This window comes from Lathamus discolor, chromosome 2 (genome assembly GCF_037157495.1).
Source record: "Lathamus discolor isolate bLatDis1 chromosome 2, bLatDis1.hap1, whole genome shotgun sequence".
Lineage (NCBI taxonomy): Eukaryota > Metazoa > Chordata > Aves > Psittaciformes > Psittacidae > Lathamus > Lathamus discolor.
In genome coordinates, this window is record NC_088885.1 from 10149970 (window position 1) to 10560095 (window position 410126).

Here is a 410126-nt window from a genome sequence, read left to right on the forward strand (position 1 = left end):
TCAACTGTCTATCGAATGTTCTTGCTCTCGACACGGGTCTACAGCGCTAGTGCAATTTCCTCCTTTTTAAGGGGATGCAAAATCCCCAGTCACTCTTTCGCCTTGCAGATGAATAGGTAGTTCATTTATCAGTCTCTTAGTATTATCACATTAATCTATGCATATTAGAATCCAAGACTCCTGCACAGTTCACAGTTTCAAGGGCTAGCCACGTTGCTGTCAAGTTTGTTAGCTGCCTCAGCTTAGGTAAAACCCTACTTTCTCTGTCCCCTTTCCATGTCATTTGCAGGACTTGTTCCCTTGTGATGCTTATCCCAGGATTATTTTATATTTCAGACAATCCTCCTGCTGTGACTAATTTTGTCACAGTAGTAGAATTTACCACAGTTGCTTCTCTGCTTTTTCTGACTGCCAGCTTCCTGGTTTAAACCAAACTTAACACTTCTTTCCAACCACTTCAAGCACCATGAAACATGAGAATCCCTCTTTTCCACCCAGCTTGGCACAGTCCCATGCTTACAGTATTGACCATGATGGGGTCCCTTGCTTTCACAGGAGTTTCCTCTTCTCTTGCCAGTGCAAGCACTGTGATGAATATCATATGTTCCTAAAACTAGGCTTGTCAAGACTCACAAGCTGAGCTCTACAGCCTGCTTCCAGCTACATTTGCCAGCTAAGCTATGCTGCAATCCCTCCGTCACTCCCTGGTCCTGTACACTAAGGATAAGGCTAGCCTAATACTGACCCACTCATCCCTACGCAGAGTCAAGCTGGCCATATCACACTGCACTATAGAATCATAGAATCACAGAACAGTTTGGTTTGGAAAAGGCCTTAAGATCATCCAGTTCCAACCCTCTGCCATGGGCAGGGACACCTCACACTCGACCATGTCACCCAAGCCCCATCCAACCTGGCCTTGGACACTGCCAGAGATGGAGCATTTACCACTCCTCTGGGCAACCTGTGCCAAGGCCACACACAGTCAAACACTCAAAACAGGTCCCACCACAGCACAAGCTCCCCAGATGTCTCTCCCCAGCCATGTACTTCACACTGCTGGGCATATGTGCTGCTGTGCAGTCAAACCTTGCAAGAAACTGAGTTGACTGCTCATGAATCAGGAAAAATATTCTGCTGATGCTCAAGTTCTAAGCAGCAAAAGCTGAGCATTCATTAATTGGTCCAATATGAGATGTCCCGTATACTTTATACATTGATACATGGAGAGCACAGAGCTGCTGCCATCCTCTCTTCTGGGTGGGTCACTTCCCTCTTCTAGCAATACACTGAAGCTGGTCAGCATCACAAAGAGGTAACCAGGGTATCCTACCATTAGAGCTCAGCCTGAAGAGATGTGAATATGTGAACATTTTCAAAGAATGAAAAAGGAAGTGGCTTTGATTTTCCAATCAAGCACTGATTGCCTAACGTCACGAACATTGAACATAAGGGTGGGTTTTCAGTCTTAAAGAGTTCTTTCTTATTCAAGCGGGCAGCTCTAGTCAATAGATGAGAAAAAACAAGGACTGACAAGTTTATACCAGGAACAAAATAAAAGACCGTATCATACACAGGCTGCTAAAAACTCCATTTTTTCCCCTGTAAGTGGGAATTCTAATGGAAAAAGGATTTCAGATTTTGTGCCTGTGTGAATTAGAATTAACTTTCTTACCCACAGAGCCCTTTTTATACAGGGTTAAGTAACTAACAACATAATTTGCCTTTTCTCTGATCAAAGTTTAATCAAACAGTAACCATGGGGATGTGAAGATGTAAAGGCAGAAAAATCAAACACCATGCATAATACCTCTTAATAGAGGTTCAGCAACCATAAAAATAAATAGGCTGTCACTGTTTCTAGGTTCCTTGATCCAAACAGATGAAAACACGAGATTTTATCTGAATCACTAATGTCACAAGATTTCAACTAGAAGATTACCTGGGCATGTGATGTTATAGAAACAATTATTTTGGAGTAATTGCTCTGTTTTCCTGGAGGAGGGAAAGGCGCTTCCCGTTTTTTATTTCATGCCCCAGCTCCATCAAAAATAAATACAATCCTGTATTAAGGATAGAGGTTGGAGTTACAGAGAGGGCCAGTTCCAAAGGAAAACATCTCCTTGCTGCTTTAGAAGCTGGGACTGATAAACTGCCCTCATTTTTGCCACACGAACACATGTAGAAACGCAGAAATCTGCAAGCTTGAGACTGAAAACAGAACCACAGACTCAGCAAACAAACAGCACGTAATTATTTGCTCAATTACCTTCAGAGCACAACATCCTGTTACCCTTGAGCTGGCCAGGGAAGGACGGTGGTGCTCAGTTCTGATTTCTTACAGTATTTTCTTCCATCAGTTTATAATATTGCCAAATCTTGGCAGGTCACCACAGGGACAGCAAATTCCTTCCCACTTCAGAGCATTAAAAAAAGAGGTTCAATTTTAACATGCACAAAATAATGTGCATTCCCCAAGTGACACCTAAAATACCTCAAACCACAGTGGCTGGGACACCTGGTACCTGGTGTGGAAAAATCACAGTCCAAATGGTTAGGAACTGTTAGAAGCAAGTGAAAACAGCTTTTCCCCAAAGGAAAGCATTGGGCAGCCTTACTGATAGGCAGTGCAACAAGTTCTGCATGAAATAATAATAAAAGGAGAATAGCAAGTAAATAACACTTTCATTTACATTGGTTCTGTCTCCTGCTGAGATGAGTGGTAACTGCTTAATGACTTGCTATAGCCACTCAAGTCATAAATCAGAATTGATGGCTTTCTCTTGGAGTAGGCTGTGAGATTTTGTTGTCCCCACTGGTGCAGCCCACTGTCTCTTACTTCAATCTCCTCCATCACAGCAGAGTATACACTAAACATGCCACTGCGTAGCTCAGCCTCATTAGCAGCTGTAGCCTGACAGCAATATAGACCCTTGCTTTTTGAGGGAGGGGGAGGTAACAGAGTCAGGCAATTGAGTTTAATTGCATGAGGAGCATGGCCGAGCTGTGCCCTCCTGCCCTGGCTCTCATCTTCTGCTCCCACCCCACACAGAGAGGGGCTGCTGCTCTGTGAAGCTCTGACACCCATCAGCCTCAGCCAGCTCTTTGCCTTTTATTCTGCTATTTATTAACTGATGCCCGCAGATAATTCCAATGTACTCTGGCCTCATTACGAGAAGGCAGACTCTCAGTTCAGTAATCTCCCCAGATAAAAGAAAACAACGGAAGAGGAGAAATTCATTTATGTACTTGAGGCACTGTGCCGAGGCACAAGAAATGCAGGCTTCTTTCACAGCTACCACATGAGGCATCCATAGCAGGACAGCTAGCTTTTGTCAAGGTGTGCCTCTACCCTGCCTCAGTTAATACCTTGGTGGTAGCACACCCATAATGTTCTGTTTTCCTTTCCGAGCTGGGCACCATCTCCTACTTGGCCACCCCATTGTTACAAAGGATGGGCTTCACATAACCGTGACACCAACAATTATAAAGAGATAGTATTAATATTGACTTAAAAGCCAGGCTTTTATTTTTGCCTTTGTTTTCTGTTGCCCACTCTGTAAGTCTCAAGCCCAGCCTTCCCCAGGCAGCTGGCCAGAGCACAGGAGGCCAGATGTGACCATCACCTTCTCCTTTGAACCTGGCCTTCACTACAGTCCTTGTGATTTCTAAGCCGAGCACAGAGGAACTGCGAGTTAAAACACAGTCTTGGGGTGGAAGAAAAAAAGGGAATATTTTTACCTTTTCCTGACCTAGGCATCTTTAAAAAGTACAAGTAGGGATGCTCTTCCTGGCAAAGCAGCAGCCTTTAACAGTTAGCAGCAACTTCAAGAGTTCTGTTTTCCAGCTCAAATACAGAACAATGACTAGTAAGAAGAAAAACCCTGGACTAGGGCGAGACCTGCCAGGTTTCCAGAAGCAGAGTCTAAACTCCAGGCCCCACAGCCCCTCTTGAGGCAGCTGTAACCATACCCTGCTCTGTAGCATGCATTCCTCCCACTTGTGCCTTCCTGACTTTGTAAGGCTCTCCTGTTAAGCATGAATAATGAACCGATCTGGGTTAAAAATAACATTTTTTTTCCCCTCAGCTATTTTTTGTTAAAACCAGATCATCCTCACAAATCCAGTCCGCAAAGTAGCTCTGCAAATCATTCATCTAGCAGAAGGGCTGCTGCCCAAGTGCAAGGGCAGAGCAAGCAGTCCTGAGCTTACTGCGGCATTTGCTGCTGATCCTCTCTCAAGAAACCATTCCTGCTTGCAAAACATCCACAGGTTATCGTTATAGAACTGTGGGGCACCCAGTCAGAGGAGAAACAGCTCTCCAGTGCTTGTTGTTGCTTCTTTGTTGAGCAATTACCCCCAAGAATCCTTGTCTCCATCTAATTTTACATCTAAAGTGAAAGACAGGCTCTGTACATGTGTACAAATCCTCCTTGCATCTACATTATATGAGCACAGCTGGAGATTCTGGGGAACACTGGGTCCCGCAACCACCCTTAGGAAGGGCCCAAGCCCATACCTTCCTGCCTGGCACAGTCTGGCTGTGTTTCCCTGTCCATCTGCACCCCACATGCTGCAAGGCCTTCCCTAGGAAGGCAGAGAAGATTTATTAGCAGCCAGAGCGCTGCCTGCCCCAAGTGTAGAAACCTGCAGAGCTGCACCAGGGGATGTGATAAACATGAGTCTGCTTTCTGGCTCCTGCGATCATTACAAACGTGGCTCCTCATCTCTTCGTGCTTATTAGTTCGCAGTACCACCTCCTGGTTCCCTCTTGCAGCTCATGAAAGCTTGAGACTGATTTTTCATTACTGTCAGGGTGCATATTCTATAACCATCCTTTGGTTTTATCTGCAGACAGATAAACTGCCTCTTTGTTATCTCTCCTTCTGCTAAATATGTCACCCATCCCAATATTTGCTCTGCCATACTGGATTACTCCCTCTCTCCTTCCTTTCAGTCACATATCAGCACTATCTGCTCTGTGCAGCAAAACTAGGGGAGATCCAGACTATGGGGCATTTTTGTTGCTATTTGCCATTTTCACCTTGAGTCCTTTGCTAAGTCTACTTGCACTAAATCAAACCCTTTCCCACTGTATAAGTATCTCCTTGCTGGAATAGTCTCTGGACTGATGGATTCCCTATTGCTTTTGCATAATGCCCTTCTTGAAGCCAGTACAAAGTCTTTTGTTATCGAACGTGAGGCCAATTTAAATATCTCCTGCCATACAAGTACCTGTTACACTTCAAAGCTATGTTGTAGACCTTCATCCAAAAGCAGCTGTGCTGGCAACCCATAACTGATACTCCTTCGACTAATTTTACAGGAGAGGTTGCTTTATAGTATACACCATTTCTGGCCAGAAAGAATATGCAACAACCACCACCTGGTACAATTGCTTATTCTTCCCTGCAACAGCACTGCTTCTTCAAAAAATCACATTTTCATTTCCTATCCACACCTACTTTATATTCTCCTGGGGTGAGGCAGAATGCAGACTTCCATCTCAGTTTTATGCATGGCCCCCTGTTTTATTTTACTCCCTACTCCGTTGCCATAAAACACCAGGCAACACATCCTGGAAGTCATTAATTCATTATTCTTAGATATAGAACAAATGCACTTGACTATGCTGTAGGATAATTGCTCACACTGAAATATTCTCTCATGTACATTCATTGTTAGAAACATATTCAGCTCTAGTTCAAATACTCACTCCTAAGACACACAAAGCAAGCACAGTTTAGTAAGCTCCACCCAGCCTTCAAGTTTTTCAAATGAATTTGGGAACAAGATATTGATTCATTTCAGCTGGGATTTACGGTGGCTTTATTGCACCCAGAGCTCTTTAAGCTGCCATCACTCTCTGGAGCACTGCAAATGGTGCAGCCCTTTCCATAAATTCCACAAATGAAATTATGCTCTGCTTTTACAATTTATCCAAATACTTTGTGCCAGGCTTTTGCAGAACATAAAACCACAGACCTAGTTTTGAGGAACTCAGAAGCGAGTTCATCACTATGTGACTGTGCTAAATGCAGCTCAGCATTTTTCCTTTAAATATCCCTCACATCCAGCATGTTTGAATGCAATTTCCACGTAATTACCATTACCTTTAAATACCTCTGGGTAAATTACCCAGACAGAAAGGCTGCTTCAGCTTTGCTTTTGCTGTGATGTTGTAAAGTCACGCTTTTTTGCCTTAAGGTTGACCTAGGGCATTTTCATTGTCCACTGCCTCCTAGACCCTTAAAAGCCAAGAGCTTTGCTGCTCCTGTATCTGCCTCCGTTATCATAACCACGCTTTGAATCCTCATGTTAACGATACATAGGTATACTGTCCCTCTTCCTTATGAAAATAAAGAGATCAGCAGGCTGTTTGGTAAGCTTGTCAGAACAAATTCCTGTTTCGTGCAGTTTGTGACATTGATCGTAGGTTGCTCTGTTGAAAGCTGTAGCAGGCACATCGTCAAAGTACATCTTCATACTTCCTTCCTCACCAAACTCACTGTTCTTGAGGAATACATGTCTTTAGCTTGAGAAACCTATTTTTTCCACTCCACAACCATCTAGCAGCTCTTTCTCTGGCTGCATCTTCCATAGGAGGGGTTTCTTCCATCTGCATGCCAGGTCCACTCTCACAGCATTTAATCAATCCACCACAAGCACACCACATTCAATCCATATCTGTCTCTCTCTGACCCGAGATATCAAATGTTCCCACCTCACCTCTTATCATTCCAGTTTCTCCCACTGCAATAAGAGCCCCATCTACATTACAGGTGTATTTTCTTATCCCCTGTACACTCATTGTATTCTTATTGACAATTTCCTAAGTGTTTGTATAATATAAGCTACAAGGAATTTGTCAAGTGTCTTATTTGCATTAAAAAAGAAATTATTTCTGCTAAGCAATATTATTATTTCATTATTCCTAGTGGAATAATCATGTAAGCATTTCAACCTTTCAAGCAATGCTTTTTCTTTTTGATAATGTTTTTTATTCAATAAAAGCAGGTGGAGCAAGGCCCTCAGTTTCTATACTGACTGCACCCCACATGGAAACAAGTTTGGCTGAGCTTTTCCTCATGTGGACTACATTTTGCGTGCAAATTACAGCATTGAGTGTGTCCCGCAAACCATGATCAGAAGAAACAGAAGTAACCCCCTCCAGGGTTCCCACAGAAAGGCTTCCACTCTTTCATGCCATCTTTTCTATGCAAATACACATCTGCATTATAAGAAGCTTGCTGTAAGCCCAGTCACTACCTACCCATCAACACATTGGTTGTCAAACAGGAAAAAGCAGGATTCTCAAACCATTACCACCACAATAGCAAGACAAAGTCCTGTGCTGAGCTGGAGGCTCTGTTGAAACCACCAGTTAACAAAACACACTTGTTCCAGCAGAAACAGGCCTTATTGAAACTAAACAACACAGCTTATTCCTGAAGAATTCAAAACTATGTCCACCAAAGTAACAATTGCTTTCAATTACAGACAGGATATACTTACTTTTCCAGATGCTCAGGAGGTTGCTTTCAGTGTATCCTTTAAGGTCATGTTAATTGTTAGCAAAACTCAGGTGCAAACACTCAGCTCCTTTGACAAAGAAACCCTACTGCTATCCATGGTAGAGCAAGCTCTGCTTTTATGAACTTCAGGCTCGTTATCAAGAAAAAAAGCATCACCTGACACAAAAAGCTCTTTAACAGGAATTGGCTGTGTTGTTAAAGGCAGCATGTTGTTAAAGGCAGCAGGATGAACTTTTATAAAGGTCTCAGCAGCAGCCCACTCAGCTTCCCCAGCCTGCCAGCTTTAACTTCAGAAAGACCGATGCCAACCAATCCAAGCACTTGGAAAATCTCTTCCATAGGATTTCCAGTTAAACAGTTTAATACAAAATGTTGTATTGTCTTTTAGGAACCATCAGGAACAAACATCTTTTGATAAATAAGTGCATAAATGCTGACATGAAGTTCCGTGTTTCTTATGTTAGCATTTTCTCAGTTAAACATTTCCATTTACACCTAACACGTTTCCTTTGGGTGCCAGCATAGCAAACACAGTCTGTGATGCAAGAGCAAACCTGTCTCTTGGTGATTCTCATGTCAATCTGTAGCAGATCAGACTCTGCCTCCAGATAAACTTGTGCACAGGGGAGCTTACTTTCATCCTGCATTGGCTGTTAATTTGGGATGCTATACAGAGTAGAACATAAGGCAGGAAGAAAATCTCTTTTGTAATTAATGAAAAAGTATATTTAAGCCCACAGCTTGAATTAAAACATACAGTGGAGTAGGAAAACCTTTCTTTGATAAATTGCAGACTAGTGTGATGAGTGTTTTTAATGAGCTGAACCAAAGCATTTGAATGGTTAAGATCTGGATTTACTTTTGGGGGTGGAGATCTACCATTATTTGTAACATTTGTTAGCTTCTGAATGGTTGAAGAATACTTTTGCTGCTGTTATACAGTGCTCATATCAGCAAGGAAGAGCCTGAAATGATTTCAAAATAGCACACTGCAACCAAGTGGGAATGATACACAAAATAAAACACCTTTAGAGAGCACAGTGTGTGTCTCCAGCATGGTAACACAGGATGGTCGTGGGCTCTGAACAGTATCTTCCCTGTGGCTTGAGTAGCTTGTCATTTCTGCTTTCTACTGCAGGTCTCAAATGGGAACACTATGTGAAATAGAATTAATTCTTTTATTATCTAAAATAGAGAAAGGGAAGGACACTGATGGAATCTGTTCTGGAGGTTTTGACAGACAATACACTGCAGAGAAGGTACTTGCAAAGTACGGAGAGGCAAAAATAGCGCAAGAGTCAAAGAAAATGGCTAAGACAGAAAAGGAAGCACCTTCAAAAAACCCAAACCAACATTCATATATTTTTAGTTTATGAATTTGTTGAACTCATGCCCGGAATACAGTTGTAGCTCCATCGTAAAACAGGAGCATTATGGTTTCTGTCAGGGTCTTAATTCTGCAAGCAAGAAGCCCTATTTGTTTGTAAGTGCCAACTTAGCAGACGTCAGCTGAACATCTTGTATTGTTTCCACATCTGGGTCCCCACTAGTGAGGTTCTCTCTGACATTACTGAGATGCACTCGCTGGCCTGACTGTGAGTGCGCAGAGGCATGAGGTTAAACAGTTCGTTGATGGCAAAGGAGCACTAAACCCCACCTGTCCAGCACAAATTTAGCTCAAGTCTAGCCCATTATTTTCAGTTAGAATAAAACCTTCAAAGAGGGTTATTTCTGAGGAGAAAATTCTGATTAATGTAGCAGCATACCTGTGAGACCAAAAAACAGGCATCCTAAAAATAGGCATCCTAAATTTTATTTCTACATTGAAGTCACTCTAAGTAGTATACAGCAACTGGCCCACGGGATAAGAACATGTTATTGCAAGGCACTGAGGCTTCTCTTGCTGTGGTGGTTCATAAGAGCTGCATAAATACACACCAAGAGAAAATAACTAAAGGTCCTTGTTTGGAGATTTCACTACTTTACCAAAGACTCTGCAGGTGCCAAAGAGTTTTTACACTGCCTTTCAACTAGATAAATATCTTTTTCCTAGGATTATTTTTCTTGTTAAGGAGGAAACTCCAATCCAAAACAATAACTTCAGACTTCCAGGAGGAGAGGGCTCCGGTTTTCTTAAAGTCTGGAAGTTCTTGCCCAGCTATCTTCAAGGACATCAGCAGATCAAGTGGATTGCAGTATATGTGTTTTGAAATGCTGACATGCCACTTGCCCTTGTGGCCTGGCTGCTCAGAGACCCTTAACTTACCTATGAGGATTTTAGGGAACTGTGTAGTATGCAAAGAGATAACAGATGAGATATTTAAGCTTATTTGATGAATTTGTCATTTAAGCTAATAGTAGAAAGGAATTTAAACAACACAGATCTTTCTGTTTGTAAACATGATAGTCCCTCACCAACACAATACACCAACACCACTGTATTGATTCCTGAAAATGTTTCGTATGCACTTAGCTCTTCCGGGTATCGATTACTGCACATGTTGTTTATCGCCGTCACTGTGCTATGTTCCAGGATGCCATTAAAGGTTTAGCTGGCACGCTTCCATGGTATATAATCCCATGGTTTACCTGTTATATGTGTGACTCAGAGTTAACTTGCCCAAGGGAGAGGTTTAGCAGAGATCTTTCCTGCCACAGGGCTTTGATTCCTGACAGAAGTCAGACCTGAGCTGGTGTTTTTCTGTTTATGAGTATTTACATTGCCCACCCCTTCCAGCACAAGCAAAGCTCGCTGTCTGTGCTTCTATCTTCACCTCCACAGCCTCCTCGCCTCTGGCAGTGGCACAGCTGCGTGTCCTGGCTGCTGGGAAGACCTGGGATTTATTCCCAGACAGGAAAACCCATGTGGTGACTGAGAATTTATTACTTCCTTTTATTCAAACTTTAAGAAAAATTTATAGATTTCTGAATCCTGTAAATGTATCATATCTCTGCCTGCCTTCTATTTACCATGTAGTCAATGCACCTCAAACTTCTCAGGTGATCTCTAACAGAGAGGATTTCAGAGATTGATCCTCAGCGTCCCTGGGGACTTATTAACATTCTTGCTTATAAAAAGCACTGTCAGCCGCTTAAGCTGAGTTACTGTCCTGGCTTTAAATGATACCACCAAGTGGTATCAGTGGCATTTAGCTCCTGTGGCCAGATTCCCTTCCCCTTTGCTGTAGCCAGGGTGCCAGGCTGCTATTTAAAACCTCAGCCACCTACTTCACAGCTAGATCCTAAAACCCAGTCTGAAGAAGCTGAGCATCACTGCGCTAACCCTAAAATAAGGACTTCCCCGTTCCCATGAGAGAACGCCCGTGTTATCCCCATGTCCTGCCCCGATCATAATTCCTTCTCTTGTCCTATATCGAACAAGCCAGATGCATTTATTTCCTTACAAATTAGTGAAACCCTATGGCTGCTTCTTCTGCATCCTTCATTTTCTTACTGAAGTTTGTACTAGATGTCACACATTATACTACTGATGTACCCCCCCCAGCCACTTTCTCCTGCTCCAAAATCTGCTGGTGTTACTCATGGTGAGGCCACAGAAAGCAGCCCTGTCACTGGCCATGGTTTTGACAACTTCACCACCTCTCCAAGTAACCCTTTAATATTCCCAAAAAGAAGAAATGAGAGGGCAGCTGCTTATACTTCCGCACACTAAGTGCTTCTGGCGGTAGGTGTATTTTCCTTCTTATTTTTTGTTATTTGCAGCCAGTTGGTATTTTTTCCCCAAACCAACATATTGCTGTGGTTTTAGATTAATTTAAAAATCTGATCTTCTTAATACTGGCATTCCACATCTGCTAAAATCTATGAAAGCAGCCTTAACCCTGCACATAGTAAATCTGAGCTAATGAGTATGTCATCCTTACTGTTATAAATGAAAGCCCACACTTGTTATTTAGGACATAAATAACCAGTGTTGTTATTTTCAATACAGCAGAAAAGTGACAACCCAGGGACAACTCTAGGGACCGTGACACTGGTGCTTTTGCATCCTAGCACCTTCTTCCCCTGTGGTGGCTGCTGTATCTGGCTTCCAAGCTTTGGACCCAACAATCTAGCTAAGCATAGACATAGCTTTTCACATGAAGCAGCACACATGGCACTGTGCTGGTAGCTACACTGAGGGGTGTCAATCATGTGATGCCTCTTCAGCTCAGCCCTGTTGGGCAGGAGGCACTGCCTTTGGGATGGATACCTGCTCCAGTAACAATAAGCATGTTGCAGTCTACCAGCTATGTTCCCAATCCAAATCTTAACATATTCTTCTCACACAAGCACAAATGTTTATCCCACTTGGTTGCTATTCATTTCCAGTTGGCAACTTCCTTTGAGAAGCCCACGTGTTCTCCTAGATTTCCACCATAACAAGGAGAGCTGAGGAAGCTTCTCTCATGGATCATCAGTGCATACATCAGAGCATACCCAGCTCTCTGCCTAACTGTATCTCATCTCAGATGGTGCCAGGCTAGCACTCTTCACCAACAGCAGCACTAATTTGATGAGGAACATGATTGTCTGGGGATGAGCCACTGCTTAGTAGCTCCTGGTAACCGTAACGCTTTTGGAGGCCACTGATCTTTTCACTCACATTTGGATAGGAGAGGACATCACTTAATCATTGCAGACTCCTCTCCAAAGTCCTACAAGTTTTGGGGGAAAAACAAGGAGCTAGAGAGATACTGCAGATCACAGCACACTTGGTCTCTCCTGTAAGAAGCATTTTACAACAAGTTTTCCATGTGGAAAAGGGAATTAAGGGACAAAAGGCATAAACAATGTGGCAAAGCAAGCTTCATTAGCTCTGCTGTTCACAGAACAACTTGCATTTAACTCTGGGCAATTATCCAGCCAATAATGACATCTTCAACTCTTTAACAGAGTATTTGTTGAAGATGGGAAGTTCAGAAGCTGTTCAGTTACCTGTCATCCTACACGTATAATCATGCTCTACAACAGTTTACTGTGTTGGAATGTTTCTGTTTTGTTGTTACATGAAAGCATCCAAACAGCTTAGCTAAGGAAATCAGCTGTGAAAGTGAGGAAGATAATTGGCCAGCTGAAAGAGATGATAGTGTCTGAAAGAGAAAAGTACTGTAGTTTGAACAGCTTCTATTGACCAGATGAGGTAGTGTTTTATTTTCTCCCTTTATTATCCCTGTCAAGAATACTCACAGAATATGCCATAAAGTAAGTTCTGATTCTAACAGCTTTCCTGTTCTTAGGCCTCAATACTGTTTGGTTTGTTTGCTTGTTTTTAAATCTGATGGAAACAATTCAGGAGGTCCTTAAAAGACTTCTACTGCTTTTGGCTGGTTTCAGCCTTAGGCTTGTGTTACAAGAAAGCAAAACTGGTACTTGTTAAAAGCTAATAACGGCATTAGTTATTTCCAAAAATATGATACAAAACCCGCTAGGGAATATTTTGGGTTTCTTTTGTGGTGGTTCTCAGAAGCCGTTGGAAGTTTGTAAGAGTGCTGCCACATGAACAGCCAGGCTGTTCCGCAGCATGGTGCTTCAGCTTGCTATGAGACACACACTACTACTCTGTCAACGCTCCTAACAGGACCCACAGGAAAGCCAGGTGCCATCTAGAGCAATATCCACGTGTGAGCTTTGGCAGACATACTGTTTACAATGCATTTGTGTGTTGAATCTCTATGGAGCCTCTCCAAATGCCCTGGAGCAAGAAATGTCATTTATATTCATATCCCAGAAAGGAGAAGGAAATGACTGTAAAAGGATTACAGGCTGCCGAGTATGGAAGAACGCCAGGCTTTCTGACAAAGCCTGTGTTGCTCAGCATAGGCACAAGACAGGTATTGTTCCTCTTTGCAAAGCCACTTACTTCCACATGAGTGCTGTTTGTCATCAATACCCTTAGGTTTCAGGATGCTACACACCCACAGGATAATACAGTTTTCCCATAGTATAAGCAATTACAGTGAGATACTGCAGGGCATGGGAGGAGGAAGAACAATTGGTATGCTATTGGCTTTTTCTCACTACATCCCTTTGTCCTCACAGTCTGTTCCGGACCATTAGGTGTTTCTTTCTGGATGGTGCATCAACCAGTTCTCCCCAGCTGCCTGTGGCTATGGTACAGTGTCCCTGAGAGACCTGATGCAGAGCTAGGTCAGGCCCCAGCAAGCCTGCTGCTCTCTCAACCTTCCCCCGGTCTCAACAGGGATCTCCTTACGTGTTCTTCAAAGATTAACACACCAGATCTGTTCTTCTGGCCTAAATCATTTATGATTTGCATTATGTATGTCTTCCCTCATCTCAGTTATTCTGCTTGCCTGCAGAGCCCTGAATAACTGAGAGTAAGAGCTATCCTGCTGATAGGGTTAAGTGTATTTCATTTAAAACCTGTGAAATTACACACCTCACCACTGTAAAAGGTCCAGGATCACCTTAATTTATACCAGGAAAGGGCAGAGGCTGAGACAGAGAGAACCAGTCTCTAGCTGCACAGAATAATGAAGGCTTCACGTGCTGATATGAAATTGTCCAAATAACACCTTACCCAGCGGAGGGTTGAAGTTTTGGCCTTTATCTGTCACACAGAGGTATGCAGAGAGAAGACCACTATGATCAGCCCTGCCCTGCCTGGCACCTTTGGAGGTACATGGAGGGCTGCGGGTCATGTTTATGATTCCCTGTCAACGAGGCTGGTGTTCTGCATCAGTGCAACACACAGAGACAGGTCTACATGTGTGCATAAGATAGGACAAACAGGGACTTGATTTGTTTGGGTGGTTTTACCATCTTATGTTAAATCTATTTTTCACACCCTACAAAACTTTTCTCAGCACCCAGGTAACCTATATCCCAGAAGTAAACCACATTAGTTTGGGTATCTCTGGAGGGTACAGATTGCCCTCAGAGCCAAGACAGTGTAATTGATGGGATCTAGGGGACATGCTCATTTCAGTCATTTAGCACAAATGCATAGCACACCCTATTCAGCAATCCTCAAAACCAAACCTGACAAAACAAATAAGCAGCAATATGAAAAACGCAATTGGTTGATTCTGCAATCAAGAGTTTGTCACAGGCTGTATATGCAAAGCAAGTTGAAAGACTTTCTCTAATTACTCACTCATTTCCTACAGTGCCAGTGAGATGAAAGACTGATTTTGTTCTTTGCTGGGATGTCTCAGTCATCTTATCCTTCCTCTTATCCTTCCTTGCAGAGAGTAGGCACTGACCTGCAGGCGTGACAAGCCTGGGAAAGCAAAGGCACCTTCTCTTCTTCCAAACATGTTGTTTCGCTCTAGCATAACTGCGTCAGTAAGGGGCACAATGCAGCAGAGACAAAAGGAGATGAGAGAAGCAATGAAAGAGACCTGGGTAATGGGAGCATTAGGGGAAATGGAGACACCAGAAGGCAAGGCAGGAGGGAGCAGGAAGGAGACCCTAGTTCAGCAGTCATCCTTCTTGAACTAAATTCCTGGCAAATATTAAAAAGAAGCAGAAAATACAGCTGTGAAAACTTGAATATAACAGGGAAGAGGAAGCTGCTGGTTTTCTTGCATTGTGCAGTTCCTCCAATTCCATTACCTTTCCCTTCCCCCTGGAAAGAAAGGAAGAGAATCATCAAACTGGGGCAAGAGGGCCATATAAGTAGTATGTGAAGTGATCACCAGTCCAGGGTACAGTCTGCTCTGTGTGTACACAACATGTCCAGCTGAAACAACTAACTGAGCAGAACTGGTCCCCAGAGCTTTTAGCACTAATGAAAAGATTTCCATTAATCTCAACTGCAGGTTGCAGAGAGGAGCCAGCTGGGCTCCCACACTGCAGCACCTTTCTTTTCCTACATGCCAACTCAACAACTGTCATCTGCCACCCCTAAAATTGGTTTGGTTTGGGGTTTAATGCGTCAGGATCTGTATTCCTGCAGGCTTAAGAGCATATCTGGGGCCATGCTGGCCTAGAGTCTCAACAAAGGATGCACAGCACAAGGCCGTGGGGAAGAATCATGACTAAAGGGCGTTTTTATGTTCCCTGAGTCCTGCCAGGTCTCTTGGCATTGACAGGCAAAATGATACCATTCCACAAGCCAGAAATCGTGGAGGCTGGTAAGCTGGTCATTGCTTATCTCTGCTCAGTCAAGCCCTTGGCACTGTCACCAGAACAGTATTTGTGCTCCACAGGTACTGGTAGATACCGTTAATCATCCTGATTAATCATTTTATTTCTACAGGGGACCAAGCTGGTAAATTAGGCCCCAAGGGTGAAAAACAACAAAAAGAAATCCAGGTTTGCCTTTCATCTGATCTTTCTCTTCAATGCAGCCTCTCTGTTGAGTCCTTCATTCCCTATTCCCTGCTCTTCCCGTCTCCCCTGACTCCAGGCCTTTGGCCCTCTGGCTTATTTTAAACCTCACTGTTGCAGAATACGAGTCAGAAGGAGGGATATTTGCCTCAGGAAAAAAGCCAGAAAGGACATTTCCATCTTTTTCACAGGGACTGATGCGTAGAAGGGAGAATTCACAGTGGCTGCTCCAGAAATGTTCTCTTCCTGCCTCTCAGTAAAAAAGGAATTGAGAAACAAATGTCATAATTTGGATCCCTTGCCTGTCTAAATCTTCTTCCTAATACTTCAAACCCCTCTCTTACACACAAGAATCAACAACAGCCTATTATCGCACCCATCGAGCAGGAACTGCCTCTGGTAAAGTTTTCACCTTCTATGTTTTTCTATATAATTGGGGAGAGCAGAAGGGGTTTTCCTGAGATCAGGAAAGGAACAGGGCACTGCCATACAGCAGAACTGCTGGTTTCTTCAAGCTGCTTTCTGTGGGGAAAAAGAAACTGCCTACCGGAGCTACTTCTAAGCAACCAGATCGTCATGAGATTCAGAAATGCGTGTCTGGGGAAAACATGCATCCCAAGTGCAGCTGAATAAGAGATGTCCAGATGTCATTCTTTTCCCATTCCAGGAAAGGGGAAAAGGTTTCCTACTAAAACATATTTTTTCCTCTGTCTCAGGAAAAGCTGCATTAATAATAAATAAGCATCATGGTATGAATCTCTGCCCCGTCTCCATCTGTTAAGACACTGCAAAGCTCCAGAAAGAGTCTTCGTACAAACAGCACTAAATGTAAATTTCAGGCTGATCTTCATTTCTTTCTCAGAGCCACAAACCCAGGAAGAACAACTAAGTCCATGCTGCTGCCAGGGTGAAAAATGTACCCTGAACAGGTAAATTTGCCTCGGTTCCTTTGTTAGTAGACACTAGTGTACAGACAGACCTTACAGAGCATTGGTCAGCTTTTGCTACTGACCAGGTCATGTGTTTTTCCATTAATGGATAAACCACTAATGAAGCAGCTTCTGCTTGTCCCAGAGGAGCAAAGGGGTTATCTTGAGGCATGCTCTTCCCTTGGAACATGGTTAACAACTTGCAAGATGGACAGCATGGATGAGACCCAAGGCTGATAAAGCCTCTCTAGGGAAATTGCTCTCCAAACACCCTCCAAGCTACGCTTTCCGTAGCACTGTCCTCATGCACTAAGGGCTTGCATGGTTAGGTGTAGACGTTGCAGTTACAGGACAGGCGCATGATGAGGGATAATAAGCAGCTGCCAGCGCACTGGGCTGCTTTGGGGGTGGCAACTGGAGGACAGACTTGGCCTGAGAAAGTAAACTATGCTTTGGCAAGGCTGTAGGCTTGCCAAAGGAGAGCATTTGAAGAGCAACAAGGGACAGGACAGGTTTTTGTGTAAAGTTCACCACATCAATGAGTTCGGGGTAACATCTTAATTGAGTATGTAAAGTAACACACAAGTACAAGCAGGAGCAGTCCTCTGTGGGCTCCCTCTGGGATCAATACCTCATTGACATACCAGACCGTCATTACATTAACAATATCTGTTTTCTTTAAATCCTTCATTTCCCTAATTTTCCCACTCTTTATCATTAATGAGAAATCCTTGCTAGTTCACATCAATTTCAGCTAACTTTCCAAGTGTTCCTTTTCCTTTCTAACTGTTCTGCATCCTCACATCTATGGTCCACTTTATACATCACTCTTCTGACACTTTGCTGACATTCTGTCATGGTTTTTTCTTAACTGTTGTCCTGGTTTGAGCAGCAGCAGTCAGTTTTCTCCTTCTTAGGAGCTAGTGCAGTGCTGTGTTTTGATCTTTTGGCCTGGGAACAGTGCTGATAACACCGATGTTTTCAGTTGCTGCTCGAATGTTTGGTCTGGCCAAGGACTTTCTGAGCCTCATGCTCTGCCAGGGAGGAGGGGAGGCTGGGAGGAAGGAGAGACAGGACACCTGACCCAAGCTAGCCAAAGAGGTATTCCATAGCACAGCACGTCATGCCCAGGATGTAACGGGGAGTTACCCGGAAGGGAGGACTGCAGGGGTTGGAGGAGGTATCGGTCGGTGCTCGGCTGGGGGGAGTGGGGCGAGTTATTGGTCAGCTGGTGTTGAGGTGTTGTGTTCTTTCCTCTTGTTATTTCCTTTATCATTATTATTATTGGTGGTAGCAGTAGTGATTTGTGTTATACCTTAGTTACTGAACTGTTCTTATCTCAACCCGTGGGAGTTGCATTCTTTTCGATTCTCCTCTCCGTCCCTCCAGGAGCAGGGGGAGGGCAAGAAGGGGGGGAGTGAGTGAACGAGGTTTGTGGTTGGGTTTAAACCACGACAACTGTCCAACAAGTTCTCATAATAATTGTCAGTATTTTAGAATTTCCAGATCCTCCCCCGGGATTCAAGATCCATGCTTTCCGTACATTTCTTCAATTTCCATACATTTTTCAAGCTTCTTTTCCAGCCTTCAGCGTTGTGTGTGAGAATAACCAGTAGTATTATAATGTCATTTTATTAGGAAAAGCTCACTGAACTGCTGTACACAGTAGATGCTCTGATCATAGATGGGGTAGCTCTAATTAAGCAGAATTTCCTAGCAAATCTACATCTCTATAGAGACATAGATTCCTTAGGCTATCAACTCATTCAGCTGTCTGCTCATCAGCTCTTCCCATCTGTCCAGAGATGAAGGAGGACTTAGTTCTGCTGACCCACAGCTTCCAGAGGAGCACTAGCCAAAGGTCAACAGCTGAATGATGTGGGACTTGTGACCAAGGACTCCGTGTCTCCTACTTGTGTTACTTGTTCCATTGCGAAATAAAACTCCTACCAGTCATGTCAATGCGCTTGTGCCACACACTGGACATGCTGTACACCACACATTACCTGATTCTTGCCTTCTTCAACCCTAGCAGTCCAGGCACCACCCTGCCACCATCAGTTGCCTTGGCTTCAAAGTGTGGTCCAGGGGCTCTTCTCCCAAGGTAAGCCACTTGCCAGCAAATGCACTTCAAAGCAGCGTCTCCAGGCACTACCTCACTGCGAACACAAGATATCCAGGGCATCCATTGCGCATTCCTGCCCATATCTGAGGGCTCTTTTTTCCTCCATCAATTCACATATATTATTTTGCATTGTTCCAGCATCTTGTGGTTGATGGACCAAATACTTTCCTCCTTCTCCATCCCCATGCTGGGCTTCTCTACCTCCCTCTTGTAAGTCTGGTACTAAGTAAGGTGCTGTATAATACACAGGAACTTGATTTTAATGTATTGGCCTGTCACAAAATGCTCATAACAGTTCATTTTATGGTTCTTAACTGGATGTCTTGCCACCTGCATTCTGAACAGCTTTTAAGGCTTTTTCTATGTCCTCCCACTGAGAACTATTAATGTCCACCAATAACCTCTGTTCCTGGACCCTTTCTTGCTGCTTCTCCTCCCACCAGTCCCTCCAGCCCACAGAGGCCCCAGGCTGCCATCCCCCCCAGCATCCCAAATCTCTCTTTCTCTCCATTTTGTAACATTTTCCCTTTTGGGATGCCAAATTCGCTCCCTGCCCCCAGTACCATCTCATCTACTGATTACTTAAAACTCCTGCATCGCTTCTGTCAGCATTTCCATATAAAAGTGTACAGAGTCTTTGTGACAAAGCTGTCATGGCAACTTGAAGTCTGTCAGGTTTTCACATTATACATCATCTGCAAAGCTGCACATTATTAAACATGTTCTGATGCTCCCAATTACTTACAAATTATTCCATTGCCAGATCCCACTGCTACGTTCAGTCAACATTTGTCATCTGGAAGAAAACCTCTAGATTAAGTTGCTGTCGCTTCAGGGCACTGAGGAGGGTGGGTGCTCTTCTGTCACGCCTGGAGCAGACTGAGAAGAGATCAAAGCCAGATACTTTTCTGGCTCAGCTGTGGATGGACTTAAGAGCTGGAGTAGGATGGGCTGCTAGGGGACACAGTTACTGCTGCATGCACCTACCCAACCTTGACAACAGGATACAGTAGCTGTTGCCATCCCTTTTCAAGCACATTCCATGTTAACACTCGCAATTTGGTCAACTAGCATCAAATAAATGCACGCTGATAGATCTAGACATAAGTTCGATATCCATAACATCACACTGAAACTGACAATCCTGTGTTCCCCTGCTTGGAGCCCACCGAAGCTCTACACGAATGTGGCAGAGACAGACATTTCATACACGTCCGTGCTGCTATAAAGACATTTCATTCACTAATTTCATTTCCCATTTCGTTTGACTTGTGAGCACCTATTCAGAGCCCGGCTCAGCCTCTGGGTGGTGGCAGATGGCTTCTCCTTAGTTTTCATTAGGCTTAGGTGTGGGGAGACCATTTTATCTCCTTTCTGATCTTAACTTTAAGAGCATGCAAGTATTTTTCCATCTGTTACCTGATTTTCTTCCTTGCAGGCATCAGACATTACTGGAACCACTTCATCTTGTAAAGATTCTTGCTCTAAGAAATAATACAAAGACTACGAAGGCTTTTCCCTGTGGAAACCTAAAGGGTTTCACCGGGTGTAATGCATTGATTGATTCCTAATTTTTAAGTTCCCAGTGTTTTAACTCCCGTGAAGCTTTTCCAGCCGTACAAAACCCACATTGATAAATAATGAATGAACAAGTTTTCAGGAATTCAAATTAAAAACTGCTTAATAAATAATTTAATAAAGTAATACTTCAGCTTGCTTTTCCCCCCTCTACATGCAGAGTGACTTCTGGTTTATTCCTTTCTTTGATGAAAAATTACACTTGCCCTGCATTCTCTGAACAGCATTAGCCATTATATTTTATATTTGACCCCACTGGGACAAAAAGGTCATGAAAAGGTTTAAAAACTGTGCATTTGTCCCTGTTTCTGGAGGGAGATCAGGCAGAATCACTTACATTGCCTTCCCACAGGATTTCATCCTCCACCAAGCTCAGCAGCATCCTGAGGTCCTTCTTTGGCATTACTGAGGGGACACTATTACAGTTTTCTCCATCATTTCTTGGGAGCTGCCGCTGTTTCAGAGTATCTGCAGGACATCCACTGTGATGTGTTACAAGTTCATTCCTGTGTTAGTGGATTCTGGATGCAAGGTTGGCTCCAGATAAAGTATTTTCAAGTCATGATTATCTGACTTGAAACCTAACCCCAATGAAGTTAGAAACTCTGTTTGTTCTCTGCACTATGTTGAAACACTCCAGGACACACTGCATGGCCTTGTCCCAGTGGCACTACCTGTTCCTTCCCTGTATAGTCCCTTTTCTCCTGCTCTGATTTTACCAGGAGAGGAGGAAAATACTGATGGGAGTTGTGGCTCGCTACCTAAGGAGGTATCACTGGACAAACACCCATTTCCCAGCTGAACGCCTTTACCTTGTAGCACTTCCATCGTAGCAGCTTCCATGAAGTTTCCATCCTCCACGTGCTCTCCAGTAACTACCAAATTGCCCACCTGCTTCTTCTACGTTGAACTTTTCACATCCTCTCTCAAGGCCTCATTTGGCTCTGCTGTAGCTGTAGCTGGTGTCTGTCAAACCCTGAATAACCACTGCGGTGCTCTATTCTTGTCAATATGCAGTTGTTAAAACACCGAACCAAACCAAAAAACCCCACCACACCAAAACATACACACACAAAATACTCAGGGATTTCCAGCACCTGCTTCAAATACAATCATTTGCATAACAACTTTTTTGAGGGATTCAATGCCAGGTGCTGCAAAAGACCTATGCATCTTCCCAGAGCACTTAGGATCCCGTATCTCTTCCCTACTGCTCCCAACAACTCTAATTTCAAGATCAGCAAGAGCCCAATCTGCAAACTGACTGCAAATAGCACTGGAACAGGCTGCCCAAAGAAGTGGTAAATGCTCCATCCCTGGCAGTGTTCAAGGCCAGGTTGGACAGAGCCTTGGGCGACATGGTCTGGTGTGAGGCGTGCCTGCCGATGGCAGGGGGATTGGAAGTGGATGATCTTAAGGTCCTTTCCAGCCCAAATCATTCTATGATTCATCCCTCTGGGATCATCAGATTCTTGACCTCCTTGAATCTCGCTAACTTCAAAATCCCTTCATGCATCTACAGTACTAACTTCCAAGTGTCTTTGTAACTCTTTCCGTGCCACAACAAGTCCCATTAATTTTGCTCAGTTATTATCACTTCTTACTGCACAGGCTTTTCTATCAAAAGCTAGAGTAGGGGTTTCCAGTGTAAGTAGCATTCTGACTCAGTGGGCCACTTTAGTCTTTCCCCCTTCTTTCATGACACAGTTTTCTCTCACTCACTGCAACTGCATTCAGATTTATTGATCCTTGTACACAAATGGTCTCTTTTTATTGCATTTCCCAGTGACCTGTGAGGTTTCCCCCAACACAGAAGGATTTCTACCTGTTTGCAAAAGTTGTAAAGAGCTGCTGACAAAAGGAATTCAAGAACCCAGCATTGTTTGGAAGAGAAACACCTCTCTTGGGTGAGGGGGTGAGTGGAGACACTTCCCAGGAAGTAAACCATACACTATGGTCAATAGGAAAGCAGAGTACTTCATATACAATTTACCAGAAGTCAATCCTGTAACTAAACCTCTGCCTAAAATATGTGCTGAATTCAACCAGGGGTCATCATGACACAATGAAGGTGTCTTCTCAGCTTCTTCCTGGTGCGTGAGGATTTGGATGGGTGAATGGTTGGACAGATGGATGAAATGGCAAAAGTGGAAACAGACATGGAAGCTAACAGGAAAAACAGGTATCAATAGGACAGAATAAAGTGCTGATGAGAAGGAGTGTATCCTGTCATCTCCCCATAAAAACCATCTTCCTCCAAACTGCTGCTTTGCTCTTCTTTTTATGCCTGGTTTATTACCCTCCTCAGGCTTTGTTCCTCCCATCCTGCTCCCTGGATGATCCTGTCTCTACTGCCACACTATAGTTAGTGCTGCTATTCTGCAAGCCCTTCTTGCCTCTGAGCTGTAAGCCACTTCCTCCTTTCCCTGTATTATTTTAATTCCTCAAAATTCCACCATTAGCACTTCCAAGCCCATTGCATTTTTCCATTCTTTCCATAAGTCTCTCTCTTTCTCTCTCTATAGAAAGGTCTTCTTTTGAGAACCAGCAATATGCCTCTTCCCAACCTCTTTTCTTCACCAAGACACATATTCTTTCCCAATCTTACCTGACTGCTATACAAGCCTTTGTGTAAACCATTCCAGCTTCAGTTCTTCCATCCTAAAATTACCCTATTATTCATTTCCTGACTACTTCACTGTCCTACCCAACCATCTCGCTCATACCTCTTCTTCCTCAGCGTTCTTTAAGTCTTCTGCAGGTACAAGGCCAGAGAGAACATTTAGCAGCTCATATTGAGAAGCATCCACTTCATCAGTCTCAAAAGGATGCTGACAAAGGCTTCTCAAATGATAAGTGAGTCACTGTTTCTGTGCCTCCATTTTATCCCTACCAACTTTAGGACAGCTTATTTAACAAACAAGGCACCACACCAGGGCACTTGCTCTTCTGACGCCAACAGCGAGCCGCAAGGCACTATCATAAGTAGGCATTACAGTGGTAATATCAGCTCAACACAGCATTTGGCAGCCCTTTTCCTTTCGGTGTAGAAACCACGTAAGTTCTAATAGTGTTGAATGTTTCATGTGTTTTTCTTGATCTCCTTACAGGCAAACCGTGAACTTTGTGCTTCAACAAACCACGCTAAGTGGGTTACTAAAACTCAGTTCTACTTAAACTTACACATTGCTACAGTAAGTACAAAGGAACTTGCACAGATTGAGTAGACTTCATGGTAGGACAAAGATAAGCAAAAAGACACCAACACGATGAGGCAGCATGCTAAGATTATGAAGGATGTTTGGAGGGCTTGCCATCTATATTCAGAAGAAACTGGATTCACAACACCAAAAAATGGTAAAAATAATCCTAATTCAGGGGATTAAAACAGACTACTTCCTTACACTCATCTAATAGCATTCGTAACTTGTTTCCATTCAACAAAGAGGTCTAATCCAGCTGTGCTCTGTGTGTGTACAAATACAGGTATTACCTGTTTGAAGTGATAGAGCACAACCTGGTGCCCAAAGCACCTAACGCTAGCAATTACTGGTCAAAACCCAGGATGATTTTTGGATTTGCATATAAATTGAAATAGGATCAATAATTTCAGACCTACAGATACTGCAGGGGAAGCTTGCTGCACTGCAAGAAGAATTTTCTTATCATGCAACAAATTTGCCAATCCATTATGTCCTTGTTTTGCCTGCAGTTCTGAGATGCCACGTTTACAATCAGTCAGGGTCAAGATGAACCATAACTGTGTCTCTGAGGATGGAAGATCAGTCTGTGAGCTGCATTCCCAATAAGGTCACTATAGTAAAGTCACATCAAGGTGGTGAGTGAGAAATGGGGCTACCGTACCTCAATTCCAATACTGCCTAAGGCCAAAATAGTACAGCTCAGGAGGCAAGAAGGATTTAGTAACATTGGACACACATCTCAACCCAAGAAAAATAACCTGGCACCATCTAGGTTTACCTAGCTTTGGACAGTGCTCTTCTTGATAACGATTTCTGGTGACATGCCAGTGATATCAGTCACAAGGACCATGTTTCAAGGGGAAATAATTCTTCTCTAATCTCTGCTGCTGGAGGCTGCATCTTCCCTCAGTCCCCATCTTGCTGCTCCCTGCTGTTCTAATCTCTCCCCAGCCACAAGCTCTTCCAGATTCTCTGATTCAGAGTAGCAATGCTGATGGAGCAGTATCTCCCTGGGGAGAAGAGCTAGCTCCCAGTTTGGAAACAGCTAATTTTCAGATGTCCTGCTTTTTCCCACAGGAGGAAGAGGCATCCATTCTGCCCATTCTCTTCCATCCCAGAATAACAGGGTGGGTTTTTTTCCTGTGTCAGAAATAAGCACTAATAAATAATTACATTAATCCTTGTCCTAGCTGAACCTTCTTGCAAAACACAGCAAACTGCTGCCTCTCCGGGAGTCAAAGCAATGGCAGACTTGTATTTCAATACTGTAAATGTGAACTCTCCTATAGGGTTTTTTGTGTGTTGAAGGGGTTTTTGTTAGAAAGAAGGAACCAAACAACCTGGAGGTTTAGGAATAAATGTAACATCTTTGTGGACTTCTATTTTCAAACCCAGCTTTTCCTTCAGACACCCACCTGAGTGCCAGAGTTCACAATTAGAACAGTGTTCAAAGTCAGAAACATCTCTTTGGAGAAAATTCCATCCAAGCTGCTGTTGCACTTGGATATACAGCTTATAGCTTTAATTCTTCTCTTCCTCTGTTTTGTTTTCCTTCTTTGTCCATTTAACCGATTCTCCAGTTTTCCCTGTCCTTCTGCCACCCCTTCTCAGGCAAACTGTGCTCATAAATGGACATCCCAAAGATCCTAATGTGAGCCCCTGCACTAAGTCTTCCTTCAAAACTGCAGGACTCCTCCCACATCAAATGATTACAGCTGAGGCTTCTTTGTCCCACTCAACTGAAAACTGCAAGTATGAGGAACTCCAGGTAAGCCAGCACCACTCCTGCCTCTAACACATCCCCTTACAAAACATCTGGAAGGTATTGCATAGCGCTGGCCAGCTCAAGCCTAGAGAGGAAACATCTTTCTCACGGGTCCCAAGGGACTTGCTTTCTGTGCTGGGTCTCTGAGTAACAAAGAAAGAACAAGGAGAGAGAAAAGAAAAAGCTGACAAAACCCCCCCATCTCTCACCCTGTCTTCACCTCATCTCCTCACCTCACACATTGGCTTTCTCAGGTTTGGAAGAAAGGGTCTTGCTGTTGGTAAACAAAGGCACTGAGGCAGCTTGGTGATGTGCTGCCTTTCCCTTCAGCATAGCTTTGGCACAAGAAATACTCCTCACCAAACAAGGGGTCAGGGAAAAACACCCAAGTGTTGCCTGCGCTGGGCTGGACAGACTGAAGAGGTGACAAACATTTCCTTCATCTCCCAGACCCTCTCCTGTTTACTGGGCCTTTGCGGGAAAAGGGGTCTCTGGCACAGCTGGCCCATGTTAGGGCACAGCTGGATGGAAGCCATGGGGAGATGTCTGGTAGTGATGGACCAGGAGGGAAACAGGCAGAAGAGTGACTGAAAGGAGCAGAAAGGCAGGAAACTTAGAAATACTTGAGGCCACAGTTAATTTGCAGAGTGGAAACATATTGTTAAGAGGAAATATGTCTTTAGTCATAATTAAATACATAGTCATGTATATACCTAAAAGCATGTATTAACAACTTCCAAAACAATATATTCCCCATGCTTCCTGCTTTTGCTTGGCTTGGGTGACCCTAGCATGTTGTTCCTTGTCTCCCTGAATCCCACAGTGAGGTACTGGGGGCTGGTGTATTTGGGGTACTTCTATCGCCTCCAGAGGAAAAGCTGTAGAGCTGGGGAAGTTCTGTGCAAGGCATCTGGACATGCTGAAAGCCAGTGCATAGGAATGCTTGCCTGGAAAACTGAAATGTGTCCCTGCAGCACGGCACACAAGAAAGGTGCCATCACAGGTGAAACAGAATGTTCTTCTGTGCCCTCCTGACCAGCGCTGAGGTCTCCAATGACATCCTTCACATCAATAAGGTCAACTCAAGCAGCTCCTGTGGCACCCCCAGGTCCTCTTCACCTCTCCCCTTGTCCCACCTCCCATGTTCCCATACTGATCCTGACAGTCCTGAGCAATCACACAGTTAAATTAGACCCCATTCCCAGCCCCCACAGAACAGGCTTTCAGGTAAATCCACCTCCTTCCCTCCGAGCTAAAGCTTCCCACACAGCTTTGCAAGTCCTCCTGCCAACAGTAAGTTTCTTTCCTCCTTGGAAATGTTCCATTCCCCTGATATCTAGCCCCCTCAAAGGGCTTTTGGACCAAACCACCCCTTCCAGGTTCCAGCTAGCACGTTGCAGTTAGTGACTCCATGCCTCTCATCTGCCAGTCTTCAGCCTGTGTCAGCAAACCGAGCATCCCTCCTTTATGTAGGAGCATTTTGCATTACAACACTTTCCATAGCAACTCCATAGCACCAGGCAGAGTTGATCAAGTGTACTGCAGTGGACTTCCTACAGCATCCCACAGGAGTAGGGTGATTTCCAGCAGAAAATCAGCTATCTCCAAAGAATATGATATACTAACCTGCCCATGTCACACCTTATACTTACCTTTCATTTCTTTGCTTCTCTAAAACTGGCTGGGTTCAGGCTATGCCACATACTGTCTGAAAAACACTCCTGCTAGTATTTGTTCTACGATAAAGCAGTTTATTAACACCACCAGAAAACCATTTCAGTACCTGTTTCAGATTCTACTTGGCAGGTTCAAAAAGGTTGCTCACATACACCAGTTGGGAAACATTTAAACAGACAAGATTTAGACTTGCCAGTGCTCCTGGGAAGGAGTCGGAGCAGACCGGAAGGGCAAGAATTTTGTGGGAGTTGAGATAAGGTCACAAATGCCACCACACTTGTATTGAAAACTTTGAAATAGGAGAGGGAGACAGCTGAGGGCTCTAGGACAGGATCACAGCCTGTAGTCGCTGGCAGGATTTCACAGGGCTTGAAGAGTGAAAGAGTGGGGGAAAAACCCCAGTTGAGAGAGAACCATTTCAGCACAGGCAATAGGAACTGCAAATGAAAGACAATGGGAACTAAAAGGAATGATTAAGAGCTCCAGTATTTTATTGGCGAGTTCAACATCTGGTTAAACAATATGTATTTGAAGCTTGACATCCTGTAGGTCTTGTATGCAAACCATGCCAGCACCTCAGCAAACTCAAAGGGCTGAAGGAAAAGCCATTTGAATGCTACAGGCTCCCAGGAGCAGGGCAGAGAGCAGTATGCAAGCAGGTTATAGCTGGGAGGAAGGGGAGGGAGGTGGAGGAGAGTGGGGGCTATACAGCTCTAGACATCTGCCTTCCCTAGCTCCAATTAACCAGCTAATTTCCCCAGGCACTCTCTATAGAAACAAGCTTCTCCAGAGAGTGATTCACTGCACAATGTTACACTGCTGCTCTGCAGTGCTCCCGTGAATTTATTCTTCATTCTTTAGAGGAATACTGCTCTCGCCACCGATGCAGAGTGCACTCAGGGAAACGTGGTGGCTAATTTTGATGCCTGTAAATGGGGAGTGTAAGTCCCTTTGCCCTCCCTCCCTAGCTTAGTGCGTAAACACGTGGTATTCACCCCATATTCGCAGCTGAAGAGTTTGTGAAGAAACAGCTCCTCTTGTGCTGTCACACATAGCAGATAAATACACACACAGCAGATAGCTAGTTTTATTCCAATCTGGGATTGGAATGAAATGGGATTGGAGATTCCAATCCCATTTTGCCACAAACCCACTTTTTTCCCTTCATACAGCATCAGATCTACCCAGGCAATGTCCATCACACTGATAAAGAAGTCCCTGTGAATGCTTAGTAAGGTGTCCATTTGGGTAGGCAAGTGCATGAACTGCCTGCACAGATCTGCTGCCAAATCACATATTTCAACCCACTGAAGTCAATAGGAGGGTTTTCACTGATTTAAACAAAGGAGTAGCTTCAAACGAATTTCACATGCTGAATCCATTCACGTATCAAGTTCCAGTTGCTCCTAAATCTGATTGATTGGGGAAAATAACACAGTCTTACCTTCTCTGTTTATAAGTAACTGAACTGTAGTCAGCTTCTGAATGAACACTATTTACCCAAAGGAAAACTTTCTTCCCCATCAGTATCGACTGGCTGTAATTCTGTATCCATTCACAACATCTATGCGCCCTAATTTAAAATTGCCCAAGTAATAACATGAAAGAGAAATGGTGGTTCTGTGTTTGAAAGAACAACTGCACAGACTGAAGTCTGCTGCTATATTAGTATAGCACCGACAGATGTTGTAATTAGAAAGGAAAAGGCAAACAAAGGAACTGTTAAGAGTTTTGTGCACTGTTTAGGCTTCTTCTAAAACTAAAATGCTTCTTTAGGGAAGTGATAATGTCTTCATATGTGACCTTGGGACTACTCTAAAATGCCTCACAGGTGTCATATGCCATAACCTGTCCTGGGTCTCACTGGGGTAATTTTCTTCCTAGTAGCTGGTATGGATTTGTGTTTTGGATTTGTGCTGGACACATCACTGATAACCCAGGGATGGTTTTGCTATAGCTGAGCAGCACGTACACACACGTGAGGCCCTTTCTGCTTCTCACATACCCCGCCAAGTGAGTGGGCTGTGGGTACACAAGGAGTTGGGAGGGGACACAGCTGGGCTGGCTGATCCCAACTGACCCAAGGGATATCTAGATTATAAGATGTCATGCTCAGCAATAAAAGGTGCAGGAAGAGGAAAGAAGAGGTGGATGTTTGGGGTGATGGTGTTTTGTCTTCCCAAAGCCCTGCTCTCCTGGAGATGGCCAAGCACCTGCTGACCATAGGAAGGGATAAATCAATCCCTTGTTTTGCTTTGCTGGCGTGCACAGCTTTTGCTTTGCTTATTAGACTGCCTTCATGCCAACCCACAAGTTTTCTCACTTTTACCCTTCCGATTATCTCCTCCGTTCCACCAGGGGAGAGTGCAAATGGCTGTGTGGGGCTTAGTTGCCAGCTAGGGTTAAACCACAACATACCTGCACGGCTATATTTGCAAATCACTCCATTTTCTATAGTCCTATCACAATTTTGTCACTATTTCTAAGTAATTTCACTGCTTCCAGGAGCACACTAGTTATTTTTTCCCTTGAAAGTTGGATGTATATTATTTTTGCAGTCATCCACTCACATGCTGAATTAGATACAGAACACAAATGAAGGACAGTAATATGCTGCTTCCAGAAAAGTATTTAAATTCAGTAGAAAGCAGCCATGTGATGCATTAGTTTAATGTACTGTTCTCATTTCTGCACTGTTCTCATTTCTGCTGGGAAAAGATTTCTATGTTGGCACAGGGTACCACTGAAATTGAGTGAACTCAACATGGCATCTATCAAGAGACAAGGTATTTCTTCTGTTCTGGTTTGATTCTATTTGAAGGTAGACGATTGCCAATGTGAAAAAAAACCCCAACCAAACAACAAAAACACCAACAAAACACCCTGAACAGGCACAACAACTAACTACAGCAAACACATAGAACAATGCAGGGTATCTGGAAGAAAAGATTGGGACTGGGATGGCCCAAGTTCTGCAGATCAGGTAAAGAGGTGGAAAACTCACCTAGAACATCATTCTAGCTAATGCTTCTTTCTAGGTAATACTACACAAATACTACTAAATGAGACATACCTCTTTGTAAGACATGTCAGGGGGGAGATGAGAACTCAGGGGGGAAAATCATATCTAGTGTTTGCAGTCCTCCAGTATCTGCTCTCAGGGACATTTCCAGCCAAGTCACAGGAAAGCTTGTTGCTGCTAGGTTCCTACCTGCCTGGAAGGACAGCAATGCATTGGAGCAAGGTAACGTCGCTTTGTGTTGGCGCAAATCAGAAGGCACAGGGTACAGCCCAAACTCTCCAGCCCACCCAGACAGCCGAGGAATCACAGCTAGGCAAAAAGAAGGTAATAAAACAGAAATAGCAACTGCCTGACGGCAACAGTGAGCTCTAGCCCTACAGCTTTCCCTTCTGCCATGTTCCTCCTTCCCTAAGAGCAGTCTCAGGAACGGATTCTCTCTGGCTGTTCACAGTGCTGTTGGATCTCCTCGGCAAGGTCAAGACACCGCAAAATTCGCCACTTCTCAGCAGCCAGCTCTTCCTTGGATACCTGGCCCAGCAGTTTTTTGGCAAAAAGGTTCTGATCCTGCATGAAAAGGCCCACAGCAGACCTCGGGGCTTGAGGGAAGTTCTCCAGGCAACCACTTGTGAAACAGAAGTTGATTTTCTTTTCACGTCTCATCCCTGGTCCCCTTTCTTCAATCCAAGTCAGAGGTCTAGTGTGAAGGAACAAAGAAAGAGTATTTATGAAGAAACAGAATCAACAGTTCTAGTTCTAGTTGCAGAAAATGCCCTAATAAATGCACCATTTCAATCACTGCATATTCAGGTAACATTTTCTGACCAACGTGCCTAGTCACTGCAGAGCTGAATACCAGGTAACAGTCTTTTAACTCTTGCTTCTGCCACTGCTTCATGCCATGAATTTCAGCACACCATCTGAGCTCTCTCTATAGCTTTGATGTCCCTCTGCACAAAGTGAAGCCAGCAATGTCTAGCCATCTCACAGGGATGAGGGAAATTTAATCTGCTTGTTTGTGGACTTGGATGAAAAGTGCAGCTAAACCTCCAAATATTTTGTGTGTGATCCAATCACAGCTAAATTCACAAGGCCCTCAGTGTCCAGTTATTCCTCCTGCAAGAATAAATTTAGGTGAACCAGCTGCTTCCGTGCAAGCTGAACACCACCCCTTTACAATGAACTCAACAGATGGCAAGATCACCCATGCACACACTAGCATACGTGCTCTCCAAGCTTTTCAAATACTTTTCTTTCTCTTCACTGGGAGCACCAAGTTGATCCTAGAGATTGCACCACAAAATGTCAATTTTACCTGTTTCAGCTACATTGACTCTCAAGCAGGTCTTAATCAAAGTCCTGTCTCAAGCCAACGTGAGACACAGTCTCCAGGCCAAACACTGGTGGTGTTGGCTATTAACTGGCATAGCTCGGAGGTCCTCGCCATTTCCTCCCCAACTTCCTAGTTTGGCTGAGGAGACAGGAGCCACGGCACATGCTGCACCATTTCAGGGACTTAAACTGCAAATGCGTACAGAGGCTTTGAGGAATGGTCCTCAACACAAGCCACAGCCACAATCCTCCCTTCCTGCTCTTTTGTCAGCTGCCTAAAACATGCCATTACCTTTCTGCAGCTCATTCATCAGCACTCACTACTGCCTGTGTTTAGAGGATGCACATCATTTTTCTTATTTGGTTATTGACGGCCCTTCCACAGTCCTTTATGACCCATTTTAGTCTGCCACTCACAAATTATGAGGGCATCAACAGCATGGAAGAATAAACTCTGTCTTCAAGTAGTGCCCATTAAATCCTCAATATCATTAGATCTAAAAAGAAAGTCCTTGTCAATCTACCCTGAATGCATTCTGCAGAGCGCTCAGCTTAATGATTCTGCACCTCATCTTTTATGCTTTAGGATCCTGTTTTTATATTCACATCATTGTATCAATTATTCTTCACAAATTAAGCATGGCCAGATGAACCTGACTGGATAGAGTAACACAACTGGAGAAAAAAAAGACCAGATCACAGCTTGCAAAGTGCACAGGGAAAAATCCTCAGAGGATAATAAATGGAAAGACATCTCGTGTTTCAGGAAGTCTCAAGGCGACATATCATTGCAGGCCAGAAGGGTGCTTGAGGACCATATCACGTGGTGTTTTGTATGTCCTCATCCTCCTTTCCTGAGGAGCTGGATGTTGACCTCGGTCAGAGGCAGGCTGTTGAGCAAGCTGGGTTTTGCTCCAACTCAACAGGGCCAGCTCTATGTTCTTATGATAGCAAACAGTTACAGAGGGTTCAGGCCACTGTTATTCAAAGCTGCTTTATCTCAGGTAGACAGGTATGAAGAAACCACTGGGCAGCCATAGACAAAGATCTCCACCATGCAATAGTGGAGAGACCATTATATGATCCAAACAGGCGGTGTCAATGCAGGGTCACTTCGCTGGAGTGACCTAGTGCACACACACAGCAGTGATCAGGCTCAAGCATATGCTTCCTTCTGCTCTAGCTTGGGGAAGCCACTGAACCAGAAGCACAATCATGCAGAGAGGGCAGAATTTAATCAAAGTGATTAAAATGACTGATTTAGATCAGTGGGCAGGAAAACCTTGGGTTTAGAAATAGATCTATCTTCTTCTGCAATCAGATTTTTAGTTATTTTCCCAAAGACAGGTCCGTTTTACTTGATTGGTAACCAGAACTTATTAATTTTCTAATTAACAACAACTTCTACACTAAAATTAATCCCTCTTCTGCTATAAAAATATGCATGCTGCAAGTCTCACATGATTTAAGCAACTTTGTAGCTCAAGAAACAGGTTTGTATTTTATGTCAGAAAACTGTGAAGGGCTGCTGCTTTTCAAAAAATAACTTACTCATTTTCATTAAAGATTTGTACAAAGTATGACGGAGGAAGTTAGGTTGGAAGTTAGTTAGGAAGTTAGGTTGGACAAAGCCTTGGGTGACATTGTTTAGTGGGAGGTGTCCCTGCCCATGGCAGGGGGGTTGGAACTGGATGATCTTAAGGTCCTTTCCAACACTAACTATTTTATGATTCTATGATTTAGAAATGTTACTTAGAAGCAACAAATCCAGCATTTTTGGTAGCTGAATAAAGCCACATAAAATACGCTGGACAGTTAAAGACAACAAAGAAGGTTTAACCAAACAGTAACAAACCACATACTAACTACTTAAAAGCAAGCACCCACCATCTGCAGTGAAGAAACCATCCTGACTTACTGTGGTTGTTCTGACTTTCCAGACTGCTGACTGGTAGAGCTCTGCTAGCTATATTTTACTCAGAGACTGGAAGAGGCTTTCTGCTCTTCTGCTTCTCTTGTTTCCTCAAATAATGAGTGGCTCTAGTTGGACTGTGCTAGCTCAATAAACCAAAATGAGGCAAGCAATCTCTGTACCTGAAGAATAATTAAGCTGGCTTCATGCTTGAAAGAATTCTGGGTCCACTCAGCTTAATATTTTATTTAGCAACTTCTGCAGAAAGCAGTTATTACATGCTTTTTTATGGATGTTCAATTTGAAGCTATTTGATTAGACTTTTTAAGCTTAGATCTCAATAAAAACATCGTTTCAAATGCTTATTGTCAGATTATGTGTTCAGAAAATGTTTAAAAGAACTTAAGACATTTTCCTTCTCACTCTTTGAGAATGTCAGTAATTTTTATTTACCATGCAATCAAAAGGAGCTACCTTACCTTGGATGGGAATTAGACAATCAGACCCTACCTCTAGGTAACATCAAAAGAGACATTGCCCAAATCATTTTCTCTCCAGCTTGGACTGAAAATTCATTTCTGACATTTACTGAATCCAAGCTCCATAATCCTGGGACAGGAACTGCAGTCCCAAACCAGCCGTGCTGTCAGTGGAGGTTTGGCTTTTCTTGGATTGCTCAATGTTTTATCACAGAGAGGCTGTCAGCTCAACTCTCTTGGAAACAGAACAGAGGCAGAGGTCATCTCTCAGATAGCTGTGTGTCAGGCGTTAACATGCACCTCCAAAATCCGCCTGGAGACAGATGAGCAGCCAGTGCGGGCTGTGCAGCAGAGGCAGACTGTAGCCTTTGCACAAATCCCTGCTTAACAAGCAGAACACAGGCTCCTGCATTCTGCACCTGCTGTATTTTCCAAGGTAAAAAATAGGCTGAATTAACCTGATTTCTCAGGGTTAGTGCATTCGTGTCTTTCGAAAAAGGATGAGAGAGCTCTGAGGGAAGGTGCAGACCTGTCCCGTCCTTCAGCATAATAAAGGTTGGGCAAATTAGAGCTGTAACACCACCACCATTACTGCTGGGCCATAACTTCATTTGATAGAGAGTGGGCCAAATTCTCTACTGCTGTAACTCCATTGACGTCAATGGGGGAAGGTCAGCAGGAAATATGGCCCTGCAACCGAACAGAATACAGGAACGCTATGTAACTTTCCAGCCAGCGTAAATTATCCCACAGGCATAAAGCTGACTGCCCCCGAGGTCATTAAAATGCTCATGGTGACAAAACACACACTGACCCATACCAGTGGTAGTGGGTATCAGTGTAGAGTGGTGGAGAGCAGGAAAAAAACAGTAATGTAGAAATGGGTTTGTATCTAGCAAATATTTATGTCAGCTAAGGACTACTAGGAGACACGACAGCCAGGGAAATGTTTAAACCACCCGCTAGTTCCACCTGCTGGAATTAGTTCAAATCTCACTCTATAGATCTGTACAGCTACTTTAATTACTGGCAGATTGCTAGGAGGGTAAACAGAGCTTTTATACGGAGTTCTGTCCTCTCAGAACTGCGTTTTTAAAGGCATTGGAAATGATGTTTTCTTTAAAAAGAGAGGAAGATTGCTAAGCCAAGATGCTAATTCCACAGTAAACTGCAGTGGGCTTTGTAGGACTGGCTGGTAAAATGCTTAATTAGACCCATGGTGAAACCAACAGTTCAGGTGAGCCCTGATTATTCACTCCTCATATAGCTGGTCCTTCAGATTACTAATTTTTAACTAAAAGCTTCCATAAAATTCCTAAAGAAGCACGCATTAAGTTTGGTGGATTTTCTTTTTTGTTGTTGTGGTTGCTTCTTTTGGGGGTCGTTTTGTTGCTTTTGGGGGTTTGGTTTTTGTTTTGTTTTTGGGTTTTTTGTTGTTTTAAGTGTTCTAGCAGTATATGTGCAACGCAAAGGGTACTTTATTACACAGACAGGCCAGAACATTTTCCCATACGGTCTTATTTTTCCTTGCTCTCCCCAGTCTTCTCGTATGCCTTTTCTCATATGCCTATGAAGAGGTCATCTCTCTCAAAGGCACAGCATGCTATATGGAAAAACAGGAAAGCAGGAGTGAAGGGAAAGGAATAAACTGTTCCGTCACCATTCCTACCTCCTAGGAAATGTATAGACCTTGGGTAACTTCTCTGTACACATTTTCATGTCAGACGATTACCCACTTGCACCTATAGCATGCAGTAAACTGTCATCATAAGTAACTTCAACTTACCTGAGGGACATGACTTTCAGGCAGATGGCCCAGAATGACAAAACCTGAGAGTTTCCAATGAAACACTACACCACCAGACTTCAGACCAAGTTCAGTACTCAATCCACAGTATAAAACACTGGTGACTTACTTCATGGTCACATAGTATTTAAAAATACACTATTTTGTAGCATTAAAAATATACTATTTGATAGCAAGGCTACTGTTATCATATAAAAGGAAGGTCAAACATTATTGTAAAACGCATCATCAAAAGAGTTTTCTGCAAGAAAGTCATAGTGCAATGGCTAGAAAAAAAGGCAAGCAATCCTGGCTGCTGGATTCTCACCCATGCAATGAAAGACAAAAAGAAGAAAAGCAAAAAGACAAGAAAGGGAAACAGATAGTCCTATTCAGGAAGAATCGAGGAAACCTCAGTACTGCAGATGAGGCATTAGTCAAAAGCAAACTCGGCATGTTGGCATGTCAGTAGTTTATTATACCTCTGCTCAAAATGTATAGTTTTCAATTAACTTCCAGCTAGTACTACCTACTAGCACAGCATTACAGTACTATAAGTTAAGTATTACAAGCAGTGCACCACCTTTTCAAACAGCTGGAGTTTTTCAGTGTTTAAAGAAAGATTAGCTTTACAGCTAGAATGTCTGATGCTTAACTTTCAGGCCTGTTTGTCTTGTACACTTTCATGCTGACATCTACCCATTCCATTTCCACAAGAGGAAGAGAGGATGCAGATCTCCTGCAGATGACACCTGAGGAGCCTGGCTGCCATGCCCATTTACTTACTTCTTGTTTGCTGTCTGAAAGTGAACAGTCATTCTGGAATAATTCTTATCCTTCTGCTTTTCTCTGGTGGCAGAGGTAACAGTGAGGTCTCCAAAGAGGTCAATCAGCCAAGTCAGTCGGGCAATTCCACTGAAAGCTGGGAATCCTGTTTTGTTTTCATCGAGGACGCTACCTGGCAACACAGCAACAGAAAATCTTGAGAAATGGGAAAGAGAATAATGCCCTCTACACAGGAGAGGATGAAGAAACTGCAGTGTTGCAGGCTTAGAGACCAGGGTGTAGAAAGGCCATGAGTGGAGGGACTGAGCAGGAAAGTCAACAAACACAGTCAACCTTGAAATCAGTTGGTAAGGTATGAGAGAAGGCTGCACAAAGTACATATACAACAAACCTTTCAGGATATGTTGAAGACAAGAAGTTATATTCAACTGTTGGATTCAACAAGGGAGTAAAGTAGGGAGAAAACAATATCTTGAAAGCTTCTCCCAGCTCTTCCAGGGCCAAACACCAGTAGTGAAAACAAAGTCCCCACTAGAAATTGGGACACTTCCTCGGAACTCATTCTCTTCTCTGAGACAAATATGAATGAGAAATGGTGGTCACTACCACCAAAGTACAGAAGGGGTGAGGAAGTATCCTCTCCTCCATACAACAAGGCATGGGCTTGCATTCTTCACCAAATAGCAGAAAGAGATTAGCAAAGCAACAGTCCATAGAGACAACTGTTCAGGCAAAGGAGCTTTCCAGACAGCTCTGCAATTTCATGGGAATATCCAGAACTGCTACCTGTGTCTCTAGTCAGTTATAGGTGGATTCTCATCTAAAAGGACTGAATGAAGCCTAGAAGGACTGGCGTCCCTGTGGAGCAGTCAGATAAATCCAGATGGACTTCAATTCCCTCACAGGTACTGACCTGTGAAATGCAATGTTCCCTTCACCAGGTCTTTCCCAGCCACCTCTTTTTTCAGCTGCTTGTACTCTTCAGTCAGAAGTTCAATGTGCTCCACATGAAGTACTTTATCTGTACAAACCAAAGAACAAACCAAACAAGCAAACAAAAAACCCACCAAAAATCAGGACAGACCAAGTAAAAGAGTTCTGAGTGAATCAAAGGCACGTCTAAGCAATAAAGGCTTCACCAGCCACCCATGGGAACTCACTTATAAATGTTCTCATGCATGGCTGGTAGAATGATGTCAGAAAGAAAATCAAAGAAGGGCCCTGCTCTGAGACATCAATCTGGGTTAAGGATTTTTCAGGAGACAACAAATACAGAGACTACAGGAACAGTAGCCACTATGTTTAACAGAAACTCTGTAATGAAATCCAATACCCAACTAAAGCTGAAACATGAGTCTTCAAAGCAAAAGACAGATTAATTCTTGGTCTCTTTCCCCTCACATTTCCTTGTTCCGCATTTCTTTCCTACTACCCTGTGAGGAAAAAAAAGGAGTAAAAAAAATTGTAACACTCAGACCCAGATTGTAACAATATGTTAAAGATAACCTCCCTCCACTGCAATTAATCGGCCTACTTTGGAATAGAGGCTATCTGATACACACTGGATGTGGCCCTCATTCAGTATGTGTGTTTCTGGAAGGTTTCCAGGAGAGACAATTTAGGCTGCTGACAGTAACTGCTGCTGCTTCAAGAGAAAAGGCATAAATTCTGCTCAATGAGAAGCTATTTGGCGAGCAAGAAGGCAGTTAAGTGGTAATGGCACAAGGAAACAACAAAGCAGAAATCCTGTACCTCTGGTGTTATAGGACAAAAGTCACAAAGGAGATTTTTAAGAAGTAGTGGTTTAAATAGTGCAGCTTGTCCAAAGGGTTTGAACTGTGCTCCTGCCCAGCACTGTTCTTTTCCTTGCAGCCCCATACATCCCCACTGGTCTCAGCTGAACTGCCAGCTCCTGACCCTTGGCACAGCAGGGATGGGACCACACACTTCCCAGAAATGCAGAGATTTTGTCTTTCAGACAGGGATGTCTCGCTGGCCTACTATAGCATGAGCAGCTGCGTGTGACCAGCACATCACAAATACTAGAAGTTAGGGGAACTGTTTCCAGTTTATTTTCAGGGAGAGAGAACAGCAAAGGGCACAAGTCAAATGGCTACGCTAATTAAGTGCTTTACTATCAATGTGACGATGTTTCCTCCTCTAACTGCATTCTTAGCGTCACAAGCACAGACCAGTGCTTTTGTGAGGGCAAATGTACCTTACTCTTTGCAATGACATCTGTGTGTTTGTTTTCACACAACTTAAATCCCAGATTGACACATTTCTGAGACAAGCATACTCCCTTGTATGTTATGACTAAGAGTAGACTGGAGCCCTGTGAGTTTGATGCCGTTGGTGCTACCCAACAAGTAATACTGCTTACACCCTTGAGAACATATGTGTTACCTTTCTGCTCAGCCATCTCACAGAGCTCGTGGGCCGCCTTAGCAGACAAAGCCATGGGATACTCAACGAGGACATGTTTCCCAGCTTCTAGAAACATTCTGAAAGGGATACAAGATCAGTCTTTAAAAAGAATATCATCATGATCCTCTCTTCGCACTGTGCAAGCTGCATCTCATTCCCACCGTCAGCCCCCTGCGGAGAAATGAACAATGCAGAGTAACAGCAACCAACTGCAAGTTTCCTAGCAAGGACTGTGTGTGGCTACATCACACATTTAAACACAGGGAGAGCTGAGTTTTAATTCTTTTTCCATAGAATCCTCTCACTCATCTATAGCAAGTCACTAAAATGCCACAGCACTGAGCACTGCAATTTCTAACTTCCAGACACCTGAGTGGCTGGAGTGGGGCACCAGAGTGCCTTTTGTCTATATAATCTGTGAGGAAAGCCTTTGAATCCTGGTTTTAGCTGCCTGTCCACCAAACACAGGCCTAGAAGTATGCAATTTGAATTACCTGGGAAATGAGTGCATCTTAAATCATATTCTCTTCCAGGGCTTATTGGGTGCCCTAGGGAACTCACTATCTTTTGCTTCAGGCTTCTAGTCTGGCAGTCTCTTCTCCAGTGTCCACATCCTCTCCTGCAACAGCTTTATGGAGCTCCTCTATGCTTCTAAATTACAGGGGAAAGGGTAGGAAAGAGGGAAAAAAACCCACTTCAAAATACCTGATGGTTTCTTCATGGCTTCTGTTCTCTGTGCTGATGAAGGCTGCATGGATTTCTTCGCTTCTCAGAGCATCTTCCAGGCTAATCTGCTTGACCTCATTAATATTGCCAAAGCTTCTCCTGTGTATTTAGCATAAATACAACCAGAGCATAACTATCACAGTCCATTCTCCCCAACTGCATGTAGTGCAACAGCACATAGGAATTGTTCCCATGGATGGCTATCTCACTGAACTAAACAGGGGTAGAACAAAGGCAGCTTGTTATCCAGGAAGATCGTGAGCACTTGCAGACAGAAGTGGAGTGCATAAAAGAACAAAATAGATGGGCCAGTGTGTAGGTGGTGGTGTCAATACAGAAACTGTCCTGCTATTGAAGTGTAAAGTGCTTTCTGATTAGTTTTGTTGTTCTGTTTTTTAATAAGCATCATTACGAAAGAACCATTTAAAAAGAGTGACTAGAAGGAGGACATTGCTTCTATGGGAGAACTTCTCCCCACCATGCTGGATAACACGGGCCCAAAGCACTTGAGTCGACAGGGCCACATGCAACTACAAGTTTAGACAAAAACAAGTGGGACAAAGCAGATGCTTCGCTATGATGGCACACACCCCATGCCAGAGCTAAGGGAAAGGCCTTGGCCACCACCCTGAGCAATCTCCACCTGAAAATGAAACACATGCAACCCCCCCAAAAGCCTTTTACATCAGTAAAGACTGGAGCAGACACCTTGATAGTGTTAGGATAGGTGACAGAGGGCATGAGGGTAGGCCACAAGCCAGACTTGAAAGCAAAGATAAATAATGTTTGCATGTGATTGGAATGCAAAGAGCAAGACAACGTATCCAAGCAAGCTGTCTGTGAACTGTGAATTTTGACAGCACTGTTTCTCAACAGAAGTAGTGAAAACTCTATCTTGAGTGTTGTTAGAGGCTAGCTGTAGCACTAGCAAAGGCATCAAGGAACCAAGAGTCTATTTGGCAGGGAAATAGACTGGATGACCTAATGGGTGCTCTCAGTCTCAAACAAACAACCCTGACTGCATGATTTAAATATAGCTGGAAAAATACATTCATAGTCGGAGATCCATACATGTACTGCTTAACTATTTAAAACCTTGATGTTATGGGGCAGACAGTCTAGCAGAAATGCTCAGAGGGAGGTATACACTAAATTTCCATGTCTCCAAGCTAGTGAGAAAAACTCTGGCTCTCCAAGAAGCAACTTTACTGTAGGTACTAAATTAAGGGATTTTCTTTAAAGACACTATCGGTTCAGTACCTGGTCAAAAAGAAAATAATTTTAATTTTATGATGAAGTTGCATTATTAGGAACGTTACCAACTTCTGTTTTTGTAAAGCACACCTTTTTTTAAACTCTGTAAAACTTACGTCTTTTAACCATCTCTACAAATGTCATGCAAACATTAGCTCATTAGAGTAACTACTGTCTGTACCACTCTGAACCTACAGGAAATCTCAGTTAGACAGAACTGCATTTCCTTTTACCACACAGATCCTACAGCGTGAACATCTCCCAGCTCTTACTTTAGCAATTTCTGCAAGGAATCTCACTGAGGTAATCCATTAGTTCCCTCTTGCAAAGCTTTCTGTGCTCATTTCCTAGCTGCCACTCAGAATGACAGGCATATTTGCATACACTTTCCCTGTTCAGACAGCCTTAATTATAAGAGAAATATAAGACTTCGGATATTCATCCCCTGCCCTCTCAAATAATAGTCCTCCTCATGGAAAGGCACGTGCACCAGAAGAAAGAATCATTACAGTACACATATTAAACATGCTAAGATGACATTTCTAACCTGGACACAAATCCAAAGAGTTTCAGGTGCTCAGAAGGGCTGGAAGGCATCGGATTCATCAAGTCCCGGATTCGTGCTAAGCCAGCAATTCCAACTCCAACCACCACTGTCCCAAACATTTTGTTAATCTGGCCAAAGGGGAAAAAAAAAAAGCAACATTTATTGTCTTTCAGCAGGGAGAGAAGCATCTGGGAAGAGAGGAGGGATGGTGGCTTACTCTTAAACCCTTCTTTTATACAGCCAAACCTTATTCAGATGTCAGCAACCAGCTAACAGAGGGGTGATGCTACAGGCTACTGAGCTCACTTGCATCCCATTGAGATGTGGTCAAGCGGTTCAGACTGTCACAGGGCTGGCCTTGAGACTTGTATTTAACAGCTATGATATCACAGCTCCAGCACAAAGTTCTTCCTTTCTGTGAATAGAAGTCAGACTTCAAAAGTGAGGCATTCTGCTATTTATATCACCATTTCCATGCTGGAAAGGAGCCAGAAAGTTCTACAAACCCAGCAGAGCTTTATATAAATCCTGCTGACTTCCTGAGCGTCTGCAGCACAGCCTGCCCTGGGCTGCCACACCAACATTCATGGTGCACGGCAGCATAGCTAAAATACTTTGGGACAGGAAGCAAAGAGCATCTTTTCTTCCCCTGTGTAACCACTGGCATGTCCTACAACGTCAAGATGCAACCAACCATCTCATAATTTGGTCAAGATGTCAGCTTGACATTTCCACGCATGAAGAAAGCTCTGCCATCCCTTTAATGACAAGCAGGCATGTCTTCAAGATTTACATCTCCCAAAAGTGCATTCCTGCCACAATTGCATCATAGAGAGGATGAGCCAGGAATTGCACTTGCTGGACCACTGGTAATAAATTCTCCTGTTGGATTTATGATTTGCCACTGATCTGCAGAAGCACTAGGCAATTGCTGTAACCTTTCAAACCTGCACTGTTCCACCACCCTGAGGACTAGCAACACTTTGTACAGTAATTTTAAGATTTACAGGAAAGCCATCCTAAAACCAAGCCAAGTCAGGCCCACTGCATTTTCCATTCCTTCCATCCTACTACTGCATCCCTTCAAACTCTGTTCCTTCTGTTTCAGTGTTCTCCTTCCTGCCACTGCCAGTCCCTTCACCCACGTGAACTCTTTCAATCAGTTCCACTACCTGGCTGCAGCCTTTCAAATCCTCCTAAGACTTAAATGGATAAAAGGACAACCCCACTTCACTCCTCCTTGTGCCTCTTGTCTGACGAGATCACAGTGCAGCAGCACAGCTGTAAGAGACTGTTCTGGCAGTGTTAAGAGGTTGACAGCTGCTAAGAAATTACATCAACTTGCACCAAGAGAAAAGTTCATCAAAGAAATCAAATGTCATTTGGATTTTGTTTTATTATGAGCTCCTGCCTATGTAGATATTCCTGTCAGTGTTGAACTCTGCTTTCTTACACATGCCAAAAGGGTACCAGGGTAAATAAAACACACAGCAGCGTGTTTAATATAAAAGAAGTGAGTGATATTGGAAGAGTTTTCTAGGGGGATTACAGTGACATGTCATTACCAAATATCTGAGGTACAACGTGATGGCACATTGTAAAAGAAACTTGTAAAAGCCCTCCTTGTAAAAGAAGGAAAGAGAGATGTATAAGACCAAGAGCAAGCAAGGGGGAAAAGAGAGTAATATAAGCACACAACCCATTTTCACTTCCATCCACAGGCAGAGCCCTGGTCTGGGCTTAATTTTATGGCTGAAGAGAAGAGACTTGAGTGTTGCAGAACAATCTTAGCTGGAAGAAACTCCTTGAGGTCACCCAATCCAAACCCCACTCAGTCACACCAGGGTCACACCAAGTTCTGACTGACCCCACAGTGACAGATGTGAATCTGGCAACCTCCCAGGGTCCCTGATGCAGCCTTTGACCAGCCTCACAGCAAGAACTTCTTAGTATCTACTTCTTAGTAGTAGTAGTAGTATCTAACTCCTTAGTACCTACTCAGAATTCCCTTGTTGCTTTTTGCCATTTCAATGCAACAAGCTACACTCTTGTTATTGTAGTCAAGGACAAGGTTAGCCTCTTCTTTGTCAGAGGAGAATGCTGTGCACTGAGGTTCAACTTGTCCACTAGCCTCTGCAGGGCATTTTCTGAATTTCCAGCCAGGCAGTCCTCAACCTGATGCACAGGGTTATTCCCCCCTGGACAAGGGACTCCACGTTTGCCTCTGCTGAACTTCAGGATGCTCCTGTCTGCCGTTTCTCCAGCCTCCCCAGGCATCAGTGGTGCATTGACCACTGTCCCCAGTTTGATTTCATCCACAGACTTGCCAAAGCTGCACTCCATCCTATTGTCCAGGTGGCTAATAAAGTCATTTAACAGTACTTGCCCTTTTCCAGTCACCAGGAACCTCTCCTGATCGCCAACTGGCTTCAAAGTGACAACAACCAAGTCCTTCAGCACCCTTGGATGTACCTTGTCTGGTGCCAGGGGCTGCTGTACATTCAATTGGCTCAAGAGCTCTATCACTGTCTTCCGCTACTGTGCGTAACACTAAATTCCTACAGACAACTGTTAGCAGACTCAGAAACCCAGGAAGTCTGAGGAGAGACCTTTACTAGTCAAAGCCACAGCAGAAAAAGGCATCAAGTGCCTTTAATTTCCTTCACCTTGGCCCCACTGAGCTGCAGGCTCAGATTTACTCAGCCTTTTTGTTGCCAGTGCACCCAGAGAAACTTTTCCTGTGGCTAATTTCAGCTTCAGCTGAGCTTTGCCTTTCCTAGCTCTGCCCCTGCAAAGCTTGGTCACTGTCTCTATGTCCCTCCTGGATAGTCCCTCCCAGCTTGTGCACTTCTTGTGTTTGAGCTCCGTCAGGTCCCTGCCAATCCACACCAGCTTTCTGCCACGCGTGGCTCTGCTTGCAGCACACTGGAGTGGGATACCTGTGCTCTGGAGAGGTTGTCCCTGCAGATCAACCTCAGCCCCTCTGATCCCCAGGACAGTCTCTAGGATCTTGCCAAGCAGAGCCATCAAAAAGCCAGAGAAATGCTTTTCTGAAGTGTATGGTTGTAATTCATTATAGTCATAAAGGGCCTCAGTGTGAATCAGGACCAGTTCAGCAGAGGTTTAGAAGCAGTCCTGCTTGAGAGTAACTGATCATGGACTTACTTTAAGTTCAGAAATTCTCAAGGTTACTGGAGTGTTAAACTGTTAATGTTCACCCACTGCCTTTAGTGGGACTGGGACTGGGAGTCACACAGCAGACAGATTCCCCTGACCCTCCTACAGTCATCTCATTTCCAAGAACTGCTTGTTTCTCTGGTGATGTGCTGACCTCCTTCTCCAATGAAGTGGAGGAGGTGGGGAGCTACCTACCTTCTTGCCATGAACAAAGAACATCTCTCGGCAGATGCTCGTGTTGCTGAACATCAACATTTTTGCCTCTCCTTTGAAAAAACTTTCCAAGTTTCACCTGATGACCTCCCCAGAAATCACATTTTAAGAGGGGCGAGATGATTTCAACCTAAACCCAATAACTGTTCTGATGCAACACGCTGTCATGGCAACCAGCCATTCGGTCCAGGTCAAGGTTTGCAGGCTAATACGGTATCCACACGGAAAGAGACAGCTGCTAAATGTACGCTACAGAGCCTTTGCTTTTGCACATAGTGAGGAGAAAAATCGCTATGTCTGCATCCCTGCTGCAGCTTTTTATTACCCTCATTTTGCCCACACAACAAATCCTGCAGCTGCTCAGGGAGAAAAGTAAATTAGGTGTTTTTTGGAACCAGGTAAGAGCAGAATAGAGAATATATCTGAGAGTCCAGATGAATATATGAAAATTTACTCCTTACTTCAAACCTTTGCGTGAGGATAACAGCAACATTCTCTTTCAAGTAGGAAAATGATGAAGGAGGAAGCCCAAGCTGTAAACTGCTCTGCCTGTCTTCCATGCTTTTTCCTTAAAATCAGTGATATTGGTTAAAGCTTTAACAAAATTATTTCAGAGGTGTTTTTAAGGCTGCTGAACTTTGACTCCTGTCATACTGAAAAAAGAAATGTACAGTAAGTGATAGAACAGTGCATCAGCCTGCGTCCAAAAGCATTTTCTCCACCTAAGTGGCTGTAGGAAAGTAAAGGGGCTGAGGAGAAGATTAGAAAGGGACATCCTTCATGCTCGCAGATTGTGGTTGAGGAGTACCTCCCACCACCCAGCACCTACTGGCCTGGCCTGGTTGCACAAAGCTCTGCCAGCCCCACCAAGGGTCCCCTCTGAACTGGGGCATGGTGAGTGCTGGCTGGTGTGGGAGCTCTTTCCCACTGATGGCCAGTACAAAGGCGGTCCTCTTACCCAGGGAGACAGGCCCTGCATGACGCAGAGGTAGAGATGAGAAAGGCATCTAGCTGAAGAGGATCATTTATCCTACACTAATACATCATTGTCACATCACCCCTCTGCTCTCTGTTGAGATTTCTGTGACTCTTCAGCTTATTTCCTCCACTGGGCAGATCTAGGCTAAAAACCCAAACAAACAGCTCTATACTCAAAATATTCTTGCAAAATTCAGCAGTAAAACAGCAGCAAACCAAGCAATGGAGTATGCCCAAAGGGATCAATCACCCAGCAAGTGTGTGCCTCCCCAGTACAATCACAATGGGACTTCAGTCCGTACATCTCAAAACCTCTTACCTCACCAAGGTGAGCTCATGGGGAGCAAAGCTTACTTCTGTTTTGCGTACTATCACTAAAGGCCAATGCAGAGCGGAGGTAAAAGGCAGAACTGAAGAATTATCTTCCCGTCAAGAAAATTTGTCATGGCCTTTCTAGACATGACAGGTTGAGAACGGGTACACAGAGAATGTCAGTAAGCCTTGTGCATTGTCCCTGTAGTTTTCAAAGTCTCATTCCCACAGAGATGAATGTGTGACTCACATAAAATCGAAACATTTTGCCATTAATGTCACCTGCAATAGCGTAACACTGATGTGGGAGGCTTTCCTGAAGCACTCCCAGCCTGGTCTTTTTAATTGTGCCACTTCAAGTGACTACTGCTTTACTGCCACACGTATCTTAAGAGTAGCAGGAACCTTACGGATGAGTACTTAATCTGAAAACACTGATGTCAAGGTTAGTTCACTTCTGCAAACTCAACAGTTGAACCATTTCATTCCCACAGTGATTTTTCAGCAATTCTCCCTCCAGCACCCCTTTCTATGCCTGTCAGATCTTTGCTTACATTAAATCTATAACTCTACCAAACCTGAGTGCTGACACGTCATCATTCCCTTCCTGCTGCTTAAAAATACACAATACAACCCCCACACTCCAGGCAGCCACCAGTACTCCAAAGAATAAAGGAGAACTCACACGGCCAAGTGCCAGCAACAGAGACTGGGATTCTGGGGCTGCTACTGGGCAGACTGGGTGTCTGAGCCTGGCTGCTGGAGGGATCCACCTTGTACTTTATATATATATATTCTCACTAGCAGACCTTCAGCCAGAGATGCTGCTCGTGCCATTTGTGTTTCTATGAGTGCTGTGTCTGTAATCTGTGTGGCTGGCCACATACATGTCTATATATGTGGTATATATGTGTGCTCTTTGTGTGTGTGGTGACCAGGAGTATGTTTTCAGTCTGCTTGGACCAGGGTCCATGGAGCTGTACAGCCCTGCCCCTTTCAGGCTGCATCAGCCTGATATCTTCCCCTAACGTAAACCAGAATGGACTGAGGAATTTTTCCAGAGGTCTCTGTGAGGAGACTTATGGATTAAACATCACAGAAAATGTATCTCCTGTTACAGCAGCAAAGCCCTGAGATGAGGGTTGCAGCATCTTCCTCAACAGAAGTTTTTAGGGGAACACTGGACAGACAACAGCAGTCACAACCTGGCAGAGGGGTGTTGGTACATGCTAGAGCCTGTACCACCCCATCTTATTCTCATCCTCTAGTATTAGCAAGACACATCTGCCTGGAGCAGAGAAAGCAGGAGCTGAACAATGTGGCTTTTGTTAGTGCTGTTTTTTAAAGGGAAGAACTGCACAAATGCTCCAATGTAACAGCCCATTCAAAGGCATAAATATCCTTTGTTCTGCAGAAAGCCATTTACTTGCTTTAACACCTGTATGTGCTGAAGTACCTTCTCAAGGAGACCATACATAGGCGTCACTAATCCTAACTGTAGGCAGAACTTGAAGGAAAAACAGAAATGAAGGCAAAGAAAGTAATTGCTCCACTGCTAACACACTGGAGCGTGACTTTGTGTTTTTGCTCTGCCTTTGCTGCAACCAAGAGATAAAAGTAGTCTTTATGCAAGAAAGAGACAGTGAGGAAAGCAACCACGAACACTCTTCGTTATTTCCTTTTAAAACATTAATTGGCCATAAAATGAGAGTCAGAAATTTTCTTGAAAACCTGCCAAGACCGTTTACAGTTTCCATATTTCAAAGGAAAACAACAGCACCGAGAAGCTGCAGAGCAACCACATACATCTTCCTTGACAGCTGTTTGTTACAGTCTTAAGTATCACACCCCCCACCTCCCACCTCCTCCCAGTGCCTCTCCACCTCTCACACTCATCACTCTGGCCATCACAACCCAGGCCCCAGTCTCCTGGCAGGCACATAGGCTCTGGTGAGCTGTAACTTCAAGGCACCAACTCTCACAGAGGTTTGCCAGCAGAAAACAGTCTTTCATCCTGACTAGCACCACTGTGCCTTGGAAGCAGCCAGAATGGTCTTTTCTTCCCAGCTTTCAAATGCAATTTGAACAATACACATGCGTCATTTTACATTTATAGGCAGGGTTTCTGATTAAATTCTGGTTCTCCAGCTGGCTGCCAAAGCTGAAGTTGATGTAGTTATATTGAGATATGGCCAGATGCTGTGTTACAGCTGCCAAACAAGCACCTTTACTCTGTACAATGGGTGATTAATAATAAATGACTGCACTCATAACAGATATGCTGTCTCCAGCATTAATAACTGAGCAGAAAGAAAAACATTTATTAAAACACACTTTTGCAGCCTAACCCTGCTGACTCCAGAGTCTGCAGTGGTCCTGACTGCCATCACATTAAGGCAGCTCTCCTCAGCCTACAACTCCATACTTGTAGCAAAGACATTTCACAAAAGTAATATAAAAAGCATAAGCGGTACTGGAAGAATCCAAAGATCTGTTTCTAATACATGACATATTCCACCCTGTGGGTGACTAAATCAGAACTGCTGTGACATACGTGCATGGCTATGAATGACCATTTCATCCTGTTCTCTGCCTGTAATCACCGTTTGTGGTTCAGATTTGGTTGCTAGTCTGAGGAAGGAAAATAAAGCCAAATAACATTTCTGAGATGGAGTCCCAGAGGTGTGTAGAGAAGCTAAGTCCTCAGTCAGGCTCATTTTGCTTGAAACTCTTAGAGAAAAAATTATATTTTGATACACCTACACTGCTAAAGGCTAGAACTATCCAGGAAAGAACTGAGCCTGCTTTAAGGCACCTGAAAACTATTAAGATGACATAGAATCATAGAATACATAGGGCTGGAAAGGACCTTATGATCATCTAGTTCCAACCCCCCTGCCACGGGCAGGGACACCTCACACTAAACCATGTCACCCAAGGCTCTGTCCAACCTGGCCTTGAACACCCCCAAGGATGGAGCATTCACAGCCTCCCTGGGCAACATGAAGGGCTTCATTTTTTATTTCATAAATATAAAAATATCTCCTTAAAATAAGCCAAACCCCAACCCATTCCTTCCAATGTTAAGTTTCCAGGAACTACTCAGGAGGGAATTACAGATTGCTTTGTAAAACTTCTGGTGGGTAAATAAACAACCCCACGTAACTGCAGCCTCATCACAGCTATTCTTTAATCCAAAGGCTGTTTGTACATGGCTAACTGGCATATGACTCAAGCAGAGAGAGCCACAGAAAGTCCCCAACATTTCTTTCAGGCTTTAATGTACTACCAGTTTTTGAAAGTGGATTTGTCCCTGGCAGTAGAAGAAGAGTGTTTTAACAAGCAACTGTCAGTTACTTTGGAGTGAAGTCCAATTTCACATGAGCATTCAGGAGAATGTGCTATGGTATGGCGCTATCAGCAGTTCACAGATCAGAGTTTTCTATGGGATCAAACAATATTATTGCTCCAGTAGCAGTCGGTGTCTGAACACAGGCTGGAGAAAATAACCCTGAGTAAAGCTAAAAATGGTACTTGCTCAAAGGAGAAAAATAAAAAGGCATGATACACATAATCCACCACTCGCTTGACTTAACGCTCATGTAAACACTAAAGCTATTAGACTTGAACTCTGCCAGCTCCCTGTGGACCATGAACAGTGTCCCCTGGCTTCCCTGCAGAACAATAAAGCCACCAGAGTAAAGTCTCCACATGGCTAACCACTGAGACTCTGCTTAAACACCCGTTTGGTAAGAGACCTTGTAGGTTTGTGCCGACTCTTGCACTTTTTAAAATGGAGAGCTTTCCATATTAAAGTAGGAGGACTGCTCATCCATACCTGCATTTTTGGGGAAACTTTACTTGAAGCTAATCACACGAGGTGTAGCTGAACGGGCAGGGAGCTGGGACATGCCAAATAATCTCCCTGCATTCCCTTCCCTCCCTTCTGCTGCTCATTTTGTTTTCCCTGTGTCACCTAATAAGGTAAGTGGCTTCTTCACCTCACTTGAACAATTCACAGGTGCTTTGCAGGTAAACTCTAATGCCAGGAGAGGCTTCCAAGCCTTTGCTGTAATGAAAGTGATGACAGACAATTACAGAGAAATGTTCTGATATATCTTCTAAATTACTACATCTGTCCCTGAATTTGCCTGCCCATTACTGCAGTCCTTTCTACAATCACTTTCTTCTCTAGAGGCCTAACAAATGCAGAGCTGGGCTGAGCAGATGCAGGAAAGCTGTATTTCCAGGTTGTATCCTTACTTTCTTCCATAAGTTTACTGGGTGATCTGAAGCAAGCAAATCACATCTCCTTTTCCTGTCAGTCCTCCCAGTTCCAGAACAGGGGAAAGTTCTCTCTTCTGCAAAGCATTCTCAGACCTCGTGATATTAAGTGCTATGTAAGACACAGGTATCCTTATAACCTCTCTTCTTCACTGTAGGAAACCCTACACAGATCAGACATCTAGAAAAGGTGGCTATAAGTAATGTTTGTATAGAAATATCTACATAAACCAGTACACATAACATGTGAAACATTCTTTCCCTTCTTTTGCTGTTAAATTCATCTGAAACCCCAGCCCTACAAGGAATTTTATGCAGGCTTAGCTTTAATCACAAGTAATCCCATTGACATCAACAAGAATGCTCCTGCAAGTACATTAAGAAATAAGAGCTTTTGCTGTTTACTGTAATATTAGCAGGCAGAAGAACAAAACACATCCAGCCACAAGTACGTTCTTTTAATATCTTTCTGGACTCAGCCCAGTTGATGATACCTATCTTCCGGTCCACTAAAGGTCACTGCATCCCAGATCTATAACAGGCCAACCTATTTTGAGAATTCCCCAAACAAAAAAAGCACTCCTGCTACATGCTGCAATCACCATAAAGATATTGCTTACCGTGGCTGATGAAGCCTCCTGCCTCCACCGTTAGCATGATGCAACTCATAACACCAGAGGCCTGCCCCACACTCTCTTCAGAGCAAATAATATACATGTAAATTGTAGCTAGTCAGACAAGCATACCTTTTTTTAGCAAACTTTCTCTTCTTCTACCCCAGCAAAAATGTTTTCACCCTTCTAGTATCAATTGAGAGGGATAGAAAGTTGGGGTTTTCTTTAATAACTACATTGATAAAACTTGGGAAGCAGATAAAGTTTGGCATAACACTGTAATCCTAAAAATGATGCATGCAACAGCTAACACCTTTGTCATTTTATCAGTCTAACACTCTTCAGTAGGGTCTGAAAAATGCAGTAGATGCTCTCCATTCCCATTAAATTTTTGAAATATACCTATTTCAGCAATTGTCTGAGTAAGAAAAAAAATAACTCTTGGATGAAGAATAACAATTGAGGTTACTCAAATCCCTTCTAACTTTAGAGCTCAGTATTTTTCATCTTACTGGGCATCACGACACTAAAGAATATACAGGCCAGCCACTAGCCAGCTCTCTCATGAACAGCTAGTCAGCAATTCAATGGGATTTAGCAGTCAAGTACTAATGGCATGCTACTCATCTGGTAAAGTTGTCCCAAGAAGCCAAAATCACCTTTACCGAAATATCTGCCACTAGAGGGGGCATTTGGTATCCTACTTAAATCGCACTGATAAGGAAGTTAATTAAAAACAATTAGGTTACAGGAATGCTGTAAAAGCGTATTTCCTGCAGTACTTCAACTGCACATTAGATCCTACACAAAGTTTTAGGCACAACACTGCTTCCTTTGAGTATAACCGGACACAACACAAACTCCACATCTCCCAGTTCCTAGGTCTGCCTACACCAAACCCTGCAATTTCTACAAGCAGAGATGTAGTTTCATATGCCAAGAAGAAGGCTAAATTACCCTCCAATTTTGATTTGCCTGTACGGACAGACAGCTCTGATCATGCCTAAACTGGAACCTTCAAGGGTGCCAACCTAGAGCCTGACATGCTTATGCTAAGGCTTGACAGAGAAGTGAAAGAATGACATACAAAATGGTTCCTCTTTACAACTCTTCTGTCTCTTTACAGATCCACCATCACCAGACCTATTGTTCCAAAAGTCTCCACAAGGACCTAAAAAACTGACATCAAGTTGGGTCCAACTGCAAGCAAAGCAGAAGATTCTACTTGATTCAAGCCACTCCAACAGCTACTGATGTTTAAAACATGTCTGAAGGTAGATGAATATATATGGCAACTCTCAGACATGGATGTGTAGTGAATACAAAACCCATTAAAAATTATAAACTTGATTGGGTCCACCCAGTGACATTAGCTGGAGAAGGATAAGGATGGATTGTGCTAGCATATTAGGGGCATCATAGTTTCTACATTGTTAAAAATTGTTGGTTTGGGACCAGCAAAACTGCTGGCAGCACCTACAAAACTCATGACCCTCTCTAAAATCTATGTGAAAATAACTATAATTGATGGGTAGGCTTAAAAAAAACCTTTCCTCCTCACAATCTGTTTTCAAAGATGTGGAGCTGGAAGATTTTAGTGAAGCTGCCTGCCTGCTTGAAGGAGTATTTTAAATGCACAGCCTATTGAGAACCAGCATGGCCATGTAACTGAGATAAAAGAACCCAGTACTGCTCTTTTCATTTCCTCTGCCAAGTGAATGGGCTTAATGTGGACCGGTATTTTAGTTACACCAACTGTGGCTGAACAAATGGATCATATCCCATCAAAGGCAGGATCGGCACAACCGCCTAACTTTGCAATAACTAAAACAGCTGCTGCAAAGGTTCAGGAGCAGACAATACTCAGGCCACTGGAAAAGGGAAATACACCATGTAGAAGAGGTGGAAAAAGAACTGGATCATGGAAGCAGATTTCCACGAGTGAATAATCCTGTTTGAAACATAATACAGGCACTTCTCTCTCCTGCCCAGATCTTACTAGAATATAGCAACTTCATTTTGTTCTGCAGTATTTTGGTGAAATGATTTAACAGTTACTCTTATAAAGAGCTTTGTCCCCACCTCAAGCTTATGTCCTTAACTGCACCATTCTTTTAATCATAGAATATAGAATAGTTAGGGTTGGAAAGGACCTCAAGATCATCTAGTTCCAACCCCCCTGCCATGGGCAGGGACACCTCACACTAAACCATCCCACACAAGGCTTCATCCAACCTGGCCTTGAACACCGCCAGGGGTGGAGCACTCACAACCTTCCTGGCTTTTAAATGGCCAAAGAGGTCACTTGAGTTCTGAAGAGAGTGCCTGTACGGAACCACCACCATCTGTGCTACCAATGATAACATAAAAGTGATTTTAAAATGTAACAGCAATCCTGCTCATTGCTTTATTAGCCTTGCAGCTTTTCTAAATATCAGTTTAAATCTCTTCTTACCTTCTGCTACTGTAATTCAACACAGCATTTTGAAGTTCTGGGAAAGAAGCTCACTGTGTAAGATTCGTTTCGATTATTTAAGCCATCCACATCTTGGGCATGACTGCGGCCTCCCCAAATTAAAATGGGCTTCAGATAAATAAACTCTTTATCATTAGAAACGGATATCACAAGGCATCCTACACTAATACCATAAACACAGACTCTAAACATGCACCTCTAAGTTGTCACTGGTTTATAGATACCTCCCTTAGATATCAGATAATCAATCTCCGTTCTTCCCTCCCATGGTCAGACTTGTGTATATAAAGGTAGCAATGAAGCCTCAGCAGCTCTGAATACATAAATGACAACTGCCTGCAATGATCTGTCCTCTGAGTCCCCTTGGATCTATCAGCTTAGGATTCAACTGAGCCACAGAAAGAGTGTAACAGTATGGTCAAACAATGGCTTGTGAGCAAGACTTACAGGTCACAAGCCATTTGACTACATTTACTGCCAGGCTGGATGGTTTTTCCTCCTACCACACGGATTTTAGTTCTGCAGTCTGGAATAGGAAACTTTACTCCAGATAGGCACATAAGAAAAATAATGTCATAAAAGAGCTGGAAATTAAAAATAATGAGCACACTGTAAAGGAATGTATATTGAACTTCTGCTGATTAGAATGACAGGATGGTTTGGGTTAGAAGGGACCTTTAAAGATCATCTAGTACAACCCCCTTAACATGGGTGCGATGTTTCCCTTTTGCCAGTCACTGGGGACTGAGCCTGATTGCCATGACTTTTCAAATATGATGGAGAGTGACTTGGCAACTGCATCAGTTCTCCCTGCTCGTGATAACTCTTTCGATGAAAAAGGCCATCTCTGTCAGCACGGCAGCATGAGATCCCAAAGGCAAAAGATGAAGTGTTGAAGCCTCATTTAGTAGTCATTTAACCAAAAAGAAACTTCATCTCCAGGGTTATCATCACCTTCATGCTTCCTTAGGAGTTGATAACTTAGCAGCATCTAGGATAGAAAGACTTCCCCTCATGTGTTTTGAAAACGGGAACATTTTGTCTCTGATATTACAGGTTATTTGATGCTGGGAAGGTACTGGCCAACTGATAGGGATGGCACTATGCTGCAGTGAGTGGATCAACAGCTCTTCTGAAGGGTGCTCTCCCAACCCAAGTACATGAATGCAAGAAAACTGCTGACCTTGCATTTGGGGGAAACATGCCTCATGCATTTCCTTGGTGCAAAACCAGGTCTTCTTCAGAGCAAGTAGAGAATAAAGACTCTGTTTTCCATCTCTGTTCTCTTGAGAAAGCATCCTTTCTGGTGGAGTCGTAACAGAAAAAGGGACTCAGAGCAACCAGAGGATTACATTGCCACATTCTCTGCTCGGAGGGCAAGAGCAGAAAGGATGTGAAGCTATTCTCCCCACTATAACTGAGGACCAGCTGCCATCCAGCCACTTCAAGTCCTGCTTATATTATCATATAACATGGATATTTTTATGGTTCTTTTGCTGTGTTTTCATTGTGCTTATATTGCAAATACTACTAGACCAGGCCGGTTGTCACCGGGAAAGGAAAGGACTGAGTTGGAAACACCTGTCAGAATAATGTTATTTTTAAACAACAAGAGAACTCATGTGGATGACCTGTTTGTTTTGAAAAGATTTAGTCAACAGCTCTTAGTCTTAAGGTCTCATTACAGATGCCAGGCATATAAGAGCACACAGTATGTCTTACCTTTGTAAATACTGGGCTAAATGCAAGGATAGCTATTCCACTTCACTATGCAAGTTAGTAAAACAGATTTCGAAAAATCAACATTTTGCTCAGCTGCTGCCATTTGAGAAGATTACAAAGAAGATCACATCGAAAACATGTTTCCTAGAGCAAACATTTTCAGCAGCCGCTGATACCAATTATGCTGGCTTCTGGATGATGAACTCATCATTACTCAGACTGCAAATTCAAATACTCTGTACTTCTGGGGAAAAAACCCAAACTAAACCAGGCTATTCTGTCTTACATTGGGCACCAAAAATGAAAGCAGGTGAAGCCCATGGTCACCTCCAGTGCCATAAGTGTATCACTCCCGTTTACAGCCTCACCACTTAACAGTCAATTGCCACCAGTGGAGAATTCATTTTTATCCTTTTCTGCAAGTTCCTTGCAGATTTTTGCCGCTACAGAATCATAGCTTTAGAAGAAGACAGAAGCCAGGAGTTAATTTGCCTTCTCCGTCCAAATTCATTTTATTAAATTTATTTAATGAGTACTAAAAAATAATCTCAGTCCTTTATACATTTGAATCTGTCACCCCTAAGCTCAAAGAGATCTACACAAACACACTGACCCACTTCCAGCCGCACATAGTGCTGCTGCGCCTAAATAATATCAGCAAATTATGCCGAAGACAAGTACAAGCAAGCCACTGCACTCTCAAAATTCATCACCAAACAACAGACTAACCAGTTTTCCTTTGCTGATCTGTGTCGGAGCCTGCAAAAGGGAGTAAATACTGACAAAGGGCTGTTCTCCCTAGCAACAGAAAAGTTCTCAAGGCTCTGCAGCTTCTGGCATAGCTAAAAAAACATCCATGGCATTTCAACTACATTGACTGTAGTCTCAGCTTCTCCCCTCATATCCTGTACCACTTCTTCCTCTTGTTTAGGGGTTATTTAATAATTCCATGTTCTTTCTGGTAGCTTTCCTCTTCTCTCCTTCACAGAACAAAGGTAATAACAAGACAATAAAGATCCTTTTCTGCCTACACATTTCACTAAGAGGGAAAGGTAATAACCACAGTAACATTACTTGAGCCATGAGAACGCTTGCTGTATCAGCCATTGTAGTTCAGCCTTTAATTTAGCATCTAGGATAGTTACTATAACAAGAACACTAGTTGCCCCAAATAGAGTCTAACTGGTTTATAATGCTAAACTTAGAAGAAAGAATGAACAAAACCAAAAAAAGGAGAAACTTCTTTTATGCTGTTGAACTCATTGTTAAAGTGGTAGATTGCACTCATCTGGAGTAAAAGGATTAGCAAATGCATTTCATTATCTTTTCTAGACAGGTGTGTTTTCTGCAATGCCTTCTAATTAGCACAGTAGAGCTTTGTCTGGGTTGCAAACATGAGTCTAGGGAACACTTAAGTTCAGTTAAACAAAAAGTGAAAGTTCATTTTGCTTAGTAAAGAGGGAACAGGTCAAACATATATTTATATTTTTATTGCAGTTGCACATAAAGTTGCAAGATGCAAAACCCAGAAGCTTGGCTTTACATGCATGAGAACACTTTCCATGTTCAAGCCTAGCTCCAGACGAGAGGGGCCGGCCCTCAGCAACCTTCATTCTACATTATACATTCAAATTTTTGGTTGTTTGGGGTTTTTACTACAGGAGTAAGCTGCTAAGCATTTTGGTTTTCGGACTGTTATTAGTCCCTAAGCCCCATTCCTACCCTCCTCAGTGAAGTAACCTGAAGTGCAGTATGAGCATAATGTAAGTTCTTTTACTACCCTGAGTGCTACCTGCAAGTTTCAGAAAGACCTATGGTTGCCTGAAAGTTAGAGGTGAAAGAGTCATCCCTGGTCCTGCATATGTTGATTTTGCCGTATCACTGTGTCAAACACAGTAACTCCTTTCCCAGGGAGTTATTCTCTCACTGCTATTACTGCTTTATCACATCTATCCAAGCTCTTCCTGTTAGTTCCTTCACTTCTTTCCAGATGTAGTTTGATTTTGTTTTTATTTTTATCTCCTGTTGCCTGACTGCTGCTTACCTAGCCAAGGATGGCAGCACAGATGGAGCTCCAATGTACCACACCAATAGTAATGGAAAATACCCACTGAATCTTCCTACAACAAATCTGCACAACATACAGGCAATATGCTCTCTACAAGCTATATGAAACTGAGGTAACTTCAGAATCATCATTAAAAAGCAAAAATGCCAATGTGCATTCCACTTCTGCTTCTTACTGAAATCCTGACACAAAAGTGTAAGACGGAAAGTAATTCATGTTTTAATTCAAGAACTGACCAGTTAATTTATCCATTTATCTTCACTTGTTTTGACATGAACGGTTCATTTTCAATGCAGAGACCAAAGTGGCCCTTTTCTCATCCTGTCCTCATCTGCTGAGCTTAAAAACATTTGGTCCTTTGACATTTGACAGAGCTGAACATGATCTTTTGGGGTGGTTGGGGAATTCTGTGGGGGGGGAGTGAGGAATGGGTGTTGAGACATCCAGTGAGCACAACAATTTGGAAAATACTGAGGATGCTAAGCATAAGAAGTTGAAAACTACAAAGATTGATTCTCCTTTTTAGCTCTACAAAATAAGCATTAACATTCATTTAAGGATAATGTAAACCATACTTCATTGACTCAAACTGCAGCTGCTTACAAACAGTAACTCAATTCACTGTCTAAAGAAACTGCAAGGTTGGTATTAGAAAAGAAGATTGCTGACCATGTGGATATAAACTCAGGAGGACAAGTCCAGCATCATCAGCCCTCCAGTATAAGGGAAGTTCTCTGATCCAACAGTAAGAATCATATAGATCACTAATATTTTACTATCGATTATTGAATATCTAAGTTGCATGCAGTGCTTGTGACAATAGTTTTTAGTAACACTAAGGTTTTCTTAAATGTGCGTTCTTATATGTGAAAATAATTTTAACTATTTACAATTTTAACTATCTATTGCTCTTTATTTTGGGAAGATTAAACTTCAAGTTGGATTTATATTATTAAAACAGATTTGTCTTTATTGTCCCATTTATCAACACAAATGACAAAAAAGATGCTCAAGCACTGTTACTGATTTTTGACACAGTGTCATCTGTGTTCACATCTGTAATCAGAGAACCAACAGCTGAACGACTTCCTCCTTCCAGGAAAATTAATTTGGCAAAGCAATGCAAAGAGTTTGATAAAAATGATTCACACAAAATCAGTTCAATAAACTGTTGTCCTAATTAACACTAGCTTGTTTTTTTTGAACAAGCTCCAACACAGAAGTTCAGCATGATGCCAGGGGAGTTATATAAAGCCTGAGCCTGTCTTTCCTCTGTGTGTAGACTGAGCCTTGATACGTGGGGTTTTTAAGAGAATTAGAGATTGGTGGTAACTGTGACTACAGCATAAAGTAATTATTAGTAAAGTGTCCACGTGCTTTACACACCAGTTCTATACTAGTCACCTTTCTGCTGCCAAAAGCTGTCTGGAATATGGCCCCCCCACATTTCTTTAAAAAAGGTATATATTCTTATCCCCATTTCACACATGGGTAAACTGAGGTGCAGCAAGGTGAATGGTCTGCTGTTTCGGAAGGGGGTGTCAAACACCTGCAGTAAACATGGATTTTAACAGGATTTGGAGGAAGCTCAGCAATTCTGAAAACAAGCCCAGAAGACACTTTGTAGGAAAGGTTTTAAATGACCTTTCACCACACAGTGCTCTGGACACCTAATGATGCTATTCGGCTGTTCCACATCACTTACAAGCTAATACAATGCTTCACTGCACTCTGGACATTCTTACAAACAAAAGGCTTTTCCCTTTTTGTCCCCCCTCTTCTCTCTGTTCTCCCCCACCTAAGTGCTGGCCAGTCCCCTCTAGTGTGGTGGGTGTCTTTGGAGCAGTTAGGACAACGTGACTTGTAGGACTCCCCCATTCCTTCACAACCGAGGGGGAAGCACTAGTGGCAAGCAAACTTGGGAAGGGTGGAGGAAGGGTCAGAAGACGAAAGCCGTGCTTCCAAATTCTAATTACAGTTAGCAGGGATTAAGTAATAGTCACTAACCTCTTTGGCTCACAGAGGAGAAACGTGATCCTGTTTAATTCAACGCTGCTCCCTGCAGCTCCTTCTTATACAACGCTCTGCAGCTCCACCGTATCAATGTACTGCACGCCCTGTCACTATCATTGCAGCAACACCCCCTTTGGCCTGGAATCCAATAAGGACGCTATAGGGGCGGGCTGTAGCCAGAAGCAGCTGCAGAAAGGCTGGTGCAGGCACTGAGGCTGGGAGCTGTCACCTAGAGAACACCAAGAAAGCTGCACATGGCTAGCAAGGGGCTGACACCTCGCTGGGTACCTGTGCAAGACCCCCAGTTAAGCCCCTCACAGAGGTCATCCCAGCCAGGCACTAACCAGAGCCCAGTCATGCAATGCTTACTGATACGGTACATGAGCAGTGCTTGTGTCCACCCAGCTGTATCCCTAGGATTTATGCTGCAGACTGAGTCCGTGCTCAGAAAATCAGGAGTTTCAGCACAGCCAAGTAGACAAGAAATCATTCTGTGCCTGGCTGTGCCTGAGCAGGCGGTATAGAGAAAGGAGCTGCTGGAACAGCTCAGGACACATGTTACACAAGCTCTTACTTAAGACTGTCTCACTTCCTACAGGCATTGCTTCCTTTCCCATAGCATACTGTGCTGAAGCACTAGCTTTTCCATGGAGAGCCACGTTTACTCCCAGCCTCTTTACTTAGCTTATCTACATGCAACAGGACTTTCAGCTGCCTCTGTCAGGGCTTGGAGGATAAGAGCCTGTAAGGGTGCAGCTATTCTCCCCCAGGCCAATCCTTCCTGCAATAAACAGTGTTTGAAATGAGGATCCATCTGAGTTCCACAGGTCATTCTATATCATGCTGATGTTGGGAATTTACAGACTATGACAGAATCTAAACCCACGTCACATTGCGACTACAGGAACAAAGGATCAAATCCTGTACTCATCCACCTCCTGCATAAAGTAGAAATAACTCTGGGGAAATCAGTAACTATTTTCTTTTGCACCTCAGTGTGTTCAGTCTGTTTCTGGCAAATCTTGGGCCATGCTATGTGTAAGTAGTAATACCAGAAGCCTGTCTTCTTCCTCTAATATGTGAAAATTCAATGCAACTCCAGATTCCTTAAATTCATTATTCTGAAATCCTGCGGGTTGTGACTGTAAGAGTAACATGCCCTTCTTTTCATCTATTCCCACTCATTCCTGCTCATCAGCTAACTTCCTCATCAGAAAGACTTCAGGAACTAACTTGGCCTCCTCCCTGCAAAGTGGCTTTTCCAGGGTCACAATTTCTGAGCCAGTTAATTAAGTTTAAACTCATGCAAAACTTCCATGGTCTGACATGTAACTTCACCTGAACATGGGGTTTATACTGACATTACTGTGCAGGATGTTTCAAGTATGTCGCAGGCTTTTTTCAGAATTCTTTTCTTCCCCTTTTAAGACATCATATTACCACAAGCTAAAGCACTGGTCTATGTATCAGCAGTTTTAATTATAGTCATTACACAACTGCAGTAAGGAGGAGCTCCAGAGAGTAACTGAAGTACTACATACAAGACTAATGAGCAGGAATTTTCAAGTCCATCAAAGCATGAATGAAGATCTACAACATATGTGTGCTATTGCATAAAGGAGGATTGGCAGGCCAGGAGATACGGCATTTAAAGATATACATGAGTTCAACATATGGGACTGCTAATGACTAGCACGTGACTGTACGCTTAGCATAAAGTAATTAATCAATTAACACATGATAGGAAACCATAGCGAATAGCAGAACATACGAAAGAAGGCATATGGGAGTGATCAGAGGCAGATGTAACTCAGAGCCTTTGGATTCAGTAACCCTGCTCCCATTTGTACAGCCACATGTTCCACAGGATGCGGGACCTGTCTGATCTCATCATTAACCTTGTGGAAAAGTTAAAAAAAACCCTACTTTCTGGATGAATCAGCTCCCCAAACCAGGTGGGAGTGACAACAAGCAGCCGAACAGGAAGGTACAACTGCCTCTTCCCACCACAGCGTAGAGTTTGGTTAGCTTAAACGAGTAAGGTAACTACTTGCTGTTTGATCCCTGTATGCAGCCTTTAGCTCACTCTGCCATAAGTTTGTTGATTTATTCAGGTAGCTAGATAACAAACCCAACATTTAACTGAACTCCAGACCTGGGGAGCTGGGGGGAGAGCATTTCCTCCAGAGATGAAAGGAAACATAGGCTCTGAAGGAATCATTTGTGGCTATGAGATGAGCTGCAGGCATGGCAGGAGAAGCTAGGGTCTCCAGTGCAGTCATAGTGGGCAGGGGGAAATTCCTACCTTGGAAAAAGCAGCAGGCTTTCCAGTGTGGACATAGCTTCACTTGCGTATCAATGTCTTACACAGTCTGTTTCTCTTTCCATATGGAAATAGCAGAGAGAGTATTATAAATGACTAGTACCTTTCAATACCAATAAAACTTCACCAGAATTGGATAGATATTGTACAGCTTTCACCATTGTAAAATTACAAGGAGAATGGCTGCAGGAGTAATTAGGCCAGCACAGGCATAGCTGGGAACCGTAGACAAGCTTCTGGCACAAAATCCTTCTTTGGGTCTGAAATGTATGAAACAGATTTTTTAGACAGTGATTAGATATGTAGGAGTCAGACCACCCCTGAAGGTAAAGACAAAGAAGGGACATTAGTTGAAAGGAGGAGAGAAAGAAAGGTTAAAAACCTGCATCTTTGCATGCAAAACATCCTCTTAACAGGGCTTCTTAGGAGCATAAAAAAAGAGTTCCCACTAGGCTGGGCCACCCGCTCCCTTTTTTGTCCTGTACTTCTCATTGTCTGTGGTTTTTTGGCCATATCTGCACACTGTTTTGCTCTGCTGATTGTCTTTCCAGACCATGTTTCTCCCTGCTCCCACCTTCCACAGTCCCACAAGCGTTACAAGTCCTAGCAAGCAGATGCATTCAGCTACAACCTCGCAACCTCTCACTTGTCAATTATATTGTCAGGCACAAGTGAGCAATGCAAAACAATGTAATCATCATTCTGATGGTAGGAGTCGACTGGCAACTACTAGAAGCCCTCCACGGGAATAAACAGGTTTGTTTGGGAGAATCCAATAGCAGATAACATTGCACTACATCACAGCGGTAAGCCAAAGAGCATAAATAAGAAGCTGAAAACTACTTGGATAAGAGAACAAACTGGCTTGGCAACAGCCCTGAGTATGCCTGATTCAACTCCTCACCCTGGAAGCCTGTACAATAAGTATCAAGGCAAGTGTGAGGCACTGAGGAGCAGGAGCACTCTGAAATTACTGGTACACTCATCGTTTAATTTCAGATGAATCAAACCCGTGAGCCAAGGCTCAGGATCCTGTAATCCAGCAGCAATCACACACACTTCACAAATGCTACAGCCTAAGCGCTGAGCTCAGTGACAGCCCGCTTGGATAAACTCCGGCAGGGACACCAGCTTATGTGGTACAATGAGGAGGGATAAATTTGGAATGAAAAAGATAAGCGAAGGACAGCAGTAATTAAGTTTAATAAGCGTATCAGGGCGTGGAATCAGATCATCAGATTAGATCCAGAGAGTTTTCTTTGGGGATTGCTGGAAAGACACAGAAATTCTGTTGGTTTTTTTATTTTAATGCATAAGGGTGTTTTTACAGTATCCACTGGTTTGGGGCTTGGCCTGGAAGAATAGCGGACCGCCACAAAAGCGAGCTGATGGCAGAACAAAGACGCAAGCTGAGGGGTGTTCTGCATTACCAGCGCGGAGCTGCCTGAGGGGATGCGGGTTACAGGGAACCCTGCGCTTCGGCACGGAACCGCAGCCGCCTCCTCACAGGTTTCCCCCAGTACCCTCCCACAGGCGTTGCTGCGGGACACCCGCCGTCTCAGGCGAGAGGAGCGAGGCACAGACCGAGGGCACCCCCGACCCTGACCCCGAGCAGCGGCACCCTCACAAAGCACCCCCGGGATAACCACGGGCGAGCCCCGCTCCGCCGCCGCCACAGCGGCCGCGACGCCCCGCGCTCCCCTCAGCCGCACCCGCTCACAGCCCCGCCCGGCAGCGCCCCCTGCCGCGCCCCGCCGGCATCGCCGCCGCGACAATGGCGGCCCCCGTGCGAGCCGTTCCGCCGATCGCCGCTGCCGTGAGTGGTGCGGGGTAGGCGGGCCCAGGGCGCGGGCACGACCGTTCGGCGGGGCCCCGCCGTTCCCTCCCTCTCTGCCTCCGCTCCTCCCCGGAGTGAGCGGCACCGTGGGCCGGCGGGCTCGGCGCTGCACAAAATGGCGGCCGTGGGGCGGGAGGGGGCTGTGGAGCAGCCGGGGCACGCGGGGGGCGGGCGCGACTGGGCCGCGGTGCCTCTGTGGAGGCGGCGGTGGCATGGGGTACAGCGGTCTCTTACTGAGGTGTTGGGGTGAAAACAGGCACTAACCGTGTGGCATCGCGGTGAGGGAAGGTCTGCAGCGAGGTGGCCGCAGCAGTCTGGCAGGCTGAATGAACGAGTGTAGTAATTACACCTCGCCGTGCAATTACCAGGACCGTGTTAATGGTAATTGCACTTTAAGTACATCTCACCACTTCTAGAGGGGGGAATGTGAGGCAAATTTATCAAACAAATACAAACAGGGCGGATACACAGAAAATACTCAAGCTGCTGCAAAGACCTCCACTTCTAAGGGTGGTTTCACACACTTAAATATGATTTCCAGAGCTGGTGCTGCCCAAGGGAGCACTGCCAGCTCCTCTTGAGGGTTTGAGGTGGAGGAGGCACAGGGTGCCATCACTTCTGCCCCAGAGGGCCATGGCAGGTAACATCCCTGGGGCTGAGGTAACGTTTAAAACAGGGACAGGCCCACAGTACTGTGTGCTGTGGAAACCCCAGTGCAAGAAGCACAGCTAGTGGGGAATTTAAGTAGGGCAAGCATAAAGCAAGTCAGTTGCAGTGACTTCTTCAGGTAGTAAGAAAACAACAGTCAGATTTGCTTTGTCATTCAGGCACAGCTTTGAGAAGTGATCAAGTTGTCTCAAACGTGTTTAATAGTCTGACACTGCGAAGAAAAGAAATTGCTGTGTTTCTCTGAAGACTGAAACTCTCCAATTTAAGATTAGCTTCGTCAGTAGAGCAGATAACGTTACCCCTGTGCCTTCATATTGGTAAGTCCAGTTCCTCCGGCCTCCCAGCCTAGCTGCTTTTCACTCAAATTAACTACTTGCTGCTGATTCACATGAACTGTTAAAGTGCAAGGAGAGAGCATGAGGTATGAGAGTGGGCTGGATTGCTTCTTTCAGAGCCAGTTTTTGATAAACTGAAGTGCTAAAATGGACTGAAGCTGATAAACTGAACTGAAACAAAAAAAAAAGTAAGCCTCCCCACTTAGGCCAGCCTCATGGGCTGAAGTAATAGCGGGCTGTGACAGCAAGATGGCCCTATTCCACTGCCCAGCTGTATATCGTGCTGTACCTCCGGTATCAGGTTTCGGGATCAACTGCCTGTTTGAAAGTTGGCTTTCTAGTGCATTACGGCTTTCTGGACATGGCATATACCGAAGCTGCACAGGCTAGCAGAAGGGAGGGGAAAGGGGTGTAAGTACCCCTTTCAGCAGTAACTCACAACTGCACTTAAATACAGCATTGAACTGCACTTACTCATTGTTTTGAGTCTAAGCTTTAACTCAAATTTGAACAGTAAACTGACGTTTCATATTGTGCAGTAGTCCATGTTAAGGGTACTTAAACCTGAACAGGGGTGTGGTAGAGAAAGATGCATGTGTGTTGACAGATAACAAAATAACTGCTTTTCTGGCAGCTTAATGCCTAGAGATCTTTTTGTCTTTGTTAAGACTTGACAAGAATTGCTGCCCTCTTTACCTCAACATAATAATTTAAGGTGCTGAAACATCCAGAATGAGCCATCCAGAATGAGCCAAATTCCATCAAACACAAAGCACAAAGAAAAGTCATCTTAAACAGGCAATGTAAGCTATTTTAAAGTTGTTGCATTTATTCCCCAGTGAAGAAAGGGTTCTCCTCAAGGCGGGGGGGGGGGGGGGGGGGGGGGCTGGGTGTGTGCGGCAAAGGTGTTAGTCAAACTTAATGTGTCATTTTTTTGTTAGATGAGCTTGAATTTAGACTACTGTAAATTGAACAAAAAAAAAAATGGAGAATGGAGATAAGGAGCTTTTGGGATTAAAAGAAAAAAATAAACCCCAAACCTTTCATTAGTATCTTACAGCTTTTTCTAAGTACTTAGTTTTTGCAGTTTTGAAATTAATGAAGTGTGCATGGATTATTGCTGCACGTATTTTACCTTCAAAGCTGTTTATTCCCCAGAAGTCAGAGGCTTTGCATGTCTGTTAATATAGTACTTTCCAGGCCACTTTTCTAATACAAACTTCTGGGTTTTGACTCAACGCCAGAGGAGCAAAAGGAGCAAAATAACATCCTTACATTTGCAGCTGTGACCACAACATAAAATTGAGCAGGAGGAAGAGCTGATGCTGGGGTTGTTTTCACTACACTCAAGGCACCTTAAGTGTTGGAGCTCACACAAAGAGACAGGCCCACACATGCCCTCCCTAGCAACATGGCTTTTAGGGCATTTGGCCTTTCTTTTCTACCTGCCTTAGTTTAGCAAGCACAGGTGAATGCAGCTTATCTGTAAACAATATAGTTCCATGTGAGCATTCTTTATGCACAGCAGTTTCTCTTACTTGTCTGTACTACCTTACCTAGTCTGCAGTACATCCGTTAGAGCAGCTCCGAAGACGATTTTAGTGGCAGCCCAACTTGTGATTGGTTCAGAGAATTGGGAGGGAGCTTTAGATACAGATCCAAAGGCCACATCAGCTCTAGCCTGTTTCCGTGCAGACACCTCACTGCTTGTGCAAACCCCAACTGTGAAAGTACCACAGAAACAGAAGTCAACAACTGATGTGTGAATACTTGATCTTGAAATATTTGCATATACAAGCGAGGGGGAAGGGAAAGGAGGAAAAGGAACTTAGCTAGATTTTTTTGTTTGTCTATACTGCTGTTAGTGACTCACAGTTTTGAGATGTGATTTTGCTAACTAAAGAGGTTGCAGAAAAAGGCTGTATTGTTTCTCAGTTTCTGGAAGTAAGCAGCAGTTACATGACCATAAAGCTAGTGTGGGAGCTAACTTCTTGAGGGTGCAGTCTTACATTTTGTACTCAGCATATCATAAGGAATAGAAGCTGTTTGAGAGTGTACGTCTGAAAAGTTACACTAGAAAACTTGTTTGACTAACATGATTCCAGTTGTCAGTTTAGCATTGCTTCTGAGTCTTCCCCTCCTGTGAAGAACTTGAAAAGCATCACCAGCTACTCCTACTGCCATTTGCTTTTAAGCATGTTTCAGGAATGCTTTCTGGCATTAGCATTTTCAGTCAAGTGATAGAATATTTCCATCTAGTGGGGTGTTGGGGTTTTTTTGTTTTAACAACTGCACAGCAGTAATAACAGTTGTATTTAACCCTCCCCTCTTCCACAAGGGCAGAGTAATTTACTTTTCTTGGTAGGTACATGTTTTCATGAAGTGATTGCACAGCACACTACCAGCTAAAATACACAGTCCCTGTTTCCAGAGCTGTCTCAAGAGTACTCTGCATAACCTCAGTACACAGCAGATAATTTGGAGGGGTTTGCCCTGCCTTTCTCACCCCTCCCCACACCAAATAAAAAGTCATTACTGCTATTAATTTGATCGCTACACTAAACACAGTAAGCCCAATTATTCATTACCTAAAAATGGATTCTGCCATCACATTATTAAGACCTCTCAAAGATCAAACTGGAGGTGCATGAACAGGGAATGGTTTCCTTTTTCATATCTGTAGCTGTATCTGTTTAGAAGACTGGCTTTGTAAGCTTCTCCCATTAACTAACAAAGAGATAGAAATCTTCCACATCCTTGTGTGCCTTCTCCAGATGCAGATTAACTTCATTAATGGCAGCAGTAATCTCCCAGTCTGTCTGGCAGGTGTTGATCTATGCTCCAGCACTAATGTAGATTCTTGCTTTGATGGTGCTAAATTCGTTAGGGCCCAGAGTGTGTTTCTGAAGCATATTGTCTCCATGTACTGCACTTTGACTTGAGCTTGAAGTTTTCATATGATCCAGAGGCAGCACCGTGGGAGAATACCTAATACTTTCCACAGTTCATAGGTGGGAAAGTCCGTGAGAGTAGGGAAGAGCTAATCTATACAAACCACACACACACCGCCCCCCGCATTGTGGGAGCACAGCCCTCAGCATCAGGTATTTTGATTTACAAAACTGAACTTATTCCTGATGTATAGCCAGCAGTAATTAAAAGAGCTATCAGTCTAGCATTAGAATCATTAGAAATCAATGTATTGAACTCCCCCAGAAGGAACACCCATAAGGAGCAGAAATATCTATAGGGAAGATCCAACAGAAAGCTTAACACATTCCAAAAGACCTCACTTCAATGCTTTCCAGTCTTGAGCCCTCTATGGGAGTCTCTACAACTGGTTGTATGGTAGTGATGAGCACCACAAATTGAAAGTGTAAACACAGAGTGGTGCATTGAGATCTGGGCTACTTGAACAGATTGCTCACCTGAACAACATTCACTGGAATGTAGTACGAAAAGTTGTTCACCTGAGCCTGGGAAGTGTAAGTAGGGCACTTAGTAGGTAGAAGAAAATAAGATACTCAGAACGCAGAGACTTTTGTAGATAAAGGGTGACTAAAGTGCCTAACGAGTTCATTTTCGCAGGTTGCGGGTAGAAGCAATACAAATCTTGCCAGAGACACAAATTAACAGATTTGTGTCCAGTTCATAAGAGAACCATGAAGTTAGTGTTCACATTAAACCAGTCACAGAAACATTAAATCAGAATATTAGAGAACTGCAAGAACCTACTCTGGAAAGCATGATATGTCAGGGTGATTAGGCTTGATTAGATGTGCTTAGAAGCAATTTGGTGCTTTCAATACAAGTGTGGGTTTTTTAGAGATTGCTGTTGGACTCCTCATCAGCCTCCTGGGAAAAAAAGTACAGGCCAGTAAGAGAAAGCCAGAGCTAGCCAGGCGAGAAGTCAAGGATAATGCAGATGGATACACAGTGAGGAGAACAAGCCATGAAGCACCTTATTTAGCAGCACTTTCTGAAATGTAAAAATTAGGAACACTATTGTCTTAAAAACTCCAGGACTTGTGAGCTCACTGTAGACATCACTAAGTAAAGGTGTTTGACTTTGCATACTCTGATCTCCTGTATCATTTTGTTCTGGCCCTCCAACGAAATTAGATCTCTCCAAAATACATAGTAAGCGCCTTTTCAGTGGCCATCCCTGAAAGCAGCCTTGCCAAGCAGTAGACAGAGTCATTTTTTCCCCCTCCATGCTGCCTGCCCACCATTATCTCCAGCCATAATAAAGTCAGACTCTAAAGAAACATTTGCCAAGTTTGATAGGACTTACTGTCCAATGTGTTCATTGTGTATTCAGAGGAAGGGCACACAACTTGTCTGTTTAAACAAGTGACACAGCACTGTTTTCACATGACTTAAATATCAGGCATTTAACTTTTAGTCAATGGCAGCTCTAGCATTGAATTTTTGCTTTGGCCCCTTAGCATCATCTCTCCTTTGGATCCATCCAAAGAGCTGCAACATCACGGAAGTTATACTCCAGCCCATTTTAACTACCAACTTGAGATAGAAGAATGATGTTGCTTATTCCACTAGGCCTGAAAAGCAACTGTCAGCACTTAGAGCTACAGCATGAACTGCTGCAAGAAGTTTATGAAAATCCTCTGTTAAACAGAAAGCAGAGATCTGCATAGAAGTTACTAGAGCCACAGCTATCTATGCTTAATCCTGAGATCCAGGAACATTTCCTTGGGTTTTATTGGATGTGTACGTTTGTGGACACAGCTGTTCAAGCACTGAGAGAAAACTAAAAGCCTACATGTTTCAGAGCCTGCAGTACAGTTAGAAAGACAATTAGCATACTAGCACCAGTGGAGGGGGAAAGTTGCTATGTGGAACTTCATCATTACACATGGTCAAGGCAATTGTGTAGACAAAAAGCTGCTTTAAAAGTGTTAAGTACAACATTGCGACATGTAGCATATTTGGAAAACCTAACTTAAGAGATGGTTTACAATAAATAATACCTCTAAGATTCCCTGTGCTATTGGAAGTGCATCAAGACATACTCAACAGAAGCCATCACACACCACTTGGAAAAAGGCAAGCAATAACTTACCAAGAGTCCCATGTACACCAAGTAACAGGCTCCAGCCCTTTTAAAAAACAGAACTTATATCCCAACATATTTTCACTTAGTTTCCACCCTAAAGTAGCTGTAGATGCCTACTCTAACATCAGTCCTTTTATTACTGGAAGCTCCGAGGTACCTTCTCACAAATTGTGATGTATATCACCTGCTACTCTTTATGTCCTTTCCCCTTGGAGCGTTGCAGGTGCAAAGCTTTGAGCTAAAAAATGTGCTCTTTAACTCTGCCTTACCCAGAAGTGGTTAGGAGCATGTTTCTCCTACTCTTTATCTTGCTAAGTATGGAAAACTGATTCTGAAAAAATAAGTTGTCTGAATTTATGTTGCTTCCATTTTTTTATTTTTTTTTCTCTTCCAGTCAGGAATTAATTGCAAATTCTACAGACTTCTGAGTAAATGAATTGGACTCCAGGGGTATATATGAGTTACAACCACTGTTAAACACAGGGTGCTTTCTTCCCAACTTTATTACAAAATCTGCAATGATCTCCACACTGCTTCCATTTCACTGGAGTTTTGCCACCAACTTGAATAGGTAGCTCAGGTCCAAATTCATTAACAGAATGGAAAGATTTACTCCAAATGTGGGATGTAGTACAAAGATGATTAGAAGCTGAGTAGTTGCTTTTCCATGGTGAGTGTGGCCTAGCTTGATGAGGTTATTTCCTGAAGCTAAACTGTAAACAAGCAACTGTGCAAAGTTGCAGACCTGCACATGGGATGCTGGGTGCATCTCTTGGAAATCATGACAAAAGCTAACAATCTTCACCTCACTGAAGGTGGTGAAATATTTTCCATGTACTTGATTGAATCCAGGATTTTGCTGGAGGCAGTTTGCAGGAGTTAATGCACACTGCACAGTAAATTCCTCTGAACACTGTTTTAGTTCCTCTCCTCCCCAGTTCTCCCTGTTCTTTTAGGATAGCTGAGTTTTAAAATGCTTTCCTAAACCTTCTTCATCTCCATTACCCTTTTAAATGAGGAACTGAATAGATAGATACCCTTCTAGCTTTCTGCTTGAGCAACACCACTGGCATCACTTTTACACTGTGTTAGTCAGAAAGCACGCTAATATGTTGTCTGCCATCAGAATTTCAAAGCACTTAACAAATATTAATTAAGTATTGCGTCTCTGTAAGGTATGTCAGTAATTAATTTTATAAGTCAACGCCATATGAAGGAGAGAACAGGGCGGATTCTCACATTACTGCATAGCTTCTTATTCGTTTACAGTTATTTTCTTCATAGGTGTCTAGACCTGAAGTAAGTTCCTTATACAGCTTTTGGAATAACCACAGTAGCAGGAACATTTGTGAAGCTGAACTGCAAGACACCTCTCATATTTTTGTTAAGTGAAAGCATGTCCTCCCAAATTCTCATTGTAAAATAGAGTTAAAATAAAACAAGACAGGTAAAAAAGTTAAGACTTGAGCTCCAGCCCTGCCTTCAGTTCATCAGAATGGGTATTCCAAAACTTCTGTTGTCCTGTTTGCTTTTCTACATGTAGTGAAGGACTTTCTGGATGTTGTGGGCTTTCTTTTCCCAGACGCATTTGCTCCTTCTGCCTGGAAATCACACTTAGGCAGATTCTGAGGACTTCATAAATTTGTCTGGGCTTTCCGAATATCTGATAGCTGTAGGGAGCAGACACTTCTGAACTAGTTGCTGCATGTCTGGAAACCCTGGGCATTAGCACTGTGAACGTGCACTACAGTTACAGAACCTGAAGCAGCCTAGCAGAAGCAGCACTGTGTGTGTGCTGTGCTGTCCAGCCATGCATAGTTAAGAGCAAAACCCTTCAGAAACAGTAGCTGCACAGTACATCTAGGCTAAGCCTGCTAAGACTCCATGCAGCCAGCCCCATGCTTTCATGGGGGAGCTATGCAGCTATTTGCATATAGATTATACATCCCCTGGCTCCTGCTGCTGCAGCAGGTGCTGCAGCTGCTGCAAATGCACATGCTTTTTTCTACCCAGGAAATTGTCTCCAAGCATATGGGATTCCTACCTCTCTATTTTGTGTCCTTAAATCCACATTCTTCCAAAGCAACAGTGGTCAGGATCCATACTTGTTTCACTTCTCCGTTTGATTTTCCCCTTCCCTTCCAATGACAAGTGCTTGCAGTGTGCTTCCACAAGATACCCAGAGACAGTCTCACAGTTTGCTACTGTCAGAAGTGAGAGGTAGCAGTCTGCAGTCCTTTGCCCTCTCAGCAATCCATGCTCTTGATCATCCTGCTGCTTACTCTGTGCTGCTTCTGGCATGCATTAGCCACTTTGACCTATCAGCCTGGAAGAAAAGTAGCAGAAAAGGGGATTACTTTCTCTGTAACAGTGAGGTAAATCACCTGACTAAGTGACAGGTAGAAGGTAAAAGATCAGAGGAGTATCTGAACTGCTGCAAGTGCAGCTGGGAGGCTGGGAAAGTGACTGAGAGACTTGGCCTCACACTTCTGCAACAGTCACTTATTAGATCAGTTCAGCTGCCTGTGAGGCGGTAGTTTGATTTCTTTCTTATATAGACAGGACCCTACTTTGCCTCTTCTCTCCCGCTTGTCATTTATAGCTGGGTCATTCAATCTGGAGGGATTCACAGTCACACCACTGCAGAATAATCATGTTTTTTGAAGGGTTATCAAGGATTTTATATGTCATGGTCTTACAGGCAATTGCACATAAACTTCCTTTAATATGCTTCTGTGGCCTCAAACTAGTTGGGTTATTTGTTTTTCATTGGTTATTCATATGTTGGAGCCTAAAAGCATTGCTATCATATTCAGAAACCTCTGTGCTATTAAATGTGCTTACTTGGGTTCTAAGATACCCTCAAAAAAACTCTTGAATCCCTTATCTTGCTCCTTTGAACTAGTGTCAAAATTGTACCTAAAGCTAAATACATCCTCCATATTGTGTGGAAACTGCTTTTAAATTAAACAGAAATTTGAGAAGCTTCTGTTGACTGCCTCAGAGAGTGTCAAGCACATGAAATATCCCTCCCAAACACCTGGAGAATTAATAAAAACTGTATTTTTTTTCTCCTACTCCACCTAGATTAGAGCTCAAAGAGCAGAAAATCAAAACATGGTGAAATTCTGATTATTCCATCAATATTGTTTGAGAAATGATGGAACATTTCAGAACATTAATAGAGCAGTTTAGACATCCATCTGCCACAGTGGTGGAGCACAGAAGATCAAAAGAACATTCTCATCTGCTTGACACCCACACCCGGTGTTCATTCATTAATGGCATGCTTTTAGCGTAGGTTATAACTGTACACATCGTACAACAAAGCAATGCATGAAGTACCCTGTCCGTAGGGAACAGAGAAGAAAAAATCAGTGTGGTTGATGAAAGCATTCTCAGTGGCTGAGAACAGCACTAACTGTGACACTGCTGTGAATTTGAAAGGGCTGGAAGAATAACTGCGCACCACCATCTTTGTTTGATTATGTTGTTCAGAATGAATCCCCCCTCCCCATTAAAATAATTTCTAATAAGAGGCATTCTAGCTTTCAGAAGGTGTGCACTCAGAGCATACACTGTGGGTGTGTGTTGAACTACCAGTACTCTCTAAAATATAGGCAAATTAGAGGTTTGGGGCTGCCCATCTGTTTTGGTGACAGAAAGTGAAGGTCAGTGTGTTTTAAACCAAATATGATTCATTTTAGGTTCCAAAGAAGAAAGAGGATCCATACTTCCATCACAGAGGAAAGAAAAAACCCATTGTGTTTGTCCTAATACTCATTCCACAGGGTCTTTAATCTAAAGACCTAAACATAAACTGGAAAGCAGAAAGTATTTGCTTACTGGTTTTGCATTTTATTTTAGAAAATAAAGTTTCTCACCTCCAGTTTAGGAAAATCCCAGTTGTAACCAGGCTAACTGGGCAGATTCCAGATCAAATTCATTCCTGGCATGGTGATGTTGACTTAGTGGCAGAGCCCTTTCTCTCTGAGAAAGCGAAAGTGTCTTAGCCAGTTGCTTCAGAAGCACGCAGAATAATATGCCTTCAGATTGTACACAGCTAATCCTCTTTCTACTTTGCTGACTGTAACCTGCTTAGTCTTACATGCAGTGTAGTCGCTGTCTTCTCATGAGCCTGATCCAAAGCCTGTTGAAGTCCGTGGAAAGAGTCCAGGGTTTTTTTCAGGAGTTTTGGAACTGACTCTATATGAACAGCTGGTCTAGCACTGAGTCTGCTAGTTGAAAGACAGGGAAAATAAGCAGCACAAAACCACATTGGACTCAGTGCTGTATTAAATATATAAATGAAAGTAATGTGAAACTTGTAAAACCAGACTGGACAAAACACTCTGAAACATGCTGCAGGGAGCAGTCTAGTGCTAGCAGGGGAATAAGTTAGCTATTTAATGATGTCTTTTCCATAGCTTTTGCTTTTCCACATATTCTGTAATGTAACAGTACTTTTTTTTTCTTCCTTAGGCAAATAGCTGCCAGACAGCAGCACTGGAATGAGAACATATGTAGTGTTTGCTTTTATCTTACATTACAAAAGAAGTATGAATACCTTGTGTTATTCCAAGTATAAAATTACAGGTGTCAAATCATTTGGTGCTTAAAGTGCTGTGCCAGAAAAGTAATCAAGTAAAAATAGCTATGTCCTGTCAAAGCTGAGCAGTTGGTATTGTTATTACAGTTCCTTACTTGCATGGCTTCAGCAGTGTAAGGTGGCACAAAACAAGTGTAAGAGACCAGCAAGGAACTTGGCTGGAATTGCCCAGAGCATAGAAACACAGGAGGATGGAAACCAAATAAACCTAAGGGCTCAAAGCGAGAATCTGCCTGGTCTGCTTTGCAGTTGGTTTGAACATTAAAAATGCTGTTAAACAAAAGCCGTTCTCGAGAGATCCCAAAGAATTAAAGCAAAGGGTGATTTCATCTTGGTTCTGGATAAGTATGTGGTCAACCTTCTGTTCTAAAGAGCATACCATTTAAAAAGTAGAAAAATACTTAGAAAGGTGAAAAAATGTTTTTCATCACTATGTTACAGGTGAGAGTGCAAAACAGGGATTAAGCTGTCTTGTCTGGGTTAGACGGTCAGTGGCTACGTTGCCTGTGGCAGAGAACTCCTAGCTGCTCTCAAGTGCTTTACAGGCAAGGCAATCCTTACCGAGCTGAATAAGCCTGGAGGAAAAAGCTTGCTCTGGAACCTGAACTGAGGCAGGAGGTACAAGAACAGGACATAGCAGAGCGCAACACAGGTTTTTGGTGAATTTCTCCTCAGTAGAGCATGAAGAGCCCCACGCACTTTGTGCAGTGCCTAGAAATTAAGTTGGTACTTTTATTGTCCATTCCACAAAAGCTGGGTCTGAAGCAAATCTATTTAGTAGATTATTTCCCTAAAAGGGGCAGAAGACTCACTGCATTTAATACTTTTTCCAGACTTTCAGAGCTGTAGTGAAACCTGGACTGAGACAGCCTGGTTTGCTAAACTGGGGACATGCTGCTTCTGTCAGTATAGATGTTAAGAAGCTTATTAAAGGACATAGCAGCTGACAAGTGAATCTTTAATCCCTGTCAAATCCCTTCAATTTATGACCAGTGTAAAGCAGTTCATGTAAAAAAGAAACTTTGTGTGTGTGTTTTCAGATCAGATGCATTTACTTGTACGGTGATCATCAGAACACATTTTACTTGTAATTTTCAGGATTATTTTTGGCTGCCTGAAAAAAACATTCCTAAAACCCCCAAGCTTTCTTCCCTTACTTCTTGAAGACCATGGGAGTCATATTCATTGTCCACACTGGTATTTTAAGTAAGTGGCATGTGGGGTGTGGCGAGCTATATAGTATGCCACTGAACAGCAGGCCAAATCCCGATGCTGATAGGCTGCAATTGTGTTCAGTGGTCAGAAATGACAAAGGCATATAGTGCACCAAAGCTTGCCTGTCCTGATGGAGGTACAAGTAAGGGGTTAACAGTCACACCTGTGGATTTATGGGTAAACTTTTTATTTGGTAGCTCTTTCTTGCTTTGCAAACCACATGCTCACACTGAAAGTATCTCATGCTGCAGTAAGTCAGTCCAGTTTAGGTTCCTTTTTCAAATAGGTTTTGTTCTGCTTAATCCGTGAGAAGACTCCACCAAAACCAAGAACCAGCTATGAAGGACAATTTTATGTTTGTTTTTATTTTTTAATTTCTGAAAAAAAACCCAACACTGCAGTAGGTCTGTCAGTCAGTAGATCAAAGTCTGCATCTAGTGTACCTCGGTATGCTGTAACGTGAGCTATTTGTTCAATAGTTAGCTCTAGTTAACTAACATGACTATTCATTCTAAAATAAGCACTTTGGCAGTGTTTGCTCCCAGGCAAATACTTGTTCTGCTGCAGTTCTTTCTCAGTTCAGCTGCCTCTGATCCCCTTTGCCAGTGCTGAAGTTGTTAGCCTTTGTAGTCATGAGAGTTAATTACTACTCATTTTGTTCCTTGTCTTCATGGCCAAAAGCTTTTATGTAATTTCCATGTTTCGGGAGTGGAACGACTAGACTGCGTTAAGGGACTGTTTCTTATGCAATATATGATTAATAGATGCCAAGAAGTGGTCTGCCACATACGTACTGGCAGGTTGGTGGCTCTGCAGCTGCACTGCTAATGACATGGTTGGGCTGGTTGAGCATAGTGCATCTGACAGTGGAGACAGGCTCTGGGGCCCAGCAGGAGACCAAGGTTAGGTAAACTGGACCACCTGGGAAGTGGTGGCTAGATATGGCATCTGAGGACGGATGGGATGGATCTGCTGAGGATGGAGGAGGCTGGACATGTGGACAGTACAGCTACTAGCTGTGATACAGGGCAGTGAGTAAGGAGCAGAAGACAAAGTTAATAGCAGACTAAAGCAACTCATGGAGCAACCAGCTGTGTTCAGCGCATGGCCCTTTGGTATTGGGCTGGATTTACTTAGCTTTGGGAGTGGTTGTGGTAGTAGGAGAGGAGCATATATTATTGTGTAGCTTTCATATCACTCCAAGAAAACTAGGTTTATCTCTCAGCCCAAAAGTGTTGTCGCCAACAAAGCGGATATTCAAATACAGTGCTCCTTAGAGGTTGTGGTCTGCAGTAGCAGGAAGCTTAGCAGAGACCACATACTTTTAGCATCCCTAATCTCTGGAGTATTTTACTTGAATTATGTTGTCCCTTTTCAGCTAAAACAACCGTAGCGAAAAGCTTTTCACAGTGTGCTAAGTTATTCTCAAGTGCTCTTGTTTCCAAGGGTGACTTTACTGGGGGCAGCGATGCAGTCTCAGAAGAGGGTTTTTACGTGTCCCAGTTACAGATTTACTTCCCATGCTGCTGACAGCTTGATTTGTGAAAGAAAAAAGGACAAAATAGCAAAACAAAATTCAACCCACAGCCCGTGCGAAAGAGAAAAACACAGACTTGCTGTGCTACAGAGGAAGTGTCAAACACAAACATTTCAAAGGAGGAAAGCTTCTAGTCTTCATGTACATGATAAAAATCCTTTTACAGGAATAAGTCGCATAACTGTAACTATTTTTAAGCTTTAAAAGTTTCCTGTTTAATACCTGTGGGATAAGTCTGTGCAGCTAGCTGGCGGCCAATTTTAACCTTGGACCATTGAAATCTATTGACCTGTGGTTTGGTACAGAGCTGGCCATTGTGGGTTTTTTTCCTGCTTTGAAATAAGGGATATCTGGGAAACCTCTAGCACCACCACCCTGCCCCCCCCCCCCAGCCCCCCCCAAAAAATCACGACTCTGAATTAGACCTGTTCTACTTAGCTGCCTAGTTTACAAAGTAACCTGATATTTTGCAGTTATTTTTGCAGATATTTTTTTGCCATCTTTGCAGATAGCAAAGTATTTTGCAGATAGTTTGCAAAGTAACCAGATACTGAATATGTTGCTTAATCAAGCAGATGTCAGACCTAGAAACTCACTGTGATGCTTTTATACCAAATCTCGTAGATACTAACTGGACATTAAGTGCATCTAATTCCAGAGCTGCTGTTTCATTCTAGTTTGAGACTGAGCAGCAGTTGTGGAAAGAGGAGGCTGAACTGGAGTGTTCTGCTGTTGAACAAACAATTGTATTTTTAAAGCAAAGTCTTACGGCAATGCACTGCAGGGCTCATGATTCATAAAGCCAGCCGAGTGCTGAAGGAAGCTGTGTCTTGATTTGCAGCTTATAAAACCAGGAGTTTGCTAATAAATGCATTGTTCAGAATTACAGCCCAGCACATTCTTAAAAGTGGAGTTCATGGCTTTGTCCTGAACAGTAGCCTCCTATGATTACTACATACTGTGCTTTTATGATAGGTGAGGCAGCTTCCTCCTGGCCACTTAGTTATGTCACCATTAAATGGAATAAAAGAATTGGGATGACCCAGTCTAAAAGGGTAAAGCAAACAGCAGAGCACTGCCACTGATGAAACAAACTCACTGTAAGAACATTCTCTAGTTAGTCTGAGTCATCAGTCTTCCAATATATTTATTCTTTTCTTCTTCCTCCATCTTTCCCTAAGCTCTATTACAAAGCAATGCTTTGACTAGAAGCTGGGGTGCATCACAGGGGCGGAACTCCCAAGAGCAGTCAGGGTTGGGGGCTGTAAGGAGGGACTGAACCAAGGCACTGAGAAAGATGAGCAGAGCCCATGTTGCAAGAGCATGCTTGAGTCAAGTGTTGCCTCTTAAGGAGGGCTATGGAAGGACATACCCAACCATGGGTAAGCCATGCGTTAGTTTGGCAGCTCCCTTGGTGCCTGTTCCCTCTACTGCCTGTTCTGCCTCCCATCCCTGGAGTTGCCCCTGTTGCTTTCTCCTGATGCAGGCTGTGGTCTTAGGGAGTCCCAGGCTGGGGGTTCCTTTTCTTGTCAACTTTCTATCCTTAGCACTGGGATTTTCTTTTTTAAATCTGGGAAAAAGGTATTGCCTGGTTATGAAATGGAATGAGTCAAGTATACCCTTAAATCGCTTCATGAATTTCTGGCAAGATAATATAAGGTCTACAGGGGCGGATCAAAGTGAAGTGTGGTGAATAGTGAGCATCCACAGTAACCAAACTGCATATGGGCACCCAAGTGGTTATAGTTTAAAACTAAGTGATATAGGTGAGCAGATGTATTTTGGTAAGAATTAAGAGAGACATAAAGAAACTGATTTTCCAGAAATACTCGGAAGTGTTGCTTAGTTGTTCACAGTGCACAATTTTCCTAAAGTCAGCCAAACAATGCGGTTTTGAGGCTGTACTTCTAGCACATGCTGAGCTCAGGAGTTGTCCTTCACCAATTCCCATATCAGAAGTGTCAGGTATGTTTTCTTCTGTTAACGTGTCTGTATATGCACGTGTGTTTGTGCATGTATCCGTGTGTGTGTATCCCATTATTAACGATGTGCATTAGCTGCAGGCATCAGGGATGAAATGGACTGTAAAATTTCTGTGCCATCTGCCCAAAGAGCACACTGGCTTCAAAAAGAATACTCAGATGTTTGTAACTGCTAGACTGGATGATGATGTTGAAATCTTTGTATGAGAGGAAAAAAATGATTTCTGAACTGGTAAATTTCTTTGAAAATCCAAAGTTTTTGCTATCTGTCTTTCAAACGCAGGATTCCAGTTTTCTGCTTTGTTAGAACAGCAGGTAGATTGAGCAAAAGAAAGTTAATGGTCTGACAGAATGTTTTGATACATTCAAGAGAGATTTTCTCACCCCTCCATGCAAGAGAGCTACTTTCCAGCATGGGCTGAGGCTGCAGCAAGCCCAGTTTCAGTGGCAGCAGCTTTGTCACTGGTTTTGCTCTTCCACAAGAAGCAGCAGCACCAGGGTCAGTGTTAGGTGGCAGATTTGTAGGTGAAAGAATACAAATTTGATTACAGTATTGGTTTTGCTGTTAGTCAAGTTCAGCCAATTGCATTTATGTTGAGCAACACCCCAAGCCTGCTGGAGCCACCGGGAGTTTTGCCATCAGCTTCCCTAGGGGGCAGGATTTTGCTCATTGTTTAAATTAGCTGTATCTTCACAGGAGCATATGGGAGCAAAAGCAAAGCTTTTGAATTGAAGGAGTCAGTAAGCAGCTTTATGCATTTACTCTGTGACACAGGTAGAAGCTGAGACAGCAAAACCCATCTGCTAGACCTTCAACACATCCCTGTAAAACCCATGTTAGAGTCAGAGCATTCTTTTCTGTTTTATTTATGGCCCTGGCTGCCTGAACGAGTGCATCTGGAGCTCAGATGCCTTATGCCTGAGCAGTAAATTAGTTAACTTGAAAAAATGCACATGGATCTTTGCTGTGGAAATACCAGGCTCTGTAGTTGAGGTGCTTTTGTGTGTGCATATGTTTTTTATGTTAAAAAGCTATTGAACTTTAGGTATAAACACTGTTCTGTGTCTCTTTTTTCCCCCTCCCTCTTTTGTGACAGACCATGGACTAGCATTGAATATTCAGGGAAAGCTCCCCAGAGAGATTAGGGACATGGACAGATTTTAAACAGGACCTTAATGCATGAACACGAAAGGACAAACGTTCTAGTGGGAATACTAATGCAAATGCCCTTCCTTGGGGTCAAAATGCATTAAACAGCTGCTTGCATGCTAAAGATGCTCTTAAAATCAATACAGACCGGAAATCATAGAATTTCTAAGTAGAGATCTTGCTCATGTAGTAGCTAAAGAGTAGAAGGACTTCACTGTCCCCCTTTGTTATAAAGTACACAGCACTATCAAGTATCCGTGCTGCAGAGAAGCGCAGCTATGAATCCCTTTCTGCAGGGCTTAGAATCCCAGATCCTGTTGAAACTTAGTTCAGACAGGAGTATGTCTTTCCTGGAGAGCTGTGTGAAGTGAGACTTAACAGCAGTAGGAGTTAGATGCTTTGACATGTGTAAACTGATGTTATCAGTTACTTTGATTACACCTTTGTGGAAGATAGCCTATTGCTATTTTTAATAAATCTAACTGAAAGAAATGCAGCGAAGCCACTGCCCAAACAAGCAGTGACAGTACATGTATTTGGGCCAGCTATGCAGCAACTAAACTCAAATGGAGTCCAGCTGTAAAAACTGACTGACTAGATGGGTCAGGATCTGAAATTGAATTGCATCATGGCAACACAGCAGTATCAAAGCCACAGTGCAGCTTTAATCGCCACACGGCTGGTATTTATCATTAAGCTATGTGCATATTAAAGGAAGGCTTGACAGATTTAAACTACATGTAATCAAAACATATTTCATTAGGTGCTGCATCCTTGTAACTGCAACAGGCATTTGACAGCTTCAAACTCCACATTTCTTAAGCTTGGGGAAGAACCTGTTCAGTGAGGAGCCCTGTAGCGCTGCACTCTGCAGCCTGCAATTTACCATTGCAGCCTGCTTCCTTTGTCCCCATAGCTCTTCCTTTTGGCTCCTCTGCTTTCTACCAATTCAGATATTTGTTTGCAACCTCACAGCTTTTCCTGGTCTGCCATTCCTGATTGTGCTCTTTAAACCATTCCTTGGAGACATCTTCTCTGCACTAAAAGTTGTTCCCAAGCTTATTACTCTATGAGCTGGTTTTGAGGCTATGTTGGGTGTATGCATCCTGTTTGCCACTTGGAAGACAGTGGTTGGGTCCAACTCTGGAGCTACACGAAATAGTTAGAATTGCAACTGCTGTCCTCAGGAGATATAATTTGGGATTGTTTCAGAATGAAGTGGCCTCTCTAACCTTAGCTTTGCTGTTGGTAATGCCTGTGGTGTAACCATGCTCAACAGTTTGTGGTTTGGATTGTGGTTAAGGAGGACAATTCCATTTAAGAACACAACTGCCACTGATATAAATGGCAAGACTTTCATGATGTCTGTGTTCACACATGGCCTTTAAATCTAATCGGACAGCAAGACCAGTCAGACCCCTCTTCACAGGCTAGGCCTAGCTGAAATTGATAACTCTGTGAGCCTTGAAGTGGTACCACTGGTGTTAACCAGGGTGCTCTTGATTGTCCCTGCTCTTCCTCCCTGGCCTAGAATGCACACATCCATTAAGAGGAGCACCACTGTCTTGACTCTTACTTCTCCCATGTTTCTCAGAGGTGCTTGACAAAGAGGAAATGTTAAAAGGGAGGGAGCATTTTCCTGAACTTGCAGCACGGACCTTTTCACAGAAGGTGGGATGCACTACAGAGCCGTCTTGGATCCTGCTGCTGCCACCTTGTTGAAGCTGCTGCCCCTCAGTGATGTGCGACATGATGGTGGATTAAAAAGAGGGCATTAAAAACAAAAAAGCAGGACTGGGGAGTGAAATGAAGACGCTTCCCTTCGTGCTCTTCCATGCCAGAGGAAGGTGAATGACGCTTGTGTCCAGAAGGTGGCACCGGCAGCCCGAGCCTGCCGGCAGTTCTCTCCCTCCCTGCCTGCCCGCCCGCCCACCCGACCGGGTCCGGCCCGGCCCGGCCCGGCCCCAGCCAGGCGGGCACCGCCGCCCCGGCTGGAAGCTGTCTCGCTAATCTGGGCACTCAGCCTTCTTAAAGGCTCTCGGCCCTTTAAACCTACAGCCAAGCCTGTGCTCGCCTTGCCTGGCTACAGCACACGGGTGACCGGCATAGGGGATACACCAGTAATCAGATGTGTGACTGTGATCTTGCAATTTAAATAAGCAGCTGAGCCGGGGAGGAGCAGAAGCAGAAGCTTTTAGCAGAGGGATCTTTACCTCCCCAGTACAAAATTAGGTTTGCTATTGAAGAGGAGGAAAGCCCATTTGAGGTCACTATTCACGGTTTAGGGTTTTTTTTAAGGATATCTTGCAGCAGTTGCTGTTACAGTGTGGGCACTGCTGCTGTTAGATGTGCATTTCCTACTGGTGCAAGCAGCTGAGTTATCACAAGCACTGGCAAGTATCTCAGGTGACACAACTGTAAATACTCAAAGACAGTATCATGCTTTATCTTCTCCGTTTTGGGGGAATCTCAGTGCCTGAAAGGTAGATGTAGAGCAGAGTTTTGGCCCTGTGATCTGAGGTTTTTCAGACAGAAGTGTGGGGTGAGGAGACAAGAAGTGTGGGGTGAGGAGACACGTTGGTGCTGGAGAGCCCTCAGCTCAGTGCCTCTGGTCAGTGAAACAGTTTTGTTGCAAAGAAGAATGGGTCAAATTTTCAAGCAAGCTTTTATGCAAGAGCAATTCTAGCTTTTGTGTTTCCTTTCTTAGGCTGGAAGATAGTTTTCTTAATTTAGACAATGGTTTTCCCGACCTCAGAAACCACAGGGATCAATGCTGGGTTTTGGGGATATCCTGCTCTCCATGTTGGCCAGTCTGTCCCCATATTCCTTGACTAGTATTACTGCTTTTGGTTACAAATTAAAAATAATACTTTCCCCCCCTCTTTTCTTCACCCCATCTCCTCTCAGAAGGAGCCAGACCCTGGCTCCTGTACCTGCCATGCAGAGCCAGCTGCTGCAATAGGAAGGAGAAGGCAGGCACCAGGCCAGCTGCTGGCTATGGCACTGCTGCCAGTCCTGATCCTCTAGCAATTGCCTGCTGCTCCCTCTGTGGCAGCACTTCAGTCCTGAGCAGTAGCAGGCAAGAGGACACTGGAGGGGAAGCCTGCTGATCATGTTGATCACTTCTGCAAAAACAAAGCCAACAAGACAACATCCAAAATAACCCCAAAACCTCTCCTCTGTGCTGGTTCTTAGGCTCTGCTAGTTTGCATATAGCAGCATGAAATTGAAAAACTGGAATAAACTGGGCACAGCGTGTTTACTGTGTCCCTTTAGTTTGTTTACTGTGTCCCTTTAGTTTAACAGTGTCTTATTCTTTAGAGCTATCCACTGAGCAACTAAAAGTAACTGGTTTTAAAATACAGCTGCTTAAATCCATCTAAATTTTTAAAAGATTTTAAAGGAAGAAGCATGTAGGTTGAAAATAAGAAGTAGAGAAGAAATTATTCCACGTTGTGCAGCTGACTGTGTTGGAACAGCCTGCTTTTTCCCAGGTGCTTATCTGCTGTTGATGACTCTTGGCACTACACATATGCAGGAAGGCAGAACATGCAGCAGGACAAGAGGGCTGCATACAGAGAAAAAAATTTTGACCTTGCAGCAGCCTCAGATATTGCTTTTCCTTCTTAGTGCTGCCTGTGTCCTTTGTTTCTTATACAGTCCCCTTACTAGACAATGTTGGGGGCTGAGCCTCTCAGGTTTTTTCCTTTCTTTTTATGCTGTTGGTTTACACTACTTCTTATAGCTTCTTTATCACCTACTCCCTGCAAGGCAAACTGCAGGGTTGCTTCCCTTCTGTAGCAGCTGTGCTGAAGAACTGCTGATGAGGAACAAAATGGGAGCTACTGAGCAATCATTTGGAGACTGGCTATTAAAAACAAAAAGCCAGCTAATTAGAGCTTAGAGGAAGAGGCAACACTTTGTGCAGAAACACCAGAAGGTAGGCCCTCCAAATCCCATACACTCCCTGTAAATAACTATAATTAACCCCACACTATTCAATTTATTAATTAAAATTTAATTAATATTTTCTGTGCCTGACAATCATCTTAGAGGCAGGCAGGGAAACATAGTGGCAGCTGAGCTACTGTACAGCAGCAGTGACATTCAAGAGGGCAGAGGCACAGGAGACTTGTCTCAGTCTCCCGGTCATACCTGCAATAAAACAGAACTGGTCACTAGATTGCTGGATGGGAGATAGTGCAAGCCCCAGTGTTTCCAGGCAGCACCCTACAAATGCAGCACCCACCTGGGTTATTTATAAGTGTGAAAGAAAGAAATAACGAGAAAATGAACGTAGTCATTATTTATTTGACCACACCAACTGAGGGCTGCTAGACAGCACTGTGTTTCACTTGGGTGTGATGTTCTGCTTGGTGCTTTGAGTAGAGGTGAGCTCTCTGACAGCTCTCTCAGACACCTCTCCTGAACTTCATGGGCCCCATCAAAATAGAACATCTATTGCTTAAAAATGCTGTGTCTGTACTAGTAGCTTAGTGCACTCCTGTTTTGCTCCAGGGATGGGTTTCCTGGTCACTCGTACTTCCCATGGTCAGTATGTCAGATGTCTGTCAGTGTCTGAGCTTTCTTCTGGAACAAATCTGTTGGTATCCCCAAGGGCAAACCTAAGTGTCACCAGCTGTGTAGTTCATACCAGGATTTGCTTCAGACAGACAGGATAGATGTGGAAGGCACCAAATGTATCATCTTCAACAAGGACAGTGCTTCCCGGTTATTCTGGGTTAGGCAATAGCATAATTTATACCCTCACCCATCCTTTTCCTAGAGCACACAATGTTTTCTCCTGGCATCGTAGTACTCTTGATGCAGCACTGCTCTGCTGCCCACAGCGTACACCTGTTAGTGTTCTCCACACTTTGAACTGAATATAATGACTGCTGAAGAGGAGACAAGAGCAGAGCACTGTGCAGCATAGCTTCAGCAGCCCACTCAGAAGGGAGCAAACTCTTCACAGTGTGACCATGAGTTGATCTGCACAAATTGGCATGTGAGCAAGGCCTGGTGAAAATGTCCATGAGGTAAAGAAGGTCTTTTATTCCCCATTTAACAGAAGGGTGTAGACTGACTCAGCAAGAGAGCATCCTCGGAGCATGTTGAAACCAGATCTCCCAGGTCACGGGGAAAAAGTTCTCAGTACAGAACTGTTAGATAGAAGCAAGTGGGGAGAGGAGATGGGACACAAGTACTGTCATCACCACAATCTTCTTGTCTTCTCTCTGCTCCTATGGATGAAACATGATGGGTTAGGCAGGTTTTGGATACACCTAGTGGATCAGGCCCTTCTGGTAGTGAAGTGGCATACCATTTCTCAATCCTGGAGAGGCAGACATGAAGCTGTTTAGTGCTATGAGGTCAGAAGTGCTTCTGAGCACACCCAGAAGCTGAACATCAGCAGGTGAACATCAGCATTAGAAGAGTGTCACATTATGGAGTCTCTTTGACCTCTGGGCTTTGTGAATAACTGCAGTTTCAGGACCATCACACAAGAAACCAGCCTCATACCCACCAGACCATGAATTACATCTCCCATAAGTGTGTGCTTCCAGTCATGGCCAACACTGAGGGGTGATGAGGGGCTAGAATGAACAAATTCTCTACTCCTATGGAAAAAGAAGTGCCTCTGATATCCTGCAAAGGTGTTCACACAGGGCTGTCCCCAGTCTGACAGCAACAAGGACAGAAGGGTGGAGATGATGCCATTGCTAGTGCAATGGTTCCATTGGCTTCAGGCTGGGACACCCAGTATGACAGTGTTGAGTCACAGCAGCATTTAATCTTGTGTTGCCACAGGTGGTGAGGCATGTCCAATCATTGTTATATTGTTGGTAATTCCAGGTAGATTTCAGGAGAACTGAGAGAGATGAAGATAGATACTGAGAATCATTGTGGCCTTCATCCCAAAATGAAACTCCAAATGAGCACAGTAACTGTCCAGCTATTGCATCTATTGCCTGACTTTGCATCCATCAATTAGCGTGTTCTTACTTTCTCTCTTCCAATCTAGTACATGATTTTAACTGAATTTTCAGAAATGCGCTTCCTGCACCTCTCCATAACCCACCAGTTTCTCTGACTTCTACAAAAAGAAAAGCAGGGGGAATAAAAAACAAACCCCAGGCAAATCACTGCTGAGTTTTGAATTCGACATTCTGAACAACAAATACATCCAAGCGATTTTTGCTTTACTGTTAGTCATTTGTACTAACCTGCAATTAAAAGGCTCAGCATTTGTTCTCATCTCTTTGTGAAATTACATTTTCCACTTCCTAGGCCCTGGCCTCAGGCAGTGGATTTTTGAAGCATTCATGCCTTGGTAATTAATGTTTAAAGATGAATGTTGCAACTTTTAACACAGTGTGTCGCTGAGTAAACACCCAGCAATGCCAGGGACCAGAAAAGAACACAAAAAATACAAGGCTTTTACTGGAAGCTGCAGGTTTTGTGGACATTATCCTTCAAGGTCCCAGCTGCAGTACATTTGATTAACCGTTCCTCAATGCCTGGGGATGGGAGAGACTGCCATGCTTCAAAAAAAGGCAGAAGAAAATAAATACCACATCTAATCTGTCAGTTCTTTGTACCACTGACTCATCACCCCCTAAAGCTTGCTGGGAAGGATTAGCTCATACAGAGAGGGAGGAGACAAATCTTTGACAAGTGATCTGTATATGTAACACCACCAGTACCATTTTTGGTTTTGCTAAAGGCTAGGAGGACAAGGGATGGAGTGGAGAAGGAAGGGGTAATGATGGAAGATGGGGGGGCAAAGTATGGTCAGAAGTTCCTTTCCTATTTCATGTTCCTTTGTTAGTCCTGAGTCTGCCTTTTCTTTGTAAAAGCTGCAGCTTCCAGTCTGTCACTAACCCAGTTGGTTGTACCTGTGATAGCAGCCCATCCTATGCAGGGCTTCTTTATATGAAGCCAAGTGCTCCTCAATACCATTATCTGAATGTATCACTGCAGTATTTTTGGATGCTTTAGAAATTAAGTTACTGTGTCATCCCTTTCTAACATAAATCCCTAGCAACTGAAAAGGCTAGTGGGAAAATCAGCAACCTTGGCATTTCAGGAAGGGAAAAGGGTAGTCTGGATTGAGGTTGCCTCCTTTCTTTGGCATCTGACTTGGCACTGCAGTCCTGATTCAGACCTTTTGGAAGACACACCTCATGTCTAACATTTCCCAATCGGTTGGAACAAGGCAGCTGCCTCTTCACCAGAGCCTTGTAAGACAGGAGAAGTGAGAAAGTACTCACATAGGCTTGTGGGTGGTTTCTGTCAAAAAGGGCACTGTACCATGGGAGGAGTCTGGCCATACCAGGGACCCCACACTGCATCCATTAGTTTGGTATGTCCCCTTTCAATCTGATCTCTTAGTACTGTTTCTCATACACCATAGCCTTTCCTGCTCAGGCAGAGGCTAGTGACATAATTATAGAATGGTTTGGGGTAGAAGATCAAATGGATGAGCTTAAGGCTCATCCATTTCCAACCCCTGCCACAGGCAGGGACATCTTCCACTAGACCAGGTTGCTCAAAGCCTTGAACACTGCCAGGGATGGGGCAGCCACAGCTTCTCTGGGCACCCTGTGCCAGCACCTCAGCACCCTCACAGGGAAGAATTTTTTCCTTATCAGATCGACTGGAACAAGAAAAGAATACTACCATGGGCTAGTTCCCCCTGATTCTTTTCTACCCTCCAGAAAAGAGAAGGAAATTCCCAATCCAACACACAACTGGCAGGTTGGCAAAACAAGTTTGAAGCAGGTGCTTTGGGCTTTGTTACTCTTTCATGTTCTTTCTGCTCAGAAGAAACCAACACCCAAGGAGCTCCTGGAAGAGCTCCATGTCTCTGATTCTGCAATTAAGTGTGAAAACGGAACCTCCCAAATAATCTTGCCTTTCTGGAAGTTAAGTTCAGGCTTTAAGAAAGATTAGTGAGAGAAACATTCAGCACTAGTCATACTCATTTGGATAACAGGCAAGTTTCTGCCTGTGCTCACTTCTAGTATTCATTATGAGTGTGTATTAGTGACTTCCTAAGCAGTAATCCCAGCTGAATAGTAAATGAAGAAGTGCCTTCTGCTGTAATAATTTCCTGTTCTTTTAGCATTGTTTATACACCATCAACAGCATGCTGATACATTAATAGGGTACCCAGTGCTTGACTATTTCATTACCCTTTTCTTTATTTATCTCCCCAGATTGCTGGGAATCCTAAAAGGATTAAGCTGATTTTTAGATGATTTTGGTGCTGAAGCACAGTGGGTTTGAATTCTTTTGTTTGTTTGGTTTTCTTGGCTCCTTTAAAAGTTTTCCAGTAAAGATGAGGACCTATTTGTACTAAATTTAGGCCTGCTCAAAATAGTTTGCTTTTGTTTATTCTAATGATTTTTCACAGATCCCTTAAAAACCAGAGGTCCAGAGAACACTACTGCAGGCTGCTTCAGTTACGCTTTGTGTTAAACGTGACACAGATCAGATCGTTCAGCATTTTGCTAAATGGAAGCATTACCAAGTACCGTGGAATGGAAGATGCTTTGGGAGTAAAAGCACTGTGTTTTTCCAGAAATGCTTAATCTTAAACAGATCATTCAAATGGAGTGTAATAAACACTCTACTGCAGCTAATGAAAAGATTTTGTTCAACCTCAGTGGGCCCTCAACAAGCAGAGATAATATGCTTACCCTTGCTAACAGCATTCATTTAGCTGTTTTTCCTTTCCTACAATGGGAATTAGATTTCCTTCTCCATTGTTTGTACAGAAAGACTCAAAGACTCAAGATCATGTGGGAGCTACTGTGTTTAGAAGAAGGAGCTGTGTTTGAATAGAAGATACCCCCAACTTCATGTTCAGCCATTTAGCTTTAGTCAAAAGAAGCATCCTTACCATGCTTTTGGGATGATGCCCTGCAACGGACCATACCAGTCAACTACTGCACTACTTGCCTTGCTGCAGTGAGGGACTGTGAGAGAGCCCTCATAAACAAGCAGCAAGCAGCCACCTCACATGCCAGCTCACACACATGTGCATGTGTTCACTAGTGAGCATGTATATTAAGCCATCCAAGTTTAAGTGCCTCTGGCTGGAGATGTTTATCTTTTTTTTTTTTTCCTAGCCTTCATTCCCAGCTTATTCCAAATCCTAACCCGAAACTTAACGTACTTCGTTCTTACATTACCTACTTTGAAGTGTATGGACCTGAACTGGGCAGGCTCCCACCACATTCAGTTGTCTCTGAACCAGACTTCGGTTGGTACATTCTATCTAGAGGACATTTTGAAAGACATGACTGTTGACTTCCAAGGTCATTTCGTAAGGACCAGGACTCATAAAGAAGCAAGCAGAGGCACAGAGCAATTTGATCAGGGGCACACTCACCCAAGTATCAGAGCTCAGTGTAAAATTTAGGGATTTGGCTTTCTACTTGCACCAAAGCATAATTTGCCATCTTTGATTTGTTTTGTCTTTTGCTCTTTTTCATCCTTATTTCTTCACTGTTAGAATTGAAATGGCCAAGGTAATTTATACCCCGAATTCCTTTTCTTGTCCTGAAACCAGCAATGAATGCTTTCTCTAAAGGTGCCACATGCTACAGTTTTCTCTCTGAGAGCATGGGGTAGGGAGGAGAAAGCTTCATTAGTGACCCTTTTGCTATGTAACCTTTCCTTAAAATGCCAGCAACTGAGCTTCCACAGAGAGAACAGCAAATATTGAAAGAGGAATGTGAAGGGCATTATGAAAGAAGAAAGCAAGAAAAGGGATCTGCTCAGACAAGTTTCTCAGGAAAGGTGATGTAATATGTACTGTAGAAAATCCTAGCAGTTGACATAACTTACTCTCTTTCTAAGTAGCTGTGGCTGCCAGCAGGCTGGGAGAAACAAAACATACGGCTGGGAATACAGCTGAGCAGACTGTTTTGTCCAGAAGAAATATAGTAGGTGTAAACCTTGTTTTCAAAAGATGTCATTGAAGTGTAATTGAAAAGTGTCCTATTAATTAAAGCTGAGCAACAAATGGATGAAGTCTCATCTCTTGGGACAGTTCATGGGGATACTGTAACATTAACTCCTGCATGCTGGGAGCACTCAAGTGGCTGCTGGTTGGATGCCATGGTGCATGGTTCTGTCACAAGCATACCAGACCTGTTCGCAGAGTTTTGCCAATGTTTAACAAGTATGTAAACAGCTGTCTTGAAAACTCTCTATTGACTGACTTGCACCTAGTTCAGCCTGTTTTCCGATGGAAATTACTGTTCTTGGCATGCATGTTGTGTGTGTGTCTGCATCTGTGTGTAACAGTTTGGGATCCTCCTTCCCTGTTACAGCAGACCTGACAGAGAGGCACAGGCTCTTTGAGATATTGAAGATATTAGATGTTTGTGGAAGAAGGTGACTGGGTCTTCTCTGCAGGGTAGAGGCTGCAGGGAACTGTGCTCTCAGTTGGCCTTGGAGACTACAAGAGGTCCAAATATGGAGGATCCCAGGTTTTCTTAATCTGCTTCTCACAGAGCTTATTAGTTTAAAAATCTTGGCTGAAGCCTGAAATGTTTCATCTTTAAAAACACTAGCTTCTCTACTTTGTTCCGCATTACAGAGCTCCTATGTGCAGAGACTGATAAACAAAAGTACCATTAAAGCATGAATGTATCCCTTTTCTAGTGGGCTAGTGCATAAAAATTGGATGAACTGGTAAACAGAAAGTCCCAGTTTATGGACTGTTGTGAATTTATTAATCATTGCCAACAGAGGAACAGCTGTATAGGAGGAGTGTCTTTTATGGAAATTGTATTTAGTTGTAGGACTGAAATACATGGTCTGTTACTTCTTAATAACTACTGCTAGCACTGTTCAGACAGCCAACAGGCATGTTTTAATGAAAAGAATGTGTGGTTGTTTTCATAAGGTTTTTGTGAATAATGATGGGCAAGTCTGCAGGAGATCCCTGATATCTCTGATGGGACTACTATCATGTCAAAGTGCCATGTGCTACCTTCTTGCTTTACCGTATATTGGTTACAAGGCAATCACGACTACTGACAGTACTAAATGTTTTCTTGCAGTGGGAGTAGAGGCACCCTGTTGAATCCTTAGGAATGTCTGAACAGTCTTCCTCTGCCTCTGCTACATACCCACTCCTTTGCATTTTCCCTTTTATTCTAGGTGAAGTCTGGGTAAGAGTTGTCAGGAGACCTTTTCAGGTGGTTTGAGCAATCAAGTGATACCAATATTGAACCACAGTTTTAGAAGAGTGGCACCAAAAAGCCTGTTGTTATGCTGAGTGTTTACAGGACTTCTTCAGCTGCCCAAAAATCAAGCCATAGATACTGAGCTCCATTCCGAACACGGTAAGTCAGGCCTCAGAAGCCTGCATCCATTGCATAATTGAGTTCAGAATTGTAAGAGTCACCAGCCTGTCATCAACTGTTTTAAACCAAGCCCCAGGAAAAATCACTAGGGCACAGTACTGTGTAGCTGACATTCGCATTGCCAGATCTCTCCCTGTTGTACTAAACCTGCAATAAATGTGTTCTTGTGAGTATACCATAGCACTATGCTGATGCTGGGTTTCATTTCCAAGAACTACCTCAGTTACAGCAGTGCTGAGGCCAGAAACCTGTAGTGGATCCTTGGAACTGCCCTGCCCACTGCCAAAACCCATCTTGTTTCTTGGCCATGACAAAAGCTCAAGATTTCTTGAGCCAGTTGGCCAGTTAGTTAAGTTGGCCAGTTACTTAAGCAAACAAAGTGGCAGTCTACTTTTTTCGCTGGGGCAGAAAAACAAGGATCAGAAAGCAGTGTTACCAAAGTGAAAACTCTCTCCCCATGTACACTACCACTAAAGGTTACTGTAGCCTTAAAGAGACAGTAACTTTTCAAATAGCTGGCTATCCAGGATGTAGTATCTGTTACATATCCTGTAAGGTTACTGTATCCCTAAGATAAAGCAACATTTCAAAAAGCTAATCTTGGGTTTTCCTTGAAGTTTGCTGGACTCCATTTAAGAGAAAGTTTCCCCCAACTAAAACTTCAGTGGCTAGAGAAATATGCAGGAAAGGGCAGTATAACTGACTGCTCCTTTAGCATAGAGATAAAAACCATCTGGTTGCTCTCGTTGGCCTTTGTGCCAGTGTTTGATAGTGCAAGACTTTGTACTGCTGCTCCCACTAACTCCTTTCTGGTGTCACAGTCACATATAGCCCTTTCCCATTCCAACATAACCCCCATACATACTGTTCTTTATACTTCTTTATAAAAGTCCATTTGTGGCATGAAAAGCTTGTATCAGAAGCAAAACTATTTAAATTTCTCATGTTTTCATATGTTTCTTCTTTTTGGGAGGCATCTGAGCACAGTTGCTGAAAGTCTGGGAACGTCTTCTGATCCCATTGGGATTTCTTCCGCTCCCCATCCCTAAACCAGGTGGCATTTTTAGCTTCAAATTTTATAGCAGAGAGCATGTTAAACATCACATCTGAAAGAAATAGGAAACAACACGATGGGGCTGCAGTTTTAGGTGTTGCAAACAGCCCAACTCTCCATATTAAAATTCAACCACATTTTTTGCTTTAAAGTGTGAACAGTCCATGAAAAAGCTACATGAAATCCATTTTCTGGGTGAAGGAATGTACGCTTGCCTAGTTTGCTTCCTATTAGGTTATTAACACTTACTGCATCTGTAACTGCTGGTTATTGAAGGAAGAACTTAACTTTCTACCAGAACCCTGGGACTAATTAAAACATTGCCATTAATGTTTAATGAGAAAGTTGTTACTTTCACCGATAAACTGGCTTAGACTCCTAGTCACATAAAGCACAAATGGCACGTACTGAATCATAGTTAACAGTGGATTTGGAGAAAAAAGCAGTCAGAGGAGTGCAGCTTGTTGTATAAGTTAAAAATGATTCGTTGCTTTCTTACTTTCCTCACCAGTACTGGGTAATATATATGCTAACTAGTATTCATCTCCCAGCAAGGCATCCAGACCTGGTAGGGCCAGTTCTTTCTTCCAGTTAGACCTTTGCATCATAAAACAAAACGGCACAGACAAACATGCCCAGGGGAAAATGCCATGCTTATAGGAACTTCCAAAAGCCAGGGCATAGCACTATTTGCTAGCCTAGCTGGTTGTCTTGGGTGGAGGAGAATGGCCTGTTAGAAAGGAATGGACAGCACAAATGGAGAAGAATAAATAAGACACTTGCGAATGTGTCTAGTGGATCTGAATATCAAGTGCAGGAAAGGAGGAAGCTTTGCTTCTCTTCTGTGCTAGCCTTGGGCAGAGGAGCAGATTGGTAAAATTTAGCTCTGTATATCTATCAGCCAATTCTGCTATCTTACTGTTTGTATCTTCTCTAGTACCAAGTTATGCTGTGTTTAAAGTGATTTGATTTACACTGAAGAAGCCTCATATGAGGAGAGTAACATTTGGAAACAATGAGTCCTCATTGCTAATGTTATAAAGGTTAAGAAAAAACTAAATACCACAAGCTGTTTCACAGTGCGCTTACAGAGAGAATGGTAAAAGCAATGAATACTGTGTTCTGTTCCATTCCAAATGCTTCATTTAACAAAGATTAAATACTCATCTGAACACTGTCACTTTGAGGTACCTTCCTAATCTGGCTTTGCTCTTGCAAAGAGCAAAGAGTGGTATAAATCAAGAATTACTCTATTGAGGTCAACGAGGCCATTACTTCGTATCAAACTCAACAGAGAGCGAGTCTTGCTTTTTACCTCTACAGCAAATCCATTCAGTTCAGCATAAGTACAGCTGTAAGTTTAAGTGCAATGCAAGAACAGAGCCAGTTGGTAAATCTGTGCCCCAAATTTAGTACAGAGTTTCTGAGTATTCTTGAACACTGCAGAACTAAACCTCCTTTTCCTCCTGTATAATCTAGTTTATCTTCCCCAGAAAGAATTCTATTTTCCTTTGGGTAGACAAAAGGCCACGTAAAACACATGGTTGTCTTCTGAGCAAAAACCTCAGCAACCATAGCTTGTATATATTAAAAAAAATAACAACCCACAAACTTCTGTTTTAAAGATAAATGCAGGTTTTGAGTGTATCAGCATTTTTTATTCCATACCAGTTTTCTCCATAGTGTAAAATACACACCCTTAGGAGTGAACAGCTATGATAAGTCGTTAAAAAACAAATTATCTAGGAAAGTAATTTTTTCCATTATGAAAGTTGCTTGTCATATATTAGGGAAATGAATTAGTCACCTAGCATACCTTTCACAAGCTCAAAAGTATTAGACTATGGCCTATATGTTCCCACATGTAACAGGAGCAACTCTCCTTTTTGTACATACCCCACTATCACTCCACAGTTTCTGATTATGTTTTATTCATCTGTAATCATAAATCACTCACAAATCTGTCCAAAGCCTAAAGCTAACCAAACCAGTTCATATTTCTGGCATGAGCTATTCTATTTGCACATCTTTCCAGATTAAAACATTTCTTGTTGTGATATGGAAAGATTCCAGGTACGTGGTGTTCAGTGGAAAAAGGTGACAGCATGACATTTAGGCGATGTACATGTGGAGAAGGGAAGAAAAACAGCAGGGGAAGAAAGACACATTTGCTTTTGACCCACTCAATAGAAAAAAGTCAACTGAGCAATAGCTGCCCACTTCATCCCTTGTTTTAGCACTCTGCTTTCTGGGACTGTTCAGCTTAGAGAAGGCTCAAGGAGGATCTCATCAATGTATGTAAATACCTGAAGGGAGAGTGTGAAAAAGAAGGAGCCAGGCTCTTTTCAGCAGTGCCCACTGATGGGACCAGAGGCAATGGGCACACACTGAAACACAAGAGGTGCAGTCTGAACATCAGGAACCGCTTTTTCACTGAGGATGACTAAGTGCTGGCGCAGATTGCCTAAGAAGGTAGTGGAGTCTCCATCCTTGGAGATACTCAAAAGCCATTTGGATATTTTCCTGGTCAACTGGCTGTAGGCAGCCCCATTTGAGCAGTGGAATTGGAGACCTCCAGAGGTCCCTTCTGACCTCAGCCCTTCTGTGATACTGTGATACTGCTTTGGCCTCTTGTCAGTGAGAAAGTGAGGCACCTTATTTTCTTGGTGGCTTCCTTCACTCAGGAACAGCAAATTTTAGAAATGCTCAGGGTGCTGTAGGAGCTCTGTAAAGGTCTCCAACAAGCAGAGTTTGCAGAGGGAAGGAGTGAAATGCTTGTGAAGACAGGCTGACAAGATTACATCTGGCAAATTAATAGAAACAAAGCAGGAGTGCAAGAATTGGATATTACTTCCACTTCAGTTATTCCGAGTAATGTTCCTACCATTTTTGTGTCAGGGAAGGAGAGCTGTGACATAGCTAATAAGTATACCTCAGGTATTACCTGAGGACAGCTTTGTGCCAGTGGGAGTGGGAGCACAGGAGGGATGCTGAGAACTACTGTGAAAAGACTTGTCAGGTGCAAAAGCAAAGCAGAGCTATCTGGATACCTGATTTTTATGACATTTAATTTCAGTGCAGATTAGTGAGGCCTTGGTAGTATCTGGGGTTAAAATAGTGTTTTTCAGAGTGGTTTATCATGTCATTCTCCTGCATAGGATGAAGGTAAGCACATCAAGGTGTACTTAAGCCTAGGGGCTTTACAGTGCCAGCTGCTGGTGCTGCAAGCTGCAACATTTAACTCTAGCCATAGACAAGAATTAAGGGCTGTACTGTGATCACACTGGGAGAAACATACAAAAAGGGGTCACACACCTTCATCTCCTGTGTCTGGCTTGCCTTCTTGAATGCCGGCTCTCCTACATTCTAAACAATAGCTCAGATGGACTTGATGCGGTGGTGGGCAGCAGAAAAAGTTGGAAGGCAGGTTCAGTGCCAGGCTCAATACTACCTTTGTCAGAATGCTGCTTTCCTGGAACGGTTTCCCATCTGCATGGCAAGACAAGGTGGCAATTTCTTTTTCTTGCTTAAGTGCATTTGGCCAAAGGGCAGGATAGAGGAGACTGAACCTTTCACAAACACATGCTCTGTAATGCAAAGCTGAGTTCAAGCAAAGTGCAGCACTTTTCAAACTGTACCTGGCACTGTAGGGCAACCCTGACAAGCAAGATACAGAAGTTCAATTGCAGCTTTAATGCAGAAGTAGCAACTTTATGTCTGTCACTGGAAATACAACATCTTGCCAAGTTTCAAAGGTGGCATTTTATTCATACTCTGTAGTACACAACCCTGTTATCAATAATAATCCCTTCATATTTAGATGGTGCTGGTGGAAGTGGAGCTCTTTTCACATCTTCCTCTACTCTGCCCCTGCTCCTTATAACCACAAGTGCCTGCAGCTGTAAAGTCTTAAGTGGTTGCCTTTCTCTAACGGAGACCTCAGAGAAGCACTGCTGGGCTTAACATATTGTTTTGCCCAGGCATATACAAGTGTATTGCAGAAGGCACTATGCAAATAGTGTTCACAGAGTTTATAATTTCCTGTTAGAACAGCAAAGAAAAGAAGGTCATTGATTTAAACCAGAGAATACAAATGATTTCCTGCCCACAAAGCTGCCAAATGCTTGGAGTTATTGATTCTTTTCCTCCCTGCTGCTAACCAAACACTTCTGGTGCTGTCATGGGCGTCATCAGCTTATTGACTAAGCAAACATAACCCATTAAGCCAAACATTTAAAAAATAATAGAAAATTACAGTGGCTATAGTAAAAAAAAAAAAAAAAATCTGCATTCCAGAAAAAAAAGAAAACAAATAGGAGAGGAAAACCAGTTCCTGAAGTTAATTAACTTTTATGTAGATTCAAGTTTCTGGAATCTTAAGTTTGGATCCAAAAGAGAGAGAAAAGAATAAATTGAAAGAAGACTGGGGAAAAAAAAAAAAAGCCAAAAGAGAGAGGGTGCAGAGAAGTGAATACTTCCAACTTTAAGACCCACCCCCCCGCAAAAAAAAAAAAAAAGAAGAAAATATTGCAAAATTGAGATTGAAAGGCTAAAAAGGTGCAATAGCAGCATGGTAAAGGCATGTTTTTATTTATTTATGTACTACTTAGCAGCAGGAGGCCTGTGCTGTGGTCTGAATATTGTTTGTGAAGCCAGAGCTGAGCACAGCTGATGCCTGTCCTCAGAACATGTCAGTTTGAAGGTAGCACGCATTGTATTAATAATTGTAGAACAATACTTGCTGTCAAGTTGGTTACAAGGCAGTAGTTCCCTGAAGGGGGGTTGACAATGTCAAAAAGCATTAGACCAGAGCCAGCAAATGCTTTATATGCTACAGCTGAACCCAAAAGATGAATTGATGCTCTGGATCTGACTTTAAGGCATCTGTCTGCTCTGGAGAGCATGTGTTTTTCTGAAGAAGCAGGAAACAAGTTGTTTTTCTCTCTTCCTCCAACCATCTGCCTACACACAGAAGGCAAAGAGCAAGAAGCAAGGGAACAAATCATAGTACATTGTAAATGGACAGGGATACTTTGCAGACAAAATAATCTTCAGGAGCATGAGCATATGCTCGGGAGAAGTGTTTAGAGGCAGCAGGGAAACAGCTACCGGGTTGGGACACCACAGAGAGGGCTGCATTTCCCCTGGGACTGGCTGTTGCAGGTGCGGCTGCTAACTTCCTTGGCCTAGAGCCTTGCAGTCCTTTGGTGTTAGAGCTAGCAGTGAGGGAAGAGCCAGCCCGAAGGGACACCAGGAGGGAAGTAAACAACCAGATTACAAAGTGATGAAAACAAGGGTATCAGCCTTCTACAGTGACTTACAAGAAGGTGTGACGCTTTCTTCCACTCCCTCACCCTCATGCCTGTTGATTGAAGAATACTATTAAGGCAGGTAGTCACAGATTATTAATGACCTGGTAACAGCTTCTTTAATTTTCTAATAAGTGCCAGCTGCGGCTGTTGTAATTATTGTGCTGGTCCTACAACACACCTTGTGCCATGCTGCAAAATGCTTCTATTTTTTATCACTGGAATACATTGTTGTGCCTCATAACATGCATGTACAGTACACAGGCAACTTTACTTAAATAAAACTACATCTTAGGCTGTCAAAGCATTTTGCAGCCATTAAATGTCGCTATCTTCCAGCAAAGTAGGAACCAGGAAGTGTTTAGTCACTTATTTTCACATCTGTGAACTGAGACACCCAAAGTTTATGGGTTTAGCCAGAGTGATAGAGTGCATCAGTCCCAGAGCTGCTCGTGAAACCCAGGAGCACCGTCTTCTGCTGTGCCTGTACAAGAGCTGCAGATGAATTGGAAATTACACTTAGTAGGGGCTTCTTGTACCTAAGCAGAGGTCCCTGGGAGTAAGCATTGTGTAAAAGTGATGGTATCTCTTTATCACTCTTCCTGATTCCCACAACAAGAGAGCTCAGTAGCATACAATGAGAAAAGAAAACAAAAATGAACAGAAAAAAATGTATGTGTTGTGGCACCCTCTGGAGCCTTCATTTTCAGAAGTCTGTGGGCATGGATCCCTGCCAGCATCATTAGCAGCAGTGATTCCCCGCTAACTAGTCCTGTTCCCTTTCCTAATGTCTCATAGCACACCTATGTGTCTTGTGTGTGCCACTTTTGTCATATTTCATTGTTTTTAGCCCTTAGCAGTCTAGCATTTTCCCAACAAACCCCACAGCCAAGTATTTGAAGTAGCAATAAGTTTATGAGGAAATAACATTATGTTGTTAGCAGCCATGTTTGAAAGTTTCTAGCAAAGGTGTTCTTCACAATGCCAGAAAGCAGCCTACCTTTCAAAGATACCAGCACTTTTAGGAAACAATGATCCTGTAAAAGTATTGCCTGTTGAGCCCACAGAAACCACATGATGTTTTGAAAAATCTCAATCATCAACAGTATGTAAAAATGTGGTTTGTGCTTTTGTCCAGCTCTTGGACTGTCACACCCCCTTGTTGGGCAAAGCCCTGAGCCGTAGCTCCATAGAAAAAGCTTCTCCCCATATCCCTAAAGGTAGGCTGCTGAAGGAAACAGCCCTGGAGTTGTGGTGAACCTCTCTAGGCTGGAATGTTTTAGCCTGAGAGAGGAGATGGTGTATGTGCAGGGACACAGCTCAGGTCTCTGGAGACCGATTGCCTGACTTGACACAGGATTCCTGCAAAGTCATTTCATGTATTTCCGCCACAGCTCTGCAAAATGAAAGGAAAAAACTATTCCTGCCATCCCTAACGGGAGCTGTGGAAAAATCCAGTATTTAGTGAATAAAATAGAGACATCATTTAAAGCATTAAATGGGGAGATACTTTTCCCCTCAAATCTTTTCCCACACATGTTCTGAGGGGGAAAATATGGATTGCAGTCAGTTGTTCCCTGAAGTTCCTCTTGCCCTGACTCATTTTTGGAAGAGAAGCTGATTCACTTTCAACTGCCTTGTGAGCATCCAGCATATCTTTTTCCAAGGTGGACAGATAAATCGATAGCTATTTCTCAGATCAAGTTAAAGGTCTGACTCCAGGTGCTGCACATGCAGTGTGGCAGGTTCCACCATTTCCTTCACGCTTTTGCTCTCTCCATCTCTATTTCACACAGCTCTGCACAAGTTAACAAGCTGGATCTGTCTGAACAGAAACTTTCAAGTATTATAGAAGTTTCTTGTATTTTCTTTTTGAATAGTTCCCATCAGAACTTTTTTCCCTTTTTGTCTTTGAGAATAGAATGTTTCTAGGTCAGAATCCCTGTTGGTCTTGTGCTGGTTTTGGTCTTTGGTGCTTATTAAAGTCACGAGTCTTTGAGGTTATTTTTTCCTCAGATCTTAATTTGTGCTAACAGATTTAGCTGATACTGAACCAGTTCTGCTCATATGGGCAAGGACCAACTTCTGGAAATGATCCAGGTGTCCAAGATATTAGAAAGTAATTAGTTTTTCTCAAAGCCTTTCGCTTTTAAGTGTTGATCCGATGTATTTCAAAGGGACTTGACTTTCTGAAGAAGGGTAGGGTCAGCTTTTTCTGAAGGAGAGGCCCTACCGAGGAGGGTATAAAGACGAGTGCTTGAAATAAACTTACCGCATCTGAGAATCTGGGGGAATTTAGGGTAACATTTTATTTATTTTTGGTTTTCAGCAGGAAATATGGGGAAGAGCAAGGTGTTTGTGAAGTGCCAAAAGTGTGTACTGCTATAATACTGTGCAATAAAAGGCATTATATCAGCAAGATGTTTGGCCACAGGGCTACTAACGTTCCTGTTAGCACTGATTCTTTTTAGGGCTTTGTAAATTGGGCTCCGTGCTGATCACAGAAGAGTAGATCACATCTTTTACCTCCTCATTTCCGGAAGCAGATACATTACAAGGGAACAAGATCATATGATTTACACTCTGTTCCTGCCTTAAACATTTTTTCCCTGTGACTGGCTCCCCTGGCATTCAGTTCCTTTAGGCCACTGTCCGCTGCGTGCTTATTTAGTGCATGCATGTGGATTGTGTTATTGAAGTTAGTAAGGCCACAGGCAGGCATGAGCCTTACCAGGATTGGAGATAGAGACTGTGAACTTCCAGGCAGGTACTAGCTTTTAACATAGCCACAAACAGTTCTTAGCCCAATGACATCTGCAGTACTTCTACAAACTTTTGTGACCATTTTCTCTTTCCAAAGTAAAATGTGACCTTGTTAGCCAGTTTACTACAGACTCCTTGTGTTTCTGCGTGTTTTTTCCCCATCTCAGGATTTAGTAAGTTGACTTAAAGCTAGATAGGTTCTTGGGTTTGGCTTTGGGATCTTGTCAGTGTTTTCAGCATAATTAATGTATTTGACACAGATAAATGCCCACGGACTGGCTAGAGAGCTAAATAGTCATCACTGCACAGAAAGCATTGCAAGCTCTTTGATGTTTCCATGAGAAATGGCTTGGTAGACTTCACTGATCACTTACCTTGCAGGTTCAGTGAACCTATTCTAGGAAACCATATACAGAAAATTCACATCACACTATGAAAACCTCCCTGGCTTCACAGTCCACTTGTGCTAACCTCATCCTAAACACAGTGCTATTCCCTCTTGTCCTGAGAGCATGAGACAGTCAAAGGACTATATTTGCTGTTTCTTTATGAGATTCTTTTGTTCTGCTGTGCCCATCTGGAAGCTGGGCTCTGACGCATGCTGTGGGGAGGCACAGGTACGGTGTGGAGCAATTCTTTTGAACCTTGGATTGCAGCTCTTGTGACCTCACCCCCAGTGGCAGGGAAGCCAAGAACTGCCCTATAGCTTTCTCAGGTAAACCACTCACTGTTAAAACCATAAACACAACTGATTCTTTTCTTCCTGCATTTGGAAGAATGCAGGAAGTTGCAACTTGGATGCAACTTTTTCATTTACCCTACTTAGGAATTCTTAAATCCTTTGCAGTTCACCTCTAAAAGACAAAATGTGAACATTCGCAACTTCCTCCCACCTCCATGATGTCCAATTACAGAAACATACAATTAGGGATGCTAATGACAGATTATTAGGCATTAACCTATAATGCTGTGCTCCAGTAACAGCAAAAATGGGTCACTCTGTAGGTATAATTATCCTGCTTCTCCAAAAGTATACCCTAGTTGTGTCTCTTTTCTGTGATATCCCTAGTATTTCAGTATGAAGCATGGGCAGCTCTAGTTGTCTTTGGAGAATGATCTGGGACAGGTTGCTGAACTGGCTGGCACATGAACCTGGCTTTCAGAAAGACTGAACAAACTAGGTTGTAGCCCATCGTTGCAACTTCAGAGAAAAGCAGAAAAGGATTTAGGTACCTGCCTTCTTTACCCGCAGTTAGGAAGACAGACTCCATTTCATAGAGGGATAAACCAAGGGGTGGCAGGAGAAAGCTCCTTGGACAACAGGAGTGGTGTCCCCAGCCTGGCACTGGGGTGGTGCAGTAGTCTGCAGGGAAAGAGGGCGCACAGAGGGGGGAAGGTGGGCAAGCAGGAGGAAAAGAAATGCAGTACAGGCAAGCCTGCCGGATGAGACTATAATTCAAGAGCACACAAGGGAAGTGGTCTGTGGCAGTGGAGTACAAAACATGTATGATGATACCTAAAGATATAGAAATGTGCAAATGAGAGCACCCAAGAAGGGAGAAAAAGGAAATGAAACCAAAATATCTGTAGGCACCATGTGAGGCTTTGTGCTAACTGAGCAAGCCACTTGTGCTGTAGTGTATGCCCCAGGAGGTGTGATACAACTACAAGAATGAGGTGGCTGCTTAGAGTCCTTAATCATTCTATTGACTACTTTTACTTTCCTTGTTAATTAGCTAACAGCAAACACAGAAAATAAGCTTAATGCAGTGTCCTGGCTTGGCAGTAAACTTCCTCATACCTACAGCTGTCCCTTCAAAGCATTTAACTAGGGTAAGTTGCACATTCCTAGGAATCAATCCACAAGGAGACCCTAGAAGGGATCATTTCAGTGCTGGCTGAAAAGGTGTTTTGCCTCCCTAAATGCCAAATTGTGCCTTGTCAGTGCAGATCCTGCAGATCTTTGCAGATCAGTGCAGATCTTTGGTATTTCTGAATGTGGGGGCTGGGGGCACAATTTGTGCTGTTACTTCTCAGAAATAGGTAAATAGTACATTGAGACTATTTCTGTGAAAAAGGGAAAAATAAGATGTTGAAATGATGGTCCTGTTGAAACACTTCTTCTGTACTGTCCTCTCTTTGGTGACAATACTGATGATGAAGGTATTTTGTAGACAGTGAGTATCAAGAAGCTGTCTCTAAAATGTTGTCCTGGCATGTTGTTAGTATAGAAATTGGCTCACACCCAGACGCCTTATGGATCTTTCAAGATCAATGGATGGGCAAGAGAGCAAGAATGTGAAATGCAGGTGTGTGCTTGTGCGTGGTTTGCCTGACATTACCCTCATCTCCTGTACTTCCATGACTGCCTGGGTGGCTTGCAGAAAAGCTGAACCTGGGGCTGACTCAAATCCCACCAGCCCAAGGGAGAGTTTATTTGCAGAAGGGTTAGGCAACAGTTCCTGTCTTGAAGTGAGATGCTCAGGTCCATGTTCAGGCCTATTGATAAAAATTTTAATTTAATAGTTGTCTCTTGCCACACATATTTAGTGTGTCATGCAAACATCTCAGGACCACAGTGGTTCAAAGTGGTTTGAAGGCTCCCAGCTGCTTATATTGGTGGCCTGGCAATATATTGTCTTGGCCAGGTAGGTAGGCAGCGGCCCAAATTGAGATAGTGAGCAGTGATCACACTGAGCTTGCATGGATCAAGTTCCTTCTCTGACTTCAGAACTATATTATTGTTTACTATTTGGTCTGTGATAGCACCCAGAAGCTGGATGTGCTGGTGGAGCGTGGTAGTGCCAGGATGAGGAGAAGGAAAAGGAGAAGGAGGAGGAAGAAACATCTTCCTCAAAGAACCTGCAGCCCCAGATCCTTCACTTATGTCTGAGGGAAATAAAATGAATGTCTGTAGCTTGGTGGAAATGCCCCTTGCTTCATGCTACCTGCTTTTGGTGGATGTACCCAAGACAAACCTCTGCAACATGAATTTCAGAGACCAAACCAGAAAATCTGAATTTGCTGAAATAAGGGAGAATCTCATAAACCCAGCCTATTTTTAGAAGATCCTCTGTGGAGAAAACAAGTCTAATTAAAACCAGACTTCATTGTTGCAGTAACCCACCATTTCACATGTGACCCTTGGAGTCTTCCACTTCTCTGAGTTTGTTAAATCTTATTATTAACTACCTGAGTCCTGCTTAATTTCAGAGTCAAGCGTGAATCATATACAACCTCCTCCACCATTTCTTACTATTTTCAAGGCACAAAATGAGCACTGCACTTGTTATGAAGCTCTGCTCCTTAATACTCATTTTTAGAGAACATTAACTTACTATGATTTAATATCTCTTGATAAGTGTAGCTCGGTGATTTTGTGTGTGCTAATCTCCACTTAATCGTTTACCACTGCAAATAGCACAAGGGAAAAAGATGTTTTTGAAGAACAGCCTAGCTTGGAAAGTGTGCTTTTCTAATTACCAGCTGTGAAGAAATCAGTTTTTCAACTAGTTGACTTGCATACTTTTTAGTGGTATAACAGGTTCTGAGGGGAGATCACCACAGATAGCAACATGAATTTCCCTCCTCAGGAGGCAAGTGCATGTTGTATCTATAAGATTCTCCTAAATGCATTGTCTTACAGCTACTCCCTTTGTGGCAAGTGAAGTTGAGGGGGTTTGGTCCTTTCCTTTAACAGCCTCTACAATCTGCAGGCTGTAAATCGCTTTCAGAAAGGCTCAGGACAGGAGGTACACCTCTAGGCATGCCTCTGCTTCCCTTCCCTTCTCTGCTGTAGCACACTTCAGCAGAGCAGCAGATGGGAGCAGCTGACATGGTTGGCCAAAGGGCAGAAATCCTTGCTACGAGTCCTTGCCAAAACCAGCTCCTTACTATATTTCAGTCCTACATAAGCTGGCACCATTAGTATCTCCAGTGTCATCATTCAGAAATCATCAGCAACTGCATGCTGAGATGCTCAAGGGTTTGGATACACCACCTGGACATTCATACAGCAAGGGACCATAATGGCAGGGGAGGGGAGCAACAGCCCCCTCACAGAGAGGCACTGGATTCCAAAGACACCTCTGTCCTTGCTTTTGGAAGCTAACGGGGAACTGTGGGATCAAAGAGAAGGTTTGCAAGGTCTTGAGAGACTTGTTAAAACGCGTAGCTCTGAACCTCTTCCCGCAATGTGCTGTCATGGGACTGGCTTGGGAAAAGAGCTGAGAAACAAGTGGGAGGAGAGCATGAAGGGCTAGCCTGGGGATGGGATGGTCCAGCCTGCAGTTTTCCCACTGTGACTGAAAGCAAGCAACAGAGATCTTCTCCCTGTTACATCAGTTAGGACCTTCACAGAGCTAGTGTGGGCTGTGCACCTCAGCCCCTCACATCCCTGCCTCAGCAGGGCCAGCAATAGTGACAGCAGCAGTGACAACTGCAGGCAGGGTCAGCGCATCAGGAGCAGCCAGGAGTGCTGCATGAGGAAGTAGTGCTTGCTGGGATCACCACTTCTCTGCTGCCAAGCTTCCTTGCCAGATGGCACTGCCTTGGCACAGCACCGTCAGGGCACTTGTGGCCCCTGACCTGCTGTGAGCAGAGCTGGTGATGAGCGTGTGAGCACATTACTGATCAGCACAAAGCTTCTCTTACTTTCCCTTGTTTGGGTGTGAGCAGACTGCAAGACTTAACAAACCTCAAACCCCTAACAGTGGGTTGCAGAGCTTCTGATTTCCACCCTTTGCTAAGGAAATCCCCTGAACCTTGGTCAAAACTTCCTCACTGGTGGAAGAGCTCCACATCTTCCCACTTTTATTCAACGTGTCAGCAGCATCTCCCACCCTCAGACCCTGAATTTCATCACAAAGCAAATTTTGCCTGGCTGACACTTTGAAAGGGGCAAAATAAATACCGCAGGTCACAGCCTGTGCTATCTGATCCACCCTCCAGATTTACCACCTTTTCCCCCTTGCTGTTATGCTCTGTTGGTGTCAGATCCTGCCTGGCTATATCTTACAGAAACTTGTTTATTGATCAGATTTTGCAGTTTGAGGGGGAGAAATAATGTTATAAATTGCAATCTAAGGAAGGTTGCAAACACAAATGGGCTAGCAGCTTTGCTGTTGCTTGTAAAACCACTGGTACCGTTTCTCTGTAAAGACACACTTGTACTTCCTCTGCTGCAACTCCTCACACTGCTCAAGTTCCCCAGAGGAAGTGAAAAAGAAAACTCAGAGATGCAGATCAGTGAGAGATGACTGTACCAGTGGCACAATTTGGGGATTTTGGGGCATAAAGTACGTATAATGCCCACGTGCTTCTCGGAGTTACTACCATTACTAGCCATCCAGAAATGTGAAGTAAGTTAAAGAGTAAACTTACTTAAACATTAAGAGCTCTTACAGTCAAGTGAACTAGTTAATAAGGAAAGCCTTCAACTAAGGAGAAGCATACATTATAATTGAATGCTATTGCTGGTAGAGTAGTAGATGAAAGTTGGACCTGGGTTGCATTAATGGTTTCCCTTGGGCTAGAGGATGCAGGAGATGGGCATGTCAGAAGAGCAATGAGAAGAGGAGGCTGCCCATATCACCCTGACCTGTCCATGATGGGAAAGAGTCCTGATATTTGCTTCTCCATCCCCTCTAAACTGTGGTTGTCAGCTGAGCAATACCTGACTAACACATACCTGAGGGATGCTAGAAGAGGTTTTCACAACAGGACTCAAACAGCCTTGCCCAGGTTACATTTCTGTAACTGGTTTGGGCCTTGGTTTATTAACCAGCTCTCACTGAGTGCAACACTTAAGTCACACCATTGTGGCACTGAGGCATGAAGCCTTTGGGATTAGAAACCTACAGCTTCCCCAAGTGTTCAGCTGTCTGCATGCCTACATCAAAAAGGGCAACCTTTTTGCTAGCTTTTCTTTCTTTCTTTCCTTTATTTATTTATTTTTAAACTGTTGTCAGGACCGTTCCTCCCTGACATCCTAGCTATGAGACAAGCAACAGCATTAAGTCGATACTCTGATGCTTGGTCAAGTCCCATCCTGCCACAGCCTGAAGCAACATGCTACTCTCCACTAACAATTCAGCTCAACTCCTACTAACCTGTGTAGGCAGGAGCATTAGCTCAGGATCTTCAGGCCACAGAGTCACCTTCGTAGAATGTTTTGGGTTGGACAGGACCTTAAAGCTCATCCACTTCCAACCCCCGCCATGGGCAGGGACACCTTCCACTAGAGCAGGTTGCTCCAAGCCCTGTCCAACCTGGCCTTGAACACTGCTGGGGATGGGGCAGCCACAGCTGCTCTGGGCAACCTGTGCCAGTGTCTAGTGAAAAATTTCTTCCTTATCTCTAGTCTAAATCACCCCTGTCAGTTTAAAGCCATTCCGCCTTGTCATGTCACTACCTGCCCTTGTAAAAAGTCTTTCTCCAGTTTCATGTAGGCCCTTTCAGGTACTGGAAGACTGTTATAAGGTCTTCCCTGAGCCTTCCCACCCAATCCATGGAAACGCATAGTGGGTTGACTTTCTCAGAGGTGTTTCTTACTCTGCTGGGTCATGCATTCAAATGCCAAAATTGTGATTCATTAGAAGGTCAAGCTTGGGCTGGGGGGCTGCAGGAAGGAAGAGAAATAGCTTGCAAAATCCTTCCTGTTTACCCATGGCTTGGGAATAAAAACAACACAACAGAATACACACACCCTGGCTCCATTATCTTCGCTGGCACAGCACTGGCTTGGCTCTGTCCCTCGCCACTCCAGGCCAAATCCAGCCCTGCCGTGAGCGTGTTTACTTGAGAGGAGTTTACTCAAGAGAGAAATCCATTCCCCGAAGCCTGAATGCTTGCAGTGTGCGAGTGAGCACACAGGCACCCGGAGCCCCCGTGACAATGTGGCTCTGGCCCCTGGCCACACCAGGGAGGTCATTTTCTTCTCGGCAATTAGCAAAGTAGTGGCATCACTAAAAGAAGTTGAATAAACACATTCAACCCGGCTGGGTCCCCGCTTTGCTCTGTTCTCACCACCCTTCCTTCTGGGCACACTGTGGGGCCCCAGTGAGGAAGAGCCCCATGTACTGTGCTTTCATTCAGGCCTGGTTGGAAAGGGCTTTTAGGAAAGAGAAGGAAGGGGGGAGGGATAACCCTTTAGCTTTCTTCTTTTACAACAAATGTCTTCCTTTTTTTCTTTTCAGGGAAGAAAAATGCCAGCTTCTCTAAGAAAACTGCAGCAAATGGCTATTTTCATGGGACTGTTCAGCGGCGGGGGATGCATCGTGATGTATAATCTTATGCAAAGTAAGCCTTGCTGCTGTTAGCAACCTTATTTCTCCTCTGCCCCTTTCATTTGCTTTTGTGTAGTGGGGAAAATAGCAGCATGCAAGACATGAAAAGCAGATGAAGTTAAGGGAAGTGTGGCTGAGCCTCTGGGTTCTGCTTCTGTTGGCTCCACTTTGTTCAGCTTCAGAGCTGCTGCTCTCCCAAGTGCTGTTGCACACATTTCCAGAGGTATTGCATAGGGAGGAGGCTGTCATGGTCAGGAGAAAGTCTGGTTTCTGAAGGCGAGGGCAAAATAGATGCTTAGGCAGTAACACAGGTTTCATTTCTTACTGAGATTTTACAACTGGGGAGGAAGAGAGGACCATCTGCGAGAAGGTATTAATGTCTAGTGGTTTTATCTGTAAATCTCTGTGGGGCAGGCCCTAAACACAGCATGCCTGTGAAGTGCTAAGACACCATTACTTTCTCCTGAATGAAGGGCAGATAAGAGCACTCAGTATCAAGAAGACTAGGACAAGGAAAGAAAAGCTAGACAGGTGATGTTGCTATATATAGACAGCTCTAGTTGCTGTGTGTCTTAGACCATGAATCTGAGTTATTAGTCCAAATGATAGATGCTTATTTTATGTAAAATTATTTCTAGATATTTAGCATCAGACCAGAAACGGGCTTTGCCTCTCTCAGGGGGTGCTATATGCCTCTCTGCCCTATGCCTCTCCCTTGCTGGAGCTATCAAATGATACTGCTTTTGACCTGCCCCTGTATCAGAGGATGCTGCCAGAAAAGCGTAGCCAAGCCTGTTCCTCAAGCCCTCAGATAAGCTCTGAAACCTCCCCTTCATTTTACACATATTAATAGCAAATCAGACAAGGCTGGAAAGCAGGCTTTAATTTTAGGCAGCTCATGCCCTCCAGCTCTGAAGTACATGACAGACATATGATCCTCTTACGCTTAAAATACCAAATCTGGCTTTAACAAGGACATTAGCATTTTTTAATTTTCAGCTTCAGCATTGTTGTCTGGCAAGGGGGAAGTCACCCCCTGTGCTATACAAAAGTCAAAGTGCTCATTCCCTACATCACTTAGCTGTGCGATCAAGTGGTGCAAAACAGCAGCTAAGTCTTGCTCTGTTGTGGTGTCAGTGGCCACTGAGTAGCCGTCTGATACAAACCAACCAGGCTGTTGAAAGGACACTTTCTAGCGCAAAGTGTGCCTCTTTATAGCCTCTAACAAAGGACCCTTCTATTGGCCCACACTCATGGCTGTCCAGTTCCTTCTACCCAATGCACAGAACTGGCCCATGCTGGAAACTGTGAGGAGCAAGTGGCTTCCATTATGGTGGGAGCAGGGGAAGAGGGGGTCTTCTCTCCCTTAAGGTTGAAGGAAAGCTTGTATGTGTGATCTCTGAAAGCAAGCACTCAGGTAATCCTATTTCTACTCACTGTGTTCACCTCCACACCCTCCTTGTGGGAGCAGTCTCCCAGGCCAACCCCAGGATCATTTCAGCTCTCCTACTGAAACACACATGGATAAACAGATTAGTCAGGCATTTTATGTCCAATACTAACAAGAAACAGCTGAGAAGGAGCACCAGGAAACTCAAACCTGTTTCCCCTTCAGCCTGTAGGATGAGTGCAGCCTACTTCTAACATCACCTGGGTGACTGCTTGCCATGATCCATAGGCACTAAATGACTCCTGTGCTGCAACCTCTTTACCTGGAGCTACTTAGGGTGGCCCAGGGGACCAGGGAGGACCAGTGCAGGCTGCAGGCTAGTAAAGCTGTTCCCATGCCAACTGAATGCTGCCTGCTCACAGGGAATGCCTCTTATTAGGGAGTGGGGGCAGCATCCTTCTGCCTCATGCTCCAAGAGTAATACAGGCAAGAGAGCAGGAAACAAACCTTACACTTTGTTTTAAACTGTGGAAGGCAAGAGCAAAGTTGTCTGAGTAGGGTTTTGATATGTTTGGGTTAACTCTGCCCTTCTTGATGTCAAGTGAGTGAAGTTAGGCTGCAGCAAAGTGCATGTAGAAATCCCAGCAGGCAAGCCTTAAATCTGTTTATCAGTAAATCTCTGCCTCCATAAGGAGGGTCGGCAAGTTTCCAGCCTCACAGCTCAGCATTGTCCATTGGTGACCATTGCACAGCTTTTCCCAGCTATACATAGCAACCAGACATTGATAAACAGCAATTACCACAATTGTCCTCCATATGCCAACACTGCAGAGTCCAGCCTACTTAGCTATTGTTGCTGCTTGACCATTAACTCTAATGGTGCTTCTCTAATGGCCTCTCTTTTAATGTATCCATCAGTAGAGTTGCAGCTTCCTGGCTGCCACTTGAAAAGCTGTTATCAAGACCACAGCAAGAGTTTCACAGTATTAGCAGCTGTTCCAGTCTCACACTAATGCCTGCAAAATATTTTCCGTTCTTAAAGTATTTTCTGAATCTCCTTTGTAAAGAAAATTTGAATTACCCTCAGAACATTTTCACCTACTCACCCTTATGCCTTTTTTTACCCCCCTTTTTCTGTTCCTTTTAGATGACATACAAATGTATGAAAAGCAGGGAGACACAGGCACAAGCTGAACTGTGTATCAGTACGGAACAGGCTGTATTCAGAGTCCTCTTCACTTAAGTGAGCTGAGCACTGCTCCTCTGATGTAAGGGTGTGTTTCCTCCTTCTGCCAAATTTCTCTTAATTAATAGTTTTGGACTGCTTTTCAGGAAGGGTGGGATAGTCTAGAGGAAATGTCTTCTTTTAAGTCATTTTTACTCATTTTTGGATTTTAAGTGAACAGTTCTAACTACCCCGTTTCTCCCACCCAGAAGGTTTTGCCAGGACCCAGTACTACCAGCAGGCTCTGGAGCAACTGAATAGCAATCCTGATGCTCTGGAAGCCCTGGGTGCCCTCCCTCTCAAGGTTCATAACATTCGACTGACAGATGGGAGTAACCGTGTGGACACACAAAGAGCACAGGTAATGCTGGGAGGTGGTGTCACAGGGTGGCTTCCCAAGGCACTGGGTGACAAGATCAGCTGGGGGATTTGCAGCAGGTCACGAGTCACTTTGGGACACTGGAAGGCAGTAGGATGGGATGCGAGTTGATTTAGAAGAGGAACAGGTTTCTAGAGCATAAATTATGCTCCAGTATGGGGGACTGGATACAGCATGAGCAGCACCTTTATGTTACGCTCTGTGGGCAGATCACAGAATGCCAAGTGACCTCCCAAGTCAGTCGATCACCCTCCTGCTACTGTAACCCAGGAAATCGTTTTCAGAAACATATCAGATCTAGCTTTAAAATAGCAGCTGCCTCCCTCTCCCTCCTGGATACATCCCACACTATTTTTTAAATCTTTGTTCAGAACAGTTTTATAGCTGCCTCTGAGCTACGCTGTGGTGCAGCACAAATGGGGTGGTTTTTAAAAGCATTGTAAGCCTGTGCCACGGAGCACAGCTGCCAGGGCTGAGCACTTGGGTTACATAGTGACTGGAGAATGCTGTGCTGGGTTCTGAAGTATTGCAAAAGTCTGCCTTGCATCAGCCCAGGGCTGGGCCAAGGCAAACCTCACAAACACAGGTCCACTTCCACTCTGGCTTGCTGCCTGAAAAGACCTTTTCCATCAGTGCTTTTACCCCTTAATCCAGGACTTCCCTAGTTTGCTGGTGATGCAGAACATCCTTAGTGACCTCTCCAGGTCCCTCATTGGAGGATCTTGTCACATTTGCCTCATTTTATTCCTCCTAATGAGTAGTTTGAGTCCTGGGGACCAAGTGAGGACATTAAGGAATGGGGCAGACGGCACAGCAAAGAAGAGGGGCTGTCAGGGCAAGAAAAATCAACCTTGAAACCAATTCATGTAAAATTCCACTTTCCATCTAACTCCAGCCAGGCTTCACCCACATGTTACCCAAGCCAAAACATTTCCCAGTTTCCCAGGTATTCAAGATTCTATCAGGAAACATTTCTAAATCCATAAATGTGCAAAACCCACGATCTCTTATGCTGAGTGAAAAGAAAAGAACCTGTCCCGCTGACGTTCTCCTATGTCACTGTTTAAGAATGCTGGTCGCTTGGGTGACTCAGGGTGAGGTCAGACCCTGCCTTCTGCCGACCTCACCCAAGACACGAACCACCAACTTTCTTCTCTGCTTTTTCATGCTCCTGAGCACTCATGTTCTTGTGAAATAAACTGGTTAATCATCATTAATGATTTTATCATAGATTGATTTACTGACTCCACAACATCCCCAGCTCCAGGGCCTGCTGGAGAACCCCTGGCATTTTCTCTTTGTGATTGCAATACCACCAGCAAACATTACACCTGAAACCTTTCTCTTATTCAAACATTAGACCAAGTACAATTAGCTGTGGTCAATGCTATAGCTTCTAACTTTGTTAAACAAGAGAGTAGTAGGATTTGTGACACTGAGAAAAATCATTGACCTCCCGATTGCCTTGATTCACATCTAGGGGCTGATCTGTAGAGGATCTCAACCTACGGGTTTGTTGTGGTTATGGGAAGCTCTAACAGTGCAGGTCACCTCTGGATCACCATGCACTTTGGTAGGGAAAGGTGTTTGCTCATAAATATTTCAGAGAGCAAGTGGTTTTCCCTGGGGGTTGCAGCTGTAACAGTACATTCTTTCAGCAGAGAGAGATTAATGCATGGCAGAGCAGGCATACTTGTATAGCCATGCACATGTTAGCCATTAGAAAACACAGTGAAACTCTGAAATACAGTAAAAAAATTACACTAGAGTTTAAAGTAAAAAGAAGGTGTTGTATCTTTGACTGTAAAAGGAGTAAATGTCCATTTCATAACATGCTCCACTGAATCTTTGCCATACTTTTACATTTGCAGATAAAGTTACCAGTATCTGGAACAAAATCAGCAGGGTACCTCTACATTAACTCAGAGATGGACCATTCCCGCCAATGGTGCGTACTGGTGGGGGGTACCAGGGGAGAAATTTCAGGAGAAAAGAGTGGAGCAGGATATTTGCTTTAGTCATCTGTGTTGCTGAGCTCATATACACAAAGGAAGCAGAAATTCATGTCTGAAGGTCTTGTGAAAGGTTATTACCGTCATTACAGCAAAAATGTAAATTAGTTGAGAATTACATTGGATTCATCCCCATGAATACAAATAGAAGGAACAACACAAGCCATTCATTTGTGTGAAATGTGTTCTGCAAACTGTAGCTCAGTGTACATACAAATACTGTGAGCCAAGGTAACATTGTCCCCAAGGAGGCACAGAGGCCATTGAACAGCAGTCCTACTTCCAGTCTAGTATTAGGTATTGCAGTAAGGAAATCACCCATTATATCAGAGCCTATCAAGGTGAGCTAAAGTCATGCAGGATGGTTGTAGGGGGTTTTTTTCAAGTTATCTGATAAACACTGTCCTTACAGTAACAAAGCATGTGTTAGATACACATCCTTCTGGATATCCTGATTCCACATTATATAGTGGCAACTTTACATTTTTGTAGTGCTGAAGCCTGAAAACCCCCTTTGTCAAGGGTAAACTGATTTCTAGAACTGAGCAAATAATTACTACATGAATTCAAAGTCCATCTTCTATTGCAAAAGAGGAAAGTTTATTAGACACACATCTGTTCACATGTACTTGTTACTGGAATTTGTTAGGCATTTCTGTTAGCTCTATTTAGAAACCCAAAGCTACAACATTTTTACTCGGCTGCCACCAGCCATATGGTAATGTTTTCTTTTCATAATTAGATGAGCATTACTTAATAGACTTCTCTTCTAAGTAAGTATGGGAAATTAGGTGTAAAATGATGGGAAGAAGATGCTAGGCTGGGACTTCAGAGTCTCAGGGCCAGGCCTTCTCCCTTGTGACCAGAGATACCGCCAGAGGTGCCCAGCCCCCTCTCTTGCACACCTATGCTTCCCTGGGGCCTGGGCTCTGATGTCCTCACTCCTCCTTATCCCTTCCCCACAAATGGAGGGAAATAACAGTTCCCTCTTGCATTACCAAGTTACTGTGAAGACAACTGAAGATTACAAGATGTTAAACTACAGCAGTAATTAAAGTACATACACCTCTGAGTGTTCTTTTACAGTGAGCTCTCCATGCATTTCTGCAGGCTTAAAAGGAGGGGATTAAAAAAAACACCCAACAAAAAAACATTCATCAGACTCAACCATCTTGCTTACATGTGCAGAGCTCCGCACAGCTAGGCAGGACTTGGTGTCCTTGCTGAGGAGCTAAGAGTGAGATGTCTGGTTCCCATCTGGTCCACGAAAAAGAGCTCCTGAAGTCCCAGTAGGAATAACAAACTCATCCTGGTGTGGCTCTGCAGGGCATGCATGTTGGCATTTCTAGTGGAGACCTGAGAGGCAGCCAGGCTGATACACACACAGTCAAATGACAGCAGGTGGTGAACACACTGCTCTGTGCAAGAGGGGTTAAGGCTCCAAAGCCACTGAATGCTGTTGTGTGAGTGCACAGTCTGTCCATAGTGGTTTATTTATTTAGGTAGTTGTTAAAGAAGAGGACAACTGGGAAAAAAGGGAAATTTGGAGTGTATGAGCTGGTTTGGATCTGGAAGAGGAGAGGAAGCATTCACTCTGCACAGGAATGGGGAAGGTGCCCCGAGGCAATAGTGACCAAGGCATCAGTCCTGCAAAATGACACTTGTCTGCCCTGAAGCAAATGGAGGGAAGGGCTAGGACTCCATGCCAGGCGGAGTGAGCAGTTACTCCTTCAAGCCCTGATATAAGAAGGGCAGTTGCTTGTCCCAAGTCAGATGGGGGCAGAGGGTTGGCAAGCAAAAAGCCCTGTTGCAGACCCATCGCACAGCCTCGTTACCCAATTGTGTACTCAGCACCGACTCCAGCAAAAGCAGAACTGGGTGAGCGCCAGGAGCTTTGGAAAAAAAAGCCCAAACCTATCTCAGTACCCCAAAATAATAGTCCTTCCCAGCTGGAAAAGCAGCATGAGCAGTCTCACTGAAGTGGGTTTGAAACAAGGCTTAGAGAAAGGAAAAGGCTCCCACTTGGTCTCCAAACAACACAGTTTTCCTTCTCCTTTGAGTAACCACTGTCATACCCTGTCAGGGTTTCAGCAGTCACACTGAGTGATCACACAGTGTTCAAACTCCTCCAAGCCAGGATAATTCCTTAGCAACGCAGTCTGGCTCCAAGGCTGGAGAGGAGTGGAGCAAGGAATGCACCCACAGGATGGATAGGAAGAAAGGCACGGGGTTGGGGGAGGAATGTCCTATCTAAAAATAGCTGGCAGGATTTTATCCAAATTGCATCCAATAAGAACACACATCCCAGACCTCTAAATCTGGGCTGTGCTATGCTATTAGGGAAAACAGCTTTCAGAAGCTGGCACTCACAAGCCAAGTTTTAAAGCACTTGAGAGAATCTTTAAAAGCAATGAATGCATGGAATTACTTGTTTCTCCATGCCAGCTGTTTGTAATCTGACTTTACTACTATATTAACAGTGATTGAAACAAGTTAAAAATCTCTTTTGGTTTGTGTCAGCTGGTGCCTTCAGGATGTCACCTTGAAACTGCGGGATGGGCAGAATATTCCTGTTTACCACTCCCCAGTGGAGAGCATCAGTGTTCAAGAAGGCTAAAAATCAAATGCAGCTGCTTCTCCACCTCCCACTGAGCTGAAGGAGTCATTAATCGATCGCATCCCACTGTGCCCATGAATGTACACCGCTGTCACAAGTGACAGTTTCACTTAAGTGGGTGCTCAGGACAATTTATCTGAGATTGACCTCATAATTGTAATTTCTTTCTTTTGCTGGTTTACTCATCTGTTCAGCAGAGCCTAAAATAAAGATATTGCAAAAGACTCACTGTTCCAAAGAAGTCATGTGCTGTTCCCTGTGTGTGCTGGGATTATGAATCTGAAATATAACAAACTGCCAGGGTGCTGGGTTGACCCTGGCTGGCCACCAGCTGCCCACCAAAGCCACTCTATCACTGCCCTCCTCAGCTGGACAGGAGAGGAAAACTACAACAAAAAGCTCATGTGTCAAGATAAGGACACGCTGAAGGTTACTCAGAACTGCTTCATATCAACACTGACCAACAGGAGATCAGGAGAGCACACTTACTTAGGGAGGAAAGCACTCAGAAGGTACAGAACATATAAACAATGCAGCAGTTAACCGACTACAAGAAGATATTTTGATTCTGCCTTGATACTGTCAATCAGGTACAGAATTGCCCATCATCAGGAGCAAGTTGAGGAATAAGCAAAAAATTCCCAACAAACCCCCAAATCCACATAATTTCTATACACCCCCAAACTGCACATTCAAACAGTTGCAAAGTTTGAGGCAGTCTGAGTGAGGAAACACAAGTAACTGCCCTGCCTTCATACCTTCAAGTACACACAAGCCATGAAGAACATCCAGAAAAAGACTATTTTGGGTCTATTTTAATGGAGCAGCTTAAGCAAGCTGCTTCTAAGGAAAGCCCAGAGCTTTCACCATTGAAATCCATTCCCCTTCTATCTCAACATCCAAATTTGAATCCCAGAAATCTACCAAAGGCCCAGGCAATGCAAAGTTTTTGGAGAGTAGTGAGTATTACATACAGAAGGGAGAGCTGGAAGTAAAGACTCACTAAAGACCAGCAAGCATCTTCGTGCTCAACAATAACCCAGCAAACTGGGCAAGATGGCTTTTGAGCAAGTCTGAAGAGCAAACACGAATGTCAAAAGAAGGAGATAAGAAAGGACCACAGCAAAGGCATCTTGGACAAACTATTTGAGAAGGAAACAGTACATACAAACTTTAGCTTGGCATTTATGGAGAGCTGCCAGGATGAAAATGCACTTGTGAGGCCTGAGCCAACCCGTATGAGTGCCCCACACATCAGGAAAGGGTGAATCAAGGCAGGACCAGTGTGTGTCAACTTTAACACTGAAATCATTGCTATCTGGTTTCACAAAACAAAATATAAAGCATGTGATTTAAAACCATCAGCCTTGCACTACTGCAGCCCATCTAGCAAGGAAACCACCTAGGAGATGTGGAGATCTGCCAGCCACCCAGTGTCTCAGAGCTTGGTCAACTCCAGCTTTTGGTCACTGAAAAAGTTTGTTGGGGAATCAAACAGTTGACAAGCAAAAGCCAAAACAACCACTTCACATCCATCAAGAAAAAGCCAAATCAAACACTTCACACTCCTCAACTACCACTTCCCTGGCTGCAGCTTTGATTTGTTACTCATCTCTAAAGAAGTTGTGGCTATGGAGAGCAATCACAGCTTATTCAGTCCATTCCCCTAACCTGGCATGGCTCTAACCAGTAACACCAGAGATTCTATTACTTTGCTTAAGGGAAGTAGAGCTTGCAAAGAGGCTCCATCTCTCACTTTTCTCCTAGAGACTCAGCAGAGCACCCTGTTAACTTTGAGCATTCCCAGTCATCCTAACCAACCCATGGGGTCATCAAAGTTGTGAGAATGGGCAGTATGACCACACCATGCCAATGTTTCTCAAATCTTTGAGCCTGGAGAAAGAAGAAAGCAATGGGTAGAACATCAACAGAATGGGACAAGAGTAAAACCACATTCAGATCCCTGCTTTTGTTCAACTACCAGCAAACACAGAATCTCTTACCTCTCGACCTCAAAGAGCCTCAGAAGCCACTTCTTCTCCATATTTGAGCTCTTTTAAGATGCACATATTCAAAGGGGCAGGGGGAGGAAGGACAGCAAACTGATGTGTTCACTGCCAAGTTGCTTTGACTGTGTGGCTCCCATTAAATACACCCACAGCCCACAGTGGCTGCTTTCAGAGGCACAGGTGCTGCAGGAGTAACCAAGAGAGCTGGAGCATGCCAGGAAAAAGAGGGGTAGCAAAGGCCTCAGAAACACCAGCAGCTGCTGAGAGCCCATATAACTTCAAGAGGACACCTGGGCACACCTCCTCCCCTGGCAGTCTTTTCATTGAAGCAGATTAGGTTGTATTTAACTTCCTTAGGTCACTGGAGCAGTAATTCTTTATAATTGGATTGTATTGCATATCACTCAATACCAATCTGGATAATCATTTAATTTTTTTAAGAAAATAATCATCTTTCGATAAAAGACCCTAAACTCCTCAGTTAAACTGCTTAAGAAAGCCATTCTTTGCTCATAGAATCATAGAATGATTAGGGTTGGAAAGGACCTTAAGATCATCAAGTTCCATCACAGAAGGGTTAAGGTCATCTCCATCTCTGGGGATCATCTAGCCCAAGTGTTTCACACACAGTAGGGTCAATGAGAGCAGATTGCCTGGGACTGCACACAGCCAGGTTTTGAAGACCTCCAAGGATGGAGACTCCACAACCTCTGTACCAGTGTTCAACCATTCTCACAGTGAAGAAAGCTTTTTCTTAACATGCAAACAGTATTTCCTGTGTTTCAGTGTGTGCCCATTGCCTCTTGTCCTTCCACTGGGCACCACTGAGAAGAACCTGGCTCTGTCCTCTTTACTCTTCCCAGCAGGTATTTACACACATTGGTAAAACCCCTCCCTGAGCATTCTGTTCTCCAGGCTGACAACCCCAGGTCTCAGCCTCATTAGCTGCAATCCTTTAATTGTCTTAATCATTTTCAGTATGTTAAATAATTTCTTTTAAATTGCCTTGAAAATTTGCATAGTTCTTTTTCCAGTTGATGTGGTTGAAACAACCATCACCTTCATGGCCCTTGCTGGATTGCATGTTTGTTCCTTACTCTCTAGTTTGATTTTAATGGCTTCTGCCAAGCAGTCATCACCCTCAAGGAAACTATCAAGGCAGCAGGCTGTTCAGGGCAAGAACTTCATTTACAACTGAGGAACAAATATTGCTTAAGAGACTGTTCTAATGCTTGTACCTATTTTTGTTGCTCCTGACTAGCATACCATAGCATAGGGACTATGTAAAACCAGCTGTTTTAAAAGCACTTGCTCTGTAAAGCCTAAGCATGCTGAGGCGTTCCCATTTGAGTATGTTTCTCCAGGTGGTAATATGCTTTTTGCCAACTTGTGGGTCTGTCATGTCACTTCCTAGCTTGGGCGGATGCCTTGCATTGCATAGGGAATGTTAGTCATCTGGATTCACCTCCCGTTTAGAAATGAGGTCCTACACCTGGATCGGGCAATCCCAAGCACAGCTACAGACAGGGCAGAAAGTGGGTTGACTGAGAGCAGCCCTGAGGAGAAGGACTCTGGGGTGTTGGTTGGTGAGAAGCTCAACATGAACTGGCTTCAGTGTGTGCTCGCAGCCCACAAACCAACCGTGTGCTGGGCTGCATCACAAGAATCATGTCCAGCAGGTCAAGGAAGATGATTCTGTCCTTCTACTCTGCTCTCATGAGACTCTCCCTGCCATCCTGTGTCCAGCTCTGGGGGCAGCAACATGAGAGGGACGTGGAGCTGTTGAGTCCACACAAGGCCACAGAGGTGCTGCTAGGGCTGGAGCAGCTCTGCTCTGGAGCCAGGCTGAGAGAGCTGGGCTGGTCTTAGAACAGCTGCTGTTGCCTAAAGGTGCCAACAACAAATCTGGAGAGGAACTATTTGGAAGGGCATGCAGGGACGGGACAAGGGGGAATGGCTTTAACTTGACAGAGATTGAGATTAGACATTAGGAAGAAATTCTTCCCTGTGAGGGTGCTGAGGCGCTGGCACAGGGTGCCCAGAGAAGCTGTGGCTGCCCCATCCCTGGCAGTGTTCAAGGCCGGGTTGGACGGAGCTTGGAGCAACCTGGTCTAGTGGAAGGTGTCCCTGCCCGTGGCAGGGGGTTGGATCTGAATGAGCTTTAAGGTCCCTTCCAGCCCAAACCATTTGGATTCTAGATTCTAGTCCTTCCCCTGCCATTTGCCAGCGCCTCATCTGCTTGTCAAAGTGGAATCATTTTCCTTCATGTTTTCTGCAAAATGTGCTTGCTACAAAGCTCCTGGCAGCATGGCACAATGAGTCCTGTTACCCCAGCAGTGATGGGGACCTGTCACTCTCTGAGTATTGCTTTGGAAGACACAGCACACCTGGCTAAACACCTTTGGTTCATTTTGTGTAGCACTGAGTATATAAAAATACTAAAATCGTGTAACTTCTTGACCAGTCTAACAGAGTTTCTGTGAAGTGGCTTTCCTAGAAGATTAACAGAGCCTCTGCCTCTATTTGCATGGTAAGGCCCATGACGAGAGCATCCATCCAGCCACCAGCCTAGCTGGATCCCACAGGATACAAATGGAAGGTGGCAGACTGTAAAGCAATACTCCAACAGCTCAGGGGACTTGCCTGTAAGGATTAGTTAAAGGGCACCTGTGTAACATGGTCGGTACACTGGGATTACAAATTAATTGAAGAGATGCGGTACACTGATTTCAAAGCATCACTGGCAGAGCTGTGATTCTGAGTGCAGAAGGAAGCACAGACCCAGTGCAATTAAGGGCTCTGTGTTTACAGGAAAAAAGATAATCTTTTCAAGTAGTTAAGTTCCCTTCCCTCTCCTGATTTTGCAGTAATTGTTGCGGTCCTAACGCTCTGCTTCACTTTGACAAATCCTAACCTTTGTTTCATTAAGAGATTTTTATTGTATCCATATGGACCTATTTTTCTTTCCCTGTTTTAGAAAGCTTCCAGGTTGTGTTTTTATGGAACCAAAATATTTTGCTTTTACAGAGCTATAGAGTTGTCAGCTGTCTTGTAGCAGGGACAATTACTGAAATTAAGCAGTGTTAGAAGAGGAAATGCCTTTCCACAGAAGAGGAAATACTTTTCTCAGCTACCATCTAGTAAATGCTCTGTGTTTCCCCACAGGAAGTCACATCAGGCAAATAACATGGTTCTGGACACAGTGTGCCTTGGAGGGGACAATGAAGTTTCAGTGCTTTGGAGCACATGTTTTAGCATGATTTGTTAAACCTGGATTAAGGCTGATTTGCGTTTGCTCCACCCTGGCCCAGATACACTGCTGTCCTACATTGCACACCAGTCATTGGCATTTAAATACCATCTTTCCAAGCCCATGTCTTCAGGCGGGTTATTTCCCACCTGTCAGACATCTGAAATAACAGCCCTAAGTTTAATAGCAATGCATTTCTAGGTTTAGTGTACACCAAGAAAAAAGCCCAAACAGGAATATTTACATGGATAATGTGATATATTTATTAATCCCAATGACAGCCTAATTCAACATCTATAAATGCTGTAGACCTCTACAATGCAAGTATGTTGCTTGAGAGTGGAGATGATGATTGGTTTTATATCTGCTGCAGAAATTGGACCAATGTGTAACTAGAAAACTAGAATATCAGTAGTCCTGCTATGTGGGTGTTGAGAAAAGTAACTTTACAGGAGTCCTTAGAGAAAAGCAAGGGCATTTGACCAGGAGACTCCATCTAACATATTACAACCTGGTCCCAGGAATGTATTTCTAGCTAGTATTCAAAGCCATGCATGAAGGTGTAGTCACCAACCACAGCAGAGTTGAAGCTGCGTTAGTCTGCAATGCAGGACTGTACTTTAGAGCTGTACTGTTGATTCCAGTCATACCACACCAAACAAATGAGGAACTTTTGGAGTTCTGTTTCAAATCAGTAATGCTGTCTTGAAGAAAGATTATTCTTTTTCTTTAAATCCTAGCTATAAAGTGTTTTCCCATGCATGAAGTACAAAAGACCACCAGGTATTCAGAAAACAAGCTTACATTTATTGTGAAGTTCCTGCAACAGTAAACACCTTGTCAGAAGTACAGTGAACTGGCACTATTTCTTTAAAACACGGAGCTCTCCTCCAGGAGCAGCACCTGGAATACTCAAGAGAAATCTTAAGCCATGAGATAGCTCAGTGCAGGGTCCACCTTGCTCCCTGTCCCCTGCCGGCACCACCAGTGGAGAATGGGCAGTTGATTTTTAGTTGCATTTCCTACATCATAGCTCTCAAGATTCACCAGGTGGATCACAACCTGGAACGTACCGTTTTATATGTAGGGGCCCTCAAATGAAAGGTGTAAGGAATGAGACAAATCACAATGCAAATTCAGCTTTGGACAAAAAAAGATTATTTTCTAGAGCTTGAATTTAATGACTATAAAATCTATAGCCTCCTGCTTAAAGAGGTAAACGTAGCAACAGGACAAGAGGAGACAAGGCTTTGCTTTTAACTAGCTGTTTATTCCAACAACTGCAACAGAGGCAGAGTCCTGGGCTTACCTTGCCTACAGAGTTCATGTCTCTCACATCAGAACCATAGAAATAACAATTCTCTAGCAACTTTTAAGAACACCGACACTGCCATTCCTTCCAGCTTCCTGCATTCAAGCGCAAACAGGTACCATGCTCCCAGCGCTAGGAATGCAGCCAGTAGGTGAGAGCAGGGACACAGAGCATTGCCCACGAGGTCCAGGGGGTGGATTCCTTCTTTGCACCCACTCCCTTCCCACCCTTCCCATAATTTAAGGCATAAGCAGCTTTCAGATGAGACACGTATGTACACGCAATCTTCTGTATTCATGGAGCTGCAGAAAACCAGCTCTTCTTCTCAAGCTACTGATTTGTTCCCAGTGTTGGCATGTTACTTCGCTCGTAACAAAGCATCTCAAAAACATTAACCTTGACAACCTCTTCTCTACAGAATACCTTATTTACAGCTTTACCCACACTCACAGTGGAACAGAAACAGCTTCAAGCATCTGGGACTAGCTGATAGTCCTGCAGTTAAATGTTACAGAAAGTTTTTCCTATTACAGGCCCAATCTAAGATGCCTTGTGTATAATTTATACTATTAAACTCTCAAAACTTTATACAAATTCTCAACAATGTTAAAAAACACTGTATAAAACCATCTTAAGGCACAAAAAGTTAAACAAACGCAGCCCACTGGAAATCTCAAAGCAGCCAATTCAAGAGAAGCTGGCCTTGTAATAAGTACATAGTTCATTTATACATGTTAAGCTTCATTGTCATACATCAATACCAGTAAGTATAGCACAAAATGTATGCTGCTCAGCATATACTCTGTTTCATTCAGTACTAGCCCCCATCCAAGACATCATCTGTGGTTACAAATAGGAATTGAAATAGCTGTATATCCCTTAAATTATTTGATGTGAGCATTCGTGCTGTTACACATTTAGGTATGCAGGTATGGGAGCATTGTTTTGCATGGGTGGATGTGAGCTTGCTTCAACGTCAGTGCTTTGCTCAACTTTGTAAAAGCAAGGAAGTATGGATATGGAAAAAAGAAGTCAAAGTGGCAGTGATGGAAGCTGGGAGAAATTGTGCTGCACAACAGGATTTCATTAGTTAGTGTCCCCTCACCCAAGCAAATTGCCTTGGCAAATGACTGAGCAGTAAAAGGACACCCATCACAAGTACTGTTGTGCCTAAAAAGTCTGAGAGTGATCAGCATTGTCGGTAGGGTCAGCAAATACGCAGCTATGCAGCTACTGCCCACCTCCAGAAACACCCAGGTAACAGCTACTCTGTTGGCTCAGGGATTTAACTTGTCTAACTTTACTGGCCAGCCAAAGCCATCCAAGAAAACCTTGCACAGGAGCTTCTCAGCAGGAGTCTGTAGGTTACTGCCTACAGCAGGGAAATAACAGCACATAACTCATTTCTCCAGAGTGTGAAAGGCATCTCTGCATTCTGACATACAATACATCCAAGCTCAACTGTGAGTACAAGTGGATGTTTTCTTATATGAAGGTCTTCAAAAGGTGAGAAGCTGCCCTCCCTACATAAATATTCAATATGTAATTGCATAGGGGAAGAAGCCTGATTAAACAGTTCAATTTAAGTGCAAGTTTTCTGATGTGGCTTCAAGCAATGAAGCCTCATAGAAGAATGCTCACTGCCCCCCTCAGTGCCACACAGCTGTCTGCTTTACTAGTGCTTTTGTCCCACCCGCAGCAACGCTAATCAGATCACCCCAGCACTGCTTGTGTTATTAATAAGCCAGTTACCTTCTGTGTGAAGGAGGGACCGTAATATCAGCACAGAGCACTGAATTCCTGTTCACTAAAAAGAGTAAGGACAGCCTCTGTACATTTGAAATTAGGAAAGTCTGTAGCAACATGGAAATAAAAGAAGAACTAGCTTAGGAGTTTCTATTCATTGTTTTATAGCAAGAAAACTTTTGTCAGGGTTTATTATAAAGGAACAGCATAAGGAAACCAAATAAATAGTTGAATAGTTAACAGTATGCAATATAATAGTACTAAACTTCAATTACATAAAACTTAAACTTTGGAACAGCATCAATATGAAAGATTTCTTAGAAAACTAGGACTTAGTCTGAGATCCTCAGACCTGTACATTGCAAAAACCAGTCAATTTTGATGCCCAGTTGGTCCCAGCTTTGTCCTCTGCGGGACCATGTCCATTGAGAACTATGACCCATCCATACAGCTCCCTTATCCCACTCTGCCCCATCAAACACATGCTGTTTTTCCAAGTCTCTAAGGAAAAGCATGAGGCATGAGTTGTGCTTCATTGTTTCAGAGGAAGTGGCACCTTCTTCCCCATCTGATAGCTATATTGAACAAGGTTATGCAATTTAGCCTAAGGATGCTTCTTTCTTCCTTAAAGCAGTGGTCAGAGGAAGAGAAATAAGGCAGAAGTGACCTCATACTCCCAGTAAATCCCCAGCTGGGTTCTGGGGGAGGTGGAATCAAGGGCTGATTTATCATTAGTTGGACAAACTGCCTGATCTAACATGGCAAAGTCAGTGGAGAGAACTTCAATGCTATATCAGACCCTTTGTCGTTCATTTTTCCACTTCTCAACAGTGTGCAGTCACACTGAGCTGGATTCTATCAGCACATCGCACCCAACACAGGAGGGAAGGGGAACGATCTCTGCTGGCTCTCAAGAGTGACTGAAGCGAATTCATCACCCTCTGGAGCAGGATTTTACTATGCGCCCATATAAAGAAGTATCACCACTGTGATCTCTATGTGTTCCCAGATACAGATTTCTATACCTGTGGGACATGTGCATCTCTCCCTAAAGAAAAGCAGCTCACTGTTTGGCTGTACATCAGATGAGTCTGGGTCTGTGACTTGATGTAAACAGAAATATATACACAGTATAACTCTGACATCTGTATGTCAAACCAGTTGATCAAATTCTCCTCTCATACAACTTTTTTAGATCAGTAGATAATTCCACTGAAGTCAGGAGTGCTAAGAGGCTTTTGAGGAAAACCCAGCCTTATATATTTGCATTAAATGCCAAAATATAACCTAAAATACTCCTTTTGACATCCGTCACTGAAACATTTCCAAAGTCAACTTCCCCAGAACACTGGAACAATTAACAAAAATTCTGCTATCCAGCAACAAAAACAGAAGTAAAAGTTACAAACAAAAATAAGCTTTTTATCTTGGTTAAATTCCTGTCAGCCACTTGAAATCTTATCTGCTCCATGGAATTAAAAGCTTGGCACATTTTCCTTGAATGCCATTTATCGACACTTTTTTTTAATCTAGAACATTTATTGCATATCAGAAATTCACTTGGCTAGGATATTTTTGTTTAGTAGGAACCACTGCCTTCCAGTTACAGCTATGGAGCTCCAGACTTCAGTAAATGAATTCTCCTGGTATTTCTTGCAGTAATGGTTCCTCAAATTTAAATCGCTTGGAAATGGCTTTCTGCTCAGTTGCTTTTTCTTTCTCGGACTGCCTACATTGTCCCAGTGTATATGAAGCCACTACAATTAGTTCTTCTGTCACTATTGATTCCTCCTCTTCGGTCTTCTCAGCATCAACTGATCTTTCAGAGGCAGAATCTGCATCTTTCTGGGTGACATCACTGGTCTCCCCTCCTGTACTCTCATTCCTGGCTCTGCAAGCAGGATTATCACTTTGTTCTAACCATGGATGTTGAAGACATTCTTCAGCAGTTGCCCGATCCCTGCAGAGGAAGAAAAGTGTTAGAATAAATGTCCAAATGACTTTGAAATGCAGTACCTTGCAGAAGAGATCCATACAGGTTACTCCAAGGGTAAGACTGCATTAAAGACAGACTGATAGAACTTAAAAAAAGAGCTGATAAGTATCCTTTACCAAAGAAAGACCAACAGCAATCCAAGGAGATGAACTGCCAACATCTATAATAAAGGAATCCATAGACCCTTAAATATCACTTTCTGGTCCCATGTTGCCAACCAGCTTTTGATGTTTATACATTTTTTTATATATATGAAAATTATCCAATCTTTACATTCTTAAGGAATCTCCACAGATAAACAGTGCAGTTTCAATAGTAGTTTTCTTGTAGTTTGAGACCTGGAAGTTCCAATTTGCTTCCCATCAAGAAAAGCAACTAACAAACCAGAAAAGGATACGGCACTTAAGCAAAAATAAAAGGCTCAAAGCACAGGTCATTTAAAAGACATCATCAAAGCACCTACAAGGGAAGTCAATAAACTGTATCACATGGTACAGCTCAAACAGTTTCCTGGAACTGATTTGAGTTTGGATACATTCAGAATATGGAGGTTTGGAAGGGAAACGGAGGAATTCTCTTTCCATGTACAAGAAAAGTAACAGCCTAATGAAATATGAAGAACCAAAGTTCCTTTATACTTTAGAAAGGACAATGCCAGAACTTGCTGTATTTAAAATGAATCCAGTCTGACATATTGACATACACAATTGTGTATTTTACTTACTCGGGTTTCTTAACCAGCAGAGTTTTGATGAAATCCACAGCTGACTCTGATATGAGGTCAAAGTCTTCTCCAGAGTAACTTACATTCATCTGAGATATATTTAAGAATGTTTCTTGTTTATCATCCCCTAAGAAAGGGGAGATCCCTGTTAGCATAACATACGCCAGGACTCCAATGCTCCTAAATCAAAAGTAGAACACAGAAAAGCAGCCTTTTAGTTTTTAGAACAAAAGAAACCCCTTTTCAGTAAAGCGAGCTATGATGACTGTTAATCTGTTCAACTCACCACATGTCAGTTGCGGTACTGATGGGGTCATAACTCAGAATTTCAGGAGCTATTCAGGGAAAAACAGAAACCGAGACCTTTGTCATTTGCACAGATTACATTGTAGTTACACAGCGTGATCATGGGCATGTGGTAAAATTTAAGACAAGCCATTTGAAGCACGACAGTCTTTTGAAATCAAGATATTGCTGTTCAAGTGATGCGATTTTAAGTTAAAAAAATTTGTTTCCCTTTTATTGCTATCTTCAGAAGCCAGGGCAGTCTCCTTCCCTACTAAGGAAGCTGTATACAAATTTCTTACATAAAAATCAGAAATATCCAATATTCCATATTCATAGAATCACAGAATCATAGAATGGTTTGGGTTGGAAAGGACCTTAAGATCATTCAGTTCCAACCCCCCTGCCATGGCGGGGGACACCTCACACTAAACCATCCCACACAAGGCTCTGTCCAACCTGGCCTTGAACACCACCAGGGATGGAGCATTCACAACCTCCCTGGGCAACCCATTCCAGTGCCTCACCACCCTTACAGGAAAGAATTTCCTCCTTATATCCAATCTAAACTTCCCCTGTTTAAGTTTTAACCCGGTATCCCCTGTCCTATTGCTACAGTCCCTAATGAAGAGTCCCTCCCCAGCATCCCTATAGGCCCCCTTCAGGTACTGGAAGGCTGCTATGAGGTCTCCACGCAGCCTTCTCTTCTCCAGGCTGAACAGCCCCAACTTCCTCAGCCTGTCTTCATACGGGAGGTGCTCCAGTCCCCTGATCATCCTCGTGGCCTCCTCTGGACTTGTTCCAACAGTTCCATGTCCTTTTTATGTTGAGGACACCAGAACTGCACACAATACTCCAGGTGAGGTCTCACGAGAGCAGAGTAGAGGGGCAGGATCACCTCCTTATATTCCAGCACTAAACCTCATACCCATAAAGGCATACCATACAACTTAGAGATATTTTCAAGTACACTTTCAAGACCTGGAATGATACATATGTGTGTGTGTATACATATATATTTTAAAATAAAATGGACACAAGCCTCCACAGGCTCAAATGTATTCAGAGAATGAATATGTCATTTTTAGCTTTTAATCCAAGCAATACTTACCATCACTGCTGGTAAGACTCATCTAAAGCAGGTACTCACCTTCAATGCAAGCACACAACCATCACTCATTAGACTGGCAAGGTTCACCAGTTCTAGCTTTTCCAGCGGTACCACATCCAAGTAATAAACTAATCTTTGGGCACAGTAACTACACAGTCAGTCTGGCCTTCACCAACCTGAGGGGCTCTCTCTTCACTCCTCAAAAGCTGAGGCTATACATCACTCACTATAGTAACAACTTACCTACATATTCTGGAGTTCCCATGATTTCTCTTAGCTCCTCACTGCTCTTCATTATTCTGGAAAGGCCAAAGTCCACTATCTTAATGTCTCCCAGAGGAGACTTACTGGTTAGTAGAATATTTTGGGGCTGAAAAACAAAAAGAGATTTTCAGGATCACCCAAATATCATGTCTATGACACCATACTGCACAGTGCTTTTAGATCATGAGCAGCAATAATGCATTCTATAACAAGTCCAATACCCAGGATCATTTATACTTCCCCCAAGGTGAACTTGAAGAGACAGGCAGGCTAAAAGGAGTGGCAGGATTTTCTGTTTATAACTGAGAACCACACATCTATGTTTACTAGCTTGGAACACATATAAAACACATGCCAACAGCTGTCATTCAACAATAGCATATAAATACCTTCACATTTGCACTTTTAGTCCCCCATATCACCTGTTTAACTCCCCTGCTTGCTTCCTACCAACAGATGGTGTAAAATCCTTCTTGTGGAAGGGTGTCCAAAACCACCCCATCTTTTTAAAAAGCCTGAACACACAGAACTGTTTCGATTACCCCTGTTGAAAGAAAGCCTGTTGCAACCGACCTCAATCCTGTTCCAAGTACAAACAACTGCATTACAGAACACTAACTGAACAACAGGTCAAAAAAATACAGCAGCCTGAAAAACAGGTTTTTAAGAGCATCACCTTTGGATAAACTTGTTTGCTCTGACGTCACTAGATCCTGGCTGTCATCCTTCAAAGGAACTTTGTGGTCATTAAGAAGTTCTTTACCATCTCTTTTAAATGCTGGTTCAGTTTAAAGTCTGAAAGCTAACTTTAGACAACAGGTCTTAGGGACTTCTTGCAACTGAGGCATATCCTTGCCAAAAGAAAGAAAAAAGGTGTGACGCTCCCTGCCCCCAGGCCAGTAATCACTTTGGGTTCTATTATGAGCTTCTCCGAATGGTAACACTGACAGCTGACACTGCCTTCATGCCTCCAGTGAGGCAGGGGTCCCATGGAAGTGAAGAAGCCCTTAGTTATTGGGAGCCTGGATCATTTTGCATCAGGGGTGATGGAGAAGGGAGGATGGCAAAAGAGTGAGAACACCAAAGCAACCACTGGCTGATAATCCACCTGGATTAACACCAGCATTTATACTATTTCCCTCATCACCAAGCTGCTCTCTCCTCACCCCCTTGTCAATCATGAAGGTGTGCTTTCACACGGATAACCTTGCTTTTGAATACACAAGTAAAACTGTGCAAGACCATTTTAAAAGCCTCTGGCCAGTTCTTGCTGCAAGACCTAAATACAGTCTTCCATTCCCACAAAGTGAGACCGTGGTATTTCAAACTAACCCCAGCATGTTGTCAATCTATTTTCTGTTTGTAAATCTGTGTATTAAGAAAAGCTCTTTTTGGTACCTGGTGGCTGCACAAAGGCTGTGGGAGCTGTGCATTACCACCTGCTTTCTACTCCACATTTGTTATTCTGTATTTGTATTCGAAAAGCAAACATCCAGAAAAGCTGACCAGGCCTCCCTAATTAGCCTCTCAGATGTTCTTCCCAGTGGGAAATTTAGTTACTTTCTGAAGAGGCAAATAGCATGAGAAAAGCATTTGTTCTTTATATTTAAATGAGGAAAAGTTTTTAATGGAAACGTGGTGAAACCCTGAAGCCTCTATTACAGTATTTCAGCAGATAATGTAGTTGCCAGAATAAGGTTTTATTGTCTTTTTCCCAAAATGATCTTCTTATTCAAAACACACCTATGCAGAAGAAAACCCTACAGTATGAATTGAGTCATAACCCTAAATCAATTCATAATGAAATACCAGCTGTTTTCTTTGAAGGAAGAATTCTGGGGTTCATGTTAAGTGACAGTCTAAACACCAGCATGAAACCCTACGGAAGGGATAGCTTTGAACTTACCATAGTTTTCGGCTTGACAGTTACTGTAAAACTTCAAGGAAGATCATTTTCACACATGTGTAACACTCTGTTTTGGTTTTCTTGTACTATAGCACATCTAGGTTTGCCTAACATTGATCAGCCCATAAAGGCAAGAGAGATACAGGCCAGAGGCTCTCCTGGTAGCCGTTCTAAAAAGGGCCTTTCACTCTTACCACCAAGCAGTAATGAAACAGCTGATGAAAACTGTCAAATGGTAACACTTAAAAACCTCCCCCTCCAGTGCAGTAAGGCTTAAATGTTCCAATTTAGATCCTCTTGTGTTATGCACCAAACAAAAACAAAGGGAACAATCCTTTGCTAACTGGGCAATCTGACCAGGTGTACTTGACTACAAGATTGGTATATGCACAGAAACCATGTGATAAAGCCACAGGAGTCTCTAGCCCAATGCCATAGTTGGCACAGCCAGAAACAAGTGCCTTGGGAAGGATTATAACAAGCCAAAAAGTTGTTTTTCCAGGAATATTGTCAACAACCGGAAACTTGGGCTTTAGGAATTTGCTGTGTTGGTTATACCTCTATCATCATGTTAAGAGTAACAGCAGTGAAAAGCATCGTTTATCATTGCAAATATTAACTGCTTCTACATTCTTTACTTAAATTGGACTAAATTATTGTCACATGGAGAACATGGCTTCCTTGACACCATGAATGTCAATGCAAAGGCCAAACTAAGGCAGTGTAGACAAAGATCTAGTCTCCTCCGAAACCTTATTCTGAATGATTTGTTTCTAAGAAATGTGCTTAGTAAAATAGGATGCCCTAAATCCCTACCTTGGCAGCAGGTTTTGGAATCTTCTAAGCTAAATAATGGCAAAATCCATATATTGCAAATTTGCCATTATTCCAGAAGTTTCTACGAGCCTCCCACCTAATATCTCTTGTATCTTTAGCTGGTTTCAAGAAGAGTATGACTAAGGATACATAATAAAGGTCATGTTTTTAAGCTAATCACTGCCTCACCCTAACTTGCAACATGAATGAAGTTAGGTACCTATTTTTATGATACTGTAAAAAAGATCAGATCCCTGGAAGATAAGGCAGGAATTATCCAAAGAATACTGGGCAGAAACATGAAAAACAGACTAGCTGAGCTACCCTAGCTACATTGTGTGCAAAGACACTAAACTAGGCTGATCAGTCTACCCTAAAAATAGTTAAAGGGCTTCCATATCATTCAGAAATTAAATATAAGGGTTTGGGGTATTTTTTGGTCACTTAAGGAGTAGACATGCACTTTATTCCCCAAAATAAACAATGAAAGTCACATAAGTTAAGAAACTATAATCAAAATAGGTTCTGTAGAATCTGGATACTCTACACCTGTCTGCTAACAAACAGCTTTGCCTTAAAGGTTTGAACTGCAGATTAAACTGTTCTTTTGCCTTGAAAATTTGATATTTTAAGTTACAGCCCTTTTCTTAGTTTCCTGGATATTCCTTTAGGCAAAGAATACTGCGCTTCTAATGGCATTCCATTTCTGTGTAATAAACATTCCACCTTAATCCTCCTGGAAAATTGAGAAGATCAGCAGTGTTCCTACTTTTGTAACTGCATTAGTTTGCTTTCTGAATATTGGGGTAAAATGACACCCAAAATAATTTCTAATTATTTTACTAGTTGTCCTCACTGAACGCAGCATCTTGAGCACAATACAGAAGGAAGAAGGGGAAAGCTGTCTGTTGGATAACCAGAGTGATAATATACAGTACAGGAAACTGCTGCTTGGAGCCATCATTCTGCCAGACACCAGGGCTATGTGAGGCTTTACCTATCTCTGGTACAGAGAAGAGGCAGCTAGCCTTTCCTCAGCTCCCACACCTTTATAATTCTCTTCCATTCCCAACTACCTTAAGCTTTCACCAAACACCAATTCAAGCTGAAGTCAAAAAGCAAATGAAAACAGAGGGAGGAGTCTTCCCTTACTCTGCAGCTTTTATGCACCATTAAGAGATGAAAGACTCCTGACTACAATCTATGCACACCCTGCAAATTAAATAGCATCCACACAATACTGCCAAGTGAGACTTAATTTGCACTCGGTAGTGTTACATTTGCTCTTTTTCCAAGTCAAAGCTGGATTGCATGATTGTATTTTGCTATTAAAACTAAGCTGTATTACCACTGTCTTTCAGGAGAACCATGCTTTTGGAAAGAAATGATCAGGTGGCAACCTTGCTAAGTAAGCCATATCAAAATACCCCTTTATTAACATGCAGTGTTTAGTCTCATAGAATATATCTTTCATCTATTAAGTGGACAGACAGAAGCTAAAGCAAGCCAGCTGTCAGTGTCATTGATTAGATTTATAATGTAAAACTACAACAAGCAGCTGTCAGTCACATACTGACAGCCATTTTGACTTAAATTCTTCTGGGTGTAGAGCCCGATTTTTTTTTTTGAGGGTGCAACACATGGAAAATTGGACGGAGCTTTCCAAAGTTATCTGTACCAGACAAATGCAAAAGGAAACCTTTAGAAGCGCAAAGGTGAAACTAATAGCATAGAAAACATTTTAGCAAGAATCTGTAAGCTTTTTGATCCTAGCAGACACCTCGCTTAACAGCAGTACCCTTGCACAAGTCTTGCAAATATCACCACAAAACCAAGTAAATTCCATAGTGCTGTAAGCCACTAGGAAAACCAGCAAGAGCCATAATATAATCACGAGGAGATAGAGGCCAGTAGGTTAGTAAACATGCAGCCAAAACCAGAACCTAAGTTTTTGAGTTCCTTGAGAAAAAGAACTTTCTTGAAGTCTTGCAAGGCGTCTGGGTCAGTCAATCTTCACAAGTCATGGGCTTTAATCCAGCTTGCACCCTCTTTATTTGCCAGTATTCTGAAGACTTCCCTAAACCTTATTTTTGCTGAAGCCCTTATAGGTAAGGAAAGTAATCATGCTGCAATTAGGACTCCTATTAAGATCCACTTTTCAAAAGCACATTGCACACACTGCAGCAATGTCTAAATGTAATAAACTCAAACATCAGACAATCTGCTCTGCTACTTAACTTTCGTAAGGCAGCAAAGTGATGCTGGATCCTTCAGTGAGAACTAGATACACTCAAATTTATAATCCAAGTTTTCTGATCAGTTGGAACGTTTTCAAGTAAGCTTTTCCTGAACTGGTTTTAATTTTACACACTTTGCTTCAAGGAAATTCAGTGGCCAACCAACACCGAGTATCTTGTCTAAGCATACTGGAACTGTAAGGAATTCTAACTGCTTATTTCGAGTCCTTCTGAACACTTAGTCTCACGTCATTTGCTAAAATTTTCCATTCATTATTTTCATCCAATTATTAATATTTATGTGCATGACTAAATCAATAGGCTACAGAAAGTCTGACCGAATTCCACAGATAATTTGAATGATTGGTTGGAAAACCAGGCAGGTGACATTTATGTGCAAATATTACCCATCATCTGCTTTAGCTGATGAATGGTTCATGATGTGCTAGGTTATACATGAAGTATGTGCAGCCTGATACTGGAGTCTACTGGTAGCTTTGCAATACTGCCAAAATGCAATTAAGTGTAAGTAAGGATCTCAGCAACAGAACAAGCACATAGCAGCTTACTACGTACTTAGTAAATATGGGAATTGGACATGTAAAAAGATTTCAAACATTTCAATGCAAGATACTTCTGTGCTGCCTTGCTTAGTAATTAAGCAGTTCAAGCTCAAAATGAGCTCAAACTGCATCTTCCATAGGAGTGTATGGATAAAATTAACTGCAGCCTGGGAGACAACGGTTCTGAATCCCTGTTACAATTCAATTCTTAACCATACTGCACGTAAAAAATGAGGCAGGTCTTTTCCAAAGCACTCATTTGCAATTTAAGGTGCAAGGCAAATCCACTTTTGAACTTATTACATTTCACGGATCAAATGGAGTTTATATTTGACATAATCATAGAAAACTCCCCTGCTGCCTAGTGCATCCCAAATGCTGAATTTTATCATTTGAAGAATAGCTAGACAAAAATTGTATTAATTACAAGTTAGCATTAGTATGACAGACAGCCAATGAGAAAGTCAGCAGATAAGAAATTAATGAGAAAAATACAGCAAGAATCTTACCTTTAGGTCAAGATGAACCACATTGTTTCTGTGCAAGAATGAAACTCCTTCTAAGATCTGCTTCATAAGTCGTTTAACGTCCTTTTCTTTGAAGGCTTCCTCTCTTTCAGCTACACACTGGTCAAAGATTTCACCTCCGGCAGCACTATGGAACAATATGAATTTTACTATTTCAAAGACTAAGTTATAGCACCCATTTTGTTCTACTTGCACTATTTTATTTAGAGTAAGCAACACCAGTGGGCAGTAACATCCAATAGTGTTATTTTCAGTTCTTAAACATTTGGCAAGCTTTTACAGCCCAGGAAGGCTTCTTTGCTTTATTATTCTTTGGAGAGAAGCAAAGACCTTAGTCACTTAGGTTAGAGAATGTGAATGCTACAGAAATGTTGAGGACTACTTTGGAATCACTACTGATCGTGCTTTTAGATGAATGCCACATTTGTTTAAGGGCAGTGTATACATAACAGATGTGCCTTTCACCATAGCTATGAAACTACATGGTCATTTGGCCAAGGTAAGCCTTTGTGAACACAAAGCAAAACAGCTCCACCCCCATCCTCCTAAAAACACTCTGCACATACACAAAAGACTCAATGTAAAGTCTATAATTGCGCTGTTTCTGAAGTCTGTGGCATAGAGGGATGCATTAAGTTTCTAAACAACTCATCTAAAAACACTTGTGAAAATCTTAGCTCTCCACTTGCATCCTCATCTTTTGTTTCTAAATGCTTAAATAAATAGCAAAGTAACAAAAAATATAAAAATAACTAGAAGTGAATGAATGTTTTTAAAGTACTCTGAAGCCACATAACCATGCAGCATTAGAATTAAAATAAGCAGAGCAGAGGCTCCATCTTAAAACAAGAATGGGCGTAAGAGCATTGGAATAGGGCCACGTTGCATTACTACCATTGTCGAATTACCACTATGAAATCAGCACATACACACTTTGTTCTGCATGAAGTTCTATAACAGGCCCTTGGTGAAAGATGGTGAAAGGCCTGAGGACAGCGTCTTCTCCAGTTACCCCAAACTGTGACATGCCAAACACGACTTTTTGTACAAGTGTTAATCTTTATTGATGCGTAGCCACCTACTCTGCCTTTGCTTGCACTTTTCTAATGAATTACATTACCTGGGCAATCCAGAAGACAGAGGCACATCCAACATGAATGCTACAGGAAATGAGATTTCTAACAATGGTGCCTTTGGATTATGGACCCCAAGAAAAAGAACACTTTAATATACTCCAGTTTTCATTTTGCCTATACTATGCTGCTACAGTCCTCATGGTTTATACAGCAAGTTTTTGCCTTCCCAGATATTCTTATTACTGTGATGTAAAATTCTCCCTGCAGACAGTCTTATAAGCAATATGAACTTAGAAGAGGGTTACATCTTAACACTTTAGAGTTTCCTGTTTCTGTTCTGGGTGCTGGTAACTGGCACAGCAATACGATTTGATTTATTAAACTAAGATTTTCTTTGAGAAATGTTCATTAAATTATTTTTCTTCAAAGAAGAGAAAGCTCAAATATAAAATGAGGCTTTCAAAGGAATATGAATACTTTAATTGCTCTAAAATATCTGCATATGCCTGACACTATCACATCTTTCTTCAGCACATTTGGAATTCAAAGAAAAAATTCGTAATATTTCAGCTTTGACTGCGATTCAGATATTAATGACATTTCAAAACTGGACATGGGCCAGTTTCTTCTAATATTCTAAACCAAGTTCCTTTAAAAAGCAACATCAATTGGAACTTCAAGACAGGGATAGAAATAAAGGCCACTGTAATCAAGAAATCAAAGTTTCTACTTCAAATATGCAACAAAAGTTTCTTGGAAGAATGATTTATTTCCTTGTAGCAGTAAATTATCATGGACATACAGTGATAAGATCTACTACCAAAATTGCTAACATAATGTGTTTTACAGTAACAGCCCTAGGATTTTGCTGGTGTAGCTCTGCCACCTAAAATAAGCAAAACAGTACTTCTCCTACTTGATTCTGTGAAATCTGATTTAAACCCAAAACCTGCTGTTGCCAATCAGGGATCACACTGAATACAGACACAGATGAAAACTCAGCAAAGGGTAAGCCTTACAAAGCCCTGTTTGCTCTGTGTCTACCTGGTAGACATCTGTTACAATTAGGTTACACTGATAAGCAAATTAACATTGAAGTAGGCACCAAGCTAAAATTTAAGCTACGTAGAATACTGTACTTAAAGAACTTCAAATTAAATATGTTAAAAGTGAAAGCAATGCCAGTTGAAGGAGACAATGTCCCATCACTGAAATCAAGAGGTAGCACTACCCAATGGGATTAGAAAACACTCAATTCAGATGACTTTTAAAAGGTATTTCAGTACTTCCCAGTACTTCTGCAGATTCCTAGCTTCATCAGCATTTGTAAGAGTGAGACAAGCAAATAGGGCCCTTACACATTCATACCCACTTCATTACTTAGGAAAGAGAGCTATTCCCAGCTACCATAGGCAAATATGCTCAGCATTACACCACAGTTTCATTTTTTATCAACTTCACTATTTAGGATGCAGCTGGAATAACTTCTTCCAGACAATTCCTTCTTTCCAAGATTACCATAATGAGACAAGTAACTAGCAACCCTTTACAAGAACACGGGAAATTTGTTACTGCCAGCCTGTTCCGTGTATTGTTACTGGGGAGTGAGCTTAACTGATTCCCTTAAGCAAAACAGGCAGTGGTTCTGAGCCAACCCAGTCCCAAGCGTTGGGAGTACGGTGTCAAAACAAACTCCAGAAAGGTTCTCCCACACACCTATGCCAAATTTTGACAAGCTCCTTAACAATAGTTTCAACTCTGTCGTTTTGCATTCCCTAGCTAGAGCTCAGGGCAAAAAAAATATAATCCATATACAGAAGGGATTAAAAGATCTGTGTCCTGATTTCGGCCGGGGTAGGGTCAATTTTCTTCCTAGTAGCTAGGAAAGTATTATGGGCATGTCATTGCAATGCTTTCTGAAAACATGCAGACCAAGAGTTCGCTGGTGTTCATCACATTTACCCATTTGTCCTCTGAGAACACACTTTTCATTAAGCTGCCTCTTTTCGAACGGTCATTATGAAACAGCAACTTTGCAAACCACTGAGTACCCCCACCCACCTCCACAGAAAGCGTTCCTAGGGGATAAAAGCAAAGAATTGTCCTTAGGACAAGAAAGTCTTTAGGAAAACAAGCCATCAGCCTGAGAAAAGAATTGATAAGGAGATATTTAAGAGCACAAGGCTTGGAAATGCAGTGTTGCTTGGAATGTGTTATTTCTCCAGTGCACGCGCCCTCAGCTCGGTGTATGGTAAGTGCAAGACACAAGAACTTTTTCCAAACTTAAAAGCTAAGGCAACCAGAATTCTTTAGCTATTCTGCTTATGAAAGCACTGTTGTGCTATTAACTTCTCTGTAGTTTCAAGTGAAATCTAACTGCTCTTCATCAGTGAAAAGCATGCTAACACTTTATTACTGCTTATCAGCATAAAGGAGCTAAAAGTCATTTGGAAGTCTGGAGCATTAATCTTTGTTACAATCATGTTGACTTTCAATTCAGTGGAGACTGCTTATCTTCCTTGAAACATATCTTAACAATGCACTGGATGAAATTCAGCATCCGACCTCTTTCAAGTGCCCTTACAGTACACGAACACAGTCATTTAGTGTATCATTAGAAAAAGGTTGAACAAATGGAGTTCAGTGCAGCAGAGAAAATTAAACATTCCCCCAGCTTTAATGGGTCAGGTTCGTCTTTTAAAAGACTCAGAAGTGCTAATCCTTGGAGCACAGATACATGGACAAGTTGCAAGAATACACGTCATTTCAAATGCTGAGTGCGACCATATACAGTCTGCAAGACCCCGAAATTTACTTCCTGAACCTTATTCTCTGTCAAAAGCCTTTCTGGAAAAGGTTTTCTTTGGAAGAAAAATGGAAATTCATCTGCTGTTACAAAAAGATCAACCCAAGGTGTTTGTACTGCTATCGGCAAAGGAGGTTCACATTCACCACTGCTGACAGTCATACTCCCCTTCTTTCCTTGGCTAGGCATACTAGTAGGTTGTAAGCAAGACGTAAGTTTACTGTATTTTTTTCCAGTGTAAGGCTACCACAACATACCAATGTCCACAAAACCTGAGAAAACTTTAAATCCATCTCTGGTGAGAGGACATAGAATCATAGAATAGTTAGGGCTGGAAAGGAACTTAAGATCATCAAGTTCCAACCTCCTGCCATGGGCAGGGACACCTTACACCAAACCATGTCACCCAAGGCTCTGACCAGCCCGGCCTTGAACACCACCAGGGATGGAGCATTCACAACCTCCCTGGGCAACCCATTCCAGTGCCTCACCACCCTTACAGTAAAGAACTTCTTCGTTATAGCCAATCTAAACTTCCCCTGTTTAAGTTTTATCCCCATTACCCCTTGACATACAGGAAGAGAAACATCCAAATGCCTTAAGTTGTACATACTATTCTTTTAAGTTCTGACTGATTGTCAGACAAATGCCTTTTCTTAGAGGGGTGTCTTAACCTTTTAGATCAGGCCACCCAAGAACTGCATGAAACAGAAGCAAAAGGTAACCAACACCATTTGAGAAGTTTTCCCCTAAAACCTTTTGAAGAGCTCCAGTCTTGCTTTAGGTCTGCCATTTAGAACAACTTTGTCAATTACTGCAACAGACAAGATGCAAACATCGGAGCAGCACCGTTATTTCTGATTCCAGTGGGTTTGCTTCAAGTTCTATCTGTTGAATCCCATGACAAATGAATCATTTCTGGGCAGCAGATTCTGACCAGTCACACCTCCAGTAAGTAAGACAGTAACATCCAAGGCAACACAAGCAGTAACGTTATCCAGGTACAAATATATAGGTGATAAAAGCACTTCATCCAGCATATCCAGTAAACCCTGACTGTGCCTTCAACACGATAAAGACAATGTTTTTCACTTTTGTTAAACTAAATATAACAAAATTCTACTACACTTATACAAGATCCTGGCAGGTAATTACTCAGTTCACCTAAATACACTTAAGAGAATTAATTTTCAAGTTACACATACAAGTTTCTGCACTGACTCACTAATATCTTCTATCTGTCCCATAGATGTATAAACATATGGTGATGAACACTTACAAAAATGCCAGTTGTTAAGCATTAGATGTTCTTTTGCTCTTTCTTTCAAAAGAAACTCGAAAAGCCAAGTTATTAAATTTGCTTTTTTCCTTTTATATGTGATGTGTCAGGTTTCCCAGACTGCATCCCTACAAGTCCCATTTTCTTTTTCATCATTCATTCCATTTTCACTGAAACACAGAAACATGGCTGGCCCACAGGTTAGGTCCAGGCTTTACATACTACCCATTCGGACTTAGCACTTCAATGCCTACTTAAATACTCTGTTTAAGGTTTTGTGACAACAAACAGAAGTCAGAAACTGTTGTCAGGGTGGATGCAGACAGCCACTGATTTGCTGTCCTGGACCTGAAGCCAACACCGTAATGCCTCATTGCTTCCCATTGTTCAGAACATAACAGACAACAGTTAGAGGGCAACTTTATTTTCCATCAAAAATTGATACTGCTGGAAAGACAACCCTCCATGTATCATTAGTATTTCTCTTCATAAAGGCAAAGCACTAGGTGTCCCTTGCACACCTTAGGATTCAACATAGAATCATAGAATCATAGACTGGTTTGTGTTGGAAAGGACCTTAAAGCTCATCCACTTCCAACCCCCCACCACAGGCAGGGACACCTTCCACTAGAGCAGGTTGCTCCAAGCCCCGTCCAACCTGGCCTTGAGCACTGCCAGGGATGGGGCAGCCACAGCTTCTCTGGGCACCCTGTGCCAGCGCTTCAGCACCCTCACAGGGAAGAACTTCTTCCTTACATCTAACTGAACTTCTCTTTAAACCCATTTAAACCCATTGCCCCTTGTCCTGCTGCTATAGTCCCTAATGAAGAGTCCGTCTCCAGCATCCTTGCAGGCCCCCTTCAGATACTGGAAGCTGCTCTGAGGTCTCCACACAACCTTCTCTTCTCCAAGGTGAAGAGCCCCAACTTTCTCAGCCCGTCTTCATATGGTGCTCCACCCCCTGATCATCCTTGTGGCCCTTTTCTGGACTTGCTCCAACTGCTCCATGTCCTTCTTATGCTGAGGACACTTGAAAACCTTAGCAGATAAAGTTAGTGGCCAACTATTAAGTATTTGTTTTTCTCCTTCCCAAGATAAAAATCTGCCACACAGGCCATCAAGCTGAACAGAGACTGAAATGCCCTGGAGAAGCTCACAGTCTAGATACATTCTTTAATCCTCTGCATACAGAATGTCAGAAATTTACTAACATTCATACCTGTTTTGTTGCAACATGTCTCTGGAACATGCTGACACTACAGAAGCATCCAGACATATTTGCTGGAGTCACGGGAAGGCTGTTTTTGCAACTGAAACAACACACAATGCTCTATCTGAAGCAAGGTATGACTGATGCTATAAAGCCAATAGTGTTGCTAATTACTGAACAACCTGGTGCCTACTGAACAGCCTGATTAACACTTTGGATTAAAAATGTTTGGAGTTGTAAGAGTATTGAGCTCTAATAGAAAACTAGCAATTTTGCATTAAAATCATCGCCAAATCTATCAGTTGTATCAAGCTTTGGATTCTACTGTTTGTACTACAGACCTATGGGGATCCAGACATTTAAACTGTATTCTAGGTACATCTGTGCTGCTAGTGTTTAAAGCATGTATTTATGAGTCTCCAGCAGTTAAAACTCCAGCAGCTCCGTCACACCTTTGCCTTATAACAGATACTTGAATATTTCATGAATTCGATAAAGGCACAATGAAATTGAAAAAACATGTTCTAGAAGGAAGCTTGCCTGAGCAGACACCGTGTCATTCCATTTCACTGAACTTTAAAGATACAAGTGCTTTTGACTTCTAAACAAGACCAGACCGGGACACGAGATTTCTCAGCATTTCTTCTTTGTATCAAGCGAGGAAAAAGCCATATAAACTAGATTTATCTTAGCAGATAACTTAAGTCACTTCTGAACTGGTGAGCATCACCGTTCCTCCCCTAATTATTTAAAACCCATACAGCTTGCACAGGATCCTAACAGAGTTCAATAGCAACAAGCACTTGGCCCTAGAGGTCAAATATCTAGGCCACTGGTGTATTAGATGGACTGCAGCTGCAGAAACATCCATCTGGACAAATTCAAGGGGAGAAAACCACACAGACAAATGTAGAGTTAAAAGATAAATGTAATTTGAAAAACTCTTCTAGGTCTGAATCCTCTTACTCTCTTTCTTTCCCCAAAAGATAATGATTGAGTTTTTCATTGTAGATCATAAGGGATTTTGATAGTTTCTTTTTAATAATAATGTTGCTTTCAGTATCTTTTTTATAACTGGTAAAAAAAAAAATTACCCCAGATTTTACCCCATCTTTGTTATTGTCAATGGAATACACTTCAGTTTTTGAACACATGCTCACTGCTTCTTTCCTCTTCCTTTTTTACAAGTAGGGAGCGTACATAGTTCTTATTTCACTATGATTTATCTACATAAACCGTAGTTCAGCTTCTTACAATACTGATTTTCAGTATTCAGCCTGGAGAAGAGAAGATGCATGGAGACCTCACAGCAGCCTTCCAGTATCTGAAGGGGGCCTATAGGGATGCTGGGGAGGGACTCTTCATCAGGGACCGTAGTGACAGGACAAGGGGTAACGGGTTAAAACTGAAACAGGGGAAGTTTAGATTGGATATAAGGAGGGAGTTCTTTGCTGTTAGGGTGGTGAGGGACTGGAATGGGTTGCCCAGGGAGGTTGTGAGTGCTCCATCCCTGGCAGTGTTCAAGGCCAGGTTGGACGAAGCCTTGGGTGAGATGGTTTGGTGTGAGGTGTCCCTGCCCATGGCAGGGGGGTTGGAACTGAATGATCTTGAGGTCCTTTCCAGCCCTAACTATTCTATGATTCTATGATTCTTAGCAATTCTTTTGGAACTCAAGCAAGTGTAACGGGCAAGCAAAGTATTTTCACATTATTCATATTGACACACAGTATTTTTACATTATTAGTTTAAAACAAATCCTGCAGAAGGTTATTCAGGAATTATTACTAGTACTTACTATTCCAGGACTAAAATCATCTCTGTTGCAGTTTCATAAACTTCGTGCAAGTTGATGACCCAAAGGTTGCATTGTGCCAGCTCAAGGACTGCAATTTCATGGATTATTTCCATCCGACAGTCTTGGCCCTTTCTTCTTTTTCTCATGAATTTTGCTGCAAACTCTCTTTCAGTGTCTTTCTGGATGCACTTCTTCACCACTGCAAACTTGCCCCTGAAATTAAAGAGGAATTTAAAGTTAATTTTAAGTCCCTTAGTGACAAATTTAGTATTGCCCTTATAAATTAACACCTCAGGAAGCTTGAGCTAAATTGCCATTAATGGATACATTTAAAATGTTCTCAATTGAGAAAGATGTCTTGCTGAGTGATAATCCCTACACTTAAACACCACAACCCAGAATGTAATTTAACCTCCATGAAAAATAAGGGATTAAAACCCCTACCAATTCAAGGAACCTGGATTAAAAAAAAAAAAAACACAGAATGAACAAGCTGTGCTAGGTCACAAGATGAAGTTCTCCTCAAACCTTTCATTTAAAATGCTAACAAAACCGAAGTGTACAGATAGACAACCTATGCTTTGTATGACTATGCCCATAACCCAGTCAGTTTTGCAAAGTATCCCACCACAGTCAAGGCAACAGCAACCAGCACTCTTACTGAATATCTATTTGAAGACCTGTTCCATTTACTATGCAACATCCAGATTCTACTCTGCATTTTCAAAGTCAGCACTTTGTATTTTCACCATAATACTTCTCAGATGATATTTTTATCACTTAACAGGTCTCAAAATCTTAGTCTCACTGTATAAGACACATGGATGATCTTAAAATAAGCAGTTTGGCCAATATAAAGTTTTCTAAGAAGATTTGTGACAATAATGTGAACACACACACTGAACATAGCGCTTAACCCACATTAATGAGCGTCACATCTGACAAAACACACAAGGCATGAGTTACACCAAGCCAGCAGGCTAGCTAAAACCACACTGCAGCACTTGCGTCACAAGACTTGTCCCACAGCAGTTTGGGCTGAAGTGTCTGCTCTAAACTTCCTTGCAGTAGAGCCCCACCTGCTCCACTTGGTTCCATTTATGCAGTCCTGATATTTTAACTGAAAAGGTCTATTAATTACTATCCGTCATCTAATGCAATAATGAATTCTCATTCTTTGAAGTACAGCAATCTTGTTTTAAGTCTTACCATACAGGTATAATGTTCATCAGACCTAGCAGCCTTCCAGTATCTGAAGGGGGCCTACAAGGATGCTGGAGAGGGACTCTTCATCAGGGACTGTTGTGATAGAACAAGGGGTGATGGGTTTAAACTGAAACAGGGAAAGTTCAGGTTAGATATGAGGAAGAAGTTATTTACCGTAAGGGTGGTGAGGCACTGGAATGGGTTGCCCATGGAAGTGGTAAATGCTCCACCCCTGGCAGTGTTCAAGGCCAGGTTGGACAGTCTTTGGTGACATGGTCTAGTGTGTGGTGTCCCTGTCCATGGCAGGAGGGTTGGAGCTGGATGATCTTAAGGTCTTTTCCAACCATTCTATGATTTTTATGTAAAAATCTTCTTATAAAGCTGCAGGAATAGCTTGGAGATCTTTATTCTTTCCTGAACTTACTACAGAGTTGCTGAAATCAAAATAAGCATCCTCATCTGGTTTGGTATACAATGACATGAGGTTTACCTCTCCTAATCTCCAAGCTGAAGCTCACAGAATTAACTCATTCAGCTCATGTCAAAGTTTTCACTCTCACTGCTCCCAACCAATTGGCATAGTGCTATCCATGAAATGTAACTGCTGAAAGAAGTTGTGGCCAGCTAGCTTTCAATAGGCATTTGTTTCAAAATTACCCAGTCTAAATGAAGGAAGTCAAATAAGCACCCACAAAGTGGGTATTTGCTAAGCAATCTCACTAAAATAATTGGACGTGTAACCACTGATACAGCCACAGCTATTCCTCTAGGAATAATATTTTGCATAAGCACATAGTATCTACAGCACAGTGTGTGTTAAGACTAGATCAGAGCACAGCCCAGATGTCTATGAAGGCACACAAACAGTAAGAATACGCTTTCAATGTCCTGACTGCAATTTTTGGGGAGAAAGTTCTTAATTATTAATATGTCCATTAAGACAACATTATAGCTTTGCCTGAAAATACCTGAAAAATAGTATTATAGGATTTCACACCACTAGGAAGGTCAAAAGATTACTATAAAATGTGTTCATCAAGACAGAGTTACCACAGAAGGAACAGACACCTAAATGCTAACAACCTGCTAGATGTCTGGTACACATCTATCAAAAACCACGTTGGAAGAAACGTGTATAGTAGAGACAGCTCATCAGAAAACATAGGAATGTGCTAACAATGCTTCTGATCCCCAAAATATTGCAAGGATAACGTGTATTTTAGCTAGATTTCTAGGAAGCTTGTGACATTAGTGTTGCAGCTACAAGTATAAATATCCCTCCAGTACTGCAATCTTAACCACAACAGGGAGCAACCTTCCCTATGGAGCCAGTGAAAAGGGTTTTAAGTTATTCCAAACAAAGACATGCATCTGTGACATTCATGTACAATCTAAAGCTATGCATTTAGCAAAATGGTTGAAATCCTTGCTGGAATTTTTAGCACCAAAACCAGTACAAGAATAAAACCTAGCAATTACGCTGACAAGTAAAAACCCAACAGATAAAAATAAACTGAGATACTACAAGATAAGCCCTTTAAAAGCAAGTTATTTTAATACCTGGTAGATACTAAGCTTCTGTACCAAAAATCTAGACCCTTGCCTTGGTTCAGCCTTCGCTGTTTTCCTTAAACAGTCTCTGAATGCAGTTTCCTTCTGGCTGTATGTTGCCTTTGCACAGGGTCAATAGCTTTTAATTCTAGCAGCAGTGAAGGGCCTAGAGAAAGCAGGTTAGGGAAGTCTGAAATCTCTATAATACAGCTTTCAAGAAGCACTGCGTTGTTTTGCATTACATACAAAATCTATCTGGGAGCAAGTTAATTAGCCTAATGAGTACCAATGCTGCCGATTCATGGCACATTAGTCACTATGGAAATGAAACAGTATTCACGGGGCAGCAAGGAACAGCAAGAGCCACCACTGTGTGTGGTCACACATGTCATGTTCGGCTGAGCTGGCCAGAAGCCTGATAGGTGACGCCATTAAAAGGACAGGTTACACGGGAGTTTAGCCAGCTGACAAATACTAATTCTTAGTTGTTTCAGACCAAGAATCCTGCCCAGATTCCTTTTGTCTATACCTATAATTAGAGCTGCTAGAACTGTTGCCTGTTAGAACTCATCTGTTCTGAATACAATCCCAAAAAAGATCAAACTTGACAAACCTGATGCTTATAAGTAGTAGAACTAATTTCTGTGCGCCAGTCTAGATCCATGCCTGAGACAATTTCAGAGCTCGGATCCAAAGAGACCTTCCACTGTATGGTTAGCCCAAACGAGAAATTTATGAAAAATTGCTTTTTGATAGAGACAGAATAGTAGATAAGATGGATAAAAATATGCTTTCCTATAAAGTATATTGCATACACTTCATCTTTGCTTTTCTTTAAATGCTGCTTTTCAGAACTCCTTATAAAACAAATAATCTACTGAATAGTGAAAACTCTGTTAGAACAGAGCATTGCTAGTTTGGCTGTCTTGAGAAGAGCTGGCGGCGAGAGCACTGCATTGAAGGAAGAACAGTTTTGAGAGGAAACGGGCAAATGCTCATTTCCCAAGTTGACAACTGATTACCAGTCATCCCAACACAAACAAAAATGCTTTGAAGGCAGACATGAGTAGGAAAGTAGAATTTGTTCTCAGTCCTCACAAGAGTCTCATTCAAGAATTATGGTTTAAGATAAATCATATCTGATTACAAAGAAGCTCAATGTCATCTTTTCAGACTGTCAACAGAATTAGCATTGTTTCATCTGGCATACATTGTGGCTTAAAGGAAAAGCCTCAAATCACAAATCAAGTGTCAAATCAGGTAAGCAGGAACACTCATGTCACATCGGTTAATTTTGGTTGTCATAAGCTCAGAAGAGCAGAGAACAAGCCTTACTTTAAAGAGTATTTTTCAAGTGACCTATAAAACACTGTAACAAATGCAGGAATAACTGCATTTCCTGTGGAGACATTTACTTTTTGTAAAGCTCAGAAAAGTTTTGAGACCCACAAAACTACGTGCAATTTATTTCATAACTCATACTCATTTTCTAAAGTGTGTTTTTTTTCCATACAATTCCCAATTTCCAAACAGCAAGGTGCAGGGATTCCATTTCTGATGTTCGTGAATAATTTACTCACATAAAATTATTCCCAAATGGTGGAACCAACTACTTGTAACTCTTCATTTTAACCTCTTTCTCACTTCCACTTAAGTTCCACAACTGTTTCACCCTAGCTGCGCTACCGCAGAGGGGAGCTGCGGACCAAAGTGTGATAGCATATGCGTTCTTACTGATGCACAAAATCATACAAGTGCCATGTACTACTAAGACACACACATTACTGAAAGTTACTTGAGAAATAGGGAGCTCGTGTCAGAGTTCGTGGGTAACAAAAGAAGTAAAATATTCAAAGACATGGGTTATCTGCATGTGAAACTACAGAGTGCTCCATCAATGAGCTGAAGAATTAACTAACAATCTAGTAAGATTTTGTGTGAACTTAGTTTTTTGTTGATGAAAAAGAGCAAAGCAACTAGATTCAGTTATCCTAGACTCTTTAAGGAAGTGCTAGGTAACACAAAATACACTGTTCCCCACTTTACAGTATAATTATGGCTTAAACGCAGATGGTAAGGGGAAGAACAGTTAAGCAATTGGTGTTTTGTTCTCTGCAAAGGTTACATCACTTCAAACTAACCTAGCTCAAGCTAGCACGTTCTGAAAACAGACGTCCGAGTGAGTTGATGGGAAGTGGCACCTTTACAACATCCATTAGAGGTTTGATGTTAAACATCATGCAGATTAAGATTTGTGTGAGAGTATTCCGATTTTGGGACAGTACAATTCATTAAGGCTGTGAAGACTAGCCCAAAATTTCATTTGTTAAAATATTTCATTACAAAACCCCTGCCATTTCCATGTCCTCCTAAGCAGCTTAAAAGAACTTTTCCAAAGTAGCCATTATATAACCATATTTTGGGGTATTTTTCCTAAATTAATTCGTTTTGCCTAGCAGCTATATTTTGAGAGACTTGCAAATGCCTGTTCAACTACTGAATGAGGCAGCAGCCTTTTGAAGCACGTAAGCTTTACATTCTCAAAGCAGTTGCTGTGAGAACCTGTGATCAGGTTCCTCCCAGGCTCATTGACACTTTCAGCAATACTTTCCCAGGAATTTCACTCCCTAACATGCCACTAGTGGCCAGCAGCCCCACTACCTCCCTTCCCTGCACTGCTAGAACTACAGCGCTTGAGTATTTTGCCATGTTCCCCCCTCTTCCTGGGAGGAACACATAGGTGTGTTCTTCACACACAGCTGACAAGGGAACAGAAGGCAGTGGCTCCCAGTGCCATGGGGAGTTCCACATAAGTGCGCTGACTGACTGATTGGAGGCCAAAAAGCACACAAACCTGCCGAGTTCATGCAGCTACCCTGCCCTCAAAGGCACTAAATCTGCTTTCTTTACTCTCCCCACTGTCATGTTAAAACACAACTCATAAAAATGTTTTATTCTCAAAGTTCAGCTTTTCAGTTGTTTCCCTAATTGTGAGTTTCACAGAAGGTATAAACGCTTTCATTAGCAAATTTTCATTACCAGATCACAAGTAAAATCGTGTTGTGTGCGCAAGGACTGCTCTTCATCCGAGACAAAAACCTGTCATATCTCGGTGCTAGTTTGTCAAAGTCCTTTCTAAAGATACACCCTAGCCGTAAGTAGAGACTTGCACACTTTATGAACAGATAAAAGTGAAACAATTCCTGCTAAGCATTCACTATCAATAAAATGAGATAGTTACAAGAGGCAGAGAGACCTTCTGTTTACCACTCATGTTCTGTCACGAGATAGCAAAACCAAACATTTTAATGTCTTTGAGCTGAAGTATCCACTTCTTTTAATCCAGATGTAGCAAGAAAAAAAGCATTCAGAATTGTTGAACAAAAACGCAAGTGCATACATTGAAGTACATTGACTTCTATACTCTAAGAGAGAAGACGGTGAAAGCATTTGTGAAGTTGAGGAGAAAAAAAGGCATAGTCTGAAACGAATTTGTGCAATTGTTACACAAAACCAGGACAAAGAGAACAGTCACTTAACTACAGGTGCAACATCACAGCCTACATGCAAAGATCATCTTTACATGTATTCTGGTCAAAAGTGACTCCACACAAAAAGCCTGCTGGGATTTACTTGTTTAAACTGCAGAATAAGATTTACTGTGGAACTTCATTCTTGTTCACGGTGTAAAGCTAACTGCTTCAGTTGTACTTGTGTGTGCCTGAGGGAATCTTCATCCAGTCTATCTTCTGATTAAGAGAAACTTAATCAGAGACACCAGCTTGAGGAGAAACTCTCAATCTGCAGCAGAACTGCAAAATACCTTTAGTGAAAAGCCACCGGATCTCCAAATAAAAGGCCTGGAGCAGCAGTGATACCAGGACACTCTGTGCTGTGCTGCTCCTACGCCTTCTTGGCTGCTGCTTAGAATTCAGGCTGTTTCATAGCCTGTATTTAGTCAGCTTCAGTTTCCAAGCCCTGGACATTGTGGTCACATCATGCTAAAAGAAGTTTTCTCACTTGATGGGAAGTTTCTCCCACCTGCTTCCCATGCGAATGCTTTAGGCCACTATGTTTAAACAGGTATTATCCTATTAGTGCACCAGAGCTACTAAGTGAGCATTAAGTTGACACCTAGGCAACCTAAAGTATTGTTACTTACAGCAGGTACATTTGCTTTGCAACTCCCCCTTAGCTCCGAAGGGGCTGGTTCTGCTGCTGTATAGGCTGAGCTACACAGCCAGCACAACTTGCAACAGAACATACATTAAGGAGGGCATCTTGTCATAGATCCTGTGGTATTTCATCTAATCTCTGGTATTGGAATACTCTTTAGATAAAGCACATGTGATTGTGAATAAGGATACTGTCATTCTTTGGTAAGAAGTGACAATTTCAGGCAAAAATACTGAAAAAAAAATATACTGAAAAAAAAAAAAAACTGGTTTCAGTGGTGCTGAAATGCCATACATGTAGTTCCTGAGAGGCAAAAAGCTTCTAACAGGGCTTTCAGTCTGAACCCTTGCTATCTGCCAGGCGTTGAAATTACACATTGATTAAACCTTACATGTGGAATCACTTTCAAATCCATGTTTTTAACCAGCTTTTTAGTTCTTCGAAAAACTCCACCAACTGGATTATTCTCAAGCACACGCGACCGCAACCTCGTCTCCTCCAGACTCGCTTTCCTCCGTCTCACAGCTTAAGGAAAAACAACCCAAACGGGCAGGTTTCTGTCTCCGCTGGAAACCCGGGGCAATGCTCACTGCCCACACGGGCTCCGGGGAACAGCCAGCTCCGCAGGGCCGGGGTGACACGTTCAGCGGGAGGAGGGACGCGGCCAGCAGCTGGGGTACAGCTGCGCTGACAGCTGCCGCCCCGCACCCGTCCCAGCGCAGCCGAACACCCAGGGCACGTCCTGCGAGCTCACCCCAGCAGGGAGATGCCAGCAAGGGCTGGCACGGCAGGGCAGTGCCCCCACCTTCCCTTCCCTTACGCCAGCTCTAATGGGGCTCGGACGGGCCAGCAGGTGAAACCCTGCCGCACAGCGGGGAAGAGGTGCTCCGCCGCGGGCACCCCCTCACGCCCAGCGCCTGGAGCGGGTCCTGCCGGCGGGGATGGCCGCCGGGCACCCCTCCAGCCCTCGCTCACCTGCCGAGCTCCCTGCCGGGGCTGAGGCTGTACCGCTCCTGGAAGGACTCGGTGCGGATGGGCGTGCGGATCTCCGTCAGGAAGCCGCCTCGCCGCCGGCCTCGGCCGGGAGCGGGCTGAGGTGGCGGCGGTGGCCGGTCATCGCGGGCGCGGCCGGGTGGCGGCTTCTCCTCGGGGCTCATGGCTTCTCCCGTGGCAGGCGGAGGTCGCGGCGGCGCTCCCGCTCCGGTGCTCACCGCAGCGCCGGGACTCGGGCCGGGCTCCCCTCAGGCCCCGCGGTGAGCCGCCCGCCGCTGCCGCTGCTCCGCGAGCTCGGCCGGCAGCACGCGCCGCGCCGAGGGGGCGTGGCTAGGCGGGGAGCCCCGCCCCTTGAACGCCTCACCTTGGTGGAAGGGAGGGCAGCGAGGGGCGGGGCGCGGCGCCCGCAGGGACAGGAGGGTGGCGCCACCTGCCGGCGGCCGCTGGAAGCGAGCAGGGGCGTTAAGGTGCGGGCGGGAGGTGGCCGCAGCGATGGCGTTCAGGGCTGATAAAGCCGAGGTGAGGATCTGAGCCCAGCGCTCCCGCCCGGCCAGGCACGGGCTTGCCTTCGGATCACGCTTCTCTTCGGCCTGGCCGGCACGGGAAGTCTCTCAGGTGTGCCCTGAGGGAGCGCCTCAGGGCTCCCTCAGAAGAGCGAAGCCTGAGGTAAAACCGCAAAGGCTGGTCGTACGGGGCATGTCCGAACGGTGACACAGCGCTCGGGCCCATCGTGGGGACACTGGGATGCGAGGCTGAAGGAAGGTGAGCACGAAAGGGGCAGCAGCAGCTTGGAAGGGGAGAAAAAACCTGAGCCCTGGATGAAACCTCGGCCTCTGCGGTGGCTAAGGCACAAGCTTCAATTAAGCCTTTCCCGGCGCTGGGGCATGATTAGCTCCTCTCCTCCACACATGCCTGAGCTTAAACGTCCCTATGAGGTGTGCAGGAACTGCCTCCAGCCATCCGTCTGTGGGACGGTGGAAATTGCCTCATGGATTCCACATGAGCATAGCTGGAAGAGGCTTGATAAACGGCTGCGCCGCGTGTGCATCACGAGCCCGCTGCCGCCCAGCTTCCCTCCTGCACGTGCCGAAGGGACCTGCTCCTGACGGGCAGTCGCTTATTGAGGCAGTGCTGCAGTGTTTGTCTCCACTGAGGGCACAGGATCTCTTTGCCGACATCCAGAGCGCGGAGAAGAGACTAATGAAGAAACAGGGCAACATACAGGAAAGGATTCAGCCCAAACCCCGATCAGGGATGGGAGTGCAATCGCTGATAAGGCACCTTTCTGGAATTCCCTCCTTCACTTAATGCCAAATCCGATCTGCAGAAATAGTTTAGGAATAAATTCCAGGACCAGTATATGGAGTAATAGAGAGTTCAGGACTTACGGTATCAATGTGCTTTCCACTCAGAACATCACTTAAGTTGTAACAGGGCCTGACTGTTACTGAACAATACCATTGGGATTAAACAGGGGTTAAGAAATCATTACATCTGAAAGTACATCAGAGGTGTTTACTACAGAGAGAAGGTTGTTGCCTGACAGAGCACATCTTGAAAGCACGTTAACCCTAAATGAAGATTTCAGATGCTTAGTTCTTGTGATATTTCCTACTTCTTCACTTGCTTTCACAATGGCATTTTCCTAAGCAAGGGAACCTGCAAAACAATTAACTAAAAGGAATGCAGCTACTGATCCTGGAATATGAACGCACCTTTGTAACACTTTGGGAACACTTCAAAATACTTTGGGATATTTAAGGTTCTCTGGACATATTTTAAAATAAAGTATGACTTTTATATTCTTAAATGCCTTTAAAAATCTCAACTGGTTCTGCTGGGCTTATATTTTTTCACCACGTATGATTATTCTATTCAGATAAATATAAGATATATTTGTATCTAACTTACAGTGAGTTTTGAGTTTATCTGGAATATAGTTCCAGAGTATATTCCTATCTGGAAGTACTTTTATTCCATATAGTATATAAGTTCATCTATTCCCCTTCCATAGGGTAAAAAGTACCAACAACATGAGCACTCTCTTAGAAGAACAGGAAGGAGGATTTGTTGCATTCTTGTAAAGAACTACCCACAAAAGAGGAAGAAAATGGCAAAAAGATAAACTGTGCTTTACTGTCTTGAAAACTGACCCCCCCAAAAAAATCTTTTCCCACTTTTACTATGCACTAGCCTTAGAACAGCCTATGCTTTGCCTTTTGCCAGAGTATTATGGAGCCGATATATGCTGTATTACATTTTCCCTCTAGAAAGGATAAACACACACTTTATGACTCACTGTAGTTCCACCTGTGCATTAAAAAAGCAGTGATGTTAGTTGTAAATACTGCAGCTTAAGCTTGTATGTGCTATTCACACAGGGAGAACCTGTGAATAGGAAACATGCGGATATGAACAATGCTTGATTTATTCAGAGATAAGCTAACAGACACATCTAGACTGGTTGCTCTCATGTCTTACCTACCGATAAAGTAGGTATGATTTTCTTTCTGTTGTTTGGATATTCGGCTTCAATCACTGAAATATTAATAGCTGTTATATGCTCAATTGCATTCAGATGGTACAACAAACATAGATTTCTTCTTGTACAGATAACATTAACTCTTATCTCTTTTTTTCTTTTCTGCCAGGAGCTTCCAAGGAATTCATTCTCATGAGCTCTGTTTGGCCTGGAAGCCGAAAAACACGAGGTGAGGTGGAAGACACCACCACAGGGATTCTGTTTGAAAGAATGTCCTTTTCAGTTTATGTCTGCATGCACTGGAGTGAAAGAGCAATTTCGATTCTGCCCTGAAGGGGCAGATCAAATGTGTTGTGTGGGGACATGAGCTTTGCTCAGTTATACCAGTCTGACTCTAGCTTGATCTTCATGGGACGTTCCTCTTCCCAATATGAATATATTCCAGCAACTTGTACATGAGTTACCCAAAATAATAATAATAATTGTCATCATGGTCTATTTATAACAGAAACATGAAATCTAACCATCCATAGCTCAGAACACATAACTTAAGATTGTTTTACAGGTGCTAAATCCATCATTTCAACTTCCATAATGATAGAAACCCATGATCTTCTGTGTCTGGAATTTCTGCAAGCTGCTTAAGTTCCAGATGAAGTTAGTTATTTGGGTATCTATTTTCTGATGTGATTGTTTTATCTATGAAGCAGCAGAAAGAGTACATATTCCTCACCTGAGTTATTTCACTCCTGTATTCCTCGAATGCTTCCTGCCATCATGTAAAGGCACTTATAGAAGAGCTCTGAGTACCCAACACCACTGCAAAACACTTCTGTACCAACTGAGGATTTTACCAGCTGCAACAAAAAAGCATTACTAGTCTTCACTTTCTAATTTAAGGAAGGAAAGCACAGCTCCACTAAGTGGCAGCACTAGGCACCGTTATTGCCAGCCTCACTGAATTATCTGTGTATTTGTGAGAGATTTAATATAAACTGCTACTTAAATTGCAACAATATGTATGCCTCTTATTTTTTTGCTCATAGGGTTTGATTTCAGCATTCCCAGGACAGATATACTTGGAGAACCTAAGAGTAACCTTACAAAATACTTTCACAGGTTCATATTGCGCAGAAATTTCCACTTGAATATGAACTTTACGTATAATAACATTAATTTACCAGTTGAAAAACACATCATATGGGTCCTCAGAAGTTATACTGGATGGTCCTCAGAGCAGTTTCACAGCTTTTCTTCAGTGCCAAAGCAGTTCCAGACACGGATTCATCTTACACAAATTAGGCAGACCATATTTTACAAAGTCCAGGCTGCTTTACTATTCACCTTATGTCTGTGTCCAGAGCATAAAGATAACCTGTTTCAGTTCGTGCACTAGGATGACTAAAATATATAGCTGAAGCACAATTATAATGTCCAAAAGGCATGTTGCGTGCTTTACATACCACAATAGTAGGGATTAAACTGAGCTCCCACTTGTGTTAATCAGTGCATTTTAGATCACTAAAGCTGTCAACTAACATGCCTAAAGCAGGGAAGATTATATTCAATTGCCAAAGATGCCAAAGCTGTCAATAAACATATCCTCACACATTGTAATTATAATCTTATGAAGTAATTTGTATTACCAATTTCAGTCATTCTTAAAAAGTCACTGATGGGATTGAATGCTAAGACATACCTAAGAGGTATTGAAGTCAAATCACAGCCTGTAACAAAGTTCCTAAGCAGATTCCAGTGCTGCCCCAGCTGCATTCCTGAAAAGCTGTTATCTAAAAACGATGACTCCATGTGGCACGCTGGTTAGGTACCTATACTGCTTTGTGTACAGGCTGAAGCACACTAAATCCTGAAAACAGAAAAACAAGAGCATGTGCCACTTATTTGTTTTTGTACCCTGTTTTTGTACGCTGTTTTGATTCTGGAAGACCAGCATGAGGAAATCCCAGCCAACAATAGTTCTTCAACTACTATCTGTGGTCCATTTTGAAACTGACTAACCAGATTATCAGTGTCCCACAACAGAGTATTCAGAGCATTTTTTTTTTGCTTACAACTGATTAATTTTGTAACTGGGAAAGAAGATAACCCAAACCAATCCTTTATTTTCATGCTGTGCAACTTAAAAGCTGAAGGTATGTCCCTAAAATGTATTACTCTTCACAGAAAGAAAGGCAAAAGTGACCTTAATATTACTATTGCTTAGCATTGATGCAGAAAACTTTTGCATGGAGCTCCACTATCTTCTTATGCCACAGGAGTTAACTAAATTAAATCCTACATGCCAGCAATTCAGGAAAAAAACATCATTGGTTGCAATCTTTGTGTTCTTCAGTGACTTTTGTTCTATTCAGTCTCAAAGGGCACTGTGGGGATGAGCTTCATTTATACTAAAGTTAAAACAAATGTGTTTTACACCAAAGCCTAGTATAAATAAGAATCAAGTCTAGTGTTTCAGATGAGATAATCTATCATTTTTTTTTCTTCAAAACTTATTTCCAAGAGGGTAGGAACTAAACAAACGAAGTCACACGCTCCTCTTTTGATACACCCATGAAAGGTTATTTTCAGGCAAAATTGATTTTGAAGGCTAATAGAATTAAATTAAAAAAAAATAATAAAAGAGTGTGGCTTTGCAGCTCAAGAAGGATCTATGATTAGAGGAGACACAGCAGATCCTTTGCGGCTTTGTCTTCCACTGCTCTCCAGCAATGTTCTCCAGCTATTGTCCAGTCTGGCCTCTTATAGAAGAATGAATGCCAAGCCACAAGTGCATTTATTGTCCATTGTAGCAAAAAACTATGACTTTCCTACCTCAGGGTGGGAAGGGATTATTATAGATTTGTAATGTCCTATGAGATTATGGAGTTTTGTTAGCATACCAGGACAGACATCTGACGTATGTATGGAGGCTTCAAGTGGACTGCTGCTGTGTTTTAACAGAAGTTCAATAACATGTATCATAGAATGGATTCTGGTAAAAGCCACCTAAACTGACACCTCAGATGTACTCTGACCATCAGTACCTCATCTCACTACTTTTTAGTAAATACTGAGTTTTCCTCCCTTCATATGTGAGAGTGTCAAAGGAAAGTAGCTTAGTATCACATGTGCCCTTTCCTTCCACTTTCTCCTCACATACATGAACAATCACACAAAGAAGTTTAAGACCTGGATTTCATGAGCACATACCACAAACTACTCTTGCCACCACAAACTTCCCTGATGCAGGAGAGCCAGGGGCTTGTGGAACTGTGCTCCTTCAGACGATGAAATGCAGTGCCAACTGCGAAAGGTCTCCTAAGAGTTGTCATAGTCACAGTTTCTGCTTGCTACTGATTTGTCTTATACAAGATATGCTTACCATTTTTGTTGGAGAGTCTTCCACGGGTTTATATTTTTCCTCATAGAAATTCTTCCTCCTCTAAAGCTTTCCCATCTTTCATATTGTTCCATGATCCCTCTTGAGGTGCTGTTTATGTAAGAAAACAGGTATGGTCAGCAAGGTGTGTGCTGACTGTGTATCTGAGGCGTGTTAATCTATCCTGGAATGTGCTAATGAAGCATGCCTGAGATATTACAGTGACGAGCAGTAAAGAAATGGGTGTGACATACTGAGAATGCCAGAGCATCTTACTATTTATTTGCTGTCAACACTTAATGCAGACCCAGCATATGCTATTAAGAAATCATCTTTGCACTTGCATTTCATACCTATAATGCAGTAATTATACTTGGAAGGGAGGAATGTGTAAGGAGCATATACATCTCTTTGTCTCTCTGTTCAGACATTTTCTACAGCAAGGAATAAGCTCACATACTTTCAATGCAGGGCTGCTCTAGGCTAGTCTAGGAGAGCATGTGGGCTTTGGTTACGCACACTTACGTGGAGAACCTCAAGTTTTAAGCATGTACAAAATTGAACAAAAGCAATGGAAGGACCTGAATGCAGCGGTCAGAAAGGGGAAGAACCTGGAAGAGCAACTACTTACATCAGTGGACTTTAACTAGTGCCTCTTTCCATCCACTCTGGTAAAATTCATCCTCTACAAAGCAAATTATTTGTAACAGACAGTCCACACAATGCCATAACAAAGTGATTTTATTGACATTCCTCTATAATGATATGGTTGAATAGAAAGCACAGCCTGAGTATCATGTGACATTTTTCTGTCAATAGAAGCAAAATCAGTCCAATAATGAGGACCTTTCCTTCCATTGACTTTATGTAGTCTTTAACAAAACCCATAACAGACATCTCTGTTAGATAAATCGGAAGCTGCAGGGAATTTGGCTAATGGTAACATTATTTACTATACCTAGTATCTACTATCTACAGGCATCTGTTTTTCTACTAGAACAAAGGAACTACATGACTCACTAGAGAGAAAGGAACAATCCAATCTTTCGGACCTTGTGATAACTGGAAATCCTCTCCCAGATTTAGTATATTGCAATAATTTTTGTTTTCATGATGAACACTGAGGTACAGCAAGAATAATAATCAAAAAGCACCGCATTTGTCATAGAAAGATCTGTTGGTCTGCATTGGACTGAAAGTGTTTAATCTTGACTGGGAAGCTCTATTAATATTACTATGGAGACAGGGCAAATTATTATTTCGACAGAAATGAAACAAATCTCCAGTCAAATTCATCCTTCTGGAATTCCACAGACTGTCACAGGATTAACAGTGAAGGATGAGTTTAACTCATCCTCTGTGCATGTATATTTTAACCTATTTCTTATTCAGTTTTCATGTCCAAATTCAGTACCCTATTGTTTTCAACTAGAGGTATGTCAACTATTTGTTACAGTGAAACTAGAACAACAGAACACAAACCCAACAAACACCCCCCTTCCCACAGGCTGTCTCTCAGACTAGACTACGAACTCAAACCTTAGCTACAGTTCACAGGCACTTGAGCAATCTGGGTGAAAAAAGCCCTCTGTGCCAGACCTGTACAAAAAGCATGATTTCTCTGTTAGATGTACTTTGGACCACTCACTCACTTCTTGCCTTGTGATAGCCATGGATGTCCCTGGAACGTAAAAGTCAAGTTCTGAATATGTGCAGCTACATGATTGAAACTGAATGCTCACATAACATACTGCAAACTGAAGTGACAGCATCTGTGAGGTTTAGACCTGACGCAATTAACAGTAAGGTACGGTTGGTTGTACTGGATCAAATCCTGCATAGCTTATGTGGTTGAACAGTCAGGGAGACGTCAAGGTAGAATAGCTACCAGTGATTTAAAATACCTATTTTCATTCTCATACCTTCAGCTTAATGCTAGTACGGCAACAGAATTTCATACAGAAAAATATCCCTTTCCCTCCCTCTACCCTTAATGGCATCACAACAGCCACCTTGAGAAACATATGGACCCTCTGAAACCAAGTGTACAAATTACCAATATTCATTGTTCCTATCAAAAACTGAAATCCACAAAAGCTGTCAGTTTGCCTATTCCATTTTTCATTTGCATTTTAAAATCTACTGCTGTTGATGTCATTTCTTAATATAGCCCCCACCATGTTCCAAGGGAACTGAGCTGAACAGGTTATTTTACTGTAAATCTGCCCTATGGAATATCTTCCAGACTTTCCTGTGGGAAAGCAATGAAACAAGAAATTCTGTAATTAACAGTCAGTGTTTTACAAATGAAAACGCAGACCTGGGGAGGGCACAGATGATTAAATGAGTAAGAGCATCTGAATTGAAAGCTGAACTAGGAAGGGTATATGCCTTGCACACGCATAACAACAAAGCCAATTAATTGCGTAATGGGCAGGTTAAATAGCAGGTCAAGGGAGAAAGGGCTCCTCCCTCTCTCCTGTTAGCACCATTCGCTGCCTCACATTAACAATGCAGTGCCACCTGGATGCATGGCTTCCCTTCACTCCAGACTGAGGCCTGATTCTGCCCATGATATGATGCAATGAATGGAGAAAAACAGTGTGCAGTATCGATAAGGATATCCTAGAGATGATGTCAGTGTCTGAAAATCCACTGGGATAGTGCATCTGGGGAAGAGAGAGGAACGGACTGGAATGGTACAATGCAAGAAAAGCTGGGTATGGTATTTTCTCTCCTGTAAAAAATGAAAATAGACACTGTCTTCCTCTATTCCCTGCTTTAGATCCCAAAAAACTTGCAAGGAAATCTGCATGACCTTGTCACTTTGATGTCACCACAGTCACCTAAGAAAGTAACCTTCAAAAAATACTCAGCTGTGTGCTAGAAAGACAGCTTGGACCAAGGATTTTGATGGGAAGCAGCTAGCTATGCTGAATGCTTCCCAGAGCAGGAACACATGAAGTGCTTGAGACGCTATCTACCAAACACCATGGAGATGTGTAACACCTAATCCAGCTTAGTGTGTGGCGAGTCCCAGAACATGTGAAGAAGAGTTTCAGGAGAAAGCTTTCCTTGTTTCAATCAGTGGGGTTTGATGCTGTCTCTGAAATACAAACATCTTTTATTATGCTACAAAAAATAGTTTCCCTTTTCTCTTACTAAAATATAGCTTTTCAAGACTTAAAAAATTTCACTATACACTGTGTAAAGATTGGAGATTTTTTTTTTTTTCCTTTTTTTTGCTATGTTACTGAGACAGCTCTTGATGCACTATTTGCCTTGGCCAAACATGGACCAAGCAGTTGGATACTTCTCTTTTCCTCTATTTTTGGAAGACATCCAACTTTTGACATAGTGCAGGTGGCTTTATAACATCACCAGGCAATAAAATAAGAACCATACAGGAATTGCTGGATTTTGGAGCCCAGTGGTGAAGAGGCAGAAATGACATACACTGGAAGATTTGGTTGTTCACTCTCTCCTGGTGTGACTCGCTCTGATGTAACTCTTGTGCACATGACAATCACTCTTCAGAAAGAAGTGAAGATTTCCATTTCTGCTGTGCAGTGGGGGTGGTCATGTGGAACAGACGCCTGAGAGCTCGTGTGTGGAAATCATGAGCATCATTTTCAGTGTCTGGTACCATGATGCTGGCCCGTAGCAGCAGCCTCCATACACAACTGGAATACGACTACTCAGTAAGAATAACAACATACTATAAAACAGATTCTCAGTAAAAGCCATACAGTAAATTAGTATAAAAGTGGTTGAAATGTCACAGAAATGGAATGAATGGGGCAATTTAAATATCCCAAATACTTTATATATCATTGACAAAAGCTACTATTTCTGCTTAGAGACGTGTTTTTGGGTCCACCACCTTTCAAATACCTATTGGCCTAAGAATAAAAGTGGGGGAATGATCTACAACTCTCAGAATGCAGTTTTTCAAGTGCGATGAGTTTCTGTATAACCACCATAAAAATATGTGGGAAAGCAGCGTCCAGTTCTTTTCTCTTACGGGAAAAAACTTACGGGAATTACATGTGTCAGACATTGAACTGATCTGATTTTACAGTTTTCTGAAGCATAGCTAACACAGAACTACCAGTAACAAGCCCCCAGGGGGGTGTGGTATTTCATGTGAGCTGCTAGATACTATGATGTTACCTTCTCACTTACCTTCACTCACCCTTCACAAGTCTCTCACTTCATATTTCATGCATCCTTTAACATAGTTAGTGTCAGAAGATACTTTGTATTCCTTTTCCCAGTTAAGACAAACACTTTCAATCTGAGATTAGCCTTGGAAAACAAGGGCAGCAAAGATTAATAAATAAAACACAATCAGAGCAGTGAGGCTGGTTGTAACAGCCTCAGCAAACCCCACCCGAAGTCTTCTGCTGTTTACCTCTCGCTCCCTGGTTTCAGAGCTGGAATGCAAAGTACACCCAACTGAAGAGGGTTATGCCTGCCGTTAACAAGAGCTTGATCTTTAGCTCAGCGGTACCTAGCATGACCAGAGGGCCTTTGGGCTTACTCCAAGAGGAAGCGCAACAAAGTCTTAACTCAAAGAGAGTTACAGTCCCCTGCATCCCTGACTAGCACCTTCATTCACTGCAGCTTCTCATTTAACAGACCCTAGGCAAAAACCTTCTGTCTATGACCACACTTGAGGTTACGGAGATTTCCACTGGACAAGAAAAGAAAAACGACAGAAGTGAAAACTGTCCCCAGCAACCACAGATTAGCCCAGCTTCACAGAAAATAAATGGCTTCTGACACAGGGGATGGGATTGTCTAGACTTCTCATTTGGAAAGGAGCATTTTAAACATCAGAAAACAGAGACCTGGTAAACAGAACCCAAGGGTATTCGTCAGAGTAGAACATTCTTCTTATTTCTCCTTTTCCTTGTCATATACAATACTAAGGTAAAGGAGCCTTATCCTTTATGCTACATAATAAAACATCCATCTTGAATGTGCACAACCTTGTGCTTCTTATGTGGTAAACATTACAATGGAGATGCCCCTCCCAATATCTCTGAAGTGCAAGTTCTCTCCAGTGCTGGCAAGTACCAATCGTAACAATTGCTGTTATGCTTTGCATTGCGTTACAGGTTGGTTTTTTTAGTTTCTGAAGGTCTGATCTGCACCATGTGTCTGGGCCAGTTCCAGCTGATGCAAGTGATGTGGATCATGAGTTCATCTATAAAAATGTCAGTTTTGCTCATAGGTGTCTCTTGGATGGACAATACATACAGAGAAAAACAAGGATGGATGAAGATACATTTGACCAGCTCCTAGTACTGGGTTCAACGGTTAAGAAGTAAGATGGGCTGTGAATTGATTTAGAAGATGTGGCCATATAAAAGCTTGGAATGCCTGATGAGGGTTTTTTTATTTTTTAATCAACGTAGGTGGAAGTAAACATTTATTAACATTTGGTCAAGTGTAGTGTAACTTGCATTTGTATTTTCATTGTTATTAATGGAGGTATGTAGAGATATACAGAAACCTTGAGACAGTTGGTTTTCTATTGCATACAGACTAGCAGTCCATTGGAAACAGAGGATGAAAGCATGAAGGTTAGATCTTAGAGGGAGGCAGTTCTTCATGCACAGCTTTTGTTAATCTTGATTTTGTTTCTTTGTTTTTCAAAACTAAAAACATGGGAAACCAAGATCAAATGATGGTGGACAGGAAAGGTGACATCATCAGCCAGAAAAACACCAGAGGTGCCTGAACCCCCTCATTCAAGTCCAAAGGTGCTAGTTTCTTCAACAGCTGTCAGCAGCTTTTCATACAACATAGAATATGAGGGGTAAGGTGGAAGATCCAAACGGTTGAAACATGTGTGTGCCCTGCAAAAGGAAAATATGTCTCAGGTTAAGTTTAATCTAAATAACTAGAGAAAGTAAGAACTGAGAAAACAAGTTCCTACTGAGACTCAAAACATTCAAGTTCATTCAGGAGAGAAAAAGAAATTCTAACTATTACAACAAATCGCCAAATTCTGAGGTACTGCAATGCACATACACATGAATATTTCAAAGAGAAGCTAAGTATCAACATAACATCATTCTCTGCTATCTCTGCATTCGACGTTTGCAAAGATCTTGTAGGGGTCTTCATATAAAGAACACTGGAGGTCACTGAGGAGATGGGGTCTAGGCCCAGATAGAGAGAAAACCACTATTTTGGTTGCTTTGAGTTTTTCCCCCCAAAAAATACAACTCAGCTGTACATCCAGCATGAGCAACCGGCAAGTTTTGCACAAGTGGACAAGCATAATGTGATGAACTCTACTGCCAGAATGGGCTCAGTGTGTGTTTATAGTGAGGTAGGGCTGATTGGTAAAAGACCATTCAGTGATCTGCTATGGAAGGAAGGTTGCTGCAAACGCTCCTGTAAGTCAGCTGCTGGCCATCTGCTGCAGGGCTGGCCTTTAGATGCTATTTATTTGTAATAGCCAAGGTAAAAGCAAAACATTTTGTGCAGAGCAAGCTGCCAACTTGATGACCCTCTTTGCCCACAGTTCTATCATTGTATTTACCCCAAGTTGGCAGCACCTTCACAAGAACCCGTGGAATGGGTTCCTCACAAATCTCCACCTTGTTTCAGCTTTTCTGCTAGCAGCAATTAGACCCAGATGCAGACTGTACTGTGTGAGGGGCTATACAAATGTGGAGCAAAGCAACAGTCCCTGCCCCAACAGTTCATCCATTTCAACTGATTGAAAAACTGTAAAGCTCATTCAACAAACACTGGGGGCACGTTTTCATTGAAATAGTCTCATTTTGTATGGTCAGCTTGCAGTTCTACATGATCCTACAAACATTTCTGTTTCCTCTTGCTTCCTGTAATGAATGTGAATTGACTAAAATGTAGCCTCAGTGGCTAACAATGTCTAAGCTTCTGGTCCCTAGTATTTATAGAAGCCATGAAGTTGTTTCAGCTTTTCTGTTTCATACTATAATTCAATGTTATTTCTTCCAAACTGAAGCAGAAGAGCTACCTTGGAGAAACTATTTGAAACCATGCTACCTTAGGCCACCCACAGAGTGAGAAAAACATGATACTGATACATGGGCTGGCCTGAGACTTGCAGATTCAGAGGGAGAGTTTTATCAAGTACCAATGGTGAAGCAATCAGGCAACTGAAATAGCCAAGAGCACGTAATCTTCACTGTATCACAGCATTTCAATTAGGAGCACTTTTACCATCCTTTTCCCTTTCTGAATGAAGATTTGTTAGCTGATCACTCTCTCAGAGTGTACAATAAACACAGAATTTGTGGGAATGAGCTGGGCACACTTGAGTCAGTGAAAAAGGAACATTAATAAAGCCATTACTGAATGCATCTCTTGAAATTAAACATGGCAGCTCATGAGTCTCACCCGTGAATAGCCCTGCACTGTTTATTGTTTATCTCAGCAACCTTTGGCAGCACAAGTTGTTTCTACAACTGCCAATACGTATCAACCACTGGGAGTTACTAACTGAGGGATTCTTGTAGTCCTTTCAGAACGTGCTTATCATAGGCAAGACAGCACCATTCAGAGACAGTCAGTCGTGAGGAGATCAGCTGCCTGGCTCCAGAACTGGGAGTCCCTCCCAGCCCAAATTATTCCACAATTCTATGATTCTAGGGTGGCTCAGGTGTGGATTCTGCTAATGTAACCTTGCTGAACCTAAAGTAATTGATCTGTATGGTACTTAACCATGGCACATTTTACTATATGAGACCATAGCATCTCAGACACTGCTGTCACACGTCATACTATGCAGTGCAGACATAGCTGCAGCCACTGACTGGTGTTTACATTCTTGCTTAGAAGGTCTTAGAAGGTTTACTTACAGCCTCTCAAGGAATTTATTATGGGGAGCAACTATGACAAAGAAAGGAAGAAAAAGTTACCATGTTTAGAAACGGCAGCACTTTGCTCTCCTGTTCTCCAGTTGAACAACTTCGTAGAAAAAATGTTTTCACTCCAAAAAAGGCAGTGAGTGTGTACAGAACCCCCTCCTACCTTACTTAGAGATGAAATTTATCAACTAACATAAGGCTTGCATTCGAACATAGCCATGCCTGTCAGGCAGAAACTGGGCATTTCTCCTTTTCACCTTGCTTTCTTTAGAAGAAAGAAGAACCCACAAACACTTCTTTGATCAACCTCAGGACTCACAGGTATCAACTTTTTACACGCTGCCTGGGAACCACTGCTTAATAGCTGAATATAGATTCATAGCTGGTATTTCTATTGTATGTGAGAAAAGAGGAAAGAGAAGAGGGATGGGAGATAAGGAATGATAAAGGACAGCAAAGCATACACAGTCCAATGGGAAGGATGGAAATTATGAGAATGAAGTTCTCTGTAGTCACTTTTTTAATTGCTATATGGTATTCTGGTGTGATTAAATACCTGATCACCTAACAGACAGGGACAGAATTCTCTTACAAAAGATCAGATATTTACTAGCACTGATAATCTTTATCATGCACAACCTGCAGACACTGTGGTGGTGATCACTTACATTATTCTGCTGAATGAAAATCTTGTTTGATGAAAGGGTAGTTGCAGCTCAGCACTGCTGGAAAAGTGACCTCATTGTGTCAAACGTGATTATTTGACTCACTGGGATTCACACTGAGGTACTTACTTCATTGATACTCAAACAGAAATAACCTTGGAGCTGACAGGGGTTTTGAGCAGGGGAGGAGCACAAACAGAAGATGGGGCAGTGGCATTTCTAGGCACTGAACACTTCTGCAGGCTGATGATTTAAGAAAAGGGAACTTTTGGCTCCTACAGCTGCAGTAGGAAACACTGCTAGTTCTTTGCACTGGTTTCTGGGCCAGCAGTTGTGCTCCCACAACACTGGAGCAAGCTGTGTCTGTTCATTAGTGTTTGCTGGGGAACAAAGGCGTGGCCCTTGCATGACCCAGGGGACCTGAAGGGAGGCTTCCTGCCTCAGAAGAAGCTATAGCTGGAAGAATCCTCCATCCATCCCTACTCAGGCAACCAGTTACAAAAAGTAAAATATGCAACTCCCTTATTTCGGGACAAAGCTTTGTATATTGGACAGGCAGAGCAAAACTCCACCTTGATGAACAAATTTACACTGACAGATCTGTAAATCTGGCAGTTTCTTTGGAATCTGCTTTAGCCTTTTAGGGTCAAGAGATCTGGGATTAGAACACATCTCTGAGCTGTACGGTACTTTGACTTTCTAACATGGGTGGTCTCAAAGTCAATGTAGATAGGAATAACACGTCTGGTACACATGCACACTCCAGAAATGAACTACTGGTGTAATCTAACTTTTATTTGTATTAGATGAACATATTACACCAGCATCACCGTGTTCATGTAGAGGAACTGGTACTGATGAAAAAGTCCACCAATTTAGAATGAAGGTACCAGATTTTCAACTTCACTGAGAAAGTCTTGCACCCTCAGTGCTTTCAAGAAGCACTCTGGCATTATGTATTAGTGGCTGTTCTTCAGAAAGTGCTGCAATTAAGATATTTACACCATGCCTCTTTTCTGGGAGTGCCATGGTGCTGTCACAAGTGCAAATGCGTGGCTGGTTTTATCACATCTTTGCTTACTATAAGCAAATGGCAGTTTCATGCTCCATTGCCAAAGCGTAAGGACAAGACGTATAGGAGAGCTGTCTCACTGCTTTAGACATCTGGAGCAGCAGTAAGATAATACAAAAAGAGTCCTGGATTCTCCCAATAGAGCTAAAAATTATCTTGGTGCTTTGTAAAACAGCTGAAAACCCAAAGGCCAGGCTAACCTATCCCCAGTGACCCACCAGCTACCTGCATGTCAGGGAAGCCAAATGCATCAGCTTTAAGGCAAGCTTCCATAACAATCCTCACAGCATCACATTTATTGGGTCATGGCCTAAGAACTAAGCCAGTAATTAAGAGGTACAATCCACACCTAAACACATAAATGACTAAATCTGATGATTGCTAAGACACAAGAAAGCTGTTTGGCTGGGGTTTTTCCTAGGACATGGAGCATGGAGCAAAGGTAACCCTCACTGTGAAATTGTAGGAATTGTTAGAGGGAGAAGGGAATTTATTGTGGTTTATTTAAAACAGCTAGTTACACTCATAGCATATCACAGAGCCAAAAGGCCTACAGGATATGACATACAACTTTCTTTTAGCCTCTAAGTCTAAGTAAATACGTAAGTAAATCTAACCAAACATGAGCAATCCATAATCAGGCATTTAAAGAAAGTTTTAAATAACATTTATTTAGTTGCTTGACTAAGGGTTAAGGGAACCTCCAGGTTTAGCCTGTGTGTTTTATGTACTTCTTAACACTGTGTATACTTGGCAGCACCCCATAATTTCATACAGATGCAGGTAATAATTCAGGGTGATCAAGCTGTGTTTATCCCCCATGAGCAAGTGCTGTTTCTCTTTCCCCTGGCTAAAATGAATGCAGAGCTCTAAGACTTCTAAAAGGTGCTAACAACTTTCACCTGCAAAAGAGGCCTCTTTCAGGGAGAGCAACAAGTCTGGTGATCAGCAGACAAACATCAAGTCGTTAATATGGATATCTTGGGGCTAACTGCATCTGGGCCATAAGCACTGCCTGGGTTCACAAAGGAAGTTAAGCAGAGCAGAAAGAGGCCAATTACCTTTTCAGAACTTAATGGGTCAGCCCAGGGCATTTTCTGTGGCTAAGGTTCCCCTCCTCACCCCTTTCCATCCCAGAAAGAGTGAAAACTGATCTCTGCAGGAATGCTGCGTAAGTCCGTGACTTCCAGTTGCTGCCTGTCTGCAGGCAGGAATGCCCTTGGTAAGGTCTGAAACCCTTACATAGAACCGAACTGTACCTATATATATATAAAAAAGGGGGATCTGGCTTACACATAGCAAACTGTAACTCTCAGGCTTTCTCTCCACATTGCAGGCTGAAGCTCAGACAGCACGAGTCATCTCACTGACCTTGCATGTTTTCATCTGTTTTTACATCTCAGTGCCTATATGTCTAGCTTTCACATAGGCTCTAGCTCTCCATATAGTCTCTGTAGAGCCTTTATGGTCAATGGAGATAAATCAGGATGTACCAGGTGTGATTCAACTGAGCTATTGTAAAAGTCTGTGTTCAGGTGAGATGAACTGTGTCTTAAAAACACTTACTTTCCTGACTTTAGAGGGAGTCCACATAAGATGTCAGCTCTGAATGTCTGCTCCTGTGTCTCCCCACTGCATAAACATGGGCTTGAGCAGGCTTGGACTAAGAAGGTGAACACATTTGGACTTTGCCTCTCCAGAGGACTCTGGAGGTCTGCTCAGGTCCATGTGTTATAGCATGCTTCTGGGTAAACAACACGGATGGCAAGTAACCAGGAAAGCATCCTTTGGAGGGCAAATGTTATGTAAAAAGGTCACGCAGCAAAAGTATCTCAGAGGTGCTGAGATGCAGCCCCATGAAAAATGTTCTGTAATCTCAGTGGGGCAGAACCTCAGGCAACTGTAAAGATGTTCAAGTGACTCACTTCAGTGAAGATGGATGAGTGCTGGTCATGGACAGAGTGCTGGAGAAGAACTCAAAGCTGAACATATCACTAGCTCTGCTATGGCTCTCTTGGGTGGCCTTAGGCAAGTCAGACCACCCCTCTGTACCCCAGCCCCTTTGTTCTGAAAAGGAAGATGACCTCTCTTTTGGGAAGCACTGTGAAATCTGTTGACTCTCTATGACATTATGGCTCATCTGCTTCTAGCTGGTTGACTGAACTAGATGTAACAAATTGGGTATTATCACCACATGGTCTGAAGTCCTTCCCCAAGCTTCTTTGTGATGAAAAAGTGGAATCATCAGAGCAAAGGAAGGGATTACACTCAGGCCTCTGGCCAAAATTTAGAGACAGATTCTGGCTTTCATGGCTCTGTAAACTCACACATATTTTCACTGGTATTTTGGAAGTAAAGGGAACAGAATCAGCTCTCAATCTGTTCCAGAATAAAAATAAGAGAACCACGTTTGGACCAATGGAAATCTTGATCTTAACTATTTCCCAGGATTCAAAGACATTTAAGTTGAGCCTGCAAATCAAGAAGGCAGCGTAAGAAAACCCTTTTATCCAAGTGTAATTACAGAACAAACTCATAATTGTTCTTTGCTGTTTTAAGATGTCCTCACTGCATTCATTATCTTTCACTGGCAGAGAGACACAAGTACCAGGCTCACCTTTCCCAGAGCATTTCTGGTTTTACATCCTAGCTAGGACATACCTTGGGAGGGAGGTGATTTTCCCCCATTTCTCTATACAGAAGCGCCGCAGCCCATTGCTCCCTCGGAGAGCTGCAAAGCCCTCATACGGCACGCTCGATGTTCCAGTGACAAACTGCAACAACCGGAGCCTCTGCTCATTGTTAAATCTCTCCACTGCTGCCCAGAACCACCGTATTACAATGTGTCCATCATGGTAACCTAAACCAAGAAGCACAAGAGAGAAATTCAAATCACTCCCGCCAAGTGGGAAGTGAGTGTAACATCAAAAGGCATTCCTGCTATCACGGGACAGTGGGTTTCTCCCTGAAAAGATCCTGACATAACAATACATCCTGTTCTTGACGAGCAATAGGTTCCAGCCCTCATCCTGTCCTGGCTCTGGGTACTGTAATATCACTAAGTCATTTGAAACCCTGGAACTCAAATATGTATTTGAGGTACACTGGCCTCTTGCAAATCCTTTGGCAAGAACAGGGGTTACCTGCATGAGGCATAAAAGACCAATTGCGATATACCACACAGTGTGAGTCCTAATGACTTAACAATCTCTGGCTCCCAAATAAAATCTCTTTTGTATTGCAATAGTGTTGAACATACGGATAGGAGTTTCCAGCCACAAGCCCTTCCCTGGCAAACTTCCCACCTGAGGGCCTCTGTGCCTTGGTTTGTGCTAGTGAAAGCCACGATAAGCCCAGGCTGAATTTAGTTTCAATAGCTAACCAGAAAAAAAGTAGGGGACCGGCTGTGCTTGTGGTAAGCTGCATATTTCAAGGTAACACAAAGGCTGGGCCATCAGCAGCAAAGACTTACACCTTGTATTTCAGGGGAGAATACGTGCACCTCGGGGACTTCCCTTTCGTAGTGCAGAACTGGTGGATTTCACATTTATACATCGTCCAAGACAGCCTGGATAAATCCTGCTCAGTGTTTAAAGCAAGACCAGGCCAACCATTAGAGGAGAAGAGATAAAAACTCCAATTTGCCATAGTTTAGGCTGAGGGGATGGTTAAGCAAGATCTGTATGTTGTAGAAGTGTAATTGGGAACTGTGAAATTCAGGTCCGTGCTGAAGCCAAGAGAACTTGTGGTACTACTTTCAGTGAGGCCAGGAGTTCATTCAGTCATCTAAGCAACTTTAAAATCTAATACTGCAAATCCTTTTCAATCCTTATTAGTCAAAATTCCTGTTCTGTTAAGAAGGTAGGAATTATGGATAAAACCTGGATAGAAGTAGCAGAAGCAATTTCATTATTATTACATCTGTTGATCCAAACCTGAGATTTTACTTCATGAGTTATTACTCAAAATATTCCTGAACAAACTGGGTCATTTCCTTCATGAAAGACAGAAGGAAGAGATGGACAAAGTCTTTCGTGTTTTAGACTGAAATCAGTCAATATATAGTATCAGCAGGCAGTTTACCTCCACGATATTCTGTGTTGTTTCGCCAGTCATTGAGGTCTATTTCTGCAGTGCCAGCTATAACCAGCTCCAGTTCTCTGGCATCAAAAACAGAGACAAGCCTGGAGTCTACAACCTGGAACAAAAACCACTTGTAAGCACAGTTTCAGACTGGAAATAAAGCAGATGCAGTATCTTGTAAACCTATGGCTCTGATGGCCAGCTCTTTAATCTGACAAAGTCTGCATGCTGACAGCTGACTTCCTTTCCTCTGCTGATAAATCTGTGCTCCTCTTTAGGGAGTCTGCTGATGTTTTGAGCTGCAGACAATGGTGACACATGAGATTTGGCCAGAATGAAACAATACAAGTGTCAGGGCATCATGTGTGCAGAACACTCTTCTTGCTATACTCATTCTGACGAGTGATTTTCATAGTCAAAGACTGGATTTGTGACACAAACAATTTATTTTATATTTGTTTCACACTGGAATTTGATTACAATTGCATAGGAGTGCCCTCAGGTCTTCATCCACTGAAGATGCATCTGAGGTTCACTTTCTTCATTATGTGAAACCAAAAGCTTTAACGTCCTGCAGTATTCACAGGGAGAAAAAAGCTGGCAAACCATATGCACACTTTAGTAAACCATATGGAGTCACTTACCAACCCCTTTCTACAGGAAAGGGTTGATCAAGTCTGTTCAGCTACAAATCCACCCTCACTGACTTCCACTCCCTGTAAACATTGCACAATTCCCTGGAACCATCAGCTATCAGTATTCTGCGTGTCTGTTATCTGCTGCTTTATTTTCCAGGGCTGCCATTCTTTCTTATTTCCCTCCGCAAGACAGCCCTTAACTTCTACTTACAGTGTACAGCTGCCAGGGCAAGATATATGTTTGAATATGCTTAGTAAGAGGCAAGAATAGGTGACTACATGGGTTGGTCAGCAAAGCCACAGGTTTTTGTCCCATCTCTGGCAGTCCTTGTAGCAGCTCTGTCAGAAGAATGTTTTCAGATCCAGGTCTTGAGCAACAATAAATTACCAAAATCCAGGGACAACAACAGAGCAGCATCCATGAATATCAGTAAGATAATAGCTGACTGCATCCTAGGACTGACTTTACTGGGATGAGTCCCTAAAGATACACCAAAGTGTACGATTCTTCATGATCTTCTCAGGTATCACAGCAGGGTAAAGCAAAATTTGCAAATGCCTACTTCTCTTACTATGTGAACAGAAAGCATTTGTTCATTACGCTTCATCATATTCAGAATACACATTTCTATTCTTTCTCCCTTAATGCTAAACATGCCATATCCAAGGTCCCTGTCTCTACTGATCCAGGCACTCCAGTTCCTTGCCATCTGTGTCTGTTTAGCTATTTCCTAGGGTACTGCTGAAGAACAGTTTAACCATGGGTTCATCTCATTCAGATGAGGAATGGAAGACTATAAGAACATCTCTTTGTTACTTACTTCGTAGAAGCCACGGACCAGGGCCTCTGTTTGCTGAACCACTCCTCGTTCCACTCGCCACTTAACCATTCTCTCGATGTACTCTTTTTTGTTCTTTTCTGTCACTGCTGTATTTGCTCCTCCAGATTTCAACTCTCTCTCTGTCACCTACAGAACAGACACAAGAAGTGCTGTAGCAATGCATGGCTCATACTCTGTTTCAAATTTGACTTGTACTTTGAAAATGCAAGTGAAAAACCTAACAGCCGTATTTCTTATCCTGGCCTGCTGCTCGTTTGCAGTAGAATCAGAAAGGGTAATGAGGGACACCCCTCAGGCCTTGCCCTAGAGCCTTATCCTCGGCTAAAGCTGGACTGACCTTTAGGTTACTCCAAACTGTACCAGCAAAAGTGATTCAGGGAGCACCATCCATAAGCCATACACAATGTGCCGCTCTGGTCCATCTTTTCGTCCTTCTCCTCTGCTTTCCCCTTCTAGGAGCTGCTACCATACCAGCTTGCTACTTGCTGTAGATTATCCAAGCAACAGTACAGGCAACAACAGGATGGAGAGCCTGTTTTGCCAACTGGAAGGGATATCTACTTGTCTCTTAGGCAACAAGTGTTATCCTTCCCTAAGTGCTAATAAAAATGTTTACTCAGAAATCCCAGTAGCCAAAGATACTATCACAAAATGCATACTGCCAACACACTAGTTGAACAAAAGCTGTACAGCACCCTGCATAGAGGACAAATACAGCCACTGTGGGATTCAGAATTTTGTATCAGCCATCCAAACCTGTGTTTGTACTAAAATAACTTACTTCTTTGTTTTATATCAAAACCTACAGCATTTCATTGCATTTTAATGGTAATTTGGCTGGCTTGGGTTACTAAGGCTTAAAACTGAGAAGGGATTTAAGGAATCAATCTAGATTCTACCCAGCAAGCACATACTCCTCACGTGATAGAAAACAGTATTTATCTTGCAATTATTTTCACAGCCAACTCTAGTGGATTTAAAAGGAAGAATGTTTTGCTCTCCTCTTCGGTTTTCTGCTGCTGTAACAATGATGTGTAGCACAGATAGCAAATGAGCTGCAGGAATACATATTCATTATTTGTATTATTTACATATTATTTATATTATTATCTATTTATTAGCCCAACAGAGCACACAGCATATATATAGTATTTAGGTCACTTTGCTTGAGGGACCTGTTGTAACATTATGAATTACGGAAACACTGAATGAGTCACCTAATCTGTAGCTTTGTTGAGAAACAGCAAGAACCAGTAAGGTTGGATGTAATGAGTTAGGAACTCTCAGCTAGTTTGGGTTAAACTCCCAAATGTGTGTCATGGATCACCATTATACAAGCAACGCTGCACTGTCCAGGGGGCAACACTCTGGCCCGGTTGCCATGCTGGCTTCTTCAATACTGTGCAGCACTAAGATACATCTGTCAAAACTAAAGACTAAATGCTATCTAGTTTAAAGCATGACCATAAGTCCACATGTCCAGTTGCAAGACTTCCCACAAACACCCAGACATGCTGGTGAGTTCTTCAACTTGTCATTATCCATACAATTCCAAATACAATGGTTATCTACAACTGGAAGCAGGCAATCAATAGCAATGTGTCCCTGTTTTTTCTTTCTTGTTCATAGAGGCATTAACTAGAGCTAGAATTCAGAATCAGGTTTCAGAGTGGCAAGAAGATATGTCAAGCAATCTTGCCCATTCCTGTAACCTGACTGGAGCAATTGCCAGGGCTCAGAGAGAGGCTGTGTCCACATATAGAGCTTGGAGACAGGCCTAAAGAACACCTCCTACTGGGTAAAAGCATGAGAAAGTAGTTAGGGTCACAACAGACACGACTCTTGTAAGTGAAATTCTCAAATCTTTGCTATTACAGTAGTGCTCCAGGCACCAGTATGCCAGAAGGCTGGAACTCCTCAGCAGTAAATTCCAATTAAAAAGGTACCAAGAAAGAGGATTTTGCCTGAAAAGCTTAAAGCTAAACACCCATCAGAAATGAGACAAGAAAGGAAAAATGAAAGAAGTAGTGACTGGTCCATAATAAAGTAATTGTGGAGCAGGACAAAAGGGCTGTAACCCACCTACAGCTTCTCAAAAAGCCACTATTTCTTGTTTCCCTTACCCAACCCTCGAACTACAGCTTCTCAAATATTAGCAGAGCTCCCACTGTGACCTACACTTGGACACATACCCAGCAAAGCAATGCTCAGATGGCATTTAAGTGGTCAGATACCCTTGGCACGCATGAATTTCCAACTGGGATCCATCTGTGAGCATAAAACGTGACTGTGATTTCTTCTTTATTTTGCTGTCAGCACTTAGCAAACCTCAGAAGGGTGAAAATCTCATTTTGACTTGGGACTCTTGGATTCTGACAGCCAGAATTCACAGTGAGAACCACTGTTTCCCCCATCCCTAGATCTAGCAAGGTTATGTCTAGTGCATGTGAAATAAAGTACTAGGCAACATGGCAACTGGCATAAAATTCTGGTTTTCTCACTTTCATATCACAGTATCTACAACAGATTGTGATTTGTTTCTATTCTCTTTGGAGTCATCTCTTATCTTCCACAACAGACTGCTATGTAATTGTCTAGCTCTTTTCTTTGGGGCCAGCATACCAAGTAATTAATGCGCCAAATGTTACTTTCAGATGTGTCTGGGCCATTCAGGCTGAGATTCTTATTCAACTTTGTAATCTTCCAATGTAAATACAAACTTGTCTCATCTGTCTGTGTGAATATGTCAGTATATTTCTGTCTGTCTTTGTGTATTAGTCTTATATAGCCATACCTTCCAGGGAAACCACTGTACTGTCAACTGAATGTCACGCAAGCTCTCAGCTCAAAGCTCATGAAACCCCCCTGCATTTAAGTCTGTGGAGAAACAGGGTTGTTGTTCCTACAGAGGCTTCTTACTTAAATTCTTCTGTCCTATCCTTTTAATTTCATTCACCCTTGACTCTGCTCATCCTTCATAACCTTGTACTATAAACAACCTAAGTTCAGTTTTGAAAATATCCCCTCAAGTCTTGAATGCTTTCTGTTACCTTCAAGCTTATAGCTGAGCAGCCCTTTAACTCCCAGGGCCAGAATTCCTCCCTTCAGAAATCAGTCACCTCTCCCCTGGCTCACAGAGCTATCCTAGCTCTGTGCAAACTCCTACTGTCAACTTCATTTTCAAGGGCTAAGAGCCACTCTCTTCCCTTTGACACCGTGTGTCTGCTCCTTATACAAGTTAACTTCCAGTTAACTTGCAGTACTTGGTGAGCTTGGTTCTTCAGCCTCTGGTTTTCCATATCTCCTTGGAGGTCATTAATCTTGGTCTGGATATTGCTTTGGGTCTCTTCAAGGGTTCCCAGAGACAGTTGTAATCTAGCATGGGTTACAACACCGAAGAGCACCAGGGCTTCAGTGCAAGCCAAAGAATCCCACAGGAGACACTTGTTCCCATGGCCAGTCTGGACTTAAGCCAGGGTTGCACCCCATTTAAAGTTACAGTTATCCAGATCAGCCAGGTTAAAGAGATTTATCTGACTAAGGCAGAGTTGAATGGTAGAAAGCATAATAAATGGATGTACATACCAAGTTATTAAGTAGGTGGAAGGTAAAAGACACAGAATCTAACAAGGAGCTTTTAGACAAAATAATGGTGAGAGTTGCCAGGTCTTACACCACCTGCCAGATGTTTTTCTTCCCTCCTAATCCCCCACCCTTTCAGTCACATCAGCTTTAAGTTACATTGCTTGCATTCACTGAATGCCACATCTGTGTGAACCAGACCCTGGTGAGAAGAGCTGCACTCCACTTCAGAGAATTCCTCATGCTCATCAGTGTGTGGCTCAATAGGCCTGTAGGGGGTTGGTATTTTATATGATAAACCCTAGGAATAAACATCTGCATTGAAACAAGTGGCTTGAAAGAATCAGAAGGTAGGAGAAGGAAACGTTATTGAAAGGCTAAAGGATCTGTTCTGACAGAAAGATGTTCATCATGTGCAACTCTGTCAGCTTCAGACTGGCTTTTCAGATGTTTTACATAGCTGTGCTCACCTGTCCAAACACCTCCTCGTTCACCGTGAAGGTGAGATCCAGGATATCTGTGATGTTGTTATCCTTCATCCACTGCAGACTCTGATGGAACTCTTCATCCAGGTACTCTAAGTCACTTAAATCACATGGCCTGATTGCAAGGCAAGAAAAAAAGATGTAGTTGTACATAAGACTCCATGACTATTGGCAGATGGACTTACTACTAACAATGTGAACAGATCTGTGCTGAAGAGCCAACATAAAGCTGGTGTTCATTTGGTTTTGTTAACATCAAAGCCTGTTATACAGACCCTCTCAAAGCAGTTCTGCAACTGCTTTGCATGGCTGGGCTCAAGGCCAAATCTGTTGGCTGCCTGCACTATTTGCTGTCAGAGGGCACCCCTGGGGCTTGATTTAACGTGAATCTTCAGGATGCCCTGCACCTCAGAGCACATGCTTACCTTCAGGATGGATGGGCTCCACCATGCTGTGCCTGGCTGCTTCCCACATATCTATCATCCTCGAGGTGAGCACACAAGACCGACATAGGGCAGACCAAGCAGCCTAAACTTCTGCTAGTAAGGAGCATGCTTTGTTTGCTGAAAGGGCAGGTGGTTTCAAACCTCCTAAAAGGGCAGTAACGATGCAGGGAGCACTCTAGGTTTCAGGCTATTTCCAGACTAGCTCAGGTACAACAGAGAGGAAACTGTTTGGACCCCAGCAACAATCATTGTTAAAAAAATATTAATAAATTAAATACATATTAAAGAACTCAAAGGATGTTAAGACAAGTATCTTTGTTGACCTGGCATCATCTTACTTGAACAATTTCAGCTAAGTTTTATTCTGCTCTTTGTCATTTAATTGCAGTCTGAACTTACTGCTTCTGGCTTTTCTCATTGCTGCAAATTTTATGTACCTTGACTTACTGCAGTCTATAAAGAGGGACAGATTGTCAGATAAAATTAACCTTATAAACTTGACATTAGAAGCAATATATTACTGGTAGCTTCTGCTTACTAGTATAAAAGACAGTACAAGGCCAAGAAGAAACATTCACTGTTGATATCTACATGAGCATACCTAATGAACCCAAGTTGTGTTTTAGAATGAAACCCAGTTCCACCAGTGAGGCATTAGAAATTATGTATTTTTCTTAATATGACTTCCCTCCCTTTTTTGTTGTTATTTTGATTTTTTACATCAAAGATACTTTTCAGTCTTCCACATAGTTGAAGTCTGATAAGTTTTCATCAGTAAGTTACTACTTTATCAACAAGTAGTAAACTGTGGGATTATGGGTCAGTACTTTCAAATGTCTGTTTGTAAATGTTATACTTACTATGCATTTTTACCAACATACTATTTATGGAAGGCAGGATCTTGGACAAAGTAAAGGAAAATTAAAACATGTTTGTTTTCTATCACAGACCAACCAAACATGGAAAGAACCTGAAGGTCAGAGTGCTTGAAGCAACTCCACAAGGCTCTGTGTCTTTGCAGGACTCACTGTGGGATCAGTGTTTCTGCACAGTTTCTGCATGCTGATACTTACAGCCTTAGTAGTGCTTTGTAGAACGGCCTTGTGAAGAAAGCATCAAGAAGGTACTGGTGAATGAGAGCAAGGCCAAGAATACGACCACTGAACCTGAACCTGGGATATAAACATACAGAGTAAATGAAGTGTAACTCAAGATACTCAGCACAGAAACTTACAGAGGTAGCAACGGGTTTTGCTTCTTATTTTCTTACATTAATTCTTTTTCTCCAAGCAGATACCTAACACCACCCTTCCCACCTCTGATCAGTAATGGATCTCTTTTTGATCCAGCTCCCACAGTACCCATACATGCCCCTGGCACGTTATATGCTCTCCAGTGCCAAACCAATAAACACTCTGAAGATTCACCGTCTACGATCTTTAGTGGAATGTTCTGACACAGACTGACTCCATCAAACTCAGTTTTTAGCTATTAAATACTATAATACTCCACCCTCAGCAGAAAACATACTATCAAAACAGCTGCAAAGGGTATTTGGTGAATCAGTATATCCAATTTCTGACTGGTTACAACCCTTTCCAGGGTGGGGCTCTGAAGTATTCTAAACAGGTAGTGAGTTGCCTTTACAAGGGGAAACTGATGTTTAAGAAGTTACCTGTTGTGACCAAAAACATGAATTAAAATCATTATCTAAAGGTTAGGCTAGCTGTTCCCAGACCACTTTCTTAATAGTGATACTCTGCTGTCTTCAGTGTTTACATCCTCCTGTGTCTGTTTCTGCTTTCAAAGAACAACAACCCCTAGTCCTGCTCCAAGTACATCCCGACAGTGCCCTCCCCATTACAGTCCGTGACTTGTGATAAGCTGTTCCATTTGTCTTTCTATGATTTTTTCAATGACTTACTAGATATTATTCCATCAAATCTGGTTTTAAATCAGTCATCTCAGACAGAAAAATACAGAACTGGTGGGGATTTTTTTGTAAAAACAACCCCTATCACCCATCCAAAACTTACTTATTTGTCAAAAAAAAGGAAAAGAAACAACACCCCAAATGTGAGCACACCAAGCCTGAGCTGACTGACATCATGGTGAAGTTTTATTGATCAAAAGATGAGAAACAGATCAAAAAGCCAAGAAACCATTTCTTCCACTACAGGAATGAGTGTGAAGACCCCTCCTGTATATGAATGAAACATGAGTCTCACTGTTATGAAAGCAGTGCAGAATATCCATTCGCTCAGTCAACTTTATGCTCATGGGACAGAACAACAAGTGCTTAGTATGTCAAATGGGGCACAAAATAGCATGCTGTGGGCCCAGTCAGCATTTATATCACCACAGGAGCTGCCTCTGGGTCCCCTGCATCCAGGAAAGGTGCTTACGATATGCAGCTGACTGGTAACAGAAGGGTGATTATATTACCCCCTTACAGCTGTTTCCACAGCAGCAACAAAAGGCAGCTGTTGGGTCTAGTTAGGACCTGCTTCACTTCACTTGTGCTCCAGTGCAATGTTTCCAGCAAGAAGCAATGAAAAGAGGGGGAGCTGACACAATGAAAGCACAGTGGAAACCAGACAGCTCAAATCCCAGAAATGTTGAGGCTGTAATCCATCAGTTTTATAGCACCTTCAGGATCTATAATCAAGTCCATTTGTCCTAAATAATGCATGTCGGCTTTTTTGGTTTCGTTCTTCACCATCTCCATCTATCCATCCCTGTACATTTTGAATGAAAATACTATGAGCACCGGGTGTTCCTCACCACAACACCCACCCCATGGCTATTTAACTGTGCAGGGCAGGCAGGAGCCTTTTGAAATAAAGCAAAGCAAAAAGTAAATTGCCAAGAAAGATTTGGGAATGCTGTTTCTGCAAAGAAACTGCTTGAAAGTACGGACAGCATCAGTTTTCCTCTTGCTGCTTGTATCACTTCTGTACCTGCATGTGGCTTTGAGGGCATTCATGCAAAGCTGACATGAAAGGGTACTGCACCTAGATCAAGGTGTTTAGCATATGATATGGTGGCTGTTAATGGCAAGTTTAATTTGAATCAGTGCCTTATGGCAGATGTGTATCAAACCATTCAAAAGCTATGGGTAGTGTTTCTTCATGAAAGGACTAAGGCTGGTGGGTCAGCCTAAGCACATGTGGGCAGAGCAACTCTAGGTCGCACGGTCCATCAGTCTGACCTTGCACCGGCAGCCCTGGGCACACCAGGGCTTGCTCAGCCTGGGGCTTGACTGTGGTTCCACAACCCCAGCCTTTGCAATGGTACCATGTAGGAAAACAAGTCCAGCACGAACCGGTCTGGATAAAGGAGATGAGATAATTAAGAAGACATTGCCACTCCTGGTGTCTGCCAATACAATGGATAAAAAAGCTTATGCTGCAGATTGTATTTCTTAGCAGCTCCCTATCATCCTAGCAGACACAGTGCTTCGCGATCACATCGTGAGCTCTGCAGCCCACAAACCCTTCTTCCCCTGCACAAAGCTTTGGTATCTCTGCAGAGCCTTCTATACCTGACTCTCTGATCTGAAGGCTGGTGTAAGAGAAGGACCTCTGGCCCCTTGTCCATTCTGGACAGTGCCTGGGACGACAAATGGCACTTCTGTGGTCCAGCAGTGCACTGAGAACTGTGGACCATGGTAAGGCAGTTGATACCTATCAAAAGGGAGGTGTTTGCTACTGTCCTCAGAGGACAATGGAAGGGTCTATCTGTGTGTATGTCCATACAGACCATCGAGCTGCCACCATGCTCAGCCAAGCATAACACTACCACTTAAAATATATCAAAACCTACAAAGAAACAACAAGAAACAAATTGATCTCCTTACAAAAGCCAGTTAAAACAAAACCAGACCTTTGTGTTTATTTCTTCCTGAAGGATTTAGAACATGGGTGAGATCCAGAGATGGGTGAGACAGTTGCCTCAGAAAAAACAAGTTTTCTTGACAGAGTAAGCAGCACAAAGGTAAATCTCAGCTGGAGGGTACATACCTTCTTTAAACCTGACTTACATTTATCTTTCCAAGGAAGTGTAAAATGCTTGTTTGATTGGTTTCTAGCAGAAAAGATAGCTTGGAAGAGGTGGGGAATGTGAGGTCTTGCTCTGGCCCTTTCTTTCAACACCCTTCCCTTTCAGAGACAATGATTGAGTCTGAGTACTGTGCTCTGGCAGAGAGGGGAGATGTGGAGGGAGCTAATGAACAGGAAATGGTGGAAGGAGAGAGAGAATTAACGAGCAGGAGACCTGCTCTGCTCTGACTCCTACTGACACCCTTGGTCTGCTCAAAAAGGACATTGTGCACACCAGCCTTCTGGCTTTTAACAACACAGCTCTCTGACCTATTTGCAGGAGTTTCCACACTACCCAGCAGCTAACTCCTTTTCCTTCTGGAGGCTGCAGGTGCCCCTGAAACAGCCTGTTTTCACAACAGCCTGTTGCAAAATAACAGGCTCATTCTCCTCTGCATACTTAGTGCATGTCTGGGTACACAGGGACAGACAAACCCATATGCTGTAGCAGCGACTAAGCAATACATTTTCCTCCAATTGCAGGTGAGTCACAGGAAATTTAATTTACTCTGGTCCTTATCATATAGCAGCAGAGCAAGGCAGGACCCATAATGACCTTTTGTTACAGGGCTCCCTCTCAACTGGTTGAACGAACGCAGGTCTTCTTTATGTGACAGTCCTTCCTTGGATTCAGATGGAGAATGATGCACCTCGACAAAACTGCCATCTATGTGTACAGGGGAAGAATGGTTCTTATCGTTCTGTAAGGGATGCTTTGGTAGCCATGCCTTTGAGCTAAATTGGCTATGGTATGAGAAACTTGAAATCCTAAATAGAGGAAACACCTGATGGAGTTGAAAATCTCGCAAACCTTATCTCAAACACATCAGCTGTGTTTAAGTGTGCCCTTCTTGGTGCAGTAGCTTGTGAGAAAATATTCAAAGAAGGGCTCAAGAGAGGTGACTATAATATGGTTCACATCCAATTTGAGGATGCCATTTTCCTTTCACAACACTACTGAACACTTTGCTTTCATCTGTAAGACAAATTTACACATTCTGTTGCACCAGTTTTAAAGTTCAACACTGTTTAATCATGCAGATAAACTTTTGGCTATCTGAAAGACAAGCTGAAAAAATGAGGCTGCACTGCGGTGCAGGATTTCTGCCCTTGGCACCTCTTTTGAGGGAAAATGATATCTGGCAGGTGGATGCAGCTGGAGAGCCCATTAGTCCTTCCACAGTGGAAGAGACTGGACCTAATCTCAACCACTATTAGAGAGCAGAGAATTTAAAAAGGGGAAAGTATTTAGAAGGACTCAGTTATGTGAATGGCTTCACTCTGAACATGCATCTTATTAGACGACAGAGAATTCAGTCATGAAATACAAATTTGTAGGAAACCAGGCATCATGGGATCCAGAGTCTGCGGGGCAGCTTGTTTCACAGGACAGTTAAAACCTCCATGGTGATAAAGACACTTGTGAGCATCCTTGTGACAGAGACATCATGAAGGCCAGAAACTACTAATGAAAGGAACCAAAAATCCATTCTTATAGCCTAAAATACTGTCATTTGCAATCTTGCCACTTGGACGAGAAGGCATGACATACAGAGAAATATGTACTGATCCATGACTCCTGGATTTTGGTGGAATCACCAGCACTGGCATTCTCTAAACAAGAACAATTTTATTCTATTTTTTTTAATGCAAGAAAGCTCTAAGGATGTGTATTTTGCAAAGAAGCTCACCAGGTGGTTACAGCAACTCTGCCTGGCCTCATACACTATGAACTTTAAGCAAACTGGCAGTGTGTCAGACACATGCACCAGAGTGTGTCTATGTGCTAGCAGCACATATCCCAGCGTTGGCTCAATGCAGGACTTGACCAACATGTCCTGTACTGAGCTACATCCGATAATCTTTACAAACCCTTGGCAGGGGATCAACTTCGCACCTCTATCAGCCTTCATTAACAAATGCCTTTCTTTAATTTGGTGTGCATATTTAACCCCTACTCCCATAAATGACAGAACATTTGAGCAGACTAATGTGATGATGCGAGGGATCAATTGTCAGGAGGGTTAGCCAGGCAGGCTGAGGAAGCTAACGCCATTTTGGTTATCTGACTTGCATCTTGCAAACTTTGCAGACCGCCTCTTTGCCACCGTGTCATTTGGTGGAGAGGCAAATTTGCTCTGCATACCTGCAGGCTCAGAGGCTGACGTTGTGGCATTCCAGCAGGATGCCGGATGCCTCCCCAGCTCAGGAATCTGATGAACTCATGTGTCATTAATAGGAAAGGAATGGCTCTTGGAAAGGCCAATAGACAAAACTCCACTAAGTCTTAGCACATTAAAGAGAAAAGGTAAAATAATTCCTTTGTTAGTCCTGGAGGAGAATTCCAATACGAGGAGTAATAAGATTATAGTTGGCTTGTTTTCTTTTCTTACATGCATGTCTAATATGGAGAATTCTCAGAGAGACAAAACTACAACATTGAGACACCTGTATGTGGCATCTTTCAACATCACACTAAGGACTTGTCCCACCACTTCTGATAGCTAACCACAGTAGCATCCCACCTGAGAACTTGACCTGGATCCACACACACTTCTTGTAAAGGAATGGTAATAACCCACCTGACCAAGTTCTGCTGTTTTCTTTTTACCCTCCTTTGGGTTATGTTCTAAATACTGAAAGGCATCGTACCCCATATATGGGGTACGATGAAAACCCATTCCAGGTTTTCACACAAGTTACTGAATTTTTTTCAAGGCTAATCTCCATACTTCCTCACTATGAAACCAGAGAAAATTCTGTCAGGTAAGCTTAAATTTCAGTCTATTTTCCCAATTAAAACTGAGAGGAAACATTGAGGAATGCTGACATGGAACAACTGTTTGTGCACATTTCCAGGTTGGAAACTGATGGATGTTAAACAGTTAGAGCCTACAGCGATTTATCGCTGCAGCCCCTGCAAACGTTACTGGGATTTAATAGAGGATACATTCACCTCAGAGCCAAGGTGTTTTGTTCAGGCATCAAAAGATGAAGGAGCATATTCCATGAGTCCCTCTTTGATACTATTCTGTCTGCTTACTATTCCTATAAAACTTATGAGATTTAATTATATTTTAAAGGAAATTTGTAACACTCATTTAAGAAAGCACTAGCCTTTTCTAAGTAGCCCCAACTGTAAAGTGTATGGAAAGTGGACAGTCCAGCAGGCCTGCTTGCAGATGGTCATAAAATACAAAGTGGATGTTCAGAGATGTGTGAAATGTACGGGCATCACCCAAGAACAGGAATTAAGCAAGATAAAAAGGTTTTAAACTGATTTTTAGAGAGAAAACAACCTGGTACAAACAAACATCCATCAGGCTTCATATCCCGAATGGGTAATTCTCTTCAGGTGAAGATCTGCAGGGGTCAGCCCTCTCCTTCCTGCCTTGCTTCAGGTATTTCTAGTTTTGCTGGGCACCTGAGTTTCGTATGATGAACCTGTGTTTATCTGAGTCAAGCCCTCAAGTTTATTGCATGAATTTCCTGCTGCAAAAGGCCAGTGTAATACTGGCACTGCAACAAGTGCTTGCCCTACTTTTATTTTCTGGATTTATCTGCAAATGGAACACAACATTTCTGTTTCTCAGTACAAAAGAGTAACCACATGAAAAAGAGCTATTGCTTACACATGATGGAAATGTGAACTATCCATGTCCTTCTAAATCTCTGGAGCCCATGTATCCTGAATTAGCAACTAAGCCTCAAGCCATTCCTGAAGCTTAATTTACCAGTAACTGAAAAACAATGAGATAATGCGAACCTTATTGCTTCTTTATTTTAGCTAATCAAATCCTCCAAGTCTTTTCCTTGTCTCTAACCTAGCTATACTGCATGTTCACTCAAAACGTCTTTCCATCTTCCTTACATCCTCGCTATAGCCACCACAAAAGAACCATCAGGAAAGGTTAAAAGGCTAATTGTGTAAAAGAGAAAAACATGATTTTATTAGAGAAGCTGCAGGCTGTTCTGCTTTATTCAGTAAAGGAGGGGCAAAGATAATGTAGATAAAGGAAACTCACAGTATCCCCTCCTGTTTCCCTTCAAGGTAGCTTCCTTGGCTCCCTGCACATCAGCTGAACTGTGTCAGAAGTCACTACTGCAGATACAGAACTGAGCAAATCTGGCTCTGGGACTTCCACTGCGTTCAGTTATAGTAGGCACACCAGCCTCAGTGTCACGGGTTGCCTGTGCACCACTGACTCCAGTCACAGGAAACAGAGAATTGATTTCCACTTGTGTCTTTAAACTAATAAAGTAGATGGTCTCTCTTTAACATGAAACCATGCTATGTGTCACTTTACCAATAACTAAGTTCCATGAACGTACTGTTTGGAGGAGAGGGGGAGTGTGGCTGAGTGCTGGATTTGCCACCTCTCCTTGCAGAACTATCAATCACATGAATAAAAATGTACAATCTCTCCTTTTGGAGAACCATGACAAAACATGGCATCACAAACATGATCTTCATCAGAAACTGGGCTGCTTGTGGGACTTAGATTTAGCTTCTCTTGCTGGTACAGTGGATAAAAAAGACTGTTCTATAAGACTGTTGGTGGACTCTCCTCCAGTTCTGCCCAGTAACTACAGAAGAGATGCAGACTGAAGTATGAACTACTGGCTAGAAGACTACAAACCTCTACGTTTTGTGATTCCCAGATCCCAGACTGTATTTTTGACAGGCAGATCTCAAAGCAGCTTACAAAGGAGATCACCTCCAATATAGAATAATAGAATCATAGAATAGTTAGGGTTGGAAAGGACCTTAAGATCATCTAGTTCCAACCCCCTGCCATGGGCAGGGACACCTCACACTAAACCATCCCACCCAAAGCTTCATCCAACCTGGCCTTGAACACTGCCAGGGATGGAGCATTCACAGCTTCCCTGGGCAACCCATTCCAGTGCCTCACCACCCTAACAGGGAAGAACTTCATTTGACAGATGAGAAAACAGAAGTACAAAAGTAAAATGACTTATCTAATGTTATCCAGAAAACAAGTGGTAGAGACAGGAATACAATCACAGTCCTCTTGAGTCCCAGCTCCGTTTTAGTTGTTTAGTCTATTTGACAGCTTTACTTTCTTACATTCTATAAAATGATATATGAATGACAGGAAATTTTGTGACTCAGCTGTAGTTTATGACAGCTCCTTATGGACCAACTCACTCTGATGCATATGGGCTGGTTTTTTTTTAAGCCAGCAAAAGGGCATTTTTATCAAGAGATTTTGAATTCTCAGTCAAACCTTTTGGAAAAGCTACGGGGTTGGGGCGAAGCACTTTGTAAACCTGTGAGTTGGTGAAGTTTCATACATTGCACGATTCATGTTTGCTTTGCCCTGTGTTGTAACAAACTAGTCAAGCTACAGGGGAAAACCCATAGATTTAGTCATCTGCCAGACTAGAGGGACAGAAAAGCACAAGCCAAATGACCACACAATTTCCTTCAATGGCTAACTATGAAGGGGGCCTATAGGGATGCTGGGGAGGGACCCTTCGTCAGGGACTGTAGTGACAGGACAAGGGGTAACGGGTTCAAACTTAAACAGGGGAAGTTTAGATTGGATATAAGGAGGAAATTCTTTCCTGTTAGGGTGGTGAGACACTGGAATCGGTTGCCCAGGGAGGTTGTGAGTGCTCCATCCCTGGCAGTGTTCAAGGCCAGGTTGGATGAAGCCTTGTGTGGGATGGTTTAGTGTGAGGTGTCCCTGTCCATGGCAGGGGGGTTGGAACTAGATGATCTTGAGGTCCTTTCCAACCCTAACTATTCTATGATTCTATGACTGCTGAAGCCACAATAACCGACTGCTCAGCCAAAGGAAGCACTGTCTGCGGTATCTAAGCACGAGAGAGACTGCTCATCATAACCTCACTGGTAAGCACCCAGGAATGTCTACACCACGTGCTGAAGCATGATGCAGATATCCTTGAGCTAACTGCGAACAGGTCATCTGCAGTGCAGAGCCATGTGCACTTACCACCCCTGGTCCAGAAGCAATACACTTGGGTTTGCACTGTTCTGCAACTCAGCTAATGATCCCTGCCTCTCAGATGTGGTTCCTCCATTGAGTAAGCTCAGAAATCTGTGTGCTAAATTCAGATTCAGACATGCTATTAATTGCTTGACAGTCTCTTTTACGTCTTGTTTTGCAAATCACTGAACACCTCCAACTTTTACCAATACAACTGCAAACCTACAGCCCCAATCATCTTCTAGGAGCATGCAGAACGCAGACCTGGACCTGTAAGTTGCTGTCCTCAAGTGCAAGAATGTTTTTACTTCTCCTTTATGAATCTTTCTGATACAACTAAATAATTCCAGTTTTTCATCTGTTTCTTCCAAAATGCGTGTCGTAAGTCACAACATAGAAAGCTCCTTTGGTCAGACACAAGACACTGAATTTTCTATTCTTGTTATTAAATACAGAAGGTGGGCAGGTCAGGATTTTCCTCATCCTTCATAATTTTTAGTTAGATTTTGACAAATATTCCTATCCCAAGTTGGGGCAAACTAACAAACTTGACACTGCCCTTCTCCCTTTAAATGCATCCAGATCAGATCAATTTAAATCTTTAATCTTCCCTTTTAGTAAAAATAAGGTAATATATTGAAATGAAGAAGAATTTTTAACGGACAAATGAAGCTTGTAACTTTCAAAATATCCCAGGGAGAGACCTATGCAAAGAGAAATGCCTTTTCTACTCAAAAATACTCAGAATGGATTTGGGTGATTTACTGAAAGCAATTCTGCTCTGTGAAGTCTTTCTTTTGATGTATGAATTGTGTTTACTAATAAAAAAGTCAGCTTGGGAATTTCTGCACCTGCTCTAATTGACTTTGCTTTACCTTACCCAAGTGTGAATAAAATGTAGTGAGAAATAAGGAGGGGCAAAGATGACTGAGCAATACTTCACAGTGACAGTCCAGCCTTGCCATTCCAGTGTGGCTGGAACAAGAGATACGAGGACATTCATCACTCCCTGGGAGCTTTTCGCCACTACAAATAAACACGCAACCACTGCCCACCCTGATGCTTCCCTGCAGGCTCACATTCTCAGAGACAATGTGGATTTTACCCTTTTCTCCTTCACCACATGCAAGGTGGAGACGCTCTAGAGATTTTCATGTGGAGCCTCCCGTCTCCGGGCAAGTTTAATCCACAATGCTGCAAAAGACTCCATGGCCTTAAGCAAGGGAAAAACCCATAAAGATGACTTTTGTCAAAACACAACAAAACACAACAGCCGCCTTTCCCTCAAACCAAACTCTAATTATGGAAGCAGTGCTAGACACTATGAGGTTCAGAGAGGGGAAAAGGAGGAGAGACTGCAAGAGACATCTCTTCTTTCAACCCAAGTGACACCATCATTCAGATCCTCAAAAGAACTTGAAAAAATCAAAGCCAAAAATAAGGTAAATATAAAGCAGAGCCTTTTTATAAAAAACCCACCAGTTTCTGTAGAAGCTCAGTTAGAGGAGAATGTTTTTTTTCTCCTTCGGTTTGGTTTGCCTTTCATCTTCCAATTCCTCCTGACCCTTAATAAATAATTAACCAGCTGTTGAGGCAGGCTTTATGTGCTTATAGTCATACATCAAACTTAATAGGCAAATCAAAGTTTGCGTAAGTACAGAAGGCATTGAGAGAGATCACAGTGCAGCAGCGAGAAGGCGTTTCAGTAACATACGCTTTTCACATCATGAAAAGGTCTTACAAAATTATTTCAGCTGCATATTTATTTTAATATCATTCTTGTCCAGAAGATTTACAATAGTGCTTGAAAATTTCTCATGCAAACATAATTTATTTAAAACCAGGTATTGCTAGTAATTAAAATTTATAGTGTAACGTAACATTGAATGCTTTGGTTTTCTATAGTGCCTTTCATCTGAGAATTTCAAAGCAGTTCACAGCACCAGCATACATCAAATGGATTTCAAGTTGATGACATAGGAGGAGACATCTTTATATGGAAACTGAGGCAAAGAGGTAACCACCTAATTGTAATAACAACTGGCTGTTGCTGGATGCCCCACTCTGGGGTGCTACATCTGATCTGATTTTAAAGAGGATGATTTTTTTAGAGTGTAGCATAAAAAGGTCCCTTCAAGATGGCTGCAAAATTGGTCTTTCAAATTCATACTTCCCCCTGAATGCAGACCCACACAGCTGGCACATTTGAGCCCCAAACCAAACTCTGTGTTACTGACTCCCTTAATAAACAGGTATTGGGCCATATGTAGGTTGCCTGCCATAACAGTTACAAAATTAGAGAGATAAGTGAGTAATTCTGGCCACATATTATGCAGAGTTACTTTCAGTCAGTGGAGAGGAGTGATGGCTGTAACCTCCTGCTTAGATGCTATGACTACAAAGATTTTCTATAAAAAGCCTGTTTCTATAAAGAGCCAAAGAGTGTGCCTGAATCTGTCCTATGAGCTGGTCAGCATATGAATACAACCCATTAGGTCATGAGGCAATTTGTCACTTTCTTTAAAAACTAAATGAAATAAGTCATTCTCTGTGTAGCAGCATTAATGGAGCTTTGTTTCCTATAGATCTGCCTCTGATGGTTCTACATTGCCATGCTGCAGTAGTTCCAGTTCCTCCTACACACCTCTGCTAGCACTTCCCACACTTTGGAGCATCTCCAGCTTTTGCTTCCTCTGAGCTTTCACGGCTCTTCCTGACATCTTCACGCTACTGACATGATGGTATAGCTGGTTCACAGCTTGTGCCTGTGACAGACCTGTCAGCTTGCCCATGCTACATGGCCAATTTGGAGGCCAAACAGAACAGATAACTGTTGAGCTCACCAGCCTGCCTTCACTGAGGCACTCTTTTGTGTTTCTATCTTTACCCAGCCACAAGTTTTGCTTTTAGGAAATAAGTACCTTTGAGATGTTTATCTTCCTGTCAAACAGGTCACAGACTGATTAGGAAACTGTCTGGTGGCTGGGCAGGGCAATTGCACAAGGCTCAGCTCCTAAGGAAACTGGGCGAAGAAAACCAACCAAGCTCTTTAAGGAGAAAGGACAGCTGGGGCTGCAACATTCGTGGTTCTTCTTGGGTTTATTCAAACAAAAAAAGGGAAAAACAACACCCTGCATTCTTTGGCATGCTTGAGATGGACAGTGATGGCTATGTGGTTTCTTGCTTACAAGAAATCAATAAAAGAGAGGGTCAGAGTTTGGCTGGGGGTATAGCCACACAGCACTGTGCAGGCTAAGGGAGCTCGCTCTACTCATGTGCCAAGCTTGCCAGAGCACGTAAAGACAACTGAGGCAGTGCCAAGCCTGAAGTAACCCACCCTGATGGGAGCCAGCATATTTTTTCCCAGCTCAATGTTGCAGTAACCATGTCAGTTGGCTTGGAGCACAGGGAAAGCAAATCCGTGTCTTCATGTAGAGTGGGTACAACAGGCTTGCATCTGCCTGCAGAATACGATGTAGAAATAGATGCAGGGTTTCTGTTTCAGCAGCATGGGCTAGAATATGAGAGGGTTTGGAGAGCAGAAAGAAAGGCTGGGACTGAATGAAGAAAGCAGTTCTAAATGAGTGTTAAGGTAATGGAGTTCATTAGGACATTGCAGCCAGGAATGAATCTACAGCTTCTAGGGACCTGGGCCACTGGGTCTGACTACATCAGCATCTTTGTGGTCTTCTAGGATTCTGCACAAAAACATTTTACTCACAAGTCTTCAGCTTTCTAATGAGGTTCTGTAAATGTATTAAATTTTATTTAAACAAAACACAACAGGGCTTTTCTGAGGTGGATACAGAATGCTAAGTATGCGTAGCAAGCTGTAAATACCTCCAAGATAACTGTAACACTGGGGTACTGCTCTCTGGCTGCATAAATATCACAGCGAGGTTCACAGATGCCTAATTGTTAAAAAAAAAACCAACATGCTGTCATTAATCCTCTATGAAAACACAGAATAAGATGTTTCAAGTTAGCATCCCTCAGATCTCCAAATGAACGTCTGTGAACAATTTTATCTATCTAGACCATCTGGTCTTCTATGCAGAGCCTGGGCTTCTCTTCAGATTTCTGGCTGTGGTTCCACATTTACAAACATGCAATGAACTAAAAACACAAACGTAGATGATGTGAAATGCATTGCTGGGGTGAGTCAGATAAAAGACCAGGCAAGTGATCTGGGGACAAAATGCCTGGTGCAGATGACCACACCATGAGTACCGTGCTGTCTCCTGAAGAAGGGTGCCGTACGTTATCTCATTAGATTACTCCTGGGGGCAGGACTGCTGTGAAAGAAAACCCTGGCCCACCCAGAAGACATGAAAGAGAGAGACTGGATTTCCACCTGACAGCAGATTGTGAACACTGTGTTTTGTGAACAACAGAGCTTTTCTTTTCAGTGTCAGATAAAGCAATAGGGAAGGAAAGTTCACAAGAAAACACTGAGAACTGCCTTATTCTAAGAAATTAAACTTCTTATGTGATATTACGATGACAGTCAAATCATATCATCTGAAATTAGTAGCCATGTGAACGATGAAACAGCACAGACATAATACTCTTCAGGTTTGGTGAAAATAATACAGGAATCATCACAGAAACAAGCATTCAGGTTAGTATTCTGCTTAACTAGAGCTGAGCAGGGGAACACTATGGAAAATGGTAAGACAAAATGAAGACCTGGAGGAAACCACAGTGTGTCACAGCATGATTAGGCAAATCATTTTGTTAGAATACAGAATGAATGAGATGCATTAAAAAGACACCAGCAACTTTCTAGACCTCTTGAAAATCTACCATGAAGAATACAGGGAGAGTGACCAGTGACACAGACGAAGATTTGAGATGATGCAAACTCTGGAACTAGATATTTTGTTCCCAGAATTTAGAAATACATTTCCTCCATCTATTATGTGTCAGGATTTTTTTCCTTTCAGGGTTAATTTACCCATGCAGCCCTTTATTATTTACTTATTTTTGGTGAAAAGGAGAACTACAATATTTAATGAAACTTTAGTCATGCAAATCATACATGGAAACCTTTTTAACCCCAGTGAAAAGGTATCTCTGCATATATCCTTTAATACTGGGCATCAGTGCTGCAAGGAACTGAAAGTCAGTCTAAAATCTGTCAAAGAACTGTTAGCAGGGAGGAAGGTGAGAAGTTACTGTGGTCAGCTATTTGGGAGCCATATATGAGTATGCAAATTATGGAGCTGTACTGAATATTACACCTCTAACCTCACATGAGGTTGTGATAGAAACATTTACTATTCCCCAGTTCTCCCAGCACATTGAGCAAAACTTGAGGAGGATTCTTCAGTCAGTCACCTTATTTCAGTTGCCCAAAGCACCTCTCCAAGAGCCAGGCTCTGCCCAAGAGCAAATTATCTCTAGGCTAAACCATACTCGTTTCTCTGAAATAATACAAAGCAGCTGCCACCACATTTTGCCCACTTATTTGGAGAAGGGCAAACCACCGTAAGTGGGAGGTAAGCAGTATTTTAGAAGGTGTTTCCAAACACCCAGGTAAAGAGCTAGACACGTTACCCTAGATCAGATAGAACGTCTCATTACTGGTGTGGATTAAAAGCAGCTCTTGTGGCTATGAGCTTCAGGTATATCCTGCAGCGTGCACACAAAAATGTGTACCATCAAACTTCCTAGCACTAGAGAGACATAACTGTGTCCTTCCAGATATAGGGGGATTTAAAATCATTTTTAAGCTTTGAAAATGTGTGGCATCTTCTAATTTGTGTATTCAGAAAGCACATATGCTAACTGAAGGAAAAAGTCTTGTTCAATGGAAGCTTGCAAGAGAGGTGTTAAATCTCAGTTTCTCCATAAACGAGAAATATTTTCCAGTCATTATGTCTCTTTCTTAACTTGGCATACATACAACTACTCCGTGCTTTGATGTGCCCATTTTGGACTCAGAATGCTGTTTGTACAAAGAGCAAGGCATGAAATAAGTCATTAAAAAGGGCAGAACTGTAACTTTTAGGCCAGGGGGGGAAAAAAAGAGCAATGTTTTTCTCAATTCTGCCAATACAAGCAAAACATCTCATCTTTGCATTTTGCTGCAAGTATCTCAAACTCACCACTCGCTTAAGGAAGAGAAAATGTAAAAGAAATTTGAGGGATTTTTTTTGCTGTCCTTGTTTCTTAATATAGCCAAGTCTGGATAGGTCTGGCAGAATTACTATACAGAAGAACATGCTGAGGGTAGATTCCACGTAAGTAATAAGCCCCACAGCACCAAAAGGCATTCAGTTCAAGAAATCTGCAAATCTAAACCAATTGTGTGTGTGTGGTTTTCATGACTGACATCAAACTTCAAGCTTTGAAAAGACCATGAATTAATTATCTGTGACTCTAGGACTCTCAAAACTGATTCATCCATCTATGTTAACCGATGCCTCATAACACATTTGGGAACAGGAAAGTGACCTTTATTTCTCGCATGTTAGAGGGAGGAGGCTCTTTTGGATTCGTATCATCAAGCAAATCTGAGAAACAGAAGTTTTAGCACTGACTTTGATGAGAACAAAGTTGGAGAAAAGACTGAGAATTTCAGAAAGCCCCATCCCTCATGACCAAAGGATGACAAACAGGTTCAGTGTCCTTAGAACAGTTGGCCTATAAAGCCTTTCTTGGAAGATTCCACCATGAGTTTTAAAAAGCTTGGTCCAAACCATGTCTTAGCTGGCTGCACAGACTTTTGACTGCAGTACTCTAGGGTTACACATGAATAGCTGAGATCAGTCAATGCAGACAGCATAAAACCATTATTATGTCTAGATATCTACAAGCCAATCATGAAACCTATCGGGCTAATTATAAACTCCTGGTCTCAGCCAGTTATTTCCATAACAGGTTCAAGAAGTATTTCCAAGCACTTACTGGATTGCTTATCTTTCCCTTGGGTTCTGCAATCTTGCCCTATTTACCTTAAGTACAAACCTCTTCCTTCATAGCATTTATTTCCATCTGCAGGCCAAGGGACTTAATTTCTCTTCCCTAAAAGAAGAAAACCAAAAATGCCCAAAGGCCAAATAACATTCTGTATACAAGTAGCCTGTATAGATACATGTAGTTGGAGAAATATTGAGCTAAGTGTCTAACTGCTAGTTATTTCTGAATTCAATACTAACTGCTATAGGAAATCATACTAGGTGCCTTTCTGCTGTTCTATATGCTGAAGATACCTTTAAAACCCTACCTCTTCCATGCTGAAATCTCTCAATGAGGGGATCAAATAGAGCATATACTTTTTGCAGCTCATCACTTAAGAAAACTGCAGCTGAACTCTTTGCACCAACAGTATTTATAACAGATCAGAGCCTATTGCAAACACTGCTGAGATAACATGGCAATGCCATTTCTGAACAGAGAGGCCTCTGTCCAGTTTGCTCACAGCATGGGCAGAATGATCACGGGCTTGCAGCTGCCTAACTGGTCCTGTGCCCTGAAATCAAAATGCATCTTCACAAATACAGCCTTCTAAATCAGAAGTTTATGCATGCTGTCAAGCTGAACAAAGGACAGACTGCATTTCTTCTGAAAAACTGGGAAGCCACTGCATAATGTCTAATGAACAGGATTGCCTAGGGAGATGGACAAGTCATAGGAATTAAGCTGCTCTCTTCCTAACACCAGTAGAGGAACACTAGATGATTTTTAACGTCCCTTCCAATGGTAACCATTCTATTATTCTAAGACAATGCAAGGATCATTGTTAGCATAATGCTCTGCTCCTGGAAGTGATAATACAAAAAGCCCCAATTCAGAGACCATCCTAGTCCCAGCAACATCCCTTTTCTCCCTTTGCAACCATAATAGAGGTGATGGTACAACCATTTAGTTGTTCTTGATCTCCTGCCCACCCTAAGCCAAAGAGAAGGAGGATCTGTTTACAACAATAGATAGGCATGTACTATTTCCATTTCAGACAAGATCTCTGAGAGGAGCCGGTGAGATTGATTAGACAAAGAAAAACATCACAGGACCAAACCCATGTGGCAGTACTTCTTTTGACACAATGAAATCCTACAAGCGATCAAATACTGCCCAGGGCTTGCAGCCCATGCTTCACTGAACCACATCTGAAACTATCAAAGTGAAAACAACTCCCAAAGACAGACAGATCTGGAGGGAGATAGAAAAATGAGGAGATCGCATAATGCATTCAGGACTTTCAATAAAGAAACAGGATCAGCAATTTGTCTGTACACATACTTGGTAAGGTGAAGTACCTGATCGCACTGCTGGCCTTGCCACAGACAAGCAGGGACACTCTGTCAGAGCAGAAAAGGGAAACCTCTTTCATTGACCCCTTCTTTAAGGCTTGTGGTAGGTACAGAGCAGCAACAGGTCTCGTAGTGTACAGCTTCCAAGCACAATGCAGCTTGATGTACAGAAAGACCACAATTTCCATTCTTAAAAGCGAACCAAGGAGAGGAGGCCTGCATAAAGCACAGCACTTCTCCCTGTCCTTTTCATATTCACACAGAAGTGACTTGACAAACATCAAGTCACAGGTAATGCAAGCAGGACATTCTAATAGTAGCACCTCATCCTAACTCCTTTTTCAGAGCCTGCTGTTGTATTTACACTTACTCCCTCTCTTCTGCCTCCCAACCTACTTCCCACTTCTTGTTAGCAGAAGCAGTGATATTTATATAGTCTAAATTGGCAGTTTTTCCATTTCCATTTTTCTATTGCTCTAAAGGAATTGTTCAGTTCTGCATAGAATGCTCTTACCATTCCAGGTGATTTTCAACAAAGGCAGACATGGGGCTGATCTGTACAGTGTAAGTGTCGTTGGCAGAATACTCAAACAGCCCGTAATAGGGATTGAAGAGCTCCTGAGACAGAAGGAAGAAGAATTCTCGGGAGGGGCCGCTGTAGTCCAACCTGGAAAGGAAAAGGTAAAAAAGCTAAAATGAGGCTCATTCCCATTCGAGTGAATTCCCTGGGTTGTGCCAACACTGACTGCTGTCTAACACCTACCCCTGCACGGTCACTGCGTTTCTAACATGGTGTATCTCTCCTCTCAAAACTCGATTTGAGCCCTGAACAGGTCACGATACAGAAACTTAACCAGCATCTAAATTGATGTGGGAGGAATCATAGCACAGACACATCCCGTAAGTAGCATCTTTTCCTTTGCTCCAAAGGCTTGGTAAGTTGAGGTACAAGGCTCAGCCTTGCCTTGGCTGGCTGGCTAGCAGAAGGCTCGCTTTGTAGTGAGTGGGTCTGAACTGCCTATGAACACCCTGGTTCACAGCCCAGACTGAAGCAGAAATTGCTCATACTCTTTTACGCTGAGATGTAACCACAGATACAATCTAGCCCCAAGAATGCTTTCTTAGCTACAGGTACAACATAAAGGTCAGTGCTGCACAAGACCAAATCCCAACAGAACTCTCTCAAGAGAAAGTGGTGGTTCCTCAGTTGTTCTATCCAAACTCTTCTACTTTTCTGACACTTGCAAATACATGTGGTACACCTTAAGCTGTGCTTCGCTGTTGCGTGACTTTGTTCTGTACAGTCACCTTTTCTCCTTGCTTTTTTAAAATCAAGCTGTTTCCAATTACCTCAACTTGAAAAAGAACCCCAGAAAACCCAACACCAAAACAGCTTCATGAATACATTAAACCCAACTGTGACGGATTAATTAAAAACAGATCATCCTCTAATAATCATAGGTAGGATTTTCATTCTAAAATAAATACACGCGTAGCAATATGAACAAATGATTTGCAGCCATATATCACATGCGCCAAAAGATTTTCTGAGGTGGGCACTATTCCTTCTACTCAACAAATGTAAAGGAAGTGGAAAACTCTGCAGCTAGATCAGACATTCTGTATTACGTTTGAAGTTATGGAGGCGTAAGCACAAGGGGTTGAACGATTGACTTGTGAAACTACAAAGATGATAAAGGGCAGGCTGGCCCATCCTCCTGTTACACCTCTGGAGGTTCAGTACTTTTCTCTTTGAGAAAACCAAAATCCTACCCACAGGGTTGCTTAAAAAGAGAAACTGTATATGCAAAGCTACTGAATTACGATTTCATGCCTTTGTTATATGGAACACTGGAAATACGCTCAATGATCTTTCCATTTTAAAAGCATGTGGATTAAGCCTCAATTGCAATGTAGCTCTTGAGATGAGCCAGGGTGGCTCTGAAAGGTTCTGTTTAGACTGGAAACAAAAGTTCAGGGGCTGGCTTTAATCATCCAGGAGCGGCTCATGGATTTGTCAGGCTGGCAGAAAGTTTCCTGAGAGAAGGCCTTCTCTAGAGGCTTCTGTTACTTTCAGCTTCCAAAATGGGTGAATTCAACTGTAAGAACTAAACAGCATTCACATCTCTTGCTTCAGCCAGAAACAAGAAATCCACATATGGATAACAAATGATTATTAGATGGCATGCAAAGCAAAAAGTTTTGAAGGAAAAACAGGTCCATTTGGAAGAGTTAGAGTAACAAAGGGGATAAAGGTCTGCTCTCTAATTATAGTCCTGAGACTGACTCAGTGTGTAAACATGGGCCTGTAGTTCAGTTTTACCTTCCAGGCAGTCAAAATACCTATGCCAACAAGATGACATTAGATTTAACCACTTAATAGTCACTTTGAGACATCTAGATGGAAGGTGCTATAAGAAAATGAAGCATTATTGCTATTGTTATTGTTAACAAATGCTTGAGCTTAAGATGAATCACTTGGAGGTAAAACAAAACCAAAGAAACATTACATAACAAGAGAGGCTCAGCATTAGTCAACTCTATGTTTTGCAACATTAACAGCTAGTTCAAAACTGATAGCGTTTTGTAGTTCCCTACCCTTCCTCGCCAACAAACGTGACGTAGAGTTTGTTCCGCTGGAGCTCCTTGCGGGAATATGCCATTACCTGGTTGAAGGTGCCCTCCAGCAAGTGGTCGCGCCGTATAATTAACCTGCAAAGGGAGGCAGAAATGGAGATCTAATGACTGAGTCTTGTGTGAGCCTGTGAGGCTGAAGGTAAGCAAGAGCTGGTAAAGACAGACATTCATTGTCAGAGAACTTCATAAAGTTGCATACACTACTTGGCCATTACGGGTTTTCAGTGAGTTGTTTCATTAGGCTTTTCTATGTGCCTCAAAGGTGAGTTTCTTCACAATGCTGTGATTAGTTTCCAAGAGTTGCTCTACTGCTAAAACTCTCTGTAACACTCTATGTACAAATTTGTATGGCAGAGGAGATGTGAGTTTTCTGTGTATATGAGGCTTCTTGGGATTGGACCCAAACTCTTTCTGGATTTAGTCCAGTGAAGGTCCATGGAAGTACTGCTTCTGTATCAGGGTAAGCGAAGGGAGTATCAGCCTCTGCTTACAACACACCTCTCACTCCCCTGCCAACCTCTAAAACAACTTCATGAATAGTACATTTAAACATCTGTGCAAGAAATCCTTCTTGTTCATACATTCACGGACACTTTAAGACAGACCTTCCAAAATGTATTTTATGCCTTCCTCAGACCCACTCAGCAGGACACCAAAAGGGATAAGCAATGGCTTGGAATCCCCAGCTCTGTAAGAGTATTTTGATGATGACGTTTGCCTGGAACAAGTTGCCTGGCTTCATACGTTTTTTTTTCCCTACAACAGATGTGATTCGGTAGGGAGCCAACCTGATGCATAAATTCACCAGATGCCCAGGAAATATCTTTGAAACGTACAGTCCTTTGGCCAAGTTGGGTAACTAGATCGAGCACAAGTAGGTACAGACTCAAAAGTCAAATAACAAGATGTCTGGAAAGCAAACTCCACAACCAGGTGACAAAGATCCCAAAATGCATGAAGAGAGGTGAAAATCTCTCTAGTTCAAACCAGGAGGGCTTCCAGCACAAAGAACTGCTGACAGTTAAACCTGCATGTACAGGCTAACTTCTGTAGGGCCATACTCGGGCTCTGAGTTATGGTGATACGTAGATCCAAAGGATTTGGAGTCACTTCATCATTACAAACGACATAGCTGTTAATCCCTGGTGGGTGTTTGCCTGAACGGATGATTTTCCTACTAGCAAGTAACAGGTAGGAATACCAACATCCCTGTTAAACACGTAGGTAATGGGAGTCTAAAAGAATACGAATCTGTAAGAAATAAAACTTTGACACAACAGCCACTTGAAGGTCACTCTTTTGCAGGATATACTAAGATTTTACCTTGCCCTGATGATGGTTCATGTACAAAACTCATTCTCTGGTGTGTTTCCCACTTCCTATCAGTGTCTTCATTCATGGATAATGATAAAAGACAAAGCTACACCATGTCTGACTATTTGAGTGACTTGCCATAATACTCACTTAATTTTACCTGGACCTTGCCCATACCCTTTGGCTTCAAGTTTTCGATAGAAATTGCGCAGCTTGGCTTCAAAGTCCCTCCTATATGGAGAAGGTGCTCTTGCACTTGCTCGCTGCAGACCTGGGAGGAAAATGATGCAGTGATTGCAATGATTTCCAAGGGCTGCACCTTTTTCATTAGAAGAATTGTTAACCTTGGCTTGTGTGTGCCTTTGTGCTGCCAGCCTTTAACTGTGATTGATCTGGACATGAATTCAAGGATCAGAAAGGCAAGAGGAAGACTGGCATGCATGACTCCCACTCACGGGCATTGGTATTTAGCTTTTCTTTACTTATTGCACTTTTAAGAGATCTCTCTCTTCTACATTGTATGGGAGATCTCCTTACTTGGCAGGATTAAACCTCTGGAGCTCAAAGCAATACTTCTCACTGGAGCCTAGCACCCTAGCCAAGTTGGGAATCAGGTTTCCTTGTGTTAGTCTGACTGTATATGAAACACTTCCAGCTATCAACACAAACCCTCTTTGTGGCATCAAAAAGGATTTCTGTCAGCAAGAAATGCTACATTTCCCCATTGTGATTCACACATACAGGAGATTTCCAGCAATTCAGGACCTGCTTCATTTTGAAGTCTGCATTCTCAAAGGAGCTGATTAGTCCTTTTGTATAAGCAAGTGTCATGCCATAAAGAGTCGAAGAATGGATCCATGAAATCCCATTTCCCTATCTCATTACAGTAGACAATAAAAACAAGCCCTTTAATGAGAAATCTGGCAGAAAATTCTCCATAGGAAGGCCACAAAAACCCTACCCATCACATTTATTGGGAGCACAAAGTATCATGGCTGCCAGGAGGGAAGCAAATTACTAACTGTCTCTGCTGCTAAAATAGAAAGGCATATTTACATGCAGTGCAAAGAGAATCCCTTGTGACACTTCTTCTGTGGAGGCTTTTTTTCCCCTTAGGACATAAGAGAATGGGTGTTCCCATGTGCTAGGTAGCCAGTGGCAGAAATAAGCAAGGAGCGTGTTGCCAGAAACGAGTATCTGCCCTTGTGTTTTCACAAGAACATGTAAAAGACCAGTGCGGTGGTTTCATATTCTCTAGGTCATGTTTGCACTAAATACTTAGATTTTTGTCTTGCAGGAGACTGTTTATGACCTGCCCCAATACAGATGAGGGGAGTTATATTAACAATGGTGTTAAAACCCAATGATGAAAAGAGGACATTCTGATAAAACGCTGTCTTCCTACAGACAAGGGTTCGGCACTTCACCTTCACATTGAAAAACCTTCCAATTTTCCACAGCCACCTCTGACAGCTGAATGTCTCTTGTCCATTAATGTTGTTTGAAACCAGGTAATTTAAATGAATGTTTAAAAAGCTCAGCCAAAACCGGATTTCTTCAGATCACATTTCTGTCGATTCCTTCCAAATGGCCACTGGACACAGCCATGCAGTGAGACTGCGGTGGGGGTTGTGTATCTTGGCAGAAGGGAGATATTAGCTCCTCAGATTTCTATAGCATAAACAATAACTACAGAGACATACCACAGCTGGAAATAACCTTCTCAGACAGCATGTCTTTCTGGAAAATACGCTTCCCGTCAAACCTAAGTTAATGGGCTCAACACAGGAGGTCACACTAGATGATCAAGATGATCACCTCAGGTCTTAAAATAGATGTGTCTTGGGAGGAACAGAAGTCTTTGGAACACCAAAGGGATGGAGACTGAACTTTACTGGGGTACTGGAAGTATTATAATACACCTTTGATTTGGAAGCTGCTCTTTGCTGCTGTCACAGAATATGAATGGGCTTCCCTGTCAGTGAGTTCTGTTTGGAGTGTACCATTCTTTTATCCTAATCTTTCCCAACTATGCAAAAAGCAGGAAAATACCTTCTTTCATGAGGACAATCTCTGAGTTCTGTGTTTCAGCTACTGTTAACATATCAACAGATACATAACAGCAATGGTGACTGATTCAGTAACAGCAGCTGGGCTCAAATTTGGAGTGGGCACTGGAATTAGCAGGCTGACAGCTGCCCCTGTGTATTTATCAGGAGAGATACCACAAATGCAAGATCTTGTATTATTTTTCCCATCCCCTTACCTGGAGAATTTTGGGGTGATGAACAGGGTGAGCAGCGAGGAGAGAAACTGTAACCAGGGTGGAAGGCAGCCTGCAGTGGTACGTAGGACATAATGTCCTCTTCAAAAAGGCTGCATGGATAAAGCAACAGGGAGAGAGTTGGTTCACATTCACCCCACGAAGTCTGGGTGCATCTCTGACCTCGTGGATTCATAAAATCCACAGGTTTCCCAAATCAGGTGTGGCACCAGTAATAAAGAACAAAATGAATTTTATTGACTGTTTCATGCTAACACAGTGGCTTAATCTACATCTGAGGCTATATAGTAAACAGGGACAACTTCAACATATTAGCAGTGAGAAGCAAAGATACGCATATGTGTCTCCCGGGTTGTTTTTCCTGGGTTGTACATTTTCATATAGCTCAGCTCTTTGACCAGTTGGATCAAGCTGATGGGCATCAGTCGTAAACTTCTTTCATTAGGCAGTGCTACAGAGCATACCAAAAACACCTGGGTAATGCAACGTTTTCCACATAAGACCAAGACAATAAAATAAATCCTTATCTGTGCTGAACAAAAGTAGCTAGGACTTAAAGATCAAGCTCCCTGGTTCCAATAAAAATTGAAGCCTTATCTACATAACCCAAACAGGGCTCACTGCACTGTGCATCAAGGTTTCATTAGCGTGCCATGGCCCTGTGTGCACAGGCAACATTGCTGTAGTAAAACTAGTGATTTCACAAGCAGTTACATTATTTACTTGGACTAAGACAAGGGTTTTTCCTCTTTTTAAAAAACCAAACAAACAAACAAGCATGAGTTTTTTCATAAAAAGAAAACATTCTGATCTGATTCTTCTTTCTCTGCTTCTTGATGGTAACAACTATATTGATTCAGTTGGCTGGGGATGGAGCTTACTGCACTGATGGAGGCTACCTTCCAGAATTCAGAGTTGACAGACTGAGTGGATTATTTTGGGTGACTATCATAACAATAATTACTGCTGTAGTTACAAATGACCTGGAAGATCTAACAAAGTCTTTTCAATTATGAGAAAGAGCCAACCAGCTTCTCTGGTACCATAAGTAATGACGTTATGCTTTTGATCAAATTGCTTACCTCAGCAGAATTACTAAATCTGCATCACAGGACAACTTTTCAAGCCCGTGTGTACCCTCTGTCCGAATGTAATGGATCTTCTCCCTGAAACAAAAATAATAGTACTGAGAAGACAGAAAAGACAAAGAAGAGATCATGCCAGTGTCAAGGCATGAACTAAGCATAGACTTACTCCTTGGTATTTTGCCAGTTCCTGTTTCTCTCTTTACAAAAATGGCAAACAACTGCCTGATTCATTTTCTAATCTCATGAACAAACTGGCAGAAAAGTAATCTATCACTCAGATTTTATACCATATTTTAGAAAACAGATGATTCTTAGTCCTCCAAGCTCAGGTGTAGTGCCGTAGCTACAGTCACTGACAGGGGTTTTTTGTTTAAGGCTACAACTAGTACACCACCTTAGATCAACAGAATTTGACATAATACCACTTCCTTTACCTCTGTCAGGCCTATCTGGAAAATAACACCAACATATACTTGATAGTAATTGATCACACAGAATTTATACAGTACAGGTGTAAAATCGTATATTTTGTTGTTTAAATGACTACTAAGAAGGAGTGGGAAACACAGGATAGGATCCTATCAGCAGATCAGGACCCTTGAAGATACAGATCTACATTCCATTCTGTCAGTGTGTTTCTTAAGCACTGCTGTGTCCAAGAGTATTTATTCTAGTATCAAGTCAAAGGATTCTATCTCAAGTCAAGGATGTGCTAAAGCACCTTGCTGGGTAGGACTGCAATGCATTGCAGAATCAAGCTCTGTATAAGATAGACATTTGTCTCCTAGAAGTTTGTTTAATAGCTTCTGTATAAGCATTAGGTAGTGGCTTGGGATTGCTCCTGACCTAAGGCATAATCAAAGCAATGACCTGGAGGCAAAAGGCTCAATATCCTGTTACAAATCTCATTATGTACTGGCTAAGCTGTCTAGTCCCTATCGCTAGTCAATTTTGTTCTCTGCTCAAAAGGAGATAAAAGCATCATCTGTTCTCTGAGAAATGAGAATTCAAATTACAGCTGAGGAAAAAAAAGTAGTGTGGAATAATTTGATGGTGAAGATAAAAAAAATCTCAGTTACGGAAACATACATCTTGAATACTGGGAGTATTTTTCATTCTGTCTCCCTCATATTATTTGAATGTATTAGTTCCTCCAGGAAGGAAGTCTAATCTTTACACCCAAAGAACTCTTTGTCTGGCCCTCACAGGTAAACAGTGAGTCAGTAGGGCTATCAGCGTAACTGCACTGCAGGAACTCTAAGGTCCTTCCTTTGCTCTCCCTTCCCTCCTTCACCAGTCCTGCAGCCACACTTTCTACTGCACAGCACAAACTAAATTCTTGGTCAAACTGGCATTGCTGAGACCAACTAATGCCAGCTTAGGTCCTTGGCCAAAACAATTAACTAAACCTCTGGAATTAGAATGAGTTTAAATTGTACTGACTTTTGGTTCTGTTTTCACTTTTCTTTTAAACCTAAGGAAAGGAATAGGCATAAGAAAGATACAATTTGATTACTTTGGAAAGGACCTCCATTAAGTCGTAAGTGAGAAAGATTAACGCAGGAGTAGAACTATCTCATAATGTTCCTACTTATGAAATCTAGTGTGACAATGTCCACGGCCTGGGTGTAAATCCAAGCATGATGTAAAATCCTGGTTCTGATGAAGTTACTGGGGTTTTGCTGCTGATTTCCATTCAAACACAATTTCAACCTATCTTCTGAAAAGTGAAGTGATAATTGGAGATGAAGACAGAGTTGCTGCTATTCTGTAACACTTAGAATGGAAACAAGATACGTCACTGTTTGCCCACAGTTATTTTGATTCTTCTTACTTCTTGGGTGTCTGTAGAAAATAACTGTATTAACTACACAGATTCTGGTGGTCAACACCTACTTGTTACTGGTGACAGTTCCATATGAGGCCCAGCTTTATCTTCTGTACTACAGTTATTACAGTTTGGTTTTCCCCACTACCAGAAGTCCTTCCTGGAACTTGGTTTCAACAGTCTGGAAAAGAGCAGTACCTGAGTGCATGGTTTCTGGCCAAGCTGGGCTGACGCTCCTGCAGCATCTCAAAAATGTTGGGTTGGCGTAGAAATGCAACAATCTTGTCATTGTAAGCTGGAAAAGGGGGGAAAAAACACAGAAGCTTTATTTACTGGGGAATAACCAGTTAAATAAAGCCAGGCCCCACAGAGGGCCCGGTCACATCACCATGACTGTGCAGGGGCACATTGACTGCACTGCTGGTGAGGCACAGGGCAACATGAAGCAGTGCATGTGGTTGATGAGATGTTCTAAAAAGCATCTTTGTGAGCACTGCTTTGAAAAGAAAAAAGAAACTTGGCTTACCCAGAGGTAATGTCTCGTGATGGTGCTGGTTGCGAATAGCTGTTACGAGACTATTGCCTGGTCTGGCCAACAGCGTAACTCCTCTGTTTCGAGAGACTTCAGAGGCCTATAGCATCAGAGGAAAGGGAAAGAGTGATCAGAACTGACTGTTGGTAGCACATCAGTCAACAAAAATGTTTCTCACCTTTACTCCTTTGACCTTCACAATGGTCTGTGATGCTGAGTGACTGAAGGACAGAGAGACTGTACAAAAACTACAGCTTTATACTTCACTTAAAAAAGGCAGGTAATTCTGTGCTTCCAAATGGAGGGATACCATTATCTGCAGCTATCACATCCCTTTGATGCTGGAGTGAAGACACCAGAATGCAGAATCAAATGCCAGTTCATCATAAAGGTATTGCAGTGATAAGAGTCCTCTGGTGCAATGAAACTAAAATCTCTATAATATCATACAGTCTCTTGTTCTAGCACAAGTGCATTTACATCAAGGTTTTTACAACAATGTTAATTTGAAAAAAAGAAAAAAACCCCATTAACACTGCAACATGTTGAAAGGGAATTTAATACTGGAAATAACATAAGGAAGGTATATCTATGTAGATCACAGGACAGAAAAGAGCTATATTGTTGCAAAAAGGGGTTGCCTAACTTGCATAACCAGAAAGAGAAGCTGAATTGCATACACTGAAAAAGGAACATAATCTGAAGAGCTGATAGAAAGAGTGGTAAGAAGGAAATTTATCTCTACTACTTAAGTAAGGCACTTAAAGAATGCCACTAAACACAGCATCTGCTGAATGGAATCATGTCAGGAAGACAGATACATTAAAAGGTGGGAAAACACTTAGGTATGAGGATATAAAAAGCCATACAATGAGGTCTGTCAATCTGTCTTCAGTAAGTCATTACTTGCTGGGTATCTGTGGGGGTTTGTGCAAGATGAGAGGAATCCACCTCTCTTTCATGAGTGTTCCTCCAAAATAAAGCCACGGGGAAGCCAACAGAGGAGCAGTGCTACAAAATCAGTGTGAGGACACCCTGTATCAGGACAAGATGTGTTAGGAGTTCCAATTGCCATTCTATTGGGCTAATAGCTGCTCTTTTCTCACTGCACAAATTGTAGTACTTGGCAATTGCTTCAGGAAGAAATTGCCCCTACTCCAATATTTTAAATGCTTAGCTCTGCATCCAAGCAAATAGTGCCAACCCATTTTCAGTAGTACGGCCAAATGCCAGGTCTTCCAACTGGATACAAATGAAAGCCGAGAAGACTGGCAAGTTGCCCTTGGAGCACATAAAGCATAAAATATTTATATGTAACAAGACACCAGTCGACGCACTTGATACATGTCAATCCACGGGTTAAAAACTTAAAAATCTTAATGATTCTAATTAAACATACAGTAACTGAAAACACAAAACTGATGAGAAAGGGCATGGTGAATGTTTCACTCCATCATTCAGTTATGATTTCACTTGCACCCGTTTTATATTGGTGTGCTTCTGCTGACTGCAATACAGTTATCCCAGTGTCAGAGAGAACAGTCTGCCCACAGTATTTAATGGACTGATGTGCTAACCTTGGTCCAACCCTTCTCACCTTTAAACACAGGAAGAACTTTCAAGCAGGCCATACACAATTCACTAAGTCCCTCCATGCTGTGCTGTATCTTCTTCCTTTGTCTCCTTCACATGCCCCCATGGGCCAACTGACACTGCAAGTCTAGCTCAGTTTTAAGCAGCTTTTGCCCTGTGGCCCAGGCATCCTTCTGAAAGGAAGTGTCTACATCCCATGAAAAGGAGCCTTCATTCCCCACTTCCCTTCTTCCCAATTCTGGTTTAATAGCTAAAGTCATCTAGATTATAGGAATCCAGTTTGGTATGCACCTTACCATAATAAATTGCACGTGTTGTGCTGTCCTTCTCTTCATCACCAGCATTAGGCATCACTGATGCTGTGTTTGCATCATGTTCTTTACACACTTACACCTCTAAACAATTTTTCTCTGGCAACTCAAGAGGAAAATTCCCAGCTGTCCAATTAACTTGCATTTTGCTAACACTCCTCTTTCCAATCTTTACCTAATACAGTACAATTAATCGATTGCTGCAATTCAGTGTTTAATCACAAGCACCTTGTCTACTTTTTAATTGCATCATTTCATTTAGATAAGCATGCTATTGTCTAAAAAAAGAAGAGTGACCCTTCTAAAGATTTAGTGACCTGGTTCATCTAGAGCAGGGTAATCTGACAGGTTTATGGCTGGCTTAACGGCTTTGCAATTGATACTGGGATGTTGCAACCAGAGTGGAGAGTCTAAACTATCACAGGAGCCTTTCAATGATATAATAACCTTTCCTGGGTTTTATATCACTGCTGGATTTGAGAGGCTCCTGCCTGTTTGAATTTTGCTACTTGCTTGCTGTGGTTTGGGTCAGTAAGGAGATTTATATACTGCTATATTCCAGTAACTCCTCTGCTTTTCTTGCTAACCAGAAACTCTTGCCTCTCCATTACGGATGCCTACTTCTTTCTTTTTTTGGTCTTTAAAGTCCCTACCCTGTAATCATACATGTTCATTTCCATTGCAGATGGAAAGTCTCTTAGAGAGAATGGAAAGTGCTTCTGACCTGTTCTGTTTATAGCAGTGGCATAAGGAAACAAAGCACTTGGTGACCTATGTTCTCCTATTTACTGGTGGCCAGAACTTTGCTTTTCAAAAATCAGGTAACCAAGAGAAAGCATCAACCACCTTTTTCCTGTAAAAGACTGATACCTTAAAGAAGTGCTTATGAAAGAATCTGTAGCATTTTTGTCAAATATATGTATATAATACTATTTAATATCAAGAATCTACTCAGGTGGATAGCAAAAGTTTTTAGAGAGGTCTTCCATTTAGGAGAATACTTCAACATAAAGAAAAGCATAAATATTACAGGTTTATGAAATGGATGCTTTGTTGGAGCAAACTGAAGTACTATTATATGCACAGCCATTTAAAAACACAGCTCACCATATGGAGATTGAGAGGAAAAAGGGCAGGTTTCATCTTCACTTGGCCTCTTAATAGTTGAGTAAGCCTTGAATAAAAGTACCTGGAAGCAATAGCGAGCCTTCTATAGTAGCTATGCAATAGCTTTTTCTATTCTCTACTGACAATGAATTTTAAATGTCATAAAGCAAAGGAAACTGCCATATCCAAGAAAGCATCTTTTTATGTTCCAGTTTCATGAGGGAGTTTTAAAAGCATATTTGAAATAATAAAAATCAATTCTTTATTAGTATTGCAAGGTTTTCTGTTCAGCACCATGGATTATTACGCAGGAATCAAGGCCACATTTTGATGAGCCAGAAGGATTTAGAAGACAGATGGGAGAGCTGGAGATGACCAATTTTACACCAGCACCACAGCCAATTCACTGCACTGCCTTGGACAGTGAGCTTTGAAACTTGTTGGTGACTAAGATAAAACTGGCTTTTGCATGGTGTTTTGGCCTGAAAGTATGATGAAATGGAGACCCAGTGCCCAGGAAATCATTAGTTCCTATGGTTAGCTACTGTCACTGAATTTCAACCCTGTCTTATTTTGATTATTTTGGCTTTTTCTACCAAAACTCAGTTCTTGTAATGCTGTCCTCTCCTAGATTAAACAGACCTTTCTATCCATTTTCCAAGGATTCCAGACATTACATTTGGTTTTTTGTCCACTGCTGAGTACCAAGATCACAATCTCTTAGAACCATCACCATTTCTTTACGGTGACTCACCTAAGAGCCATCACCAAGTGTGTAAAGCTGGATATTTCCTTCTTCCCACTTTGGGCTCATCTGCTCTTTCCTCAACTGATCAGTCAGTGTCACAAAGTCCCTGGGAAGTCCACATGACACTGGCAACTCACATCGGCACTCGGGCAGGATGCCAGGTGTGTGTGCCAAGGCAGGGAGTTTTATCTCTCATTACCTTGGCTCTCTTCTGTATCCATTCTGGCACCCACAAGCTATCCTGACTGGAACTGCACTGTTCTGCTCTCCTTTGGGCTCAACTGATACCTGCATATAATGTTCAAAACTTGCGATGGTCTTTCCTGGTCCTTCTTGCTGTCCTGGTGATGGATTCCAGAGGCCACACCACCTGCTCAGCAAAGAAACCAGCTGGACTGCAGAGAGCTGACACATGGCCAGGACAAAGCCCCAGGTGTGTCTCCACAAACATGATTTATAGGATAAAAGCACATCCAAATAGACTTGGAAGAAATGTCATGGAACATGTGGCTCTTAATAAATGGGCTGAGTTGCAAAGGGTTGAATCTTCACCTTGAAAATGGTGGGCTTTTAGGCACCAATAAAAAGTCCTTGTAAAACAATGGGAGTCCTTCCAGTGGAGGAGTAGATACTTCCACAGTGGAAGCTACTGATTATGATGAGGGTGCAAAAGCACTGTGGGATCCAGGCCATCAAGACGGTGAGATGAAGGCGCCAGCACTGATGGCTCCCGAGACAGAAATCTGTTTCATTGGCTGATCATGCCAAATCAGTGGCCTCAATTAACAGTTTACAATTTCCCCAGAGAATCATTACTCAGAAGTATTCAATGCTTTTCACTCCCTCCCCTGTACTTGATATTTTGGGTTTATTGCGAATTGTTCTCTGCCAGCCTTGACAGCACTTGCAAAACCAAGTGTATGTTTTTGGCTTAGGTAACCTGAGTTGCTCAGTGGTGTTTCTGTGCCTGATATAGTGAAAGTGTAAGCAAGCCTCAGGCAAGCACGGGCCCAAATATGAATCAGTATGTAGGTGACTTTCACATTCATGTCAATAGTTTAGTCACAACAGCAATACTAAACTGCAGGCTGTTGGCAGACGGAAGTTGCTAAGTTGGTGAGAAGATGTGATTGAAACAGATCCATTGATACACTTCTGTCTTCAGAAAATATATTGCTGTGTTCACCCAAGATGGGGAAAATCTACCCAAGCTACTCATGCCTGCTTTGGTTCTGAAGTTCTGACCTGATCCCAACCCCATTTGGTAGTGGGAGGTGTTCAGGCTAGCCCCGCTGCAATAAATCTCAACCTTAACTTCACAAGCATTTCCCCAGATGTTTTTCTGGAAGAGAAAGATCTTTAATCTTTACTGCTGTTCAGCTTCAATCTTTACAGATGCTCAACTGTACAGATTTGCTACATGAAGAATCTGATTGCTGGTACTTTTTCCTCCTTAAATCCACAATACAAACCCAGTATTTATGCTTCTATCAATCCTGCCCCATGGCCCTTAGTGATACAAATCACCCCCATGAAACACAGGAAAGATGTTTAATGTGGTTGAAAGCTAGGGAAGCAAACATCAACACACATTACTACACTACTGCTAGGGATATCTTTTCAGAGCACAGTGTCAGAGTGGGGAATAAAGAAACATCTGAAGCTGCTGAAGCAGCTGGCTATAAAAACAATGAATGACTTCACTCAAGCAAGACTAGGATGTCAGATACAGATTCTTCTTTTAAAATCTATTTTGTCATTATTTCACTTCCATTATTTAGTTTTACTTGTTCCTTATTTTATTCTGAAAATAGTCAAAATATGAAACTGCATTACCAGCAAGCTCTGAGATGATAAACCCTTCAGAAAGAAAAAAATCCCTTACTTCCATTGGAAGACAAAAATCCACAAGACATTCTGTTTAAATGCATTTCAAAGATAAGGAGTGCTTTTAGTTCTACAGATGACTGCTGTCAAAAGTAACTGTATTGATACCAGCACAGTTACCTCTCCAGCGCTGTAGCTACGAAGTCGCTGCAGATGCTGCCTGTGAGTCAGGTGATTGGGGAGACGGCCATTTTGCAGGGGGATCCTGGGATCTATGAAGGTGGTAGCACGGCTGTTGTGGTCAACGAAGAAAGACTGAAACACAGGGGAACAACGACTTTCTGTAAGATGACTGGCAACACTGTGGTGATATTGTAGGATCATAAAGTGAAAACCAGTGGCTATTGTGTGTCACAAATATCCTGTGTAGGTAAAGCCCATGGAAGACATCTGCAAATGACAGGACTTTCTTAGTCAAAGCTAGAATAGCTCTTGGCAAATACCTGAAGCTATGTAGGTCAAAATCATGTGTAACAGCCATGTGGTAAACAAGAGAGAAGAGAACAGAACACTGCTTTAGCCTGTTTAGTGGTTCCAAAAGTCACTTAGCAAAGCTTCACTGGAGGCAAAGACCCTAAGCCAAATTTTGCAGTTATGACAGATCTAAACTCTGGCTTAAACTATTTTTAACAGTCCAATGTTGAACACAAAAATTCCACAGAAAGCCAGGGGGTCACCACTATGCTTCAAAACATTTTTTCTTGAAGCTTTTCTCTGCTTTTAAGATAACTGTGCTTGCTGCTTGTGTTGTTTAAACCAAACCTCCACAAATTTTGAGTCAAGAAGGAAGGAACCTTCGGTACTCATGTAGCCCGATGTGCTGTGTTAAACAAGTGATCCCTTTTGTTGGCACTCTTACCTTGCCCTGCTGGTCAGTTTTTATCTCCCAGCCACGAGGAAGCTCCAGTCGGGTATCAGCAAACATGTTGATAAAATTTACCAGGTCTCTGTTGTGCTGATAGCGCTCAAAATTGCGAGCATCTCTACGGATCTTCAGAATCATATGCTTCAAGCATGTACTGTTAGTGAAGACTCGATAGGCACTCTAAGAGGTGGAAAACAGAAGTGAGGAAAACCAGTTCTGATGTCAAAACAATATATTTGGTTATTTCATGGGACATATGCCCAAAGAACTGAAACAATTCCTTCTAGAGTAAAGAAGCATTTCATTTCATTGTTTTGATTTGAATGACTACTTCACATGAATACCTAGAATTAAGAAATGCAATCTGGAAAGTGAAATATCCCAAATGTTATGCACGGTTTGCTTGTGCATGAACCGCCTTTCTAATGCACTCCAAACAGACAGTGAGCTAAAACATCACACACGCAGGATGAATGTAGTTGTGCCTATTTCAGTGCTTTCACTGGTCTATTCATGTGTGACTGGATGAAGCCAGAAAGATGCAAAGATAGTTATGAATGTGTATTTATGCTATAATTCAAATCAAGATGCATGTGACAGGATTCATGAACTTAAAGAGGACTACAGCGCAGATGTCTACATCTAAGCTTGCCACTTTATGGTCACTTCATAGCCACAAGACAGAAACGGACACTTCAAATTGCCTATTTCTGGAAGATACGAATTGTTTCCTGTAAATGAGTATATGTTTCTCCAATGACCACAAAGCATGTCAGATAGAGATATTTTCATGAATCAGATGAATGCCACCCCTCGGGCAGCTCGTTACATCTCACAATGGTCATTAAATACACCTAGAAGAACATGCCCTGGTGCAGTTCCAAGCGAGTTAGTGTTGATTCTGCAGAATAAGGACCAAAGCGAACTCTGTTGCCACAGTGTACTCAATAAAGCACAAACCACGCTTTTTCTCATCTACATGCTACTCTTGGGATCTTTCACTTCAGGGTAAAAGCTCCTCAAGACAGGGTAGGAAAGTTTACAAAAGCTTACCTCTAGAGAGAAAATGAGTGCATTGGTTCTGCTGGTCAGTCCAAAGGCTTTAATTACTCACTAGAATAATAAAGGATCACTGGAGGACTTGTGCCTCCAGCAAAGTGAGCCCCAGTGTGCAAACCTGTAATCTGCCCAGATAATCTGACCCAGCAGCTTTTAGTTCTCAATTTCCCAGTACTTTTTAATGCATCTTAACCACTATATGCACTAAACACTGGCAAATATTATCTTTATTATGTAAGGCTTTATCAGGGTGGTAGTGCTTAGAGGAGAATGCTCCCTCTAGCACAGGGTCCTTAATTATAGCAAGGGTTGTAAACATTATGAAATCACAGAGATATAACCTCTGCCCTAAAGATATGACCTGGTTATAACCTGGGAAAGCTTCATGATCATGAATGGGTAAGATCCCAGCCTACGCCACGACAGAAGTTGTATTTTGATCTCGTGTGTGATCAATGACTGTCTGAATATCTCTTAGCTGCGCTAAGGGAAACAAAAAACATAACGTAGTTTTATTCCTCCGTGGAAATAAAATATCTCAAAAATTAGAGCCTTTCCCTTTTAGTTCTAACTGTGGGATAATATTTTCCAATCCCCACTTCATTGGTATAATTAATAGCTTGAAATTTTAATAGGGGCTTGTGGTTAAAATATTACGACCCTGTTAAGCCAAAAGTTATGTGGGCCATTATTCCTGTATAAGTGGAATCTGTATGACCATTTGACAGATGTTTCAATAGATCATTCTGGCTTTCATAGTAGAGACAACTTTATATAGCTCAAACTGAAGGCCTCTCTTACCTTTTTTATTTCAGTGAGAAATAAAACTGGGATTCAGTCTCTTGTGAGCTGTTCCTCACACCACTATGGAATCAGTTGCTCATTTGGCAAAAACTATGCCAAATGGAAATGATACTGCTCCCAGCTATAAATCATCATATAGCAGCGCATCAATGGAAGACATTATGTGCCCTCCATCACCTAGTTCAGGTAATATCAGATGAGCTAATATATCCCTTCCTCTGTGGATTTCACGGGCAATAATCTCTGGCAGATGGAGATGGACAGCTGGCTTGAACCCGCAAAGCGCTACAGCCAAAACTTGATGCCTGTAGTTAGCAAAAGTCTTCTGCTGACCAACTCCTGAAGTGCTTTAATTTCTTTTCCTTTAAAAAGAGAGGTCATCCCTACCCAGAAATGGATGACTTTCCAAATATTCCCAAGTCTTGTGCAGATGTCTACCTGAGCTACATTCAAGATAAGGGAAACTAGGACTGCATCTCCTTGCGGCATTTCCCTATCTACTTCCTCCTGGTTGCCCTATCACTAAATTTTTCCACTCTGCTCCAGGTCTGCAAGAAAGATTACAGATTTATTGCATTAATGGCAAAAGAAAAGTTATTTGAATTTTGAGAATTCATTCTCATTGTTGTGTTTTCCGAAAGAGCTACACTGACTCAAGTCAGTATTTCTTTCACTGCATTATGCCTGCATCAATTAACAGTGTTTTCTCTTTATTTCCCTGAGAGTTGGTGGTATCCAAGTAAGATATCTCAGGAACATGCCTCTAAAGGTAACAACCACACTCGCTGCAGCAACAGACAACAGAATCAACCAAGCTGAAAGCAAGGGTTCCTGCTTATTCTGGAAGGATAACATTAATGAGCTTCTCTGGACCAGGAGATTCCTTGTATGAGGCAGATTTCCAGCAAGAAAGTCCTTGGAGCAGCCTGTCTGTATTGTCCCCAACCTGGTCTGGTGCTCAGAAAGAACAACTAAGCCCTGAATCATGCAGCTCAAATTCACTGTGCATCCTCCCTGCAGGCCTGGGGTGCAGCACCTGGATTCAGAAACCAGTAATGTGAGGAGAGCAAATCATAATTACTCACATAGTTTGCATGCAGCACAGTGAAGAACTCAGGATTGGTGATGAACTTCACAGCTGGAGACTGCAGCAACAAGGTGATTTTTTGAGAATTCACAGGAGAAAGGGAACCTTCCCTCCTAATCTCTGGACAATAAACACAAACAAGCAGCAAAATCCTATTAATGTAGTGGCAAGTGCAGTCTATTTTTTAACCTTTAATAAATGGCTGCAAAAGTGATGGTATAAAAAAGTCACCATCCTGCTCAATCCACCTTCCTTCTTTGCGTCTCCTAGACAAGTCTGCTGGCAAACTGGCACGTTCTCCTTGTGGTTAGTGGTGCAGTGCTTACAGTAGAAGGGCAGAAGCTGGACGCTTTTGTGTACTGTATGTTATAATACTCTGTCATATCTACTGATGCCTCTAAATATTGATGTGATTGTAACAGATTTACCAGCTGATTCAATTCAGTATTGTCACCCAGGTCCTGACTGTTTCTCCCAGTGCTAATTTTAGAGAGATCTGATTTCCCAATCCAGCTTGATGAGAGCAGAAAGCATTTGGTAGCAAGACTTGGTTAAGGCAGCCCCCTGCTCAGCCACTCACATCCATGCTGGTGCTGCAAAGCATTGTCCTTTACTAGTAATCACACTACTTTTGGAAAGTTCATGGTTCTGGAGACTTGTACAGTCAAGAAAACAAAAACAGACACAAAGGGATTATTTTTAACCTGTATCAACTCATGAAGCACGGAACTGAGCATTTGAGAATGTAACTCTGTAGAGGTAGGAACTCCTTGACCTTCTACAGCCACCAGAAAATACTTCCTACCGTGGAATTATAGCTTGAGTGTGCAGTTCTAGTGTTTTCAAATACAAGCCAACTTTTATTTGTACTCTGAGGAAGTCAGATGAAGACATTATCAACAGAATAAATATAGATTCTCATCTTCTTTTCTTCCTGCTAGATACCTCACATTATTTTATCCACTTAAAACTGCAGACTGGATCCACTGTTAAACTGTTGTAAATGAGTTAAACTGATTTCTACTGGTTTGGATTAATGTGCCTAAATTGTATTCCTTCTGACACTTTCAGTTAAAAGGCAAACAGCAAATGTATCATACTGCAGCTTTTTCTTATTCTAGTGTGCTTACATCACCCTTGATTTTTTAATTCTTGGCATTTTATACAATATTGATTTCTTCTTCTAAAAGCAAAGCACTTACCTATAGCAAAAACAATTACCTAATCACTTCAGATGACATATATCATACTCATTGGGTCTTCAGGGTTAAAAAAGTGAATGTTACTTAATAAACTGACTTAAATACTTACTGGTAGCAATTCTTATTGACTTACTATTTTATTATGTAGGCTATGACAGTAAGTGATTACATGTGTTACAAGTAATGACTACATTACTTATAAGTTAAATACTAATAATCCAATGTGTACCTCCTTTCCATCTCACACAGAGGACTGGATTCTCCCTGTAAGATCCAGTGTAGGTAAAAGGCTGCCATAAACTGCAGTACAAAAGATTGTAAGGAAGCTTTGAATATCAAACATTAAACAGTCTTGGACAAAACTGATTTTCATGTTAAAAATACCTAATGGATAAACAGGCAAAAATGAGTATTTTTCTAAACTTGTTAAAAAAATTTAAAAGTTCATTGCTTCTCTGCGTAATTCTTCCTATTCAACATGGAACAACAAGGAAATTCAAGGAGATGTTGTGCTGGTTCTTTCCCTTTGCCAATGCTATTTACAGAGGGATGGCAAAAGGACGGCAAGAAGTCAGACTTCCAGCAGACAACACAGAAACCAAAGTTATGTGGAAGTGAGAATGATCCAAAGGAAGAGAACTGGCTGCTCATTTTGGTGGTAAGAGTTCTCAAAGCAGACAGCCATTTTTGCATGTCCACAAGTTGCAAAGCAGGCACTAGAGTGATTGCTGGTGTTTCTTACCTGAAAAAGTTACAGTATGATTTCACAGATGTTTTAAGAAACATCTTTAAGATGACTACCACCAAAAGGAGTAGAAGAGTTCCCTGCCATCCCATCCTGCCCTGGGTACATGTTATCTTCTCATTCTTATCAAATTCTTTCATCTAATGAGCCAGATGAAAGAACCAATCTGGCTATAAACAAGATCAATTACAAGGAACAAAGCCTTTTTCATGCAGATCAGTTCTCTGCTCTGGTATGGGGTCCTGTCATGTAAGTTAGTGATGAGCAAAAAGAACCAGCTGTGCCTCCTTCAGTGGCAGCCCAAGCTTACTTACATCAGCTCAGGGATATCACAAAAATGGAGCTATAAACCTACAAGTATTTCATACTTGATGCCAGGGTTGCTGCAGGTGAAACTACATGGGCATATGTGGCAGTTCAGAAGCCATGCCCAGAGAGAATGAACTGCAATGCCCTAAGATAAAAAAATCACACTGCAGCAAAAATAAGACAGGGCTGGTTTTGCAACTACTAAGGTATAAAAACCAGATATCTTTCACATTTTAATTTCAAATAGCCCTTTACTAAAGTAAAAATACTTTGTCTGTCTCAGTAGCTGTTAAAAAAACTGAGGCCCTTTGAATCTAGCTTTGTACCTGTAGCTTCAGATCTAAAACTTGCAGCTTCAAGTCTGAACTTCTTTTCTTTTAACTAGATCTTGTAATCCATACAATAAAGTTCCAGTCTCCCATATAAATGCAGATTTTCTCAGAACTGAATGCCACCATTGAATGGCACCGAACATACACCACTCAACAGCTTCCCCCATACCTGAGCTTTGCTGGGAAGGCTCTGCCTCAGAGTCACTTCCTCCTCCGGTGGGAACTCTCTCCACCCTGTTGTTTACTACAGCATCATCTTCAGTCCGCTCTGTGGCAATAGTTCGCTGGATATTTTGGTACCTGCAGACATTTGGAGAAAGGAACAACATGCTTTAGTTAACAGAAGAGCTTTCTGGTGCCTTCTCCTTCAACAGTCAGCACCGGTTTTGAATGACTCCCATAGTTCTATCTTGAGCACACAACAGAGTAAGGGTACATCCAATTTTTCTCCTTCAACTGATGCAGCTACTCACACTTGGGCCAACCATTACTCTGCTAATATGTCCTTTTGCACTGACTGACAAATAGCTACAGAGAGTACAAAGCAAGGAACACTCAAAGGTCAAATTTAGACAGGTATTTAGGCTACAGGTTGCTACAAGGCTTTCCTTTAAAACATCTGGATGTCTGCAACCTGAATCTACTGCTGGATAATGGTTCCCCCCCTCATTTAGTCTTATGGTAGCACAACCAATGAAGTAAGGATCAATCCTGTGATGCACTGAGTACCCTTAAATCTTATGACAATGTTGGATGCACATGTTCGTCCCTAGAAAGGTAAAGGTTACTAAGAGTGTTTGCAAAATGTTTATTACAATATTGCACAGCCAGCAGTTGGGTACACTTCCATTTCAGTAGGCAATATGGACTGTAAACTAGTAGGTAGTGTGACCCCAAACAATACAATCTCACTGATATGACAGCCACAGGAAAGTAGAGTAGGATGTAACACATGAATTGAGTGAACAGTGTGAGGATATGTTACGTTGGAAATCAGTGGGCTTGGGCATTTAGTCATTTTATGATGACTAGCTGCAGAGAAAGGAAGAGGCAAAAATACAGAGATATGAAAACAACAGTGAGGAGGATAACAGAAAAAAATGCCTTAAAAAACCCTATTGTGGTGTTTCCATACTAATCATGGAACTAACTGGCACACTAGTTGATGTCAACGGGACTGATTATAATCTTAGGGATGAGTCCAGTCCTAAATACCAGCTCATGAAAAAAGTATGTACATGGCTATGGGAATAACCTGGAGTACTTTGAATCTGCAGTACACAAAACAAGTTCTAGTTAACTTGTTCACTCACAGACAGATGAGTAAGATGAGAGATCAAGATTTCTTTGATTCTACTGACAAGCTATGAATATAAGTCTTACATATTGAATAAAAGAATATATTTTATATACAGAGACAAAGACAAGCAAAAGAAAGCTGCATAAACAGAAAGAAAAGAAAGAAAATAGGCACTCTTAATCATTTTAATTAGGTTTACTCCACCCTAGTATTTTTAATCCTTATTTCTGGATTGCATTTCCATACATATATAGACCAGAATAGCTTTACTGCCTGCATTTAATCTGATCTAGCATTGCTTGTCTCTCATTTTCCTGTCTTACACTCTTTCTACTTTCCTCATCTCAAGTTCTGACTTACAAATTTCACTTCCTTTCTCTCTCTTTATTAATGCATGCTTTATTCCAAATCAGAAGCTAGTCAGGAGTTAGCTCCTCAAAGTGCAAGGGATCACTAAAGACAAGCAGTTAGGATTTGGCTTTTGTGTCTCTCAACAGATATCATCTCCAGTAGCTCTCTGCAACCCAATCTTGGGCAGATGGGCTGGAGATAATTAGGAAAAACTATTAAAGTTTTAATAGATATATTCTAAAGCTTTCACAGTACTATGTGTGTCCCCAGTACTCAAAGTCATGTGAAGCTACATTTTGTGTATATTCTGACAGTTTAAGTAAGCATCCATCTTCACAAGGAAACTCTGATAGCAGGTTTCACAACAGCATGAAGTTACTGCAGCTTTAAACCCTCTGCTTTAGAACTATGTTTTACATTTTTATGCATTTGACTGCAGGCAGTTGAATGAACTTTCCATTCCAGCACCCTCCAGTTTTACAACACCCACATGCAACAGAGAGGGGAGGAAAAAAAAGGAGTTCATATAATCAAGGGATATAAGCACAAATACGAAAACAACCTTGAAGATTCAATTTAATTAGATGGTAGAAACTCCCTATTGGCAAACCTTATGGAGTAACACTAGCTGTATGCCAACAAAAAGCTACACTTTTCTTTTGGGTCTCTATACTATAAAATAAACTTATATAAATACCAGAAAATGCCAAAGTTGATGGAGAAAAAATTGAAAGTGCAAAAGTTATGGGAATACCTCTGGAAATTGCAGTCTCCTATCAAAATGATTTGTCAAAGAAATGGAGGTTTAGACATACCATTGTGTGGATGTCTTATAACTATTCAGGTTATCATTTATCATGTTATTTCATACCTTTTAGATTAATGCAAAGACACATCTAGATGTACACATGCTGCAAAGCATCTTTCCAACAGAGCTTGAACAAAAGGCTGTTATCTGGTTTGCTAACAAGTAAGCGAGGCAAGTAGTGCTATAGAAAATGAGCATGAGTCTTTAAAATAAGAAGTATGGCTGTCTTCTTGGAGTTTGCCCAACACCTGGATTCCAGTTTTGCATTCCCTGTATACTCAAGTGGCTAGTACAGCTAATGGGAGCACAGAAGGAAAGCAGGACTAGGCTCAAGCACAGCTGTAGGGGTTATTTTCTTCAAGCTGAGTTTCCAAAGCTTTGTGGTTTTGGCTGGGCTGGAAATACCAAGCTTCCTTGTAATATTTTGGTCTTTCCATTCCCTTCCACAAATGAAACCAGGAAACTGGAAAGCGAGTAGATTGGTTTAAAAAGAAAAGTCGCCAAGTTTTCTCAGACTGCTAAGTGATCCTGAGTCCAAATTTTCTTTGAGGTTAGAGCAAAAGTTCAGGCTGCTGCTAATTCTATCAGCAAGGTCTATGCTTGCTGTTGCCTCACCTAAAATGATTCTCGGGTATGTCTGCTGAAGAGCATTTCAAATAATGAAGTTTTAAATACAACAAAACAGTATTTCTAAAACGAGTGCTTAAAACAAAGTCTGATCCTCCACAGTGCTGAAAATAACCATTTATGAAAAGGGGTTTTCCTCATAATCCTGAAATCTGGAGACATGAAATAACTGAAATTAGTTTTAGGACAACAGTAACTGAAAAACTTACAGCAGCCACATTGAAAACACAGCAGTGCCTTGTCATTGGACAAACACCCAGAGATCTAGGATGAATCTCTTACTAGAATCTTAGAAACTGTTCCCAAACATAGGAACAATAGGAGACCTTTGTATTCAACTTCTCAAACCAACTGAACTCTTTGGAAGACAGTAGAGAATCATCAGCTTTCTTCCGCTGTCCCAAGAAGCCATGACAGTTCACATTAAATTAAGCTGCAAAGTGCTTGGTCTCCAATGGAACATGGGTAAGGAGAGATATGTCACTGCTGAAAAAGCTCTATACTTCTCACTTTGCAATTGGATATGTGAATACTAAGACTAGTCAGATTCAAAGGTCAGTCCCATTAACTGTGAATTCACAACCCAAACCCATGACAATCAAGGCATAACCATGAGAGCCAGGCAGCCTACATGAAAACATGGAATAATCAATTTTGAAGCAAGGAGGTCACAAAGACAAATGTGATTAACCTTCATTAACTAACAGAATGGTAAATGCCCATGCAGACTCTCTCAAGCACTTGTTCCTTTCCTGGCTGTGCTGCACTTACATGAGTCCAAACTCAGCAACACAAACCCAAAAACGAAACCCCACCAAACAAAAAAGCTGATGTATGTCAACCACGTGCTGGGATGCATCAAAAGGAGTGTGTCCAGCAACTCGAGGGAGGGGATCCTCCAGCTCTGATCCACCCTGAGACCCCCTGCAGTCCTATGTCCATCTCTCTCTGGGGGCAACAACACAGGAGGAACATGGAGCTGCTGGAGCAAATCCAGAGGAGGCCACAGAGATGCAGCGAGGCCTGAAGCAGCTCTGCTCTGGAGCCAGGCTGAGAGAGCTGGGCTCGTTCAGCCTGGAGAAGAGAAGGCTCCTTGAGGGGAGACCTTAGAGTGGTTCACAGTGCCTAAAGGAGCTAGAGGAAACCTGGAAAGTGGCTTTGGACAAGGGCCTGTAAGGACAGGACAAGGGGAATGGCTTTAACCTGACAGAGGGGATACTGAGATTAGACATTAGGAGGAAGTTCTTCCCTGTGAAGGTGCTGAGGTGCTGGCACAGGGTGCCCAGAGAAGCTGTGGCTGCCCCATCCCTGGCAGTGCTCAAGGCCAGGTTGGACGGGTGTCCTGGGTTCAGCAGTAGCAGTCATTTTTCTCCTTAAGGAGCTAGTACAGTGCTGTGCTTTGATCTTTTGGCCTGGGAACAGTGCTGATAACGCCGATGTTTTCAGTTGCTGCTCAAATGTTTGGTCTGGCCAAGAACTTTCTGAGCCTCATGCTCTGCTAGGAAGGAGGGGAAGCTGGGAGGAAGCAGAGACAGGACACCTGACCCAAACTGACCAAAGAGGTATTCCATACCACAGCACGTCGTGCCCAGGATGTAACTGGGAGTTACCCAGAAGGGCACACTCTCTCTTCTAGGGGGGGGACTGCAGGGTTGGACGAGGTATCGGTCAGTGCTCGGATGGGGGGAGTGGGGCGAGTTATCTGTTGGCTGGTGCTGAGGTGTTGTATTCTCTTCCCTTGTTATTTCCTTTATCATTATTATTATTGGTGGTAGCAGCAGTGATTTGTGTTATACCTTAGTTACTGAACTGTTCTTATCTCAACCCGTGGGAGTTGCATTCTTTTCGATTCTCCTCTCCGTCCCTCCAGGAGCAGAGGGAGGGCAAGAAGTGGGGGGAGTGAGTGAACGAGGTTTGTAGTTGGGTTTAAACCATAACAACGGGGCTTGAAGCAACCTGCTCTAGTGGAAGGTGTCCCTGCCCATGGCAGGGGGTTGGAAATGGATGAGCTTTAAGTACCTTTGAACCCAAACCATTCTATGATTCCATGTCTAGAACAGAGCTTTCTGTGGTAGATAACTTGCTTAAGTGGCAGCCAAATAGTCTGAGCTTTGACATAGTCCAAATCCCTCTTAAAGACAAACGCTAAATGACAGAAAAGTCATGTAAATCCCCTTAAGAAAGCTACGTTAAATATTCACTTATTTTAGTGTGTCTTCCATAAGACATAACACGTTATGAAACGCTATCCAAAATGATGAATTTTAGTGAGGAAAAAAAAGAGAAATTCTTCAAGAGCGTGTTTATGGTGTCAACTTAACCTGCTAAACAACCCCTTTAAAAGGGCTGGCTTGCTCTCTACAAGTTGCATTAGTTTTCTAGTTGTCGCTCAGGGCCCAGTTCTCCTCACACGCAGTAACACCCAAACTATTCTGCACTCTTTTCAGAGTACTTTGAAACTCTGCATCCTTCTCTCATCTGTGGATCTTCCTCTTAGAATACAAAAAAGACCAAAAAACTTCTGTGGCCTTTTGCGTGCTACAATTAGAATATAATTTCTGGTTTGCTTGTCTTTTTCTAGAACCTGTACCATTACATTACGCAGGGAATTAAAAAGAAATCCTTTTCTGAAGTAAAAAAGGAAGACTTTTGAGCAACTGTTTATTTTTTCTCTTTCCTCTTAAATTCAGTCTGAAAAACAAAGATGAAAAAGAAATGATAAACAAACCTATGTGTGGACTACTTAAAAGGAAAATATTCCCCGTGTTAAGAGATATCTCAGCCATCTCAGAATGAACTGACAGATTTACAGGCCCCAGTGTAACACTAAGCAGATCTGTCTACATCTAGACATGTGTACAGTCCTATTAGAGCAGTGCTCTGTCCTAGAAAAGGAGACAGACCTTTCAACAGGCCTAATTAGCTTGAGCAGAAATGCCACACTGATACAGCAACACTATTTCAGTAACAGCTCAGAAACCTCCACAGCGTAGCAGTAGATGCTGACCCACTGGTAGCACTCTAACAGTTAAGCAGCAAAAGCAACTCCATCTTTTGGAAGAACACTCCCTTCTCTTCTGGGAGTCAGCTCAAAAAAACTTTCCAAAAGGCTCTTTCTGCTGTTTGAAACGTTTTGCAACAGCTTTCACTCAACAGCACTTCTCATTGGGCAAGTTCGGGTACCAGACACCCACAGGAGGGTAAAAGAGACCAGCAGTGGGGACAGGAACACGTACGCTGGATTTGGACAAGGAGGAAAGATAAATCCTCAGGGAACCAATGCATTGCACTGGGGAGCACAGATCTCAAGGGATTAGTATAGCTGCAAATGCTCACCGCCGGTTCAGCTGCTCCATTTGCTGGATGGAGCCAGATCTGTGGATCCCATCCGGCGTTGCCGCAGTTGTGGGGCGCTGCCACGTGGTGGTTCGGTTGACATGATCCACGTAGAACACCCTCCCATGGCTGTCTATCCGAGCTTCCCAGTCTAGGGTTGGAAAAAGAGGAAGGGGTGATGCTGTCAGTATGATACCTTCCAGAAAACTTAACTGTGGGAGATATATATATATATATACACACACATACATGTACACAGACAGGGTATATACACACAAGAGATACCATATATATAGTCTACATGCTTACAATATATATTATGTGTATATAGTCAAAGTATACATTCAAATGTGTATATATGCTATGTGCTTGTCTATATATATGTATAGGCAGGATATGCATATACATGAATATTTCACACACAGCACATAGGTAGCCTATGGAGTTCACTGCCATAGACTATAAAAACCAAGTGGCCCCAGTTTTTAAAGGGCTAGATAATGTTACAATTAGTAGCACTAGTTGGCTGGATTGATTACAGGTCAGGGTAGCCACACAGAACCAATCCTTAGTGGAAAAGGATTATATCTGAGCTAATATGTCAAATCCCATGGGTTCGTTTTTGCTGTGTTTCAGAACAAATGTGTTTCATTTCTCTCTCTTTTTATAAAGTGGCTTCGAAGGATACCATACAATTAAAGGCTCTCCTGAAAACTGATCAAAGCCTGGTTGGACATATCCTTAGAAATCTCTCTAAACAGATGAGTATCATAAATCTATTGCTCTGATGGATGATGCCGAGTAGACTGAAAGTCTGCAGCATAATATTGAGCCTTCTATCACTGTTGTTTCCTTCTAATGTTTATATGGTCCCATGACTGAAAACTAAGTTATTTGGTATATGATGGCTTGTGGAAAATGGTAATGTTGATAAAAGAAAAGGTTTTTGAACAGGAGAAATTCAGGAATGAGTTAGCTAGCAAAGTCACATATCAAATTGGTTGGAATGTATGGAATAGTGATATAAATTCAACTTGCTAGCTTCATAGTTTTACATGATTCATCAGTTGATGATGACAGAGCTATGTAAATATATGCACATACTTTCTACACGTGTTTATACACAAACCTCACTCACATTCACACACAAATGCACATATGGTGATTACCTTTGGTGGCAAACACTTCATCTTATTCCCAAGTTCCTACTATGATACCCTCATCCCTGATGAGTCCACTCCTTCTATGGATCAAGTTCAGGATCAGCTGGATTTCATACTTTATGTATTTTATCTCCTACAATCTAAGAGTAGGACTGAAGTTCTACCTCTTCCTGCTGTATCTGGAAATGTATCCTTCATGACCAGTTCCCATCCCCTGAATGCTGGCCCTGGCTAAACTCAGTTTCCATACCTGGGCTGGTCCCAGCCAAGTGTAGGCTGTGTGAATTCTATGGCTGGCTGCCCCTGGCCTGTTAACACCACAAACCTTAGAAGAGGGTCACTGGGAGTCCTTGGGGGCATATTCTGTAAGACTCTGACACAACAACAGCCATATGCACATGCATTATTTCTTTCAATGCTGTCTGGAAGTACCTGACTCCTTACAGACACAAAACCTATAGCCAGGTACACACACCGTGTCTCACTGTGAGCATCACAATGTAACTTTCAGGAGAGGACTCTCTCTTCCTCCCACCAGGTAAAGATTTCCAAGGATAGTGCAGCTGTTTCAAGACCAAGATCAAAGCATTGTGAAAACAATGTCTAAAACATAAGACAGTGAAAAACAGCACACCAACAGATGCACATTGAAGGAAATCAGACTGACACATAAGGCAGGCTGAAGGCCAGTGCTTTGCTGAGCACACTGTCGCTGGTGGCAGGTGTATCACTGTTGGTGGGAACGGTCCTTCTGGAGCTATGCACTATCTGCAGTATCCTCAAGGAAATAATCTTGGCCAGAACAAAGGTGACATGATCTGTCTTACCATCACAAAGATATTCGTTTTCCTTGCTGTTGTCTGGCAAAGGATAAATCCTTCACCCCATACTATTGCAGTATACACGTAAGAAGTTGAGAATAATAAAGGTTGATGGGTAATTAGAGGCTTGTAGACAGTGCCGCAGATCTACACTCTAGGCAGTCTACACGGAAAATGCTAACTGGTCATATTGGTCTGAAGTCTGCTGATGGACACTTAGTAAGAATAATACTAGCCAATTACACAGTCAAACAAGGGATTCTCATAATCCAGCCCTGTGCATGACCGGCTCTAGAGGCGATGTAGCAGTCTCTCTTATCAAATGCAACTCAGAGTTCCTAAGCTCCTAAGCACAGTAGCTGGAAATCTAGGAGCAATGAAACTTGCACAGAGCTTGGAGGTCACAGTAAAAACATCATGCCAGGATCACACAGACTGGATCACAACTTCAGGAAGATGATCTCTCGGATGTATCAGACATCCAGCAGTGGTCTGTACAGACATGAACTGCACCTATCAGTAAGTGATGCTTTATTCATTACTTTATGTGTATATACACCTGAAACCATGGGTTGACGCTTGCATTGGCATGCTCAAATATTAGCAACTGCATGTCACGTGGCTTTTGAGAAACCTGCAGCAGTATTTCTCATCAGCTGAACAACTCTTCTTCTGGTCCCCCAGGAAGGCTGTCAGAGGGTGGCAGGAGCACTTTCTGCCTGCCCACAAGAGAACCTGCAAGTCACACAAGTCACTGATGTTGCATACGATACCAGATTTGTGGACAGATGGATACCTGCACAGAGAGACAAACATGCTGATAGGTGAACAGGCAAACAGGACTCTGCTCCTGAGCTGTGCTCAAGTCCCTTCGTGCTACTTCAGGGGCACAGGGGATGAAGGAAGCAGCCAAATCTCCTCAGGGCCTTTTGTCTATTTTTCAGGCAAAATAAGACTGTGACTACAACACAGACCAACCTCCATCTAACCTTCAGAGTCAGAGCATGTTGGAGCACAGGGCTGGGGACAGGACACTGCTGGTTCTGTTCTCCATCAGCCCAGTCATATTTCACAGCAGCCTTTGAAACCGCTCTGGTTTGTACCAGAAGACACAACTTTTTCTTCTGGCAGTACCACAATCCTGGCAGGGCAAAGTAAATACACTGTCTTTCCCTTTCCAAGCTCAGCCACACCTTCAGCAAAGAGCAGCTCTGAACTGGGCACATGTATTTTTCTTGGCCTCAGTTCTGTAGGGTTTTCACCAGTACTGGCAAATATACACATAATAAGGGGTGACTAATAATGCCGTCATGAGGCCGTGCAAACTCTGAAAATCTCTCAATCTTGTATAGACCTTTGCATTCAGACTGGCCATTATGATATTCCCACATAAAAAATGAACCTGTTCTAACTTACTTTCCTACATAACACTGTCTGAAACCCCAAATGTTGTGGGGTTATGATGAAACAAAGTTACTAAGAAAACTATTCAAAAGACAAAGAAAACTGTCCAGAAGGTTCTCCATGACCAAAGCAAAACCAGTCAATTTGCTGAATGTACAGCACTGGCAAATCATCTTCAGCTCTATGGCAGAGGTGAATGCTGCATGTGAGAAGTAAGCCAGGTTTGATCACACTTAAAAACGTTTAAAATACAAAGTTTCTTCCTTTCGCATGATTGAAGAACTATTTATCTAAGACTAAGAGGCATTAAAGGCACTGAGATAGCGATACTGAATGCTAAAAACCCAAACATTTCTAGTTTAAAGCTACAGTTATTATTTTGAAATGACCTTAAAATTTCATGAAGAGTTTTTGGAAGCAGGCTTCCTAGGTGATATTACTAAATTCAACATTTTTGCTCTCCAAATTAACATAGTCTAGTCCTACAACGATAAACATATTTAAGCCACACTGTCAGCCATTGTTGTAAAAAGTGATGTTATATGCAAACGCTAAAATAGAATCCTACAAAGGGGTACCAGTTCTGTATCATCACACATTGCATTTCATGTCCTTAAATCCTATCACAAAAGCACTTGTGAAAACCAATGGTAGAAATACTTACCATTTGAGGATAATTATCAGAAAGAGGAAAAATGTATTGAATTGGTGATGGAAGAATACGGAACAGATTCACACTGTTTTGTTTACCTGCGGTGATGTCAGTGTCCTATCATTAACATCATTAATGGGGAATGTGCCCTATTTCCAAAGTCTTGAGGTAAGAGTGGGAGGAAGAGAAATATTTGCCTATTACAGAGGTAACCATTCCCATTTCATCATTCACTGGCAAGCCACAGTGGTACTCTAATAAGACTTCATGGGGTCAAAGGCATTTGAATCATTCATGCTACTGTGCAGCTGACGCCAGCATCTGGGCTATTTTTGGCTTAGGGAATACTGACAGAATGGTTGGTAAATGATAAATTATTTGTCAACGGCCCCATAGGCCAAATAAGTATGTTCCTTTCCTGGGCTTTGAAGAAAATAGAGTGCTTTGTGTATATGCCTGGTTGTTTTTCTGAGGCTCTGCACATTTTAGGTCGTTAAATAAGTGCCGAAGCTGAAAGGTGATGAACAGCACATTGCAGGGCATAGAGTGCGCTCTGCTGGCCATTTAAAGCCAATGCAAAAAGCGGGTAATCCTGAGCGGGTAATCCTCCAGGAATACACACTGGGGAGGCTACAGAAACAAGTGAAAACACCTCCATCAGTTGATTCAGTGGTAAAAATCCCATATTGTCAGCCTGCTATTCAATTACGCTACTTAAGACCCTCTCATTTTTTATCCAACGTAACTGCAGATGCCATTACAGTCCACAATGAACATAAAATTCGCTGTTTATCAAATCCAAAGAGAGTACAAGACCACTCTGTGTGAGCTGCTTTTTCCCAGCATCTGCTGGTTTTGCACAGAGTTGGACCTGTCTGTCTGCGCATCGTGACTGTGAAAAGGCTCCTGCTGGACCTGCAAGCAGAGCTGGCAGGCCACAGGGACTGCCATCCCAAACCATCTTTGAAGTCAGCCACGAAAAACCTGGAGACAAATGTTACAGAGAAATCAGAGTACTTTGTTGATACACCACCCAGAAAGCTTTACAGTAATGCTTCTGGAACACCTGACAGATATACACTCACTTGAGTTCAAATACACTGACTGGAAACGGGGAAAAAGTATTATTTTCATTTCATGATAGCTAAGGAAGAAGATGGACCAAGGCAGAGGGAGGTTATATGGAGCTTGTCCAAAATAACATGACAACACCTGAAACCAGGATCAGATAAGGGAAACAAAAGGGCATATTGCTTGGGTTCTGGAGAATGTGTATACAGAACAGATGGGGTTATTTAGAAAGACATACTGACCTCTACACTGTTTGAGTTAACAGGAAAAGCTCAAAAAACGCAAGAAATTAAAAAACTAAAGCTTACTTGGTGGAAGAGGCTCATCGATAGTTGGGTAGTGATGGTGTTCAGGCCTCAGAGAAGGAAGCTGGCTGACTGGCTGAGAATTATGGAGTAAAGGACAATCACCTAAGGACAAGATATTCAAGACATTGAGAGTCATTCACTGTTTTCACAATGTGGTTCAAAAAATGTGCTACTGTAAAACAAGTGATTTTGTAAACAGGTTAGCCTGGTGTACTAGCAGCTCTGGTTATTCCTATTTTCAGGCACTATTTTGATAATAACTCATATGCCCAAGTTATTAAAATAATGCAGTCAAGGCTCTGATCTCTGATTTGAGTCAATGCTAAACTGTTATGGGCCAGATTCTGGACTCATAATGTAAGCGAGAGAAGAATCAGGCTTGATCTCTGAGAAACACTGTGCATATAAAACCAAACTCATGCTTCTGCTGAAATTTGCAGGAACATACAAAATCCTGGTTCCAGCTTTTAATTCACCACATCAGTGGAATACGAGGCTAAAAGCTGCCTTGGATCATCATTCTCTGCTTTTCTAAAAGACCCATGGCTAAGTGTGCTGGAACGGCAGGACTCTGTAGTCCCTGCAAAGCAGAAAACTATCCCCTTCTATAGGTAGTTTTCAAAACATGAAGAGTCCATCTTGAGTGTAAGGAAGGAGAATGAGAGAAGGACCAGAAACAGGTAGGTAGACAGGTGGTAGAATAGGAGAACAAGAGATAGTGAGACATAGTCAGGATCCAAGATAAAGAAGGAAGCCCTGAGATATAGAAGAGGGAAAGAAGAAGAGAGACACAGTAGACAGCGCAGAGGAAGTTTTTAAATACTAACATTGTATATATGTCTATATATCCAAATATGAAATAAATGAAACCTAAACAAATGTCCAAACTCATGTTCTGTTGAAAGGAACAAGTAACTTAAGATCTAGTTAATGTTTATAGAACCCTTTTAGAAACTAAGAAGTTACAGTAGGGATGTAAAAGCATTCCTTATCTTAGACTGAACTGTGAGAATGAGGAACCTACACATTAAAACCTTCAGATTCTAGAATTAAGATTCCTTCTTGATCTGTTCTTAAAATCTTAGAAACCACAACTATTTATCCCACAAGTGGACACATTTGCATACTGTGTGGTAACAGTTTTTCACTATAGCCTCCAGCTCAAGGTGGGCCTGTTAATACAATCTGAATTGCATATATTTAACATTTACATGCATCAGAAAGATGCAACTTATGGAAAAAAAAAACAACTATATTTAGCATTTCCAACATCACCAGAACCATTCAGCTAAGCCAAACTTGCTGTGTGCTGGCTGGTTTAGTTGTCTTTAATGTCAGAATCTTAATAGCCTAAGAATGAACATTCTGTTAAAGGCCCAAACATACAGCTATCAAATGTAAAAAAACCCCACATTTACCAAAACTTACGGGTTTTCTTTAAACAACCAACAGCTAGAAGGCAGAAGCCAATTTTGTATCAAACTGTAAAGAAACCTCATACCATCCAGAAGTGAGAAAAATCACTTAAGATAAAAATACTCCCTCTTCTAGGTGCTCTGATGATACCGTATGGCCTGTTAAATGTCTCCATTAAACCACTTGTGTATAGGCGTATCTCACAGCAGCATCTGCTGCATGTTTTGAACAGACAGCAGAGTTACGTAAGTTATTACTCAGTGCTAGAAGTCCATCTCTCATAGCCTTAAAAACTTCTGTTACTACAGGCAGTGTAGCATCAACTACCAGATCATCCATCTATGTTTCTTTACTTACCATAATTGACTCTCCCCTAGTCAAGATAGTTACGCCAAGCCAGCGGAAGCATGGTAGTATCAGTCACCTGGAGTGGATGGAGGTGACCACATCTACTGTATTTGTAACAGCTGCCAAGTCATGAAGCAATGTGCACATTTACTGAAGCACCCCCGGTGGGACCAAGAGAGTGCTAAGAGCAAGGCTGCCTTTCAGCCATGCTCCCTCCCACTTAAGCAAAGCAAAGCCACCGTGAGCACTGCAATGCCCTTTATACAAGCTCAAGGGGCACAATCTTGAAGCTGTACTCAATCCATATGAAGAAGCCACCTTCTTCCCCCATGTCCCCTCTCAAAAGTACACACAATTCAAAATAGCCATCCAATCTGAAAGCATGGTCACACACACACACACTCGTGCCCCCTTAGTATACTTGCACATAAATGCTGTCTACACACAAAGACCCTCGTCTGCAAGGAGGGAAAATGGGTTTCTACACCTCTGTGTACTTCTGAGATTTTAATACTCTTTTTCAGGCTAGATTCTGCTTTGCAGAGGAAACAATTACCTAGGCCCAGCTGCCTACAAATCTTCACACAACCCAGTGTGTAAGGCCACCCTTACACCTTTCTTCCTGCTGGGAAATACTGTGCATGTCTGTGGCAGTGGAACATGGGGTGAAATAAACTGGGAATGGAGAAGGAAAAGGCAGAAGGATGCTTTAGCGGGGTTTCTCTGTGGTTCTCCAATATGTTATCCTTTTCCTGCAATTTTAATTTAGTGTCACTTACACTGGGAGACAGATGACTTGGGGTCTGGGAATGCAAAGGCTATCTCTTAACCTTGCTGCATGCTCCTTAGCTGCTACGGCATTTGCTTCTTCAGCTGGAGAAAAATAATACACTAGCTGAAGAAAGGATGTGTGATCAAACCCATCCTCCATGTATCTCCATGTGACATTAAATGAGTTACAAAAGGGAGCAATTTAATGGAATGGTTTGCAGGGATTGGAAAAAACAGTACCTAAAATACAAAGATTAAAAATTACTTTAAGTATGTTTTCTATCTAGAGAAGGGCAAGGAGATGAGAACTTTGTTCAAGATAGCTCAGTTTTGGAAGTATCTAAGAAAAAACCCTCTCTGTTGAGTTGCCCTATGGCCTGTGAAACCTGAGGTAGATTTGTGTGATATGTGGGGAATTGGAACAAATGGGGCTAGAAAACTGGGTAAGAGAAATATTTGCATTTCTCCATGCTTATGACTGTGTGTGGCTACAAATCATACGCAGAAACTGGCCCAGATGTGTAGCTGGTGTAAATCAGCATCTCTGCCCTTTGCCAAGCACAAGTTGGTCCCCTCACTGACCATCAGAGACATGGCAGCACATCAGAATGTGAAATGAAACAATCCCAAGAAATAAGGAATGAGTTGGTGGATGTGGTAATTCTGATCTGCCACATAAATACGGTAGCTAATCTTGAATTTGTAATAATGCGTGTGTATCTACAGGAATCCATATACACAGATCTCCACCTGATTTATCTGGTTTGGCTGGGATTTTTAAGGACAGGCTCAATTATCCAACCTTCCCTGATATCTGGCCCAGCTCACAGCCCCCAAATTTGTACGAAATAAACTGTGAGCAATCTGAGACCTTGATTATCTGATGCCTTCTGCGACATCCAGATAATCAGGGTTGCTCAGCGCATCAATTCTCAGGATCTAACCTTCTCTTCTGCTGCTTGGACCTGCTATTGGGGTGTCTAGACTCTCTGTGGCTCTCTGTGGGTTCCCACCATGAGCTACTAGTTCATCTGGCCACTGGGAGGAGCCATCCACTTGCTCCCTGTCCAGCTCAGGGCTCTGCACTGAATCTGGCACTGACTCGAAAGCACTGTTCTCTTCCTCATCATCATCCTGTGAGGAAAAGACCGTGCTCTCAGAAATCTTTGCACTGTCGACAGAGGAGAAGCGGGTATGGCTGGAGAAGCGATTGTTACTGTCATAACAGGAGGTGCTGTAGCATGAAGTGCTGTAGCAGGAGGTACTGTAGCAGGAGGTGCTGTAGCAAGAGGGGCTGTAGCAAGAGGTGTCGCACGCCTCACACTCGTCACCATTGGGCCTGGAGCTTGACTCGCTCTCGCTTCCTGTCCTGGGGTGTTCCCCATCCAACAGCCCATCATTTAATTCCGAGAGTTGCTCATCCAAGGTCCCAGGAGCCGCCGTGCTCTGGCTGAAGTTCTCTTCAGCCTCATTTTCCAGAGGCGGCTCTGCTGCCACTGTCTCACTCTCACTGACCACCTCTTTATCCAACGCCTCCTTGACTGTAGATTCCTCATCGTTCTCCCCAGCGTTGCCACCATCTTGCTCTTCTTCCCCATCACTGCTCATCTGTGCGGAGGGCAAACTGTGGAGCAGGTTGTGGATCCGTATGTAGTGTGTGCGAGGGGTCTCTGGCTCACCACAAGCTGAAGCTATGACTGTCTCAAGTTCAGACACAGGCAGGGAGCATGGCCTGTTTTTCCTCTTTGCTGTTGTCCTCAACTGCAGCTTGTTGTCTTCTTCCTCCAGGGCTGAAGCCCCTTCTTCCTGACTCTTCTCTATGTCCTTGCCAGCATGCACATCTGCACTCACCTCACCAGGATCTAACGTTTCGATGCTGGTCAAGACTCCACCATCTCCCTGAGTACCAGAATTGACTTTGTTGTTTTCCCTAACTTCAGTCTCAGGAGGAGACATGCAAGCCAGCAGAGCCAGCTGCTCCGTGAGGTCCGTAGCACTCAAAGAAGGCAGCGCTTCTCCTGGGATGGATTCCAAGGGCTCAGGAACTTGCACTGTATCAACCTCCCCATCTCCTGCTAGCTCTTCATTTAAGCTGTTCTGGTTGACTTCCCCAGGAGGTTTGACAGCCCCTGGGCTATCGACACTGTTCACACTGTATCCATTTAGCTGTTCTGGAGCTGTGCTTTCTGAGGTCACTGTGTTGATGCATGGAGGCTCACCGAGGCTTTCCTCTGTGGGGTTGTTCACAGGGCTTTCCTGGAGTTCAGCTGGCTCAGGATCTGCACTAATGGAGACCTCTTCATCATCTGTATGAGACAGGAAAAGAAATTACTTACTCCTTTAACAAGAAGTGTTGACTGAACCAGAAGCTTGGCTGTGGGGGCACAGGTATCCACAGCAATCTGAGAAAATTAAAAGCATAAATTACAGTGTGAAATGAGTGGGAAACTGAGAAACTATCAAGAAATGATACATTTTTTGTTTTGCTAGGCTGTCTTTGTAGAGTGGATTTAACAATCAGGGGGCTTACTAACGACGATAATCTGTATGCAGCATCCCACCTCCTTGCAACATAACCTGAAGGAAACATGTTCTCGAAACTATTCTTTGAGACAAACTGGCATTGGAGGGAATATCATGGGTATGACAATGAAGTCTTCCCTGAGGTTTTAATGAAGTTTTTCTTGTCATGCTGAAGCTGACAGCACACCACAACAGAGAACCTAAACTTTTTCACACTACTGAAAGGCAGAAGCTTTCCCAAAACATCCTTTGATGTGATCCTCAACTGTACCACCTCCTCCCAGATGCCAGACAAGCTGGGGTCTTTCATGCCATCCCAGGTGTACCTGAGAGGGCACTAGCACTAGCACAGAGATGCAAGGAGTCCCCAAGCAATGCTCTTGATACTGACATGAAAGCCAAGGTTCAAACCTACACCAAAATGACAGTGACTTCCTAATAACTACAAGAGAAAGTTAACCAAAACCAAACCAAAAGGGAGGGAAGGAGGGGAACACTGATTATTTTACTTAGGTTTTTCATTAAAAATAATCAAAATAACATAGTTTCTAATAATCTTTACTATTACATTCTGTGTTTTTATTTACGAAGTGCTGAAATGCAGATGACTACAAGTGTCCATGTAAGCAGTTCCCCATGACAGGTAACTGAGGAGCAGATGATACTTTAGTTTTCCATCCTCTTCTCTCACAGTGATGTGGCAGAGTATTTGAAGCAGCCAAGAACAAATGGACATTAGACACCAGTACCTCTAAGCTAAGGGGAAACAGGGAAGAAGGTGTGACTCACAATGCATCCTGTGATGGGGAACTTTATGCACTGTCCATTGCTCATGAGTGCACCTAAAGTCCCAGAGCAGTCAGGAATGAATTCAGATTTCTGAGGAGAAAGAATGCAAAGCAAAAAAGAACAAGATCTAGATAAATGATAGGTTAAGACTGAGAATTACCTGGATGGATGGAAGAAGTTATCTCAAATCGGAACTGCAGCTGGCCACTGACATGATCTGTAGGAAGCCTGCGACCCAGAGTGTAGCTTACAACCCTGTCCCTGCAAGAAAACAAATACTGTCACAATAGACTATAACCTATCCAACATCTACTGCACATAGATAAAGCTGCTGTGGCCTACAAAAACACACAGTGGTTTTCAAAGGCTATTCAACGCAGCCATGAGGGCATGTTGACTTGCATACGAGAGAAAGAATGGCAGAGGAGAGGACAATGTCTTCAGTTACAATGGAAAAGCTGAATCAGTGACTAGACAGGCTTCTGGGATACACAAGCACGTATGCATATATATATAGAGAGAGAAGGGTGGGAATGGAACTTCTGCAGTATGGGTATGAAAATACTGACATGGGAAGCAAACAACTCCCACTTCTGCTATCGTAACAAGACTTCACTACCTTGCTGATCTGACCATACCTATCCTTCTGTAGAACCTCACTTTTCTGTATTTCCTTCCCTTCACCATCTGCATAAAATTCAGCTTTCCTGGTCTTTCCTTTAATATCCTGTACAGGACAGTCCCCGCTTACCACCTTCTCTTTCCAAACTGGCTGAATGACTGGTCTTCATCTCTTTCCACCCCTCTTACCTCTATGAAGCTGAAATATCAGGAGAACACCTTCCTGACAAGGTTGATCAATGACTCCATTCTGTCCTTGTGCAGGTCCCTCCCTTTGCCACACTTCATCCACCCCTCAGAACAGAATGAAACTATAGAAGAGATTAACTTCCCAGCTGCCCAAAATGAGGCTGAATAGATGTTTGCAAAGCATTTCTTGAGTGTAAAGGGTTCACTGAATATTTATGCATCTTTGAAGAAACATAGTTCATTTCCAGTTGGGCTCTATTTCCTAGGATATAGTTTCACATGCATCAGAAACTCATGTAAATGAGACGATCACAAGATTTGCGTATGATCTTTCTGAACTTGTGTGTATACTTCTCATTGAGCTTGCCTGAGATTTAAAAGCCACTATGGTATTAAAACTAAGCCAGAAAGTATATAATTAGATAGACAGTGTTTACAATAAGGAAGTAAAATAGGAAGATATAATCAGAAGATGATGAGGAAATCTTCTCATACAGAGGGAAGCCAGTGATATCAGTTATAGGGCTCTACCTTCTCCAAGCTGTTCTTTTCCATCTGGTTTCTAAAAAGCTACTCTATCCTCCCTACATGAGAAACAGGGAGGAAGCTTAGTCCCTTCTGGTACATTCAGCTGTCAATATCGCAGCCAGTTTCTGAACCAGCTGTTCGAAAACACTTCCAACAAGCTCAGCTTCCTGCTGTTCTGCTGAATTGAGATCCAATTTTCAGAATTGCCTTCTTGGAAACTGCATTGCGTATGCTCTCCTCAGGAGATGACTCTTTCTCTCTCCACTCCTCAAGGTCTGAACCTTGCAAGTTTAGAACCAACTTTTTGGTTTTGAATACTACCTATCTTCCTCAAATTGGTTTGTGTTACTTTGGCAGCATACACCTTCCCAGGACTTTCATGCAAAGGGAAGCAGGGCAGGGCTTGTGAGCTCAAGTGAAGTGGTTATTCCTTGGTAGTAGGGTAGGGTCAGAAAGATTTAATTACAACATGCCACAGTTTTGGGGTTTTTTTAATAGCATTTCCACTGTCCAGAAATTACAGGGAGGAGGAACAGATATGGCACAATTTTAGCCCATAGATAATTCCCTGAAACATGAAAACAGCCTGTTGATAACATTAAAAAAATATTCATATTGAAAATATTGCACTCTCCAGATTCGCAGCCATAATACACAAAACAGTCTTCTTTCCTATATGCCAGCCCTCACTTTTCCAAATGCAATGGATAAGGTTACAGAGGGAATTCTTTTTCTGGCCCGTAGTCCTATAAATTCTAATTAAGACCAACATCATTCCTCAGACATCTGTCAGTCTAATAACTCCTCCTCAACATCATTGTATCACTATAATGATATCTCACCAGGGACTTCAAAACAGCAACATGCTTGTTAAACAACAGAGTAGCATAAGCAGCAAATTTACCCTATGGCATGTCTTTCCAAGAGGCGCTGGACTGGCATGGAGAGTTTTCCCAGGAAGCGCTTGATGATGGGTCGGCTCTTTGCAAATTTGTCTTTAACTTCTATTTCCAGGACATCCGTGGGCAGGGAGACAAAGCTGAATTGCTGCAATAAAGGAAGAGCACAGGACATGAAGCTGATGGCTGGGCAAAACAGTACATGGCTCATGACTTATAGACCTGTGTAAGACTCTGGCTTTTTCACAGGACAGAAGCAGTCCTTGCACCCCAAGGCACAGGCCTACAAAATAAAAAGATCCTGGCCTTAAAACAGTCAGGTGAAAGCACCTGTAGGGATTGTGTAATGCTGAAGAAGCAGTCTTGGGGAATGCATGGATTTCATTTGTTCATGTCATGGTAGCACCCAAACACTTCAAACAAGGCTTGCCAATAGTAAGGACGCTATGCCTACAGAAATCTAATGAACTCTGCCCTAGCAATGGTCACTGATCTAAATGTAATTGCACAGATTATGTTTTTTTTTTCTTTCCTTTATTTCCCCTCCCTCCCTGCCCCAAGATCTAAAAGCATTAAAAAACTGCATGCGAGTCAACTGAACTGGCAGCCTGAAGAGATGTTTACTCAGCATTTCCCTCCAAGTGAATTTAGCCCTCTTTACATTTGCCTGGCCATTTGTGGTACTTCGGCTGGGAGGCACACCTCAGCAATTGAGAAGTGAGGATCTAGTGAGGTGAACGATCACAGTTTTCAGATACATCCCTTTGTTGTTCATCCCTGCCCCAACTCAAAAAGGGAAAACTCTGAAAATACTGTTTATGTGGACAAATCCCCTAACCTGGTTTACAGCATGGTCCCACAAAGAGCTAAGCCAAAAGGTAAGACAGGGCACAGGCTACTGGAACAAACAATACAGGGGAAGATAGGAATGGCACCATCTAAAACTGCTGCTGCCACCAAGTGCTTTGAAACATGTGTCCACCACCTCAACTAATCTGGTTTTAAAAAGATCAATTTTTATTGGTTAGTAATATTTCAATAAGCATTTAGAGACTGTGTGCATTCAAAGCTGAGGTAGGAACAAGGAGGGTGATATTTTAGGTTGCAGAAGCAACGAAACCCATGTGTACAGGTTCTAAACCTGGGAGGACTAGGGTACCTGGAGATGCTGGGATCTCCCCAAAGGGAAAGCAAAGCTCTGGTTAGTGAAAATAGTGAAAAGCAAATATATTAGATAACTTGGCCTTGCTATCTCCAAGACTGGCTCAATCCAGCACACACTTGGAGCTGGTGACATAGGTCACAATCATTTTTCCAAACAGATCTGCTAGTACTAGTATACCATTGTTCAAAGAAAGCACATCTCTGCTGTGGTGTGCAATAGTAGTAAAGCTGTAAGATTGCTGTTTGCCTCACAGAAAGGTCAGTATTGAACTGGAAGACAACTTCTGTAGTAAGTGAATATTGAGATGGATGAAAGGATTTTCTAGCTTTCCCGCTGCCGAAAACAATCTTCACAACAGTATCATGCTCCGGGTTATTGAGGCCCGAGTTAAGCCCTAAATTGCTTGCTTTATTGAATCATGATCTACTTTTCAGAAATGCTCAGTTCTAACAGCTTCAAGTAAAACCAGTGAGCAGGATATTCTGTTAATCAGGCCCTGCAAAAATGCAAATCGTCAGAGAAATACAATTCAAGTAACAGCTAAAGTGTTATTCAATTCTTACTTTCTTCTATATCTTTGCAACAAGTTACCAAAGAAGACAGACCTAACAAAAGGGAGAACATTAATTCCCCATGTATATTGAAAGTTGCTTTATAAAAGTAAGTTATATTACCATTACTGTTTCACCTGCTAAAAAACCCTCTGATAACTGCCATTTCATGACACTTACAATGAAACCAGAAGGGAATTAACTTTTAACTGAACAAGGGTATTGTAACGTACAGCAATTTGCCATTTAATGAATTCTCCATTACTCTTCTGTTGACACCTCTACTGTAAAAAAGTCTCTGTGGGCTAAAGCATGCACACACACAGGTGAAGGCTGAACTGTTCGTAAGTGGAAAGTAAAACATAGGTTAATGATCTGCACCTTCCTATGTTATTAGTATTTTGTCTTGTTGTACAGCTCTCAAGCAAATCAGACTCTGCTTGCGTGTTTGTTTCCATAGTATCAGGTAGAACCAAACCTGACAGCTCTTTCCTTGCACAAGAAACACACTGACATTTTCCAGAGTAATTCTCAGCACCTGAGCAGTGAGTATGGATGCACAAAGCAAGGTGTTCTGCCATCAACCAAAGGAAATGTCATTTTTCCCTTGAACAGCAGTGCCTCTCAGATATACAAACACCAGGATATTCCATGCAATCTGTAAAATCAAACTTTGTTCTGATTTCATCACCTGCCAACCACACTGCATGTGAGGACACATGAGACTGCCCTGCGACTAGCCTCTTGTCCATGATCACAGCTGCTAAATGGTTCTTCTGGGAAACTGTTCCGATGCATAAACCAACAGCATTTTGGAAATGCAATTAAGCCATTAAAACCAGAAGCGTTCTGTGGTGAAGCTCAAAGGTTTTGCCATTTGAAACCAACTGCAGTTTGAGATCAGAAGTGAACTCGGTGAAATGGGTGTGGAGACAGCTTGTAAAATAGTGATAATTTTACATAATTCAGTTTTCTATCACCTAAACACTTGCTCCTGCTGTTGCTCTCATGTAGTAACTGGAAAGATTGTTCTAAGGCAATCCCTGACTGTGGATGCCTCAGGCTCAGGCCATCCACACTCAAAAGCCCAAAGGGATCCTTGTTTGAAGAACACACAGGCCTCTGGCCCTTTGAAAGACGGATCCCAGCGGAACACCTCGGTTTGAGAACTCAGAAACTTTTAAATACATTTTCAAAACCACCAATCACTTTTGAAAACACGCAGGCTCTGGTGATATTTAAAGATGGGACTGTTGTGTTTGGATGTGGAAGCAAACCTCCATCAAACCCACGTCTCCTTCTCTTCCTTCACCTTCTGTTTGGAGAGGTGCCAGCCCCCGTAACTTAGCCATGAAACACTGGCTGCATTTACATTGTTCAAAGCCTTGGCCTTTACTATTCTATCTGGAAGAGAAAGGACCCTGTGTTTCATGGTTGTCTTCAATATAGTCATTGTAACACAGTAGTCATATATCACCTCATGGTTGCAGAGAAAAAAAAAAATACAAGAACTTCAGCCCAAATGAGCTCAAATATCTCATTTTAACAAAACTTCCAATTTTTCTGGCAGTCACTCCTCGAAACTGGATTCTCTTCTGTTTTGCAGATAGCATTGGCTACCATGCATTTTCCTTCCCAATCTAAGACAGCAGTCTGCAAGCTGTATAGTTTGACTGGGGCCACAGCTCATTGTGGGGGCTTGTTCATTGGTTTTGGGTTTTTTTGCCACAAAAAGGTAGGTTCCTTCAATCACCACCATTAGTGCAAACTCTGCAAGAGTGGTCAAGAACTTCCTGGAATCTGCTGGAATCCAAAGACACTAAAGTTTACAGTGAGACTAACCGTAGAAGGCTGTACTGAAGTTTACATAAATGGGCTTTTTTGTCTCAAAGAACAAAGTGAACATGTAATTCCTGGCAGTTTTTATATTCTGATGTTTCAAAAGCTTTAGCCTCTCTGGCTGTCCAGAGCTCCACCAAACTTGACTATGGCTGCATGGATGTGGTTTGCGATTTCGTCTGAGGCTTTATTTGTACTTGAATACAAAACCACTCAAAGGAAGTAATGGATTTCAGCACATCTGCAAAGTCATCTACCAAAACAGCTATAGTTTCATGGCTAAAGCCCCACCCAAGGAAAAGACTTTGTCTAATGACTGATTCTGTATTTATTTGGATAACAGCAGAAAACAGGACACATGGGAAGAACAATCCACAAAAATTTTAAGTGATGGCTAGAACTTGATGTCTTTACTTGATCCCTAACTGAAATCCAAGTAAAATGCATTATATAAGGGGGGGGGAGAAACTCTTTCAAGGTATAACTGGATCCAAAATTTATGTATGATCTACAGCAGGCAGTAGATGAACAGCTAAGAAACAGTAAGTTAAATCTCTATTCTCTGATTAGCCCAAACCAGTAATTACCTACAATGCTAATTACCTACAATGCTGCATTAGTCACAGTGCATTACCCTGCATATCACATCAACAACTGCTTGGTACAAAATTACTCTTAAAACTTGAGATGATACATGACAGAGCACACTCCACTGAAGAGATGGCAGATTGCCTCAACAAAACTGCCAAGAAATTACCATTAGGAACAACCTGTTTCTCACAGGGTGCCTGGCCCTCAAAATAGTCTCAGATGCCATCTTGTCCATGTGATATATCCCCCTGTCTGACCCTTACCAGCTATGGATGAGAGGGATCCTCTTTATAGGTTAGATAGAGATGAGTGGAGATCTTGGACACCCTCACAGTGAGGAGCACCACTGGAAGGATGAGGTGGTCAACCAGCTGCCCGTGTCTGATCTGGAAGACCCCCAGATTTAAGGCTTTGGAAGTAAGTGTAAGCAAGCTCTGAGTGCTGAGCTCCAGAGAGGAAGACCTTTTTATTTTCCTCTATAAATGTCTTAGGACTGTACAAGAAATGGTTATCTGTCAGGTGGATTCCTAAAAGGAAGCTGTATGCAGAAAGTCTGAAGACAAAGAATGATTGAACATCCCTAATACACTGGATAAAACCAGCACATGTCACGAGCCTTGTGGAGGCCTTGTGGAGACTAATGTTTCCTGATCCTTGGAATACATTGGTCATATCTGCAATGGGAAGACGTGGTACAATGTGATAGCTCTAGAGAGCAAAGAAGCTGGTGCTGTGCACCTGATTACAACATCTAGACATGTTGCAAGGGCTTTCCTACAAAGTAACTCCAAGCTGGTGTCCTGGGCTGAACCCCCATTATCATCTGAAAGGTGTCTGGTGCACTCCTGAAGCACATCTCTTGGCTTAGTTTTCACTAAGAGTAATTCAGTTCACATGCTTTAAGACTGCTGAATGGTGTCTTTAGTGGGCAGAGCAGGAGATCTGCCTTGAAACTGCTCTCTTGAATGGAATGAAAAGAGTATTGTAGATGGACCCACTGAATCATTAAGAACTATGATCTACGGAAGTCAGTATTTGTATTATTTTCCCAGTATCTTCTTCAATTATTTTCTTTTTTGGGTGTTCTTGCACCCCTCTGGAACTACGATAGATAAGAAATAGACCTGATCTAGAAAGAAAGTCATTGCATCTCTCTACTGTCCCCACTTTAGCCATTTGTTAATAGCTGTCCCATTTGTGAGACTGGCAGGAGATCCAACAATTGCTTTAATCCTACACATCTAATGAAAAGATAGGAATAGTAGAACAGGAGACAGAGACTCTATTAATTCCTCACTAAGAGAAAATCTGCATCATTATAGCACATCTTACTAGACACTGAAGAATCTGTACCAGACACAGCCTTAAAACGTCCCTGCCAAAGGAAAAGCTTTAGTTGGTATTTTCTCAGGCAATCAACAAGCCATAAGTAATTATTTCTACTTAATTATAGAAATACAGAGAAGGGAGGAAGAGGGAAAAGCAAGAGTGGAGAGAATCACATCAACATACTAAGTCCTCTTGGGCTAGCAGCATACCATCAGTTCGGGCTCTACTTGGTAGTAAGTCATTAGGATTCTCTTTTCATTTACACAGATTTTATACAGCCACCTCCTACAGATTCACTCTCACAGGGACACTAATCAGAATCAAAGCTACCTAGATCCTGCTGACACATTCATTGTCTCACACCATCTCAGTGACGTAAATGCAAATCTGATTTTACACTACTGCTGCCATCTTCAAGCAAGATCTGAAAACACTGTAGTAAACACCACTGAAGATGGTGAGGATGAAGATTAATTCAGACATTAATCTGCTTTCCAGGGCCTGTTTGCTTCCAGACCCAGCAATGGCTTTACAGACAGAGATGATTAATTTTATTAATGTGAACAGATCCTGTGGGGGTTTAATACACAACTTACATATGGCAAAGAATGAAGACATGTGCTTATGCTGACCTAGCAGAATACATCTATATTCCACTTACAAGATAACAGAACCATTTCCAGAGCTTTAGATGAGTTTTCATAGAAAGCCAACTAATGATGATGATTAATTTCTGTGCTTTATTTTTACCAATATTATTTACAACCCTGAATATGGGCAGATCACCATGATCGGCTCTCAGGAACACCATCAAGGAAGTTGTTGAAATGAACGCAGTATGCCCATTAGCACCAATTAGACAAGTTAAGTGCAAGTCAAGTTCTTTAATAGCATAATAACCGGTGAAAGGTAGATACATTAATACATTGGTGATAGGAAGAACTAGGCTCTTGATTTGGAGCTGAATAAGCTACAGAATTAAAAAGAAAATTTATTTGAGATATCCATCATGCCACAGGGATCATACAAGCTGAAGCAAATCTTAAAAGGCTGTAAATTACATTTGATGGATGAAGACAGATTTAGTCTTTCAGCTGAATATTTCATTAGTGGGCTTTTTGTTTCAAATACTTTATTGAAACAACTACACTTTTAATGTACTCACCACTCTCCATCTGTATCCCCATTCAAAAACCCTCACTACGTATCTCTTCTGTCCCATATAATGCTACTCGTATGAACAACAGGGTAAGATCAGAGGGAATTCGAGATTCTTAAACTTACTACAGTGCTTCTCTATGGCAATACAAAATATTACAGAGTCAGAAGTGTCAAGCACAGAGTTCCACTGCTCCGAAAAGTTGGGACAGGCCTACACATCCTCTGAGAGCATCCTGGAATTCAGCATTGACTGCAAGGTGCCAGATCCAATGCAGCACTTTACGCATGGCACAATGTTTGTTTGTTTGCTTTTTCCCTGCACTAAGAGGGATGCACAATACGTGGTGTTCTACTAAAGTCAAATTCAATCCTTTCTACCGAACTTTGAAGAAGTTGGATAGTGCCTTCAGCAAATTGGCTTCCTAGACTGCTTCCTCAGAATCACTAATCCCTCAGATTTCCTCTGTACTGAAAACAAGGAATAAAGAAAGTCTTTGCTGTCTATTTCACATATTGCACAACACTCATCATGAATTCTCTCTGATGGCTTACATAGTTTTGCAAGATGTCTCTTACTCTATTAAGGGCAAATTTCAGCCCTAAACCATTAGAAACTGAAAAGAACTTCTGGATAAATCAAGTGCAAACACTGCTTAAAGTATCAGGGTTTTTCTTCATCTCTTACTAGCTCAGCATAGACTGAGCATATTTGAGCACTCTCATAAGCACTCATATACAAGGTTAGTGAGACTGGTAGTCTACTGGGATGCAGAAGTTGCAATTAAAAAGCATTTCAGAAGAATAACACATTAAATAAAAAACCTAGACAATTTTTTCACACCATAACTAATTCCTGGAGAAACCAAAGTTATCTTGGGCTTTCACACTTCAATCATCACCAGATATTAAAATAACTACAGCTGTAAAATCACAGCTTTTCTGAGTAATCAAACTATGGTTTACACTTTACCTGGCCATGTGTGCAGAAATGTTATACAGTGAAGCTACCACCCACAAGGGTCCACTCAGTCCCAACGACACCTTTGGCAAATTCATACTGAATTCAGGCTCTGGCTTTCACTGCACCCATATTGCATTTATGCTTAGGTGTAAAGGCCTCCAATTTATGCAGCTGATTATTTTGTATTTAGCAGTAAAAGAGAGAAAAATATATCTAGAGTTAATAAATAAGTAGTTCTATCAGTGTGATGTTCCTTTTTTTCATTAGGACTTCTGGTGAAATCATTCAACGGTTCTGTGAGCAGGACTATCAGCATCTAGTGCTCTGAATATTAGATCAAAATTAGATCAAATATAACCTACTTTAGATTAAATTTATACCACTGATTCAAATATATTTAAGCATCCTTACTGGTTTAGCTCTGTTCTGGAAAGACTCGTCTTTTATAAAGTATCCCCTGCTTGTATCACTGTAGGTTTGTACTACAACAGGCAGTACTCATCCTATCAGCCAACATAAAGCCTCAAGCGAAGTAGAACGCTACCATAAACCCCATATAGCATGATCTGGCCACTTTGACAAAGTGTCTTTCAGTCCGTCATGCACCAGTCCAGCATTCATGATCACAGAATCAATGCCTGACTTACAAATCTGCATCACAGCAAAAGCAGATACAAACCAGCACTCAGCTGGCATTCTTGTAGGCAGCATGCAAACCCATCACTGATGATGGCCTGCACTACAGAAGCCTTCTCTCCCCAAACTAACTTCTTCGGGCATTCAAGCCACTGACAGCTTCCTTCGTCTGCTTTTGTACTGGCAATCTGAAGAGACAGGTTATGTGGGAGTCAAGTGCTATATTTCTGAAAGGTTGTGGGTTATCTGAGGTGCAGAGAGTACAAGTTACACACGTGAAAATACTGTAATTCTGTTTATGAGATCTGACACATTAACTACTATATGTCAAGTGCTCTTGCAACAGAGTACTGAACACCTCTGCTTATACACATCAATTAATTCACCTATGAAACGCAGCTATCTTCAGAGTGATAAGCAGCACTATTTTTGTGCATCAGCTATAATTTAACAGGATTTGCAAAGGTTGAGGCAAAGAAACAAACAGCGAAGCTGCAGGGAGTTGAGATCGTTTTTATCCTAGTACTGGATTCCCACTTTAAAGCAATCTACTCTTCCAGAGCTAGAATTACTGGAGTTGAAATTCAATGCACCATTTAACAGGTGACACTTCCCAACTGCTTTAACTATGCTGGATAGTTGCGACAGCCTATTTTATAGTCGTCTCACTGGCCATCCCTTGAAGCTCTCAATCCACTCACTAGTGAATGAACAGAAACTAAAGCAGCAGTTAGATCAAACTGTCACAGTTAAAGAATGTCTAAGGGAAAAGTCCAGAGGCTTTAAGTACTTTATCTGCAAAACCATACAGAGAATTTCCTAACCAGCTGGAGGTACATGGACTACTTTTTAAACCACTTTGCTTGGTTGCTTATGGTCCCCGATGATCTCTATTGCTTGTCTGAACTCTCTGTCCCTTTACTGTTTGCTGACAAATCAATCTTCTGAAAAGGAGCTTCTTCCAAAGAACGTGACAGCAGTCACATTGTCTCAATATGAATCAAAATGGGATAGTATCATTATTTTTCTAATATCAGTATTAGAAGAGATGATCAACATTCACCCATCTCCATTCTACTAGATGGATGGAAGACTTCGGAAGTGGGCACTTCCTTTGCATTTTAAGTCAAATCAGCATGACAGGACTACTCACCCACTAGGCTCTTGACGCTCTTTGGACTGCCAGCACAATGTCTGCTTAACCTAAGGGTTTACAGTGAAGCTATGCAGTTCCATGTGCTCTCCAGGAACTCACTCACTTCATTTAACAGTACATAAGTTGCTGATGTCACATGCTACTCCTCAATTTGAGAGAAATTTCTATTTCCTTATGTCCTCTTGTATTTAAAAACAGAGTAATGGAAGAATAGCTCTAAGTCAGGATAACTTCTGCTGAACAGTATTTGAACAGCCTGTGAATTTATGATCATCAACATTACATGAGACAGATGAAAAATTGCCTGAGGTATCATGGTTATTTCGATAGGTTTTTTTCCCTATTCCAGATTTTTTTCACGTTTAGCAGCCAAAAACAAATTAAGAATGTAATTCAACTGAGAAACTAACAAAAACCCCAACCAAAACCATCAAAACCACCCCTTCTCCCTCTCCCCCAAAAACCCAACATCCCTCCCCTCCTTCTATTTACATGTAGTGACACAGAACCTTAGGAAAGAATCACCCTTCTGAAATAATATATTGCCTAAAATATTTTTTGAGGAAAACAGCTAGTAACTGATCTATTTAATGGAATGGCAATGATTCCTCAGTATTTTTCCCTTCATATATTCACTTCCATCAGTGAAAAGGGTAGACAGAAGAATAGCTACCACCATGATTCAGCAATAGCTTAGTCTTCCTCTTCCCCTTGTCCCATAAAGGGACAAAGTTGAAGAAGATCAGGCCAAGGGTGTTCTGTGCAATAGAAACCAAGGTGGGTTTTCAGTAACAAAGACTTCAGAGTAGCTGATGTGCACAGACTGCAACACAAATGCATGCAGTTAAACATCTCAGCATTAGCTGAAGAGAATTCAGAAGGACACGTTGGCTGTTTTAGACTCCTTAGCCACTAAGAGGCTGACAAGAGAAAGGGAGAAGCAGTGTGCTTGCGTGCAACCAGGAAAACCAGGGGGTGAAGAGAAACGCTGGAAGCCAGCTGTGCTCTTCTGCTTTGTGATGTCCGTAATTAGGCCATTTTATTGTTTCTACTTTTCTCACTGCCGAGCTCTACTGGAAAAGAAGTGTCAGCCCACAAACTCAGCCATCCCACATGGCCTGAGGAGAAGACGCCCTTGACATTTTATCAGGGCCAAATTCTTACTCTGGTTATTTTACCTTCCAGCAGTGCAAAAGGACCTTGAAATGAGAACAAATTGTATTGACTGGCGGTTGTCTTTGTTGAGAGAAGACTTTCTGACTATTGTGCAATTCTAAAAAGCCTATTTTCAGCCTCCGTCACTCTTTGGATATGGAGAGCCTGTGTGCCATCTCAGCAGTTAACTCTGCCTGATACAGAATTGTGGGTCCAAATTCATATCCTGTGTCCTTCTCTGACTGTTAACTCCTGGCATCCACACTTGCTGCCAGCTCCCACAATCACCCGTACTGAGCATGACACACACATACAGATTACCCTTCCATGCCTGCCTGCCTCTAGGCCTGTGTCTTATGCACTTCACTGAAAGATCTCTGCCAACTCCCTAATCTTCCATGTCAGTTCCAGCTCCTCAGCTTGGCCTGGGACTCCTCAGCCAGATACTTCTGATGCTTGGAGCCACAGAGTAATTATGGCTTGGTGGATGCCTCATGACAGGGGCTTCCACTTAATTAAGTCCTGTTAGAAGGCCTTTTGTTTCAGACTTTCAAAGTTCTACCCCCTGCCACATAAACTCCCCCCTAGGGTCACCTGTCACACATTCTGATGTGGTACCCAGCTCCTTGAACATCCTCCTCCAGGTAGAGAATTCAGTGACTGCTGTCTTTTTTCCTCCCACTTACAGTGCCATGTCTATACAGCTTGACCTAATTATCCCTAAACCACTTTATAATTTGCATTTTAATTTGAATAAATCTATTTAGTCTATTTATTTACTTTTATGCTTTCCTGCAGTGAAGATGCTGGTCTGACAGAGAATGCCAGTAAATCACACCCATTATGTCAGGCGCCTTTAATTCCAAAGTGATTCCTTATTCTTTGCTGCCTGTTGCCATTCTGTGTGTAATTTAAAAACAGCAGGCAGCAATTGAACTCTCAGATTTCATTAATACCTCCTAAGCCCTTCCAACACGAAGCAGCAGACTAGAGAGTATTTCTTCAAGGTGATGGGCAAATGTGCCAAAGTTGCTTTTAATTTATACTGCCACTGACACTTTTCAACCACAGATTCTTTTTATTTGCTTGCTGTACTTGTTCTGCTTTATATAATGTCTTCTCTCAGTGTAAGAACACCATGACAATCTACCAGCAGCCTTTCAGGCTATCCAAGTGTATTTTTCAATTCTGTTTTATGCCTGCCTTCAATAATTAACAACTTCATAAATTACAGCCACAAAGGACAACCTATGCTGCAAGTTTTAACATATCAATCATCTTTGTAACTAGGTAGGCCTTTTGCTTTAAGACAAGAACTCATGAAATGCATCAAGCACAGTTGGGTCAACAACTATTTAGCCAAGAAAAGAATTAAAATAAACCCTAAAAAAAAAATAAAAAAAATAGAAGGATACTGCTAGAGTTATTTCTTGTAGTAAGAAAAGTCAGCTCAACACTCAGAGTGCTTACCTCTCCTTGCCAGACTGGGTTAACAGTATTACACATGATCTTAGATCTCTTCTCCTGTCCATGGTGAGGGAGTGCTGGAAAGATGCTATGTTTTCCTGGCTGGATGGAAATCTTCAGATAAGGGTCTGGATTGAAGAACATTCCTTTCTTCAGACCAAAAGCCTGGAAATCTGAAAGAAAGTAAAAAACCTGATTATTTTTCACATTCCAGGTAGCTCTCTGGGATGTGAGAAAAAGCATAAGCAAACTAGTAAGGAATTCAAGTAATATGGCAGGAATATGAAAAAACTCACTGCTTCTTGTGAGGTAACATAAAGCCAAACCACGATGATCTTCTGATTTACGATTTACAAATGATTATATAATGAAATTGCAAGTTTTACAACCTGATTTTGCAGCGTGAGCTGGCTTCTAAATCAGGGTTCATGCAACTTAAATTAAGTGATCTGCTGATTTTGCTAAGGAGCTAAGCACTCGCTCAGCCTGACTCAAGTAGCAGGACTCCTCTGAAAAAGAGATCTATTCATTTAATCACACAGACGTGGCATTCAGTACCCGATGTATGTCACTTGTCCTAGATACCTATTTTATCTTTCTACGAATCTTTTAGATCACTCTTTTTCTACAGGAGAGGTAATCTTATATATTTCCCCACTTTAAAGCATTTCCTTCCCTCATGGGTAAACTTTACCTGTAGTAACTTAGTAAAACTCTTGTATATAATGTTCAGATTCTAAGCAAGGATTTCTAGCTGCAGAACTCCCAAGGAACATGAGTTGTGAAGACAAAAAATCCCCAGGCACTGATTTCAAAGTTTACTCATTGTGTTCTGAAGACAGACATAAAGTCCATTACGATCCATCCCTGTGAAGCCAATGAAACACAAACCAATCTACAAATATATCATTAATTCTGGCTCAACAGCTACAAATGAAAGCCTCTGACCTTATTCCAGATGCATTTTCTTTGGAATATATAAGCACTTATTCCTATTAGCAAGTTCAGCAGCTGATTTATTTTCCACCACTTTCTGCATGGATATTCTTCTCCTCTGTTTAAAGCTTTATTTCACATAGGGCTATATGCACTAAACTACATTCTCTTGTCATACTGAAGAGATAAAGAGTGTAAGATGGTTTCTAAAACTGCCTAGATATATTACATAAACATTCAATTTAAGCACATACTTTTTTCTTTTAGGCAGGTCTTGAAAACATTAATTTTCACAGTTTTTAATTGTCTTCTGATTCAAAACCCAATTATTCTGGCAGATTGCGGGAGACTGTGTAAAACCCTCCAGGCAGATATTCTGGATGAATCTAAAAATCTTACATATTCCACACCAACACCAGTATTTTCTTCCCAAAAAACAGCTGCATCAAGAACAGGGATAAGGTTCACCCAGTTGTATTTTGCTTCCTTAACATATGGTAATAGCCAACACAACAAATGGTTCAGTTTTGTTCTGGTTGGTTTAATCATCTATTCCAGCACAGAATTCATGTTGCACATATTCCAAAGCTGTTGGACAGATGGTCTTGAACCAGACTGTATTTTAAGAATCTCATTGTTGTGACATTCTCTAACAATTACCAAAAAATAGACGCTATCACTACTAATAGCCTATTTCAAAGTACTTTGCTGACTGTATGCACTGCTGTGGTCCTAGAAACACTCTTCCACAAAGAAAATTATCTGGTTCCAACTGATAACACTGATTTTTTTTCTCTGAGTGTATAATCTCTGTGTAACCAGCACGCATCTCATCTATCAGCCCTGCTGAAATCCTATATGGCAAACTCTTTTGCTTTGGAAGTTATACTGTTAGAAATGAATTCCAGAAATAGCAACTAAAAATTGCAAAGGCAGTATGAATGACAAGACACAGCAGTATAATAGTGTCAGGCTGCTAACATATGAGAGCAGAGAAAGACCTCTGGGATCTTATTTTCTTTCTCTCTGATGTTTCCTCAAATGAATCTGAAACTGAAATATTTATTGCCGGATATGTTTCTGATTTTTTTTTTCCCTTCAAAGAAAAACCATACTATCTTTGGGCACCACTGTGCAAAGAAATGGGCTACTGAGACAGAAAAGAATACCTAGTACTCAATCGTGTACGCTTATATATTATGTATCATAAAGAACATACATATTATGATGACCTACCAGCCTCTTTCCAGTTATGGGAATTAAGCACAGCCCTGAAAGTGAAGATACTCCTATGCTTAGTTAGGAGTCTAATTCTTGTATTTGGATGAGAAAAAAAAAGTTAGCTAAGCACACAACAGGAAATTTTGTGTAATTTTCTTGCTTTAGTTGCATAAGAGAACAGATTTTGTAAAACTGGCAGAAACTTCAATTTTTAATGTCTAAGCACACATAGGGATAGCAGGAATAGCTTTTGCAAGGAAAAATATGCCAGTTGTACTTACATATCTCCCTAAAAATTCTCAGCACCATGAAAAACAGAGCATCAAGACCACAAAAGCGCTGAATAAAGCTAGATGGGCATCTGCAGATACCCTGAAGCCATTCATTTAATCCGAAGTGAAACCTGTAGATGCTGTAACTTGTAACCAACGGCTCAGGTACTCTCTTACCACTGCTGTGTAGCATCGCAACAAAAGAATCCCAGCTATTGCATTCAGTAAAAGGCTCTGAAGATACTAAATACTTAACTAATGGTTTGAGGTTAGCTGAATTTAAGACTTTGCTGAAACCAATGAATTCAGAAGGCTTGGACGTGTCTTGCTGTACACTGTAGTTTTATAGAGTAGTTCTTGGAGGCATACGAGGAAATGTTACCAACATAACTCACTTATGCTTTGCAAACGTGCATTTTCATCCAATCTCTTAAAAAACGTTATTAATATACCATATGTCAGCTTCCCACTTACTCATAAATCACACTTTGGCATGAAAGAGTTTATATACCTCTAACAGTTTAATAGCGTCAGGCCACCCCTCATTGAAAACAACAGAAGGAAGCAATTTAGGCAGAGACACAGCAACCACAGACTCTTTCACTACTGCAGACTTCCAGTAAGTACACGCATCCTAATCCAGCTAGGCACACTTCACTGTAAGTAAATGGCTTATACTAACCTCGACATGCTGATGCTCCCAAGTGAATTATGAATTTGTTCAACTTTAGGGCTTCCCTTCCTTATAGGCTGATCTCAGGGTGTCCTGATGAGACCTAAGGAACCTTTGTTCTAGATCACTTGCATGCACATAGCCTCTGCCCCTAAGGCAGGCCATAGACTTCCCTGTCTGCCTTTGTAAAGATCATTCTGCAAACCCATTTTCCATGCAGCACCAGAAACTTCGAGGCACTGATGACTGGACAGTGATGGAGACTCTATTTTTGTGGTAATCGGGAAACTAGCATATATTTATTGGCAAAACTTGGAACCAGGTGAGAACATCAACTGCAGCAGACACAGCTAGAACACATCTGTGTTTTACTATGTTTGATTTTGCTTCAATACAGGTGATTAGGCTTTCAGTAGTAAGCTAAAGTTGTTAGAAGCTGTTCTCCACAGGAATAAGAACCTTTTGGCAACAGCTGTGGAGGAACTTTCCTAGAAAGGCTATTTTGTGCAGTTTATAAATGTATCTCAAGAAGACTGAGTCCACCTCACCTCTTGATGTGCGTATTTTGGATTAGGATGCATGCACTTAAAATTACTGAAATCTGCAGCAGCGAAAGAGTCTGTGGTTGCTGTGTCTCCACCTGAATTCCTTCTTTCTGTTGTTTTTCATGAGAGATAGCCTGACATTGTTGAACTGTTAGATGTATATAACCTTTTCTCAACAGCTAATGTGAACAGCTTAACACAGCGAGGGGGAGATTTTATCACTGCAAGCAATTAACCACTGGAGCAAAGTACCATCTCTGGGTATCCTTAGACATCATGGTTCTGTGAGATATATCTGAGACAAACTCACATAAAGCTCCACACCATGGAGCAAGATGCTATACAGGCTAATGGAGCAGTTGAATTCAAAGCCTTTTGAGGCCTTTGAAACTGTTAATCTAGAGCACTGCAGTACTTTGTAGATGCACTAGAGATGGCATGAAGTCACCTCACCTTTGCACAAGCTCTGATGCGTAAGAAAAAGGCTAGTAATTAGAAACTCCAGTTTGTAAGTAATACGTCTGGGCAAGTTAGCTTGAGTGTGAAAGGCAGAAGAAGAGGCAGGTTTATAGCAATATTAAACAAGATTTAGTGTCTACAACTCCTGTTACAAAGTCAGTTACCAGGACTGCAAAGAATGTTTGGAAGATAAAGTGTGTTATATATCTGCATTCTGATCAAGCATTTCTTGGAAACTACTATTGTCAAAGTGACCCTTAACAGACCTAATGCTATCTTCACTTGTGATTCATACTCTGACTTCTATAAACTGACAACTGATGTTACCCAAATGCCTGGTCTGAATCATTAAATGGTTTGGGTTGGAAAGGACCTTAGGATCATCCAGTTCCAACCGCCTGCCATGGGCAGGGACACCTCATACTAAACCATGTCATCCAAGACTCCATCCAGTCTGGCCTTGAACACTGCCACGGATAAAGCACTCACAACTTCCCTGGGCAACCCATTCCTGTGCTTCACCATAGCCACAAAAAAATAACCCACATTTCTCACAGAGCTGTGATGAGGATAAACTTCTGAATGTTTGTGAAGTATTCAGATCTTCTGGTCATTTATTCCACAAGAACACTTACAAATATGGAGTATGCAAACACATGAGATAGGTGAAATATTAAAGCTTGAAAAAAGTTATCTGATGCAACATACAGCTAGCAGGCGTATCATGCAAACCTCATGATAACACTTTCTAAATATAACAGTCAACAGAACAGTTTCCAGGGCTTTCAGCAAATGCGTTACACTGCTGCTAAACCATGAGCCTTCAGTGAGGTGGCTGCTACATCTTAGGAAGCTTAGCACATTTCTTCTTTCTGTGCTTCATGTATGACAGCTCTGACACTTTCAGCTGCCTTATCAGAAGTGTGACATTCACTGGTAACAGTAGAAAATTCATGTTGGAAAGTAAGTGCTAAGTGACTGCATAGCTTTCCTTAAAGACAGTATTTAATCTAGCTAGATCAGGTTTACAAGATTTCTCTTGGCATTTTTAATAACGAAAGCTGTAATAATACAGTCATCATATAAACAATTAAGAGGCTTAATCATAGGAAGTTATCTTCTTTGAGAGCTTATTAATCTGAACTAACCTTTCACAGGACCAACTTCCAGTCTCCAAAGAAGTAAACACTTAGAAAACAAACCTCCTACTGATTCAGAGAAATCAAATTGACCAAAGCCAAACTCTCAGCTATTTCTGTTCTCAAGAAGTTACCCATCTCCTTTTGCCTTGAAGCATCAGTTTATACTTTTGTCTTTGCTTGACATTTTTATCTTTTCTCAGGCAAAATTTCCACTGAAAACAGTTGGATTTTGTCCAACCAAATACTCAATAAAACTACAGAAAGAATAAAGGACTTTGTAACCAAAGAAACTGTTTCTGCACAGTTCACATTATCACAGGGCCTCACTGGAGTGACTAGGCAGCAGAGCAAGCCATACAAGTCTGCTGAAACAGACTGATGTTGTTCAGCATTTCTTGGGATTTGGTCTACTTCGAGATTTTTCTCTCCCATTCTAATAACTTATTCTTTTTAAAACTGCTATGGTAGAAGGCATAGCTCTTCTCACATTATTCAGATGACAAACTGTATGGGGTACAATGGCTCTGTGGTAGTGCAGCCCCTAATGCAATGGTCCCTGGTCAAACTACTTGGATTACACTTTTTTTTTTTCCCCTTAAGTGCAACTAAACCAATCATAATTTGGAAACTTAACTTCTAAGTAATGACACTGAAGGTGATAGTATACTAAAATATAGATACTGAAATGGAGAAGGTTGTATGAGCTGACAATGGCAATATAGAAGTTATTGCTGTGAAAGCAGTGCAAGCACAAAGCAATCCCAGTTCCCTCTGATGCCTCTGGAAGGCCTGGCTTGATTTACCTTTTATTAGCTAACATAACGGATAAAGGAATAGCAATAATTTTACTTCAAGAGAGACAACAACTTTTTTCTTGCTGTTGTATTGATTAAGTAAGAAGGTAATAAATAAATCCTTGTGATGTGTTAATCTGTTCATTTCAGAAAGACTGAAATAGAGCCATCTTGGTAGCAAAGATTGTTGACAAAATAACTGTTAGCTCAAGGCCTTTCAAATACCTGGCTGTGATGATGCTGTTAATATGGATGTGACAAAAATGTAAATGAATTGCTAGTGAACCATTAGAATAAGATATCCCAAATGTATTACAAGGTATAGTCTTTGTATACTTTAAATTAAGCTGTAAATTAGACAGTTTAGTTAATAAAAGGGCCCACTGAGACAACATTATTTAGCCGTCTCACAGATTACAACTCTTAGTATCTCTTGGTCTACTAGGCCAAAGAACCTGAGAGATTAAAAAACGTTACTAATCGGAGCAACCTTTCTATATAAGATTATTTTAGAACAGGGAAAAATCAACTCTACTCCTTTATTTCTGCTGAGCCAAACCTGTGGGTTTATCAAATTGAATAACTGGGTGGATGCCCAGTGTCCAACCTGGGAAAAACAAGTGTTAAAAGAGCCCCATCTAAAGTCAGTCTAACTTGCCATAGAGCATAAACAGCCTCTCCAGAAACACACTGGATATCTAGTTTGGAAAAGCACTGACTTGCACTCTTAATATTGAAGAGATATGGAAGACTTTAACACAGCTTGGAGGGAAACTTGAAATAAATCACATGGCCAAACCAATCATGTAATGGGATGCTGGCCAGATGGAGATTTTTAAACAGAAAGGCCTAAGTCTGTAAAAACTCTGAACAAGGGTAACTCTTCTCCTCTGTACTACTTCCCCCAAGAATTTCCAAGTCATGTTCAACATATCTAAGTTTGTTTTCCAGGAGCTAAACCCCATGGAAATGAAGTAGCAAGCATAAAACTTCAAAATGAGAACCTTGCTCACAACTACTCTCTTTTGACAAACTGATTTTTTTCTACACAAGTGATTTACAAGTTGTTTTTACCAAAGCTAAATCAAATGGTCCATAGCTGCTTCGTGGAACCATAGTAAGCCCTTAAAACCTGCAGAGATATGCCAAGTAATGGGCTAAGCATTCTTCAGAAAAGTTAAGAGGAGAGCAGTCCTCTGGCTCAGGAAACCCGAGAGTCCCTTCTGAGCAATACAGACAAGCTTGTGCACCTTGGCACATGGATCTGCCTCAGGTCCAGGCCAAGACAGTGGAACATGCTCTCCAAGAAACAGAGGACTACCACTCAAACCACATTTTGCTCTGTAAGTGAAGCATATGCCTTTGATCTTGTTTTCCCTACATGTATGGCACCACATTTAATTGTAAGCAGGAAAACCTAATGTGGCCCCAAAACTGCACTTCAGCAAGACACTTCAACACATAACTCTCATTGAAGGAAGACAGCTATGTGACAACAATCACAATTCTCTGTCTCAGCCTCACTTCTAGAGCAACAGGGAGAAATCCATGCATAAATACATACATATACATAGATACACATGTACATGAAAAGCTTTAGTAACTGCAGTTCACCACTCTCTGGGCTTAGAACTTGCACTTCAGCAGTGACTTACCTGACAATGAAAAACTTATCAGTCTCCGACTTCCTTGTCCCTGGATTGAATCTTCATTGGTGATGCTTTTAAAAATCTGCTGGAAGAAAAACTGTGGTGAGAGTGTGTATCGTTCATTAACTCTTGAACAGACACATGGCTTAGTAACTGTCTTTTTAAAAGATTCTTAGTTTTACAGCTAAGAATCAATTAGATGACCACTAATCAAAATTATGTTTTTATCCAGCTAATAATTTAACCACTAGTGGCCTAAGTTATCCCTTCCTGAAGGCTTTTCCTTAAGAATATAGAATGACACAAAAATACTACTGTAATTTTGGTATAGCAGGTTTTCTCCCAAAAAGGAACTGCTTTTTGGTAGAGAAACTGCGATACTAAAATTACAGGAGACAAAAGCAGTGCGTAAGCATGGGGATGTGGCTCTCACCTCTAGAAACAACTTCTGTCTTTATAATACCTTATTACTGCCATAGAAAATCTTGTTCCAGAAAGTTTATTACATACAAGTGAGAAAGATTTCCTAAAGTTTACTAATACTGTGTGCAAAAGCATTGAGGGTGATCTGGGGGGTGGAAATCAATAGATGACCTTTTGTACTCCACACTTTAGGTTCTAATGTCAGTCTTTGGCTCAACAAGTTTATTAGTGCGTTTCTGTTGCGCAAATTGGGACCCAGGCTACCTTCTGGCTGTGATCAGAACGCGGAAGCCTTCGAGCCAGTGTCTGGGCCATCAGCAATACCCCACCATCAGTAGTTTTCACCACTGTTTCCCAGAACAGAACAGAGGAGATGCTATTGGGAGTCAGGTTCCAAGTTCAGAAGGGAGATGGTGCTACTACTACTACTACTTCCCACTGACTTTGGAGTCAAACCAAGAGCTGCTCTGCGCCCGGGAAGCTGCAGCTTCTCACCACTCCTGTCGTTTGGCTTTCAGGCAAAAAAGAAAACCAGCGTTTATGCAGTGAAGTTCCAATTTCTGCCAGGAAACAGTAACTGAAGTCCCACTCAGCTGTGACTCACTGCTCAGTATATTAAATATTGTGTATTCAAGCTTAACTTAGAAAACAAGCTGCTCTTTGCCCCCAGAGAGCACAAAACCTGGTCAAGGGAACACTACAGCCCAGCTAGCAGGCATTAAACAACATGCACAGCTGGCAGGTCAAGGCATAGATGAGGCCTAGATCATAGGTTGAATTTAGACACCATTATAAAAAAGTGGTCTCTGTTAGACTCAACTGTCATAATCATTTTGTTCCTCACAGACTATTTAAACGGGAAAAAGGATAGTGAGTAGAGTGGGACTATGAGCAAATTCCAGTGGAAACACTCCTATTGGATCACAGCTAATTAGTTGCAATTGCACTTTCAGCCTTCTCAGCTAAGCAGGTTTCACTTTACTCACTGACACCACCACTGATTTCTGGATAAAGACATATTTACATCAGGATATTGTATGTGACTAGGAGAGTTTGATGAGAAGAGCTCAGTAACCTTTACCAGCCCAAGGTGTGATCGCGCCAAGAAACGACATTTCCTTGTCAAGATGTATTTTTCCTACTATGTCACTGCCTGACATTTATTACACATTATCCTTTAATGCTTACTACTAATGGTTTTCTCAGCATTTTGTCCAGGACAGTAACTGGGTCAACCGACCTAGATATATGCACATTTTCAAAATGTTCTTTTTTTCAGTCCTTAAATGCTTCTCTGGGGTTTTAGATCCGCCATGAATCAGTATGAATAGTTTAACAGTCTATGCTTTGAACAGACTAGGGTGGATCTGATGGAGTCCAGCCTGTTCCAAACTTCATAGTATGTTGCTATTAAATGACCCTTGTAGGGGCCATGGCTACATCAGTAGATTGTACTGAGACACTAGACTATTGCCACAAATCCCAATAGAGACAAAGCATCACCAACACGGCCAAACCTATACTGGCCAAGCTTGGCATTATACAAAGAGAGTAATCACACATTCAGCCCTATTAACAACAACAAAGGATCCATCTATTCTGTGTAGCATTGTCCCATGGTCCTTGTCCTCCAGTGGTCTGGTGGCACTGGTTTGCTACTCTTCCCACATGTACGCTGCACCTTTTCAACCACAACACAGATCCTCAGGAAGGTCATGTGCCAGAGAGGGGTCAAGAGCAGGCAGATACCGTATGTCAAAGGAAGGAACGATTATGCATGGACACGCTCAGTGAAGGTTATTAGGAAGGCCAGGAAAGTGATTATACTTTAATACTAGCATTTGGAGTCGGAGGTAATGGAGGGGGAGGAAGGGAGAAAAATCTCCCAACAAAGTCTCCCAACAAAAGCCTGATTTTCTGAAAATAAAAAAGCTATTTGCTGCAGTTTGGTTTCACTAATGCAATACCAGACTGCCCCCAGTACTGAGGACAAGGTTAACAGCACTTAATGCAGGGCAGGACAAACGAGGGTGTGTGGTCACCAATACTTGCCAGCCACCAAGCCAACTGGGATTCACAGTGTCCTGAGGACTGGGATGGGGAAGTGCACAAGCTCTTCCTGCTTGCCATTTATCATGAAAGAAATCCAGACTGATTTTAGTAGCTACAATATAATTACATCGAGAGTTTTGTCACTGTAAGTAAGCCTTGAATTCAGTCATCGGGAGATAAACCCCCTCTATCTTCTCAACTGCCTCTTAAAATACAGTTGACAGAAAGACAACATTGATCTTCTCACTTGACATCCTATGGACTTGAAGTCCTTGGTACGAAAAGGAACAAATGTGATTTTCCTTCAATAACTTTGGTGCTCCTTTATGCCCTTGAAGTGAGAGCTCAGTCTGAATTAGTTTATATTTTCAGCTTAAAATGTCATGTTTGCACATTGTGCAACTCAGCCTTATTATTTTAAGAGTACTGTTGATAAGAAACAGGATGAAAATGCTTTTATTACATGCTTCTGTCCTATCCAGACATGAAGACATGGGAAGTGAGCTACAACTTCAAGCCTAGCTGAATCTCTCAGAAAACCAAAGGCTCCCTGAAGCATCAAACCTCCTTTTGCTTTCCTTGCCTGTATCCACAGCTGGTGTCGCGGCCACTGATAGGAGTGCATGTAGTCAAGCAGTTAGAGAAGTATTAGCACTTCCTTTAAAATATTCTCCAGTAAACACACATTGTAAAATCTTCTGGTCTGCTCACACTTCCCCAGCCACAGAAACATGGCAAAAGACAATCCCAGAGCCTGTGATGGCTACCTGTGAAACACAGGGAGGTACTTGAGACCAGATCCAAGCGTCTCGGGACTTGCTGAGCTCAGGAAAAGGTTCATGTTTGGTAGCATGTTTCATTTTTTCAGTAGAGAGAAAAAAGAAGAGAGAAGGAGACGACTGAAAGCTAAAAATAATAAGTCTTGTCCTAGTATCACTTTTCCTTGTGAGTAGCTCCTGCAAATGTTAGAAGGAAGTTATGTGACCCTGAATGAGAAAGAAGGCAACTTCACACTAGCAAATGGAGCCCTTGAGACATTAGCCATGGCATGTGTTATAAAACATCAAAAAAACTTGAGAAACCTCCGAGCACTACAGTCCATCAGCTATTGCTCAGGCAAAATTCCAAGTGCATCACCAAAAATTTGTGTAAGCAGAAGCTAAGAAACAGACTCTCACAGCTAAGTAAAAACATCTCCCAAAATACCTTTACTCTTCACCCATCTACATGGAACAGTAACGAGGACAACACTCTTGCTCCTGGATGTAAACTGCTTACAGTGTACACCTGGGGTACCCCTACTAAGCCTATATGTACCTCTAGGTTAAGATGAGGCAAATACTTTTAGATATATATACAGTGAGAAGTAGGTCTGGAAGAAGCTGTGACCATGTTTGCCTGGTGTTACACATAGAAAATCTGCTTTTGGGTACCACATTGACCAGTAATAGTGCAGCACGCTGATAAAACATGCTTTGCACCACTCCCTTTAGCATGCTTGTATACTGTGCAGCCCAACTTAGTTGTTCTAGAAGTCCTGCTGATACGAAGCAGGATTAATATGATTTTATTATAGTCTACCATTGGTAGACATGCACAGCTGACAAATACAAGCACTTACTCCTTTTCCTATGCACAGCACAGAAAAACACTGTCACGCCTCAGTCCTTATGCTCTGTATCAGTAGCTTCTGCTGCAAAAGAATGGTAACATTTAATGATCATAACTGATATAAACTATCTCACATAGGCCAGGATTTCTTATATTTAAACCAGAGGAAACTTCAATGATATTAAAAACAACACTGCACTGTTTGTATTTGTTGCTTTTATATGGTGAACCTCACGGATGTGGCCTAATGGCTCAATCCAATCAAGTTCCAATTTCAGAAGGTGCTAATTAAAACCTAGAATATTTTACACTGACAGTACAGATTGTAACTACAGTAATAGTTAATGAAGATTAATTAGGTACTGTAAACTGGCAAAGCTCTAGCCTGGACCATACTATCTATTCACAAGAGCTTCTTTTTAAAATAACACACCTAAGAACATATGAAAGTATTCAGATGGACCCTCACTTCTAAGCAGCACTATGCAAATCTGTATGGATGATTGAAGTCTAAGTGAAAGAACACTAGAAACTACAACAGCGAGGCAACAAAGTATTTTCTGTTTGTATATGCCAGCTCTGAGGATGAAAAGCAGTAGATGAGAGCACTGTGAAAAGGGAAGGCTGTAACCTGTGCTTGATTCAAATCACAAGTGAAAAATAGCATCAACTCAGCCCCCAGTTGTGCTTCAGCAGACAGAAAAAGTATTGCTAGATGTGTCAGAGGTAAATATGCGGTGTTCCGGAGCTGGTGGAATAGACAGGCTGTCTAGTAACTGCCCATACCATGCTTGCTTCAAGCTCCAGTTATCTGTTCTCTGCTTTTCAAGAGCACTACACCTGCCTGCAGATTTAAAGCAAACTAAACAAGGTTAACAGCCTGAATTCAATGGTCAGGAGGAAAAGAAGCAGCTGATGCTTTGGCCCTGTCTCCTTCCATCTGTTTGTATCCCTTAGCTCCTCTGAGATTTAAGACAGGTCCAAAACTGCCCAGCACAACACAGGGTACCGGTTTTCGCTCTGCATAACTTTGCTGATGTCAGTTTAAACTATCTTGGACCTACTGTTATAACAGACCTGTGTGTACCTGGCACGGGTGTCAAGAAGTTACTCTCCCCTAACCTAGTTCTGTTGGCTTTTACGGTTGCCCTTTTTATTACAGTGAATTGTTAACATTAGGACAACTCTTTAAGCAAGTGAGAAAAGGCTCACAGCCTTTCTTTTCCCACAGCTCAGCAGTGAAGCATCTTTCCAGAATAAAAGAATATAAGATACCATTCCAAGTCCACGATTCATGTACTACCATTCTCTTTAAAGAAGGAATTCCTCAGTAGATCTGCAAAGGGGTGAATACTCCCATTTCCTCCCAAGTGCTGAATTTAAAAAGAAATGTTTTTTGGAAAAAAAAAAAAAAAGACTAAATAAATAGACACTAAATAAATGCTTCCTTTTTCTCCATCACTTGACTTCTGCCACATCTTGGGAACACAGGGCACACTGGGATATAATGGACAAATCATGAAAGGAGCAGAGTCCTGAGCCTGTCACTGACAGAATTAAGGCTATAATCCCAGGCACCACTTTGAAAATCTAGTCCTAATTACTGGCAGTGCTTCAGCTACAACCCTGACTCTGTTAACAGAATTATCCAGCTCTTGAATGCAATATATTCCACTTATCCTGTTAGCTGGTTAAGCCACTGTGCTGGCACCGGACTATCTTTCTATCAGGTGCTTCAAATGAGCAGTCAGTTGCTCCAGCAGCAGTCTCACTCCCTGCTGGGCTCCCTGCAGCTGGCTCACATCCCTGAAGGACTGTGGCTACACACACAAGGTCTGCCTCATGTGTCACAGTCAGCACTATTCTAGCCTTCTAATACACCATCTCTCAATGCCATTCCCTAATTAAGAGGAGAATTTGCCCTTTGTGGGCATACGGCAATTGCCCTCCGTCTGCCTCGCAGAATCACAGGGCTATAGAACGGTTTGGTCTGGAAAAGACCTTAAGATCATCTAGTTCCAACTCCCCTGCCATGGGCAGGGACGCCTCAAACTAGACCATGGCACCCAAGGCTCTGTCCAACCTGGCCTTGAACATTGCCAGGGATGGAGCATTCACAGCTTCTTTGGGCAACCTGCTCCAGGCCTCAGCACTCTCACAGTAAAGAACTTCTTCCTTATACCTAACCTGAACTTCCCCTGTTTTAGTTTGAACACTGCTCATCTTGTAGCTCTGTTTATTGATTACTTCATGGACTGCCAGGAGACAGAAGATTTTCATTCCAAAAAACTGCTCTCCTAGACACCCTTTAAAAAGATAGCAAGAAAATGAGTAAACAGTTTTTTCCCCATTGAAAATGCAATTAATTCTTTCAGCAGATTCCAGAGAGCAAACCCTGGCAGCCAAACTAAATTACCACGAAAAAATCCTGCTTAGTCCCTCCAGAAGGCACCTATCAACACACTTATGACAAGAGGACAGTCAAGGACAGTACATACCAAGTGTATGAGACCTCCATGTCTGCATGAAGATCATTCATATTCTCCAAGCTACCCTATGTGGGTACAATGCTATTTCAGCATAACCGCAAGCTAGAATAGCAGTATTAGGAGCAACCACTTCCAATTAAAACAAAATCGAGGACTGAGGCAACAAATCAGTACCTCCCACAGAGTTCAGTATCTTTTCTTCCAAAATTTTGTTAGATTTAGCTTTTTAATTATTTCAACAGTTCTGCCTAATAAACTTCAGCTATCCTTTGGCAGGAGAGAAGCTTTGATTACATATTCTGATCTTCCTTCACTCTTTGAAGCTTCATTTAAATAAACTCTTAGATTTTCAGATACTTAAACACAATCACACGTGCATGTGGACAGTGCCTTCTGGGTCAATGGCTGGACTGTATTGAAGCAACAGCCAATTTTTCTGTATATATAGCATACTTCTAGGATGACTGCTTCCTGCAGCATATCTCACCAACTGCTCACATGTGGGCTCTAAGGCCGCATGCTCTTTGATGCCAACGACCCTTTGAGAGCTAACAGGCCTCTCAGTAAGTCTGAAGTGGTCCAAGGATGACAGCACTTTACAGCCCCAATGTGCAAAACAAACTCTGGTTGAGTTAGTGGGGAAGAAGGCTCCTTGAAGCTGCCTAACAGCTTTGTGCTTCCCAGAGTTACCACCATCCAGGAAAAGAAAAGCCTTTAAGAAAATCTGGGTTTATGATCAGATGCACATTGGGCAGCTGCCTAATGCAGGACAGGACTGCCCCTGTAAACCCGACAGGGCTGTACACAGAGTATTAATGTGCTTAAGCACCCTGAAAACAAGAACCACTTGTAAATACTGCCCTCTCGGGAACAGCTAAGCAAGACCCTACAGCCCCCTGAAATAACTGGGAGGTTTGTGACTGACAGGTGAGACAGGCCATCGGGCACTACTTGGATCCTGTAATTCTCCATAAGACTTGCTCCCGTAGACTCCAAATGCAAACTTTTCAAGAACACATTTTGTTTGCATGGAGAACTAAAAAACTGCTGTTAACATCTTATCTCTTTGCACTATGAAATGATGAGAGTGATCAAACTGTAGGGCATATGTAGTGAAAATATTCTAAACTCTTACATATCCATGATGTCTTCAGCAGGCAGGAAACTGTGTTAGGCAACAGTCTGTACTTCCAGACAGCCTAAGTTAGAGCTTCAGAAATTCCTCACTCTTCTAATGCAGTTTGGTTGGAACAATATGGAGATGAGAAACACACGTGTGAGAGACAACCATATCCTTCAGCTAAGCTCTGCATGAAGAATGGCTCAATGCATTAGTCTTGCTGTCAAAGCCTCTGGACAAGAGAATCGAGTCAATGACCCTTCATGCCATACAAGCAGCAGCAAGGCAGTGAACAAGCCCATTATTCTAAATGAATGCCCCAAACATCGATTCCCTATGAATACCATTATTTCCAGTAGTGAGTTACAGACTCTTTACTTTCTACCTTGGATCCCGCTTCAGGCAGCAATGAAGCTACTGCAGAGATTTACAGCCTGATTTAAAAAGCAGAGAAATATCTTTGCTACTTCAAGCGCCCCTCGATCTCGCTGAATGACTAATAAAACATTTTGCTCCACAAAGCATTTTTCTGGTTATGTTGACATAGGAAGCTGAGAAGACAAAAACCCCAAGTTTTTCCTTTTACAGTATCTACAGTCACTTAGTTAATGCAGCGTTATGCACAACTCTGCATTCTCCTGTCTTATCTTTTGGGAGATCCATTACACCCAGCAGAAACTACTTACCATAGCTCAGGAAACCTAGGTGGAGGGTTGTTTGTGTGGTGGTTGTTTTTAATTTTTCCTTTTTTAATTACTTTTATTTCCCTATTTAGCTATTGCTGGCTTTGTTTTGTTTTTCTTACATTGCTTCTTTCAGGAGCAATGGGCTTCAAAAAGTCAACAGCTTCCTCCAGCAAAGCAGGCTTGTAGCAATACTGATTGGAATCAAACCGCCATAGAATAACTGATGTTGGAAGACAGCTCCTGAAGTCATCTAACCCTTCAACTTAGGACCAACCTAGAGCAGGCTGCTCAGGGCCCTGTCCAGTTCAGCTTTGAGTATCTCCAAGGATGGAGGTCCCACAAACTCTCTGGGCAACCTGTGCTAATGTTTGACTACTGTCCTCAGGAAAAAGAAATTCCTGAAGTCTAATCAGAATATCCCTTATTGCAACTTGTGTGTATGGCCTGCCGCTGTTTCACCATGCACTGTGAGAAGTCTGCCTCCTCCTTCCCTACGATTTCCCACTAAGTATTAAAGGCATCACTACATCCCACCTAAAACTTCTCTTAAGACTGAACAAATCCAGCTTCGTCTCTGCTACTCCTTGTATGTAATGGCAACAACCAGTCTAAAGGATGAAGCAAACAGGGGCCAGACTCATCCTGAAAATTACCATGATGGGATGTTACAGCAAACTTAAGTATGGCACAGACTTCTGGGGGAAAGCAGCTTTTCCAAAATCCAATCTCCAATAACAGCTGAATTCACTACAGCAATTTGGTCATCAAAGAAAGCCTCCTGAAGGATTTGGCCTGCTGCATATTGAATGCAAAAGGCTTCTGAACATAAAGTCATTAAATACGACAGGAGGGGAAAGGGATGTCAACTAAATGCAGGAGTGCTGTCACTGCAGACACATCATTAACTATAGTGTGCATAATGATACAATTCTTGCAGCTTTTAATAAATAAATCACATCTTATCAGCAAGAGAGGTGTTTTCTGTTGCATGTGTCAGGTTTGATAGAAATCAGTGCAGAATTCATTTCAAACACTTCAGTCAACCCTGGGAAACTGTTCTGTGGAACAGAGCAAGGCAACACAGAGGTTCATACCTCATGCTACACACACGAACCACATCATCCTCATTCAGTACTCATACAGAAGAGAAGTGACTCCCATCCCCAGACAACCTCCATGTCCCCTGCTCCCCAGACTCCTCCCCCTTGCCTTACCTCCCCCTGCAGGTATCTTCTACAGAAAACATCTGCCCCTCATCCCTACAGGAACATTCCTGACCTGTGCCAGGCAAACAGCTCATCCCTTCCTTCTTTCCCTGTGCAGGCAGGCCCTACACTCACTTGTCTGTGGCTGTATGAGCGCTGATGGGCAAAGACAGGAGAGCAGAGCTGGGCTGTTGCTGGAAGCCATGGTGAGCAGAGGCTGGTGCTCTGCCACAGGGCTGCCCTTCCAGCAGCACTTCTCACTCTGCTCTTCTCTTTCTTCCAATAGCAGGAACAAAACTTTCTTTGTCAGCATCCAAACCTTTGGACTAAGTAGAAGCAGGTCTGATCCAAGCCACCTCCTTGGACCATGCCCCTTAAACAGCTGGTAAGAGAAGAACAGGAGACCTAACTTTTCCCCTCCCATCTTGGGGCAGGCTGTGCTACCAGTCTACAGAGACACAAAGGATGACTGCTGAAAACACGAGTGAACTCTGACCCCTCTGAAAGTGGGAAAAGTTTGGCCTCTGGTTTTGTGGCATTAATATTTTATCCTCTTCTGCTGCAGTAGCATTATATATCCCTGAACTGCAGGACACTGAAGCAACCCGTGCTGATCCCCCATCAATGATGCACCACTCACAAATGAAAGTGAAGATGACATGACACAGACTGGGCAGTTTCCCCCTTCATTCTTCACGCTCAAAGGCACAACTGAAAAATAAACATGCAAACCCGGAGCATCCTTTCAGGGGTAAAAGCTCTAAAATCAAGACCTCCTGGACTTCCTAATCAAGAAGCTATTTAAAACTGTGAAAGGAAGCAGCCAACAAAAATGTGAAAGCATTAACTAGAAAATGAAAGCAAAAGTAGAAAAGGAAAAGAGAAAAATAGAAAAGGCAAGTCTATATAGAAGAAGAGTAGAAAACAAAGAAAGGAGTGGTGGAGGATGCTATAAGGAAAGCAAGCAATTAATAGAATCATAGACTGGTTTGGGTTGGAAAGGACCATAAGATGATCTAGTTCCAATCCCCTGCCACAGGCAGGGACACCTCACACTTAGACCAGGTTGCTCCAAGCCCAACGTGGCCTTGAACACTGCCAGGGATAGGGCAGCCATAGCTTCTCTGGGCACCCTGTGCCAGCGCCTCAGCACCCTCACAGGGAAGAATTCCTTCCTTCTATCTAACCTAAATCTCCCCTGTTTAAGTTTAAACCCATTATCCCTTGCCCTATCACTAGTCCCTGAGGAAGAACCCCTCTCCATCATCTTTGTATGCCTCCTTCAGATCAGAAGGCTGCTGTGAGGTCTCCATACAGCCTTGAAACAACAGTTCTTCTGTAAGCTATACAGTTCTCCTCCTCCCTTCAGACACATCTAAAAAACCCACAAACAAACACCAAACGCCCCCCCCATACCTGAACAATGATGAGTACAGCTTTGTTACAACTCAAACCTGAGGGCAGCAGCTTTCAAACCTCTGTGCTGATGAAGATAAGTTAGATCCTTCCGGGAAAAAAAGAGAAATAAATAGATTGCTATAAAAACCACGGTTTCCTGACAACAACTGGCATCTCCAGACTTTTCCGGTGTTAGGCTTAACTATTCCATACAGCTGAATCACCTCTGTGGTAACAGATATTGGTTGCCCTCAAACACTTCACTTCTGGAATCACAGTCCTAGTACAGTTATACTCTGCTAGACAAAAAGTCATAAATGTGTTGGCACCTGAAATATAATACATTATATATTTTGTGAACTAAACCTTAATTTCCTGGGGTTAGTTTGGTAGTATGAGCAATGCTGGTGGTCCTCTGCTAACAATATCAACATATGGTTTAATCAATATGGCTTACACTTATGTTCACCACAAAGTCCTACTGGATTGCCATAAAGGCAAAAAGGGTCTCAGTGTAAATAAAAATCAGGTCTGTTGACTTAAAAAGGAAACTGTCTAAGAACAATTCAGTTGCTTTCCATGAGGTTTTATAGATGTAAGAATGTAAGCCTGTCTTTAAACTGCAGATATTTAGATTGGAGAGACTTAGTGACACAGTTTCGTGTGGACTTGGCAGCACTAGCTGCCACGTTGGACTTAATGATCTTAAAGGCCTTTTCCAACCTAAATGATTCTATGATTCTATTCTGTGATTCTGTGATATTTAGTGGGCAGAGGCTCCATGCTTTCAATCTGGATGGAAACGTGCTTGCCTGAGAACCCAGCTAGCTAGCTGGGAAAACCCCCCCAACGTTTAAAAGAAGTGGAAAAGGTTTCTCAAGATATTTAAGGATTAAAACGAACAAAAGAGTTCAAAATTCTATTGAAGATTATTCTTACATACACCTGCTGATATACTGACCTACATCAATGTCCCCACTTGAACCTCCTTTGTCCTTAATCTTTTTCATACAAGTAATAATTATAGCAAAAATTATTTAGAAAAGTATGTAATATTATATAACTGTATTCCATCAGCAAAACAACATTAAGGGAACAGGATTATCCTGTTGAGCTCTCAGAAACCAGGAAATGTAAACCTGAAATATAACTCTGAAGCATTAAGACTGACTCTTGATGAATATAAATTGCAATGCTACTTTCTTTTTTTAGCTGTCCCTGGTCATAACCTTTTCCCAATGTAACATTACAGACATACTTTTGGGTCACCTGGGTTTTGTGAGAAGTAAAGGCAATCCAGGATATACTTGAGATTCAGATAAAACATAAACCTAAAAGCTGAATCATCAACATTAAAAAATGGAAATGTACAACTGAAAGGTAAGAATAGAAAACATGAGAAGCATGGTGGAAAGCAATAAACATTCAAAATGTCCTCTAAATCCACACGCTATAACTGGGTGCAAGCTCACGTCACAGTCAGCCCTGCAGTCACATCTGCTGATTTTATATAGGTTATCTGAGGGTATGAGTGATTTCAGGACAGATTTTAAATACTGGTTGCTTTTATAAAGGGTTGTGCATAGTGAAATTACAACAATGTTCTTCTCTCCCAGAATCTTCCTCCTGTTCTCCCTTCTTCCCAGGACAAAGGAAAGCAGACAAGGAAAAGAAAGAAATGTTCCAGGAAAAGTGAGTTATTTTTCTCCTTTACACTGGCTGCTGGAAAATCCCTGGTTACTGAAAATCCAGGACTAAATCAGGACTAAAGTTCCTCCAACAGCGCGTCAAAGCTTTGTAAAATTATACTTTGCTTTTGCACAGCACTGATATATTCGGGTAATTTCTCATCTGTGTGTCCTCAACATTTCCCTTACATCTGTAAATCTGCAGGCTACAGCTCTCACTATAACATAGTACAAGCTTGCTCTGTGCATCAAGAACCGCCAGAATATATCTCAACCCCAGGTATATCTCAATGTTCCTTTGCAAAAAACCTACAGATTTTATTCAACTCTAATAACTTCCATCATAGCCAAAATAAGCTGTCCAGAGCATCATGCTTTACAGCTAAATTGGTCATTTAAAATGGCCAGGTAAAGAAACACAATGTAAATGACAAGCAAATTGTATCTAGCCTATATTTGAGCAACAGCTCACCCAGGCTTTGAGAGAAAGACCCACCGAATAGGCAGGAAAATCTCCATTACTCCAGTGGATCTGGCTTTCAGATTACCATGATCTACACCCATAGACTGAAAAAAACATAGTCACACCTTTTTAAGCATCTCTCCCTGCTGATGAAGCTGCTTCTTCCCTCTTCACTTGGCAGCATGTCTGAGACACAGCAGCAGATACTGTTACACAAAACACTACCTTCAAGAAGTAAGATTAGCCTCTGACATCCTAACATTGTTTTAGAAGTCACTGATCTCTTACAACATCACAGGTATTTTAAAAACAAGCCCAAAGACAGTAATTCCACTATTTACCAACCTTCCTGATTGTCCTATTTTCATATCATCACAGAAGTATCTCAGGAGGTTTACAAAACAAGCTCTTTTACCTGCCCCAGCTCCATCTGCTTATTTTGCCTTGCTCATGATAAGCTCTTAAAAGAGTTCACTGCTTCAAATAAGCAGTGAGCTCATGTTTCTCCCTGTACACCTTTTAGAATACATTCAACTTCTTTGGAAGGCTTATCCAGACCGCTGTCCCCCAACTAATATCTGCATTCCTGCCTCAGCATGAGTGATTTCTTCTTGATTCAAGTCTAATGACCGTGATTTAATATGCTGACTTTCCTGGATGGACATGTCAGTCAGAAACCTGGCCACTGACTTCTTCAGCATGACTAACACTTGCTCATAAATCCTCTCTCTGCTTTGTCTTATCAGCTAAGAGGAATTAATAGCAGATTAAGGTCTATGACAACAACTTCCATTCATGAATATATATAACCCTTTCAGAAAACATTAATTCTTAGCATATATGTGAGAGATAACACATTGCCACCCAAACCTGAGATGAATCATAAAGATGTCCAAAAGCAATGCTATGCAACAAAGCTGAACAAGACAGGGAAAAAAAAAAAGCTAATCTGAAATTGGAGGTACTAAAGCTGGATCACAGTTACACAGATTAGAATCTGACCAATTAGAATGCATGCATTAACTCAGCTAGTCTTGAACAAGTGTCAGTATGATTTCAATGACTACCAGAATGCAGGCTTCTTGTCTTGATGAAAGCACAATGTCCTCCCAGAAACACTGCACTGGTAGTACTTTCTGAGTGATGGAGACCAGCAGATACACCAACTGGTACATCTCATCCCAACTGATTCCAATTTCTTAGCTAATTAACACTGCTCCTGCTTCAAAAGTCTTCTACCCCAGCTGCATTTCTACACAAAACCACATGATTATCATTCACACTCAAAATTTCCTCTCCATTCCTATATTGTTACATAAACAAACAAAGAACTTCCTTAACTTGTGAGTATTGGAGGATATCAAGAGCTCCTGAAAATGCTTTCTTACACCTTCAAGAAAAAACTCATTTTGCATTAAAAATTGTGTGAGAGAAGATGCAGATCAAAATCACACACCTTGGACTCAATGACCTTAAAGGTCTTTTTCAACATAAATGATCCTAGACCAAGTTGTTCCAAGCCCTGTCCAACCTTACCTTGAACACTGCCAGGGATGGGGCAGCCACAGCTTCTCTGGGCAACCTGTGCCAGCGCCTCAGCACCCTCACAGGGAAGAATTCCTAAATGCCCCCTCTGTCAGGTTAAAGTCATCCCCCCTTGTCCTGTCACTACATGTACTTGTAAGAAGTTCTTCTTGAGATTTCTTGTAGCCCTCTTTAGGCGTTGGAAGGCTGTTATAAGGTCTCTCCGGAGCCTTCTCCAGGCTGAACAAGCCCAGCTCCCTCAGCCTGCCTCCAGAGCAGAGGTGCTCCTAGACTGATACATATGCTTTTAAAGCACCTCAGAAGAACTTCAGGAAAAGGAAACAGGGTGAAGCTATAAGCAGTGCTAACTGGGAGATCAAGAGTTTACCAACTCCTTCTTCACTAATCCTAATTAATTAAGATTAATTAATTAATCTAATAATTAAGATTAATTAATCAAGAAAATTGAACAACAGTAAATTCAAACTTGAGGAAACCCAAGATTTTTTTTTTTTATTTCTAGAGCTAATTAAAAGGGAGCATACCAACATGTGTCTCCTAATTTCTTGGGAAACAGAAAGTGTGCAATAGATGAGCCCAAAACGATTTCCCTGCTACAATGACTTGCAGTCATCAAGCATCCCACTTGCAACAGGGACACGGGTTTTTCCAACAGCTAGTCCCCTAAGCCTGTCCAGTGTACACCAAGAAAGGGCACTTGGTGAAAATGTCATGGCAGTAAAGCCACGATGTGGATAAGCAGTCCTGGAAACGTGATGGAGCAAAGAAAACCAAACCCTGGCCCTTTTCTCTTTATGTCTCATTGGGTAGTTCTGCAGACATACCCAATTTGACCTAGAGGATTGCATGCCCATGTACTGCAGGATTCTTGTAGCTTCCAAGGTCATGGGTGTTGGACCAGCTGGATCCTGGAGAGATTCACCCTGGCAGCATTCTTGTTCCTTTTTTTCCTGATTGAAAGGTGCATTTTTTAAATGCAAGGTTGTGAGAAGAAAAAATGGTGCTTTCACTAAATAACAGTCTAAACTAAACACACATGAAAAATGGCTAGTACACCACGTTCTCCCTCTTTAACCTATTAGCAGGCCTCCAGAGCACCCAGTGAGACTCAGGTCAATGTGTACAAAATTGGCAGCAACAAATCAAACTGATAAATGCAGGGGGAAAGGGTAGAAATCATCTTATTTTGTAAAACAACATCAAAGCAAATCTTTTTGCAGCTTCTGAACTGATACATGCTAGAAAGGTGTGTTATGTAGCCATGTAAACTACCTCTAGTAACTTAGCTGGTCTTTACCTGCAATCAGATTCAGCCCTATCATTGCAGGTAATTCTTAGAAGGGAGGAAGCAGGAGGTACTTCATTCAGAAGTCTATCATCACCTTCACCTCTGAAGTGCACTCCACAGGGCTGAATCCTTTCTTTCTTCCTTCAACAAAATTACAATATTTGCCTTCAGACCCACTGTATAATTTCAGGAATTGCACTGGTTTTCAGGAATCTGATGCAGAAGGGAGTATGTAAGAATGTCAAAGGCAAAAGCGTACATGATTATACTAGTCCAGTGTGCTGAACAGTTGCTGATCTTCCCATAATTTACTAAACTACAGAAGGGAGTAACATGATGTGCAGACTATTAGTACAGCTATTATGTGGCCATAACAAGAGACATTCAGAAAGTAAGTGGCTGGGAAATACCAGACACGTATTGAACCCATTAACAAATAAATGGCTTGTGTAATGATCTTCGTGGTGTTGCTGAAATAAAATCACTCCAGTTCCCATCTGTCATGCTTTTTATTTCTTCTCTTCAAGTCTGTGCTGCACTGCAAGCCTGCTAATTTAACCACCCTAAGTCTGCATTTAGAAGTTCACACAGCATCAGATGCCCAGTAAGGTTAAATCTGACCCAGTCTTTTCTTTGAAACAACATGTGTGAAGAAATCAGGGCAACAGGGACAAGCCAAAAATTTGCATCTGATCTGCAAAGTGAAGAGCAGGCTGTGGCCAGTGATATCTAGGGATGGCTCAGCAAATCTACAATTAATGCTGCTTAACCAGAGTCCATGAGAGGGCAAGAAGTTGACAACATGTGCAAAAGGTGGCCTTAACCCTGTTTTTTTGTTCTGTTCCTACTCTGCTTTTCTAACTGCACATTCAGTCTATATCCCCATAGGAAAAAGTCTGATGGATGAACACTTAAAGAATTATTTTGCTTAATAATTTAACATACGCCAGCTTTTTCTTATGCCATCTCTTCCTTGTTTAAATCCATTTCAGCTATGCCTACAGCAGTGCATTATATGTGAAGCTACTAAAAGAAGACAATGCCAGGATGGCCATGACTTCCACTTCAGGTCACTCATGGTCCACCCTTCATTCCACTGAGCAGGACAGGCGCTCCTGCCACCCACCTGTGCTTTTCTCTGCTTCAAGTGTCTGGTACAATGCCAGGGATACATTTGATATATAAGGCTAGCTCCTTCATGCTGTAGTATATTACCTGGATTCACACAAGATGCAAAAGGGCACTGGCTGTCAATGCATCAGCAGTATATGCAGAGTCACTGTTGGACACAGCATTCTATGTTGACTGTTTCAAAGTGCGACAACCACGTGTTGGACGTTCTCCTTGGTGACAAATACCCTGTTTGAGAGAAGTGCTGCGCTGGGTCATGCCCAGCCACTGCCCTGCATCACACTCACTCCACACAGGTGGTTTTTTTTCCTTGCTCTCCTACATGGGCAGTCCTTGGAAACATGTGAAGAAGTGTGTGAAGAAATGTGTGAATAATGTGAAGAAGTGTGTGAAATATGCAGGTGATTTACTGCAAAAACAAAAGCACAGCAGACAGGCTGAGAGAGCTGGGCTTGTTCAGCCTGGAGAAGAGAAGGCTTTGGGGAGACCTTAGAGCAGCTCCAGTGCCTAAAGGGGCCAAAAGAAGTATGGAGAACAAACCTTCTACTAGGGCCTGTAGGTGGATGGACAAGGGGGAATGGCTTTAGAGGGGAAATTTAGATTAGACATTAGGAAGAAATTCTTCCCTGTGAGGGTGCTGAGGCACTGGCACAGGGTGCCCAGAGAAGCTGTGGCTGCTCCATGACTGCCAGTGTTCAAGGCCAGGTTGGATGGGGCTTAGAGCAACCTGGTCTAGTGGAAGGTGTCCCTGCCCGTGGCAGGGGTTGGAACCGAATGAGCTTTAAGGTCCCTTCCAACCTAAACCAGTCTGGGATTCTGTGACTCTGGGTGCATTTCTTGGATAAAGGGTTTTCCAATCCATCCCAATTTTTGGCATTGTGACTAATTCTAGGTGCTTGTATCTGAAATTCCATTACGACAATCAAGTACACTACACCTCTGTCTTACATACAGATGGATCAATAAATCATGAAGACTGAAAAAATTGGTAACATTTAAATATGCAAACAGCTGTGTGCTGGAAAGCAAAGACATTCCTCCTGGGTTGGAACAATAAAAAAGAACGTACCTGCACGCTGAGAGTTACGGGCTGCTGCTCAGGAAATCAACGCTGATGCTCACAAAGAAAATTGTACCTTCCCTGCTCAATTTGTTCATGTTAGATAATAAATTCTGAGCACTTACCTCCTGTAAGTGGTGTAAATCTATGAATGGGTGGGGATAGGATTTTGAACCACACTGAGCTGAAAAAGCAGATACTGAAACGGGGAGAAAAAGCCACCGGGAGCACAGAACTGCATCATTTGTCACTGCAGCTATTGACGTATCTGAAATCCGTCATAATGAAAATGCTGCCTGAAGTGACTCTATGAGTGCTTGTTCTGTTCCATCCTGAGAGATTCTGCCAATTTGGAAGAAAATCTTTAAACATTTCCAGTAAAGTCAGTGGAGTTTCAGCACACGCTCCACACCTTTACTGAACCAAGGCTGTAACATCCCATATTACTCGGCTGCACTCAGAAGCCTTCAGTGCAGATGAGTTTTCTTAATTTTTAAAGACAATCTCTTGCCACCCATCCCTATTTAAAATGTTAGCAGAGGCAATAAAAGGAAGGAAAAGGTTATTATTTATAACACAGTGACTATAGTAATGCTGCAGTCAGAGACCAATTACACCCTGGTTACGCTTTCCAACTCCACTAATTCATATAAATGGGGTGCTTGCTACATGACAGGGTAATTGCAGCGTAAATACAATAGTCTTCATGTAACTAGATAGTGCAAAAGCACCCATGTTACTGAGGTGGCAGTAAGAAATAATTTGGACATGTCATTAACCTTCCAATTCTTTGAATCAGTGCTAATTAGGACACAGAAAAGCATAACCAAAAACATCATTACACTGAACTAAGGGCTCAACTCTGCAACTATTAGGAGGCTGCTCATGTGAGTATCTATGTTTGAACATAACTGAGTAGCACCAAATCAGTCTGTAAAACACTACCACAGCTTCATAATGAGCAAAACAAAATGAAAAAATGAATTAATGACATTTTCTTTGGCTGTACAATGTGCTGAAGGTTGTGCTCACACTAAAAATCATTCCCTTGTAGATGGAGGGGAAGGGGGAGAAAACTCTGCCAGGAAACCCCGCTTTTCTCCCAGTGTACGTTAGCTGTAGGTTGTGTAACGGCTTATCTGTGCACTCAGCTCATACTGCCATCTCAGATCAAGGCTTTAGTTAATACTATAATATACAGTGTTAAAAACAGTGGAGTATTAATGAAAATCCTTCTCTATTACCCCCAATCCTTTCCTTGCTCTCTTTTTTAACTTCACCTCTCTAAAACACTTCAATACAAGTGTATAATGAGTGTACACAGGACTTTGTAATATGAAAGTGTTCATGTTTCCTATGCACATAGTAAAATCTTTGCCAGCTCCCTAAGAGGTATTACTACACTTCTTTCTTGTACCTCTGATGAGTTTACTGTGAGCTATTGCACTTTCTTGACTCCAGACACAATAATGTTCTTTTCTACACAAGTGACTAAATTGCTTCTTGCACGCCTACAGACAACCAGTGTTTTCTGTAAATGCAGAACTTGCTGTTAAAATACTGAAGCAACTCTTCAGACCATGTAATAGTTTCTTTAAATTCAAAGCCTTATGTTTGCATGTTATACCACTTCTTGCTGTTACCTGCACTGGTGGCAGTGTATGAGCACATAAGGCAAGTGGGATGTGGACAGCATTGCTGCTGTTGTGAAAGCAGCACAATTTACTTTTCAGGAGAAAACTAAAACCACAGATATTTCTGACAAGTCAGAAACCTACACAGATATGGGAAAACTACTTTTCTTTCAGACTTACCTCAAATGGTTAATCAGTAGAATCCACTCTCTTTCAGCAGCTGTTTCTTAGCATATATATTTTCTGTCAGATATCCTCTACATTGGAAAGGGAATGTACCCTGTCAGAGAGCACTCTGTATTTGACTATTTGACTACTGGAGTCTACGCTTCCTTCCAGCTGAGTATTTCCAGTCATCTCCCCTGTCATTTTGCCTCCACTTTTTCATTCCTGAATGACTCCTTCTTCTTTGCAGGTAACAGGGATGGGTAGAATACAGGTGTTACTAACAATGCTACTGCTTGCCTTGCATTCAAAGGCAGCTGCAAGTTGCGGAGCTGTGGCTACTTCTTATGTCAAGATAAGGAAAGGAGATTCTCTTGCTTACTCCTGACAAATACCCCATCACCTACACCTACAGCACACCCACAGCTTCCAGAAAACTGCCACTTCCCTCCCAGAAAATGCTGAGCCTTTCAAGGTACACCACTTACACTTGTTAAAGATGTACCTGGCTTGCATTCTTTGCCATGATTAATTGCAACAGCCTGATGTTGTGTTCTCCGTAAGCTTTTCTCTTTTTTTAACCTCAGCTGCTGAACAGCGCAGAAGACACTGGAAGTTTCTGCTCCCTCTTAATCTTCTGTTTCTTGAAGTACAATTATTCTTACACTCTCAAATCAGACTGCTAGATTTACTACATAGCCCCAGAAACACTGTTTTAAAACTTACCTATCACAGAATAAGACGTGAAGGGAAAAAGAACACACACAGCTGAGATTTTTAAATCCAGACTTTGGAAAGAATGACAGATACAGCTGCTTGTACATCGACACTCTCATAAAATCCTGGTTTGCAGCACACACATGGAAATGAGGCAGAATGCTTCATTATCAAACATTCCTCAGCAGCCCATGCTCTGACGTGACAGCACGTAATGCAAATATTTACAGCAGGAAGTCCTCAAGAATGATCAGTCACCACCAAATGGCAGCAGCTTATCAAGCAGTTATTCCTGCTGTGGGAAACCCAGCTGAGGCAGCATTTCCACACAAACACAACGCAGAGAAGGTCTTTTTCAATAATTAGCTCCAATTTACATAGCTTTCCCCACGATGCTAAGTGTATTTGACAAGTGCCATCATGATCTATGAGACAGGAACTGTGGCACGAAAGCTCCAGAGGTTTGATCAGCCGTGGTTCTTTGCATCTAATACACAGCGAGTGAATGCTCCCAGTTTAGTGGAGACATTTGTCCTGAGGCTAAAACATTGATTCTCCACTTACTGTCTTTAATTGTGATATATCCAATTTATCTTTCTAGGCTATAAACTCTAAGGGAAAAAGGTTCTTTTTTCATTGTGTATGCTGTTCTTGTACCAGCTTTATTTTACTGCAAAAGAGCCACATTCAGGTTAAACCACTTCCACACTAGCAAGGTAACATTTTCCTATTGCTAGAATTAATTGCTGCAACTTACATTGTTTTTCTATGACATCTGATGTAAAGTTGAACTGGTGGTGACATTATTAATGAATGAAGAGCAACAAATAGAGGAACGCTCCAGATGTTGTAAAAATGTTCTTTTGTACTGAGAAAACTGTTTGCTCATCCATATCATGGTAACGTTTCTGCTTTAGTAGTATAAACTGCTGCGCATAAGCTTCACTGCTTTCAGTGTGCCACTAGTCCAGAGAAAGAAAAGCCATCCAGGATGTTTCTTTCTTCCAGAATTGCAGGTGCTTTGTTTTACTGCCATTACCCCCTAGGCCTATCCACTGCCCCCAATTCCCATTTATGCTCCTGCCACATATAAGCTGGCTAAAGTGCACAGCCCTTCATTCCCAGATATTCAAGCCTGATGATTCACAGGGGATAAAATGTGACAGGACTTTTCACCAACAAATGAACTGCAGGGCATCCTCATCGGCAGGCAAGGCAGCTTTAATAACTGGGTTACAGCATGAGGAGATAAACTCAAATGGAGCAGAACATTCATAATACAAAAAACGCAAGATGCTACTCAGCCTGAAGCATCATCGGTGCTATAAAAGACATCCAACTAACACAGCAACTTCTGTTTCCTTTGGAAGCAGGATTCTTTTCCATTTCAGCTGCAGCAAACTGCAGCCAGACAGTGAAGGGTGGGGGTTTTGTTGTGTTTTCTGAACTGTGGTGTTAGGATACTGGTGGCTACTGGTGGTTACTGGTGTAGACAGACAGGACACGCACCAAGCAGCCTATGCGGCAGCTGCTGCCCATGCCACGGGAGATGCCACTCGCCCGGGGGCTAGGACACAACCCGCTTGGGTGGCTCTGGCATCAGCTGCAGATGAGTCTGTGCTCGCGGTGCAAACACTGTCCCCAGAAGGTCACCTGTCCCCAAATGCTGCTTCTCAAAGGACACCTGCGCTGGATCTTTGTTCCAAGCTGTGCCAAATGAAAAGATTTGCTTGTGCCAAATACACAAAGCCAAAGACTGTCTGCCTACTGACAGTCTAAGCTGCAGAGGGAATTTGTGCTTGTTGAGGGCAACCAGCTTTTCGAAAAATTCAGCCCCTATACCACAGCAGGATCCTTACTGAGATTTCCTCCCTGCACAGCTGTAGTGTCTAGCACACTAAGGTCCCAGAGCCACTGCTAAAACTCCTACTGACTGCAAAAGAGGGTAAATTTCTAAGCACAGACCACAGGCTTCCCCCTTCCAGCAGAAAGGATGTTCAAAAACCTGCTCCAGGATTTGAAGAAGGCTTCCTCTGATCAGAGCCCTTCTCTGCACCCAAGCCAAAACAGTCAGAGGACCACAGCTTTTGGTGGTAGTGTGAGACATGCCATGCCTGGGGCAGTGCTCAGAATCACCGGAGCAATAAGAATAACTGAGGAGTTTGATGCATCCAATTTGACCACAAAGGGCCCTCTGTGTCAAGTCTTGCTAGGGTGAGAAGTCTCAGGGACCTCAGATGAGCATGTCTGTCATGGCCCTTAACTGATCGCACAGAGGAAGAGGTGGAAATAAAACAAACTACCACTTCCCTGTCCAGTTGTGCTCATATTATGATTCAAGACACAGAATAAAAAGAGACGAGGCTGCCCACCCAGTACACTCCACTGTGGAGCCACTCCAAAGGGATGGGGAGGGACCCTTGTCCTTTCCCGGGTAAGGAAAGCTATGCTTTTACTGTCTGGCTGATGATGGATAAGCATAGCAAAGTACAAACCAGAATATCTACTTTTAGAATGCTACTTCCAAGGACACTGATTTGGCCCTCAAATGGAAAACCATTATCTGATACCACTTTTAATCACGTTTTTTATTCTTCAGTCATGTACAGCATACTTAGCTGAAGGTCAGAATAGGTGGTTTTCATCTGATTTCCACAAAGACTGAGTAATGCATGAAGACTTTCTTTAAAACACAAGTCCTCAGCTGAAAGTCTGAATGGTTGCTTTATTTCCATATATATATATGTGTGTATTCATAAGCCTCAACAGAAGAACTTGGAGAGATGACATATTTGCACATTACTAAGGCACAGGTACCCAGACATTCTTCTATTAATGTAAAATGTATTGCTGATAGTTAATAATGAAAGAGTAACCCTTCCATACTAGACCTGAAAAATTTGCTTAATTGGTTCAAGCTTAGGTCTAAGACATGGATGTGAATCATGCAAAAATACTGTTCTGATCTCTCAGCCTACCGGTATTTGTTGCCTTGGTTGGCTGGCTTACCTTTCACAGAAGACTAGGACTACATCAACAACATACTGTTCCCCCAAACTGATGATAACTGGGAAATGAACAACAAGTCCCAAGTCAACAAGACATTACTCACTACAGGCTAAAAAGAACTTTACAGCGTCCCACACAGTAAAGATATCAAAAGCCACACCATGTTTCTCTGAAGACAGCTGAAGGAAACTCTCCAGGCTCTGAAAGCGCTGAATGGCTTCACAATGAGCACGTCAGAAAGGCACACTGAGACATGAACACCTTTTATTCTTATCAGACTCTACCCAGCATTCAGTTTGCAGCTATTGTGTGCATGAAATGTAGGTGAAGAGAAACCACCAGGTAAGACAACTCTTTCTTGAACGTATCTTCCAGACTAAACATCCAAGCTAGTTCTATTCTAATGCAGGTTGGACTAAAAACTCAGCTCATGCAGATCTCTGCCAAGACAAGCCTGGCAGGCAGCGAAACACTGTCAGCAAGGCCAGACAAGCTTTGGAGGTCAGCAAGTCTCTCTGCAGGCTTCTAAAAAATGTTTCACTCACAGGGTGATCAAATTTTCCAAAACCAGGCAAGATATAAAGCTTTTTGGAGCCATTTGAGCCGCAGAGTTTGCTAAGCTCTAGCAAATCAAGATTGCTCTCAATGAAGCCTCAATCTGTCAAAACGAATGTTCAGTCTTCTGATGGATCAGGCCCTGAATGCCTGCTTCTTACCACTGATGGAAGTGTGTCACAGCGTAGCTGTTCCTGGAGCTCAGAGGCAGTGCTGCAAAAATGCTCATGCCTTGATTTTGAGAAAAAGCACTTTAACATAGGAAAATCTTGTCCCTTTTCTGGACCTTTACTGTATTTACCACCCAAGGATCCCAAATCCTCTAGAAGTATCACACAAGCCTCACAACACCCAGCAGACAGAAGATAACTTTACAGAACAGGGTACAGCTAGGACATGGGTCTTGCCCCAGACCAGAGCAGTTCTCTGTGACAGTTTGAGAACTGAATATGCATTCTCTTGGCATACAAAACCACACCTGAACTGAAAGACTATCCGTACCTCTGTTTGCACTGAAGAGGAAACTTGGTTTTCATATAAAAGTACACAAAGCAGGCAATAACTTACGGGAGCTGCGTTGTTTTTCACTGTGACGCTTGGCGTTGTGGCTCGTAGTGCTCCACTCACACCATGGTAGTATTTGAAGCAGATCTTTGTTTCAGCTAGAAAAAAAGAGGATTATTTTAGATTAGAACTGCCACGGAGAAGCTGCATGATGGGGTGCAGCACAAGGCTGGCAAGCAGTTAAATTGCAAGTGGTTCAGCCCTGGTTGGCTGGCATGAGAGGACACCCCCTGCTTCCAATCTTCCCCTTCAGAGTGAAATTTAGAGATCAGTTCCTGCAACTTCAAACAGTTAAAACCACTACCTCTTCTGAGCAGCAGTTATGACTGACAGACCTTAGAGTACCTGATCAGCATCCTTTAGCTACATGAGGAAGAAGAACAGATGGTTAGAGAAACCCTCCCTATTCAGATACACCAAACACTAATGTGCAGAGAAAGTGAGAAACTTCCTTAGGACAACAAGATTCCATAGCTGCTTTCTGACAGGTTTCACTGAGCCAATTTGTTCTGGCCTTGGTCAGGGCAAGGACATAGATCTACACAGATTAACGGCTTTGCCAGTTCCTACATTAAAGCACAGTACAATGAGACCTCATCTTAGCACATTTCCACTGACTTCCAAAGATTTTGATTAAATAAGGAACATAAGCAAGACCATGATTTTGGACTCATAGTGCTGTTTTTTGCCACATGCATTAGTATTCAGATCACTACATTAAGCGAGGGAAACCCTTTTCAATATCTGTGTCAAGGCACAGAAGTAGTGAAATCAGCTTCTTGTTAATTGTCGCCTTACAACCCACTTTCTTATAATAATAAACTAGGATGTGAACTGGGTTGGTATGTGCTTACATACAGCAAGGACACAGCACATAAGCACTGTGTGTAACAGGTATGCTTGAAGGATCTGAAAAATGCCTGTTTCATTAAAAGCAGCAGTCACATCTGGCAGTTTTAAGTGGATAATGCAATGGAAATTTTAGGCTGTTCCATGATGCACTTGAAGGTGCTTTTCATCATCAAGATTTGATTTAACACCTTGCTTTGCTGCTGCTGCTGAGACCCAGGGAAAACACTGACCTTTGCCTGCAGAGCCACAACAGACCCTGTAACTACAGTGCTTATGTAAGAAAATAGTCACATACAAAATGCATCTCAGTTTGTAACACCAGTAAGAAAGTAAGTGAAGTCACTACAGCTGTGACAAAAGATCATGCAACGTTAAGAGCTGATGCTGTGATCTGCCATTTGGTAGAATCAAAAACCAACCATGCAGTGCCCCAAGAGGAAGCAAAACGTGGTGGAGAACCTCAAAACCACAGGCCTGAACTGCTTCCCCTGAAACCTACAGATACACAGAATACAGAAAGAAAAATAAGTCTCAATTTGGTTTTGCAACGACAAAGTAGTTTTAGAAGTGTAAAGCCTTCCCAGCTTTCCTATGTGACTAGCGAAATGAGCTTATGTTCCAAGTGATTGGAGCACTTCTCACTCACAGGTGGCTTCACCACTCTCCTCCCCAGGGAGGCATCAGGAGGTGCAGTCCATTGACAAGAAGCACAGTACATATGCCACCCTGGTTTCAATCCCCATCTGTTCTTCAACAACCAGGAGCACATTTCTACTCACACAGTGAAAACCTCTCCCACTGTATGCACAGACCTGCACATGTGCCCTTTTTACCTCCCAGCACTCCACGAGGAGTGGATCAGCGTGGCCCATCCTGGGGTTTAATTCACAACTCTGCCCTAAACACAATTCTGCAAATTCAAGAGGTTTACTTGAGGTGTCAGTGGAGCTGAGCAAGCGACCCTGTTGTTGCACCTGGGAGCAGCAGTTGTTTCCTTCTGGCAGCAAAAAAAAAGAGCTGGCTGAGCATGTGGGACTGAAAAATTGCAGTCCAGAGTGAATTTCCGTGTTGCAATTTTCTCTACAGGACTTTTAACAGCTCAGCAGTGAACTCATTTAGAAGACAGCAAAAGCTGAGTGTATCACAATAGCTAAAACATGCACTTCTCACCAATTACTCAAATCTTAATTTTCCTCTCCCCTGGACATTTTTAGCTGCAGTTTACATGGAACACTGAGAACTAGAATAAAGAGAAGCTTTGTAAAAATATTTTATTTTTATTAACTCATATGGTTAACAAAATAGAGCTTCAGGTCTAGCCTGAAGGTATGACAATGTTCAGACCTCACAGCACAAAACCATCGCAGGCTGACAAGTAGGAATTCAGTTACCATGTACACTGGGAAATGATGGTTTAAAAGAATCTATTTAATTAAACTAAAAGTATTAGAGAACAGAAGGATGTAAGAATATATCCTTATGTAGGTATTCTGGATATTGGTATTCCTTTCAAGGACAAAGGGTTACTAAGATGACTGAACATGTATTTGGAAAGAACTATCTGGGTTATTGAAGATCATAGAATCATAGAATGGTTTGTGTTGGAAGGGACCTTAAAGCTCATCCAGTTCCAACCCGTGCCATGGGCAGGGACACCTTCCACTAGACCAGGCTGCTCCAAGCCCCTGTGTCCAACCTGGCCTTCAACCCTGCCAGGGATGGGGCAGCCACAGCTTCTCTGGGCACCCTGTGCCAGCGCCTCAGTACCCTCACAGGGAAGAACTTCTTCCTTACATCTAACCTGAACTTCTCCTGTTTAAGTTTGAACCCACTGCCCATTGTCCTATTGCTACAGTCCCTGATGAAGAGTCCCTCTAAATCATCCTTGTAGGCACCTTCCTCTCAGTTTCATACAACCACTATTTCTAACACAATTTTCAATGAAACATACAGATGCAAACTGGCAAGAAAACAACTCAGAGAGATGCAAATATCACACCCAATCCAGAACAGTGGCAGAGGTGCAGCCATTCCTCAGGCAGTATTTGAGGCGGTGATTAATGAACGTCAAAGGTTTCCATCAGAGAGCAGACCTGACAGCAAACAGTCTTACGGGAGCCTTCACAGCTAGAAAAACTGCTCTGGAAATACCAGGGGAACAACATTTTGTTTTTCTTGATTCCCCCCTTCTCCCTTTTTACCATCTGTTTTTCAGATTGAAAATATTAATAAAATGGTTATTGTCAAGGGATAAACAAAATTACATACGATTTCCTTTGGTGCAAAAATGCCACTCAGACTCTAGTTGGGCTTTTTTTGGCTGAGAGTCATTCTTTCCAAATACCATTGTTGGTGCCATGTTTTTTTACTTCAACAGAGCCCTAACATTTTAATCCATCTGAAGACTGTTCTTGTATTCCTGAATCACCTCTGAGACATTTCCAAAACAGATGCAGACATTCACTGGCTTGATACCACTGCCTCTGCAGATGAACAGAAAGTACTGGAAGTACAGGCACGGCAATGATATAAATTAACCTGAATATTATCCAGCTGGCCTTTGGACATTATATGCAGTTACAAGAACTGTCTGAATTGTAGTCTTGTAGAATAGCTTGTTCTGGAATAAAGGAGACCATTTAACTCTGTCCTACTGCCCTAGCTACATGGCACAGTGTAGGTCAGGAGTAGGCGTCCAGTTAATCCCAAGTAATAAATAAATACATGCTGTTATTATTTTCATCTCAGTAATTACGAGTAGCAGCTCACTGGATCAGGTAACGAAGTTATGATGTTCAAATCAGCAAGTAACGATGTTAAATTCTCCTTTTCATTAGCATAAATGGCAGTTATACTGGTGAATCTTCCAAGAGATGAGATGTCTGAAGATGCTCTGAAATACTTGTGTCCATGACAATTACCAAATTACTAAGCAGTATGAGTGGATGAGGAATAAAACAGCATTATATTCCCTTTACACCAGGCTTGGCATCTCTATTAAACCACAGCTGTGTTACAGCCTTCCACTGCACTGATATAAATAAGACAGTCCCCAGTTGTATGCTCAGATCCAGCACTACCAGAGGTAGTGTGTTGTAGTCTGTAACTACCAGAGATATAGAAAATGCAACTGTCCAAGAAAGACCCCCAAGGCAGTGTATCAGAGCCAGGCAACAGCAGGGGTGAGTCTGTTTTGCTCCTTGTACCACAGCCTGCAAACACCTCTGAGGGTCCAAAAGGAGGGATGCTCGCAGGCAAGGGTGAGGAGCCGGGATGTCGCCCATCCCCGGACACAACAGGGTCCACTCCTGGTTCAGAGGAAAATTGTGAAGTTTGAATTTTGCCAGAGAACATCTCTGCCATGGAGCTCCATCCCTTTCAGAAGAAGAATAATAATCCGGTCTGCAGAAAATGATTTCTCTATCAAGCCCTGAGTTATCTCAGTCACCAAATCAGTTTTGCAAATTAACTGGAAAATGAATTTACCAGCTGGACATAACTCTTCTTCGCAATATTCTATTCTGCCTCCTCAATCACACAGCCCTTGAAACACCCTACTTCTTACTAAACTGAAGGGATAAGATCTAGTAGGGTCCGCTGATGAATTGCAGCTGGAGGTATTGAAGGTTGAAAATCTCTAAGAGGTGTCTTAGTTTCCATCCAGCCATTCTTGCCTGTCAGTGTTATTGCTCCTGTTGGTGTATTTGATACCCTTTTCCTTGAAAATACTTCTATTCCTACTCACCTTCCCCATTCCTTTAGAGTTGTCAGAACTGTCCTAAATCTCTTCTTAAAAGTTCACTTGCACTTATAACCCTCTCCTCCTCTTACTAAGACTTACTAAGGCTAGTCTGGCCTCAGAGGCTTAGCTTCCACCTAAAGGTGGATTTATTCATATATTCTCTCAAATACAGAAAGCATCACTGCCTGGATTTAAGCAGTTTCCCTTGTTCACCTAAAAAACAAACCAAAACAAAAAGCCTAACAAGTATTTCAAGGAAAGACTAAATTATATTCTTTGGGGGAGGCAGGAAGAATCAGCTAGTGTTTGATTGGAGTGTGTGCTACACCTGAGGCACTTCCACAACCTAGTTGTGATTTACTCCCACGACACTTTTTGTTTCAATTAGCTGAGGTGACTAGGCATTAGCTAAGCATCTCTCAGCACTGAACAACCTCTCAGGGAAGTTCTTCAAAATGGAGTCATTTGTGATCAATTTAATCTACTACTAAAAAAAAGGTGTTGTTGCTGTTTTAGGCAAACATTGTGCAGAAAAAAAGTGAGAGGTGTCAAACACCAGTAATGAAAAGGTCTTTGGTAAGTGGGTGGGAGCCAGGCAATTAAGCTGAGTCATAAAGTCTTCTCTAGAGAGTATCCAGAATTGGCATAAACAAACATACGATACTGTGATATAATCAGATCGTTATGGGACCATCTTGAATTAAAGTAGCCATGGTGATCGCTGGAAGTAGAGACAGTCAAAGTGGAGGTAGGGAGTTGACAGAGGGAAGAACTGATAGAATACAATGGGGAAAGTGGGAGAGGCATATGAAAAATTAGCACAAGGAATTAAAATGGGAAGCCAAAATAGAGAAAGATTAAAGGCAGTTTATAGGCATTGCAGTACTGCAAGCAATACTGAGCAAGCAACAGCATCAAAACGTGGAAGCTGAGGGAAGAAGAAGATTGAGATTAGAAGAGGCTCACTGCAGAGTATGAGCTGGGAGAAAGACTGGGACTGTATAAATGAAGCTAAATGAGAAGAAAGTGGGGAAAAAAGAAACCAGGCAAGGAAAGGCATAAAGGAAGAGAGTAAGAAAGTCAAGCCTGAAGAAAGAAAGTGCCCTCTCACCAAAAGCTTCATGAAGCATAGAACACAATTTATGAGCTGTATCAGGAACTACCTGTGAAACCCTGTGTAAAAGTGCGCAACCTGTCCACTTCTCATGCATTACCCCCCTTTTCTCCACCTGCTGCTGCTTCCAGTACCCACCTCCTGTTTTGAATACCACTGGAAGTGTAGACAGCAGGTCAACTGTGCAACCTGGAGAGTCAAACCCCAGTGCTCCTGCATCAGCGTGAGCCTCTCCCTGAGCATCAACAGCTTTTAGATAAATTTAGGGAGTTTCTCCTAATACTGCCCTGTCAGCAAAGAATTAAGACATGTAGCAAAGAGAAAAGGTAAGGTTATTAGTAACAGATCTAATTTGTACTTCCAGCATCGATACATTGTCCTGTTTATTTCCACCATGTGCGCCTGCTGCTGCTCCATGCAAGCAACAACTCTTATTTCTTGCGCTGCACCAGGAAAAATACCTGTTCCAGGAATTGCCTGTCCAATACGCAACGGTGACACTATAACTGTCAGGCAGGTCTGCTGCTCAGCCACCTATGGACTGGGTATTTCCTTCAGCTGCAAAGTGCATCTGCTCACAGTGTTTGTTTAGTATCATAACCACCTACAGTTTCCCGTAAGGCACCTCAGTTTTTAGACAGCTGACAGTTTCGAAGCACGCAAGGCCCAAACCAATGTGTTTCTTTAATCCCTGCTGCAGAATTTCTTCCAATTTTCTGATTACTTTTTTCTTGCCCTGCTCTAAAATGTGCACAAACACAAGTGAACAGACTATTAAAAGACCTCTGTTGATAAACTCTGAGATACAAGATTAACACTTCCAGGCAAGAAAGAAAGAAGTACCTGGAGACAGAATTAAGGCTGGCCAGTACATAGCAACAATTCCAGGCAGAAGCCTTTGCAAGGAAACTGTAATAGCTCAAAACCAAGCAACAGAACACCTAGAAAGCCTGTAATCAAGATTAAATTTAAACGAAAAATCCAAAATTGTCAAGCTGCAGAAATGCACAGTTAGAACATGCAAATAACATTAACTCTGCAACAATTAACACTGGTTTTCCTGTTTGTAGTTGTAACTGACAACTGAAGAACAGAATAAGTGACCCTTAGTAATTTTATTTCATCTTCAGATGGGTTGTCTCAGACTGCTATTGCTTCACAAGGGCTGCACATCCAGGACTGGAGTTGTCCCCTTTAAAACAGGAGAGCTGATTATCATTTATTATATTATTGATTCTTTGTTCTGATTTGTGATCCATGGATACCCTCTACAATTGACTTTCACTTGTATTTCCCTTGCTCGGTAATTTGATTCAGCAGCTACCTGCCTCCAACCACCACAAGAGTAATGGGAAATTAATGCACTACAGGGTAGTAACAAATCCTCATACTGGGCCAGTCTCCTCTGGCCCAGATTCACTTGTTCAGAGCCCTCACTGTTGCATGTTCTGTACTGCACTGATTTTGGGTCTAGCTTTGTATAATGCACCTCTATTACTATGCTGTTCATATGAAGTGACATTGATCTGGTTACCCATGACTGTACCATTCATTATCATTCTTCAGAGTATTTTCGGGTGTAGACTCCTGAGCATAAAAGACAAAAATCACATAATTTTTGTCTTATGAAAAGAAATGTGTCCAGGAGTTTCTATTACAGGAGTGATACAAGAAAGTGGCTCTGTAAACTGCTATATAGGGAGAATATATAGATCTATTTTCAGCAGACTGTTGCTTATGTGCTAAGTTCATAGAAGTTGTCATATTGGCAAGACTAATTACTAAAGAATGCTAGCAGTTGGAATGGATGTATGCTTATACATTAATTTCCAGCACTTGAATATATTTCTCCATCCAGGCAGGACATCTAGCATTGCTGATTACTAAAGTTGCTTGATGTTTTTCATTACAAACCTTGCTTTCAGTTGCTCATATGTTTTCAAAGAGACATATATCTGGAATAAAATTTTGTATGCTGGATTTCCCCCTCAGATCTACAGAGATGCACAGCAAGAAAATCCAGAAATTGGATAAGGGTAAGGTAAGGGAAAAACATGGGTTTATATCCATTAAAGATTTCATGGGGTGTTTTTCCACCGAAGACCTTTCCCTTTTACCCTCCATGTTAATATGCAGCAGAAGTCACTATACAAAGCGTGTATTTTTTGCTGTTCCTGTAAAAGTACATTAAAATTCAGCTAACTTACAAGCCTCTCCAGAAAATTCAGTTTGATATGCTCACTTGAGACATCTGTGATTTTACCATCTAAATGCCTAGGAAATCCTATCTGTGCCGAGCACGTTCCAGACTGGCACAAAGACAGACTTTTTCCTGCGATACAGATCTAAACTCTTCCTGGCTGTGCCACATCTGGGTGCCTCTCCTGGGAGCAGGAGGATTGTATCCCTGGCTCTCTCCCCACTGTGCCAAGTAGCATGGAAGAGAAGAATATGAACCCACTGCCAGTTTTCCCCTGTTGAAGGAAGAGATGGAGGCAGCTGGGGAGATCAGGAGTGGGGGGTGGGGAAACAGCAGCACTGTTTCAGCCTTGCTAGGACAAATGAGCCAGCTGCCAGTGTGGGACTTCAAGATGCCAATTAGGCAAACACAGGGAGATGGCAATGGGATTTATGGCTCAAATTCTGTCCAGTTAGGCAGGGGTTGGAATGCATGAAAATCTAGCGTCATCCAGCAGCCCTTGTGAAAGTCCAGTTCATTACATTCAGGGGCCTGTACCATCCAAGTACCTGGTAAGAGTAGTGTTTAGATTGACAAGTAGAGTCAAGGCAGAGTAGAGCAAGGCAAAGCTTCTGCAGATATCCACCACAGGGAAGGTCAGTGGAAGGATGCCACTGCCCAGGCAGCAGCTAAAGAAGCTAAATGTCTTTAATAAAAAGGTGGTTTAGACCTTACGCAGTTAGGAATAGAACCTGCAGTTTGCACTGGGGCATATTTTCCAACTATTACCCACTACTTGAAATTTATTGCATCACAAGAGTAACGGAATTGAAATTTGGGTTGCTCCAACAGCTCACATCCTTGAAAATAACAACCTCCTCCTAAAAGTATCTACAGATATGGGAGATGGGAGGGAGGAAGGTCTCTGCTTTACCATTCCTGGCACTGAGTAATCTCTCATCCCACTGAAACCAACAGAACGATTTGCTCCATATTCATAAAAATATCATGATCCAGCTCAGAACAGGCAAGAATTTTATCTACTTACCTGCAGTCCAGCCTAACACTGCTATCTATCTGCTCTGCCTTTATGGCCTGTTGTAAAGGAAGGACTGATAGACACCAGTCTGAGTGAATGAGAGCTGGGGATGGGGGGTGGGGAGGTGTTGTAACAACTTACCTGTCTTTCATCAGGAGAAGGAAAAGGTGTTTGAGAGAGACATTTTAGTCACTGCAAACTGAAAATTAAGGGCTGAAATGAAACTGAGACTTTAATGAAATTCCAGAGCCTACAGGAGTATAATGTTTTTATGTAAATCAGCCTAATGATGAGTTTTTCACCACCAGCATTGGCAAGTGAGCAATTTATTTGAGAAAAACTTGCAATCATCAAAGCATTTTTAACTGTGTGATAGTGGAGTCCACAATAACTGGAAATCATGCCTAATGTTTGCTCTCTGATCCTAAGCACTCATGCACCTTGTGTGAAAAACAACATTGCAGGCAAAATCAAACACATGGTTCATCTGTTTATGAGGGAGATGACCTAAAATAACTTCTGAAATGCAACAATTATATCAGCCTAAGCTTTTATAGAATCATAGAATCATAGAATAGTTAGGGTTGGAAAGGACCTCAAGGTCATCTAGTTCCAACCCCCCTGCCATGGGCAGGGACACCTCACACTAAACCATCCCACACAAGGCTTCATCCAACCTGACCTTGAACACCGCCAGGGATGGAGCACTCACAACCTCCCTGGGCAACCCATTCCAGTGTCTCACCACCCTAACAGGAAAGAATTTCCTCCTTAGATCCAATCTAAACTTCCCCTGTTTCAGTTTGAACCCATTACCCCTTGTCCTGTCACTACAGGCCCTGACGAAGAGTCCCTCTACAGCATCCCTATAGGCCCCCTTCAGATACTGGAAGGCTGCTATGAGGTCTCCACACAGCCTTCTCTTCTCCAGGCTGAACAGCCCCAACTTCCTCAACCTGTCTTCATACGGGAGGTGCTCCAGTCCCCTGATCATCCTCGTGGCCCTCCTCTGGACTTGTTCCAGCAGTTCCATGTCCTTTTTATGTTGAGGACACCAGAACTGCACACAATACTCCAGGTTTTAAATAACACCTCTGTTTTAAAGCTTATCATCATCATCTTGGTTACAATGGACTCGACAGACTTGACAGCTCTTTATCAAAATTGAATAGTAGAGTATTTCCAGTACACCAGAAATGAGCCTTGCCTCACATGCACAAAGCAATCTGTTTCACTGTCTAAGTGGCCTCTTAGTTAAGTTAGAGTCACTGACAATATTCAGGAGAATAACTTGAACTGGAGATAAGTTGCTTAACTGTGTTCTCAGTTACGACAATATAAACTAGAGCACAACATAAACACATAGAAAATAAATATACAGAAACACTGACATCCCTGAGCTTTGTTCTCAGTCAGCAGAGGCACTGTGAAGGTGAACTCAGAACTAAACAAAAGCTCACAGCTCCTCAGGATAGGAGGGATGGGCAGAGCTGGGGACCCCTCTCCTCTCTTTAATGTAATTTACATCTACTGGGCTGTCCCAGATGAAGCAAGCTCTTCTGGACTGCCCCTGTTGCAATATATACTTTAGGCTTTCAGATATAATGCTTGCCTCAAGTTAATTGTGTCCTAGAGCACCTGCCTGTGAAACATCAGCTCCTTGCTTTTATCAGGGCAACAGTGGTTTAAAGTGTTCATTAAATACGTATGATTGGATTAAAGCCTTCAGGCACAGCCTTAAGCAAGAGATAACGCATGAACTTCAGAAGCCAAGTGCCTGAAACACAGCTCTCAGCATGTTTTTATTCCCCTTGATCTCAAGTTATGGGTGGACCAGGCAATGCTTGGATTTATAGAAGCAGAAATAACATCAGCCTTATGATCAATGATTAGTATTTAGGAAGGTGTAAGCCTTAACTTCACCTGGTGCCTGCCCCGGGAATGGACAGGAGAGCATGAAAAAGGACATCTTGCAATGCCAAATCCAGCCAAGTACTGAACTTTGTGAGGATTCGTGTTTCCATTTACATTAAAAGCAGTTTAATTCAAGATACCTGCTACAGCACTTCTTGAGCAGATTTATGATCAATCACCTGACAAGCATAACTGAAATTCACATTAGAAACAGAACATATTAGAAGCAGAAACAAAAGAGTTACTCTTTTGGGTTTTCTCCCTGAGAAAGCTATCTTTGAAGATGCTAGTCCCAAAACCACCCATCATGGACCAAACCATTCCCCCAGCTCCTCTTACATGTTAAGTCCTTTCTCTTGTTATACTGCAAATTCCCAGTCAGAAGCTCTATCTATTCACATTCAAGAGCCAAGATCTCTACAGTCACTATAAGAATGCTTTGCAACAACAGTTTTTTTGTGTCTAGCAGCCAGATCATGCAATATTAAAACTCATAGTGTTCACTCTGACTGGGACCTATTACAGTCAGTCAAGCATGTGCCATGCAGCATACAAAGAGAGTCTTGCAAGAAGTCCTTGTGCAACAAGACGTGACTATTACAAAGAAAAAGCCTTTGCACTTGGATACAAAAGAAGCCAAGAACCTAGCGCTATTACTGACAATATCGTAACAAAGGCTTCTTTTCTTTTTTTATACATTTAATACATTTTAATACATTCACACTTCAGAATCCATATGCACACATATCTCTACTGCATATCTAGAGATATTTTTAGCCTAATATTTCCATGACAACAAAGCAAGAAACGGTCAATTTGAGAAGATGGCTGAATCAAAACTGAAAACGCTTATAGAAGCAGCTTCCCAGTGTTCAGATTGTTTCAGTTACCCACTACACCAAGCACATTCCTGTTTGTTGCTGTTATTCCTAATCATCAAATTAAAAAACTAATTCTGAGTGATTAAGAGACTTACACAGCTGCTAACACACAACTGCTCATTGCTGTCATAGCACAAGCACCTGAATGCAAGTAAAAAAAGACAGCAAAACACTACCTTAGATTGAAGTGAGAACTCATAGAGAAGAGTAAGGAGAGATGTTGTGTTATTCTCTTAGGTAACGGGCTACACAAACCAAAAATGCGATGGTGAGTGTGATAATTTAAGCTTTCCTGACTCTACCACAGAGAAGAACCATCTGCAGACAATTCTGGAAGAGAATCCTTTGCAAAATCTGGAAGACCAAAATGAAGGCCAGTATTCCCAACAGTGGCATGAAAGGCAAGGAAAACATACAAGAGAGCAGCACAAAGAAAGGCATACACCTTTCCCTTCACCTCAGGATTATTTGGTCTTATTTGCAAGGCACCAAACAGCTCTGCACAGCGTGAAGAGAAAATGAGGAACAATTGCACCTGGGGTCTGCCACTGTAACTCTACTGAAGGCAAAATACAGTTCCAGCACAACAGTGCCGCAGAGATTGGGATCTTTGGCACACTGGTTCCTGCATTCACATTACCATCTTACAAACATTTTATTTCTTTCCATGTTACTTTTTTCCTTCTTTGCAGAAAGCAGATGAACAGCAATGAACAATATGTATTCTATCACTAAATACTTGTTACATTATTAAATACTAATATGAGATGAACAGCCTTGCACTGCAATTACCCGATGACTCCAATTCCCTAAAGTTCAGCTGTTCTGAAAACCAGCATTCTTTGAGGTCTTGTCTTAGTACTCCAAAGACTTACCTGGATAGGTCTTGTAAGCATTAATTAAACAGAGGAAAAGAGACTTCTGTGTCTTCACAACACAGAGCCATTCTCTTGTTTAGACATCCCAAGCATTTAGAATTAATTGGGTTCGCCCACTCAGAACCATGGGCTTAAATAAAAGCTGCATGCTATGCAGCTATGCTGTGTGGGTTTTTTTCTCTCCTTTTAGTCTTACAAATACTTTGTTTTTACAATTTTCCATTTGTTGAGAAACGACAGGTAGAGAAAGAGCACTGGCATCCTTTAGTTCTCAGAGACCTGTGAGCCATGCTGCTGGTTGGTGAAACCACATCAGCATGACTGCTTTGCAAACACATTGCTGCATCTGGGTGTAATGGATAAAAATGTGGCCTTATTCCTTTAAAACAATGCCACCATAGCTCTTCTCCTATGTACTGCTGCTAAGCTCAATAGGGATGGGAGTGTGGCATGGGTGGGTTTAGCTATATTTACTTTTTCCAGCAAAGACTGGGAAGAGACAAATGAACTCAAAGCCCAGGTTACCCAGAGACACACAGGAGATCCCAGAATTGTCTGCTTGACACACAGCCCCTATTGTAGGTCTCTCTCTGCAACAACACAATCTCTGCAGATAAAAAAATCCCTGATGCGGATAGCCATTATAAGACACATGGTGAAGAGAAAAGCCCCTGGCATTCCAGCTTCATATACTCTGATCAGTCTCATTATCATGGTTTCTATTCCAATACCAGTTCACATACTGTCTACGTCCCCTGCAGTACAAGTTTCAACATAAGTGCTGCTTTACATGATGCTGTGCATATCTTTCACTACCTACTCCACATAAAAATGGAGGAGGAAGTGCAGCTGGCTCCAGGGAGATACACATCAATGCCTCTGTGGCTCCTTTCTCACATGGCATGGACCTTTCCTTCCTCAGAGCTGCTTAGGTCTCTGGCAGTAAAGAGAAGGCAGCACAACCAACTCCTGCTCCAGGAACTGGGATTGTGCCCTAGTTATGTTTACATGTATTTCCATGCTATTAACAATGACAAGACTGTTGCTGATGATAGTATATATGGATTATGCCCCGCAGTAAGATACGTGTAAGCCATAAGCTTGGTCCTGCAACACTCAGCATACGAAATTCCTTTACAGCAAAGCAATTCACAGGCAGTGCTGCCTACAGAGATGATGCCAAGCTGTGTCTAAGGTCTCGAAGGGAGAGAAAGAAGGTGCCCATGTCTCATGAGGGAGGCTCTGGAGAGCTCAGGATCTGAATCAACTGAGAAAGATTCACATCAGAATGAGAATTAAGGCTGGAGTTCATCAAGTTTAAATCTACAACTCTGTAAGATGCTCTCTAAAGATCAGTAAGAACCTATTCATTAGAAAAATAACATTTTTAGCAGGAATCATGAAGTGCACTTCTGCTTTTGACTGTAGTTGGATTCACAGCTGTATGGGATGTTGGAACACAGCGCTGAGCCTCTCTGCTCTCTTTTACAAAGGTGAGGACAGATCCATCAAACATTGCTGCTCCTCTGAAGCTTGCCCACAAAGTCATCATCTACAGGAAGCATAGTATGAGACTTTTGGGATTCACTTGACAATTTCCACTGTAGAAGGAGAAAGCAGGTAGCTTGCTGCATTTGGTTGAGTCACTCCAGGGTGAATTATTTCTTATCTTTTGGCTTGAGATGGCCCCTATGTACCTGCTCACCCATTCAGAAAGCTCCTGTTCACAGGGCATTTTGATTAGGTGGCCTTGCTATGGGGGCTATAGTTAACTTCCTGGGGAATTTATGTAACAAAGCACAAACTATCAAGAAGGAACAAATCAAAAGGCTGCTAAGAAAGAGGTATTCTACCTGTTACTACTTCTCACCTTAGAGATCCCTCTGACATCCCCTATTTCAACAACTAGTTTTCTTTCTTCTCTAGAATACCAACTTCTGTTCACCATTTATTTGCAATCTAATAATTAGGGGAGAAAATTGCTGTAATCACAACATGAAACATGACTTTTTAAAACCCAGCAACTCCAAAAGCATCTTATTCAATACTGGCAAAATGAAAGGGCTATAAATGGGTTACAATAAGTTAAAAAGCAAGATAAAATATCCTGACTGTAAAATGTTCAGTGAGTCTCTAATGAGAGCATTGGGTGAGTGTATTTGTTTTCAAATGAAATAAAAATATGGAACTGTAGGAGAAATATTACTATGAAAGCCATGCTGCATTTGTGCAGGTTAAAAACATTATTATCTTGCAACATAGAGCGGAATAATAAGGAATGGAAATACCATGTTTAAACAAAGAAGGGGACAAAATCATAGACAAGATACTGCAGAGCAAAGAAGATTTAGTCTCTAGAAAAAAAAGCAAGATGCACACTAGGAGACTGCAAAAAAAGGGTCTTCAAGTCATTGTTAGTTCCTGTTGATTATAAACCCACATTCAGATGCCAGCACGTCCATCACCTGGAGATGTCTGGCTGCTGGCTGGCACGTTCTCCCTGGCTTTGCACTTCACTGCTGGGACCCAGATGTTCACTGGGGCGAAGCAGATGTTCGCTTCATTGGCTGGGGTGACATTTGCAAGCCTTCAGAGCTGCTGTCCTGACAGCAGTAACTCGCAGCTTGCTCAAGCCCATCCAAGCTGAAAGTGCTGCAGTCACACACACAGGTAACAGACAGGAAACATTACTGGTTTGATTTTTTGATAGCAAAGGCTGAGGTCTCCAACCACAGCATGCTCAACTCCCATGGGATTTGCTGCAGTGTGGATAGGAAACCCTAATGCAAATTATCTATAGCCTGAACAAGATCTAACAGCTGTTATGTGACAAGACACAGTGGGATGACTGTACAGTCCAGACTGCAGACAACCTAGACTATTTTTAAAACACTTTTCCAGAAGTAAGCTTGAAGACAACCTAGACAAAATTAAAAGCAGAAGCAAAGGGCATCCGAAAAAAGGAAGTAACAGTGGGGAAAAGATGATCCTGAAGCAAATTGTCTTTGAATCATCTGCACATTTGTAACACGTACTATTGCTAATTTATACTTAAGTGTATCTTATATAGTGCTTTTTCCTCCAATTTGCCAGTTACATACATAAAAATATGACACTTTATCCTAATCTTGGCACTCACAGTCATGCCTCGTATAGCCAGCCACAAGCAAGAGATTCTCAGCCTTTTACTAACTACCCTATATGCAGCAACACTGAAAAAGGAAAATGTTGTATCTCTTTCTGGAAGACAGATGTCAGCTGCCTGCACGTGGGTAAGGCTGAAGACTTCAAGCATCCTGCAGAACCTGTGCCACCACTTTGCCATCCCAGGCAGAAACATGCTGAGCATTCAGATGAAACGCTTTGATGCATTCTATTTGAACCTCTGCCACTGACTTACTGTAGTAGTTTCACTCCTTCCTAACTTAATTTTCTCTGTAAGATAATGAAAATTCCACTTCCAGCAACCCAACAGAGAGAGGAGTAAGAGTGTTTGCTAGTTCTTTTATAAGCCAGTTTTCATAATAATGGGGCTGTTCTTCAGTCACAGCAGAAAAGTATTCTCTTCTGCAAAGCAATGCTCACAACCACATTTAGTAAGGGCCCTAACAATGTGTATTAGCAACTGGAAGCATAGAAGCTCCGTAAGTCAAATTCTGAAGAGGTAATACGGTGCAGCTGCTCAGTCTGCCTCTGTCAAGGTAAGGCACTATACACACACTTCTCTGCTGACCTGAAGGGATTGGATTGAGCAGGTCATCACAGGAGTTAGCTCTACTTATTACTTAAGCTGCAACCATCAGGTCACACTAAAATTGAAAAGTACATTCCAAATTTATTTCAAAGTATTTGTTTGTTCGGAGCTACCCTACACCCATTTTGCCTTAAATCACAGACAGGTCTGTCTCCTGGGCTGTAACCCTGTCACTCCCAGTATTATAAAAGCCCACCGAGAGCACAGCATTCAGGCAAGCACTGCATTTTGCACCTTACCCAGCAATCACAAAAGAAGAAGGAAGGTTTGAAAAGTGAGACTGAAGGCTACTGGTCTAACTGGATGGCTGTAGGCGCTTATAGACAGCACATGGAGGGAAAGGAGAGCTCTTTTGGGATGCAAACAGTCATGAACAACTAATGCAATGACAACAATAACAGGTGCACTGCTACACAACCAACTGTTGTGTTTGCATTAACCAAACAGTTCCTTTATGTCTTCTGCTGGGGCTTCACCAACATCAAGGGAGCCGTCCTCTTCTTACAGAAGCTGTAGTAGCCTTTTAAAACCAATCTCATTTGTTGAGATGCTCAAACACAAATACAAAAGTATTTGCAGGTAACATGGTTTAGTTCACTCACAAAACCAAAAGAGAATCTCCTAAAAAAATACTACTAGCTCTGGGAATTTCTAGTCTGAAAACCAAATACTGGAATTCTCACCTGCTATGAACTAGGATGCTATGAACTGCTATGCTAGGATGGTGATGATCCACCCTAGTTCATGCACACAAAATACCCAGCCTCTTGTTTTTCAAACAGAGGTCTTTACTAGCACACATATATCCCAGATCTGAAGCCTCAAAGAGACTCTATTGATACACAGATTTACCTCCTAGCACAACATACATTTTTACCATATCAATTTGGTCTGCCAAAGAAATAACATGTGCGTGTATGCTGTTCACCTGTGTAATGCTGTTGTGGACATCCAACTGCTGAGCACCACAATAAGACTCCAGAAGAGGTAAACGTGCTTCCAGTATTGTTGGTTTATAGCTTTGATGGTTCACTTTTCCACCTCCTTGCTGGCTTGGAGAATATACCAACCATAAAATGACTGCCATGACCTCAGAGAGGGCTGTCAGATACTACTCTGAGTCAGCTGCCAGCGTGCAGGAATCCTTACGTCAGCCTTGACAAGCTGTGGCTTCTAAAACAAAAGTGTTTTGAAGGACTAACTTTTAGTCCATGGCACAACAAGAACAGCTTGCCAATTCTGCGATTAATTTATTCTAGTAAGTATTTTCCAACATCTATACTATATGCCTCTTCCACACTAGCTGTCAGAAGTCTGATTCATCTCATTATAGCCAACAGAAAAACTCCCACTGATTTCAGTGGACAGAGACCATCTTCCCATTTGTCTTCCAAAAGAGAGAATCTTCTCAGCTGTAATCTGTTCCTTTCACATCCACGTCACTCAGTCCTGCTGCCCTTCTCCAAGATATTTCTAAATCTTTCTGTCTGAAAATAGCCAAGTAAAGAAAAAAATCTGCTAAATGGATTTATATTCCACAGCACATTTCATGCACAGGTCAGCTGGATCATTTATGCACGTCACAGAAGTATTACTTAGCATTTCACTGCATCTCAGCTACAACAAATCTATGGAATTTCAAAAAAGATCTCCTAAAGCAAAACCAGTTCCTATTCCCCAAACTGCACAAAAACTAAATGGGCTGGTTCACAGGCAGGAACTTTATCTTTGCACATATTATATATATTTAAAAGGTTTCCACTGAGTCATTTTCTAACAGAAGAAAGCACAATATGAGATTCTGAATCCATCATAGAAGCTCAGCACCCTTTGTAGAGAAACAGTAATTACAGGGGTGCCTGCTAGCAGCGCTACTGCTAAGGCTTCATTATTAACCCAGTTTTCATGGTTTCATAACTCATTCACAAACCACCCATATACTGGCCTTGAACTACCATAGCAAATTTAATCCCAGAAGCATTCTAGTTACTTTTCCTTCTTGTAAAAGTGCAAACAGAAAAAGGAAATAATCCCAAATTTTCATGCTTTTCTATGAATATATACCAGGGATAGAGTTAATAATTTTAAAACAGCACATTCTGACTCTCTTGGGTAAAATCCTTATCCTATTTAAATTAACAGCTAGTTCCCTGCAGCAGGGACAGGATTTCAGTCTCTGTGTTCTGGAGAAGTACAGATCCTGCTGTCCACAGAGCTGCTCAGCAAGAGCAAGTGCATTCTCACATTAAGCCTAGCTTCTTAGGCCTGTTCCAGTTGCAACATGAAGCACATTAGCTCAAACCTCACTGAAAAAGCATCGGCCTAGATTATTACACTCATGCACTATCACACGTCTCCCTGTTTTGAGCATTTTTAAGTGTTTGATACAACTAGAGATGGGATCTTTTGGAAGAGATGTCCTAGAGAATGACTGGAAGCCTCCCTGTATGGCTGTTCATAGCTCTTGAAAGAGTCACCTCACATGAATCAACATTGGTTTAATCCCTGTGCCTTCCCCACACATGTAAGGGACTCTTTACAAACAGTAGTGAGATTTTTGTCTATCTTGTTGAAAAATTACCATCTTTTGCAACAAGGCTGAAGGCTGCCATGAGCTGCCAGGATAAGGCTTTAAATTGAGGTTTTAGCTTGAATAGACTCTACCTATGAATCCCCTGCCTTTGTAAGGCAGAAATCATGGGAAACTTGGTTGATCTGTTGGATTGCCACTTACTCTTCATTAGGAAAGTCAACATAGCTGCAGCTGAGGTGTCTCCCGGCTAAGTCTCATTTTCGTTCCCTCAAGAGTCAGAGAGAAATTCTAATGGCAAAGCAGCATGAACCCACATGAAAATTCCCTCTGCACAAGAACATAATAAACAAAACCCCCACTATTCAGATGCTTTCTGCTAAGGTCCTACAAATGAACCCCACACATCTGAAGTCTGTAGATAATGTGACCTGATTCAGCCCCAAATACTTGCTTACATTAGTTAGCCTAGTAAGACACAAAGACCTTCAGGAATAGCATTTGGAGGTGATCTAAACTCCCAGGACTGGAGCAAGCAATCCAGTAATTACAACTGTTTACAAGGCCAGTAATCAGTCACTCCAAAAATGGTGTGGTGGTGAGAGATGACTTCTGGCAGAGAGACAACACAGACAACTCACTGAGGTAGCACCATCTTAAACACCACAGACGACTTCCATGGCAGCCTCTGAACTGAGCCCCTGCAATCCAAAATGTCCCTCTATGCCTTTTCTTGATCTGGTCTACTGGAAGGTGTCTCTGCCCATGGCAGGGGGTTTTGAACTATATGATCTTTAAGGTCCCTTCCAACTCAAACAGTTCTATAGGTTCTAAGATTCTATAATAGGTTATCCAAAATCTATGGATTAGAGAGGGAAAAGAAGAAAAGAAATAATAAAGCCAACATACACTGGTACTGAAATTCATTTATCATTTTTGTCACATACCACGCACCGACTGTGCAGTTCACAGAAAGAAAGGAAAATGGTGAATCTATTAGCTATGTAGATGTAATATTCTTCACTGGCAGCTGACAAAGCTTACCATAATATCCTGTAAACAGGAAAACATCTGAAAGCCTGAATTCAGACGCATTCTGATTACAGAACATCACTCATATGTAAATCAGGAACTCCTAGGCAAGTGGAGGAAAGAGAATAGTTTCATCTCTCCCCACAACCATGAGATGCCACAGTGACAAATGAAAAGAATCCCAAACACGTAATGAGTGTTTGTAAGTGAGCACTGCTGGCTCATTTCACCTCAGGCAAACACCTTTATCAACAGGAACAGGAAAAATGCACTTCTTGGAGGTCTTTAAGATAACATAAACTGTACAGTATCAGAAGTAAGAAATAAATGGTAACTAGTATAAATGAGAAACTAAGGAGAATTCCTTGTTGAAAGCAAAATCTTAGTAATGTGCTTGTATCCTATTTTAAAGAAATACATTCTTTCATCCTTAAATCTTGTCTAGTAATGAAGCAGACTAATTCAATCCACTGCAGGCATACTGCTTTTTGGTGCGGTAAAGCTGCTGTTCAAGTGTTGCCTGACAATCCATGGAGGTTAATCACATGTCAGCTTGTGTGGGTCCCCAGGGATCTCTGGAGGAGCCCAGAGCTGCCAGGTTATAAAGTGATCTTACCCTCAGGAAGTGCTGCTCAGCAGCTTGGATAAATAGCAACTTCAGAGGAGAACAAACTGAGACTGAACTGAGACACTGCCGATCTTATTTGTAATCCCAGTTATACCTCATGCTTGCAATATAGCAGCCATGTACTATACTGATTTTGTTTCTTCTAGTTTTCTTTAAAGAAAAAAAGTCCATTCCTGATATCTTCATGTGGTTTGTTTGTAGGATTATTTTTTCCTTTGATATATTTCTAAAAAGTTGTTTTTAGTATTTCTTTTTTAGACCTTCTAATGAATGGAAATTCTTCGTGAACTTTAAGATATCCCAGCCGTGCAAAAGAAATGGATCAGGAAAAAAATAAAACTGAAAGGCACAGAGAAAGATCATAGCTGAAAACGAAATAAGACTTGGTCCACTTGTATATTTGAGGCCTGAGATGCATTTACATTTAGGTTACATCGTTATTTTCTGGTTAGGTGTAAGAAAACAAAAATCACAATGAGGGTAGTCAAACACTGGAACAGATTGCCGAGAAGGAAACTCCACAGAATCATAGAATAGTTAGGGGTGGAAAGGACCTCAAGATCATCAAGTTCCAATCCCCTGTCATGGGCAGGGACACCTCACACTAAACCACGCCACCCAAGGCTCTGTCCAACCTGGCCTTAAACACTGCCAGGGATGGAGCATTCACAACTGCCTTGGGCAACCCATTCCAGTGCCTCACCACCCTTACCGTAAAGAACTTCCTCCTTATATCCAATCTAAACTTCCCCTGTTTAAGTTTGAACCCCTCACCCCTTGTCCTGTCACTACAGTCCCTGATGAAGAGTCCCTCCCCAGCATCCCTGTAGCCCCCCTTCAGATACTGGAAGGCTGCTATGAGGTCCCCACACAGCCTTCTCTTCTCCAGTTTGGGCTGGAAAGGACCTTAAGATCATCCGGTTCCAACCTACTGCCATGAGCAGGGATGCCTCACACTAGACCATGTCACCCAAGGCCCTGTCCAACCTGGCCCTGAACACTGCCATGGTGAAGCATTCACCACTTCTTTGGGCAACCTCTTCCAGGGCCTCACCACCTTCACAGTAAAGAACTTCTTCCTTATATCTAACCTCAACATCCCCTGTTTAAGTTTAAACCCATTACCCCTTGTCTCAGAACTTTTAATTGGACAGGGTCTAGAGCAACCTGCTCTAACCAGACCTGCCCTGAGCTGGCAGCTGGATCAGACAACCCGACCAAGATCATTGAACCATTGTACTAGTATTTGTCTTACATTGTGAAGGGCCCACTAAAAGGAAGCAAGATTATCAGTATTATGCAGTCTAATCATGGAAAACTGCCTCAAAATGGCCCTGGAGTGAGAAGCAATCAGACCTGTAGCTCTTACTCTCAAGAATAAGTCTAGACAGCATGTGAACATGTCACCTCTCCACATCTCTGCTTCCTACTGCTTCAGAAGTGAACAAGTACCACCAGGAACATAGGGTCTGCTGCCAAGAAAAAGTCTGCAATAAACACTACTGCCTACTCTTAGAGGTCTCACTGTTGCAGCTGCTTTTGGCAAAGAAGGAAGAAAAAAATCCATAGGCAGCAACGACTTTTAAAGGGAGAACGCTTAATGAAATTAGCACAGATAATTTAATGAAAGGGGAAGGCCAGAAAGAAACATCATTATGGAAATTCAATTAATAAACAATTACAGCCAAAGTATCTGTTTTCCAGGTTGGGTTTTTTTTTCTTTATAAAAGCCTATTAGCACTGAGATATGGGAGGAAATTACATCTGCTACTAACTGGGTACATTGAAAGTATTGGAAGGGCTGGAGAATAGCTTGGAAGTATAAAAAACTACTGGGCTGAGGCTCTCAAGGTGTCATTACCAGTGTCAAGGACCTTGCAAGGATGGTTCTGCTGAGCAAAAGCATTTGAACCCTGCAGGGATATAGGAATTCATCCCTGAGTAAGACTACTCTGGATATAAATGGTGTCTCTAAGATCTTGTAGTCCTATAGCAGGAAACTCTGGACTAGGAGTAGAGATGACAACAGGGATGGACTTAATAGCTATGTAGCAAAAAGTCCATTATCAAAAGGCTTCCTACACCCTATGCACATTTTTCCAGAAGCAGGATAAGTTACTACAGCACTACACCACAGATACAATTTGGCCTTCTTCAAGGAGGGTCACAGAACTTTTTGTATCTAATAAAATTGTCTAAACACCACTGTCTGAGTTGGATAAATGCTGTCATAACTACTACAAGGCATGAAACAGTGGCTGGCTGAAACCAGACATTGACATAGGAGGGTTCCAACCAATTTTCTATATTACATGAAGGGATTTATACCCCTTTATACTGAGGTTTTCCTGTGCCACATTGGACAGTAAAGCCCTTCAGATGCTTTACTACTTCAGAGAGGCATAAAACCCCTTTCTTGTAGTTGTGAAGCAAACTCACTGCCTCCATAAACTAAGAAAGATGTTTTGTTGAATACACAGGCTCCAGCTTCTGTTTTGATTAATAACTTTCACAGTGTGCTTTAGCAGGCTTATAAAAAAATCCATAAAATTCCCCCAAATTAGTAATGGTAAATTATTGACACTGATCTATTCTTTGGGACCTTTAAACTACTGATGGGCTTGGTCTCTGTCCTAGGTTCAGCAGTAGCAGACATTTTTCTCCTTCTTAGTAGCTGGTGCAGTGCAAACCACCTGCTGAGTCTGCTCTCTCAGACAAGCTCTTCATGCAACACAGCCTTTACTCAGAAACCCATGTCCTTGGGGAGTCTGTCCCCTCCATCAGAAATGCTCAAGTTTGATGGTGCTGAGATCTGACACAAAGATGACAGACTCCTTGTCTCCTGAAGAATTGTGCATCCATGAACTGAATTTTCATCCTTAATTATAAAAAACTGAATACAATACTTTTTATTATTTAATAAGAAAACTGAAACAAGGCTCAGTACCTTACCACACTTTTGGAGTAAATGTGACCTTTTGATGCATGCACTGATACCCTTCCAATCACAGCACCTTCCCATTTCCACTGCATTTGTCTTCTGGTTTTCTACAAAGATACAACCACTTGGGCCAAAGTCTGCACCTTCGCTCTCTGTACATGGTTGTACATGAAAGGTGCTGGGCCTGATGGCAAGCAGGGGGTGCATGCAAGCAAATATTATTGAATTCAGTGGGGACTAGCTTGGCTGGCTGCAGCTTGAGAAAGAGTGGAAGTATGCAAGGGGAGAGCACAGGGGCCCCCATGTAATGGAGCAAAGAGAGGGGATCCATCTTCCAGGGCAATTTCGCCAAATGCCTAGACAGCATTATCCAAACAAACTTTCCAGAAGCATTTAACAGTCGAAAAGACTGATTTGTGAGTCAAACACGACACTGTAATCTCTTACTGTCAATAACAGAACGATTATCAATCAGAAAACAACATTACCTAAGTTATACAGATCCATTAAAAGAAATGATGTGACTTCAGCACCTGTTGTGCAGAATACTAACATCCAAAGTTCAAAGCAGCAAAACAATAGGTATCTGTTCATCTATCAAATGCTGGGTTAGGTGAGAAAAATACAGCTACTAGCCACATTACTGGACTTTAGGAATCTCTCTTCCTTTCCTCAAGTGCATGATATGCACTATGGTATCCTGAGTGATATCAAAGCTAAAGCAGAAAACATATTACATGTGTGAGAGTTCTGAATCTAAAGCAAGTACAACATGTGTGAGGACACTGTTGACATGACTGGAAAGGCAAAATGCACACCTATTTGAGCCTGTACTTTCAAACTCCCCCAGACTCGAAGTGAAGATGTGCCATTCCCCAAAGCACACTGCCAAGTACAGAGTGGTCTGATGACTTCTACTTAAATTATTCTATTCTCAGGAACAGCGATATGATCAAGTGATTCCAGAAGTGCTGAAGGATGTAGACCCTACTTGACACCTTGAGTAGGATTTGGAGAAGAGGGATGGTACAGACCAGATCAAAAACTATAGCTGACCGTAAGTTTTAATACTAGAGTGTTGAGAGCCATGCATTCCCAGCTCCTGACAGATTTAAGAAGGAACTGCTGAAAGGACCACATAGTATCTTTCCAATCTCCTGGCACTGGCAGCACTACTGGCTGCTTCCCCAATCCTTACCTGTTTCTTGTAAACGGTGTTAAGAAACAAGCTCCTGCTTGGAAAGACTGAACTCTGTCATCTTTCCCCTTACCTTAAAATCAAATAAGCCTGCAAGAAGGCCAGTGGCTCCCAAAAAAAAACAGTCACAACACCCTGTGTCCTCCCAAATCTCCCGAGTGAGGAGATACAGTCAAATTAGGGGCTGAGTAGATATGTGCAAGGGGAAAAAAAAAACCCACAACAATAAATGGGATGAAGAAAACAATGTGATAAGTGAAGAACAGGAAAGGGCAGTGTGTTTTTTCCCTTTGTTGTCAAGCATCTTTTTCCCAAGATACAAAATGACATGGTGTTGCATCTCACCAGGGGAGGAACATCTGGTGCCTCAGGTACTATTCAGCACTAGGCTGCACGTAGCCTGGGGGTCAGGCATCCTCACCAGCCTCCACTCTTCTCCCACTCTGGGACACAAGACACCAGGCAAAGCAGGGGGTTGACCCTATGGTCTCTGTGTCCAGAACACAGGGTCATCCAGCAGCACTAGCTCAACAGTGCCCTTCTGCCTCCATATGTCAGAGGAACCAAGCTGCAGGGGAGTAACAAAGATGGAATCAGTTGTGTCAGTCGTATGTTCAGCCAGTGAGGTAATGCCACAAATCTTTCTCTATCCTAGGTAGAGGCTCAGCCAGGCAAGAGCCAGGCTGTTGGGCCGCAAGGGACGTTACTGCTGATCCTCGACCTGACAATGGCTGGGAAAGAAAACAACAAGCAGATCCAGCATGCCCACAGCCAGCTTAGAAATAAAAAATGGAACAGAAATGAGAGGAAAAATCCTGGTTCCTTCAATACCACCTTTTCTGAGGCTCTTTCCAACTTTAATAAAGCTGTAAGAGCCCTACACAAACCTCTCTCCACTTTCCAGCAGAAGAGCTTTCAGAAACTCTGTTCCTTACTGAACAAAAGGAGGAGGAACACACCAGACAGCAGGGAACATTTATGTTCAAGCTGCAATTTTTAAACAGCTCCCAACAGCTCAGACTGCAAACAGACCAATGGCTGAAAATAACAAGATAAGACACTCAGCAGAAGTATGGAAGCTGAAGTCTTATCTACAGTTGTACCCATGCACTGGCAAGTCACTTTCTTCACTCTGTGCCTCTGTATTCACCTTTCACCTTTTAATCTCTCCTGCCTCTCAGCACTGAAGCCTAGCTCTCAAACATCTGCACTGAACTTACACCTTCAAAAACCTGGCCTTAGCTTTTTGGAACAGAAAACATCTTAGCAGTTTAGATAGAAAAGATCTACTCTTCATGGGAGATACTAGACACTACTGTAACAAAAAAGGCAACTAATAACATTTGGGAATTCCCAAACAGGAGTAGATCCGTGTGTCCAAACCAGGGGCCAAACACCCCAAGGCCCAGAGTAATTAGCACTAAACCTTTAGTCAAATGTAACTGCAACTTCTTGACCATTGCCTTGGGAACGAGATGCTGTCCAGTCTCTGATGCATTGATACAACATCCATGCCTGTTTAGGGTTAAGTAGCTGAGAAGAGATCATGTAAGCTGTGGTCTCTGTGACTGAGAACTACGGTTTAGTGAATACAGACTTGCTCTGACTTCAGGATCCCTAAGATCAGGCATTATTTCTCATTTAAAGTTTTCCAGTTCACCTTAAGAGAGCTTTCAGAAACTCCCATTACCAACCTATCAGAGCTCCCACTTCAATTTCAGCTTTGTGCAAGCAGAGATTTTTTGTAATTTCTTTTAGCATTGCCATGAAAAGCATAGTGGATAGTGTGGGGACCAGCCAAGCTCTCCCAGCATGGTGTCACCGAGCATGCACCCTGCAACACAAACATCTTCTCCTCTGTGTGGGAACAAACAAGCAAACAGCCCCAATCTCCACAATATAAACAAAATATGTCCAAGTGTCAAAACAAGTTGTGGAAAGGGAAAGGAAGATGGAGAACAAACTGATTCACAGAAGTCTCTCACAGTTAACCTACCACAGTGAAAACATGCAGGGAGCTGAGAAGTAGCTGTCTAATGCCTTGTGTGGATTGACCTAGGTTTCTGTTTATGATAGGTTGCTGCTGACAATCCTGGCACAGAAAGACTTTGTGAGATAAAAACTAACAGGAAATGTAGCAAATGCTCAGATTAAAGGGCTGATCAAAGGCTCCAAAGCACAGGGTTCTTGAAGAACCTCAACAGCCCTGAACTGAGAAACGCTTTCATCTAGCCTCAGCCTGCGCACCTCTTCCCAAAGCTAAGCCTGGCTCAAATATGAATATTGAACGACAATAAGGGTGCCAGGCTGAGGAAAAGAAGAAGAAATTTTGCAACTGTGTGTAGCGCAGAAGATAAACAGAAAGCACCAATAAGACCACTGTCTGTGCTAGGAGATGAAGAGAAAGAATCTCAAAATACAGTATGTCTTCCTTGGGAGAGAGACAAGCAGCAGATGCATTTTTCTGGAGTACAAGTCTCTCTCACTGCTTCCTATCTGGTTTTATTCTGACACCTTTAACCATTCAGCTGAACAGTTTTCACACTGTTGAAGATGCTTCTGTGTGGCTTCCGTTTTTACCATCTGTGGACTCCTGACGGTTAAAGTCATGCAGCATATTCAAATTTGCTTTAAGGCATAGCAGGATGCACTTCAACAACAACAACCTTACCTCTATTTTCTCCCCTCATGCCTTCTTCCATAAAGTGAAGTGCATCTGATTTGAGAGATATTGGGGTGACACAAAAGGAAACAGGAAATTATTTTAGTGGGCTGGAGTTGTCAACAGCCTGTCCAGGAAAAAGAAAACTTTACAAATAGTCCAGCTTTATTAAAGCTCTTGTTGATATGACTGTGCCTTATTTATTTGGGTACATTTGAGGCTACAACATCCTTCCATTATTCATACTTTGCAACTGGCCTTTATATCAGCTTCCTAAAGCAATGCAGAATATGTATTTTCTAGAGAGAGCCCCAGATGAAAGGGCTGACTGCCTGTCAGTTTTGGGGACATGTCTGTACATATTCCACAAACACACACACATATGGCATATATTGACCATGACCTGGAACATATGCCATCTACCTGCAGATGTACCAGGATCTCTCAGACCTCTTGACTTTAGTTTCATGCTTTATCATTACTTTCCTACTAGTCAATGGGAATAAAGAACTATAATTTCTGCTCTCTGCAAGTCCCATCATTCATCTTTGATATTAATAACAGCCATAGAATCACAGAATGGTTTGGGTTAAGAACGGACCTTAGAGATCATCCAGTTCCAACCTCCTGCCACGGGCCCGGACACCTTCCAACTAGACCAGGTTGCTCCAAGCCCTGTCCAACCTGGACTTGAACACTGCCAGCAACAACTTTAACAAACAACTGCTGCATAAGTTTACACATAAAAGTGCCACACAGGTGACTGGTTACACCTGAAAATGGTTTTCTTAGTTGCTAGGTGATAAAACAATCTACAGAAAGACCAGTAGATTAGCAGGGGTCCCCAATACTTGGCTAATTTTAGTGCAATTTTGAATCATATCAAAACTTTTCTCATCATTTTAAGGATATGGTACTTTGATACTGTGGGTACAGGACAATGCTGTATCTCACCTCAGTGAGATGGTCTCTTGCACACTCTCCCTCTGGATTGGTGTATAAGCCAAAAAAGTGTGTGAGAAATTGCAGCAATGCAGAGCAAGTTTACTTTCCTAGAAAACCTGTCATAGGCTGGTTTGTTCACTGCAGTGCCCTCCAAGCCTTAACACAAAGTCTACATCCCAGTGGCAGGTAGGCTGTCTTCTCTCCTTCCTCTCCCAAACCATAACCACTTAATGGTTACAGTGGATGGTTACTGTTTATCACTGGCTGTCATAAAACCATAAACTGCAGAAATACATAACTGGCCATAGCACAACACTGCCTCTGCAGCTGTTAAGGCTTTTTTTTTGTTTTTGCTAGGTACTAACAGGAGGCGAGTTCTATTCTGGCATTCCTGCTCTAATTTGGAAGCAATTCCCTCACTGCCTCACACCAATCACATTATCTGTCTGGCAACATTATGTTATAAGTTTGTGATATGCAAAGTGGAAAGGCATGCACTTCTCTGGGAAAAGTATTAGCCTTTTGCAAGGGGAAAAAGTAGATCGCTAAACCAAACACAAATTCTGTGGTATGTGTATGCATTAAGGAATTATCTTCGTTTTGAAAAGTGATGGGGTCCTCTAGACAGCCTTAGGCTACCAGTGAATTCAAAAGCCAAAATTCAAAAGCCAAAAGAAAGAAGCATGTTTGGAAAAGAGAAAACTGGTTTGCACTGTCACTGACCTACCACACAAAAAGCATTTTCTTAACCTACTGAGATTTTAAATATACCTGAAAAAGTAACTCTTAATGACTCAGACTGGGCAATTCACTGAGAACACTGTGAAAACATAGCTTAAACAACAGAGAAGCACCTGAAATTGCAGAATTTGAGTTTTATAAAGGTGCAAGGAGTACAGTTAACACACAAAAAAATTGTTTCAATTTCTTGTCATGTTTTCCTTTGTGTGCTCCACTCCTGATGCACTTCTACAAATCTCTCACAATATTGCTAGTTTCTGCTGCCCACAACAGCGGCGTGTGCAGAATTTCTGTCTCCATGTTGCCATTTTTGTCAGTAATTATCATTACAACTACATCCAACAGAAGATTTTTGTTGTGATGATCTGCCACCATGAAGAAAACTTCCGGCCGCTCTTTCTTTTACTTACTTTAATTCCAGGTCCCAGACTGTTGCATGCAAATTACTATCTTCAAGAATTAGGTGTCAATATTGTTAACTATCTAAACAGTGGGTTTATGTATAATGACTACAGGTTACATAGTTAAGAGTGTTATACTTCATTTGCTTCTTAACTCTCAAAAATGTAGGAAAGAAAGGATAACTAATTGGAGAACATTAAGCCTTTTGAACAAAATACTCCCAAACACATTATATATGCCTCCAGATGAAAAATACAGAAAATAAGTAATAACTCTATCTACTTGACTGTGGCTGGGGGTTGGAACTAGATGAAGTATTTCTGCCCCAAAACCAGGATAACTAAACCCAATGTCCTTATATATTAAAGAATTTCCCATAAATGTATTAAAAAAAAAAAAATAACCCAAACAGGATATAAGCATCTTCTATGCCCTATAGACATTTTAGCAGCTCCCTTAATTCTTTAGACCAACATTCTCAATTTAACTTAATGCTAGGAATCACATACCATCAGCAGTGCTTCGTACTGCAAATAGATAACCTGTTTCTAGGACTGAGTATCTGTAAAATGTCAGCAGGTAGCATCTTTGCTGGTACCAGATACTTAAGGTCAAAGTCATATTTAATCAAACCAAGTGTAACTCACACCCTTTCCAAACCCTTTAGAATTTAGGTTATAGTAAAGATTCTGTTGATTGCTCTCAAATTCAGGCAGTTCAGATATATGTTGTTCAGATATACCAGTTCAGACCTCCAGATTGTCTTGCTTTTATGAAACTCCTGAATTTTGCCCAGCAGCTAAGGTATATCATTGGAAACATTCCATACAACTGAAGAACTGAAACTGTTCTTATGCTAGGCTTCTTCAAGCTTAACTCCTCCCTAAGGATACACTTAGCTCTTTCACCGCAGATGTTTTGCCCTAGATCTCAGTCCAGCCTTTTGAGTACCCTACTTCTATTCTCTAAAGATGATCGTGAATTCCATTCACACTAACACATGTAACTCTTTGAAAAGAAGAATGACTTGAATGGCCAGGTTCACTGCGTTCTGGGATGTGAGACAGCCCAGCCTGGAAATGCTAACTTGCTGTACCAGGTACATGGTACTTTGCAGAAGCAAATTCAGTGTTTCTGTATTTTGATTGCTAATGGGGTGGAAAAGAGTTACACTGCATTGCATCAGATGCCTTGGATAATATATGAATGCAATGAGGAAGAATTAATTTGAAAACTGTGTACCTTGCTGCAACAACATATTGTGATATTTTTATCAGTCTACATGATGATCAGAACTTGACCCTTTTTACCTCTGAATCCACTCAAATCTGATAGAAGTCGGACACACCATGAAGTTTCCCCCTTAAAAGTCAGTGTGAAACTTACTGAAGATTATGCCCGAGTTCCCCTTTTCCTTAATACCATAGTAAAGTTAATGCAGGTCTTTACCAAAGATACAGTCCAAATAACAGCAAATAGGTTAAAACACTTACTCATAACTGTATTGAAAAGATGTAAATAAGTCAACGTCCACAAAATTTATTTGCTTGCAGAAACCATAGTTTTCTACTCCATAAAATGTTTCAGTTCCTCTCAATACACTCAAAGATTTTGGTAACATTTTTGGCCTCTCCTAAGGGACATATGGGGCATAAAACCATCATAAGAACTCCAGCAGGCCAATTATCTTTGTGAAGTGACTGAATTATACTGTAGCAGGATTGTAAAAATACTTACGCTCCACGAAGTAAGAGCTGGCATCAATCTTCCAGATAATCTGACCACGGTGAGAGCCATTGACACCACGGTTCTTGTAGTCCAAGAAGTTTTCGGACAAGACCTCATCTGTAAACAAAGGAAACAGTCTCATCAAGCGCCGGTTACGACATCATCTATAGCAGAGAATCAGGCTAAAAATATGCCTTTGGCTTGACAGAACATACTAGAGCTGCTAGACAGCTTGGCACCACATGCTGAGAGATCAGCTCTTTCACTCATTTATACTTTTACAAAATATGGTTCTTCTTAAAAGTCACGGCTTTTCCTGAAATGTAATGTTGAAAGAGTACATCCCTACAAAATTCTCAAAACTGAAACCACCTATCTGGGCATGGAAGAAGCCCTACTTAATTAAACATAATTATCTAGCTGTATGAGAGAGAATGGTAGCAAGACATAATCTCCCCTTCCACTTCTTCCCTTACCAAAACCCCACAGAAAATAGATGTAGGCATCTGTACTGCACTCACTCATAGCTCAACAGATGCGGTTATTTCTTGCAGCGCACTGTGAAGGATACTCATTTGTGCAGAATCCCACCCACTGCATGCCTTCAGCTCTCAGCCTCCAAAACCAAATGACTGACAGCAAAATGCTGTCCCCTCGCAGTGTGTTGAGACACCCACCAGCTGCCAAAGTACCAAACTGACCTTCAGGCTGAAGGAGTCATCTATAAAAGTGAATAATCTCTACATCACCATCACAAGCCAAGGCTGAGGAAGCAACTGCCTTGCAGACACAGGGCTGCGTGCAAATAGATGGCCGGCAGTGAGCCGGAGGAGTGCCCTTCTGGCTGTCCGCACGTTGTAAATGTTTAGTCTGCTTCCAAGTTTCACTGCAGACTGCTCCAACAAGCTCGTTCCAGACCAATCTGCAAGCCTTACACAGCGTAGATGTGAGCAAAAACATCTCCACCCCCCAGGTCAGGGCCTGGCTCTTGACCCTTCTTTATCCAACAGCTTAAAAACCAGTCAGTGAGACCGCGCTGCAGCACCAGGGCCCTGCTCGCTGACCACTGAGCTTTCAAGCAAAGAGAAATGCACGTATTGCCACCACACCAGGCCAGCACGTGGGTTTGATCATCACCAAATACAAACAGCACAGCAAAACCAGAATCGACACGAGAGGACATTTACAGCCTGTCAGAAGGGAGCAGGGCTCACAGCAGTGGCCTGTGGGAGCCCAAAATGGCGGCGAACTCCAGGGCTGAGGCAGTGACCCCCACTGCTGCGGCTCCAGGGGATGGCATGGATTTCGCACCAAAGGGCTGTGGTCTCCACCTGCAGAGAGCAACCAGCAACCTCCCGGATTCCCTCCTCTCAGCCACGAGGACTTCAAATTCTAACAGAGATTTGTACAAATGCTCTTTAAGCAGCTCAGCCTTGGAAACAGTCCCGGGTGCGTGGGTGGGTGCTGAGGCTCGGTTCCGAAGATGATTCCCATCAATTATCAGTTGCCCTAAAAGCTAAGGAAAAATGCGGACCACTCATCTGAGATTAAAATACGCCAAATGTAAACACTATGAAGCACTCGCTCGCCTTGTTATCACACAGGTCAAGGAGAAGACAAAGTTGAAGCCATGGAACAAAGGACACTATGCCTGAGGACAGACTGACAGCGTGACAAACTGCAAAGCGGAAGAGGCAGCCCAATGAACAAAGCCAAGAGACTCAAAGACACATAATATTTTATATATATATATTTATACACACACAGACGTTAAACAGACTTCTAAATCAAAGGAAACTACTCTTTCATTGAAAGAATAAAGCAGTAAGCAGATGCCAATGTTGTCCTGTTGGCTTTACATAGCTGTGCTCCCAAAGGCGGAACACAAGTGGGCTCCCAACACTGAACTCTGGTGCCACTCACTTGAGGGATTTACAACAGAAATCCTTTTAAAGAGGTCATTAATGATTGCAACGGATAATTATAACTGGCAATGCTATCTACAATACGTTTTCCCTTTGCTGACTTGCTAGTTGTCAGCAATTATTTCGCCAGCTGTTTCATAGAATGAAATAGAATCGTGGAATCAACTAGGTTGGAAAAGACCTCTAACATCATTGAGTCCAACCCTTACCTCAGGACTGCCAAGCCCACCATTAAATAATATCACTAAGGGCAAACTGATCTCCCCTAAACATCTACCCTCATGATCTCCACTCACAGCCACCCCTCATCTACTCCCCCATAATGGCCTACTCTGTAGAGCTGCCACCCCTACCCTTGACAGCCACCCCTCAGTATCTCCCCTCAAGATCTCCCATCATGGCCATCTGTCATGGCCCACAGCTGCCCCTGCTCTCCTCTCATAAGCTCCCCTCGTGATTTCCCTCACCTCTCATGGCCACCCCTCCTCTCCCCTCTCACAACTGCCCCTCTCGAGCTCCCCTCACGACTGCCCCTCAAGTGGAATTCGTTCAGCACATTCACGTAGTACATCTCTGCGGTAAACCTTTCAATAGTAAAATCCTCTGGTACGATTTCTGTTCCTCCTCTGTATGTTGTGTCTGGTTGTGGCTTCTTTCAAATGACAAACTCTATATAAAAAAGGGCATATAAGTAGACATCTCTGCTCTCAGAGCTTTGGCTTACTACTGACTACCTTTAGTGAAAGACCATCCTGGATACAGACTATCCAGAATCACCCACATCAATCTGTGGAAGTAGGAACATATATCTAAACACACCAGGAGTTTAAACCTATGAGCTGTCTCTTTTGCTTTGGCAGGGGAAACCCTTTATACTTCAATGTGAGCATACACTGCAGTGATGCACTGAGCTGGAGCCTGGGAACCCTGCCCGGCCCCGCATCCTCAGAGAGGACATCCCTCAACTCAGGCATGCTGCTCTCTGGCTTTATCACTAGTGGCGCTTATTTGTCCTATTTAGGCTCTGTAAGCTGCTGGAGATGCTCCAATGCCTGCCATGTTATTAAAATATATGGTAATTACTGCTCCTCAAGATACATTGTTTATAAAATAACATGCTTACTTAAGGTGGCTTCACCGAGGCAGGCTAGATAGCCTTGCTTAAGGAAATCACAGACATTTTAGGCCAGAGCATAGTGGCACAAGAGATTCCATGATCAGATTCAGAATGCTGTATTCATAGGTATAGTATCTGTGGGGGCCAGCTGGCACTTCCACTGCATCGGCTGTCGCCTGCTTCCCACAGCTGGCACAAAGGCAGCATGAATTCTGCATCACGCAATCTCTCTATCTGACAGCGATGTCAACATATGCCCATACCCAAACCAGATCACGTCACTGTTGCAAGCTGAGCCAGCAGGGATGACTGCAGGAAGCCCCTTCCTACTTTTTGTTGGAAACATGCAAGAAACCTGGAAAACCAGGCTGATAAAAAGGACCGCTCTCCATCTGCACCCCCAAGGTAGAAGACTCATGAAGGGAAGGGATGAGCAAGCTGATCTACGGTTACTGACAGGTTAGCTGACAGGCAAGACCACGGGAGAGCTGGAATAAGCTGCTCCCACTGAGTAGCATCTGCACGCAGAGGTGAGAGATGTGGGTATGCAGGAAGGACAGCATCCAGAGCAAAAGGTCAGGTCACAAAGAACATCAGCGAAGGGATGCACACACATGGAGCTAGTCATGTGCACACAGTTTATGGAGAGCAGCCACTGATGAAATACAGGTTCAAGCAGTGGAAAGGATATTTTTATACGAGTTTATGGAGCTCTGCAATATGCAGCTCACCCCAAGTAGAAGTACTGGAGCCTTTAAATATAAAAACATCTTTGCAAATAAAACCTATTTACAAATGTCATTATTTAGAAATCCAGTATGTAGTTCCTTTCCATAGCCAGATGTAAGCCCTGTCGGTCTCTTCTGAAAATGTAGGTACTTCCCTCTTTCTAAAGAAATAAAACTTAGTTTTACTCCAGCAGAAATTTACATTAGTTGTGATTTTTAAGCCAGACAAATTTTAGCTCTAGAAAAACACATGCAGGTCCAAAAGGGAAATCTTTCTCTTCCAGTTTTTGAAGGTATGTGTTTTTGGAAAGTTAAAGATAAGAAATATCCCTTGGCACATTAAAGATAGCAGTAGTTTAAATTCGTCAGGAGCTTGGAATGTATGAATGTGCCTGATCAACCTGTTTTAGTTGGCAGGTAATTCTATTCCAGGCATGCTATTCCCTGAACATGGACATTATGCATGTAGCACATTGACAAAGAAAATTGTGCATGTGAAATACAGAGCTTTTCAGCACACTACATATACGTGCATGTGTGTACATATATTTATCAGCATTTATGCTCTATGTAAGCGAATAGACAATATGGTAGGCTAAAGAGAATGAGCGTGTGCAAATGAGAACAGATATTATTGCATATTTCTACTGAGAAGCCCTATAACAAAAGAACTGACCTTAAAAACATGTTGCATCTTAATTCCCAAAGGTAAGTAGTGAAACGCTTCACTTCACCTCCACACAAAAGGAAGAGCAGAGTTAATGCTGCTCCCTTTCATATATTTCAGCCAGCAGCTAATGGCTTCTGACATTTTTCCAATGAAGCATTGTAATGCATCTTCCCTCTATTTTTTAAAGGAGATTAACCTTTAAACTAGCTCCTGCATAGCTGGCAATCCGTTGCATAGCCTGGGTTTGGTCCTGCTTGGCCCAAAAGCAAACACTTTGTAATAGCTCTCAAATCTGTGGCTTCATTTCCCTGGATGGTAAAAGGCTAACTAATTAAGCAAAGTGTCAAATGAGGGAGTATTCGGAATGTGCTGCCCTTTCAACATCATCAGATGGTCTTGGACCTGGAGACAGGGATGCTGAGGGCATCTAAGTCGGGGAGCCAGCAGACATTGCTCTCTGCTTCCCCTGCTCTGGGGCACACAAAGGTGCCAGCTGCCTCTTGCTGGTGAGAGGGAAGGCGGCTGCAGACCTGCAAAGCTGTGCTGGGACAGGAGCAGCAGCCGTCAGACCTCCTGCATCCGCACGGTCCCTAGAGGAAACCTCAGGGGAGCAGCTGATGCATGACCCGGTGCCAGGAAGCCGGGCCTGAGCAGCAGCCAGAGGGAACAAGGCATGGTAGAGGCAAACATTAACAAGGGCTTTGGGAACCAGCAGCAATTCTGACAGACTGCTTGTCCTCACCAAACCAGATACCTCCAAGCACAGCCTTTCACTGCTAAAAATATTCCGTGCTATCAATTCCATGCTGAGCAATCCCAATATACTTCACAAGAACTATATATAGAGAGAGATAAAGAACCATGGCCACCAAGAAAGCTATCTTTCAGATGAAAGACAGTAACCAATTGACAAAAAGCATGCTGTTCTTCAGAGGAAATAGGGAAATGCTGATAAAGGCCAATTCTCAAAAAGATCTGTAAAAAACGTAATGGGGACTTCAAGTGCTGTCAGCAGCCTGCACTAAGCAGACACGACCTCAGTATTTGAAAGCTTGCCTGAAATTCCCACAGATAAGCAAACAAATAGTCAATAGATCTTCCTCAGCAGGACCGATGGAGTTCCAATTATAAATAACTGAGCGACCCTTTTGCTCAGTTTGGTTTTACTTAAGAGGCAGAAATGAAAAACCTACTCCCCTTTCTCAAACAGTAACTTGCTGATATTCATGTTCAGCCTATCCTTCCACATTCTCCAAGAATAACAGCTACAACATTTAGAATAACCTGGGCTACCTTCAAAAAAACAAATAACATGAAACAGAAGCACAATGTCAGATATGTGCCTGAACTTGGAACACTATTCCAGCCTCTCACCCATCTCTAATTTGATTTAGCAGCCCATATTACAACACTTGCTTTCTATAAACTTAACGCAAGTTATGTTGTAAAAATATAAGCTACACTTTCTGTCTCGATCCCTTATGAACAAGAAATGTCGTACTCCTGAAATTACAGAAGGACCTATAGTCTTTAGCTGAACAAATTTGCCTTAGCTTGGAATTTAAAAGTGCTTTTGGCCAATATGCCCTAGCTATTATGACATATGAAGACAGTTAGTGAATTGCTTTTAAAAATCATTTTCTGTACAAAGAGGCCGAGCTCTGGTTGATCTGTTTTGCAATTTGCATTGAAAGCTACAGGAAAGCTACATTATAAAGCACAGAATATCAATAAAATAAAATTACCCTAGATAACACAAGTATAAGCCATGGATAAGCCTCCTATTTCTAATGTTTCTTCTCTTACCACCCAATTTATCACTTGAAGCACAGAAAATGATGATAGCAGCCCCTACAATTCACAAGTGCAGCTTGTAATGAGCTCTATCAGGCCATGCCAGGGTTTCCTTTTGCAACAATTTAGCGTTACAAAACCTAGCCTTTGGAAACCCTAATTCCAAAGAGTTGTGCAAGTGCTCATAATTTTGCAAGAGATGAGCTATTAATGAGAAGTGTATGCAGGAGATGCACATACTGATTTCTTATTTACACAGATACAACAGTAAATAAATAAATAAATATCACAAATAATGGCTCTCATTATGGGAGTCAATAGGAATGTTTCCACCCACTTTAGCAGCTACAGATCAAACTTCCAAGGTGGATCGAATCTTCACTGCTAATTCATTTCCCAATTTCTCCTGCAGACAATGAGTATACTGCAATTCGCAGTTAGCATCACTCCTTCTACAGCTTCCTAAGGAGAAGAGTTCTGGAAAACAAGGGACAAATCCTGAAAGCTCAGCCCTTGATGTAAGAGCTCTGCAGGTGCTTTGTTTGAAGTACATGAAAGGTTCCATGTTAATGCCATAAAAATTAATCCCCTGTCCAGCTAAAGAAAAGTAAACTGAGAGGGAGAAAATGTGAACAATGACGGGAGAATAGCAGTGAGAGGAAGACATGGCAAGAGAAAGACCAAAAGAAAATAGGGAGATAAAAGAGCATAAACTGTCATAAAATAGGGATACAGATGGCAAAGTTGCAACAATATTTGGCCACTGTGGGCAGAAGATGATGTCCTAAGTAAAGTAGGGATGTGTAGTAAAGTGCCTCTGTTCCAGGAAAGGCAGGCATAGCGGGTTTAAAACCTGAACCACGTAATCAGAAAGAACTACACATAAACCCCAAAGGATACCTGCTGTCCACTCCCCAAAATCAAGGAGCTAAGATTTTCAGCAGAACACTCTCACCCCTGACATACTTTCAGAGCCATATACAACATTACCCTTTAGCACTTCAGCATCCTCCAGATTACTGCCGGGAGAGATCATTCTGATCTTTCATAACACCAATACCAATTAAAAAAGCAAACAAGACTGCAAAGTAGAGACACCCAATTACACTGATATGCCTGTGGGTTTTCAGAAGGGTCTGGATGAACTGTGGATCCAGTCCTTCCTCACTGTCCAATCCTCCTTTCACTTGAACTAATCACACTGAGAATCTGAGCTCTGCCACTTGAAGGACTTCTCTCTCATTCCCTGCAACTATGGATCCTCTCACTAAAATCAGAGCTGGTGGCAATGGGCCTTATTCTTCTATTGTATCCTTGAAGCGTTTGGGATTTGTCCTCCAGTGCAACCCATCACTCATCTATTGCTCTCACTAACTACAGATCTTCTGCTGAAAAGGCAGAACAAACGAGAAGAGCAAATTGTGGAGATGGGACTCAGCAACAACAGCTTCTGTGGAGGCTAAAAGACCCACAGCAGATGTTTGTTTGTAGTGGGATGGGCATCTATTTAATAATACTGGTGTCGTTTGGTCCTGCATACACTTAAAAGTGTGATATTATCTACATAACTCCAGTTTCTACTTCAGCTATGCCTGTCCCAGCTACAGATCTTGCTTTAAAGCTCTTGCACTTCCAGATTTATTCTCACCACCACAGCACATGGACCACACCTGGGTTTTAGTACAGCACAGCTATACTTCAGCTATGTATTGCATAAACCTCTCCACAATTAATGACATCCAGCTCACATGCAGAACTGAAATGGGAGGGAGGAATCCAAATGAAGATGAGCAAGACTGCCTCTGGCCAGACTGAAAAACTGAAGACATGCTAAGGTACAACATGGAAGAGTTTTGTTTGCTTGGTTTTAATATAACAACAGTTCCAGCGTTCTTGCAGTCAGTGGAAGCCTCCCCATTGCTTACAGTGCATTTTGGAAAATGAGGATTAGGAGAAAACAGTGCATGCATGAAATCTTGCTAAAAGATAAGAGATGCGGCACACCCAAGGCAGTATAAAGACATGATATAAAAGGACACAGGAAGATCTGAAATGTGAATAAGGATGACACTTGTCCAGGTTAACAACGCTCATTAAACAGGGGGAAAATAATTTGCAGTATTTGAAAAATGGGCTTATAGCAATGCTGAAAGCCCTACGAGCAGACAGTAGGTTAGACAGGAGTTTGTGATGTGACACAGCAGCAAACACAAACACAGCTCAGATATGCGCACTGAAGCACCACAGTGTAAAGAATCTCTTGAGAATCTGAAGTGGTTTTATCTGAAAAATGGTATTCAATTATAAGCTTATTACAAACTGGAAGATCCTCAGTGAAGAAAAAAAAATGTCTGTAGGGCTGGAGATGAGAAAGATTACAAAAGCTAAATGCACACACAGCCATCACAGCAGTTGTGGAGGGCAGCATGGGGAATACTCACATGTTACTAACGGTGTGTTTAAGTGTTAAAACACTAAGGAGTGGGAATGGTTTAGTTTGGTTTAGAAAACTCTAAGAGAAGAAAAACATATGCTGAACCTCCAAAATCCACATGGGTACTTGACAACCTCTACAGAACAAATCTTTCTGCTTTAAGCTTTATCCTGCTAAGAATTCCGTGCTGTCCACTGTTGGTGTCATGACTGATTCTACCAGTCAATGGACTGAATGTTCCGCATGGATTATGATCCTTTTGCAGGATTGAAGCTAAAACCCAGCTTCAGTGAGTTATCATTACTGGTTTCCTTATCAGCCTGGGCTATATAGCAACATGGACCCAGAACAGCACAGAGGCAGTTTTATCCATGGGCATATGGACCCTGGAAATCACTGAGAAAGACAAGGCAGCTGTATTCCCTGTCTGCATTATTCCCTCTCCTCATACTCAGTATGCCAGTTAAAGTGGTAAACTCTTTTCCACCCGTTCACTTAGAAAGAAGTTCGTAGTATTACAGCTGTTATTTTATGGAGAGATTCTAAATGAAAACAGGAATCTTTTGGCACACAGCAAACACCTCTAGGACATACTAGAAGTACTGAAGGAAAAGAACTGGCAACCTACAGGCTTCTTTATCATGACTTCCCTGAAAGACCATAAAGCACACCACCACTGTACTAACTGCATACACTTTTTGGTTCACTGCTACTAACAACACTAACACCACAAAAATGACAGAGATGAACCTTGGAAGCACTGAAAAGGAGAAGCCAGATATATTGGGAATATTCAGAGACCCCTGCATTGAAGTGTTAGCTGTTTCTACTTATAAAGGGGTGAAACAGGCAAAAGCTAACTGTGTTCATGTCACACTTGGTTGGCCTGGGAATGGCATATCCTGGTTTTGCCTGGCTTAAGTGGTCCACAAGATACAGAAATGGGAAAGGCAAAAAGTGACTCAGCCTGGTAAAGAGCAGCCACTCTCACCAGATCTAAGAGTAGTTAGGTGAAGGCAAGACATGCTGGAATAAAGAACTGGTATCACTGCACTAATGTATCTGCCAAGCCCTACGATACCTAACACCCTCTCCATTCAGTATTTGTGCAGGCTTTCTATTGCCTTTTTTTATGACATCTTTGCTCCTCTGACACTTTCTTGTTCCTGAAATAAATAGTGCTGTGCTTAGTGCAAGCTGTCTGGCCATTGGGTACCTCTGTTGATGTTTTACAAAGAGAGCAGAATTGCAGGTGTTTAACAAAACTTAACTTGCTAAGGTGATCACAGCTGGGCAAGGCTGCTGTCCCCAGCCTGTGTCCAGCTCTGGGCCCCCCAACACAAGAGGGGCGTGGAGCTGCTGGAGTGAATCCAGAGGAGGCCACGGAGATGCAGCGAGGGCTGGAGCAGCTCTGCTCTGGAGCCAGGCTGAGAGAGCTGGGCTGGTTCAGCCTGGAGAAGAGAAGGCTCCTTAAGGGGAGACCTCAGAGCAGCTCCAGTGACTAAAGGGGCTGAGGCGCTGGCACAGGGTGCCCAGAGAAGCTGTGGCTGCCCCATCCCTGGCAGTGCTCAAGGCCAGGCTGGACAGGGCTTGGAGTAGCCTGGTCTGGTGGAAAACGTCCCTGCCCATTGCAGGGGGCTGGAACTGGATGAGCTTTAAGTACCTTCAAACCCAAACCATTCTATGACTCTATGACCCACTAAGGGGAAGCCCTAAGACTGGAGTGAGATTCTCTAGCAAGACCCATAAAAGGACTGGAAGGATGGGTAACCCCAGGACACAACAAATCCAAACATCAACAGAATTCAGTCTAAGGAGGCACACTATGAGGTGGTTTGTTTTACAGATGGCTGTGATTGAAGCAGGGAGGTGGAGCAACCACCTAAACACAGAAAAGAGAGCCTGAATTGGGGTTCAGAACTGCACAAGGATCCACAATGGCTACCCTTATATGCACATTTCTAACATCTTCTATCTCTGCTGGCAACATGTGATGCTTCCCGCTTCTATACCTTTGATGTTTGGTAAAACAGCCGTATAAGCAAGTCCTGATCCAAGTCTGACAGCAAGAAAAATTTAGATCTTTCCACTTGCCACAGTGGGCCATAGAGTGAGGCCCTCTAAGCCTAAGATCAACCTGGAAAGTGCTTAAATAGGTATTTAAATGTCTATTAACCAACAGCTTTAAAAATAAGCTGTGTCAGTTTATGGTCAATTGTCTTTTGGGGAGAGAAATAACATCACAAGCTGAAACAGAGGAGGAAAATTAAAGCTAAACCTCAGTCACTAATTACATTAAGATGTTCCTACTGGTATAAATTTGAGAGGAACTACTCTGTCAAAGCCAAGTATGGACAGGAAATCAGACTCTAGAAGATGTGTGTACAAAGAAACATTTAATAAACAGCCTTTAATAATGTTTTGTTTCCCATGAGGAAGTGCTGAATGAAAAAAGCCTACTGCATATGGTTAAGAAGAATATAATGTTAGCCCTGATAAATTACCAACATCAGCGTGCGCAGACAGCGGAGCAAACAATTCTTTCAGAAGTCTGGTTTAAATATTTCTCATTAGCTACTCTACATCAGATATGGAGATGATGACAGAAGGGAAATCTAGTAGCAGCTAAAATGCTGCTGCAGTAATTATAAGATAGCTCTTTATCTACAGGCAGCTGCCAGCAGTCCATATTAATCTAGCTTCCTACTGTAGCAAATAGGAATAGTAACTGAGATAACAGGGAAAGAGAAAACTTGGAGATAAATAACTGCAGATATTGCGTCTGCTCACAATAGCCACTAAATGAGAGTCCTGCTTTTTAAAAACAAAACAACCAAACATGGTGTCTTCATTATTCATAACTGCTTTGGTTCTGTGCTTCTCTCCCCACCTCAGTGTACACTGTCCTCACCACACAGCTTTCCTGCCAAGAGAGCTCCAGAGATTTTTAAACAGCAACAGAGATGTGCTCCGTTCAAATTTCTCAGCGCTCTTTTTGAGTGCTCACGTGTGTTTTTGGTTGTGGACGTGTTTCTGAAAGACTTCTGGTGTTCACAGTGCTATAGTTTTGTTAAGGGGAGACATGTGCACATCTCAGGTGAGTTCTTACAGAGTTTAGAGGTTCCTCTGCATAGCTCAGAGCTGATATGTAATATATATAAGGGGAAGTTAGAACATCTCTAGAGTTCAAGCTTAGCAGGAACGAAATGTCATTCCCACTCCTGAAGGCACAGTATGTCTTAGACACCCCATAAGGCTTGTTCTCCCAATTCCCATACTTTCTGTCATCTTACCATGGCTAATCTTAAAATGCACAGAAGTAATCACAGAATCAGCTAGGTTAGAAAAGATCTCTAAGATCATCCAGTCCAATGATTCTCCCAGGACTGCCAAGCTCACCATTAAATAATGTCACTAAGGGCAAACAGATGTCCCCTCACAGCTGACCTTCATGATCTCCACTCACAGTCACCCCTCACCTACCCCCCATACTGGCCTACTCTGTACAGCTGCCACCCCTACCCCTTACAACCACCCCTCAATATCCCCCCTCAGGATCTCCCATCATGGCCACCCCTGCTCTTCTCTCATGATCTCCCCTCAGCCTTCATGGCCGTCCTCTCCCCTCAACATCTTCCCTCAGCCCCTCATGGCCTCCTGTCCTCTCCCCTCACGACTGCCCATCTCAAATTCCCCTCTCAAAAAGTTCATCTTTGATTCAAGTGAAAAGAAATCCCATAACAATACCTGTGTGTGTACGCATCTAGCTAGCCCATCTTCTTAGCTGAGAACTGACAAACACTTAATAACATCTATATTTTAACAGAGACAACATTTACTCTTCTTCCTTCAATTAAGGAGTTTTTCTATAGCCCTTCATCAAAATCATGCATGTGTGTATGGATGTTTTCATGCAGCTGCAGGGGGGATATACTCCATACTATTTTTTGCCATGGCACAAATGACCACCCCTTTTTTGCACTGTTTTACAAGAGAATGACCGGCTGCCTTTCTGAGACCAAGAGCAAAATTGATTCTCATAATCAATTTAAATCCAGCTTTTAACTGCTTCTGCAAAGACTGCTTCCCACTTGGCCACCCTTAGGAATGTGCACATGGATTGAAGAGTGGAAAAAACAGATACCTTGTTGTCGTGGTTTGAACCCAACCACAAACCTCGTCCACTCACTTCCCCCCCTCCTGCCCTCCCCCTGCTCCTGGAGGGACGGAGAGGAGAATCGAAAAGAATGCAACTCCCACGGGTTGAGATAAGAACAGTTTAGTAACTAAGGTATAACACAAATCACTACTGCTGCCACCAATAATAGTAATGATAAAGGAAATAACAAGAGGAAAGAATACAACACCTCAACACCAGCCGACCAATAACTCGCCCCACTCCCCCCAGCCGAGCACCGACCAATACCTCGTCCAACCCTGTCGACCCAACCCTTCCGGGTCACTCCAAGTTACATCCTGGGCATGACGTGCTGTGGTATGGAATACCTCTTTGGCTAGTTTGGGTCAGGTGTCCTGTCTCTACTTCCTCCCGGCCTCCCCTCCTCCCTGGCAGAGCATGAGGCTCAGAAAGTCCTTGGCCAGACCAAACATTCGAGCAGCAACTGAAAACATCGGCGTTATCACCACTGTTCCAAGGCCAAAAGATCAAAACACAGCACTGTACTAGCTCCTAAGAAGGAGAAGAATGACTGCTGCTGCTCAACCCAGGACACTTGTTATAAAAGGGGCTGTGGTTCCTTCACGTTGAGGAGCAAGCTGCCAGAATTTCCATACATGGAGGACTTCCTTAAGCTCTTATTCTGGGTTACTTTATGCTTTGAGTAGCATCCCCATGGTATCAAAACACATGAGAGACATGATTTTTGCTCTTTTTCTTTTGGAAGCCTTTTTTATCTTATGTATTTCCACAGACTTGGAACATCTTTGCTCTGAAGCCTGCAGTTCACAGGGTATCATCAGACGGCAGCGGTGGTGGGAACAGAGTGAGTTTTATGTGTTTCGAAACCAACACTCATATAAAATTATTTGCAGACATCTCCTAGAATGGTTAAACCCCTCTAAGGTGAGAACTGCATGTTGTTCTGCTTTTATATAGTCCCTTCCTGGGATACCCAGGAGCTCCCTCAAGACAAATAACAAATACCAACTCTAATGCTCCCAACACCCAGCTTTAAAGAAAATCTATACCCAATACCCCGAGGATAAGAATCATTTCCCATTGTTCTCATGACTCTCCACAATATTAAATACTGCTACATTCGAACCTCTCAGCTCAAATTTCACCAACCCAAATATCACAAAAAGGATGGCACTATACCCACAAGCTGGCTTTGAGACAAACATTAGAACAACCAGAAGCAACGCGAGAGTTAACACTGTTGCCATGCAAGTGGTAATAATAGGCTTCAACACAGAATCACAGAATCACAGAATCCCAAGGGTTGGAAGGGACCTCAAAAGATCATCTAGTCCAACCCCCCTGCAAGAGCAGGGTAACCTACAGTACATCACACAGGAACTTGTCCAGGCGGGCCTTGAATATCTCCAGTGTAGGAGACTCCACAACCCCCCTGGGCAGCCTGTTCCAGTGCTCTGTCACTCTTACAGTAAAGAAGTTCTTCCTGATGTTAACGTGGAACTTCCTATGCTCCAGTTTACACCCATTGCCCCTTGTCCTATCACTGGATATCACTGAAAAAAGCCTAGCTCCATCATCCTGACACCTACCCTTCACATATTTGTAAACATTGATGAGGTCACCCCTCAGTCTCCTCTTTTGCAAGCTAAAGAGACCCAGCTCCCTCAGCCTCTCCTCATAAGGGAGATGTTCCACTCCCTTAATCATCTTTGTGGCTCTGCGCTGGACTCCTTCAAGCAATTCCCTGTCCTTCTTGAACAGAGGGGCCCAGAACTGGACGCAATATTCCAGATGCGGCCTCACCAAGGCTGAGTAGAGGGGGAGGAGAATCTCTCTTGACCTACTAACCACTCCCTTTCTAATGCACCCTAAGATGCCATTTGCCTTCTTGGCCACAAGAGCACATTGCTGGCTCATGGTCATCCTCCTATCCACCAGGACCCCCAGGTCCCTTTCCCCTTCGCTACTTTCCAGCAGGTCAACCCCCAACCTGTACTGGTACATGGGGTTGTTCTTCCCCAGATGCAAGACTCTACACTTGCCCTTGTTAAATTTCATCAAGTTTCTCCCCGCCCAACTCTCCAGCCTGTCCAGGTCTCGCTGAATGGCAGCACAGTCCTCTGGTGTGTCAGCCACTCCTCCCAGTTTTGTGTCATCAGCAAACTTGCTGAGGGTGCACTCAGTTCCCTCATCCAGGTCATTGATGAAAATATTAAACAGCACCGGTCCCAGCACCGACCCCTGAGGAACTCCACTAGTCACAGACCTCCAGCTAGATTCTGCGCCATTGACCACAACTCTCTGCCTTCTTCCTTTCAACCAGTTCTCGATCCACCTCACTACTTGATCGTCAAGCCCACACTTCCTCAGCTTATCTATGAGGATGCTGTGGGAGACAGTATCAAATGCCTTACTGAAATCAAGAAAAACTACATCTACCGCTCTACCATCATCCCTCCACCTAGTCACTTCCTCATAGAAGGCTATAAGGTTGGTCATACATGACTTCCCCCTCATAAAACCATGTTGGCTGTTCTTAATGACCCCCTCATCCTTGATATGCCTAGTGATGGAATCAAGAATAAGTTGTTCCATCATCTTTCCAGGGATGGAGGTAAGGCTGACCGGTCTATAATTACCCGGGTCCTCCTTCTTGCCCTTCTTATAGATTGGTGTGACCTTTGCCATCCGCCAATCCTCAGGCACCTCGCCCATTTCCCACGACTTACCAAAGATGATGGAAAGTGGCCTAGCAATGACCTCCGCCAGCTCCCTCAGCACCCGTGGGTGCATTCCATCCGGACCCATCGATTTACAGATGTCCAGTTTGCATAGCTGATCCCTAACCCAATCCTCATCTACCAAAGCAAACTCCTCCTTTGTCCTGACTCCTTCTGGGGCTATAGAAATCCGGGGCCCTCGGGGAGAGTCTGCAGGAGTAAAGACAGAGGCAAAGAAGGCATTCAGCACCTCTGCCTTCTTTATATCCTCACTAATCTTCTATCGAGCAGACTGGGAAAAGCTCATCGTTTCCCTGGTTCTCTTGTTCCAGTCTGGCTGTTAACTCAAAACATAGTCATATATCAGATTACATTGTGAAGGTCATACCCACAAGGCCAGGAACTTTCCCTCTCCAAACAGGAGTGAAGGCTCATAAAATCTGCGCAAAAGCAAACACACAAATCTAAGCCATTAGGGGTGTCTGGATCTCCCACCCCCATGGACGGGTCACAAACACTGAATACAGTGGTTTGTTCCAGGTCAGAAGCATGTTTTTGTTACAACCCTTCCAGTTGTCCCCACTTTGTCTCCACCAGACTGTGTGGTGATCTCTGGGCACACAAACTTGATTCTGTCCTGATAATGCTAAACTTAAAGATGCACTACAGCAACTCAAGGGCATTCAGCCTGCCAGATTTGAGACTGTTCTAAAGCCAAGCCCCTGAAATGCATTTAGCAGATGTTTTGGCCATTCCTACTGGTTCCCCCTACTTTGTTGATGTGAATAGAGCCATAGTGCCAGTTAACTTCCAAGATTCTGAGTGTTTTCCACATTAACCTAACACCAAAACCCAAGCGATCTCCCACGGTCTCCTATGTTCGTTCCTTAAGGGAACCAAAACACCAAAGCTCACCTTACATTATATTCTGGGAGGGGAGGAGTGGGAAGAGCAGAAGACAAGAAAAAGGAATGAGAAGTGCTGCTACTTTCCATTTCCTCAGTCATTTAGACTGGGAACCTGAGAGGCTGGAGACAGAACACCTTCAAAGACACCAAGGGTCTGTTGGTTTCTTGGGGACTGGACACGCTATTCATTTTTCATTTGGCAGCAGTGTTTCTTGGAACGAGCCATTGGCTATCACCATTAACACCAGGCATCCGGCCAGCAGGGGCAAGGATTCACTTCACAACTTACACTTCAATTTACTGGGGTGTCTGCAGCAACATCCTGTTTGATACGGTAAATTAAGCAGGAGTAGCAGGGTGGATTTTCTTTTGCCCATTTAAACCTCTGTGTATTCAGGTTACCCATCAAAAGAATTTAGAATGTGTCTTCACAGCCTTGGATATGATGTCTGAGGCATGAAACCTGGTTCAACAAGTTCAGTCGATGTGAAACAGTTCTATGCACTGTCTGTTGACTCCCGACCACCAGAAGGTATGCCTTGTCTCTTTACTGAAGCAATACAATCCTTCATGAGTTGCCTGCACTATGGCAGAATAGGCTTAGAGTATTTCTTAGTGACTAGTACTGGGGGCTGCTGTCTTCTCATCTGTTCCAGTAAAACACTCAACTGCGGGATCAACAATAAACTCAAGCAATTCTGTTCAGGCAAATAAATGAGACTGGGGTTGGAACTAGATGATCTTAAGGTCTTGTCCAACCCTAACTATCCTGTGATTCCGTGATTCTAAATCCAGTCTCTTGTTTTTTTCCTGAAAGACTTTGAATTTCAGAAGCCTAAAGCAGGGTATTTTATGAGGTTACTCACAGGAACAAGTACTGCAGCCTGGCTTAGTGAAAAGCCCATTCCTTTCCTTCCACATCCTAAACAGCCACCCTCATCTCCCTCTTTCTCCCAGTTTCTCCAATACCCTGAACTCAATATCCAGTGCTTAACACTGTGCCACCAGAGTTCCTCTACATGCTCAGACCTCCCATTCAGTACCTCCTCACATCCCCTATGTCACCAACATTTGTGTTCCCAATATTCTCATCACATGATGCCAAGACTTCTGATTTTATCCACTAAAGCACTTAAGTAACACCATAGCTCCCTACAATTCTCCCTGTGATTGCTCCAAAAGCTCGACTCACAACATCGTATGCTTTACCTATTTATGATTCACTACCTGGACAAGATGAAACAGTGCCATTTGAATTAAAACACACGCTTAGTGCTAGGCACACTTATCCAAATCGATACAGGCCACGTTTTACCAACATTTCCCTTTGTGGGAGCACCAATTTGAGTTTGTCTTCACCGAGTCACTGGTTTTCAGGGAATATTTAAAAACGTCACATTTTTAAGACCTCAAATCCATTGAGGAAAGTGTCTGAAACTGATCAACCATGTTCAAGCTCACCAGAAGACAAACAGTTAACACAGACTTCAGTCTAGGCAGCAGGACTATTTCCATAGGAACCAAACCAGCTTAAAAACCCACTAATTTTACAGTGATGTGAAACAATCATAGAATCACAGAATAGTTAGTGTTGGAAAGGACCTTAAGATCATCCAGTTCCAACCTCCCTGCCATGGGCAGGGACACCTCACACTAAATCATACAGAATCATAGAATAGTTAGGGTTGTTAAGGACCTTAAGATCATCTAGTTCCAACCCCAGCCAGGTAAAAAGTGTATTGAAACCATTTATTACTCTTATGTCAGGCTGGATTTACTAGATGCAAATGCCAAAAACATGCTAACATATACAGCTGAATACAGCTTCCAGTATAAATAAAACCCATCACAACAAAACTCTCTGGGACAGTTCCAGACTTCCTCAGTCTGTAATTCTTGTTCATATCAAAACAGCCTTTGGCTATACAGAAACAGGCATTCTGTTATTCTGTTTCAGAAGGTTTTTAAATGATTCATGTTCTTGACTTGTAAAACCTCTCATCTGTCACACATTACTCAAGGACTCAAGAGGAAACCCTGAAAATATTAGGCTGTCTTTATACAGGAGAGATTTTCCCCAAATCCAAAAGGCTTTCAAATGAAAATATCTTGAAATTTTAAGAATCTGCCCACAGAAGGCCTCTTCATATGTCTGCTGAAGAAAAAGTGAGTGCCAGGACTGTAACCAGCAATTCAGGAGCAGAAAAAATGCTTGCAATACATAAACCCACTTGAAGACTACACTCATGGAGCTGTATCAGCACATTATTACCATTAGCTCATACTTCCCTAACATCTAAAACTAAAAAAAGCAGCAAGAAACTCAAAGTGGAAGGAGTAAGAGGGACTCACCTATGAGATACATGCCGATCCAGTCCCCTGCATCCACTTCCTCCTTTATATCCCAGTATATCACTAGGTCCTGCGAATGCCCGATGGAGTAGTAGGAGCTGCTGACCATCAGCGTAGACCGGCTGTCTGAAGTGACAAGGTCTGTGTCGCTGGTAGACCTAGGAATGGTGACCGTCTCGTGGGAGTTATTCCTGATGTCCATGTTATGGAACTGGTCAGGATTATAGCTGTATCTGAGAGGCTCTTTGCACCGGCGCCGACTTTGTGAGTTCCTAGATGGAGACGCCATGGCTGCCAGGCCCAGGAACCTGTTTTGGTACAGATTCTGCAAAGAGAAAAAGAAAGCAGGGTATTTACAGTAGTATTCACTTCTCAGTGATATCAGAGCTCAGGAGAAGCAGTACATCAGAATGAGAAAGGAGCAGATCTTTTTCCATTCGGCATTGCAAAAACAAGAGGCATGAAAAGGTATAGCAGCAAACACAGTGCTAACTCAACTCATACTCCCTAATTCTTAGCACGACAAGTGTAAGAGTAAGCCTTGCACCACCACACTAAGCTACAATTGGCAGTGGGTGAAAAAATTAATAGTAGCTGGCTTCCCCTGTGTTAACGCATGCATCCAGACACAAACATCGTGACCATCAAACTGCTAGGGAACCATTCTCTTTCAGTATCAGGAAACAGTCTTCCCACTTTTGACACCTGGAGTTAAGTCTTCTCCTCAGTAATTCTTGTTACATTTGCGGAGGAAACCTTCCTAAGCGCAGTCATATCCCATTTGGAGACACTGGTTAGCAATGAGTAAGAGCTCTTCCTCCCTGGTAGAGATCTGAAGAGCGAGTGCCAGGAAAATGGAGGTGTCCCTGTTACCAAAACAGGGGTGTCTTCACTGAAGTGTAAATACAAACTAAGTGTTGCAGGGTCTCTCAGTACAGCTGATGAAGCTTCCGACGCTGTTGCTCTGGCTCTGGTTTTGCAGTAGACTGTGAGATACAATGCACACTCACTCCAGCAGGACTTTGGGAATGCACTGGACAATTAATGGGGATCGGGAAGAGTACTGCAGAGGAGTCATCATCCCAGCAGTTGGAAAAATATTTGAATTCCAACCTACCCTCCTTCCTCAAGGCGAGCCAAGTGACTTGTACAAAATGTGTCACAGGGCATGAGTTAAGAGCTCTTGTGAGCTGGCAGACGGAGAATGCTTAAGTTATGACTGGGTTAAATTCTGATGTGGAGACATGCTCTGATAGTGATCAAAATACTGGTTATCCCTTCCTTCTGGCCTCTTTGGTTTTGCCATTTTCCTTCCCAGCTTTCCCTCCTCTCTCCCTGCAGCTCTGCTATTTCAATCACTTGGCTTTTCATTATTCATCAGCCTTCCATTATCCCACTGTTGCCAACCATGCTGTCAAGTCCATCAGATACAAAACCAGACAGCTTTCCAGGATGCTATGAAATGCTTTTCACATGATCAGAAGTCAAATCATCCCTCTGAACTCAAACAAATTAAGCGGAAGAAAAATCACAGCTTCTTTGTCCAGCCAAGCAGTTCTTTAACCCTTGCTTTGTTAAGGTTGCGGTAGCACAGAAGACCAGGAAGTCCTGAAAAAATAATTTGTTCATTAATACCAATAATTAAGAAACCTATCATTGTGCCTTACGGCTCTTGCATAAATATTGTACAGAGAACAAACACTTCAAGTGGCATGTTTGTACCCCAAGAATAGGCTGTCACTTTACAAATGCTGCCTTACAATGCTTACAGTCCATTGACCCAAATCCTCACTTACTGCATTAAACAGGGTTTATACGCAAAAATAGCTCCAACAGGAATGTTACACCTTACATTACGTGTTGGCAAGATTGAAACTAGGAATGCAAAAGGCTACCTTAGGGATACAGGAATAAGGGAAGGAAGCAAAGTACATAGTGTTGCATTTGCTCTGCATCTAATCATATCTTTGCTGCCTGTTTTCTCCGTTGTGTTTATTCACTGTTTGAAAAGAGAGTTCATTTCATAGTATAAAGACCAATATTCCCTGTGAGCAGGAAATGCATCTCTCATCAAAAAGCAGGGGCTCACATGCTGTGAACATTTTCTAATCTGGGAAGCACTTGTGGACACACGCAACTCTCATACCCAAGTCAGTCATTTAAAATCAACAGGAGTTTCTTAACGAAGAAGGCATCTGCTGTCACAACAGTACCCGAGACGACTACTATGGGTTGAATAATAGGGAGATAGTAACATGAAGATCTTCAAGCACCCTCTTCTATATTAGTCTGTACCATTAACATGGGTTCCTTCGCTCATAGCATGCTACTCAAAAGCTACTTCAGTACAAAAGCAGACATTTTATTTCTCATGACAAATTACTCCAGGGAGTAGTGGTTCTGCAGATACTTTCATTTTTGAATGTTAATGGATGTACAGTATCAACTGCACACTTTCAAATGAAATTAGACATAAACATTTGATTATTTTCAGCTTCAGCATGACTTTAACCAGCTTTAATGAAAATGGTAAATTCATCACTATGTTCTAATTCCACAAACTCCCATTTTCCTGTATGTTGATGCCAGTGGAACAAATGGCATAATCTGAAAGCAACCCAGGAAGTGACATTCTCCAGAAATCTGAGTAGCTCGTATTTCCAGCACTGATTCTACCCAAATACATCCATCTGCAAAAAGGAAAATCCCTAAACTGAAAAAAATCCCACACAAACAGGACCACGGTCACACATAACTAACTGGATTAAATAATGTCATCAAAATACAAGCACGGCTGTGTGAATAAATAGAAAAGAGGTTAGGAAAAACAGTCACTCCACATTTTATTACCAGCTTTGCACGTTTTCCATGCAACTCTCTGAAGCATTTACACAGCCCCCAAGCCCTGGTGATAAGAATCCCAGCCATAGTAAGACACCTTCCACCCAACCAGGTTGCTCCAAGCCCCATCCAACCCGGCCTTGAACACTGCCAGGGATGGGGCAGCCACAGCTTCTCTGGGCACCCTGTGCCAGCGCCTCAGCACCCTCACAGGGAAGAACTCCTTCCTAATGTCTCATCTCAATCTCCTCTCTGTCAGGTTAAAGCCATTCCCCCTTGTCCTGTCACTACAGGCCCTTGTAAAAAAGCCCCTCTCCAGATTTCCTGTAAGCCCCTTTAGGTATTTTAAGACTGTTGTAAGATCAAGGTTGGCTGTCAGCAGAAACAAATCCCTCTATTCCTGCCTCAAAACAGTCACTTCAGAGCTGCTCCTACAGCCAGTCCTTTTACAGGAATTCCCACCCATGGACCTTCTGTACCAAATGACCCCCTTTCTGACCCAAATGAACCAAACATGGTTCCCACCCACTCCCCTCACCACTTGTATGATGGTTAGCAGCAAGAATAGCCTTTGCTGCTCAGGGTGTCTATGCATGTAAGAGGAAAGGTGGTCTTCTCCTTACACTGTTTAACCTTTTTGTCTTGGATTACCAGATTTCTGCATCTTGCCACACTTAAGTGCATCATGCATATGGTATGATCAACATGTGAGCTCAAGCTTGTCCTAAGTTGAGGGTGCCAATACTGCACTAGTGAGTGATGCACTTGGCTATTTCCTATGTCTGAACTTACCTAGGACAGGAGGAATGAGGTGACAAGGATGTACAGTATTTCAGTCATATCACTGATGTCCAGTCACACATCAAGTAGCAAATATAAAGGTCTTTCACCTTACATTCCTCATTTGGACATACATAATATGCAATACAACACACAAGCAATTCTCAATTACCTGTATAAGAGACAATTTCTAAATTAACATTATGTCAGGAAATGCAAATATCACCTAGGTTTTCTATTGCTATCAGCTACTCTAGCGGAAATAAGCATTTACCCCAATGAATTTAGTAATTTTGGTTTTTTAATACCCTTTTGTGTACAGACAGCTACGACAATAAGCATTTAGCTATAAAGTATTAGTGTGCTGAGCAAAACTTGCTAAAGGAATGTTTTCCCCTCTCACTGGCCCTCCTTCTGATTGTCACAAAGTTCAGGAAAGCTCTCTAAAGATCATCCAGCCACATAAAAGTCCCGCTCAAAATGAGATTTTTTAGAGGATCTGGAGGGCAGAGCTTACCTTATTTGTGTCACTCAGTCCCTCTATGGAAAAAAAAGGTCAAAACTTAATTCAAGGTTTTTTAATCCTCATATAAATGCAAAGGAAATTACAGGTGAGATTCGATTGTAAAGAAAACTGATCTCAAAAATGTACACATAGAAAACCTTTAATCACTAATGCCAAGAAATAACACAGATTTTCTTTCCACGTTCTTTCCCTTTCCCACTGACACCTCTCTCCTTGCCCAGTTGCTGTTTGGCACTGGGACAGCAGAGAGCCTCTTCCTTCACCACCTCAGAAAACCCTAGCGTGTCCCTCTCTGAGACAAGAGGAATCCCTCTGGCTGGCGAACTGCAGACCATTACTGCCAGCTGAATTTCACCACGGGGTTCAGAGCTGCCATGCGGCAACCTCCCCTGGAAAGCTGAAGGGCTTCATGTTAGGGACTTTAATTTATCATTTTAATTCATTCCAGAAAGGTAAGTGATGCTTTAGCAATACAGAGGATAGGTCTCAGCTAAGCATCTGCAAGGATGCAACTCGCTTACCTGTTCAGACAATTAAGAGCTGTCTTTCCGATATCTGGACTGACACTGTTACTTCCTATTGCTGCTTTGTCAGAGAAGAAGTATTTGTGCCAGTCAGGATGGTGATACAAACAGACTTTTACTGTCCATACCAAAGATACTATACGATCGAAATACAACCCACCACTGGAGCATTGGCAGATGAAGAAATTAAAGGGAACATGGTGAAAATACTAGCCAGCATGACAGTGGGCTCAAACTGAGGCACACGTAGTCATTCAGATGTCTGCAAGCATCATTGCAACCAGAGTTTCAAGGGCGAGTACCGAGAAAAACAATGAGATGGTTTTGTGTGGCGGGAAGGCTGGGACACAGCACATTTATCCACCTGAAAATTTAATAGGCCAGTAGTCAAGTCTGACATCACAGGCAAACCAGACGTGGAGTCAGTCTTGTTTGCTCCAGAGATGAGGGTTCTCCTGATGAGCTTTTCTCCCTCATTTGCAGGGTCTGTGCCTTTTGCAAAAGACAAGGAGGAGCCAAGGCAGACACAAAAACCATAGGGTAACCTGGTGAAAGTGGTAAGTTGCAAGCAGAAGTCTTCTGAGCAGTGTTCAGGAAGGTAGGATCGTGTGTATCAAGAAGGATACTGTACTAACAGAAACAGAAGGTTCTAGCAGTCTGTATGAAAGGTTTAATTGGCTGGATGCGAAAAACTTAGTCCCGGCCCAGGTGTGAACACCCAGAGCAAAATACTGAGGTAATACATAGTGCAAATGATGCAGCATCTCACTTGCTGAACACAACATGAAAATCATCAAGACTGGGATTGGAGAATGCTATGAAGTCAAAGGGTTTGGAGCTCTCAATTTGTTTGAGAGGCACAACAATGGTTTTCTCAGTGCTCCAAAGGAATCATTTAACAGCACAAGGGACACACAGGCTTCCACCATCTACTGACCCCCTTTTCCCTGCAAGATATTATAGAGCACATAGATGAAACTGCTACTCTTGGGAAGACTGAAATGAAGGCTGCAAACATTTCACAGGGATGCATGCTATTATAACACTAGAGAGCTTCAAGTGCATTTGTCTCAATATTGCACATCTAAGGCAGAATATATATATATATATGGCTATAATAAACAGCAATTGAAAAGCAAAGCCATTATACATCAGCAGTGGAGCAAATGGACATTATTAGGTAGCTCATTTTTCCATTTTCTGACCTTTGTGTGCTTCCAGCCTAGCTGCACTGCTATGTTAATGTATCCTCTTACATTTAACTTTGCTTCAATGATGTGCAAATCATTGCACAAATGAGAATCAAAATGAAAGAGCTGGCCTCAAGTTCAACCCAGCAAGGTTCAGTGCTGGTGCCTGGGATTGATTCCTGATGTAGGTCTATTAGTCATAAGGCAGCAAAAGCTGGCAGCCCAGTAACCAGGAGCACTCTTAGCATCTACAAAGGAAAAATACATTTAAGAGCAGTCCACATTTTCTGAGAGCACTTAAACAATCTCCTGGGCACAAGCAGATGGAAGCTGGAATATGGAGCAATGACTGGAGGGAAATTCTTGGAATTCAGAAAAAGAAAGGGAAAAAAGGAGATTTTTTTTTCCTTTTCTTTCTGGAACAAGTAAAAAAGAATGCTGTCTAATGAACCCAAGAGAGCACGCTGAAAGATACACACATCTTATTTCCAATTACATGATTCCAAGAATTAAGATTTGTACTCCTATAAGGATATAAACAAAACAAGTTTCTGATAAAGGTGACATTTTACCAGCTTTAGCTGAGATCACTCCAAGCTTCTACATGGTAGCCTACTTCTGTCTAACAAGGAACGATTAACAACCTTACATTCAACACATTTGCACAGTGATAATCCATCTGAGTTCACTACATAAAGTACTGGGAAGTTTCTGCAACAGAATGCAGCAAAGGACAGAATTAATTTCTTAATTTCTCTTGAAATCAGTAGCTGAGAACAGCCTTGTCTCAGCAGTTTGGCACAACAAGGGGTGAGAAGCAGCCATCTGACTTACCTGTTACAGAAAAAAGTCTGAAAACATTGCCAATGTGTTTAAAGGACACATTCAGGTACTTAAGAATGTGGTAAACATGCAATAGAAACATCTCAAAAAGAGAACAAGGTAATAATAGAAGAGTCAACATGGTAACATCTTAAACCATGACAACACTGCACAGCTTTATTCTGGTCTATTCCACACTGTGAAAATGAAGAAATAACCTTAGGATCTGCTCATGTGCTACTATCTAATACTCTAAAGCCCACAACACTTGCCTTTGCTGGTGCTCTAACAAGAACTACGTATTTTTGACTTGGTTGGTTTTAAACATTAGAAGCAGGCAGAGAAGTGCTGCTGTGGTACCAGACAGAGGCAGGACAGTGACCACCTCTCAACAAGTGCAAAACAAAGCACCCGTTGGTAGGACAACACCCCTCTGTTACAAGCATCCTCATGTCTGTAAAGGCCAGTGTGGACCACATCAGCTTCACAGATACAGAGTCCTGGTGATTGTGGTGCTGCAGACTGAAACTCTCTATTCCTCATCTTTTCAAACCCAAGGATAATGTTTATGAGCAATAATCACTGCAAGAAGAAAAGCAGCCATTCTGTACCAGGCACTGGTACTGGTTTACCCTGCTATTTAAAGCAGAGAAGCATCATGCTCAGTAGAGAGCTGTCTCCAAAACCCTGTGTGCCCCCACATTGATCTATCTAAGGATCATCACCGCATTCATCAGGTCCACTGCACAGCTGCACTCTGCTTGTCTCCCAGGAATGCTTGTTTACTCCAAAGGGATTTTGGGAGGCAGGAGGTAAGAACAGGGACTCTCTTCTTCTCTGGAGGCTGAAAACACTGATGCTCTTCTGTAAAGTGATCAAGTGAAACTCCTACTGAGAAGCCCTGTGGTGGATGCCCTGTTGCAGTTTCTGCACAGCATATGGTAACAGACGTCTCTTACCCGGTGGATTTTTATAACCAGTTCAAGTACAACACCCATGCAGAAGATTAACCATCTTTAACAGCACTAATGGGCCCAGATTGCTCCAGCTCAAGCTTTGAGTACTTCAGTCACCTACTTTAGGAATGCAGGTTCCCAAGACTCCCTGTATACTCAAAGGGAAGAAATAGGCTTCTCCTGAAAAAGACTGAGACTGAGGTAAGGATTTTCCAGAGAGGATTTAGTTCCACCTCTTTTTATTACCTTTTTAAGCAGTCACGGGCTGTTGGGATCCTAGGTTAGCTATGTTAGGCTACTGTTAGTTGCTGGCTGGGGTTAAACCACATCAGCTAGATAGGAAGGAGCCAGACCTGTGTATGAACCTCTCAAGCTATAAGATTTTATATTTATATACGAAGATAAATGGGCAAGGCACTGCTGAGGGTAACAGAAAATGTGTACTGCAAGTACATTCAGGGATGTGAAACAGAAATAAGGCATATTAAAAACCCATACTAAACTACTGCCTGATTATTTAAGAGCAGTCTGATTTTCTAGGCAGCTCTAACACTGCAAACTCGACAGTACACACAGAGAAAATCAAAGCAGAGAAAAATCAAAGAAAATACTCAGCATAATGTATACATTTTACGTACAGACCTTTTCAAAAGGGTACCAGTAAATGTAGCAAGGGTTTACAGGAAAACCTGTGAAGACATCTTCCAAAATTTAACAGACCTCTAATGAAATGATGTAGAGTGAATATGAGTTGCAGAAAGATACCCAGTAACGTACAGTGTTTCCCAGAACTGTCAGGTACAGTCATTTCACTGCTCAGAAGCAGTCCCACATTTCCCATATCCCTTCCCCAGAGTCCAAAGACTCCTCTGAAATCATTTTACAAGGAAAACCTCTTAATTTCTTATGACATATGAGTTACAAAAATCCCTACCAGTAAGAATGTATTATACCTTCTACCACTGCTAAAAAACAAAGCTCTTGTGATGTCTGCAGTGCTACCAGATAGAAGAAAAGGTGTTTAATGTATTACACAGGTCTCATGCACAGTTATCACATATAAACTACCCACCCCCCAAAGGCAACAGAAAGCAAACAAACACAAAGTGAAGACTTTAGTATCAAACTCCCTTCAGACACATGTATGAATCTTTGCAAGCAAAAGCTTCATGTGTGTATGTATCAAAGGATTTACCCTGCAGAGCTCGGATCTACCCAGGCAGTACTCCCACCACCTATACTTCCCTCTCTGCCTGAACTCTCCTGTGTGCACTCAAAGGGATCCACATACACACACCACAAGAGGTTCATTGCTGCTATGACTTGTAAAATTTCTGTCTCCATGACTGCAGTTCCCTGCAGGAGCTGCGTATGATTTCCCTGCCTTTATTCCAGGCCATCAGCAAGGGCCCCATTTCTCCTGTGCTATGTCCCTCACATCAAGGCGGCCAGTACCATATTCCCAGGTGACCATGCCTCTTCCTCTCCTCTCCATCCCTTTTTATCTTTAGGGCATAATTCCTCTTCTTCACTCCTCAATATCGCCACCCTCCCCTCACCCATAGGTAGGAAGGGACAGGGCACAAGGCATCATTTGCTGTACCACCCATAGGATAGGCACTGCATTAAGACGTGGAAATAATAAACACACAAAACCAAGGAGGGATGGAAGAAGGGCCTTTTCACTCATGGCTCCTTTCAGCTAACTGCCACTCCACAGCAAAGAGAACATTTTAAATTCATATTTCATTCATTGCCCCTGAACTGTCTCATGCTGTTTACCCCCTTCTGTATTTCTTTAAGAGAAAAGTGGTTTGAAGTGTCAGTATCTTAACCTCCTCAGGCAGTGAGGTAAGTAGGTATTAGCAGCCTATCGAGTATTCATGCCTATATCAATCACTCCTTTGATCTACAAACAACAACAAACTATTGCAACAAACCAGTCTCTGAACCAGACGCTACCTTTGGAACATGCCCTCAGCTCCATCTTCTACCTTTCAATTAGGCCTAGAATATTCCCTTACATTTTACAATTAGAGTGGCTCCAGAATTCCTGTTATTATGATATTACCTGCAGACAAATACAGAAATGCAACTACTTGAGTATTCTTGATCCTGGTTCTGATAAAATCAAAGGCAAAACTCCCTCTGACTCCAGTGACTTTGTAAAGCAAAGGAAAAACTGTATCATCAACAGCTGCAGTCAACAAGGGCTAATCCAGACCTGGAAAATCAAGAGGTCATATTTTAACTGAAGCACTTCAAACGTTTTTGTCCGTGCTACAACCTCTTCTGTTGGAAAACCCATTAGACAAACGTGTAGAACAGCAAGCTGCGTTTTAGAACACAGATCACAGAACTACTATAGAATAAGATCTCAAACCCTAGGAACAAACATGTCATTTGACAGGTAAGGATTCATTTCAAACATGATTCCTTTTAGACCATGGTATCTGACTGTTTTTTCCTATGCAATTATAATAATAGAATCCACCACACCTCATTTATTTTTTCCAAAGAAAAGAAGCCCCTCATGGATTTAAACTGCAACCCCAGCCACTGAAGCGTATTCATCGTTACTGCACGGTTTTTGTCTCCTGTCACTGGAGGGCAGAATGAAAACTGCTTGCAATATTAAGAGTCTGACTTTCACATTCAAGCTTGTTCTCGACAGACTGATTACTTATGTCTGCGCACTCTTGGGGATATGATGACAAAATCCCTCTATCTTTTGTAATAATTTCCTTAAAAATACATCTATCTAAAGTTCATTCTGTGCGTGCAGGTTTGTTTTCAAGAAAAACCTATTCTAACAAAGGTTTTGAGGATTAAGAGTTCTTATTCTGCACTGAAAAACAGCAAACGAAAACTGGTTTATGTTTAGTACTGCCACAGCTCCGATAATTTATTCTTAATAATCCTCAATAATTAAACCCACAAGACATAGTTTAAAGGGTGAGATTTCTCACTTCCTGGGCAGGTAAAACTAGCCTCTGATAGCTCTCTCCAAACCAGTTTGCTCCTTACTGCTTCATCTTTATTAAAAGCTGTTTATGTTTTGATTGTATAAATCATATTAAATTGCTATTCTAATTGTATTAATGAGAAAGCAAAGAAACTGGGGAAGCTATCCCAAGAGGAAGTGAGTAGTTCTGGTATTACAGTCTCTAAAACTGGCTTTATCTAGGGCACAAAAACAATCTTACATGAGAGAAGCTGCATTCAGAGACTCTGCTTTCCTCTGGATCACTGCAAGCCGGTTCTGAGCTATATGCTGAAGGTTTTCTGGGAACCTGCTAGCCAAGGTTAGATGAAAGGTAGCCTGGTAGTTCCCTCTGGAAAACAAGTATGGGCACAGAGCAGATTTTCAAAGCAGAAACTGCACAGAACAACCAGAAGAGAACTAGATCAAGGAGATGAAGAGCAAACTGGTGCAGGCTCCTCCAACCAGAGACAAGCCCCACTGACTACCCCCAAGACAAACAGGACCTGCACACAGAGCTGGGCAAGTCCCATTCTGACAGTATCTGAACTTTACCCATACCTACTGTGCTGCTAGTACACCCACAATACAGTAATTAGGTACTACTATGCTGTGTCACACAGCCATATGCACAGTCATCATGCGTAATGCTCACATTACTCCATGAGGTTCTAATTTACTTTTTTACTTCAGTTTGAAAGGTCTCATGAGAGTTTTCAAAGAGGAAGAACATCTGCAGAGGTGACTGGAGATGTTCTATTCCACTCATCCACAAACAAAAGTACAAGAATGGTTCTGAATGAAGGTTTAGTCACATTTAACTTAAATGAGGACACTTAGCCTTAACCCAGCGCTTTTTTGCTGCCACTGAATTCTCACAGAAGAGAAGTAATTACAGTTTTTAACACTACACTTGAAGTAAGGCCCCAAGTAGAACATTTTTAACCTATTTTTTTGATAACAACACCTCTGTCAAGGAAGTGTCCTAAATCCATCCAGAATTAGGTTCTAGGGCATTGTGATGAAAGTCTACAGTTTAAGTAGGTAGTATTTATAGAAGCCTGCACAAGTAAGCAAGTTGGAACACTGAATGTGTCTGCAGGCCTTAAACCTGAGTTCTGAAAGAAAGACCGAGACACTCACATCACCAGGCAGCAAGGCTGCAGACACGCAAGCAGCCAGACCCTGCTTCGATGTCTTGGTGTGGGACTCACTTCTAGTCTCCTAAGGACGATGAGAACTGCCTCCTGTCCAATTCCATGCACAAATCAATGAAGCAATGCTTTGATCCACAGATGCTACTTTTAAAGTGATGGTATTACTGGACAAAACGCTACTCAACCTTAGGCTGTAAAGCTGGAATGTCAATGAGGTTAAAACTTGACTTTTGAGCAAGTATTTCCATTAAGGGCTCTCAAGCACTGCAAGAATTTGTTTGTGTGTATATACTGGATTTGCATGCCAATGTTTTGGTAGCAGGGGGCTACAGGGGTGGCTTCTGTGAGCCAATGCCAACTGGATCCAAGACAGACCCACCACTGGCCAAGGCTAAGCCCATCAGCAACAGCGGTAGCACCCCTAGGAGAACCTATGTAAGAAGGGGGAGTTGCTACTGTGTTGGAGCAACTGCAGCTGGAGAGAGGAGTGAGAATGTGTGAGAGGAACAGCCCTGCAGACACTAAGGTCAGTGCAGGAGGAGGTGGAAGTGCTCCAGGCACCGGAGCAGAGATTCCCCTGCAGCCAATGGTGCAGATCATGGTGTAGCAGGCTGTGCCCCTGCAGCCCATGGAGGACCCCACACTGAAGCAGAGGAACAGCATGAGGGGTCCTCCCCCTGAGGAGGAAGGAGCAGCAGAGACAGCATGCGATGAACTGACCAAACTCCCCATTCCCCGTCCCCTTGCACTGCTTTGGGTGAGGAGGTAGAGAATCTAGGAGCAAAGACAAGTCGAGGAAGAAGGGAGGGTTTGGCTTTGGTGGGCACCTGGCATCCACCCAGGGCCAACCCACCACAGCATTAGACCTGCAAACCAGAAAGACACTAATGTGACAGATTTGTCACTGGTAATGCATTACCTCCATGGCCACACACTAATGTTGTTTCTGGTACTACTTCTCTCGATATTGGTGATAAATTAACTCGATTGCTCTATTTTTCTAACCTTTAACCAGAAGCCAAATGCTTGTATTAAACACATTCAGGTGTGATTCAGAAAGCATTCCTGGAAACAAAAACAAACAGCCCTGTTAGCAGTGGAATTAATGAAGCTGTTTTCCTGCAGAGCTCTGTCCTTCTTCACCAACAAACCTCTACTGAAGTTCCAGCTTTTTCCTGTCAAAGATAGAGAGAATCCCAGCGACATTCCCAGCTGCTGGAGTGGTGATGGACAGGCTCTACCTGCCTTTCCCCCAGGCCCAGCTTGGGTCTCCCTCCTCTCTCCAACTCCTGAGACTTGTAGAAACATAATTATCTCAAAGACAACTACTCCTCTCTCTTTCGCTTGGAATTAGCCAAGGGCTTCAACAGTAATTAGGTAAGGGAGCGAAAGATGGAGAGACAGCACAAGCGGAGAAGTCTGATCAACCCAGGAAGACGGGCTATTAACAAGATGATTAACAGCCTCACTGATTTAATCGATCACTCACAGAAGGGAATTTCCTCAGGTGTACAGCTCTGCAGAGATGGGTGTCTGGGCATTGCTAAAGCCAGTACAAAAACGTAACAGAAATCTAAGTAAAGCGACTTCCATGTGAACAGGGCCTGATCTAATACATCACACAACACTATTCCCTTTCTAGCTTCACTCTTTCTAATCAGGGTTTTGTCTACATTGTGTCCAGCATGTTCTCACCCTGTGGAAAATCTGAGTTACAAATGAAACACCACAGACTTGTATTTTCCAGGTGGATTCTGCAACAGATTTCCAGCTTACTAGTAGACCCAACGTGAATTTTATCTCACATCCTAAAGGAGGCATCAAGGGTATAATCTTTCTTCAAGAAGCAAAGAAATTCATAGAGGTGGAAACTCAGTGTCATGAAGAATGGACTAATTTAAATTGCAAAGTATAGAAACCACCCTCATTTATGTTTTTTAATGTCCCAATGCAATTACAGTATATATTCACACAGGAGTCAGAGATAATGTATTTGACACAGCTTCCCCCCTGTTTTGTAGAAGACTGCTTTTTATACTAAGGCTAGCTCTATAAATTGTTAAATATTAATAGATTTAAACATTTATTGACTTTAATTAGTCTTTTATCATAATAAGATAATGCATTTTTTCAGTTGGGTTTAAAGCGATGGACCACATTTTGAGAAAAGACTTGCATTTCCCAGTAAAATCAAAATATTTGTGCATGTCAAAACCAAAGTATTTCCACATGTCATTCAAGGGGCAAAGCTGCAAAATACTCTGGAAGCAATGGAGGTGCTCAGTGTGGAAAACCTGGAAGTTAAAAGTGTATCTGTATTTTACCAAAAGAAATGATAAAGCCTTTTACCTTAGATATTCAAAAAGGCCCAGGAGCTTCTAGCTGACAACAGGCAGTAGAGCACAAAGAGGTTTTAAAGTGGCATCAAAAGCCACACAGTGCAGCTTGCACATACTGGTACAGATCTATGTAAAACTTCCCAGTTCTTCCGAAGTGAATTCAGCAGAGGCCTGATCTCACGTGTCTTGGATGAGATGGATGAACTTCTCTTGACTTCAACAGACTTTGAAGCACATCCTGTCCCACTGGGTCATTTGGGGTTCATTTAAACTCCTAAACACTCCAGGTTAGATTAAATTCCTAAATATTCACAGCCTTTCACTTCCAAGATAGAATGGGAAGAAGAGCAAATATATCACATCTCCTTACAAGAGCCCTTGTAGTAATAAGTGGAATGATAGCATTGTTCAGTTGTGCTGGCTTTCAATACACATCTCTTTCTGCTGGTGCCCTTAAATCCCCTTGTGCTTTCCCAAACGTATAGTTATTTCCTTACAAAGCTGTCAGGTCATAAGCAAATACAGAGAATTGTTCCTTCAATTAAACTGGTGCTGGAAATAGGGACTGAAGTAAACAGGAAGGGGGAGCTGTGCCAGAAATTAATCTATTTCTTAATTTCTCTAGTAAGATACAACTATCAGCCCAGCCAACACTTACATTATTCTAATTAAGAAGACATTAGGAGAGCAAGAGCTCTGGTTCACAGCTCCAGCTCTCCTCCTACCACTGCCTTCCATTTGCTGCCTTCACTGGCACAGCCAGCACCTAGCTTAGAGTCTACAGGACAAGTTGTGGGAGTCCTTTCCTGCTTGCAGGTTGGCTAACCACCCTCCCCTTTCCATAGAATACAGGTCAGCTAGGTTGGAAAAGACCTTTAAGATCATCAAGTCCAACCTTTACACCGGGACTGACAAGTCATTTGCACCCAAATGGATTTTGGTGGATCTGCCAGCTCTTTGCCTATGAGACAAAGATCTGAGAAGGGTTGCAAAGTTCAAAACACACTCTTCATGTCTGTTTGGTTATCATTAGCAAAAAGAAAGGCAATGAGGGTACATAAAGTGTAAGACAAATGGGTTGCAAACTGCTTTATTTTGGATACATGGGAATGCTTAGGCTGGGAAAAAGCTTTCACAGCAGAGTTTCCGCCTGTGTGTCCTGTTTTATAAAAACAGAATTCTTGTAACTGATTATCTGTTACTTATTTTTGCTCAAGAACTACACTGAAAAAGCATGTTTGAAAGGTTTCTGTATGTTGAGTCCTAAACAAACCACAGGTAGCAACTCTACACGAACAATGTTTGGTCTTTTCTCCATAAATAACTTGTGTGATTAAAAGGATGAACTCCACACATGATCAACTAAAACCAGGTATTTTTGTACTAAAACATTGCTGGGTGTCTTCATGTAAACACACAGCATACTATAAAAGCACATATGCTATAATGACACACAGAAAGCTGGGCTTGTTCAGCCTGGAGAAGAGGAGGCTCAGGGGAGACCATAGAGCAGCTCCCAGTGCCTAAAGGGCTACAAGAAACCTGGAGAGAGGCTACGGAAAAAGGCCTGTAGGGACAGGACAAGGGGAATGGCTTTAACCTGACAGAGGGGAGACTGAGGTGAGCTCTTAGGCAGAAGCTCTTCCCTGTGAGGGTGCAGAGGCGCTGGCACAGGGTGCCCAGAGCAGATGTGGCTGCCCCATCCCTGGCAGTGTTCAAGGCCAGGTTGGACCCAGGGGCTTGGAGCAACCTGCTCTAGTGGAAGGTGTCCCTGCCCGTGGCAGGGGTTGGAACTGGATGAGCTTTAAGATCCCTTCCAACACAAAACATTCTGTGGTTCTACAGTGGCACAGACGACCAAATACAAACACAAAGCTCACACAGAAGCTGATTTTCATAAGTGATGGATCGATCTTCTTTCCTAACAAAGGACTAAATCCAAACCAAAAGGCTAAGATGCTGGTCTTCGCCTCATCTATGGAAGACCTTTTTAAAGTCAGAAATCACTTGCAGAAACCACCATCTACTATTGCACTAATTCCTTTCTAACTGAAACTTTCTTTTAATTGTACCATAACATTTTTTTTCAGCTATGTTTGTACCTTTCCATTCCATATTTGTAGTCTGCATTGAGCTTTGGTCACTTGCATAAGGCTAACTTTTCTATACTGGCTGGACAGTTAAGGGAGAGAAAAGGGTGCCCTAAAATACCAGCAAGATAATGACTTTGCTCTGTTGAGCAAAGGGTACATATAGGGAAACTAATATAAGAAACTAAATTAGGTACTTAAACACAAGGCTGTGAAGAGTGCTCAGACCCCCTCTAGGATTTGGAAGGGTCCTGCATTCCCTGCACCAGTCCAGTCTTCACACTGCTAATACTTATCTCAAATGCCTACATACAACTCAAAGGGCTTATCTGCAAGGTCAAGTAAATGCCCTTGCAGATACATGCTGTTCATTGCTATAGACTAAATAGTGCATCTGGTTTGCTTGTCAAACTTATCAAACCTCCTTGCAAGAACGAGGTAGGTGATATATCTAACAGACAGCACTTTGTGACAAGTACTTTTGATGTGCATCACTTTCGTACATCTGATTACAGCTGCCCACGTAGACTGAGAAGCAGACTTATCTTAACCAGAAGACTCCCCTATAAGGAGACAAGTCATTACAGCCTGTTGAACATGCTGCAGCACGTAGTTCATTTACTTTCCTCCTGCTGTCACGTCAGCAACCTATCTCTGGCAGGGCTCTTGGGGGGGTGTATTAATCCAACTTCCAGGATCTCCTGTGTGTTGCATGCAAGGGCCCAAATTCGTTAAGACACTCAGGTAGTGGTGAGGAATGCACTTGTTTAAAAATCTGGAACATTCATCATCACCGGTGAACTTGGAAATGACGCAAAATGGAGCCTTCTGGAGGCCAAGTAAAATATGGGTTTGCTCATAAGTTAAACAGACATTTTGCACTCTGCTTTACTAAAACAAACCCTATTCTCGATCCTTTTCATATCCCTTCTACTTTTAAACAGGCCCTTTGAGTCTTTTCACTTGGTAAAAAAAACCATGCAACCCTACCATGACCTCTATGATCTTTTTGGGAGGATATTTCCTTTAGTTTTGGAACTAACTGAAAACCACTGAAATACTTTTCACCTCTGAAGATGTACTTACCTGATGCAACAGCTGCAAAATTCAGACTATTGTCATGTGAAATGTCGGGATGTGAAGAGTTTTCATAAGCTAGTCTTCCTGTGACTCTTCACCACATTATGTGAGACTGTATGCACTGTATATAGCACATACATCCAGGAAGGTGTCACATCATGTTTAATGCAGAATCCCACTGAGTTTGCAGCTACAGAGAGGTGAAAGGAGGAGTGCTGCTGGACATGGTCACACAACCTCTCAGTTGTCATCATCCAGAGCCTGCAGGTATTTCCCCAGCAATTACAGTACTGCTTAACTTGCACAGAGGCTCCAAATACCTCCCAGTAAAAGTGTCAGTGCCTGAGGCTCTTACTGGCTACTACAAAGAGCAAAACTCAACACAGAAAGGATACGTCCTCATGAAACTGGAAGAACATAATGACCTATTACATATATGGCTGTTCACTGAATTCTTCCTCGTTGCAGAAATGAAGTTATTTGGATGATTAATGACAAAGAAAAAGGCAGAAGCAAACACACAGACAAAAGCCCCAACCATAACATTTCAGTGACAGAAATAACACTTGATAAGCTTGAATGCACATTCTGGCTCTCTTTGATAACGCAGTGCAATACAGAAGACTAAGCTGTGCAGGAAGATGCATACAGCAGCAGTGTGTTATGCATGCAAGTGATCTCAAAGGTTCCCCTGGTAAGTGGTTAGTGCCAGTCACACATTCCTGCATCTCACACATTAGTGTCTACCGTGATGGCTGATCTGTGTGTCGTGATGACTCTGAATTAATTCACGGTTAGAAGCTGCAGGTTTCAGAAAACGCCTTGTGAAGGTGAGTGGTTGATGTGCTTTGCCTAGGCATGGATGCGTGCAACTGCAATGTCACAGTTGCCGGCTGCTCCCAGGACCTCCTTGCTATGATCTTGTAATTACCATGTCTTGATTCAATAAGAATTCTTGGGCAGGCCACACAAAACAAAACCAACACTGACATCAGATGGATGCTTAGCAGGTTACAAAAGAAAGAGAACAAAACGCAAACAACAAAAGATCACTTCAAATGAAGCTTGACTGGAGGCGTTGTTGAAAAGGTGTTCAAATTACCTGAACCACTTTGTTTGATCTTAAACATGGACCGGGGGCAGCTGCAACGAGCTCCGAGCTTTGGCACATTCCATTATATGAATGGTAGTGAATTTATAATGGAATGGTATGGATGGGGTTTATAATCAGAAAAACACACTGACCTTAACACTACACAGGTGGAGCAGCATAATGACCCGCCAATTGTAAGCGCATCAATTCCTGGGGAAAAGTTCAATGAGGTTAACTCAGCATGTGTTCCAGAACCAACATCAGCCACATTTTAAAACACCGTTTTTGCCACCAAAACCTCTCTGGTTTTGCCAACATTTTATTAGTTGATTTGTTTCACTGTTTGGTACCAAGTATGTATCTTACCCGTTTTAACAGCACACTATATGTTCCAGTAGGGCTAGACATTGTCACACACTTCAGTGCTGAAATACATGTGTTTAAATAAATCAGAATGGTGTTAACTACAACAAACATTTCAGACTGTGTAAGATTAAGCATCATATTCATTAAACTTAGGGAGAAACTGAAAGGAAACAAAAGACAAGCAATGGACCTTCAGCTTCACTGCAAAATCCTCATACTGAGTGAGCTTAGATGGGTGGCAGCCCACCAATATTTCCACTGCCCATCAGTTTATTGATAACCTGGGATACTGGTAGGGTCCAGCCACAAAAAGCAAATTGCAGTGTATCATACTGGAGCTGACTGAGTATCCAACACAGGTGGAATGGCCCAAGAGCAGACCACAAAACACAGTGAACAATAATATTGTACTTCTCCATCAACCTCAACCCTATTTAAGAGAAAACACGTTACAAAAATATACAGAGAGAAGCAATGAAACAAAGGAAAACTTGAACCTGAGTCAGGGAGAGCTAACCAGCAAGGACAGAAGACTCCCCAAACATGCAATAATAAAGCTTTAACAAAAAAGAGACAGACAACCACAATTTAGCCACAACATTTATGATGTCTGTATTTCAGCTCATTCTGCCTCCTTCTCTTTTGTGACCAGGGCACGCTGAAACTTTACAGCTTCTCCACAGCACTAGCAGGGAAAGCACCTCAGCAACCAGACCATCCAATACCAGCATCTCCTCACATCACACACCTCTGGAGACTGTCATCCCTCCCTAACCTTCATCCCCAGCAGCACTTTCTGCTGTGCCCTCAGTGGCAGCTGAGAAGGCAAGAAAAAACACTACTAAAATTGTCAATTCAACAAAAGCAGAGAAATGAAGAAGAGAACCAAAACCAACGGCCAAAGGAGGGGATTATAGGAACATGTTCTCTTGTTCAGAAATGTTTAGCTAAGAAAAGATGTATAAACCAAAACAAGGTCATTTGCTCACACTCCCCTGAGATTAAAAGGCTTTCAAAGCACACAACAGCCATGAAATTAAACACAACAAAAGTACACATCTCCCTCTGTGTTCCAAAAGGCGGTAAGTCTCATGGACATTATCCATTTTAGTCCCAAATTTACAGAGTGCCTGCAGTCTGGTTGCCCTTTGCCTTTATCGAGAAAGCGCATTTACACAGGAATAAAGCAAGGTGATCCCAAAGCTGGGCAAGGAACCACATCACCTTAAAAGGCAACCTCAGAGAAGTTCAATCACATGCACACTTTTTTCACCTGTCGCAACCACAATCGCCATGAATTTCCTACAGCCACACAGAAGCTGGTTTGAGACTTAGTAGCTTCGCCCATAGCAGAAAGTAATGTACTACAGTGTTTTCCTTAACATCCCTCCTGTTAGTAATTTGGGATAAAAGCACAAGGTCTCTTCCCAATCTAACGCCGCTTTCATAGAAAGTTTCATTCTTCAAGGCCAGGTTGGATGGGACTTGGAGCAAGCTGCTCTAGTGGAAGGTGTCCCTGCCCATAGCAGGGGTTGGAACTGGATGGGCTTTAAGGTCCCTTCCAATTCAGACCAGTCTGGGATTCTTCACAGGCAATGTAAAAACCCACGCAAAACTCTGGAGCAAGGAATTGCTCCCGGAAACACACCCCCAAGCCACCTGCTGTGCTGAGTGAGGCTGCATCCACAGCACACTAAGGTGTTGCAGTAAACTCCATTTCCTCCCCTCTTCCTTCCTCAAAGCATCTCAGCATTACAGACCTCAAGTCACTTTGTGAATGGAAAGGAAAAATAAACTGATACACCAACCTACCCACACTGCCAGGCTCACACACCATGCAAAACCTATTCTGAGTCATTGAAAGCACTTTCTGCATGGAGAGTTTCTGCAACAGACCTTATAACAGTCCTCCAGTACCTAACAAGGACCTACAGGAAATCTCAAGAGGGACATTTTACAAGGGCCTGTAGGGACAGGACAAGGGGGAATGGCTTTAACCTGACAGAGGGGAGATTGAGATGAGCTCTTAGGCATAAGCTCTTCCCTGTGAGGGTGCTGAGGCGCTGGCACAGGGTGCCCAGAGAAGCTGTGGCTGCCCCATCCCTGGCAGTGTTCAAGGCCAGGTTGGATGGGGCTTGGAGCAACCTGCTCTAGTGGAAGGTGTCCCTGCCCATGGCAGGGGTTGGAACTGGGTGAGCTTTAAGGTCCCCTCCAACCCAAACCATTCCATGGGTGTTCCATTCTATGAGATAGGATGTGCTGTGATGTCTCCACACATTTAATCCGGATAGAACCGCATTGCTCAGGGTTTACAGCAACCCTGACAGTAGCCCCAGCTGCCATCACCCTGTCTAGCCATGAAGGCCCCACAGGCAGCAGAGCTCCAAGTGCCATGCTGCGGTCGGGGCTCTGGCCATGGATGGTGAATTTACAGCCCTGCTGCAGGACAAGTGGCACGTGTGCCTGCGTGCGTCCAAACTTCAATAGCAATAGATAGGAAAAGCGCTATCCTACGTGAATAGATTTACTCAGGGGTACATTTATGTTAAATGACGTGCTTCAGAAATGCAATTACGTTTGAAGCGCACTTCAGGTAAATTGGAGAGCCTGTGATCAGACAGACTATCACTGCCCCCAGAAACACCTTCCTGGATTTCTTTGTAGTCTGTCTCTGGTCACCTGTGAACTCCTGTCTTTACATTTAGATTGCACATTTCTTGGCACTTTTATTCCATTTTCACATGGCACTCGTATAGCATTTGCCTTCTCCTCCTCAGCCCATGATGGGGTCTGCCAGTATTGCAACAGAAGTCTCAAAAGCACTTATTTCAATACATGCACACAGAAACTCAGCATCTCAAAGGCCAGGAAAACCAACAGCATTATATTTCAAACCTGCATGATAAAGAGGTGGGAGGAACAGACTAACGAATACAGCAGCTGAGCTGCTTGTGTCAAGACTACCCACAGCCCAAGTACGCATCCATTTTCTGGCTAGGAACAACAGGTTTTCAACAAAGTGCGCTCTGCATCCACAGAAGATGAGCAGTTTTGTCTGAGCTCTCTGGACAAGATTAGCATGATCCAGGAGAAGCGTGAAAAGCAGGGAGTAGAGTTCACTGGGTCGCGTGGACTCCTTTCTCCTTCTGAAACCAGTGGCAAGTTCAATTTGATTCAACTGCTGTTTACTACCTCCTTGATTCCTGTGTGTATCTTGCTCACCTCTTCTCACACCTTCTCTTCCATCACCCATCATTTAACATCAAGGTTTCTTGTTTGTTATCCAGCTCTGACAAGCCCAGCTGTGCCTCAACCCCTCTCCCTTCAGGCTTCTTATCTCTCTCCCTCATTTCTCCTATTATTCCCTTTCCCACCCATTCTCCTCCTCCACTTTTCACTTCCTTCTGGTTTGTCCCTCTCCCTACAGAAGACGTTGCTGGTCTCTGCAGCTGACACTTGACCCCCCCATCCTACCTCTTAAGTAGTGTCTGAGTCTTTCTGGGTTTTATGCTTATCATTTCCCATCCCTGGCAGTGGTTGGATGGGGCTTGGAGCAAGCTGCCCTAGCGGAAGGTGTCCCTGCCCGTGGCAGTGGGTTGGAACTGGATGAGCTTTAAGGTCCCTTCCAACCCTAAGTGTTCTTCGAGTCTGTGAAGGATATTAACATAAAGATGATGTATGCTATGCCCTGCCTGAAGCGATCCCAAGACTCATTTCCTGCTGGTACCTGCCATATTGCTTCAAATTCCTACTCAGAAACACTTTTAGCAATGAATGTTCTGCAAATAAAAAAATGAAGCCCTGATCATGCTAAAGCTAGCATGCAAACAGCTAAAGTCAATGCCTGTTTTACATGTCCACATATATGTGCACATATCTCCTTGGACATGGTGACGTTTCGACTGTATCCTTGCCTCCCGCTGCTGCCCACACTTTCTATATTGCTTGCTCTTAGCCTGTGAACTGTTCAGTACTGAACTTAGTGCACTTTACACAGCAGTTAGCTCAAGATCTCCAGTCATAATGTGCAGTAGTGGTCAGTAACAGCTCAGTCTTTGCAAGTCAACACATCTAAGGCTGAAAAAGTATTCAATTCAGTGGTCAACAGTTTGTTTCTGGCAGCAGACAGCAGACAACTGCCCAGGTATTGAGCCACCACTCAGACTGAGATGGAGCACCACAGAACATGCTTTTCTGTCAACAAGTTATTCTGTTAACAACAGCAGAAGAGCCGATTTGGTTTTCCTGCAGATACACTTTTCTGCTCCTCTGTCACTCCCCTCTTTGTTCTCCCCTGCCTGTATCAGCCCCAATATGCTGCTAATAGCAGCTGCCTGTGGCACGGTTTAAGCGCTGTCTTTGTACTGCAGGGGCTGGGACTACACTGAACACACCAAAACAGCCTTTTTTTTCACCTCCACAGCCCGGTATTTGGAAAGTTTCTTTAGTTTTTCTAAAGATCAGAGAACAAAAGGTAAGTCTGGGTATTTATGCTAGAAGTGTTTGTTCCCCCTCTCGCAACACAAAGGAAAACACATAAAAGAAGCTCCCGTGTTTTTCAGTGATGCTAATTCCACCTGCAGAATAGCAGGAGCCACTACTTTCACACACCTTCCTACAGCAAAAGGATAAAATCTCTTTAGATAAACATTCAGTTTTGTGACTGCGAGAGAAACACTAACAAATTCTCAGGTGTAAATTAGCTAAATACCTCACAATCCCGTACACACATTAGACACTTTCTTTTCCCTTCATTAGACAAAAAGAACATAATGGAATTAGAAAAATAATTAATGTTAATTGAGGATTTTAATTGCCCAGGGACAAACCTCAGTTGCCTTGAAATCTGGCTCCAAATCAGTTACATCTGCTGTGGAAAGCACTCCAGCTTTCTCAAGTAAAGGCACAAAATCAGTACGTATTAATGTAAAATGGAACCTCTGATTGTTTTACACCAAAGGCAAATTAAATGAGCAACATCCTTAGGCCATTTGCAGGTGAGATCTTCCATTTGCTAATCTGTGAGTCTACCACACTGATCTCAACTTGCAGCCCAGCTTGGAAGGCATCAGACAGTAACATTAACCACAAAGAGCTGACATTATTATAAATTACATCATTTGGGGGTGGGAATAGATGACCTTTAAGAATCCCTTTCAACCCAAAGCATTCTGTGATGAAATGCTAATACACTGAGATGAAGTTTAGAACCTAGGTCCTGAATGAAGACCCTCCATAAAGCAGAGAGACAGATGAGTAGAGAACAAACTCCATGATTTCTGCCCCCAACCAGGCGACATCTCAAGCACATGTCCACTAAGGCCTTGAGATGAGCAGGGACTGAAGAGAAAATGAAACAGTATTCACAGTAAGTTGTGGTCTCAGGACAGACCCACCTGTTTGGCTTATTTTCTATAGGCATTGCAGAAAGGAGGACTGACACAGTATTTCCTTTGCCGGACAAGCAGGATGGACAGCAAGGAAGAGCCTGTGAAGATTAACTGAAAGGGGGCTCAAGCATTCTGGGGATGCCAGCAATGAAGGCTGACCAGCAGAGGTGCTGAACTCTGGGTGTGAAAGGAAAGATGATAGGAAGGGTGTCCACAGGTCACAGATTCCTCAGAAGACGAGCAGCTGTTTGATATAGTCTTCAGAAATGAGAGCCAACAAAGCAAAAAGGGGGCAGAGAGACAGAAAATACAGTTGGAGGAACATGCTCTGTAGGTAGAGGATGCTTCCAGCAGTACTGTGGATAGATACAAAGTGAGGCACGTCCATTCCTACAAAGGATATTGCAATAAGTGAGGCCCCAGGGAACGAAACACTGGACAATGAGCTGGAGAGCTCCTGAAAGCTTCTCCTGCACAGCCCATCTCCACCAATCAATTTCCAGCATCATTTCCTACCCTCAATGGAGGGATCAAGTTCTGAAAGAGCACAAAATCCTTCTTGTTTTAACGAGCCTCTGGGAAACATCTCAGCAACCTCCCTTCCTCCCCTGGATTTTGTCAGGCTACTCACCGAACTCCTTGGCTGTGTACAGCTACTGACAGCATGCAACGAAAGCTAAAGCAAGTCAGTATTATTGCACTAACAGAAAAGGTCTGTTAGTGTTGTTTCTGCATCACTGCCATCAGTTATCCCCTTCTCATACGTGGTGACATGATGTACATATCTGTTTCTACCTAGTATTTCAGTCAGCAGCGACGTTTTCCAGTAGAGGTCCGTAGCTATTTTTGATTACTTATTCCACCTTTTTCTCATGAAGGAAATTTCATGCTGCTGACAGGCATCAGCAGTTCAACCTCCGGGCACAAAAGAAGTCCTGGGACAGTTGCAGGAACAGCAGCTGCCAAACTCCTGTTAGAGCTCTGCAACCAGGACTCAGTGCTTGCCCGAGTTGAAACCATTGTGCTTGACAAGATGAAACTGTGTACACTGCCACATCTTCAGACAGAGTAACTTGTCATTGCTCCACTAGCTCCAATACACCGGCTGAAGGGACTGGCTTCAAGTCTTCAGTCTCTCCCTGACAATGGTGATTTTCATAGTGATGTGGATACTTGGCAGTACACTGACTTAAGTGGAAAAACAGTTCATCAGCCACTCGTGAAATGAACTTAGATCTGAACTGTGGTCCTAAACGATCGCTGGAATACTAACATCTGCACACGAGTTAATGCTTACCAAATGAAGTTTACCAATGAATGAGCCATAAACATCAAGCACAAGGAAAACAGACCCATCTCCTAAAGAAACAGGCACAGCAAAGAAGAGTCAGCATTTGCACCCCTTATCCTGTCTCTATAACCCTGTATTCACAAATGCAATTTCAGGGTCTATCTAGAAGCATTCTTTTACGAGAACAGAAAGAGACAATAGAATAGAGAGGAAAGACTTGAACAAACAGCGCACATAACAGTCATGCAGTGAACTATGATGTATTTTGTATTTGAGCAGGATGTTAAAGCTATTAGACCTACAGCAGGAGAAGGTACAAGACAGAAAACTTTACTTAGCCCTGCCTAAATGCCATAACTCCCCTCTGACTGCAACAAACCATTAAGGCCTGCATCTGCAAAGCAGCGTGCTTCAAGTATGACAAATTGCTGCTCGACCTCTCTGGAGCTGGCAAAGTCCTCGACTTACCTGATGAATTGTGACACACAAACATCCAGATATTAGCAGCACCAGCAGCATCTTCCCCCAACTGCTCAGTGCAATGACCAGTATCTGCAAACCACAGCTTATATTTAGATGAGGGGAAGCAAGGAGCAAGCCCAACAATAACAAGCTTCTGCTATAAATGATAAATACCAGACCCTGTCACTCCTGTTTCTAAGCCACCACTGGAAATCTTAATGCTGCACTGCCATGACACCAACCCTCCTAATGCTACGCAGGCAGCAGAGAAGGCTCAGCATCCTTACTGTTACAACAGAGTTACCCTGCACCCCACTTTCATCCTCTTTTCACTACAGATGGAACCACATGCTATAAAACAACAAACTGGCACTATATATGCCACAGTGATGAATTTATTACCTTATTACATGCTGGGTTTGGATAGTTTCCTAAACATGGAGTTTATGGTAAATGTTATGTAGATGTTAGAGGTGGATTCACTATATAAAAGGATTTTGTAAGCTCTGGGCCAAGACTGTGATACACTAGACTTATATTTGCTTTCCCATAAACACACAGGCAAAGGTTAGCACAACAGTACCTAAGCGAGTCATGTTCAGAATTGCACCATTCACTTCTTCAAAGCAGTATTCACAGACCAAGTTGTTAATGGAAGATATAAAAAGGAAAAGATTGAAAATCTTTTTTTCCTCCTTCGAAGGAAAGAATTCCCAATCCAGAAGCATGATTTCTGTTAACTGGTTGGCTCCAGCTTGCTCTGCATTAAACCTCTCAAGGAGGACCTGCACCAAGCCTCAACAGGTATGTGCTTGGAAACCCAAAAAGTAGATAACCTGGGCCATGTCTGAAGTTACAAGCAGCAAAGTATCTACAGAAGCTGAAATTTTCTACACAGATAGAATGCAAAGCCACAGTGATTACTGGAGTTAGCAACCACTGATTATTTATCCAGTGGTCCACTTTCACAGCATTTCAAGCTGGCTATAAGGAAAAGAGATTTTTTATAGTCATTGAAAGTGATAAATAGGATAATCAGAGAGAAGAAAAATGACACAAAGCTTTATGAGAGGCCACTGAAGAAGGCAAGTACTATTTCTGAAGCAGACACACTCGAGGACACATTCACCACAGGAAGAAAAGAGCTTATCTTCATAGAAACCTGCCCACAGGGACAGCAGCCCAATGTCTTACCTAGACCAGTAACCTCCTACTACTTTCCACGCACTATCTTCTAAATAGAAAGAGCAAGATGAAGCATGTTTTTAAAAACAGGCCACTTAGATGATTCCCATCCAAAGAGGGCCAGAGCAGCAACATTCCGTCTTCTCTTGAGGTATCTCAGGTGATCTCCAATAGACAATCTGGATGAAAAAGTTACTTCCAATGGATTATGCCCTTTCATTTTTAATAAGGCCCTGGAAGTAACAGGGTGAAATTCCTTTACTGCTGAAGTAGATTATAATTTGCTATTAACTTTTAGAGTGAAACATTGGCCCCATTAATTACACCTTGCTTCCCCATTAATGTTACCCTATAAAAAGGGGCAGTAGATTAAATTAATTTTAAAGGAATATCAAAGCAAGGTCTTACTTTCAGAAGTGTGACAGTACTTGATGCTTTTTGTCTTAAGAGTCGAAATTAAATGACCAAAACTCTCTCGGAAAATAAAGTTATGAATAAGACAACATTTCTATCTCTGCCATCCATACTGTTATTTTCTACAGGACTGGATCCAAAGACATGGTTAGAAGTGTTTTCCAGTAGCAGAAAATGAATTTACACCACTGTCTAATGTAGGATAGCGTGAATTTAGTCACCAGGTTTGTTAAAACTAAGACTAGCTCCATCTCTAGAGACCACATCATTGACCACAACAGTGGGGCCAGACAGGATTCTGCAGATTGCTCCTGTGGAACTGTGACAGGAATCCACACTGGATGCTGTATTAGTCTCAGCCTGGCCTCATGACTTACAAGGACACAGTACTTAACCCTCTAAGAGTACAGCCACTAGATGTGGATTTGTTATGGGATGGATAACATCAGTAGGAACGGCAGACAGCACTATACTGGATTCTCTTATGATCCCAGCTCCTGTAGCAGCTGCTATGCAGAAAGGGAGCATGAAGGGATGGGGCAGGAGGTGAAAAACTCTGTCCAAATCCTTGTCCCTCAGACAGTCAGGGGCATCAAGGCGCAGACGATAGTAACTATGAAAGTGATGCAATATCCATGTTAAATCAGGAAGCGGTTTCTTTGCCCCCTCTCCCTCCAGCACTTCAAGCCTGGCCAGTCAGCTCAACACAAGGCATCAGGCACACTTGCTGAATGTCGTGCAGCACATCACGATCCCATCCCCTGGCGCCCGTAATGGCTGGCAGCTATTATTACTCTTAAAGTGCACGTTATCATCTCAGGGGGGCTGAACTGAAGTGGCTGTCTCCTGGAAATAGTCCATCTCCTCATTTACACAGCCACTGCTCAAGCAGCATAGCGTGGAGAAGCTTGAAAAAGAAGGGGTACTCAAGGCAGTCCTATCTATTGCCTCTTAACACTGCCTGGCGTGTTTCTTCACATTACACATGCACCAGTCCCTTAACTCCTATGCGCAGGTTTACCTGATGGCATGCGATTGTTGCAGCTACGTGGGTTAGCAGCTAGAACGGCCTCTGCAGAATGCAGTCTGCAGAGGTGGGTATTTTTTATGTATATTGCAACATTATAAATAGACTTGAGAGCTAAATCCTGGAAGTAACCCCTGGTATTAATTCTCATTTAGTTTGGGACAGATTCCAAACGGGTGACTGTGCAGGCAAACATTCGTCTGAGCATACAATTGGCTGGAACGAACACAAAATTATCCGTTATTATGTGCACTCCTTTAGACACCAAAGTAATTCCCTAGCAGAATTCCAGGGATCAGATTTCACTTGAAGACTGCTGTTAAAAAAACTAAACCACTAAAAATCACAACAGTATATTCTTTAGCCACATAAAAAGGAAGCAACTGAGAAACTCAATGTTGTTTTAAATCTAAAGAAACCTTCAGCATAAACCTATCATTTTTCAGCTGACTGCTGTTTTTTCCCCTCCTCCAAATCCCCCAGTTAATTTCCCCCCTACAATTTAATGTCTACTAATGTCTGTTTAGATGGTGGCATATAAGCATAGTCATCCATTAAGAAATACTCAGCAGGATGTGAATACTGGGAAGTAGCATGTTTTCCATCAGGTGCATCCGAGTTTCAAGCTTATATGCACAAAAAAATCCAGAACTCCTCTCGGGAACCAAAACTTAGCTTCTCAAAGTGAAATACCAAACAAGTGACCTGTGAATCATAACCTAAGAAACCTCCAACTTGTATCAGGAAATCAAGAGCAGGAGCTTCGGCAGATTCTACTGATGAACAAGCAAAACAGAATTACTTCTCTCCAGGTAATTCTTATGATGAGGTTGTTTATGTCCTTTACAAAAGAAACTAATAGACACTGATTAACCATATGCCAGATCAGCTGCCTGGAATATTGCATTTTGTAACAAGATCATGTGGGAATCACGCAAAATCATCATCAAGCAGGATGGAATACCTCAAAACGACCTGTGGCAAACACAGCCAGACTGCTTTTTCCACACACTCTTGCCCCACTGATTTTCCCTTTCTGTCACCTTTATTTAAAAGGGAAAGAGGGTATTTGTGAAGTTACAGGAGATTTTTAAGAGAACCCTGGTGTGAGGGTCGTTTGTTTAATAACTCACTTCTAGCACTCCATGCATTTGCACCCGTAAAAGGTGCTTAGAAAGTTAATAATTTTCTAAGTCACATAATCCAGATGTTACTTTGTAAAGGAGAATCCAAAGACTGGTGTTCATTCAAGTCAATTAATTCGTTCTTGGCTATAACTCAGGTAGAAAGAGGCTTTGTACGTGACAACAGACATGTATGTGAAATGCTTTTGGAAATAACCTCTCGGGAAATAGGCTTCCCAGAGGTACTGATTCTACACACAAGCAGCAAAATATCACCTGCAGATCCCCTCTCTCTTCCACTCAGCTCAGAAGACACTTGAACACGTGCCACCACCCTTGATACTCAATTAGCAGAGGTGGAAATTACCTTACCAAAATCAACAATGTAGCGATTTCAATTTAGCAAATTGAGGCATATTCTTAACTATGTGAATAAAACTATCAAAGCTACTCAAAGCAATTATGTGTGTGTTTGTAATCAAGCTGGCACTGAAGAAGACAATCAATATTACTTGTTAATTGTGGAGATTTGGTGAACTCTGTGCTGGAAGATTCATTCTGCATTTCAGCCTTTTTAAGGAAACAAAATCCAGCAGTAATTCACTTTATAATCTGAACAAGTATTTGTATTACCATGTTGAGTGACCCTGGATTTCTTTCTTTACATATGGTTTATAAAACCCACGTGTGTACACACACATATGTATGTATACATAGATGTATCCTGATTTCTTAGCCTAACCTATATATGAAACCTCTTCTCTGGGTTTGTTTTTAATCAAAAAGCACTACAAACCATGAGAATAGCTTATTAAAATGAGATTGTATTTATGGTAACTGAAAAGACGAGGCACTGCTTATTAAATGAACTGAAAGGATGCATTTTCCATCACAGAACACATCTGAGCATTTCACCTTGCCTTGATTGATACGCTACCTCTGGCAGTTTTCTCCAGCCAACACGGTGTTCTTCAGTCTAGTGGAAATATGCTCCTTAGGTCTTATACAGAGGCAACAAAGAAAAGATGGCAGTTATGAACAAAACTATTGTAAATATTAAGCCAAAAAGCACTGTTACCTATTTTGGAGTGTTTGAGAGGTCTGGGGATAAACAGCAGAATTAGCAACTAAGATTTAATTGCAGCTTTTACAGTATCTGGTATTAAAAAAAACACAACCCTGGAGCTGTATGAACAAGTAAAAACCTTTCCTCCCTATCTTGTGAGTTCCTAGCTTTAATTTGACAGAGAAACCGGAAAGGTCAACCCTAAAGGCCTAAAAATCACAAGAGAAATTTAAAAGAGGTTTTTCTTCCCACAAACATCGTTTTTTCCATAAGACAATTTCTTGGCTCCTGGTTCTTGATTCATGCTTTTAAGCACTTGGGATGGGCAACAAAGAATTACAGCTAAAAGAGACCAAGATGCAAGTGAAGAGCTTGCAGAGGAAGAGATTTGTGCTCCGGCTCTTATGCTGCACAGCAGGATACAGAGCCACACACTGGCTCATGTGGAGCTGCCTCGGCTGCTGCTCTTCCAGCATAGACACACCTGGAAGCCAGTCAGATGAAGAAGGTGAGCACATCCAGAAGAAACTGAGTGGGCAGGCAGGAAGCCTTAAGATGCTTGCCATTCATAGAAATTCCCTTTCCCTTGCAAACAGCAGAAAGGACAACAAAGCATTTCTCATCTAACCATCAAACATAACTACACCTAAACTCACAAAATTAACAAAGAAAACCAGATTAAGCCGTACAAGATTAACAAAACCTGTGAGAAGCCCAGCTAAGAACACTTTCTTCAGGAGAAACATGCTGATACTCACGCTGGAAGAAGACACAGCCAAGGAGATGTTCTCGAGGGATACAGGTTTAGGTGACGGTTACTTTTAATATACTTGGACCTAAGGTAATTCTCCTCCTTTTAACTCTTGGAGATTGACAACCCTGTTGTAGAAGACTGCATCCCGCTGAGACTTGTTGTCGTGGTTTAAACCGATCCACACAGCTCGTCCACTCACACACACACACACCCCCCCCCCCAAATTGTCAAATGCACTCAGCCTGGGAATAAATATTAGTTTGGGTCCTGCAAACACCCATACAAGTGAATAACTTGCAGCATGCCTGAGTGCAAAGCCATTTACTTGCCAAAATGTTTGCAGGAGGAGGCAACGGGTATGAAACATATGTGAAGAAACAATTATAACAGCTTATCACTCAAGCAAACCTTAGTGGGATTTCATGTACGGCAAAGAAAAGACACTATTACCTGAAGTGCCTTCTCCCTTCCAACTAAAAAGGCTCCTTCAGAAAAGAAAAAGCGGTTTTACTGTCTCAGAAAAGGTTTCCAAAACATCCTCATAATGGAAAGTTTTAATAAAAAAATCAGAGGTCACACATCCAGCTCCTATAATTCTTCTGCAGTAAACATGTCACAAAAGCAGCATAAATCCACTGAAATTTACTGCTCATCTTATCCACTGCCACACCAATTTTACATCTACCTGTACCTTTGGAATCAAAGCAACTACATCAGGTTAACAGTGACGCAATGAAGGAAGGAATCAGACCCTTCACATTTATACCCGTTCTACTCTAGCAAAAAGTAAAACAAGAACTTTGTTTTCCAAAGGCTAAACCCCCATGGTTTTCTCCTAATAACAGTTTTAATTACTCATTAATTTATTATGAATAGCTATAAGCAGTGAATTGCTGAGAGATTCACTTGGCACACAGAGATCAAAAAGAGTCCTTTTGGCAAAAACTATCCGAACTTCCTCATTATGCAACTCCTGCATTTCCCCCCCAGTAGTCGTATTTTAAGAAATATGTGTCCATATATGAATGAGGTTTCCAAATGAAAAGTGTCTGGAGAAAACTGGAAAAGCTTCCCATTGGATTTAATCAGACTGTGAAGATCCTGTGCTCCTTAATTCAAAAGCAGGATACCGTAGTACCACATTCCATAGATAAGGTTGGGAGCCCTTCGTACAAGCAGTTACAAAAACACAGGCGAAACAAAAATAACTGCTCAGAAATGCTTAATTAAAAAGGATCCAAAATGGAAATAGGACTTCTCCTTGCTCTGTAAATGGTGAGGTACAGCATCCCTTCGCACACGTTAATCTGGCATTTTGCAAGCACTCAGACTGCTTGCCACTTCAGCATCAATCTGCTCCTTCAAGACCATTATTCATATCTTTTGAAGTATTTCTACCCTCTGAATTATGAGAGCTCTGCCCTCCGAAGATAGTAACAGAAAGCCTGTCAAAACCCAACATATATTCAAAAGATAATGTGATAAAGCGTGGCAAAACCACAAATCTCCTTGAAGTAAAAAAAATCATCTGGTCACAGAAGTCATGGGTATTTTTGTTATCTCTAAGTATTTTTATATTTGGAATCAAAGAAACCACAAAGTGTTTTCCAGACATTTACTCATCTTCTTTTGAAAAGGTCATTTACTCATAAGCACTATAAGCTGATAATGATGAAAAATGGTGTCGTCTCCCCATGCTTACTCCAGAATCTCTTCTGATCACTTAGTAGTCAACCACTACTGATGTACAGCTTTAATTATGCCGTCACACGGTTAACACTTCAAATCTCACCCCCGCTTGCTCCTGCTGTGCCAATAAACAGCGTGGATTCTAGCTCCCAGTATTCCCCATGAGAATCAACTCTATTTCACAACTGGCTAACAGAAGCCATGACAGATCCTTTTCTGTTACAAGCTATTACGATTTACAGCTCACTTAGACACTCTGAGAAATGCTTACTACTGGGAGACTCCAGCTCTGATATGGAAATCTCCTAATTTTGTCTTGGCAGAATCCACTTAGTCAACAGACTCTCCTTGGAACGCCACCCGAGTTCCCTGACAGCTACCAATCATTCACTTGGGACCGGGGAAGTAGCCTATTTCTTTAGATGAAATCTTAGTGGTTGCTTCTTCTTGAGATTAAATGGATCTTACAAAACACATTACAAGTCACAGCCCTTGGCTTTACCCTCCAAGTTACTACAATTCAGGTAGTAGTGGTTAACACCACACTGAGCCAGAGCACACATGCCCTGCAATGAACTGCCTTCTTTCTGTCTGCTTATGAAGAGTCATAGGGATACAGAGAATCCATCTAAATAACTTATCCCATCTACCAAGTTCTTAATGAATTGAGCATGAAGCACATGGAAAAGGCACACAACTCTCACAGAGACTCTTCAGGACTGAAGGCATCATTCGGATCATCAGCAACTGGCAGGCCAACATCTCTCCTGTTCTGCAGCAACACAAAGGCACTTAAATTTACATGAAGCCTCCCCTCTTTGTGTTCAGCATTGATCTTGGGCTGGTTTTATTTAATTTCATGTCAAATTTTCACATCTCTCTGTTCTGGGTGCCAGATCTCTTTTTCCTTCTTAAGCACACCTGGAGAATGCACTTGTGGTTGGCAGCTCCTTGTCAAAGTTCCTTGCCTCTTCAATTGCCTTTCACTAAACTGATCTCTACCTACAGTGGTCTAAGAGCCACTGTTTGCAAAGGGAAAGAAACCAACTGTCCCATGTAAACTGAAGCCAGGATTTCCACACATCTGTTTCCTGAGATAGAGGCTACAAAGTTCCTGAAAACTTCCTTCTTCCACAGAATAACGAACTGGATCCCTTTCTCCTTTACAAACACCACCACAGGCAAGTTAAAAATTAAGATACAAAGGTCAAAAAGAAGTAGGCCAAGGGTGTCTCCTGGTAACTACTCCGAGCTTAATAAAGTTATACAAGTTAATTTGGCCCAAGTTCACCATGTATTTAAAGCCGATTACAAGAATTAGACTACGATGAGTTTAGATGTCAGTGGTTACAAATACTGAGCTTGCCTTTTTCTTCAAATTACAACTTGCAGACACCACGAAATTACCTCCTCACATACATAAAATGCTTAAGATTAACTCCATTTCTATCCTCCTTTCCTTTAAAGCATAAGGCAGCAATTTGCCCGTCTCCATGGAAAGGAGGAGTAGCCTCAAAGTGAAAACACAAGTTGGTGATTATAAATTTCTTCAGATCCAAAGCTCTGCAAAGCAACTCCAAAGCAACAGAACCCCTAACTCAGAAAGATATGAATAACCAGAGGTGATCAAACCTTCTGACCTGCTTTTGTTACACCATCATCTTTGCTGCTACCACAACAGCATCGGAGGAAGACAGCTATTAGACGCTTTGCAAGCTGACCCTGACCCAGCAATGCAGGCTGCTTAAAGCTCAGACCCAGGAAACAGCCCTCAGCATCCCACAGTAACTGTGTGATGTGAGTGCTGATCAAGAGACCCTCTCTGGTAAAGTTACTAATGTGGCATCCTTACAGAATCGCTGAAGCCCGGAGCGGCAGCATGTAGCATCAAGCACCTTTAGATTTGCTCCTGCCCAGGCATGCAGCCAGGATGCAGCTTTATGGGTCATCCAGAGGCAAGGGGGCTACATTTCATCAGGGCTGATTTACAGCCCTCAAAACCAAACCAAACAAACCAACATGTTAGGGCCTAGAGAGACAGCGGATGCCCTACGACACTGCCCAGTTGCAGTATCTGCTGCAGACTGCTCTCCTGGTCTAGATAGTAGGAGTAAGAGAATTATTTAATTGGTAAATGAACCCTAAAGGACAGATCTGAAAGATGACAGCCTAAGATGAGGTAAAAGGTAATTCAGTCACTGAACTAGAGAGAACTTCCCTGGTTATACCAGTCCAGACACTGGACTTGCCTTCCACAACCCTAAACCATTTTGGTGCAAACCTCACCAAATCAGTCACTCCGAACATCACAGACAAGTCATTATTTTGAAGAACTGTCACAACAGGGTGGCAAAAAAAGTAATACAAGACCTCTAACATGAGCCTTTGTTAAGTGCCTCCTACAAACTGTGGAGGTGGCAGAAACAGCAATAGGGAAAGAAAAACCCAGGTTTTAAGTTTGGATTTGAAACTAAGTCACACCGAGATCTAGGCTATTATTTTGTAAGTGATATGAGAGTATGGAGCTCGCTCTTCCCACCTGTAGCTATCCCTAGCATTTATCTTTCTCCCAGTATGCACACAGACTGTCACCATCCAAGCTATGCCTGAGCATAGCTTGGATGCTCTGAGCTTCTGAGCTCCAAGAACCATAACTCCTCTTGGACCTCTGACATGCCTCAGTGACGGAGCAGAAGCCCCTGTGCCATCTCCCTCCATGCCAGTGTGGATCCCATGCTCTGCACCTCATGTTCAGCCAGAGCAGCTGGCTGCTGAGAAGAGATGACTAGAACCTAAGCCTCACACTGCCCCAGCATTTGTCCAGACCCATTCTGAACTGTAAGAAGCCTCCGAAGAACAGATGGAACATGCTCTGCCCCGTATTGTTATCATACCCTTCCTTGCTTTCTTCATCAAAGTTATTTTGAAAGCAGCTTTAAAAGATCTGAGGAACAAGCACTCTAATAGCAGTCACAACTCTAATAGCAGTCACAACTCCCCTCACCAACTTAGACTGGCTCCTTCGGACCTCCACTCAGAAGGGGTAGATCAGATATGACAGAAAACTGCTGATCTGTGGCTCATTACCTACGTAGAACAGAGTGGCAAAGTTTACTGGCTCTGCCTCACTTCTAAAATTCAAACACCTTCACATACTGAGAAGAAAGTAGATATATGTCAAGCCCTTAATTCCCATCCCAACACTGAAAGACCTGGTTAAGATCACAGAATGTTTTCAGCTGGAAGGATCTTTAAATCATTACTTTTCAACTCTGCAGTGTCACTGGTGTTCATCTGCCTTTTTCCCCATTTAGGCCATTTCAGTGGATAGCTTCTCCAGACGAAAATTACATTATCTCCATAGCATTCTCTCAGCCTCAAACCTGTTCGAGGTGGCGGCACAATAGCTTGCATAATTTACCATATCTAGTTGTTTCTCAACAGGTTTTATTAATGTCAGTTCCCTTCTGCAGGAGTTGAAGCCTCCATGCTTAAGGCAGCAGACAGTCAGTTTATTATTTGAGCTTAGATATGGTTAACTGCTCCATCCCTGGCAGTGTTCAAGGCCAGGATGGACAGGGCTTGAAGCAACCTGCTCTAGTGGAAGGTGTCCCTGCCTGTGGCAGGGGGATGGAACTGGATGATCTTTAAGGTCCCTTCCAGCCCAAACCATTCTATGATTCTCTGAACACAACTGCAGATAGTTTGCTTCAGTTAACCAGATCTAACCTTCTTAGCTTGCAGGCTTAGCAAGGATAACTAGTCTTTGCTGAACTTAGCTCTAAGGCCCTGGTTCTGCACAGCACCTGAGGTTTACCTTCAGACATACCAGAGGGCAATTTAAGTTAACTACTCATGCACCTCTTATTGCTGGTATGACTGTAGCACAAGACTGATCTTATGAGCCACCCATCACGGCCTTCACATGACAGAATTAAAACTCGTAACACCCAAAAAAGCCAAGAGGCAGCTGTGAGACTGGCTCAGCTCTGGAATAGGGTGGAGATGGGAGCAAGGAGTGATTTTGCAGCAGTCCCAGCACTTCATTATAGAAGCTGGGTACACTCAGCAGGCTGAGCCAGCCCAGCCTCATGTGTTCCTGTTGCATGCGTCTCACTGGTCACCCTAGTACAACTCCATCCTTAAATCAGGACATGTGTCCCAAGACAGGGTGCAGACGCAGAGCAAAAGACCAATTCCAGTCCCAACAAACCTGTGACAAACACAAAGGGACAGTAAAGCACTGCCTGACAGTGAGACAAACCATAGCAGCTACAGACTAACCACTGCTTTTGGGGTATGCCACATAGAATCATAGAATGGTTTGGGTTGGAAAGGACCTTAAGATCATCTAGTTTCACCCCCCTGCCACAGGCATGGACGCCTCTACTTTGAGGTGAATCTCCAGGGCTTTTGTTTCAGCAAGGGAGATTCTCCCCAGCATGAGGACAGAATATGAAAAAGCATAAAGGATCTTGTATCTGAGATATCTGAGGGCATGCAGCACTTTTTGGATGCTCAAAGGAAGCAATGACATAAAGCTTCTCCCAGTTAAACTTCAATCTCCTCCTTCCACTTAAGGGAGAAAAAGGTCAGGATATTGACAAGCACACAGTTACTGGAGCAGTTAGTACCCCCAAAACCATACACCTTGAAAGAGACATCCCAAGATTACTGACAACAAGTTAAGAAAGTTATATGATTACAAGAAAAGGCACAAAAACCTGACCAAAACCACATTACTTTATCAGTGGTAGGATTCTGCAGAGACACACTGCAACTCTGCCCAGAAAGTCTGGGAAACAAAACCTGAGTTCATATTTAAAAGACATATAAAGTAAGATCTCCATTATTGGGACTGGAATGATCAATCTTGATCCAGAACAACTCTCCCCACATTCAGGTAAGCCCTTATAAAAATTGGGTTTACTACCTCTCTATAAACTGCTCCTGCCAAAGCTAAGCCACACTGGAGCTCTGAACATTGAAATAACCAACGTTTACCTGGGAGCAAAACCCGGGAGCCAGAGCTTCACAAACAAAACTGCAGGATCCCTCAATCCAAGATTACAGTGGATTTCCCCCATGCTTTATCTGACAACTGCTGGACGTTACTCAACGCCCCCAAGGAAAGCATGACAGCAGCCAGTCAATGGGTCTAAATTGTTTCAGGAGATCCTGGTTTCCAAGTGACCTTGGCTGGCTGAGCTGGCATCCCAGCTCATTTCCCCATTCTGCCTCCATTCATCACCAAATGCCCCCACAGTAATCCTCAAGGCATATCTTCAAGCAATGGCACAAACAAAATTTGCAAGATAAATGGGAAGTAGCTCTCTGCTTTCTGCTCTTGTACCTCACGCAACAGCCTTACACTACATAATGATGTATTGTAAGAAGAATACTGCTCTGATGATCTCCTGTGTCCTTCCCAGAACTTTGCTGTGTTTCTGAAAAAGACAAATTGCCTTCATTAATTGAAGCTGTGCATCCTGCATTTTATAGGGAAGATGCCACAAGCAGCATGACTCCACTTTGCAAGGAATGACAAAGTTCCCCGCATAAAATAAACGTAGCAAGGAGAAAATCTGGGAACTCAACAACAAAAAAACCCAACCAAGAGCTCTACAAAGTTGATTAGAAAAGCACAAACCATCCAGGCTGGTTCTGAAGTAGCCACTGTGTGGATCTATTTGTGAGGAAGTGTCTTTAGGGAGGCCCAAAAGGAGGAGTATTCAGCTTCATTTAACAAATCCAGCTGAGGGGCAGCATGTACATCCTTGCCATCCACAGATGTCTGTAATGGAGAGGCACTCTGCACCTCGGGGTGCTGATGATGTGAAGTGCACAAACCTAGCCTTGATACCAGGCCCACTCACGTCCGTGGTAGGTCCCTCAGAAATCCTAAATCCCTGTACCCTTGTGAGGATCAGAGCTTTATACCAGTGGAGTTACTCAGGGTGCAAGGGGTTAACACACACATAGGTGTTCAACTCAAGAGTCTTAGGGAGCCAGCTCTAAAGTCCCTTGAAAGCAACAGGAGTAAAGACTTGATCCATGGTCTTTGGACAGGACTCCAGTAAAATTCACATTGGAAAGCTAGCACTCCAGATGAAACATAAACCATACAGCAGAATATCCATCACTTTAGCTCTTTCAAGCTGGATAAAATGCTATAAAATGTGCCGGGGTAATGGTAGGGAAACATATTGGCCTGGCTTTGAGATGGATAATCTGCTGAATCACTTTCATTACTGATTTATTTGATTTTCATCTTAAAATAAGTAAGCCTAGACAGCTTACCCTTGTACCTTTAAATAACTTGCCTGAAGAAAAACATACAGGTAAGGCTGCCAAAGCAGCAGCATTTTCTTTATGATAAGGGCATGAATTGCAATGTACCAGTTACAGCTTGCAAATATGGAAACAATGCTTTTATGAAGGAATTCCCTCAAATAACTAAGATTTCTTTGATAGATTCAGCCACATGTGATTTTTTTTATATAGGTGTGCTATATATAGATCCATGCACATATAGAGATGGACACACACAAGAGAGGAAAAAAGCAAGCTTTCGATAAGACAGCTTAAAGCTTCAAACGCCAGGTTCAGTTTGACTTTCAAACACAGACCATTCATGCTCTCACCCTATGAACACCCATAGGAATGCTGCCTCTAAAGCAAAGTAGCCTCACAGACAATGTTTAGATTCTGTCCTCATTATTCATTCAATATTGAAATTGTGCAACTCCACAGGCTTGCCTGCCCACTGGAGAGAAGTTGATACTAAGCAACAGGCTAAGAACTGACTAGACATTTTCATATTGCCCCATGTCAAAGGCACAAAGGGTAGCTTGTAAACCCACATAAGCACAAATGCTAGAAGCCTGAGCAAATGCAGGTATCTAACTCAATTTTGAGCCTGAAGAGCTGAGATGATCAGAATATTCAGACACCACATTCTGCCACCCGACACAGGTACGCTTCTAACCATGTATGAGTACTAAACTGCGGTGGCACACCAGCATGGACACAAAATCATGGGAAGAAGCTTTACTGAGCAAATTATAATAGAAGCAGAAAGAGAAAGGAATTAAGGAGAGAGATGCTTTGATAAGTGTTTATGGAGAATATCCTTGGCTGCTTTGAAATGAACAATGAAGTTTAGACTGTAAATCCCTCAGTCTCCTAAAGCACAGCCAGCAAAGACAATTGTGGCTCAGAGTGCAACCAGCCTGAAGAGCACTGCAGAAGGCTTCTCTTGCACATACACCCTTCCTTCACTTCCAGCTGGCTCTCCTACTCATTAAGTGCCTGTCCTTGAACACCATGAGAAACCCATTTCAAGACTTCAAAGAGTGGGATAGCGAGGACCCTTTCATAATAGTGTGAGACTCTACAGTAAGACATGGAACAGTTCTGCTGTCGAATTCATCATTTTTCCCTCCTAAGAAATCCTTAAACCTTTCTCTTTAATCACCCCATGAAAAAATTGGGGTTTCTGTTGCCCTGGACCACTGCATTCTGCTATACCATGCTTTCAACCTGGCCAAAAAGGAAGATGGTCTGCACACCCATTGAATTCAGTCAGAGTAGTGGATTCATGTTTCCTAAAAATTACTTCTGTTAACTGTGACTGGTCAGGAATTTTGGCTGTAACTTCAGGTAATTCTCATACCACTCATGTTTTTCTATACATTTTATATTCACAGCAAAACTGATACTTCCTAGTTGGTCAAAATCCTGTCAACTCACCTGCTCTAAGGCAGGGCTCATCTCATATGCTGGAAGTGGCTGCTCTTAGACAGGTATATTCAAAAAATAAGCCAAATACTCAGTTGCACAGAACTATCATGGAAAGGTTTAGGTTGGAAAAGACCTGTTTGTTCATCGAGTCCTACAGTAAAGACCTGCTAAAATGAATGCAGTTATTCCAAACTACGACAACAGGTTTGGCCAACTGATCTGACAAGCAGACCCATTACTTGGGAGATCTCCATGACAAAAATGCTAGTGTGTGACCTGGGGAATCAGATATGCTTCTTTTAACATCCAAAAAAATGAGTGTCCATGATAATGTATCCCCTTAATACACCTCAACAAGACAGAAGAATAGAGCACAACAATTATACACCTCTGCCAGTAAAGTAAGGCTTTCATAGAGCACACTAGCTAGGTAAGAATCAATTCTTTTTTCTCTTCTGACCAGCAAGGTTTCCTCTTAAGCATTTAAAACACGACTTTTAATTACACAGTTTTGACAGAAACAATCAGCATGTTTAGAAAATGAGCCACAACAAATGATCAGGCTTGATAAAGAACAGACTGAACGCTGGAGAAGGTATGGCTTACACAGAAGGTCAAACTGTGTGACCACATAGAACCCCCACTGGTCTTCAAACTTCACATACGACATTTTGGGAAGACTTCTGCACTAATTCCTTTCCACCTACCAAAGCAGCTGGTTTTACTGTAACTTGTATGTCCTCTTAACAGCTCCTACTGCCTCGTTGCTCAACCTGTAATGTTATTAAAAAGCAACACTGTAGGAGATCCGAGTAGCAATTAACATCCTTTTTGCTGTTAAACCCACTATTACTAATGTGACATATGTTTGTTTTGCAGAGTGAGGCACATAGTTGTCCTTGCTTCAACAGCAGCTTCTCTGAAGAATGCATCCAAGACGTACATTCCCCAGCACTATTTGAATCTGATCCACATGATTTCACCAGCACTCTGCTGAATGGGAGAGGAAACCTTGGGTCACAAAACTGCTGGTGATGGCTGTCTTCAGTCTGTCCAGCAGCTCCTTAGCTCTGGCACTCAATTTTCAGGCTTGGGTTCTGTCCCCTCCTCTGCTCCAGTGGACAGTCAACCACCAGTATCTACACTTCAAACTACAGCACAGTTAACAGCGAGCCCCTCTTTGCCACACTAGATTAAGCTGATCCACTATAGATAAAATACTTAAATATCAGTAGAAAGAAAAAGCAGGAGAATGAGTCTGGCTCCCAATATCACCTGTAAGGATGCTCACTTGGTTTTGCTTGGGCAAAACCCTTCATTCTCTGCTTCTGCTCCAAACAGATTTTCATTATTTCCATAACATTTAAACAGAGGAGATCCCAAAGACTCCCCTGCTTCAGACTAGTTTCCCCCTCTGTGGTTAAAGTCACTGGTTTGACACACAAATTTAAATGACTCCTCAGGAAATATGGGAAGTGATTCCAAGTTTTCCCCATCCTAGATAACAACATAAAGCAACAGAAAAAAGGGAGCATGACCATAGGTGAATTTGTGAACACAGGAATTTCCTTAGTTTTCCAAACTGCTGCTGAAAATGGTGGGGTATGTTTTAGTTTGGAGTGAATTAAAGGGCTTTTTAGAGAAAAGGGAAAAACTTGATATTTGGCATAATCTGAACAGGGGGTTTTCCTTGCTTTGCTGTTTAATTTTATTATTCAGTTCATTTGCTGTATCATGTGATGTTCAAGATAAATCAATTGTCTAGACAGGCCAGATATGAATGTTTGGCATGTTGATACATCTACCTTCAGTCTTTGCATCAGACATTCATCAATATCAACAGATGTCATGCATGCAGATCAAAGGCAAACATTCACCTTGAGTGTAGCCCTGAAGCAGCTCTGAATCACTATCTTTGCAACAAGCAACAATCTACTTTACTCTTGTAAGCTCACCTGTCATCAGAACACCTCAGATCTGCTGTAAGTATGAACACCACAAAAGAAAACATACTTGAACAGATTATAGACGAAGAGTTGTTCCTCAGTTAGGCTAATGCTATGATTAACTCAATTAGCTTAATGCTATGAAAGAATAATCTAAATGATTTTTTTTTCTGATGGATTGATATCAGGAACTATTCCTGTTTCCATTAGCACAATTGCTTAGCACTTTGGTTTTCACACAGAAGAGAACTCAATGGGCAAAGTGTAAGCACAAGAGGTGACCTCAGTTCTTGTTCAGGCTTTGCACCTGCTATATGTCCAACTGAACTTGGTAAATACAAGTTCACTATCCTAACTCTGACAAACCTTGCAATATTCCACACACTCATCAGTAAGTCCCAAGTGGCATTGAATTATAGACAGGGAAAAAATGAGCCCAAACACAGCCAACTTACTTCCATTTGGCACTGAGATTTGATATAACAAGCACAGTTATGTACCTGAGTTGAGGCTTGGGTGGTACATATTAATATGTGCTACTCATGTTTTCTTACTTAGGAGTACAATCACTGCCTCTCTTGATTGTTCAGATGTTTAATGTATTTGTATCTATTGTACAACTTGCTATTTTCATTGTCTTGGCAATAACAGAGATATTCAACATTCACTAACAGAACCCGAAAGCAGCGTCTGTCACATAGCATAGACACATGAGTAGTCAGGACAACAAGTATAAGGGTTTGCACAACTTAAGTGAATTTGATAATCAATATCTGATTCTAGCAGAAAAACAACAGCAGATAGATGAAGCAAGAACATCTGCAAACCTCACTTCTCCCAGTGCAAAGAAAAGGCTGGAAAGGTATCCAGCTTGTACCTTGCACCACCTCCAGAACAGACTTCTCTTGCCTGCTGTTTCTTTAAATCTATTTTAAGCACCACTGGATGTTTTTATTTGGCATTTAAAAAGAAAATATTTGTTAAAAACAAAACAGAACCTTTAAAATATACAGAATAAGCATGGAAATGAGCAGTTTGGTTGCCAAATGTTGTGTGGGTAATAATTATGGGAAAACTAAAAGCCTGGGCAATGCAGTGAACACAGATCTGACATACAGTACTTCTAAACATTGGCAGTCTCTATTATCACAGCCAGTGTTATTTCTAGGACTTGTAGAGGAAAAAAAGCCTTATATTACAGTCTGCTCTTGTCTCACTGCAGTGGACTAACTCAATTTTGATACTGTGCAAATAACACTGATCTCTCTGAACAAGGGACCTCAGGTGGAGTTTCTTTATCCGGAAAAACTTGGTGATATCCCACAGTGCCTCACAGCCTCCCTTTAACTACTGGAATGCAGAAAAAACATACATCCTTTTAGCTTCCAATATGTGAAATCCTTCAGTCCCAACCACAAGGGGAAAGATTTTTCTTCTAATAGAGAAGATTTTGCTCTATTCTTTAAAATACATGTGAAAAGCCAGACGTCTGAAGATAATGACAAGGCTGCAAGGTAGACTCACATGCCCAATTATATTTCCAACCTTTCCTTATATTTCAGTTCATAAAGAGAGTGTATCTCCGGTCACAACACATTACGACAGCCCACATTTCCAGCTACCACCATTTGACATCTTAGGGTATAGCAAACCAGCCGCGTGGGTCCCAATGCAGCTTGCACACACATTAGGCAAATCTGCCACTGAAAACAACAGCAGTCACACCTATGGGGAGGTGAATCCCAGGGTCTGTAATTCTGGCAGCTATAAAGCAGGGAACAGATTTAATAAATCTGAATTTATTAAGTTTATTATAAATTTATATAATTTATTAAATTATAAATTTATTAAATTTAATAAATTCAGGTTTAATATAAGATCGCAGGAAAGAGAAATCTGTGGGTCAGAGACAACAGAGGGACAACTCAGAAGGACCAAGTGTTATGGTATTAATATCTGGTATACAAAAACTGGGGCCTTAGTCCAGTATTTTACAGTGTTCATTCTGCCTTGAAGAACAAGATTTCTCTAAGTGCTTGGCTTAAGGAATAACGGGACAGACAGGTTATCCTATAACAAATATCACTGACGGAACAATCTTTCCTAGATTTCTAAGTCAGTGGATGAAATTTCAATTCCAACACCACTAGATACTTTCTAGTGATAGACACTCATATGCTCCTCCTGGTTAACAGCTATTATTTGTAACATCTCACAGGTTCAACGTGGCTTTCTTTGCCTTCAGGTAGCACTTGTACATTTACACAGCTATCTCGTCTTCCATGGATCTTTGCCAGCCTCTTCCCAAGATACATTTTTCCTACCTTCATATCAGCTCAATAGATTCTCTGGGAAGGGAAGGAGAAGAAGTAATCTGGGCACCCCGAGCATTATCACATTCAAAATGATAAGGCACAAGCAGAAATCTGGGTGGAAAGAGCTCTGTGTCAGATTGCTGCAAGATGGAAAGAACAAATTATAGAGAGGTATTGCCCACAGTGTTATCAGCTACCAGACTCTCTGCATGACATTTACACTTGGTGAGAGTCTGAGAGTCATGCTCAGAGCAAGATGTTTCAGGTTGATTACTCACTCAATTACAGGGCACTGTAGCCAGATTAAGGAGATCGCTGTGTCCTTGGTTACTTGGTATGCTTTCGTTCATACCATTTACAGAGATTTGGTAAATTTGGGTGAAAACATTATGTTTGCTGTCACTGTTTTCTTTATTACAAAGAAATATCCCAAACTAACTGAAGTCACATTGTCTTCAAAAGCAGCAACCCATAGCTGTTTGAATTACAGCCAGCAACAGCAATATCACACTACCACATCTCTCTGATAGCCACAAACTGCAGTTTCAGGGTAGATATGCCTCAGGATGGAAACTTTGTGAGAAACTAAGTGGGAAGAGGAAAAGAGTTAAAGAGGAAAAAATTGGGAAAATGCCACTGTATTTGAAAAAATCACTAAAATATCCCCTCAGAGTTACTGGACAATACAAACTTGAAGTTCTGGAGCCACAGAGTACTGCAAGCTGGGAGAGTATTGGCAAAGAACCATTACGAAGCCTGTGATGCTTCTAACTTCTATTAACTAAACTTATGTTATTGGCTTATGAGACAGGAATGGCACAAGGGGGATTTTTCCTTCAGATCCAAGACAGCTGCTCCCAAGTTTCCACAAGGAACTCCATTCCTACACACCATGCTGATCACAGTATCTATTATCAAGCTTACTCAAAGCTCTCACCATACAAAGGGGTCTTGATTGCTTTAACCCTGAACTAAAGTAGGCTGTACTCATGAAAGCAATCCTATCTTGCTAGTTCTTCCCAATTTTAAGCCATAGATTCATAGAATGGTTTGGGTTGGAAGGGACCGCAAAGATCATTCAGTTCTGAGGCCCTGCCATGAGGGGTTTTGAAAAAAGATGTGTTTTAAAGGGATAACAAATACATATTTTTATATACATTCATATAATGCATGTATTCATAACAGCTGTGTATCAGAGGTGCTGGAAAACAAGAGTTTTCTGGTCCTATTTACAGGCAAAGAGATGGCCGGCTATGTAAGCAAAATTAATACGTTTGCCATTTATTTCTTGATTTGACAAAAATTGGTTCAAGGACTTGTTGGGCTTGTTTGCAGCCTGAAGAAGAGAAGGCTCCAGGAAGACCTTAGAGCAGCTCCCAGCGCCCAAAGGGGCTACAAGAAACCTGGAGAGGAGGTTTTTACGAGGGCCTGTAGGGACAGGACATGGAGGAATGGCTTTAACCTGACAGAAGGGAGAAAATATTAGACATTACGGAGAAGTTCTTCCCTGTGAGGGTGCTGAGGCGCTGGCACAGGGTGCCCAGAGAAGCTGTGGCTGCCCCAACCCTGGCAGTGCTCATCAGGGCCAGGTTGGATGGGGCTTGGAGCAAGCTGCTCTAGCGGAAGGTGTCCCAGTCCGTGGCAGGGGGTTGGAACTGGATGAGCTTTAAGGTCCCTTTCAACCCAAACCAGTCTGGGATCTTTTGCTGCATAACTGCAGGGGAGCAGGAGGGCAAAGGTGATTCCTGTCCACAGGCAGTACACAGATGCATTCATCCTTACAAGAAATCTACCGCTCACACTGCTGCCAGTCAGAATCAGACCTCACACCACCGCAGCAAACCTATTTAAGAACCACTTGTTACCAACAGATGATTAGCTCCATCTTTTGTGGACACAAAGCAAGGTTTTCACCCCTCGCAGCTCCTTCCACCAGCTAGCACCAGTGAAAAGTTGCTGTGTGGGCACAGCCTTTTAATTAAAAGCCTTGTTACGCTCTGCACAATGCTTATTTTTAAAGCGGCGCATGAAATGAAAAAGGAATATCTCCCAGCACAATGCATCCCTGGGAGCCTCTGGTAATTAGGGCACTTGCTTAATTTTCACATTTTGGTTTCTACTGGGGTATGTGCCAATTAGGAAGCTTCTGTGACGTTCCTGCCTCCCAAACTTTGCCCCCCGCTCTTAAAAATTCATGCAGCTGATGTACGGCTGCCTGCAAGCTCCTCTTATGCTACAGCAAACATTAAATATTAAAGTGCCCATGAAGAAGTATTATGTAAGCTATCATCAGTTCACCAGCACTAACTGATGGTTTCTTAACCCACTGATCCTGGTGCATTATACCTCCCATTTGGCGCCCAGCTCACGTATGATACGGGTTTAGGACAACACCCCAGTGGGAGCTCAGCCATGCAGCTTGGGCTGCAGAGATGAGGACATCATCAACTGCACCAGTCCTGGATATCACAGCTGGCAGCCTCTGGGCAGCACAGACAGAGCATCTCCTTTGTCCCCCACTCCCAGGAACAGTCAGGACTCTCAATCTTATGCAGCAAAAGAGACATAGAAGGAATGTCTCAGCCTCCAGAGCTACTCGCCCAATTCATACCCTTTTACCTTCATTGATGAATAAGTCCAATGCCTTCAGTGCTTGCATTCACTCATTGGGACTTTACTTATTCTGTATTCTGCTCAACATGCCACTGCCTCACCTCTCAGTCTTCTCATACATAGAATCATTTAGGTTGGAAAAGATCTTTAAGATCATCAAGTTCAACTATTAGCTTAACACTACCAAGTCCACCACTAAACCATGCCACTAAGTGCCACATTTACATGTCTTTTAAATACCCTCAAGGATGGTATTTAACTGGGCAGCCTGTTCCAATGCTTTCAACCCTTTCAGTGAAGAAATTTTTCCTATTATCCATCTAAACCTCCCCTGGTGCAGCTTGAGGCCGTTTCCTCTTGTCCTGTCACTTGCTATTTGTGAGAAGAGCCCAGCCGCCTCCTGGCTCCATCCTCTTGTCAGGCAGCAGTAGAGAGCGATAAGGTCCCCTAAACCTCCTTTTCTCCAGGTTAAACACTCCCACTTCCCTCAGCTGCTCCTCATGAAGACTTGCATGCACACAAATAGGGCAGCAGCTCATTTCCTGAAACCAAGCCCAGTTTAGCACTGTGCTTAAGTATATGCTTAATTTTAAGTAGATCCAAATGAAGCCTAGTGTTTAAAGACAAGTAGAAGCTTGGCTTCTTGATGAGGATTATAAAAGAGTGATTCTAGCTATTAAGGTGAGCTTTTCTGTAAAAATGAATAAAACGCAGAACTACCACTCCTCAGAACATCCAAGTTTTGACATTCGCTTTCATCTCTAATTAGGGCAAAAATTCAAAATATCAGCATTTTTGACAGCATAAAGCATTTAGAAAGCACTGGTTACAGATATTAAATGTTCTGCTATTCCCCAGCTGAATGCAGGTCCATCTTGGACTAAATAGAGAAGTCTTAATTTACACTGGTTTGACATTGAATTGTATCAGGTCTAAACCAGCCTCGAGGCCTCACACAGTGCCACAGAACCACCCCCCCAGGAGCATCTCCTGACCTTATTCTCCCCAAAAGGGCTGATTTGCTGAGCCACATTACATCTCCCTGCACTCAGCATAGAGAGAGAATGGGCAGGCTAGTGGGGGGCAGTTCCAAGAACCCAGGGCTCACAGAGGGGGAAAACAGGGTTAGCTTCTCTCACCAAAAGGGAACATAGAATCCCAGACTGGTTTGGGTTGGAAAGGACCTTAAAGCTCATCCAGTTCCAACCCCCTGACATGGGCAGGGACACCTTCCACTAGAGCAGCTTGCTCCAACCTGGCCTTGAGCACTGCCAGGGATGGGGCAGCCACAGCTTCCCTGGGCACCCTGTGCCAGCGCCTCAGCACCCTCTTAGTGAAGAATTTCTGCCTAATGCCTTATTTCAGTCTCCTCTGTCAGGTCAAAGCCATTCCCCCTTATCCTGTCCCTACAGGCCCCTGTCCAAAGTCCCTCTCCAGGTTTCTTGTAGCCCCTTTAGGCACTGGAGCTGCTCTAAGGTCTCTTCAGAGCCTTTTCTTCCTGGTTTCTATTTCCTCTGTATGTTATTTAAGACTGTGATCAAGTCACCACTTAAGCTCTCTTTGATAAGATAAACATATCAACAGATTAAGGGGCCCCATATCTTCAGTTCATCACTCCTCGTGGTTCTTCTCTACATTCCACTGTCAAAACCTCTCCTGACCTGTGGGCACAAGAAGAGGAAGCAGCACAGAAAGGAGCGGCAGCCTTCTTTATGTCAGCAATGTTTATTCCTATTTACCATTACATCTGGAGACCTCAGTTATACAGATGTTCTCTATTTAATCTGTCACATTGATTCCGTATCAACTTAGTGTCTCAATCAAAATGTTGTACAGCAGCAAGAGAAATGCCTTACAGTAGTCTTGGTGTATTAAATCAATTGTATAAGTTTTCTTAACCAGGCTTAAAATGTCAAAGAAAAAAGAAAAAAGGCCAGCTTGACATGATTTTGTTTCTACAAGTCGACACCCACGTGGGCTAGCATTCCTCATGCTACGCTTCCTTCCTGCCAGCTGTATTAAGCATATCCCGGGCATCCCATTATTTCTGCTTGGCATAAATAACAAGTAATGGACATGAGTTGATGGGTTGTACCATTCACTCTTCTTAAATACCTATAAAACTCTTCCTTTTTCTAGTTCTCTTGAACCTCTCCAGGGCCCTGATTGATGTTAAAACTGATATTAGTGGCCTGCAGAACACCTTGATAAGCTCTTTTAAAACTATCCAATGCAGACCTCTGGATTTGTTGACTTCCTTAAATGTAAAAGTTAATTTTCTGTCCCCCATCTGGTGACATAGAAGCCATATACACCAGAGATACACAAGACAACAAACTCTGCTCAATGCCGAGGTCAAAATGTCTTGACCTGGATAAACTAAACCAAAATATTTCTCTCCAACTATGCAATCCAGAAATCCCAGTATTCCTCCCCCACCACAACCACCCAATCCTGAAATGTTATTGAGGAATATCTCAAATGAAAACTCCAGATCTCTCTTCTTATATTAAGGCTGCACGCAGATCATCTATGCAACCTTGCTAATTTCTTCCCTTATTTTACCTCCCTACCTTTTGCTATCTCTCATCTATATTTAATTTCTAAATGGTCTCTTGCATGTTCTGTGAGTGGATAGAACAGGAATCTCTACAAGGTCTTTTAGTCATTACGAATCTTGTTTCCCCTAATGTCTTCCCCCTTGACCTTAATGACATTCTTCTTTCACTGCTAAGATATATGTGTGCGTATATATATACATATATATATATATATATACACACATAAAGATAGTTGTGTCTGGCGCCCTGCAGAAAGGATTATCCTCTTGCTCTGGCCATGTCCCAGTACATACCAGTAAAAACTCTTTAGGATGAATTTAGTCATAGAGGAAAAACTCCACTGTGCATTCCTGTGGCTAAAAATAAAAACTGCTGTCAAACACTAAAAGGTAGAATCAATACAAGTTTTCCTTTCTGCCTATTCCTGCACTGCACAAGGATGTGGATAGCCTGAAGAAAACAAAACGAGCTGTATGTTCTGAGCTGGTCCAAGGGAAAGAAGCTCAGTCAAGGGGAAAGGTAAAAAGCACATTAAATGTTCCAAAAAAGCCTTGCTCTACCAGAACATCAGGAGCAAGTCAAAGAAGACAGAATACAGGCTTGAGCTGTACAAACTACAATAAAGCTGGTTTCAGTGGTTAATCTTAAATGTGTTTTCTGTGAAGAATGGGGAGTGGGAGGAGAGTCCAGTGTTCATTTGAGGAGCACAGGAGCAATGGCCTCCCGCAGAGGACAAGAAGTTAGAAGACAACTTTGCTCCTCCTAGTTTTCCTGTGGCAAATCTGAACTCATCAAAAACCCTGCCTGCCCAGAGCCTTACCAGGGAAAAGAAGACAAGTGCAAGAGTGGAAGACAGCCCATTAGTTTAAGAGCATGAGCAGCAGTGTGATTCTTGCACAAAGGTACAGCAAGATACAGCAGCCTGCAGACGATTTTTGTTCTCATTCAGAAGATAGCAGAAAGCCCACATTAAGGGTTGTCCAAACATTTCCCACCTCTTCCTTAGAATATTCACCCCTTCTTACACAAAGAGCTGTGTAAAATTCAACCTTTCACAGGACTAGCTGTTATCAGTTGTTCATGGTGAAAGAGTGGAGTAAGTTTTCTAGACCAGAACAGGGCCTGATTCACCTCTCCATCTGTTAAAGCCTCATTTCTTTTCTGCAGTAAAATGGAAACAGACTCCTGAAGTGAACAGGTAAATCTATTCGGTTCTTTGAACTCCTGATGAAGTCAGTAAGGAATATAACATGGCAGCCATACCTATGTAATTCTTCTCATACCGGTGTAAATAGGGTTTGAACACCTCAAATCCCTGCAACACCCAAGCAAACTGCTGCAGCATTAACTTCTTTCAGACTGAAGCACCACTGTTCACAGTGCACTGTGGGGATTTTGCTTCACTATTGGTTTTTCTTCATTTTAGTTAAGCTAATGTAAAAAAACAACACCCAAAACCCCATAGGGTGGACAGGGGACAGCAACCAAATACATCACCAGCCCAAGTTACAAGACTGAAGAGCACATTTACTATTGCTCTCTACCACCACCCTGTATTTGCTGCAGTAGACAGGACTTTGAGCTCACCAGCTGAGCACGTGCTATTTCACCAGTGCCTGCTGCAGCACTAACTATGCCACTATGATCACACTGCCAACAGTACCTGGAGAAGTTAGATAGAACATAACTCCTTTATCCCCACAAACCAGTCCCTGCAGTGACTATACAGCGTACACAACTTTCATCACCAACTCAACTCCCTTGCTGTTATTTAAACTATATCTTTCTCTCACCTAACTTTTGACATTGAATTTTTCCATGCTTTCAAAATCTTCTCTACATGGTATCACCGTTCAGAGATCTCATTTGTTAAAAGGCAACAATGCCTTGAAGGGTATATTGCTAAGTGACAATCACAGTATCTATTTTAGAAACCTTTATAAAGCAGATAAAGTAAATCAAATGTGTTTTGGGACCTGCCACTGTTTGTGAATATAAAAGGAAGTAAGCTTTGAAATTCAAGGGATCCCTTTGGTCTGCATCCAAAACATTCAAATGTAAACCCACACAGTACAATTATATATGGACACATGAAGCAGACCTGTGACAACCTGACCAGCCATCCACACAGTTCAATTTGTTTCACGCTTTTCAGAAGAGATAAATTAAACTGGAAGGTTTATTATGCCAACATTTGCATTTGTTCTTTTTTACCAAGATTGAAGTTTCTTTTCCTTAATCTTTCTGAATACAGTGCAGACATGCTGGAAGATGAAGGCGATTAGAACATGCTGCCTAGAGACTTTGTGAGAAATGCAAGATAAATAGGTTAGCTATTCCCTTCGGTGTACTACTCACATTAGCTCAAAAAAGGCAGGAAGGAGAAGCAGAAAAAGTGTTTAAAAGCAATCCATAAAGTCCAACGATAGCAAAAGAAGGTATGCAAATGTGGATTACTCAAAAACCAGCTATTCCTAACTGCTGTTTGACAATCAATGGAATTAAAACTCCATTGGCTTATCACCAATGCCCACATCTCTCTTTAGTCATGATACAGCCTCTGTTTCAAGAGGTCTGGATCAAGCCCCTTGTCAGTTGCTAATTATTCCCCAGGGACAATTTCTTCAGCTTTGCTACCCTCCTATTGTGTCAGAACGGCCTCCAAGTCTGGGAGGTTTTTTTGGACCCTCACAGACTGTGACACACATCCAGTTGTCCTCCCTACAACATATACTAAACAACAGGGGTCTAATGTCCACACCTGAGGTGGTGCACAGGACAAGCACCAGATGGATCACCGGGCACGACTTCCCATTCTGCAGGGACTTGATTGTGTAAGGCCTTTAAAGGAGGAGTAATTCAGCCTTTTCATAATCAGACATTTTTGTTCTATTTGTTGATCCTCTAAGCTTTAGGCAAGAAAAAAACTAATCCATTCAAACAGCAAAGCCAACCAAGAAGGCTTTCATTTTGTAGTTCATTCAATACAAAGATGATACTCCACTAGCAGTTCCCAAACTACATTTCTCCAATGACTGGCCTGGGTTGGATGAGACTGGCTTTAATTCCCTCACAGTCTTTAGAATTTGAGAAGACTCCAAGATGGTCCATGACAAATTAAGACTTGACAGTCACCCATTTCTAGTAAGTTTCAGAATCGCTGCTGCAGATTCTGAGCAATATTAAGTATGATTATAGCCTCGTGAGTCTTGCTCACAGGTTCAGGACAAACACATTTGATGTACTAGTGGAAAGACATCATTCCCTCCAAGTAACAGTCACATATTGCTGCTGCTCAGGAATCTAGCAGCTGCAGCACTAGCACCTATTAGAAACAAGGGTGTGCCTTTAACAACTATTTTGCCTCACGAACAAAATTCATTCTCAACCCGCTTCATTTTGTATTATAACGTGACTCTAATTTAATTATGGCATATATAGTCCATGCTGTTGACATATTTTCTGACATTGCCCTGCCTACACCCTATTCCTCTGACGTTCCTTCTCTACAGAGAGCAGCAGAGACAGCTCAAGAGCAACATACTCTGGGGATAAAATAGTACACACACGTTCACCTACTTGTGCAATGGGAAGTGAATTCAGCAGGTTTCCAGATGTGGCACAAGCCTCACATGCAGTACCCCAGAACTCGGGACAAAAACCACTGCAAAGAGGCACAAAGGAAAAAGGCCCAGCCAAAATGACAAAGTCTAAAAGAAAAATACCATCATAAATCACCTTGTTGGGGTCAACTGGAGTCAGAGGCAAAACACACTCGTAAAACATCAACTCCTTTCCCTGTTACATCACAGGAGGTGTACGGAGCAGAGTCATGTACTGTGTTTTGTTAATAAAGAAGCTTCCCAGTAACACTGTCAATGATTCTTTATCGTTTAGTAGCAGCAAACAGAGCATCACAGAAATACATGCCCTTTACGTGTTTATTGTAAGGTAGACAAGGAAGCTCATTATTATTCCTCACACTGCTTCTAATGAACAAATCTATACTCTCACTTTTCATTGACTTAATCAAGGATTCTCTATGATATGCAATTAATCTTTAATATGAAAGTGATTAGGGAGAAGACAAGAAAATGCAGCTGAACATCCTGACCACCAAAACCCAGATTAAGGAATTATTCAAAATCCATTTCCTTTATATTGCATTTTTACATTTGCAAATCTCTTGATACAGGAAAGCCCAATGAAGCAAGTTTATTTTTACAACCCATGGAACAGATTCACAGTTTTCATTCAGATGGGTATGTTGGTAGCTCCTCAGCAGTGAGCCCACATTGCAATTTTAACACTCTGAGGCAAAGCAGAACAAGAAAGCAGTTCACAGAAAGGTACTGGGAATACATATCGAAATCGTAATACTGGCAAACCATCCACATCTATCCTGTCCCTGGTCAAACATACAAAAAAAACTAGATGTGACAGTTTACCCTGCCTTGCTAAAACTTGCCTGGATCACACATCTCTGAAGCTTAGCTTCATGGGCTTAAAAACATGGAATATGATAGCTGGAGAAGGTGCTCTTGACTGGGACAGGAAACCAGCTGGGATTCGCTAGAAGGATGGACCACCACTGCGTATCTAAATCAAGCTTAAAAGCCATTGATTGGGTCTGGTAAGTTGTAAGGGCAAGAAGGATGCTGGAAGCTAAACAAAAGCTAACCGGAGACAGGTTCTGTGGGTTGTCAGTCTGGAAGGGACTAAGCCTCCTGCGATGCCTAGACAGGGGACAACATAACCACCATGAAAGGGTGTTAAATGTCTGAATTTCTACATCAACCCTCCTAAATGTGTGGAGATGGGAACTCAGCCACAGAAAAACTTCATTATTGGTGTTTTGGAAGCTTAGTAGCTCATCACAGGTATTACTTTTAATCAAAAACAGAAGCATAGCGTAGGCTGGTAATATAGTTAAGACTGCTATAGGCAAGCCCTTTAATATGGGTAGTGCTTGCATGTATCTTTGTTTCACCAGAAACTTCAAAGGACTTAGTTTTCAGAACATGGAGCCCCCCTAAGAACTAGTTTCTGAGGAGACTTAAGGAAATGAAGATCCTTATTAAAAATCACTAGCCACTTTTGAACACAACAGTGATCAGGTGAAATGGCAAGGTGGGCATCATGACTATGTACATCTTTGACCATTTCATTAACCTGTTCAACAGACCATTTCCATCAGGATCATTTCCAAGAGTCAGAAGAACAAAACAATTCTGCAAGACAACTGTTTTCTTTCTTTCTAGAGGAGTCTCTTGCTGCTTCAATACTTTGTACTGTAAGCAGAGGTCTGCACTAGTAAGTCATCTCTGAACAGTAATGTATTTTAAGACCCAGCTATCTAGGACCCACTGGACCTCGATCCCATTCCTTGAGCAAGGCAATGCCCCCAGCCTCAAGCCATATCTCCAGAACCTGACTCTATTGCTGGCAGCTCCCTAGCATAATACTGCCTTCCATTTGCCACACCATTACCTGCAGCAGTACCAGTGTGCATTATCTGTATTTCTTTTAGTTAAAATACATCTTTGATATCTGTGAGCTCACCCCTGCATTTAACTGTGTACAGTCACCTATACAGTGCAGCCTGATACTTATAAAGAAAACTAGAAAGTAACAACCCCTCCCATCTGCCCCTAAACGCTCACATGCAAGATAGTATGTCACACTAAGCTTAGCGGGAACTAAGAGTAACGTGGCAGCCTTGCACTTCTAAACCAGGATCAATCTAAATCTTTAAGCTACTCTGGCATTCTTTCCTTGTTTTAAACCTATCTCTAATGAAGCTGAGCAACAGACTCTACCAAAACACCCCCATCTTCCCAGTGCAAAAATGCAACCATGCAGTATTTCCCATGGACCTGCATCTTTCAGAGACAGAGGAGATTTGCACAGCCCAAATAATGAAGCAGACAACTGAATACACCAATTCATCCTTGCCCATGCTCCCAAACCCTCTGTCCCCCAACCCTACCTTCTATTTTCACATTTGGTTGCCCATAGTACTCTGATAAGTGCATGGTGGGGGGAACAACTGCATTTTAGCTTCCCAACCAATGTGCAACAGAAGCACAATGCAACAAACCTATTGCCTGCAACCTTTGCACTGTACAAACCTGAAAGTATGGATTATATTCAATCTATAACTGAAAGCCCCTTCACACCTTGCAGTCTTTTCATCTTTTCCCTTGTGCCTTCCCAGTACCATTACCTTGAAAGAGAAGCAATCTTAACTGCTTGCCTCTCATGGTTCCCTTATTTTGTGGTTTAGAAAAACAGCTCATGAAAAAAGAGAGACACTAAGCATAGGCTTAAACACAGTCCTGAATTCAGACCAAAGAAAATAGGATTTATGCATTGCTTATTATACCCATCTATCTTAGATGCCTGCAATTGTCCCATTCTCAGGGCCCACTGCCTCCCTTCCAGGGACTGAACGGGGAGCCAGAACTCAGCTTTTACCTCCTCAACTCTGGCCCCGCTGTCAAATTCAAATAATCTGATCAATGAATGGGAGGTACCCCTAGGAGAAAGACAAAGAGACAACCAGGACAGAGGATTGTTATTCTGTAAGCCTCATTTCCTTCCAAAACCAGGCTAAAGAAGTATCTTGGGACAAAGGACTTGTGACAGCACATCACTTACCTACTCATGTGCAGGAATGCAGCCGGGTAGCACAGTAATTATGGACTGGAGAATTTGTTGGGGGGGGGCTTTAAATGATGTGCTTACCCTGGGCAAAAGCTTTAAAAGGACAAATTGCAAGAAGTCATTATCTCACCCAACCTCTTTCCTCCCTTCCCCCTCTTTTTAATTGTAACCTTGATCAGAGCCTGCTCCAACAGTCGGGGCTTCTCCTTTTGTTTGACACTGTAGTAAAGTTGTAGGGTTGTTTGTGAAATATGTTGCCATGGAAACTAACATTTGCTGCCATGGAGATCATGTCAGCTCCAGCCTCGCATCTTCACCGCAGACTCAAGGAAGGCGGAAGAGAAGCCAGGGAGGAGGAATTCTTCCCTTGGAAAACCAAGTGTTCTGCAACATTAGCAAGCCTACTCAGAGATGCAACAAAAACTGAGGGCACTCTTAAACCGTTAAAACTTACTGATGCTTAAAGAGAAGCATTGTGTCTTAAAGAGCAGCAGTGTGTTAGCGAAGTCACTTTTAACAATGTTCTCAGAACCATCGTGGTTAAAGGCTTCAGGGTGTTGCACAACCTACACAAAAAATCGAAGATTCATTTTTAGACCATCCCGATACCACAGAACCTTTCCTGACAATTTTTCCAAGTCGAATAATTTCAAAAAGCACAAAAGGAAGGAAAAAACCCACGCTATTAACTGTAAAAGCTGCATGAAAGGCATGTGGGTTAATAAATCAATCGAACAATGATCCATGACATACATATATGGTCTGATTAAGACCTCAGTTAAACAGACTAAGGAAGTGAAATTCATTCTAAAGGAAATGACTAAAAAAATCATCTAAGCATCTTTCTGAAGTGAATGGTGGATACACAATATTTGCATTCATTTCCCTGAACTTTAGAACTCTGGTATTTATTTTTCCTGTATTCTTTAAATGAAAAGTAGAAGCTAAAGCTAAAAGCTACTACTAAATTACTTTAAGGACTTATGAGGTATCGTAAATCCCCCCAGTAGCCAAATCCTAAGCCTTTAGGCTCCCTGAGCAAGCCCTAATAGACACAAACTCTGCTTTAGCCCATTCGAATTAATTTTAAGCAGAGTCTCTCTAATCAGCGTGCACAGACTTCTTGCTTCAAAATTAAAGACATGCCTAAATCTTTGCCAGATCAGGGACAAAGTAAGTTCGTCGGCTCATGAAACAACTTGAAGCACTGATAATAAAACCTCTGAAAGAGGAAACGTATAAATTAATGTTTAAAGAGCCATCAGGAAGAACAATCCCTTCCTGAATTAAAGCTAAATCTTGCCAAATAAAATATCTATTATGCTTTATGCAAGATATATTGCATCTCCAAACCATACCAGTTCTCACTTGATGGCTCTGCACCCAGCACTGACAATTTCAGCTTTTAGAACTCACAGCCACAAACATTTTTGCATCTTATAAATGCGAACAAGTGGAGACTAAAAAACTAGAGTTTCAAAGTTCAACCAGTCCATTTCTCTGAAAGAAGGGGAAACAAACACTAAAAATACGAAGAAACACATCTCCCTCCTCAAGCTGATAGACTTCAGAGAAAAAAATGAAGAGCCACATCTTGACAGAAAACTTTGCACATCCATCCATCCACAGGCTTTATCAAAGCAAAACAGTACACATATCCAAGTGCCTGAAACCCATCCTGCTATAACTCCACACAGGCTACCGAGTCCCTCCTCTGAAATCATAGAATCATGGAATAGTTAGGGTTGGAAAGGACCTCAAGATCATCCAGTTTCAACCCCCCTGCCATGGGCAGGGACACCTCACACTAAACCATCTCACCCAAGGCTCTGTCCATCCTGACCTTGAACACGCCAGGGATGGAGCATTCACAACTTCCTTGGGACAACCCATTCCAGGGCCTCACCACTCTTACAGTAAAGAACTTCCTCCTTATATCCAATCTAAACATCCCCTTTTTAAGTTTTAACCCATTACCCCTTGTCCTAAGAGGTCTTCTTGTTTTCTTGTCCATTGAAGGTATTCCAATGTGCTTTTCACAAAACTAGATCTATAATCAACACTTCTATACTTACAGTGTTAACATGCAGGCAGAAAACCTGCCTTACATCCGATACACCAAGTTGTGAGGCATGCAACACTATTTTCAGCATTCAACAAGAACGCTGCTCTATTCAGTTTGTAAGGGGTACTGTACAAAATGAGGAGGACCACCAGCAGAAGCTTTCACAAGGACATAGCAATGAAATTACTTTTTCAGTAAATCAAGTTTAAGATGTAATACGATTCAGTGAATAAAGGATACTTTAGCTATAGAGTTCAGAGATTCACCTCACCAAAAAGTCTTCAAATATACACCTTAAAAATGGATTAACATCCTCCAGTGCTCCCGCCCTCCGAAAACAGCTGGGATCTAACAGCACCCTGAGTGGACAGGCTGAAGCCCTGCAAAACACCCCTACTAGGACAGCCTGATTCATTGAGATGCTACAGCTTTACTTCTGTTTCTTTTCACACGTCTCTTTTCTCACTATAAACAGGTATCTAGAAAACACTTTGAGACTTCTCATCCATAAAGATTTTTTTCCACACACACAGGAGGGGAAAAATCAGATCAGAAAACTACAGTCATTTCATTTTAACCATCTCAAGAATAAAGTTTATGATATACACTGGATCCCACTTTCTTCCCATCTCATTTATTTGGCTAAAAATGCATGAGGTATTGGGGAGAAAAGAGGTTTTGCTTATCTGCAGTGTTTCTTCTACTTGGGTGCAGTTTAAATGCTATAGAAAATATTCCAGGAAATAGCACCAAATACTCTTTTTCTAGCTGGTGACTGGTGCAGAGATCACAGGACCAGCTGACACATTGTGCATCTGGCCAGTTTATTAACTTTCTGGATCTTGCAATAATTCCTGGGGAGAGGAGAGAAAAAACAACTGACTTTTATTTGCCTGACATTGAATTTGCACAATCTTACTAGTTTGATTTCAGGAGGGCTGAAGATTTACCAGATACTTCTCCAGAACACAGAGACGAATCCAGAGCTTCCCCAGAGACGGCAAAGTCTAGACAAAGAAGAATAAGCGTGGACTGAAATCCCTCTGGCAGGCTCCTGCTCTGATGAGCAATCCCAAAAGCTCTTTGAGTGGGACAAATCCAGAAAGAGCATCAAGAGATTGGGGACGGGAAGTAAGAAGAAACAGTCACCAAGAACAAATCACCTCAAACCAATTTCATTTCCTTCTGCATCAAATTAACATGTTTTATGGCTTGGGAAAAAGCACAAGTACTTTATACCTTGACTTTAAACAAGGTTTCTGACATAGTCTCACACAACGTTCTCTTAAGGAGGTTTGGAAAACATGGCCTAAGGAAAGTTAATTCAGGATGGATGGAAAACTTGGGGAGCTATATGCAGCAGTTATTACTGGTTCTACCTGAGTGTACAGCACACATCTGGATGAACTATGTGGGCTAGTCCTGCTCCATCTTAAATTTCCTGTTATCCAGCTGGGTAACAGGAAAGAACCAGCTTATGAAATCTGCAGACCAAACGGAACCAACTAGGAGGATTCAAATCCAGTATTACCATGACACACTGGATAAACTGGAAAATAGGAATAAAGAAACACAAAGCTGTACACGCACAGGCAGAAATAACTGCAGAGATACAGTAAGAGGAACTTCTAGCCAGGTAAGAATTCTCAGAGAGGATCCATTGGTAAGAGGGGATGGCAGTCTGAACATGAGTCAACAGAGTCAAGCTGTTGAGCACAAGACAGACAGGCTGGAAAGATAAACAGGATGATGGCCTGCAAAACACATGGAGTTATCCTTCCATTCCTCTGAGGATCAGCAAAGCTCCAGCTGCGATACTACACCCTCGCCTGGGTGCTGTATGTGAAGAAAAAGATAAGCCAACTGGAGCAAGTCCAGAGAAGAGCCACAGGAAGAAGCAAACCTCAGGAAAACACAACTCAGAGATATACTTGGGACTGGTTAGTAAAACTGTGAGAAGAAAAAGACAGGAGGTGGAGTAGGAAGAATGGTGCAAATTACACTGTTTAGTATTTAAGGTACTACTGAGAAGAAGAAAGAATATTTTCTGGTGTGCTGGCAGCAATGAGACTGATTACACCACAGCAAGAGTCAGCTTTGACATTACAAAGAACTTCTTAGCAATGAAGAGAGCAGCACAGGCACATGCTTCAATGGGAAGCTGCGGACTCTTCATCCTGAGCTGCCTTCAAGAGCAGCTACACAAGGTTCTGGAAAGCAATGGGATTGACCCTGTGTTGGGGGGGAAGAATCAGTGAAGAGATGCTTATTTCTTGGAACAGTATTTTAAACCCAGAGAAAATGAAGCAGGTCTGTAAAATCACTGTTGCCTTGCAGTAAAAGACAGTGGGAGGGGTACTGTATCTGTATGCAAAATGTTCCTTCCTCTTTCATATGAGATGGTTTGGAAATGGTCACTACTCCAATTTTATCAAGGACCTACTTTAAACATCGCTTCTGACTGAAAGATAAATAAATAAAAGCCAAGTAAAATGACTGCTCGTGATGAGAATCTGCTTCCTTGTAATTGAGGAATTACACAGTAATTGAATGTGGGGGTGTTTGTCTTTTTTCAGCTTGCGTTTTCTGTTATTTGCAGACTTTCAGTAAGATTTGCAGGAGGCTGTGGGACACAACAAGATATGACAGTTGCTGTAATTTCTTGTCAAATTCTCTTTTCAATTTTCATCTGCAATAAAAGACAAATGGGACAAAAGCAATGACAGGTACCCTCCTCACTGCATGAGGAGGAGGAGAAAAATCGCATACACAAGTCATCCATTAGTTTAATGCAAAAGAGATTATGGAAGCAGTAGTCACTCAAGAGCAAAGGGATAAGTGATGTTCTTGCTAGCCATTACGTTAATGGTGAGAGCAAGGGAATGCCTGTATAATTGCCAGAGCAGGCTGAGAGGCCTCTGGGGAGGCAGGCAGCGTGTGGGGCACATGAGAAGCTGCTCAGCCCTAGCACAGGGCTGCCTTATAAAATAATGTGTTATTACAGGCATTGGACCCATCCTTGCAGACTTTATCTGTTAAATGTCATTCCCTGGTTTGTCCCAGGCCCCATGAGTGCATTACAAAAGTACTGCCTAGGGGAGTAGGGGATCAAGTATTAGGTTCCCTGCATTCCCTCCTCCTTCAGTTCATGTTCTCTTTACACAGTTTCCCAATTCAATCCCTGGCTGTAAACCAGAAAACAATCCTCACGTGTAGAGGTAAGAGCAGAACATGAATGCATTCTCCCCCAGTGCACAGCTCTGAGCTTTACAAAACCTGGTGACACCAACGGACGAAGCGAGCTGCTTCCCTTCCTTGCCTCTAGTAGACCTGGGTAAATGCAAGCCTAAGAGAAACAGCATTTACTGCTTTCTTAGATCTGCCATCACACATAGGGCTCCACACCTCGACTGACCTTCTGCCAATCAGTTAACTGCCCGTGGGGTCTAGTTGGTGCACAACTGACTCTAGCCAGCATGCACAAAAAATTAACCCCATTGAATACAATACAAGCCTGATGAAATGTTAGGGAACTTACCCACCCTGCTCCAGGTACAGCTTCATATGAGGTTTGCATGGCTATTGCATGGTACTCTTCATCTGATGCTGTGCACCAGAGAGCAGCTCCCTTTTAGCCTGTGAAGACTGGAAACAGCTGGTATCTTCAAAGGAGGTGATCATCCTCCTTTGAAGGAAGTGATCCTGCCCCTCTACTCTGTTCTTGTGAGACCCCACTTGGAGCACTGTGTGCAGTCCTGGTGACTTCCACATAAAAAGGACACGGAGTTGTTGGAGCAAGTCCAGAGGAGGCCATGAAGATGATCAGGGGACTGGAGCACCTCCCAGATGAAGACAGGCTGAGGAAGTTGGGGCTGCTCAGCCTGGAGAAGAGAAGGCTGCGTGGAGACCTCATAGCAGCTTCCAGTACCTGAAGGGGGCTACAAGGATGCTGAAGAGGGACTTTTCATTTGGGACTGTAGTGATAGGACAAGGGGTAACAGGTTAAAACTGAAACAGGGGAAGTTCAGATTAAGTATAAGGAAGAAGTTCTTCCCTGTGAGGTTGGTAAGGTGCTGGTACAGGGCGCCCAGAGAAGTGGTAAATGTTCCATTCCTGGCAGTGTTCAAAGCCAGGCTGGACAGAGCCTTGGATGACATGGTCTAGTGTGAGGTGTCCCTGCCCATGGCAGGGGATTAGAACTGGATGAGTTTTAAGGTCCCTTCCAACCCAAACCATTCTCTGATTCTATGATCTCTGAATCGCAGGCAAATCATTTGTACGAGGTCTAAGCAAAGCATGAGCAGAAACCCAAGCATGGCCACATGCCATGAGCAGCCCTGATCCCCAGATCTTGCAAGCCATCCCCCAGACTGGATGTGCTCCCTCCAGGACTAAATTTAAAAAGACAACCTTAATCAATCCCGTGATTAAACGTTGCTTTAAGCCACTCAGCTGAGCATCACATCTCACACGCCTGGTACGCTGCTCAAGTTCTTACTGATGGGCAGACATCGCTAACAAATTTCTCCCTCATCTGTTGGCTTTTTGGCAGTCCACAACGGGTCACTCTTAATGCAATTTCATTTTCTTAATTAAATCTTCCCTGAGGTATCACCACTGGGTATTATTTCCCTTTGATTCCTTTATTTAATATTTCAGAACAGAGACAGTCTCACCCTGCTTTCACGGGTTAGAAATCCTCCCTTGATTAACCCACAGAGAAGATGAGGGGATTTTTCTTTTTAAGTGAAAAACATTGGTGTTTGTTAAATACACAACACAGACCATGTAACAAGGCTTAGGAGACTAAAGGAAAATGTGAAGCACAGCCAAGTTAAGAAGGAAAAAATCAATAAAAATAAAGGATTGTTTCTTGCTATCTTGAACTTTACAGAGCAGGGTTTGTTTGCAAAAAGGGGAGAAAGACCCCCAGATCTCACTGCCTTCCTGTGGGAGCAGCACTTTTGTGGGTTTAATAAAAACTGGTGCTTATCCTAATGTATGTAGTACCTATAGTCACAGGTCAAGGAAAACAAGAAATCTCAGCTTTCTTTTCCAGAAATGGATCTCCAATCAGCATGTACTGAAAGTCTTCAAATCAGGAACCCTATAAGCACTCTGATCCCATATAAATCCCTATATTGGCAGGGAGTCCAATTCCTAGTTTCCTCAGGAAATACCTCAGGACAGAAATATTGGCTGGATAGGTGACTACCCTTTGTACTTTCCAAAAAGTGCATTGCTCTACATAGCTTTGTGCTGGTGATAATGAATCAATCATTACTGCTTGTGATGCCTTCCACTGAACATAATGATACACACCAACGTTAAAGCAAAACTAAACTCTCTGGGAATGGTAAAGCAAAACTAAACTCTCCAGGAAGACAGAGATGGATGATGTTAGCAACATACAGTTCAAGAAAATACTCATATGAACCACCACAGAAATTCTGACCTCAAGTTTTAGTCTTCTATAGTTGTCCTCATAGACAACCCTGTAGCAGATATATAGTGAGATTTACATTATTCAGTTCTAGCTGTTTTGCTTAAATTAGCATTAATGCTCTCTTGAGAGAGCAATATCCCCACACAAAAGTCCAGCTTACCTTCAAAATACAGAATGGTTCATCCCAAGCCCCTCTTCCTGCTACAGAGACCAGTTATTCCACTGGCACAAGAGGGATCAGTTCTAGACAGCTTCTAGATACAAGAGCAGGAGAAACAGCTTCAAATAACCCACCAAAAAGGACAGGACTCCTCAGCAGCCTCCAACAGCCATAACCATCCCAGTAAGAAACTTGTGAAAATCCCGAGCCAGACTCATTGAGGTCTTCTTCATTTTGGAAGAGTTAAATACCATATCCCCTATTAATAAAGCAAAGATGAAAATATCAGGAACATCTGAAACAATGGTCTTACAAATGGCTAACATCAAACACTTCTGTGAAATGCAGGGTATAGAACTGACCCGCAAATCCTCCAGCCAGTGTCTGCACCCCAACAACCTGACAGCCTTACACTGACAAGGTAACAGCAGTTTACGGATATTATTGCAACAGCCATCTTGTAGTAGTAAATATTTGGGAAGGATGTAAAGGAAGACAGTAGTAAACTACTCAAGCAGTCTCTTACCACAGGCTCAATGAGTAGAGAGCAGCATGAAGAGGGTGGCCATACCAATGGCAGAAACTAATTACTTCAGGCACATCAATTAGCTAGCAAAAGAAGGGACAGAGGGCATGAGAATATGTATTTAAGAATCAGCAGTATTCAGCAGGTCCATGAAGATAAGATAAACAGACAAAACCAAAAAAGTCCTGGGATTCAAACGAAATGGAACAAAGGAGAAACAGGCCCTCACTGCAAAATTTTAACTTGCAGAAAGCTGATGAGAAACACCTTGCCTTCCTCCCACTGCTCATCCCAGCCTTCGCTGGGTACTTGCCTGCATTGCCATAAGCGTTCACGAATAGTTGTGTAGACCTTGCCTGGGTTAAAACCACATGGCGTAAAACAACTGGTTATTTCTAACCCAGGTCATTTTCCCGATTCAGCTCTGCATGTATCCACACCAATGCACATCCTGACTCAAGGAAAGGACTAACATGCAGGAAAGAGTGTCTAGAAAAACAGAAGGATGCACTGGGAAAGAAAAGGCTCAAGGAATGTATTAATGTGCATAAAGGGCTGGTGGGATGAAGAGCGGCAAGACTGAGTGAGGCTCTTCTCAATGGTGGCCAGTGACAGGACCAGGGGCAACAGGAACAGACTGAAATACAGAGAATTCCCTTGAACTATAAGGAAAAAAAATACAAAACTCTGAGGCCGAAGAACACAGGTTACAGAGAAAATTAAATGGCAGATATGACATGACATTTCTACAAGGGGGTTCACATCCCTGCTAGAAGAGCATTTAAGGTATGAAGCTTTAGGGTCCATAAACTGAAAAAGGCTAAGCATTCCTGGCAGAGCATGACAAGGATCTCTGAAAGATTGCCATTTTCATTGCTGTCATTCACGGGCAGCAGGACACCTTGAGGGAAAAGGGAAAGAACTTTTCAAAATATAATTGTTTGTCAAATATACTTACCTATCTACACTCAGCCTATAAAACATTGAACACAGGGCTAGAAGTTTCTGCTGCTCCTCTTTTGTTTCATCCATGGGCAAAGTCTGACACCTCCAAGTTTTGCTCAGATAATCGAGTACTCCCCAGTTAGTTCTGTCTCAACCTAAGTGGATACCTGGATCCAGGGAACCAGTGACACAGCACGCACGTTCCATCCTGCACCCAGCAGAAGAAGTGCGGGGCCAGGGGAAGACCCTCCCTGCAGTCCTATGTCCAGCTCTGGTGGCAACAGCACAAGAGGGATGTGGAACTGTTGAAGCAAGTCCAGAGAAGGCCACAGAGATGCTGCTAGGGCTGGAGCAGCTCTGCTCTGGAGCCAGGCTAAGAGAGCTGGTGAGGGTGCTAAGGCACTGGCACAGGGTGCCCAGAGAAGCTGTGGCTGCCCCATCCCTGGCAGTGTTGAGCATTCACACTAAGAAAAATGCATTTACACATTCATAGTGCAACAGACTAAGCAGCTGGAGGGTGATCTTCAACACACCAGAGCAACACACAGAGCAAAGGGTGAAGAAACATCTTTTGTAGGAACAAGACAAATTGCCACAAAATGGGAGCAAAAGCTGTTGAAATGGTAAGACTTTAATTGAAGCCACCATTTTTCTGTTCATTGCACCACTGTCTCCTTTGACTGCCACTAGAGAAGTGATGCCAAAATGGGAGATTTCTGTCTTTGATGAGCCAAAAAGGCCAATAGTATCCTGGCCTGTGTCAGCAACAGTGTAGCCACCAGGGCCAGGGCAGTGATCATCCCCCTGCACTGGGCACTGGTGAGGCTGTACCTCAAATCCTGCGCTCGTTTCTGGGTCCCTCACTACAAGAGAGACATTGAGGTGCTGGAGCAGGGCCAGAGAAGGGCAACAGAGCTGGTGCAGGGCCTGGAGCACACGTGTGATAGGGAATGGCTGAGGGACCTGGGAGGGTTTAGTCTGGAGAAGAGAAGGCTCAGGGGGGACCTTATCGCTCTCTACAACTGCCTGACAGGAGGATGGAGCTAGGAGAGGGCTGGTCTCTGCTCCCAAGTAACAAGTGACAGGACGAGAGGAAATGGACTCAAGCTGCTACAGGGGAGTTTAGATTGAATACTGGGAAAAATGTCACCAAAAGGGTTGCCAACCACTGCAACAGGCTGCCCAGGGCAGTGCTGGAACCACCATCCCTTGAGGTATTTAAAACACATGTAGGTGTAGCACTTGGTGACATGATTTAGTGGTAGACTTGGCATTGCTGGTTAACAGTTGGACTCAATGATCTTAAGGGTCTTTTCCAACCTAAACAATTCTATGACTCTACAAAGACCACTTTTGACCAATCTGCTGCAGAGACTTTGCCTTTGCTGTGCCCTAAGACAGCAGTGTCAAAGCACAGGCTTTTTGGCAACCAAGAATAAGGTGGTCTCAACACCACCAAAACCAGGACCTATGCTTGGTTTGCATCACTCTTAGGTTTGAAGCCCAAACATCCTACAGGAGAAAAGAGACATAGTATGGCTATAATAAGGCTATAAGCCTTCCAATGGCTATAAAAAAAAAAACCACGTGTTTGTGAGGTGGAGAGAAGTAGAGATAATGTATGGGAAAAAACTGCTCCCACCAGTGTCCAGAGGAGAAATAAAGGAGAACCTTGCTAAAATAACATTAGTATCAAAATTGGAAAAATTGACTTAAAAAAGGGAGTGGGGACCCCATTCAAGGTGATCTTGTCACGCCAAAAAGCGAATGTGTATATCTGGGGCACTCCTTCTCTGACATCCTTTTGTTTTCCTAGTGTCACAAAACTGGAAGCTGAAAAATCCGTGTGGTCTGTCCCACACAAATACACAGTCAATCTTCACACTGCTATTTTAAGACCTCATGAGCCAAATGCATCCCTAGTGCAAGATCAGGGACTTAAATGAACTTGGTGTAGCAATGAAATAGGCCTTGAGCTTCCACCAAGTAAATACAACAGTACAACACTATAAAGATGATGTGAACAGGAGACACCAGACAGCTTTGAAGAAACGGCTCCATGAAGCAGAGTAGGTCAAGTCTCATTTTCTGCACTGTGGGAAATGGATGCATTTTGAAGTTTTCCTTACAGCTGAAGCATAACAACAAGCACCACCTTGCCACACCTCCATCTCTGATCTCTCCCAACTGGATCTGATCATTAAACAAGGCTGCAGGGCTCCAGGTCCTCTGAACGGCTGCCAGCTGCAGTACAGAACACATTCTCATGAGGAACGTTTTGATTCTGTTTAAAACAGCACTTGCTGACAGAAAACCATTCCACTAGCAAATCTTCATGCAGCGCCACTTCTTAGTATGCCTCCCCTCCTCCCACACACGCATGCACATTGAGAAGATACTTACGCTGCATGTTTGCAACGCATTGGATTTGCTCCTGCCAGGTCACCTGCCTCTTTGAGCAAGAGACTTCGAGGAAAGGAGCCATCAAAACGAAGATGATTCAGTGTCTGCACATAAATGGCAAGTATTCCCCAAAAATATATGCAAGGAAAAAAAATAAAGGCTTTTTTTTTTGCTGTTTAAGAGGCTTGGTAGCCTCAGGGTGGCTCACATGGCAACAGGCTCTTTACTTAAGCAGCCAGCTACTTAAAAACAAACATTAACTATACTACCAAGCAATCTCGATCAACAACTGAACAAGTCCATGTGATTTGCAGGGGTCTCTAGCTTTCAGTAAATAATTCACCAGGGCCACATAGATCTGGGTGGTAACAGTGTCTCCAGCTCTTCCCTGTGAGTCAGCGTGCGGCAGGGCTGCCAAAGCTGCTCCAAGCTCCTGAACCACCCCTGAAGCAGGTCTGCCAAGACAAGCCTGGCAGGACAGCACTGCAGGGACACAAAGCGTGCATAGCAAGAGGAAGAACATCGCATTTGGTTAGTGGTCTGTAGTAATCGTAGACTGGTTTGGGTTTGGAGGGATCTCAAAGCTTCCACTAGACCATGTTGCTTCAAGCCCCGTCCAACCTGGCCTTGAACGCTGTCAGGTACAGGCATTCACAAGGAAGTCTGCTCCACACCAATCCTCCCTGGCCTGAAATGGGACCTTTTTTTCCTCCAAAGCAATTACATAAAAATGATTCCTTATTAGCCAGAAGACCTGCTGCCTTCAGGAGATGCTGAATTTGCCTACTGACTTAAGCACAAAACAGCATTAGAGGGAGCTAACTTTTGATTCATTTATCATGAACTGCAATGTTAACTATGCTCCTCTAATGAGATCCTCAACTGCATCAAGCCCAGCCGAGACCTCTGGCTGCAAAGTCACCCTCCTGCCCTATCACCTATCAGAGACCACAAACACAGGATGAAGGGAAGTGGTAATGGAAAGACAAGGGGGTTGGCTGAGCGGTGCAGCTGGAAAGCATTGTTCAGTGATCTCTCACCTACATCTTCTCACTCTTACATGTAGAGGTGAGCTCAACATCATCCTAAGCTCTGATCCTGGGTCCTCTGAGGTTTGAAGAACCGGTTACTGCATATGAGCTGTTGCTTATCAAAGCTCTGGCTGAATTATATTGGTATTCTATTACACAGGAATTTGTACCTGAAAGTTTTCATACTCACTATTAGCTGCCAGGATTCAACTCAGAAAACTACTGCATAAAACAAGCCAAACATGCAGATTCCCATTGAACACATCACTGAGGCAAAAATAAAAACAGTCCAGAAGCCTAAGACTCAACATAGATGGTTTTGGTCAGATCAAAAGACTGGGACTTGCACGGAATTTAGGCATTGAAGTTAAAAATGGTACTCACTGCTACTGAGCCCTGCTTTCAGCATATTAGGATTCAGGGACTTAGAGTTCTACTCCTGTGCATCCCACAAACACCAGGCTTGAGAACCCACTTGCTCTACATGTGAAATACCTGAACCAGCCCTTGGCAAAGGAACCCAAAAACTCCCCCTCTACCCATTAAATCAGAGTTATGCTCACGTTTGCTCTCTGGCTCAATTAATCTTCAAATCATCTATGTAGAACGTAACAACTTTGTCCAGAGGGGTATAAATCATGTCCCATACTCACACACACTTAGAGGAGCTCCCTGCATGTTAGGGCCCATTCCTGGAAAGTGACAGATCTAGGTCTGATCTAAATCAGGTACAAGAGAAATGCTAACACCCCTTCCTGGAGAGGGCAGCTCCCCCCTGAGCAACAGGCCCTACCCAACACACCAGTTTTGGAGTACCTGCTTCTGAGGCCCTGCCTCCCTTCAGTTACTGTTCAACCAGCTTTGCACCTCACCCAGGGCACAAGCATGCTGAGGTGGCAGAGAAGCATCAAGCTACCTGTACCTGCATTACACTGGAAGTAAAACCCCTGGGGAGCACAGAGCAGGAACCCTACTGCTGCCTCCACATGAACCAGTCACATGCGGCCAACTCAAGCTAATCTATTACACCTCTCTTTTTGGTGCATTGCTTCACAAAACATGGCTATAGTGTCCTGAATATAAGCCAGTAAACTCACAGTCTGCCATGTAGACTTAGCAGCTTAGATCTTAATTTGCTTAAGGCCCTCTTATCACTTTTCATTTCAGCATGTGGGTGTCCCCTCCCATGGTCCCACAGGGATTATCTGGATTAGCAATACTGCATTTATATCCATTTTGGTCCAGGTAGCTAAAAGGAGATGAACTGGGTTTTCCAGTGAGTTACTAGAATGCTGTCAAGTCGATTGATCTCCTGCCCATCTCTCAGAGCTGTTATGAGGAGGTCACAAGTCAGCCAAACACATTATTCACCATAACCCTTCCAGAGCTACTAAATGACAGTATTAAATCAGTTGACTTCTCAAAAATCCTATTCCCACGTTCCCCTTGCTGAGCTGGCCTGACAGCCCACCCCATGGCATCCCTGGGCCTGCTACCACCACTTACCTACCAGCCTTCCTAAGGTGTGCTGTCTTTCTGAAGTCAGACTTGCTCCCTAAGCAAGTAGCATCACACATGCACACACAGAGCTGGCAGAATTAGGTTGGGAAAAATAGGTCAAAACAGGCATATATTTAACTTGGAGTCCAAACCTCAGAACTGTATTTTACCAACAAGCAATTCATACACACATGCACAAAATACACATTTGATAACCATGAGGAAGTCATTCAGATACGAACTATGCAATCAAGGTATTTTACAGAAGCTCTGCCAGAAACATTTCTATTCCCCCTCCCAGCAGAGGTGTGAAGAAACCACCTCAAGCTCACAAGCCGATATCCATCCTTCTTCTGTAATCAAGCAGCTTCCTCCTGTACAGTCTTTTGGGAGACTGCTTCTTACTCCACTCCAACTAGAGCCTGAGACATTTTGGGGTTTTGTCTGTAAAGATGGGGAGGGTGCTGGGTTGAGACAACCCTGTAGGGAGCATGGCCTGGGCCACTAACCCCTATTCCAAGCTTCAAAAAGCCACCTTTGGAGGCAGGTCCAGGCAGACACACAAGGAAAGGAGAGAGGGCACAAGAGCTGTCTGCCCCTTTCTAGAAGCTCTGCAGAAATTTCCCTGGACTTGTGATGATCTTCCAAGCTGGATAAGACATTACGGCTGCCTCCTAGAATAAGTTATACCATGTGGCTTTATCAAGGAAATCAAGAAGCTGATCCTTAGATCTGGTTTCTAGAAGATGTTGCCTGCTTCTACCCTTCTTCTAGCCAAATCTCAGCAGCTCAGTTGGCAAGTTGAACACACAGAAGTACCCAGAACACTTTACCAGACCTTTGCTACAGATGTGCTGCATTTCCTGCAGGATGATTGCTTGTTATTTTGCTCCCACTGCCTCCCCAGCAACAATAAAATCTAACACTAGGTCTGTAAATCACCTTAAGTGCTTTAGCGTAAGTACCCTCTTCACACCTACTCCTGCTTTTTGCACAGTTGAGTGCAAAAGACACATTTAAGCATTCATATGCTTAAAATTAGGTGATACACATTTCTAATTAGAATTACCTTAATATAATTGCTCAAATACAGACACTAAGGTTTTAGCCTACAACATGCGATTGGCTACAGAGAATTAGTCCCAAGTTATTAATCCATGTTTTAATTCCCTGAGACATAATACCGCATGGCCTAGGAACAACTATCTGTGCAGCAAAGTGCACTGGAAAGAACAACAGTACTTTGCAATCACCCTGTTCTTGGAGTGGGAAGGTTGAGGGGGGAGAGGAGACTATCAAAGAGAACACAGACTCACATGCAGAGAGGGAGAGACTTTGAAAGCCTGCAGTGACAGTTCTGAGGAGCATGAAAGAGTAATACGTGGTCAAATTTCAAGAGCAGGTAATGGTTCTACACCAGCATGCAGTTTCTTGGCCAACATAAGAAATTCTGCCTTTGGCGAGGCGGGAAATTTTACTCTTTAATGGGAACTTTCCTCATTTAAAAAAATGGGTAATTTCCTTTCATGAAGCAAAATCCTTAAGGAACATTAAGTGGAAAAAGAAGGTGAATTAGGTAGCCTAACTCTCATAAGCCACCATAGTGACGGGTCTTGGAAAGGAGTTCCATCACAGGAGACCAGGTACATCAATACTGGAATCCCCAATTTTCTAGCCCAAGAAGAAGAGGAGAAAATAGTTCAGCTCATTAGCCCTTAATACCTGGTGTGGGTAGTAACTCCTATGGCTGATTCTGCTTTAGCCTGCTGCTAGGGTAATGAGAAAGAAATGTCATTGCTTCCTGCTGGCACAGCAAATAGCAGCTTCCCTATGACACTGCTCTGTAACAAAATATACCATAGAAAAGGTGACAGAAGGCCACATGCACTGCCCTTCATCAGGCAAAGTTCCCAACAACTTTAGGAGGAGCACTGTTCATTTTTAGACCAAAGGATTTGCCTTAATAATGCTTTATCTCAGCATCGGGTCTCTGCTATGACTCAGGGTACTTATGGAGTACTTCTGAATCATGGTATTGACCTTACATTGACTAGCATTTGAGAGCATGATGCAGTCAAATTAAGCAACTTAAAAGTTTGTGAAAATACCTCTCTTCTAATCTCTAAGCAGTTTCCACAGGCCTGCAAACAAGACAGCAGGCAACCTAATGGCTAATGGGCCTTTCACAAATCTTGAACAGCATCATCTTGGAAACATGTGCTCTGACTGCAAGATTAAACATTTCATCCACTTTCCTCCTCTTTTCATGTTAAGCATGTAGCAACTAAACCTTGCTATTTAAATCAAGATGCTGCTTCAAGAGAGTAAATCTGCTGTTGTGTTTCTCCAGGCAACCACACAGTTGCACGCAAAAGTGCCACGTCAAACAAAAAGTATAAAGTATGTATATTTTCATATTAAAAATCCTAAAGCCTCTCCCACAGCTGCTCTTTTTTTATGTATCTCTGAAGACAAATAACCCAACACCTGACGGATGTTCTGCATTAGAATGTGAATTTGAAGTTTAAATTTTCCTGAGGCTGCATTAAGATGTAGGCACAAGAGAGCATTTCCTACCTTAGCAACACAATCAGTCTTGATGGAGCCCACATTTCGAAGGAAAGCACCCAGCTGCCCAAATACCACCTTGGGACATCAGATGATCCCATCCAGCCCACTATTTTGCCAAGCACCTGTAAGCATGCCCACAGATGCCCAGCAAGTAGCCTCACACACACATTTGTCTCCAGCTGGAAGGAGGACTGCAGTTCAAATGGTTCGGGAAGTGCCTTCCAACCAGGAATCCAGCTCACAAACAAAGCTGGATTATCCCCAGCTTCATTGCTTCCTTACCTAGCTTAGCAAAGTCTGTACAACATACAATGTACGTTCTGCCAGAGAGACAGACTTGGGCAGGATCACTTGTTTCAGAGAGGCAGAGGAGTCACAGCAACACTTAAGATCCAGAGAACAGCTCCTTGACCCATCTGCTCCATACAACCATCACTCAGGCATTTTACAAGCATGCAGTGAACAACTTGTTTGACCATCTCATCAAGCATCCCCCCTCTCTTACTCTCCTCTTCCCTTTGGGAAAAGAAAAGTTCCTGCTCCACCTCTTCTGCTTCCACATGTTTGGGAGGGGTATTCATCAGACTTCCCCTCTGCAAAAAGCATCCTATGGGTAGCACAATGCCAGATCTTCCCAAGCGTGCAGGATGTCATCCTAAATTTCAAATGGATATGTGTGAAAGCACTAAACTGGCACCAGAAGTACAGCAGTGCTCCTCCTTTCTCTAAAACAATTGGCCTGCTGAACAACACATTTCAGGACCTGAGAAACCTGATCTGGTAATTGAAGGTGCACATGGTACACATTTTCCTATGGTATGGAAAAATTAATTATACCACATGACAGATTTTAATCCTGGTGTTCAAGAGCTCATTAACAAAACTACTTTAAAGGGCGCTAATAGAAACAAATGCCTTTAACATCACAGACTTGCCAGATGACTCCAGCTATGGAGATGGATGACAAATCACTCTGTCAGTCATCTTTGAATTCCATATTGACTACACTGAAGCAATTACCCATTTATTTTTAGAGCATGTTCCATTTTAAACACAAGTGATTCAGTCCAAGAGACATTCTATACTGCATCACTATCGCATGGGTTAACAACTCTCAAATTTAAATGGATTTTCATTCTGGGACAAATTCTTGCCTTTTTTTTTCTTCCTTCTTACTCTAAACATTGGTTGGGGATTTTAATTCAGGCTTCAAACCAAACAAACGTTGGTGCTCTAAAAGCATCTGCAGAGAAATACAAAAATATCTGCTTAAGTGTGAAAGAGGGAGCCTGTTTTGCTATATGCATGAAATGAAACCTCAGCGAAGGTCTCAATAACAGCCTTCCCGACTGCTGTGCACACGCGCTCTCCCACAGACCTTCTGCTCTGCAGCAAGGGAACGCTGCCGGCGCTGCTGCGTCCTCAGGGAACTTCGGAATACAGCAATGCATGGTGCTGATCGTTTACTTCAGTATTTCAAACAAGAGCACCAGGGTTTCCCCCTCTTTAAGGTCTAAAAGGAACAGCTTGCCATACCACTTCCCCCCAGCCCCAAAACCATCTCAAGGTTTATCTGCATTGTAGGCAGTGTTGTGGACAAAAGGATGAGGGGCTGGGACCAAGTTTAGGCTGCTCCTAACTCATGGAAAAGGAGGGTGCGATGATGAAGGGGAGAGCTGGGGAAGGACAGTCCTGAGGAGCTGAGGTTTCTGCTGCTGATGCGACCAGAGGGAGAGGATGAACAACAAGAGCTGCAACAGGTACTGCAGCAGGGGAACCCCACTTCAGGCTCAGCTGCTGCCCTTCTTCAACCCAACTCCTCTCCAAACCAAATGCAGGCTGTGGGGTGCACCCAGTCTCTTGCCCCCAGCAGTCTGCTGCCCATGACAACAGCCTATTTGGTCTGCAGCTTGGACCAGTCTTACTGGTCCTTATTCTGATGAACCCACAAACCTCTGAGATGAGGACACCATCTTGCCAAGGGACAGTCCCAGCACCTCCTAAGGAGCCCTGCCTAGAGAAGCTAAGCCTCCTACTTCAGAGCTGACGATGGGGTACCCTAGCCATGGCATAGCTGATCAAAAAAGTCTAGGATTGACTCACGAGTCCATTATACAGCTGCCTTGCCACCATTCATTAACTGTAACGAAAATGACCCTGGGCTCCCTACATCAAAGAACCTTGCCATTTCTTCTTAATTAATCCTAAGTATCTTGCTGGCCTCAAATCTCAGCTGGAAAACATCAACTAGAGTAGGTGGCTTCTCAGCCTGCCCTTTGCTACTGGCTGTACTTTTATTTTTCCCCATGTTGTATGTCCCCCATCCTCCTGAGGTTAATAAGTAGAAACCAAAATATGGCTGTGTTTTAGGGCAAATGCATAAGATCCAGCCTGGTTAGACTTTATTAGAATTAACGTTCACAATATTTAACACCAACAGAAATATATTTCTAAGGAATTAAATCAACCCTTGCAGTGTTTGCCACTCAGCCACTGCAGAATCGCAACAGCACATGAAATGTTACAAGAGAAATGGGCAAAAAAAGGCCTTAAACAGAAGCAAAACTGACTCATCTCCTTATTGCCAAAACCGAGAAGGCCGCTGAGAGTAAACAAACAACAGACATCCTGAAAAAAAAGGGGCGTCACAATTCCTTCCCGTGCTGATAGGCAGATACACAAAGTGGTATGAGCAGGACCATCCTTCAGCTGCTCCTACAAGCCAATCCCAGGGAAACAGTCAATAATACAGTGACATTCCCGGAGGCGCAGGTGCCACCCAAAGCCGGGGAGCATCTGAGGTGCTGGTGACCCCCAGTGCAATGCTGGTTCCTACTTTGTATGTGGTGGAATGCTGTGACAGCAGAAGGTATGATCCACTCATAGAAGCCACACGTATATTTGGATACCTAATGAAACTGCTGTGGGCAGTATTCAAAGGCATGCTTTGGCTTAGGCTAGCAAGCATCCCTTCTACAGAACAGGAGGGAGAATGAGCCAGAGCACTTGTATAATGCTCAAGCTCTCCTCCCTGTCTATAGTGGCCCACATAAACACTACAGTCTGGGTATGCTGAAGTGTACCCCTAAGTCTGGAGGAAACCAACTAAGACTTAGGACTAGAGACACACAGGAAGAACCAAAGGAAAGTCATTGCAAAGCCAAGTTATGTTCTCCGGCAAAGTCCACCATGACAAACTATGATACTTCGAAGTAATAGCTTTTTTTTCACTACTAAAAGACCTTCTGTTTGAGCTCTGCAACACACTTAACTGGTGGGGGAATGGGGAGGCTGTCCAGCAGGAGTTTTTAAAGAAGCAGTTTCAGAGTTGAAACCACAGGGGCAATCTTAATGCCTGCATGCACGAAACAGATCTCGAGCAGCTTTAAACAACTAGGTAACCCAAGCTTTTTGTTAGAACAGCTCCTGGCTCACCATCAACTATTCAACACCATCACTCTCACAACCTGAATCCTGCATACACACACACAGTGCCACAACCGTATCTTCTGCAGTACTTCAGAAAGCAGCTAAGCTAAATTCCACTCGTGCTGTTTATCCAAGCAATTGCATTGTTTGTAAGACCACCATTCAAAATGAGGCCAGGAGAAGGATTTAGCAGTACCTTGAAAGAACATTACTTAGTGTCAGACACAGCATGTGCAAAACACGAAGTTTTCCACAGGGATTCTCTCACAATGGAAAAGAATACTAGATCATGTGCCACATATGTGAAACACAAAGCCACAGAAAGATGTACTTTAGTAACAAGTCTTAGCCAGTTACTTATTGGAAAACAATAAATACTGCATTGTTTATCAGAATGCATTTAAAATGCTAAGCATATGGATTTTTAATCAATTCTTTGGGATGTTCTGAGTACATGTACACAGTTTGCTTTCAAATAAATCACAGCCACATTCAGATATTGATAGCTCCTGATAAAGTCACTGAATGCATCAGTTCATGCTCTGGCCTGCTCTGGTTTCAAACAAGTAAGCTGATAAGAAAGAGCTGGTTGATACTAAAAGGGTTAGGAGTCCAAAGCTCAGGTCACATTAAGTCAGCAACACATTAGCATACGTATCACACGAGTGATGTGATGTGCCACATTAGCATACGTATCACACGAGTGATGTGATGTGCCATCCACTACTGACCCACAGGCTGCTCGCTCCTCACAAGCACTGGCCATCTGACCAACCACTCTTTGTTCTGAACTCACTCCCTGCTCAGCCTCCTGAAACAAACCAGTAAACAGACCCACCATTCCCTCCTTAAGGACAGATACTCTTCCCCCCACCCATCCTAACCGAGACTGCATTGACAGGATGAGTGTTGTGTGTTGACTAAGCGTGCGCTGCTTTTTACATCTACTTCTGGATCCAGCATGAAAATCAACATTGCACCTGTGTTGTCCAAATGGATGTGTGCTTCAGAGACAGACAGAAGCAGAGAGAGCAGCCAGGATACACACCGTACTCCACTCCCCCATCAAACACACATACTACACAGAGAAACGATAATCCCTTCTTAGTGGAAAATCCAAATTTTCAAAATGAATCCCCAGGCTAAAATGAATTACTGTAATAACTGCAATCCTCGTACAAGTACTAATCAGAATGGCACAGCTGACCACCTGCTATGTGGCACCACAGCAGCAGCACCCTGCCCCTCACTGCTGCTGCGTTCAGGCAGGGCTAGGTGCCCCCCAAAACGAGACGGTGGTGCTGGTACATAGAGGGACAGGAGCGCAGCCTGAGTGACTGTTGTACGGTTTCACTACGCACTTCTGCTGAGTGCAGCATAACAGGAAAAAAATAAAAAGGGCACTACTGCAGCTCCCAACAGAACAGCAGGATGCAAAAAACCTAAACCCAGGCCAAGTAATTTCTTCTGCAACTACAGAGGAACACACGGGAAACAGCGCAAGAGACGACAAAATGAATTGTATGTGCCTGTGTCGGTACAAACCCATTATCCACGCAGGCTGCAAAATGAGAAAAGCAGCATTTGACAACGCTACAGGCTGGGGCAGTGCTCTTAGCGTACTTATAATAAGTTATTTTATATAATGGCTAACAAAAAAATACGCAGTTACATAATAACGCCAGGTAATAACCAAAATGTGAAGTCACAAGATTGGCTTACAGCAACAGAGAGGGGGTTGGGGGGGGGGGGGGGGGGGGGGAAGGCAGCCTGTGCTTTAAATTTTGCTGCATTGTCAAGGAGCCAAGAACCAAATCTGGGGGGCTCTTCTTTTACAGGGAAGAGATGCAACCACCGAAAATCCAGCGCGGGACTCTTCCTCAGCACTGCCTGCGCGCATCCACATCCCCAAATGATGTCAATCCCCGCCGGCACGTCGCTCATCATAATTCTACACTATCTGCTCGCCAGTGAAATTCAGGCCGACAGCTAAGCCCGTAACTCACCAGGGCCCATATGCTCCTGGGGAGCCACCCCTCCCCTACTGCTCCCGGCCCCCCGCGGCAGCGCTCCCGGACACGCAGGGGGTGCCATGCCCGCACGGACCGGCCGGCTCCGAGGCACAAAGGCGGGCACGGATGACAGCGCACACCGCGACCCGCCACCGCATCTCGCTGCCCGCCCCGGGAAGGGCCTCTCCCGGCGGCGAGGCCGCTGACAGACCCATCCCGCCTCGCACTTCTCCGCCGGGAGGCAACATCACCCCCCCCCCCCCCCCCCCCAACACACACCCGGCGTCCCCATCCATCACCCTCACCCGGGGCCGGGCGGCAGCAGCCCCTCGTACCTGGACAATGCCGGCCTGGGCACAGCTCATGCTCCCGCGGCGAGGCAGGTCTCACATCCCACACGTGCGGCTCAGGGCTCGCCGCCCGTCAGCCGGCAGGGAAGGAGGAAGAGGGGAAGGGGGGAGAGAGGACGAGGTGCCGGCGTCTCAGCCCCCGCCGAGCCGCACCATAGTCCAGCACTGGCTGCTACGCCCGCAACGCCGCCGCGCTCCCTCCTCCTCCGCCCCGCCAGCCTCCTCCCACCCCGCCGCCTGTCGCTGAGGTACCGGCCGCCCGGAGCCACCCACACTCCGCGGCGGGCGCCCGGCAGCGCCGCCCGGCCGGGCCCGGCCCTCAGCGCGCCGCCTCACGGCCGGCCCCGGCCTCCCGCCCGGCACTGCCCAGCCGTGACCCAGGCCGCGACCCCGCCGGCTGCCCCGGCCCCTCAGGCCATGGCGGAGCGCGGGCGGAGGCTCGACGTTCGGACACCT

At 42.6% G+C, this 410126-nt stretch overlaps 4 protein-coding genes and 1 long non-coding RNA gene across 23 annotated transcripts; 2 read left to right on the plus strand and 3 right to left on the minus strand.

The window, feature by feature from the left end:
• Positions 1-27575: 27575 nt before the first annotated feature.
• BLVRA (biliverdin reductase A) lies at positions 27576-95852 on the minus strand. Of its 8 annotated transcripts, XM_065665677.1 has the most exons (10): positions 95723-95852; positions 73358-73463; positions 71518-71799; positions 65953-66118; positions 41376-41503; positions 39554-39673; positions 38828-38925; positions 37335-37442; positions 36422-36593; positions 27576-30823 (listed from the first exon to the last, which is right to left on the minus strand). In XM_065665677.1, exons 5-10 carry the CDS (start codon positions 41492-41494, stop codon positions 30550-30552), a joined length of 891 nt encoding a protein of 296 aa, XP_065521749.1. In that variant the 5' UTR covers positions 41495-41503; positions 65953-66118; positions 71518-71799; positions 73358-73463; positions 95723-95852; the 3' UTR covers positions 27576-30549. The 8 variants fall into 8 exon arrangements, with proteins under 8 accessions (XP_065521749.1, XP_065521750.1, XP_065521751.1 ...); XM_065665678.1 differs by lacking the exon at positions 73358-73463; XM_065665679.1 differs by lacking the exons at positions 73358-73463; positions 95723-95852 and adding an exon at positions 73582-73682.
• Positions 63278-115612, plus strand: LOC136007655 (cytochrome c oxidase assembly factor 1 homolog). Of its 8 annotated transcripts, none has more exons than XM_065665691.1 (7): positions 63278-63371; positions 64220-64378; positions 91148-91332; positions 107676-107778; positions 110593-110741; positions 112631-112707; positions 115292-115612. In XM_065665691.1, exons 4-7 carry the CDS (start codon positions 107685-107687, stop codon positions 115386-115388), a joined length of 417 nt encoding a protein of 138 aa, XP_065521763.1. In that variant the 5' UTR covers positions 63278-63371; positions 64220-64378; positions 91148-91332; positions 107676-107684; the 3' UTR covers positions 115389-115612. The 8 variants fall into 8 exon arrangements, with proteins under 8 accessions (XP_065521763.1, XP_065521755.1, XP_065521758.1 ...); XM_065665683.1 differs by having other exon boundaries at positions 63280-63371; positions 110590-110741; XM_065665684.1 differs by having other exon boundaries at positions 63327-63385; positions 110590-110741.
• A 5821-nt stretch (positions 115613-121433) lies between these two features.
• On the minus strand, positions 121434-150556 carry STK17A (serine/threonine kinase 17a). Its single transcript, XM_065665697.1, has 7 exons — positions 150209-150556; positions 142301-142513; positions 134117-134261; positions 128065-128191; positions 126712-126760; positions 126426-126605; positions 121434-125665 (listed from the first exon to the last, which is right to left on the minus strand). Exons 1-7 carry the CDS (start codon positions 150388-150390, stop codon positions 125332-125334), a joined length of 1230 nt encoding a protein of 409 aa, XP_065521769.1. The 5' UTR covers positions 150391-150556; the 3' UTR covers positions 121434-125331.
• Positions 150557-150683: 127 nt separating this feature from the next.
• LOC136007660 (uncharacterized) lies at positions 150684-153724 on the plus strand. Its single transcript, XR_010609790.1, has 2 exons — positions 150684-152014; positions 152878-153724. It is a non-coding gene; the product is annotated as an uncharacterized LOC136007660 (long non-coding RNA).
• Positions 153725-156810: 3086 nt separating this feature from the next.
• Positions 156811-409857, minus strand: HECW1 (HECT, C2 and WW domain containing E3 ubiquitin protein ligase 1). 5 transcript variants are annotated; one of them, XM_065665694.1, is made up of 29 exons: positions 409656-409857; positions 348773-348830; positions 330240-330564; positions 311442-311549; positions 280276-280370; positions 255476-255554; positions 247782-247951; positions 235773-235915; positions 233691-233791; positions 231163-232524; positions 227684-227785; positions 222265-222415; positions 216012-216142; positions 213253-213374; positions 210299-210484; positions 209560-209694; positions 203788-203893; positions 203460-203556; positions 201428-201511; positions 200328-200437; positions 198212-198332; positions 196709-196822; positions 194625-194777; positions 176848-176946; positions 175314-175443; positions 171241-171387; positions 169782-169896; positions 168360-168558; positions 156811-161954 (listed from the first exon to the last, which is right to left on the minus strand). In XM_065665694.1, the coding sequence occupies exons 2-29, from the start codon at positions 348797-348799 to the stop codon at positions 161843-161845; spliced, it is 4824 nt and encodes a 1607-aa protein (XP_065521766.1). In that variant the 5' UTR covers positions 348800-348830; positions 409656-409857; the 3' UTR covers positions 156811-161842. The 5 variants fall into 5 exon arrangements, 4 of the variants coding, with proteins under 4 accessions (XP_065521766.1, XP_065521765.1, XP_065521768.1 ...); XM_065665693.1 differs by lacking the exon at positions 348773-348830 and having other exon boundaries at positions 255476-255551; XM_065665696.1 differs by lacking the exon at positions 348773-348830 and having other exon boundaries at positions 232438-232524.
• Positions 409858-410126: the final 269 nt, after the last annotated feature.

Coding starts and splice junctions, on each gene's coding strand:
- BLVRA (XM_065665674.1), bottom strand. Junction 39,674..41,375: donor CTCTTTGGATTTGTGTCCAG/GTTAGAAATGTC, acceptor CTAAATACACAG/GAGAAGCTTTGGCAATATTA. Junction 37,443..38,827: donor TGAGATGGCTGAGCAGAAAG/GTAACACATATG, acceptor TGGTTTGTACAG/ATAAAGTACTTCATGTGGAG.
- LOC136007655 (XM_065665683.1), top strand. CDS start 107,685: ATGCCAGCTTCTCTAAGAAAACTGCAGCAAATGGCTATTTTCATGGGA. Junction 107,779..110,589: donor GATGTATAATCTTATGCAAA/GTAAGCCTTGCT, acceptor TCTCCCACCCAG/AAGGTTTTGCCAGGACCCAG. Junction 110,742..112,630: donor TGGACACACAAAGAGCACAG/GTAATGCTGGGA, acceptor TTACATTTGCAG/ATAAAGTTACCAGTATCTGG.
- HECW1 (XM_065665692.1), bottom strand. CDS start 409,685: ATGAGCTGTGCCCAGGCCGGCATTGTCCAG. Junction 255,555..280,275: donor TGAAAAACAACGCAGCTCCC/GTAAGTTATTGC, acceptor TTTTTCTTCCAG/CAGATTTTTAAAAGCATCAC. Junction 194,778..196,708: donor ACGTTTGTTGGCGAGGAAGG/GTAGGGAACTAC, acceptor TTTCCTTTCCAG/GTTGGACTACAGCGGCCCCT.
- STK17A (XM_065665697.1), bottom strand. CDS start 150,390: ATGAGCCCCGAGGAGAAGCCGCCACCCGGCCGCGCCCGCGATGACCGG. Junction 128,192..134,116: donor TGGTTCATCTTGACCTAAAG/GTAAGATTCTTG, acceptor TTTGTTTTTCAG/CCCCAAAATATTCTACTAAC. Junction 126,606..126,711: donor AGTACCGCAACTGACATGTG/GTGAGTTGAACA, acceptor CTTTTGATTTAG/GAGCATTGGAGTCCTGGCGT.